Genomic DNA, 533567 nt, shown 5'->3' on the forward strand with positions numbered 1-533567 from the left:
CTAAGGACCCCTCAGGAGAACCCCACGACCCTTCCGAGGGTCCCCGTGTCCCCTCCGGGGCTCCCCATATCTCATCTAAAGCTCTCCGTGCTCCCTCTGGGGGTCCCTGTGTCCCCTCCGCGCTTCCCTCCGAGTGTCCCCCCCGCATCCCCTCCACGCCCGGCACCGCCAGCCCCCACGGCTCCGAGTTCAGCCTCTTCAGCTGCCGCTTGGGCCCGGCCCGGGACGGCTCTGGAGCGGCGGGAGCGGCGGGAGGGAAGCGGAACACATCGCGCTCCTCATCCCTCCCGCCGGCCCCCGGCGACGCCGCCGCCGCCCGCACCTGCACCTGCGACGGGGACGCGCACAGAGCGGGCGACGGGGGCGAGTTCAGGTACTGCCGGGTGGTCTTGGTGCCTCGGGGCGACGTGGCCGAGGTGATGATGATGACATCGCGCCCTCGCTCCCGACACGCGTCCAGCAGCACCTGCAGCGTCTCCCGGTCCCCCCGCTCCAGGGCATAAACCAGCGCCGAGCCCCCGCCGTAATCCCGGGCGCTGGGGTCGGCGCCGTGGGCCAGCAAAGTGGCGACCACGGCGGGGCCGGCTCGCTCGGCACACGCGTGCATCAGCGCCGTTCTGCCGGCTTTGTCGGGGATGTTGGGGTCGGCGCCGTTCTCCAGGAGGTACTGAACCATCCGCGGCTGCTCGGGGGGTTCGGCGTAGCCGGCCCTGCACGCTGCCATCAGCGGCGTGGTGCCCGCCGCGTTGCCCTCGTTGATGTAGGCTCCCCCTTCGAGCAGCAGGCGGGTCAGGCGGAATTTCCCTTGGGAGACGGCGCGGAGCAGCGCCGAGCCCTCGGCCGGGATCATGGGGAGCCCCCCCGGTGGTACCGCGGCGCTGGGCATGGCCGGGCTCACGGGGGACGGGGGCGGAACTCGCTCACTGAGAGGGGAGAGGTGCAGTGAGACCCCCCCAAATCCCCCAGCATGGGGTGTCCCCTCTCCCTGCCTCAGTTTCCCCAGCAAAGGAGGGGTCCCGAGCTTGCCAGGCTGTGTTCCCCCCCGCCCTGCCCGCACCCCTAAATCCCATTCTTCAAATGCCTTCCTGCACCCCCTCCTCATCCTCCTCCCTTCTCCTCCCTTTGCCTCACCTGCTTCCCCTGCCCACACCCCATTCCTGCCGGTACCCCGATCCCTGCCCACACCCCATTCCTGCCGGTACCCCGATCCCTGCCGGTACCCCCATTCTTCACGGTACCCCGATCCCTACCGGTACCCCCATCCTTCCCATCCCTGCCCGCCCGGTTCCCATGGCGACAGCCGCTCATCCCTCTCCGACCAGCCGGGAAAACGGGGGAAAATCCTCCCGGTCCCCTCCGTGAGACACCCCCGGGGCCTGGGGGCTGTCCCCTCACCCCCCCCCCCGTCATCAGGGACCCCCCCATCCCGCCCCTCTCCATCCCCGTTTTACCGTGCCGACCGGAGCGTGGGGTCCCTGGTCCCGGTTCCCGCGGCCCCGGGGATGGGGCTGTCGGGGACAGCGGCCCGTGGCCGCCATCCCGGCCAGCCGCCGGTGAGGCGGGGGGGCGGGAGGTGATGTGGAGGGTCCCCCCCCTCCCGCAGCGCTATTTTTGGCTGCTGTCGGCGCGGGGGGGGCTGGAGCAGGATGAATCACCCACGGCGCATCCAGCGCCCGGCCCTGCGTGGGAGTGACGGGGGGGGATCAGGGCTTGGGGGGCACCGGGGGCTCTCGGGGGCCCGTGGGGCAGCGGCACCGGGGGGCACAGCCCAGCAGGAGCGAGGGGCAGCGGGGATGGGGGGCGCTGAGGACCCTGGAGCATCGGAAATTGGGGGAGGCCAGGGGTGCAGCGGGCCTGGGGGTTCCTACAGTGGGGCTGGGGGCAGTGGGGAGCGGGACTGGGGGGCACAGCATGGCAGGGCTGGGGTGGCACCAGCACCCGGGGCCTGAGCTACCCCAGGGCAGAGGGGCTGGGGGGTCCGGGCGTGGGGGGCTCAGGGACCTTTTAATCCCATTTTCATCCCCTTTTCATCCCCTTTTCAGCCCCTTTTCAACCCCTTTTCATCTGTTTTTCACCCATTTTTCATCCATTTTTCATCCATTTTTCATCCCCCTTTTTGATCCCCCCCGTTCCCACCCCGCGCCCCCGACCCCGCCCCCTCCGGTGATCCCCCTCTAAGCCCCGCCCCTCGTCCTGACCCGCCAATCAACGCGGGGGTTACGCCCAAGCTCCGCCCCCTCTGCGCGTGGCGGGGCCACGGCGGTCGCGCACACGTGGAGAGCGACTGCGCTTGCGCAGAGCGGGACCGGGACCGGGGTACGAGGGGACACCGGGACCGGGACCGGGCTACGAGGCGATATCGGGACCGGAAGCAGGGTACGAGGGGCTATCGGCACCGGGACCGGCGTACGAGGGGATACCGGGAGCGGGAGGGCCACCGGGAACACCCAGGAACGGGGATGGAAACGGAGACCGAGACCGGGAGCCAGCGGGGGAGGCCATCGGGATTGGGTGGTGCACAGAGACGGGGTACCGGGACAAGGATGTGGAGCGGGAACCGGGGGGACACACCGGGACTGGGGTCAGCACCGGCAGCAGCTTTGGGGAGGGGAAAGAAGCGACACCGGGGATAACCGGGACCGGGTGAGTGAGAGAGGCCCCGGGACCGGACCGAGGGGCAAACCGAGGTGGGCAGCGGCACTTGGGGCATCACCGGCACCGGGCAAAACGGCGATGCCAAGGGGTCCCCTTGGGAACACTGGGGACATTGGGACACCCTGTTACCCCTTGGGGACATTGGGGTGACACTGGGGTCCCTGTACCCCCCTTGGGGACATTGGTGTCCCCCTCGTCCTGTCATTCCCTTTGTCACCACCAGGTGGCGCCGGTGCTCCAGGCCCGGAGGGGGATCCCCAAATTTTGGGGCTTTTTTGGGTGGATTTTGTGTGAATTTTAAAGGATTTTTGCTATTCTGGCTCCGTTCTTGCTGATTTTTGCACGGAGGGGGGTTGGATAAGGCGGTTACCGAGGGCTAAGAGGGATTAAAATGGGCAAAGGGGTTTTGGGGGGGGATGAAATGTGATTTTTTGGAGGTTGAAGATGTGTCCCCGTTGTCCCCAGGGTCGGGATGGCGGGCCGGGGCCGCGGCCGGGGCCGGGGGCAGATGACGTTTAACGTGGAAGCCGTGGGCATCGGGAAGGGGGACGCGCTGCCGCCGCCCACCCTGCAGCCCTCGCCGCTCTTCCCGGTGAGTCCCCGGTAATTCGGGCATCCCCGGGAGGGAAAAACGCCAATCAGATGGGTTTTAAAATTGTAAAAGTTTAATAGTGATGATGATGATGATAATAGTAATAATAGTAGTAGTAGTAGTAGGAGTAGTAGGAGTAATAATAATAATAATAATAATAATAATAATAATAATAATAATAATAATAATAATAATAATAATAATAATAATAATAAATACAAATATATTAAGTAATATAATGATCAATATTAATAAATATTATGTAATAGTATAATGATAATATAATAAACAATATAATACTAATAAATACTAACAATAAATAATATCATAATATGATATAATACTAATAAGTACGACTAATAAATAATAATGAAATTATATAATTATATTGCTATAAAAACAGCAATATAATTAGAGTAATAAAAATTTGGATTAGGTTATATATATATTCAGATATAGATTTGTTTTAGATTTAGGATATATATATATACATGTACTAATTTATAATAAGTATGATAACCTATATATATATATATATATATATATATATATAAACCTAATTTATAATAAGTATTTTATGATTGGCTTTTGGCAAATGTCAAAATGAATATTATACATGTCATGTTAGAAAGTGATGCTGTGTTAATTTTCTTAAGTAGCGTGTTTTAGGATATATATATATAAAATATATATATTATATATATAATACATTTAATATATTACATGTAATATATTATTATATTATTACATGACATATATAATATATCCTTTATATATTATATATTATTGTAATATATAAAGTAATATTATATTTTTATTATATATTATACACAATGTATATATTATATCATATATATGTATATACTATATGCATATATCTATGATATAATACATATATAATGATATCATTATATAATATATATTATAGACAATGTACATATTATATCATATATGTATATACTTTATGCATGTATCTATGATATAATACATATATCATTATATCATTATATAATATATATTATACACAATGTATGTATTATATCATATACATGTATATACTATATGCATATATCTATGATATAATACATATATCATTATATCATTATATAATATATATTATATACAAGGTATAGATTATATCATATATATGTATATATTTTATGCATGTATCTATGATATAATACATATATAATTATATCATTATATAATTATATAATTATATATTATATGCAATGTATAGATTATATCATATATATGTATATACTTTATGCATGTATCTATGATATAATACATATATAATTATATCATTATATATTATATATATCATATATCTCATATATTATAATACTATATTATTATATTATATATTATTATAATATACTATAATATTATATATAACTTTTTTTTTTTTTAATTTTATATATATACATATATAAAACCTAGAACATTCTACCTAAGAAAATGAACACAGCACCGCTTTCGGCCGCAGCGCACCACCCTCATTTCAGGATTTGCCAGAAGCCCATGGTTTACCCCCACTCTTTTCCCTCCCCGTCCGTGCCCAGGTGCTGGAGCGCCGCGCCGCGCCCCTGCCCGGGGGCGAGGAGGGCGAGTACATGCTGGCCCTGAAGCAGGAGCTGCGCCGGGCCATGAAGGGGCTCCCGTACTTCGTCAAACCGGGGGCGCCCCGCAGAGGTACCGGCAGCACCGGCAGCACCGGCGGCACCGGGCCCGGGCCCGCCCTGCGGTGCCCCGGGGCAGGGAGGGGTTGGGGCGGGGGCTCGTCCCCGTCTGCAGCTCCAGAGCTCACCCGCAGCCCTCAGCCCCTGCCCCGTTTCATTCCATTCCCCCCATTTCATTCCCATTTTATTCCCATTTTTTATTGCCCCCCAATTTATCGCCCCCATTTTATCCTTCCCCATTTTATCCTTCCCCATTTTATCCTTCCCCATTTTATTTCCCCAGTATTTATTCCCCGGTTTATCCCCCCCATTTTATTTGCCCCACTTTATCCCCCCTCCCCATTTTATTTCCCCCCCCCCCTTTTATTTCCCCAGTATTTATTCCCTGGTTTATCCCCCCCATTGTATTCCCCTCATTGTATCCCCCCCATTTTATTTGCCCCATTTTATTTCCCCCCCATTTTATTCCCCCCGTTATTTATCCCTCTCATTTTATCCCCTTCATTTTATCCCCTTCCTTTTATACCCCCCACTGAATTCCTTCCATTTTTTGTTCTCCCCATTTTATCCCCCCATTTTTTTTATTCCCCCATTTTATCCCCCCCATTTTATTCCCATTATTTATTCCCCTTGTTTCATTGCCCCCATTTCATTCCCCCCCATTTTATTTGCCCCATTTTATCCTCTCCCATTTCATTCCCTTTTTATTCCCATTTTTTATTCGCCTCACTTTATTCCCATTATTTATCCCCTCCATTTTATCCCCCTCATTTTCTTCCCCCATTTTCCCATTTTATTTGCCCCATTTTATCCCCCCCTCCCCATTTTATTCCCCTTTTATTCCCATTATTTATCCCCCCATTTTATCCCCCTCATTTTCTTCCCCCGTTTTATTTGCCCCATTTTATCCCCCTTTTATTCCCATTATTTATCCCCCTCATTTTCTTCCCCCATTTTCCTATTTTATTTGCCCCATTTTATCCCCCCCCCATTTTATTCCCCTTTTATTCCCATTATTTATCCCCTCCATTTTATCCCCCTCATTTTCTTCCCCCATTTTATTTGCCCCATTTTATCCCCCCCCATTTTATTCCCCTTTTATTCCCATTATATATCCCCCCCATTTTATCCCCCTCATTTTCTTCCCCCATTTTCCCATTTTATTTGCCCCATTTTATCCCCCCCATTTTATTCCCCTTTTTATTCCCATTATTTATCCCCCCCATTTTATCCCCCTCATTTTATTCCCCTTTTATTCCCATTATTTATCCCCTCCATTTTATTCCCCCATCAACCATCCCCATGTGTGCCCTCCCATGGGTGTCCCCGGGGCTGGGTGTCCCCAAATCAAATGTCCCCAGATGTCCCCAAATATCCCCAGAGTGACCCCAAATCCCCCAAAATGTCCCTAAATCCCCCAGAGTGTCCCCAAAATGTCCCCAAAACATCCCCGCAGACATCGAGCGCTACTCGGACAAGTACCAGCTCTCCAGCCCCGTGGACAACGCCATCGACTGGAACCCAGGTGGGGGACACAGGAGGGGCCCTGCTGGGGACACAGGGGGGGCCCTGAGGGGCGCGTGGAGGTTTTTGGGGTCCCCCCCAACCCCAGCTTTGCCCCCCCAGACTGGCGGCGGCTCCCGCGGGAGCTGAGGATCCGCGTGCGGCGGCCGCGCCGAGGCCGTGAGTGACCCCGCCCTGCCCCTCCCTGTGCGTCCCCACTGTCCCCTGGGGGGGTGACAGCGCCCTGTGCCCCCCCAGGCACCCCTGGCCCTGTCCCCAAGCAGCAGCTGGCGCTGGACAAGGAGGAGGCCATCAAGAAGCTGGAGGTGAGCGTGGGGCCCGTTGTGTTTGCAGGGATGAGGGAAGGGGCGGTGGATCCGACTCCACGCTCTCAGAGGGCTGATTTCTGACTTTATTATACTAAATTATATTGAAAAATCCCATTTCTGACTTTATTATACTAAATGATATTGAAAAATCCTATTTATTACTTTATTATACTAAATTATATTGAAAAATCCTATTTCTGACTTTATTATACTAAATGATATTGAAAAATCCTATTTATTACTTTATTATACTAAATTATATTGAAAAATCCCATTTCTGACTTTATTATACTAAATTATATTGAAAAATCCTATTTATGACTTTATTATACTAAATTATATTTAAAAATCCTATTTATGACTTTTATTATACTATATTATATTTAAAAATCCTATTTATTACTTTATTATATTTTAAAAATCCTATTTATGACTTTACTATATTATATTTTAAAATCCTATTTATTACATTATAATACTACATGATATTTAAAAGTACTATACTATGTTCTCAAAAGGCTGATTTATTACTTTTTATCATTCATATGTTTTATAATTTTATATAAACATTTTTCTATCTGTAAATTTCTAATTTATATATAATTGAATAGAATTTATTCAATTATATATAAAATATATCTTAAAATACTATACTGTACTAACATATACGGTATTTATTGGGAATGTCCCAATGGAGGCAGGAATGATGAATCTGACTCCATTATTCTCAGAAGGCTGATTTATTACTTTAAAATACTATATTATATTTAAAAATACTATTTAATACTTAGTTATACTATATTATATTTAAAAACACTATTTAATACTTAGTTATACTATATTATATCTTAAAATAGTATTTATTACTTTCTAATACTACATTATATTTAAAAACACTATATTATGTTATTGGAAGGCTAATTTATTACTTTTATCATTTATATATTTTGTAATTTTGTATAAATATTTATATTTATAATTTATATGTAATTTACCATAATTTATAATACTATATTATATTAAAGAATACTATACTAACATAAATTGTATTTATTGGGAATGTCCCAATGGAGGCAGGAATGATGAATCTGACTCCATTATTCTCAGAAGGCTGATTTATTACTTTAAAATAGTATTTATTACTTTATCCTACTATATTATATTTAAAAATACTATATTATACTATACTAAAGAATACAGAAAAGATACTCACTGAAAAGTAAGTTAAAAAAAGATAATAATGAAAAGAAGATAAAATGTAGTAATATAAAAATAAATATAAATGCAAATATAAAAATATATAAAAATAAATATAAAAATATAAAATATAATAATGAAAAAAATAATAATGAAAAGTTGTGACTCTTTCCAGAGTCTCGTCCCAGTTTGGCACCAATTGGCCAATAAGTCAAAAGAACTCACAGCAGAATCCAATCAAAGAATCTCCAAATTTATCCCACATGAGCAAAACACAGGAGAAGCAAACGAGACAAGAATTGTTTTCCTTTTCCTGAGGTTTCTCAGCTTCCCAGGGGAAAAATCCTGGGATTTTATCAGAGAAAACGGAAGAGATTTTTCCAGCCAATGTGAATTCCCCAGGGCTGGCCCCAGTGGATGGATTTGGGGTTTTGTTGTCCCCCCCCAGAGCCTGGAGAAGAAGGAGGAGGAGGTGACGTCAGAGGAGGAGGAGGAGAAGGAGGAGGAAGAAGAAGGAAAGGAGGAGGAGGAGGAGGAGTACGATGAGGAGGAGCACGAAGAGGTGAGGAAGGGGGGGCACCTGGGGGGGTGGGTGGGGGCTCAGGGGTCCCCAGGTGCCACCCGTGCCCCCTGTGTCCCCCCAGGAGACCGACTACGTCCTGTCCTACTTCGACAACGGGGAGAGCTTCGGGCCCGACAGCGACGACAACGGCGACGAGGCGGTGTACTGACCCCAAAACGGGCTCTGACCCCAAAATGGGCACCCCAAAATGGGCTCTGACCCTAAAATGGGCACCCCAAAATGGGCTCTGACCCTAAAACGGGCACTGACCCTAAAATGGGCACCCCAAAATGGGCTCTGACCCTAAAATGGGCACCCCAAAATGGGCACTGACCACAAAATGGGCACTGACCCTAAAATGGGCACTGACCCCAAAACGGGCTCTGACCCCAAAATGGGCACCCCAAAATGGGCACTGACCCTAAAATGGGCCCCCAAAAATGGGCACTGACGCTAAAGTGGGCACTGACCCCAAAGTGGGCACTGACCCCAAAATCGGCACTGACCCTAAAACGGGCACCCCCAGAGGGGGCAAACCCCAAAACGGGCACTGCCCCACAGCCCTGGCACAGCAGGGCTGCCCTCACCTCCCCAGGGGATACCCTGATATCCCTTGGGGACACTGGGGGGGACATTGGGGGTCCCCTCTTCTTCCCAGGGGACACCCTGTTACCCCTCGGGGACATTGGGGTCCCCTGTCACCTCCCCAGGACATTGGGGGCACCCTGTTACCCCCTGAGGACATTGGGGTGACATTGGGGTCCCTGTAACCTCCTTGGGGACATTGGGGTCCCCTTGGGGACATTGCGGGAACATTGGGGTGACACTGGGGTCCCTGTCCACCCCTTGGGGACATTGGGGTCTCCTTGGGGACATTGGGGTGACACTGGGGTCCCTGTCCACCCCTTGAGGACATTGGGGTCTCCTTGGGGACATTGGGGTGACACTGGGGTCCCTGTCCACCCCTTGGGGACATTGGGGTGACACTGGGGTCCCTGTCCACCCCTTGAGGACATTGGGGTCCCCTTGGGGACATTGGGGTGACACTGGGGTCCCTGTCACCTCCCCAGGACAGTGGGGAGACCTTGTTACCCCTTGGGGACATTGGGGTGACACTGGGGTCCCCGTCCCCCCCTTGGGAACATTGGGGTCTTCTTGGGGACATTGGGGTGACACTGGGGTCCCCGTCCCCGCCTTGGGAACATTGGGGTCTCCTTGGGGACATTGGGGTGACACTGGGGTCCCCTTGGGGACATTGGGGTGACATTGGGGTCCCTGTCCACCCCTTGAGGACATTGGGGTCCCCTTGGGGACATTGGGGTGACACTGGGGTCCCTGTCACCTCCCCAGGACAGTGGGGAGACCTTGTTACCCCTTGGGGACATTGGGGTGACACTGGGGTGCCCCTGGGGACATTGGGGTGACACTGGGGTCCCCCTGGGGACATTGGGGACACTTGGGTCCCTGTTTACCCTTGAGGACATTGGGGGACATTGGGGTCCCCCTGGGGACATTGGGGTGACACTGGGGTCCCTGTTTACCCTTGAGGACATTGGGGTGACACTCGGGTCCCCCTGGGGACATTGGGGTGACACTGGGGTCCCCCTGGGGACATTGGGGGTGACACTGGGGTCCCCCTGGGGACATTGGGGACACTGGGGTCCCTGTTTACCCTTGAGGACATTGGGGTGACACTGGGGTCCCCCTGGGGACATTGAGGACACTGAGGTCCCCTTGGGGACATTGGGGTGACATTGGGGTCCCTGTCCACCCCTTGGGGACATTGGGGTCTCCTTGGGGACATTGGGGTGACACTGGGGTCCCTGTCCACCCCTTGGGAACATTGGGGTCTCCTTGGGGACATTGGGGTGACACTGGGGGTCCCTGTTTACCCTTGAGGACATTGGGGTGACACTGGGGTCCCCCTGGGGACATTGGGGACACTGAGGTCCCCTTGGGGACATTGGGGTGGCACTGGGGTCCCCCTGGGGACATTGGAGGTGACACTGGGGGTCCCCCTGGGAACATTGGGGACACTGGGGTCCCTGTTTACCCTTGAGGACATTGGGGTGGCACTGGGGTCCCCCTGGGGACATTGGGGTGGCACTGGGGTCCCCGTCCCCCCCTTGGGGACATTGGTGTCCCCCTCGTCCTGTCATTCCCTTTGTCACCACCAGGTGGCGCCGGTGCTCCAGGCCCGCTGGCGGGGCCGGGACCACCCCCCCCCCCCAATTTTGGGGCTTTTTTGGGTGGATTTTGTGTGAATTTTAAAGGATTTTTGGTATTTCTGGCTCCGTTCTTGCTGATTTTTGCACGGAGGGGGGGACAAGGGGGTTACCGAGGGCTCAGAGGGATTAAAATGGGCAAAGGGGTTTTGGGGGGGATGAAATGTGGGGGTTTTTGTGATGGAAAATGTGGTTTTATGAGGAAAAAAAGGTGGTGTTTGGGAGGAAATGTTTTATTTGGGAGGGGAAGGTGCTTTTTTGGGGTGAAAAAAGTGGTTTTTGGGACATAAAGGGTTTTTTTAGGGAGAAAAGGGTATTTTTGGGGGTGGCAAGGTGGATTTTTGGGGAGTAAAGGTGGAGTTTTGGGCAGGGAAAGGTAACTTGTGGGTCCAGATGTCTTTTGGGGGGTAAAAAACGTATTTTTGGGGAGGGAAAAGTACATTTTGGGTACTTTTGAGGGATCAAAGTGATTTATTGTGGAAAACTTTGAAGGGGCAAAAAGCGAAGGTGTAATTTTTCAAATAATACATTTAGGGGTTTAGGCGATGAGGTGGATTTTGGGGGAGGAAAAAGCAAATTTGTTGTTCATGGATGTGAGAAAACGTGGATTTTTTGGGGGGGGGGACTGAGCCATTTTTTGGGGGGGGGGACAGAGCCATTTTTTGGGGGGACTGAGCCATTTTTTGGGGGCACAGAGCCATTTTTTGGGGGGACGGAGCCATTTTTTGAGGGGGGGGACAGAGCCATTTTTTGGGGGGGACTGAGCCATTTTTTGGTGGGATGGAGCCATTTTTTGGGGGGACGGAGCCATTTTTTGGGGTGGGGGGACTGAGCCATTTTTTGGGGGGGGACTGAGCCATTTTTTGGGGGGACGGAGCCATTTTTTGGTGGGGGGGACTGAGCCATTTTTTGGTGGGACTGAGCCATTTTTTGGTGGGGACTGAGCCATTTTTTAGGGGGGGACTGAGCCATTTTTTGGGGTGGGGGGACAGAGCCATTTTTTGGGGGGACTGAGCCATTTTTTGGGGGGGGGACTGAGCCATTTTTTGGGGGGGACGGAGCCATTTTTTGGGGGGGACTGAGCCATTTTTTGGGCGGATGGAGCCATTTTTTGGTGGGGACTGAGCCATTTTTTAGGGGGGGACAGAGCCATTTTTTGGGGGGACGGAGCCATTTTTGGGGGGGACTGAGCCATTTTGTGGGGGGCGACTGAGCCATTTTTTAGGGGGGACTGAGCCATTTTTTGGGGTGGGGACTGAGCCATTTTTTGGGGGGGGACAGAGCCATTTTTTGGGGGGACTGAGCCATTTTTTGGGGGGACGGAGCCATTTTTTGGGGTGGGGGACGGAGCCATTTTTTGAGGGGGGACTGAGCCACTTTTTGGGGTGGGGACTGAGCCATTTTTTGGTGGGGGGGACTGAGCCATTTTTGGGGGGGGGACAGAGCCATTTTTTGGGGGGACTGACAGCTTCTTTTGATGTGGTGTGGTAGGAATATTATTTCCTAATAAAATCAATCTTTTGGGGCGGGGCTGAGGAGTTTTGGGGACGTTTCCTGTGGGGTTTTTTAGCAGGAAGGAGCGGTTTTCCCTCACCCTGGGCTTTGTTTGTGCCTCAGGGCTGCTCACACCACTGTCACATGCCGGTCCCCCCTCCCTCTCCAGTTCCTGTTTGTGGCCACGAACATTCCAGCACATTCCAGCCACCCTCAACTTCCAGCTGCTCCCAAACCCCTTTTTACCCCTTTATTTTCCCTCTTTTCCAGGCAAAAATCTGTAATTTTTAAGGTGGGATTTGTCCCCACAAGGTTGGAGAAGGATTTGGGGCTGGACAAGGTGCCCAAATCCCTGTGGCTCCGCTCGGATCCCACCCCAAATTCCGCCCCCAGTGCTCCCAAACAATGGGGGCACCCCAAAAAAAACCCAGGGAGGGTCAGGCTGAACCCCCCAAAGCGGCCCCGGCACCCACGGGGATAATGAGGAGAGGTTATGGCCTTTAATTAGTTTAATTAGGGCTGTAAAATGGGGAGGAGGGGGGCAGAGTTCAGGCCCTGGGGTGGGGATGGGGGTGGGAGCCTTTTAGGGGGGGAAATTCAACAATTTCAGGGGGAAAATCAACAATTTTAGGGGGGAAAAGCAACAGTTTTAGGGGGGAAAAGCAACAATTTCAGGGGGAAAAAGTCAGCAATTTTAAGGGGGAAAATCAACAATTTTAGGGGGGAAAAGCAACAGTTTTAGGGGGGAAAAGCAACAATTTTAGGGGGGAAAAATCAACAATTTTAAGGGGGAAAATCAACAATTTCAGGGGGAAAAAGTCAGCAATTTTAGGGGGGAAAAATCAACAATTTCAGGGGGAAAAAGTCAGCAATTTTAGGGGGGAAAATCAACAATTTCAGGGGGGAAAAGTCAGCAATTTTAGGGGGGGGAAATCAACAATTTTAGGGGGGAAAAGCAACAATTTTATGGGGGAAAATCGACAATTCCAGGGGGAAAAGCAACAATTTTATGGGGGGAAAACCCGACAATTTCATGGGGAAAAATCAGCAATTTTAGGGGGAAAAGTCAACAATTTCAAGGGGGGAAAATCAACAGTTTCAGGGGGAAAAAATCAACAATTTTATGGGGGAAAATCGACAATTCCAGGAGGAAAAAAAAAACAATTTTAGGAGGGAAAAGCAACAATTTTATGGGGGGAAAATCAACAAATTTTGGGGGAAAAGAACAACAATTTTATGGGGAAAATCAGCAATTTCAGAGGGGAAAAGCAACAGTTTTATGGGGGGAAAACCCGACAATTTCAGGGGGAGAAAATCAGCAATTTCAGGAGGAAAAATCAACAATTTTAAGGGGGAAAATCAACAATTTTAGGGGGAAAAAGTCAGCAATTTTAGGGGGAAAAAATCAACAATTTCAGAGGAGAAAATCAACAATTTCAGAGGGAAAAATCAACAGTTTTATGGGGGAAAGAGCAACAATTTTAGGGGGAAAAATCAACTATTTTATGGGGGAAAAAATCAACAATTTCAGGAGGAAAAATCAACAATTTAATGGGGAAAATCAGCAATTTCAGGGGGAAAAAATCAACAATTTTAGGTGAGGAAAATCAGCAATTTCAGGGGGCGGGGTGACCATTAGGGGACTGGGAGTGTCTCCCCTAATTTTTGGGGGGGCCCTGCTCTGTATCCCTAATTTTTTGGGGGGGGGGCTGGTCTGTCTGGGAGCATCTCCCTGATTTTTGGGCTTTCTGGGATCATCTCCTTGATTTTTGGTCTTTCTGGGATCATCTCCCTGATTTTTGGGGCTTTCTGGGATCATCTCTCTGATTTTTTGGCTCTCTGGGATCATCTCGCTGATTTTTGGGGCTTTCTGGGATCATCTCCCTGTTTTTTTGGGTCTTTCTGGTATCGTCTCCCTGATTTTTTGGGGCTCTCTGGGAGCATCTCCCTGATTTTTGGTCTTTCTGGGATCATCTCCCTGATTTTTGGGCTTTCTAGGAGCATCTCTCTGATTTTTTGGGGCTTTCTGGGCTCGTCTCCCTGATTTTTTGGGCTGTCTGGGATCATCTCCCTGATTTTGGGGCTTTCTGGGATCATTTCCCTGATTTTTTGGGGCTTTCTGTGAGCGTCTCCCTGATTTTTGGGACTTTCTGTGAGCATCTCCCTGATTTTTTGGCTCTCTGGGAGCATCTTCCTGATTTTTGGGGCTTTCTGGGATCATGTCCCTGATTGTTGGACTTTCTGGGCTCGTCTCCCTAATTTTTTGGGGCTTTCTGTGAGTGTCTCCCTGATTTTTGGGTCTGTCTGTGAGCATCTCCCTGATTTTTTTGGGGCTTTCTGGGATCATCTCCCTGATTTTTTTGCGCTTTCTGGGATCATCTCCCTGGTTTTTTTTGGGCTCTCTGCGCCTCCCCTTTCTCTCAGCCCAGCCCATCCTGGCCCGGAGCAGGGGTGACCTTTTCCCTCCTTGGCCGGGGACCAGAATGGTTCAAATTCCATTAAAAAAAAAAAAAAAACTGGGATAAAACTGGGGCGGGGGGGGGAGGAGGAGGGCCCAGCACAGGAATTTTGGGGGCTCCAAGTGGGAGAAAGGGCGAGGAGCGAGGCCAAGGTCGTGGCCTTGGTGCCGGACACCTCAGCCTTTCACCCAGATCCCGAGCCCGAGCCGCTGCAGCAGCGCCTAAAAAAGGCAGGAAAAGCAGGAGCGCTCCCGGGGCTGCCTCAGTTTCCCTTCTTTGTATTTTAGTTTTTATTTTTGCCTCAGCTTTTTTTTTTGCTTTTTTTCCTCTGAAAAAAAAACCCAGTAAAACCCCAAAACCCCCCCCAGAAAAAAGCAGGAAAACTGCCCTGCCTCAGTTTCCCCACTCTGCCTGTTTTAATCTCTCTGTGCCTCAGTTTCCCTTCTTTGTATTATTTTTCTGCTCAGCTTTTTTTGCTTTTTTCCTCTGAAAAAAACCCAGTAAAACCCCAAAAGCCCCCCCCCAGAAATAAGCAGGAATACTCCCATGGCTGCCTCAGTTTCCCTGTTTCCCCCACTCTGCCTGTTTTAATCTCTCTGTACCTCAGTTTCCCTTCTTTGTATTTTATTTTTTATTTTTGCCTCAGCTTTTTTGCTTTTTTCCTCTGAAAAAAAAAACAGTAAAACCCCAAACCCCCCCACAGAAAAAAAAGAAAAAAATCAGGAAAACTGCCCTGCCTCAGTTTCCCCCACTCTGCCTGTTTCAATCTCTCTGTGCCTCAGTTTCCCTTCTTTGTATTTTATATTTTATTTTTGCCTCAGCTTTTTTTTTGCTTTTTTCCTCTGAAAAAAAAAACCCAGTAAAACCCCAAACCCCCCCCAGAAATAAGCAGGAATACTCCCCTGCCTCAGTTTCCCTTCTTTGTATTTTTTTTTATTTTTCTGCTCAGCTTTTTTTGCTTTTTTCCTCTGAAAAAAAAAAACAGTAAAACCCCAAACCTCCCCACAGAAAAAAAAGAAAAAAATCAGGAACACTGCCCTGCCTCAGTTTCCCCACTCCCCCAGTTTTCATCCCTCTGTGCCTCAGTTTCCCTTCCTTGCATTTTTTTTCTGCTTTTTTGCTTTTTTTTTTCCTCTTGGAAAAACCAGGAAATCCCTCCCAGGGCTGCTCCTAGAAAACCCCCTAAAAAAAAAAAACCCCAAAAAAATTGGGAAAATAATTTAAAAAATTTAATTTCCATTCCTGATTGCTGCCATCCTCCCACCCACACCGAGACACGCACCGGGCAAGAGAATAATTTCATTTATTTATTACAACTTTATTACAAACTTCGCCCCCCAGGGGCCAAGAAAAAGTACAAAATTTGCATTTTTGTGCTTCCCCCCCACACCCACACACACACCCCTCCCCACAAACGCTATATACAAAAAAAACCAGAGTAGAAAAAGGTCGCGACACCGACTTTGTGTCGCGACAGGACGGACCGACGATGTCCCAAGGTCACAGCGCCCCCTTCTCCCCTCGGCGGGGGCGCCCAGAGTCCCGAAATTCAAGGTGGAATTCATTCAAAACCACAACTCCCCGCCTGTCGCACGTGTCGCGACAGGACAAGCACCACGACAGCCGCGCTTTCCCTGCTGGACCTGCCTCGTTTCCCCCACAGTCCTCCAAGGGATTTTTTAAATTTTTTTTTGGTGTTGTTTTCCCTCGAGATTCGAGGCGGGGAATGCAGCAGCTCCTCGGGAAATGCAGGGATCCCTCGGGAAATGCAGCAGCTCCTCAGGAATGTGGCGTTTTCTTCCCCCTTCTCCCAGATGTGCCGCAGGTTTGTGGCACGCACACGAGTCCGGAGCCCTCCCGGGTGCGGGCGTGGAGCTCACTGGATGTTGTTGTTGGCGTTGTTGCTGTTGTTGGGCACGCAGGGATCCACCTGGGAGCGGGAGGAGGGTGAGGAACCCGGGCAGGCGGCCCCAGCTCCGCCCGGTCCCTGCCCTGGCGCTGCCGCCGCGCTCACCTCCGTGTAGGTCGGGGGCGGCATGAACTTGAACTCGGGCGCGTACATGAAGATGGGGCTGTCGAAGCCGTCGGGATCGTCCAGCAGGGGCGTGGTGGGGCTCTCCAGCCGGTGATCCTCGGGAACGATGTCCAGGTAGCACGGGGGAGCTGCGGGGAGGAGCAGGAGGCACCGCTGAGCTCGGGGAGGGGGGGATCCACGCACCCTGAGCCCAGCAAGGAGAGGGGATCCCGCCCTGGGCGTGTGCAGCCCACCCTGCTCACCCTCAGGAGCGTCGGGGAGGTTCAGGTCCACCCAGCTCATCTCGGAACTGGTCTGACTGGCCATGCTGGAGCTGCGGCTGCCGATGCCCGAGCGGCTCCCGATGACCAGGGGCAGCTCCAGGATGATTTTCTTGGAGCCTGGCACGCTGACATAAATCTGCAAAAAAAAAAAAAAACAACAAAAAACCAAACCCAAAATTTAGAGATCTGTAAGACAAAACCCCAGGATGAGAAAGATCCCCCAGGTGAGAGCAGAAGATGGGAACTCACCTGCAGGAAATATTCCACCCTGAGGATGTTGCAGCCCAGGATGGAGGGCTTGAGCTTCCTCACACGGATGGTTTTGCCACGCCAGGACTCTGAGGTGCCAGAGATGATGTGGTTGCCACGAACACAGGAGAGTTTCTGGGAGAACACCTTGGTCTGCCCGTTGGCCAGGTAGGTGTGCTTGGCCACGATGGCCGCCTTGGGCACCACGATGCGCGAGCAGGTGTTCTCGAAGTCGGCGTTAATGCAGATTTCGTCACCTGCCAAAGGGAATGCCCCACTGGTTAAAGGTGTTTGGGGTTCCCTCGCTGCTTCCCCCGCTCCAGTGCCCCGCTCCCAGCAATCCTCACCTTCACAGAAGCCTTTCCTGTCGATCTGGGCGCTGACGGACACGCGTCCATCTGGGATGAACATGCACGACACTTTCTTCTCCTTTTTGGCTGCTACTGGAGACTGTGGGGAGAGGGAACAGTCAAACACCGGCCCCCATCTCGTCCTTCCCACCCTTCCTTCCTCCTTTTTCCCCTTCCCCTTTTTGCAACCAAGCCTCGAATTGCCCTGGACTACACCACACGCCCCACCCAGTGTCAGTTTCTGGAATTATCCACAACTCCTTAATCCCACCCTTAATCCCAACTCAGCCCAGATCTGATTAAAGCCACCACTGGCTTGGGCTGACCCTCCCCAAGGGCTTTTCTCACCAGCCCTGAGAGAGAAAAGGGGCTCACCAGCAATTCTGGGGTGTTCACATCCACAGGATCCATCACCTCGAAGCGTTTCTTGATCTGCTGAGTGGGGCAGGCCGGACGCTCCAGAGATGCCTGCACCCAGTAATCCACAGAGCCATACTTCCCCTTGAAGGTGGTGCCCAGTGGCCTAGAGACACACAGGAGGTCACTCCAGAGCCAAAACACTTGGATTTTCCCAGTTTAATTCCAGTTTAATTCCAGTTTAATTTAACCCCGGTGGCAGCTGCTGCCTCACACTCACCCCTGGGGCAGCTCGAAGCCGAATTTGTACTCGTACTTGTTGCCGGGTCTCAGGATGACTGAGCCGTCCTCATCTGGAGGAGAAAAAGGGGAGGGAGATCATCAGGGTGATCCCTCAGCTCCGAGGGTGTTGGCCAACACCTGTGCACACGCCGGGAACCCCGTGTTCTGTCCCTTCGCCTCACCAACACCCCGGGGCAGAACAGAGCGTCCCGGTGGCTCCACCCCAGCTCCAGTTCCCCCTTTATCTCCCAGCTCCAGCCCCAGGGTGTGATCCTGCGCCCGGCCCTGACCGTGCCACCAATGTTCCCAACCCCTGTGGAGTCAGAACAGGCCACAGCAGCTCCTCAGGCTCTGATTTTGTCCTTTAGCTCCCAAACTTCGACTTGGCTTGGCCAAGTTGCTTAAGTTTTCCTAGATTTGGTTCTTTTTTCCGAACTCCAGACACAGCGTTAAGGCTGCGCCTCTCCCAAACCCCCTACCCCATCCAGCCTTACCGCACCCCTCCTGTGACCAACCCCTGAGCTCGGCTGGCTTTATAAACCAACATTTAAGGCCACCCTCACCCTTTTTTCCAGCCCCATGGCCTCACCTGTGGGCTGCTCCTCAAGGGCCAGCACGTCCTCGAAGCGCAGGTACTCCATCTCCTGCCGGCACTGGGCCGGGCCCTTGGCCCAGGTCACCCTGGCCACGCCACACGCCAGCACCTTGACGGCGGTGACACGGGTCACCTCGGCCACCTCCACCAGCACTCGCCCGGCCACCTTGTCCCCGCTGAAGTAAACCTTGTCGGGCTCGCTGAAGGCCACAGCGAAGTTCTTCACCTTCTTGAACATCACCATGGCTGGGGTAGGACGAGGATGAAGGGTTTGATCAAGTAAGGGCTGCAGGGTTTTATCCCCGTAGGGCAACAAAAATCCGCCCGGGGCAAAAGAAAAAGAAAAAAAAAAAAAGGAAAAAAGGGAGCGAAGGCTTTGTTTAGAGAGACGCTGCGAAGTTCCCACAGGAGCTGCTGCCCCGGGACCTGAGCGCTCTGAGGGAACCGCAGCTGTCTCCACCTTTTATAGGCTCGGGGGGCCCGCCCACCCCCGCCCGCGCCTGTTGCTCCCGGGCCCTCCACGCTGAGGGCGCGTGGCCGGGCGTGCTGCTCGCGTGATCAGCGCGCTCATTGGCTGCCGCTGGCTTGTTTACGGCAGCACTGACCAATCAGAGCAGCGGCCGGGGAGCGTGGACAGCGTGTGAAGGAAAGCCGCGCGTGTTCAGTGGGGGCGGGACGGACGGGGGCGGAGTGACAGCTCGGGGGACCAATGGAGAGCGAGGATGGGCGGCGGCTCTGGCCAATGGCGAGCGCGGAACACGATGTCATGTTCCCAGGCTGGGGGGGGGGCACGGGGGTGTTGTTCCCAGTTTGGGACAGGCCGCGTTGTACTGGGAGCACTGGGAGCGGCCCTGAGGGGCCCTATGGGGTGGGGAGGCTTCACCTCCTTCCTCATAATCCTTCTCCCCACCCAGGGCAGCCTGGGGGCTCCTCCATTGCCCTCCTTCAGCCCCCCCCCCCCCCCCAGTGAACTCTCCCCTATTAATTTGGGTTAATTAGGGCGGATTTGGGGTACGGATGAAACTGGGGTGATTCATGCGGGCAGGATTTTCCCTTTTCTGCTGCTTCCATCCCCTTGAATCCTTCAGCTGGTTCTGAGGGGTTCCCTCAGCTCCCTGGGTGATATTTTCACCCCCCCGCCCCGCACACATTCCCCCCCCCCCATGATTTGGGGTAAATAAGGGTGAATTTGGGGGTTCAGCATCAAAACCTGAATTTGGGGGTTCCCTCCCTCCTTCTGGTGTATTTTTGGGAGTGTTCCCACCACCTCAGTGGTATTTTCACCCCCCCCCTGCACACATTCCTCCCCAGTACTTGGGGTAAATAAGGCTGAGTTTGGGGGTTCAGCTTTAAAATCTGAATTTGGAGTTCCCTTCCTCACTCTGGTGTATTTCTGGGAGTGTTTTTTTGCTTCCCACTCTGTCTTGGGGACACTTTTTCCCCCAAAAATCCTTCACAAACACCCACCCAAACTGCAACAAACAACCAAATCCATTCCGTACCCCCTGGCCCTGTTTTCCAGCAGGGATTTGAGCACTAAAACAGAATTTCTCCGCCCTTCCAACCCCTCCGAAAGAGACTTTGACTTCCAAGAAACCATCAGATTTCCCTCCCTGTATCGGGATTACTCCACGACAAGAATTTGCTCTTTTCCTCTTTTTTTTTTTCCCAGTTTTTGGTGCTTTCCCACCTCAGGAAAATCCAGAGGAAAGAGGAGAACAATGTCCACGGACCCCTGGCCCTGTTTTCCAGCAGGGATTTGAGCAGTAAAACTGAATTTTTCCTCCTTCTCAACCCCTCCAAAGCAGACTTTGGTTTCTGAGAAACCATCACAATTCCCTCCCATCAGCATTGCTCACTCTAGAACAGGAATTTTGCTCCTTTTCCCTTTTTTCCCCCCAGATTTTGGTGCTTTCCCACCTCAGGAAAATGCAGAGGAAGGAGAAGAACAATGTCCACGGACCCCTGGCCCTGTTTTCCAGCAGGGATTTGAGCAGTAAAACTGAATTTCTCCTCCTTCTCAACCCCTCCAAAGCAGACTTTGGTTTCTGAGAAACCATCAGATTTCTCTCCCTACATCAGCATTGCTCACTCCAGGATATGAATTTGCTCTTTTCCTCTTATTTTTCCCCAGTTTTTGGTGCTTTCCCACCTCAGGAAAATCCAGAGGAAGGAGGAGAACAATGTCCACGGAGCCCTGGCTCTTTCTTCCAGCTGGGATTCGAGCAGTAAAACAGAATTACTTTCACATTCAGCATTACTCCACGACAATAATTTCCTCTTTCCCTCTTTTTTTTTTTTTTTATTTTTTTTCCCCAATTTTGGCCCTTTCCCAGCTCAGGCAAAGCAGAGGAAGGAGAACAATGTCCGTGGGGTGAGCCAGCAGTGGAAATAGGAGTGGCTGCCATTTCCAGGGAGGCGTTTTTTTGGTTGGGTTTGTTTTTTTGTTTTGGTTTCTGTTGGGAGTTTGTCCTTCAGGGGTTGTTTGTCCCGGTGTTCCTGGCGCTTTTCCTGCCCTTCTTTCCCCCCCCCCGTCCCGGAGTTAATTCACACCTGATCGTATAAACCGATAAAGCTCCGGATAAACCCTGGGGCATAAACTGCCCTCCTGCCAAGCCACAGGACGGAATTCCACCTTGAGAGGGAATTATTCCTTTTCTTGGTGCAGAATGGAGGAACTTGGCCTTTTTTTTTCTCTACTCCCTGTTGTCTCCCACTAGGAAAAAAAATGATGGGTTAATGGAGAATTAGGGATTTATTATAATATAATTATAATATTTATTATAATAATTTATTATTTATTATAATATAATTATAATGTACATTGATAGAAATATATAAATATAAATTATATATTTAGACCATATGTGTATGTGCTGATTTCTCTATGTTCATACTTTATATATATATAATTCATATTTATTTTTATTAAATTATATTTTATTAAATGGTATATATTTACATAATACAAATGTATAATATTTATGTTGTCTATTTATGTTTATATTATATTTGTACTGCATTATTTACATATTTAACATATTAGTATATTAATATATTATATACAATTTATTATATATTATTATATATTATTATATATTATTATATTATATTATATTATATTATGTTATATATTATGTTATATATTATTATATTATATTATATTATATTATATTATATTATATTATATTATATTATATTATATTATATTATATTATATTATATTATATTATATATTGTGTATTGTATATTATATATTATATATTAAGTATTATGTATTATGTATTATATAATAATATATGTTAATTATATATTTTATATATATCATATTCTATTTATATATTATATTCTATAGTATATTTCCATAACATATATTTGTACATTTATATTTTTACATTTATGTTATATATTTCTATATTATATTTATATTCATTTCTATTTATAATGTAAATATAAAGACCTAGATATTATAAATTATAAAATTATAATTATAATTTGGTGAAAGGTGGGGAGCTTTTTCCAGCCTTCCCTGCCAGGTGATATTTGGCCCCTTAGATCTCTGACCCCCGTCAGAGCCCTGTTTATGCTCTCCCTCTCCGGTTCCCATCCCCTCAGACACATTCCAGCAAAGCCAAAGGGCCCTGGAGCTGCACGCCAAGGAACTTGTCAGGGATACGATCCCAGGCACGTTCCGCGTCCCAAAAATCCCTGCCTGAATTCCCCCGGGCCCGTCCGTCAGCGCTGCCCTTTCCCCCCCTGCCCTCCATCCCAGGCAATTCCCTCGAGGGTCAGGATTGCTCCAGGAATTCTGCATGCGTTTGGAGGAGGGTTGGGGTTTTCACTCGGAAAAAAAGGCAATTTTCCCCAATATCAAACCCAAGAAAATCAGGAGAGGAATCACCAGGGCAGGAGCAGCCTCCTGCCAGCACTAAAATTTTATTTAACACTTTAACACCCCATCCCATGGGCTCAGGGGTTCCCCAGGTGGATGGATGGGCAGAATGAGAGTTTCCATCATTTTTCCTGGAGCTCCCAAATAGGGAAAAGAGAATTCCAGGAAATCTGAATGGGTCTGGAGTGGAGTGTCAGGGTTTTCACTTGGAAAAAGCCAATTTTCCCCAATATCAAATCTCTTTCAAACCCAAGAAAATCAGGACGGGAATCACCAGGGCAGGGTCAACCTCCTGCCAGCACTAAAATTTTATTTAAGGCATTCATCCCCCTCCAAGCTGTTACTTGCAAAAAGCCAATTTTCCCAATATCAAATCTCCTTCAAAACCAAGAAAATCACCAGCAGCTCTGGGCAGGGACAGCCTCCTGCCAGCACTAAAATTTTATTTACCACTTTAACACTCCATCCCATGGGCTCAGAGGTTCCCCGGGTGGATGGATGGGCAGAGTGAGAGTTTCCATCATTTTTCCTGGAGCTCCCAAACAGGGAAAAGAGAATTCCAGGCCACTTGTGACTCACTCAGCCTGGGAATAACCCACTTCCAAAGCCACAGGGGCAGAAAGTGAACCCTGAGGTGACTCACTCAGGGGAAGGAACTGGGCACGGCTCAGACTTGTTTTTGCCAGCACAGCCCTCCAGTGCTGATAAGATCCGTGGGGGTTTTGTTTTTTTTTTTTTTCTGCTGATAAGATCCGTGCTTTTTCTGCTCCAGGTTATCGGGGTGGGTTGCCAGGAGAAGCCACAGCTGCTCCTGGGGTCAGCCTGGCCTTTGTCCTTGCTGTAAAAAATAAAAAAAAAAAAAAGCAGAATTTAGTCAGGGATTGCCGGGGAGAAGGAGGATCCTTGCAGCCCTGCAGCTTCTCTGGGATGTTTATTCCATTTTTCTCACCTTATATGGTCCCTTCCAGCATATTCCAGGCTGGGGAGGGGAGGGAGAGAGGGGCAGGGAGGGACCCGAAGCGGTTGGAGCATGGGGACAGAGTGTGCAGCCGGGAGCTGGGGTGGAAAAAGCATTTCCTGTGCTTCCTCTGCTTGTTTGTGCACAGGGAACACTGGGAATTGAGCCCAGCTGGGAAAAAAAAAAAGGGACTCTGGAACTGGGTTGGCTCCTGGAAAGCAGCTGCTTGTCCCACAGTAATAAATATATTATATTTTTTATAATATATTATAAATAAATATATTATATTTTTTATAATATATTATATTTTTATATATTCTATATTACATTTTTTATATTTTTTATATATTTATATTTATATTCTCTTTATATTATATTTTTTTTACTATTTTATTTTTATTTATTTTACTATTTTATACTATATATAATATGTATATTCTATATTATAAATATATATAAATATAAAATAAATAACTATAACTATAACTATAACTATAACTATAACTATAACTATAACTATAAAATTATAAATATAAATATACATATACATATACATATAAATAAATAAATAAATAAATAAATAAATAAATAAATAAATATATATACACATATATATATATATACACATATACATATAAATAAATAAATAAATATATATATATATGAAATAAATTTATAGCCGAAGAGGAAACCCAAAGCCTAGCAGAAAACTCACCTGTAGACACCTGAAAATGGGAAATACTGACTTAGAAATGCCATAAAATAAAATGAACGTTGTTAAGGAAAAAGATTGAACTAAAAAAAGTGTTTAAAAAATAAAACTAGATACTAAAAAAATAGGACTATAAAAAATTATAATACTTGAGAAAAATAGAACTATAAAAATACATTATAATAAACCCCACAAGGAGTAATTTTAAATTATTAGCCTTAAAGCATTTACAACATAGTGTAATGACAACTAATAAACCAAAACCCATTTATAATATATTATAATTAAAAAATAGTTAACTTCTAATTGTAATAGCATATATTATAACATCTATTTTGGTAACGTTTATTTCTATTATTTTATAACATTTATTTCTATTGTATTTATTATTTTTAACATTTCTCTATTTCTATAACATTTCTTTTTAACATCTAATTATAACATCTCTATTGTCTCACCCTTCTCATAACACTAAAAAGAAAATCCAATTTTTTAAAAACACCTCTCAATTGCCCAAACTCTAAGTAAAAAAAAAAAAAATTAAAAAAAAATTTTAAAATCCCTTTTTTTTTTGCTGTTTTGTCCCCAGCCAAAGTTTTTGACCCCCGTATTTGAGATTCTGCAGGGACAGCGATCTGGGATCCCCTTTTCCCCTTCCCTCAGGGCTTGCACAGGAGGATTTTTTTCCTGTGAAATTCCATTTTTCCAGCTCCCACTGGAGACTGGGATGTGGAAATTCTCCATCCAGGTGGGCTTTCCTCCCCTGTTCTCTGCCCCGAGGGTGTTTTTCGGGGCAGGGAGAGGGAGAGAAGGTTCCAGAAGAGCTCAGCCGTCCACAAACAAGGAGGGATTCAGACCTTGGGAATGCAAAGTCCCGTGTTTGCCATCTGCTCTGGCAGGAACGGGCAGCGACATCAGAGAGGGGCAGAGCCCCTGGAGCCCCTCAGACAGCAAAGAAATGAGGAATTTCCCCTGCTTTTCACAGCAGAAACTGCTCCGAGCTGGGAGTGTCGAGCTCGGGGAAGAAAAGCTTTGACTTGGAGCCATCTGGTGTCTGGAAGGTGTCCCTGCCATGAGCAAAATGATCTTGAAGGTCTTTTCCAGCCAGAAGCAATCTGGAAGGAAGGAATTCTGGAATTCTGTGATTCCTTGTGGATTGGGGTGAGGATGGAAATCCTGTAACTCTGGAGCTCTGACTGTGCCGCAGTGCTGGGATCTGTGGACATCTGGAGGCTTTCCCAGGAATGGCAGAGGATTCTCCATCCATCCATCCATCCATCCATCCGTCCGTCCGTCCGTCCGTCCATCCATCCATCCGTCCGTCCGTCCATCCATCCATCCATCCATCCATCCATCCATCCATCCATCATCCATCCATCCATCATCCATCCATCCATCCATCCACCATCCATCCATCCATCCATCCATCCATCCATCATCCATCCATCCATGGATCCATGGATCCATCCATCCATCCATCCATCCATCATCCATCCATCCATCCATCCATCCATCCATCCATCCATCATCCATCATCCATCATCCATCATCCATCCATCATCCATCCATCCATCCATCCATCCATCATCCGTCCATCATCCATCCATCCATCCATCCATCCATCCATCCATCCATGGATCCATCCATCCATCCATCCATCCATCCATCCATCCATCCATCCATCCATCCATCCATCCATCCATCCATCATCCATCCATCCATCATCCATCCATCATCCATCCATCCATCCATCATCCATCCATCCGTCCGTCCATCCGTCCGTCCATCCATCCATCCATCCATCCATCCATCCATCCATCCGTCCATCCATCCATCCATCATCCATCCATCCATCCATCCATCCATCCATGGATCCATCCATCCATCCATCATCCATCCATCCATCATCCATCCATCCATCCATCCGTCCATCCATCCATCCATCATCCATCATCCATCCATCCATCCATCATCCATCATCTCCCTCTGTCCCAGGGCCATCATCCATCCTGTCTCACAGGGCCCCCACCTCCCTCTGTCACAAGCCCAGCATCTCCTCTGTCCCAGGGCCACCACCTCCTCTTGACACCCAACAGAGCTTCAAACCCGAGCCATGGCCATGCATGGGGTTCATCTAAATGGGGAAAAAGTGCCAAACATGGGGTGGTCCTGGCCCATTCCCAAATTATTCCACCCTGCTCCTGCTCAGAGCCACCCCGGGGCAGGGACAGGCCTCTTCCCCCACCCCAAACCCAGGAGCCGAACGTCGGCGCCAACCCGAGTTGTTGATGTCAACAAAGTTGTTTCCATTGACGTCAAAGGACTTTGGATCGACCCTTCCCCTCCCTGGCTGATGTCACCTGCTAAAAACCATCTCAGCCTCTCCATCCAGCTCCAACAGGGCCCGCTTGGGGGAATTCACCACCCAGCTGGAGCTGAGGGGGTTCAGGGTGGTCTCCCATGAGGAAGAGGCCTCAGGAGAAGGTTTGGGTTGGGTATTTTGGGATTTGTGTTCGTGGGAAGGGAGGTCAGACCTTGGAACCATCCTGGATGTGTTCAAAAACAAGTGGTGCCTGTGGTCATGGGTCAGGAGCGGCCTTGGCAGTGCTGCGGGAGAGTTAATGATTAATGATCTCAGAAGTTTCTCCTACCTTAATGAGTCCATAATTCATCAGCAGCAGCTCCTCCACGTTGTAATCCCGTTGTCAGAATTGTCCGTGTTGGGCCACTCCTGGTGTAAATCTGGGTCGGGCGGAGCTGCCGAGCCTCAAAGCTGGAACCAGAGCTCTCCAAATCAGAATTCCGGGACATTTTCAGTTTGGGAGCTGCTCTCTGAATTTCAGAGGTGGCTCCTGAGAAAGGGCTGGCAAGGAAAGCTCCAGGCCCAGTCCTGGTGGCGCAGGTTCCTGGCTGTTCAGGAGGAGGGAAGGTCTGGTTCCACTGGGAACCCTCCTTTCCCCAGGGAATTCTTGTTGAGTGGCTCTACAGGCCAACAACTAAAGGACAATTGGGTTCTGCATCATCAAACCCACCCCATTTCCACCAGGAGCTCCAGCACCACCAACGCTGCTCCTGAGGATTTCATCCCTACAAGGGGGTTTCATCCCCATGGAAAACGTTCTCCCCATGGAGGATTTTCTCCCCCTCCAGAGGGTTTTATCCCTCCCCAGATGATTTTCTTCCCAAAGGGACACGTGGAGCACATCAGGAAGCAGCCTGCTTTCCTCTCCATCCACCCAAAGCTCCGGAGTCAGAGGAACAGGGGAGGAAGGAGATATTCTTATCCTCATCTGCCTCTGCTGCCCAAAGACATGAAGAGACAGATGACAGGAAATGGGGAGACTCAAAAATAGACCCTTTAATGTCAAACCCACCAGGGATTACCAGGAGCAGAATAAAAAACATGGAGCAGGCCTCCTGCTCCTCACTGTGTGCTCTGAGCACCCATCTGAGGGGGAACTCGCAGCGATGTCCATGAAATTATTTCCTGTGTGCTCTTTGTGCTCTTGGCACAAAAGAGGAAAGAGAAAACTCCGTGGATGTATTGGAACTTGAGTTGTAGAACCTCCCTTGATGGAGCCTCCGTGCCTGGCGGGGCGGAAATTCCCTTTTCCCCCACGTCCACAGGCCCTTCCTGCAATTCTGTGGGACAGGGATGGCCAAGTTTTTAACACTTTATTAAAAATAAAGGAAAGCCTTCCCTAAGGAAATGATTTCTCCTGTAGAGCTCCATCTGCTTTACTGAAATCCTCTGAAAATGTGTGAAATTTGCCCTCCCAGTCCTGCACCTTCCACGGGGCAATGCCCTGCCCCTCTGTGTGCCCAGCTGGCTCCCTGCCATCAGGAATTCCATTTTTCCAAACAAAAGCTCCAGATTGGGTTGGATTTGAGCAGCAACGGAGAATCTGGGCCCAAGGGAGAGAGCTCCCAAGGGGTGTTTTGTCCTCCCTAGAACCTGACACCGCTTCCCAAGTCCAGACCCAGCTAAATTGAGTCCACAACAGGTGCCAAGAAAACAAGGAAAAATAGCAACAGTGGCCTGGGATATAGGAGATCTCAAGCTCCACAGCTCCCACTGCTGGAGATTCACTTGTTATTTATCCTGTAAGAGGAGCACATGGACAAAACCCGGCTGATTTCTACTCAAAAGTCTCCCTCTTGGTCCCAACTTTCCCCAGAATGATTTGTAGCCTTGCTCTGCTTTGGGAGCAGCTGGGTCCCAAATCCATTAATTTTTAAATTTTTTTTAACTGCTAAAAATTGGGCTTTGGGCTTTGAGTCTGTCATTTCTGGATCTGTAGGGCTCCTGAGTGGAATTCTGCTGGATTAACAAGGGGACAAAGGTGGGAAATAATTTACGGAAAGGCTCTGAGGGACAGAGGGGGTTTCTAACCCTGGGGGTTTATTTTTCTTTGATGCTCTGCAGTGCCACATCCTTAGGGGAAAAGGAACATGTCAGAATGGAACAGAAAAATTTGGAACTGCCTTCAGGAGAGGAGCTGGGAGTAGCTGCACCATCCCTGTGAGACCAGTGGGTGCAAACCAGGGCTTCACCCCTTCCCTCTCTTGGGTCTCTGAGACACCTCCTTCAAGATGAGGAACCTTCAAGGCAGAGCCAGAAGCTCTCACAGGTTCCCTATGGAGCAGGCAGGGCTTAAAAGTGCAACAAAACAGCCCAAAATCCACACGGGAGGAGGAAGAGGAGGAGGAGAAACGATGGAGAGCTGAGCTGGCAGCCTCCCCCAGCTTGGAAGATGTGGAGCTTCTCAGCATCGGGCAGGAAGAGCCGAGCATCCTCCAGCGCCCCGTGCGCTGCCATGGTGAAGTTGGCGTCCCCCGAGGTCACCACATCAAAGACACACGACTGGAAGTAGACATCCTCCACGGGCAGCATCTCCCGGCAGAGCGCCCGCGCCGTCTCCGCGGGGACGCGCCCGCGCCCGCGGGGGCTGCGGGACATGCGCTGGCTGTGGGGACAACCGCCCACGCAGAGCTGCAGGTCCTGCTCCTCCGTGAAGGCCCTGGCCACCTCCTCGGCGGCGCGGATGGAGAAGGAGAGCTGGCGGCCAGCCTGGCGCACGGCGATGGTGGTGCCGATGTAGCCGGCGCGGATCTCCACGTGCCGGCCGGGGCTGAGCTCGCGGACGGACAAACTGCTCCCGCCGGGACGCGCGCCGCCGTTGACGGAGCCGTCCTGGAAGGCTGCGGGGAGGTTGTCCAGCTCGGCCTGGTAGACCTTCTGGTCGATGCATTCCTTCATGTTCTTGAAGATGATGGTGAGCTGCGGGGAGTGGGGTTGGTTGGAGGGCGGTGAGTGTGGTGGGTGTGGTTCCATCACAGGGGTTGGGGGTATCTCAGGATGGAGGTCCCGCCTCACCTATCCGTCCTTAAACCATCCCCGCCACAGTCCTTTGGGGACAACTACAATATTTCCTTCTTTTTTTAACACCATTTAAGCAATGGAAAAACTCAGGTGGAACCAAACCCAGCGAGATTCCTCCAGGTATCCTATGAACCATGAGATTCCTTCAGGTACTCCAAGATTCCTCATGGCACCCCATGGACCACAGAATTCCTTTAGGTACCCCCATAGACCACAAGATTTCTCCAGGCACCCCATGGACCACAAATTCCTCCAGGTACCCCATGGACCACACAATCACCTGACAGCAGCAGGAGTATTTGAGGGTCCCCTCAACAACCTTCACCACCGTTGTCCCTCCTTCCTCATGCCCCCCTGGGTCTGAGGGGGTTCCAAGGATTTTGGGAAGCACAGGAGGTGCCCTGACCCTGGATTTGCACTAACCTTACCTTGCTGGTGACCGTTGCGTTGGACCCCTTGGCCACCGGCGAACTGGTGGCTTGCACAAACAGGTAATCATTGTCCAAGAGCGGCCAGGAGCCCTCCACCCGGCACGTGTGGAAATCATCATGAAAGGTTCGGATGTGGGGGTCCCCAAAAGCAGCACAGTGCTGGAAACCGGGGGGCCGGCCGTGCTTGTAGAGGAAACTCCTCTCGTAATCGCAGATATCGAGCGACTCGAAGCCGTGCGCGGCGTTGGGCGCCGCGGGCCGGGGCCGCGGCGGGGCCGTGGGGCCTTCCTTGGAGCAGTTGTTCTGGATCATGAGGTCCTCGATGCCGTGCACGGCGGAGTGGAAGGCCAGGTCGCCGCGGCAGGTGCGGGCGGTGCGGCGGGTGCACAGCGAGTAGGAGCGCAGCGCGGTGCAGAAGGCGGCGCCGCGCTCGGGGCCGCGCAGGTGCAGCGTGGCCGCCACGTACTCCGAGTTGCAGCGGAGGATCTTGCACTGGGAAGAGACTGAGGAAGAAGGGGTGGGTTGGGGAAAGGGCAGGCTGTCCTCTCCCATTGCAGATTTCGAGGCAAGACGTGTTCTGTTACCATCTGAATAGCTGCTGGCTTTTGTCAAGTGGGCAGTTTTCCTTATTGTCACGGACATATTTTATGAAAAATCCTTTCCTTAAGATCTTTTTCTCTTGAGAAGCTGAGAAGCCTCAGAAACAAAATGTAAACAATGATTATCTGCTGCTGTAAAATGCAACAGGTGCAGCTTTGATTGGTCACATGTGGTTGTTTTTAATTAATGGCCAATCACAGTCCCGCTGTCTCAGACTCTCTGGTCAGTCACAAGATTTTATTATCATTCCATTCTATTCCTTTCAAGCCTTCTGATGAAATCCTTTCTTCTATTCTTTAGTATAGTTTTAATATATCATTTTCTTTTAATATAATATATATATATATCATAAAATAATAGATCAGCCTTCTGAAACATGGAGTCAAGATTCTCGTCTCTTCCCATGTCAGAGTTGCCTGCAAATTCAACAGTCTGGAGATTCTGGAACACCAGCACAGCTCTGCCTGGAGGGAGGAGCCAAGCATTCCTACCTGGACATAATCTGGAGATTCTGGAACACCAGCACAGCTTCTGCACTGGATTTCCCAGAGGAGCAGCAGCTGCCTCTTCTTCCCCTGGATCTTCAGAGGAAGACTACACCCTTTTCTCCAGGATCCCTGCTCCAGCAGAACCAGCCCTGGCACTGCAGGAGGGCTGAGCCACAATTCCAATGGGACTGCCACCAACACCCCACAGGGTGTCAGGTTGGGTTCTGACTCTGGCAGTGTTGTCTTGGTTCACTGCATTGTTTATTTTATCCTTTTATTTTCTTCCCTATTACAGAACTGTTATTTCCTGCTCCCATATTTTCTGCTTGAGAGCCCCTAATCTAAAATTTATAGCAATTTGGAGGGGTGGGGAGGATTTACATTCTCCATTTCATGGGAGGCTCCTGCCTTCTTTAGCAGACTTCTGTCTTTCCAAACCAAAACATCTCCCTGTAATATTTGCAGGCAATCCCAGCGAGGGGAGAGAAGTGATGCATCTGACTCCATCTTATCAGAAGGCTAATTAATTATTAATTTTTTATACTATTATTAAAACTATTATACTATTATCATTATTAATTTTATTATTAATTTATTATGCTATTATTAATAATAGCATATTATGGTAATTATTAATTTTATTATTAATTTGTTATACTATTATTCAATATTATATTACACTATATGACATTACATCTAAACTGAATCTGTCTGCAAATAAACAGACAACAAAACAGAACTCTCCTTTGTTTTAGTTAGTTTTAACCAGCTAAAATAAAAAAAATTCCCTGAACCATCGGGGGTTTTCCCTTTTCTTTAAACCTGTTTAAACCTGCTCGAAACTGAACACCCAAAAAACCACCAACATCTCACACCTCTAACCCACCAAACTAAACCTAAACCACAACATTCCCCCCACCGTCCAGCTCGAGATTCTCACGGAGATTCCTCCTGGAAGTGCTTTTCTCCTGATTTTTACAGAGAACAACTCTGCCCACGTGGACCCTTACCATGCCTGAAGAGGAAGAGGAGCAGGAAAGCTCGGAGGAAGAAGCCAAAGTTTTCCAGCTGCCCTGGGCTCCTACTGTGGGCAGCTCTCCCCATTCCCATCCATGCAGAGCTCGGGGGGTCTCTCACCCACCAGCAGCTCCTGGCTTCATTCAGCAGCTCCCCTGGAAGCAGAGGGGGGATTGGGGAGATGGGACTGAGAGGGGCACTTGTTAAACACCATTTGAGCAGTGGAAAACTCAGGTGAAGCCAAACCCAGCAAGATTCCTCCAGGTACCCCATGGACCACAAGATTCCTCCAGGTACCCCAAGATTCCTCCAGGTACTCCAAAATTCCTCCAGGTACCCCTTGGACCACAAGATTCCTTTGGACACCCCATGGACCACGAGATTCCTTCAAATTACCCAGGTACCCCAAGATTCTTCCAGGTACCCCGAGATTCCTTCGGGTACCCCACAGACCACAGGAGCAATTCCAACCCAGCACTTCCAAGGCCACCACTTGTCCCCCGGTGGCACATCCACACCTCCAGGGATGTGACTCCACCTGGGCAGCCCATGCCACACCTTGACCACCCTTTCCATGAGGAAATTTCATCACCCTGAAATTTTATCACCCTGATATCCAACCTAAACCCCCCCCCCTCGCCGGCGCTGCTTGAGCTGTTTCCTCACAGGGGTGGGCGTTGAGCATTTCACTCCACCCTCACTTTGGGGACACCACACGTGGGACCAGAGCCATCCCTTGGTGCCAACCACATCCTTGGAGCCTCATTCCTGCTCTCCCGCTGCCCCCTCACCTGGTTCAGCCTCCTCAGGGAGCTCCTTCCCCGCGTCCTTGTCACAAGCTCTGCCCCAAGTGACAGCCACAGAGACTCGTGGAATAACCCGGGAGAATTCCAGCCCCTCTGGGCTCCTCCATGGTCCTGCAGCTGGATCAATTTGGGGTCCCGGGAGCCCTTCCAGGGGACAGAGAAGGGAGCCCCCCGTGGCTCCTCGTCCCTGGCCACCTTTGCTCTGTCCTTTCCCCCCGCGGGGCAGAGGCGGGGGTTGAAATCGATCCCTCTAAATTTAGCTGGGCTCTGCTCCAGCCCTGGAACAACAGCCAGAGCGTGGAGAAGGTGGGGCACGGCAGCTCCAGGTTTGGGGAGCCCCCAGCCCGTGGGGAATGTGGGAGCTGCCCTGGGTTTCCCTCCTTGGAAGCTCCTGTGGGCACCACCCGGGGGTGAATCCCTGTGGGAAAAGCTTTTCCCTGTGGGACGTGTCCAGCAGGGAAGGGGATGGTCCCTGCCAGGGAACACTTTTCCCAGCATTTTGTCTCCTGGGGCACAGCCAGGTCCTGAAGGCAAACATGGCACGGGCCAAAGCTGGCCAATGTCCCCAGGGGTCACCCCAGTGTCCCCAGGGCTGGTGGCCAATGTCCCCAGGGGTCAATGACTGCCAGGCCATGCTGGCTGCACTCCTGAAATGCCACCTACACCTGCAGGAGGCAGCTGCACCAACCCCTGCAAGGAGAAGGAATGGTCAGGAACGTCCAAACTGGGATTTTCCAGGTCCATTCCCACCTGAAATGCCACCTACACCTGCAGGAAGTGCTGCACCAACCCCTGCAAGGAGAAGGAACGGTCAGGAACGGTCAGGAATGGTCAGGAATGGTCAGGAACGTCCAAACTGGGATTTTCCAGGTCCATTCCAGGGGCCACGGAGGAGATGGGTGGGAAGTTGGGCCCCTCAGCATTTCCAGCACCCACAAATCCCCTTGGGAACACATTGAGGAAATCCTTCTGGCTCCTAAACCGAGTTCCTGCTGTTTTCCACCTGCAGGGAGCAAATCCTGGTGCCCACCTGAGCCCAGGAGAGCTCTGGGATTGGGGTGGGAAGAGAAGAATTTGGGGAAATCGGTGTTTGCCAGAGGGCTGGAAGAGTGGATCCCTCTTCTTTCCAGGATGCAGAATCAATCCCAAAGGATGCGTTCTTCCTTCCATGCCATGCTTGGAAGGAAATAAATCCCATCCCTCCAGAAATAATGGAAATAAATCCCATCCCAAACATAAATCAAGGAAATAAACCCCATCCCTCCAGAAATAAAGGAAATAAACCTCATCCCAAGCATAAATAAAGGAAATAAATCCCATTCCATAAATAAGGAAATAAATCCCATCCCTCCAGAAACCAGGGAAATAAATCCCATTCCTCCAGAAATCAAGGAAATAAACACCATTCCTCCAGAAATCAAGGAAATAAATCCCATCCCAAACATAAAATAAGGGAAATAAAAATATGAAAAATCCCATCCCAAGCACAAATCCCATCCTTCCATCCCCACACCCCATCCAAGGATCCCAGCACTCCCCTTACCCCAGAAAATGCCACGAGATGGGCACCAAATCCCCCCAAATCCCGAGGAAAATCCTGGTCCCTGCCTGGGGCGGGAATGAGGAGGGAATCCCGGCTGTTGCCACCCAGGCTGGGGGCAGAGGGAGGAAAAAACAGCTGAAGATCCTGACAGGGGAGCAGGAGCTGAGCGGGCTCCGCTTTAAAAATAGCCAGGGGGGATTTTGGATCCCAAAAGGCAAATTCCAGTGGGGAGGGGAAGGCAGGGCCGAGGTTTCCCAAGCACACGCAGAGGAGGGGGTGAGGTGGGCACGGAATCCCTCGGGGCCGCCCCATCCTCGGGGCTCTCCAGGTGTGGGAGAAGTTTTACGGAGATTTCTGTGAGCCACAGAGGAGTTTGGGATCCACGTTCGCCCCTGGAAGAATTTCCTACCAAGGTCTTTGACACAGAAACCAAGGAAAAGAAAAAAGGAGAAAAAAGAAGGAGAAATAAGAGAAACCTGAAACTGTCCCAAAAAGCACTTTTTTTGTTTCTTGTGAGCAACGAGTGTAAATTTATGAGCTTTGTAAAAATGGATAAAAAGCATAAATAGAATAAAAACAGGTCTGAAGCCTCCTGAAAATGGAGAGCGTTTCTTGGTGTTGTCTCCATCTCAACTACGACAGGGATTTGGGGATTTGGGAATTTGGGGACTTGGGGAAGAGGTTTTACAGGGATTTCTGTGAGTCAGAGAGAAGTTTGAGAAGAGGATGCACGCCACGAGGTGGCAGCAGGACTGGCAGGAACCACAGAAAAGTAAAACAAATTTAAAAACCCAAAAGAAACCCCCAAAAAAGCACCGAAAGAACTCCCTTCTTTTAGTTTTTAGGGAATCTCATAAGAGCAAACTCGGAAAATGAGGGTGAACCTGGAAAAATAAGGATGGTCTGGGAAAAATCAGGATGAAATAGGAAAATGATAAGGAAAGAAATGAGGAGAAATAAAAAATGAGAGTGAATTTGGAAAATATGAGGACGGCGCTGGAAAAATAGGGGTGAATATGGAAAAATCAGGATAAAAGTAGGAAAATCAGGGATGAACCTGGAAAAATCAGGATGAAATTAGGAAAAGAATAAGGAAAAAAATGAGGAGAAATTAAACGGTCCCGTGTCCCTCATGCACATCTGGCCACGCCCCCACACCTCAGTCTCCGCCTGGTTATCCATATAAGGATAAAGAGGGCGTGGTTTTGCGTGTATGGGCGGGGCATACACCGCCTGCGGTGATTGGGCGGGTTGAGTCACGTGGCGCAGCTGCGGCGGTGTCACGTGACGGCGGGAGCGGTGAGGGCCGTGAGGGAACCGGGAAGGATCGGAGGTACCGGGAGGGAACCGAAGGCTTTGGGGACTTTGGCAGCACCTGCTGGTCCCGAGGGGTGCCCTGTGGGAGGATCGCGGGGTACCCGCGGGGGACAGGGGGGCTCTGAGGGGGGGTCAGGGCCTTCCCGAGAGCTCCGGGCCTGAAAGGTCCCCGGGACACCCCCGTGCGCCCCCTCCGCCGTACCCGGAGCAAGGGCTGGTCCGGCAGGGCTCCCTCAGACTCGCCGGCCCCAGCACCCCGGTATTCCCTATTCCACTCCCCCCAGCCCCCAATTATTCCCCATTTCCCTACTTTGTTCCCCTTCCTCCGCCCCCAGCTCCCCCTTATTCCCCGTCCCGCCACCCCCAGCACCCCCTTATTCCCCATTCCACCCCCCAAGCCCCCCTTGTTCCCTATTCCGACGCCCCCAATAACCCGGCAGAGCCTCCCCAAGCCCCCCATCCGTGTTTCCCCCCTCCTGAGACCCTCGATCCTCATCCCTGTCTCCCCCCACCACCACCCTCTCTCCCTCCAGCCTCCCCAAAAATCCTCAAACCCCTCCGGTGCCAGGTGGGGACCGGGGGGGTTTCTCCCCCTGCACCCCCCAATTCTCCCCTCTCTCTTGCAGCCCTTCCCCGATGCGGGGTCCCCTCCTTGCGGCCGCGGGCGCTGCCATGGGCGGCACGGGCGGTCCCCTGGCCCGCACCATCCGTGCCAAGCTGACCGCAGCCCTCCAGCCCACCCACCTGGAGGTTCGGGACGACTCCCCCCGCCACGGGGGCCCCCCCGGTGCCGAGACTCATTTCGGGGTGCTGGTGGTGAGCGGGCTCTTCGCGGGGCTGTCGCCGCTGCAGCGGCACCGCCTGGTGCACGAGGCGCTGCGGGCCGAGCTGGCCGGGCCCCTGCACGCCCTGCAGGTCACCGCCCGCACCCCCGAGCAGTGGCAGAGCGACCCCCAGAACCCCCCCGCGCCCCCTTGCCTGGGGGGCTCCAAGAGGGAGAAGAGACGCGGCGCCGGCGAGGAGGAGGAGGAGGAGGAGGCGGCGGGGAAGCAGTGAAGGCTCTGGGAGAGCCCCGGGAGCGGCGTGAGGCTGCCGGGACTCCCCCCAGGAACAACAGGACCCTCCCAGGGACAACGTGAGGCTCATGAGACGCCCCTAAAAACTGTGTGGAGCTCACGGGACCCCCCCCAGGAACATCAGGACCCCCTCAGGAACAACGTGGGGCTGCCAAGAACCCCCCCCAAAAACTGTGGAGCTCACGGGTCGCCCCCAGGAACAACAGGGGGCTCCTGGGACCCCCCCAGGAACACCAGGACCCCTCCAGGAACAACAGGGGGCTCCTGGGACCCCTCCAGGAACACCAGGACCCCTCCAGGAACAACAGGGGGCTCCTGGACCCCCACCCTGGTTTCAGCGTTGGGAGGGGGCAGAAATAATTGGGGTGACCCCCCCCGTGATGCTCTGCCCCAACCCAGCACCCACCCCTCCCTGCTCCCACCCACCCTGTGGGGGATTTTTGGGGTGTCCCTCCCATTTAAACTGAATTCATTCATTCATTAATTTAAATAAAACTGTTCTGTGGGCAGTGGAGAATCCTCATCCTTTTTTTTTTTTTTTGGGGGGGGGTGGTTGGTGGTAACTATTTTGTGCTTTTTTTTTTTTCTTTTTTCTTTTTTTGGGATGTTGTTTGTTTTTGTTTTGTTGGTTTGTTTTTTTTTTCCATTTTAATTAATTTACAAACACCTGAAACTACAGCACGGCACGACAGAGCTACAGGGGGGGGCCGGGGGGGCCCCCCAAGGACCAGCTACACCAAGGAGGGGACAAAGCACACGGGGGGGGCTGCTTGGAATGGGGGGGCTGCCCTGGGGCTGGGGGGGCCCCCCAGCTCTGCCCAACCCTATGGGAAAGGGGCAGAGCATGAGGGACCCCCCCCAAACCCCAAATTTTGAGGGGACACAGCACTGGGACCCCCCCTGAACCCCGATTTGAGCACTGGGGACCCCTTGTACCCCCATTTTTTTTTTTTTGGGGGGGGGTTTAGGGGCTGTTTGTGCTTTGCAAACCGCTGGTGGTTTTGGGGTGGGGGGAGGAAAAAGGAATAGGGGATTATTAATAGGGGATGTGGGGGGGACTTGGGGTGCAGGGAGGAGGAAAAGGGGGTGCAGGGAGCCCCCCCCTGACCCACACCATCCTCCCTCAAATGGGGAAAATCCTTTAAAAATCAGTTAAAAATCCCTAACTGGCAGTTTTGGGGGTCCCCCACTGCTGCACCCCAAATGAGACCATGGGGGGGGAGGGGCTGTGCTTTGCACCCTGAAAATTGGGGGGGCACCCCAAAATTGGGGCATCCTGGGGGTGTGGGAGCATGTGCTTTAAAGTGGGGGGGGCACCCTAAAATTGTCAAGGGGGTCCAAAGGGAGCTGCACCCCCCAAAGGGAGCTGCACCCCAATATTTTCTGCTCCCCCTCCCACCTCGAGGCACCCCAAGGGCTCTCAAACCCCCCCCCCCCCCAAAATCTGTGGGGGTTTGGGGGTTCCCTGCTGGGGATGGGGAAACTGAGGCACAGGGGGCTCCCACTGCTTCCTCCTCCTTGGCTCAGCAAGGATTTGGGGGTGCACAGAGATTTGGGGGGGGGGGGGTTCAGAGGGTCGGGGCCCCCCCTCTAAATCCTGTCCCCTAAAGCCCCCCAGGAATGAGCAGCAACTCACACAGGGGGTGACACCGAGAAAAGAAACTGGGGAGGCTCTGAGGGGGAGAATTGGGGGTCAGGGGGGAATTTTGGGGGGGGGGGGATGTCAGGGAGGTTTTGGGGGTACAGAGGGAATTTTTTTTGGGGGGGGTGGTTGGGTCCAAGTGCAAATGAAAAAGATCCCAAATGCTCCAAGAAGACGTTTCACAGTGTCTAACGCAGAACTAACCCCGGGGGCACGAGGAGATGAAGGGGGGGGGGGAATGCTGGATTTTGGGGGGTACCCCAGGGAAAGGGGAGGGTGGGGGTCCCTCTCCCCCGGCCCCCCATCACTGCAGGACCTGCCCCCTCGTCTCGGGCAGTTTGAGGGCCAGGGAGCTGCCGAGGGCCAGAGCAGCTGAGGCAAAGAGGATGGGCACGGCCTTGGTGATGCCCACGAAGGAGGTGAAGATGCTGATGCCCAGCACGGCTGCCAGCTTGCACAGGGCGTTCAGGAAGCCAAAGGCCGTCGTCCTGGGGAGGATGAGGAGGGTTGGGGTTGGTGGGGGCACCCCCCGGGGGTAGGGGTGGGTGCTCAGGCTCAGGGGGTACCTGCAGAGGGCAGGTGGTACCGCGGAATTGGCACCTGGAGGGTTGAAATGGGCACCTGGGCACTCCAAAATGGGCACCCAGCACCCCAAAGTGGGAACTCCAGACCCTGAAAGGGGCACCCAGCACCCCAAAGTGGGAACTCCAAACCCTGAAATGGGCACCCAACACCCCAAAATGGGAATTCAAAACCTTTAAATAGGCACCCAGCACCCCAAAATGGGAACTCCAAACCCCAAAATGGGAAGTCAAAATCCTGAAATGGGCACCCAGCACCCCAAAATGGGAACTCCAAACCCTGAAAGGGGCACCCAGTACCCCAAAGTGGGAACTCCAAACCCTGAAAGGGGCACCCAGCACCCCAAAATGGCAACTCCAAACCCTGAAAGGGGCACCCAGCACCCCAAAATGGGAACTCCAGACCCTGAAAGGGGCACCCAGTACCCCAAAGTGGGAACTCCAAACCCTGAAAGGGGCACCCAGCACCCCAAAATGGCAACTCCAAACCCTGAAAGGGGCACCCAACACCCCAAAATGGGAACTCCAAACCCCAAAATGGGAACTCCAAACGCTTAGATCAGCATTCAGCACCCCAGCCCCCCAAAATGGGAAGTCAAAATCCTTAGACGGGCACCCAGCACCCCAAAATGAGTACCAGGGCTGACAGGCAGCACCCAGAAACAGCTGGGAACCCACAGCTGGCACCCAACACCCCAAAATGGGAACTCCAAACCCCAAAATGAGAACTCCAAACGCTTAGATCGGCATTCAGCACCCCAGCACCCCAAAATGGGAACTCCAAACCCTGAAATGGGCACCCAGCACCCCAAACCTCCCACTCAGCACCCAAAACTTCTCACCCAGCACCCAAAACTTCACTCCTTGCACCCAAAACCTCCATCCCGTGGCCTCACCTCTTGTCAGAGGGGTAGAGCTCCACGGTGAGCACGTCGAGCGCGTTCCAGGAGGCGATGCTGACCCCCCCAAAGAGGCAGAGCAGGGCGATCATGGCAGACTCGCTGTTGCCAAAGGACAGGAAGAAGCAGCTGATGCAGGACATGACACTGGAGCCAGCTGGGGGACACGTGGACATGTCAGAGCATGGGGAAACTGAGGCACGAGGTCGGGACTGAGAGTCCCAAAAGGGAGAGGGAGATGGGGGTGACCCACCAGGAGGTCCCCAGGAGGTCCCCAAGAGGTCCCCAGAGATGGGGGTGACTGATGGGTGGGAGGAGGATGAAGAACGTCCTCAAAGGGCGATGGATGTGGGGTGACCCACCAGGGTAAAGGTGATGGATCAAGAGCTGGGGGTGACCCACCAGGAGGTCCCCAGAGATGGAATTGACCAATGGGTGGGAGGAGGATGAGGAAAGTCCCCAAAGGGGTGATGGATGAAGGTGGGGTGATCCACCAAGGTAAAGGTGATGGTGGTGGGTCAAGAGATGGGGGTGACCCACCAGGAGGTCCCCAAGAAATCACCAGAGGTGGGAGAAGGATGAGGAAAGTCCCCAAAGGGTTGATGGACTTTACCCCACCAAGGTAAAGGTGATGGTGGTGGGTCAAGAGATGGGGGTGACCCACCAGGAGGTCCCCAAGAGGCCACCAGAGATGGAGGTGACCAACGGGTGGGAGGAGGAGCAGGAAATTCCTCAAAGGGGTGATGGAGGTGGGGTGACCCACCAAGGTAAAGGTGATGGTGGTGGCTCAAGAAGATCAAGAGCCTGGTTTGGGCTGAAGGCACCTCCAGGACCCCTCAGCCCCACCAAGGCTGCCCCGAGCCCGTCCCGTTGCCCACCCAGCATGCGCAGGCGGCCGATCTTGTCCATGAGCAGGGCCGAGACGATGTTCCCGGGGAGCACAGCCAGGGTGCCCAGGAAGCTGACAAAGTAGATCATGTAGGCGTTGTTGTCGTCGCTGAAGTCCAGCTGGCAGCCCTCCTTGTTGTGCAGGAACGTGCTGTTCACCACCCGGCTGTTGATGAACTTGTACTCGAACAGATCTGGGGGGACAGTGGGGCCACGGGGTCACCCCATCTCCGTGCACACCTGCTGGCCCCTCTCACCCCAGCTGGTGGGTCAGCCACACTTCCATCACCTCCTTGGGGACCACTCTGCTCCTTATCTCTGCCACCCCAACTCCATGGTACCACTGGGGACCTTCCTCCAACCTGGTGGCTCACCCCCATCTTCATCAAAACCCTGGTGGGTCAGGTTATCTCTGCCACCCCAACTCCATCATGCCATCAAGGACTTTCCTGACCCTCCTCCAAGCTGGTGGGTCACATTATCTCTGCCACCCCAACTCCATCATGCCATCGAGGACTTTCCTGACCTTCCTCCAAGCTGCTGGGTCAGATTATCTCTGCCACCCCAACTCCATCATGGCACTGGGGGCTTTCCTGACCTTCCTCCAAGCTGGTGGCCCACATCCATCTCCATCCAAACCCTGGTGGGTCAGGTTATCTCTACCACCCCAACTCCATCATGCCATCGAGGACTTTCCTGACCTTCCTCCAAGCTGGTGGCCCACATCCATCTCCATCCAAACCCTGGGGGCCAGCCTGGTGGGTCACCCCCTCCCGGGGACCCCATTGCCCCACCTGTGTTGTAGAAGACGGTGGAGATGAAGGTGCAGTTCTTGAAGAAGGTGTTGCTGGAAGTGATGTCCTCGAAGTAGCACTCCTCAAAGAGCGAGTCCTCGAACGTCACCGACTTCATCTTCAGCCCGATGAACCTGCAGGGGGGGGGACAGGAAGGAGAGCCCAGCTGCCCCCCAAGCTCAGCCCCAAGCTCAGCAAGGCCAGGCTCAGCCTCCCCTCGCTCACTTGTCGTTGAAATACTCCCCACCACGGTGCACTTGGTTCTCCAGGGTGAAGTTGAAGGTGAAGTGCCGAACCTTCTCGCGCGTGAAGAGCTTGGTGCGCGACGCGTACTCGATGCTCTGCAGGTGCTTGATCATGTCCGGGAACCACACGGTGAGCCCGTAGTAGCTGCGGGGACAGGGGTGAGCGGGCACCACACACCTGGGCTTGCCAGAGCTGGCCCAGGGCTCCCAGGGCTATCCCAGGGATATTTGTTCCATCACATCCCGCTCCGTGCTGCCCCATCCCATCCCATGGATCCCATCCCACTGATCCCATCCCATCCCATCGATCCCATGGATCCCGTCCCATCCCATGGATCCCATCCCATCCCATGGATCCCATCCCGTCCTGTCCCATGGATCGCATCTCATCCCATTCCATTGATCCCATCCCATCCAATCCCATCCCATCCCATGGATCCCGTCCCATTCCATCCCATGCCTGTGATCCCGTGGATCCCATCCCATTGATCCCATCCTATCCCATCCCATCCCGTCCCGTCTCATCAATTCCATCCCATTGATCTCATCCCATCCCATCAATCCCATCAATCCCATCCCATCCCATTGATCCCATGGATCCCATCCCATTGATCCTACGGTTCCCATCCCATTGATCCCATGGATCCCATCCCATTGATCCCATCCCATTGATCCCATTGTCCCCATGGTTCCCATCCCATTGATCCCATCCCACGGATCCCACCCCACCCCACCCCGCAGCACCTGAAGGACATGGTGAACCACACCGCCATCATCATCAGCGTCACCCGCCGGTACTCGGGCACGAAGCACTGCTGGAAGTTTCTCCAGACCTGCGCAGGGACACGGGAGGTGACAAGGACACGGGAGGTGACAGGGGGCACAGGGAGCCCTGGGTGGCCCCGGCCTCACCTGCTGGGACAGGTTGAGGCATCGGACCAGCCAGCGCCGGTACCACGTCCCGGTGTCCGACTGGATCTCGATGAGCTCGTCCTCCCGCTTGATGGTCTTGATGTGGGTGACCTGTGGGTGGGACAGATTGAGGACACCAGGAAGCCACCAAAAACTTCACTCCTTGCACCCAAAACCTCCCATCTTGCACCCAAATCCTCCACCAGCACCCAGCTGTGCCTCAGTTTCCCCACTTGTTACAGCAGCATTCCCCTGGTGGTGCTTTTCCCGGAGGTGGGAATTGCACCCCTGCTCCTGGAGGACACCCCACCCTCACTTGGGGTGCTGGGGACCCCAGGGGGGTCAGCCCTGGGGGGGTCCTTACCGAGAAGACCCTCTCGGGGTGGCCCTTGGCCCTCATGTTGGTGTCATGGACCTGCTTCAGCACCATCCAGGCCTCGTCGTGCTTCCCGTTCTGTGAGGGCAGGGACGGGTCCCAGGTCACCCTGGGACACCCCAAACCTGGACCCTGACCCCCCATCAGCTGTCCCTGCCTGGGTTCCAGCACCCAACCAGGGATCCCCCCATCATCTTCATCTTCATCACCTCCTCAGGGTCCCCTCATCCCTCAAGGTTCCACCACCCACCTGAGTCCTACCACCTACCCAGGGATCCCTCCCTCATCTTCATCTTCATCACCTCCTCAGGGTCTCCCCATCCCTCTGGGTCCCACCATCCACCTGGGGATCCCTCCATCATCTTCATCACCTCCTCAGGGTCCCCCTATCCCTCTGGGTCCCACCACCCGCCTGGGGATCCCTCCATCATCTTCATCATCTCAGGGTCCCCTCATCCCTCTGGGTCCCACCACCCGCCTGGGGACCCCTCCATCATCTTCATCATCTCAGGGTCCCCTCATCCCTCTGGGTCCCATCATCCGCTTGGGGGGTTCCTGCCCAGTTCCACCCCTCTCCAAAACCCACCTGGGGCTTCCTGTCCAGGCCTCACCACCCCCTGGGCTTCCCTTCCTGGGGACCCACTCCAGCTCCCTGATGCACCCCAAATTCCCCAAATTCCCCCCCAGACCCCACCTCAAGGTAGAAGCGTGGGCTCTCCGGCATGGTGGTGAGCGCCCCGATGGCGAAGACCGAGGGGAAGGCGCAGACGAGGACGAAAACCCTCCAGCTGTGGAATTGGTACGCAGAGCCCATCTGGAAGCTCCAGCCTGGACAGGGGGGACAGGACACGGTGGTGGGGCCGAGCCCCGGCTCACCCCCCGTGTGCCACCAGCCCAGGGCTCCTACCGTAGTGCGGGATGATGGCCCAGGCCATGGCGGACGCGTAGATGCCCCCGATCATCCAGAACATGCAGAGCCAGCTCAGGTGCTCCCCGCGCTTCTCCTGCGCCAGGAACTCCGAGAAGTAGGAGAAGACGATGGGGATGGAGCCGCCGATGCTGGGGATGGAGGGGAGGGAGCAGCATCACCCCCTGCCCCACCACACGCAGCGGGGGATCAGCCCCTGCTCTGCGGGTCCCTGTGTGCAATTCACATTTTCTGGGAAAATCCCTTTGCCCAGGATTTTTCTCCCGGGAAGCTGAGAAGCCTCAGAGGAAAAGGAGAACAATAATTATGTGGTTTGCTTCTCCTGCGTTTTGCTGCTTTGGAATGTGGTTTGGAGGTTGTTTGCCCACAGGTGGTTGTTTCATTGGTCTCTGCTGTGAGTTGTTTTCACTCAGTGGCCAACTGGGGCCAACTGGGGACTCTGGAGAGAGCCACAAGTTTTTCATTATTATCTTTTTAACCTTCTGTAAGTATCCTTTCTGTATTCTTTAGTATAGTACAGTTAATATTAATATAATATAGTATCATAATATAATATAGCATCATAAAATAATAAATTAGCTTTCTGAGAACATGGAATCATATCCATCATTCCTTCCTTTGTCTGGGGGGAACACAAATACAACAACTGGTCCCCCCTGTAAGTATCCTTTCTGTATTCTTTAGTATAGTATAGTTAATATAATATCATAATATCATATCATAAAATAATAAATTGGCTTTATGAGAACACAGAGTCAGATTCATCATTCCTGCCTTCCTCTGGGGGAAACACAAATACAACAGCTGGCCCTTCCTGTAGGTATCCTTTCTGTGTTCTTTAATATAGTATCGTTAATATTAATATAATATAGTATCATAATATCATATCATATCATATCATATTGTATCATAAAATAACAAATTAGCCTTCTGAAAACACAGAATCAGATTCATCCTTCCTTCCTTCCTCTGGGGGGGACAAAAATACAAAAGCTGCCCCCCCCCCCGTAAGTATCCTTTCTGTATTCTTTAGTGTAGTACAGTTTAGCGTTCTTTAACGTAACATAATATCATAAAATAACAAATTAGCCTTCTGAGAACACAGAATCAGATTCCCCATTCCCTCCTTGGTCTGGGGGACGAAGGAAGCAAACCCAAGAGCTGGGCCCCCCTTACCCCACGCCCGAGAGCAGGCGGCAGAAGAGGAAGGTGCCGTAGCCCTGGACGAAGGAGGAGAAGAAGGCGAAGACGCTGTTGACGGAGAGGGAGATGAGGAGGCACTGCCTTCGGCCCAGCCGGTCGGCCAGCCCGCCCCACACGAACGCGCCCACCATCATGCCCAGGTACACGATGAGCCCTGGGGAGGGGAGGAGGGGGACACACAGCGAGGTCAGGGCTGGGGGACACAGGGACCTGCGCCCCGAGTCGCCTGGAGGAGGGGGAGCATCATGGGACCCTCTCCCTGAAATGCTGGGCGCCCTTGAGGGGAGGGGACAGAGTTCCCTGTTGTCCCCTGCTCTGCTCAAGGACTGTGGGACAAGAGCCCCCAGGACCCCCTCACCCAGCCCTGCCCCCTGTCCCAAGGTTGCCCCATCTCGGGGATGGGGGGCACTGGTGTCCCCTGGGGTCTGGGGGGTGTCAGGCTCTGGCAGGCATCACAGAGAAGGGGGAAGCCATGGAATAAACCCCCCCCCCCATGGCCCCCCCAAACCCAGCCTCAGCATCCACTGGTCAGCCCAAACCCAGCCTCAGCATCCACTGGCCAGCCCAAATTTCAGCCATTGCTCATGTGGGGACCAGTGTGGGACTGGGAGGAGGATGGTGGGAGCCCCACATCCCTTCCTGGACCCCACACCCCATGGCCTCCCAGTTCTTCCTGGTCCCCACACCCCATGGCCTCCCAGTTCTTCCTGGTCCCCACATCCCTTCCTGGACCCCACACCCCATGGCCTCCCAGTTCTTCCTGGTCCCCACACCCCATGGCCTCCCAGTTCTTCCTGGTCCCCACATCCCTTCCTGGACCCCACACCCCATGGCCTCCCAGTTCTTCCTGGTCCCCACACCCCTTCCTGGACCCCATGGCCTCCCAATTCTTCCTGTGTTCTTCCACAGCCCCTATGACCCCCCCCCCACATCTTCCTGAGCCGCCCATGTCCTTCCCCCTCCCCACCCTCCTGTGCTCCTCAATGTGTCCTCATGTCCCCCTACATTCCCCACCTCCCCACATCTCCCCCCGACCCTCCTGTCCCCCCACACCCCCCTACGTGCCCCCCGTGCCCCTCTCCTCACCCAGCATGCCCTTGTTGGAGTCGGACAGGCACATGTCCTTCTCGGCGCTGGGCAGGACGAAGCCCACCACAAAGATCTCCACGCCGTCAGCCATCAGGGCCAGGCCCAGGACAAAGTAGAGGGTCCACTGGAAGCGGCCGTGGCCGCATTCCTGCAGGATGAGCTCGTACTGCTGCGCCAGCTCCTCCCGGTCCTTCCTCCGCTGCCCCTCGCTGTCATCGAAAGCTCCGGCGGCCGCCGCGGCCCCCAGGCGCTCCCCGCCCTTCAGCGACTCCTGCCGGGGGATCCCTTGGTATTCGCCCTCGTAGATCTCATCCTCCTCATCGTGGCCTTCCGTGGCGTCGCTGGACACCCCCTCCTCCTCGTTGGCGCCCTCGCCCCCTCTGTAGTAGCCGTCCTGGGGCGCGTAGTCTTCATCGTCCTCCTCCTCCTCGAAGCGGGAGTAGGAGCGGCGGGTGTACTCGTCCTGCACTCGGTCCATGCCCCTGCTCACCTTCTTGGCCGCGTGTTTCTTCACCTCCTTGGCGATGTCCTTGGCGCCGCGGATGAAGGCGGTCCGGTCCCGGAACGACTCCTCCATGGTGCCCTCGGGGCTGGCTCGGGGCTGCTGCGGGGGCTGGGGGTGTCTCTGCTGCGGGGGCTGCGCCCTCAGGCCCGGGGTGAGGGGACAGGGGTGGTGGAGCCACCCATCCGTGGTGGAATGGGGGGCGGGAGGACCCTGGATGCCAGCCTGGACCTGGGAAGCCCAGAGAAAAGCAAGGCCGAGTTGGGTGGTGGTGGTGGTGGCCCTGAGTGTCACCTCGCAGTTTTTCTCCATCTCAGATGGAAACAGGAGGATTAGAGGACACAGTCTCAAGCTGCGTCAGGGAAGGGATGGGTTGGATGTTAGGGACAAAAAAAAAATTTCACCCAAAGAATAATAAAGTACTGGAATTGTCCTCCCAGTTGGATATTAGGAAATATTGGATATTCACTGAAAGAATAATAAAGTACTGGAATTGTCCTCCCAGTTGGATATTAGGGAAAGAAATTTTCCACTGAAAGAATAATAAAGTACTGGAATGCTCTTCCCAGGGAGGTGATGGAATCACCATCTCTGGATGTGTTTAAACAAACACTGGACATGGCACTGGGTGCTACAGTTGAGGTGTTAGGGCATAGGTTGGACTCTCTGACCTCAGAGGTCTCTCCCAACCTCATCATTCTGTGGTTCTGTGGTTTGGGGACCCCCTGGTGAAGCAGCAGGTGGGGCTGGGGTGGGGACAGGCTGAGAGGGGCTGGTTCCATGCCAGCCCCTTCCCCTCACCTGGGGGGCTCCCTGGGACCCCCCAGTCCTCCTGGATCCATCCCTTCTGCCCTCATCCCAAAGCACAGGGGGACAGCAGGGACTCAGCTGCCCCTCAGCACCCCAGGACTGAGAGTCACCCCAAAGAACAAGGTCTGGACTGAAGCTCCCCATTCCCCCGGGCACCACAGGGAGGATGAGGAGGTCAGAAGCTTCCCAAACCCTCCCAGCACCGCCCTGGCTGGGTGGCCCAGGGCACAGGAGCCCCTGAGAGGATCCCTGTGAGGGTCCCTCGAGTGACAACGACCCGAGTGTGCCAGGCCACGCTCACTGCAGGAGCTGCCAGGCAGGATTTACTGCAGGAGACGCCAGCCCTGGCACCTGCTGACCCGGCCAAAGGGGGCTGGGGGGTACCATGAGTCCCCCGGGGGGAGGAAAGGGGCACCCAAATACCTGGGGGTGGCATCTCCTTGTCCCCTCACATCCCAGCATCCCACCCCCTCTTCCCCACACCCACTGCACCGAGCCCGGCTCAGCTCGTGACAGGGACGGACCTGCAGCCCCCCAGCCCCCGATGCTGCTGCTCCTCCACCCTCGGGGGCTGTCGTGACCCCCCCCACACCCCCCCCAAGGGTTATTTTTATCTCTGGCCAGGCGGGAAGGAGCTGAGAGCAGAGGGACGCAGCCGGCGTCGTGTCCCCCCCTGGCCAGGAGAGGGGACAGGGCACGCAGGGACGCTAAATTTAGAATGGAGCTCTTTGGGAAGGCTGCAGGGAGGGGGGCTGCGGCACAGCACGGGCGGGCAGGTGGTTCTAGAGGATAAAACGGCAAATTCCCTCCCCCGGCTGCAGGGAGACCCCAGTCCCCTCCCCGGGGCTCCTGGATCCGTGACCAAGGTCATTTTGCTCCAGCCAGGCTCGAGGTTCCCTTTGGAATCTGCCCATGCGGGGCCGGCATTGCACAGCCCAGGAGGTGCTGGGGGTCGGGAGGAAGAAGGGGGAGCAGGGAGAGGCTGGGAGCACGGTGAGGAAGAGGATGGGCTGGGGGAGCAAGGTCACGGCTGGCTCCGTGTGACAGAGAGCGGCCGCACCAACCGGGGAGCCTCGAGCGGCCGAGCCGACGCCAGGAGCCAGAGCTGGCTGAGATCGGGGGCTTTGATCCCACAAGAGAGCCAGAAACGCCCCAGAGCACAATCCCTGAAATGTGGGAGCCGGGGAGATGCCCCAAAAATGCCCATTTTGGGGGCTGAACACGGCGCTGGCCCTGCAGCCCCGCCGTGGCGTTGGACGGCTCTGCACAAGGTTATCGGCTCTGGATCTGTCTCCTCCAAGAGGAGCCGAGGATGGATGGACCTGTGCTCCCCAAAACCCCCGAGAGTCCCAAGATGGGGGGGCTGCATCCCCCCCACACCCCCCCCCGCAGCCCCCAGGCTCCCTGCGGAACGCCAGGAACATGGCGACAAGGGGGGAGAGTTGGGAACCGCTCGTGTCCAAGGTCACCCCCCAACATCCCCCCCCTGCTACCCCTTCCCCAAAATCCCCCCGGTTCCCCCCTCCCATCCCTGCGGCGAATTCCCGATCCCCTCCGGCTGCTCTGCGGGGGGAGGATGAGAGGAGCCCCCCAAAAACGCACATCCAAAGGCAGAGCCCGGCTCCCGGGAAGGTTTTCCAGGACAAAATGGCCACAGCAAGTGGGGAAGGAGCAGCCGAACCCCGAATCCATCAGCGGCTCCGATTAACGCCGCGGGGAGGGGGGGGGGATGCGGGCTATAAACCCATTTTTTGTTCCCCCTTACCTGGCTCAGCCCTCGCCCCGCTCCAGCTCCTTCCCGGGGGATGCTCCGGTGAGCAAGGATGCTCCGGTGAGCAAGGAGATGACAGAGGATGCTCCGGCAGCGCCAGCAGCTCCCGGGTACCGGCGCTAGCGCCGCAGCCTCCGCCGCACACACGGAGCGCTGGGAGAGTCCATCGGCGCAGCCCCGGGAAGGGAGGGATCAACCACGGCACGCGGGGAACCGGGGGGGGCTCGGCGGGGGCGGGGGGCTCGGCCCACCGGGGGTGGGGAGCGCTGGATCCCCCGGGATGCGCAAGCGGAGCTCCCGGGGATCGCGGTTCCCGTGATGGAGACGCCGGGATGGAGCCGCTCCGGAGGCTGCGGGTGCAGGGGGGATGCGGGAGGGGTGGGGGGCATCAAGCGGGGACCCCCCCCCCCCCTCCACCGGAGCTCTCTCGGTGAAGCTCAGCCCGCCCCCAACCCGCGCTGCCGCCCCCCGCCCCCGTCACGGCTGAGTCACGGCCTCCGCGGGGCTGGATCGGGATTTTTTGGGATCAAATCGTCCCCGCCTGGGCTGGTCAGACACGGCCCCGAGGCTACAACGCGACACAAAAAAAAAAAAAAAAACCAAAAAAAAAGATGGATTTTTTTTTTAGGGAATTTTTAGGGCTGGAGATGCACGTTGCAGCACGGGATGTCCAAAGACACCCCCGTTTTCCATGGATGGATTGCTGAGGGTGGGAAATTGGGAGCTGCAAAAAAAAAAAAAAACCAAAAAACCCCAAAACCTCAGGGCTGTGGGGTGCTGGGTGCTCCTGGGACTGGCTGAGCTAAAAGTGGGGGGAGTTTGGGGTGTACCCACAAGCAAGATCCTCTCTGATCCCCTCTAGTGGGATGCCAGCATTCCCAGAGCCCCCTCATCCTGCACCCCAGCATTCCCAGAGCCCCCTCATCCTGCACCCCAACATTCCCAGAGCCCCAACCTTCCCTGCACCCCAACATTCCCAGAGCCCCCTCATCCTGCACCCCAACATTCCCAGAGCCCCCTCATCCTGCACCCCAACATTCCCAGAGCCCCAACCTTCCCTGCACCCCAGCATTCCCAGAGCCCCAATCTTCCCTGAACCCCAGCATTCCCAGAGCCCCAATCTTCCCTGAACCCCAGCATTCCCAGAGCCCCCTCATCCTGCACCCCAGAATTCCCAGAGCCCCCTCAACCTGCACCCCAGAATTCCCAGAGCCCCAACCTTCCCTGAACCCCAGAATTCCCAGAGCCCTCTCATCCTGCACCCCAACATTCCCAGAGCCCCCTCATCCTGCACCCCAGAATTCCCAGAGCCCCAACCTTCCCTGAACCCCAGAATTCCCAGAGCCCTCTCATCCTGCACCCCAACATTCCCAGAGCCCCCTCATCCTGCACCCCAGAATTCCCAGAGCCCCAACCTTCCCTGCACCCCAGAATTCCCAGAGCCCCCTCATCCTGCACCCCAACATTCCCAGAGCCCCCTCATCCTGCACCCCAACATTCCCAGAGCCCTCTCATCCTGCACCCCAGAATTCCCAGAGCCCCCTCCTCCTGCACCCCAGAATTCCCAGAGCCCCAACCTTCCCTGCACCCCAGAATTCCCAGAGCCCCCTCATCCTGCACCCCAACATTGCCAGAGCCCCCTCATCCTGCACCCCGACATTCCCAGAGCCCCCTCATCCTGCACCCCAACATTCCCAGAGCCCCCTCATCCTGCACCCCAGAATTCCCAGAGCCCCCTCATCCTGCACCCCGACATTCCCAGAGCCCCCTCATCCTGCACCCCGACATTCCCAGAGCTCCCTCATCCTGCACCCCAACATTCCCAGAGCCCCCTCATCCTGCACCCCGACATTCCCAGAGCTCCCTCATCCTGCACCCCAGCATTCCCAGAGCCCCCTCATCCTGCACCCCAGAATTCCCAGAGCCCCCTCATCCTGCACCCCAGCATTCCCAGAGCCCCCTCATCCTGCACCCCAGCATTCCCAGAGCCCCAACCTTCCCTGAACCCCCCTCCTCCCTCATCCCTCCCCAGTTTCCAGGGTGCCACCCCCAAAGCCTCACACTCTGTCAGGATCCATCGAGATTAGCACTGCACCCCTCAGACTGGGGAAAAACAAAGGATGGGGACCAGTCTGGGAAGGATTGGGAAGCCCTGGGAAGGATTTAGAAATCCACGAGCTGAGAAGCAAATTGTGACATTGATAATTGGGGAAAAAAAACCAAAAAAACCCTAAAAGAGGGGTGGAAGTGCAGGACAAGGGTGGAAGAAATGGGCAGCACCAGGATCCAGGCTGTGCCCTGCAGGGATCGCAGGGGAGGGGACAAGGAGTGCCACGGCCTCAGGCACCCTGTGACTCATGTGCCACTGCCACCACAGAGCCCCCAGGGCGGTTTTGTGGATCATCAGAGGGAAGGGGCTTGGCAGGAGGACAGAGAATGGCTCCTCTTGTCCTGAGAGCCCCATCCGGCCCAGAACGTGGGAAAGAGCTGAGGGGAATGGGATAAAAACTGGGGTGAAATGGGAGAAAAGGGGAGAAAATCAGGGCTGACAAAGGATTGCAGTCACGGGGAAGAGATGAAGGGAATGGGATAAAAACTGGGGTGAAATGGGAGGAAAAGGGAGAAAATCAGGGCTCATAAAGGATTGCAGTCAGGGGGAAGAGAGGATATAACTGGGAAAGAGATGAAGGGAATGGGATAAAAACTGGGGTAAAATGGGAGGAAAAGGGAGAAAATCAGGGCTGACAAAGGATTGCAGGCATAGGGAAGAGATGAAGGGAATGGGATAAAAACTGGGGTGAAATGGGAGGAAAAGGGAGAAAATCATGGCTCATAAAGGATTGCAGTCAGGGGGAAGAGAGGATATAACTGGGAAAGAGATGAAGGGAATGGGATAAAAACTGGGGTGAAATGGGAGGAAAAGGGAGAAAATCAGGGCTCATAAAGGATTGCAGGCACAGGGAAGAGAGGATGTAACTGGGAAAGAGATGAAGGGAATGGGATAAAAACTGGGGTGAAATGGGAGGAAAGGGGAGAAAATCAGGGCTGACAAAGGATTGCAGTCAGGGGGAAGAGATGAAGGGAATGGGATAAAAACTGGGGTGAAATGGGAGGAAAAGGGAGAAAATCAGGGCTGACGAAGGATTGCAGTCAGGGGGAAGAGAGGATGTGACTGGGAATGACAGGAGAACACCAGGGATGAGGGGATAAAATGGGGTGACAGTGGGTGCCTCCAGGGGAGAAGGGGATAATGATGATGATGATGATGATGATGATGATGATGATGATGATGGTGTCCATGCAGGGCGATTGGCTGCCCTGGGGGGATCCTGGTGGTTTCCAGGACCGAGGAGCAGGGAAATGCCACCCTGGGGCTCCCTGCATCCAGACAGGAACCTTTGGATGCTGGAGATTTCTTCAGCACCACAGGGAACCCCCATTCCCACCCCTGGCACCTAAATCCACTCATTCCAGCAATCCCCGGGGGGTTCTCCCCACATTTCTGCATGTGAAGGATCAGGAGGGGGTTCCAACCTTCCCTTCCGTCCCATCCAGGGCTCCCACCTGGCTGTAAGAAGATGAAGAAGGGATGAAGAAGGAAGGAAGCAGCAAATTCCCACTTCCATGTCCCCCCACAAACTCCCAGCTCTTGGAGGCTCTGGCATTGCCCAGGGGCAGGAAAAACCTTTTGAGGATTTCCCAGGGGAATGTTTGACTTTGGCTTAAACCTTGGCACCAAAATATTCCAGAGTCCAACCTCGGCTCCCCGGATTTGAGCAGATCAAGAATGGGAATCCAGACATTCCTTGGAGCAGCTGAAGGGAGCACACTCTCCCAGGCTCACAGGGGGAGCAGGGATCAAACCATGGCTCAGCTCTGCCCCAAATCCCTCCAGCCTCGTTCTTCCCAATGGCCCAAGCAGGGAAGAGATCTCAGTCCCAATCCAGAAACCCTTTTTGGCTCCTAAATCCTTTATTTGCAAGTGGTTGGCCACTGCTTTTCATACAAAACCAACAAAATCCAGTAAAAAGGAAGCTTGGAAAAGCTTCCAGGGGAAGAGAAACAAGGAAGAGATGGGGAGAGGGAAGAAAATGAAAAACAATAAAAAACTATGAAAACAAAGAGGGGGAAGAAGTGGGGAGGGAAGGGAGGAGCAGGGGATGGCCCCCAGGCCTTGGCAGGAGTGGGAATGTTGATCCCAAGGGCTGGGGAGGGATGGGGAGCACAGGGTGCCCCCCCTCAGGGCAGGGGTCCCCGCAGGGGCCCTCGTGGGGGGACTCCAGGGGGTCTCTGGGCCGGTCGAGGGGGCAGAGGGACCCTCTGGTAGCCGTAGGGGGGGGGCCTGGGGGGTCCATTGTAGCCGTGGGGCGGCATCAGCGGGGGGGGCCCGCGGAGCCCGTGGTGCGGCAGCGGCCCAGGGTGACCTGTGGGGACAGGGGAGGGGGGTCAGTGCCAGGGCAGGGGACAGAGACCCCCAAACCCACCTCCCAAAGCTCCCTGGAGGTGCCCACCACACCCCACCCACAGCCAGGGGTGCCACATGCAGCAGGTGCCCCCCTCCCAGCTTGGCAAAGAATCAGGGATTGCTCCAAAAACAGGGGAGGGTCAGTGCCAGGGGGAGAGGACAGAGACCCCAAAAACCCTGCAGGAACATGACCCAAACCCACTTCCCAAAATTCCCTGGAGGTGCCACCCCTACCCCACCCACATCCAGCTTGGTGCCCCCCACCCAGCTTGGCAAACACTCCCCAGAATCAGGAATTGCTCCAAAACCAGGGGAGGGTCAGTGCCAGGGGGAGAGGACAGAGATCCCCAAAAACCCTGGAGGAACATGATCCAAACCCAAACCCACCTCCCAAAATTCCCTGGAGGTGCCACCCCTACCCCACCCACACCCAGGGGTGCCCCCCACCCAGCTTGGCAAACACTCCCCAAAATCAGGAATTGCTCCCAAGACCCCCGTGGGCCTCCAGAACCACCCCAAAACTGGGGATATCCCCATGGGGGGGTTGCAGGGTCCCAATGGAGAAGCCCTGTGAAGACCCCAAAGTGGTGGGGGGGGGGGTGCCAGATCCCCCAGATTTTACTTCACCCCACTCCTCCTCCTCCTCCTCCTCCTCCTGGCCCAGAGCAGGCCCCACTCACCCATTGGAGATCCAAAGTGTGGCCCCCGAGGGGGGAGCCCCATGGGGGGGGGTCCTGGGTGTGGCATCCCCGGGGGGGGCCTGGGGGGGGGCTGCCCTCCCGAGCCTGGTGGTCCTGGGTGGTGCTGCCCCATGCCAGGGGGGCCGTGGTGCACCTGCATGGGTGGCATTCCTGGGGGGGGGGGAGGATGGGGTTAGGGGTGCCAGGGAGCCCCCCCAAGAGTCAAAACTGCAGCTGGGTTTGGAAATCATGGGTGCAGAGGGGGATTCTGCTGGCCAAGAAGGGGTTAAAGAGAAGGGAACATGGAGTTTGAAAGGAAAAGGAAAGGGTTTGGATGCAAGTGGGTGGGAAAGGGATGGGATAAAGAGAATGTGCAGCCCTGGGACAGGGAGGAATCCCCAATCCCTGGAGAATTTGGACAAGTTCCCAAAGGAATCCAGAGCTGGAGGTTGGGGCGGGCAGGGTTCCCCCAAACTTCCCTTCTCCCAATTATCCCATTAAAAAAACCCCAACAAATAAATGATTATTTCCCCCTGAACCTGGTTTTCCCTTTCAGGTGTAATTGGCTCTGCTCAGGCCCTGCAGCATCTGTTCCTGGCATGGCCAGAGTAGGATCACACAAAGCTCCCTAATTAGGGTGGCTCTGGAGCCACAGGATCAAACAAATCCCAGAGAATCATTAAACTGCACATTTCACAAAATTTGTGCTTTTGAACACAGAGCTGAGATGCAGCCACAGCTCCTTCCCAGGATCACAGGGCCAAAATGTGGGGAATCAGGGGAAAAAAAATTGAATTCAATTATTAATGCCAAAATCAGCTCCTGCCTTCCTGTCTGCCTCCCACACCTCCCCAGCTCAAGGCAAAACCATCCCTCCCTGCCCAGGTGCCTCCCAGACAGCGCAAACTTCCTGAATTCCCCAGATCCTTCAGCAACCACAAAACCCCCACTCAGGCTGTATTTCACTATTTTGATAATTATAAAAAAAAAATCACTGGATGCCACACGCTTAACTCCTTAAATGGACCAGTCAGTTAAAATTAGTTCTTAATTCAGAAACTAAATATTTTGTTCATGTTTGAATTGTTTGAAGTGTCACTGTGTAGCAGGGATTGGAAGTGTATGGAAAAGAGGGGAGGGGAGGGGAGGGGAGGGGAGGGGAGGGGAGGGAAGGGAAGGGAAGGGAAGGGAAGGGAAGGGAAGGGAAGGGAAGGGAAGGGAAGGGAAGGGAAGGGAAGGGAAGGGAAGGGAAGGGAAGGGAAGGGAAGGGAAGGGAAGGGAAGGGAAGGGAAGGGAAGGGAAGGGAAGGGAAGGGAAGGGAAGGGAAGGGGGAGAGGAAAGGAAAAGGAAGGGAGAAAGGAAAGGAGAGGGAAGGGAAAGAAAAAAGGAAAGGAGAGAGAAGGAGAGGAAAGGAGAGGAAAGGAGAGGAAAGGAGAGGAAAGGAGAGGAAAGGAGAGGAAAGGAGAGGAGAGGAGAGGAGAGGAGAGGAGAGGAAAGGAAAGGAAAGGAAAGGAAAGGAAAGGAAAGGAAAGGAAAGGAAAGGAAAGGAAAGGAAAGGAAAGGAAAGGAAAGGAAAGGAAAGGAAAGGAAAGGAAAGGAAAGGAAAGGAAAGGAAAGGAAAGGAAAGGAAAGGAAAGGAAAGGAAAGGAAAGGGAAAAGGAAGAGAGAATGGGAAGGGAAAGGAAAATGAAGAGAGAAAGGGAAGGAGAGGGAAGAAAAGGAAAAAGGAAAGGAGAGAGAAGGAAAGGAGAAGGAAAGGAGAGGAAAGGAAAGGAGAAGGAAAGGAAAGGAAAAAGGAGAAAAGGAAGGAGAGGAGGAAAGGAAGGAGAGGAGGAAAGGAAGGAGAGGAGAAGGGAAAAGGGAAAAGGGAAGGACAGACAGACAGACAGACAGACAGGAGGAGGAGGAGGGTGCCCAGCCTCGCCGCAGCCCTACCTGGGTGGTGCATCCCTCCTGGCGGGAAGGGGTGAGGGTGAGGGGGGTGCCCCCCGGCAGGGGCCGCTCCCGAGGGCGGCCCGGGGGCTCCGGCGCCCGGGGGCATCGGCGGGGGGGGCATGGCCGGGGGCATCCCGGGGGGCAGCGCCCCTGGCGGCGGCACCGGCGGCGGGAAGGAGCCGGGCGGAGGCAGGCCTGCAGCACAACGGGGAAATCAATGGCACGGAGAGACGGGCGGAACACCCTCGGCTAGGACCTGTAACGTGCTCCAAACTCTATCGCCAACTGTAAATCCTACACAGAATTATTACTCTATACATTCTATTCATTATTACCTTTTTAGCATTCAGTAAGTGTCTTTTCTGTATTCAGTATAGAACAGTATTTTTAATATGTTCTAAATTCTATCTTCAACTGTAAATTCTACATAGAATTATTATTCTATACATTCTATTCATTATTACCTTTTTAGCATTCAGTAAGTGTCTTTTCTGTATTCAGTATAGAACAGTATTTTTAATATGTTCTAAATTCTATCTTCAACTGTATATTCTACATAGAATTATTACTCTATATATTCTATATTCTATTCATTATTATCTTCTTAGCATTCAGTATCTTTTCTGTATTCAGTATAGAACAGTATTTTTAATATGTTCTAAATTCTATCTTCAACTATATATTCTATATAGAATTATTACTCTATATATTCTATATTCTATTCATTATTATCTTCTTAGCATTCAGTATCTTTTCTGCATTCTTTAGTACAGTATAGTGTTCTTTATATATTCTAAATTCTATCTTCAACTATATATTCTATACAGAATATAGAATATATTCTATGTATAATATAGAATTATTACTCTATATATTCTATTCATTATTACCTTTTTAGCATTCAGTAACTGTCTTTTCTGTATTCAGTATAGAACAGTATTTTTAATATATTCTAAATTCTATCTTCAACTATATATCCTATATAGAATTATTATTCTATATATTCTATATTCTATTCATTATTATCTTCTTAGCATTCAGTAAGTATCTTTTCTGTACTTAGTATAGAACAGTATTTTTAATATATTCTAAATTCTGTATTCAACTATATGTTCTATATAGAATAGAGAATACCTAATCTAGAATATAGAATATAGAATACATATCTAGAATATAAATTCTATATAGAATACAAATATATTTTATATATTCCATATTCTATTCATTATTATCTTTTTAGCATTCAGTATCTTTTCTGTATTCTTTAGTATAGTATAGCATTTTTAGTATAGTATAGTATTTTAGTATAGTGTAGTATTTTTAGTACAGTGTAGTATTTTTATATAGTCTAGTATTTTTATATAGTCTAGTGTTTTTATATAGTATAGTATTTTTATATAGTCTAGTATTTTTATACAGTCTAAATTCTATATTCAACTACATATTCTATATATTCTATATATTCTGTTCATTATTATCTTTTTAGCATTCAGTATCTTCTCTGTATTCTTTAGTATAGTATAGCATTTTTAGTATAGTATAGCATTTTTAGTATAGTATAGTATTTCTATATAGTATAGTATTTTTATATAGTATTTTTATATAGTATAGCATTTTTAGTATAGTATTTTATATAGTATAGTATCTTTATAGTAAAGTATTTTAGTATAGTATAGCATTTTTAGTATAGTATTTTTAGTATAGTATTTTTATATAGTATAGTATCTTAGTATAGTATTTTTAGTATAGTATTTTTATATAGTCCAATATTTTTATATAGTCTAAATTCTATATCCAACTACATATTCTATATATAGAATATAGAATATATAACACACATATATCCTCTACAGAACACATTTGATTTACTCCATTCAGTGGAATGCCATGTCATGACAAACGAGCCCTCTGAGCACACAGAGTCAGACCCATCACTCCCCCTTCACTGGGGCACCCCCTGCAAACACATCCAGAATTTCAGCACCAGGGCAGTGCCACCCCCTCGCCCCCTGCCCTGTCACCCACCTGGCGGCGTCACCCCCGGCCCCAGCGCGGTCACCACGGGCGTGGGCACGGTGGGCGGCGGCGGCGCGTCGGCGAAGAGCTGGTGAGGCCGGTCGGCCTGGGACAGGGGGTTCTGCGCCGCCAGCAGCCGCTCGGCCGCCGAGCCGTGCCGCTCGCCCTTGGAGTCCTTCTTGAAGGCGTAGGAGACGGTGATGGGCCGGTTGCACAGGTACTGCCCGTTCATGGCCTCGATGGCCGCGTCCGACGCGTCGAAGCTGGCGAAGTTGATGAAGGCGTAACCCTTGGAGTTGCCCGTGTCGGGGTCCCTCATGATCTTGGGGGTCTGCAGGATGACCCCGAAGGCGCTGAAGGTGTCGTAGAGCAGCTTCTCGTCGATCTCGGGGTCCAGGTTGCCGATGAAGATGTTGGCGCCCACGTCCAGGTTCTTGTTGTGGGCCGAGGCCTTGTTGACCCGGATGGGTTTGCCGTAGAGCTTGATCATGTTCATGATCTTGATGGCGTAGTCGGCGTCCTCCTCGCTCAGGAACTCCACGAAGCCGTAGCCTGGGGGACCCCAAAAGGGCTCAACACACCTCAAAGGCATTTCAGGTGGGACCCCAAAAGGGCTCAACACACCTCAAGGGCATTTCAGGTGGGACCCCAAAAGGATTTCAGGAGAGAAACCCTGGACAGAAATCCCGGACCCCAAAAGGATTTCAGGACAGAAATCCCAGACCCCAAAAGGATTTCAGGACAGAAACCCTGGACAGAAATCCCAGACCCCAAAAGGATTTCAGGACAGAAATCCTGGACAGAAATCCCAGACCCCAAAAAGATTTCAGGACAGAAATCCTGGACTCCAAAAGGATTTCAGGAGAGAAACCCTGGACAGAAATCCAACAGATTTCAGGACAGAAATCTTGGACCTCAAAAGGATTTCAGGACAGAAATCTTGGACAGAAATCCAGAAGATTTCAGGACAGAAATCCAAATGATTTCAGGACAGGAATCCTGGATCCCAAAAGGATTTCTGTACAGAAATCTTGGACAGAAATCCAAAAGATTTCAGGACAGGAATCCTGGACCCCTAAGTAATTCACGAAAAAAAGAAGAGAACAAAGGGAATAATTGCTTTGTGTGGAGTTTAGCAAAAGGAAGAACCTCTTACCCTTAGCTCAGCTTTTTCTCTGTAAGAGCTTTGTTATTTTGCCTTTTTTAAACATTTTTTCTGCTTCCAACACCACCTCAAAACCCATCCCATTAATTTTATGCAGCAGAGCTATCGCAGGTGTGACAGATTCTGAGAGCTCATAAAACCTAGTTCCAAGAGAGGGACATCTCTTCTAGGGACAGAGGATGATCCCCCCTGTTCCACACCCCAATCCCACCCCCGGCTCGGTGCTTTTGGGGCTCCCTCACCCTGGTGCTGGCCCGTGACCCGGTCCTTGGGCATGTGCGTGTTGACCACCGGCCCTGCCTGCAGGAACAGCTCCCAGAGCAGGGGCTCGCTGACCTTCTCGTCCAGGCCCCCCACGTACACCGTGGCATCTGCGAGGAACCGAGATCAGAACCGGGACCCCCACGAACCCGTGCCCCCTTCCCCATCAGCCTTTAATCCACGAGGTCCCCAGCCCCTTTTTTTCCTTCGGGAATAAACCACAGCCCACCACAACCCCGGAGCTCCCTCAGCGCCTCCCTCCGTGTCCCAAGGAGCTCAAAATCCTCTCCAGCCCCTTCCAGGATAACCAAGAACCCCTCATTTCCCTCAGGATGTACCCAAGGTCTCCACAGCACCCCCGCGGTCCCCACGCACCCCGCAGCGCGCCCAAGGCCTCCCCAGCGCCCCCGCGGTGTCCCCCTGAGTGCCCCCAGCGCTCCCCCAGTCCCGTCGTGCCGCCGGTGCCACCGGGCCCGTCCCGCCGCTCCCACCCTGGTTCCTTTCCGAGATCGGCCCCGCCGCCATCTTGTCCCGCTCCGCGCGCGCGGCGCCGCACGCACGCACGCGCGTGACGTCAGCGCGCAAGCACGGCGTCAGCGGGACGGGACCGGAAGTGGAGTCGTGAGGGGAAGGCGCGGCCGCCATCTTGAGTGGGGGCGAGGGCGGCTGCCCTTCCTTCTGTCGCGACATGGACCTTCTCTCGCGACATGGCCCTTCTTGCGCGACACAGCCCTCGCGGCCAGGAGGGTCCTCAGTGCCGGAGGTCCCAGGTCTGGGCTCCCACAGTGTCCCTATCCCGTCCCCATTCCAGTCCCCATCCCTGAGTTCCTGGAGCCTCATGGAGGCAGCACAAATTTAATGGAAAACCGAGACCCCGCAGCGTCCGTCGGGCATCGGGGACACCTCGGGAGCCGCCGCTCCGCCCTTCCCGGCAGTACCAAGCACCCAGAGGTAGCCGGGGGCGGCTGTGGGCAGCAGCCGGAGGCACCGGGGTGTTCAAAGCCCCCAAGGCCCGAGCGATCCTGGGATGGGCTCAGGTGTCCTCGGGGTCTCAGTGGGGTCTCCGCAGGTTCCAGGCACGGAGTCGCTCCTGGAGCAGCTGCAGCTCCTCAGCCAGCCCGGCCAGGGATGGGGCCAAGCGCCCTCGCTGCAGGGAGAGCACGTCCAGCACGGGGTGGGGACACAGGACACGGGACAGGAATGGGAACATGGGGACCAGAATGGGATAGGGTGGAGGGTTCATCAAGGGACAGGGACACAGCGATGGGAACATGGGGACCAGAATGTCCAGTGCAGGACGGGGACATGGACAGGGTAGGATGGATGGACATGGGGTCTGTCTGTCCATCATCCATCCATCCATCCATCCATCCATCCATCCATCCATCCATCCATCCATCCATCCATCCATCCATCCATCCATCCATCCATCCCCTGATGGACACACAGACATTCACTGGACGGACACAAATCCATCCTCACCCCCAGCCCAAACATCAGGACAGGGCTGGGACCCCCCAAACCAGGACCCCCAGCCCCCCCCCCCCCCCGTGCCTCAGTTTCCCTGTACCTGTTCCTGGGGCAGCCCCCTGAGGTAGCAGCGGTGCCAGAGCCGCACGCAGGGCCCGGCGGTGCAGGGCAGCAGCAGCCCCGGGGGGGGCTGACACGTCCCCAAGAGCCCCCCCAGTGTCCCCTGGCTGCCTGAGGGGCACCCCCGGAGTGGGGGGCGCGGGGGGGGGCGGCTCCACCAGGGCAGGGGGTGGGGGCACAAGGAGCCCTTGGCCAGAGTCAGCACCAGCCTGGGCTCCCCCCACGGGCAGGGCTCTGCGGGCTGGGGAAGGAGCAAAACTGGGATTAGGAAAAAATAGGGGAAAACAAAAAAGGGGGAAAAAAAAAAATCCCATTTTGGGATTTTCCCTTGAAGGGAAAACAGGGAGGGGAAAAATGGGGTGAAAAAATAGGAATAAAAAGGGGCTGAAAGAATTGGGAAATGGAGGGAAATAATAGGGAATGAGGGAAAATGGGAGGGTGCAGCCCCCCCCAGGGCAGCCCCACTCACCGTGCTCGGGGTCAGGGGCCCAGCAGGGCCCGGGGGTCCCGCAGGGTTCTGGAACTGCTCCCGCTGCTGCCGGGTGTAGCGCCGGCCCCAGGCCCACACCGGGGGGAAGCTGCAGGGCCGGGGGTCTCCCCTGTGCCCCCCGGGGTCCTGCCAGCCCCCCATGGGCCGGTAGGTCTGGCTGGGGAGCCGGGGCTGCGGGGGAAGGGTGGGGAAATCAGTTCCAGGTTTGGGATGGGGAAACTGAGGCACGGAGCGGGAAAAGAAGGGGTGAAATGGGAGATCTGGGGGTGCCCGTGCCCAGTTTGGAATGGGGATGGAGAAGCTGAGAGTGAAGAGAAGAAAGGGTGAAATGGGAGGGTTTGGGGGTGCCCAGTTTGGAGTGGGGATGGAGAAACAGAGTGAGGAGAAGAAGGGATAAAATGGGAGATCTGGAGGTGCCTGTGCCCAGTTTGGAATGGGGATGGAGAAGCTGAGAGTGAGGAGGAGAAGGGGTGAAATGGGAGGGTTTGGGGGTGCCCGTGCCCAGTTTGGAATGGGCATGGAGAAACTGAAATTGAGGGGAAAAAGGGGTGAAATGGGAGATCTGGGGGTGCAGCATTGCTGCCCTGCCCTCACCAGGCTGCTGCGGCCCCGCTGGCGCTGGCAGCTGAAGCGGAAAGTGCTGAAGTAGGGGCTGAAGCTGCTGTCGTGGAGCGCCAGCAGAAAAGCCTCGGTGAAGCCAAAATCCGCCGGGAATTGCCACAGGAGCTGCCACGTGCAGTCCAGGAAGAGCAGGAACACGGGGGCCTGGGGGGAAATAGGGGATGGGGCGGGGTCACCTCCTGCCAGGGGTAGGATCTGTGGGACAGGAGCGGGGGTCTCACCTCCTGCCAGGGTTAGGATCTGTGGGACAGGAGTGGAGGTCTCAGGGTTAGGGATGGGACAGGAGCGGGGGTCTCAGGGTTAGGGATGGGACAGGAGCGGGGGTCTCAGGGTTAGGGATGGGACAGGAGCAGGGGTCTCAGGGTTAGGGATGGGACAGGAGCGGGGGTCTCAGGGTTAGGGATGGGACAGGAGCGGGGGTCTCACCTCCTCCCGGGGGCTGTCCTGGCACAGCAGCCCCAGGCGCCGTGGGAAGGGGTGCCCGGCTGCCACCCACTCCCTCTGCACCAGGCTCTGGAAGCCGGGCAGGGAGCGGGCGTGGGGGTCCCCCAGGAGCTGCACCAGAGAGGCCAGGAGGCAGTTCAGGTCCCGGTCTGAGGGTTCTGAGGGGACAAAGCGGTGAGGGGGGGGTTCCCTTTGCAGCCCCCTCCCATCTTTTTCCAGCCCCCACCTTGCAGGATCACGGAGCAGCGCTTCCCCACCAGCAGCGACGCCACCTCTGCTGCTTTTCTCAGGCAAGAGCTGGGGGGCAAAACCAGGGGTTCAGGGCACCCCCAAAATGTCACAGTCACACATTTGGGTGGATCATGCACCCGCCACAATGCCCTCATCACCCCATGGTGCCAGGTGGGACATTCCACCATGGATTTAGGGTGAATTTTCCCCCTACACCCCAAAATACCTCCCTGCACCCCAAAGTCCCCCTTGTCCCCTGCTCACCGCACATGATCCAGCCAGCGTGTCCCCTCCAGGGCCGAGAGCCACTTCTCCTCTGCCACTGCACCTGCATCCCACAGGATGGGGTTTCAGAGGGGGGGAATCCCAGCCCCCCCAGGGGGGTTAGGGGGTCCCCAATGTCCCCCTGGTGCCCCTTACCTGGCAGGCAGAGCGCCCTCAGCCTCAGGTGGGCGAGCTGGATGTCAGCCAGAGTGGGCAGCTCAGCCGTGTCAGCCAACACACAGGGCCCACGGCCCCCCAGCAGCAGCTCCTCCAGGCACCTGGGGGGCACAGGGAGCCCCAGGTGGAGCCAGCCCGGGGGCACAGGGAGCCCCAGGTGGTGCCAGCCCGGGGGCACAGGGAGCCCCAGGTGGTGCCAGCCCTGGGGCAAACCCTCAGCCACCACCCCAGGCCCCCTGGCACCCACCTCACGTCCTCGCTGCCCGGCTCTGAGGCTGGGTGGAAGCTGGCAGCTCTCAGCAGGTCCCCCCCTCCCGGGTGGTGCCAGCACAGGCGCTGCAAGAGAAATGGGGGTGACACCCCCACGTTCCCCAGTGCCCCCCACCCTGCCAGGGCCCGCCCAGGCACTCACAGGCACCCGTCGCTCCTGGAAGTGGGCAAAGGTTCTCTTGAGGTCGTGGTCCAGCAGCCCACTGGGCACCCAGAGGTACTGGGGGAGGCTGTGGGAAGGTGGGACACGGGGTGGGGTCCCCCAGAATCTCAGGCGCCGTTCGGGGGGCTCAGGCAGCGCTGGGGGCTGTACCTCGGGGCCATGTCGAAGCGCTCATTGACGGCGCTCACCCTCCAGCCCGCAGCGCCGAGACGCCGCAGCTCCTCCTCCCAGTCCCGCAGGCTCTCGAAGAGCAGCGTGGTGGACGAGCCTTCATCCTCATCCTCCTCCTCCTCCTCCTCTGGGATGGCTTCTCCAGAGCTGGCCCAACCATCAGCAGCATCCCCCAGCCTCGCAGCCGCCTCCCGTGCCTGTGCGATGGCGTTGGCCACCTGCGAGGGCAGCCAGGGCTGGGCTGTGAGGTGGGGGCCCCCCAGGCTTCCCCAGAACCGCGGGGTACCCCAGAGCGGGGGTCCAGCCCTTCTGCCCCTCCCTGGCGTACCCGGAACGCCTGCGGGGCCAAACCGTTCTCGGGGAAGGAGAAGCGGAGCAGGCGGAAATCCCGGCAGAACACGGCGAGCTCCTCCGGGATGAACTTGAGGGTGGAGTTGGCCGTGAGCACCTTGGGCTTGGAGAAGCTGCTGGCTGGGGTCGGGGGGATGAGGCTGTCAGGGCCAGCGGAGCCGCGGGACCCGCCCAGCTCATCCCGCGTGTCCCCAGGTGTCCCCAGTACCTGCCACCAGCTTGTGGATGCAGGGCAGGGCCACCTCGTCCTCGGAGCGGAGGAGGCCACGGGAGCCAGGAGCCTGCGGGAGAGCGGGGAGGGCTGGGAACTGCCCCGGAGCGTCCCCCAGTGCCAGGAGGGGCGGTGGGGATGGATCTGGGGGTGGGACATCGGCGCCTATGTCCCTTGTCCCCCGCTATGTCCTGCAGTGAGGAGTTCCCGGGGTGAACCCGGCGGTTCTGCAGTCAAGGAGCCAGGATGGGCTGGGATAGAGCTGGGATGGGAGCAGGGGCGGGGTGGGGCTGAGCCGAGGGTCGGGGTACGGTGGGGTCGGAGTGGGATCGGGATGCGCTGGGATGGGATCGGGATGGGATCAGGATGTGCCGGGATGGGATCGGGATGGGATCAGGATGTGCCGGGATGGGATCAGGATGTGCCGGGATGGGATCAGGATGTGCCGGGATGGGGTCGGGATGTGCCGGGATGGGATCAGGATGGGATCAGGATGGGATCAGGATGTGCCGGGATGGGATCAGGATGGGATCAGGATGGGATCAGGATGTGCCGGGATGGGATCAGGATGGGATCAGGATGGGGTCGGGATGTGCCGGGATGGGGTCGGGATGTGCCGGGATGGGGTCGCGCCGGGGCAGGGATCCCCCCGCGCAGGCGGCGCGGGGCCCCGCGGTCCCGTTCCCGGTGTTCCCGGTGTTCCCGGTGTTCCCGGTGTTCCCGTCGCACCTGGCCGGGCAGGAAGGCGAGGCGCCGGTTGGTGCAGAGCAGCGTCCCCGGGACGGAGCCGCCGCCGTTCCCGCGGCGCCGCCGGGCGCCCGCCGCCTCCTCGAGCACCCGCTCCCCTGCGGGGACCGACACTGGGTGCGGGGCTCCGAGCGCCCCGAGCCTCCCCACAACCCCCGGTCCCCGGCCCCGGCCCTACCTGGGAGCCCGGGGAAGGTCGGGCGGCGGCCGCCCGGGGCCCCGCTCATGGCGCAGGGACTTTGGCCGGGCGGGCCCGCAGCGCCGGGGCCGGAGCGGCCCGGGAAAGAGCCCCGAGCGCCCGGCCCGGCTCCGGCATCCCGCCCTCCACTCCGGCATCCCGCCCTCCCCTGGCATCCCTGCCCCGGCATCCCGCCCCTCGGGGCCCGGGATTCCGCTCATCCCGAGCCCGCGGATCCCGGCATTCCGCCCCGCGCCGTCCGGTACCGCCGGTGGGGAAGGGGGGGAGCCCGGGAGCTCCGCAGGCGGACGGGGACGCGGGGCGGCCTGAGGCACCTCAGAGGTTCAGCGTTGGGGCGGGGGTACCCACCCGGCCACCCCGTCAGGGACGGGCGGTTCTGGGGTTCTTGCGGGTTCTGGGGTCCCGCAAGCGCTGCCCAGTGCGGGGGAACCCCCAAACGCCGTGAGCAGCGGTGCGGGAGGGGGCGCGGGGCCCCTCCCGGGCACACGGCGGGAGAAGCCGCCCGGTGACTCACGGCAGAAGCACGGAGCCTTCTCCTCCCAGCCCAGCCAAGCCAGGCCGGCCCCTGGCGCGCCGAGCCCGGCACCCCACAGCGGGCAGCAGGTGGATGGTGCCACCTGTGTGTGCCACCCCTCGGTGCCACCTGTGCCACCCCTCGGTGCCACGACACCTCCGGGCACCCCAAAGCCCGAGGCAGCCAAATAAATCCTGACACAACCCAGGAAAGCTCCATGGAACTGCAGTTCCAGCTCTGATTCCTGGTGTATTTTCCCTCAGATTTTCGGGGCAGTCCCGGCTTTGGAGGCTGCAGCTCGTGTGCCCCAGTTTCCCCCTGCAGCAGGATCACCTGGCAGAGGTTCCCAGGGGCTGGGAAAAGCTTTTGGCTCTGGCACCTGGCAGATGAGAGGAATTTCCTGGAGGCTTTGAGCCCGGACGGGGTCAGTCGGGGCCATGGCAGGAGGGAAGATCCTGGAGGAAAATCATCAGAGGTGGAGCTGGGCACGGAGCGTCCGCCCACAACGCCCGGAGGAAGGAAAAACAGGGAGCTGGGAGAGAAAATCCAGAAATCCCATGGGAAACGCTCCTGGGGTCCCACCTTCCACCATCCATCCCCAACCACCCCCAAACCTCTTTTTCATTTAAAGCTTCAGCATCCATATGGCTCATGCTGGGTTTTATCCCTAATTTTGTCCTGAGCCTCAGGTACCAAAGGGAGCCTTGGGATGCAGCTGGGGAAAAGAGCAGCAAGGACAGACAGAAACAGGGAGGGAGGGGTGTTTGAGGGTGTTCTTTTTTAAATGAAAGCCGAGAATTAGTACCAAAATGGAATCACACAATAAATAATATAAATAATAACCCCCAAATCCCCAAATAATTGGATGGAGAAGGGGATGAGGAGCAGCCGCAGGAGGGAATTGGGGATGCCCAGAGCCCTCGGGGTGAGGGGATGAAGGAGCCTCAGGTGCATCAGCTGAAGGTTTTTATTGTCAATGAGTCTGTGGTGCCACAACGAGGCCACAGGTACAGCCCAAGTGCAACGCTCTGGCCCTGTTCACCAGGAGGCCAAATATCACCAATTAATCTGGAATTAATTAAAAAAAAAAAAGAAGTTTTTTTTTTTGTGAATAAACCACTGCAGAATTAATTCAGGTCACTCGGTGTCGCGTTAGTGAGACCCAAAGCTGCCCCGGCCTCCTCGGGGATGGCGAGGGTGAATCTCATTTAATAAAACCAAATCAAATCTCATTAACGGGTTTTACACACGCTGAAAGACAAAGTTTTCCTCCACCAGGATCAATTTGAATTCCAACCACACCAGTAAGTGCACTTAGTTTGACCTTGGGGTCACACCACAGCCTCCCTGTGGAAAAATCCCTCCTGGGGGCAGGTTTGGTGCTTCTCCTCCAGTTTTGGAGTTTTCCCTCCAGCACTGCTGCTTTTCCTACAGATTTTTTGCCTTCTCCCTCTCCCCTCCCAGGGGGCTTCCCATCCCCACCCAAATCCAGCCTGCACTGGGATGGAGCTACCCAAAAAGGAGAGAAATTCCCCCAAAACCTGAGTGCTGAAGCATCGCCTCCCCCTGCCCTCCCGTGCCCTGGGGCATCCCCGCTCCAGGGGATATTCCCAACACCAAAACAAAGCTGCTGCTCCGATTTGGGGAAAAATAAACATCAGAAAGTGGAATTTGAACCAAGAGCCCGTAAATAGTGAAGGGTTTGGGTCGGGTTTTAACCATCACAGCTTCAAATTTGGGGTGAACCAAACGGGGCAGAGCTTGTGCTGTTTAACCAGCGCTGCATGGCCCTGCCTGGGGTTGAAGTCCATTGGAATTCCTGCAGTTTGAGGGAAAAACGTGGAATTTGTTCCCAGGTAAGAGGAGCCAGCTGGAGTGGGTGTCACACCCTCCCCTTCCCACAGCTTCAGCCACGCTCGGGGATTTTATGAAACCAGGGAAAACAACACAGGAATCGAACCATCCCTGGGGTGTCTGAAATTTGGATTTGAAGATCTGCAGACAAAGGAGCATTGCTGGCTGGACTCCAAGTGTTGGGATCCCACCAGGAAAAGCCTTGTTTGGGGGCATTTAGGTGTAGGAAAGGCCTTAACTCAGGGGGTTTTAGGTCTAAATGAACATTTTTAGGGCCAAGTGTAAGGCGTGGGGTGATCCCCCGAGCTCACTTCCAGCTCCTCTGCCTCATCCCTTCTCCTGGCAATGGCCATGGGCAGGAAGGGGTTGCATAGTTTGATTCCTTCTGGAAAATCAACCCAAAAATAGAAAGGAGGGAATGTTGTAAAGCTCTGGCTGAAGGATACAACTCCTGGTTTATTTCCATGTGCTAGGAAATGCTGCACCTCACTCCGTGCAGGATCAGGCCCGGTTTGGGAGCTGCAGTTACCAAAAACAACCCCAAGGAATTCTGTGCAAACATCGCAGTGCTAAAGTGAATCCCACCCTGGGAGCCAGGGGGCCGGGATGGGGTCAGGAACAACACGGGAGGATTTCACCTTCTTGTTCTGCTTTTTTAGCCCTGTTATCAAAAAATATGGATTAATTCCGCAGCCTAAAGGTCAGTTGGTGGCTCAGCACAACGGAGCCGAGTTAATCAGGATCAGAGGTAGTACAGAGTAGCTGTGCTCAAGTAGGAGTTACATGGGGCTGGGGGTGCTCTGGGACCCCTTTCCAGTGGCTTTTCCTGGGGGATTTGCCCCAGGCTCACTGGGAATTCCTGGCAGGAGATGCTGAGCCAGGATCACCTGTGGGCTGGGGAAGAGAAACCTCCAATCCCTTGAGCTCTGGGAGTCCCCCCTGCCTCAGAAAGAGTTTAAAAACAACATTTTAAAACCAGAGTTCAGCTCACGGGGAGGAGAGGAGGGGACAGAGCCCTGAGCCTGTCCTGGTGCTCGGAGTCATCCAGGACTGGCTGGGGGGCGTCCAACCCACCCTCACCTCATCAAAGTCCAACTCCAACACGGTGTCTGTCGCTCAGTACCAGCAAGAAGAAATACAGAATAAAACCAGTGTTAAAAAACTCCATTAAAAGGTTTTGTGACTCTCAAAATGGGGCATTTTTGCTCCGTCCCAGGTGGTCAGGAAGTGGGAAGGACCTGGTGGGAGCTGCTCCCCCCTGCCCACTCCCAAAGCTTTGGTCTGGTTTATTGAGTTTTTGAGGAATTCTCCCCCCTCACCCTGTGCTCTGACCCGAGCAGCCCCCCTGGGAATCTTCCTCCTCCTCCTCCTCCTCCTCCCCTGCAGGGGCTCCAGGAGGGCAGGGGCTGCTTCCCCCCTCTCTCCCTCCTGCACCCCATCACTCCCACCAGCCCCAGCCACGCTCCCAGCCCATCCCAGCAGGCCCAACGCCTGCTCCACCTCCTGCAGGGTGGGAGAGGAGCGTGGGTGGGTGTGAAAACCGAAATGGATCTCTGTTATTGCATTCCCCACGTGCCCGGGGTCCGGATCTGCACAGGGGGAGCCTCAGAACCTGTGCACCAGCGCCTCCCTCTCCCTGCGCCGCAGCTCCTCCTTGTAACAGCAGGAACAGAAATTCCCAGTCTCTGGGTGTCCGTAAAAGCTGCAGTTGGGCTGTTTGCACTTGGTCTGCTGGATGTTGTAGAGGCCTTGGCTTCTCATTTTATCCACTGTTCCTCCCTTGTCCTGCTCCTGGAGCTCCCGGCAGCCGTTGCTGTGCGGGGGCAGGAGGCAGCCGGAGCCCTCGCACTCCGAGGGGAAGGGAGCCTGGATCTCCATGTCCGTGGGGGAGAACCGGCCCAGGTGGGCAGGGCCGGGCGGGCAGGGGCCGAGCCGGCCCTGGTGGTGCCGGGGCAGGGTGGCATAGGGGGGGAGGCTCCCACAGGGCCCCCCCGCCAGCTGCCGCCGGCCCTCGGGACACGCGGGTGGGTGCAGCCCCTCGGCGCTGCCCATAGAGGGCCTGGGGAAGGTGAAAACGCCGGAATAGCCAGCTGGAAAAGCAGCGATTTTAGCAGCCACGGCCGGCTCCAGGGGCTGGGGGGCGTAGCTGGGGGGCGGCTGGCAGAACGCGGGGCTGGGCATCGCCTCCTCGCTCCGCTGGGCACCCACCTCCCCCTCCGGCCTCTTGGCCGGGGCAGCGCTGCCCAGCGCCTTCTTCTCTGCCTCCTTCTGCCTCTGCTCTGCCAGGAACCGCTCCTCAGCGTCCAGGAGGTACCTCTGGATCATCTCCTCCTGGAACTGGTGCCGGGTGCTGGTTTTGAGGTGGCTGGCGAAGATGAACTTGCGCTCGCCCTGCATGGCGGCGCGCAGGATGCTCAGGCTCAGCCGAACGTCGCTGCTGTACTTGGAGGGATCCGAGGGCTTCTCCAGGGCTGCTTTACCTGCACAAGGCTTCTCTGCAGGAGCCGAATCTCCAGGGGAACATTCCTCTTTGCTGTCCTTCCGTGCCTTCAGGGATCCTTTCTTCTTCTTCTCCAGGGTGTCTCCCTGCCCGTTGCTCACGCCGCCCTTCACGCCCTTGCTGTGCATCAGGCCCCCCATGTTCTTTTTTAGTTTGCTGCCCAGAGTCTTCCCGAAGCTTCCCAGCTTGTTGGCTACCGAGTCTGCTCGTTTTTTATCCTTTTCCTTCTCCTTTTCCCTCTCTTTCTTTGGTTTCTCCCTGTCCTTGGCTGCCCTGGTGCCCCCGTTGCTGGCAGAGCTGCTGCACACCGACTCCTTGTCCGACTCGCCCGACTCCGCCGCCGAGCGAGCGTCGTCGCCCGCCGAGGCCGTGGGGGATTCTGGCTGAGCCAGGGGCGCCTGGGGAGGGAGAAAAGACAAATATCAGAGTCTAGAAACCCCTCAGGTGAAGATTTCCAGGTGGAAGGTGAAGCAAAGGAGGTGGTGTGGCTTGGAACGCGGAGGGGGCACTGAGAAAGGCGTCCCCAGCGCATCCTGCACACCCCTAAATATCCCCCGTGGCACCTTTTCAACTGAGATAGTCCAGGATCTTATGATTCTATTCTGTGATTCTGTGACAGCTCCACTTGCAAATCCAGGGAAATTTCAGGTGCAAATCCAGGGAAATTTCAGGTGCAAATCCAGGGAAGAGGAGGTTGAGACTTGTCCCAGTCTCCCATTTGTTTGGAGCATGGGGCGTCCCTGAGGGGCCTCTGGGTCATGTGAAGACTGAAAATGGACGTGGAAAGCTCTGGGGAAAAGGGGCCCACATGCAAAACTGAGTCACTTCCCTGCTCTCTGGCAGAATCAGCCACAATTCCTGTGGGCACAGAACCCCCCAGGTAAAGCCCTCCAACAGCTTTGCTGTAGAGAGGAGGGGTTGAATAATTCATAGGTAAAGAAGATCCCCCTGGTCCCTTTACCTGCATGTCACAAGGCAACGTGATCCATCTGACATTCATGTAGCTGTGCAGCAGGTGCAGTTTGGCTTCCAGTGACAGTGTCACGCTGCCATTGGAGGGGGGGAAAGCCACAAGTTAGAGCCATTTCCCACCTGGAAATATCTCCCCCCATATTCACATGATTCCCTGTGTTGTGTGTTTAAATGGGTGTTTTCCAAGGGCACAAAAGGGATAATTATACAGCTTTGCTTTCAATGAAAAAAAAACCCCAAAGGGAGAAATCAAATTCCTCAGTGTTGGAATCAAAATGTTGCTGCCTCAGCCATAGGAAGTGCTGGGACCAAACCATGGTGAGATCTGCCCAAAGCCTCACCAGACCAGGCATGGGCTGGTGGCCACCACCCTCCCTGCTCCAGGGACCCACAACACAAGGATTTCCTGGCAAATGGAAAAATTTTTGCACATTTTTTATGCTACTATCACAGGAGATCCTCCACTGCTGCTGGTGCCTTGAGCTACACCCAGCCCAGAGCTCCAGGGTCTGGAGCATCATCACTTAGATGTGGGAATGAAGCTCATGAGATGTCACAGCCCCACCCAAATGACATCAAAATGAAGGAAAATGAAGGAAAAGCTGAACAGTGCCATTTCCTGGGCACAGCTTTCATCCAGCACAAGAAAACCCAGCTGGGGTCAGGACTGTGAGCTTCACCTGTGAGCTCTCTGCTCTGCAGGTCACCCAGGCCCTCATGGAGCCCTGCAGGTCACCCAGGCCCTCGTGGAGCCCTGCAGGTCACCCAGGCCCTCGTGGAGCCCTGCAGGTCACCCAGGCCCTCGTGGAGCCCTGCAGGTCACCCAGGCCCTTGTGGAGCTCTGCAGGTCACCCAGACCCTCATGGAGCCCTGCAGGTCACCCACACCCTCATGGAGCCCTGCAGGTCACCAACCTGGCCAGCCTGACGTTGTCACTGTCATCCTTCCCCCACTGCCACTCCTTGCCCGGGTCCACGGCGAAGTGCACGGGGAGCAGTTTGTGCTCAGAGTCTGTCAGGGGGATCACAGCTGCCAGAAATGGGACACAAATGTCACTTTTACAGCCCAGGAGGACAAATATTCCACACGTGGAGCCAAGCCTGAGCACAGCACCCACCAGGAGCTTTGGGACCTGTGATGGCAAATCCCCGTGCCTGGGACCGTGGAATTGTCAGGGCACCGTGACCCTCCCAGGGAAGAGTTTCTGCACAATATCCCACCCAACTCTGCCCTGTGGCAGTGGGAATCCACCCCCCTTGTCTTGTCACCCTTGTCCCAAGTCTCCCCCCAGCTCTTGGAGCTCCTCTGGGCACTGGAAGAGCTCCAAGGTCAGGACACTGTTGGTTTTTTGGGCTGACAGTGCACATTGATGGGTCCTGGCCAGCTCTTCCTCCCCAGCACTCCCAAACCTTCCTCCTCCTCAGTTTGTTCACCTGAATCTCATCACTCACCTTGATCTTTTGTGTTTTCCTTCTGCTCCATGGAGACCAGGGCAGAAAAATGAGCTTGGTCATAAGCCAGAACCAGAGGGGAGCGGTGGCATTTGTTGGCTGGGACCTCCAGGGGCAGATAGATCCCTCCAAAGGGAATTGGGGCAAATGCTGGCAACAATTGAGAGTGGTTAGTTCTGATCACAGGTTCAAGAGTTCAGAGCTGTTTGTGCTGCAGCTGCTCCAGAACGAGCCCTTTGCCTCAACTGAGGGCTCACCTGCAATTATCTGTCATCTCAGGGGACATGAAACAAAACCACAGCCCAAAATAGATGTTTATTTTACATCAGGAGGATTTCAAATGTAGAATGAACTGGTATTTTCTATAAAAAGCCTTCCTCTTCGCTCCCCCACAAGACAAACTTTGCCCACAGAAGGATGGAAATGGATTAACCTTCCATGAGAGGGAACTGAAGGTGATGGTGGAAAATCCAACACCCAGGGAATGGAGGAAAATCCACCACTCAGGGAATGGAATTTCTCATCTCTAGATGTGTGTGTAGAGGTAAAAAAAAAGAAAAAAAAAGAAAAAAAAAAACTCGTGTGGATGCTCTTAAAGCAGCAGAAATTGGGTTGGGATCCAAATCTGACCTGGCCCCTCCATGGGCTTTTCCCCTCTGCACCATTCCCAACTCCAGGAGCAGCTTTGACAGCAAAGAGGCCCCAGAAAGGGTGGAAAGGAAAGGTGGGGAGCTCAGGGAGGTCTCACCTTCACCACCCGAGTCCCTGAGCATGGTGTCTGCCACCACCACGATGGGTCTCTTCAGCACGTGGGCCAGCACGAAGACGTGGAACTCCTCCAGGCTCTCATAGACCGGCTCCTCTGAGCCCTCCACCCTTGGGCAAAGGAGAAGCTGAATGTCATCCCTTGGATGCTCACACATTGGCTTTGGAACACCAGCAGGAGGTTCCACAGTCAGGAGAGGCCGAGCTCAGCGCTAATCTGAGGGTTTAGGTGTGGGTTGCCAAAATGTCCTGCTCCAAAGCAAGGGTTTGTGCCCAGGGAATGCCCAGCTGCTGCCTGGCATGGCTGGGAGTCCCTCAGCTCAAGATAAGGACAGCTTATCGTGGCTGGGAAGTGTCCTTGGAACACAAGGGAGATGGCAAAAAGGCTCAGCTCATTTCACAGTGAGCAGCACAAGGAAACAAAAGGGAACAAAAGGGAGCACAAGGAAAAACAAACACAAGGAAGCAGAAGGAAGCACAAAGGAGCACAAGGAAACAAGGAAACACAAGGAAAACACAAGGAAACACAAAGGAGCACAAGGAAACAAGGAAACACAAAGAAAACACAAGGGAACACAAGGAAAACACAAAGAAAAGATTTATTCCCTGCTCAATCCATGTCCTACCCACCAGAAGAAACCCAAAATCCTTTCCTGGGACGCTCCCAGGGCCTTGTGCTTCCTCAGGATCTTTGTCCTTCCCCTGAAACCCCAACCAGAGCAACCCAGAGCCTCTGCCCTGCCCTGGAGCACCATGAGAGCTGTGCCCTGAGGGAATTCACTCCCTGTAGCAGCCCTGGGTGCAGATTTACTCCCTGTAGTAGCCCTGGGTGCAGGTTTGCTCCCTGTAGTAGCCCTGGGTGCAGATTTACTCCCTGTAGCAGCCCTGGGTGCAGATTTGCTCCCTGTAGCAGCCCTGGGTGCAGATTTGCTCCCTGTAGCAGCCCTGGGTGCAGATTCACTCCCTGTAGCAGCCCTGGGTGCAGATTCACTCCTGGGTGCAGATTCACTCCCTGTTGCAGCCCTGGGTGCAGATTTGCTCCCTGTTGCAGCCCTGGGTGCAGATTCACTCCCTGTAGCAGCCCTGGGTGCAGATTTACTCCCTGTTGCAGCCCTGGGTGCAGATTTACTCCCTGTTGCAGCCCTGGGTGCAGATTTGCTCCCTGTTGCAGCCCTGGGTGCAGATTTGCTCCCTGTAGTAGCCCTGGGTGCAGATTTGCTCCCTGTAGTAGCCCTGGGTGCAGATTCACTCCCTGTTGCAGCCCTGGCTGCGCTCCCTGCCCCGTACCCGCCGCAGCCGCCGCCGTTGGTGCCGTAGTGCACGCGGGGCTCGCTCGATGCCAGCTTGATCAGCTCATTCCACTCCTTCTGCCACTCCTCCTCCGTGTAAACCAGGCCAGACTGAAAAAACGGCAAAAAGAATCCAAAAATCATCCAAGCCAAGCGCTCCCAGTTGCTCCAGAGTGGGTTTGTACCCACAGCACAACTTTTCTCTATGGGTTTGTGCAAAAAAGAAACCAACACGTTCTGCACCATGGCCTCCAAAGTGCTTCCCAATATTCACCCAGATCTCCCCTCTCCATTTCAATCCATTCCCCTTGGCCTGTCACTTGGCCCATGCAGGAATGTGCTCTCTGGTGATGGAGTGACAAAATGATCTTTTGTCTCTTTACAAAGGAAAAGAGTCCAGAGGTTTCTCTCCTCATTTAGGTAAAAAGAGACCTCATGGAACTTGGGGGGCTTGAGGATTGCTAATGGGACAAACAGGAAAGTCTCACCTAAGCAATTTACTAGAAAAAGAAGAGAACAAAGAAATGAATCCTTCTGTGAGGTGTTTTACCAGGAGCAAGGAACTCTTGCCCCTGGCTTGGTTTTTCTCTGCAAAGAAGAGAATTTTGCCTTTTATTAAAACTTGTTATTTTGCCTTTTAATAAAACTTTTCTGTTTCCAACACTATCACAGAAGCTGTCCTGCTCATTTTATGCCTTCTAAGGTAGCTGAGCTATCTTGGTGTGCTATAAATCTCCAGGAGTTTATAGGACCTGGCTCAAGGAGATCAACCCATCAATCCCAAGACCCTTTTCTTCTGCTGCAGCTCTGACTGCAGGACACCCCTCACCACAGCACAGCCCAAAATTCCAGGCTGGCACCTCCCAAAGGCACAGGATGTTTTCCCAGGATGGCAAAAAGGGCCCAGACCAGCACTCAGCTCCCACCTCCTTGTTCTGCTGGGTCTGCTGCCAGCGCCATCGGCGCCTCAGCGCCTCCCGCTCCGCTCCCTTGTCCATCAGGGTGTGCAGGGACTTCCTGAGCATCAGATCCCTGTCATGGAAGCCCCACATTCCTGGAGGGAGAAGGAACAGGAAGGTCAGGAGGAGCTGGTGTGGCACCCTGAGCCACTGAAGGGAAGGGGCTGCTCCGTTATCCCACATTTCCTTCAGGCATCCAGGGGAAACTCGCCCAAATCAGAATTACACACAAATAACAGCCAGGATTTCCACCCAGAGCACTTCTCCTCTCTTTGCTTTCCCCCCACATCCTTTATTTCCCTCCTCACAGCCCATCAGAGTGGGAGAAGGATTTGAGGAGCTGCTGGCAGCCCCTTCCCTTGAAGCCCCTGCCCTTGCACAGCAGCAGCATCCAGGATGGCTCCTGCCCCCAAAGGAGGATGTGGGATCCCCCCAGGGATTTGGTGGCTGTTTCCTTGTGGATTGAGCCCAAATCTTACCCAGGGAGGCAGCGTGGAGCAGGCAGTTCCCATCCCCAGTGGTGGCCAGGGGCAGCAGGCGCTGGCAGCTCGGATCCACCGTCACCCACCAGTTGAGACGGCCTGGGGAGATTGGGGACAGTGTGAAACCATGGACTGGGACTGGGGGGCTCTGGGGGCACTGCAGGAGGGGATTTCAGCCCTTCTGGAAAAAAACCCAGCTGAACAAGCAGTTTAGAGAGGGTGGAAGGAGCATCTGGGCAGGTGGGAAGGTACAGACCCAGCCCAGGACTGGGTGAGGAAGAGTCAGGACAAAGCAACAAAAAGAGCTTGGAGCTGCAAAACTCCCTGAGGATGCCAGGAAAGGACTGGGCTGGATTTGGGGCAGAATTACACACAAACAGGAGCCAGGAATTCCACCCACAGCAGCTCTCCTCTATCTGCTTTTCCCCCACATCTTTTATTTCCCTCCCCACAGCCCATCAGGCTGGAAATGCCACCAGGAGCACCCAGCACAAACAATTTCTCCAGGGGAAATCAACTTTGTTTTGCTTTTTAGAACCAAATCCCTCCAGTTTCAAGTCTCTCATGGCCACATTTCCCTGCTCACTGCTTTTTAGGCAGAATATTCCAGGATTTCTGCTGATCCCAGCAGCTTTCCTGCTGCAAATGCAAACTGACAGCGCTTCAGACTGGGAGTTTTGGGTCACTGTGGTGATTCAAGTCAAAAGCAGCTAAAAAGAGAAGGTTGGAAGAAATGCCCAGTGTGGCTGAAGATTCAGCCCTTCCCAAGGGAGGGAAGCTGGGCTGGATCAGGACTTTGCACCCCTGTCTGTGTCTGTGTCTTGCCCTGCCCTCCACGTCCCTCCTTGGCTGCCGTTTGTTCCAGGGCTTTTTTTGCATCCTGTGCAGGTTTTTGGCTGGATGAGGCTGTTTAGGTTTCCAAGTTGTATTGAAATTGCTCCTGCAGGAAACCAGCCCTTTTCCTTTCATTTTCAGAGCCTCTCCTTCTTCTGGAGCACGATCCCAGTACAGAGACACGGGATTGCTGGGAATGCTTTGTGCAACCTCAGGGAGAGCAGCTGGAGAGGAACTAAAGGCAGAAAACAGAGCTTAAAGCATCCCCAAAGAGCAGAAATGCTCTTGGCATGTCTGGCTGGTGCCTGGGAGGTTGTGCAAGCCCTGTCCCAGCCAGGGCTCAGGGGACACACCTTGCACAGGTATTTCTGTGCCCAAGTGTTTGCACTGACTCTGGTTACGCAAGAGAAATCGGCTCCAAAGGAACCCCACGCCCAGCCCAGCCCAACCCAACCCTCCTGGCAGGGTTTGGCTCCTGCTGGAAAGGCCAAGAGGGTGCCCAGAAGTGTTGAAAACAATTTCAGAACCCAGGAGATTCCTCTGAGTGCCCTGGAGGGCTCCAGAGCCTGGCAGGGGGCTCAGAGACCTTGGCACCTTTGCCTTGGATTTTAACCCATGGAAACAACAATTCCCAACTGTGTGTGAGGAGTTACAAACCACAAGGGTTTGAGTAGAGTGATGGTGAATTTATCACAGGGTGAAAATGTAGAATTTTGGGGTGTTTAGAATGGGGGTTCAGGAGGCAGCATGGAGGGATTTGGGTGGAAATTCCTCTGGCTGCCCTGGATGATTTGAGCCCCTGGCAGGGGCTCAGAGACCTTGGCACGGAGTCACAAACACCTTTGCCTTGGATTTTAACCCATGAAGAAAATTACCAACTTCATGTGAAGATTTACAAGCCACAAGGGTTTGAGTAGAATGACAGTCAGATTGTCACAAGGTGAAAAAGTAGAATTTTGGGGTTTTTAGAATGGGGGCTCAGGAGGCAGCATGGAGGGATTTGGGTGTGCCTTGTCCTTCCTCTTTCTTCTCCTTGTCCTCCATCTTCTGGGTGATGGTGGCACTTTTGGACTGGTTTAGGATAGAGACAGACTGTCTAACACAGGTGACAGGGATTGGAAAATTATTGTAAATAAAATACAGGCAGTTTTTAGTATAAAAAGATAACACCACCCCAAGGCAGCTCAGTGTGCTGGGCAGATCTCAGCAGGTCAGAAAAAGAATGAAATAAAATAAAAATAAACAACCTTGAGAACCACAGCTGAGAGATCCTGACTCCTTCTTTGATTGTGGGGCTGGGAAAAAGAGATTTTTCAACACCTTGGAGTCATCTCGACCACAGAGACTCCAAGAGCTGCCCAGAAGTGTTGAAAACAACACATTTCACTCTGTGTGTGTGGCTCTCAAGAGCCAGCCCTGGGAGCTCTGCAGGGAAATCAACTGGATTTAGGAGCCTGAGGGATCTTTCTAGATCTTCTGCACAGAGGAAAAGTCCATTGGCATCCAGAGGCTCCCTCTGCACCATGAGCCTGTTCTACCCCACGGGGGATGATAAATCCCATTGGATTTCCCAGCAGGAGCCACCTGAACAGGTCACAGCAATGGGGAGGAGCTGATGGCTCCACCCAGCCTGAAGGGAGGATTTGCCTCATCCAGGCCATAAATGAGGATTTGCCTCATCCAAACCATAAATGAGGATTTGCCTCATCCAAACCATAAATGGCTTCCCCAAGGCTACCAGGAATCCACTCTGGCTTCCAGGCACGGGGAGTGGCCCAGGGATGGCTCCAAGGGATCAGGATCTTTCAGTTCTTGATGATTTTTATGCCCCAGGATCCTCAGGTGAGGCTCCATGGACTGCTCCTCCCCGTGTGACTCAAACAAACCCAGTGTGCAAATTCCCAGCTCAGAGCAAAGCCTGAGTGCTGATCCACCAGGGCTTGTGTCAAACCAAGGCTCCACTGAGGCCAGAGACCTTTCCATGCCACTCCAAGCCCATTCAAAGCATTCCCAGAGGATCTCATTGGAGTTTTCAGCCACTTTGAAAGTGCTCACCCTGCCCCAATGGTGTAACAGGAGCTCTGAAGACGTGGGGAAGAGGATCTGAACATTTATTGAGCTGTAAAATGTGTTTCCTTAATCCCCTAAGGATGGTGTGTGCTAAATTAATAATGGGAGTCCCTGTAGATCACAGCACCACGCTCAAAACCCTGCTTGGAATATTTCACAGCTGCACCACAGCCCTTTGTTACAGACAAAACATTCACTTATAACAGCTCACAGACACTCAAACCTCCAAAGACATTTTCTAAAACTCTGAATTTCTAAACTCCTTCCCATTAACAGCATCTCAACACACCTGGAAGTGCCTCCAGCCCACAGATGAGGCACCCAGCAACCCCCAGCCCCAGATTTGATTTGTGCTGGGACAGAGGGAGCCAAGCCCTGCTCTGCTGGGATAAGATCTGGGGCTGATCTGCACCAGAGGCAGCAGCAGCTCCCGGCATCGCCGCGTAACGGGATCGCTGGGATCGAGTGCTCATTCCCAAAACATGAGAATATTTCTTACAGCAGCTCCTGAGCAGGAGAGGGGGAAGCTGGGCCCTCAGAGTGTCTGTTTTCCCTAAGGATGATGTGTTCTCTGGTGTGTGCAGCACCACAGAAACAGCAGGAGTGTAAATGTAAACCCCCCTGAGATCCCTCACGGGAACCTGCCCGGTGCCAGGGATGAGGATTTTCCCTGTCAGCACAAATGTCCCCTCATTCCCTCATTTACAAATCCCTGGATGTCCCCTCATTCCCAAATCCCTGGATGTCCCCTCATTCCCCCATTTACAAATCCCTGGATGTCCCCTCATTCCCTGATTTACAGACCCCTGGATGTCCCCTCATTCCCTCATTCCCAAATCCCTGGATGTCCCCTCATTCCCAAATCCCTGGATGTCCCCTCATTCCCAAATTCCCAAATCCCTGGATGTCCCCTCATTCCCTCATTCCCAAATCCCTGAATGTCCCCTCATTCCCAAATCCCTGGATGTCCCCTCATTCCCTGATTTACAGATCCCTGGATGTCCCCTCATTCCCTCATTCCCAAATCCCTGGATGTCCCCTCATTCCCAAATTCCCAAATCCCTGGATGTCCCCTCATTCCCAAATTCCTGAATGTCCCCCTCATTCCCTCATTCCCAAATCCCTGGATGTCCCCTCATTCCCTCATTCCCAGACCCCTGGCAGCTCTCCAGGAACCTGGAACCAACCCAGGGGGTTCCTCCCCAGCAGGCACTGGAGCAGCAGCACTGACCTCCAGAATTTATTAGGAATTCTCTTTTCCCTGTGTCCCGTCAGGACTGACAGGAGGCAGCACGGGGTGAGACAACGCCAGTTTTGGGCTGTTCTCCCTCTCAGCACAGGGACAACAGCCCTGGCTTGTTTGCACTCAGTTCCCATGGGTGAAGGGAAGCAGCTCCTACTCAACCCTTGCACCAGGTCACAAAAATGATGGAATAATTCCCTGCTGGATATGCATCCATGGGATATCCCAGTGTCACTGTCACAGTTTCTGAAAAGTCCCCTTGCCCAGGATTTCTCCTCCTGAGAAGCCTCAGAGCAAAAGGAAAACAACATTATCTCATTTGCCTCTCCTGTGTTTTGCTGCTTTGGGATGTGGCTGGAGATGGTTTATCCAGCAGGTGAATTGTTTTGACTTAATGACCAATCACAGCCCAGCTGTGTCAGACTCTGGAGAGAGTCAGGAGTTTTCAGCATCATTATTATTTCATCATCATCATCATCATCATCATCATCATCATCATCATCTTGTTAAGCCTTCTGTCAGTATCCTTTCTCTAGTCTTTAGGATAGTTTTAATATAGCATAATATAATGATGTAATGTAATGTAGCATAATATAACATAACATAATGTAACATGATATATATTATATTATATTATATTATATTATATTATATTATATTATATTATATTATATTATATTATATTATATTATATTATATTATATTATATTATATTATATTATATTATATTATATTATATTATATTATATTATATTGCATTATATTGCATTATATTATATCGCATTATATTATATCGCATTATATTATATCGCATTATATTATATTATATTGCATAATATAATAAGATATAACATAATATTATGTATGATATATGATATGATGTATGTAATACAATGTAAAATATTGTAATGTAATGTAATGTAAATATAATAAGATATAAGATATAATAAGATATAAGATATGACATAATATAATATGACATAATATGACATAATATAATATAATATAATATAATATAATATAATATAATATAATATAATATAATATAATATAATATAATATAATATAATATAATATAATATAATATAATATAATATAATATAATATAATATAATATAACATAACACAATATAATATAACACAATATAACATAACACAATATAATATAACACAATATAACATAATACAATATAATATAATAATAAATTACCCTTCTAAGAACACGGAGTCAGATTCATCATTCCCTCCTGCCATGGGGGACCCAGAGAACACCACAGGGTGGTGCCCAGCAGACGCCAGCACCCCAGGGTGCTCCTGTGGGTGCCACTGCCCATGTCCCATGTCCCACGTCCCCAGCACTCACCCGCCTGCTCCAGGGCCACCAGCATGGACTGCTCGATGAGATCCCGCTCGATGAAGCTGCGGAAATCCTCGGAGTACACGGTGAGGTCGGGCAGCTGGAAGGTGCAGATGGGCATCTCCAGCAGGTGCTCGCTGCTGCTGCCGTTGCTGGAGACGTGCGAGCGCGCCAGGGACACGATGGTGGAGCTGGCATGGGAGATGCCCCGGGACAGGCGCTTCTCTGCGGGAAAGGAGCAGGAACAACCGGCAAAGTGGGGCGGGAGCGGTGTGACAAAACCATCCTTTGTCCCCTTAGGAAGGAAAGGAACCCACAAGTTTCTCTCCTTGATTAGGTGAAAAGGGATCTCATAGGCCTGGAGGACTTCACCTCAAAGCCATTCGTTTCTTTGTTCACTTCTTTTTCTAGAAAATTGCCACTTTTGGGAGGTGTTTTACCAGGAGCCTGGAGAAGAGGAGGCTCTGAGGTGACCTTAGGGAGGTTGTAGAGAGCAATAAGGTCACCTCTAAGCACACAGTCTCAAGGTACATCAGGGAAAATACAGGTTGGATATTAGGAAAAAAAAATTCACCCAAAGAATAATAAAGTACTGGAATTGTCTTCCCAGTTGGATATTAGGATTTTTTTTTTTTACTGAAAGAATAATAAAGCACTGGAATGCTCTTCCCAGGGAGGTGCAGAATCACCATCTCTGGATGTGTTTAAATAAACACTGGACATGGCACTGGGTGCTACAGTTGAGGTGTTGGGGCATAGGTTGGACTCAGTGATCTCAGAGGTCTCTCCCAACCTCACCATTCTGTGATTCTGAACCTCAGAGAAAGGAAAAAGAATTCTCATCCTTTGCTGTGCCTCTGTTTGTGCAAAAGTGGAATGCTTGGAACACAAACCCTGTGAGGAACGTTTGAAGGAGCTGGGCTTGCTTAGGCTGGAGGGGTTTAGAGGTGCCCTTATTGCCCTCTACACCTTCCTGAAGGGAGGTGCAGACAGGTGGGGTCAGTCCCTGACAGAAGCAGAGGACACAGTCTCCAGCTACCTCAGGGAAGGGACAGGTTGGATATTAGGGAAAAAAATTTCTACTGAAAGAATAACAAAGCACTGGGATGCTCTTCCCAGGGAGGTGCAGAATCACCATCTCTGGGTGTGTTTAAACAAACACTGGACACGGTGCTACAGCCTGGTCGAGGTTTTAGGGCATGGGTTGGACTCAGTGACCTCAGAGGTGCCTCCCACCCTCTCCATTCCGTGCTCTCACAGGACACTGCCCCCTCCAGGACCCTGCTCCAGGACACTGACCTTGCACGAGGTCATCCTGGCGCTGCAGGGGGGGCCTCCCTGGCCGTGCCAGCTCCCTCTCGGGGGCCCGGGAGCCCCGGCCCTCGTTGAAGGAGTGCGGGAGGTTCCCGGCGTGCACCTGACGCAGCTGCTCGAAGTCGCTCAGCGCCGCGCTCACGTCCCAGTTCTTGCCTGCACGGGGAGGTGGAGCCTCCGTTTTGCCCGTTTTCCACGTTACAGGTGTGGAAGCTGAGGAATTTGCCCCATTTTCCCCATTTTTCTCCATCCATGTGGTGTCAATCCCCAGGTGGTGGAAGCTGAGGAGCTGGTGTGCAATGGGAACGCCGCGTTCCCGCATACCAGGAATTATTCCCATTTCCCCAGAATTATTGCCATTTTCCCCCATTCCAGGTCATGGAAGCTGAGGAATTTCCCCCATTTTTCCCTATTTTTACTGGAATTATTCCCATTTTCCCCCATTCCAGGTGGAGGAAACTGAGGAATTTTCCCCATTTTTCCTGTTTTTCCTCATTTTTCTTATTTTTCCCCATTTTCCCCCATTCCAGGTGGTGGAAGCTGAGGAATTTGCCCCATTTTCCCCATTTTCCCCATCCAGGTGGTGTCAATCCCCAGGTGGTGGAAGCTGAGGAGCTGGTGTGCAATGGGAACGCCGCGTTCCCGCATACCAGGAATTATTCCCATTTTCCCCAAAATGATTCCCATTTTTCCCCATTCCAGGTGGTGGAAGCTGAGGAATTTTCCCCATTTTTCCTGTTTTTCCTCATTTTTCTTATTTTTCCCTATTTTCCCCCATTCCAGGTGGTGGAAGCTGAGGAATTTTCCCCATTTTTCCTGTTTTTCCTCATTTTTCCCCATTTTCCCCCATTCCAGGTGGTGGAAGCTGAGGATTTTTCCCCATTTTTCCCAGAATTATTCCCATTTCCCCCCATTCCAGGTGGAACAACAGCACTTATACCTCACCCACCACAGAAACAGAGGCACCCCCTAAACACCTACGCTGGAAACTATTCCAGCCTCCACCTCCCTCACCTTTTCCCTCCCAGCCTGGGCTTTCCAGGACGATTCCCAGTTTTCCATACCTTCAAGGAGGTCCCTGGCCAGCCCTGGCTCTGCCCCCGTTGAGCGAACAAAGTCGGACAGGACGATGTCCATAGCCAAGGCCAGAGGAGTCGGCGGCACCCGATCGGCTCCTGGGCATCAACCTGGGGATGGAGAGCACCAAGAGCACCCCTGGACTGCACATGCCCAGCTGGGAAGCAGCTGAGGGGTGAATGAACCTGCCCCCACAAATTCAATGTGCTCCAGGTTCATTCCTTGGGAGCACAACACTCTGCTGCAACCAGCAATGAGCATTGCCTTGGAAAATTCACGAGCTAAACTCAGTTTTCATCTGTCAAAGGGGGTGGAGCTTTTCTTTCCAAATTAGGAGTAAATGATATAATAAATATAATTTATTACACATTCATATATAATATGAGTGTAATATATGTATAATATAATGTATAATATATAATATGAATGTAATATATAATATAATGTAATATAATGTCATGTAATATAATGTCATGTAATATAATGTAATATGTCATGTAATATAATGTCATGTAATATAATATAATATGTCATGTAATGTAATATAATGTAATATAATATAATATAATATAATATAATATAATATAATATAATATAATATTATATAATATAATATTATATTATATAATATAATATTATATAATATTATATCGTTATTGTATAATATATCATTTATTATATAATATTATACATATAATTATCATTTATTATCTATTCATCTAATAAATGAATTTTTGGGAGCAATGAGAAAGCAGAAAGTTTCTCTTGTGCATTTACAGGGAGTAAATCCCTGTCCCATCCCACTCCAAGCAGCCCAGCTGTGAGGCAGGGAAAGGGAAGGATAAAATGCTAGAATTAGGAGATGTGTTCTAAGGAAAATATACTTTAAAAAGCCCCTTTCAGACAAAAATCCCAACTAAATAATCCCAATTGCTCTGGCAGACAAAATCAATGTCCAGACAGAGCTCCTTTCCACTCCAGAGCTCCTCTGACTCCTGAGCCCTTCCCAGAGGGGCCCAAAACCATGGATTTCTTCTGTAAATCCGGATTTTGTTGGGTTCTGAAGGCGTGTGCTGCTGCCATGCCTTCAAATCCTGATTTTCTGCATTCCTGGGGCAGAGAGGGAAAGGAAGAGCAGCCTCATCCGTGGGAGTCCAGATGGGCAAAGCGCTCCACGGAGTTTGCAGTTGTTAAAGGCTGGGATTAAAATTCTGCCATCAAGGAACAGTAAAGAATGGGAAGAGAATTTATGCTGAGCTGAAAATCTGGAAGGGGAAAAATCTGGGAAGGCTGGGAGAGGGAGGTGCTGGTGTATGAGGTGTAAGAGCAAATTTCAGGATTGTGTGGAATATGAACAAACCTGGTTGTTTTCTTGGTGCTTGAAAAATAAAGTCTCTTTCTCAGGATTATCCCTCCAGACAGGCAAAACCCACCTGGTACCTTAAAATATTTTTTTTTCCCAAGATTCTCCTTAAAGGTGGGTGAAATTCCCTAACAGCACAACTCCCCACAAGCATCCAGACTTTAAAGTGAATTTCTTGGCTTTGCTGGAGAAACACCTTTCCCACAATGGAGTTGTTAAATTCCTCCTCCCAGAAAAGCTGCCAGAAGTGATGCCAAAGCCCAGCACATTCCTGGAGCAGGATTTGGCAGCAATTCCTGCTCTTACTCCACCAATTTAGGGAACATCCCTAATTAGGAGCTGCACTTTTGGATCCTCTAATCCCTGGCAGGAGCTGCAGGAGCAGCTCCAGGATGAGATAAGGGGTGAAGCTTCCTTCAGGTGGGTGTGGAATTCCAATGCAAATGAAAACTCAGCAGAGCTTTGGGGAGGGAGCAAGCAGCACATCCCACCCCCTCTTCCACTGCATTCCAAACTCCCTCGTGCACAAAAACGCCAGGGAAAACACAGATGGAAAACTCTGGGTCCAATGAGGTGGTGAAGGATTGTTGGGGATTTATTGAGGGATTGGACAGAGATGTCCCCACCCCACAGCTATTGATTGTTGGAAGGGAAATGCTCTCTGCTCTTCCCTCCTTCCAGAACAGGTGGGAAATGTGAGCCCAGGGAGGAAACCCAAGCCCCAGGAGATCCACAAATCCATCCCCAGCAATGGAGCAGGCACTGAGCACACCCCAAAGCCCCCCAGGGGTGCATGGGGGTGATCCAAAGTGAGTGTTCCCGGCACATTCCAACCAGAAAGGCATGGAAAACCTGTATTTAGGACTAAACTCAGTGATCCCAAACAGCTCCTTGCAGGCTTTTCAACAAATGTTGAACAAATATCCCCCCCTTGCTGCACAGGGCCTGAGCACAGCAATGCTCCTGATGGGGGTGAGGAGCGATCACGGCGCTGCAGCCACACCTCAGCGGGCCAGGAGGAGCTGGAGCTTCATGCAAACGGAATTCCACGGTCACACAGCCATGGGAACCCAGTGAAAACCTCATCTCAAAGTGCCAGGGCATCCACCCAACACTGAGACCAACCTGCAGCCTTGCAGGCAGGGGAATGTGCCCAGTTCCACCCCTGGGAATGGGGCAAAGCTGGGTTTGGTCCTTGCTGGCAGGCTGCGAATCCTTCCTAAAGGGAATTCAGGCCTTTCACACCAAATTTCCATCCAAAATAAGGGGGAAAACCCCTTGGAGCCTCCTCTGTCTCGCTGCCTACAGCCTCTCCCAGGGCAGCTCCAACTCCACCAACTCACCAGGAGCAGGTGGAGCATCCTGGCCCTCCTCAGGCAGGGCTGCACCCCTGCCCCAACGCCATCAGGAAAATCAGCAAACTGAGGGAGGAATTCAAGACTAAAGGTCCAAGATCTCAATGTCTCTGAGCTCCATCCTGGTGGGAAATCAACCACTGGGAACACTGAATTGAAACAGCTCATCACAACCAGCTGTGGAGCAGCAAAACTGGATCCATTGAAACTTCCAGACTAGAATTTATGGGGCTTTAATTCCCTTTTTTTTTTTTTGTTAGATTTCAATCCTGAAGCTGAACATGCTGCAGAAAGAGGAAATAATTCTCTTTGTTAGGGCCAAATCCTGACCCAAGGTCAGCCACGACCTGTGGCTCCACTGTGTTTATAAAATACTTCCAGAAATATTTGAGGAGCAGCAAACTCTGACGTCTCTCCCCCGGATCTGCCACGTGATGTTTTGCTGAGGGCAGGAACCGAGCTGGGAGCCAGAACTCCACTCCCAGGGCTCTGCTCCTCATCCCTTCCCCACAGGGACATGAGGAACACCAAACCAGACCCTCAGGGAGCTGCAGGAGAGGCAGGAGGTGCCCAAATCCATGGGAAATTTAATCCTGCCAGACCCACGCGGATGTTTTCACTCGCACCAGCAGCAGGGAGCTGCAGAACGGTGGAAAACCAGCACATATCCAACTCCTAAACCCCAAATCCTCCAAAATCCTGAAATTTGGAAGCGCTCAGGGCTAAGCAAGGGGGGCCTGAGGGGACCTGCAGGTGGGACATGGGAGCAGCTCCAATCAGAGACTATGAGAAAAATGAGCTTTGAGTGAGCTCTGAGTGAGCACGGCCTGATGCTCCTCAAGGAGGTTCCTGATGCTCCTCAAGATTTCCTGATGCTCCCCAAGGAGGTTCCCTGATGCTCCTCAAGGAGGTTCCTGATGCTCCTCAAGGTTTCTGATGCTCCTCAAGGAGGTTCCTGATGCTCCCCAAGGAGGTTCCTGATGCTCCCCAAGGAGGTTTCTGATGCTCCTCAAGGAGGTTTCTGATGCTCCTCAAGGAGGTTCCTGATGCTCCTCAAGGAGGTTCCTGATGCTCCCCAAGGAGGTTTCTGATGCTCCTCAAGGAGGTTCCCTGATGCTCCTCAAGGTTTCCTGATGCTCCCCAAGGAGGTTCCTGATGCTCCTCAAGGTTCCCTGATGCTCCTCAAAGATGTTCCCTGATGCTCCTCAAGGAGGTTCCTGATGCTCCTCAAGGTTTCCTGATGCTCCCCAAGGAGGTTCCTGATGCTCCTCAAGGAGGTTCCCTGATGCTCCCCAAGGAGGTTCCTGATGCTCCCCAAGGAGGTTTCTGATGCTCCTCAAGGAGGTTTCTGATGCTCCCCAAGGAGGTTTCTGGCTTCCTCCTGCTCCCCAGAACAGTGAGGGCTGCCCCCATCCCACCCCACATCCCTGTCCTGGCCCTGCAGGTTATCTAACAGCACCAGGATTAGCAGCACCCGTCCTGACCTGACACCTGTGCTGTGTCACTAAGCTCCAGCTGCAAGTGCTGGGTGGGACACAACCCTGCAGCCTCTTCCAGGATGGGAATTGGCCCAGCTCATCATCATCATCATCATCATCATCATCATCAATAAAAATCCAGTTATTCCCGATGAAACTGATGGTGCAGGACACCTTTGGAATGCTGGATGGGACACACACCATGCCTGCCTCTTGCAGGACGGGAATCGACCCAGCTCATCATCATCATCATCATCAAAAAAAATCCAGTTATTCCTGAGAAAACTGATGGTGCAGGACACCTTTGGAATGCTGGATGGGACACACACCATGCCTGCCTCTTGCAGGATGGGAATCGACCCAGATCATCATCATCATCATCATCATCATCAACAAAAAAAATACAGTTATTCCTGAGAAAATTGATGGTGCAGGACACCTTTGGAATGCTGGATGGGACACAACCCTGCAGCCTTTTCCAGGATGGGAATAGACCCAGCTCATCATCATCATCATCATCATCATCATCATCAAAAAAAAAATCCAGTTATTCCTGATGAAACTGATGGTGCAGGACACCTTTGGAATGCTGGATGGGACACACACCGTGCCTGCCTCTTGCAGGATGGGAATCAACCCAGATCATCATCATCAACAACAAAAAAAAGTCATTTCTGATAAAACTGATGGTGCAGGAGACCCTTGGAGCCCCCCAGCCCCCAGGAGGGGAGCTGGGAGTGCAGAATGAGGCCAGTCTGACAGGGAAGAGCAGGGATTTTGGGGAACACACAGCACAGGCAGCTGTGGCAGTGACTGAGGATTTTTTCCCCATTTTCCCTGGAATTATTCCCATTTTCCCCATTCCAGGTGCTGGATGTGACTCTGTGGCTGCACCTCATGCTTGGTAGGAACAGCTCACCAAGATTTCCCATTCTGGGGACTTCTGAGGAAGTTTTAGCTCAGTCCAAAAGGACAGCACAATAATCCTCAAAAATGAGCTGCTCCAGCAGGGAAAAAGGGCTCCTAAAGGGGCTCCTAAAACCACCCTGGTGCTCAGGAGCTGGAGCAGGAGTGAAAGTTCTGGAAATCATCCCATTTTTATAAATGTGCTTCAATGAACAGTTTTATCTTTGTTTTTTTTTGGTTTTTTTCCAGAGTTCCAGCTGTTTCCCAGTGCTCCAGACACAGCTGGGCTCCTCCCAACACCCAGCTCATCCTGAACCTTGGGCTGATGAAGTCACCAGAACCTTCCACTTTTTATCTCCAAGATAAAAGCCCAATAAATCTCCAGCAGCAGCTCCATCAAATCCTGTCCCACCATCATCACCCTCCTAGTTATCAATTGCTCCCAGAATTACAGGATTCTCTAATCTCTAATGACAGGGTTCTCTTCTCACTGACAACAAACTCAGCTCCCTCAGTGTCTGCACCAAAGAAATTCCCTTTGAGCCAAGTTCTCCCTAAACCAGGCCATGATTATTTCCAGCCTGAGCTGGGCCTGGCACACGCTGTCCTTGCCTGGATCCCAGGGGATGCTCCAGTGTCCCCTCTGCAATTGAGGCCACGGCAGCTCCATCACCAATTCTGCTCATTTTATCCCCAGAATGTTTCAACTCAATGCTGCTCCTGCCAGGAAAATCAATTTTCAGCCCTTTGCAGAGATGAGTTTAGGGTGGAACTCAGGACTGGGAGAGCTGAAGTGCCAATTGAGGGCCAGAGCATCTCCCAGAGAGAGCGGAGCCACATCCTGGCACGGAGTGGCACAGACTCACCACCAGCACCAGCAGAAAATTAAACATATTCCAACAAAAAACCGAACCAGTCATTACTGAAGAGCAGAGTCCTGAATTTTGAAGCAGTTTGGGCACACAGCTCCTTTTCCCATCCCCAGCTGGGCTCCATCCCAGTGGATTTGGATGCTCCTGCCCACACCAGGGGCTGCCAAGGCTCTCCCAGCTGAAGCAGGCACAGGAGATGCCTGGATCCAGCCACATCCAACACTGCATCCACAGGTGGCCCCTCCAGAAGTTCCTTTAGCACAAAACCATCTTTAAGTAGCTTAAAAATCCCATTTTTCAAAAAAAAAAAAAAAAAAACCAAAAACAACCAACCAACCAAACTACACAGCATGGACCTGTGCTAGGTCAGGAAGATAAAACCCAGCAGCGTCAATGATTCAGAGTGAAGAATCCTGGCTGGAAGTTTGGACTTCCCAGCTCTGTGACTTTTAGGAACCGGGAGATCCCTGGTCCCGAGGACCCACTTCACAGGCAGGAAAGCCCCGCAGCATTCCCGGTGCACCGGGATCCAACACAACTCCCGGGAGGCTCCGTCCCCCTACCGGGAGTGAGGTTCCCTGGAGCTGGGGATGGGCCGGGGCTGTGGCCGGGAATCAGCCAGACGAGAAAGAAACTCCCGAACTCCCTCTCCTCACTCCAGGTTTCTTTCTGAGCTCGTGTTTCGCTCCAAACGGAGAGACCCCAGCCTGGACCGGGCAGCCGCGCGGAAATCACGGTGCTCCCGGGAGAAAACAACCACCAAAAGGAAAATTATTCGGGACAGGAGCAGGAAAATGTCCCCTCCCCGAGGAGCCCCGAGCCGCGGGGGTGAAGCCCGGGGGGCTCCGCACTGGGAGCGGCCGGGGGGCGGCCCCGGAGCAGCCCCGCAGGCCCCCGGGCTGAGCAGGGACCCGCAGCCGGCACCCGCACCCCGCCACCCACCCCGGCACCCCGGGACAACCTCCGGGACCGGCCCCGGGAGCCGCACCCCGGGAGCGACCCCGGGAGCCGCCCCCGCCGCCCCCTCAGGCCGCGCCGTGACCCCGCGGGCGCCGCCGACGCCGCCCCGAGGCCCGGCCCCGCCAAAACTTTCCCGAGGCCGAGCGGGGGCCCCGCCGTTACCTCCGAGAGGTTCCATGGGTGGCCCGGAGCGGCCCGGCCCGGAGCGGCCCCCGGGCCCTCCCGCCGTCGTCGCCGCCGCCGCCGCCGCTGAGGCCGCTCCCGGGGCGGGGGGGGGACAGAGCGGGGGGGGGGAAGGCGGAACGGAACGCACCACCCGGAACGCGTCGCCACCCCCGTTCCCGCCCGGAACGCTTTGGCGGGCGCACGCGGCCGTGCCGGCAGGGGCCAATGGCGGCGCAGGGCCGGGCCAGGCCACGCCCACCTCGGGAGCTGCGGGGAGCAGAGCGCCCCCTGGCGGCGGGACGGGGGGGGGAGCGGCACCGAGATCCCCCCGGGACCACCGAGAGGGCGCGGGACACCGGGGCGGCACCGGGACCACCGGGAGGGGCCCGAGACCCGCTGTGTGCGGTCTGAGACCCCAGGGAGGGGCCTGAGACCCCATGTAAGGGGTCGGTAATCCCTGCCACCGTGGGGCCCGAGACCTTGAGGGGTGTCCCCGTCCGTGGGGTCAGTACCCCCAGAGCGGGGCTGAAATGCCAGCCCTGGAGGGTGAGGGCTCAGCACCCGCTCCCTGAGCCTGATTCTCACTGGGAATCCTTTCCCCAGCATGGAGAGGTTCCTGTTCCTCACTCGTGGCATGGGAGCAGTGCAGAGTGGGGCAGCAGCCCCAGATGGCCCTACATTCCCTGTGACATTCCCTGTGACATTCCCTGTGACATTCCCTGTTCCAAGGGCCTGAAATTCCCTGTGACATTCCCTGTGCCATTCCCCGTGCCATTCCCCGTGCCATTCCCTGTGACAGTCCCTGATCCAAGGGCCCCACATTCCCTGTCACATTCCCTGTGCCACAGGTGGGCCAGGCCCTGTTTTGGAGCAGTGGCCAGCGGGGGCCGGGGGCTGCAGGGGCTGGTGACAAACAGGCCACGTCATGCCCCCAGCTCAGCTGATCCCAATTCTGAATCCATTCTTTGTGTCCTGCCAGGAACCTGCCCTTGTTTGTGTCCTGCACAAAGGGATTGTTTGTGTGGCTGGGCAGGGAAATGTCCAGCACAGAAAGGACAGGCCCAGGGTTTGTCCCTGCTGGCTGCACAGTTTGTCCTCACAGTGGATCCTGCCTCATGGCTCTGGTGGCCAGGAAGGGGCTGGGGTGCCCCTGTGCTCCAGAGTGATCCCAGTTCTCCACAGTGATCCCAGTTCTCCACAGTGATCCCAGTGTTCTCCACATTGATCCCTGTGCTCTGGAATGTTCCTGTGCTCCTGAGTAATCCCAGTTCTCCAGAGTGAGCCCTGTGCTCTGGAATGTTCCTGTGCTCCACAGTGATCCCAGTGCTCCACAGTGATCCCAGTGCTCTGGGTGCTCTGGAATGTTCCTGTGCTTGTGAGTGATCCCTGTTCTCCACAGTGATCTTTCTTCTCCACATTGATCCTTGTTCTCCACACTGATCCCTGTGCTCTGGAGTGGTCCCTGTGCTCTGGAGTGGTCCCTGTGCTCCAGAGTGATCCCAGTTCTCCACAGTTACCCCAGTTCTCCACAGTGATCCCTGTGCTCTAGAATGTTCCTGTTCTCCTCAGTGATCCTTGTTCTCCACAGTGATCCCTGTGCTTTGGAATGTTCCTGTGCTCCAGAGTGATCTCTGTGCTCTGGATGATCCCTGTGCTCCACAATGATCCCAGTTCTCCACAATTATCCCAGTTCTCCACAGTGATCCTTGTTCTCCACAGTGATCCCTGTGCTCTGGAATGTTCCTGTTCTCCTCAGTGATCCTTGTTCTCCACAGCGATCCCAGTTCTCCTCAGTGATCCCTGTGCTCTGGAATGTTCCTGTTCTCCTCAGTGATCCCTGTGCTCTGGAATGTTCCCGTTCTCCTCAGTGATCCCTGCCCATTCCATCCTGTTCCCCCCCTGCTCCCGCAGAAGCCATGGCGAGGGGTCAGCACCATTCTAAATAATCATAAAATCCCATCTCACTGCTGACAGCTCCAGTTAGAAACATTCCCAGACTGAGCTAAAGGATTTTGTGGTGAATTTACCCCCGAGGAGCCGGGGGAGGCCTTGGTGCTGCTGCTCCTTCCAGAGCCACACGCAGGACAAGGCCGTGGGGACAGGGACAATGGCCCACACAGGGATGGCACAGCCTGCCCTGGCCATTCCCCCTTGGAATCAGGGGTGGAGAACCCTTTTGAAATAATCAACACCAAATTCAATCCCTTAAAATAGCAGTGCCATAATCCCAGACAATCCTATTGCCTCAACTTAGGGACCAACGTCTGTCCTCGTGCCTGGGCACTGGTGGCAGGCCCAGGGCAGTTATTGGGGAGGTTAAATCAGGGTTATTTACAGAAATTATACTTGAAGTGATTCTTATTCAAGAATTAGAAGGTTAAAATTATTAAGGTTAAAAAGAGGTTATTAAAATTATTAAGGTTTGAAAGAATGATAAGGTTTAAATAAAAAATTACAGCAAATGCAGAGGTCTTTGCCAGCCTAAACAATTCCATTATTCCAATCACTCCCACCCCACCAATCAGCCTGTGGGGAATGAAAAGTGTAAAATTTTGGCAGAATAAAAGTTGTTTAAAATGTTTTACCTGCAAACCAGGGATAAACATCCCACCAAGAAGCCTCAGAGGTTTGGTTTGTGATTAATTTCATTAAAATGGGACAAGAAGGGGTTTGTCTTCTCTAAGGACAAGGACAAAGATGGATTTAAAGAGAGACCCTGGGTTTGGTTAGTTCACAAATAAAATCCAAAAGCATTTCCAAGGAAACTGGACAATAACTAAACCAGCACTTTCCAGAAACTGAATCATTTAACAATAAGGCCAGAAATCAATCAGATGCAATTAAATCCCAATTTTTTATACCATTTGCTGTTATTGTGTGTATCCTTTGGCCAGGAGCACCCACACACTCCTTAAGGCATTACTTTGGATATGAGAAACAAAATCTGACAAGAAATAAAAAATATAAGAAAGAAAATACTGGAGTTGTATTTTTCTAGGTAAATCCATATTTAAACCACTCAAGTCTTTGGGGTTTGTACATTTCCAGCCTCTAGAAAAGAAGACTCGAAGAGTTTAGAAGTGAAAAGGAAAATCTCGGCAGGAAATTGAAGGATTAAAGACGCCAGAAGTGTCTGTCACTCTGAGAGGAACCGGGGAGCCACTTAATTGGAAGTGAAAGGCAGGACATACTCATTAATTAATTGTTATCCCCTGCTATAAATAGGGCTTTGGCAGCGGGGGAGTGCCTGGCCCGGGTCAGCTCTGTCCCGCCAGGAATAGCTCCTAATCCCAGCGTCCTGCTCCGGGATTAGCGGGGCCGGGCTGGTCCCGGGGCATTCTCCATCCCCGGTTCGGTGGAACCGGGTCACGTCCTTTGTCCTTGGGGACCCTCGGTGTGCCGAGCCCTCCTGGGCGCTTGGGGTGGGTCTGCCACGATTTGGGGTGGTTTGGGTAGACCTGTAGGGGGTTTGTGAGTGTTTGGGGTGGGTTTAGGTGGATTTGGTTTGTTTTAGGGTGGGTTTAGTGCGGGTTGAAGCGGGTTTGTGTTGTTTTAACATAGGCTTAATATGGGTTAAACCATGGGTTTTAACATAGGTTTTAACATGGGTTTAAGTGTGTGTGGGGTGAGTCTGCTGGGGTTCGGTATCAAACTGCTCCGCCCTCCCGAACCATTTCCACTGCTCGGGTCCCCTCGGGAGGGGAAGGACGGGCCGGGGGCTGCGGGACCCCCTGGGAGCGCGGCTGGCGGTGCCGCTCCCGCTGCTGGACTACAACTCCCAGCAGGCGGCGGGGCCGGGCGGGGCAGAGCCGAAGCGGGGCCGGAGAGTCCCGAAGTGAGGCCGAGCCTGGCCGAAGCGGGGCCGGAGAGGGCCGAAGCGGGGCCGGAGAATCCCGAAGCGGGGCCGGAGAGGGCCGAAGCGGGTGCGGGGCAGCCCGGTAGAGGAGCATCCCCGCCAAGATGAACGCGGTGCTGGCCGTCCGGCAGTACGTGTCCAAAATGATCGAGGACAGCGGCCCCGGTATGAAGGTGCTGCTGATGGACCGGGAGACGGTGAGGAGCGGCCGGGCCGGGAGCGCGGAGGGCGGCGGGGCCGGGAGCTGGGCCCAGCGCCGCCGTGACGGGCGCTGCCCCCGTGCCGCCCGCAGACCGGCGCCGTGAGCGTGGTGTACACCCAGTCCGAGATCCTACAGAGAGAGGTTTATCTGTTCGAGCGCCTCGACTCGCCCAACAGGGAGCCCATGAAGCACCTCAAGGCCATCTGCTTCCTGAGGCCCACCAAGGTACGGAGCAGAGCGGGGGGATACGGCCTCAAATCGTGCTGGGGAGGTTTAGGTTGATATTCAGGAGAATTCCTTCATGGAAACGGTTGTTCAGCAGGGCCACAGTCGCTGGAATTGCTGAAATCCGTGTGGATGTGGCAGTTGGGGACAGGGGTCTGTGGTGGCCTTGGCAGTGCTGGAGGGACAGTTGGACTCAGTGGTCTCAAAGGGCTTTTCCAAAGTCACTAATTCCATGATTCCATGTTTGTGGTGCTGATGAAGAGCAAATCCGTGTGGATGTGGCACTTGGGGACAGGGGTTCATGGTGGCCCTGGCAGTGCTGGGTGAATGGCTGGACACCAAGATCTCAGATGCTTTTCCAACCCTAAGGATTCCATGATTCTGTATTCCTTAACTCTGCTCTCCCTGGTGCTGTTTCCATCCAGGAGAATGTGGAGCTCCTGGTGCAGGAGCTGAGAAGGCCCAAGTACAGCGTCTACTTCCTCTGTGAGTATGAAGAGCCCTGGAGGGGTCCTGGAGCTCCATAAATCTGGAAATCCCAGTGTGGATGGGACAGGCTCCACACCTCAGTGCACCTTCCTGTGCCAACTGTATCAGGCAGGGGCTTCCCACATGTCCTGAATATTCCATGGGTTTGGGCATGAGGCAGAATGACTCCAGCTTGCTTTGGGGTTGAATTCCAGTCCTGCAGGCCAGGAATGAGTCGATAGGATGGCAGGAACTGGGTGAAGTGGCCTCTAGATGTCATTGTGGCTCTGCAGGACGCTGGGGAGATGGGCAGGGAACGAGTTGGGAGCATCCCGGGAGGTGGCTCAGGATTCCAATAGCTGCAGGGTTAGAGGGGCTCTGTGGGATCTCTCCTGCTCCAGAGGGGATCAGACTCCATCAGACTCCACAGGGTCTGCATGGAGCCCCACTGTCCCTTCCCTGTCTCCTCCCAGATTTCAGCAACGTCATCAGCAAGAGCGATGTGAAGGCCTTGGCGGAGGCCGATGAGCAGGAGGTCGTGGCTGAAGTCCAGGTGAAGTTTGGATGTTTTAGGGAGATGTAAAAGCAAAGGGAAGGTCCAGGCTGCCAGACACTGGGAGCAGCTCCCAACTGGTGCGTGCCAGGCCTGGCTGGGAGGAGGGATGGACACAAACGTGGGATGGAGAGGTAAAAGACAGAAAACGTCTTTTCCATTTCTCTGTGCCCTGGGCTCTCACAGCTGCTGCTATTTTTGGTGTCTCACAAGGTCCTGCCCGGTTCAAATCCTTGTGGATGTGGCAGCTGGGGACAGGGGTCTGTGGTGGCCTTGGCAGTGCTGGAGGGACATTTGGAACTCAGTGGTCTCAAAGGGCTTTTCCAAAGTCACTAATTCCATGTTTGTGGTGCTGATGAAGAGCTGGGCACTGGAGCAATGCTGGGGAGGTTTGGGTTGGATTTTCAGGAGAATTCCTTCATGGAAAGGGTTGTTCAGCCCTGGCACAGGGCAGTGGTGGAGCCACCATCCCTGGAATTGTTCAGATCCATGTGGATGCGGCACTTGGGGACAGGGGTCGGTGGTGGAGGGGAGTTGTCAGTGGGGTTTGGGGTGGAGGGAGGAACAATGACCTGAACCAGTGTGTGCAGGGGGTGGTGGCAGCTTGGTCAGAGACACAGAACTGTCCTGCTGCCTTCTGCAGGAGTTCTATGGTGACTACATTGCCGTGAACCCACACGTCTTCTCCCTGAACCTGCTGGGCTGCTGTCGGGTAGGAACACGGCGAGCTGTTCTTGCTTTGGGTAACGCGTTGTGGGAACCCAGGGCATTCCTCTGACTGCCCTGGGGGACTCCAGACCCTGGCAGGGGGCTCAGAGACCTTGGCACGGAGTCACAAACACCTTTGCCTTCGATTTTAACCCATGAAGAAAATTACTTTACAACTTTATGTGAAGATTTACAAGCCACAAGGGTTTGAGTAGAATGAGAGTGAATTTATCACAAGGTGAAAAAGTAGAATTTTGGGGTTTTTAGAATGGGGGTTCAGGAGGCAGGATAGAGGAATCTGGGCATGTCCTGTCTTTCTCCTTCTTCTTCTTGTCCTCCATCTTCTGGGTGATGGTGGCACTTTTGGAATGGTTTAGGATAGAGACAGGCTGTCTAACATAGGTGATAGGGATTGGAAAATTATTGCAAATAAAGTACAGGTAGTTTTTAGTATAAAAAGATAACAGCAGTGTGCCTCGACCCAACCTGCTGGACAGATCTCAGCAGGTCAGAGAAAGAATGTATTAGATAAGAGAAAATAAACAACCTTGAAAATCAGAGCTGAGGAATCCCAAGTTCTTGAAGGAAGAAGAAGCTGGGAAAAAAGACTTTTAATACCTCAGGAGCCATTTCAGCAACAACAAATCCAACAAAGTGTAGCTCTCATGACCCAGGGCATTGGGGGGCTGCTGGGGGGGAATGGGCCTTGGCAAGGAGATTTTGTGTTCAGCCCCTGGGTACCTGGGGCTCCTGCACAGTGTTGTGCTTTCCTGTGAGACTTCAGCACTTAGAAACAAGGATGTGGGGGAGTCTGGGAGCTGTGCATCCGTGTGAGGTGCAGCCTTTCCTTCCAGGGCCGCAGCTGGGACCCGGCTCAGCTCACCAGGACAACCCAGGGGCTCACTGCTCTGCTCCTGTCCCTGAAGAAGTGCCCCATGATCCGCTACCAGCTCTCCTCAGAGCCAGCAAAGCGCTTGGCCGAGTGTGTGAAGGTGAGAGCAGCCCACAGCTCGTCCCTTTAGCATGAATTCAGCCTCAGTCAGTTTTTTACATGTGGAGGGAAGCACCTGTTTGTCACTGTCACTTTTTGTGGACAATTCTCTTTGCCAGGATTTCTTCTCCTGAGAAGCTGAGAAGCCTCAGAGAAGAATTCATATCTCATTTGCTTCTCTTGTGTTTTGCTGCTTTGGGATGTGGTATGGAGATTATTTATCCAGCAGGTGGTTGGTTGATTGGTTTCATGTAAATTGTTTTAACTTAATGACCAATCACAGTCAGGTTGCGTCAGGACTCTGGAAGAGGTCACAAGTTTTCATTATCATTCTTTGTAGCCTTCTGTCTGTATCCTTTCTCTATTCTTTAGTATAGTTTAGTGTAGCATTCTATAATATATAATATATATAAACCTTCTAAGAACATGGAGTCAGATACATCATTCCTCACCTCATCTGGGGATCACAAAAATCCCACACCTGTTTTCAGTCAATTCCTGTGAATTCCATCAGTTACTCCAAGGCCTGGTCATGTCCCACTCTGCTCCCAGTACATTCCTGGGAGCAATGTCCCAATTCCTGGAGCCTTCAGCTCCTCCCTGGCAGTGCAGACAAAGCAGCAGAATTGGGCTTTCACCCTCCCTTCCCTCTGTGCTTAAATGCACGCTGAGAGGGAGCCTTTTCCAGGATTTCAAGAGGGATTTTTCCCATTTTTCCCCCCCCCATTTCTCCACAGCAAGTGATCACGAAGGAGTACGAGCTGTTCGATTTCCGCCGCACCGAGGTCCCTCCCCTGCTCCTCATCCTGGACCGCTCCGACGATGCCATCACCCCCCTGCTGAACCAGGTGAGCCCCGCCCAGGTGTGTGCCAGGCTGGGGCAGGCCCCGCCCAGGTGTGTGCCAGGCTGGGGCAGGCCCCGCCCAGGTGTGTGCCAGGCTGGGGCAGGCCACGCCCAGGTGTGTGCCAGGCTGGGGCAGGTCACACCCGGGTGTGCCAGGCTGGGGCAGGTCATGCCCAGCTGTGCCAGGCTGGGGCAGGTCACACCCGGGTGTGTGCCAGGCTGGGGCAGGTCATGCCCAGGTGTGCCAGGCTGGGGCAGGTCATGCCCAGGTGTGCCAGGCTGAGGAGCCCTGCAGCAGCTGGAGTTCAACCCCTGGCAGGTCACGGTTGGATGTAGTAGAGGGAAGTGTTGCTTCACACCTCCAATCCCTGCAAATCCCTCTTTTATCCCCTGGCTTGGTTTTCCAGGGCTGAGTGGGGGTTGTTTGTGCTGACTTCAGTGGCAGATGGACCCAGCATCCTGGAAAACTGAGCCACCAGCACTTCCATGTGGCTTCTGGAGCCCCCAGTGCTTTGCAGGGCCTTTCCCAAGGGTTGTTTGTGGGGCTGTGAGTGACCTCGCCCTGCTGAGTCTCCCTCTGTTATTGATGGCTGCTGGATTTGCTGGGAGCTGTTGGATTTATTTGTTCCGTGCTGTGCTGCAGATCCTGGCAGGATCTGTTGGGTCTCCCTTCATCTCTGTGGGGTTCCCTTGGAACCTGGGGATCAGGAGTTGCACCTGGGTGGGGCCAGCAGCCCCAGAGCTGCTGTAACATCGGTTCTGCAGGAGATGGAGGTGACATCGCTGTCACAGAGGGGTGTGGCTGTCACAGCCCAGCCCACACCTGGTTTGTGGTGTTTGGGATTGTGCTCAGCATCAGGCATTATCTGCTGTTTCAGGATTTCCTATCCCAAAGAGGTTCCCGGGGATGTAAATGGAGTGTTGGGCACGGCAGGGCTCTGATCAGCTGTCACTGTCCTCTCTCTCTGGGTTATTATTAGACTGCTCAGGATAAAAATAGAAACTCCTGATGTGCAGAAATGCTCCTGCCCGTGGAGCATGTAGGGAATTCTGCAGTGGAACTGTGGGACTTCTCCCTGCCTGGGCAGAAAGTTGGGGGTTTGGTGGCCAACAGAGCTGTTGGAACAGAAATGTTAATCCCCATCCCACTTCAGTCCGTTTTGAAGGTTCCTGCAGGAATTCCTGATCTGGTGGGAGGTGTCCCTGCCATGAACAGGATGGGTTTAGTGTCCCTTCCAACCCAAACCATGCCATGATACTGTGATTCTGGAATGGCCCTGGAGGGGGGCAGTGTCTCCCCGTCTGATTATTCCCCAGTGATGTTGATTTCCATCAGAGGGACACACCCCAAACTCTGCTGCGTGTCCTGGGGTAGCAGGAGCAGCTCTGGCTGCCTTCAGCTGAACTCCATCGATTTCCCAGCGCTGTGGCTCACCAAGGTCACCCCTCTGCCTTCCTCTGTCCCCTGGCAGTGGACGTACCAGGCCATGGTCCACGAGCTGCTGGGCATCAACAACAACCGCATCGACCTGTCCCGGGTGCCGGGGATCAGCAAGGACCTGCGGGAGGTCGTCCTGTCAGCTGAGAACGATGAGTTCTACGCCAATGTAGGTGTCCAGGGGGGCTTCACAAGCACCCACACCTGGGGGTTTGCCACGGGAAAGGAGCCTGCCCATGGTTTTGGGGATTTTGGCACCCCTCAGGGTGGGGATGTGCCGTTTGTGACCATCAGCAGTGACATCTGATGTGGGATAACGTCCTAGAAAATGTGTTTGTGGTTTGGTTTTCAAAGCCTGCTGCAGGTTTTGTGGGATGGAGTCACCTTCCAGCTGCTCAAGGCTCTTCCTTGGTCAAATCAGTTTCCCTCTGCTTCCCATCTTGTTCCACACAGAACATGTACCTGAACTTCGCCGAGATTGGCACCAACATCAAGAACCTGATGGAGGATTTCCAGAGGAGGAAGCCAAAGGAGCAGCAGAAGCTGGAGTCCATAGCAGATATGAAGGTACAGACAAAGTCCATCCCATTTGTGTCCCATCCTTTAAAGTTAGGAGTCAATAAAAAGCACATCCCTCCCAGAGATCTCCTGTGGGCTCAAGGCCTGATCCTCTGCACACCAGCAGAGAATTGCTGGGAATTTGTACAATTTCTGGCTGGCTGCACCCATCTTGTGCTATCTCCTGCTTTTCCCTGGAAGCACCCACTGCCTCAGTTTCCCCTCGCAGGCCTTTGTGGAGAACTACCCTCAGTTCAAGAAGATGTCAGGCACAGTGTCCAAGCACGTGACAGTGGTGGGGGAGCTGTCCCGGCTCGTGGCCGAGCGGAACCTGCTGGAGGTGTCCGAGGTGGAGCAGGAGCTGGCCTGCCAGAGTGACCATTCCAGTGCCCTCCAGGTACCCGTCCTGCCTCTGGATCAGGGGGGTTTCGCCCCAGCTCTCCCTTGGGAGGGGGGATTTGCTGCTGGGAGGCAGTGGCAGCTCCCTGTGGGGAGGGACGCTGCGTGTGGAATTGCTCCTCGGTGCTGGGCTCAGATGGGAATGAGTCATGGTTAATAACTGGCTTGAGAAGCGTCTTTGCAAATCCTGTCCTTACATCCCACAATCCAACATTCTTTCTTTATACTCAGCTAGTTGGTTTCTGGCAGACACCAGGATAAAACAGCCTCAGATGCTCTGCAGGAGCTGATGTGTTTGCTGGGCAGGAGAAGAGCTGGAATCCATGGAATTGTCTCTACCTATTTTTTTTAAGAAAAGCCACTAGAAAGACCCTGAAATCCAAGATTTCTTTGGCAGAGAGGCCTGGAAAAGCTGGAGGGAGGCTCTGTGGCAGCTGAGCGTGGCCCCTTGTGCTGTGAGCAGAGCAGGGTCTGGCAGAGTCAGTGGTGATGGATTTGGGCTGGTGTTCAACAGCAGCTCAGAGCAGGGCTGGAGAGTCTCACTTCTCACTTCTGAGAAATGATTCCTTGATTTCCAGCAGTGGAGGGGGATTCCCAACACAGAACAGACCCTTGCATGGCACTGGGGAAGCAGAGGGACTGGGAAATGAGGAAAAGCATCTCCAGCAGGTTTGAGATCAGTTCCTTCCCCTCCTCTGTGACTCTGCACTGCGGCTGGGGGCTGAGGGGGTCACACTGGCCAGCCCCCAGAGGTGGAATGTGCTCCCATCCCTCTGGAGCAGGGAGTGTAGGGATGGGATTCCAAGGCTGCTGTCTGGCAGGATTTACATGGCTGAGTGTGGAACTGGGAATGCAGCCAGGAATGTGTTTGCTGGAAGCAGCCTCTGAGGTCCTCACGCTGTATCGCTGTCTCCAGCTCAGGTTGTTGTGGTTTAAAAGTCAAATATTCCCAGTCTGCTCCCTCCCTGTGCTGTGAGCTGTGATTTTTGATGGAATACACACAGCACAGAGCTGGTGCCAGGTGAATCCTGGTGTTCCTGGGGTCACCTTGCTCCTGCTCTACACAAACAACATTTCTGCAGTTTTAGAGCAGAAATGCCGCCTCAGTTTCCTCCCAGCCCTGTGCCTGAAGAGCCACTGGGAGATTTGCAGCAGCTTGGAAGTAAATGGGAACTCCTGGAGGTGGGATCTTTGTCCCTGCAGCCTCCCCACCCTGGGCTCTCCCTGCTGCAGCTCCCAGTGGCAGCAAGAAGGGCAAGGCCACGGGACAAGAAGCAGCAGCCAGAGCCTGGAATAAAGATGGAATTGTTCTCCCTTGATGTCACTTCAGGGATTGTTGGATCTCTGGTGGCCTTAGCCCCCCCCATTCTGGGACATTTGGGTTCTTCCTCCCCTGGAGCTCTCATTAACCCTGACACAGAGCATGAATGGAGGGTTGGAATCCCAGCTCCTCCCATGGACAATGGGTTTTCTGTTCTCTGCTTCCTGCTGCTCCTGGCACTGCCAGCACAGGAACCTCCCTGGGGCTCTGGCTTTCCCCTCACAGGTGAATTCCTGACCTTGAATGGTGAAATTCCTCTTGATCCTCCTCACAGCCAGGATTTTATGCTGTGTTTTTAGTCAGCATCAGTTAAATAGGTGCCAACAAACATCTGGGCCAGGGTGGTGAATCCAGCAGCAGATCAGGAGTGATAACAGATCCCTGCTCTTCCCTGTAACTGGGGAATCTCTCTTTCCATGCTTTAATTCCTTCCAAATGTGCAGTTTATTCCTCCACATCTCACATCCAAAGGTTTGAATGATGAGACTGTGGTGCCTCTGCCTTGCACCTTCCAAAAAGGAGATGGAGTTGGGGGCATTGCCTGTCGGGGTTTTTGCAGCCCGTGTAGTGGTGGAACCTTTGGGCTGGAGCTGGAAACACCCAGGCAGAGCTTGGAGATGTCAGGGCCCATGCACAACTTCCCCCTCCTGCAGCACCACAAGGGGCTCAGGACCCATCATTGGTGGGTTGTGAATTCCCAGTTCCACGGAAAGACCCAAAACCGACTTGTGCTCCAGTAGATCCTCCTGTGAAACACCCGAGGAGCCGGGCTGTGGGGTTTACACCACAACTGCATCCTCTCGCATTGCCCGTGGCAGTTGCTGGGCAGTGAAACCGGTCTGATGAGTGACGAGTGACCGATAAATGACGGGTAAATGACTGATAAGGCGGTGACACCGATGGAGGTGTCTGTCCCCAGGCTGAGCGGTGCCGTGTGTCCCGCAGAGCGTGCGGCGGCTGCTGCAGAGCCCGCGGCTGTCGGAGCTGGACGCGGCGCGCTTGGTGATGCTCTACGCGCTGCGCTACGAGCGCCACGCCAGCAGCGGCCTCCCGGCACTGCTGGAGGAGCTGCGCGGCCGCGGAGGCAGCGACAGGTACCGCAAGGTAACCCCGGGGAGGGGCAGGACAGGGACAGGTACCGCGGGGTAACCCCGGGGAGGGGCAGGTACCGCAAGGTAACCCCGGGGAGGGGCAGGAAGGGGACAGGTACCGCAAGGTAACCCCGAGGAGGGGCAGGACGGGGACAAATAACCCCGGGGAGGGGCAGGTACTGCAAGGTGACCCCGGGGAGGGGCAGGTACTGCAAGGTAACCCCAGGGAGGGGCAGGACAGGGACAGGTACTGCGGGGTAACCCCGGGGTGGAGCAGGATGAGGGGCAGGTACCCCGATGTCCCACAGGATGGGGGGAGGTACCACCAGGTAACCCCGGGGTGGGGCAGAACAGGGGCAGGTACCACCAGGTAACCCCGGGGTGAGGCAGGTCCCCCGATGTCCCACAGGACAGGGACAGGTACCACCAGGTAACCCCGGGGTGGGGCAGGTCCCCCGATATGCCACAGGATGAGGGAATCTCTGCTGTTTGGGGTGAAACCTGCCTGCTCTGGGTCAGCCCAGGGCCGTGTGCTTGCACAGAGCTCGGCTGGGACCTGTGGGTGTGGCTTTAAAAGGTGGTTTAAGTGACTCGATTTCCCTTTCCTAAATCAGTGGAAGTGAGGCACAGTGACTCCAGCTGGTTTGGGGTTGAAGTCCAACCCTGCAGCCCAGGAATTGGTGAATGGGGGTTGGACTCCAGAGGTCCCTTCCACTCCTGACTAGTCAGTGATTCTGTGATATTATGAAGGATTTCATGAAGAAGGGATGGCAGGAGCCTGCTGGGAGGGGAGTGTGGCACCTCCACGGGCCTGGGATGTGCTTCCTCTCTTCTTTTCCTCCCCCACTTTCCCCAGCTCCTGCAGCACCAGGCAGTGGCTGCAGCGAGGGGCTGGGGATGGAGAGGAGCTGGCAGGGAGGGAACAGACAGCAGTGCCAGGAGCAGCTGGGGAGGAGGTGGAGGAGAGGGATGATGTCACCTCGTGTGGAGGAGCTGCTGCAGGCGATGGAGATGGAGATGAAGCTTCTCCTCAAGCAGGAGGGTCGGGGTGGGCTGGGGGGTGTGGGGGTGCTGCTGCTCTGCCCCCTCGCCTCCGTGTGTGGTTCCATTGGGGATCATCTCCATGGCTCCTTGTGCCCATGGGGTGTCTGCACCTCGCCACAGCCTGGAGGGGCTGCCAGGCTGATGGGGCCCTGCCCTCTCCCTGCACAGCTGGTGTCTGCCGTGCTGGAGTACGGGGGGAAGCGGGTGCGAGGCAGCGACCTGTTCAGCCCCAAGGACGCCGTGGCCATCACCAAGCAGTTCCTCAAAGGCCTGAAGGTACCAAGATTGCTTGGGGAAATGGGGACAGACTCAAAAGTGCAGCCCAGAGGAGGAGCAGGGCTGGCAGGAATGCACTCAGTGGCTTCAGGGCTTGATTGCACTGAGAACAACAGGAGAGAGCTGCTGGAGAGCTTCTCAATCCTAAATTCAGGGGTAGAAGCTGCTGTGCCTCTGCTGATCCTCCTTCCTTGCTGGGCCACTTCCTAAAGAGCTTCTCTCTCTCTGGCCACAGGGCATTGAGAATGTGTACACCCAGCACCAGCCCCTGCTTCAGGAAACCCTGGACCAGCTCATCAAGGGGAAGCTCAAGGACAGCCAGTATCCCTACCTGGGCCCCAACACACTCCGGGACAGGTACCTGGGGCCTTTGGGGCAGAGCCTGCACTGGGACACAGCAGCTGGGACGTCCCTGCTGTCCCCAACACTGTCCCCACAGCAGGGTGGGACTGATGGTGAACAGAGCTGGGGATTGGCACAGAAATCTCTCGATTGTAGAGGTGTTGTATCCCCAGGAATGTTCCCAGGACTGGGGTGTGTCTCGTCCTGGCTCAGAGGTGCCATTTCTGTTGGGTGCCTCAGGTGAAGGATGAAGCCCTTGCTCCTCAGAGGAGGCAGGATCAGCTTTGCTCCAGGTCATGCTGTCCATGCAGTGCTCCAAGAAGGGAATCCCTGGTGTTGGTCCTTCCAAAGGATTGGGAGGGTGGTTACAGGGGAGGGAAGGAGCAGCTCACTGGAAAGCAGGATGTGCACAGCACACTGAGGTTGTGTTGGGATGGAGGAAGGCTCTTCCCTCCTTTCCCCCTTCCTCTTGCTTGGCTTCTCTCTACCATCCCACATCTCCCTGCTGGCTGGGAAATGTCCCCTCAGGTGAACTGAGGCACAAATCCTGGCAGTTCCTGATCAGCCTGGGAGCTCCAAGGCAGCTCTGTGTCCTTGCCTGACTCCAGAATCGATCCTGATTTCCCAGCCCCAGCAGGTCATGCATTAAACATGGCACGTGGATCCGCAGGGACTGGGGTGGTGCTGCTGGAGTGAAAGTTCAGGAGAGGTTTTGGGGAAATAAGTGGATTTTTTTCAGCTCCACATCACAGGGATGAGGGAGGGTCTAGAGGAGGCACCCTCAGGATCCTGGATCACTGCCTCCAAAGTGCAGGATTTGTCCTTGGCTTTGTCTGATCCCAACTCAATATTTGTGCCTGCTCCATCCCAGAAATTGTCCAAGGCCAGGTTGCTCAGGGCTTGGATCCACCTGACTCCAGAATTGATCCTGATTTCCCAGCCCCAGCAGCTCATGCATTAAACATGGCACACGGATCCACAGGGACTGGGGTGCTGCTGCTGCTGGAGGCTGCTCAGGGCTCGGGGTGAAAGTTCAGGAGAGCTTTTGGGGGATTCCGTGGGTTGTTTTCAGCTCTGAGCCCAGCACATCACAGGGATGAGGGAGTTCTTTAAAGGAGGCACCCTCAGGATCCTGGATCACTGCCTCCAAAGTGCAGGATTTGTCCTTGGCTTTGTCTGATCCCAACTCAATATTTGTGCCTGCTCCATCCCAGAAATTGTCCAAGGCCAGGTTGCTCAGGGCTTGGATCCCCCTGCTCTGCTGGGTGTCCCTGAGAGCTGAGCTTTTAGGTCTCTTCAAGCCAAACCAGTCCATGATTTGTGCTTTTATCCCTCAGACCTCAGGACATCATTGTGTTCCTCATTGGAGGGGCCACCTACGAGGAGGCTCTGGCTGTGTTCAACCTGAACCGCTCCAACCCCGGCGTCCGCATCGTCCTGGGGGGCACCACCATCCACAACACCAGGAGGTAAAATCCCCCCCCTCTGCAGAGCCTGCCTGTGGAACTGCTGCCACAGCAGGAGTTTGGGATACCTGGGGGATCCCCATGTGGAAATGAATGGGTGTCAGTGCTCTGGAGCCAGCTCTGCTCGTGGTGGCTCAGGGACAGATCCCTGAGCTGGAGGTTTAATTTGAATTTTCATGAGTTCAAGGGCAGGCAAGGAGAGTTTTGCACAGAGTTTTTCTAGTTCATAACACTGGGAAGCCAGGGCAGCACATGGGAATTCAGCACTGAATGAACCTGCAGCTGCTTTGCTGAAGGTGGGCAAAGATCCCTGTAAGTATGGGAAATGTCTGGTTTATAAAAACAAATAACTTTTCCTGAACCCAAATTACTCACTTTGGGCACAGGAAAGAATTGAGGCCACAGTGGGAATTGCTTCCCATCAGCTGCTGGCCAGGCAGGAGAGCAGGAATTCTCAGGAATCTCTCCAGATTCCCAGTGCTCGGTGTGGGATGGTGGGAAAATCCTGAGCTGCTGCTGAAGCTCAGGATCTGCAGCTCCATCATTGGATCTGCTTGGATTGGTGCTGCTAGGAGCCACCCTGGCTGCTTTGGGCTCTGCTGCTGTGCAGTCCCTGAATTATTTACAGAAAAGCTGGGATTCTGTATCCAAATTTGCATTTCAAAGAATGAAGTGGGGAGGGGGGGAAAAAAAAAAGGAAAATAAAAGGAAAGGCTGGATGTGGCCTGGTCCTACCTGCGGAGGACAGCAAAGGGCCTGTTCTGAAATAGCCCTGTCCCAAATGATCCATTTTCTCTTGGATGAGGTTTCCCTGAGCATGGAAGGACAATAGAACTGTGTCCTGTCCACTGTTATCCAGGATTCCAGCACAGGGCCCTAGGATCAGGGATATCTCAGCACATCCATACAAGGAAAGCCAGATTTTAGTGTGTCCCAAGCCCTGACATAATCCATGGCCTTGCTGATTCCCGTGGGATTAGGGCAGATATGTCACCAGGAACAAGGGGATTTGGGTGTTAATGCCCAGAGCAGCCGTGTAAGCACCTAAATCCTGCTCCCATTGTTCTTCCTCCCTGCTGCAACTGGGACCAACATCTGTGAGCCCACAGGGGTGGCCCAAAGGATGGAGAATCTGCTCTGCTCCCAGGGATTCCAGAGCAATTGCACAGGGTTTGGAGGAGAAAGGGTTACAGAGGATCAATAATCGGATCAAAAGGGCTGCCAGCAACATCTGGTGCTGGGGCTGACTCATCCTGGGCAGGTTGAGAGAAACCTGCTGGGACTAATCCCAGGGTGGGGGGCCTGACCCAGTTACCCAGTTAGAGCCACACTGGTGGCACTGGATGCTCCTGGGGACCCTCCTGACTGCACAAGGCTCGTTGCTCCTGGGAGTTCCACCTGCAGGCCCTGCTGGGGTGGAGCAGCTGGGCAGGTTCCTGCAGATGCCTCTGCTGGGTCCTTCCTCAGCTCTTCCTGCAGGATCTGCAGGGTCCTTGGAGCAGCAGCCTCAGCAGGATGGGGCTTGTGCTGTGGTACAGCTCATTTTTGGAGGGTAGGTGGGAGTTTGGCTCTTGCCTCCGGTCACTCCAGGCTGGGAATGTGCTCTGAGGGACCCTGAGGTGTCACTGGGCACAGGCACAACCTGCTCCAGCCAGCACAGAACCAGGGACCCTAAAAGCACCAGCCATTCCCTGCCAGAGCTCAGCTCTGCCTGGTTCTAGTGCCTAAAAATAACCTGGAGGAGGGAGAGCTCAGGCTGGAGCACAAAGCCAGGTGCCAGAGCCTGTGCCAGAGCTGGTGCCACCACGGGCAGGGCCCTGGCCGTGCCCCCTCCCAGCTGTGTCTGATGGCTCTCACAGCTGGCTGTTGCTGCAGGGTTTTGCAGGAGATTTGAAGGTTTTGCTATTTTTCAAACCCCTCAAAATCCCAACCTGAGCAGGAAGAGCTGCTCCAGCTCCAGTTTAGGGGGATTCCCATTTCTGTGGGATTTGTGGCATATCTTGGTTTGTATTTCTTTATCTTTTGGGGTATTTTTTGAAGCATTGCTGTTGAGATCACCTGATCAGCACACTGAGGGATGAGTCAGCCTGGGAATGGCCGTGGTGTCTCATTGCCAGAGGAACCATCCTCGGGCAGGATCCTTCCAGCTGGGAGCATTCCTGCCTTTGGGAGCTGCTCCAGCCAGGGCTGGGTGATGCCAGCGGGCCTGAGGCTCGTGCTGGGGACAATCACAGCACCTCAGGCCTTGGACACCTCTGGGACAAGTATCAGAGTGCCATGAGCCCCTTTGGCCCTTGTTCCACTGACCTGAAGCTTTCCCAGCAGCTTCCTGGAGGAGGTGACAGCCGCAGGATTCCGCGGTCGAAGCACTGAGAGCTCCCAAATCCCACCAAGATCCAGCAGCAGACGGTGAATCCTGAAGAAATGAGGGGTGTTTTTTGCACATTCAGAGCTTTCCCAGAGCAGGATGTTCCTGCCCTGCAGCTGGAGCTTCCCCTCCACACCCAGAATGGCAGCGAATGCTGGAGGTGGCGCTAACCCAAGGGCAAGGACGTGTCCCCACTGCAGCTCCTCATTGTCCCCTCACAAACAGCTCCAGGACTGGGATGGTCACCTGAGGAGAGCCTGGGAAAGGCCCTGAATCCCTGCAGCTCCTGGCTCTTCACAGGACGCACTGGATGAGTCCCATGAGGAGCCCCAGGCAGGAGGAGCAGCTGTGGGGGTGTGGCTGCTGGGCCCAGGAGCCCTTTGCTGTTGTCTGTATATGTTGAATCCCATTAAATCCCCCACTTTGGCCGAATCTGTCTGCTAGATGATTCCCACTTTCCCTTTCCCAAGGCCACAAGGTGCAGTTACAGCCTGAGCCTCCATGGGAGCTTTTGCTCCCCTCCAGGATCACACCAAGGAACCTGCAAGTGTTTTTCCAGCTCTGCTCCCTGGCCTCTAATCAGCACTTGATTGGGAATTAACAAGCCAGATCAAATGAACTGAGCTCCCAAATCCATGGGAATTATCTTGGCATCACAACTAAGTCCTGCTGATGTGGGAGAGAGCAAAGCCCTGCAGGGAGGAGGGGACCTGGGTGCCTCTTTGGGGAAGGGAGGAGGGGGCACAGCCTGTGTTGTTGGGGGGGGGTCTCTGCCCACAGCCGGGGTGGAACTGGGTGGGCACCAAATTTTTAGTGAATTTTGGGTTGTTGGGACAGGCAGAGCTGTAAGAATTCCCCTTTACAGGTGACTCAGGTGTCTGGCAGCCTGAGCCCCCAACAGAGGGGAGCTGGCAGAGGATACTGGGCAGCCCCTGCCCCATCCCCTCCTGCAGCAGCCCCTTCCCCAGACAGCAGTGATGTAACTGGTGTCAGAGCCACAGAAAAGCACGTGTCCTAATTAAACTTCCAGGCAGCAGCTTCACACTTGATATCCAGAGGCAAAATGCTGTGTGGGGGGTGTTAAATACATAAATAAACCAAGAGTTTGCTGATCTGCTCTGCAAGAAGAGGCGATTTTGGCAACTGTTTGTTATGGAGCAGCACAAGGAGCAGCTACAGCTGCCAGGGGTAGCAAAGGGGGCTGTGGATGCAGGGAGAGACACAAACACCCCTTGGAGAGGTTTTCATTCTGCCCCCAGGGATGGGGATGAGGAGCTGCACTGACCAGGCCACCTGTCCCACAGGGGAGCAGCCTCACTGCTGGAACTGCAGCCTCCTGTTCCTGGTACAGGAATGGGAGATGAGTTCCCTCCCATCTCCTTCCTTCCATGCACATTGTTGATGTTGCCAGCTCTGAATCATTGGTCACATCCTTCACGGCGTGACTCACTGGCAGAACAGCCTGAGGATCCCAAGTGCAGCTGAATTCCTGCTCCCAGGGATGTGTGCAGGTGTGTTGTTACCTGCTGTGGCTTCAGGGCAACTTCCCTGGCACCAGGGGACACTTGGGAAGAGCGTGGGCCCCGCATGCAAAGGGCACAGCAGAGCTGTGCCACTGCCACCAGCTCTGTGCCATCTGCTATGGGGCACCAGCCGGTGCTCTGCAGGCCCTGGCCACCAAAAACAGGATGTGAGGAAGGACAAGTGGAGTTGGAAGGCAAAATGTCATTAAATAAACTGGCAGGTTCTGTGATGTCCTGGGGATACACTGGGGGCCAGGGTAGTTCATCTGTCCCTCTGCCATCAGCCCTGCCCGGACCAAGCTTTGGGCTAAAAGGGGAAACTGAGGCACACGGATGGCAAATCCTGGGCCCCGTGGAGTTGGGGATTGCAAAGGAACAGGAGGAAAAGGCAGCCCCTGGGTTTGGTGTGGGGAGTGATTTGTGTCTCTGTGCCAGGTATTGTCAGGTGTGCAGTGAGTCCACAGCTGATGGCAGAAATGCCAATGCTCAGAATGGGATCCAAACACTCACAGAAGCTCTGGAAATACTCCAAGTACACCCCTAGGACTCTGGGTGCGTTAATTCCAGAGTACTGGGGTGAAACTACAACCTCAAATCAGGGCTGGGGGATGTCCAGGGACGGGATGGACGCTGTCATTGGAAAGCTGATCCCCTGATGGACCATGGATCGATCTATTTCTTGCAGGACACGAAGGAGACAGACAAAATAAACCAAATAAGGGCATTTTAGGAGGCTGAGTGTCTCCTCACTTTTGGAAGCCGTGCTCTGCATCCAACTGAATCCTGGCTGTGCTGGACGCGACCCCTCCCCAGGAAATCTCCCAGAGGGATTTTTTTCCCACTTCCAACCACCTTTAGGGCACAAAACCCTCCCAGTACCACCCGGCTGCATTTTCCCTCTCCTATAAAGTTTCCCGGTGACCCAGAACACCGCCGGGAACGCGGCTATGCCCCGTTGGGGAAACACCATCCTAAACACCGCCCGCCCCTCTCCCGCTTTCCCCCCCCCCCACCACGGCCCCGTGTCCCCGCTTGAGTCAGAAACAAAGAAGAAAAACCCTCGTGGGCTGCGATTCGCCCCGTGCCGCGAACCCCGACGTCACGGGCGTGCGGCTATAGATGGAGCTCGGGAGCCCGGCGCAGCCCAGCGCAGCCCCCCGAGCTGCGGGATGGTGGCGGCGGGGGGGGACGCGGCGGCGGCGGCGCTGGCGATGGCTCAGAGCACCGGACCGGGCTCCGTGTAACGGGAGAGGGGCCCTGAGAGCCACGCGGGGCGAAGGCAGCGCGGATCCCCCCCGGCTGTTCCCCCGTGCCAGGAGGCCGCGGGAAGCCCTCTGCGACCCCCGCCCCAAAATCGCCTCGGAGCGCACCGAGGAACGATGAAAAAAAATAATAATTCTGCAAAAAGGGTGAGTAGAGAATCGCTTTCTTGGCTTGGGGGAGGGAGGGGGAGGGAGGCTCCTGGATGTTTTGGGGAATGGGGGGGGGGTTGGATCTTGGCTTGGCTTCTGCTCCCCCCGCGGAAAGCGCACAGACCCCCAAAGAGACCCAGCCCCTGCTCCAGGCCCTGCTGCTGCCGCTCCTGCCTCCCGCAGCCGCCACAGACCCCGCGTGATGTAGGCAGGCAGTTTTCATCTTGGAACACAAGGAAACGATAAAATCCGGAGGCACCATCAATCCCTCCTCGCTCTTTGCCGTGTTGTGTGTGTGCTGCACCCATCGCTGCCTACGGAGACACCTCTGATATAAACCGCCCATCGATTTCACCTCTTTGGATTAATTGCTGATAAAAAGCTCCGAAATGCCATTTTCACCGCATATATAAAACCCCAGCTGGTTTAAATTCCTCCCATCCCCCTCCTGTTCCCCTTTCCACGGGTAAATGCCCGTTGGATGAGGCGATAGAGACGCCGGCCTGGCTTATATAACCACGGAGAGAACCCTGCCCGCTCCTCGCAGCGTCCTCCCGATGCTGCTACTGCCCCAAAATCCCCGTGGAGTGACCCCGGGGAAGGACTCGGTCCCGGCGTCGGCGGAGAGAGGGGGAGACAAAAGTTGGGCAAAGAGGGAAGTGGGGTGGAGGGAGAAAAGGAGTGTAAAACCAAGAATAATCGCGGGTTTTTTCCCCCATTTTCTTCCCTCTCGCTTTGTGTTAGGGGAATCAGGATGGAAACCAGCAACCTGCGCAGCCGGAGAAGGTCGGCTGGGTGCGGAAATTCTGCGGGAAAGGCATTTTTAGGGAAATCTGGAAAAACCGTTATGTGGTTCTGAAGGGAGATCAGCTTTACATCTCGGAGAAGGAGGTAGGATCGGTTTCAGTTTCCTCTCCCATCCCCCCTTCCTCTCTCTTTGCATATGAAAGGCGCAGCCCCGGCCCTTCCCAGCGCCAGCCGGACCGAGGGGGTTCCTCGGGGGCTTCTCCTGCCCGGGGCTGGCGCCGGCCGGGGTCGGGGTCGGGGTCGGGGTCGGGGTCGGCTCTGCCAGCGATTCCCCAGCCAGCTCTGCTGGGAGACATTTTCCCAGCGTGGAGGCACGAAAGGATTCACTTAGCGAGAGTTAAACCCCTCCAACCTCTTTGCAGCAATGCCGGCTCCTTCCTTCCCGTGCCCGTCCTTGAGCCCAGCACTGCCTTGTTCCCAGCTGCTCACGCTCTGTTTGGAAATAACTCCACTCTCCCGGCTGGAACCGAGCCATTTACAGGTCGATCTCTTGGATTTCTCACGAAATTTCACCCCAGATCGACATCCTGGTGTAACACGTGCCCTGGCCCCGGTCTCCTTGCTGGGCTTTGGGGTTTACCGTGCTGTTGACATTGGAGGTAATCGGATGTGACTGTCAGGCTGAGGCAGCACCTGGCTGTCCTTGCACGCCCCCCCTGTGCTTTTTGTCTCCATAAATCCATCAGGAAGAACTCCCCAGGCCAGAGCCTTCCTCCTTCCCATGCTCTGTGACATCCCAGAGCTGCACTGGGCACAGCAGGCAGGGGGGTTGCTCCAACTCAGGGAATTTGGGATGAAATCCTGGCTTCTCTGGGTTTCCCCCCTCAGTGGAGGTAATTTCCTGACAGTTGGATCCCTGGCCCGGCTCTGCCTGGAGAGAGGAAGGGATAATTTGATTTAGGGCTAGTTGAGCCATGGATGTGGCACAGGCAGAGGGTCAGGGCTTGTTACAACAGAGAAGTGGCTTTAAAAAGTGGATTGAATGCCCAGGTCGTGCTGAGCTGCTTGCTGGCAATCCAGAGCTTGCTCTCATCAACCTCCTGGCTGCTCCAGAGCCAGAGAGAAACACAGGAACAAGCAATAGGTGTCCAGGTAGCTACAGATCAAATCCAGGTGTGCTGGGAGCCCAAGACAGGGATGAGGCTGGAGGGGCCATGCAGGGCCTGCTCTGAACAAGAAGCTCTTGTGCTTGTGTTTCAGAGAGGGAAAACCTCACAGGTTTTGAGGTTGAGGCAGCCCCGTGTGTGTGAGGGACCATAAATAACCTGCAGCAGCCTCTGCTGAGGCTTTATATGGAAGAATGTGTGGCCAGCAGAGATGGCTTCTGCTGCTGGAGTGTGCTGAGGTGACTCTGCGCTGGCCATGGAGGTGACAATGTGCTGCTGGTGTGCCCTGAGGTCACTCTGTGCCCGTGGCATCCTGGGGCTCTCATTGTGGGGAGTCCCCGGGGGTTCCTGGGGGCTCTCAGAAGGTGCTGCAGGGTTTGATGCCAACTTAGCAAAGCCAGGAGCTCTCCTGGACCCCAGGGAAGGGCAAAGTGTGGCTCCAGGCTCTGCTCCCACAGCACCTGCTGTTTCCTGGCAGCTCATTTCATGCTCAGCAGCTGCTCCAGAGGTGGTTCTGCAGGTGAAGCCACATTCCCAGCCCTCCCCACCACCTCAGAGCAGAAAGGGTTAAATCCCGAGGCTCCTGGAAGCTCCCCGGCTCTGTTAAATGAATTCAAACCAGACATTTATTTACTTTTGCCTGAATTTCTGCACCTGGGAAGCAGGGCAATGAATCCCATCTCCTCAGAGCACGTGGGGACAGGGAATTGTGTGTTCCACACCAGGATCCCCCTTGGCTCGGGGCAGGGCTTGATGAACTGCTCAGAGCTGAGCATGGGCTGAGGTCTGCAATGGGGAGATTTCCGAAATCCAGACTATAAAATCCCACCCATATCCACGCTGATTCCCCCTGGGAATCTGGGTGTTTCTCCAGTTGTCTGTCTAGGATAGAGCTGGCCTTGCAGGTCAGAGACCAGCCCTGATTATTCCATTTTGTCAGGAGAATTTGGGAATGCCTGCTAGGAGCCTCAGCTCCTCCCTGGCAGAGCCGGGTCTGTAAGGAGAGGAAATGCAGTTTTTCAGCCCAGCTGATGGCAAATGCTACCAGGGTGTTCGAGTGCTGCCCTTTGAAAGCTGTGGGACTTGTCTGACACCTCCCGAAATGAGAGCTCGAGGCTCTGGCCGTGCCCGCTCCGCTCCCCCACGGCTGCTGAACTCCGTGAACTCGCACCAAAATCCTTGGTTATTCAGCGTTTGGTCATCAGCCAAAGCCAGCTCTGTAGAGATGAGCTGCAGCGAGCTGAGCTCTGCCGAGCACACCAACACCACCACCACCACCACCACCTTCTTAACTCACTCTTGCATTCTTTCCCCTCGCTCCCTCCCTCCCCCCCGGGCCATTTCTGGGAATTGTTCCCCGTTCCTGGCCCAGCTTTGTCGCTGCCTGTGCCGGGGAGCGGCGGCCGAGCTGACCCAGCCGGGCTCGGAGCTTCCTCGCAGGAAGCCGGGGACTGCCGGGCAGCCGAGCCCGGTGCGAGGGGGATGAGGAAACGCTCGCTTCTCTCCAGCTTTCGTTTGTTTGCCACCAAAGGCATCGGCTCAATTAGCACAAGAGCACTCGAGGAGGTGCCGCTGGGGCTGGGGCTGTGTTTGCATCCTCGGTTCTCTAATGCTCCGTGGGGTGTTTGGCCTCAGTGAGCGCTGCTGAACACAGCACAAAGGGGTTTGGGGAAGAAATTCCTCCCTGGCACAGGCTGCCCCATCCCTGGAAATGTGCAAGGCCAGGCTGGAGGGGGCTTGGAGCAGCCTGGACTAGTGGAAAGTGTCCCTGTCCCTCCAAAGCCATGTCACAATTCGGGGATTCTGGGGGCCCTGTGTCCCTGGTAGCCTTGGTGGTGACTCTTTGGAGAAGGGATTGAAGCTGCCACCATCCCCTGATGGGCTAAGGGCAGTGTCCTGGCCGTGACAAGGACAGGACAGTCCCAGTGTGTCCCAGTGACAGCCTGGCTGCAGGAAGCTCAACCCCCTGCTGAATCAGAGCTGCTCAGCTGGAGGAACTGAAACTTTGGTTGTACCCTACAAGGGGAACTGTCTGTCCCCAAACTGCCCATGTTTGGGTATTTGGCTGTACAGAGAGTCTGGAGGTTTCTGGTTACATCCTGAGCCACACTTGACCCACCCCCCCACAAGTGTCCCATGGGTGTCTTGTGATTTTTTTGTACCTTCCTCATTTTTCTGTGTCCCATTGCAGCTCAAACTGCTCAAATCATCACCAAAAATCCCAGACTGGTGTGTCTGAGCATGGTTGGGCCCCAAAACACAGCCCTGAGCCGGGTCCAGGAGGTTTGGAGTCGCTGCAGGTCACAGCTTGATGAGGAAATTCAAACTCTAATCAATGAGAGACCCAAGGGTGGTTAATTAACCCAGGTCAGAGACCCTCGTGCTGCCAGTGCACTGCCATGAGCCTGGAGCAGCCCTTTGGAAGCACAAACCCTCTGGAGAAGGGATTTAGGTGCCGTGGTTGGTGTTCTGCCCCATGACATGCCCACATCCCAGGGCCCAGGGAGTGCTGGGTGCCCCTGGGGCCAGCCTGGGCAGGCAGCAGCTGCGGGGGAAGGAGTGCAAGGAGTGCAAGGAATGCAGCTCCTTCCTTGGATCCCAGCAGAGTCAGCAGTGTCAGCCTTGGCACAGGCAGGGGCAGCTGCCAGGGGTGTGTGATCTCATGGCTGCAGAGAAATGTTCCCTGCTCGAGGGGTGGGGGATGCTTCTGATTCCTTTTCCGTGCCTCAGTTTCCCTTCCCTCACCTGGCCACAGGTAGGAGGCAGGTGGAACTGCAGGGCAAGGTGGTTTTGCCTGCCTCGAATGGCTACAACTCAGCAATGCCAGGGCAGCACCTGCTGGGATTGATTCACCTTAATCCTTCCAATCCTGAGCTCCCCACAGGGCACAGAGAGCAGGACCCACCTGCTGGTGAGGCTCTGACATCCCTCAATTCTTAAACCCTTGGCACGGAGGGGAAGGAAAGACTTGCTAGAAACCATTCCCAGCAGGGAATGGTTTTGCCAAAATCAACCACCAACCTCTTGCTTCATCCCTTCCTCCTGAGAGCTGATAGCAGAGGCTGCTTCCTCCTGGGCACTGCCTGGGTGCTGGGACACCTCCAGCCAAATCCTCTTTGGAGAGGCCTGGAAGGTTTGATTTGGATGGCCCCAATCTCACTGAGAAGGTGGAGGAGGTGACACCCTGCAGATTTGTCACCCCCCTGTGACTGGGATTTCAGCTCTGGTGCCCACATGGCTCCTCAGGGGCTGCTTTTGTCCTGCTCTCCCAGAGAATGGGCTGCATGACTGTCCTCAGCCTCTCCCACCCCCGAGGCTGCTCTGAGCTGCCTCTCGTGCCACCACCTCCCTCCTTTTGGCCTCAGGAGCCTCCCACAAAGGACAAAAGAGCTGGCAAATGCCTCTGGAGTTGCCTTTCACCTTCCTTGTCCAGTTTCTCTCTCTGCACACTGGATGCTCTGTTACACGAGTGAGACACCCCCTGTTCTTCCTGTGCCCCTGGGATTTCTGTGCCACCACAGCCCAGGCTGCTGCTGACACTTTTCCCCCAGGAATGCCACTGTGGATGTTGCTTATTCCCAATTTTAAGCATTTTTAAGGGGTCACACACAGGAGCAGGATGCTCTCAGCATGGCCCAGTGCAGTGTCAGAGCCCTGGTGTCATTCAGAGGGGTTTAAAGGACGAGCTGCACCTGCAGGGTGTTTGTCTGAACCAAAGCCACCTGCTCTGTCCCGCAGCCTCCTGGGGATGCTCCTGCAGGCAGGAGGTTGAGATCCAGCTGTGTGAGCTCTGAGGAGGAAGGGGAGGGCTGGGGAAGCCCCAGTGACCCACATGAGCAAACATCTGGAGCTAAGGCTCTGCTCACAGCCACAGAGCACAGCTGGGGGCTGGGAGGGGGATCAGCTCTTCCTGCTGCAAATGAGCCGGGCAGAATTCAGCTGAGATTCTTGGAAAGAGGTGGATTGGAGGATGGGAGTGGGAAGAGATCAAAGCAGATTAGCAGCATGGGGAGGATGTGCAGCCAGACAGTCTCTGTTATCACACCCAGACACAGGGGATGTGTCACAAGCAGGAACCAGCTCGGGGATGGCAGTGCCGGTGATTGTCCTGTGGATCCTGGGGACACAGGCAGGATGAAGGACAGAGGGGGGCTGTTGTCATCAGGCAGGGCCAGATGGTCAGTTTATCCATGGCCCTGGTTAGGAAGCTGGTTTAGTCACCCTCTTTGATTAAATTCTATGGAAGAATCATAGGGAGTTCCTTCAGTGCTTCCCAAAACTGTGGAGGAAATGTATGAGATGGGGTGGAGTCCCTTCAGGAAATCCAAGGGCTCAGACCTCAGCACCATCTGCCTTCCCAGCACCCGAGGTACACACCCTGCACCACTGAGGCAGCCTGGGATGACTGGCTGGAGTGGGATTAAGCAGATGGATGTAGATTTGAGCCTGCTGCAGTGTCTGTGATGGACACCCAAACCCTAATTCCTTGTGTTTACCGTGGAAGAGCAGAGCTTCTCTGCTGTAGGAGTGGGATTGAGGGAGGGCAATGAAGAGGAAGGGTACAGACAGCTTTGCCACATCCCCTTTGCTCCAAGTGTCCCTGAGGGATGGCAGTCAGGGGTCAGCATCCAGACCCCCATGTGCCCCTGTGACCCTCTGCAAGCTCCATCTTTCACCTGAGCCTCTGTGACCCTGATCCATCCCATGTACCTGTCACACTGTGCCAGTGCAGAGTGTTGGGGACACACCTGGAAAATGGGAGATCTTGTAAAGTGGTCACTCAAAAGGACTCTTGAAAGGACATTGAGCCTGGCAGCTCCTGCACTCTGGAGGTAGAAGAGGCAGGAATTAACCTGGCAAAGAGTGATTTTCTTGCTATCCTTCTAAACATGCCCCCTCATTCCAGAAGAGACAAATCAAACCCCTCATGTTGAAATCCTGCTGCCTGGAGCAGCAGAGTCTCTGTCTGACATCTGCAAAGCTCTAATTTTCTTGCTGTTTTGCAGGTAAAAGATGAAAAAAACATACAGGAAATGTTTGATCTGAGTGACTACGAGAAATGTGAAGAGCTCAGGAAGTCCAAAAGCAGAAGCAAAAAGAACCACAGTAAATTCACCCTTGCCCACTCCAGGCAGCCTGGAAACACGGTACGTGGGGCTGGCCCAGATGCAGGCAGCCCAAGAGGTGGCTCCAGGGGTGGGCAGGGATGTGGATGGTCCTGGGGGATGCAGGGAAGGCAGGAATGGGGGTGGTCCTGGGGTTTGCTGTGTGGGGAAATCAGGGCTGGAGGCTCAGCTCTGCTTTGCCTTCTCTGTAGAGGCCTCCCACTGACCAGGGACCTTCTCTGTGTGAGTTCCAGCACTGACCTGACTCCCTCCTTTTGTAGGCACCAAATCTGATCTTCCTGGCTGTGAGTCCAGAAGAGAAAGAATCCTGGATTAACGCCCTCAACTCTGCAATCACACGTGCTAAAAACCGGATCTTGGACGAGGTGAGTGGGATTGACCCTGACTCAGCCCGGGTAAAGGTTTGAGGCTGTTTGGGGATGCATCCACACAAAGTGTGGCCAGCAGAGCTCATCCCCCTTCTCAAGGGGAGGGGTGTGGAAGTCCCAGTTACACAGAGCAGCTTCTGCCAGGAAAAATAACAGGGCAGCCCCAGTTGAGCCTCCTGGAGGGGACACAGGGTGTACTCAGAGCACCAGGTGGGCTGGCAGAGGCAGGCCAGGGTGAGCATCCCCACACAGTTTCCTTCAGTGGGAAGGAGAACCTGCCTGGAACAAGCTGTGCCCTGGCTCCAGGGCTGACTCTCACATTAATGTTTCATGGCAACCCTTCCTCAGCTCAGACCTGTCTCAGATCTCCCATTCACACTCAGCTTCCCACAGCACCATGGCACTGCCAGGAGGCTCTTTCCTCTCCTGGATGGCCTGAAGTGAAGGAAAACCAAGGTCAGACTATGGGAGAGGTTTTAGAGCAGGAGGCAGCACAGCAAACACCCGGAGAGATGGCTGCCAGGAGAGCCTGTCACAGGAATCTTTGCAAACAGGTTCAGTTGTCAGGAATGACTTGAGCAGATGTAATCCCACCATGGCACAGAGCGGAGAAACACTGGGTCACTTCCAAGGCTGGACTCCACTCCCACACCTCATTCCCTGCCAGCCTCCTCTCCTACAGCTCCAGGAGCTGGGAATGGCTCCTGTTCCCTGCTCACAGCCTGTGTCACCCTGCAGGTCACCGTGGAAGAGGACAGTTTCCTTGCCCACCCAACACGTGACAGAGCCAAGATCCAGCACTCCCGGCGCCCTCCCACGCGGGGTCACCTCATGGCTGTGGTAGGTATAACCAGCCCCAGACACCTGCTTGGGTCAAATTCCCCTGGAATTGTTCCATTTGTAAGTGGGGTTGTTGGTAGGTACAACCAGCCCCAGACACCTGCTTGGGTCAAATTCCCCTGGAATTGTTCCATTTGTAAGTGGGGTTGTTGGTAGGTACAACCAGCCCCAGACACCTGCTTGGGTCAAATTCCCCTGGCATTGTTCCATTTGTAAGTGGGGTTGTTGGGAGCTCCATCCTGCCATGAGGACAGCTCAGGGTCATCAGTTTGGGTGAAATTCCCCTGGCATTGTTCCATTTCTAAGTGGGGTTGTTGGAGCTCCATCCTGAGCTGAGAGTTGCCATGAGGACAGCTCAGGGTCATCAGTTTGGGTGAAATTCCCCTGGCATTGTTCCATTTGTAAGTGGGGTTGTTGGGAGCTCCATCCTGCCATGAGGACAGCTCGGGGTCATCAGTTTGGGTGAAATTCCCCTGGAATTGTTCCATTTGTAAGTGGGGTTGTTGGAGCTCCATCCTGAGCTGAGAGTTGCCATGAGGACAGCTCGGGCTCAGCTCTCATCCTGTGCTCTCGTGGACCTCTGCACTTTAAGGTCCACCCCTGGGCTCCGTCTCTGGGTGAGGGAGCATCCCCCTCCCTCCCTGCAGTGCACACACCCCTGGAAGCAGAGACAGCCATTCTGGTGCCAGCTCAGCTCTGCTTTCTGCTCCTGCAGGCATCTACCTCAACCTCTGACGGAATGCTGACCCTCGACCTGATCCAGGAGGAAGACGCCTCTCCGGAGGATCACGGCACCTGCGAGGAGAGTTTCCGCGTGGATCTGGACAAATCCGTGGCACACCTGACCGCGGGGCGGCGCCGCTCGGACTCGGAGAACACCAAATCATCGGAGAAAGGGCGGACAGGGAGCCTCCCCCGACAGGAGGCGGCCCCGTGGGACAGAGCCGGGCAGCGCAATGACTCCTTTGACAAAGGGACCATGTACACACCGCAGGTCCCCAAAAAGCTCTCACACTCAGAAAAGAATAAATGTGCCTCCATGGAAGAAATCCTGTCCCGACGGGACTCTTCCACACATCGGGCGGTGCTGAGGAAGGGGCTGGAGGCTCAGTTTGCCTCGGCAGAGCCGGAACAGCTGACCCGGATACAGGAACTGGTTGCACTGAAACTGGAAAAAACTCAGGAACTGCTGACAGAGGTGAAGGGCTACGGGGAAGGCAAGAAAAAGACCAAGGACTCCAACACCAGCACCACCATCACCACCACCTCTTCTTCCTCATCATCTTCTTCCAAGTCGGACTCTGAAAGGATCCTGCAGGAATCTGAGAGGCTGCTGGGGGAGGCTTCCTCCACCTGGAGCCAAGCCAAGAGGGTGCTGCAGGAGATCAAAGAGCTGAGGGACCTGTACAAACAGTTTGAGCTGCAGCAGTCAGACTCCAAGGCCAAACAGAGCTCACAGTCGCAGTTTAGGAAGAGCATGATGTGAAGGCAAGCCTTGGGATGGGAGGGAGGGACTGGGAAGGGCGGCCATCTGGTCTTTTTTTTAATTATTATTATTATTTACAGTGTTCAAAAGAGTGAAAAGGTGCCTGTTCTCACCCAAATTTGCTTCTCAAAGCTTGGACCCTTCCTTTCCTCCATCACATCCCCGATGAATCAAGCCAGTGTTCCAATAAATCAGTTGCAGTTTATACCTCCTTTGGAAGAGCTCCCTTTGCACTGCAGCTCCTGCCATGCTCCAAGGACAGGAGCAAGTTCTGCTTCCTGGAACTGCCCATGTCTGCCTGGAGCATCTGGTGGGGTGGAGCTGGATCAGCCCTGGCGTTGCTGCTCTCATGTCTGGGCTGTGCCCCAAACTCTCTTTCAGCAGGACATTTGCCCTGTTCCCTCTCAGAAATAAATGACATTAAAAGGTGAAAAAAGGTGTTCATCCCCACCACTGCCTGCAAGTCCCCATCACCCAGGAACTCTCCTGAAGATGTGGGAAGTTGTGACCATTGAGGCATTTGCTGGGTGCAGCTCTCAGAGCTCTGTCCTGGCACAATCTCGGGGCTGGCAGCTGTTATTTTGGGGTGCTGCCCCCTCCAGAAGGGCAGCAGTGACACAATCCATCTCCACGCTGATCCTGAATGCTTCACAGCCCCCTTGGCCCCGAGCAGGGGGAGGCAGCAGCGCTGTGTCTTCCCTTCTGTGCAACCACAGGATCAAAGCCTTGGATTTGACAGCCCACACAGGCAGCTGGGAGGGGTTTGAGCTTTTCCATTCTAATTTCTCTTTTTTTTTTTTTTTTTTTTTTACCTTTTCTTTGAGCTGAAAAGTCAGGGGGTGTGTGTGGGAGCCAGACACCACAAGCCAACGGCAGTTTGGGTAGGTTTGCTTTGCTCTCTCAGGTGTCATAGTCAGACAGCAGCAGGCTCTGCTTGGGCTGCCCAAGATGTGAATCAGCCCTGCTGGGAGGAAAGCTGAGCCCAGAGCAGAGCTCAGATCATCAGCTCAGGCTGGCTCAGCTTTCCCACCCACCTGCAGGACATGGCTGTGGCTCACAGGTTCACTCCTGGTAACATCCAACTGTTCCTTGTGTTTATAAAAGGAAATCTAATTCTTTTACCTACATGGCAAATAGTCCACAAGAATATTAAACCCACAGAGTTACTTCCTGGTCGTGGTTAATGTTTTCTCTTTCCTGGCTGTGATGACAAGATTTTTCTAAATTAAAGGAAAAATAAAACCAAACTCCCAAACCTTTCTCAATGAGTTTGGGTTAACCAGACTCCAGTGATGCTTCCAGGGATAACTTTCCACGTTGATGAACTGGATTGCTTCACAAAGTTTTTTTTGCAAGGAACCACTGAACCACCATTGTGACCTGCATCCCAGGTAGTGCCAGTCCCACACCAGCAACTCTCCTTGGATTTTGCAATGCTCATTGCCATGCAGAGACCTCTGGAAGAGCCAGCACACACTGTGGCAAGGGCTGAAAGGAGCTGGTGCACACCTGAGCAGCCCTGCCCTGCTCTCTCCAGGGAGGCCCTGAACTCTTACAGGCACTTTTGGGGATCTTGCCTCTCTGCTCACCCTTCAGTTTTCCCTCCCCTATTTCCCTGCTGCCTCCTGCCGGCCCCCTGCCCTCCCAAAGCCTCTGGCGCGGTGCAGGGAGCCCCGGGGAGCTGCAAAGCCAAGGGCAGCACAGAGGTGGCTTTGTGCATCGCCCCCTGGCCGGTGGCTCTACCCATGCGGGAATAACAGCGCACAAAGGGGCCGCGGCGGCCCAGCAGTGCAGCAGCCGTCTGCCGTGCCCAGAAAGGGCTGCTATTGTCCACTGTGGCAATTACGGAGGGGCCGGAGACAAAACATCGGCTCGTTACAGGAATACAGAGCGCCCTGGCCGGGCAGTGCACAGCAGACAAGTCTGAAGCCTGATAATGGCCAAGAATTCTGGGTTCGGCCCAACTGTGCCTTGAAAACACGAACGCGGGGCGGGGGGGGAAAGGGGGCTGGGAAGGGGATTTCCCATTACACTACAGGGAGACGGGATTGGGACTGGATTCTTAAGATGTAGGCAAAGCGTCTCCTATAAAAATAGCTGCAATTTGCTCAACACATGCCGAGGAGTGGGCAAGCGTGCGCTGCGCTCGTCAGCTGGCGCTCGGCTCCTGCGCTCCCTGCCTGCTGCCCAGCACAGCCAATCCCCGGAGCGCTCCCGCTCGCAGCCAAATAAGGACCGCGGGCCGAGGATCCCCGGCTGCACGCGGCGCTCAGGAGCCCACCCACCCTCCCAGCCAAAGCGCCTTTTTTGGATTATTTTCTCCTTCTCTGCTTCCCAAGCTTTAAGCAAACCCCCTCCTCCCTCCCTCCCTCTTCCCTCCCTCTCTCCCTCCCCTCCATCCTCTGCCTTTCTAAGGGAATTAACAGAGAGACACCTTAGGATGGAATTCTTGGGAAGGAATTCCTCCCTGGGAGGGTGGTGAGGCCCTGGAGCAGGGTGCACAGAGAAGCTGGGGTGGCTCTGTCCCTGGAAGTGTCCAAGGGCAGGAAGGACAGGGATTGGAGCAGTTCTGAGTGTCCAAGGGCAGGCTGGACAGGGATTGGAGCAGTTCTGAGTGTCCAAGGGCAGGAAGGACAGGGATTGGAGCAGTTCTGAGTGTCCAAGGGCAGGAAGGACAGGGCCTAGAGCAGTTCTGAGTGTCCAAAGCCAGGCTGGACAGGGATTGGAGCAGTTCTGAGTGTCCAAGGCCAGGTTGGACAGGGATTGGAGCAGTTCTGAGTGTCCAAAGCCAGGCTGGACAGGGATTGGAGCAGTTCTGAGTGTCCAAGGGCAGGAAGGACAGGGATTGGAGCAGTTCTGAGTGTCCAAAGCCAGGCTGGACAGGGATTGGAGCAGTTCTGAGTGTCCAAAGCCAGGCTGGACAGGGATTGGAGCAGTTCTGAGTGTCCAAGGGCAGGAAGGACAGGGATTGGAGCAGTTCTGAGTGTCCAAGGGCAGGAAGGACAGGGATTGGAGCAGTTCTGAGTGTCCAAGGGCAGGAAGGACAGGGCCTGGAGCAGTTCTGAGTGTCCAAAGCCAGGCTGGACAGGGATTGGAGCAGTTCTGAGTGTCCAAGGCCAGGCTGGACAGGGCCTGGAGCAGTTCTGAGTGTCCAAGGGCAGGCTGGACAGGGATTGGAGCAGTTCTGAGTGTCCAAGGGCAGGAAGGACAGGGATTGGAGCAGTTCTGAGTGTCCAAGGGCAGGAAGGACAGGGATTGGAGCAGTTCTGAGTGTCCAAGGGCAGGAAGGACAGGGATTGGAGCAGTTCTGAGTGTCCAAGGGCAGGAAGGACAGGGATTGGAGCAGTTCTGAGTGTCCAAGGGCAGGAAGGACAGGGATTGGAGCAGTTCTGAGTGTCCAAAGCCAGGCTGGACAGGGATTGGAGCAGTTCTGAGTGTCCAAGGCCAGGCTGGACAGGGATTGGAGCAGTTCTGAGTGTCCAAGGCCAGGCTGGACAGGGATTGGAGCAGTTCTGAGTGTCCAAGGCCAGGTTGGACAGGGATTGGAGCAGTTCTGAGTGTCCAAGGGTAGGAAGGACAGGGATTGGAGCAGTTCTGAGTGTCCAAGGGCAGGAAGGACAGGGCCTGGAGCAGTTCTGAGTGTCCAAGGGCAGGAAGGACAGGGATTGGAGCAGTTCTGAGTGTCCAAGGGCAGGAAGGACAGGGATTGGAGCAGTTCTGAGTGTCCAAAGCCAGGCTGGACAGGGATTGGAGCAGTTCTGAGTGTCCAAAGCCAGGCTGGACAGGGATTGGAGCAGTTCTGAGTGTCCAAGGGCAGGAAGGACAGGGCTTGGAGCAGTTCTGAGTGTCCAAGGGCAGGCTGGACAGGGCTTGGAGCAGTTCTGAGTGTCCAAGGCCAGGCTGGACAGGGCCTGGAGCAGCCTGGAAGTGTCCAAAGCCAGGCTGGACAGGGCCTGGAGCAGCCTGGGATAGTGAAGGTGTCCCTGCCCATGGCAGGGGTGGACCTGGATGAGAGGCAAAGTCCCTCCCAAGTCCCAACCATTGTGTAATGAAATTATTCCATGAAACACTGGCACCCAACACCCTGGGAGGAGAGGGCTGAAAACCCAACAAACCCCACAGGCTCAGACACAGCTGAGCCCACCCCAGAGAGGTCCTGCTCATGGAGCACATTTTGGGGTGCAGCCCCACAGATCAGCCCCATGGCTGCCCTGAGTTTCACCCAGGGCAGCTCTGGAGACAAGAGGAGCAGCTGCAGAGTCTCTGCAGTGCTGAGAGGCCTCTGGAAAGCAGGAGGAACTGATTAAGAGGCTTTTGGTGGCTTTAAATAGAATTTACACTTGGAGGAAACTTTCACACTGCTGCTGGGTGGCAAAACTGGGGTGTAAAGCAGAAATGGGTTCGTGTTGTTCCAGGAGCAGTGGGCTATTCTGCAGGCTGGAATTCCACCTAACAAAGCAGTCCACAGCAATAAAACTGGGGTGGATAAAGTCCATTTTTTCCAGCAGTTTCCAACCTTGGAAAAGGCCCCTAACTCCCAAATGGAGCAGGAACACCAGTAAGTCATGGCAGAGGGTTCTCAGGCTGAGGAGGGGGTGGATAAAAACATAAATACAATTTATCCTGCTGTGCAGAAGGATTTCTTGGAGTTACTGATGGACAAAACTGCAGAAATGGTTGCTTATTTTGTTATTCTGCAATAATGCAAATGCCTTAAAAAGAGAAAGTAGGATTTGTGTCCAGAGGTGGCAGGTGGGAAGGTACAGACCCTCCAATATCCCAAGTGAATAATATGTTCAGCATACCCTTCTAATACTAACAACATCAATAATAAATAAATAATAAATAGACAGAATAAATTGCCTGGGATCCCAAGGCACTCTGCTATGTTATCAGAGCTGGGGGCATTCTTTCCTAGACATCTGTGTCAGCAGCTGTAGAAATGCCACTCACACAGCCTGACCCTGGCCCTCATCAGCTTTTACCCCCATGGGACAATCAGTTTGGACTTTTGAAATAAGATGGGAAATGTGCTGCTTCCTACCTTGGAGTGCTGCAGGATGAAATCTTCTTCCAGGTCCCTAGAGAGGAAGAGACATCAAATAGTTTGACCCACATTCACAAGAATAATTATTGACTTAACAAGTTCCAACTGGGGTTTTCAAATTCAAGCTCGGCAAGAACAGACCCACTTCCCTAAAAAAAAAATAAAGAAAAGGGGAAAATTCAGGAGTTTTGAATGCCAGATAAACCTGTGTGCAAAATGTATCCCTGGAATAAGCACATGTGGGGATTTGGGCACCTTCCCTCTCTTTAGGAAGGAATTCTTTGGTGAGATGCACAGTGCAGTGCCTTGGATTTTTTTTTTCCCCTAAATCCAATTTGAGCTGTCAGAGTTCCTCATCAGGCTCCGAGATCCCCACACTCCTCTCCCTGAGTGGCCAGAGGGGCTGGTTTGACACAACACCTGCAAAGTGACACCACAGAAAAGGTGAATTCCTTCCTGTTGGAAGTGTTTCCTGAGCCTGGGCCAGGAATATCAAATCTCTGCTTTCACACACTGCTGATTTGTTTGATTCTATAAAATGTCCTGAGGGACTGAAAAACTACAGTGATTCTTCCACTTCTTTAATTTGTAATGTGTTTAAAAATTTATTGCTCTGTTTTGATACAAATCAACCCAGCTCGGAGGCAAGAGAGGATTTTAAAAATCTTTTTAACATTTGGAAATGCTTGGGAGAGGCCAGACCAGCCAGAGTTCAAGGGGCAGAGCTCAGCCCCCTCCTGACACCAGTGGTTTGGGAGTTCTGCACTGAAATGGTGATTTCTCCTTCCAAACCCCTGCCCTGGGGCTGAGGGCTGGAATAAAGAGCCCATACATGTAGGACAGAGGGACAGAGGGACCCATTGAGAGCTGGAGGAATCTGTGCCTCCCTGGCTGCTACTGGACAGCAGGCAAAGGTCTGGCACAGACTGCAATGAGCCAGTGGAGATGTGGACATCATTATTTAAAGGACTCTCAACAAATGGGCTGAGTCATTGATGACTTTGGGCTGGAAGAGAGGAGGTTCAGATGGGGTTTTGGGAAGGAATTGTTCCCTGTGAGGCTGGGCAGGCCCTGGCACAGGCTGTGCAGAGAAGCTGTGGCTGCTCCTGGATCCCTGGCAATGTCCAAGGCCAGGTTGGACGGGGCTTGTGGGAGGTGGGAGGATGGAAGAGGATGAAGAAAAGCTGAGAGCAAGGGATCAATGTGTGTGTGCCCCCAGGCTGTCCCTGGCACTGCCCAGGGCTCTCCTGCCAGCTGCCCCCAGGCCCAGCTCCGCTTGCCAGGGCCTCTGTGCTTTGTGCTGCACCATCAGGCACTGCTGGCTTTCTCCAGAGCAGCCTCCCTCTCTGTGCAGCCCAGTGCTTCTCCTCCCAGCCCACTTGCTGCTATATTTAATCTGAGCACTGTCTACCTTTCTGCAGAGCTAGCTGGGAGTCATTCTTCCTAGAAATGGTGAGGTGGCATTCAGAGCACTGACAGCTCCTGGAAAGGGCTGCTCAGAATTCCTTCCTCCTGCCTCTCTTGTCCTTTATGGGTCACAGGGTCACCCAAGTTAGGTCTGCTGGCAGGGCACAATCTGGTGAAGTTCAATAAATCAGAGCTCTGCCTCATAAAAATAACATGTGGCCTCTGGATGTCAAATAGATCCTTTGGAAAATCAGTTTCTCTCTCCTTGCTCAAGTCAGATATTTGCTTGCTGCCCATCTGCTCCCTCCTGCCTTGCAGGGAAGAGTTCACCCAGCAGCTCATCAATGAGTGCAAACCACAGACAAATCTGGCTGAATTTTTGTTTCTTCATGGGCACAGCTCATCCTTGCCGTGACCTGAGTCTGTGCTTCCTCAGGCAGCTCGTGAGCTCAGTTATTCCTCACTTCCCAAAACCTCACTGCCTGCATTTTCAGATGTTTTAAAACCAACTTCCCTTTTTACAGTGCCTTTGAAACACTTTTCTGTCATTTTCTTACTGCTCAGCACTTTGGGAATGTTACATTACACGGAAAAGTTATCTCAGGGGCTCAGCCCCCGGGATTTGGGCCTTCCTGAGTTATGGAAGAACAGGATCAGAGTGTAACAATGAATCCAGAGCCTGTGAGGCAGGAAGAACGGGGCTGGTGGCTCAAATGCTCTGCCAGGTCCTTGGGGCATGGTTTGGGATGAATCACCCTGTTCTGTGTGCCCTCACCCCATGCCAAGGGTGAGCAAGTGCTCAAAATAGGAAGAAGCTGCTCCTCCCTTGCAGGGGAGCTGCACCCTCCTGTGCCAGGGCCAGGATTCCTGCAGGAAGGGAGCTGATGCCACCTTTTCAATTAACTGACGGTGCAAGTGACAGTGAAGGAAATATTCAGCATTCCCTGGCACAAAACATTCCCTAAGGTTTTCATTTCAAGGGAAAACACAAAGCAGCAGCACCAATTTAGCTCCAGAGGGGGAGAAGGGAGACTCCAAATGGGAACAGAGCAGGTGCTCAGTACTGGGTAGAGCAGTGAGGGTGCCAGGGAGGAGGGAGCAGGGTAAGGAGGATTGTGAACATATTTACAGCCATCTGGCACCCTGAATTATCCAAACAATGAGGCTGCTTGAGCAGCCTCGCTGAAACACAGAGAGGGAAGGAAGGAGTTTGTTTGGGCAGAGGATCCTGAGGGCTTCGTGATTTCTGGAAATGTTTTCTATCACTTATAAAATGATTGATGTTACTGGAGATGTAAGGAAATGAAATCAGAAGGAAATGGAAGAGCTACACCTCCTGGCATTTTTCCTTCCAGGTTTCTAGAAATCAAATCATATTGGGAAATCTTGGTTTCTTGGGAGGCAGCAAGAGGGATCAGAAATGAATCAGGAGAGTTTGAAATCACCAAACTTCCACAGTACCCAGTGCAAAGAACAGCACAAACCCACCAAGTTCAGTCAACTCCAGCCACGGATTTTCTGTATTTTCCCTCTTTGACTCCTTCCTGTGCTTAACAAAATTCTTTTCACTCTTCTACCTGCACGCTCTTGATAATCCCAGCGCACCACAACTTGTGCGGGGGCTTTGCCTCCCAGCACCTCCTGAAAGGAGCCGCTTGAAGGAAGGAGTCGCTTGGACCCTCAGGGCTGGAAGGCAGCTCAGCGCCCGCCGCTGGTCGCGCTGTGCCCTCTAGCGCTCGTTCTGCCCATGCAGGGCTCCCGCGGTCCCCGGTTCACCGGGAGGATCGGGGAGCGCGTTCCTCCGGAGCCGCCAACGTGGGACCGCTGCGGTTACTGAAGTGTTTCCCTTCCCTCGTGGGAAGGAGGGGCACGGATTGACAGGAAAACTCATCCAAGAACCTGCTCCCACACCCCAGCCAGGCAGCCCTAACTCTGCTCCAGAGCTGCTTGATTCACACTGGAAGCACATTTTTAGAAATCCACGCGTGTTGGACAAAGAGTGGTTTGGGAAGTTTACTAAAGCACTTCAAAAACTTGCATTGAGATGCACGTGAGAATTCCCAAATTTCACTAGTTTGTGGGCATTTGATTATTCCTGTTTTCTCTGGGATTCCTCACTCTGTTCTAGGGAATGCTTTTTGATCTGGGAGTTTTCTTTGCAGTGAGAATGCTTAAATCCATATAGAAATTCTATAGAAGCTTCCAGTGATTCAGAACCCCAGAGCAGAGAGAGGTGAATATTCCTCCTCCTTCCCTTCCTCCTGTTGCTTGCAGAGTGATGTGGTCTGTGCAGGGATGTGAATGAGGAGGAACTTTGGGTGACTGTGGGAAATTAAGGGCTCTCTCAGGAATAACCTCATTAATTTGTGTAGCATGGGAATGTAAGAGATTTCATCAACATCAGCCTTCCACCCGCCAGCTCTGCATGACTGAGATGGAAATAGCCCTCAGCAGATCATCAGAGAAAAACCATTCTCATCTCCACAAGCCTGTGTTCAAAGCACACCTCAAACCCAGAACTGAACAGCAGAAGCTTTTGGAGCAGGAGTAGGGGGTGGGTGTGAGCACAGCCAGGGTTTGGCATTAAAAAGTCAGCACTCAGTGACATCCTTAAAGACATTTCTGACTTACACAAACAGGGCAAGACTTGAATTCCCAAGGCTGATCCTCCAGCTTTGGGTGTGGATCCCCCGACAGTGATGCTGATGAAAGAACAGACTGAAGATGTTCTGGGTTTCCAGGAACACAAATTACCCAACTCACTCCAACTGGGTCTTGCTGTGACACGGGAGCTCACTCAAAACACACGGGGCGTAGGAGAAACACCACAGCACACACTTTAAAGCAGAATAATTATGACTCATCATGGTGATGAAGCTGAGAGACACAGATGTGATTCAGAAATGAGTGCAGAAAGGCACTTGCTGCAGGGCCGCTTTCATTTCAATTCACCATTAGCCAGGAGCTCCCTTCCAGCTTCAGATTCCTGATTAAACATGATTCCTGCATGTCCTCAACATGGCCAGGGACAAGGATGTGCCCAAGGCCCTCACAAATGGCCAGAAGGTATCAGTGCTTCACCAAAGCAATGCTCAGGAGCTCTGGCTGGCTGCTCCTCAGTCAGCACTAGACTGTTTTATTTGAATTAACTCCAGTCCAGAAGGAAATGCCCCTCAAACACCCCGTCTGAAGATGTTACATTCACACAGGAGAGATCAGCTCCTTTTCCAACATGAACCCACACTCTGGGGTCAGTTTTTTCCTAGAACAGGATTCTTTTCTGAGTGCCAGGAGTTCCCAGTTTTAATGTGTCCTGTGGTTTTCTGCTGGTTTGCTGTTGTGGCCAAACATTTATTTTTGGATTCTCCCTCATTTGTGCCAATTAAATTACAAGCAATAGGAAGGACTTCCCTTGGCTATTTTTGGGGGGTCATTTTTTATTTTATTTTTTTTTTAATGAGACACACTCAGAGCAGAAACCAAGCATACTCTGAACTGCAATTTTAAAGTTTAAAACCAGAGGAGCGCTCCCCAACAGGAATTTCCCAAGCCCAGGCTCTGCAGAGGGACATTTTCTATGTCCTGCTTCAAGCAGCTGCTGTCCCTGACTCTTTCTGTCCCATCCCATGGGTTTTGGTACCCCGGGGGGAGTTGCATTCCTGACTCTCCATTTGTGCCAGTGATCAATGAGCAGAGGGAGGACACGAGTGTGCACATCTAACGTGACAGAGCAAGCCCTGGCACAACGGAGAGGCTCAGAAATGGATAAAAATAATTCAAGCATCCTTTTTTTTACCTCATAAATTCGGATCTTGTTCTTCGCTTCAGACCTTTGCAATGGGTATGACCAGTGAAACTGGTGTATTTTTAGCATACAGCAGCTCTGCTGCCAAAATCAACAACAGCTCTGTTTGCTGGAAAACGAGGCAGTTTTCATTCTGAGATTTCTCATTACTCCATCGTGCAGTTCAAAGGGTTTTACAGTTTTCTCCAAAGCCAAATTCCTGAATTCATGGGATTCCACGAGAATGTTGCCTTGCCCATTCTCACATAAAAATATAGATGAGTAAAGCTGATAGCGAGCTGCCTGCGGGTTAGGCACTGAGAGATCCTTGGGGTTTATATCCTCGGCAGCATGAGGTTTTTAAAATTAATTTAATTTGAGGGAGAATAAAGTGGCGAAAAGGCTAACTGGTCATTATGGAAAGTGCAGGAATAGCAAGAGATAGTTCTAGGAATTCTTGGTCACATTTCACACGAAAAGAAACCTCTCTTTTTTGGAAGTCTGATCTGTGGGAATCCCAGACCTTCACTCTCCTGACCCAGGCACCTTGGTCACAAAAATAACCCCAAATCCCTTCAGTACTGTGGCTGGGTTGAGTTAACCTGGAAATGGGCAATGGGATGTAGGGATGTAATTGAAAAAGGGGAAGATTTGCCTTGGAACCTGCACATGTCACACTGCCCTGCAAAAGCAGGAGCAATTTGGGGGACATTAGGAACTACATGGCAGCAGGAGCTGCTTTAAAACACACACTTTGGAATTCTCTTGCTACTGGGCTTAACTAAGCAACCTGAAGAATTTTATGAGGAATTTCTTCCTATTTTCACCCGGTGCATTTGTACTAAATCCTGGCTGAATTTACCCTTCCTCACGCCGACGCTGACAGCCACCTTCAGCATCACGATTTGTATTTTCGGGTTTTTTCTCCACTTGCCCTCTGAACCGCGCTGTTTACACATCACCGCAATGAAGTTTACACAACCTGAGGGAAAAAGCCTCTCCTGAAGGCTTTGGGGTGGAAATGGAGCATTTCAGGGAGGAAGAGAAGCTGTTTTGGGGGTGGAAATGAGACTTTGGGGCAGCTTCTCCCTCACCGCCGCCGTGAGGGGCCTGAGGGGCCGTGGGCGGGGCGCGGCGCGCGCGGGTGGCGGGAAGGCGGAGGGGCGGAACTGCGGCAAATCTCAGCCAATCAGCGGCGGGGTCGCGGCTCGGCCCCTGCTGGCCGCAGCCGGGGAGCCCCGTGGGTCGCGGTTTCCCGCGCTCGGGGGCCCGCGCGCCCCCTCAGGAGGGTGCCCGGGCTGGGGGAATGGCGCCCCGAGCCCTGAGGAAGGAAAAGGAGGGGAAGCAGCACCGCTGGGAGGGGGAGATAAGGGCCGGGAAGGGAGCGAGAAGGGGTACAACAAGACAAAAGCCCCGGGAGGAGAAGGAGGAGGAAGGAGCAGGATGGAGGAAGCCGACCGCCGGCACGGCTTCCCCTCACTGCAACAAAATGGAGGGCGGGGGGGCTGTGCAGGGCGAGGGCGCTGCTGGACCGCGGGTAGCGGCCGCATCCCTCGGTCCCTGCCCAATTCCATCTCGAGACACTAGGAGCGACAGGTGCCTGGCGTTGTGTAAAGCAGAGGTTGGGGCAGGGAGAGCCGGTTCCACATCATGAGGAGCTGAGGAAGCCAACAGTCACACAGCAGGTTTTTCCTGGCTTTGAATGTGCCCACACACCACTGGAGCTTTGTCCTTTGCCATCAAATTCCTGCGTGAGAGCCTGGTTTTACTTCACCCACCTGCAGCCCCAAAAGATGGGTTTAATCTGTTTAAAGTCATCCCAAAACTTAGGTTCTCTTTGGCCCCAGATCCATTGGGAAATGTAGAGGGTAGAGATGTAGGGCTTCAGCTGGAACAGCAATTCTTCTCCACCCTTTAAAACTAAATAAAATATCCCAGAAAGTCACCACCCATTTCTTGCCTAATTGCTCATCCAGCAGCAGAAAAGCCTGTTTGCCAAGGGCTTTCTCAAGTGCATCCAAGGGATTTTTGCCAGGAATGCTGGACTAATCCCAGGATAAAACAATGCTTTCTCTAGCTCGGGAGGAGCAGCAGGGGTTTTTTTTAAACATTGTTCTTGTGTGAGGAATATTTCAGCAGCAGACTTGGCTCAGGCTGCCAGGCACAGGGCAGGACCTGTGAAAAGCAAATCTCAGGACTCACCCAGACTCTGATGTCTATGACATCTGTGTAAAACTCACCTGGAAACACTGAGGGAACCATTCAGGTTTTCCAGAACATCCTTCCTCGACTGGTCCAATGTTAGCAAGGACTCAAGTACCACAAGTCTGAGTTCCACCCCCAGAAACACACACCGTTCTGCAGATTTCCACCATCAGAAAGAAAATTCCCTTACTCCATTCCTTCCCACAGGTGGACATAACCCGAGAAGTAATCCAATACAATAGTCTCAATTTATTTGAAATAATTCGGTTTGAAAACTTTTTAATTTAAAATTTACAGCACACATGGGGAGGAAACATGTTTTGTTACAACTAAAAGTTACCAGAAGAGTGCTGCAGGGCTGTTGTCTTTAATTTAACACTGTCATGGCTTTATTCAAAACACAGTTGCACAAAATCAGTTACTCCAAAGTTTCAGGAAAGAGTCGGAGAAGGAACCAAACCACACTATATACAGACTGCCATACAAAGAGCATTAAAATAGGACAAAACCTCTACAAAATATAAAACCCACCCTGACGTATTTGCATGAAAAGACCACCCACCAAGCAAAAAAGTTTCAAAAGTTATCTGGAGGCTCTGAATTCCTCATTAAAAAACGCTGTTGCTGCATGCCGAGCGGAGGACACGGGACCGGGGATGGTGACGCTGGGACAGATTCTTGGGTTCGTGAGGGGCTCAGGTTCCACGTGGTGGAACTGTGGCTGTTTGGGAAGTGGGAAGTCTGGCCTAGGGAAGGGCTGTCACCCCTCAGAGCTCTGGTCTTGCTTATCCAAACAAGCCCACTATCCACATTATTTTAATCCATCAAAATAGACTCTTTTTTTTTTCTTTCTTTCTTCCATTTAAAACTAATTTTATCTGCATCAGTAACAGACAGTTAAGTAAAACCCTGACATGGAGGTGCTCTAACGTACACACTTATAAATAACAAGTTTCAATCTAAGGACAATAAGCAAAAGGATGGGAAAAAAACCACTTTTTTCTCTCAAAGCTGAGCACGGAGTGAGTGCCTCGCCCAGAGCCTTCAGGACATGACAACCATGCACTGACCCAGCCAGGACTCATCACAAACACAGGACTTGGTTGTGGCTGCAAAGGAAGTTTCAGCACAGCTTTTCTAGTGTCTTTAGAGATCTCCTTTAAAAAGCACAAAGCCCAAGGAGTCAGTTGTTCCCCAGTGTGCCACCAGACTCCGCTTCGAGGCCGGGAAGGTTCAGGAGAAACCCAGAGTTAAGGCTCTAGATAGGGGGGGGGGGGGAAAAAACCACACACACAGGGAGTGGGGCTTTGCAGAACCTCAACCCTGCACGATCTAAACTCCACCCAAGAGCTGGAGGTCACACACTGAAATTCCCGAGGGACATCCCACAGGGAACCAGGTGATGAGGAACTGACTCTCTTAGACCCAGGAATCTCCCTCCTCCCACCTGCAGGCTCTCACCAGCTCCTGGCAGCCAGGACAGATACAAAAATAAGTCTCTGCAATAAAGCTGGGTGTGATATTTGGTTCAGGACCTATGTGAGACCGATGCCAGTCAGTGTGACACCACCACTACGCCGTGTGAAACCCAGGCCACGCCTGAAGGAGGAATGCTGGAAGTGAAAATTTGTTTCCAACAGGAAAAGATGATACATTGGGGCAGATTAGGAATTATAAAGGCTGCTAGATAAAAAAAAAAACTTCTCTGCACATCCCTCGTGCTCTCTCTGCAGCCACTCAGTATAAACCCCCAAACATTCCCAACTGTTACACACAAACTGAGTGTTTTACAGCCAGATTTAAACAGTTTAAGAGGTGAAGTGCAGAGAAGGGCCAACTTGGGTTCATTCTTCCCTTCAACAGTTCTAGAAAAGCTGGGCGGTGGAAAACAACACGCTTGGAGGAGTTACCCGTTCACTTCTGCATCAGAAATGCATATTTCATCTATTTTATACATTTTATAGCCATGAGTGGTGCAGAATTCCCAGAATGACAATGCAAGAGCAAAGTGAGTGAAAGTTTAACAAAGATTTCTGGCAAAAAGGTTTAAAACTACACATTAATTGCTTTGTTAATACCTGCAGTGACAATGGACTTGGGGGAAAATTTATAGATTGCAATCCTGTAAGGATCACAATTCTTTCAGTTTGCCAAAATACACCCTTGAAGGAATCTAGTGGATACTCCAAACACTGAACATTGGAGCAAGCAGGAAAACAAAAACATCTTCTGAAACCCACTGAGGCTTTACCCTGGAATACCCAAAATAGAGAGGAGCCTTTAAAAAAAAAAATCACAGGAAAAAAAATCACAGGAGTCACCTTTTAAAAAAACTGAAACATGGGTGTCATCTAGTTGGGGGTTTCCAGTTGAATCCATGGAAAACTTGGCCTAGAGTCAACTGATTCAAGAGAGAGTGGGGAATTCGCTGTAGAGCACTTTTCAGTTCAGCTTTTTAAGCATAAAAACTTGAAAATCCTGAATGAAAACTCCCAATATCAAACCCATGGGACATGGGGTTGGATTCAGGGCTAACAATGACCAACACAGCAAGATTGTACGAAATGAAAGAGCTCCAAAGAAAAGTCTGGTGGGGGGAAATTTGCCAACGGCTTCAGTGATTATAGGGCTGAAAATTGTTCTCTACAGAAGGTTCCCTATGGGCTATCAGAGCTTATCTGGAATGATAAAAGGGGCAGGAATAGTAAAACCACACTTCTGCTATAAAAAGTTAACATAGGATTTCTGTCAGGACATCTATGGTACATGGACATACAGAGCTGCATAATCACTATTGCGTCTTCCTCAGCTGGAGAGTCTGGTCCTGCAAATTAATCCTCCTCTTCCTCGCCTTCATCCTCGGGCTCTCGTTTCCTCTTCTCCCCTCGGACACCCTCTGCTGAGGAGAGAGGGACACACACAGCTCATTAAGGTCTGCCCACAGAGAACAGGAGGGGAGGGGAATGGGGGGTGTGTGGGGTGCAGGCGTGTTCCTGATGGGACATCCCAGCCCAGGATCCTGCAGAACATCCCTGGGTTTTCTGTGACCAAGGGCCAGAACATCCCAGCCCAGGATCCTGCACAGCATGCCTGGTTTTTCTGTGCCAAAGGGCCAGAACAATCCAGCCAGGATCCTGCAGAAGATCCCAGCCCAGGATCCTGCAGAAGATCCCAGCCCAGGATCCTGCAGAAGATCCCAGCCCAGGATCCTGCAGAAGATCCCTGGGTTTTCTGTGGCCAAGGACCAGAACATCCCAGCCCAGGATCCTGCACAAAATCCCTGGGTTTTCTGTGGCCAAGGGCCAGAACATCCAGGAGAACATCCTGGGATCCATCCCAGGATCCTGGAGAACATCCCTGGGTTTCCTGTAGCAAAGGGCTGGATTTGGGTGGTGTGCAGTGGAACATCCCAGCCCAGGATCCTGCACAGCATCCCTGGGATTTCTGTGACCAAGGCCCAGAACATCCCAGTCCAGGATCCTGCAGAACATCCCTGAATTTTCTGTGGCCAAGGACCAGAACATCCCTGGTTTCCCTGTGCCCAAGGGCTGATTTGGGTGCTGTGCAGTGGAACATCCCAGCCCAGGATCCTGCAGAACACCCCTGGTTTTTCTGTGCCAAAAGCCAGAACATCCCAGCCCAGGATCCTGCACAGCATCCCTGGATTTTCAGTGCCCAAGGGCTGGATTTGGGTGCTGTGCAGTGGAACATCCCAGCCCAGGATCCTGCACAGCATCCCTGGTTTCCCTGTGCCCGAGGGCTGTTTTGGGTGGTGTGCTGTGCTCTCTGCTGGTGGGAGCTCGCAGTGCAATCCATCAATGCTGCCCCAGCCCATCCATTCATTCCCCAGCAGCCACCCCCCGGCCAGTGGCCCATCCTGACTCCAGGATTTGTACAAAGTGAAGGAAGAATTCAGGCTGCTGCTTCAGAAATATTGTTTTTGCAAGTGGAAAATCCGGCTCCCAAACCCGCTCCACTGAGCCCAGGATATAGAAGAGATGGGAGCTCAGCTGGGGAGAAATTCTGGGATTTTGTCTTTACAAAGATGTGGAATTTTTAATGAAAAAAACCTCATTAAAAAATACTCCAGTAAGCCACTTCTTGCAAACAGAACTTTGTCCCTGTAGCAGAATTGCTTATGGAGAAGCTGGATAAAGGGAAAGCTCCAGCTGCTCCTGGCTGCCAGAGGAGACTCTGGTGCACTTGAGGGATATTTTCAATGTATGTAAATAACAAGATGCACAGCAGAGCCCCACTCCTCTCCAACTGCACAGCAGATAGTGCCTTTCCTTTCAGAAAATTGTTTTTTCTTCCTCGCTTTTACTTTAATTTTGTTTCTTTTGTTAGCGTGCATGCCCCAAACCCACAAACAATTATAGAGAATTGATTATTTCAGTCACAACTTCCATCCTTGAGCACTTACCTTCTTCCTCCTCATCACCTCCTTCAACGTAGTCATCATCATCCTCTTCATCCTGTACAAAAATTGGGAGACATTTTTACAATTTCTGTTTATTGAAGTCTTGTTTCCACAATGATCCCAAGCAGAAATCCAGGAATTCCCTGCAATTTCCCCACTAGGGCATCAGGCAGCCCCAGAGGCTCATTTCTTTGCTTTTCCCCACTGATCACTTCTTTAAGCCAGCTCAAGGTTATTGAAAAATTAACTGTGAGAGAGGTGCCAGCAGCTCTAGATTGCCTCTGAACCCACAGTAAGGGCCTGGAGGAAAAGGTGCATAACTCTGTGAAAACAAGTGAGTTTTTGTGTTAAGTTTTTGGGGTTTTTTTGTCTTGTTCTAAAGCTGATAGATGAGGAATGTCAGTGAATTAATAATCAGCTCCAGAGAATTCAACAAACCCAAGTCTTGTTTTTATATCCCTGTGCTTGGTGGAATTTTGTACACAGGGGAGTGTGACTAAGTCAAAACGAGGAAACAAACCCTCTGCTACTGACCCTTGGAATATTGGAATTCAAGCCACTCCCCATTAACTCCCTGGCAGGAAGCGAACTCTCCTCAAAGAACCAGCAGTGGCTGGCCACAGGATCCCAAATCCCCTCCAATCCCAAATGGGGGGGCTGCTTTGGGGCACAAACCCCACCCCGGGCACGTTCCCTGCAGGAGGGGAGGACCTGAGCAGAGCCAGGGCTTCACTTCTGTCCTGTGATTTGTGCGATCAGTTCACAGCTACAAGAACCCTACTCATCCCCTCCTGAAAGGTGCCTGTTTTCTGCTCTCTGGGAACTGTACCAGAACTGTTTCCTGTAACCACAGAACCCCACAGGAGCTTCTCTTTGCTTCCTGCACTTGGCAGCGTTTACGAACTTTACCTGAATTTCTTCTTTCATCAGGTATGAAAGACCAACTTCCTCCTCCTCTTCACCTTCACCCAAATCTGAAGCTCCATCATCTTCATCGTCTTCTTCTTCATATTCTCCTGGAGGCCCAGCTTCATTCTCATCATCATCATCATCTTCATCCCCTTCTGCAGTGAAGGACACACAAGTAAGACCAGAAATTCAGTTTCATTCTCTCCTCTCTCTGAGTACAGCAGGTTGGACTGTCCCTAATAACTTTTTCCCTGAAGGATTTGGGGATTTTTATTTCTTTTTCCTAAATCCAGGCAACACATGGGAAATGACCATGATTGTAACCAAGTTAAATTTTGTCATTTTTTTCTCTAAGAAAGACTCCCAAGTGTTTTTCCATAACAAGCTTCAGGCAAAACTTTTGATGTCTGAAGCAGCTACAAATACAAAATCCTGCCAGCCCTAACAGCCCTCTTAAGGGACTGCAACCAAGCTGGGACCAGAAGAAACTAGGTGTGCTTTTGGAGCTAAAATTTGTATTATACTGAAGCAGGGGCCTGAAACCATTATGAAACCCTGTAAAATTGCAATTTTTTTTATTTAAAGCAGTGTGCATGTCCCCTTGCTCTGTATCACTCAGTGGCACAAAAGGCTTTACTGCTGGCAACAAGAATATTTGTGTCTTTGCAAAAGTATCTTCAGTCCAATTCCCTTAAGCCCAGGTGGCTTCTGCAGGACTGGAACCTGTTTTTGTTATTAATTAATTATTTATTTATTTATTATTATTATTTATTAATCCCAAACACACTCTGGTCCCTGTTTTTAGAAGCACAAACAGAATTGCACTTGTGTGCTCAGGAAAACCCTGCACTACATGAGGACCTTTATTCCAGCATCCCATTCCTGCCCCCAGGAATGTTTGTTTCAGGAAGTTACCATCATCATCATCTTCTGAGTCTGGTGCCTCGTTGTCCTCCTGATCAAACCCATCCAGGTATGTGATCTGCTGGAGCAGCTCAAAGATGCTGTCCCTGTAGTCCTCAAGGTTTGTAATCTCACAGTTGAACAGGTCAAGACTCTTCAAATTCTTCAGATTTTGCTAAAAATAAATGAAAATATTTGGGTTTTTTTTCCCCCCCGTGGTGCTCCCAGATACAGCAGAGTCACAACCCAAGAATAACAGAATTTACTTTATCCTCATCTCTCATTTCTACTTAGAATTTTCTCCCTCAAAGTTCAGTCCAAGTTGCTGGCAGCGGCCAAATCCCCACCAAAGGCACTTGTGTGGAATAATTCCCAGCCTTGGGGGTTGGGTTATGTGTGCAGAGCCCAGTTTTGGACAGAATCATCCAGAAAAATGGGTGAATGGATCATCCCTGGCAGCTCCCTCCTCTGCCTCGCTGCCCCACTCCTGCCTGTATCACACCCGTGTCTGAATCACTTCACATTTTAATGAAAATCCAGCAGACAAACACACCTCAGCCAACGAGCCCAGGGGAATCAGCACCACACACCTTGGCCACCTTTTCTTCACAGACAAAACAAGCCCAACCATCTCTGATTTGGGACATCCCATCCCATTTTCCAGCACTGGGGTTCCACACATGCTGTCCTATAACCATGGCACTGAGTCTGTCAACCACGAGATTTTATCAATCCATTGCAAAAATATTAAGGGTTCTTGATAAAAAATAGTATTTGTTACATCTCCCCAGAGCCCCTCCTATTTCATACTCACAAGAGCTTCCACAGTGCCAAGATCTTTGATTTTGTTGCCACTTAGATTTAGATATGTGAGATTAGGACATCTCTCTGCAAGGACCTCCAGGCCTCCAGAAATGACATTGTCACTCAACTCCAGCTATTGGACAGGAAAAAAAAAAGGAATTAACAAATAGATTTACAGCCTCAAATTCAGCTGCATCACTGTTAACTGTCCTCCCTTTAAGAATATAATCACTTTTGGAGATTCACCCAAGGTAACAAGCTTTAGCTGTCAAAAAAGTTCCTTTAAGTTGAGAATTATAAACTGTTCTTTAAAGTCTCATGGGTTTGGGCACCTCAATTTTAAGTTATCAGGACTGGAGTTCATCGAGTGGCCCAAGAGCCTCCTACCAAGGCATAGCTGGACCTTCACAACATCCAAGCAGTCACTGCCCCAAGAATCACCGACCAAAAACCAAACCCAGCTCGTCATAATTGACTGGAAACACCCAAAACAATTTCAGCTCTTAAAAATATATTTCAGACGCCCACAAAGCACCTTCAGCACCACAGGAGTCCAGCCACGAGTGCTGAAAGGTGCAACCACGGCTCTGCCAAGGTACCGACCTTCCGGAGCTTGCTCAACGTGGGCAGCTTGGCCAGGGATGTCAGCTCAACGTTGGCCATGCTGAGAAACTGGAGCTCCTTAAATGAATCGTTGAGGCCTTCGATCTCCCCGTTGCTGGAGCGGCAGTTATCGAGCACCAACTCTGTCACCTGCGAGGCACACGGGGGTGTCACAGCAGCCAATCCACCCGGAACCCACCCCAGGGACTGGGCAGTGCCTGCACGTTTGGGGTTTCATTTAAAAATCGGAGCGGATTTGTGCCCTGAAGTCACCAACACCCGGCCTAATTTAAAATTGACGCAGTAGTTTCCCATTCTCTAAGCGTGCATTAAACTTTGCAAAAACAGGCACCTCACCCCAAAACTCCATCGTACAGCTCCCCACAGAAGCACTGGAGCCAACCAACTGCTGACTTCTCAGGTCTCCTAATTTAACTGTGCATAACCAAACTCATAAAACCAGTTTCTCTCTGAACCTTAAACCTTCTGACTCCAGATTATTTTCCTAGAGGTTAATGGAGCCCAAATAAATAATTTCCTTGTGCCCAAGCCACTCAATAATCAATACAGGTCGCGTACCTGGATAAGCAGCAACAAGAAGCAGCCAATTAATTTCAAATTATTTTACCTAGAGTGGAACATCCACTTGGCAAAGGACAAGCACAAGGTGACTTATTTTCCCCGCACACTAACAAAATTTTGGGGGTGCTGCCGACCCCTAGTACCACGAGGCCAGCTTCCCACTTTTACTTTATTTTTTCATTAAAAGACGCCCATTATTCCACGCGGACACCAAATTTTAAGCCAAGCTGCCGGGAGGAGAGGGAGGATCCCAGCTTCATCCCCAGCTGGCAGCGCGACGAGGCCTCTCCGAGTACCTGCCACCCGCAAACACCACCGGGCGCGCTGAATCAACACTTTCGGGCAGTTTTTCCCCCCCAAAACCCCACGTGCGCCGGGTCAGGGAGAACGAAAGTCTCAGGACTTTTACTCCTGGGGAGAACCGGGCGCGGGTTTCCTTGGGGCCAAGCGGGGAGCGATGCTCGGGAGCCCCGGGAGGCGGCGGGGGCAGCGCGGGGCCCGCCGCGCACGTGCGCTCCCGCCTCGCCAAGCGGCTCGGGGCTTTTTTTTTTTTAATATTTTTTATTTTTGTGGGCTCTTTTCTAAGGAATTGAAAGTTGGAAGCGCGGAGGGGGGGAAGCGGGAGGGGTATGGGGACCCCCCACGGGGCGGCGGGCGCGGGAAAGAACGTTAATTATACTAATCAAAGGCGCCGGGATGAGCGACGGGCCGCGGCCGGGGCCGCCGCCGTGACCTGTTTACTGCGGCCGGGGGAAGCGGCGGATTAACGTCGGGGGAAGCCGAGGCCGCCGCGCCCCCCGGGGAACTTCGGGGCACCCCGAGAGAGGAGGCGGAGGGGGATTGAGGGGGGGCCGCGGGTCCCGGGGCCGCGCCGGAAGCGCCGCCCGCGCCCCGCCGGGCCCTGCGCCACGGCTGACCCAGATTCGGCAACGGTGCCGCCGGGCCTGCGCGGCCCGAGGCGGCAGCGACGGCCCCACGGGGCGGGGGGAGCGCGCCCCACCGGCCCCGCCGCCCCTCACCTTCTCGGGGGCCCGGTTCCGCAACTCCAGGTTGATGCGCTTCTTCATCTCCATTGCCCCCCCTCCCGCGGTTCCGCACTGGCGAGGGAGGGTGGCCTAGAGCGGCCGCGAGGGTCGCTGCGGCTGCGGCGGGCGCCGGGAGCGCGCCGGGAGTGGGTCGGGGGTCGCCGGGGCCGCCCCGGCCGCGCCGCTCCGCAGCAGCTCCGGCACCGTCAATGGCCGCCCGCACACTGCGCCTCCATGACACGGCGCATGGCGCCCCCCCCCGGCCACGCCCCGCCCCGGGGCGGGGCTTCCCCGCGCCGCGCCGCCATTGGCGCGGGGGGTGCCGCACTATTGGCCGAGCGCGCTGCCCGTCAGGACGCGCGGGGGCGGGGCTTGTGCTCGCGCGCGGGGGCCGGCGGGTGCGCGCGCCGTGAGCGGGAGGGGCGGGGCCGGGGGCGGGGGCGGCCCTGAGGGGGCGGGGCCGGGGCGGGGGCCGCGGCTCTGGGGTGGGCGGGGGTCGCGGCTCTGAGGGGGCTGCGGCTCTGGGGTTGGCGGAGGTCGGGGGTCGAGGCTCTGAGGAGGCCGCATCGAGCTGGGGGTCGCGGTTCTGAGGGGGATCGCGGCTCTCTGGGGGTCGCACCAGGCCGGGGGTCGCAGCTGTAGGGTGGGCGCGGGTCGGGGATCGCGGCTCTGAGGGGGTCGCGGCTCTGAGGGGGCCGCGCCGGGCCGGGGGTCGCGTCCCGGCTTCGGGGCGGGCGGGGGTCGCGGCTCTCCCCGGCCGTGCTCCCGTGTGGGGGCCGTGTCCCACGGCGCGGCCTCGGGAAGGGTCTGCCCGTGGGGCCGCCGCCGCCGCTCCGTGTTCCTCGAAGGCCCCGGGCCGGTTCGCAGCCCCGGTCCTGTGCGGACGGGACCCCGCGGGGTTTGGCACATCCCCTCACACAGCCGGTGTCACCAGTGGGGTCCGGGGTCTCACTCGCCATAGGGTACAGCGGCTTTTGCGAATTTGGGTTATTTTTGCTTAATTTGCCAGCACTGCCAACGCATCGGGGAGGGGAGGCAGGTTCACACTTCTGGGGAATAGCCCAGTTCCTAAAATCTGAGCTGCTCAGAAGGGATATATGAGGCTCGTATCCCACTCTGTGTGGATATATGGGATTTGTATCCCCCTGGGGTGGCATATATGGGATTTATAACCCCCTTGGGGTGGATAGATGGGATTTATATTTCCCTCTAGTTGGATATGTGTAATTTAGATTTCCCCAGGTGGTTAGACAGGATTTATATCCCTATGGAAATTCTTTTCCTATTTAAAATTAATAATTAATGAATGTTTCTCTATTGAAGCTTTTCTCCTGGAAAATGATCCTTGACAAGAGCCTGTGAGCCACTGATATCCCTCAAGCCCAGACAGGACAATTCTGGGACAAGCAGTTCTAAATATTTACATATTGACTCTGTTAACTTTGGAGACACAAATAACCAGAAACATTTTGGCATCGTGGTGACAGAATTAAAAAAAAAAAAAAAAAAAAAAAACCAAAAAAAAAACAAAACAAAAAAAAACAAAACAATGCAACATGGGAATCTCGGATTTGTTCCAGCTTTGTGTAAACTCCACGGAGAAAATATTTCCCTGGGATGGTTTGATAAGGAGCTGCTGGAAAACACCAGAGACCTGGAGAGCCTTCTGCTTGCTTCCTACCAGGAGGTAACTGGGAAAGGTTCTCACAACTGCAGGGAAAATCCTCTTTGTGTTAAAGCTGCTTATCCCAGGGGTCTGCCAGGAGAGCTGGGTGGCTGCTCATGGAGACAGTGGCCATGGAGCCACCAGCACCCTCTGAGTGGGAGGAAAAGGGTAAATCTAGGAAAGGAACTTGTGAAAGAGCCAAGAGGATGGTGTCATTTTGGGATTAAAGTGGTTTGGGTGAATATTTCCAGTTTTGGGAGCAGAGAGGACATGTCCAGCTGTCCATCCGTGGTGTGTTTGGATATTGCTGTCCCAAAACACCACTGGAAGGTGAGGATTTGGTTTGAGGATTTGCTCTGGAAGGGAGTGATTCAATTTATATTTTGGTCAGGTTACAGCAAACTGCTTTATTTTCTGTGTCTGCATTAGAGGGATGGTTTGTAGAAATAAACTCATAACCTTCATCCAGATCTTTTCCTTTAATTGCTTTTTACTCCACTCCAGGCTTGGAAATCTCACTGCTGTGTGATCCTGAATCACTTTCCGCGGCGTTCTCGGCTTTTCTCGATCCACCTTTACGGCAGCGCAAAGCCAGGAGGTGGCACTGCCAGGCAGCGCATCCGCTCTCGCTCTGAACCCGCTTCGAGCCTTTGTAGCAAACAAAACTTTTCATCTTTCCGAGCTCGGGCGCCTGGAAATCCTGGGAATGCTGGGCTGGCCCCGCTGCTCCGAGCTGGGCGGGATGGGTCCTACCTGCCCTGGCGGCTCGGGAGATTCCCTGGGAGCTGGGAGGCGTCTGCAGAGATCTGAGGGCTCTGGGGAGCTGTGGCCACCACGAGTCTCCTGTCGGCTTGACTCAACACCCCTTGACTCGGCCTCCTTTTGTCCTGGGTACACCTGGGCCAGTTTGTTTTCCATCTCTTCTTGCTGCTGACTCTCCCGAGGAAAAGCAACACGGGCACTGAGTGTGGGATTGCACTTTTTTTCTTTCCCAAAAAGGAATTTAACTCCGATTTCCTGACCAAAACCACCCATTTTTGTGATGGTTTGCTCTCCATGGTGGAGTTGGGGTGGTGGGAGGTTTTCTGGTCCATCTTCTCCCAGATATTGTGGGTGTTTCTGGAAAAGAAGCACTTCTGGAAGAAACAAAGTTGGAAGCTCCTGGCTGGGTTCAGAGGCTCCAGAAGATCCTTTGATGGGACAAGCACTGCCCACATTGTTGGCATTTGTTATTCCAGTTCTGGATTATTTACCGTCAGACACCGTGCACCGAGTGTTGGGGGTTTTATTGGCAGAGGTTCTTATTTACAGCAGAATCCAAGGAAGCAGGAAAGGACTGAAGGGTTCCTGAGTTGCTCTCACCAAAACCTTCAGACACAAAGTCTCAGCAGTTCCAGAACAGCGACAACGCCTCATGGAGAGGATGTCATCATCAACACCTGGCAACGTCCTGGTCACCATCCCAGCCACAAGGTCTGGAAGGAGGGGAAAAGGTGAGCAGGGTGTGGTGGGACAGGGCTTGGCGTGTTCCTGGGATGTTGGAGAGCTCCAGGGGGGAAAGCTGGGCCAGCTGGGATGGAGCTTTGGAGGAACCTGGGCAGGAGGGTGGAACCAGCTGGTCTGTGAGCTTCATCCCAACCCAAACCATCCCAGGGTGTTGTGGTGCTTGGGTGGAGGGGCCTGGTTGCTCACAGCAGTGAAGGTCCCACTGAAGGCCAAGGTCGTTGTGAAAACGCCCAGAAAAGCCTCTCCAGGCCATCACCGGGGTCACAGCTGGAAGGGCTGGAATCTGCCTGGAAGGGCTTCTTATCTTCCCATTGTTTTGGAAAGCTGCTGCCTCAGAAAGAATTGGATTTCCCTGGCTTAAAGGACACGCTTTGAGTGAGTGGTGAAATCCCAGAGTACCTTTGGAGGAGGAGTGTGGGGGTCATAGCAGGAGAGCCAGGAAGCTGAGGAGGATGATGAGGGTGAGGTGGCCCTGCAGGGACGATCCCAATGACTCCTGAAAATCCTGGTGAGTCAAGGCAAAGAAATCAGTCAGAAAGTCCCATGTGCTAAAAGCCTGTGGCAGAGCTCCTGAGCTGCCAGGCACCCACCTGAGTGCCCTTAACGTCCCCTGGCGTGTCCTTAGCATCCCCTGGAGTGTCCTTAGCATCCCCTGGAGCATTTGTGTCTGGCAGTCCTGAAACCTCTCTGGTGGCATTCCATTCTCGAAGAAACTGCTCATAATCTAGGTCTCCAGTGATGTTTGTCTGCATGTGGAGAAAAAGAAATAAACTGGAATATCACAGCATAGGATTAGCTCCTATGAGAGAGAGCCCTCCTTGGGATGGTTTGATGGTATTTAATTGAGAAAACAAGGAATTTTTGCACTGTTTCTGTGCAAACTGGAGAAATAAATCCCAAGTCAAACTGTCCCATGATTGCTGTTCACGGACACTTTACTCAAACTCACTTGATTTGTTCTGTGGTCTAAAAATCAGCAGGTTTAATCCATTTATTCATCCTTGTGGCAGAGATTTGGGTGAGGAAAACCTGGTTTTTATGGGAGTACCAACTCACCTCGTATGAATCAAACTCGTACACGTACGTGGCAGGGGTTGCTGTGGTGTTGTCGTAGTAATAATCTTCTGTGGAATAATAGTAATTACCTGGAATGGAAACAGCTCCAGGTGAGGTGGCACTATGGGCACTGGGGACTCCTGTCCAGCATGGGCTGAGCTGAGTCCTTCCCCCATGTCCTGGGTTGTTCCCCCCTGTGCAACTCAAATTAGTCTGGACAGCTCAGATAAATCCCTTCCCAGCCCTGGTTATCCCAACTCTCTGCTGTGGCTCGTGGGAAATGGTAAAAATGCTTTTTTTAAAAAAAAAAGACATTTCTCACTTAAATGAGTCATGTATTCAAATAGATCCGGTGCGATCTCCTCCGCGTCATCTTCGACCTCCGCCTTCCCTGCAAGCAAAGGAACAACCAAGGGATCACCACCAGGCTGAGCTGTGGGGTCATGGGAAGCTTCATTGAGTTATTGGTGCTTTGGGCAAAACCCCTTTCCTGTGGGACTGAGGGATTTACAACCTGACCCAGAATTAGATCCCAGCTAAAGGTGTGGGAGGTCAGAGCTGGGGTTTTCCTTCGTTTTTGGGTGTGGATGTGCTGGAAACGAGAGATGCAGTGGTGGGGATGGAGCCTCTGGCTGTGCTCCTGCAGCCCAGAGGCAGAGCTGGGCTGGATCTCCCCTGGGATGAGCCTCTCCTCCAGATCCAGCTCTCCCCTGGGATGAGCCTCTCCTCCAGGATCCAGCTCCTCTCCCCTGGGATGAGCCTCTCCTCCAGGATCCAGCTGCTCTCCCCTGGGATGAGCCTCTCCTCCAGGATCCAGCCCTCCCCTGGGATGAGCCTCTCCTCCAGGATCCAGCTCTGCCCTGGGATGAGCCTCTCCTCCAGATCCAGCTCTCCCCTGGGATGAGCCTCTCCTCCAGATCCAGCTCCTCTCCCCTGGGATGAGCCTCTCCTCCAGGATCCAGCTCCTCTCCCCTGGGATGAGCCTCTCCTCCAGATCCAGCTCTCCCCTGGGATGAGCCTCTCCTCCAGATCCAGCTCTGCCCTGGGATGAGCCTCTCCTCCAGGATCCAGCTCTGTCCTGGGATGAGCCTCTCCTCCAGATCCAGCTCTGCCCTGGGATGAGCCTCTCCTCCAGATCCAGCTCTGTCCTGGGATGAGCCTCTCCTCCAGGATCCAGCTGCTCTCCCCTGGGATGAGCCTCTCCCCCAGATCCAGCCCTCCCCTGGGATGAGCCTCTCCCCCAGATCCAGCTCTCCCCTGGGATGAGCCTTTCCTCCAGATCCAGCTGCTCCAGTGCCTTTGCCTGCAAGGGCTCACAAGGGACCCTGATGTTTTCTTAGGGCTGGGCCACTATAAATGAATTCTGACCCATGTGACAATGTCACAGTTGGAGGGAGTGGCTCATTCCCTATTCCAAACATAAGATTCTGTGTGTTATCTTGGGTTTGGGGAGGATTTTTTAAAGCAAATTAATTAGGGCTATTAATGTTCTAATAGTCACAGACTCAGACACCGTAATACTCATGAGAATGGCAGATATGGAATAATAAGATGTTTTTATAGTTTGATACTCATAGTCCCAAATAAGATCATTGTAATATTGTCATCATAAGTGACACCACCAATAGCTGGAGTGGTGCTGTCAGTCATGCCCAGGGCCAGCTGTAGCTCCAGGTCCCTCTCCAAACCCTCCCACTTCTTCCTCTCATATCCCTGATTTTCTCAGCGCTGGCAAAGCCTGGGGGGAAAGCCCAGATCCCAAAATCCAGGCTTCCCAAATCCCAAATCCTCATTAGGGAATTCTCTGAAAACGCTGCCTGAGTCTGAACATTCCAGGCTGGGACTGGAGCTCTGCAGGAGGGACACAGCACAGCCTCACACCTCGACCTGTCCCACTCCCACCCTGAGCTTTTGGGGAAATTTGGGCTGAAATTGGGACCTGGCCACCATCCTGCTCCTTCCCACGCTCCCTTGGCAGTGCTCCAGCAGCGCTGAGCTCTGGGGGAGCTTTCCCAGAAAGTCACTCCTTATTTACACCGCAGTCCCACTAAGAATAACAGAGAATAAAAGAACTTCCAGCTGGGAATCCCCTCGCTGATGTTTCATGTTTAAATCTGTTCCTTCGGTGAGGAGAATGAGAAAATACAAAAGAAAGAGGAAGAGCTGCAGTTTCCAGTTGCCCTCAGCTGGTGCTGCTCTGAATCTCACCTTCCCAGAGATGGGGGAATATCGTGCTCATCTCTAAGCAGCTCCAGATTGGGGTTTTCCTCCCTCAATTCCCTGATCCTGCTCTTCCCCATCTCAAACTGCCCACAGAACTCTCAGGAAATCCTGTTGGGGTTTTTTCTCCGTGTCTCCTAATAGCTCCCAGCTGGAGTTTGCAAATGATTTGAACACAATGTGGGAAACATTCACTGTCCCACTGTTCTCCGAGCAGAGGCTTTATGAATCTTTCAGTAATTTACATCGTGTGTTCCCGCTGGTTATTTTCCCTTTCTCCAAGAAAATCCCCCCCAAGATCTTTCAGCCTCCAGATCCTGCCTCATCAACTGCCCCGCGGCATCCCAGGAGTGTGAGATAATAATAATAACAATATATTATTAATAAAACAATTAAATAATCAAAGCAGCGAGCTAAAAATCAAATTGCCCTTAGAAAACCCTGGGAAAAAACTCAGGGAATTTTGATTTACCCGGCAAGGACCGAAGGACCAGGAGCACCGCGATGCAGAAATTCATCGTCCCTCGCTGGGTGTCGGCTGCCGGAGCCGCTCCGCTCTTGCTCCGCGGGACTTTCGGTCCCCGAGAAAGCAGGAAATGACTCGAGGGGGGTTGAGCCGAGCAAAGCTCCTCGGTGGCGAGAGAAGGAGCCCGGGTTGTGCCGAAAAAACCTCCTCGGTAGCGGGGCAGGGAGCCCGGGTTGTGCCGAGCGGCCCCGGGCTGAGCGCGACCCGTGCGGCGAAGTTTCCCAGTTTCCCGTGCAGAGGCGTTTTCGGACGGCTGAATCGCAAACCTTGGGAAGTTTTCCCCTAGGGAGGGTCAGTGCCGCTGGATGAGCTCTCACATGCAGAGAGGATGGTTTTGATTATGTTCTAACGGAGCAAAGCAGAGCTATAAATAGCGAATTCTTCAGGGAGAGAGGGCAGAGATGCTGACTGGGAGCCAGAGTGACTCCCGACTTCCCGTAAAATCTTGGGGGATTTTTTTTGTTTTGGCTTCATTTCCCCTTCCAGTGCATCAGTTTCTTCATCAGGAGGAAGAAACATGAACGGCCCAAGATTTATTTTATTTTATTTTATTTTATTTTGTAGTGGGTAAAAACACCCTGGGGAGAAGGTGAGAGCAGAGCTCCTGCGAGGAGTGGGCGGGATCCAGGTGGAAATGGGTGCAGACCAGAGGAGGAAGGAAGGGGGGAAGAGAAACAGACAGAGCTGTAAAATCAAGGTTTTGGTGACTGTTGAAGATGAAAGTTAGAAAGCCAGGAAAGAGCAAGCTGAGTCTTTATAGCACAGGAGGAGCTCTCCTTTGGGGTGCAGGGCCACGGAGCCATGGAAGGGGTTGGGAGTGGCCTCAGAGCTCATCTTATCCCCTGTTAATTTTAAACGAAAGATTTCTGTAGATTTTAAGGATGTTAAACCCAAATTCCCCAAAGCAGACTTTTTTTTCCTACCAAGAGCGAACCCAACTGAAGAATTTTTCCAGCACATCCCAAAGCTGGTTCCCAGCCTCCCTGTGCTTTGCAGAAGGAGCTTCCCCCATCTGTTTGGCAAAGGGTTAAATGCCCAGGAATGCTGAGCAGGAAGTGAATCTCTGCAAATGCTCCTCTCCACAAGACCCTCCTCTCCCTCCTCCTCAAGAATAACAACCAAACTCAAAAATCCCGACCCAAGCAGAAATCTGAACTCCTTGTGAAGAATCCCAGCAGGGCTGGGGTCAGCAGCTCAGCCAGGAGGCACTGGGGGAGCAGGGAAGGGTTAAAATATCCTGGGATTAAAGGAATGGGGAGGGAAGGGGCGAGGAAGATCCCTGAGGATGGTTCTGGCTTATCAGATGGGGTTGAATGGACAAACCCTTGGCGTGGGAGCTGAATTCAGTGGGATTTGCTGGCTCAGGGCTGGGAATGGCTCCAGGACTGGCTGTGATGGTCTAAGACTTGCAAAAATTGGGAAAACTTGGAGACTCCATTAAAAGAAAGGGACCTGGATGAAATGTGCCATAAGGTACCAAAGGGGGGAAACAGCTGCTCTTCCCTGGCTGGGAGCAGCTGGAACTTCCCAGCAGCATCCTGCATCCCAGGTGCAGCTCTGGAATTGTGTTTCTGCATGGAAAAGGAAACTGTTCTGTTTTCCTTCTGTTGTTTTTTTTTTTTTCTTTTTGCCTTTTTTCTTAGTGATTCTTCACATCGGGCATCACGGAGCAAACCCATCACAGCCACAGAAAAGAGGCAGACCAAGGGCTTTTCCATCTCCCATCCCAAAACCTTGTTTCCTATTCTCCCAAATCCCTATTTTGCTTTATATTTCTATTTTTATGTCTTTATTTTTTAATTATTAAAAGTTTGGGTTTTTTTTTTTGCCAAAAATCAACACAACAACGGAGCAGCGAGGGAGGCGCACCTTTCCTGAGGGAAAACTCAACATGTGAACCAAACCAGAGGGAAAAAGGAAGGAAAAGGAGAAAAAAAAGAAGGAAGAAGGAGGCTCCTGGTTCTTGCTGTGCTGAGGGGGCTCCATTGCAGGGATGCTCTGGACACCCAGAGCCTGGTGCTGTGCTGGGGGGGTCGGTCTGAGGAGGAAGGTGCAGCTGAAGGCAGCAGGGTTCGGATGTGCTGTGTCATTTCCCAGCTTTAATAGGCGGAAGCAAAACAAGGAGGGGAATTAATCCAAGGCAGGCAGTGACTCTGATTCTCCCCTGAACAATGCCTCGTGCCCAGGAGATGGCATTCGCAGGATTCCTGCGGAAGAGGCTGCAGGGGACATTGTTTGGAGTTTTCCTCGCAGGAGACGTGAAGATGGATGAAAAATCTTCATTTTCAGTGCCCAGCACTCCCCGTGGCACCGTCAGTCCAGAGGGAGGTGGAATAATCTGCAGGGAGGGGCTCTGGAGCCGTCCAGGCTGTTCTTGCTGGCTGATAGAATAAATTTAGTTTTAGTCTAAATAAAGTTTTCCTGTTCTTCCCGACTCCTCTGTAAACAGCAGCAGCGTGGGTTTGTGGGGGACAGAATCGGAAAGGGAGAGGTGAGGGGCTTGGAATAGAGAAAAAATGTAAAGAGTAATGGGGAGAGAGCAGGGGAAGGGCGAGAGAGAAGAGAAGAGAAGAGAAGAGAAGAGAAGAGAAGAGAAGAGAAGAGAAGAGAAGAGAAGAGAAGAGAAGAGAAGAGAAGAGAAGAGAAGAGAAGAGAAGAGAAGAGAAGACCATGCAGACAGGTGACCCTCTGGACAGCTGACCTTGCAGACAGGTGACCCTTCAGGTGACCCTGCAGGTGACCCTGCGGACAGGTGACCCCGGGCACAGGCCGTGTCAGGTGTCCCCTCGTGTCCCCCCCTGTCCCGGGACTGGTCCTACCCCCCCATGGCCATGGCGGGTCCTCCTGGCCGCCGGGGGGCGCTCTTGGTGCCGCCATGGCCGCCGCGGTGCTGCTGGGCTGCGCCGCCATCGCGCTGGGGCCCGCGGCCGCGCTCGTGCTGCTGACGGTGGCGGCGGAGCCGTTGCTCCTCATCGTGCTGGTGGCGGGGTGAGCGGGGCCGGGGGCTGAGGGGGCCGTGCCGGGGTCCGAGAGGCCCTTGGGGGCTTCTCTGGGACGGCTCCGGGGGACACCGCGGCGCTGCTGCTGCCGGGGGCGGCTGAGGGAGCTGTGGCGGAGCGAGGAGCCCTGAGGCGCGGGTCCCGGTCCCGGTGTCGGTACCCGTGGTGCCATCCCGGTGTCCCGTTTGCCCTCAGCGCGTTTTTCTGGCTGCTGTCGCTGCTGGCGGCCTCGCTGCTCTGGTCCGTGTGGGTGCAGCTCAGCGGGCGGGAGGACGCGGCGCTGCTGCCGCTCGGAGCCGCCGCCGCGGTGCTGCTGCAGGAGCTCTGCCGCTTCGCCTGCTTCAAAATGCTCAAGTAAGAGCCCGTCCGGGGCTGTGCCGGGGGCTGGGGTGTCCCCGGGCTTGGAGAAGCCAGAGCAGGTTTGGGGCTCTGTGTCCCGAGGAACCCCGCAAAGTGTTTTACTTGTTAAACCCCGAGAACGAGCGGAGCCGCTCCTCTCACCGCGGCTCTCCCTTCCCCTCTCCCTGGGATGGGGCTCATGATCTCCCTGGCATGGGGCTCACCCTCTCCCTTCCCCTCTCCCTGGCATGGGGCTCACCCTCTCCATTCCCCTCTCCCTGGCATGGAGCTCACCCTCTCCATTCCCCTCTCTGGATTGAGGCTCACCCTCTCCATTCCCCTCTCCCTGGCATGGAGCTCACCCTCTCCCTGGTTTGGGTCTCTCTCTCTCTCTCTGGCGGGGCAGGAAGGCCGATGAAGGGCTGGCGACCCTCAGCAAGGACGGGCGTTCCCCGCTCTCCCTGCGGCGCGTGGCTTACGGTGAGCAGAGCCCCTGGGTGCTGCATCCGCCTCTCCTGCCCTTCCCTGACCCCACCGGGGCTGTGGGGGCTCCCCTGACCCCGGCTCCCCCACAGTGTCTGGGCTCTCCTTTGGCATCATCAGTGGCCTTTTCTCCATCACCAACATCCTGGCGGACTCCGCGGGGCCGGGCACCGTCGGGATCCACGGGGACTCCCCGTACTTCTTCATCACCTCTGGTGAGCTGCTGGAGCCATGGTACGGAGGAAGAGGAGGAGGAGGAGGAGGAAGGCTCTGAGGCTCTGTGTCTCTCCCCACAGCCTTCCTCACCATGGCCCTGGTTCTGCTCCACACCTTTTGGGGCATCATCTTCTTTGACGCCTGTGAGCGGCGCCGCGCCAGGGGCCTGGGGCTGGTGGTGGGCAGCCACCTGCTCACCTCGGGGCTGGTGAGTCCTGGGGGGCACAGGAACCCCCACCCAGCTCCCCCCCAATCCCTGCCTGGGGCTGTGGGGCGAGTTACAGCCCCAGGCACCCCCAGCCCCTTGGGGTGCCCGGGCTGGAGGAGGTCAGTGAAGGATTTGGGGGCGCAAAGCTCAGCTGGTGTTTGAGTCAGGTTTCCACAGGGCTGGGCACTCCCTTTGCTGCCCCTGGAGGGCTCAGGAAGGTGTGACCTGTCTCTGTGTCCCCAGACCTTCCTGAACCCGTGGTACGAGGCCAGCCTGGGCCCCATCTTCATCCTCACGCTCTGCACTGGCCTCTGGGCCTTCAGCACCGCTGGTGGCTCCTTCCACAACGTCCTCAAGTGCCTCTCATGTAAGGGGGAGTGGGGTGTCACTTTTGGGGGCTGCTGGGATGGGGGTGGATGAGTCTTGTTGAATGGGGGCTGCTTTCCTGGCGGCTTCCACAAGCCCCTAAATCACCCCCAAATTCATAAATGCCCCTTTTCCCCCAGGTAAGCAGGAGCCTGAGGGCCAGGCCATGCTCTACTCGGCGCTGCAGGTGCCTCCTGAGGGGTGAGGGAGCCGTGGCCCCACAGCCACATACTCCTGTGAAAGCCTTCACCTCTCCTGCTCCAGATTCCTGGGGGCCTTTGGGGTCTGACTGCTGCTCCTGGGGAATTTGGGGTCTGACCACCACTCTCTCCCCTTTGTTCCCAGATTCTCTTAACTCCTTTCCCTCAGTTTGAGCCTCTGGGGAAGGTCAGGGTGGGCCAGATGCCCTGGGGGGAGTCAGGGCAGGACCCCCCCATTTCCCTGTGTTTGTCACTCTGGGGTTTGTCTGTGTTTGTCACCCACCCCTGGTGCAGCCACTGGTGATGCTCTGGGGCTGGGGGATGCTGGGACTGGGATGCTCTGCCCTTCTCACCCCTGTTCAGCCCCAGGGGGGGTAAATTATTTTTTTGATGAAGAGTAAAACCCTTTTACAAAAACACGGGACACTGTGGCTGCTGGGGAGAAGGGGAGGGGGGACAGGGGTCACTCCCCTCACTGTGCTCTGCTCCAGCCCTGGGGGGCACCCGGGGGGTTCTGGTTTCTTGGGGATGATGGGATCCAGCCCCAAAGCCCCTCAGAGGCAGCGGTTCCCTCCTCACAAAGAGCCACCAGGAGGGGGAAAGGGCTTTATTCGCCGTGGGGCTGGGGGATGGCCTGGGCCGGTCCCGCCCAGCCCGGCCCAGCCCGGGTCAGGGGTCAGCGGGAGGGTCCAGCGTCCATGGGCGAGCGGCGGGAGGAAGCTTTGAACACCACGTCCTGTGCCTGCCCCCGCCTCGCCCTGCCGGGGCAAAAACACGCGTGAGGGGGGGTCTCTGCACAGAGCTCGGGGTCCCCCCCAGTTCTAGGGGACCCTCTGAGGGCTCTGGGGAGGGTCTCACCGCATCCTCTTGGCCCCAAAGTGGACAGCGAGGAAGAGGCCGACGCAGCCGGCGACGGTGCCGAAGATGATGGCGATGACTTCACCTGTGTGACACCCGGGGAGGGGTCAGGGGGGTCCAGGTGTGACCCCCCCAGCCCAACCTCCCACCTGGCCCTACCTGTGGAATATCCCTCGGGCTCTGCAAGGGAAATACTGGGCTCAGGGCCAGCTCCTGGGGCTCCAGGAGCCACTTGAGGGGTGCAGGGGACCCTTCCCACCCCCCCTCCGCTCACCCCTGGGGAAGGAGGAGAGCACCAGGCGCTGGTTCAGTTCCTGCGGGGCTCGGAAATTGTCCACCAGGAGCTGCGGCTCCTCCTGCTCGCCCTCCTCCGTGGAGTAAAGGCTTCCCTGGAGCTGCTCCAGCTGGAAGGGAGGGGAAGGGAAAAGGAAAAGGGCAGCACTGGGGGGCCGCGCCCGCCAAACGCGGGGGTCTCCCCGCAGAGCGGCTCCTACCTGGGCGCGGCTGATGCGGACGGGCTGCGGGAGGAGGCTCCAGAGGACGCTCTGGGAGCAGGGCGGGGTGGTCAGGGAGCCGTTGTAGCGGTAGTAGCGCTCCAGGTGCTCGGGCAGCAGCTCCCGGATGCTGAAGGAGGGGATGGCCACCGTCTGCCCTGTGAGGGGGGAGCAATTTGGGGCGTGCTGGGAGGGGGATTTGGGGTTCCGCCTTCCCTCTCCTCACCTGCGTAGCGGATGCTGCCGAGATGCCTCAGGATGTTGTCATAGGCGGGGTGGGGGTCATCTCCCACCTGGGGGAGTGAGAGGGAGTCAGTGAGGGGCTGGGGGAGCGCGGGTGGGGGGCGCGGGGACGGGGTCCGTCCGTACCTCCAGGAGGACGCCGAGCACGGCCAGGCCGCCCGGGTGCCGCTGAGCCGCGCTGGCATCGGCGAAACGCTCGGTGTCGAAATGCACCACGTGCATCTGCGGCACGGGAGGGACCCCCTGAGCCCCCCATCCTGCCATCCCGACCCCCCCGAGCCCCCCACTCCGCCGTCCCAGCCCCTGTCCCGGCTCCCACCCCGCAGTGCCCGGACCTGCTCCCACTCCCGTTTCCCACCCTTTTTTTCCTGCACCTCATCTCCTCCCCGCGCTCATTTCACATCCCCGGACCCATTTCCCTCCCCAGGACGCCTTTTCCATTCCCTGCTGTGCAAACCCATTTTCCACGCTGTTCCCATGCTGTTTCCCACAACCATTTCCCACACAATTCATTCCCACGCCACTTCCTGACCCCAAACCTGCTCCATCCTCCTTTCCCACCGCATTTCCCGCCCCCAGACCCATTTCTGGAGCTGTTCCCCGGTACCTCGGCGGGAGCACGGTGCCCGTCCAGCAGGTGCTCGGCTCCAGCGGCGTTCCCGGGCCGGCCCCAGTGGAAGTGGAGCTGAACGGCAGCGAAGGTTCGGGGCAGCCCCCGGAGCCGTAGGGACGGCGGCAGCGCCAGCACAGCTGTGGAACACGGGATCAGCGGGGCTGTGGCACCGGGAACCGCCCGGTTCGCCCCTCGCGGTGCTCACCGGTGTGGCCGTTGTTGGCGAGGGTCAGCTGGGGGCTCTCGGGGTGCTCGTAGCCCTCGGGCAGCAGCGGCGGCAGGGACGGCTCGGGCTGTGCCCGCGATGTCGCGATGTCGATGGGGGACTGAGCCCGGCCCCCGCACTCCGGGTGTCGCTCGTGCCAGTGCTGCTGCCCGTGGGGACCTGGGGGGCACCGAAACCTCTGTGGGACCCCCCCCCTCCAATCTTCACCCCGTGACCCCAAACGGCCTCGGTGCCCCCCGAACGGGGACGCTGGTGACATTCCCAAGGGCCTCGTTAATCTGCTTGGGGACATTTTTTCCAGGCGGGAGAGCGGGGACAAAGCCGAGCCCGCGGGGCCGGGGGGGTACCCATGGGTCCCCCCGGGATGGGGCTTAGCGGGATTTGGCCAAGGCCGGATCCTAATTGGATTTGGCAGCAGGAGCCTTATGTAAAGGAGCACAAAGGGACCATTGGAGCGAGGGGGGCAAGGGGGGGCAGGAGGGGGAAAAATGGGGGGCTGCACCCATTCACCCCCGCCTGGCTTAGGGGAACCAGGTGGGTGCCCATTTGGGGGGGCACAGATGTATAGGGGGGAGCAAAAGGGTGATCTGCCCATCTCCTCCCCATTTGGGGGGTCCTGGATGTCTGGGGACACGTTTGGGGGGTCCCAGGGGGGAGTAAAGGGGTGATCTGCTCATCTCCTTCCCATTTGGGGGTCCCAAATTAAGGGGGGCTGTCACCCATCCACCTTCCCACCTTCTGGGGAGACCCCATGGGAGCCCCTCAGCTCATGGGGGGGTTTTGGGGTGTGGGGATAAATGGGGGGGTCCCTGCGTGGGGCCCCACTCACCCTCGTACGTCCAGTGGGGACCTGTTGGGGAGAGTGAAGGATTTGGGGTGGGGGCTCGGCTGAGTCCCCTGACCCCACATGGGAGCAGCTGAGGGGGGCTGGGGGTGCACCCCAAAGTGGGATCTGTGGGGGGCACCTCGGGGGGACTCACCAGCGGGCAGGGCGGGGGCCAGGCCCCCCAGGAGCAGCAGCACCCTCAGCATGGCGGGGGGCGAGGGGGGCCAGGTGCCACCGGGCCGGGCCTAAATACCCACCCGGGGGGAAGGGCCCCCCCGGGGGGACGGGGAGGGCTGGAGGCGCCATGCCCGGGGTGTCGGGGTGAGGGGAGGGTGGGGATGGGGCGGCGAGCGCTGGAACTGGGGGGTGAGGGGTTTACAGGGCTGGGGATTGCGGGGTGAGGGGTTTGTAGGATTGGGATTTATGGGGCGAGGGGTTTGTAGGATTGAGATTTATGGGGTGAGGGGTTGATAGGATTGGGGTTTATGGGGTGAGGGGTTGATAGGATTGGGGTTTATGGGGGGCTCTAAGGGTTTGGGGGGTCCCTGGGCCTTGTGAAAGGTCGTGGGGAAGGGTCTCGGGGTCACTCTGAGCCTCGTGGGAGGGGAGCCGGACTCGGGGCTCTGGCCCTGGGAGGGATTTCGGGGGAAATATTTTGGGAGGGGTTGGGGGCGCTCGGGGGGAGCCCCGGGCAAACCCCGCACGCGGTCTCGGCCCCGCCCCTCACCGAGAAGCCCCGCCCCGTGGGCGGTCCCCCGCGCGCGAGCGTGACGTCACAAGGGGCCCCCGCCCCCACGTGGGGGCCCACGCGCCGCCCCGCCCCGGTTATGTAACGGAAGGGGGCGGGGCCGTCACGCCCATTGGCCGAGCCGCGCGGCCGGGACCGCCGCCCATTGGCTGAGGGAACGGGGGCAGTGCCCGGCGCCGCGTGCCCCGAATCGCCTCGCAGCGGGGCGTGGCCAGAGCCCCGCCCTTCGGCCAATGAGCACGGGGCGGCGGCAGCGAGCCAATAGTAGAGAAGGGGCGGGGCCTCCCCGGGAGCGGCGGCCAATGGGAGCGGAGCAGGGCGGGGCCCGGCCGGAGGCACGTGCGGCCACGCACGTGTCCGCGTGGGGCCGCCGCGGGCGGGGCGGGACCGGCACCGGGACAGAGAGATCGGGACACCGGAACAGCGGCACCGGCACGGGGACACCGGCACGGCCACCGCCGCGCCTGCCCAGAGACACTGACACCGGCCGGGAAACGGGGACAGCGATACCGGCGACGGGACACTGATACCGGAACGGTGATACCAGCACTGGGGCAGGGACGGGAACAGCGACACCGGGACACAGACACCGGTACCACCGCAGGTGCAGGCGGGAGCAGGTGGGATCCGGGGTGACCGGGGCCGGGGGGGGAGGTCCTGGGGGGTCCCATCATGGTGGGGGCTCCTGCAGGGGGATCTCAGGGCTGGGGAGGGGGCGGCAGGGGATGGAGGGGGGGAGCTTCTGGGGGGCCCCGGGACTGGGTGGTCCCGGGGTTGGGGGGTTGCTGTACTGGGAGGAGAGGGGCTGGTCCCGGGGCTGGGGATGTCCCTGGGGCTGGGGGTGTCACGGAGCTGGGGGTGGTCCTGAGGTTGTGGGTGTCCTCGGGCTTGGGGTGTCCCTGAGGCTGGTCCTGGGGCTGGGGGTGTCCCGGGTGAAGGGTCCCATTGCCAGCTGGGTCCCTGCACCCCCACCCTGCCTCAGGAGATGCCCAATCTGCTCCCCCACGTGAGGCAGCGCTGGGGCTGTGGGGATGACACCCCCACGGGAGAACAAGGCAGTTCTTCCCTCGTCTTCCATTTTTGTCCGATATCCCCCCGGTGTTTCCCTCCCTCCATCCCCCAGGCAGCCTCAGCTGGAGCTGAACGCAGCGAGAGATTCCTCTGGGGGGGCCAACCCCGCCATGGAGCCCCCTGCCCGCGCCTGCTCCTGCGGCTCCCCTGCCTCTGACAGCGGCGCCGAGGCCGAGAGCTCCCCCCGGAGCCCCCCCAAAGCCGAGCGGAGCCGCAAGCGCCCGGGGGGGCTGGAGCGGGCGAGCCCCGAATCGCCGCCGTCCCCTCGCGGGGGGAAGCGCCCGCGGAAAGGAGAGGGCGGGGATGTCCCTCCCAGCGATGGCGATCGACTCTTTGCCCAAAAGGTGAGGTTTTGGCACAAAAGGTGAGGTTTTGGCACAAAACAAAGCGGCACGCTAAAGATGGGAGGTGGGGGGTGGCTTGGTCCCATAAAAAAGCTGAGCCTGCCTCAGTTTCCCCACCTGAAATGGGTGGGTGGGGACGAGCAGGGTTTGGGGGGTGAAGGGGTACACGAGACCCCCTCCCCATTGTGGCTGCAGCGCAGTCACCTCCTCCTCCTCCTCCTGGCAGTGCCGGGAGCTGCGGGGCTTCATCCGGCCGCTGGCGGAGCTGCTGGAGGGGCTGCGGCGGGGCCGATACGATAGAGGTGGGTGCCCCCCACGCCCTCTTCCCCTCTCCCCCAGACACCTCTTTCCCTTTGGGGAGAATTCACCCAATTTCGGGCCTCCCCAGGGTTGAGCAGCTTCCAGCAGAGCGTGGCCATGGACCGGCTCCAGCGGATCATTGGGGTGCTGCAGAAGCCAGAAATGGGGTGAGTGTCCCCCGTGACCCCGGGGGGGAGGCACCGACGTGTCCCCCTCTCCGCAGAGGGTGACCCGAGCTCTCTCCCCGCAGTGCCCGCTACCTGGGGACGCTGCTGCAGGTGGAGGCCATGCTGCGCCTCTGGTTCCCCCACGTCGCCCCCAAACCCGCGCTGGACTCGGCTCCTCCCGCGGCTCCCCCGCGCCGCCGCCCTCCCGCCGGTTCCGCCGGGGCTCCCCGGTGCCGCCGCCTACCCGGGGAGCTCCCCCTCGCCAGCCCCGCGGGGACCTTACAGCAGCGGGGACCCCCCGAGTCCCCCCCAGCGCCGGACGTGTGACGCCCCCCCCGGCTCGGGGGGGGAGATTTCGTCTGCATTTCTTGGTTTTGCCTTTTTTTTTTTGATTTATTTTTTACCGGTGGTCAGTGAGACCCGCGGGCGGGCGGGACTGACCAGGGGGGGCACCGAATCCCCCCAGAAGCCCCAACCCCGGGGCGGCCGCGTGCCTTGGCCGGAGCGGAGCCCCCTCCCCGCGGGGACCGGGCCCTCCCGGGCTTGTGCCTTCCCCCGGCGGCTGGGGGGCAGCGTGGGACCCCCCTCGAGTGGGGAGGGCCCGGAGCCGGCCCTGCTGGAAGCAATAAACGCCGCGGGAGCGGCCGGGGCCAGCCGGTGTCCTGTCCTCTGTGCTCGGTGGGGCGGGGGCGGCGTTCCGGTTCCTGGGGGGGGGGGGGCTCAGAGCCGGTCCCGGCCCTTGGTGCCCCTCTGTCCCCTCCGCTTGGGACCCCGAGAGCCGCCGGTCCCGGCTCTGCCCGCCGGAAGTCCCGGCAGTACCGGAAATCCCTCCCAACGGAAATTCCGCCATTCAGCCGCTTCCGGTACCGGCGCAGAGCGGCCGCGGCTGCACCGGGGTCAGTCGGGACCGGGACCCTACCGGGAGCGGCCTGACCGGGGGCGGGGGGAGGCCGCTCGTGGGGCGGGGGGTCCCTGCCGTGTTCCCTTCGGGCTCCCTTGGGCCCCTCGGTGTCCCCGGGAGCGGGGCGGGAGGCACCGGCCCCTCTCTGTACCTGGGGTTCTTTGCCGTGTCCCGGGGCGCGGGGAGGAGGGAGCGGCTCCTCCAAGCCCCGGGGCCGCCCGGTTCCACCGGCCCCATCCCGCAGCCATGGCGAACCACCTGCGCTTCGTGGGCCGCACGGTGATGGTGCAGAACGGGAACGTGGAGGCGGCGTACAGCGTCCTCAACAGGTGAGGACCGGGGGAACCGGCGGTCCGGAGGGGCTCCAATTCCTTCACGCACTGGGTTCAGAACCAGAATTTCCGGAGCAGAAAGTGACGGGAGGGCTTTTCCCATGAGCTGCACGTCCTGCCAGCCGCTGGGATTGGGTGTTGGAGCAGTGAAATAAAAGAATATTCCTCGGGAAGCGCAGGAGGAGGCGCTGCCATCGCTGAGCTCTGTGCTCACGCAACTTCATAGATCCCACCTGAAAAAGAGCTCGGGGGGTTCCTTCCCCTTCTCGGTCCCCTCATGGATGGACGGCGATGAGAACGAGCCGAGGGCTCGCACGGGGACCGGACCGCGGGGCCTGCACCGGGACCGGGCCGAGGGCTGGCAGCATGGGCTGGCTGTTCTTCCCTTCTCGCACATCCCGGATCCTTCCCTGCCGCTGTCACCGCTGTTTCCCCTCCCGCAGGATCCTGGCGCAGGACGGCGTGGCCGACGCGGTGCGGCGCTCCCGGTACTACGAGAAGCCGGCTCGGGCACGGCGGCGGCGGGCGTTCGAGGCGTGCCGCCGGGTGTACTGCGCCGAGATGGCGCGCAGGATCGCCTTCCTGGCCAGGAGCGCCCGCCAGGACCCGTGGCCGGGCTGCTGAGGGGGGTCCTACCCCAATAAAAACCCTCTGGCTCTGATTGTTTTAATTGAGTTTGGTTAATGAGGGCGTGAGGGGGAAAGGGCGGGGCTATGGGCGGGGCTGAGCGCGCGCGCCTCTCTGAGGTCCCGCCTTCCCGGCGGCCCCCGCGCGCCCCCGGTCGCGCACGCGCCGCGCGCGCGTTTCCGCTTCCGCCCCGACGCGCCGTCACCGTCAGGGGCCGCCGGGCCGGGACCGGGAGCGGCGTGAGGGAACGGCGCCGGTGAGGGAAAGTGGGGGGCCTCGGAGGGCATGGAGGGAACGGGGGAAGCGGGCGGGTTGGCGGAAAGGAGCGAGGGAGGCGGTGGCGGAGGTGGCCCCGGGCCCGGCGCGCCGCGCTGAGGGGGCCGGGCCGGGCCCCGGGCGGAGCTCCGCGGCACCGGGGGATGCCGGGCCCTGTGGGAGCGGGGTCGGTGGGAGCCCCGTGTCTCCGGAACTCTGTTTGTCTGTCTGTCGGTTTGTCCGTGTGAGACAGAACCCCGGCGGTGCTCGGCCGCGTTCATTGATCCCGATGCCGGTTCCGGGGGTTGTGTCCCCTCCCCACGGCGGCTCCGCTGTCCCGGCGTGACACGGGAACAGCCGTGAAGTGAAGCTGCTCCTTCTCCGGTAGCTCAGCTCGGGTGGAGGCTGACCCGGCTCTAATTACACGAATTTTGTGGTTTATTACGGACGTGCTCAGAGCTGGTGGTGTCTCGGGGCTGGAATTTGTTAGTCCTGCTTGCCCTCAGCCTCTGCAGGCTCAGAACTCGTGGGGGAAACGCCAGGATCCGAGTTTGGGCTCTGTTTGAACCTGTCCGTAAGGAAGCTGCCAGGAAAAGCAGAACCTGCAGAGGTTTCCAGGCTCTGGGGAGAGCAGCAGTCACCTCCTGGAACTGCTCATGGACCTGGAATCAGGGGCTCTGTCTGAACCCCAGGACACCACTCCCAGGATGGATACCTGACCCCAGGACCCCATTCCCAGCTCCAGGATGGATAATTGGCCCCAGGATGGATAACTGACCCCATTCCCAGGAAGGACAGCTGACCCCAGACCCCATTCCCAGGAAGGATAACTGACCCCAGACCCATTTCAGCTGGCCCACGTCTCCATTCAGCCCCACCTTGGTGCCGAGCTCGAGCTCAGCCCTAAGGAGATTTCCCCAAATCCTATTAGGGCCCAGTTAAAAGCAGTTGCAGCCTCAGCCCTGGCTGTGAGGGGATGTGAGTGTCAGAAACCAGCCCAGATTTGGGGCTGAACCTTGGGGAAGGGGCTCAAGTTGTTTTGTAGGGTGAGTGAGAGCACAGGGGGTTCTCCTGTCCCACGTGTTCTGCACTCAGTGCATCCCTCTCCCCAAACCCATGGAGGGATTTAGGGGGCTCAGACCTTCCTCCTCGTGGGGTTTGCCTCATTTTAGCCCAAAAAAGCTTTTCCCAGCCGTGGAGCTGATCCTGAGGGAGGAGGTGATTGTAGGAATGTGCCCCTTGTTGACAAAGTGACTAAATTGTCATTTATCTCCTAAAAAAGGAAAAAAGCCTTAAAGTTTCTTTCTTCAATTAGGTAAAAGGACACTTCATAAGACTTTAGGGACTTTACCTCAAAATTAAGGATAGGAATTTGGACAGAGTAAGATTTTAGGGACTTCACCTCAAACTTAAGGTCAGCCAATTGGATAGAAGCCAAAAGGTCTCACCTAAGCAATTAATTAGAAAAAGAAAAGAACAAATTGCTTTTGTGGGGTGTTTTACTAAGAGTAAAAGCCTCTTCAAGAGCTCCTAGCTCGAGTTTTCTCTTTATAGAGCTTTGTTATTTTGCCTTTTATTAAAACTTTCCTGGTTCCAACAGCACCTGCTGCTTTTACGCCACCTACAGTAGCAGAGTTATCTCTACTGTGATACATTTCTCCAAAAACTCATCTCAAAGGGGTGATTTGGATGAGGTGATGAAACCCAGGGCCCTGTTTGATGTTTCTCCTTGCAGCCTGAGCAGAGATGTCTCTGTCCAAGCGTGAGCTGGACGAGCTGAAGCCATGGATAGAGAAGACGGTGAAACGCGTGCTCGGCTTCTCGGAGCCCACCGTGGTCACTGCGGCCCTCAACTGCGTGGGCAAGGGCATGGACAAGAAAAAAGCAGCTGGTATGTCCAGAGCTGGGCTTGGGAAATACCCCAAAAACTCAGCAGGGTGGAGGGGCAGTTCTGTCAGCCTCCATGAAGTGAGGAGGGGAAAATCCGTCAGGGTGGAAGCCTTGGGATGCGTTAAAAAATCCAATGAATAAAAATGAATTCCTCATTCAAGGAATTGGAAATGGTGATGGAAAACAGCTCCAAAACCTCACCAGGGTGGAGGGGCAGAGGCACAGGGCGGTTCTCTTAATGGAAAACAGCCCAAAACCTTGCCAGGGTGGAGGGGCAGGGGCACAGGGTGGTTCTCTCAGGTGAGGAGGGGAAAATCCATCAGGCCAGACTCAGCTGGAGGCCTTGGGATGTGTTAAAAAAATCCAACGAGTAAAAATGAATTCCTCATCCAAGGAACTGGAAATGGAAATTTAACTAAGGTGCTTTTTTTGCCCATTACAGCCCTGCTTTGCTTCTCCCTTGATCCCTTAGTTTAAAGCTCCTGACAACACAATCCACAGATCCCAGAGGCTTCCAGGTCTCCCTGTGTTTATAGATTTGAATCACACTTAAATTTAAGTGGTTTCCATTTTCCAAGGAATCTCTGTGTGTTCTCCATCCTCTTGCTCACCTCGAGCTCAGAATTGTGCACTGATGGGATTTTCCTCCTTTCCAGACCACCTCAAACCCTTCCTGGATGATTCCACCCTGAGATTTGTGGACAAACTCTTCGAGGCAGTGGAGGAAGGACGGAGCTCCCGGCACTCCAAATCCAACAGCGACCGGAACAGGAAACGGGAGCTAAAGGTGATTATTGATTATTGATTATTGATTATTGCTTGGTTTATTCCTGTGGTTGGGTGGCCTGGAGGCAGCACTGGTGCTCTGGCACACTCTCCTCTTCCAGAGAGGTACAGCTTGGAATGTTCAAGAGAAATGACTCCTCTCCATGGTGAAGTGTGGGAGCCTTTACCTTGTGGTTCTCTTTCCCAAAGCCGAGGTGGAAGCCTGGCTTTGGCTTTCTGTGAGGCTGCTGGAGTGAATCCATGGGGATCCATCTCTTCTCCTCAGTGCTGCTTGTGCTTGTATTTTCATTTGGAGCCTGGGACAGCTGCTCCCAGTGATGTCCCATTGCTCCCTGTGCCCTGACACAGCACCTGGGGCTGTGGTGGATGATCTGGGGGGGTTTCATTCCCTTTCTCCACCCAGAATCAACAAGAGGTGCATTTTGGCAACTCCTGTCCTAGCACAGGATTGATTCCAGCTGGGATTCCATTGCTCTGCTGTTTCTCCCTTGCCTGGGATGGTGAAAGGTGCATCCAACGCTGTTTTCACTTCCTTTCTTCTCTTGAGGACTTCTCTCACCATCCTGTAGAATTCCATTTTGCCACCACTCTTACAAGTCTGGCAGTTCCTCTCTGTGCTGCTCCTGCTCACGGTGATGTTCCTTTCACTCTTCCTGAGCTTCCTATTTTAGGGCAGTCTGGGTTTCCCCAACACTTGCAGTCAGCACTGAACCTCAGTGAGCCAGAGCAGTTCTGTTCAGGATCTGCATCTCTTTGGGAATGCTGGGACTCCTCACTTCCCTCTAGGAATTCTTTTCTGAGCTGGTCCCTGCGGCTGTGGGAATGTGAGGGTTGAGCAGGGCTGGAGGTCCAAGTGCTCCCATGGGCATGGCAGAGGTGGGGACAGTGGCAGTGCCACCACTTGATGATGGCAGGAGTGGGGTGACAGCCTGCTGGGGAGAGCAAGTGCTGGCAGCAGGGATCTGGTGATGGCAGCAGGGATCTGGTGATGGCAGCAGGGATCTGGTGATGGCAGCAGGGATCTGGTGATGGGAGCAGGGATCTGGTGATGGCAGCAGGGATCTGGTGATGATAGAAGGATCTGGTGCTGGCAGCAGGGATCTGGTGCTGGCAGAGGGATCTGTGATGGCAGCAGGGATCTGTGATGACAGAAGGATCTGGTGATGGCAGCAGGGATCTGTGATGACAGAAGGATCTGGTGATGGCAGCAGGGATCTGTGATGACAGAAGGATCTGATGATGGCAGCAGGGATCTGGTGCTGGCAGAGGGATCTGTGATGACAGAAGGATCTGGTGATGGCAGCAGGGATCTGTGATGACAGAAGGATCTGATGATGGCAGCAGGGATCTGGTGCTGGCAGAGGGATCTGTGATGGCAGCAGGGATCTGTGATGACAGAAGGATCTGGTGATGGCAGCAGGGATCTGGTGCTGGCAGAGGGATCTGTGATGACAGAAGGATCTGGTGATGGCAGCAGGGATCTGGTGATGATAGAAGGATCTGGTGATGGCAGAGGGATCTGTGATGGCAGCAGGGATCTGGTGCTGGCAGAGGGATCTGTGATGGCAGCAGGGATCTGGTGCTGGCAGAAGGATCTGGTGCTGGCAGAGGGATCTGTGATGGCAGCAGGGATCTGTGATGACAGAAGGATCTGGTGATGGCAGCAGGAGCAGGGCTGGGGCTGCAGCAGGGGACCCCTCCCCAGTGAAGCCACAGGGCTGTCTGGCCTGAGCACTGCTGGTGTTCCTGGCTGAGCCAGAAGCTGGGTTTGGCAGCAACAGCAGAATCTGCTCCTTCTTCTCTTGGCTCTCTTGGCTTGGAGAGAGATGTTCCTCCTGCCAAACCCTCGCTCTTCTCTCTGCAATCCCATTCCTTGGAGCTCATCCATCGCGCTCTGGCTCTGTGTGGACCCTGCAGGAACACAACCAGGTCTCTGAGGTGGTCAGGCTGTGGCAGAACTCTGTGACTGACTGCCCCCAGCGCAGGCTTGGACAGGGATTTCTCCTGGCTCCTGGTGTCCCCATGGCGTCGGGCAGTGCTGATTCCCAGGGCCGCTCCTCGGTTCACTCTGGGGTAGGTCATGGCTTGGGAAGGTCAGGAACTGAACGTAAAGTTTCCACACTTTATACTATGGGCAAGTCCTTTCTCTTGAACTTGTAGGTTTTCCAAGAAGTACCTGTGTGGCTGAGGAAGTGTCCTTGTAGGATATGAACCGTTGTAGTGAAGAAGGGATTGCAACTAACGCTCCCAACCGGTGTGTATATTTTCTTTTCAAATAACACCTTGACACACACACTACATCCAGGTTTCCACACACAAACCAGGCACTGCTGATGGAATCCACAGGGCCTGACCAGAGCTCTGTGGAAAATGTGCTGTGCCTTTTGTTTGGTGACACCTGAGGCTGCTGAAAGCCCATCAGAGGGGCCATTGCTCCATGTGCTCTCTGAGCTGTGCTTCTCTGGAGTGTGAGGGAATGCTGCAGGTGTCCCAACACTCCCTGGGAACAGAGCCACATCCTCCTTTTGCTTGATAGGACAGCACAGATTCTTTCACCAAACCCTCTCAAGTTGGTGGAAGACGTGGAAATGCTTTTATCCCAGTCAGATCAGCTCTGGGCAGGCTTTTTCTGTCTTTCCACATCTCCTCAGTGCCAGTTCCCCCCTCTGAGCAGCCAGGGGAGCAGTGGTGCTGTTAGGCAGGCTCATCCCTGTGATGTCTCCTCCTCTTGCATGGACTTCATTGGTGTTTCTCTGGTGGGGGAGCAGGGCCCAGGCTGGGCTTGGGCTCAGCCTGCAAGTACCACCCCGGAATTCTGCGTTACGGAGCTGGAGCTGAGACATGCTGGTGGTTTCTCATCTCAAATCCTGCTCTGGGAGGAGGACATTTTGTTCTAACCACAGCTTTCTGCTGTTTCCTTACATTAGGATGTGTTTGGTGATGACTCTGAGGTGTCCAAGGAATCCTCTGGTGTCAAGAAACGGCGCATCCCACGGTTCGAGGAGGTGGAGGATGAGCCTGAAGTCATTCCAGGCCCACCATCAGAGAGCCCAGGGATGCTGACCAAGCTCCAGGTCAGTCTTAGCTGGGCTGTGTCCCCACACAGTGTAGAGCTTATCCCAACTTGTATCCCAAACAGAGCAAAGGGAAACTCACTGTCTGTTTTTTCCTACAGATCAAACAGATGATGGAGGCAGCCACGCGACAGATTGAGGAGAGGAAAAAGCAGCTGAGTTTCATCAGTCCTCCAACACCACAGGTAACAGGCAAATCCCTCACATCCCTGGCCCCTGTTTCAGCTGTGAAATATTTGCCTGGGTCTGCTGGAAGAGGCATGGATCAAAACTTCCTCCTTTTCCAACAGCCCAAAATTTCTTCTTCATCGCAATCGGAGCGGCTCCCCATCGGCAACACCATCCAGCCCTCCCAGGCAGCCACGTTCATGAACGATGCCATTGAGAAAGCCAGGAAAGCTGCAGAGCTGCAGGCCAGGATCCAGGCTCAGCTGGCACTGAAACCAGGGCTCATTGGCAACGCCAACATGGTGGGACTGGCCAACCTGCACGCCATGGGCATCGCGCCGCCGTGAGTACCAGGGCGAACCCCAGTGCCAGGCAGGGACTGGCCAAAGGCTTCTCTGGTGAATTGTAGATAACCCCAACAAGGGGAGAGATCAGTGAGTCTGACTCCATGTTCTTAGAAGGCTAATTTATTATTATATTGCATTATATTGCATTATATTACATTATATTGTTTTATATTACATTATATTACATTACATCACATTACATCATATCACATTGCATCATATATCATATATAATATCATAATAATATATATTATATTATATTATATTATATTATATTATATTATATTATATTATATTATATTATATTATATTATATTATATTATATTATATTATATTATATTATATTATATCATATTACATCATATCATATTACATCATATCATATTACATCATATCATATTACATCATATCATATTACATCATATCATATTACATCATATCATATTACATCATATCATATTACATCATATCATATTACATCATATCATATTACATCATATCATATTACATCATATCATATTACATCATATCATATTATATTAATGCTATACTAAAACTATCTAAAGAATACACAAAGGATACAGACTGAAGGCTAAAACTCGTGACTGTCTCTTCATTGGTCTTTAAGTAAAAACAATTCACATGAAACCAATGAAACAACCACCTGTTGGATAAACAAGCTCCAGAGCACATTCCAAAGCAGCAAAACACAGGAGAAGCAAGCAGATCATCATTGTTTTCATTTTTCTCTGAAGCTTCTCAGCTTCCCAGGAGAAGAAATCCTGGCAAAGGGATTTTTCAGAAAATGTGACAGTGACACTTCTCCAGTGCTGCTGGTTCCCCAGCAATGGCTTTAACTGCTGCTGAAGGAACAGAATTTATATTAAAAGAGGTGAAATGGAGGTTCCTCCTCCCTTGGCTGAGATTGGAGTCTTTTCTCCAAGCTCGGAGTCTCTCCTGGCAGTACAGATGAGCTGTAAAAATACAGAAACCATGGAAATAAGCTCAAATTTCCTTTGATTCAGCGCTGCATTCACATTTGAATAGAACACATCTTATCCTGTCCCCCAGGAAAGTGGAGCTGAAGGATCAGACCAAGCCAACACCTCTGATCCTGGACGAGCAGGGCCGGACCGTGGATGCCAGCGGGAAGGAGATCGAGCTCACCCACCGCATGCCCACGCTGAAGGCCAACATCAGGGCAGTGAAGAGGGAGCAGTTCAAGCAGCAGCTGAAGGAAAAGCCCTCAGAAGATATGGAATCAAACACATACTTTGACCCACGGGTCTCCATAACCCCGGCCCAGCGGCAGAAACGCACCTTTAAGTTCCATGAAAAAGGCAAATTTGAGAAAATTGCCCAAAGGTTGAGAACAAAGGTATCAGAGGTCTTGGGTACGAGGGGATTCTCCTCTCCTGGACTGGCTTTGATTCTGAAGTTTTCCAGTCAAATCACCTGAAACTTTTTCCTAAAAACCCTGTTTTTGGTGGGATGGTGTGTGCCCAAGTCAGCAAGGGGTTTTCTCACCACTGTCTTCACCTGTTGAAGGGCAAAATCTCCTTTTTTTTGACAAAACATTGGAAGTTCCCAAGAGAACAGGTCTCTTTCTGGCTGAGTGGTCAGCTCAGAAGTGGAGATTTAAAGGAATTTTGTTAAAACGCTCCAAGTTCTTGGGGAGAAGGGGAGAGAAAACGTCCAGGGATACAATCCTTAGAGGGAGATGTTCCTTTGGGAATGTTCCACGGTCCTGAAAGGCTCAGGAACAAGAGCAGAGTTTTGGCACTCTTGGGAGCTTCCCCTCACCCTCACGTGCTGCGTGGTTTCTCTTGCAGTCTGCTTCAGATTGTTTGAGAACCCAGATAAATCAGCAGGTGATTTGTGTTCAGCTCTCCACAGAGCTTCTGCTGCTTTGCAATGACCTTTCTGTTCCATTTTCCTTCTCAGGCTCAGCTAGAAAAGCTGCAGGCAGAGATCTCCCAGGCTGCCAGGAAAACTGGGATCCACACTTCCACCAAGTTGGCTCTGATCACCCCAAAGAAGGAGCTGAAGGAGGGGGAGATCCCAGAGATTGAGTGGTGGGACTCCTACATCATCCCCAACGGCCTGGATTTGTGAGTGTTTCCAGGTGTTGATGGTTCTGCCACAGCAGGAATTCAGGAGCTGCACAGTGGGTGTGGAAAGCACATGGGAAATCATGTTCATGCTTGAGCATCAAATTTCACCAAAAAATTTCACCCAGGCACTGGGTTTGCTCCCAAAGTTTCTCTGGGGGCTGCAGTAAATAAGCAGCTGCTGTGGAGTTGGAGGGATATTTTAGCCCAAAGTTGGGGAAGTTTGGTTTTATTTCCAAGCATGAACATTGTGCACAAGTTGTGTTCATGGTGGATGTGGGGCCCTGCTTCTGAACCCCAAAATATGGGGAGACTCCTGTACATTAACACCACCGTGGGTCTCCTTCAGCCCATCGAGCTCTGAGTTGGCATTTGTGCAGGAATTCATGCTGGCAATTCTGCCATGATGCCCAACTCTCTCCTTTCTAGAAAAGGTGGCACGACCTCAAAGAAAGACGAATACTTTGGGATCACCAACCTGGTGGAGCACCCAGCCCAGCTCAACCCCCCAGGTATGGCCCTGGCTTGGGGGCACCCAGCAGCCCCATCCCCTCTGTGTGGCACTGCCTGTGTCCCCCTGGGTTCTCCAGGGCGCATTCCTGATGGTCTCATTTCCCTCCAGTGGACAGTGACACGCCGGTGACCCTGGGTGTGTACTTAACCAAGAAAGAGCAGAAGAAATTACGGCGCCAGACACGGCGAGAAGCCCAGAAGGAGCTGCAGGAGAAGGTCAGGCTGGGCCTGATGCCACCACCAGAGCCCAAAGGTGAGTGACAGCCAGGCCCTGGGCAGGCTTTGGGGATGCTGAAACAGCAGCACAGACTTGATGGGATTGCAGGGATCTGAAATCCACACAGACACTGGATTTATCTGTGTGCAATTGTTCTGGTGGGAAAAAGCTGTCCAGTGGGAGCCTCTCTCCAAGAGGAGCCCTCCCAGCACCTCTTCCATTCCCTTGCAGTGAGGATTTCCAACCTGATGCGGGTGCTGGGCACAGAAGCTGTCCAGGACCCAACAAAAGTGGAAGCTCACGTCCGAGCACAGATGGCCAAGAGACAGAAGTAGGTGGCACCTTGTACTGTGACGTTCTGGGACACTTTTGGGTAGATTTAGTGCTGGTGTTTTGGTTAGGATCAGTCCTTTCAGTGCTGTTGGTTTCCAGGGCTCACGAGGAGGCGAACGCAGCAAGGAAGCTCACGGCAGAGCAGCGGAAAGCCAAGAAGGTGAAAAAGCTCAAGGAAGATGTTTCCCAGGGAGTTCACATAGCTGTGTACAGGTGAGTGAGCTCAGAGAGATCTCACAGGTGAGTTTGGGGGGTGGAGGGACCTCTTAGTTCTGGTTTTTTGACAAATATTTTATTTTTTTCATCTTTTCCTTAGGGTTCGAAACTTGAGCAATCCAGCAAAAAAATTCAAAATTGAAGCGAACGCTGGGCAGCTGTACCTCACAGGAGTGGTGGTTCTGCACAAAGATGTCAATGTGGTGGTGGTAGAAGGAGGTGAGGCCTTCTAGGCAGGCTTGGGTCACCACAGAGCACTGTGGAGCTTGCCTCCAGCAGGAATTGCTATGGAAATTGGTGACAGGGTTAGGGAAGGACAAGGAAGTGAGGAGGCAATTAAAAACTCCCTTAATTACGTTGTTAATGATGCAGAGCGCAGAAATACAGTCAGAAAACCCATGAGGAAGGGAACCTTTGCTAGCTGCAGGTTAAGAGATTTTCTGAAAATGTTGAATCTTGATTCTTCCACAGGCCCGAAAGCACAGAAGAAATTCAAACGTCTTATGCTGCATCGAATAAAGTGGGACGAGCAGACGTCAAACACAAAGGGAGAGGGTGAGAGATGCTGTGCTGCTGGGAGAGGGGGGGAGTCCTGCTCCACCTCAGGGGCTAAATGAGCTTTATTGTGGGGTTTTTGCAGATGATGATGAGTCTGATGAGGAGTCCGTTAAGAAAACAAACAAATGCTCTCTGGTTTGGGAGGTGAGTTGTGGTTTAAGAAAACAAACAAAGGTGAGGTGCTGAGGTGGGATCCAACTTTCCATCCCATTCCTTGAGCTATAACCTGAAAAAAACCCACATATTGCCACGTTCCCCACATCCCCCGGAGCCGGCTGGGAATTAGGGTGACACGTCACCCCTTATCTCCCACCAGGGCACGGCAAAGGATCGCAGCTTTGGCGAGATGAAGTTCAAGCAGTGCCCCACGGAGAACATGGCGCGGGAGCACTTCAAGAAGCACAGCGCCGAGCACTACTGGGACCTGGCGCTCAGCGAGTCCGTGCTCGAGTCCACGGACTGAGCCCGCCATGGCTGCTCCTGTCCCACAGCCCCTGAGCCACACAGCTCCCATCGCTCTCCTCAGCACCCCTATTAAAGACATATTTTTTAAAACAAATCGCCGTAGCGTGGTTTTGGGTCAAGGGGGGGAAAAGGATGATGATGCCGCTGTGTTTGACTTTACGAGGGGGCAGGAGCCACTTCCCCTCTTCTCCAAGCTGTGTGCTGAGGGCGGTCCGGCCATGTTCAGGTTGGACATGAGGGAATTTCTTCGAATCCCTATCCCTGGTTCTGTCCAAAGAACGACTGGATGTGGTTCACACAGTTTCTCTGTGCCAATCGGTCACGGGTTGGACTCAGAAGTGTTTTCCAAGCTCAGTGATTCGGGGATTTACGGCATAAACGCCGTTTTTATGCTCGCGCGCTCTCCGCCCCCTCATGGCCGGGAAGGGGGGGGTGCAAACGGCTCTGGGGGGGGGGGGGGGGGGCGCCGCCATCTTGCCGGGCGGGGCGGGCGCGCGCGCGCAGGCGCGGCGGGGAGGGGGCGGGGCGTGCGCGTGCGCGTCCCGCCGGTGTGCGGGAGTCACAAAATGGCGGCGGGGGGGCGGGCGGCGCGCGCGGGGGGGGCCGGGCCGTGACCGCCTCCGGTACCGGCACCGCCTCGGGTACCGGCACCGCCTACCGGCACCGCCCGGCCACTAGCCGGGGTCCCCCCCCGAGATCCCTCTGGGCCGCCACCGCCTCTTGCACCCGCCCGGGCCGAGCCTTTCCCCCCACCCCAGGCCGGGACCGCCTCGCACCGCCCGAGCACCCCCCGGGCCCCCTCGATCTCCTCGGGCCCCCCCTCCCTGGGCCCCGTGAGGCGCCGCCCCGCCGCCCCCCGCGCGGCCCGGCCGCGAGCAGCGCGGGAAGATGGCGGCGGGCGGCGGAGGCGGCGGCCGGGCCTCCTCGTCCTCCTCCTCCTCCTCGGCCGCCGCCGCCTCGTCCGCGGCCGGCGCGCTCGAGGCCTCGCTCGACAGGAAGCTGCAGGCGGTGACCAACACGATGGAGTCGATCCAGGGCCTCTCCTCGTGGTGCCTGGAGAACAAGCGGCACCACAGCACCATCGTGTACCACTGGATGAAGTGGCTGCGCCGCTGTGAGTGCGGGGCCGGGGGGCGGCCGGGGCGGAACGGGGCCCCGCCATCGGCGGCGAGCCCGCAGCGGGCACTCGGGGACCGGCGGCGGGGCAGGGTCGGGCTCGTCGTTGGGTTGGAAAGGTTTAAAGCCCGTCCAGTGCCATGGGCAGGGACGCTTTCCGCTAGCCCGGGTTGTTCCAAGCCTGGCCTTGGACCCTTGCAGGGATAGGGCAGGCACGGCTGTTCTCTGCTACCTGTGCCGGGGCCTCAGCAGCCTCACAGGCAAGAATTCCTTCCTGACACCTCTCCTAAATCTGTCCCTTTTACTTTGAAAATGTTCCCTCTTGTCGCGTGTGCATCACCTTGTCATCCTTGGAGGAACACAACGTGCTGGTGTGCACCTCAGTGGTGGCACCTTTGTGCTCCTGAATCCACGATCTCCCAAAGCAGCACTTTGGGGGCTCAGGGAGCTGTTTCTGTGCCTGGAGCAGCCCGGGGTGGGCATGGAGAGTCCGGGTGCCAGTTCTGGGCTTTGCAGTGCCCATCAGGATGTGTCCCTGACCTGGAGGGCTCAGCACAGCAGTGTTATCTCCGCTGCTGTGGGAAGGTTGGACTCTTCTTGTGGGAGTTCAAGGAAGCTTTGCTTGGCAGGAACGTGGAGATAACATTCCCATCCCAAAGTGTCGGTCTGCTGTGTGCTGAACCTTTTGGAAAATTTGGGAGAGTTGGGGTTCACTCTCAAGGCACCACTGCAGAATGCAGGAGATCCTCTTTCCCCAGAGTTTGATCTGTTTTGTCTGTACTCCGTGGAATTAGGAGAGGAAGGTGAGAGCTTTGGAGGAAATGCCCTGGGTCCTCAAGCCTTGCTGTCACTGCCACCTCTCCTGGAAATCCTCCTTCCTTGGCACTGTGGCACCATCCTTGGGGCTTCCTTCATCCTTCATCGTCCTTCCCCTTCTGCTCCAAGTGCATGCCCCTGAAGAAAATCCAGCCCATCTCTCCTTGGGATGTGCCAGCTCCTCTGGACGTGGCTTTCTCACAGTTGTCCTGGCTCTGCTGAGGCCCTCAGTGCTCTCCCATCCCTCCTTCCCCCTTCCCAAGCTCATCAAAAGCCACTGAACTGTTCCCACCTGCAGGTCCTCCATGCCCCGTTTCTGCCCCAGCTCCTGCCCCGAGCCCTTGGCCCCAGCCTGGAATTTTTGTTGGGTTTTATGGGATTCTTTCAAGGTTTCCCTTCACAGCCCTTGTGAGGATCTCACCTCCACACCCCTCCTTTTGTCCATGTCCCTCCTTCACCATCTTATCCTGCTCACCCAGTCCTTGACAGCAGCTGTGATGCTGCCATGCCCTGACCCCTGATTCTTTGGTTATTCCCTGCTTCCTTAGGGGTTTTTTCCCTGCTTTTCCCTTCATCCTCTGCCCCAAGGACCTCACAGTTCTCTCTGTGGGAAGTCCCTGTCCCAGCCACAGCAAATACAGGTGGCTCTGAGTTCATTTCTGAGCATTTAAATCTTTTAACTCCAAAGCTCTTAGCAACACATCAAATCCCCCTGGTGAGGGGTTCCTGGAGCACAGAATTGTGTATTTTCAGGAAAACCAGGGTTGGTGCTATTTGCAGTGTTGCTGTTGTTTTAGCATCTTGCTTCTTCTGATCCATGCTGGTCAGAGCTTCCCAACAGGAATGTTCCTGCAAGGACATCCTTCTGTATCTTCACCTGTGGGAAATTCCTGATGGGAACCCGAGTGTCCCTGCAGGAGGGTTCGGTCAGAGGGTTTAAGTGTGAGTTAAACACACCCTTAGGCTCTGAAATGCCATTTTTGTCGGTGCCATTGTGCCTGATTTGGAATGGGCTCAGCTCTGCCCTTTCCTTTTTGCCCACGTTTCCTCACTGCTTTAAGCTGAGAGGAGCTGTTCACCCATTGCATCTTGGAACCAGAAACACTTGGTTTTCTCTGTGGATCACGTCCACAGCCTTCCTCTGGACCCAGCATTCCTCCTGTATGATGTGGGTGTATCTTGGTTTATAACCTGTGGCTCTGCCTTTGCTCTGGACAAGTGGTGCTCTGCATGGTCAGCATCAGCCTGGAGCCCTGCTCCAGACTTCCTTCTGCTGTGTAGATGCTGGATCATTTAAATCCAAGGTTTAGACTTCTTTGAATCAAAGGTTTAAAATTCTTTGCAATCTATTTTATGTTATTAAGATGTGGAATCATTGCTGTCTGCTGGTGAAATGTCTCTGGGATGGAGGGTGAGCAGCAGGAGAATTGCTGGGTTCAACTAAATCACAGGAGCCCCATTCCAGTGGGATGATGATCTGAGAGATTATTGAGGCTGGCATTTTGGGGAAAGCTGGCTGCAGATTGTTTTGGAGCACCAGGCAGAGTGCAGCCCTGCTCCAGCTGAATTCCCAGCCCTCAGGGCAGAGCAGAGCACTGTGGGCTCCAGAAAACCCATCTCAGCCTGTCCTGTCAGCATGTTCAGGGCACAGGTTGTGAGCAACAGGTTCTGCTCACAAATCCTTGGCTTGCTGAGTCTGTGCTGGAAAAGCTTTTCCTGGGATGTGGGAGCTGGGGCTCTGTGAGGTGACAGTGGCCAGAGGAGCAGGACCAGGGATAAAAACTCCTCCATGAGGTGACAGTGGCCAGAGGAGCAGGATCTGGGGCAAAATCTCCTCCTGGGATGTGGAAGTTGGGGCTCTGTGAGGTGGCCATGGCCACAGGAGCAGGGTCAGGGACAAAATCTCCTCCTGGGATGTGGGAGCTGGGGCTCCGTGTGGGATTGGGGGTCAGCAGCTGCTGGCAGTGGCTCTCAGGCCTTTGCTGTGTGTCCTGGGGCAGGGACGGGGCTTTAGGAGCAGGGACGGGGCTTTAGGAGCAGGGACGGGGCTTTAGGAGCAGGGACGGGGCTTTAGGAGCAGGCACAGGGCTTGAGGAGCAGGGATGGGGCTTTAGGAGCAGGCACAGGGCTTTAGGAGCAGGGACGGGGCTTTAGGAGCAGGGACGGGGCTTTAGGAGCAGGGACGGGGCTTTAGGAGCAGGCACAGGGCTTTAGGAGCAGGGACAGGGCTTTAGGAGCAGGCACGGGGCTTTAGGAGCAGGGACAGGGCTTTAGGAGCAGGCACGGGGCTTTAGGAGCAGGGACAGGGCTTTAGGAGCAGGGACAGCACTTTAGGAGCAGGCACAGGGCTATAGGAGCAGGGACAGCACTTTAGGAGCAGGGACGGGGCTTTAGGAGCAGGGAAGGGGCTTTAGGAGCAGGCACAGGGCTTTAGGAGCAGGGACAGGGCTTTAGGAGCAGGGACAGGGCTTTAGGAGCAGGGACAGGGCTTTAGGAGCAGGGGCTCCCCGAGGGCTCTGTCCCTGTGCCCTTCCTGACCCCAGTCTGGAGTGATGCTCGAGGGCGCAGTGCCAGGAGAGCCCAGTGCTGCTGGCAGGGGCTCAGAGAGGCTTAAGGACATCAACCTCTGCCAGGAGAACCCATCCCAGCTAAGCCTTTTCCTGTGTCCTCAGCTCTGCTTGCCCTCAGAGGAGGAGCTTCTGTGCAGGATCTTCCTTTTGAACTTTGTGAGCCTCATGCTGGGAGGGCGTTCCAGAAACAGGAATTTTTCTGCTGGGAGCTTTTTCAGGTTGTGAGCGAGGGGTGAGCTCCTCACCCAGGGCTCTGGGCCAGGAAGGATGCTGAGCTTCCTGAGAGGAATCCTGCAGACCAGGAGAGCTGCAAGGTGCAGCCGTGCTGTGGGAATTTGTTCTGCCAAGGTAGGGCCAGCTGGAAAATGAAGCAGGATAAGAGAATTGAGGGATCCCTAGATAAAAAGTGATTCTGGTTGCAGCCAGGGGCGACATGGGCAGGTGAGAGGTGACAACCCAGTGAGGTAACACCATCTCTTGGCACTGTTCCTCCAGTTTAATCCTTGGCAGTGTCCTTTAGTGAAATGAAGGAGCTCGTTACCATCATTTGCATGTGAATGAGTTTCCTAAGTTTACCCACCCACCCCTGAGGGAAGGGATTTGATGAAGTAACTCAGTTCGGAGCTTTTGAACCTCAGGAGGGTCAGAGGAGCAAGCACAGCTGGAGGAATCTGAAAATCATTTGTAAATTAAAGATGTCCTCTCTAGTCCTCAGGGGTTTGCCTGCTGGGCTTTGGAAACCCTGAAACTTTCCCAAAAGCAGCGCTGAACTACTGGGGTCAAGGTGTGGCTGTTGTGGTGCCTGTGTCTGATGCTGACTCTCGATTTTCTTTTGTCCTCAGCTGCTTTTCCTCACCGCCTGAACCTTTTTTACTTGGCCAATGATGTCATACAGAACTGCAAGAGGAAAAATGCCATTGTTTTTCGGGACACCTTTGCAGAGGTGCTCCCTGAGGCTGCTTCATTAGTGAAGTGAGTAATGAATGAGCTAACGGGCTCTTGGGAGGCTGAGGGTCTCTAAAAGGGGGAATTTTTCTTCTGACATCTCCAACTCTCTACGAACATCAGCAGAACTTCCAAGGATTCTGTTGGAACAGCCATGTGTGGGCATGAGCAGGGTTTTAATTTGCACAGAGGGTTGGTTAGGGTCAAATTATCCAATATAACCTCACAGCAATGTCCTGCAGCCAGGGGGTAAAGAACTCTTCTCTTCCAGGGACCCATCAGTCTCCAAATCCATCGAAAGAATCTTCAAAATCTGGGAGGACAGAAACGTGTACCCTGAGGAAACCATTTTGGCACTGAAAGAAGCACTGAGTAAGTTCCTTACCCCTTGCATTTCTCACCTTACAAACTGCCCCGTGAGCTCACTGAAGCTGTAGAGACAGTTTGGGGTCACTGAGGGGAGCGAGAGGGGCGTTTGCACCTGGCACAGGCTGTAACACAACCAAGTGTGGGACGTGGGCGGCGCTGGATTCTCCTGCTTTACCTCTTTTGTACCTTTCTTAAGGCAGCTGTGAACTCTTGCACACGAGCTGGAACTGCTCCAGCAGAGAGCAAACAGGACCTGAGGCTGAAATGATCCAACCCATCCCGAGCAGGGTGCTCTGGCTCTACCTCCTTGTGCTGTTCGTTCATAGTCTGGTTTAACTGATGGTGTTTGTGGGGTAGGAAGAGGCAGGAGCAAAGCTGGAGGGTGAAGAATCCTCAAGTCCTTAGGGGAGAAACGAGTGGAGTTGGTTAAAACCAGGAATTAGCAGTGGAAATCAGTCCAGCTTTTGGCTTTCCTCCCCTCATGAAGAGCTGCAGGTGCTCAGGAAGCCCTCAGGTGTGCTCTGAGGGTCAGTGGCCATCACAGCAAGAGGAGTGTGGTGTCTTGGGTCGGGCTGTGGCACGAGGACAGGCTTGAGCTGGGTGTTGCATGCTGAGAAGTGACCTTTGTGCTTTTTGCTCTGAAATGGCTCATTTCTGGGACTTGAAAACAGGTCTGTGAGGTTCCAGCTAAATCAGGTATTGTGGCTGCTTTCCCAATGAGCAGCACTTGTCTGTTTGATTCCATTACAGCCTTCCTAAAGAGTTTCCTTTTTAGATTTCCATGTGTTTTCCCTTTTTACTGTGACTTTTTTTTTTGAACTGCCTTAGTGTAAGGGCAAACAGAAACTTGATTTAAAAATGGCAGACCACCCCCAGGTTGCTGCATTCCTGAGTAAACTGAGGTTCTCTTGGGCATCCAGCAGCTCCTCTAAGGAAGTTGGTCGAGGTATTTTAAAACAAATTTCTGTTCACTCTTTCACCGTGCAACTGTATGGCACCAAAAACCAGATTTTGACAGGAATCCCATAATGCCAGACTGCCAAAAATGAAATGTTTTTCCAGGTACCACTTTCAAAACTCAGAAGCAGCTGAAAGAGTCTCTGAACAAACCGAATAAGCCGTGGAAGAAATCACAAAGTAAGGAACCACTGTGAACTCTGTGCACTAATGCAGAAATTGGCTGCTCAAGGAGCAGAAGGGCTGAGCCCAGCGTGGGCTGAGCCAGCTGAGCCTGCAGGCTCACAAGGGCCCCAGGACGTGCACACCAAGGAGGTGTTGGTAGAAAAAAGGCTTTGGAAAGAAAAGGAGTGAGGCAAAAATAAGATACGAGAGCAGAGGTTGTGGACAGGAGAGGAAGGAGCTGGTGGAACCTCTTGGAAGCTGGTCAGAGATGGAGGGAAGACAGAGAGGAGGAGGAGGAGGAGATGGACATTCCCTTCATGCTCAGGAACTGCCCCAGCAGGCTGGGCTGGGAGGAGGAACCTGGAGCTGGCAGTGCAGGGACAGGCTGTGACACGTGACAGTGCAGAGCCCAGACCAGCAGGAGAGAATTTACTATAACAGAGTGACTTTAATGCTCTCACGTTGCACCCACACCCCGAGTGGTCCCCACAGAGCTGGTGACACGTCAGGTGTGACGTGTGGGACATCAGCAGGTGTGATGTGTGACCTGTGGGACATCAGGTGGTGACAGCAGAAGATGAAAAGAGTTGGGAGTGTTTATTCCTGGCCTTAACAAACCAGAAGCTGCTTTCCCAGGCAGAACTGGGCTGTGTCCAGCGTGGATGGAGGGTTTAGTGCTTTGCTTCTCATCAGCTCGTTTCTTCTTTCCTGTTTCTCCTGTTTTGCCCAGAACCTGATGGATTCAGTCTCTTGCCAGCAGGATTCATCCCCCCCACCCTGTAGCCAGGTGTGAGAGTTGTTAAAGCTCTGAGCATGGCCAGGCCTAGGAAGTGCCCTAGGGAAGCTCTGCCCACAGGAAACCTGGGCTCCGTGGCAGCTCCAGGTCTGGCACTTTGGGAATAAAATTCCCTTCCTTGCAGAGAGCTGGAGCTCCTTGGATGAAGCTGTTAGATTGACCTTGCAGGGACTTGTCTTCCTGAGGAAAAGGTGTGCCCAGGAAGGGTTCAGAGCATGTTAAACAGCAGCAGTGTCACTTGTTGAGCTCAGTCCCAATCCAGCTGTGCCTGTCCATGTCCCCGTGAGTGCCAGGAGCCTGGAGCACTGAGGGACACCTGCATGGAGGGGAGGATGTGATGGGTAACACATGAAATTATCTTCAAATATCCTTTATTAGGCTGCCTTTTGTGGCTGACTTTCCACGGGCAGGCAGTTCCTTCATTTCTTCACGATTTCTCTTTTTCCCCACAGCCTCCACCAACCCCAAAGCTGCTCTGAAGTCCAAGATTGTTGCTGAATTCCGAGTAAGTCTGTGAGTGGAAGTGACCCATGGCACTGACCCCCGCCTTGGGGTTTGCATGTGGGGTGACCCCAGGCCCAAGAGCCACCTGTACCATTGGGGCTGACACGGGGAAGGGTCTGGGCAAGCTCAGAAGATCCTTGTGAAGAGGAGTTTGAGGTGGCTGAGGAGTTGGTGGCGAGAAATTGGTCTAAATTCAGTCCCCTGACAGAGTGGGACGTATTCATGGCACCTGTAGGGTGAAATGGGGAGTAAATAAAACAGACCTGTGCCCTGCTCATAGCCAGGAGATTTGTGGAATTGTAGCTCCTGCCTGGGCCCAGGTTTTGCTCATTGTGAAATTTGAGGTTAAAAATCACAGGCTCCACGTGGTTCCTGGGTTAGCTCTCCCTTGGAAGCAGTCTGGAACCAGGGCAGAGGCAGGGCTCCTCTTCCCTGCAATGTGATGAGGAAGCTTCTCCTGTTTGCTTTTTTCCAGCCCCAGTCCCTCATTGATGAGCTGCTGTTGTACAAACGCTCAGAGGATCAGATAGAGCTGAAGGAGAAGCAGCTTTCCACTATGAGGGTGGATGTCTGCAGCACTGAGACACTCAAGTGCTTGAAAGGTAAAGCCCTGAGGGCACTGAAGGTGTTGTGGGAGCTCCTCAGTTCTGTCAAGATTGGGAAGTGCCAGAATTTATGTCTGGAAAATGCCAGAATTTCAGAGTGAGGTTCAGAACCAGCAATCAGGAGCCAAAAATTTTGGTTAGGTGGAATTTCTGTGGAAATTCTCAGGTGCAGAACTCAGACCAAGCAAATGACTGTCTGAGAACCAAAACTCTGCCAGCAACCAGGCCCTGGTCATCCCTTGCCAGATCCCAGTGCATGACCAGGGTGGTCTGGGACTGTGCAGCTCCACTGTCCCAATATCCTGGGTGCTGCCGTCGAGGCCACGCTTCTGTGGTTTGCCTCATTCCCGTGGTGTTCATCTCCCTGCAGATAAAACAGGAGGGAAGAAGTTCTCCAAGGAGTTTGAAGAAGCAAGTTCAAAGCTGGAGGAATTTGTCAATGGTTTGGACAAGCAGGTGAAGAACGGCCCCTCGCTCACCGAGGCGCTGGAGAACGCTGGGATTTTCTATGAGGCACAGTACAAAGAAGTCAAGGTGGTGGCAAATGTAAGTGTGACTTTCCTGGATCCTCCACAGGTGGAACAGCACCTCAGAGCCTGGAAAATGCCTCATCTCTCCACTATTCCCAAATAACAAAGTTTGTTGGGTTGGTTTAAGGGTGGTTTCCACAGAGAGCGGAATGGAGGCTTTGGGTAAGACGAGGATGTGCTCTCAAAATGCAGCAGTTGGAAGCTCAGTTTGTGTGTGTTGCTGGAATGTTGGATACCCTCTAGATTCCTAAACAGGGCAAAATTACAGTTAGTGTGACAAATCCTGAATCCTGGAAACTGGGGATTTATGTGAGAACTCAAATAAAGGACAGTAGTAAAGTGTCATAAAAACAACCAACACCATCCAGAACCTGCCAAAAGCCCCAGATGGGCAGAACACATTTGTTAAAATACGGGGGGTTATGAAAATTGTTTTAAGTCAGTGGAAAAAGGTTTTATCCTCCCCAGTTTTTGTGGTTGTTGCCCTGTGAGTCCCATGGAGAAGCTGTGTTCTTACCACCGCAGGGTCCAGGGATTTGGAATCGGTTTTTTTCAGGCTTTGTGTTGCTTCCTTAAGGAAATGACTGAGGCATGAAAGATCCCCAGTCCAGTGTCCTTCCTTCCTTAGGCCTATAAAACATTTGCTAACCGCGTCAGCAACCTGAAGAAAAAGCTGGACCAGCTGAAAGCAACCCTTCCTGATCCCGAGGAGTCTCCTGTCCCTTCTCCCAGCATGGATGCTCCATCTCCAACGGGCTCTGAGTCCCCTTTCCAGGGCATGGGCGAGGAGAACAGCACCCGCTCTCCAGCAGCCGGAGCACGCAAGATGGTTTCTCCAGAACCTGCCACAGATAACCGGGATGTGGAGGACATGGAGCTGTCTGATGTGGAGGATGACACGTCTAAAATCATCGGTATGTGATTGTGCTGTGGGAATTAAAGGAGGAAACCAGCCTTTTCCAGCTTCATTTGAGATGTGGAGGAGGCACAGAGCTGGGGTTTGAATCTCCTGGCAGGGAAGTCCCAGTCCCACTGTGATCATTTCCATCTCCCAGAACACTTACCAGAGATGTTTCTACATCTCTGGGAATCAGAATTGATATTCCCTGAGTCTTTTTAGGGGGACTGAGTGACCTTTCTGCTTTTGTTTTCCCCTCTCTGCTGCAGTGGAGGAGAGGAAGGACAAGCAGGCTGCTCCAGCCCCGGCCCCTGCCAAGACTGAGAGCGTCCCCAAAGCGGTGCCATCGGCTGCTGCGGCTGCCACGGCCTCGGGGACAGCGGCCACACCAGCCCCAGCTCCTCCAACACCCCCAGCTCCAAAGGTGGTGAGCACGGCTCCCATCCCTCTGGCACCAGCACTTGCCTTACCCAACCTGGCCAACGTGGACCTGGCCAAGATCAGCTCCATCCTGAGCAGTCTGACGTCGGTGATGAAGAGCACGGGTGAGTGCTGAGCTGGGCTGTGGGCACTAACGGAGCTGGGTGATCATTTAAACCTTTCATTATCTCAAAATAAACACGAGGGAGTTACTGCTCTCAGAGGTCTGGTCGGCTCTGTGTGCCCGTGGGGAACCTGAGTCACTTGTGTTGCCAGAGCAGCTCAGGTGAGTGGTGTGTGCTCCTGCCCCAGGTGTGAGTCCCGCCTCGAGACCTTCGCCAGGGACCCCGACCAGCCCCTCAGCTCTCACCAGTGGCCTGAAGACTCCTGTCCTGGGAACCCCATCTGCTCCTTCCAATCCATTAGCAAATATTCTCTCCAAAGTTGAGATAACTCCAGAAAGCATTTTGTCAGCACTCTCCAAAACCCAGACTCAGACGGCGCCAGCGCTGCAAGGTACTGGGGTGGGTGCTGGGGGAGGGCTGGCAGGTGTCTGAGGGCAGTGGCCAGGCTGAAACGTGCTGCTCTGCTTGTCCTAAAGGGAGATCAGAGGGAGGAAAGCTCCATTGGAATGTTTTACGTCTCTGGCACGTGTGCATGGTCTTTCTCAGGTGGCTCAGGTGTCACGGACCAGTGGCATTTGTCACTTCCCTGTACTTCGTGCTTGTGCTGTGGCTCAATCACACGTATCTGGAACATTCCCTGAGCAGAACAGGAGACCAAGAGCTTGTGCTCCTGCTCTGGCACCTTGCCACGGTCACCTGGCCAGCAGGGCAGGTTTCCCCACTCCTGGCTGCAGACCAGGATGAGTTCTTACCCACCTGACTCGATGGTGTAATTTTATATTTGTACATCAATCCAAGCCTCTGGCAAAATGTTGCACCTCACCGGGTGCAGCAAAATCCAATCCTCTTCATGGCTGGAGAGTGGGGGGGCGTAAAGTGCCAGTTTAGGAGGCTTGGGGTGATTTGCCCCTGCCCTCAGTACCTGATGCAGCAGTTCTGTTTTCCAGGGCTGTCGTCCTTGCTGCAGAGCGTGGCTGGAAACACTGTTCAGTCAGGAGAACCTGCCTCACAGAGCACCTCGGCATCGCCAGCCAACACAACCGTGCCGTGCTTGAAGGGGAGGAGTGTTCCTTCCAATCCACAGTCCTTTATAGCCAAAAGTTTTGGTTATTCTCCAAACTCAACCACCGCGGAGGTTTCCTCCACTTCAGTCAATAAGGCTCCAGTCGGACATACCCCAGCACTGTCAAGCTCTGGCTTTAAGCCACCAACTAATTCCCTGGGATTTTCCAGTTCCCACCCTACCAGTCCTTCCTCCCTTTTGCCAACAGAAACCTCACTGGGCCAACCCTCCGAAATTTCAAAAGCCAAGCTGGAATCAGAACCCCCTTCTCCCAGCTTGGAGATGAAGATACACAATTTCCTGAAGGGAAATCCTGGCTTCAGTGGCCTGAACTTGAATATTCCCATCCTCAGCAGCTTGGGGTCCAGCATGGCAACGGAGAGTCACAGCTCTGACTTCCAGCGTGGTCCCACCAGCACTTCCATGGACAATGTGGACGGGACTCCGGTGCGCGACGAGCGCAGCGGGACGCCCACCCAGGACGAGATGATGGACAAGCCAACGTCGAGCAGCGTCGACACGATCTCCCTGCTGTCAAAAATCATGAGCCCCGGTTCTTCAACTCCCAGCAGCACAAGGTCTCCTCTGCAGGGTCGGGATGATGGATATTCCCAAGAACTTCCCAGTTCCGTGCACGGCTACCGGCCCTTCGGCCTTGGCAGGGAGTCCCCGGCCAGCCTGTACAAGCCAGCTGTGGACAGCAGGGAGATGCCCTCCTCTTTGATGGACTCCTCCCAGGAGAAGTTTTACCCAGATACATCTTTCCAAGAAGACGAGGATTACCGCGACTTCGACTACTCCGGGCCGCCGCCCTCGGCCATGCTGAACCTGGAGAAGAAGCCGGTCAAGTCTATCCTGAAATCGAGTAAACTCCCCGATTCTGCAGAGTACCAGCCGGTGCTGCCCAGCTACGGGCAGCGGTCGCAGGAGTTTGGTGTGAAGCCATCCTTCCCCCCGGCCATGAGGTCTCTCCTGGATCAGAGTGAGAGCTGCGACCCGCTGGCCTCGTCCCCAGGGATGTTTGGGAGCTACGGCCGCAGGGGGAAGGACTCGGCCTCGGATGGGTCCCCATCGCCCAGCAAGAACGACGTGTTCTTCACACCAGACTCCAACCACAGCAGCCTGCCCAAGCCCGGCCTCCCGCAGAAGCAATACTCGGACTCGCCCCACGCGCTTCCCCACCGCTCCTCGCTCTTCTCCCCCCAGAACGCCCTCCCCAGCCCCGCCAGCCGAGCGCCCGCGGCGGGTGGGGACAAACCCTTGGGTTCCTCCATCTCCGCCACCTCCACCATCGAGTTCAAGAACATGCTCAAAAACGCCTCCCGGAAACCCTCCGAGGAGAAGCATTTTGGGCAGATTCCCAAAAGCGGCTCCGGCGAGGTGGGGAGTTTATCCGGGGCTGCCAAGGGCGAGCCGCAGCCGCCGGAGGAGCACTACCGCATCGAGACCCGCGTCTCCTCCTCCTGCCTGGACCTGCCCGACAGCACCGAGGAGAAGGGGGCTCCCATCGAGACGCTGGGCTACCACAACGCCTCGAGCCGGGGCATGTCGGGGGAGCCCATCCAGACCGTGGAGTCCATTCGGGTGCTGGGCAAGGGCAGCCGGGGCCACGGGCGCGAGGGGAGCCGGGCGGGCTGGTTCGAGCTGAGCAGCGGCGGGAGCGCCTTCGACAACGGCCCCTCGGGCTCCTCGGAGCTGCCGGGCATGGGCGGCTTCCCGGCGCCCTACAAGGAGCACGTGCCGCCCTTCCCGGAGAGCGTCAACAACTTCCGAACGAACAACTTCAGCTCCGCCTTCGAGCACCGCCTGCCGCCGCCGCCCCTCGCTCCGCCTCCCCTGGAGCACGGGAACCCCTTCCCGCGGGAGCCGGTGGGGCCGCCCGCCGTGCCCCCGCCCGCTCCCGCCAAGGACCACGGCGGCCTCTTCCCGAGGGATCACCCGGTCCCTCCCCGCATGCCGTCGGTGGATCACGCCAACCCCTTCTCCAAGGAAACGCCCGCGCCGCTCCCGCTGCCCCACGGCGTCCCCCCGCCCCCTTCGGTGGAGCACGCGGGGGTCCCGTTCCCCACGCCCCCGCCGCCCCCGGTGCCCGGGGATCACGCCGGGGTCCCGTTCCCCGCGCAGCCGCCGCCGGCCGGGGAGCACGGCGGGGTCCCGTTCCCCGCGCCGCCCCCGCTGGAGCACGGCGCCGGCGCTTTCCCCAAGGAGCACGGTACGATGCAAGGGACGCTGAAGGAGCACTTCGGGGGGGCACAGCCGCGGGAGCCCCTGCCCCGCTCCCGGGACCCCGCGGGGCCCGCGCCGCTGCCCCGGGAGCAGCTGGGGGGCGCCGCGCGCGGGCTGGGCCCCCCCGGGCACCGGGAGCCCTCCGGGGGCCGCGGCTCCGTCCTGCTCCGCACGCCCCGCGCCGAGTTCCGCCCGCGGGAGCCCTTCGGCGGCAGAGACCCCTTCCAGAGCCTGAAGCGGCCGCGGCCACCCTTCGGCAGAGGGGGGGCTCCCTTCTTCACCCCTAAGCGCCCCTTCTTCCCTCCCCGGTACTGATGCGGCTCCCGGGGCTGCCATTTCTTTTTTTTTTTTTTTTTTTTCCTCTTTTTTTTTCTTTTAATTTTTTTTTCTTTTTTTCCTTCCCTCAACGATTCCTGTAACCTTCTCCTAAATTAAATGTTCTGTACTTTTCGGTTGGTTCTAGCCCCAGCCTCCCCTCCCCGTCCCCCGCCCGCCCCCAGCATTGGGTGAGACAAGAAAACAAGACACAAAACTGATGTTTTAATGAGAAGAAGACACGTTGCTGTTAAATAAAACCTTCGGTAGTAGTTGAAAGAGTTAAGACAAAAAAAAAAAATTAAAAAAAGGAAAAACTCTGAAAGCTTCGAGAGGAGCGCTGAGTGGTGTTGGGGTGTTGGTTTCCAGCCGATCCCCAAATTGCTGCTGCAGGGAGGAGGGGAGACCCCCCCGCCCTGTTCCTCCTGTCTGCCCAAAGCACCAAAACAAGGCAAAAAAAAAGGGTCGAGGAACCCACCCAAACCCACCTTGGAGCTCCATGGGACTGGCAGCAAGAAGGCCCAAGCCTGTCCCTCCTGCTTGGGAAGACTGTGGTTGGGTTTGGGTTCATTTGGGGATCTTTGGATTTTTTGTTTTGTTTTGTTTTTCCCCCCGGGATCACTGTTGACTTTCTACGTGTGTGTATATAGCAATCACTTTTTAATTCCCTCCGGGATCGTTCACCACACGCAGCCGGAGCCCGGCGGGGGCTCAGAGGGGTCCCCCCCTTACACCCAGAGCCGCCCCCGCGGCTTTTATATGAAGTTGGGATTTTATGTGATTTTATTTTAATTATTTTTTGTTGGTTTTTAGTTGCCTCCATCGTACCTGTTGGATACCGGTGTGGGCTTCAGGATCTGCATAAAAACTACCAAACCACCCTTGGCGGGTCCGTTCTTTCTCGCGTTCATCCCCGGTTTGAGGGGTCCGTGTAGCTCCTTCTTCCCCCCCCCGCCCTCCATGGTTTCGTCCTGTGTGCGGGGCTCCCGCACGGGCGGGCGAATCCAACGCGGCTTCCGCGGGGGGGTTGCAAGGCCCATCCCCAGTTCCGGCGGAACGGGCGGAGCCTCGGCCATGTCCGCACGCGCCGGTTCGCGGCTGCTGCTGGCGGGAGCCCCGCGGCGACACCGGGTGCGCTCGGGACCCCCGGGACCCCTCATCCCCCCGCCCCACCCCTGCCCGCCCCCCCCGGGCCCTGAGTCCCAAGGGCGATCCGGTGACCCCGCGGCGATTCCCGTCCCCAGGTGTCCGGGCCGGACCCCGAGCGCCTCCGGCTCTTCCAGCGGCTGCGGGCGGCGGCGGCGGAGCGCTGGGACGGGCCCGGGGATGGGGCGGGCGGCGGGACCGGGAGCGGCCGCCTCCCACCGGGGACCCCGATCCGCATCGCGCTGCCCGGCGGGCGCCGCCTGCCCGGCCGGGCCCTGCAAACCACCCCGTTCCAGGTGGCCACGGAGCTCGGGTACGGCCCGAGGGCTTCCCTCGCTGTCCCCGGGATCCCCGCAGTGTCCCAGCAAGGTTCCCGGGCCCCTCAGGGTGTCCCCACAAGGTCTGCAGGGTCCGCAATGTCCCCGTGATGTGCCCATGATCCCCACAAGGTCTGCAGGGTCCGCAATGTCCCCGTGATCCCCACAGAGTCCCCACGAGGTTCTCGGGATCTCCACAATGTCCCCATGGTCCCCATGATCCTCACAGAGTCCCAACGTGGTTCTTGAGATCTCCACAATGTCCTTGTGGTCCCCACAAGGTTTGTGGGGTTCCTACTGTGTCCCCATGGTCCCCGTGATCACCACAGAGTCCCCACGAGGTTCTCAGGGTCTCCACAATGTCCCTGTGGTTCCCACAAGGTTTGTGGGGGTCCTACCATGTCTTCATGATCCCCACAGGGTTTATGGGGTCCCCACAGTGTCTCCACAGTGTCTCTGCTGTCCCTGTAGGGCTGGCCTGGCCGAGGTGGCCTTGGTGGCCCGGGTGAACGGGACCCTCCAGGACCTGGACCGGCCTCTGGAAGGTGACACCGACCTGGAGCTGCTCGACTTCTCCACGCCTGAGGGGCGGGAGGTGAGCCCAGGGGCCTGGGGGGCCAAACCTGCACCTGGCTCCCCTCACAGCCCCCGTGTGCCCAATGTCCCCTGTGTCCCCCCAGGCTTTCTGGCGCTCCAGTGCCTGCGTCCTGGGGGCGGTGGCAGAGCAGATTTTCGGGGCGACGCTTTGCAGCAGCCAGGCCACCGAGGATGGCTTCTTCTGTGACGTGCACATGGGCAGCAGGTAGGGCTGGGCAGGTGCTGCAGGGTCCTTGGGGTGTCCCCAGTGTGTCCCCAACGTGTCCCCGTGCCCCCAGGACGGTGCAGAGCACGGAGCTGCCGGTGCTGGAGGAGGCCTGTGCCACGTTCGCCCGTGCCCGGCACCGCTTCGAGCGCCTCGAGGCCACCCGCCAGCAGCTGGCTGAGCTGCTCAAGGTGTGTCCCCCTCCCCAGAGTGTCATGGGAGGCCATTCTGGGGACATTGGCACCCTCAGTGTCACCCCTCTAATGTCACCACGCCCACCATCATGCACCTCCCTGTCCCTCCCCAGCACAACGCCTTCCAGCTGCAGCAGCTCGAGGAGGTGACATCCCCCACGGCCACGGTGTACAGGTGAGCACAGGGACACGTGGGGTGACTGCATGTCACCGCAGCTGTCCCCACATCCCTCTGTTCCTCCCTCAGGTGTGGCCCCCTGCTCCAGCTGTGCCACGGGCCCCTCCTGCGGCACACGGGGCTGATCGGAGCCCTGCGGGTGCTCACGGTGGGTGTCGGGCGGGGGTCCCTGTGCCCTGCTCTGCTCTTGGGTGGGGTCCCCGGTGCCCCTCTGATGTCCCCCCGTGCCCGCAGAGCTCGGCTGCGCTCTGGGGGGGAGCTGGGGGTCAGTCCCTGCAGCGTGTGGCCGCCGTGGCCTTCCCCAGTGCCCAGGAGCTGGAGCAGTGGGAGCGGGCACAGGAGGAGGCGGCTCAGCGGGATCACCGCAGGATCGGCAAGGTGAGCCCTGCCAGGGGCTGGGGGGCCCTCGCAGCCACGGGGATCCCCCCAGTAACTCCCTCCCTGCTGCAGGATCAGGAGCTTTTCTTCTTCCACAAATTCAGCCCTGGCAGCTGCTTCTTCCTGCCCCGTGGTGCCCACGTCTACAACACCCTGGTGGAGTTTATCCGGGTACGAGCCCCATCATCTCCCTGTCACCACATCCCCACCCCAGCCAGGCACTGCTGATCCCCACAGACCCCACTGCACCCCATCCCCATCACAGCTGGGCACTGCTGATCCCCACAGACCCCACTGCACCCCATCCCCATCACAGCTGGGCACTGCTGATCCCCACAGACCCCACTGCACCCCATCCCCATCACAGCTGGGCACTGCTGATCCCCACAGACCCCACTGCACCCCATCCCCATCACAGCTGGGCACTGCTGATCCCCACAGACCCCACTGCACCCCATCCCCATCACAGCTGGGCACTGCTGATCCCCACAGACCCCACTGCACCCCATCCCCATCACAGCTGGACACTGCTGATCCCCACAGACCCCACTGCACCCCATCCCCTCACACCCAGACCCCTCTGCCCACCCTGCACCCCACAGCTCTCACCCTCCCAGTCCCTGCAGCCCCCCCATGCCCGATGCTGTGGGGCTGAGCTGATGTCCTGCCCTGTCCCTGTCCCCACAGAGCGAGTACCGGGCCAGGGGCTTCAGCGAGGTGGTGACCCCCAACCTGTTCAGCCCCCGGCTCTGGGAGCTCTCGGGGCACTGGCAGCACTACAGCCCCCACATCTTCTCCGTCCCTGCCACCCCCGAGACCCTCTCCCTCAAACCCATGAACTGCCCGGCCCACTGGTGAGTCAGGCGGCCCTGGGGCGCCTGGGGGGGGCTCCCGGGGGCAGCCTGTCTGTCTGTCTGTCTGTCCGTCCCCAGCCTGATGTTCGCCCACCGGCCGCGCTCCTGGCGGGAGCTGCCCCTGCGCCTGGCGGATTTCGGGGTCCTGCACCGCAACGAACCCCCCGGGACCCTGACGGGGCTGACGCGGGTCCGGCGCTTCCAGCAGGATGATGCCCACATTTTCTGCACCCTGGAGCAGGTGTCTGTGCCCCTGACCCTTCCCTGTCCCCCCCAGAATGTGTCCCTTGCCCTCCCTGACCCCCCTTTCCCAGCTGGAGAGTGAGATTGATTCCTCCCTGGATTTCATCCGCGCCGTTTACGCCGTCCTGGGCTTTTCCTTCCGCCTGGCCCTGGCCACGCGTCCCGATGGATTCCTGGGGGACCCTGAGACTTGGGATCGTGCTGAGCAGGTGGGATGGTCCCCCCCTGAGTGCTGTGCCCTCTGCTCTGTGCCCCCCTGACCCTCCCAACCCACCCCTGCAGCAGCTGGAGCGGAGCCTGAAGAATTTTGGGCAGCCCTGGGAGCTGAGTCCGGGGGATGGAGCCTTTTATGGGCCCAAGGTGAGGAATCTGGGGAGGGGGGATCCCTAAAGGGGACAAATTAGGACCCTTCTGGAAACTCTTGATTCCCAACAGATCGATATCCGGATCAGGGATGCTCTGGGGAGGCACCATCAGTGTGGCACCATCCAGCTGGATTTCCAGATGCCTGAGAGATTCGAGCTGGAATATGCCAGGTATTGGTAGGGGAGCAGGAATTGGGGGATTTGTGGGGGCCAGGATTGGGCTGGGGTTCAGGATTTCTGTTGGGAGGATCAGGATTGAGGCTGGGGGAGCAGGATTGGGATTGGGGAATGTCAGGATTGGCAGGGTAGAATTGGGGGCTGGGAGAGGGGGTCAGGATTGGGGTGGAGGGGCAGAAATGGCGCTGGGGCGGGAGGAGAGGGTCAGGATTGGCAGAATTGGGGATTTGGGGGGCATCAATGGGTCCCCCTGAGCCCCGTTTCCCCCCCAGCCCCAGCGGGAGCCCGGCGAGGCCGGTGCTGATCCATCGGGCTGTGCTGGGCTCCGTGGAGCGCATGGTGGCTGTGCTGGCCGAGAGCTACGGCGGGAGATGGTGAGGGGGGACCCCAAAAACACCCCACAGCTCACCCCCAGTCCCTCAGACTGCCCCAGTCTGCACAACCCTCCAGTTCCCAGGAACACCCCCAGTTGTCTGGGTCCCCTCGATCCCCAGTGTCACCCCTGCCCCAGCTTGGGACAGACACTGCCCAGTTTTGGGGACACTCAATCCCCAGGACACTCTCTGGGTCCCCAAGTTACCTCCATCTTTGGGGCCCCTCCATTCTGGGGACCCCCCCTGCAACCCTTGGGGCACCCCCTCCTTGTGTGTCACCCCCAGTGACCCCTGGTGCCCCCCAGGCCGCTCTGGCTGTCCCCACTGCAGGCCATGGTCATCCCACAGACCCCTGAGGTTGAGGACTATGCTCGGGAGGTGAGTGTGTGACCCCCCTGTGCTCTCCCACCCTGTACCCCCATCCCCTGGGACCCCCAAACCATCCCTCCGTGCCCCCCCGTGCTCCCCACTGACTCTGGGGGTCCAGGTGCAGGCAGTGCTGAGGAGGGGGGGCCTCCTGGCTGACCTGGACGGGGACCCCGGGACCACCCTGGCACGGAAGATCCGCCGGGCCCAACTCGCCCACTACAACTTCCAGTTGGGTAAGGGTGGGGCAGAGCCCCAGAGCCCCCCTGGGATCCCCTGGAGCCCCCCAGGACTGGCTGGACACCCCCATCCACATCCTGGGTGCTGCTGGGGAGGAAAACTGAATCCCCTGGGAGCCCCCTCCTATGAGACCCCCCCAGGAGCTCAGTCCCCCCTTGGGAATTCTCCCTCACCTTCCCCGAGATCCGTTTGGGAGCTCCCCAGGAGTGTTTTAGGGACCCCTCTGAGACCCCCGACCCCCTTTGGGACCACCTTTGAACCCCCGGGACTGTTCTGGGACCCCCCAAATCCCTGCCCTGGGACCCCGCTGGCGGGGGGGGGGTGCTGTGTTTGGGGGGTGCCTGTGCGGGTCGGGGGGCTCGGGAACCCCGTTTTTCCCGCCGTGACGGCCGTGCCCCCGCAGTGGTGGGGCGGCGGGAGCGGCAGCGCGGCACCGTCAGCGTCCGGAGCCGGGAGAACCGGCAGCTCGGCGAGCTGGAGCTGCCCCGGGTGCTGCAGCGGCTGCAGGAGCTGAGGGACGGCCGCGTTCCCGACGCCGAGCAGCGCTTCTGACCCCCCCCTCACTCTTATCGGGGGGCCCCGGGACCCCCCAACTCAATAAACTGCTGGGAAATGCGCTGGAGGTTGTGGGAGCTGAGACTGGGGCGCTTCTGAGTGCTGGGGTGCTCGAACCCCCCCGAACACCTGGGGCCCCTTCCCGAACTCCTGAGTCCCACCTGGGACACCTGGGGGGCAGGACCCCCCCCCGAAACACCTGGATACCCACCCCACAACCTGCCCGGGTTGCGATTCCCGGGCTCTCATTCCCAGTTTTCCGTTCCCACCTTCCCTTCCCTCTCCCGAGCTGCCCCCGGCACTTCTGGGTCCTTCCAGCCGGGATTTCCCCCCCGCCCACGCGTCGGGGAAAGTGGGGGGGGTTGCGCAAAGCCCGAGTCACGGAGCCGCAGCCCCGTTGGGCAATCGCGGGGGGGACACGGGGCTGTCCCCCCCACCCCACCCCAAACACCTGCCCGGGCCTGTTGGGGATTCGGTGATCAAATAATTGGGATAGCACAGGAGCCCCCCCTGTCCATAAATGACCGAGGCTGTGACCCTTGGGGACATCAGCTGAGGGACCCCCCCCCCCTCCGTCCGGGGGTCCCGCTGGAGGTGCCCCTTCAGCCCCCCCCCCAGCACCGGGGGTGACTCAGTGGGTGGGGGCCCCAAAACGGGGTAAAACCCACAAAAATGTGGTTTGACCACTTCCCCCTCCTGTGACGCAGGGGTCGGGGGCGGGGGGGGAGCTGGGGCCACCAGGGGGGATCCGGGGCTACCGGGACGGGGACGGGACCCCCAGGGTGGGGACGCGACCCCCAGGGTGGGGACAGGGCTGTGACAGCCTGGCTGGGGCGGGAGTCCCCCCCGGCCCAGCTTGGGGGTGCGGGATCCAGCGCAGCCCCCCGGTGCCCCCGGGGTCCCCCTCCCGGCTCTGCCGCGACGTCAGGGCCGTGACTCAGCCCCGCGGGATGTGGCCCCACGCCCGACCCGGCCCTTCATAAGGCGGAGGAGCCGGCGCTGACCCTACAGCTCCCGACGCCATGGCGGCCTTCGGCCTCTTCCTCCTCCTCAGCGCCGCCGGTGAGTCCCCGCGGCCCCCACCCAGGGCCCCCCTGCACGCCTGGGGCCCCCCGAACACCCGGGGCCCCTTCCCCGGACACCTGAGATCCCTCACTGAGATTTGGGGGCCCTCCCCGAACTCTGGGTCCCTTTCCCGGACACCTGGATCCTCTTCCCGAACTCCTGAGATCCCTCACTGAGATTTGGGGGCCCTTCCCGAACTCTGGGTCCCTTCCCGAACTCCTGGGTTCCACCTGGGACACCTGAGCTCCTGCCCAGGTGTTTGGGACGCCTCCAGGGACAGCTGGGTCCCCACCCCGGATGTCAGGGCTGCTGCCCACACACCTGGATCCCTCCCAAATGCCTGGAGGAGCCTGTCCCGAGCACCCGCAGCCCTCCTGGGTGCCTGGGTCCCCTTCTCCAGCTCCTGGGGCCCCTCCTGAACACCTGGGACCCCCTCCCCATTATGGGGCTCCAAGCCCACAGGTCTGGGGGGGTCCCTGCTCGCTGTTCCATGGGTGGGGGGATGGAGGGGGTGACCCTGCTGACTCCCCCTGTGTCCCCCATCGGTGACAGCGCTGGCCTCGGGGCATCTGCAGCAGGTGGTGCAGCAGGAGAGCCTGGACCTGCGGCCCCCCAGCATCAAACAAGGTGAGGGGAGGGACACCCAGGGGTGGGGGGACAAAGGGGGACACACCCAGGGGTGAGGGGACAAAGGGGGACACCCAGGACTGGGAACAGGGGGACGCTCATGGGTGGGGATTTGGATGGAGGGGACACGGGGACACCGTGATGGAGGAGAAAGGGGACTTGGATGGGGGGGGGGCACAGGATGGGAGCGACATGGGGACAGCGAGGGCTGGGCACAGGAGTGGCACAGGAGGGCAGAGAGGGGCACACAGGGACAAGCGCAGCGCCCTGTGCCCACCGCGCTCCCTTTTTCCCAGTGCTGCAGCAGGAGCAGGACCTGGAGGTGCCCCCCGACATCCTGGTGGGGGGAGCCGTGGCCCCCTCGAGCAACCCCCCGCTCTGGGGCACCGCCTTGGACGGGTTCCCCCCGGCCTGGCCCATGGCCGCCACCGTCACCCGGCACTGCCGGGACCCCCCCACGCTGCCGCCGCCGCTGCTGCTCCCCCCGAACGCCTTCGCGCACCTCCGGCGCCAGGCGGCCGCGCTGGCCGCGCTCCGGCCCCGCCTGAACGATTGCTGCCGGCACCACAGCCCGCTGCCCTGCGCCCGCCGCGCCGTGAGTGGGGACACCGCGGGGACAGGGGACACTGAGAGGATGGGGGGGACACCGGGGGAATGGGGACACCGCAGGGAACGGGGACACTGTGGGGAGAGGGGACACTGTGGGGAGAAGGACACTGTGGGGATGGAGACACCGGGGGGAAAGAGGACACCGGGGGAATGGGGACACTGAGGGGAGAGGGGACAGTGCAGGGATGGGGACACTGTGGGGATGGGGGGACACCGTAAGGGACAAGGGGACGCTGCTGGAGGGGAAGACACTGGGTCAGGTGTAACGTGGGGACACCGCGGGGACAATGCCGAGAGAGAGGACGTGAGGACACTGCGGAGGGAGGGACGCGGGGTGACACCGAGGGGACTCTGCCCCGCAGTGGACGGACGTGCTGGACGGGTTCTGCACGGATGAGTTCGGGGTGAAGACGCGGCAGTTCCACTGCTGCCGCCGCCACGGGGCCGCGCGGCGCCGCTGCTTCGCCCAGGAGACCCCGGCCCCCACCTGGGACCCCGTCCCCACCTGGGACCGCAGCGTGGCCTGGGACTTGGTCAGCGAACCCCCCTTTCCTCCCGGCGAGCCCACGGCCACCAACATCGGCAACATCTGCGGGCTGCGGGCGCTGCGCCCCGGCCCCCCCGGCCCCGGGGGCCGCTCCGGGCCCCGCGTCCGACTGCGCGTCCGGCTGGAGCGGGAGTACGGGCGGTGCTGCCGCAACGAGAGCCTGAGCTGCGCCCACAGCGCCGTGAGCAGGGACACGGGGCGGGGGGGACACGGATGGGACAGCGGGGACACGGCTGGGACGGGGGGACACGGCTGGGACGGGGGGGACACGGCTGGGACGGGGGGGACACGGCTGGGACGAGGGGGACAAGGATGGGAGGGGGGGACAAGGGTGGGAGGGAGGGTGGCGGTGCTGAAGGGCTCGGGGGGTCCCAGGTGTTTGGGAAGGTCTCAGGTGTCAAAGGATTGAGGGGGTGCAGGTATCTGGGAAAGGAGCCAGGGGTTTGGGAAAGGATTGAGGTGTTTGGGAAGGGGATCCAGGTGTTTGGGAAAGGATTGAGGTGTTTGGGAAGGGGATCCAGGTGTTTGGGAAAGGGACCGAGGTGTTTGGGAAAGGGACCGAGGTGTTTGGGCTGGCACTCCGGTATCCGGGGAGGGGCCCCCGGTGTCCCGGCCATGACCCATGTGCCCGGAGCGTGACCCAGCCACTCACTCAGAGGCCGGGAAGGCTCCCAGGTATCCGGGAAGGTGACAAACGTGTCAGGGAGGGGCCCCGGCATCCGGGGAGGGGACGGAAATGTCCCAGGGATGACCCAGGTGTTCAGGGCTTGGGGGTCCCAGTGTCGGGGCGCCCCCCCTCACCCCCAGCTCCTCCTCCGCAGTGGCTGAAGGGGCTGAATCGGTTCTGCCGGGAAGAATCAGCGGTGAAGACGGGGCAGCACCGCTGCTGCCAGCGGGGGGGTCCCAAGGCCCGGGGTCGCTGCTTCGCCGCCGCCGCCCCCCACCCTGAATACGACCGGGAGCTGCACAACGTGAGCCTGGCCCGGCCCGGCCCGGCCCTGCTGCGCTCCCTGTGCGGCCCCACCCGGCTCTTCACACAGAGGTGGGTGCGCCCCGAACAGCCCGGGGGGACAGCACAGTCCCTGTTGTTTGGGGGGACAGCACAGTCCCCGCTTTTGGGGGCTCCCAGCTTTGCAGGACCCCTCACCCCCATCATCCCCATCCCCGGCTCTGGCACTCTCCATTGCTCGGGAACCCCTTTTTGGGGAGGGGGCCCAGCAGTCCCTTCCCCGCGCCTCAAACCCCCTTGGAGGTGCCCCCCGCGTTCACCCCCGTGCCCGTGTCCGTGTCCGCAGGCGCCCGGTACCGGAGCTGCTGGGGGCCATGACGGCTGCGTGCTGCCCGCTGCCCGCCGAGGACCGCGGCGCCTGTGCCCGGGAGCAGGTGAGAGACCGAGGGGGTCAGAGGCGCTGGGGGACCCCCCAAAACCGCCCTGACCCCGCGTCCCCACTGCCCACAGCTGTCCCAGGCCATCGCCACGCTCTGTGCCACCCCTGGGGACGCCTGGAGGGACCCCCAGGGCTGCTGCTCGTGGGAGGAGCCCGAGCGGCGCCGCTGCTTTGACGACGCCTACCTGAGCCAGGTGACCCTGGGGGCCGCCCTGGCCCCCCCGCCCCTCGGCCACGAGGAGTGAATCCCTCCCGGCAGGAGGGAACAATAAAGATGCTGCGGTGTCACCTCTGAGTGTCCCTTTCTTTCCGCCTTTGGGGACTTCCTTATCCCTCACTGTCCCCATTGTTTCAGGGGGGGCCCCCCCGGGCCTCAGTGTCCCCCCCACGGGGCCCCGTTCCGGGGCGTGGCGGGGTGTGGGTGGATATTGGGGTGTTTGCACTCTTGGGGTGTGTCAGGCCTGCTGTGATACCTGTGTTTGGTTTTGGGGTGTGCTGTGGTCACCCTGCTCAGCCACGCGGGGCACACACGGCCCCGTGCCCCCCCAGGGGTGTCTGTGCACCTCTTCCCACAGTGGCATTGTCACTCGTGTCCCCCCCCATGGCCACAATCCCTGGAGGTCCCCAAATTCCCCATGGTGCCCCCCCAGCCATGGCTGACAGCCTCTGGGGAGTGTTTGGGGGACTCTGATGGGGCTGGGGGTGTCCTGTGGGTCCGTCCATCCATCTGTCCTTCCCTGTGTCCTTCCTGGAACCACTCCCTCCCCAGACACTCCATCCATCCATCTGTCCCAAAGTTCCCCAGCAGCTTCTTCTCACCCTGCTCTGCCTCACAAGGGGCTTTTTGCCCCTTTGGCAAAAGGAAGAATTTTTCCCATCCCTGAGGCTTCTTCCCAGCACAAAGCAAACCAGTCCAAGCCTTATTCCCAATTTTAGTTGAAAAATAAAGTCACGTCCTTCTCAGCAGCCTCCACTGGGATACAGGGTGGAGGGAGAGGGGTTTTTGTTCTCCACTGGGAATATTCCACCTCCACCCCAGTGCTGCTGAGGCAGAGGCTGGTGTGGAACCTGGTTCCTGAAGCATGTCTGGGTGGATTGGCCTCCACAGATCATGGGAAGGCAGAAGCCAGCATGGCAAAGTGTGGAAAACAGAGTTGAGGGGACTCATCCTCCATTCCCCGCAGGTGAATTTCCCCTTCCCAAGGGAAATCTCTCACAGAGACAAAGAATTCCCCCCGGGGGGAACTGCCATCTTTGAGGCTGGGAGGGAAGAGGCCAGGCTGGAGGGCAGGGCAGTGGGTAGGGAAGGGCTGGGTGGGGTTGTCACATCTTGGGGAAGCTGGCCAGGTTGGCCACACCGCAGGCGTTGTTCATGTTGCGGGCCAGGAGGACGTAGCCCTTGTTGCCCCATTCCTCGCCCCAGCTGCAGGGTGGAAGAGCAAAACCTGAGCTTCTGGAAGAGCCCCAGCCACCTGCAGCTCCCAAACCATCCCAAGGCCTGTACCTGTTCTTGATGATCCAGTGCTTGGTGCCTTTCTGTGCCCCATAGCCCACGGCCAGCACGGCGTGGTTGATGTTCTCAGCGTTGCAGCTCTCGTCGTAGTACACACCTTGGGGACAACAGCCAGTGTCACCAGGAGTGTCCCAGCTCCCTGAGCGGCCCCCTGAGCTCCCCACCAGCCTCTCACCTCGGCTGTAGAACTGGAAGGAGGGCAGGCTGGCATCGATGCCCACGGAGATGGGCCCAATCCTGGCCACCGCTCTCTTCAAAGCCTTCTCGTTGCCCTCGGGGATCTCGCGGTAGCCGCGGCACTTGGCCGCCTTCCCAGTGGGGCTGTACATGCAGCTCTCGTCCTGTGAGGGGCCAGGAAGGTCAGGTGAGGTGGGGATGGGAGGGATGGAGAGGGATTTGGGGCTGGCACCCCTCACACCTGGCCAATGTAGGGGTAGGAGTCCTCGGAGTCGATGCCGCGGTTCTGGTGGACGTACTCGAAGGCGTTGGTCATGTAGCCGCCCCCGCAGCCGTCGTTGTTGGCCACGCAGTCCACCAGGTTCTGGGGGCTGAGGGACAGCAGTTTGCCTGTTTTCCTCTTCAGCTGCCCCTCCAGGGCACCCACCGAGCTGAAAGCCCAGCACGAGCCACACTGGCCCTGTGGGGACACAATGGATGACACCAGGGCGACACTGGGGTGACACTGGGGGGACACTGGGGTGACACTGGGGGGACACTGAGGGCACAGCCATCTCACCTGGTTCTTGACAGGGGTCACGTAGCCTTTCTTACGCCAGTCCATGGCAGCTGGGGCTCTCTCACTCCAGTCAGGGACAAAGAGCGTCTCGTTGTGGCGTTGGCGACCTCGGGGCACCTTCAGCCCTGTCATTGTCCTCACCACCTCCTCGCTGGTCTGGGGAAAGAACCCCGGTGGGTGGGAGCACCCAGAGGTGCTCAGCCCCCCCTCTGTCCCCTGCAAGGGACACCCACCATGTCACCCAGGTGGTTCATGGCCAGCTCGAAGGTGTGGACGCCCAGGGAGTGCTCCAGGTTGTGGGTGTTGATGTATTTGAGGTTCTTCTCCCAAATCAGCCTCCGCGTCACCTCGTCTGCCTGCGCCGGGGGGAGATGGTGCTGGGACGGGGGTCCTGCCTGTGCCCCCCACCCTCAGGACGTCCTTGTGCCCCACACCCCACCCTGGGGCTGTCTCTGGGGGTCCCCAGCCCCATTCCCCCCGTACCTGGCCGTTGTACTGCTTGTGGTGGGTTTTTTTCCACAGCTCCCACTGCGCGTCCAGTTCCCGCTCCGGGTGCAGCTGGGCCGGAGCTGCAGGGAGCAGCAGGGCCAGCAGCACGGGCCACCACATCCTGGGGACAGCCTGAGTGCTGGGGAGGGGACACAGGCTGAGCCAGAGGGGCTGGGGGGGAGCAGGACCCTGTGCCCACCCTTCTGTGGGACCAGGACCCCCTGCACACCCCGATTTGGGGCTGGGACCCCCAGGACTCCCTGTACCCCCTGATTTGGGGCTGGGACCCCCTGGATCCCCTGTACCCCCCGATGTGGGGTTGGGACCCCCTGGACACCCTGCCTTGGGGCCAGGAACCCCTGCACACCCTGATGTGGGGCTGAGACCCCCTGCCTACCCTGATTTGGGGTTGGGACGCCCTGTATCCCCTGATTTGGGTCTGGGACCCCTTCCTCCCTCGATTTGGGGCCAGAACACCCTGCACACCCTGCCTTGAGGCCAGGACCCCCTGGACCCCCTGGTTTAGGTCTGGGACCCCTTCCTCCCTCGATTTGGGGCGAGGACAGCCCCGCGGGCAGGGCTGGCCGGGCGCCGGCATCACATGAGCCGGCACAGCTGGTTCCTGTTCCCGCTCCGGCTCGTTCGGCAGCCCCAAGCCGGGAGGGGGAAGTTTTGGGATGCAGAGGATGCAGGGGGGGACGTCCCGGCCTTCACCCACGGCCCCCCAGCCCCCCGTGATGGAGCAGGACCCCGGGACACTTCCCCGAGCTGGGGACCCCCAGATCCGCTCGTACAGTGCCTCAGTTTCCCTTTTTGTCCCACATGGGACCCGATTCCCTTCCATTTCCCTGGGATAAAAACCACCCAGCGCCCCCCTCCTTCCCCCGGGACCCTTCCCCGCCGCTTACCGAGCACGGAGCCGTCGGTGGGAGCGCCGGGACGGGGCCTGCGGGAGCCGCGGCCACTGCGCTTTTTATGCTGCCGGATTGAGGAAGTTTGGAAGCAGCCGGAAAATTTTGGCAAGCGTCGGGTTTGGATGGGCTGGAGGGAAGGAGGGGACGGGGAGGAGGGGGACGAGGGGGCTGCCCCCGGCTCCACGTGATGCTGCGGGACGGGCTCGGGCTGAGTCAGCGCCGGCGCGGGGCTGCGGCGGCTCCTGCCCGGGACATTCTCCGGTCCCTGGGACGTGCTCCGGTCCCTGGGATGTCCTCTTGTCCCTGGGATCTTCTCCTGTCCCTGGGATCTTCTCCTGTCCCTGGAATGTCCTCTTGTCCCTGGGACCTTCTCCTGTCCCTGGGATCTTCTCCTGTCCCCAGGACCTTCTCCTGTCCCTGGGACATCCTCTTGTCCCCGGGACCTCCTCCTGTCCCTGGGATCTTCTCCTGTCCCTGGGATCTTTTCCTGTCCCTGGGACCTTCTCCTGTCCCTGGGACCTTCTCCTGTCCCCAGGACCTTCTCCTGTCCCTGGGACATCCTCTTGTCCCCGGGACCTCCTCCTGTCCCTGGGACCTTCTCCTGTCTGTCCCGGGGATGTCCTCTTGTCCCTGGGACATTCTCCTGTCCCTTGGACCTTCTCCTGTCTCCGGGACGTTCTCCTGTCCCCGGGACCTCCTCTTGTCCCCGGGACCTGCTCCTTTCCATCCCTGGGATGTGCTCCTGTCCCCGGGATGTGCTCCTGTCCCCGGGATGTCCCCCCCTCCCAGCACCCTGCCCTGTGGACGCCCTCCTGTCCCAAGGATTCTGGCCCCAGGGCCATCCTCTTGTCCTGGCATCCCAATTTGGGGATGTCCTGCTGCTCTGGGGACACCCTCTTGTCCCAGGATCCCAGCTTGGTGATGTCCTGCGGCCCTGGGGACATTCTCTTGTCCTGCCATCTCTCCCCGTGTCCAAATCAGATGGGGCTGAGCACCCACTTCCTTCAGGAGCAGCCGGCCACGGCAGTTTGGGGACATCCTGTGACAGCAGGCACGGAGGACAGGACCCCACCTCTGTCCTCAGCTGTCCCCAAGCCGGGGCTGCCCCCCCGTGCCCAGTTTGGGGGTCCCTGGCCGGGCGGCGCTGCCTGCAGTGATTGTCACCTCATCACGTGGCACCAGAGCCACCCCAGACGTGTCACACTGGGGACATCATCATCATCATCATCATCATCACTGTCACCGTCACCCCCCAGCCATGGGAGCAAGGACAGACCGTGCCAGGGACCAGGAGGGGACAGGGGAGGGAGGGTCCCTGTCCCCCCTTGCCCACGGGGGTCCCCAAGAGCGGGGCCACCCCCATGTGACCTCTGTGGGGACACGGAGGGGGCTGAGTCACCTCGGGGCTCCAGGGCAGAATCATCCCCTGGAGCACGAGGCCCTGACGTGGCACTGGGTGACCGGGAACCCAGGGGCCAAACGGGGCCAAACGGGGCAGCACGAGGGGTTTGGGGGGCAAAACGAGAGGAGGAGGCTTAGGGGGGGGAAATGGGGGACAAAACAAGGAGGGAACAGGAACAGAACGGGGAGGGGATGGGGATTTAGGGACATTCCTCCAAGAAAGAGGCAGAAGTGAGACAAAGGTTGGAAAAAGGGGAAAAAATCTCTTGTTGGAAAATCTCTGCTGCCCAGAATCCACCTGGGGCTGGGACAAACCTGAGGGGGTTCAGCTCCTGCCCCCCGAGGGGTGGAGGATAAAATTCCACCCCAGGGCAAACACTGGAGCTCCCAAAGAGGGGGGAAAGGGCCCAGCCTGTCCCCTGTGCCCCCCAATAGCCCTGGCAGCCCTGCCAGCCTCTCCTCATTCTCCTTCCCAACGGATTTGGCTCCTCCAGCTCCCAGGATCTGGAAAATTTGGGGGGGGGGATACAGCCCCAGGACCTGGAAGGGCTCAGGGAAATGGGGATTTTCCTTCCCCTTGAAGAACTGAAGGGCCCAGGATGTGATGGGATGCTGGGGAGGAGGTTACTGCTGGGAACAGACTCCCAGGATGACTTCAAATGGGATGTTCCCACTTTTCCATAAAAAAATTTGGAATAAAATTAAAAAAAAAACCAAACCAAAAAACAACCCAAAAACCAATTAAAACAAAACCTTCAAGTCTTAATTTTCCAGAGGGAAAAGGAGAGGGAAGAATAAAGGTTCCTGCTCCACTTACAAGAGGAATCTCTCTGGGCTGGTGACACAAAGGTTTCAGATTTTAGTCAGGAATGACAGCTCTGGAATCAGCTCTTGGAAAAAGGCAGGGGGGGTTCCCCATTCTTGCCCTCAGCCAGCAGAGAGGACACTCACAACCAGCCTGGGGGTCCCAGAGCCCCCCCAAAACATGCAGGGAAAAGGGGGGAACACCCAAATTCCATTCAAAACAAAACCAGGAACACTTGGGATCCTTCCCCAGCTGCTGTTGTGCCAAATTTCCTTCCAAGTCCAACTCTGAAATTCAGTTTCCTGTTGGAATTGAAGCAAGAGGGAATCAAATGGTTCTTCCAGCCCCTGAGGAGAGCAGGGTTGGCCACAAGTTGGTTTTTTTTTGGTTTTTTTTTTGGGTTTTTTTTTTCCATGGAAAAAGCCAGAAGATTCCAAGTCAATGTTTAAAAATTAAAAATTTATATATATAGATATATATATATATAAAAAATTTCATTCTGTTCCCTACTTTTCCAGCTCTCCTCTTACTCTTTGTCATTTGGCAACAGGATCATCCCATGGCAGGAATTCTTCTTTTAAGGAGGTGATTGAGCAAATGTAGTGAAATCACACAGTTCCTCAGCAATTCCCGAAAAATCCTCTCAAATCCAGGGATTCTCCTCCATCCAGCTCCGAAACGAGGACAAGGAACTCATCTACAGGTGATCAAATTCCATGGAGCAGCTTTTATCCCAAACCAACCTGTTGAAACATCAATTTGTGGCAGCACAGAAACCATCAGCTGGAAAATGGATTCATCCAGAAGAAAGCTACATGGGTAATATTTTTATGGCTTGTTAATTATCCCAGGGTAACGAGGGGGGGGGGTGTCATGGGTCACACTGATTTCATTGCACAGTTCACAGGAGAGAGAAGATTCCAGAAAAACACAGGAATCTCCACGTGGAGCACCCTGGACTGGAGATGCTGTAACAACCCTCCAAAAAGAGCCAGAATTCCTCCAAAAAGGAGGAAAACACTGGCTTGGGACATGGATTCTTACTCAAGCACCCTCCAGGATTGTGTTTACAGGGCTAACACTTGGAAGAGTTCCTTCCAGTATTTTAAAATTCCAATAGTTTTGTATTTTATAGAAAAAAAAAGTCACGGCAGAGAATGAAATAAAAACAGTCAAAAGCCACCTTAAAAAGTCTGGAAGGGGCTGTCTGTGATGCAGACAGGAATCCCTCCCCCCAAAAAAAATCCACTTGGGAGCGGCTCTGGGGCCTTCAGCCTCGTGGCACTCAGGTCCTGAAGCTTCCAGAACAATCCCACATGGAGGAGGTGCCCAAACCACCTCGTCCTCCGAGGCCATCCCTCCTCGGAGCTCTGCTTCCAGAAGGTGGGAAGTGTTCAGAGAGTTCCTTGAGAAAAAGACTCAGCTGTTTTCCTTTACATGTGGATATTGTAGAGAGCTTGATGCTGTTTCCCCCTAAGGCTTGTTTTATTCAGAAAAAGAAGGGAATATGTTCAGCTCTGGGAATTCTTCATTGTTGTAGTTGGGGCCTTGGTCCCCCAACATGGTCAGCATGTCCTGTGAGGATACAAGGAGAGGGTTTAGGATCCAGACTGGAATATCAAGGGAGGTTTAGATTGGAAATTAAGGGGGAACAGCTGGACTCCATCTCAGAGGCTTTTCCAACCTCAACAATTCCATGGCTCCACGATCACGTGGGTAATTTAATCATGGGGTTGCTGGAATAGATGCTGTGGACTGAACTGGTTCCTTTCCCAAGGGAACACAGGGTCTGTGTGCAGGGCAGATTTAAGGAGAGCAGCAAATTTAAGCTGTACTCACCAACTGCTGGGAAAGCTGGGGTGAGATGATTATGACTTCACAGGAATTTTTAAAATTTCATTGGACTGTAGCTTTGTTTTTTTTAATTAATTAGAAGGGTTAACCCAACTAGAATTTCACACTGATCCTGCAACAGATCAGCCACAAAGACACAAAGCCAGTCCTGCCCTCTCCACTTCCAGCTCCACCAGGTTATCCAGGAGTTTGGGACCTCCCCAATTGATTTGAACCAGGGGGACAAAGCTCTGGGTGCTTCAAGACCAGTGGATCCCAGCAGATTGGGGGGTTAAAAAGCTCCATCTTACTGGGAAGACCTCGGGCTGGCCGGGCTGGGGCTGCTGCACGTGCTGCTCCCCGGATGCTGGGCCGTGGTGCTGTCCCTGCCACTGGGGCCACATCCCCACGGCGTCGGCGGCGCGGGGCTGGAACGGGGCCGGGGTCTGCGCTGCCTCCGTGGCTGCTGGACAGAGAACACGGGCAGTGAATCACCCCTGCTTTGGGAATGGAGCTTCTCCAGTGCTCTCTGTGTGCTGCTGCTGCTGCTGGTGACAGGGCAGGAGCTCCTGCCACAGGAATGCAGGTGCTTGCCATGGGATAGGACAAACAGACTCCCAGAGGGGTTTGTTTCCTCCCAGTCAGCTTTAAAATGGTTCAAAATTCATCTGCTGGGAGGACCCCCATTATCCCAAGCTGGAAGGGATTTACTGGGACCTTTGAACCTCATAGCTTAATAGGCTGTGCTCTGAACTGCACTGCTGAGCCCAAGGACTGTGGCCCCTCCTTTGCATCTTGAGGCACTTGTTGGCCCCTGGGGTGGGCAGGGAGGGGGGTGCCATGGTGAAAATCCCTGCTGCAGGCTCCATGGAGCACACTGAGCTTGTGGAATTACAGGTCAGGAAACACTGCTCAATTTTGTGTCCCAGTGTCAAGATCTGAGGAGCCCTGGGCCATGGCTCAGGCAGTTTCCTTCTCTCCAAGAAGCACCAAGCATGAACACCCATGCTGGTTCAGCTGCCACTGACACACATAGTTCTGAACTTATCCCTCATATCTGATCTTCTCCATCTCCTTTCTCTGCTAGTGAAGTGTTCTGCAAAGGAGGGAAAATCCTGCAGGAGGGTGAAACCATCAAGATGCCCAAACTAGCCAACACCTACGCCACTATAGCCAATGAAGGAGCAGATGCCTTTTACACAGGAAGCCTGGATCCACAAGGACCCCAAGTCCAATGCTGTGGTTGGAAGATGACTGAAGGTGATCGACATCAGTCAAAGCACAACTTCCAACTCTGCCCCCCACATTTAGGCACTCCCAAAATCCACCAAAAACGATGGAGAGCACGTGCCACCACAGCTGGATGCTCCCAGGGGTGTTTTGCCCCCCAAAGGCCACTCACTGAAGCCTGTGCCACGGCTGGCCAGGGCTGGGTAGGGCGCTGTGGTGGGAGACGCCGTCGACCCCGGCGCTGTCATGGAGCTGAAGGAGGACGGCGTGCCCTGGAATGTCCCCATGCCAAAGGAAGGAGGTCGGGTCTTCACTGTCTGAGATGCCACTTGCTGTAAGAGAGGAAAAACACAGGAGAGGAAGAGGAGGCACGGCTTCATCCCGACCCTCAGCTCAGGGAGGAGTTGCTGGCTCAGCCCCGAAGGAGGAAGCAGGATGGTTCCCCGTGGAGAGAAGGGGCTGGGAGGCAGCAGGGAGCCTGCAGCTGAGGGTGTGGGCTGTGCTACCTGGGCTGTGAACACCGGCCGTGTCCCTGGAGCCCAGGTGGTCCCGCTGACCTGAGCTGGGCTGGAGTGCCGGGAAATCTGGGAGAGGACCCGGCCGGAGGGCGAGGGCTGCTGCTGCTGGATGATGTTCACTGGAGGGACCATGCTGCTGCTCCTGCAACACAACGGGTGTCTGAGGCACTTCCAGGAGGAAAAGGCACCAAACCCTTCTGCTCAAGTCGTTGGTGGAGGGAAATGAGCCCAATAATTGATGGGTAACTGCCCAGCGGTCACCCCTGAGTGTGCCAGGAATGTGTGGGTGTGGCACCTGGGGACAGGGGTTAGTGGCAAACACAGGGTTAACAGCTGACTTGGTGATCCTGGAAGGCCTTTCCAACCTAAATGATTCATGGCTCTACACTGGGAAACTCCTGAGAGGGCTGTGGGCAGCCAGATGCTGGGCATGCCCAAGGCACAGCAGGGGAACGGGCAGGAGCTGGACAGGTGAAGGCTCACCTGAAGTTCTCAGCAGGCCGTGCAGCAGTGAAGGTGTTTCCCTGGGCAAAGAGGGGAGGGTTGGCTGGCATGGTGCTGGCAGGGATGGCTTTGCTCTCATCTGTGGAGAGAGCACGAGTCATTTTTGGGCTGGGACATCTCAGGAAGAGGGAGAGAAGCAGTTGGAAGAGATGTGTCTGTGTGTAGGAAGACTCCTTGGTTCCTTCTCCAGACAATTTTGTTAAATCTTTTTTTTTTGTTGAATTTTGTTAAATTCAAAAAGAAATTTGACTTCTTTTCCATTTTCTACCCAACTCTCATGGAAGTTCTCTGGGGTCAGAGCATCCACTGCAGACTGGGAGCAGGGAGAGCTGCTCCACAGGGGCCAAGCAGGAAAAATGTGACCAGGGCAGGCAGGAGGAGCTGACCTGAGCTGCTGACCCACCTGTGCTGATGCCAGGGAAGATCTCCCCGAAGCGTGGGTCCCTCTCCTGGCTGAACAGGCTCTCAGCCTTCTCCAGGGGCTTGCTGTGCTCGGGGCCAGCAGCACTCACGGGCTGGACAGGGACCTGGGGAGGGACATGGGGCTGCTCACAGCTCAGCACACAGGGGTGAGCACAGGGCCCAGCCACTCCTGGGATTCTGAAGTGGTTTTTGGGATAGCAGGACCATTCAGGATGCACAGTCACATCCCTGGAAGTGTCCAAGGCCAGGCTGGACAGGGCTTGCAGCAAAGAGGTCTGGAGGAAGGTGTCCCTGCCCATGGCAGGAGGTGGAAGTGGATGGGCTTTAAGGTTCCTTCCAACCCAAATTATTCCATGTTTCTTTGATTCCACGTGATAAATACTGGAACTGAGCAACACCCAACAAACACCTTCCCCTAAAACCTCACCTCAACCTGGTGCCAGCACCTTTAAACCCCCAGCAAAAGTGTGACATAAACAGTGCAGGACAATGAACAGGGAGTGCCCAAATCCCTCTGGACTCACCTGTGAGTGCTCATAGCCAGCCAAGCTCTCCCTTCCTGGGCCCACTTCCAGCTCTGCCTGGGGTGGCTGCTGCTGCCTAAAATAGAAAGTGTCTGTGGCAGGGGAACACAAGATAATTCCCAAGGGAACAGCTCTGGGTGGTTACACCAGGGATTTGTCAGCCTGGAGTTCCTGGCTGCAGAGAGGGGAATTTGGGAATGAAGGGTGTGTGAGGAGAAGGAGGAAATGGAAAAAGGAGCTGAGCTCCTCCTGACCTTGAGGGCAGTGGGGCTGTGCCCATGTCCAGGGGAAGGCTGACGCTCTGCCCCAGCTGAGGCCTTGGCATGGAGTTTGCCAGGGCAGGCCGAGACTCCTGGCTCGAGTTCCTGCAAAGCAAACACAGAAAAAAAAGAGATTTTTTTAAAAAAAGTCCCAACTGGTAGCAAAGCTGGGTCCTGTGTGTAGCAGGGTGTGGATGTCTGGGACAAGATACAAAAGCCCATTTGAGTGAAGAAACTTGAGGGAGTTTCCACCTGGTTTCCTTGAAAGGAGTCTCCCTCCTCCATACTCAGTCCCTGCACACCTCAAGCACAACCACACAGACCCTGCTGCTCTGCTCTGAACTTCCACAGGGATTTCTGGGTTCTGGGTGTGGGAATGGCTGTGTGTGGAGTGAAGAAGTTCAAAGAGAGAGCTCTGACATGGGGCAGGAAACCAGGCTTGCAGCAGATTGCAGCTCTGCAGGGAAGCAGTGCTACTTTGCCTCATTGCAAAAAAAATCCTGAATTTCCCTTTCCCAGGCAATCCAGCCTTCTGGTTGTCTGCTGGAGCTGCCAAGCCTGCAGCTCCAGATCACACACAGGCACAGCTTCTTGGTCCTTGCAAGGGGTGTGGAGCTCCCTCATGGAAAGAGAGAGCAGCTCTGACCATCCCCAAAGATGGGAAGGCTGTGACAGGAATCCAAGAGCATTCTAAGGCAGATGTCAGTAATTTCAGGCATTGCTGGAGCTGAATTTTGGCAGCTTGCTAAGCCACACAAAAAAGACAATTCCTCCACTTTGTAGCCCTCCACTGCCTGGCACAGCCCAGCAGAGAATGGGAGCCGGAGGGATTTAGGAACTTCTCCAGGGTTGTGGAAGTCGATGGGGAGAGGCTGAGGCTGCCCAGCCCTGGGTTCCTGTGCACTGAGAGCCCCCGTGCAGGCACTCACTTGACGTTGGTGTTGGTGCAGATGATGTACTCGATCTCGTCCGAGTAGGGGTTCTGGAAGGTGAACGAGCTGGTTCTCATCCACAGCCACTCGCGGCTCTTGGATCGGAAGCGGAACATGACCGACAGCACCTGCCCTTTTAACTTCACCACCTAAAACCAAAATGGAATGGCATCAGTAGCACCTGATCAAAGGTGGGGGAAGAGTAACCTGAGCACAAGCTCCCCCCCCAGCCCCTGTGATGGCCCTTTGCCTCAAACCTGGACCACCACATCTCAGCCTTCCCAAACTACATGGCGCTATTCCCTTGGGACAGCTTGATTCCTAAAGGATCCAGGAGGGGAATCTAAAATCCCCTTGTTTTGGCTTCACTTCTCTTATCTCCTTTGCACTGGTGAGATGTATGGAAAAGCCTCCAAGAAATGAAACACATGCTTGTAGCTTCCCATTCCAACGGTTTGGAGCAATGGATATGAGCAGCTGGTTTTTGGAGTCATGAAACCACAGGGGCAGCCTTACCTGCCCTGCCACCAGTCCAAGGCCCTCAGAAATAACAGTAACGACAACAGGGCAAGAAAACCACCTCCACTGCGGGTTCTGGGCCCTAGAGATGAACCAGGGTTTCAGCCAAGTCAAGCAGGCACTTGGGAGCCACATCCCTGGCCCTAAAAGCCAACTGGACCAGCAGCCAGAGCTGGAGTTAAGACTGGATTCAGGAGTTAAGACATAAGATGCTTCTGTTTCATTTTGCATTCCATGATATGACTAAATCTGCAACTGTTTGCACAGGAGAATTATCTAAGCTTTGTTTTTCTTCTTGGTTTTCCAGTCAATTTTGTTGTTTTGCAAGCACCAAGACATTCCAGTCTCGGAATGAGCTCCAATCTGAATTCCACCCTGCATGCAAAGGGCAGCTGTGATGCTTTTACCTGTTGAAAACTGTCCCGTAAAAGCTGTTGGTCTTCTGGATGGCAGAAATCCACAATGTCTTTCCCCAAGAGCTCCTATTTGTCAAGGAATTGTGAGAGATTGAGTCAGTTCATCTGGCAGGCAGATTCCATGATTAATCCATCTTTGGACAGGTAGTTCCTGCTCCTTCCCCCCCAAATCCCTGTTACACAACCCAAGCACAAGAGCTGGTGTGCTGTTTTTTAAAAGAAAAGCACAACAGCTGTTTGATCTTTAACTCAATTTGAGGCAAAAATGGCTTTAATTGACATTTGACATAATCCAGAGACACCCAGCCTTCCCATGATCAAAGCACTTGGAAAAACACATGGAAAAGCAACCAGTGGAGAAGAAACACATGTCTGGGTTAAGCCCTGGGCATGGTTTACCAGCTCTGTCGGACAAGCAGAGCCACGATGTAGAAGGAAAAGTAAATTTCAAGAGCACTTTTTTCCTTAACAAGCTCCTGAAGGTCCTCACCTGGGGCTGGTAACCCACGGTGGCCACGCAGCGGTGGTCGATGAAGGTGAAGATGCCTTCGGTGTTGTGCCGGGAGATGAATTCTGTGGGCTGGCAGACATTGTTCATGTCCGTGCAGTTGGGGGAGCTGGTCACCTGCCAGGAACACAGGGACAGTCACCAACCCTCGCTGGCCCTGAGCTCCCAGCCCTGCACTGGCATTTGTGGCCATCAGGGAATGTTTTCAGACAGAACAGTTGAAGTTTGGAGATTACCAGGACAAGGTAATGTTGGAAAAGGGGAACGGGGCACTCACCTGGAGCCTGCCAATGGCCACCAGGCAGAACTTGCTGCCCTGGCCAGCATCAGGGTCATCATCAGGCAGGGAAACACCTGGGAGGGGAGGGCCAAAAATTCCAGCAAGGTTAGTACAGGAAAAATTTCAGAGGAATGGACTTCAAGACATCTCTCTGCCCTGGTGTGTAACTCAATACTCTTCCCCATGAAGGGATTTCGTACATTAAGATGTCCACCCCTCCCTTTTTTCACCAGAAGGAATGAAAATCTCCGAATTTCAGCAAAAGCTGCACATCAGACAATTCAATATTATTTTCATCCTCTACACACAGAGACCTCTGCTGCTTCACCTGCAAAAATTAAATCAATCTTAAAATAAAAGTCATAGATGTGCTTACAAAGCACTTCCTGGCACATTCAGCTCCTGGAATGGCAACTTCAGACCATGTGTTCTTAAACCCAGCCCACCTGAGCATGAGGTGGGATTGTTACCTGCTGGGGGCCAGGCCTTGATGTAGCCCGTGCAGTGCACGACCACGTAGTGAGGTTCTCCATCCTTGGCTGCACCTAAACCATTCCTTGGGAGAGAGAAAGAGGTTGTGCTGCAGTGGGGGAAGGCGAGGCAAGCTGTTCAGCTGTGTCATTTCTGTGTTGTATATATATATATATATATATATATATATAATTTACGTGCCATTTACCTGCAGCGATTCCTCATGAAGCTCAGACGATTGACAGTGACCGGATCCACAGAGCTGTTGCCACACCTGCACCAGGGTTAGAAAGGATTTGATCTTTCTTGAGCAACATGGAAATGATCTGGACATCTTGAATAAGAAGAATTTCCATCCCAAAGACCCCTCATTCTGCAGAACTCAAGGGGGACTGAAACTAACTGGATCTTCTACAACAAGAGGGCAAACAAACATTTCGAGAATTTGTCTGTAGGGAAAGCTCAACCATGTTGTGTCATGTCTACATCAAAATAAGCCCCAAAAAAAGCTGAAATCAAAGCATGGAAGGGCCAGGTTTAGGGAGCAAGTCTGGCTTTAGGCTCAGAGGTTTCCCCAGGGAATTCCCTCCTACCTCATCCTGCAGATGAAAGATCTCCTGGAGCCCATGCACATCCTCATGGACTGCTGCCCTTCCTTCTTCACAGTCCCCGTCTTCAAATCGAGGATACGACCTAAAAAAAGGCAATGAAAAGGAGATGCTGCTGCACTGGGAGTCCTTCCACCAAGCCAGGTGTGGTGCCAGGTGATGTCCTGGGAACTGGCAGGACACCAGTGTCACTGCTGGTACCTTTAGATGCACTCTCGGGGGGGGCTGCAGCATCCTTGGTAGAAAGGCACCAGGGCTTGGTCCCCTCTACAAAGGGAAGGATTTAATCCAAGTCCTTTGCAGGCTGTCCCCAACCTGCCAGCCCCTCACGTGCCAGCCCCTGCTGTACCTGTGAGGGCATTCTCAGAGGTGGAGAGCTGCTCCCTGAGCTTGCCCACGTCGTCGGGGTGCACCTGCTCGTACAAGGTGCTGCCGAACCACTCGGACTGGGGCTGGTTCAGCACCGGCGTCACCGAGTCCGACACGTAAACCACGCGCCCCGTCTCGCACGACACGATGAACAGGAAGCCATCAGCTGCCTCCAGGATCAGGTGTTTGAGCTCCTGCAGACACACAGACACCTCTCAGCTCATCCCTGTCACCTTGGTTTTTTAATTTTTCTTAGGCCTCCTAATAACGAACTTTCTCACAGGCTTTATGTAAATAAGCGATTGTTTTGCATTCTTTGATAGAAGAGGAGAAAGTTGATAAACTGGTAAGTTTGTCCAGTGTCATTGGACAATCCACTGTCACTTCTAAAAATCTATAAATGTTAAAATCAGAAATTGAAAATACTCTTTTTACCTTAAGAAAGCTGCGTGTGAGCCTTGTGTTATTTCATATCCTGTAACAACACACCCCATGTTTGGGCTTTTTCCCCTCCACTCATAATTTAATTTTCCCCTCTGATTGCTGCAATTCCCACAAAGCAGCATCAGGCCAAGATCAGAAGGCTTCAGGGACACCTCACTGTGACCTTCCAAGACCTTAGAGCCACTTAATAAAAAGAGGAAAAGGGACTTTTTATATGGGCAGAGACTTGGTCAGTGATAGAGGTTCACACCTCTCAACTCCACAGCCAAAACCATCCCGGGTTTGGGCTTTTTTCCCCCTCCCATCATTTAATTTCCCCCTCTGATTGCTGCAATTCCCACAAAGATCAGAAGGCTTCAGGGACACCTCACTGTGACCTTCCAGGACCTTAAGGACGCTTAATAAAAAGAGTAAAAGGGATTTTTAATATGGGCAGAGAGAAAGGAGAGGCTGACACCTCTCAGTGATCACTGAGAAAGGAGAGGCTGACACCTCTCACTGGTCAGTGTAAAAGGAGAGGCTGACACCTCTCACTGGTCAGTGTGAAAGGAGAGGCTGACACCTCTCAGTGATCAGTGAGAAAGGAGAGGTTGACACCTCTCACTGGTCACTGAGAAAGGAGAGGCTGACACCTCTCACTGGTCACTGAGAAAGGAGAGGCTGACACCTCTCACTGGTCACTGAGAAAGCAGAGATTGACATCTCTCACTGGTCACTGAGAAAGGAGAGGCTGACACCTCTCACTGGTCACTGAGAAAGGAGAGGCTGACACCTCTCAACTCCACAGCCAAACACCCCCTGGGTTTGGGCTGTAATCCCCACAAAGCAGCATCAAGGCCAAGCTCAGAAGCCTTCAGGGACACCTCACTGTGACCTTCCAGGACCTTAACAAAAAGAGGATAAGGGACTTTCTGTATGGGCAGAGACCTGGTCGGTGAGGAAGGAGGGTTTGTAGGTGCCGTCGGTGGAGGTGTTGCCGGTGCCGCGCAGGGATTTCATGTGGGACACGGCCATGCGCAGGATGGTCAGCTTGTCCGGCTTGCGCGCCAGGGCGCTGCACGTGGGCACCATGTCGGACAGCTCCGTGATGTAGGCCGTCATCTTGTTCCTCCTCCGGCGCTCGATCTCGCTGTGGTTCTCCCTGCCAGAGGGCGAGGAGGAGAAGAGAAGAAGGTGAGGTTGTCAGGGGTGGGAGGTTTCTGTCACACACACACACACACACACACGGAGACGCCGTCGGGATTAGGATCAAGCCTCACATGCTGGGCGTGCACAGGGAGTGTGGAGACAGGGCAAGGAGGAGAGGCTACACCTGGACCTTCCTCGAAGTCCCAGCGGCTCCCTGGAACGTGGGGACGCTGAGGATCTGGGCTGACCTTCCCCATCCAGCACACAATGCTGCAGGAAGCCAAAGGAGCTGCTCCCAAAGTGGAGTCACCTCCCTGCAGGTGGCCTCAACACCGTCCATGGGAGGGTGGATGAGATCACCTGCGCCATCAGACACACCAGGTCTGCAGCTAAAATTGGGGCATCTGCTCTTCTGGGCAAGCTGGGCTGGTGGGAGGTGTGGGAAGGAGCTTTAAGGCTCCTTCCAGCCCCAGCCAGCCCAGGATTCTGAGTGACCTGAATTAGCTGGGGCTGACCTCTGGGAAGGCACCTCTCAGTGACACCAAGAGCCCTCTCACCAGCACGGCGGGGAAAGCTCCCGAGCAGGTTACACCTCATTTCTGCACAGATCATCAAGGCCAACCAAGCTGGGCAGAGCAGGAGCAGGCAGCACCTGGGTGGTGGCTCTGAGACCACTGCTGGCACCTGAAGAGGTTCTTGGCACCCCTTTGGCTCCCATCAGAGCAGAACTTGGTTCTTTTATCCAGGATACACCATTGAACTGGGATCCTAAGGTGGGTTTTCCAAAACAGAGCTTCAAAGCCAGGTTTCCTCTACAGAAGGATGGATCATGTGCAAGGAAGCACATGGTGGGACGTGAAATGAGATGGAAGTGTTGGAAGGAGCAAGGATAGGCAGGTGAATAAAAGGATAAATACAAAAATGGAGCATTTATCACTACGAGGCGTGTGCAGACATTCAGTGACCTCACCTTTGAGTCAGGCAGCTTCTCGAAACCCACAAGCTCAGGTGTGAAAAACAAAGATCCTTCAACAACAAAAGCTACTGGGGAGTCACCACCACACTTCCATTTCACTCTGCCACGAGGAAAGGGTGGGAGGACGGGGATTGTCCACCCTGGGGACACCTCTGTGCCCTCCTCTGTGACCTCCTCAAACATTTCAGCACAGCTCAGTGCAGTCAGCAAGGAACTCTGGGGGTCAGGTTTTGCTTTAAGGACAAAACTGCCCCAAACTGGCTGAAGTCTGTGACAAATCAGCTGCACATGGGCACAGGTGTCTGCAGGGCCCGTTCCTGGATTGCTGGTGACTGTTCTGGTGGTTTCAGGCACAGCCTCTCATTAATTACTAATAGAAACTCAGGGGGAAATTAAATCCTGTTTCCAGTGACACCACCTTTCCTGGAAGGAAAACACCTGAGCTAACACAGCTTTTCCTGCCTGTTCTGAGAGTCCAACAGCATTCCCAGCACACAAAACCTTCCCAGATGGACAATTTGGGACCCAGGACAAGAGGAACTGTATTTAGCACAGGTTAGCAAAGCTAGAGGTGAAAGCAGGAGCTCTACCCTTTGGTAAATAAATCCTTTCATGTATTCCCTAAAAAGGTTCTTCCAAGGATGAGGTGTGCCTTTCCTCAATGCCTTTCCCCTCCTAATCCCAATTCCTCAGCCATTTCCAGGAGTTTGTTAAATCCTCTGCAGCAGATGAGGGAAGGAGGGAAAAAATAAAATAAAAAAAAGAGAGAGAAGGGATGCCTAGAGAAACATTAAGGAAAGGAAAAACTCTGCTTGTCCATGCTTGAAATCTCCATTCTCCTACCTGGCAAGTCTCTCCTTATCCGCTGAACTCTGCTCATCATCAGACCTAAAAATAAAATCAGCCAGCTAAGCTAAAAATGGAAAAAAAGTTGAAAGAAATGGGAAAAAAAAAAATGGAAAGATGGACTAGGAAACCCAGCCTAGGGACAGGTCTGTTTTGCAGAGGAACAGTTCCATGAAATAAAACAGTCATTAGTTTGCAACATTCTACATTCAACTGGTGCCTGATGTGTTGGAGTTTCAAAACATTTTCTGAGGCTGTGACCCAGTTCTAATTTGCTTGTTTCTAATATTAGAAGTATTCTGATATTTTTAAGGTATTTTTGATTTGCTTGACTTCAGAAGGACTCAAATCACTTAAAAAGCTGGAGAATCCCAGCTTGGAATTCCCTGTAGCCCTTTGGAAGGTAAGAACAGCAGGACTGCCCCAAATCCAGGGGGTATTTTTGGGCCCCTCCTGGGAAATGGGACATTGATGGGCTGGAACGTGTCTAGAAAAAGGAATGGAGCTTAAAATGGCTGTAAAAATCCCATGGGCTCAGTCCCAACACTCAGAGATAGTGTCAGACACCAAAAACTGATCCAAGTATTCCCTACAATCTCCAGAAAACCCCCAATTTGTAGAGCTTCTGTGTGATTCCCTCCAAAACACACAAATCCCAACGTGTGCCAGGAAAGCCTGTTCAAGGAAAACTTGTACTGAGCAGGAAACTTGGAATCTCTGCAAATTTCTTGAGCAGGAGAAAAGAATGAGAGTCCAAGGGCAGAGCTGAAAGGAATGGTGAGAAAGAGGAATGTCATTGTCACACTCAATGGACTGGTCCCAAAAACATCAAGGGTTATGTGTGGATCCCTTCAAAGACTGATGGTTGTGAGAAGGGAGCTGCAGGATCTCTCTCAAATTAAGGTTTTTTGGCACAAAAAAAAAAAAAAAAAAGCTTTTAAATCATCAAATTCTTACCTGGCAAATCTCTCTTTATCGTTTGGCATGGGGTCATCATCACATCTAGGAGAAGGGGAGAGGTTAAAGTGTTTGCACGTCCTTCTTTCCCAAAAACCCACAGAAAATAAGGTTTAATAACTGCCACTAACAAATGCCTGGGGTTAAAAAGACCAATTTGGCTGTGGGCAGTGCAGGATAATTCACTGATCACCCCAAACTGCACTGGGAAGGCAAAGGTAGCCCAAATGAGGATCTCCATCCAAGGGTTTCTCTTGGTAAATCCCCCATTCATCATCCTGAAACCATCCTTAAAGCACAAGAATGCAGGGAATTGTGGAACTGGAGTGATTTGAAGTTTTTATTGGAGTTAACTCCAGTATCACTGGAGTTATTCAATCCTAAACCACGTAGTGTGGCTACAAATAAATGCCACGAGATATTCCAGCTCTTCTGCGCTCCATATGGATCATGAGGAGACCCTGAAAGCCTTGCCAACTCCTCAGGAATAAGGAAGTCTCTGGAACTGGAGCATCCTTACAGCAGATGAGGATTAATGAATGTCTGAGGCAGCAACAAAAGCCACAGAGATGGAGGAACGTTGCTGAATATTGAGGAACTGGAGCAATTCCCACTGCTTCCAGAGAGGAAAAGCCCCAGGAGCAGAAAGGTCTTGCTCCAGAGAAAACACAGAGACACAGCTACAGGATAGAAACTTCTGGATGCCATGTTCTCCCTCACCTGAGGAATTTACTGTTCCCTTCTCCATCATCATCAAAATCGAGCCTGAAAAACAGAAAAAAACATAACTGCTAACCAAGTGGTTTCTCCTTTAAATGACTTTTCTGTCTGTGCCCATGGATGATTCCTGAAAGGAAAAATTAAGTAATCCCAATGCAATTTAGTGATCCTAATATAAAACAAAGTTTGGAAAGGGGAATTTTTTAGGTGTCTATCAGGAACAGAGCAAGGAAAAACAGTTCCAAAGGAAGAAAACCCACGTGGAGCATCCAGTGAATCCCAACCTTCTGTTCCAAAAGCCTGGATCTCCAAGGAGAATCTGGGACCATCAACAGCCTACAGATGGAGCATTCCCAGTTTAAAAAACCTGGATTGGGTGCATTTAAAATTAAAACAAAACAAAACAAAAAGTGGAGGTAAAAACCTTCCTGGAGTTAAAGTTCAGTTTGTGCAGTGTTTGCTCACACAGGGCCAGAACCTCACTTCTGAGCAGTTCAAGTGGAAGGACAGAGGAGTTTTCACCTTTCCTTTTGGGATGGAAAGCTGTGCATGCAGCAGAGCAGGGAGCACGGGAGGAGCTGCAGGGGAGTGGGAGCACCAGCAAATGGGGCTGGAGGAAAGAGTTGCAGTGACTGGGAGGGGTGCAGAGACAGAGCTCAGTCTGCTCGAAAATCCCGAGGCAATTTCTCGTGCCAGAAATCTGGGAACAAGCACTCGACTCCCTTTGAATTTGCAAAGGCATTTTGAGCAAACAAAAAAACCTCCCACAAGCACATTGTGGCTTCCCCCCACCCCTCCCAGGGACAGCACAGCTGCAAAGGTTGGAGGAAGGCCCCAAAACTCAGATTCTCTGTTCCACCAGGCCTTGAGGCAGCTCTCAATCTTTGGTGTGCATTTGCTCCTTCTATGAGGTGCAAAGTTTTTAGTTCCCTCTGAATATGTCACTAAACCCCCTCTTTGAGGAGTAAGGACTCCATACTTACTGTTCTTTAAGTGTGGTATAAGTAACAAAATAATATCTGTAGATACAGATTTATCAGGCTACTGAAAGCAGGGAGACATTTATAGATATATTGATAAAATTTCTTAAAATATATTACAGATATATTGATAAAATTTCTTAAAATATATTATAGATATATTGATAAAATTTCTTAAAATATATTACAGATATATTGATAAAATTTCTTAAAATATATTATAGATATATTGATAAAATTTCTTAAAATATATTATAGATATATTGATAAAATTTCTTAAAATATATTATAGATATATTGATAAAATTTCTTAAAATATATTATAGATATATTGATAAAATTTCTTAAAATATATTATAGATATATTGATAAAATTACCAAACTTCACAAGTGTAATGCACAGTAAGTGCACATCGAGGTGGACAGAGAGCTAGAATAAATGAAAATTTCAGTATAACCCAGCTCACACAATTCAGGCAAAGAGAAATACAGATTTAACCCATAATTACAAGACAGAACCCTGAAGTACATCATAAAGTCAAATGTTTGCACAGAATTATATAAATGGTAGCTGACCACAAAGGGAAAGGATGGACAGAGCCCACCTGAAAGCAGCAGGAAACGTCCCAGAAGCAGCCACAGCTCATTCTGGAGAACAAAACATCCCCCAAAAGGCCCTTCTGGCCCAGCCCTCCCTCCCTGACTCACCCAGGCCGTCTCTTGCTGGGTCTCTGAGCTGCCCCAGCCTGGGCTCCCGAGCCGGCGTTCCCGGAGCCAACGGCTGCACCCAACGAGGAAACATCGGCTGCCATCTCTAAACAGAAGCGGGGAGAAAAGAATCAGAAAAAAACCAACCAGGTTTAGTTCCAACCCCCTGTGGTTCTGTGGAACACTGCCCAGTTAGAGGGAGCTGTGTGTCAGCATCTGCTGGGGCTGGATGGGGCAATGTCCTTCACGTGCTGCTCTGAGGAGCACACGCACAGCTCAGGCTGCCAAACCCAGAGATGGGGTTGGGATTTGGGAGAGAGGAGGAGCCTGCTGGGAGCAGGGTTTGGGATTTGGGAAAGAGGAGGAGCCTGCTGGGAGCAGGGTTTGGGATTTGGGAGACAGGAGGAGCCTGCTGGGAGCAGGGTTTGGGATTTGGGAGACAGGAGGAGCCTGCTGGGAGCAGGGTTTGGGATTTGGGAGACAGGAGGAGCCTGCTGGGAGCAGGGTTTGGGATTTGGGAGACAGGAGGAGCCTGCTGGGAGCAGGGTTTGGGATTTGGGAGAGAGGAGGAGCCTGCTGGGAGCAGGGTTTGGGATTTGGGAGACAGGAGGAGCCTGATGGGAGCAGGGTTTGGGATTTGGGAGAGAGGAGGAGCCTGCTGGGAGCAGGGTTTGGGATTTGGGAGACAGGAGGAGCCTGATGGGAGCAGGGTTTGGGATTTGGGAAAGAGGAGGAGCCTGATGGGAGCAGGGTTTGGGATTTGGGAGACAGGAGGAGCCTGCTGGGAGCAGGGTTTGGGATTTGGGAGAGAGGAGGAGCCTGCTGGGAGCAGGGTTTGGGAGCAGGGTTTGGGATTTGGGAGAGAGGAGGAGCCTGATGGGAGCAGGGTTTGGGATTTGGGAGACAGGAGGAGCCTGCTGGGAGCAGGGTTTGGGATTTGGGAGAGAGGAGGAGCCTGCTGGGAGCAGGGAAGGGGCTGAGGCTGCACCGTGAAGGAGGGAGGAGGAGCTGAGCTGTTTGTGTAGAATATTCTATTTAATTCTAAATATTCTATTTCATATTCTCTACAAATGTTCTATTTGTAGAGAATATTCTATAAATATTCTATATTTGTATATTCTATATATTCTATATATAGAATATTTTCTATATATATTATAGAATATTTTCTATATATTCTATAAATAGAATATTTTCTATATATATTGTAGAATATATTCTATATATTCTATATATAGAATATTCTATATATATTCTATATAGAATAAGAAATAGCTCATAATTATAATGTACATTTGTAAAACTAATAATATAATATAGTTATATATAATAGAATATAATATAACTAACAATGATACAATAATATAATAACATAATAATATAATTTAATATAATATAACATATATAATATATCATAATATATTATAATATACATTATAGAATAATATAATTCTATAATATAAATTATATAATAGTATAATGATAACATATATATTATTAGTAATATATAATATAGTATAATATGATATAATATGAAATGATATAATATGATATGATATGATATAATATGATATAATATGATATAATATGATATAATATGATATGATATAATATAATATAATATAATATAATATAATATAATATAATATAATATAATATAATATAATATAATATAATATAATATAATATAATATAATATAATATATGGAATAGTATAATTATATAATAAATATTATATAATAGTATAATGATATAATATATATTATTATATTATTATATTAAATATAATATAAAAACTAATAATATAACTAATAATATATAAAATAATAATACATTTGTAAAACTAATAATATACATTTGTCAAACTAGGAGCCATTTGGTCAAGAATCATGACTGTCTCTTCATGCTAGACATGCAGCTGGTAGAGCCATGATGATCATCTCACAAAACCAGGTTTTTATAAATGTGCTTTAGGAAGGATCCTGACTTTCAAAAACCTCAAGAGCAAAGAGTAACACAGGGATATGTGAACAGAATATATCATAAACAGCTCTCATTCCACACTCTAAAAAACCCAAACTTGTTGAAATTAAATCAAGTCTCGCTGACGACTCCAGCTTGCAGCGGGTTCATTGCCCAGGTGAGACAAGGGACGAAGCCAAATGCTCACAGATCACCTCAGCAGCACTCCTGGCTCAGGGGATCCCCTCTGCTCTGCACCACGCAGAGCCGTGGGTGCCGGCTCTGACCTGCCCGCGCTGCTCCCCAAGCGCCCGGGGCGCTCTGCACGGGGCTGAGGGACCCCGGCGGTGTCCGTGGTCCTTGCACCCCAACCAGGCTGTGATTCCAGCATTGCATTCCCTGCATTCTTCTGTATTCCATTCCCTGCACTTTCCTGTATTCCATTCCCTGCATTTTCCTGTATTCCATTCCCTGGATTCTTCTGTATTCCATTCCCTGCATTTTCCTGTATTCCATTCCCTGCATTTTCCTGTATTCCATTCCCTGCATTTTCCTGTATTCCATTCCCTGCACTTTCCTGTATTCCATTCCCTGCATTTTCCTGTATTCCATTCCCTGCATTTTCCTGTATTCCATTCCCTGGATTCTTCTGTATTCCATTCCCTGCATTTTCCTGTATTCCATTCCCTGGATTCTTCTGTATTTCCATTCCCTGCATTTTCCTGTATTCCATTTCCTGTATTCTTCTGTATTTCCATTTCCTGGATTTTCCTGTATTCCATTTCCTATATTCTTCTGTATTCCATTCCCTGGATTCTTCTGTATTCTATTCCCTGCATTTTCCTGTATTCCATTCCCTGCATTTTCCTGTAATCCATTCCCTGGATTCTTCTGTATTTCCATTCCCTGGATTCTTCTGTATTTCCATTCCCTGCATTTTCCTGTATTCCATTCCCTGCATTTTCCTGTATTCCATTTCCCTATATATTCCCTGTATTCCATTCCCTGCATTTTCCTGTATTCCATTCCCTGGATTCTTCTGTATTTCCATTCCCTGGACTTTCCTGTATTCCATTTCCTGCATTTTCCTGTATTCCATTTCCTGGATTTTCCTGTATTCCATTTCCTATATTCTTCTGTATTTCCATTTCCTGGACTTTCCTGTATTTCCATTCCCTGCATTTTCCTGTATTCCCTTCCCTGCATTTTCTTGTATTTCCATTCCCTGGATTCTTCTGTATTTCCATTTCCTGGATTTTCCTGTATTTCCATTCCCTGGACTTTCCTGTATTCCATTCCCTGCATTTTCCTGTATTCACATTCCCTGCATTTTCCTGTATTCCATTCCCTGGATTCTTCTGTATTTCCATTTCCCTGCATTTTCCTGTATTCCATTTCCTGTATTCTTCTGTATTTCCATTTCCTGGATTTTCCTGTATTTCCATTCCCTGGATTTTCCTGTATTTCCATTCCCCTGGATTTTCCTGTATTCCATTCCCTGCATTTCCATTCCCTGCATTTTCCTGTATTCCATTCCCCTGGATTTTCCTGTATTCCATTTTTCCTGTATATTTCCTGTATTCCATTCCCTGCATTTTCCTGTATATCACCATCACAACCCACCCTATACTCAAACAGTCTGTTCCACATCAGAAAATGACTTTTTAAATGCCTTAAACCCCATTTTTCCTGTTTGGCTGCAATCAGTCAGCTCTGTGCATATTTTTATGGCTGTGGCTTCGTTCATGTGCTGTGAAACCGCCACGAACCAACTGCTCCAGCCCAAAAATCTCCACCACAACCTGACACTGATGCACCTCCCAAACCACTTCTGCTTTATCCAAGTGCAGGGACCCCAAAGCCACCCAGACACCCCCAAAAACCCCAAAGTTGGGCTCCCCAAACCACCCTCAGCAGCACCGAGAGCAGCTCGGGCAGGAACAGCCACAGCTGGGGGCACAAAGTGAAGAACTGAGGTCAGGTTTAAAGAATTAGGGACAAAAATGGGCTTTAAATTGGGGTTGCCAAGTTCTTCTCCACTGCCCAAAGCCAGCTTTCAGTCCAACCACAGTTTAATTTCACTTCCACAGTTGCATTTTGGTTTATTTCCAGCTAAAAGTGGAGCTGTACAATCACCTCAGTGGTGTGCCTGCACCTCCCAGCAAACACACTCCCAAATTTCTGCTATTTCTGCCAAAATTAACCACACTTTACCACATGAACACTCCCAGCCTCTCTGCCTGCCTGGTTTGTTTTGCTCCAAGCACTTGGTGTTGCTGAGAAGTTTTTTCCTTGCAGATCCATAGGATTTCCCAGGGGTGACTCCAGTATGGAATAAGCATCCAGCTGGAGGAGCCAAAACCAACAATCCCAAGCAAGAGCAGCAACAAAACACCAGGATCCTCTGCAATTCTAAAATACATCTGGAGAACAAAAAATAGAACAAACCAGAGGTGGAAACCCTTCCCCATCTTCCTCTCTGCTCGATTTGGGATCGCTCAGGTGCTGCTGTGAAAGTCCCAAGGTGACATCCAAGGGTTTTGTTGAACAAAATGAAGTTTTCAAGTGGGAATAAAGCAGGACAGGAGGGTTCCTCCTTTTCCCCAGCCCTATCTGGACATGGTGGGAACAGAAATGAAGTTTCTGGAGCACAGAGGAGAATCCCTTTCCTGAGGGGAAGGAAGTGACCCTGAGCTCTGGGCCCAGCTCCACGCAGGGACAGACACAGACACAGAAAATTGATTTTCAGACCTTTGAGATCTCCCAGGAGCCCAGCACGCAGCCCATGAGGGACATTTCCCTCTCCTGGCTCAGGTGGAAGCTCAGGACAGACCCTGAGGTGGGGCACCAGGAGCTGGCACCGCTTTAGAGTGGGCACAGCCTCCCAAAAACCAGGGACAGCACGGGCAGGGAGGGAAACACACAAGCAGTAAAGATGGAGATTGGTAGAAGAAAAAATTCTGAAGAATTCTCACAAATGACGAGAAGGGAAGAGCCTCTGGGGTTTTCACCCTTTGGGATTTCCAGGAAAACACACAGGAACAGAAATTCCCTGTTTGTGTCTTCTCCCCATTCCAAACCCCGAGGTGAATTCTGGAGCCCAGCACGCAGCCCATGAGGGACATTTCCCTCTCCTGCCTCAGGACAGACCCAGAGGGGCACCAGGACCTGCTTTGAGTGGCCACAGCCCCCAAAAACCAGGGCAGGGAGAGCAGGAGGAGGGAAACACAGATGGAGATTGTTAGAAGAAAAAATTCTGAAGAATTCTCACAAATGACGAGAAGGGAAGAGCTCTGGCTCTATCACTCTTTGGGATTTCCAGGAAACACACAAGGATTCCTTCCCAAATTTCTGTCTTCTCCCCATTCCAAACCCCTGAGGTGAATTCCTGGAGGAGTTTTCCCTCCCTGGAAGGAGGATGGAGCCAGGATCTGCTCCCAAGGACCAACAAAACGAGAGGAAACAGCCCCAAGTTCTAGCAGGGCAGTTTTAGGATGGGTGTGAGGGAAAATTCCTTCCCAGCAAAGGCTGCTCTGCAGTCACCATTCCTGGAGGTGTCCAGTCAAGAAATCCCAGGTGTTTTTCCAAAATCCTGGCTGGGTCTGTGTCCCAGCCCTTGCCAGAAGCAATCCCTGCTTCCCCACACCATGGGCTGGATCTAATTAAGGCCAGAAAGGAGCAAATGGAAATCCCAGCCCCCATCACTGCTCCAGGCTCCCAGCCCAGCTCTCCTGGGAAAGGCTCTGCTGCAACCACTGGCATCCCAACAGGGCAAAAAAAGGCTCCAAAATAAAATCCCTGCAAATATTCCCAGCTGGGATTTATGAGAGGGGCTGCTGCAGATTTTATGTGCATTTTTATTGTGCAAAACTGGTGCTTTTTGCTGCAGAAGCTTCAGCAGGGGGTTAATTGCCAGGCTCAGGTTTGGGTATCAAATCTCCCAAGATTTGCTTTAAATTCACCCATTTGTGATCTTCCCAAAATGTTAGGGAGCAGATAAATCAGCCTTCAAAGTACTCTACATTTCACTCACAACTAGAAGGCTTTGATAGTTCTGCTTTTATGTTTTTTTATTTACAAAACATTTCCATTTCTGTGGCTGGGGTACATTAAATTGATTTTTTTTTTTTTGAAGCAGAAGGTTTTTAGTTTGTTTGAGTTTCCCATGAAATGCCAGCTCAGCACTTTCATCCCCATGGGAACTTTCCCCAAGAAGAAATATGGAAATGAAGAAAAGAATGTTTCTTCCATTGCTAAGGGGTTGAAATGATGACGTTCTGGCTATTTTGGGGCATTATCCAGCATTCACTGGAGCCCTGAAATCCGTTTTTTAAACACTTTCATGAAAAGAAGACCCACATTATTTGTGAGAATTCTTCAGAATTTAATCTCCTAATAATCTCCATGTTTACTGCTTGTGTATTTCCCTCCCTCTGTGTAAAAGTTGGTCACTCTGCCCATGATTATAAATATTAAACACAGATGTTGAAAATTCTTTCTCATTTCTTTCAGAATTTAAAACTTTCTTACGCAAAAAACCACGGAACCCTGAAGACTCCACTTCCACAAATGCTTGGATACCCACGAGTATCTCACTGGATGAGTCCCCAGTGTGTTTGTTCCCCATTAAAAACCACAAAACCTTCCTGAAACGTTAAAATAAAAGCCCAGAATCCTTCAGCAGTGTCATTGAACACTCCTGGATAAACCTGAGCGTGTCTCAAGCCACAAAGGACAAGCTAAGACTAAAAAAAACCTCGAAAACAAACAAAGCTCAGATTCTGATCTCAGCCACCACGCTGTAAATCAATCACGACTTCACAGACGCTGGGTTCATCAGGATCCAAGCTCACTTCAGAGCAGTTTAGCCAGAAAATCGATAAAATCAGATCTTTTTCTGGCAAGAATCAGGGATCAGCAGCTCCCAGCTTCCTGTGCACAGGGAGTTGAGGACTCTGGGGAGCAGCCCGAGGAGCCGAAGCTGAGGGAACATTGTGCTCCAGGCCCTCCCCTCCTTCACAGAGCTCCAAGAAACATTGGTGCAAAACCTTCACACCGGGCCAGCACTTTGTGTTGGGGGTTAAGAAAAACCTCAGCGAAACACAAATGAAAAAGGGGCAGAAGCCGTCAAGGAAAATAAATCCAAAGGAGTGATGATGGAAACCCAGTGCAGGGACCCCAAAACCACCTCGAGGGTCCCTCATACCACCAGGGACCCCCAGTCCCAAGCACCCCAAATCCAGATAAACACAGCCCTGACCCCTCCAGGGGGCCCCCATCCCACTGTGCCATTTCCCCCTCAGCCCTTCAGGGGCCTCCTCACGCCCCTGTCAGCCCCTCCAGGGCCCCTTCACCACCCTCAGAGCCCCTCATGACATCCCCCGCCCCTGAGGGTCGCCCTCAGCTTTGGAGGCCGCCTTTGGGTCCACTCAGACCCCTTGTGCTCCCCCTCAGCCCCGCATGCCCTCCCTGAGGCTCTCAGCCCGCTCCCCAGCACCGTTCGTGCCGCTGCGGCCCGGCTCACCCGCGCTGGCGGCGGTGGCGGCCATGACGGGAGTCCCGGGCCACCCCCTCCTCGCTCCGCTCCGCCGATCCAAGATGGCGGCGCAGGAAAACCTCCGCCGGCCCCACAGCCCCGCCAGCGCGGGGGCGGGGCCAGCGCCACGCCGGCCTCCTATTGGTTAAACAGGGGGGCGAGAGGAGGGACACGGGGAGATGCAGCGCTGCTATTGGTCCAAGCGGAGGGCTGGGGGCGGGGACAAGCGGAGGGCACGGCTGGGGGCGGGGCGAAGGCGGCGAGATCCCGCCCTCCACCGAAAATGAGGCGGGGCTTTAACAAGGGGCGTGGCTATAGCGGGTGGTGTTGATGACGTCACGTAACATTGGGATTTGGATTGGAATTAAGATCAAGATTAAAATTAAATTTAGGATTGAGACTGGGGCGAGGTTGGGATTCTAAACCCCAGGGAATGAAGATGAGAATCCAGACTGCACATGTGATTTGGGTTGGAACTGGGATTGGGATTGGAACGGGGTTTTTTTTTTGTCAGAACTGGGATTTGGGGCCACCAACAGGACCCTACAACTCGTCCTTCACTGAAAAATCTCTGCAACACCCCTACAGGCAAGCTCTTGGGGTGTCAAAGTTTCACTGTCGTCCCAAAGTGATCGTTTTTTCTCGCAGAGGGGGAAAATAAGGAAACTTGAAGGAGATTTTTGACGTATTTTGGGTGTTCTGGGGTTTTCATGGAGCTGTTTTGCAAGATCCACATAGGCAGCTCAGTTCAATGCATTTTCCAAGAGTTTCTTCCAGTCTATTCCAATATAAGCAAAAAACTACCTTGAAATCCTCTCACTGGCAAAGCCTTTAGATTTTGGGGATAAATCCTCCTAAATGCTTCCCAAACCACCCCAAGTCACCAGGAAGACTCATGAAAGGACCCAGAGGCTTCTCCTGATGGGAGAAGGGGGTGTGGGGTGGGAATTTGATCCTCTGGCTTGTGTCTGAAAAGTGATGCCGGCACATTCCTGCAGAATTCATGAAGGCCTGGAGCCAGCAGGGCCAGGACTGAGACCCAGAGCCGGCCACAGGCAGGTAAGGAAGGAGCAGAGGGGACTCAAGGCCACATTTTCCCCCCTTTTTTGGGTGGTTTTGACCCTCAGTCCCATAAATCCGCCCCTGTTCCGGTCCCTTAGGGATGTGATTGGGTGTTGAGTGCTGGGGGACACGTGCTGCAGGATCCCTGGAGAGAGGAGGGGACACCTGAGGGTCCCTGGAGCCAAGAAGGGACACCTGAGGAGCCTCTGGAGCTGTGACAGAGACACCTGAGGGTCCCTGGAGCCAGAAAGAGACACCTGGAGCTGCAACAAAGAGACCTGAAGGTCCCTGGAGCTGTGACAGACACAGCTGAGGGTCCCTGCATGGAGACCCCCACGGTGCTGCCCGCCATGGACGTGGACAAAGCTGTGGCCACGGCCTTCGTGGTGCTGCTGGGGCTCTTCCTCCTGGCCATGACCGTGCGCTGCGCCCGGCTCGTGGTGGATCCATACAGTGCCATTCCCACCTCCACCTGGGAGGAGGAACCCATCAACTGACCCCAAAACGCCTCCCCTGGGACCCCCCAAACCCTGCAGGGTGCTCCAATGAACCCCAGCCCCAGGAAAACCACCTGGGCTCCCATTAACCCAGAGCTGCTGGTAGCCCTTATTCTCCGTGGGTGCCCCCTTCCTCCAGGACCCCCATTTCCCCCATTAATTCCTTATTTACCCTATTGCTTCCCGTTTACCCTCATTGCTCCCAATTTCCCCCATTGTGCCCCATTTCCCCCATTGCTCCCCATTCCCCCATTTCCCTCACTGATTCCAAGTTTTCCCCATTCTCCTCCATTCCCCCACTGCTCCCAATTTCCCCATTGCCCCCATCACTCTCCGTGTTTCAAACCCCTCCGAGGTGGCGGTTAAAGGATCGTTCTGGGGGCGTTCGGTAACGGCTTCAACGGCCCCAAACGGTTCCGGGGCCGCCTCAGGAACGAACCGCGGCCGCCTCAGGAACGAACCGCGGCTTTCCCGCTCTTTACAACTTAAACGGGGCCGGCCGTTCACGGCAGCTCCCGTGGACATTCAGTCAATTCCCCGAACTGCCGATCCCCGAGGTATTTATCCCCCGATTTCCAGAGGAATTAATTTATTTTATTTCATTTATTCCCGAATTTCGGGGATTTCTCCTCACGCCGGCTCCGCCAGGGGGCGCCACGCGCGGGCGGCGCGCGCAGGAAGTGACGTCACGCGAGCGGCCGCGCCGGGCTCTGCTCCGGTTCTGCTCCGGTTCCTCGGAACCGGCGGCGGTGAGTGAGGAGGAGCGGCCGGGGCTGAGGGCAACGGAGCGGGCTTGTGAGGGTCTGTGAGCGGGTGGGATGGACGGACAGGGCTGGGGGAGGATGAGGGGGACGCGGTGTGGGGTACTAAGGGGACCGGGGGGGGGCTGTGAGGGAACCGGGGGGTCTGTGAGGAGACCGAGGGGGGCTGTGAGGAGACCGAGGGGGGCTGTGAGGGTACCGGGGGGGGGGCTGTGAGGGTACCGGGGGGGGCTGTGAGGGGACCTGGCAGGGCTGTGAGGGGACCTGAGGAGCTGTGAGGGGACCTGAGGGGCTGTGAGGGGATCAGGAGGGGCTGTGAGGTAACTGGGGGGGCTGTGAGGAGCCATTGGGGCAGGGGAAGGTGGGAAAGGGGGGGGGAGCTGCCGTGATCTCCCTCTCCAACCTCTCCTTCCTCATCACCCCTTCCTCAGGTGTGGCAGGGATGGATTGCCAGGACATCAAGGAGCTGCAGCAGGAGGTGATGGAGGAGCTGGGAATCTCCATGGAGGAGCTGCGGGAAATCATCGACAAAGAAGTGGAGAATTCCGAGTGGGTGAGGCAGAGGAAGCAGCAGCTGGAGGAGCTGGAGCAGTGCATGAGGCACAAGGAGGAGGAGGTGGCACACGTTGACCAGCTCATTGATGATGCTGTGAGGTGTGTGGGCCTGGAATTGTGAGGAGGGGAATGTGGGGGGCTGCTCCATTCCCTTCAGGGCACAACCATGGTGTGGCTGCTTATTGAGGCACATGGGCAAGCCAAGGCTTGAAACCTTTCCTGTGGATGCTTCCCTCAGCTCGTGCTCCCTGTCACGATCTGCTAGGGCAAGCGAGGATGTAATGGTTCATTTCCAGATCCCAAAAGGCAAACAGCAGGGGATTGTCAGTTTAATCACAACAAATGCACCTTTATTGGGGGCCAACAGCAAATGTGATAGAGGGATCAGAAAAGGAAATAAAGGATAGAAAGGAAAAGAGGGGAAGGGGAATATGGCTACCAATGAGATGGAATCTTCATGGTCTAGATTTGCTGTAGTCCATGGGGGCTCACCAAAGCCATCTCAGAAAGTTCCAGTTTATATAGTCCTAGTCCAAAGCAAGTGGCATCTGGCTGAAAGGTGATTCATGAGCCACGGTATTGAAACCCCTTGGTCTGTGAGACAGGTGTGAGTGTGCAAGGACAAGCCACCATTCATCAGAACCTGTTTGAAGCAGTGTTCTGTGAAAGCACAGCAGCAATCACTTGGCACAGCATCCAGAAAACACCCACCTCAGCCAGGCCAGAGCTGCTGTTGAGGGGCTTCAAGGCCCTTGCAAGGCACGTGAAGGAAACTCCAGAGCATCTCTTGCCCTCCCTCAGCGGTCAGGGGTAGCTCCCTGTGGAATTGAGGAGGCACAGCTGCTTTCCCTCCCGCAGGGCCATGGACAAGTGCGAGGTGCTGGCCAAGGAGCTGTACTCCATGATGGGCCTGCAGTACCGGGAGAGCAGCTCGGAGGACGAGGCTCCGGCGGCCACCGAAGTGATCGAGATCCCCGACGAGGAGGATGATGATGTCATGAGCGTGGACCCGAGCTGGAAACGCAGTTCAGTGTCCCCAGCAGGGCCAGGGGAAGGGTGGGGATGAGGGAGTGCTTTTGGCTCCTGGGGAACATCTGCCAGATCCTCTTTGTGTCCCTGGAATTCCCGGAGTCCCAGACTGGGATTTCACCCTTTTCCCACCTGCCTCGCTGCTGTCCCCATCAAATGATCCCACATGAGGAAAAGCCTTGTCTGGGCAAGGATTTGGGATGGTGCTTTTCCCTATTCCCTCTGCTTTCTATGATTTAATTAGGATGGATTTTTTTCACAAAAAAGGTTTTAAACCACTCAAGGGGAACATCTGCCAGATCCTGTTTGTGTCCCTGGAATCCTGGAATTTCTGGAGTCCCAGACTGGGATTTCACCCTTTTCCCACCTGCCTCACTGCTGTCCCCATCAAATGATCCCACATGAGGAAAATCCTTGTCTAGCTGGATTTCCTGGCAGGGATTTGGGATGGGCACTTTTCCCTGTTCCCTCTGCTCTCTGGGATTTAATTAGGATGGATTTTTTTCCACAAATCAAAAGGTTTTAAACCACTGTTTTCTCTCCACTCACAGGCAGCAGCTGTCCCAGAATCTCCAGGGATCAGAGTCTGGTGAGTGGGGAGGCCCTGACTGGAGATGTTTCCTCTTGTGGGGTTTTGCTGAGGCACAACGTTGTGCTAGGTGCAAAAAAACCAAAAGTTTTTCTGTGTTTCCTTTTTCTTTCCTGCAGCTGAGGGAAGCAATGGCTGCCATGAGGAAATCTGCCCGGGATGTTGCAAAATTCATGGATGCTGTAAACAAGAAAACCAACTTGCAGGAAGCACAGAAAGGTGTGGGAGCTTCCAGGGGCTCTGTGCCCTGGGCCTTTGCTTCCCAGGATGGGAAAACAATGATCTGCTTTCTCTCCTAGAAATCTCTATTCACATTTATTGATCCCAAACTGCTACTTTCATTTAGGGTATATGAGTTCTGAATTCCTGCCTTTTCTCCAAGCTGTTTCCATTCAGTAAAAAGGAGGCACTTGGGCTGCCTGAGAGGAAGAGAAGCAGGAATTCTTCTTCCAGAACTGTGCTTTGGGTGATTCAGAACTGACTTTTTGCTGTTGTCCTTTGGTAGATGCACAACCCCCTCAGGAACCTCCTGGCACTGCCCAGCCCGTCCCTGTCCCTGCAGCCCCTAGCAATGATCTCAACACTGATGGGGACCTCAAAGTGGGCATGAGGATTTTGGGGAAAAAAAGAACCAAGACGTGGCACAAGGGGACGTTGATTGCCATCCAGACAGTTGGTATGTGCCGTGCATGGGGCTTTCCTGGCATGCTGGGTGGGAAACCTGCATTGAAAGGTGTCAGAGCACCTGATGTCACCTGGAAGGGACTGTGGGAGCAGCACACCTCCACTGCTTCACCCTCCAGCTTGAATCCTGAAAGGCTTTGAAATGAACCCTGAGTTAATTCTGAATAAAGGATCTCAGAGCGACCCAGAAGAGCGTTGGAATTCTGCTGTGCACTCAAGTGGCTTTTGTTTATTTTCCCCTTCATTTGATCTCCTGTTTGCTTTCAAATGTGCTTCCAGGTGCTGGCAAGAAATACAAAGTGAAATTTGATAACAAAGGGAAGAGTTTGCTCTCGGGCAACCACATTGCCTACGATTACCACCCCTCTGCTGAGAGGCACCACGTGGGCAGGAGGGTGGTGGCCAGGTACAAGGATGGCAATCAGATGTGGCTCTATGCTGGCATCGTGGCTGAAACCCCCAATGTCAAGAATAAAGACAGGTATTCTTCTTTCCCATTCTTCTTTCCCTCTATCTCTGGGGTTTTTTTGTTTGTTTTAGGCCAAAAATTAAAAGGGTTTATTTGAATACCCTTCAGGTGCTGAATTGAGCCCTCCCCAGGAATGTGATTCTGACTTTCTTCATCTTTCTTATCTCAGGGTGGAGCTTCCACTCTTGCTCATGGCCCTGAGTCAGGAATTAGATCTGCTAATTTATTCAAATTATCACCCAAATGTTGAGTCTGGGCTGCCTGAGGCATGAAACAGTGGCAGGAAATTGGAGCCCTGGGAGGGCAGAGTGGCAGCACTGATGCCAAAGCTTTTCAGGAGGAGACAGAGCAGGTTTGGAGCAGCTTTTTTTTGGGAATAAAAAAAGGGCAAGGCTGCTCTGATCTGTTAGAATAAAGGTTTGGGGTTTTCCTGATTGATAAAGGATTTAATCCTCCTGGATCTGATGTAGATTGTGTTGGATTTTATCTGATTTGTGTTTAATAACTGACAATGAGCTGAATTTGATACTCAAATTGCAACTTTTCTCCTGGTTGTGATGCTGATCCCTCATCCTGCAGCTGATCCCTCATCCTACAGCTCCAGGGCTTGGAGTCCTTACTCAGAGGCCCTAAGTGGGTGCCTTGTCCATCTTCCCTGCAGCAATTAAACATTTTCTATTCTTTATCTCCCCTTTCCTGGGGCACACAGGGGGTTTGAAGCAGGGGGAAATGGCCTGGCTGGGAATTGTGCTCTTTGAGCAGCCGTGGGGAGCATTTGGAGCTCTTCATTCTGTCCTCACCCAAGACTGGGCTGTCTGCAGGAGGAGCAGGGGAGGTTCTCCACTTCCATTCCATGGTGTGAGAAGTGTTTTCTTCAGCTCCTAATCCCTGTTTGTCTTCCAGGTTCCTGATTTTCTTCGACGATGGTTACGCGTCCTACGTGAAGGAGTGGGAGCTGTACCCGGTGTGCCGGCCCCGTGAGTGATCCCTGCCCCTTCCTGGCCCGCTGAGCTCTTGGGAAGGTCCAAAAACGGGTGTGGCCCTTGTGGTGCTGAGCCTGAAGACATCTGAAATCCTGGGATTATTGCCAGGGTGGCTTCAGGATGTCCCACCCTGAACATTCCAGCCCTCGGGATCACCCCTTGATGGACCTTAGGAAAAAAGCACCTGGGATAGCCTAAACCAAAAAAAAAACCATAAAGAGTTAAATATTCTTTGTGTTTTGTCTTATTCCCTTTTTTCCACATGTCCCAAACAGTGAAAAAAGCCTGGGAAGACATTGAGGATGTTTCCTGTCGGGATTTCATTGAGGAATACATCACAGCCTACCCCAACCGACCCATGGTGCTGCTGAAGAATGGGCAGCTGATCAAAACCGAGTGGGAAGGCACCTGGTGGAAATCCAGAGTGGAAGAAGTGGATGGAAGTCTGGTGAAAATCCTTTTCCTGGTAGGAATTTCCCTTCTCCCATTAGCATTCAATTTGAGGCTGTGAGGATTTGATCAGTTCTGGTTTTCTTGCTAATCATGGAAATAATTGAGGTTGGTTGCCACATCCATGAGGGTTTTGGACAATTCCAGGGATGGTAACTCCATCACTGCCCTGCCCAGGGCATGAACACCCTTCCTTTCCAGGAAGAAATTTTCCCTAATATCTGATTAGAGATTTCAACATAAATAATTGCATTTGACAATTTATTCTCTGTTCTGACTGCTGTTTATCAACGCTCATTGTTGTCTCCTTGTGTTGTCTCCGTGTCTCACTCCAGGAAGCTCTTCCCATGGGAACTTCAAGTGTTTCCTTCTCTTTCCCACAAGAGGACAGACGCTGTGAGTGGATTTACCGAGGTTCCACACGCCTCGAGCCCATGTTCAGCATGAAAACTTCCACAGCTTCCACCCAGGAAAAGAAGCAGAGTGGGCAAACCAGGACTCGTCCCAACGTTGGTTGGTGGCATCTTTTGGTCTCATTTAGATCCTGGGGTTTAACTGCAGGGTGGTTTGGGTTTGGTGGGTTTTTTTAGCAGAGTTCCTGGAGATTTCAGGTTTCTAGGTTTTGGTTTTATTCTTTCTTCTGGCAGGAGATTTCAGATTTCCACAGAGTCTTTTCCCACAGGAGATTTCGATTCCCAGGGTTTTTGTCCTCTGGCATAGGAGATTTAGTTTTCCAGTGGGATTTTTTCTCCTGGAATAATGCCACAAAACCAAACTGCACTTGGGTGAAGTGACCAGAAGTTCTGGGGGAGTTGCTGTGCTCCGAGCTCAGTGATGACCCCCATTAATCCCAAATCCCTCTGTTTTGCTTCCTTCCAGGAACAAATCAGTATTTTGGGGCCCATACAGCCAACTTGGGATAACATTAAGGATTTGACTCTCTGGTTTTTTACCTTCCCCACCAGGTGCTGTAAGAAGCAAGGGCCCTGTGGTCCAGTACACCCAGGATTTAGCAGGAGCTGGTCCCCAGTACAAGGCTCCAGAGCCAGCTGCACGTCCCACGTCTCCTCAGCCTGCAGAGATGGAGTAAGTACCAGCTCCACCTCCAGCACCTTCCACCTCTTTGCTTCTCTCCAGCACTCAGCTCTCTCAGGCACCACCTTTTCTGTGCAGAGGAATCCTCAGCTGCAGCTGTCCTCCATGCCTTTAGCCATGATTTTGGGGAAAAAACTTTCAGCTAAAGCTGCTGGATGAATAACTGGGGGCGGGAGCTGAGAAGCCAACAACTCCCCGAGCCAAACATTCCTCCTCAGGGCTAAAGCTTCGCACTTGCCTTTCCAAATGAGCCCTTGGCTCTTTCTCTCCCCAAAAATCTGAATTGCTCCCTCGTGTCACGATCCAGGCGCTGGCCCCCGGCTGCCTTGTGTCCCTCCACTTGGACTGACCTGCTCGCTGACCTCGCTGGGGATTCGGGATCAGCGGTCGGTCCCGGTGGGCACCGAGCAATCCACGGCCAGGCCGCTGCCAGGGGCCCAAGGGGGACATTCCCGGAGCTGCAGGCTGAAGGAGGCCTGGAGGAAGGAGGAACTCGGCTTGGTGATGAAGGGAGTGTGTTGGAGGACACCAGGGAACCTGGGAATGTGCTGGGGGACTTTTTAGGGGAGGGAGAGGCTCTCCCGGTCCATTTTTGCCAGCACTGTGGATTCCCCATCCAGGTTTCTGGGCGCCTGGCCCCGTGCCAGCACGGTGTCTGCTCTGCCTGTGCCCTGCAGGTGGGGCACCAGGGAGGCAGGACATGTCCCAGCTGTCAGCAGCCTGTGCAGGAGGTCAATCTTTACTCCCCACAGGCTTCCCAGGTGTAGCAGCAGCTCAAACCCCACCGGGGGTCTTGGGGGGCTCCTCTCCAATCAGCAGTGCAATATAACCCAATTTACCCCTGGAAATGCTCCCTTTCTGTGCTGGCCTGACCAGGATTTGGGAGTGGAAGGCACAAGAAAATCACCTTTTCCATAATGCCAGAGAGATCCTGGATGCTGAAGGAGGCCCTGGAATGCACAGCTGGGCCCCCATCCCTGCAGGGAAGAGCTGGGCTGAGACTGGGACACCCCGGGACCATGGGCAGTGTCACAACATGAAAACAACCAAGCTGGACCTGCAGCCACTTGTGTCATCACCAAATCCTTTCCCATTCAGCCCTTGCAGTGCTTTACAAGGAATTTTTTCCCTCTTGGGCTTTAGGACATGGTTTTTGTGCAGCTGCTTCCCTGCCCTTAAATCTCAGCTGCCCCTGGCCAGGGGGAGGAGGCAGCCAGGCCTGGCTGTGTCCACGCTGGTCCCAGGGATTCTGTGGGGTTCAAACACTTGGATTTCAGATTATTAAAACTGAGAACAGTCTCCTCACTCTGGTGTTTTGTTTCCTCTGAGGAAAGCCTGGGTTTCTCCCCCTTCTTTCAAGTTTTTCTCATGTTGTCACCACTTCTGACTGGCTTAAGCCCATTTTTCCTCTTGCTCTTTTTGAGATGTGTTTGAACACTTGGCTTTCAGGCAGCTGTTGGCAGAAACCCTCGTCCCTTCCTGCTCTCTTTGTCTCCTCCCTTTCTCCCCAATAACTTCACAGTTTTTCCTCTTCAGCGGCTGGTTTGTGGTAATTTTCTGCTTTATTGATGTAAATGGGTTGAAAACTTCCTGGAATGGCTTGGAAACCTGCAGTTGACTGAAAACTCCTGAAATGGGTTGAGAACCTGGTATTTTTTAGAGCCCCAACGAGCTCTTTCATCAGGGATGTCATTACATTCCCTTGCACAATCTTACCTCGTTCCTTAGTCCTTGCAAGAGGAGCCTCTGGATTTGTTCCTCCTACTCAGGCCTGGTTGAGCTTCTAGAAGCTGGTTTCTGCTAAGCCAGGGGTTTCTTCATGGTCTGGTTTGCCCAGCTGCCTGGGATTAAGGCCTTGTTGTTACCTTTGCCTCATTTCAGAATCAGAAGTCACTTGGAGCTGCAGCCGAATTCTGAAATTGGGAGTGGTTGTGGCATTGCTGTAGCAGAAATAGCCAGAAATGAGCTGATTTTCACACTCATTAGGAAAAAAAGCCACAGCTGGGATTCTCCTGGGTTTCTGAGTTCCACGGGACAGCGTTGCTTTGAATTCCCAGTGTTATTTTGCTTTTTTCCATGCTCCAAATCAGCTTCTCCTTCCCTCCTGCAGGTGCTCCGACACCCAGCTGGCGCAGGGCAGAAAGCAGGTGGCCAAGAAAAGCACCTCCTTCCGCCCTGGCTCCGTGGGCTCCGGCCACTCGTCCCCATCCTCGCCTGTCCTCGGGGACACCCCGGCAGCCGGGAGGGCCCTCCCGGCCCCGCAGCACCGGTGAGCAGAGCTCTGGCTGGGACACAGATCCCTGAGTCCCTCTGGGCTGCTGGGACACACGTGGGACCTGAGGGGGTGCTGGTGGGTTTCTGGTGGGGATTCAGCAGCTCAAATCGTGGAGTGGTGGAATCACTGAGGCTGGAAAAGCCTCTGAGTTCGTGGAGTTGCCCCCAGCACTGCCAAGTAGCTGTGATTTCCTGGAGGGCAGTGAATTTCCTTTCGATTTTTTTTTTTTTTAATCGCCCTGTGATAAATTCACTCTCATTCTACTTAAACTCTTTTTGACTCGTAATCCTTCGTATAGATGTTGGTAATTGTTTTTTTCCACGGGTCAAGATCTGTGAAGGGATAGAATGTAAGAAAATAAAGATAGTGCAGAAGGCGGTCTCACACCTGAGGATTGCAGCTGTACCAGTCACCAAAGATAAGGAACAGGCCTGCCCTGAATAGGCTACAGCTGTGTCCAGTGAGAAGAAGAGTGCTACGAAAGAGTGGGTTAGCAGGGTGAGAAGAGAGTTGGAGTTTTTTGGTTGTGCTGTGAGGAGAGATGGAGTTTGTTGGCTGTACTGTGAAGGAGTCAGTGCTGTGAGGAGCTGCCCATGGGAAATCACCGAGAAGGTGTGGAACTTTTGAAATGCGATGACAACAAAGATCAAAGGCACAGGGGTCCTGGGCTCTGAGCCCCTTGGCAGGGTCTCGGGAGGAATTTCCTGGGTTCCGACACAAGGTCACGTCTAAGCCTCCCTCCTCTTCTCCAGCCTAAACAGCCCCAGCTCCTTCAAACGCTCCTCATAGGGTTTGTGTTCCAAGCCCCTCCTCAAAATCCTTCCTAACCCGAGCCCCCCATGTCTCCCCTCAGCGTCCCCAGCAGCGCCCCCTCCCAGCCCTTCCACGGCATGCTGGACCGCGTTCCCACCGAGCCGTCCTACCGAGCGCCTCTGGAGAAGCTCTTCTACCTCCCCCACGTGTGCAGCTACGCCTGCCTGGCGCGGGTGCGGCCGGTGCGCGGCGACCAGTACCGCAGCCGCAACCCGCTGCTCATCCCGCTGCTCTACGACTTCCGCCGCATGACGGCGCGGCGCCGCGTCAACCGCAAGATGGGCTTCCACGTGCTCTACAAGACGCCCTGCGGGCTCTGCCTGCGCTCCATGCACGAGATCGAGCGCTACCTCTTCGAGACGGACTGCGACTTCTTGTTCCTGGAGATGTTCTGCCTGGATCCCTACGTGCTGGTGGATCGCAAGTTCCAGCCCTACAAGCCGTACTACTACATCGCCGACATCACCAAGGGCAAGGAGGACGTGCCCCTGTCGTGCGTCAACGAGATCGACAACACGCCGCCGCCGCAGGTGGCTTACAGCAAGGAGAGGATCCCTGGGAAAGGGGTGTACATCAACACCAGCTGGGAGTTCCTCGTGGGCTGTGACTGCAAGGATGGCTGCAGGGACAAGTAGGTGACTGCTCCTGGGTGAGGGGGCAGCGTTGGGGTTTAAAGCCACGCAGGTCAGCCCGTTGCAGGGTTGGGAGGGACGTTAAAAGTCGTCCAGTTCCAACTCTTGACATAGGCAGGGACACTTTCTGCTATCCCAGGTTGCTCCAAGCCCCGTCCAACCTGGCCTTGGACACTTCTAGGGATGAGAAGTCCTCAGCTTCTCTTGGAATGGAGTGGAATCAAACCGCTTCTCTTGGTTTGATTCCAAGTCAAACCCTTGGTGCCCATCTCTGCCTAGAGTGATTTATGTTCCTGTCTCCAGACTGATCTCATGGGTTTTCCTGTGTCTCTCTGCAGATCCAGGTGTGCCTGTCACCAGCTGACCATCCAGGCCAGTGGCTGCACCCCCGGAGGGCAAATCAACCCCAACTCAGGCTACCAGCACAAGCGGCTGGAGGAATGTCTTCCAACAGGGTGAGCAGAGCCCTCACGAGCACCAGCCCCAGGTCCACTGAGAGGGAGCTGATCCTGGGTATCCCAGTGCAGATGTCACCACCTGCCTCTGGTCTTGGTTCTTCTGCCAACTGTGGACTGGTTTGGGTTGGAAGGGGCCTTGAGGATCATCCAGAACATGAGTTGCTCCCAGCCTGCTCCTCTGGGATCTCTGTGCATAAATCCCAGCACTGCCAACAGCCACGGACTTTGGGATGTCTCTTCATCCTGAAAGTTGTCATCTTTCTCCTCTCTTCCAGTGTTTATGAGTGCAACAAGAGGTGCAAGTGCAACGTGAACATGTGCACCAACCGCCTGGTCCAGCACGGCCTCCAGGTGCGGCTGCAGCTCTTCAAGACCCAGAACAAAGGTTGGGGCATTCGCTGCCTCGACGACATCGCCAAGGGCTCCTTTGTCTGCATCTACGCAGGTGGGAGCTCACCTGGCACGTGGGAAACTCTGCTGTGGGAAGAGGGGTAGCCAGAGATGGGAATGGAGCTGGGGAAGGGGTTGGAGCACAGGGAGAAGGGTCTGGAGAACTCCTGAGGAAGCTGGGGGGGCTCATCCCGGAGAAAAGGAGGCTCAAGTGGGACTTTTTGGCCTTCTCCAATGCCCTGGGGAGGTTTAAGTTGCACATTCAGGAAGATTTCTTCCTGGGAACGGTGGTCAGGCTGCCCAGGGAGGTGGTAGAGTCACTGTCCCTGAAAGTGCTCAAAAGCACATGGATGTGGCACTTGGGGACCAGGGCTCAGTGCTGGGGGGAACAGTGGGACTCAGAAGCTCTTCCAACCTCAGTGATTCAAAGCGCAGCAGAAGGGGTGGAAAGCTCCTGCCCTGCCCATTCTGGGGATTGAAAGCTGAGCTGATGAACTTGCCCAATGCTGTAAGAACCCTTGTGGTGGCAGTGCCAGTGTCACAAGATGTGCCCCGGGCTGTCCTCGAGGTGCCCCAACCCCAGCCCTGCTTCCTGTGCTCAGCAAACCGGCCGGGCCCGGCACAGCCCACGAGATGCAGAAGTTGCGCCGGGGTTGTTGCGTTGACTCTGGAATGGAGCCGCCCACGGCCACAGCTGCTGCCTCTGTGCTCTTCCAGCCCTTCCAAGGCTCTGCTTGAGCTGCTCTGGAGAGATTTCTGAGCTGAAAGTCTTGATTTTAGTTTAACCACAAGCTTCAGGGTTTTGTTACATCAAGAAACGGGGTTATGTTGTCATTTCCCAGGCCACCTTTGGAATAAAGCTGCGTTATCCCTTTTTTCTCCTCAGTGAGCTTTGGAGAGGATAAAAGAGAAAACTCACCTTTCATTTTCTGCCCTCCCAGGGAAAATCCTGACAGATGACTTTGCTGACAAAGAGGGGCTGGAGATGGGTGACGAGTACTTTGCCAACCTGGACCACATCGAGAGCGTGGAGAACTTCAAGGAGGGCTACGAGAGCGACGCCAAGTGCTCCTCGGACAACAGCGGCGTGGACCTCAAGGACGACGACGACGACGAGGAGAACACGGGCACGGAGGAGCTGGAGGAGTCCAACGAGGACAGCTCCGATGACAATTTCTGCAAGGACGAGAGCTTCAGCACCAGCTCGGTGCTGCGCAGCTACGCCACGCGCCGGCAGACGCGCGGCCAGCGCGACCACGGCGCCTCGGAGACGGCCTCCAAGGACTCGGGGCTCACCCGGGCCCTCGGCCATGAGGAAGCCTCCACAGCCCCCCTGTGCAAGCTGCCCGTGTCTGAGGAGATCTCCCAGTGCAAAGTGGCCTCGTGGTTGAGCTCCAACAGCGTGGCTGAGAGCCTGCAGGACAGCGACGGCGCCTCGTCCTTCAGGGTGGGTGAGGGGGGAGAAGCCAAGGCTGTGAAGATGGAGATGCCTGCAGAGAGGGAGAAGGGCTGTGCTTCCACGCTTCCAGGAGATCTGAATGGAGAGGCAAAGGCACCCAAGAAGGAGGTGAGGGAGAGATGAGGGAATGGGAGAGTTAAAGGCAGGGAGGTGCTCCTGCTCCTGTGGCTTTCCTCACCATAGAGCACATCCAGGGGGACCGTGGGGCTCTTGGATGTCCCTGTGCTCAGCTCCCCTGGCTTCTCTGGCTTTTCCCCTCCCAGGGAGGGATTTGTGGCACAAGAGGCTGCAGATGCCAGCAGAGCTGAACATCCTCTTGCCTGGAGACCTTAGGGACGTGGCTGGGGACAGCAGGGACATGGAGGTGGTCCCTGGCCACCCCCTGCTCCAGGCAGGGCACTTGGAGTCCCCCAGGGAGGGGCATCTCCACACTGAGTGTGGGGACAGGCAGCATCTCCCTCCTGGGCTGGCATTTTGGGGAACAATTCCATAGAAAGCCTGGAGAGTGCTTGAGAAGGGAGAGATTCCAATCATCTGTGCTTCTCTCCTCCGCAGGAACCTGAAGAATCAACCAAAATTGCTGGGTAAGATTCCTTAAATCACTTTTCTCCCGTCCCGTGGCACAGCTCCCCTGGAGATGCAGGTGTGACCTGCCCTTGTCTTGTCCCTGCAGGCTGAGCAGCCTGGGCAGGAGGTACGGCTACAACCCCTGTCCCCCCAGGCTGGAGGGGATCCGCAGGCCCCTCAGTGGCACGGTGCTGCTGCAGAGCCGCCGGCGATCCCTGGCCCCGCCGCCCTCCTCCGAGGTGAGAGGGACCCCCAGGTGGAGGGGCCTCCCCCAAACCCCTTCTTCAGCCTTAGTTTGGGGTCATTTTCTGCCTTTGGTTCCCAGTTGAGCGCAGGGTTTGTGGTTGTAGCTGTGATTTCCTGGAGGGCGCTCGATTTCCTTTGGGTTTTTTGGGGTCTTTCGTGGATCCGAACAATCAAGAAGGGAGTGTGGGGGTTTGGGTTGGATTTGGCACTTTGGGTTGCACGCCTGGCATCGTTGTTTGGCAGAACCAACCTGCAGGAAGCCATCCTGGTGAACTATCCTTGCTTTTTGGGGACTCCTCCTTTCCTTTTGAGCACCGAATGCTCCAGGATCTCAAGCAGAACTCAGCAGCCCCTCAGAACCCCTCAGGTGTTCCCAACACTCGCCTGTGGGACGTGGTGCCCAGAGGGGGGGGAATCACCTCCTTCCAAAGGGTGGGAACGGAGGGGAGGAGCTGGAGGAGAGCACAGGGTCCCTGGGGTGCACTCCAGGAGCTGCTCCTGTCCCCAGAACGTGCTGATGGTGTCGAGCAGCACCGACAGCGACGAGGAGCACAGGGCGGGGCAGGCCCCGGGCGCAGCCAACGACAGCGACGACATCCAGACCATTTCCTCGGGGTCTGAGGAGGAGGAAGGGGAGGACAAGAAAAATCCATCATCTGGCTCAGGTGAGGGGGGAGACCAGGGCTGAGGGCGGGAAGTTGTGGTTGGAAAAGCACCAGGAAGGGCTCGTGAGGCTGTAGCAGCTGCTCCTGCTGTGTCCCTCAGCTCCAGGGAGTTCTCCTGCCCGTTCCAGGAAGGTTGGAACCTTCCCCGTGTGTTTGGCAAGACAAAACTGCAAAATCTGCTCCTCAGAAGCAGATATTTTTGGGTATTGTAGGGAAAAGCAACAGTGAGGTTTAGGGTGGGTCTGCAGGCTGGGCTGGGTTGATCCCAGGTGTTGAATTTGTAGGCAGCCCTGAGAATCTTGACTCCATGTTTCAGAAGGCTGATTTATTATATTTTATCATATTATATCATTATCATATCATTTTTATATCATATTATATCATAATTATACCATATTTATATCATATATAGTTTATATAATATCATAATTATATTGTATTATATTACATAAAATTATATTATTTCATTATTACATTATATTATATTATATTATATTATATTATATTACATTATATTACATTATCATTACATTATATTATACATTATATATATTATATATGATAATATAATGTATGATAATATAATGTATATTACATATATATAAATATCAATATAAATAGAATTATATTAAATATATTATCATTACATTATATTATTTCATCGTTACATTGCATTATATTATAAGAAAATGCTCTATTAAAACTGTACTAAAAGAATAGAAAGAAGGATTTCATCAGAAGGCTTGAAAAGGAAAGGAAAGGAATGATAATAAAATCTTGTGACTCTCAGAGAGTCCAAGACAGCTGGAAATTGATTGGCCATTAATTAAAAACGACCACTCTTAAAATAAGACCAATCAAAGCTGCACCTGCTGCGTTCCACAGCAGCAGAGAATCATTGTTTGCATTTCATTGCTGAGGCCTCTCAGCTTCTCAGGAGACAAAGATCCCAACAAAAGGATTTTTCATAGAATCTGTCTGTGACAGCCTGGAGCGCTGCCTTGGCTCTGAGGGCTTTGAGCAGAGCGGGCTCAGGGACGGTCCCGTCTCCCAGCAGGTCCTGTCAAGAGACAGGTGGCCGTGAAATCCACGCGAGGCTTCGCCCTGAAATCCACGCACGGCATCGCCATCAAATCCACGCCGCTGGCGGCGGCCGACAAGGGCGAGAGCGCGGGGCCGGTGCGGCGCAGCACGCGCCAGTTCTACGACGGGGAGGAGAACTGCTACATCATCGACGCCAAGCTGGAGGGCAACCTGGGCCGCTACCTCAACGTGAGTCCCCCTAACCTGCTGTTGGATGGTAGCAGCAGGCAGGAGAGGAGACCCTAACCCTAACCCCTAACCATAACCCCTAACCCTAACCCCTAACCATAACCCCTAACCCCTAACCCTAACCCTAACCCTAACCCCTAAGCCCTAACCCTAACCTGGGCCGCTACCTCAACGTGAGTCCCGCTAAGCTGCTGTTGGATGGTAGCAGCAGGCAGGAGAGGAGACCCTAACCCTAACCCTAACCATAACCCCTAACCATAACCCCTAACCATAACCCCTAACCCCTAACCATAACCCCTAACCCCTAACCATAACCCCTAACCATAACCCCTAACCCCTAACCCCTAACCCTAACCCTAACCATAACCCCTAACCCCTAACCCTAACCCCTAACCATAACCCCTAACCATAACCCCTAACTCTAACCCTAACCCTAACCACTAACCTTAACCCCTAACCCTAACCCCAACCCCTAACCCCTAACCATAACCCCTAACCCCTAACCCTAACCCCTAACCTTAACCCCTAACCCTAACCCCTAACCCCAACCCTAACCCCTAACCCTAACCTCTAACCCTAACCCCAACCCCTAACCCCTAACCCTAACCCCTAACCATAACCCCTAACCCCTAACCCTAACCCCTAACCCCTAACCTTAACCCCTAACCCTAACCCCTAACCCCTAACCGTAACCCCTAACCCCTAACCCCTAACCCTAACCCCTAACCTCTAACCCTAACCCCTAACCCTAACCCCTAACCTCTAACCCTAACCCCTAACCTTAACCCCTAACCTTAACCCCTAACCCTAACCCTAACCCCTAACCCTAACCCTAACCCCTAACCCTAACCCCTAACCATAACCCCTAACCCTAACCCTAACCCTGTGGATGTTGAGGGTGGTGGGGATTAGGTGAGGGTTCCTTGGGGGTCTTGCCCTTGGGAGCAGCGTGGTTCCTGAGGGAGAAGGGTGGGGTGGTGCTGGTTTAGGGCAAATGTGGGAGAAAACCTCCAAAGGGGCTTGTCCAGAAAGCAAACCCACACAGCTCCTCCCCTCAAGCATTTCAGGAAGGATTCCTCAGAGAGAAGTGGAAAGAAGCTGTTTATTTAACAGGCACAGCACCCCCAGCACACAGAATGAACAATACTGGGTGACAGCACTCTTTCATGGCTCTGAAAAAGGTGACAAATTCAGAAAGTCTCTCTCTGCCATCAGTCCCTCCGGTGCTGGGGCAGCTGCTGCAGCCACAAGGTGCAAACTCTGGGTGTTCCCCAGGTCCCAGTCCAGAGCAGGTTTGAGTGGTTCCAAAAAAGGGAAAGGAAAAACAGTGCAGGGAAAATTTGGGCTGCTTGGCTAAACTACCTAATGAGCAGGAGCAAGAGCAAAGTGAAAAGCAAAAGCAGCACCATGCACTGCCCTCCGTGTCCCAGCCATGGGGGAGCGGCCGACAGCAAAACCAAAACTAAACTTTGACTCTTCAGAGCCAGTCTTGAAGGCTCAGAACATGAAATCCAGCAGAAACAGAACACAGAAATGGGGATCCAAGCATCACAGCATCACTCTAGGACATTGGGGAAGGGAGAGGCAGAGAAGGGCCAAGAGAGAGCAAAGGGCTACGAGAGAATCTGTGCTCTCCCCACAGCTGAACAGGGAGATTCAAACTGGGTGCAGAATAAGACTTGGGCCAATGGGATTGCAGATCCCTGACACTTCAGGGGAGGATCACAGGCTTGGAATAAATACTTTTGAGGGGTGAGACAGAGCAAACCATTGAACTAAAATGTAACACCACAGTTCACCCTTTTTTCGTTAGAAAGAAAAGATCAATATGACAATTAACAACATAAAGAATGAAGCAGCATAAAAATGAATACAGTTGCAGTGAGGATTATGTTTTAAACAGTCCATTTGCTGTTTGCCTTTGCTGGTAGGTGTCAAAGATAAAATGAGCATTTATGGGCACTGAGCCTCTGCTCAGTGGGGCCTCCCCAAGCCTAGGGGGAAGCTGGGAAAGGGGAGGTTTGGGAGGAGGATGCACCTTCCTGAGTGGAAAAGCAGCTGCTGCAGCTGGTGGGAGCAGGAACGGCCCTGTCAGTCCTGCCAGAGCCCGTTACCTTTGAGTGTGGATCCTGTGAGTCAGCGCGGGCGCGCAGCCTGTTCCAGCAGGATTCCGCTGGACGTGGCGGGCAGACCGGGAACGCTGCTTGTTTATAAAGGCTCTGTTGAGTGCTGGCAGCTCGGCCTCCCTGCCTGGGCAGCAGCTCAGGCTCTTCTCTGTTGCCATTACAGCACAGCTGCACCCCAAACCTCTTTGTGCAGAATGTCTTCGTGGACACCCACGACCTTCGCTTCCCCTGGGTCGCCTTCTTTGCCAGCAAGTGAGTTCTGGGCTGCTGGGAGGGGCTGAGGCTTCCTGGGCCTGGTGGGACCTGGCTCCATGGCCAGGCCTGGGTGTTCCCTGCTCCTGGAAACCCCGTTCCCAATTTTTCACCACTCCTGTGCAGAGAAAAGCCTTGGTGGAAGGTGAAATCCTCTCTGTTGTGCTGGAGATCCTGCTGTGATTTCCACCACTTTTAGACCTTCCCAAAGGGCAGAGTGAGGGCATGGAGCAGCCAATTTCCCTTCTGGTTTTAATCCCCAATCTTTTGAGTCGTGCTGAACCCCTGCTGTGTGCCTCCCTGCTCCTGCAGTGAATCCTCACAGCAATGATTCATCGGGGAACTTGATCCCTTTTCTCCCCGGCTGCCTCAGCCTCATCCCATCCTTTTCTCCTCTTTTCTGGACTCATCTCCTCACTCATCCCCTGTGGATTTTTTTTTATTTTATTTTTTTATTTATTTTTTCCTTCCCAGGAGGATCCGAGCTGGCACGGAGCTGACCTGGGATTACAACTACGAGGTCGGCAGCGTGGAGGGCAAGGAGCTGCTGTGCTGCTGCGGGGCCATCGACTGCCGGGGCCGCCTGCTCTGAGCCGGCCCCGCTCCTCCCTCCCAGCAGCTCCCCCTCCTCCTGCAGGGGCCTGCTGCTCCATTCCCCTCAGTGAGGGTGAAGTTTCTTCTCCAGAGGTTCTCAGCTCTCCCTTTTGTCAGCTGGCAAATCACAGACGGACGCGGAGCAGGAACGGACTCGGGTTGTGCTGGGCGTGATTTCCACCCCCTGGGTTTCCTCCCACTTTGCAAAGGCTCCACTTATCCCACAAGACAATGGGTGCCCTTCAAGGAATGAGTTTTTCCTGCTCTCTTCCATCTTTTCCACCGAATTTAAGGCACAAAGCTCACTTTTCCAGCAGCAAGCACCTGCCCAGTATTTTCCAGGGAGTGCTTTCCAGTTGGGACTGAGGCCTTGAAAGTGGGAGGGGAGGATGGTGGAAAGAATCCTTGGGAAACTGGACCAATCAGAATTTATAGAATTCAAGGGAAAAAAAGACAAAAAGTAAGTATCTGTCTTCACCTGTGAGCTGTAAAGAATCTTTTAGTTGCTAAAAAGCAATAAAAGTGGGTTTTTCTATTAAAAACAACCTGCCCTGGTCTCGAGACACAGCAAAGAGCCCTGAAAAAGCAGAGTTGAACCTCTGCCCTCATCCTTGTTCCTGTGGGGTTTGCAGGAAAAATGCCAGAGGTGGATGGGCCCGGGCAAAGGGAGAAGGAGCTCCCACATTTTCACCTCTCCTTCACCTTTCCTCAAAACAAACACTCCTTAAACCCTTCCACTGGGGAAAATTACTGAGGAATTGGTTGGGAGTTTTTGTTTTGAGGAAGGAGATGTGGTGCCTCTCTCCATCCCCAACCCTCCCAGAATGGCACAGGGAGCCCCAAGCTGGTGACAGCCCCAACCTGGGCAGGGGAGGGAGGGAGTGGCACCAGTGCCAGGCTTGCTTTTTGTTTTTGTTTGAGGAGGGAAGGCAGAGCAGGACAGATCCAAAGAGTTCAAAAAAAAACCACTCTGAGAGCTGGATGAAAGAGCTGAAGTTTGACAAAGTGGGATCAAATCTCACATTATTGACGTGGAAAACCCAATCTGGGAGGTGGTGGAGCTGATTCCACCCACCCCAGCCCCCAGTAACCAACACCAGCCCTGTGCAAGGGAGGCTTGTTGGCTTGTTTTTTCCTGCTAAATAACCTTTTTTTTTTTCTTTCTTTGTTAAATAAAACCTTTCTGGGGCCTCTTGGAGCTCCAGTTCCATCCTGAGAGTCCACCTGAATGGAGGCTTTGTCATCCCAGCGGGGCTGCAGCTCCTCAGGGAGCCCAAACCCACGCTCCAGCCTGGGCTTGAAGACTTGGAGAACTTTTAGGAGGAAAAAAAAAACCCCATAAAAACCATCAAAATCCTCAACTCTGCCCATTTTTAGCACTGCCTAAGGGATCTATGCCAAAATAACCCCCCCACCCCAGGGGCACTGTACCACTCACAGAATATGCCCAAATCCTGTCATTTTTTTTTTTTACCCAAGTTTATTAGTTTTTTTAACTTTTAATATATTTAACCTTTTATTTATTTAAAAAAAAAAAAAAAAACCAACCCAAAAAAACAAAGAACAACAAAACACGTTTTGGTCTGACATTGGTTAATGGTCCTTTTCCCCTCCCACCCGTCTGTTCTGGGAGGTCTCACAGCATCCCAAAGGATGCAGGAGACAGAGCCAAGCCCGGCTCCTTCTGTCTTCCAAATAAATAGAAAGGAGGAAAAGAAAAAAAAAAAAAAAAAAAGGAAAAAATCAAGTTGGAAATTTGGAAATTTGTCCTGTTACAGCTGGGAGAGGCCACGGAGAGGGAGAGACTCAAAAATCCATTTAGCGAAGAGAAATGAGAGGATTAAACTCTGTGAGACACGAGGAGTGACTCAAGCCCGCAGCTTCCTTCCCCCAAGTACTTCCATAGTGTCATCCCATCATTGAGGCACTGAACACCCAGGAATTCCCTGCTCCTCCCTCCCAGTTCGGCTTTTCCAGCCGAACCCAGCTCAGGAAAAAAGGGGGATTTTCCCCCCTGCCCCCGGTGAAGGAACGGTTGGGAAAACGGGAATAACGCAGAGCCCGGCGAGGGGCCGGGGCCGAGCTCTTCGGCCAGAGCCAATCCGAGGGGCTGCGGGGCGGGAAGGAACCGCCCCGGAGGGATGGAGCCGTCCCGGAGGGGTCCCCGCCTGGCCGGGGAACCGCAGTGGATTAAGGCAGCAGGTGAGAGGTGGAAGGGCACCGGCGGTGAGCGTGAGGCAGAGCTGCGGCCCCGCTCCGCAGCAGGGGCGGGCCCGGCGGGCGCTCCGGGGCTCCCGGTGCGGAGCGGCCGGAGGGGCCGGGCCGGTGGCGGGAGGTGGCAGCTCTCGGGTCCGGGGCGCGCTCAGTCGGTTTTGCGGTGGTTGTTGTTGAGGACAGGGTGGCCATTGGAGAGGGGACCGTTCTTGGCCACCTCCTCCTCCTCCTCAGAGTTGTCCGTCTCCTCACGGTCGCTCCGCTCGTCCTCCACCACCTGTGGGCAGAGGGAAAAGGGCGTTCAGGCAGCAGCTCCCCCCATTCTCCTGCCGTGCTTCGGTTTCCCCATTGCAACCACAGCGGCTTCTCCCCACTGAAGGCATCTGGGGGGCCAAGAGCAGTCGGGATTCAGGATCTGGGGGGGTCTCCCCTGACATCCCCAGAGCCCCCTCTCACCTTTCCAGTTATGAACTTCTGGGCCATGCGGATGATGAGGTAGGCCCAGAAGATGTGCAGCACCTGCAGCACCACCATCATGAAGTTGAAGAAGTAGTAGCCAAAGAAAGCAGGGTAGAGGTCCAGCGGATAAACCATTGTGCAGTGCATGATCCTGCCAGGAAAAGCCACTCCTGTCACTGAGACTCCCCCAGCCCCTGCCTCAGTTTCCCCCCATTCCCCAGCAGAGCTCACCAGAAGGGCAGGATGACCAGGCGGGTGATGATGAAGACGGCAGCGAAGACGATGAAGATGTTGTTGCAGGTGTTCCTCCACCCAGCATAGTTGAACATTTTGGCAGACTGGGAGGGCAGAGGGGGTGAGCTGGGAGGGGGCGCAGGATGGGGGACGTGGTGGTGGCAGCAGGGGAGGGGGACACACCGACCTCCAGCAGATAATCCGAGGAGTCGTGCAGGGCCATGATGAGCGTCCCGGCACGGACGTAGTTGGCAAACCAGGAGAAGCTGATGAGGATGATGGTGGCGACGTGGTGGATGATTTGCTCTTTGAAGTCCTGTGCCCAAAGCAATGGGGGAGAGGTTACAGCAGCCTGGATCCCACCCACAGCAAAAAGCCCCATCCCACAGCCCCTGGGTGTCCCCACATCCTCGCAGCTGCTCCCTCCTGCCCACCATGAGGGTGAAGAAAACCCTGCTGAACTGTCCCAGTGTCCCCCAGCCCATCCCAGAGCCCCCACCTTGCGCTTGACGTCGGAGGCGATGCTGAAGAGCAGGGACCAGTAGAAGGAGAGCTCGATCATGTAGTACCAGTACTGGGAGGGCAGCACGCTCTGGGGGCAAGGGACAGGTTGTGTCCCCCAGAGGGGTTTGGTCCCCTTCTGTGGGCACCATCTGGGTGCCCTGAGGACCCCCAAACCCTCCTGCACCCCCAGTTCCCCCTGGTGCTCAGGAGAAGCCGTGAGCTGGCAGCTGGGATGGGATCTGTGCTCACCTGGATCGGGTACCCCTTCCACACCTCCCGGAGGTCGTAGAACCAAGGTTTCTGCAGGAAGGGGAGACACAGGAGTCAGAGGGGCCAGGGGGGCAGGGGAGCAAGGGGAGGGGGGCAATACTCACATCCACTATGACAGCCATGCCAGCAATGAAAGCAATAAGGTAAAAGGTGAATCTCCAACTGGAAAAAGGAAGCAGACGTTCCTCAGACGGGCACCGGGGAGCAGGAGGGAGGAGGACGGCCCCGGATCCCGCATCTCCCACCCTCCCAGGCAGCTCCTGGCCGAGCTGGGGCTCCCAGAGCCTCCCCAGGGTGGAGGGACAGTGACACCAGGCAGGAGGAGAGGGGGGTCTCACCTGGCCTCCCTGAACTTCTTGAGCAGGCTGGGCCGGTCCTGGTTGCGGCGGCGGCGGAACCAGCGCTCGACCTGGCGCACGGTGCAGCCGCTCTTCTTGGAGAGCATCTCCACGTCGGCCTGGGGACACCAGGGCAGCCCCACTGTGTCACACAGCCCTGGGCTCTGCCACCCTGACCCCCCTAAGCGCCTCTGGGCACCCCCTGAGCCTCACCTGCTTGGGGTGTTTGCTGGTGGCAGCATAAAACCTCTCCAGCACCGCATTGGGGGTGGCTTTTAACCGCACCTTCTCCTTGACGTTCAGGAGCCCGGCCAGGGGGGTGGCCACGTACCTGGGAAGGAGTTCCTGTCACCTGCGTGATTTGGCCCCATCAAAGCCACCCAGGGACCCACAACCATCAGTGCCTTGGTCTCCCCATCCTGCTGTGCCTCCTCCAGGGTGGGTTTTGCCACGGGGGAGCCCCTCGGGTCCCTCTGTCATAGGCTGTCCCCACTCGGCCCCCCCTTCTCTTGCCATCCCAACAAAGCCGGGTCTGTTCCCATTGTTTACCCAACAAACCACTGCCTCAAGGCCGTGTTTGTGTGGGGAAAAGGGAGCACGTGGGTTTGTTAGGGGGGATCGGGACCCCCAGCCAGGCTGAGCACAAGGTGCCACATCCCAGGGTTCAGCCACAGCCCCCAGGGCACGGGGAGAGCCGGATCGGGGGCTCAGCATCCGCCCCCACCCCCAGGGAAGGGACTCACGTCTCAAAGAGGTGCCGGACAACGAGGAAGAGGAAGGCAAAGGGGAGGGTGATGTACAGGTCAGAGGCTTTGGCATAGACTCGCCCATCCCGGTCCTCCAGGTCAGCCCAGGTGAGGTTTGCCGGGAGCCAGAGCCGTTCCCACCAAAAATAGCTGTACAAGGTCTGAAACATGCTGGGGGGAGGGAGAGGGGGAGAGGTGAGGGGGACATCTCCGAGGAGATGGCTGATCCCACCCCGGCCCCACCAGGCACCCCAATTTCCACCTCGGCTCCCAGGGAGGCGCCGGTGAAATCCCCGTCGGTGCTCGGCTCGGGCACCGAGGGACTTTGCTCCCTGCAGCCCGGAGGTCAGAGGGTGATCATTAACAGGGGCCCCAGTCCTGCTTCCAACCGGAGCTCGGCTCCTGCGACCAGCCCGAGGGCAGAGCCGGGCTCCCGCCTCCGCAGCGGGATCGGGAGAAGGGAGAAGCCCCCGACTTTGGTTTCCCTCCCGTGGGCGCATCCCGCGCCTGATCCAAACCCCATTCCCGCTGGGAAACGGAGGCACGGAGCCCACCGCCAGCCCACCGAGGCCAGGCACGGCCCCAGCGCGGGATTAGGGATTTGCTGGCGACACAATGAGCACCTTTGTGCCTCAAAAAGGCTTCGGACGGGGGAGCCTTTGGGGGAGCCGCCGCTCGCCGCGGGGTCAGCGCATCCCGGCTCCCCGTCCCTCCCCACCGGCCGATTTCGGGGAACCCCGCGGGGTCGGGATGGGGTCGGTTGGGATGGCACCCCCGGGAAGCGAATCCCCGACACGGATTGTGGCGAGGGCCGGGGCGGCTCCGCTCGGCTGCGGGAGGAAGAGGAACCACCGTGGCCGGTTTCGCAAGGGCGGGCGGGAGGGAGGTGCCGCAATTCCCGACTCCCGCGGCCGCGCCGCGGGCAGGTAACGGGAGGGGAGCGTGGGAGGACGGGGTGAGGCCCCGGTCAGGGCCGGCAGCTCCTTTTCCCCCGGGGCACCGGCGGCACAGCGCGATGTGCCGGCACCGGGGCACGGAGCCGGTGCAGGAGGGAGCACCGCCAGGCCGGACCCCCCTCCCCAAGAGGTGATTTTAGCAGCGATCCTGCTGGAAACCGGCAAAACCCCGACGCTTTCAAGTCGTGGGCAGATAAACGGGACCGGGAGGGATCCGGGCCCGGGGGCTGCGCGCCCTACCGGGCCGGGGGGCAGCGACCGGGGCCCGAGGCCGCTGTGGGCCCGGGGGGGCCCCGCCTCCGCCCGGCCCCGCCCGGGCAGCCCCGGGGGGCCCCGCCGGCCCCTGCCCGAGGGCGGATGGAGGCCCGGGATGGCTCCGGTGCCCGCCCAACGCCCGCAGAAAGGCCCGGCCGCGGGCCTGGCGCGGAGGGGGCGAACGGGAACCATCCCGCGGCCCCCGCCGGGCGGCCCCTCCCGGAGCGGGGCGGCCCCGCGCGCCCCCGGCCGCACTCACCCGCAGCCGCCGCCGGAGCCCTCACGGAGCCGCCGCCGCCCGGAGCCCTCACGGAGCCGCCGCTCGCCCCCCTCCGTCCCGCGCGCGCCCCGCGCCAGGCAGCGGCGGCAGTGACGTCACCGCGAACCCGGGAGTGACGTCACCGCAACGCTGCGGGGAGCGGCGCCCGCCGTGGGGCGGAGCGGGGCCCAGGCGTGAGCAATCGACCGCCGAGACGGGATCCGTGCACCCCCTATAGACCCCAGGGTGCCCCCTATACACCCGCTATGGACAGCCCTATATGTGCCCCATATACCCCCTATAGACAGCCCTATATGTACCATGTGCACCCCATATAAACACCCTATAGACAGCCCTGTATGTGCTCCATATACACCCCACATACCCCCTATAGAGAGCCCTATATGTGCCCTGTGCACCCCATATACACCCTATAGACAGCCCTATATGTACCCCATATATCCCCTATAGACAGCCCTGTATGTGCCCTTTGCACCCCATATAGACACCCTATAGATGGCCCTATATGTACCCCATACACCCCCTACAGACACCCCTATATGTGCCTCATACACCCCCTACAGACAGCCCTATATGTGCCCCATATACCCCCCACAGACAGCCCTGTACGTGCCCCATATACCCCCTATAGACACCCCAGAATGTGCCCCATTTGTGCCTCTATGGAACCCCACTCGCCCCCTGTCGCCGCCTGGCGGCCACGCCGCACCACAGCACCCCACAGAGGGGCGCCCAAACCCGCGGAGGAACCGTGACGCCAAATCCCCCAAACTCCCCCCAAATCCCCCCAGAGAACAGAAGCCCCCAGTGGAGCCAGATCCACGTGCAGGGGGACAAGTCCTTTACTTGCCAAGGGCTAAGGCCACATTTTGAACAGGGGGTGCAGGTGTCCCCCCCATCCCCACGCCCACACCCACCCGAGTCCTGGAGCGTGGACTGAGGTGTGGGACCCCCCTGAGTGGGACCCCCCTGTGTTAAGGCCACTGGGAAGTTTGGGGTGCTCCTGGGGTGGGCTCAGACGGTCACCCCTCATTGGGAATAACATCCCCTACACCGGGAATTCTGTCACCAACACCGGGAATTGTGTCCCCAACATTGGGAATTGTGTCCCCAACAATGGGAATTGCGTCCCCCAACATTGGGAACTGCGTCCCCAACATTGGGAATTCCACCTCCTAAAGTGGGAATTCCATGCCCAACGTTGGGAATCGTGTCCCCAGCATTGGGAATTCCATCCCCAACATTGGGAATTGTGTCCCCAACATCGGGAATTCCATCTCCAACGTTGGGAATTGTGCTCCCAGCGCTGGGAATTCCATCCCCAACATTGGGAATTGTGTGGGAATTGTGCTCCCAGCGCTGGGAATTCCATCCCCGACATTGGGAATTCCATCCCCAACATTGGGAATTCCGTCCCCACCCGCAGCCTCCCCTCCAGCCCGCAGGGACCCCCAGGATGTCCCTGGAGGATGCAGAGCAGGGTTTTGGGGGGCCGCAGGCGTGGGGACCCCCGGGCACGGGGTGCTAGAGGAGGGTGCAGTCCAAATCCGGCCTCTGCCGCGGCCGCCGCTCCACCTGTGGGGACAGGGACAGGGCTGAGCTCTGGGGGGACCTGCAGAGACCCCCCCAGGGCCAGCAGCACCCCCTGGTTACCTGCGCTGGGAGCAGCTGAGGAGGAGCGGGCTGGTGAGGATGATGAGGATGAGGATGGTGCTGCTGGTACTCCTCCTGCTGCAGCTGCCGCGCCAGCTCCAGGTCGCTGAGCACCGAGGAGGGGTCCTGGCCCTGCTGCAGCGACAGGGCCACCATGAAATCCTGGCAGAAGCACAAAGAGAGGGGGTCAAACCCTGCAGGATCCATGATGGGACTCACTCGTTCCCATCAGATTTTCTAAAAAAAATCCCCCTTGCTCAGGATTTTCTCCTGGGAAGCTGAGAAGCCTCAGCTCCTCGTGTTTGGCTGCTTTGGAATGTGCCTATTTTCAAAATTTTTTTTTAAAATTTCTAAATGTTTTCTAAAACAATCCCTCTGTCCAGGATTTTCTCCTGGGAAGCTGAGAAGCCTCAGCTTCACGTGTTTGGCTGCTTTGGAATGTGATTTGGAGATTGTTTTTCCAACACGTGAAGAACTGTTTTTACTTAATGACCAATCCCAGCCAACTGTGTCAGGACTGTCGAGGGAGTCAGAGGTTTTTATTATATATATATATTAATGTTAATATTAATATTTAATAAAATATTACCTTATTTATTACAAAAATATTCAGATTTGTGATATTTTAAAACATAAGAATAATTTTATTATACTACTTTATTATAATACTTAATTTTATTATTTTAAATCGATTATATTATTTATTATAACAAGAATTTTATCATTCGTGTTAAGCCTTCTGTCTGTGTCCTTTCTCTGTTTCTTTAGTATAGTTTTAGTATGGCATTCTATAATAAATATAATGTAATGTAATGTAAGGTAATGTAATAATGCAATGTAATGTAATAATATGATATTATTAAATAATGTAATGTAATGTAATGTAATGTAATGTGATATGATGTGATATGATGTGATATGATGTGATATGATGTGATATAATATAATATAATATAATATAATATAATATAATATAATATAATATAATATAATATAATATAATATAATATAATATAATATAATATAATATAATATAATATAATATAATATCAGCCTTCTGAGAATATTGAGCCAAATTTCATCTCTTCCCTCACCCTGGGGGCCTCACAACACCCACGCCCACTGCCACCACCTGTCCCCACACCTGGTCCACTTGTCTCTGCTGCAGCCGGGGGTCCGGGGGGGCCGGGGTGGCCCTGTCCTTGCCCAGGGGGTGGCTGAGGTGGAACTCGGTGTCACAGAAGCTGCTGTCCCCATCCACGCTGTGCAGGCTCTCCCACACCACCCCCTCCTCCTGCAGGAAGCCCTGGTCTGTCACCAGCAGGTAGAGGTGGCCCTGGGCAGGAGGGACAGTGTCACAGGCGGGTTTTATGAAAAATCCTTTTGGTGGGATCTTTTTCTCCCGAGAAGCTGAGAGGCCTCAGGAACTAAATGTAAACAATGATCCTCTGCTGCTGTGGAATGCAGCAGGTGAAGCTTTGATTGGCCTCATGTGGTCGTTTCTAATTAATGGCCAATCACAGTCCAGTTGTCTCGGACTCTCAGAGAGTCACAAGATTTTATTATCATTCCTTTCCTTTCTATTCCTTTCTGATGAAATCCTTTCTTCTATTCTTTTAGTACGGTTTTAACAGAGCATTTTCTTATCATGCAATGTAATGTAATGTAATGCAATGTAATATAATGTAATGTAATATAATATAATGATGATATAATATAATATAATGATGATATAATATAATATAATGTAATGTAATATAATATAATGATGATATAATATAATATAATGATGATATAATATAATATAATATAATATAATATAATATAATATAATATAATATAATATAATATAATATAATGTAATATAATGTAATATAATGTAATATAATGTAATGATGATTTAATATAATATAATGATGATATAATCTAATATAATGATGATATAATCTAATCTAATACAATAATGATATAGTATCATATCATAAAATAATGAAATAATAAATCAGCCTTCTGAAACATGGACTCAAGATTCTCATCCCTTCCCTCCTCCTGGGGAACACCACTGCATCTGGTGACCCCGCGTGAGGAACATTCCCACAGGACAGGTGACAGTGAGCCCTGGCTGGGTGTCTGGGGGGCACAGAGGGCTCTGGGGGGCACAGAGGGCTCTGGGGTCCCACCTTGTGTTTGATCATGGTGCTGAAGTGGTTGTTGCGGAAGAAGACGCCGAGCTCTCCCTCGCGGGCGCGGGCCGTGAGCTCGCACAGCCCGTGGAAGGTCAGCTGAGACGCCGTGGACTCCAGGAACTGCTCTGCCACCAGCCCTGCGGGCACAGCGGGGACGTGGCGGGGCTGGGGGTGCCCGGCGGTGCCCCCCAGGGCCGCGGGCAGGGAGCGGGGCCGTTACCTTCGCTCACCAGGCGCGAGTCGCTGGCGTGTTTGCAGGTGATGATCTTCTCCACCAGCTGGTTGTAGCTGAGCTTGCCCACGGCCTGGACCTGCTCGGGGCTCTGTGGGATGGAAGGGACACAGGGTGAGCTCCTGGTGGGCATGGAGCCAGAGCAGAGGGGTCTGAGGGTCCCTTCTGAGGGAAGGGAGCACCCAGTGCAACCTCCTGCCATGGCCAGAGGAGCCAGGCACTGCCTCAGGTTCAAAGCCCCACCCCAAACATCACTGAGGGCTTTGGGTTGGGAATTTCTGGATCATTTCTGGATCTGGACCCCCCCAAACCACAGTCCTGCTAGACCAGGCTCATCTGGAGCCCCCAAACCACAGGCAGGGACACCTCCTGCTAGACCAGGTTCCTCCAGGCCCCACCCAACCTGGCCGTGAGCACTCCCAGGGTTGGGACATCCATCCTCAGCTTGGTCACCTCGGCCAGGACGAGCCCCAGCTCCTCTCCAGCCCTGGGGACACCTCTGTGACCCCACAGAAGGCACCAGCAGCCAGGCAGGGGGGCTCACCTGGGGGTCCACCAGCCAGCCGTGGTAGAGGGGGATGTTGAGGAGGTCGAAGACGATGCACTCGGGGGTGTACTCGAAATCTGAGACCCCCGTGAACCTCACGTTGACGTCCAGCCCCGTGGAGAGCTTGGGCAGCACTGTCATGGTGTCATTGATGTTCTGGGGGGCAGCAGAAACGCGGGGAGGGGTCACCCCTGAAGGTGCCACCCCAAATCCTGCAGCCAGCGGGGTTGGATGCTCCTCCTGGGGCTGCTCCTCACCTGCTGGAAGTTCAGCTGCAGCCCCTCCGAGGTGTCCCGGGGTTGGGTGGCCAGGATGCAATTCCCTGCGAGGCAGCAGGGTCAGAGTCCCCCCCCAGGGAATGTTGGGGTCCCACTGCAGCCCCCCACCCCGGTTCCTGGTGCCAGAGCAGGGTCCCCACTCACCCAAATGTGCCATCAGCTCCTCGGCCGTGACCACCTCTGTCTGTGGGGGCAGCTTCACCTGGGGGCAACCAGAGCAGGCTGGGCACCATCCCATCCCATTGATCCCATTGATCCCATTGATCCCATCCCATTGATCCCATTGATCCCATCGATCCCATCCCATCCCATTGATCCCATTGATCCCATTGATCCCATTGATCCCATCCCATTGATCCCATTGATCCCATCCCACCCCATCCCAATGATCCCATCTCATCCCATCCCATCCCATTGATCCCATTGATCTCATTGATCCCATCCCAATGATCCCATCCCATCCCATACCATCCCATCCCATCGATCCCATCCCATTGATCCAATCCCATCCCATCGATCCCATCCCATTGATCCCATCCCATCCCATCGATCCCATCCCATTGATCCAATCCCATCCCATTGATCCCATCCCATTGATCCAATCCCATCCCATCGATCCCATCCCATTGATCCCATCCAATCCCATCCCATCGATCCCATCCCATCGATCCCATTGATCCCATCCCATCCCATCGATCCCATCCCATCCTATCCCACCCCATCAATCCCATGCCATCCCACTGATCCCATCCCATCCCAACCCTGGGCCTCCTCCCCTGGGGATTTGGGGGTGCCCCCAGCTTGCCTTCCACTGCAGGAGGAGGATGTTGATGATGGCCAGCAGCGGGCAGGGCCCGTTCTCGCTCTGCGTCACCAGGGCCGTGCGCTGCCCCTTCCACAGGATCCACTTGACAAAGTAAAAATCCCCGGGGGGCTGCGCCCGGGGGGGCTCGGCCGGGGGGGACCCCCTGTCCTGGGGGGCGCCCCTGTCCGGCTGGGGCTGCTCCTTGAGGGGCCCCTCCTCCTGTGGGGCCGGCTGCCCCTTGGGGGCCCCCCCTTCCTTCAGGGGCTGCCCCTTGGGGGACCCCTCCTGCAGGGACCCCTCATGCCGGGGCTGCTGCTGCTCCTTGGGGGAGCCCCCCGGGGGTCCCTCGGGGCTGGAGACCCCCTCCTGCTGCCCAGGTGGGCCCCCAGAACCTTCCCGGGAGCTCCCTGCCCTGGGAATTGTGTCACCAACATCGGGAATTCCATCACCGGTACCGGGGATTCCGTCCCCTACATTGGGAATCGTGTCCCCAACATTGGGAATTGTGTCACCAACATTGGGAATTGTGTCACCAACATTGGGAATCGTGTCCCCAACATTGGGAATTGTGTCCCCAGCAACGGGAATTCTGTCACCGACATTAGGAATTCCATGCCCTGCACCGGGAATTTCATCCCTAACGTTGGGAATTGTGCCCCCAACATCGGGGTTTGTGTCCCCAGCACCGGGAATTCCATCCCCAGCATCGGGAAATGTGTCTCCTACACCAGGAATTCCGTCACCAACATTGGGAATTCCGTCCCCAACATTGGGAAATGTGGCTCCTACACCAGGAATTCCGTCACCAACACTGGGATTTCCATCCCCAACATTGGGATTTCCATCCCCAACATTGGGAGTTGAGCCCCCAACTTCGGGAATTCCATCCCCAACATTGGGAACTGAGCTCCCAACTTCGGGAATTCCAACCCCAACATTGGGAATTCCATCCCCAACATTGGGAATTGAGCCCCCAACTTCAGGAATTCCACCCCCAACATTGGGAATTGAGCCCCCAACTTCAGGAATTCCACCCCCAACATTGGGAATTGAGCCCCCAACTTCAGGAATCCCATCCCCAACATTGGGAACTCCATCCCCTACACCAGGATTTGCACCCCCAGCACTGGGAATTCTGTCCCCACCCGCAGCCTCCTCGGGGGGCTCGGGGGTCCCCTCCTGCTCCATGGGACCCTCTGGTGCTGCTCAGGTTCCAATCAGGCTCCCGGGAATGCTCTGGGTCTGTCCAGGGGCAGCTGCATCCCAAAGCTCAGCCTGAGGAGGGAAAATTGGGCTGGTTGAGGAAAATAGCGAGATAATATAACTGTAATCATAAATATAAATTTAATCATAAATATGAACAGAAATGTAAATTTGTATATGTATAAATATATATAAATATATATATAAATTTATATATAAATATATATAAATGTAAATTTATATATGTATAAATATATATACACACATATATATCTATATCTATAGATATATATGTATATATATGGGGGCTGGAAATGAAATTCAAATAAAATGAAATAAATGAAATGAAATGAAATATTATTTAAAAATAAAATAGAATAAAATAGAATAGGATTAAATTAAATTTAAAAATAGAATAGAATCAAAGAGAATAGAATACAATTTTAAAATAAAATGAAATAGAATAGAATTAAACATAGAATAGAATAAAATAAATAGAATAGAATTTAATTAAAAAATAAAATAAAATAAAATAAAATAAAATAAAATAAAATAAAATAAAATAAAATAAAATAAAATTAAATTAAACAAAACACAGTGCCATTTGACAGGCACAAGGGAAGGCGAATTTCAATCCCCACTCACGGCTCCGCCCCGAGCCCGCGGCGGGGCCGGTCCGGCCGGACCGGGGGGTCCCGGGGCGGGTCCGGGGGGTCCCGGGGCGGGTCCGGGGGGTCCCGGGGCGGGGCCGCCCCTCGGTGTCCCCGCCCGGGGTCCCCCCTTCCGTCTTTTCCTTCATTTTCCCCCCTAATCCTTGTTTTTCCCCCTTTATTCCTTGTTTTTCCTTCTTTAATCCTCGTTTTTCCTTCCTTTCCCCTTCTTTCTTCCTTGTTTATGCTCCTTTTCCCTTACTTTTTAATTTTTTTCCTTCTTTTCCCTTTTTTTTTCCCCTCCTTTCCCCTTCTTTTATTTTTTTCCTTCTTTCCCCTTCTGTTCAACTTTTTCCCTTTTTCCCCCACCTCTTCCCTTCTTTTTTTCACTTTATCCCTCCTTTTTAACCCTTTACCTTTTCTCCTGCTTTTTCTCCTTCTTCTCTCCTCCTTTATTCCCTTTTTCTTTCTTCTTCCTTCTTTCACCTCCTGCTTTTTCCTCTTTAATCCTCTTTTATTTTTTAATTCCTTCGCGCTCCTTTCGCTTCTCTCGTCTTCCTTTTCCCTCTTTTTTTTTTTTTTTCTATCTCCCCTTTCTTTTATCCTCTTCCCTGTTGGTTTTTTCCTCCCTTTTTTTTTTCTCCTTTTTTCCTCTTTTTTCCCTCTTTTTCCCCCTTTTCGGGGCCTGTTTTCCACCTGGCTGCGGCTGCCCCGTGGGAAGGCGGATTTAGGGCGGGGGGAGGAGGAGGAGGAGGAGGAGGAGGAAGAGGAGGAGGAGGAGGAGGAGGAAGAAGAGGATTCAAGGTGTAAATTTTGGGGGTGCACTCGAATTTTGGGGGGCGGCTCTGCGGGCTGAGGGTTGGGCTGGGGGGGGATTTTGGGGTCGCAGCGGAATTTGGGGCTGTCAGAGGGGGCTGGGGGGGAGGTGTTTGGGGGTTCAGGGGGGGTTTGGGGTCCCGGGAGGGTTTTGGGGTGAAAAGAGGAAATTTGGGGTCCCCCCCGAGCCCCCCCCCCCGGCGCGGGGGATGCCGGGATCGGCCCCGCCCCCTCCCAGCGGCCCCTGCGGCGCGGGGGGAGGGGCGGCGGGGCTGGACTGGGACGGACTGGGACAAACTGGGGTGGGACTGGGACAGTCTGGGCTTAAACCGGGGCAGTCTGGGCTCAAACTGGGACGGACTGGGCTGGACTGGGATAGTCTGGGGTGGTACTGGGACAGTCTGGGGTTAAACTGGGCTGGACTGCGACAGTCTGCGGTGATACCGGGGCAGTCTGAGGTGATACTGGTCTGTACTGGGATAGCCTGGGCCTATACTGGGCTGGACTGGAACAGCCTGGGGTGATACTGGGATAGTCCCGGGGGGTACTGGGATAGTCCAGGGTGATACTGGACTGGGCTGGGATAGTCTGAACTTATACTGGGCTGTACTGGGGTAATCTGGGTTTGTACTGGGCTGTACTGGGTCATAGTGAGCTGTACTGGGTTATAGTAGGGTGTACTGGGTTATACTGGGCTGTACTGGGCTGCTCTGGGTTATACTGGGCTGTACCAGGCCGTACTAGGTTGTACTGGGTTATACTGGGCTGTACTGAATCATACTGGGTTATACTGGGGCCATACTAGGCTGTACTGGGCTATACTGGGTTATACTGGGCTGTACTGGGCTATACTGGGCTGTAGTGAGCTGTTCTGGGTTATACTGGGCCGTACTGGTTTATACTGGGGCCATCCTGGCGGTTCAGGCCGCGGATCAGCGCTGTCATGGAGCGCTTCGTGCTGGGGAACCGGGCGGCCCTGCAGGTACGGGGGGATCGGGGGGATTGGGGGGCTCCAGGGGTCTTGGGGGGCTCAGGGGGGATCAGGGGAAAGGGGGGGAATGGGGGGGATTGGGGTGCAGGGAAATGGGGGAGCAGGGAAATGGGAGTGCACAGGGGAAATGGGGGTGCAGGGAATTGGGGGAGCAGGGGGGAAATGGGGGTGCAGAGGGGAATTGGGGAGCAGACAAATGGGGGAGCAGGAAATGAGGGATTAGGGGGGATTGGGGTTCAGGGAAATGGGGCTGCAAGGAAATGGGGCTGCAAGGAAATGGGGGTGCAGAGCGGGATTTGGGGGTGCAGGGAGATGGGGGAGCAAGGAATTGGGTATGCAGGGAAATGGGGGAGCAAGGAATTGGGGATGCAGGGGGGAATGGGGTGCAAGAAAATGGAGGTGCAGGGGAGGAAATGGGGGTGCAGGGAGGGAAATGGGGGAGGAGGGAAGTGGGGTGCAGGGGGAGAATTGGGAGTGCAGTTAAATGGGGGAGCAGGGGGGGGAATAGGGTGCAAGAAAATGGGGGTGCAGAGGGGGAATTGGGGTGTAGGGGGAGAATTGGGGTGCAGGGGAGTAATTGGGGTGCATGGAAATGAGGGAGCAGGAAATCGGGGGTGCAGGGGCAATCGAGCACCCCATGGATCGGGCTGAGAGCCCCAGGTGTGGTGCCCCACTGAGGTGGCACAGCCTCACCAGGGACACCCCAAAATCTCTCCCTGCTGCAGCCCCATCCCGGACCTGCCGAGAGGTTTGGGCTGCAGCTGCTCTCGGGTTGTTTTTTTTTTTTTCCTGTTTTACCAAAAATTCGCAAATCTGGGTTACGGCAGCAGAGAATTGTCCCAAAAATCAGAGCCTGGGGACGGGGTGGCTCCCGTGGGCGGGGGACGGGGGAGTGACATGTTTCCCTGCTGCTGCAGGAAAAACATCATTTTTTTGGGGTGACAGCCATGTTTTCCTGCTGCTGCAGGGTGAAACATCATTTTTTGGGGGGTGACAACCCACCCCAAATTCTAAAACAAATGGGTTAAAGCACTCAGTGCTCCCAGGGCTGCAGGGCTGGGATGGTCCCTGACCTCACCTGCTGGCTCAGGTGAGTTTTCCTGGAATTCCAACACACCTCACTCCACACACACACACACACCCCAAACCCGAGGATTTAGTGCCAGAAATGGATCCCAGGGGTGCCAGGAGCTCGTCAGGAGGCCAGAAGTGGATCCCAGGCAGCCCCAGGGGTGTCAGGAGCTCATCTGGAGGCCAGAAGTGGATCCCAGGCAGCCCCAGGGGCGCCAGGAGCTCATCTGGAGGGTGCAATCCGTGGGTGACACCTGTGATGTGTGACTCCAGGGACACTGATGAGGACAAGGCAGCAGTTTGGGGCATTTTGGAGGACAGGGCCGTGCTGCCGCTGTGCCTGACACCTCCCATCTCCCATCCCTGCAGGATCACATCCAGCAGCACCAGGAGATCCACGTGGTGATGGGCAACGAGGCCTGTGACCTGGACTCCACCGTCTCCGCGCTGGCCCTGGCCTATTTCCTTGCCCAGGTGAGGCTCCACCACTACCCCGGGGAGCACTGCTGGCCTTGGGGACACCTCACTGAGGGTGACACCCTTGTTGCAGACCACCCCAGCTCCCAAGGCCGCCTTCGTGCCCGTGCTCAACATCCCCCGCGCCGACTTCGCGCTGCGGACGGAGACGGCGTTCCTGCTGCGGGAGCGGGGCATCCCGGCCGCCTCGCTGCTCTTCCGGGACGAGATCGACCTGGGGCGGCTGCACCACGCTGGGCTGCTCTCCCTGACTCTGGTGGATCACCATGTCCTGCCTGGGTGAGACAAGGGGCGGCACTTTGGGGACAGCCAGGGCCACCCCCGCTTGATTTTGCTGTGGGATTGGGGGATCGCGCCCACCTCGCTCGTTTTTTGGGATGAAGTCGACCTGAGGGATGAGATGGACCTGGCACCGTGCTGGGCCGCTCTCCCTGACTCTGGCTGATCACCACATCCTGCCCTGGTGAGCTGGGGGTGGCACCTTGGGGACAGCAGAGCCTTGGTGGATTTTGCTGTGGGATTGGGGCATCCCAGACACCCCACTCATTTTTTGGGATGAGATGGACCTGGCACCACGCTGGGCTGCTCTCCCTGACTCTGGTTGATCACCATGTCCTGCCTGGGTGAGACAAGGGGTGGCATTTTAGGGACAATTAGGGGACAGCAGAGCCTTGGTGGATTTTGCTGTGGGATTGGGGCATCCCAGACACCCCACTCATTTTTTGGGATGAGATGGACCTGGCACCACTCTGGGCTGCTCTCCCTGACTCTGGTTGATCACCACATCCTGCCCTGGTGAGCTGGGGGGTAGCACCTTGGGGACAGCCAGGGCCACCCACACAGAACAGGGCTTGATTTTGCCGCCCAGGATGGGTGAAATGGATCCATTTCCAGGGAGTTTTCAAGGGAAATAAAGGAACAAGGGGGTTTGGCAGGCTCTGCCAGGGGTGACCCTTCCCGTTGCCCACCAGTGCTGACGCTGCCCTGGAGGAGGCCGTGGTGGAGGTCCTGGATCACCGACCACTGGAGCGGGCCCGAGGTCCCCCGTGCCAGGTGACAGTGGAGCCCGTGGGCTCCTGTGCCACCCTGGTGACCGAGAGGATCCTGCAGGGCCCCCCAGGCGTGCTGGACAGGACCACGGCCGCGCTGCTGCACGGTGAGCAGGGGACAAGCTGGGGACAGTGGGGCTCAAAGGGACCTGGGGGTGCTGGTGGCCAGCAGGTTGAAAATGAGCCAGCAACGTGCCTTGGTGGCCAAGAAGGACAATGGCTCCTGGCCTGGGTCAGGAATGGTGTGGCCAGCAGGAGCAGGGAGCTCATTCTGCCCCTGTTCTCTGGTGAGGCCAAATCTTGAGCGCTGTGTCTAGTTCTGGGCTCCTCAGTTTAGGGAGGATGTTGAGGTGCCCAAACACAAGGCTGGTGAGGGGCTTGGAACACAAACCCTGTGGGGAACGTTTGAAGGAACTGGGGGTGTTCAGCCTGGAGAAGAGGAGGTTTAGAGGTGCCCTTATTGCTCTCTGCAACTTCTGAAGGGAGGTTGGAGACAGGTGGGGTCAGTCTCTGACAGAAGCAGAGGACACAGTCCCAAGCTACCTCAGGGGAGGGATAGGTTGGATATTAGGGAAAGAAATTTTTCACTGAAAGAATAATAAAGCACTGGAATGCTCTTCCCAGGGAGGTGTAGAATCACCATCTCTGGGTGTGTTTAAATAAACACTGGACATGGCACTGGGTGCTACAGTTGAGGTGTTAGGGCATAGGTTGGACTCAATCTCAGAGGTCTCTCCCAACCTCACCATTCTGTGATTCCGTGGGGTCCTCGCTGAGCTCTGTCCCTGGGGACGGTGACACCACGGCCCCACTCACCCCCACAGGCACCATCCTGCTGGACTGCATCAACCTCAAACCAGCTGCAGGCAAGGTCACCCCCAGGGACGTGGCCTGCGTGTCCCTGCTCGAGGAGAGGTTCCCGGAGCTGCCGGCCCGCGACGCCGTGTTCGGAGCCCTGCAGGCCGCCAAGTTCGATGTCACAGGTGGGTGTGCCAGGCCAGCGGCACCCAGGGGTGTCCCCCCCTCTCCTTGGGGACAGGAGGGTGCCCTGGGCCTCACCCCTGGCCACCTCCCAGGGCTGACAACAGAGCAGATGCTGCGGAAGGACCTCAAAGCCCTCTCCAACGACGAGGCTGTCGTCGCCATCAGCGGCGTCTTCGAGGACCTGGAAGTGAGACTCGGGGCTGAGGGGGAAACTGAGGCAGGGAGTGGCACGCTGGGGACATCACGGTGACACCGAGACCCCTCCCCTCTGCCCAGACCTTCCTGCTCCGGCCTGGCTTGCTGCAGGACCTGGAGGCTTTCTGCCAGGCCCGTGGCTACGCGGGGCTGGTGGCCATGACCGTGTCCTTTAACGAACACCACGAACCCACGCGGAAACTCGCTGTGTACAGCCCGCAGGAGCCCCTCCGCAGCACGGTGAGTCAGGGAGCCACGTTTGGGGCACATCCAGCCCTGCTCTGCCCCAGAACCTCGCAGTGTTGGGGGCGCTGGGCAGGTCCCAGCCCCACGCTCGCTCCCCCACAGCTGTGCCGGGTGCTGGAGGAGGCGACGGCGCCGTCGCTGCTGCTGCGGCCGCTGCCCAGCCCCTGGCCCAGCGTGGCCGCCTACGCCCAGGGCAACGCCGTGGCCACTCGCAAGAAGGTGCTGCCCATCCTGAGGGCGGCTCTGGGGGGCCTGGGGGCTGCAGGGGGCCCCGAGGAAGAGGTGGTGCCCCCGCCCACGCCCATGAACAGCCTGGTGGAGGAGTGTCCCCTGGCACAGGCCGTGCCCCCGCTGTGTCCCCAGGATGTCCTGGAGCGGGTCAGCCGCATCGCCGCGGGGCAGCCCCCGGGCTCCCCAAAGTAACAGCGGGAACCCCCGCGGAGTTTTGAGGTCTGGATGAGAAATTGGGGTCACTGAGCAGGCCCCCGTGGGGCGCCTGGGTGTGAGGGGTGGCAGCTGTCTCTGTTAGAGGTCAGCTCGTGGTTTGTCCCCCCCCGATGGCTCCCTGTGCCCCAGTGGTCCCCAAGGTGGGGTTTTGGGGGATGCCATGGGCAGGAGTTGCACCCCCTTGATGAAGGCGTTGGGGTGGGGGAGTTAATGAGTTCTTAATCATCTTACTTCCTTGGGGGGCAGAGGGAGGCCCCAGAAGGTGGATCCGGACATGCAGCCGTCCAGAACTGTCACTGTTTTCCAAGGATTAAATTTCCCTTTTCTTCCAGTTTTTGCTCTTGGCTTTTATTCTGGGATGGGGTGCTGCCCCACTCGGGCTGGGGGTGCACCCCCTCTTTCCCTGGGGTGCAATCCCCTCTACAGTGGGTCAGAGGAACATTTTGGGGTGTCCAAGGAGGGGGTGTCAGTGCAGCCACACTCCCGAGTCCAGCCCAGCCGGGAGGAAACTGTGCCATAAAAAGTCGTGGCCTCTGCCTGCTGTGAATTTCAGCTTTTCCCAGTGGATTTGGCTGCTCCAGGAGCAGAGGAGGGAGCGAGGAGCCTGGGGCAGCTCCTGCACCCACCCCTTGGACCAGCACAAGGCATTTATTTCAAGGGTGGAATGTTTTTCCCAAAAACCCTGACCCGAGCATGACACAGGGCTGGAAAATCCCAGCTCCCACCGGAGCACAGGGCAGGGGAAAGGCTCTGTCACCCAGCACGTGCTAATTAATATTTAATCCTGGCACTAATTAAACTATGTACACCCGCACCTAATTCCAGAGCCCTTCTCGGGTCAGGCCCTGTCCGGCCTGGGGACAATCCCGGGTGGAGGGGACCCCACCACGTCCTGCCCGAGGCCACAGAGGCTGCTCAGGTGGGTTTGGGAGCTTAAAAATAGGAACAGATCCTAAAAAAAGGAGGGAGGTGGGGGTTTGGCGGCGGTGGAATGCCAGCTGGAGGCACTGTGAGCTCAGACACAGCCGAGCCTTGGGGTTGGATCCTGGTTTGGCACCAAAGCAGCGGGGTTTAATCCCAGTTCTGCTCCTAAGAATTGGGGTTTAATCCCAGTTTGACACCCAGTCCTGGTTTGACACCAGAACATCTTGGGTTTAACTCTGGTTGGGCACCAGAATATCAGGGCTTAATCCTGGTTTTGCTTCTCTGGGATGTTCTGGGAGGCATCAAAGCTGTCTCTGCACCATAACTGGTTCCCTGGGGAAACTGAGGCACCACCACGCAGCCCATGGGAGTGGGAAAAGGGAAAACTGGGGGGATTTGGGACACGTGGGCTGCGCCTGGCAGCTCCTGGCACGTTTCAGAGGGGCGGCTGTGTCCTTTCCAGGTGGGGCAGGAGACGGGGGCTCCCTCCCCATGTCACCAGCCAGTGCCTTCAGGAAGGAGGGATTTTCCAGAGGGATGAAGCCCCAAAGTCACCGGGAGCTGGGTGAGGATGGTGCTGCATAAATACCGCGGGTTTAGAGCACTCCAGGAAGGCTTCTCCTCCAGCGGGGGGGATCAGGCAGTTCAAGTTTGGGCTGAAAAAGCCAGGAATCTGAAAAATCCAACAGGTTGTGGGTTATGGGAGCGCCCAAGTGGTGGCTCAGGTGGGTGTTCCAGGGGTGCCATGGGCTGGTACTCACACGCTACAACACTCGGGAGTTGCTCCACTGTCGCTCCCGGCTGCCCTTGGACCTCATCTCCTGGACAGCACCAGTCTGCAGAGAGGACCTGTCACCCACCTGTGCCACCCCCCTGGCCCAGCCAGGAGAGCCAGCACCCCAAAAAAACCACCCACCAGCCAAGCCTGGAACCCAGCACCCCAAAACAACACCCAGCAAACAACCCTGAGACGCAGCACCCCAAAACAACACCCACCAGCCAACCCTGGGACCCAGCACCCCAAAACAACACCTAGCACCCCAAAACAACACCCAGCAAAGAACCCTGGGACCCCGCATCCCAAAACAACACCCATCAGCCAAGCCTGGGACCCAGCACCCCAAAACAACACCCAGCACCCAACCCTGAGATGCAGCACCCCAAAACAACACCCACCAGCCAAGCCTGGAACCCAGCACCCCAAAACAACACCCAGCACCCAACCCTGGGACCCAGCACCCCAAAACAATACCCAGCAAACAACCCTGAGAGCCAGCACCCCAAAACAACACCCAGCACCCAACCCTGAGACGCAGCACCCCAAAACAACACCCACCAGCCAACCCTGAGAGCCAGCACCCCAAAGCAATACCCAGCACCCAACCCTAAGACCCAGCACCCCAAAACAACACCCAGCACCCAACCCTGGGACCCAGCACCCCAAAACAACACCCAGCAAAGAACCCTGGGACCCAGCACCCCAAAACACCCAGCACCCTATAACAACACCCACCACCCAACCCTGAGACCCAGCACCCCAAAACCAACACCCAGCACCCCAAAACCAACGCCCATCACCCAGGTGAGAGCCCCAGCCCCCCAGCCAAGCCCCCCCAGCCCTCAGGGTACCATGGGCAGCCCCTCTCCCGCAGCCATGTCTCCGGAGCCGATGTGTGTCAGGTGCACGAAGTTCATGGGCTCCCCGATCATGGAGCGGTCGATCCGTCTCCTCCTCTTCTTCTGCGAGGGGATGAAGGCCATCAAACCCTGCTGACCCCCAGGCCCCCTCCCCAAAACGGCTGCAGAGGGGGGTACTCACAGGCTGGGGCTTCTCCACGACGCAGCAGCCCAGCTTGTGCCAGAAGTCGCTCATGCTGGCGGTGGTGGCAGCCAGCGTCCCCCCGGGCAGGGTCACTCCATGGGGACACCTGGTCAGGGTGGGCACAGCGTGGAGAGGAGCAGCTGGCTGGGAGTGGGAAGGGAGAGTGATGCTTCCAGACCTCCCCAAATTAATGGTAAAGTAATTTCCCATCAAGCAACAAAAACTAGAGAGCCCCAGGGTCACACACAGCTAACCCAAGGGGACACCTGTCATTGAAAGCGAGTCCCAGGGTCCCTGGGTATCACACAGAGACCCCCAGAGTTGTCCCCACGGCCATGGTTGGACCCTGTCCCCTGCTCCAGGGCAGGACACAGCTGAAGGATGCTGCGGCAGGATGGGGGGGATGGAGGCAGCCATGGCAAATCCCAACTCCCTGAGCCGGGCAGCTAAAAATATCCCGGCCTTTCCGAAAAGGGGCCGGAGCTCGAGCTCTTCCGCTCCAGCTTCTGAAGAGCAGGCGGGGGAGAAATAAACAGGCACTGGTGGGATTTTATCCCAAACTCCCACGGTACTGCCTGGGGTAGGCAAGGAGGTGTGGAAAGGGGGAGTTCACCCCCAAAATGGGGGCTTCTCCTCGTGCTAAGGAGAGATAACTCATTAATAAAAAAAAGGGCAGCCAGCGGCACGCAGGGAACTCACCCACCCACGAGGGGCCGCGGCCGGAGCTCAGCCCGGTATCAGCCACGGGAGAGCCCCCACGGCCGATGGGTGCCGGGCCCAGGGCTCCGGCGAACAGGACAAGTTCCTTCCTCTGCCCCTGCGCCGCCGGATGGACCAAAGTCCGGCCGCGCTTCCTGCTCCCGGCGGGGAGGAGCGGGGCCGGGGGGCAGCCCCCCAAAACGGGGGGCTCGGAGCCCAGCCTCGGCTCAGCCCTGTCAGCGCCTCCAGCCAGGATCTGTCCGCAGTAACCCCACGGAATCACCGTCCAACCGGGCATTCCCGCGGGGTGGGTGCCCCCTGTGCTGCCCCCCCCCTTAACCAGAGGACCCCCGTGTCCCCCGCCGTGTCCCCCGCCGTGTCCCCATTCCCGTTCCCCGGTGAGCCCCTCCTGGAGCGCTGGGATCGGGCAGGCTGTGGCACGTCCCGCTGGGCGCACACCGGCTCCGTGCCCACGCCGTGCCCCCCCTGCCAAACCCAAACCCACCCCCGGCCTCTGCCCCCGGCTGCGGGGCAGATGAGGAAGGGGCTGCGTTTCCTTCCCAGCCTGATTTCCTCAGCAAAATCAGCGCTGGGATCCGGCCGTGCAGCGGCCGGGCCTTGCTGGGGAGGTGCCCCCCGAACTCAGCACCGCATCCCGGGGCGCTGGGAGAGCCTCGGCCAAGGACGAGCCACCAGTGAAACCTCCGGGGTCCGCACGGCCACGACCCCCTGCCCGCAGCCCTCAAAGCCCCCAAAGCCCCTCCGGCACCCGCCAGGGCCTCACGGCCTCGAAAAGGCGACGGCGGGCCCGGCTCCGGGTGGTTCTGGTCGGTTCTTGCCCCCCGATCCCCGTTTTGGGGGTCGCACACCCTCAGTCCCCCCTGCGAGGAGCAGTGCTCGGGTTCAGCCCACCTGGGCAGCTCGGTGGCCCCGGGCAGGGCGGCTTTGGGCCCGGCCCTGCCGGCACAGGCAAAATGACTTCCCGGTTGGGAAAGCACCGCCGGGCTCTGCGTCACCGCCGGGCTCCGGGCAGGGGGGTCCGCTCCGAGCCCCCCAGCACTGGGGTCACCCACGGCCAGGGTACCCGCGGGGGTCTCCCGGAGCTCGGAGGGAAGGCCAGAGTGTGGGGACAGGCGTGGACGGGGGGACAGTCCTGGGGTGCCCCGGCTGCGGGGCCGGGACCCCCGGGATGGGCGGCAGAGTGGAAGTGACCGTCCCTTCCTTTGCGAGGGACGGTCCCGGCTGCGACCCCCGGGGCAGGGGCAGCTCCGCGGGGCTCCGGCACTTCGGGGGTCCCGGCAGGGTTTGGGACCCCGGGGGTCCCGGTAGGGTTGGTGGGACCCGGCAGGCCTTGGGATCCCGGTGGTCCCGGTGGGGCTGGGGAGACCCGGTGGATCCCGGGAGGGCTCCCCGGCTGACCCAGCGAGCTGCAAGGGGGGTCGTCCCGCCGCCCCGCTCCCGTTCCGGTACCGATCCCGGTGCCCTCTCCGCCTTCCTACGGCTGTTCCGGGGGCCCTTCCGCGGGGTCGGAAGGGTTCCCGTCCCGGCCGGTTCCCGTCCCGGTGGCGGCCCCATTACCTGTCCCGGCGCGGGAGCGGCTCCCGGGGCCGGTGTCCGGCTCGCAGCCCCACGCGTGGCTCGGAAGTCCCGGTCCCGCTGCCGGTGTCCGGCTCGCAGCGGCCCCAAGCGTGGCCCGGGAGTGCAAGTCCCGATCCCTGAGCGAGCCCCGGTCCCGGTGCCGGTGCCGGTGCCCCGCTCGCAGCCCAGGCGTGGCTCGGGGGTCCCGGTCCGGGTGCGGGTTCCGGTGCCGGTGCCCCGCTCGCAGCCCCAGGCGTGGCCGGGAGGTGCCGGTGCCGGTGCCCCGCTCGCAGCCCCAGGCGTGGCCCGGTGCGGACGCGGCGCAGCTCCCGCCGCCCGGCGCGGCTCTGCCCGGCCCGGCCCCGCACAGCGCCCTCCCCGGGAACCGCCGGCACTGCGGGCCCGGAGGAACGGGGGGCCCGGGAGGAACGGGGGGCCCGAGTCCCACTAGGAATGGGGGGCCCAGGGTCCCAGAAGGAGCAGCTTGGGGGTTCTTGAGGTCCTGTTAAGGCTGGGGTCCCCAGCTGGGGGTGGAGGGCCTTGGTGCTTCCAGGAGCACTGGGGGAATGCCAGGGGACCAGGAAGGGCTGGGGGTGTCCCCAGCAAGTGCCAGTTGTGCTCCCATGTGCCCCCGAGCCTTATTCCCGCTTTTTCCATGGGTACTCCAGAGCCCCCGGGGCACCCGAAGGCGTGGGAACGCCCTGCAGCTGGTGTTGAGTGGTGTCACCATTTCCAGCTCGGTGCCCTTCCTCTTGCACAACATCTGAGGAGCTGCTGCCACCACCGCAGTCCTGCCACTGTCACCACAAAGTCCTGTCACTGCCACCACTGCAGTCCTGCCACTGCCACCATCACAGTCCTGTCACTGCCACCACTGCAGTCCTGTCACTGCCACCACTGCAGTCCTGCCACTGTCACCACGAAAGTCCTGTCACTGCCACCACTGCAGTCCTATCACTGCCACCATCACAGTCCTGTCACTGCCACCACTGCAGTCCTGTCACTGTACCCACCACAGTCCTATCACTGCCACCATCACAGTCCTGTCACTGCCACCACTGCAGTCCTGCCACTGTACCCACCACAGTCCTATCACTGTCACCACTGTCCTGCCACTGCCACCAATGTCCTGCCACTGCCACCACCTCAGTCCTGCCACTGCCACCACACAGGAGACGCCCCTGTGTGAGCCTCAGAGTGTCCCTTGCTGTGTCAGCCCCCAAATCCCAGCCATCCCCACTGCTCCCACTCCAGAAATCCTGAACAAGGCAGCACTGTCCCCACTCACTCGGGTCTCTGTCCCACACCTGTCCCCAGCCATTGGGTGGCCCTGGCTGATAATACCCCAAGTGTTTGTGACCTCATTTCATTTTTTGTTTGGTGTTTGTGCTGCCAGAGAACACTGTCCCCCTTGCAGCCCTCCCAAAACCCAGAGCAGTGCCCTCATTGCTACGTGCCCTTGGGGTTCAGCCCCAGGTCCCTTCTCAGAGAGGGACACCACAATCACACGAGCAGGTGACACCCCAAAGAGCAAGGAGATAGGTGACAACAAGGTTTTTATGAGGTAGCTCAGCCAAACTGCACCCCATGGCCTGGGGGACCCCCAAAAACACAGCAGCTCAACCCCTTGGAGGGATCAGCATCCTCCAAAGGGCTCCCAGCTGGAATTTTCCCTCTGCTGAGTGCTGCAAAGGCCCGGCTGAGACCAAGGGTCTATTTTGGAGCAGGATCCTCTTTGCCCATGACAGTGCTGAGAGGAGGAGGAGGAGGAGGAGGAGGAAGAGGAGGAGGAGGCAGAAATAGTCTGGCTGAAAGCCGAGCACTGGCAGAACAGCTTGGCACCATCAGAAATGAGCTGCACGCAGGGAACGGGGAGGAAAAGAGAAAAAAACAAACCCTAAAGCACCAAAAGAATGTTGATCTCAGGCAAAGCCCAGGGAGAGGAAGGCAAGGGCTGCTCTGAGCCTCTCAGGTGCACGGATGTGGCCTGTGCCCCCCAAAAAGGGTGTTTGGGGTCTCAGAGGTGCCGGGACAGGGAGATTGCCTGGTCTGAGGGGTTGCATTGGGGTTTTCTTTGTTGTCAGCTGTGGGGTGAAGGGGGGTGTGAGGTGCCCCCACCCTGGGTGAAGCCCCCCCTCAGCCCTGGCAGTGATTGATGCCAGTTTTGGGTGTCTCCCTCTATTTCTAGTTCCATGTTCTGTCTTCGGCCACAAAGATGGGATATTTTTGCTGTGTGGCTTTAGGATCAAATACCCTCAGTCTCAGATTGAAAAATAAAATAAAATAAAATAAAATAAAATAAAATAAAATAAAATAAAATAAAATAAAATAAATGAAATGAAATGAAATGAAATAAAATAAATGAAATAAAATAAAATAAATGAAATGAAATAAAATAAAATAAAATAAAATAAAATAAATGAAATAGAATAAAATAAAATAAAATAAAATAAAATAAAATAAAATAAAATAAAATAAAATAAAATAAAATAAAATAAAATAAAATAAAATAAAATAAAATAAAATAAAATATATTTTTGGGGGGTTTCTTTGAGCCAAATTTCTCCGTGTTTGACCTGCACAGCGTCCTCCCAAAGTCTGGGGGTACACATGCAGGTGAAAGAAATATTCCCCAGCTCCTTGCAGGCTGAAAATTATTTCCCCCAACACGCAGCTGAAGGCTCCGGGAGTGAACCAGGTTTAATCCATCCTCAGCCTGGGGGTCCAGCACGCAGCATCTCCGCCCCTGCCGTCCTCCCCCTCCCTCCCTGGCGCGGGTGGGAGCCGCTGACTCATCTGCCATCATCATCATCATCATCATCACCACCATCCTCCCCCCACGAGGAAGGGCAATCCGAGGGGCTGCATTGCAGACAGACCCGGCAGACAAAAGCGACGCTGCTCCCTCCGCCCGCGGCTCCCCGGCACAAAGAGCCCGGCCCGGCTCCGAGCCCAGCGCTCCCGGCACCGCCCGCCCTCCGCAGGTAAGGGATGCGAGGATGCTCGGCGAGAGGACGCTTTTCATTCCGCCAAGGATTTGGGAGGAGGGAGAGGTCGGAATTTCTTTTTTGAGGGGAGAAATGAGCCACAGCCAGCGGGGATTTAAGTGGAGAAAGGTGGTTTTTGGTTCCATGGGATGAGCAGAGCCCGCGGGAAATGATCTTTTATAGGGGTGACACGCCACACAAGAGGGGTTTTCCTTCCATATTCACTCCCTTTTACTGGATATTTAATTATTTGCTTGTCACTAAGCCTTCTTTCCCCCTCTCTTGTCACTAAACTCCAATTTTTCACTATTTGGAGCTTAAAAATCCATCACCACAGCACCCATCACCATTAATAATTCTCTGTCGTTTTGCTGCAAAAAACTCACTGATAGATCCCTAGGGATGGACCCCCCCAGGGATAAATTCCCAGGGAAGAGACTATTTTAAAGTCCTGTGGCTCAGTTTACCCGGAGGGAGTGACACAGGAGCCTTTCATAGCCTCTGAGCGACATCCAGAACCTTAAATTTAGCAGCTGATCGCACCGCTCCAAAATCCGCCTGAATCATCCTTGAGAATTCTGATTTTAAGGCAGGGAATCAGCAGGAAAATGAGGATGTTTTGGGTTAGTCTGCTTGCTTTTTTCCCCACCTCCGGTGCCAATCGAGGAGGTGAATGACACAACCCTGGCGGGGAGAAGCCAGGCAATGACTCAGCTCCACCGAGAAGAAGCTGATCCACGCCTGGTCCTGCTCTTTCCCAATTTTTTGGCGGATCGGGGTGGGGCTGCAGGGGGAATTCTGCAGCGGGGATGGACGGACGGATGGATGGATGGACGGATGGATGGATGGATGGATGGATGGATGGATGGATGGATGGACGGACGGATGGCACGGCGGGGATGGGTGGGGTGTGGTGGTGGTGGCAATGCCCGGGCGAGGCTCCTTCCAGCCCTTTCTAGAGGGTTCGGTCAGGGGAGGGAGGGATGGGGTGGGATTAGGGTGGGATTGGGGTGGAGGGGGATGCACAGGGACCCCCCCCCCCCCCTCCTCACTGCCCATTCCATGGGGATTCAGCACAGGGAAAGGTGGGCAGGAGCGGGAAAAAAAAGAGTTTATTTAGGTGCTGCTCTCCCACCTCTGCTCCCCAGAGCTGGCAGGAGGGATTTCAGGAGGAGCAGGTGGGAAGGGGTTAATCCCAACCCTCCCATGCTGTTTGTCTGGGGAAACTGAGGCACGCAGGGACAAATCCCTCGGATCCCCCCCCGAATTACGGTGCAGAGATGGGTGTGGATAAAACTCTGGCAGAGCTCGAGCCTGCAGTTAGATCCAGCCTAGAGTGAAACCTGCACAACCCCAGGCTGTCCTCCACCATCGACTCCTTTTTAGGGGATTACCCTGAAAAGGATATTCCCTTTTAGGGGGTTATCCTAAAAAGGATAGCCCCATTTCTGGGGATTATTCTAAAAAGAATATCCTCTTTTTAGGGGGTTATCCTAAAAACGATATCCCTTTCTTAGGGGATTATCCTAAAAAAGATATCCCCTTTTTAAGGGACTGACCTAAAATGGATATCCCCTTTTTAGAGGGTTATCCTAAAAAGTTTTTATGGGATTATCCTAAAAATGATAGCTCCCTTTTTGGGAGATTATCCTAAAAAAGATATCCCCTTTTTAAGGGACTAACCTAAAAAGGATGTCTCTTTTTTAGGGGGTTATCCTAAGAATGATATCTCCTTTCTAGGGGGTTATCCTAATAAATTTTGGGGATTATCCTAAAAAGGCTATCCCCTTTTTAGAGGGTTATCCTAAAAAGGATATCCCCTTTTTTGGGGATTATCCTAAAAATAATATCCTCGTTTTAGGGGGTTATCCTAAGAAGGATCTCCCTTTTTAAAGGGATTATCCTACAGCACAGGCTCAACACGGCAACACCTGAAATTTCTCCCCACTTTGGGCCAACTCCTGTGTTTTTAGTAGAGCTTTTCTCTTCCTTTTCTTTCCCCTCGTGCCCTCCACAGCCTGAAAATGCTGGACACCATCAGCAGCCAGTACGACTCCTTCATCTACTGGAGGATGCCGATCCCACGGCTGGACATGGCCGAGCTGGAGGGGCTGGGGCTGGCAGACATGGCCCTCTACAAGCCCAAGGGAGGCCTGGGCAAGCTTGGTGACCACCGAGGCAGCCAGGAGCTCTCCCAGGAAGAGGACAGTCTGCTGCAGTTCAACAGCTTCAATTTCTGGCGAGCTCCCATTGCCAGCATCAGCTCCTTAGATTTCGATTTAATTTGAAGCCCTCCCTGTTAGTCCTCACCCCCCTGCCCCGCCCCTGCTCTCTCTCTCTTTCTGCCAGGATTTGGTTTTGGTGTCACTTTGGAGGTTGTTAGGTTCGATTTTTATTTTTTTTTGGGTTTCTGGGTGGTTTTGCCATTCTTCATGCGCTCAGCAGCTCACCGTGGCCTTGATGGTGATGGGCTCCCCAAAAATCTCCAACTCCTCTCTCTCCCTTTTCCTCCTGGAATCACAGCAGCACTAAGGGCAAACACGAGGGGAGGGGGCAGAAACAGCCCCCCCTCAATTCCCGGAGGGTTTGGGAGGTGCCACCCCCGTGTGACAATTTCTCAGCTCATTTCTCGAGTGCTTTTTAAAGAAACTCGTTTGTGCAAACGAGGAGCAATGGGAATCGCCCTCGTTCTGCAGAAAGCTCTGACCCTCTACGCTCCCCTGGTCCAATTTCTCAAAATTCCTCTTTGTCCCTTAGCCTTCCTCTCGGGAATGCAAGGTGGAAGAGGCAGGGATGTGCCCAAGATATCAGCACACACCTGCTTCCTGAGAAAAAAAACCATTTTGAGCCTTGTGGTGTGAGCCCAAGCAGAAAAAATTATGTCCAGGAGGGTAAATAGACATGGAAATGCTCTGACTTTGCTTAGTGGGGTCAAGGCTGGGTGATTATTGCCCCCAAATTTGATTTTTTCATCCTTTTTTTGTGCCCCAGGTGGTTTATTCCCAGTGCTGGGACAGACACCGGGTACATTGTGGGGTGTGGAAGGGTGATGAAAGGTGGATCTTACCCCCAAATGAAAACATTTCAGGTTTTCCACCCACTTAATCCTGTTAAAACCAACAACAAACAATGCTGCATTCATTCAAGTGGAAGCCTTGAGTTTTCTCCAGGGAGATTTTCACCTGCTGAGGTTTATTTCTGAGCATCATCTTAAAACGGGAGGAAAAAACCCAACCTGGAATAATTTTTGGCTTTTAAACAGTTGGGTTTTGTATTTTTTTTTTCCCCAATATTGTTTTCTGGGATTGATTTGTCTTCTTGAATGTGCTTTATTTGGGTTTGATTGGGATGAAGTGATGTGGAGCATCCCAAAATCATCCTGAGAGTTGAGGGGTATGTGGCTGGGGGCAGGCTGAGGCAGCACTTTAAAAAGTGCCAGAAATAGGCAAAAAAATGGGAAAAAAAAAATCTGCATTCTACTATGAAAATTGGATGCAGCTCTCCTGTAATCTGCAGAAATAATCAAGTGTGCTGATTTTGAACCATCTGTGTAAAACCAGAGATGAAAAATGTAAACTCTCCTCTGCAGAGCTGTTTGACTTCTGTGTTCCCAGCTAGGAAAACCTGCAGGAGAAGTATTTATTATGAAAGTTTAAATAAAATCAGTTCAAAACATACACATTCCTGTGGACATGCAGACTGACATCAAGTTTTTTGGCATTAAAATGTCTCAAATCTCTTTACAGTGAGCTGGGAACTTCCCCCTATGTCTTTGCAAATGCTGTAGAAGACTTAAGCATGGAAAAACGAAGCCTAAAAGATTATTATAAGCACATTAAAGCTATTATTTACACTTCAGCTTTTCCAAGCCCCAAAGGAAAACACTCCAGAGAAGAAATAGGCCCCCAGACCTCCAATTTTACCTCAAAAAAAGGACATTTTGGGCAAGTCAGGGGTAACACCGACAGGGGTTAACACCTTGGAGAGGGGGCGTTGCCAGTGTGAGGGGAGCTAAGTCTTGGACTGGACGGCGCTTAGAGGGGATGGATATACTCAAACTACTGAAATACACATCTATAAATGCAGATATATTTACAAATCCCGTTTAAGCAAAGTTGCAAAGCACATCTAAACCACGCGGCCTCCGTGAAGCGCCGCCGCCATTTTATACTTGGCGCAAAAACGCCTCGGCCGGACCTAAGTCCAGGAACCCATCACTATCCGCTAACCTACTGATTGATATCCTTCCGCCAGAGGAAACCCCTCCCCTGCCAGGCCTCTCCCGACGGCCCCAGAGCGGGGAGGACCACGGAGAAAAGAAGGAGAAATCCCCGAATTCCACACAGTTCCCGCTGCGGCGGAGCCAGTGCGGGGCCAGCCCGATTTTTCTGCGCCGCCTCGGGGGACTTTTTTGTCGCAGATCCTGTATCCTTCCGCCGCCTCACGGGCTCGCTGCCGGGGCCGCCATTTTGTGAGGCCGCGGCGGGAGGGGCGGGGCAGGCGCGGGCCCGGGCGGGACCGAGCGCCGTCAGCGGGGCCGGGGCCGCTGATGGGGGGATCCCCGTGAGGGGAAGGGCTGAGATCTTGGGGGTCTGAGGATGGGGGACACCCATGAGGGGCTTTGGGGACCTCCGTGAAGGGAAGGGCTGAGATCTTGAGGGTCTGAGGATGGGGGACACCCATGAGCGGTTCAAAGGACTCCCATTGAGGGAGGAGCCTCTGAGAGGGGCGATCTTGGGGGTCTGAGGATAGGGGACCCCCGTGAGGGGGTTTGGGGACACCCGTGAGGGGTTCAGAGGGCTCCCAGTGAGGGAAGGGGATGGATGAGCCTCTGAGAGGGGCGATCTTGGGGGTCTTGAGGAGGGGGGACCCCCAGAGAACACCCAGAGAACAAATCCCATCACAAACACCTCATCTCGCCCTTCATTCTTACAGCAGGGCAAATTCTCAATCTCTTCCCTTCAGCAAACCCCAAAACCACCTCCGGTAATGTCTTAAGGGACCTCGAGTGTGAAAACCTTGGGGATAGAACCCCTAAGATCGCTCTCCAGTAGAGGGCAGATGGGTATTTAGGAAAGTAAAAGTGCTGAAATGCGGCCAAACACGCCCAAGTGCTGCTTCCTGCCGCTGAATGTTTTCACCAGGCGAGATAAGGGAGGAGGATCCTACTCCTGGTGTAAATAAAGGTGGTTCCAGTGTGAGTGGCTACTCGTGGACTTGGCCAGGGGCTGCTCCAGGTCTGGAGAAAATGGATTTGGGCTGATTGCAACAGAGGAATAATGAGAATTCCTCCTGCCTGTGCCAAATCCAGAGTGGAACAGTTTGCTTTGCTCTTTACCGCCAGCGTTGAGTGTTTTGCTTTGGGTAAACACTGAGTAAGGAAATTCCTGGATAAGCAGGTCTAAGAGATGTGTAGGTTGCTCCTTATTTATTCTATTTACTCTATGTATTCTTATTTATTCTATCCCGTATTAGATGGAAATAAAGAGGTTTCCCGTTGTTCCTTGGCCCTTATTTTGACTGGGAAAACCCATTTGACTCGGTTCTAAATGCAAATTATTTTTGAGTAACCCAAATTTTTCTAATAGCTCATCAAGTCAATTTTGTGCATTTGGGGAAACCCAAACTGCTGTTTCTCTGCAGTCTCGAGGCTGCTGAAAAGTTTTGGGAAGCTTTTTTTGCCTCATCCTGCAAACACTTCTGCATGTGAGTAATTCTTTGGTCAAGCGGGACTGTTCACCTGCGTGAATGTTTGCTCAGTAATCAGGGAGTGCTTTTGAAATCCCAGATCCTGGCATTCCCACCCAGAAAGGGCTCAGGAACAGCCCTGAAAGCTGCTCGGAGAGGTGAATTTTGCACTTCCCACGAGATGGCATCAGCAACCACTTTAATTGTAACAAAACCGTTTCATTGAACACTTCCACATAAAGACTTTTCTCGTCTCTCTCCTGTTTTTAAATGGGAGCAAGGATCCTTGGCTGGGCTAAAGGGGAATCTGGTTACAAGGTGCTGAAAACTCCAGGCTTGGGCTGTTTTCACCTGCCAGCCCAAATATTCTATGAAACAAACCTGATAAACTTTGCTAAATCAGGTAAAAGAAGAGAGAAAAAACAGATTGCAAGGGTTAAACGAGAAGAACTTGAGGTGAACTTCCCTCTGTGTGCCTATAATCTGTTGATCTTGAGGAACAGGATCTCTTTTTTTCCCTTTTAAAGGGGAATTGTGGGTTCTCTGCACTGAGCTTGCGCCCATTTAGGTAATTTCCTGCCCCATTCTTACATTGAATAGGAGCTACTACGGTCAATTGCAGGAAGAAACATTGTTTTTGGGGCTGAGAAGGTTTGTTTATCTCATTTCAGTCAATATCCCCTTGCAGTGAGTGCTTTTTGGGTGATTTCTTGATTTAATCCCAGTTCAAACTTAATTAAAGCAACGCTGATGTGATGGATACCAATAGAAATAACCAAATTCTTATTAAATTTTAATGAATCACCATGCCTGATGTTGCCATGTGCGGCCCTTGATGTGCTTTAACAGTTATTTAAAAATAAATAATATTTAAATAAATAATAATTTAAAAATAAATAATAAACTTACATAATTTTTTATTTTAAAAATAAATAAAAATATTAAAAATAAATAAAAACTGTTTTAATAAATAAAAACTGTTGCAGAAATGGGTTGACTGTAACATCCAAACCTGGATAAACAGTTCACAGTGAAACTGTCTCAAATGTTTCCTGTCCCCATGCTGAGGCTCTGATAACTCCTTCTCACAGAAAGGTTTCTGTTGTTTTTTTTTAAACCATCTTTTATGCTGTTTGACCTTTAATTAACTTTGAATTTAGGAATTTGATAAAGTGGAAGTTTATCTAATCCCCTCACTTCTCGATTCCGTTCTCTTCCCCAAAGCTAAGCATTTTTATTTTTTTTTTCCTCCAGTCTAGAGACAAGTAATTTAAATTCTTGGAGCTGCTGGTGCCACAGCTCTGATTTGTTGACCCGTGGCGCTCAAGTGTTTTCCTCTCTGGCACCCAGCACAGGTCAGGTCCCAGTTTCCTGCACTGGGAGCAGGATGCAGCCAAGGGAAGGGGCAGGGGAGGAAGCTTTGCAGAGCCAGGGCTGCTCAACTGCTGCCTGCAGTTCCAGAGCTTTTCACTTGTGTGCTGGGCCTTATTAATGTGCACAAAATTAAATTGTTAAGGCTGGAAAAGACATCCAGAAATCGTAAATCAAACCTTCAAATGGACTTGATGATCTTGGAGGTTGTTTGGGCCTCCCAGCTACGCTGGGTTTACCCTGAAACCTTTGTTTTGCTGAGCTGCAGTGATGTTATTTTCTTTCTCCTAAAACCTGCTGTATTCCCACATTGTTTTCCATAATCCCAGGAGTCTCACGCCACACACTCGAGCCTTTCCCCTTCAGTTTCTATTCAAGGAAGAGAGAAGGAAACCCTGACTCTTTTCTCTGCCCTTTGCTTTATTTCCCAAGGCAAGAGGGAGGAAATGGTGGAAACAGAAGCTGAGGATTGTGGCACCCGAGTGCCACTGTGCCCAGAGCAGGGTGGGCAGCAAGGTGAGGTTAATTCCAGAATTATTAATTATTAATTATTAATTATTATTCTGGTTAATTCCAGAAGGAATTATTCCAGCTCCTGAGTGCCACTGTCCCTGTCAGGTGGAACAGGGTGAGGAGCAGCCAGGTTCAATTCCAGAAGGAAAAAATTCCAGCTCCAAGTGCCACTGTCCCTGTTAGGAGGAACAGGGTGGGGAGCAGCCAGGTACAATCCCAGAAGGAAAAAATTCCAGCTCTTGAGTGCCACTGTCCCCAGAGCCACCTGTCCCTGCCAGGAGGAGCAGGGTGGGCATCAAGGTGAGGTTAATTCCAGAATTATTAATTATTAATTATTATTCTGGTTAATTCCAGAAGGAATTATTCCAGCTCCTGAGTGCCACTGTCCCTGTCAGGAGGAACAGGGTGGGGAGCAGCCAGGTTCAATTCCAGAAGGAAAAAATTCCAGCTCCTGTGAGCTCGTGGGGTCTGAGGGCCGAGTGTCCATGGGGATTCTGGTGCCACTTAAACCACACTGGAATATTTTGGGTTTTTCCTGGAAACCCAAGGCCCTCAGGAAGAGAAATGCCAATTTGGCTGTTGTCTTTTTGGCAGAGACTGTTCCTTTATCCTGTGGGGAACATCCCAGTCTGGGAGTAAATCATCCAACCCATGAAACCCCAACCTGTTCCTCCATCGTTTATCCAAACCTTCACACTGGCCCATTAATATCAGCCTCAGCCCACCTTGTCCTGCCATTAAACTGCTCTGTAATCTCATTATTTTATGAGACAGATAGAAATTGTGTCCAGCACAGCAGGGCACAGCTCCAGGGCTCTGCTTTGTTTCCTCAAGGGATGTCATTCCCAGCCTTGCCTACTACCGCCAATTCTTCCAGCGTGTCCCAGGGATACTCGATTATTTGGATTAACTTCGGGGCAGGAAAAGAGGATTAGGAAGCAGAGCAGCTCTGAGAGACGGGTTACATCAGTTCTGTCTGTTTACAGACTTGCCCTGCTGAAAAACAATTTTCTAAAGCTGTTAATTATTCTGAATTATTTGCCAAATTACTACAAATCATTCCTGGCTCGGGACCCACCAGGGAGACAAAGGGGGAACTGTTTAGGTGGTGCTACCTTCAGTCACTCACATGAGATTTCTCCTCCCTGCTTGGCCAAACTCTGCCTTCCCGAAGCAAAAACTCATGTTTACAGATTTAAAATATTTATTCTCTGGAAATTTGCAGCTCTTGCATGTGCTGAAAGCTGCTTGGGAGCTTAGAGGCAGGAATTATCCAGGAGAGCTTTCTATTCCTCTCCTTCACCCTGTCTGGGCTGGAAGTGCCATTAGTGAGGCATCAAAATTATACTTCTTTTTTTTTTTTCCTCATGTGGTTCTTTTTAAGATGAAAATTTTGGACTTTGGATTCTGCCAGCCCCATTGGGGTGAAATACTGGGATATTTCAGATTTGGAATTGCCTTCTAAGAGGCGAGGAGTGGAACAAAGAGTGGATGACCCAAGGAGCACAAGGACTCCTGAGCCTGGGGGTCTCTCTGTGCCAAACCTGGAGCTCAGGGGTTTTACTGGGATGCATTAGGATTCCCAGTGGGATCTGGGAATAATCCAGGTCTCAGCAATAAAGCAGGAATTGCTCCTCATCCCTCTTCCAGGAGGAAAAATGTTTTTCTCATTTCCCTCCCAACTTTTCATCACTGGGAACTCTTTTTCTTTTCTTTGCACCTTGCTTCCACCTCTTTCCAACCTTTGAAACTCATCCAGGTGGGATCTCACCTGCCTTCCCACATTTCCCTACGCGCTGTGGGAGCACCCACCATGATGAATGACCCTGTCACCTCCTAATCCTGGCATTTATAAAGCAAAATTTCTCTTTTTTCCTCTCTCTTTGCTTAAATCCGGGGCTGTTCCTGCAGCGCCCCCTCCAATCTCCCCTTCCTGCCGTGCCACAAAGTGCTTTGAAACCTTGACCTGCAGAGATCTGAAACTCTCCCTCACAATTCCACCCAGCCAGGTGATCCAGGCTTATTCTGGGATGTCAATACCTGCATTGTTGGGAATGGGAAGAAATCCCACCCAGCTGGATTAGTGCTGAGCTGCCTGGGAATTCCAGCCTGAACACAGACCTTGTGCAAGGACCTGCAAATAAATCCCAGGGACCAGATCTGGAATGGCAACAAAAACATTCTCTTGGTGTGTTGCTTTGGGTGTGGAAGGGATTTTTTTTCCCTTTTATCCGTGATTTTCTTCTCCCAGAATTGGTAATTTTTGGATTGAGGCAACGTTGAATGTTTGTCACGTGGAGCATCTCATGCTGTCAGGGAAAAGCATCCTTCACCTGTTTGTTTCAGGAAGAATTTGAGGGAGTTTTTCATCAAAACACCCAAAATTTAAAAAAAAAATCCTTAGTTTTACAATATTTAGGCAAATATTCTACTTCCCACGCTGGCCAGTGCTGTAAACTGGTGGCACATGGAAATCCAGATATGGCAGCCTGGGATTCTGCTTGTCTTTGGAGATACAAATGTCACTTTTTTGAAGCTGAAATTTCTATTTTTTAAGAACCTTTTTTTAACATGCAGCTGATCTGTATTGTGCCTTCCCCACTGTCCCTCAGTAATTGCCATCCTTCTCCTCAAAACAGGTGATTTTGCCAAAAAAATCCCTTCAGCTGGGGGGAAAACTTCCCCTTTGGAAGAGGAAATGAAAAATAAAAACTCCACGAAGCTCATGAGAACTGGTTCGGGTTATTTTTGGAGGAAATAAAGCTGAGGGTGTTGTCACCTTTCGGAGGGGAACCCCCTGATTTAATTTCTGGAAATAGCCGTCTACCAAAGCTGACCAAAACTGATCTCTGCCTGGAATTCCAACCCAGCTCTTCCACAGAAAAACACCAGGAGCTTTTTAAGCCCAAAGCAGCATTTTTTGAAGGCCAAAGCAGCATTTTTTTGGTCATAAATTCCCTCCCACGGGAGGCCAGGCCGGGCTGTGCCGTGTCAGGGATTTTCCTGCCCGCGCCTCCTCCGGCCTCGCATCCTTCCCTGCCTGTCTGCCCTCTCATCAGCACCCTTTGGGGTTAATTAGCACACTTTGGGGTTAATTAGCGCACTTTGGGGTTAATTGGACGCCTGTTTCCCTCCTGTCTGCAGTGGGTGGTTTCAGTTAGCCCAGATCCTGTTGGGACACCCAGGAAAGGGGAGCACAGAGCTGGGGGGGTCAGGCTGAGAATGCCACCCTTCCTTCCACCCCCATCCCCTTCTTGGGGAAAATCTGATCGTTATTTCATTATTTTGGACTTTTATCACATTGTTTTGGTCACTGAAGAAATCGGGGACAGAATCCCCTGAGTGCTGGGACAACACAAATGCTCAGCCCCCCCCCCCCCCCGCCCCTTTTCCACCAAGGGAAAACGCTTTGGAATGCAGAAATTTCAACATTTAAATTCGTTTTTTGTTCTGTAATTTTTTTTTTTTAATTAAAATCCTCTGCCACTGTTGCAGTGCCCTGGCCCAGCCCTGCTCCTACACAGTAGGATGGGCTGGGCCATGTGTCCCCCTTCCTGGTGTCCCCAAAGGGGAGGGGAGGTGACATCAACTCCCACCCCCCCCCCGAACAGAAAATAAATTAGAAAGAATTAAAAAAACAAACAAACAAAAAAAAAAAGCAAAACCAGGGGCATGGGAGACATGGAGACCTTGTCACTGCAGTGTGGGGGGACATGGGGATCCCTGTCACCCTGCTGGGGGCTGTCCTGGTGACCTGGGGACAGAGAGCTGGGGCGGTGGGGACCCTGCACCGTGGGGAATGTGACACTCAGGTGTCCTGGGAGGGTCTCAGGTGACACTGAGGGTTCCAGGAGGGTCTCAGGTGACACTTGGGGTCCCCCCGGTGCAGTTTTAGGGTGTCACAGGAGGGTCTCAGGTGACACTTGGGGTTCCAGGAGGGTCTCAGGTGACACTCGGGGTCCCCCAGGTGCAGTTTTGGGCTGTCCCGGGAGGGTCTCAGGTGACACTCAGGGTCCCGGAGAGTCTCAGGTGACACTCGGGGTCCCAGGAGGGTCTCAGGTGACACTCAGGGTCCCGGGAGGGTCTCAGGTGACACTCGGGATCCCAGGAGGGTCTCAGGTGACACTCGGGGTCCCAGGAGGGTCTCAGGTGACACTCAGGGTCCCGGGAGGGCCTCAGGTGACACTGAGGGTTCCAGGAGGGTCTCAGGTGACACTTGGGGTCCCCCTGGTGCAGTTTTGGGGTGTCCTGGGAGGGTCTCAGGTGACACTCGGGGTCCCGGGAGGCTCTCAGGTGACACTCGGGGTCCCCCCGGTGCAGTTTTGGGCTGTCCCGGGAGGGTCTCAGGGCCGCCCCGGGGCCGCGGGCAGCAGCAGCGGTTTGGGGAGCAGGGGGGGCTTCATGGACAGCGAGCGCTCCAGGGCTCCGGGCCGGGGTCCCCAGGGTGTCCCCCCCGGTGTCCCCCCCGGCGTCCCCAGCGAGTGCATGCGGGTGAGAGCCCGGGGCGGCCCGGGGGGGCTCACGGGGGTCCCCCCCAGCGAGTAGCTCTGTGCCAGCGGCCGCCGCGGGGCCGGGGGGCTGTCGGGGGGCACGTCCAGGCGCACCGGAGCCCGGTCGTGGGGGCCGAACGGGGGCGCGGGGCCCGCGGCTCCGCGGGGCAGCACCCGGTTGGCGAAGGAGCCGCTGCCCGGGGGGGTCCCGGGCCACGCCGAGCCCCCGGGCAGCCGCTGCAGCGTTGTCTCCTCCCGGCCCGCCCTGCCCGGCGGCCCCGGCCCGGGCGGCTCCGCGGGGCCGCGCCGGGGCTCCCGGTCCCGGGGGGCGCGGGCCGGGGGCAGCGCGGGGGGCTCGGGCTCGGTGCCGGTGCCGTCGTGCGGCGGCAGCGCGGGGTACAGGCGGGGCACGGGAGGCTGGCCCGGGGTCCGCGGGGCGCACGGCGGCTCCGGGGGGGCTTTGGGGACGGCGGGGCGCTGGCAGCACGTGGCCAGCAGCCCGGTGGCCAGGGCGCCCACGGCGAAGGCGCCCAGCACGCAGCCCACGAGCACCGGCACCGGAACCGTCGCTTCGGCACCGGGCCCGGGGTGCCGCACCCCTGCGGGAGCTCCCGTCAGCCCGGTGCCGGCGGGAGGGCCGGGACCCCAGCCCAGAGACCCCCCCCCCGGTACCGCTCACACTCCTGGGGTGCCCCCCTCCCATCCCTTGTCCCGATGGTCCCCCCCTTCTCCTGGTCCTGGGGTCCCTCCTGGTCACTGGGGTCCCCCCACCCCAGGGATCCCTCTCCTGTCCCTGGGGGTCTCGTACTTGTCTCTGGGACACCACAATCCCTCCCCAGCCCTTGGTGTCCCCCTCCCCAAACCCTGGGGTCTCCCCCCGACCCCAGGGTACTCAGACAATGTCACTGACCGTGGGCCAGGTCTCCATTCTCGTCACCATCCCTTGCAGCCCCTGTGAGAGCAGAGCAGGGTCAGGCCAGGCCCCTCTCTGTGTCCCTTGGAGCCACCAGTGTCCCCTCCACATCCTCCCCATCCTCTGGCATCACCCACGTGTGCCAGAGCCACCCCAGGGTCATCGTGGTGCCACCTGCATCCCCCCAGAAATCCCCAAACATCCCCAGTGTCCCCCGTGATCCCCCACTTCACCTTGGCAGGTCCCGCTGATCCCGAGGGATCCCTCCATGTCCTGCTGGAAGCCACTCCTGGGACACAAGAGGGGACGTCACCCTCTGTCCCCAGCGCGTCCCCACACGGGGCAGGGCCCCAGGAGGTCGGGGATGGGAGGGACGACTCACGGAAGGTCCTCGGAGAAGGGGATGCAGCCCCTGGAGGGCAGCCAGACACAATAGGGGTCTCGGGCAGCCAGGCAGCTCCTGCGGGGACACGGGGACACAGCTGCCATCCGTGTCCCTGTGCCCGTGTGTGCCCGGGTCCCCTCCCCTGCCCTCGTGCCCTTGGGCACTTCCATGACCTCGCACATCCTTGTGCCCCTGTGCCCTCGCACATTCCCATTCCCTTGCACATCCCCGTTCCCTCCCGCCCCCCTTCCCATCCCTCCCCGCCCTCCCGAGCCCCCTCCCGGCCCCGCTCACCCTCGGCAGGAGCCGTGGCGGCCGCAGCGGCTCAGGGGCAGCCGCAGGAGGCACCCGGCAAAGGCCACGATCAGCTCCCGGCCCGGCAGGTGCAGCTCCAGCCCCAGCACCCGGCTGGGGACCCCAGACCCCCGCGGGCTGTGGCACCTGCAGCCGAGAGCAGCCGGGGTCAGCACAGCCCCCCTGACACCCCCAAACCCCCTTGGGCTGTGACATCTGCAGCCGAGAGCACCCGGGGTCAGCACAGCTGCCCTGACACCCCCAAACCCCCTTGGGCTGTGACATCTGCAGCCGAGAGCACCCGGGGTCAGCACAGCCCCCCTGACACCCCCAAATCCCCTGGGGCTGTGGCACCTGCACCTGACAGTGCCTGGGGTCAGCACAGCCCCCCTGACACCCCAAAACCCCCTTGGGCTGTGGCACCTGCACCCAATAGCACCCGGGGTCAGCACAGCTGCCCTGACACCCCCAAATCCCCCTTGGGCCGTGGCACCTGCACCTGACAGTGCCTGGGGTCAGCACAGCCCCCCTGAGACCCCCAAATCCTCACAACCCCACAGTTCCCGAGAGCCCCCCAGCCCCCACAGTGCCCAGAACCCACCCCCCAAGCCCCCCAGGCACCCCTCAGTGCCCCCCAAGACCCCCAGCCCCCCGCCCTGGGCCTGCCCCTCACCGCCCGGGGTCGTAGAGGCTGATCTCCTCCAGCAGCAGCGTCCCGGCACTGCTGTCCCTGCTGTCCCCCAGCCCTCGGGGGTCTCTCGGTGCCGGGGTCCCCCCGGGGCTCTGAGTGGCCTCGGGGCTCTGTGCAGCTGCCAGGACCTTGAGCAGCCGCCCATCCTCGGCGCCCAGGAACAGCACGGTCTGGTTGCCGCGGGGCCCCGCGCCCGTGTCCACGGCCAGCTGGGTCAGCCTGGGGCAGGACAGGCCTTGTAAAGCCGGGCTTAAGGCTTAGGGGCTTCCTGCACCCTCCCGTGGTCCCACACGCCCTTTTCAGGAACCTTGCACAAGGACCATCCCCACCCTGCAGCACCTGAACCTCCTCATGTGAAATATTCCCTGTCCCCATGGCCACTCCCACAAATCCATCACTTTTTATTGCCTTTTAACTAATTCACCCTTTTCCACAGCAGAGAGGAAAGAGTTCAAATCTCTCGATGGGATGTTTTTCTTTCCTTTTTTTTTTTTTTGGTTGTAAATGTTTAAGGGGGGGAAAAAAATCATCTGATATATCGCTCTTAAAAGAAAGGACAGAAATGTGTTCCCCTCGTGACACCGTGGCTAAGTGGACTGTCTAAATATAAAAGATATAAATATAAAAATAAAAATATAAAGCACACATAAATAATATAGATATAGATATAGATATAGATATATAGATATAGATATAAATATAGATATAGATATAGATATAGATATAAATATAGATATAAATATAAATGTAAATATAAATATATAAATATGTCTAAAGATACCAGGTAAAAGGGCAATACTGGGGCAGCTTACAGTGCACCATGCTGATTTAGGAAAACAACTTCTTATGGCATCTCACTTCTTAAGTCCATCCCACTCCCGAGGCCACCCTGTCCCCGAGGCCACCCTGTACCTGAGACCACCTTTTCCCTGAGACCACCCTGTCCCCAAGGCCACCCTGTCCCCAAGGCCACCCTGTCCCCGCACCTGGTGCCAGTGTGGGTGAAGAGAGGCCTCCCTCCCGCGGGTCCCACGGCTCCGTGCAGCAGCGGGTGCTCCTTGGCGAACGCCAACGTCTCATCAGGGAAGTCCCCAGAGGTGACAACGCCAGCAGCAGCTCCCATCCCGGCACAGCAGCCCGGCCTGCGGCACAGTTGGCGTGGGGATCCAAATTTCTGTGGCACCCAGGGGTGTCCTGCTGTGGGTGGGGGTACCTGGGCTGGTACCTGGGCTGGGGGACCCTGTCCTCGGGCACCGGGCTCCAGGTGGCGCCGCGGGGCTCGGCGAAGGGGCCCTCGAAGGAGCGCTCCACATCTGCCAGGTAGAAGGCGCAGACGGCCGAGCCGGGGATGCTGCGGTGACAGCAGGGGGGGACAGGATGGCCTTGCTTTGAGCAGGGCCCCTCTGTGTCCCAGGTGTGTCCCCAGGCTCTGTTTCTGTGTGTGTGTCCCCTCTGCGTCCCCATGTGCCCATCTGAGTCCCTCCTCGTGTCCTCCTGGGCAAGCCCCTCCCTGTGTCCCCATGTCCCCATGTGAGTCCCTATTCATGTCACCATCATCCTGTCCCCACATCCTATCTCCTCTGTCCCCACATCCCCATGATCCCATGTCCCCATGTCCCCATGACCCTACACCCCCATGTCCTGACGTCCCATGTCCCCACATCCCCGTATCCCCATGACCCCCATGTCCTGATGTCTCTATGACCCCAAATCCCTGTGTCCCCAAATCCCCGTGTCCCCACATCCCCACATCCCTGTGTCCCCACATCCCTGTGTCCCCACATCCCCGTGTCCCCACATCCCCGTGTCCCCATGTCCCTGCCTGTTGGGTTGGGTGCCAAAGAGGGCGAGGACAGCGGGGCGCCCGTGCAGGGTCTGTGGGGGTGTCACGGCCTCCAGGACATCGAAGTAGAAGACGGTGTCCCCAGGGACGGAGCACTGCAGCCGCACCTTCAGGAAGGACGTCCAGCGCCGCTCCAGCACCCGCGGGGACCCGCCACGGTCATTGCGGCACACCCGGGCCACCCGGGCCACCAGCACCTGCACGGGAACTGGGTCAGCACCTGGACACCCTCAGGGTCACCAACACCTGTACAGGAACCTGGTCAGCACCTGGACACCCTCAGGGTCACTACTTGGACACCCTCAGGGTCACCACCCGGGCCACCAACACCTGTACAGGAACCAGGTCAGCACCTGGACACCCTCAGGGTCAGCACCTGGACACCCTCAGGGTCACCAACACCTGTACAGGAACCAGGTCAGCACCTGGACACCCTCAGGGTCAGCACCTGGACACCCTCAGGTCACCACCCAAGGCACCTGGGCAACCTGGGCATTGTGGCTGTCCCCCAGACACCTCAGGGGGCACCCACAGGCCTGACACCCTGGTGAGGGCCTCAGGAGTCTCCCCTGCCTGGATCCCAAGGTGGGGGTCCCTGGGTGCCCCCCCTGTGCCCCCACCTTGCCCAGGGCGCTGAGCTCCACTGCCACCTCCCTGAAGAAGAAGTAGACGTAGGGGCCGTAGGGCAGCACCTGGACAAAGTGGGGTTCTGGGGGGGCCAGGGGAGGTTGGAGGCACCATCAGGTCCTTGTCCCACACCTTTACCTTTGTGCTCAGCCCCTCCCCTGTACCCCCAGATTGCAGCCCTGCACCCCCGACCCCATCCCCACATCCCCCTGCCCCACTCTGCCACATCCTTCCACACCTGTAACCCCTGCCCCACACCCTCCCACACCCCTGTACCCCCATCCCATCCCCACAGACCCCCCCAGACCCCCGCAAACCCTCACAGACCCCCCCAGACCCCCTGTACCCCCCTAACCCCATCCCCAATCCCCCTGCCCCACTCTGCCACATCCTTCCATGCCTGTAACCCCTACCCCATCCCCACAGACCCCACAGACCCCCACAGACCCCCATCCCACCCCCATAGACACCCCAGACCCCTGTCCCACCCTCATAGACCCCCCCAGACCCCCTGTACCCCCCATCCCCCTGCCCCATTCTGACACATCCCTCCACCCTGGTACCCCCATCCCACCCCCATAGACACCCCAGACCCCCATCCCACCCCCATAGACCCCCACAGACCCCTGTCCCACCCCATAGACCCCCATCCCACCCCCATAGACACCCCAGACCCCCATCCCACCCCCATAGACCCCCCCAGACCCCCATCCCACCCCCCAGACCCCCCCATTTGGGGGTACCCTGCAGCCAGCGGGAGCTGTACTTGAGGGTGCGCAGGGGAGCCTGCCCGGGGCTCAGGCTGCGGTAGATCACGGCATCACTCGCCTGGAAATCGGCCACGGTGGCCGAGTACAGGCTGCCATCTGCGGGGGGGGGACACACCGGGTCACCCCCGTGCCCCCCCGGCCTCCCCCCCGTGTCCCCCCCACCTGCCCAGCACCCACCGACAAAGAGAGCCACGATGCTTTGCTTGGCATCAAAGGGACACCGGGCTTGGCCGCTGACCTCGTCACCCTGCTGTGCCAGGCTGCTCACCTGGGGGGGGGGACACGCCCAGAGACCGTGAGACCCCTCCCCAAATACCCAGCACCCCCCTTGTGCCATCCCCAACCCCATCGGGGTCCCTCCGGTGCAGTTTTGGGGTGTCCTGGGAGGGTCTCGGGTGACACTGGGGGTCCCGGGAGGGTCTCAGGTGACACTCAGGGTCCCCCAGCTGGAGTTGGGGTGTTCTGGGAGGGTCTCGGGTGACACTCGGGGTCCCCCACAGGTGCAGTTGGGGTGTCCCAGGAGGGTCTCAGGTGACACTCAGGGTCCCCCCAGTGTAGTCGGGGTCCCCCCGGTGCAGTTCCCAGAGCATGGAGAACCTCTGTGCTGTGGGAACTGCCCTGCTGTGACTGAGACCCCCAGGACCCCCCCTCATTTCGGGGGTCCCGAGCCCCCTCACCTGGTAGGTGCGGCACAGGGGGCTGAAGGCATTGGTGCCACAAGCCAGGAGGGTCTCGGCGTCGCGGGGCACCAGCACTCGGATGTAGTTGTGACACTCATCCTGTGGGGACACAGGCGATCCTGGTGTCACCACCTTCAACGCCTGCACCCCAAATTCCTGCACCCCAAACCCCCCCTTTGACACCCCCTCACCTGCCGCCGGCCCCGCATGGCGCAGTTCTGCCTGTCCTGCGTCTCCCAGGTGAGGTGCTGCCGGGTGAGACGGGGCAAGGGGCGGGTGGGCACGGGGATCTTCACCCTCTGTGTGTCCCCCTTGTCCCCAGGGTCGCTGTCCCCGTCCCCCTTACCCGCTCCGGGTACAGCGTCCCCTTGTCCTGCCGCAGGTCGAAGGCGTAGATGTGGTCCCTGGAGGGGGGAGTGAGTGTGCAAGGGGACACGGGGGGTGTGCAAGGGACACGGGGGTGTGCAAGGGGACACGGGGACAACACGCACAGGGGGTGTGCAAGAGGACACAGGGGTGTGCAAGGGACACGGGGACAACACGCACAGGGGGACAGCGGGGTCACACGCTGACAAGGGCGCAGGAGCGTGCAAATCCTTGCACGAGCCCAGCTAAGGATGCTCCACACCGGAGCCGTGTCCCGCACAGCGGGCGCTCACCGGGCGGCCACGAAGAGCGTCCCGTTGAGCCGCAGCATCCGCTGGAAGTCCAGGCCGAGCCGGGCCGTGCCGTTGTCCCCCCGGAGGCCCCCGAAACGCGGGTACGCGGCGGTGGCTGCGGGGCGGGGGGACACGGTGAGACCCCGGTAAACCCGGGACCAGGGTCTGAGAACGGGAACCGGGGCTGGGACCGGCACCAGGGTCTGGGAATGGGAACCGGGACTGGGACAAGGACCAGGGTCTGGGAACGGGAACCGGGACTGGGATGGGCTGCGGGAGCTGCAGCGGGGCCAGGGCTGGGGGCAAGGCAATGGGGCTGGGGGCTGGGATTGGGGTCAGGATTGGGGCTGGGATTGGGGTTGAACTGGGATGGAGGCTGGGAATGGGGCTGGGATCGGGACCAGCATCAGAACAGGGATTGGGATTGGGTTGGGACAGGGATTGCAGCCAGGACTGGGACCAGAATTGGGGCTGGGATTGGGATTGGGACAGGGATTGCAGCCAGCCCCCCCGAGCCCCGCTCACCTGCCAGCCCCACGGTGCTGCGAGCCACCAGGTCCCGCGGGAAGGACTGGGCGGGGGTCCCGGCCAGGAGGAGGAGGAGGAGGAGGAGGACGAAGAGCAGCGGGACCCCCGGCATCGCGGGTGGGGCTGAGAGCGACCCCCCCGCCCCGCCCCGGGCTGCGAGCGGGGGGGGAAACTGAGGCACGGGGATGGGGGTGGAGTGGGGACAGTGTGGGGACAGTGCTCCCAGTGTCCCCAGTCCTCCCAGTGGTCCCCATTTTCCCCTGTTCCAGTGTTCCTGTCCCAAAGTCCCCAGTGCTCCCAGTGCTCCGGGAGCTGCTGTCACCAGTGCTGGGACATTTCCCCCAGCACCCCCAAAACGCCCCCCTACACCCCGACCCTACACCCCAAGTACCCCCCACAACACCCTCACAACACTCAGCGTCCCAGCCAAAACCCTAAAACACCCCAAAACCGCCCTGTTCCCACCCTCCATAGCCCCGTTCAGCGCCCTACACACCCCCTGCCCCAGCACCCCACAACACCCAGCCTGCACCCCAAAACTACCCCAAACCCACCCGAAACCACCCCAAAACTACCCCAAAACCACCCCAAAACAACCCCCTGCCCCAACACCCCACAATACCCAGGCTACACCCCAAAACCACCCCAAACCCACCCCAAAACAGCCCCGAAACCACCCCAAAACTACTCCAAACCATCCCAAATCACCCCAAATCCATCCCAAATCACCCCAAAACCACCCCAAACCCACCCCGTACCCCAACACCCCCCCCCAACCCCCGCCTCTCCCGACCCCTCGGCGCTCGGTACCGGCTCCGCTCCCCGCTCGGTCCCGAGCGGCTCCGCCCCGGAACGGGCCGGGACCGGCACCGCCCGGAGCGGGGGCCGGGGGAGGGCGGGACCGGGGACCCCCGTGGGGACCGCACAGCCCCCGCCGCGGGCCCGGGGCTCCCCCCGCGGGGCGGCCGCCCTATAGATAGGCGTTAATCCCCGTTAATGAGATGATCCTCATTAACCGCCGAGGGTGGGGGTGGGGTGGGGGGGGTTTTGCACGCGCGTGTGCGCGGCTGTGACACCCCCCCCCCTCCCCCCCCTTTCCCCCCAGGGTCGGTGCGCGCTCCCGCCTGTAACCGCCGGGCGCGCGCGGTGTGGCGGCCACCCGGGTGTCCCCCCCTGTGTCCCCAGAGCGGGGCTCTGTCACCTGCACCGGTGTGGCCACCGAGAGCTACTGGGAGTTACTGGGACGTACTGGGAGCACTGAGATGCCCCCCCCACGGTGTCCCCGAGTGTCACCCTGTGGGGACATGGCAGGGGTGGGGGACGCTGGGGACACCCCTGAGGCTCGGGGGGGGGGGGGGGGGGTGCCGGGGGTCCCGAGGGGGCGGGCACGGGGTGACATCTGCTGGCATGGCCTGGGATGGCACCGCTCGGGGACACAGGGGGGCAGTGTCCCCCCGGAGCGATGGTGGCAGCCCTGGGGACACGGCGGTGTCGCCGGAGCGTTGGTCGTGTCCCTGAGGGGTGGCAGGTGACAGTGTCGCCAGTGAGGGAAGGCGGAGGACATGGACACACACACAGGACACACGGGGGACACAGCGGACATGAACAAGACACACAGAGGACACATGGGACACACAGGACACACGGTGACAGAGACAGGACATGGACGTGCAGGACACACGGGGGCACAGGACATAGCAACACAAAGGATGCGCACAGGACACGGGGGACACACACAGGACACAGGGGGATACACACAGGACACATGGGGACACACACAGGACACACGGGGGACACACACAGGACACAGGGGGATACACACAGGACACATGGGGACACACACAGGACACACGGGGGACACACACAGGACCGAGGGACACACACAGGACACATGGGGGACACACACGGGACACGGGGGACACACACAGGACACACGGGGGGACACACACAGGACACATGGGGACACACACGGACCGAGGGACACACACAGGACACACGGGGGACACACACAGGACACATGGGGACACACACGGACCGAGGGACACAGAACTGTCCCCAATCTCCGGTGCCCTCCCGAGGGCGGTGCCATTCCCGGCGGCTCCTGCAGGGGGCGCAATCCCCGGCTCGGTTTAGACCCCGCCCCCAGATCGTGTCAAGCCCCGCCCACTTACCGGGAGTCCCCGCCCCCGTCATGGCGGGCGCGCGCGTGCTCGTGCACGTGCGGCGCGCGGGGGCGGGGGGGGCGGCGGCGTTCGGGCAGGTCCGGGGGGACCTGGGGGGGGGAACCGGGGGCAATGGGGGGGTCCGGGGACTATGGGGGTAACGGGGGGAGGGTCAGTGCAGGGCAGGGGGAGCGGCCGCTGCGGGGACAGCGCGGGGACAGCGCGGGGACGGTGACAGCGGTGTCCCCGCAGAGCGTCACCGGCGTGTTCTGCCCCGCGCACACGGACGTGGCCCTGGTGAGCTGCGGGCTGGAGCGCGGCCGCTTCCTCATCTCCGATGTGCCCTTCCCCGGCTCCGCCGTCACCGTCCTCAAGGTGCGCGGGGCCACCAGCCCCGGTGTCCCCCCCGGTGCCACCCGGGGAGCCATGGCAGCCCTGACATCCCCTGTCCCCGTAGAGACCCCCGTTCTGCCCCGCCAAGCTGGGAGGGGACACGCAGGGTGACCGAGGGCGACACGCGGGGGTGGTCGCGGCGGTGGCCGTGCTGCTGGAGGCCACCTGCGGCCACGTCCTGCTGACCCGCCGGGCCACCACCCTGCGACACTTCCCCAACGTTTGGGTGCCACCAGGTGAGCGCGAGGACAGGGGACAGGAGCCCTGGGGGGGGTCACAGGTGTTTTGGGTCCCCTGACCGCTGTCCCCCGCACTCAGGTGGGCACTTGGAGCCAGGAGAAGAGGTGAGGTGACACCGCGGGGAGGGCAGGGGGTGCCCAGGTGAGTGTGGGGACACCTGTGACACCCCGAACCCCCCAGCTGGTGGCCGCGGGGCTGCGGGAGCTGGCCGAGGAGACGGGGCTGCGCCTGGAGCCTGGAACCTTCTCGTGGCACCTGCTCGGCCTCTGGGAGGTAACGACCCCCCCCAAAGCGGGGCTGGGCAGGGGGTGACACCCCCAGGTGGCCGCTCTGTCCCACGGGTCACTCCTGCTCCCCGCAGTCCCTGTTCCCCCCCTCGCTGAGCTGGGGGCCACCGCGGTGCCACCACATTGTCACCTACCTGGGGCTGCGCTCGGCTGAGCCCCGCCAGCGGCTGCAGGTGGGGGCACCTCCGGGGGGGGGCACCTCCATGGGGGTCCATTAATGGGTGGGGGGCACCTCCGGGGTGGGGTCCCTCCGTGGGTTGGGTCCCTCAATGCATGGGGGGCACCTCCGAGGGTGGGGGGCACTTCCAAGGGGGTCCCTCAGTGGGTGGGGGGCCCCTCTTTGTACTGCAGTCCCTCTCTGAATTAGGGTCTCTCTGAGGGTGGGGGTCCCTCCATGGGTGGGGGGCACCTCTGAGAGGGTCCCTCCATGGGTGGGGTCCCTCAGTGGGTGGGGGGCACCTCCGAGGGGTCCCTCAGTGGGTGGGGGGCCCCTCTTGGTGTTGCAGTCCCTCTCTGGGTTGGGGTCTCTCTGAGGGTGGGGGGGTCCCTATCGAGGTTGGCGTTCCCCCCCACCGTGGGGGTCTCTCCCTCCACGAGGGGTCCATGCCCAGGCCCGGCTGTGTCCGAGCCCGGCTGAGGTCAGCGCCGTGGCCTGGCTGGAGCCTCCGGTCCTGGAAGCCATCGCTGCCACCGAGGATGGAGCCGAGGGACCGGGATTGGGACCGGGATCGTCCCCCAGAGAGCTGCCGGCCACCGTGGGGTGAGACCCCCCCCCCTGCCACCCTGGGGACAGCGACACGAGGCTGGAGAGCCCCCGGGGCTGCCCAGCCTCGCCATGGCCCCGTCCCTGACCCCGTTCCCCGGTCCAGGATCACGGAGCTGAGCCCCGACGGCTTCCGCAGCTCCCGGATTCCCACCGGGATCCTCTTGCGCCGGGCCCCGGAGCGCGGCCCCGACCTGGAGCGCGTCAGCACCGGCACCAAATTCGCGCTGGGGCGGTGGCGGGCGGGGCCCGGCCCGGGGGAGGAGCGGGAATAAAATTCCAGCGGGATCCCAGCCCGTCCTGGAGTGGGGTTTGCGTGGGTTCGGGGGGATTCCAGGGGAATGGAGAGGGTACACCCCCTTCCCCTGTTGGGCCGTTGGGATGGGGACACGGGATGGGGACACGGGACACAGAATGGGACACAGAGAGGGGCATGGGGTGGGATATGGGATGGGAACATGGGATAGGACACAGGATGGGAACATGGGATAGGACACAGGATGGGGGCATGGGACACGGGTTAGGACTTGGAAAGGGACATGGGATGGAACAGGGGATGGGACACGGGATGGAACACAGAAAGGGACACAAATGGGACATGGAAAGGGACACAGAAAGGGACACAAATGGGACACGGGGTGGGACACAGGATGGGACATGGAAAGGGACACAAATGGGACACGGAAAGGGACACAGAACGGGGCACAGCCGCGTGTGTGTCACAATTTCCCGGTTTAATGCCACGGCCCCGCTCCCGCCTGGGCCCGCAGGATCCGCAGCAGCGCAGCGTGGACGCCCTCGTCCATGAATCCCTGCGGAGGAGGGAGTGTGGCTTTTGCCAGAATCCCACCCAAAACTGTGACCCCCACCCCCCCAGAGACCCCGGGCAGGGCCGGGGGGTCCCACCTGGGCAGCCTGGAGGAGGTGGCTCCGGTACACGGCCACGGTGTCCCGGTGCTGCTTCTGCTGGACCTGGGGGGCACAGGGTGGCACTGGGTGACTCACGGTGACAAGAGGTCACCAAGGGTGACACGGTGTGACACCGGGCGCTGTCCTCACCTCCAGCTGGAGCTGGAGCCGGGCGTTCCTGCCCCGCAGCCCCAACACCTCGGCCGAGAGTTTCTCCGTCTCCACCAGCAGCTGCTTCAGCTGGGGGGGCAAAGTCAGGGGCAGAATTGGGGGCTGGGGGGGTTGGTTGCTCTCAGCACCCCCCAGAGCCCCCTTGGTCCCTGCCAGCCCTCAAGGTCCGGCTCAGTTCACCCCGAGGTCCCCCCAAAATGGGGCTGGGAGGGGGAACAGGATGGGGATAGGGATAGGGTGGGATGGGATCAATGGGATGGGATGGGATCAGTGGGGTGGGATCAATGGGATCAGTGGGGTGGGATGGGATGGGATCAATGGGATCAGTGGGGTGGAATCAATGGGATGGGATGGGATCGATGGGATGGGATGGGATGGGATGGGATGGGATGGGGGTGCAGATGATGATGGGAACAACGGTGGGAAAGGGATGATGATGATGATGATGGTGGAAGGAAGACGGGGATGGGGATGGGAGGGACATGGGGGTGGATATGGGAGGAAGAGGAAGATGGGAAGGGGTCGGCAGTGAGGACAAGGATGAGAGGAAGACGAAGACGGGAAGGGGTCAGCGATGGGGACAAGGAGGGCAGGAGGATGATGATGATGGGGATGGGACTGGTGCTGGGAAGGTCCCGTCCCTGTCCCCGTCCCCAGCCCATCCCTCACCTTCCCGTCCTTGTCGCGGCAGGCGCGCTCCAGCCGCCCCGCGCGTTCCCGCAGCGCCGCCGCGCCGCGCTCCAGCCCCGCCGCCGCCTCCCGCAGCTCCCGCAGCTCCCGTTCCCGCCCGGCCGCCCTCTCCTCGGCCGCCGCCGCCGCCTCCCGCCACCGCTCCGCCTCCGAGCCCGCCGGGACACCGGCGGTGCCGCGCTCCGTGCTCTGCGCCGCTTCCGGTTCTCCCGGTTCTCCCGCTATCCCGCCCTCCTCGTCGCTCCCGGGGGTTTCTGCGGCCTCTCCCTCCTCCATCTCCGTGATGAGCTGCAGGGCCTCGTGCTGGGAGCGCACCAGCGCGTCCAGCCGCCGGTGCAGATCCCGGAGGATCCCGGCCCCGCTGTCGCCGCCCGCCTCCCGCACCCGCGCTCCGAGCCCGTCCCGCAGCGCCCGCAGCTCCCGGCGCAGCCTCCAGGCCTCGTCCCGCTTGCCGGGATCCCCCCGCAGCTCCCGCAGCTCCCGCTGCAGCCGCTCCCGCTCCCGGCCCAGCCGCGCCAGCTCCACCAGGAGCTTCCCGTTACCCTCCCGCAGCTCCAGCAGCTCCTTCTCCATCCTCCCGCCCTCCCTCGGGATCTCCTGCCGGTGCTTCCCGCCCGCAGCCGGCTCCGGGCCGTTCACCGAGCACCGGCGGAGCTTTTCCAGGAGGATTTGGGATCCTTGGAGCATCCTGGCGTGGATCTGGTCCTGCTGCTCCAGCGCCTGCTCCAGCCCCGCCGCCAGCTGCTCCCAGGCGGGCTCGGCCCGGAGGGAACGCTCGGATTCCCGGCGCAGCTCCCGGCTCCGGGAGAAGGCTCCGGCCTTCGCTTCCCGCATTTTGGAGCACTCCTCCCCCAGCCAGGCCAGGAACGGGATCAGCGCCGGAGCCTCGCTGCTGCCTTGTCCTCCTTCCCACTCTTCATCCCTCGTCCTCTTCCTCAGCTCCGCCACGCGCCGGGCCAGGAGCTCCAGGCAGGCGCCGTCATCCTCCTCATCCTCATCCTCATCCTCATCCTCATCCTCATCCTCACCCGCTTCCCGTCCCGGCAGGAGCCGCAGGAGCTCCCGCAGCCGCCGCCGGATGCCCTCGGCAGCTTCCTCCAGCCTCCGGCATTCCAGAGTCTTCCTCGCCAGCTCCTCCCGCAGCCGCCGGGCAGCGCATCCGTCCCTCTGCTCCTCTTCCTCCTCCTCCTCCTCCTCGCCCTGGATTCCCACCTGTCCAGCACCATTCTCTGCAGGAGGGAGCAACACAATCCCGTTTTCCCAATTTTTCCCTATTTTTTTCCAATTTCCCCCCGTTGTTTTCCCATTTTCCCCCACTTTTTCCCTTTTTTTGGGGAGGGCTCCAGGAGGTCTCACCTCTCCTTGGGGCCTTCTGGAGAGCCCAGCTCGGGGCCTCCCCGGTGACATTTCCAGTGACATTCCCGGTGTCCTTGTCCCCCTTGTGGCCCTGCAGCAGCTCGGCCACTTCCAGGCTGCCGTGAGCCAGGGCCAGCTCCAGCGCCGTCCTGAGCCGGGGATGTGACACGGGGGACAGGGGGGATGTGACACAGAGGGACACGGGGGCAGTGAGCGATGGCACGGGGTGGCACATGGGCACGGTGACAAGATGGCACCATGACCCGGTGGCACAGGTGACTCCCATCCCTTCCCCGCATTGGTGACAGCACAGAGCGATGTCCCCAGGGCGTCCCAGTGTCCCCAGTGTCCCCTGTGACCCACCTGCCATCCCTGTCGGCCAGCCCAGGCTCGGCCCCGCGCCGCAGGAGCTGGGCACAAACAGCCACGTGGTTCCCCTGTGCTGCCAGCATCAGGGGGGTCTGGCCGTGCTGGGGGGACACGTGGGGTGACCACCGACCCTTTGCTGTCCCCTGTCACCCCCTGCTGTCCCCCTGTCCCCACTCACAGCATCGGGGACATCCAGCGGGGCCTCGTGGTCGCAGAGCAGGAGGACGCTGGAGGCGCAGCCCGAGGAGGCTGCAGGGGGCGTGGGGTCACTGCAGGGACCCTGGGGGACCCCTCTGGTGTCCCCCAAATCCCGGGCTGTCCCCGTGTCCCCCACCCTCACCTGCCCAGTGCAGCGGAGTCCGGTTCTGCCCGTCCGCATGGCGCTCGTTGGCTCCGTGCTGGGGGCACAGGGGAAGGGAATGGGAATGGGATGGGAACGGGATTGGGAATGGCCCCCCCATCCCAGTCCTGTTCCCACCCTCATCCCTGTCCTTGTTCCCATCCCCACCTCCATCCTCATCCTCCTCTGCATCCCCAATCCATGTCCTTATCCCCGTCTCTATCCTGATCTCCATCCCTGATTTCACCCCCAGCGCCATCCCAATCCAGTTCCCATTCCAATTCCTGTTCCCATCCCTTCCCATCCCACTCCCACCCCTTTGATCCCATCCCATCCCAATCCCAATCCCACCCCATTCCCGTCCCTCTCCGTACCTGCAGCAGCACCTTCACGCACTGGGGCTGGCAGGCGATGGTGGCCAAGTGCAGGGCGGTGCTGCCTGTGGGGACAGGATGGGCTGGGGACACTCCTGGGGACACCTGCTCCCCTAAGGGACACTCCGTCCATCAGGGGACACCTCCAAGGGACACCCCCTCCATCAGGGGACACTCCCCAGGCAGGTCCCTGCCTCGGGGGACAGCTCTGGGCTCCTCCAGAGGTGACACAGGGACCTGCCTGGATGTCCCCAAGGTGTCCCCAAGGTGTCCCCACCCACCGTCATCGTTGGTTCCATTGACGGGAGCCCCGTGCTCCAGCAGCAGCGTCAGGCACTCGGTGAGGCCCCCGGCCGCAGCCAGGTGGAGCCTGGGGGGGGTGAGAGGTGGCCGTGACCCCTGTGTCCCCCCCCCCCGACCCCCCCGTGTCCCCCCGGCGGTGACATACGCAGATTGTCCCCTGGCGTTGAGCTTGGCGGGGCGGGCGGCCTTGCGGGCGGCCAGGGCGGCCACCCGGGCCACGTCCCCTCGTGTCACCGCCTCCAGGAGCTTCTGGTCCTGCCGCGTCCAGCTCTCCATCTGCGGGGGGGGTCCCCAAATCCAGGACAGGACCCCAAACCCAGGACAGCACCCCAAAGCCCACCCCAAGGCAGGACCCCCCCAGTGCGGGTCCTGCCACGCAGCTCCTGCCTCAGTTTCCCCACTCGCGGGGCTCCGTGAGGGCTCCGGGATCCCCGCGGAGCCGGGAGGGGGCGGAGAGGCCGGAGCGTGTCCCGGCCTGTGCCCGCCCGGCTGGTTTGGCGAGTGCCACCGAGGCGGGCTGGGCTCCAGCGTGGCACCGGGAGCCGGGGTGGCACCGGAACCGGGACCGGGGTCTGAGAACGGGAACCGGGACTGGGATGGGCTGCGGGAGTGGCAGTGGGGCCAGGGCTGGGGGCAAGGCAATGGGGCAGGATTGGGGCTGGGATTGGGGTCAGGATTGGGGCTGGGATTGGGGTCAGGATTGGGGCTGGGATTGGGGTTGAACTGGGATGGAGGCTGGGAATGGGGCTGGGATCGGGACCAGCATCAAAACTGGGATTGGGATGGGACAGGGATTGCAGCCAGGATCGGGACCAGAATTTGGGCTGGGATTGAGATGGATTTGGGGCTGGGACGGGGATTGCAGCCAGGATTGGGACCAGAATTGGGGCTGGGAATGGAATTGGGATTGTTGGAGCTGGATTGGGGTCGGGACTGAGGCACCATTGGGGCTGCGATCAGAGCTGGCACCAGCACTGGGCTGGCAGCTGGCACCGGGGCTGGCACCGGCACTGGGCTGGCAGCTGGGATCGAAACGGGATCGGGATCACAGCTGGGATCGCAATGGGATCGGGATTGGGATCACAGCTGGGATCACAATGGGATCGGGATCACAGCTGGGATCGCAATGGGATCGGGATTGGGATCACAGCTGGGATCGCAATGGGATCGGAGCTGGGATCGCAGCCGGCACGGGCCCCGTTCCCTGCCGGGACTCACCGTCACTTGCGAGCTGGAGCAGGAGAACATCCTCTTCATGGCCGGGACCCCCGCCCCGGGAGCCCCCGGGCCCCGCCCCTCCGGTCCCGGCCCCCCCGGCCCCCTCCTCGCTGCGGGACCTCCCGGGTGCCGCCGCTCCGGGGCCGCGTCCTCCGCCCGCCCCGCCCCGCCCCGCGCCCGGTCCCGCACCCGGCCCGGCGGGTTCGGCACCGCCCCGGGAACGGCCCCGCCCTGCGGGTGCGCCCCAAACCCGGCCCAGACCCCCCGGCTGAGACCCCCCCGCCCCGGCTGGTCCGTGCCGCCCCCAGCCCCCTCCCACCCCCTTCATTTTGGCTCCAAACTCTTCATTTTCACGATTTTCCGAATTTTTTTTTTAATATTTTTCATTTCTTTTATCCTTTGTTTTTACAGTTAATCCGCGGGGACCCCGTCCCTCCCCGCCCCACCCTTGGGCAGCCCCCCGATACCGGGGGGGGGGTCACTGTCACCGCTGACCCAGGAGCGGGGGGGGTTCCCCCCCACCCCCTGCCCGGGGCCGCCTCCCGCACCCCAAAACATCCAAATAAATAAATAAATCCCAGCGGGAAGAGGAGGGACACGATGTCACCCCTGTCCCCCCCGGGTTGGAGTAGGGGAGGGGGCGACTGGACCCCCCCACCCCAATTCCCATAAGGCTCCCGTGGGAATAGCAGCGTCCCCATCCCGCTTTTCCCAACGCTCCCCACAGCTGGATCCAACCCCCGGCGTCTCCTGGGGGGGAATCGTGGGGTGCTGGGGGGGCTGCGGGGGTCCCTAACTGTCCCCATCGCCCTCCTTCAGCTCCTGGCTGTTCTCCGCCTCCTCGGGAATATCCTGCATCCTCAGGAAATCTACGGGAAAACTCGGGGTTAACAAAATAAAATCGGGACCCCGGGGTGGGATCTATCGCCCCCCAAAAACCAGGGACCCACCTCGGGGGCTGGCAGGGGGGGAGTGGCGACCCCCCAAGCCCCCCTCGTCCTCCAGGAGCACGTCCAGGGTGTCCTCGCCCTCCCGCAGCCGTTCGGGGTCGGTTCCTCGGAATTCCAGCTCGTCCCGGGAGCCGCCGGGGAAGGCGGGGGCGTGGAACGGGACAACGGCGGGGGGGCTGGCGTGGCTCAGCTGCGGGGCGGGAACGGAGCGGGGGATTCAACTCACAGAGACCCCACCGGGCCGTGCCCATCCCCGGTACCCTCGGTGCCCTTGGTGCCACCGGTCCCTCCAGTGCCCTCGGTGTCCCCGGTCCCTCCGGTGCCCTCAGTGCCACCGGTCCCTCTGGTGCCCTTGGAGCCCCCAGTGCTCCCGGTCCCTCCGGTGCCTTCGGTGTCCCTGGTCCCCCCAGTGCCCCCTGGTCCCTCCAGTGCCTCTGGTGCCCCCAGTCCCTCCAGTCTCCCCAGTGCCCCCACTCCCTCCAGTGCCCTCAGTCCCCTCAGTCCCCCCAGTGTCCTTCGTGCCCTCAGTGCCCCCCAGTCTCTTCAGTGCCCTCGGTGCCCCCCAGTCCCTCCAGTGCCCTCACTCCCTCTGGTGCCCTCAGTGCCCTCGGTCCCTCCAGTGCCCCCCCGGTTCCTGCAGTCCCTCTGGTGCCCCCGGTGCCCTCAGTGCCCCCATTCCCTCCGGTGCCCTCGGTCCCTCCGGTGCCCCCCCGGTTCCTGCAGTCCCTCTGGTGCCCCCGGTGCCCCCGGGCTCACCTGCGGGGGGGTGAAGCTCAGGTACAGCGCATCCCCAGCCGGGAGGCTCCTACGCCGAGGCTCCGCCGCCCGCCGGCCCCGCGGCCCCGCCGGTGCCCCCCGCGCCTCCTGCAGCTCCCGTTCCAACCGGGAGCGCTCCCGTTCGCTGTCCCGCAGGCGCGACTCCAGCGCCGCCGCCTCCTGCGCCCGCTCCTGGCACAGCTGGCGGCAGCGGCTCAGCTCCTCCTGCACCAGCCCGTGCTGCCGCTGCAGCAGCGCCAGCTCCGCCCCGGCACCCGGTTCCGCCGCTCCGGTTACCGGCACGGCCGGCTGGGAGCCCCGGCGGGGCCGCGGCCGCTGCAGCCCCTCCGGCAGCTGCAGCTCCAGCAGCACCTCCTGGTGGGTCAGGTGGACCTGAGAGGAGAGAGGGGTCAGGGAAAGGAGAGAAGAATAGGGGAAAAGGGGGGAAAATGGGGGGGGGAAGGGGTAAAGAAGGGGGGAAAAATAGGAGGAAAAAAGGGGGGAAGAAAGGGGGAAAAAGGGGAAAAAAAAGGGGGAATAGGGCAAGAGGGAATGGGACAATGAGGAGAAATAAGGGAATGGGAAGGGGACAAAGCAGGGGAAAAGGGGGAAAAAAGGGGGAAAAAAGGGAAATAAAAGGGGGAATAGGGAACAGGGGGAAATGGGGAGAAAGAGGGGAACAAAGGGCATGGATTTGGGAGCAGGATGGATTTGGGCAGGGGTACCCCCTTGTCCTCCCTCCCTGTCCCACCTGGAGCCGCAGCAGGAGCCCGTACAGGTTCACCAGGCGCTGGTTGATCTCCTGTAGGGGACAGAATTTGGGGTGAGGGGAGGTGAACCCCAAGTGCCCCATCGGGGGGACCCACTGAGCACCCAAAACCCTTTCCTCACCTCCTGGGATCCCCTCGGTGGCACCTGGTTCCCATTCCCGTCCTGTGGAAGAGAGTGGGGTGACACTGAGGGTCCCAGCGTGGGCTGGGGGTCCCCAGCTGTCCCCCTGCACCCCCCAGCTGTCCCCCTTTGTGCCCCCTCCCCGGCTCACCCGCTGCCCATCCGGATCCGCCCGCAATTCCAAGGAGCCGTTGATGCTGCCGGAGTCACCGTCTGCAGGGGAAGGCTGGGTGAGCCCCAAGGGGGTCTCGGGGGTCCCCCCAACCCAGCAACCCCTCCCTGTGTCCCCCCCTTACTGCTGGCGCTGGGGCTGGGGCAGCTCTCGGCATCGGGGGGGTGGTTCTGGTTCTGGTTCTGGTTCTGGTCCCGGTCCCGGGTGCATCCCGTGAAAATCTCCTTCAGGCACTCCACTGTGGGGGAAAGGTGGAGCCCTGCCTCAGTTTCCCCATCCTGGGGCATCCAGAAGTTTCCACCCCACCCCAGAGCATCCTGTACTTCTCCTTCCCACCCTGGATCTCCCCATCTCGGAGCTGCTTTTTGTTGATGGAGTGACAAAATGATTTTTTTTTTTGTTCTCTTTGGAAGGAAAGAAGCCTGGAAGCTTCTCTCTTTGGTGAGGTGAAAAAAGCCACCTCATAAGCCTAAAGAACTTAATCTCAAACTTCAAAACAGCTAATTAGACAAAAACTAGAAAAAGGTGTAAACAAAGAAATTAACTACTTTTATAAAGTATTTTACCAAAAAACAAAACCATCTAACACCTAACTCCATTTTCTCTGTTTATTATTTCGCCTTTTATTTATTATTTTACGTTTTTATTCCCAACACTACAACAAAAACCACCCGACTTATTTTTATGCCTCCAAAAGTAACTAAGCCACACTGAATACGTTATGAACGTCCAAAAACTTATTAAAGTGACTCAGAAAAGCTGCTGTGACCCCGCCGTACCTTCCCGGATGGCGTCGTGCAGCAGGACGTCCCCGCGGGGGCCCCGGGTGGGGTCCCCGGGGAAGGGGGTGCCCCGGGGGGCTGCGGGGGGCTCGGAGCAGCCGCTGCCCAGCGCCAGCATGTCGGCAAAAATGCCAACCTTGTCCTCCAGCAGCGCTGCGATCTGCCGGTCCTGCTGCTCCATGCGCTCTGCCCAGGGCAGGAGGGGATGGACTGGGGTCAGCGGGGGCTGCGGTGGGGTGGGATCAGTGGGGTGGGATGGGATCGATGGGATGGGATCAATGGGATTGATGGGATGGGATCAATGGGATGGGATAGGATCAATGGGATGGGATGGGATCAATGGGATTGATGGGATGGGATCAATGGGATGGGATGGGATCGATGGGGTGGGATCGATGGGATGGGATCGATGGGGTGGGATCAATGGGATGGGATGGGATCAATGGGGTGGGATGGGATCAATGGGGTGGGATGGGATCAATGGGATGGGATCAATGGGATTGATGGGATGGGATCAATGGGATGGGATGGGATCAATGGGATGGGATCAGTGGGGTGGGATGGGATCGATGGGGTGGGATCGATGGGATGGGATGGGATCAATGGGGTGGGATCAATGGGATGGGATGGGATCGATGGGGTGGGATCAATGGGATGGGATTGATGGGGTGGGATCAATGGGATTGATGAGGTGGGATGGGATTGATGGGATCAATGGGATTGATGGGATTAGATCACTGGGATGGGATGGGATCGATGGGGTGGGATAGGATCAATGGGATGGGATGGGTTCAATGGGATCAATGAGATGGGATCGATGGGATGGGATGGGATCCATGGGATGGGATCCATGGAATGCACAGGATGGGATGGGATCAATGGGATCGGATCAACAGGATGGGATGCAATGAACAGGGATGGGATGCACAGGATGGGATGCACAGGGATGGAGCAGGATGGGATGGGGTGAACCGGGATGAGCCCCCACCTTTCAGTTTCCTCAAGGACGCTTCAGTCTCCGTCTCAATCAGGGGAAAATCCTGGCGGCTTGGACAGCTGGGAGAGCCAGGATTGGGGGGCGGGGGGGGGTGTCAGAACCAGAACCCCCCAACCGCATCACCCACACCCATCCCCTTTTCCCCTCCACATCCACGCACCCACCACCACCCACCCTGTACCCATGGCCCCCCAGCGATCCCCAGACATGCTGGGGGCCATCCCAGGTGTCCCCAGTTCCCAGGGGACACTCACAGGCTGACTGCCTGCTGGATGACCTTCATCCAGTGGTTGCGGTCGTCCCGTGAGGCCGCGTGCACCTCGTACATCTCGGGCGGGGCCGCGCTGATCAGGAACATCCCCTTCTCCTGGTTGGCGATGTCCCTCACGATCAGGTTTTGCAGGGAGATGACAGCAGGCTTGTCCTGAGGGATTGGGGAGCGTTGGGAACGGGGAATGGTGCCCTGGAGGCCCCTGTGAGGGTCGGGGCGAGGAGGGAGCAGCTCACCAGCATGGGGAAGGTGAATTTCTGGTCCTTCTCTTGCAGGAACACCAGCACGTCCGTCATCAGCAGCACCAGGACGTCTGCGATGTGTCACAGACAGATTTTATGAAAAATCCTTTTGGTGGGATCTTTTTATCCTGAGAAGCTGAGAGGCCTCAGGAACTAAAGGTAAACAATGATCATCTGCTGCTGTGGAATGCAGCAGCTGCAGCTTTGATTGGCCTCATGCGGTTGTTTCTAATTAATGGCCAATCACAGTCCAGCTGTCTCAGACTCTCTGAGAGTCACAAGATTTTATTATCATTCCATTCCTTTCGATTCCTTTCTGATGAAATCCTTTCTTCTATTCTTTTAGTACAGTTTTAATATATCCTTTTGATATAATATAATGTAATATAATATAATGTAATATAATGTAATATAATATAATGTAATATAATAAAATATATTACAGTATATGTAATATAATGTAATGTAATGTAATATAATGTAATGTAATGTAATATAATATAATATAATATAATATAATATAATATAATATAATATAATATAATATAATATAATATAATATAATATAATATAATATAATATAAATTTGTGTTAATATAAAATAATACGTTTTAATATAATATGTTATATTAAAACAAAAGGATATATTAAAACTATACTAAAAGAATAGGGTTCTGAAACATGGAGCCAAGGTTCTCGTCCCTTCCTTCATCCTGGGACCCCTGCAAACACCACCACAATTGGTGACCCCGAGTGAGGAACATTCCCACGTTTGGTGACCCCGAGTGAGGAAAAATTCCACAGTTGGGGTGAATGGAGGGGGGGGGGGGGTCCACCCTGCTGAACCCCCCCAAATCCCATGGCTGACCCCAAATTCAGCCGTGGGGAGAGAGCAGCTCTGCCAACACGTCCTTCTCCACGGGCATCCCCATTCCCTGGACATCCCCCAGTCCCATTTTCCCCCGAATTTCCCACCTTTGAAGCGCCCGGCCGCCGTTTTCCAGAGCATGCCCCCGCTGTGCACCAGCTTCCTGCGGAGCAGCTCGTCCCTCCCGAAGGCCCCGGGCCGGCTGTCCCAGCACAGCGGCACCTTGGCGCGGGGATCCACCCGCCGGAAAACGTCCCAGAGGCGCCCGCGGAGCTCCCAGGCGTGAACCTCCTCGTCCACGGCCGACAGCAGCTCCTTCACCAAGCGCAGCGCCCGCGACAGGTCCGCGCAGTCGCCCTCGTTGTCTGCCAGGAGGGGAGGGAAGACGGTGTCGGGATCTTTGGCTGCTCGCAGCCACCCCGAGAAAAGTTCCCAAGTCTCTTTTCCCAGCCCGGCGCTTGAAGGAGGAGTCTGGGCTCTTCATTTCTCGCTCTCAAGGCTGTTTGTTGTATCTTATCTATAAAAAATTTTCTCCTGCCCTGCCGAGGTCCATCCAGCAGGACAGTTCCAGGCACTCTGCCTGCCCCCAGGGCAGGGTTTTGTCTTTATACTAAAAACTACAATGTGTACAATATTTACAATTCCTTCCCAATACCTATCACCCGTGTTAGACAGTGAGCTTCTACTCTAAACCAATCTGTAAGTGCCAACATCACAGCAGAAGATGGAGGCCAAGAAGAAGAAGGAGAAAGGCTGGACACACCCAGCTCCCTCCATCTTGCCCCCTGAACCCCCATACCAAAAACCCCAAAATCTACTTTTCCACCCCCTGATAACTTCACTAATATTCCACTTAAACTGTTGTGGCTTGCAGATCTTCATACAAGGTTGGTCACTTGCTCCACGGGTCATAATCAAACCCACACAGGGGCGTCCTGGGCTCTGTACCAGGGTCCCTGAGCCCCCTGGCAGGGTCTGGGCTGCTCAGGACAGCCAGAGGGATGTCCTGGATCCTGACATCACGGAATCCCAGCCCCACCCCAAAACGCCCCGGGTGGGTTCCAGCCCCTCCCAGGTACCTTTGGAATTCTTGAGGATGCGCTCGATGAGCACCGGGTACTTGGTGATGCGCTGCGTCACCAGCAGGATGCACTCGGGGACGCCGTGGCGGCGGAGGAGAGGGGAGCGTGTCACCCGCTGGGGGGGGGGACACCGCATCGTCAGCAGGGCCCCCCAAAAGCAGAGACCCCCATCAGCAGAGACCCCCGGAGCTCAGGAAGGGAAGGACACGAGTCGGGGAAACTGAGGCAAGGAGGTGGGAGAAGGGTTTTCCACTGGAACGTGCTGGGGGATGGAGACCCCTATCCCGGGGGTCCCCCAGAGGATGGAGACCCCAAACCCCATCCCAGGGGTCTCCCAGAGGATGGAGACCCCAAACCCCATCCCAGGGGTCCCCCAGAGGATGGAGACCCCAAACCCCATCCCAGGGGTCCCCAAGAGGATGGAGACCCTGATCCCCGTCCCGGGGGTCCCCCAGAATATGGAGACCCCAAACCCCATCTGGGAGGTCCCCAAGAGGATGAAGACCCCAACTCCCATCCTGGGAGGATGCAGACCCCGCTCCCCATCCTGGGGGTCCCCCAGACCCCGCTCCCCAGCCCGGGGGTCCCCCAGAGGATGAAGACCCCAACTCCCATCCTGGGGGGATGCAGACCCCGCTCCCCATCCTGGGGGTCCCCCAGACCCCGCTCCCCAGCCCGGGGGTCCCCAGGGAGCCCACCCTGATGAACTGCTGGAAGCGTTTGTCCCGGGCCAGCAGGTCCTTGTACTCCTTGAGTGCCTTGGTGTGCTTGCTGCAGAACTCGGCGTAGGCTTTGCGCAGCTGCTCCGCGCTCGGGCCCGAGAACTTGGGGAACAACGAGGGGACATCAGTGAGTGCCATCCCATCAGTGAGTGCGTCCCCTCCACCACCCCCACCCCAAAGCACCCTGCTAACCCACTCACTGCCTCCCAGGGGCTATCCCCACCCCCCTGTACCCCCAAACCCTCATTTCCCTGCATCCCACCCCCTAAATCCCGGTTTTCTGCCCACCTGGGTGACAAGGATGTCACCGAGGCGGTCGATGACGAAGTTCTTGTTGCTGTCCTGGGCCAGCGATTCCCGGCGCCGCTCCAGGAGCTGGGCCAGGAAGCGCTCGTGGATGTGGCTGAGCTCGTCCAGGCAGGGGAAGATGCGCTGGACGGTGCCGGGGTCCAGCTGCAGCTCCTCCAGCATGGCCCTGCGGAACAGGGCGCCCATGATCTTCAGCGTCCGCACGTGGTGCAGCTCCGTCTGCATCAGCTCTGCGGGGGCACGGCGGGGTCACCAGGGGACAGGGACACGCCACGGGGACAGGGACACGCCACAGGGACAGGGACACACCATGGGGACAGGGACACAGGCTGGGACAGGGACAGAACCCTCAGGGACAGGGACACACCACGGGAACAGGGACACACCATGGGGACAGGGACACAGGCTGGGACAGGGACAGAACCCTCGGGGACAGGGACAGAACCCTCAGGGACAGGGACACACCACGGGGACAGGGACACACCACAGGGACAGGGACACACCACGGGGACGGGGACAGAACCCTTGGGGACAGGGACACAGCCCTGGGGACAGGGACAGAACCCTCGGGGACAGGGACACACCATGGGGACGGGGACAGGGACACAGCCCCGGGACAGGGATAGCATCCCCATAGACAGGAACAGAACCCTTGAGGACAGGGACACACCCCCAGGGACAGAACCCTCAGGGACAGGGACACACCCCAGGGACACAGCCCTGGGGACAGGGACACAGCCCTGGGGACAGGGACAGCATCCCAACAACAGCACAGAGGGAGCAGGACCCCAAGGACAGCCACCCAGCCTGGCCCTGTGTCCCCATTCCCACTTGTCCAACCTCTTCCTGTGTCCCCTGTCCCCGTGTCCCCCATCTCTGCATCCCCACCCCTGTATCCCTTTCCCGTCCTCACATTCCCCATGCCTGTGTCCCACCCCTGTCCCCATGTCCCCGTCCCTCTGTCCCCTCACCGTAGATGACGTCCTGCCGCTTCATGACGTCCATGCGGTGCTGCTGCAGGAAGCTGTTATCCACCGCCAGGCTCCAGGAATCCGCCTCAAACTCCTTCCCATCCGCCTCCAGATCGCTCAGCAGCTGGCTCAGGATGACGTCAGGGCCTGCAGGTGACATCAGCAGGGACATGGAGCCCCCGTGTCCCTCCCCTGCGTCCTCACGGCGTCCCCGGGGGCGTCCCCACCTTCGTCGATCAACGACTCCACCGAGAGCGTCCGGTTGCGCATGTTGAGGGAATCCGTGGACTGGGACAGGATCCGCCGGATGCCCAGGGGAGAGTCATCGTTGAAATTCCTGGAGAGGGGGTGGGACGTGATGGGGACATGATGGGGAAAGCCACCCCAAAAAAGCCATCCCAAAAAAGCCACCATGGCACAGTCACCCTGGTAAAGCCACCCCAAAAAAGCCATCCCAAAACGCCACCATGGCACAGCAATCCTGACAAGGCCACCCCAAAAAAGCCATCCCAAAAAAGCCATCCCAAAAAAAGCCACCATGGCACAGTCACCCTGGTAAAGCCACCCCAAAAAAGCCACCATGGCACAGTCGTCCTGGCAAGGCCACCCCAAAAAAGCCACCCCAAAAAAGCCACCATGGCACAGCCATCCTGGCAAGGCCACCCCAAAAAAGCCACCCCAAAAAAGCCACCATGGCACAGTCACCCTGGCAAGGCCACCCCAAAAAAGCTGCCCTGGCCAAGGCACTGCAGCAAATCCAATCTGCCAAAGCCACCCCAGCAATTCCGCCCCCCCCAAAAAAAGTCATTGTTGAACCTCCTGGGGAGGGGGTGGGACACGACGGGGGCACTGGGGACACCCCCTGTCCCCTCTGTCACCCGTCCTTACCCCGAGATGTTGGTGGTGGAGACGCTCTTGGAGAGGGACAAGGAGGGGCGGCCGCGGCGGGGCCCCAGCAGCGTCTGCCGGAAGCTCTCCGAGGGGTAGATGGCAGAGTTGGGGCGCTCCCGGATGGCATCTGGGGAGGGGGACACTGCTGGGACCCCCCTGTCACCTCCCAGGCTGGGCAGGGACACACGGGAGGGGAGGGAAAAAAGGGGGAAAAAAAGGAAAGGGAGGGGAAAGGGAAAAGGGAGGGGAAAGGGAAAAGGGAGGGGAAAGGGAAAAGGGAGGGGAAAGGGAGGGGAAAGGGAAGGGAAGGGAAGGGAAGGGAAGGGAAGGGAAGGGAAGGGAAGGGAAGGGAAGGGAAGGGAAGGGAAGGGAAGGAAAGGAAAGGAAAGGAAAGGAAAGGAAAGGAAAGGAAAGGAAAGGAAAGGAAAGGAAAGGAAAGGAAAGGAAAGGAAAGGAAAGGAAAGGAAAGGAAAGGAAAGGAAAGGAAAGGAAAGGAAAGGAAAGGAAAGGAAAGGAAAGGAAAGGAAAGGAAAGGAAAGGAAAGGAAAGCTCCCCCCACTCACTCTTGTTGCGCAGGGACACCGACTGCAGGGCTGAGCTGTTCTTCAGCAGCGCCGCCTTCTGCTGCTGCGGGGGAGCGGAAGCGTCACTGTCCTCGTCACCGTCCTCGTCACCGTCCTCGTCACTGTCCTCGCGTGTCCCCAGTGCCACATCCCCCCTCCCCTCCCCTCCGTCACCCCTCGGTGGCACCGCGCTCACCTTCTGCTTCACCTTGGTGCAGTTGGGCAGCGTGTCCTTGCAGCGGTTGTGGATGGTGACGTTGCAGGCTGGGGGACACCGAGAGGTGACAAAAAGGCCACGGGGACCCTCCTGCCACCCCTCCTCCCCCGGCTCCTGGCAGAGCGACGGCAGCAGATGTGGTGGGAATGAGGGTGGGTGAGGAGCACCCGGAGCTGCAGCTGCCACGGAGCAGCAGCTGCCCCGAGCCTGAGGGCACCGCGCCAGAGCGGGGCCACCAGCGCCAGGGAGCTGGGACGTGCCAGGCTGGAGAAATGGAGAAACCATCTCCTGCTCCAGGCAGAAAACCCGGCAGGAGCTGGGCTCTGGGAACGGGCACCGCGGTGCCCGTGCGGCAAAGCCGCCCCAAAAAAGTCATCTTGGAAAAGCCAGCGTGGCACAGCCATCCTGGTGAGGCCACCCCAAAAATGCCATCCCAAAAAAGCCACCATGGCACAGCCATCATGGTGAGGCCACCCCAAAAATGCCACCATGGCACAGCCATCCTGGTGAGGCCACCCCAAAAATGCCATCCCAAAAAAAGCCACCATGGCACAGCCATCCTGGTGAGGCCACCCCAAAAATGCCACCCCAAAAAAGCCACCATGGCACAGCCATCATGGTGAGGCCACCCCAAAAATGCCATCCCAAAAAAAGCCACCATGGCACAGTCATCCTGGTGAGGCCACCCCAAAAAAAGCCGTCCCAAAAAAGCCGCCCTGGCCAAGGCACTGCGGCAAATCCAATCTGGCAAAGCCACCCCAGCAATTCCGCCCCAGCAAAGCCACCCCAAAAAAAGTCATCCCAAAAAAAGCCTCCTCGGGGAAAAAAAAAACCAAACCCACTGCGGCAAAGCCACCCCAGAAAAAGCCACCCTGGCAACTCCACTCTGTGAAAGTCACTGCGGCAATGCCAGCCTGGCCAAGCCACCACAGAAATGTCATCCTGGCAAAGGCACCGTGAGAAAGCCACCCCAGCAAATCCATCCTGGCAATTCCACCCAGCAAATCCACCCTGGCAATTCCACCCAGCAAATCCATCCTGGCAATTCCACCCAGCAAATCCACCCTGGCAAAGCCACTGCAGCAAAGCCACCGTGGCAATTCTGCCCTGGCAATGCCACCCTGGCAAAGTGATGATGGAAAAGATACCCCAGAAGAGCCATCCCAAAAAATCCACTGCGGCAAAGCCACCCTGGCAACTCCACTCTGGAAAAGCCACCCTGGCAATGCCACTGCAGCAAAGCCACCCCAAAATGCCACCCTGGCAAAGCCATCCTGGCAATTCTGCCCTCGAAAAGCCACCCTGGATAAGCCACCCCATCAAATCAACCCTGGCAAAGCCACTGCAGTGATGCCACCCTGGCAATTCTGCCCTGGCAAAGCCACCCCATCAAATCCACCCTGGCAAAGCCACCCTGGCAAAGCCACTGCAGCAATGCCACCTCAGCAATGCCACCCCAGAAATGCCACCCTGGCAAAGCCACCATGGCAATTCTGCCCTGGAAAAGCCACCCTGGCAAAGCCACCGCAGCAATGCCACCCCAGCAATGCCACCCTGGCAAAGCCACCCTGGCAAAGCCACTGCAGCCATGGTAATTTGGCAAAGCCACCCCACCAAATCCACCCCAGCAATGCCACCCTGGCAAAGCCACCCCACCAAATCCACCCTGGCAATGCCACCCTGGCAAATCCACCCTGGCAAAGCCACCCCGGCAAAGCCTCCCCACCAAATCCACCCCGCTAAAGCCACCCCGGCCATGCCACCGTGCCAACCCTCCCCTGCCACATCCCCTTGGCAAACCCCCCCCGGTAAGCCCTGCCGGGCACACGCAGCCGGCATTTCCCTCCCTGTGCCCTGCAATGCCCCCGGGCACTCACTGGGGCACACCAGCGCTTCCTTGGCCGTGATGCTCTTGTTGCAGGCGAAGCACATGGTCATGCCCGACACGGAGATGGTGGTGAACAGGTGCCCGTTGGTGTAACGCGCGTCCTTCTCCTTGCCCTCCTTCATCCTCTCCTTGTCCTTGCCCTGCCCGGACAGCGGCACCGGACGCCTGACGGGGCTGCGGCACCGGGGCCTCCCCGCCGCTCCCCCCGCTCCTCCCGCCGCCCTCGGGACGCGGCTCATGGCCGCGGGCAGCCGCCGGTCCCCCGTGGTTCCCGGGCTTTCGCCGGGGAGCCCGGAGGATGGGGAGAGCCCGGCGCGCTCCCTGCGCTCGCCGCCGCTCCCCTGCATCCCTGCCGTTCCCACGGTAACCGGAGGCTCTGCCGGTGAGATCCCCCCCGCCCCGGCACGGCCCCCCCGGTGCCAGCCCCAATGGGGACGGGCTGCGGGGGCGCCGCCGGGGGTGACGCTGCCCCCCCTCTTGCGCCCCCCCACCATCTATTTTTAGCCCATCACCCCCTTTTTTTCCACCCCCCCACCCCTAAAATAACCCGTGGGGTGGGGGTGTGCGGCTGAGCCCCCCCCCCATCATGGGGATGGTTTTGGGGGGTCGCTTTTGGGGTTTTTTTCCCATATGGAAAAGGGGAGCGAGTCGGTGTCACCCCCCCAGTGTCGCCGGGCTGGCCTCGGACCCCCCCCGTGCCCCCCCCCCCCACGGGCACAGAGAGGCCTTTGTGCCCCCCCTACCCCCCCTTGGCACCCCCGGCCGTGCCTGGCACCGGCGGGTGCCAACCAACAGCCCCCCAAAACCCCCTCGGGACGCCCCCAGTTCTGCTCCCCAATCCCGAGGGGCGTCCCGGGGTCCGTCCCTGCTCCCCCCCCCCGAGGGTGGGGAAGGGGCTGGGGGACCCCCGGGGGGGCCTGGAGGGGGGGAGGGAGGGAGAACGGGGGGGACCCCACGGGCACCTTTGGGACCCCACGGGCACCTCTGGGACCCCTCAGATTGGGACAGGGACCCCTCGGGCACCTTTGGGACCCCATGGGCACCTTTGGGACCCCATGGGCACCTTTGGGACCCCTTGGGCTCCTTTGGGACCCCTCGGGCACCTTTGGGACCCCATGGGCACCTTTGGGACTCCTCAGAGCAGGAGAGGGACCCCATGGGCATCTTTGGGACCCTACGGGCACCTTTGGGACCCCTTGGGCTCCTTTGGGACCCCTCGGGCACCTTTGGGACCCCATGGGCACCATTGGGACCCCTCGGATTGGGACAGGGACCCCATGGGCACCTTTGGGACCCCATAGGCACCTTGGGACCCCTCGCGCACCTTTGGGACCCCTCAGATTGGGACAGGGACCCCTCAGGCACCTTTGGGACCCCTCGGATTGGGACAGGGACCCCACGGGCACCTTTGGGACCCCTCAGATTGGGACAGGGACCCCACGGGCACCTTTGGGACCCCTCAGATTGGGACAGGGACCCCTCGCGCACCTTTGGGACCCCTCGGATTGGGACAGGGACCCCTCAGGCACCTTTGGGACCCCTCGGATTGGGACGGGGACCCCACGGGCACCTTTGGGACCCCTCGCGCACCTCTGGGACCCCTCGGATCGGGAGCGAGACCCCAGTGAGACCCCGGTGCTGGGCCCCCAGTGTCGCCCCGTGTCCCCAAACCCGGGCGGGGGTCGCGGGGGGGCCTCACCCGCTCTGGCCTCAGGGGTCCCTCCGGCTCCCGCTCCGCCGGGAACGGGGCGCAGGAGCAGCAGCACATCCCGGCCCCCCCGAGCCCGGCGGCGCCTCCGGCCGCGACATCGGCCCCGCGCGCGATTGTTCCCGCCCGCTTGTTTGTTTTCCTTTGATTTTTCCCTTTGCTCCGCCGGTTTTGTTTGCTTTGCTTCGCTTTTCCTCCGGTTTTTGTTCATTTCTTTTCTTTTCTTTTCTTTTCTTTTCTTTTCTTTTCTTTTCTTTTTCTCTCTTCCCTTTATTTGCTTGCCTTTCCTTTCCTTTTCTTTTTTTTTTTGCTTTCCCTTTATTCTTTTCGCCCTTTTCCCCCTATTTTTTTTCCCTTTCCTTCCCTTCACTTTCTTTCCTTTATCTTTCTGCTTTTCTTTCCTTTTCCATCCCGATTTTCTTTCCTTTTTTTTTATCATTCCTTTTTCCCACCTTCCCCCTTTTTTACCATTTTTCCTTTTCTATCTCTATATCCCCCTTTTTACAGCATTTTTCTTTTTAACTGATTTTTCCATCTTCACCGCTTTCCCCCCCCGTTAATTCCCCTTTTTAAAATCTTACTTTCCTTTTTTTCTCCTCTATTCCCCCCATTTTTTTTTAACCTCTATTATTATTTTTTTTTTTACCATTTCTCCTCTTTTCCCCCCTGACTTTTCTCCCCTCTTTCCCCGCTTTTCTCCGCACCCATTTCCGTGTTTTCCTCCCCATTTTGGGCCCCCCCCCGCCTGGAGAAGGAAACCGAACCGCGCCAGACAAAGGCGAGAGCCGCCGCCGCCGCCGCCGCCGCTTCCTGCCCGCCCCGGGACCCCCCCCGAACCTCCCGAACCAGAACCCCCCGAACAAAACCCTCAGCAGAAAGGGGGGGTCCCACCCGCGCAACCAAAACCACCCTGGGAGGATTTAGGGGGGTCCCGCATCCCCCCTGCTGCAAATTTGGGGGGGTCCGGGACCACCCCGAGAAGCCCTAAAAACCCCGGGGATGTGGGGGGGGGAAGAGACCGCGCCCCCCTAAACCCCCCCAAAAACCCCAAAAAAGCCCCCCCGAACCCCAAAACCTGCACGAACCGGGCTGTGGGGACACGCGGCTGCTCCGTGCGGGGAATTTCGGGGTCCCCGCGCTTCCGAACCCCCCCCCGGCCACCCCCACCCCCCCGAGCTGGGGGCGGAGGAAGTTTCGGTGCTTTAAATAGAGCCGGGGCTTTTCGGGTTCCTGTTCCGGCCCCAAAACTCCGCGCGGAGCTCGGGGGGAGTTTTTGGGGTGCTCTCAGACCCCACCCTAAAACCGGCCCTGGAAAGGGGGGGGGGGGGAATGAAGGGGGGAGCCCCCACCCCAAAAGCCACCGAGATTTAACAGAGATGAACCCCAAAACGGCGTCACGGAGCTGCTGGGGGCGGCCCTCGCCTTTTTGGGGGGAATTCCCCCATTTTTGGGGACAGCGCCCCCCCCGTTTTGGGGACATTTCCCCCCCTCTTTGGGGACAGCCCCGGCGGCGAACAAAGCCCCGGCCGAGGCAACAAAGACCCCGCCGGGCCGGGCCGGGAAACACGGGGGGACTCCCAGCAAATCCCCCCTGAACCCCCAAAAAAATCCACCGGGTCACCCCCCCCCCCCCAGACCCCCTGAACCCCCAAATTTTCCCTCTCGGAGGTTGGAACCCCCCGGATTTGGGGGGGATCTGGGGTAGCGGGACCCCCTTGGGCTGTTTTGGGGGGGCTGCGGGGAGGGCGGGGGGGGTCGCTGACAGGAGCCCCCCAACCCCAAACGCAGGTGGGGATCCCCCAAAAAAGCCGCGGGGAGGAGCGAGGGGGGGTCCCCAAATTTCCCCTCGCAGTCGGGACCGGGGGGTGCCGCTGTTTTTTGGGGTCGTTGCGTCCGCGGGGGGGGCAGCCCCGACACCCCCCGGGCTCTGGGTGGGGCCGAAACGCCTCGGACGAAACTTTTTTAAAACAAAACAAAAAACCAACCAAAAAACAACAAAAAAACCCAAAAAACGCCATTCCCCCCCCCCCCGAGGCGGCGCAGGGAGCAACAACCACTTCCCCCTTCCACAAAACCACCCCCGACCCCCCCAAAAACCGCCCCAGAGCCCCCCCAAAACCCTTTCCGGGGTGGGGGGGGCACCCCCAAACCTCCCCCCCCCCCCGAACAACTCAGAGCATCCAAGAGCGCTCAGGGCTGGGGGGGGGGGTCCTCAAAAAATCTCAGTTTTGGGGTAAACTGAGGCGCCGGGGGGGGGGCACAGAGCATCCCCCCCCCCCCCAAAAAGGCCTGGCCCGAGCACGGGGCGCACACAAAGCCCCGTGGGGCCCCCCCGAGCCCCCCCCGTCCGTTCCTGGTTTCGCCACGCCGGCATTGCCACATGCCCGGTGCCCCCCCCCGGTCACGGGGGTCGGAGCCGCGGCCACGCTCCCGTGCCTCAGTTTCCCCATCCCCGAACCAACCCCGCCGCCCCGTGCGAGGCTTTGTCTTTCATTTATCTCAAATTGGGGTGCGGGGTGTGGAGGGTCCTTAAAATTTCTTTCCCCCCCGCCCCGCCCGGCAGGAGGGGAAGGCGACTTCCTCATCCTCATCCTCGCGTCACCCGAAGCTTGGGCGGAAAGGAGGATGAGGAAGAGTCGGGGCCAAGTTTGGGGCGGCGGGGAATTTGGGGAGGGGGGCGGGGGGGGACACACGGGGGTCCCCAGAGCTGCGGGGAGGGAGGGGGGGGGGGTCCTTGTTGCAGGCAGCGCCCCCCGATGCACAATGGGGAGCAGCTGGGGGGGCCCTCGCCCCCTCCCCACCCCCCATCCCCCTTCCCTCGGGACCCCCGAGGTGCGGAACCCCCCCCCCACACCCTGAGCATCACCCCGTGCTCCCCAAAAAACCCCAAAATCCTCCCCAAAAAAAAACCCAAAAAATCCCCGCGGCCGCCTGGGACAAGGCAGAGCCCCCCAAGTTTGGGTGAAGGATGGGGCGACCCCTCCCAAACAGGAGCAGGGAGGGGAGAGGCCCCGCACCCCAAGATGGGCTGGAGAAGGGGGGGGTCCCCGCTCGGGGGGGGCTGCCCTGCCGGGACCCACCTTGGCGCGATCGCTCCTGACTCGCGACAGCGACTCGATCCGGGACATAATCCAGGGAGCGCTCCCGGCTCCCTCCCGGTGCTCCCCGCTGCTCTCCCGGTGTCTCCCGGCTCTTTCCCGGCTCCTTCCCGGTCCCCTCCCGGTGCTCCCGGTCCCTGCCCGGTCCCCGTCGGTCCCGCCCTCCCGGGGGCGGGTGGCGCCGCCCCCCGGCCTCGTGCTGCCCGCGGGGCCTTTGTTCGCGCGGGGTCCCCGGGATCCGGCCCCGATCCCGCCGGGATTCCCGGGATCCGGCCGGGATCGGCGCCCCGGAGCCTCTGCCCGGCATCCGCATCCTCCGGGACCGGCACCGCGCCCTCCTCCGGGAGCGGCTCCCGAGGGAGCGGAGCCGGGACTGAGCCCAGCTCTGGGCACGGAACTGCAGCGTCCCCGGGGATCGCAGTTGAGCATCCCGAGGGATCTGGAATCCAACACCCTGAGGGGTCTGAGTGCCAGCATCCCGAGGGATTTGAATTCCTGCATCCCGAGGGATCTGAATCCCAATGTCCCAAGGGATCTGAATCCCAATGTCCCGAGGGATCTCTAATCCAGCACCCTGAGGGATCTGTGCTCCAGCATCCCGAGAGATTCGAATTCAACATCCCGAGGGATCTGAATCCCAACATCCCGAGGGATCTGTGCTCCAGCATCCCAAGGGATCAGTCCCTGAGGCCACCCCAGATCACACCCATCATCCCTCAGGATTGGTCCCCAGGCTCATCCGGAATCTTCACCCCAGCATCCCTGGGGATCAAACCCTGGAATCCCCTCGGGATCAATTCCCAGAGTCCCCTTGGACCGTCCCCATCATCCCTCGGGATCAATCCCCAGATCCATCTCAGACCATCCCCAGCATCCCCGGGGATCAATCCCTGGAATGCCCCCGGACCATCCCCAGCATCCCCCGGGGTCGCCCCTCGGAGCCCCCCCTGCTCCAGCCCCAGCAGCCCGGATGTGGCCCCAGGTCCAGCCCTTCCTCTCTGTGCCTCAGTTTCCCCCCTCGCGCACTCCCTGGAAAGCCCCGACCTTTGGGAGCACCCCCTTCCCATCCCAGCGGGGCACCAGGACAGGAATCCCGGGAGGAAGCAGCGAACCCCATGGAATTCCACCCATCCCGAAGCCCCTGCACGGCCCAAAGCTCCGTTTCTGGGGTGACACAAATCCCAGCCCTGCTCTCCTCCATTTTTGGGGCTCTTGTCTCCCAACTGCAGCAAATCCAGGCTGGGCCCTTCCCGGGAGAGCCCCTCCATGGGTGCTGCCGCTTCCCTGGGGATGGAAAGTTGGGATAAAAGTGCTGTTTGGGGGAAAATGTCACTTTTTCCCCATAAAACAGCGGCTTGGGAGAGGCCCTGGCAGCGGGAGCCGGGCCGGCGTCACCCGGTTGAACATTAACTCCACCAAGATAAGCCAGGATTTATGGGATCAATCTGAGATAACGCTCCTGATCCCAGCTGTGGCTTTTTGGGGATCCCGAAGTCCCCAAGTGTCACTCGGGGAGCGCCAGGACAAAGCCACCCCCGCAGTTCCGGGATGCAGAGGAGTTAAATGTCATTTTATCCCTCATTTCCCAGCCTGGTGGCACCGAGGGGACACCAAGGGGACGGGGACGGGAGCGAGAGCAGCAGGGCTGGGATTAATGAATAACCAGGAAAATCCAGCGGCGCCACCAAGAGGTGTCACCGCTCCTGGCTGCCTCAGTTTCCCTGGGGAAAAACAGCGGCTGTGGAAAGGGAACGGCGCCAAAAAATTCCCGGGGAGAGGCAGGGATGCACCATCGGGAGGGTGGGATGGGCATTCCTGGGGAAAAATCCCTGGGATCCAGGAAAACATCCCTGAGATAGAGGGAAATGTCCCTGGGATCCAGGAAAACATCTCTGGGATCCAGGAAAATATCCCTGGGATCCAGGAAAACATCCCTGGGAATCAGGAAAATATCCCTGGGATCCAGGAAAACATCCCTGGGAATCAGGAAAATATCTCTGGGAATCAGGAAAATATCCCTGGGATTCAGGAAAATAACTCTGAGAGCCAGGAAAACATCTCTGGGATTCAGGAAAATATTCCTGGGATTCATGAAAACATCCCTGGGATTCAGAAAAACACCCCAGAGATCCAGGAAACATCTCTGGGATTCTGGAAAGCATCCCTGATATCCAGGAAAATATCCCCAGGGTTCAAAACATCCCTGGGATTCAGGAAAATATTCTTTGGATCTGGTAAAATATTCCTGGGATCCAGGAAAACACTCCAGAGATGCAGGAAACATCTCTGAGATTCAGGAAAATATCCCTGGGATCCAGAGAAACATTCCTGGGATTCAGGAGAATATTCTTTGGATCCAGGAAAACATCCCACGTGCCAAGGCCAGGATGGGGGCAGATCCCTGGAAGTTCCTGGGCCTCATTCCTGACTCATTCCCACCCCATTCCCGGCTCCTTCCCGGGCCTGCCAAGGCTGGATTTTAATTAAACTGCGGATTTTAATTAACTCCTGGTCACCAAAGCGGAATCGAACCCTCGGGGGGGCCCCCGGAGCCGGGGGAGGGGGGAGGACGTGCTCAGAGTCCCCCTCTCACCCACATTCCCCATCCTCGTTTCCTCCCGGATACACCGGGACCGACCGGGGCTTCTCCTCCCCAAACACCCAAAAAGCGCCGCAGGAATCCCCGGAGACGCCCCCGGATGCTCCGGGAGGACCGAGGGGGGGCCCGGCGTGGAAAACCCCCCCGAGGCCGAGGGGAAACGGCGGGAGGAGGGAAATGGGGGGGGGGTCCGGTCACAGGAGACCCCCGGAATCACCCCCAGCACCGACCCCTCGCCAGAACCTCCCATGGGAACCCCCGGGACCGGATCTGGGGGTTGGAACCCCCCAAAGGAGACCCCCACGGGATTATTATTATTATTATTATTATTATTATTATTATTATTGTTATTGTTATTATTATTATTATTATTATTATTATTATTATTATTATTATTATTATTATTATTATTATTATTATTATTATTATTATTATTTCCCAAAAGAGCCGTTTTGGGAAGAATATTCCTTCCATGTCCCGCTTTTCCAGCCGGGACCGACCCCTCCCCACCCCGAAACGGAGCCGGAACCCCCCCCCCCACAAGCTCACCCCGACTTCCAGGCGCCTTTCCCCTACAGAATCCCAACCAAACAATCCAATAATCCCAACAAACATCCCAGGCAAGGCCGGATTTCAGCCCGTCCCGGCCCTGCTGCGATGCCGGGATGAGGCCGGAGCCGCTCCCCCGGGCGGTTCCGGATCCCGCGGCTGCTCCAGGCGGGATTTGGGGCCGGGGGGGTGGGGAGGGGACGCGGGCCCCCCCCCCCCAGATGGGAACAGCTGGCGGCTGATCCGGCGGGAAGAGCGGGAGGAGGAGGAGGAGGAGGAGGAGGAGGAGGAGGTCAGGGATTAACGGCTCCGCATGGCGGCAAATCGGGGCCGCCCGGGGGGGGCCGAGCGGGGTTTGGCCCCCCCAAAACCGGGGACAAAGCCACGGCCCGGCTGCGGGGTCCCCCCGTGCCTCAGTTTCCCCCCCTGAGGAGGGAATTGAGGGGGGATCCCCCTCCCCCCGAGTCGCCAAAGCGCTCCAGGAACGGGCGGGAGATGGGAAACTGAGGCACGGGAGGGGGCAAGGAGCAGGAGGAAAACATTCCCGAGGAAGGGATGGCGGCAGGAACGGGCGCTCGGGATCCCTTCCCACCTTTTCCTTTCTTTTAGACCCCAAAATCTGGCAAACAGCGAGCGGCGGAGCCGGGCGGGAGAGGGGAAACTGAGGCACGGCAGAGCATCCGTGAATCCATCCCGTTATCCCGGTTTCCCCGTATCCCGCTCTCCCGTTGTTCCGTTCTCCCGTTTTCCCGGTATCCCGGTATCCCGATATTCCGTTCTCCCGGTATCCCGTTATTCCCTTTTCCCGGTATCCCGGTATCCCGTTTTCCCGGTATCCCGTTCTCCCGTTCTTCCCTTTTCCCGTTGTTCCGTTCTCCCGTTCTTCCCTTTTCCCGTTGTTCCGTTCTCCCGTTCTTCCCTTTTCCCGTTGTTCCGTTGTCCCGCCGCGCCCGCGGAGCCGATCCCGCCCCGTTCCCCGTTTTTCCCGTTACCTTTGTCTTCCCGGTCATCCTGCGGATGAAGCTGAGGGTCCTGTCCAGGGGGGTCCCTTCCCGGCCCGGGGGGGTCCCCGCCGCCTCCCCCGCCAGCCGCTCGCGGCTCCCGGTGCTGCGGGAGGAGGATCCCGCCGGTCGATCCCGCCGGTCGATCCCGCCGGACGATCCCGCTCTGGCCCCGCCGGCAGCGGGGAGGAGCGAGCGCGTCCCCTCCCCGCCGCCACCACGGAGCCCCCTCTGTCCCCTCCCAGCCCCCTCCGTGCCCCCTCTGTCCCCTCCCGGGGGTCCCCCCGTGTCTCTGCCCCCCGATCTGGGCAGCGGGGAGGGGGTCCTGGTTCCTTGGGGACATCCTGGGAGGGGACAAAGAGCTCTTGGAGGGGACAAATCCCCTTTGATGGGGGGGACAAAAGCCACGCTTGGAAGGGGAGAAATCCCCCCTTGGAGGGGACAAATCCCATTGGGGGGGACAAATCCCCATTGGGGGGGACAAAAATCCCAACTGGGGGGGACGAATTCTCCCTCAAGGGGACAAATCCCATTTGAGGGGACAAATTCCCCCTGAAGGGGACAAATCTCGTTTTTGGGGGGACAAATCCCCTTCGGAGGGGACAAATTCCCTTTGGAGGGGGACAAATCCCCATTTTGGGGGGACAAATCCCCATTTTTTGGGGGGGACAAGCCATCCTCGGAGATAAATCACCCTCGGGGGGGGTCACAAGATGCCCTTGGGTGGGGACAAATCACCTTCAGAGCCACTTTTGAAGGGGGGAAAAGCCCCATTTCTGGCAGGGCAGCGTGTCCCCATCCCTGTCCCTGTCCCCATCCCTGTCCCCATCCCTGTCCCCACGGGGCTCCGGGCCAGCCCCGGGTGTGACGATTGCCGGGCACAGCCGCCCTAATGAGGACGGGAATGGGCTGTGACAGGCGCGGGGAGGGGACAGGGGACACGCAGGGGACACCGGGGGGGGGGACTCACCCGCCGAGCAGGCTCTGCTGGGAGGCGAACGGGGGAATTTCGGCGGCTGGAAAAAAAGGAAAAAGGAATTTAAAAAGGGCGGCGAGGAGCTGGGAATGGGGAGCAGGGAGGGGGGGGGCGATAATTAATTAATTAATTAATTAACTATCTAATTAACTGCGGTGGCAGCGCCATCGATTTTGGGTCGTTACCAGAGAGGTCGGAGCAGGGACAGAGCCCGGGGGGACACGGGGGTCCCTCCTGGGGAAGGGACAGACTGACAGACTCACCCTCCTCGCCGGGGACGCTGGCGATGACACCGAGGGACGCGGATTTGAAACGGGACCAGCCCCGGGAGCGCGGCCCGGCCCGGGGCGCCGGGAGCCTCCTCGCGTCCTCCTGCGGGCAGGGACAGGGACAGTGGTGGCACTGCCACCCTCCCGCCCCACCATCGGTGCCCAAAAGGAACCTGCTGCCAGCGGGCAGGGGGGGAAGGAGCGTCCTGCGCGCTCTGGGCGGTGGCAAAGCCACCCAGGATGGTGGCAAAGGCACAAGGACAGTGACAAAGCCACCAGGATTGTGGCAGAGCCACTCAAAATAGAGGCAAAGTGTCTCAGGACAATGGCAAAGGTGCAAGGACAGTGACAAAGCCACCAGGATTGTGGCAGAGCCACTCAAGGTGGTGACAAAGTCTCTCAGGACAATGGCAAAGTCACTCTGGGCAATGGCAAAGGCCTAAGGACAATGACAAAGCCACCAGGGCTGTGGCAAAGCCACTCAAGATGGTGACAAAGTGTCTCAGGACAATGGCAAAGTCACTCTGGGCAATGGCAAACCTGCAGGACAATGGCAAAGCCACCAGGATTGTGGCAAAGCCACTCAAGATGGTGACAAAGTCCCCCAGGACAATGGCAAAGTCACTCTGGGCAATGGCAAAGGCACCAGGATGGTGGCAGAGCCACTCAAGATGGTGACAAAGTGTCTCAGGACAATGGCAAAGCCACCGGGGATGATGGCAAAGCCACCCAAAGTGACAACAGGCTCACCCCAAATGATGCCAAAGCCACTCGGGACGATGACAAAACCACTTGGGGTGATGCCAAAGCCACCAGGACGATGCCAAAGTCACTCAAGGTGGTCACAGAGTGTCTCAGGACAATGGCAAAGTCACTCTGGGCAATGGCAAAGGCACAAGGACAATGACAAAGCCACCAGGACTGTGGCAAAACTACTCAAGGTGGTGACAAAGTCTTGGAGGATGATGGCAAAGCCACCCAAAGTGACGACAGGCTCGCCCCAAATGATGCCAAAGCCACTCGGGACGATGACAAAACCTCTTGGGGTGATGCCAAAGCCACCAGGACGATGCCAAAGCCCCCCAGGATGGGCAGCAAAGCCCCCCAGGACGTGACCTTCCCTCAGTGCTCCCCTCCCCAGCGTCCCCTGTCCCCTCCCCTGGCTCAGGTGGGCTCTGGGTGACCCCGGGGGGACAGGAGGGACCCACCTGCGCCCGCCTCACGTCGGCCTCGTCCTCCTCGTCCTGCGAGAGCAGCGAGTCCAGCTCGTCACTGCTGTGCACCAGGGGGGCTCGCCGGGGGTCCCGGGGGCGCCGGCAGAGCCCCCCCAGCTGCTCCGCGCTGGAGCCGAGCTCGGGGCTCCTGCTGGGGGGGGGGACACGGGGAAAGTCACCCCCAAAGCGGGGGGGACATCCCCAAAGCGGGTGCCCGAGGGTGAGCAGGGAATTTGGGGCGTCCCCATGCAGGCAGGGATGTGCGGAGGGTCCCAATGCCCAGATTTGGGGGGCTCAGGGATGCAGGAAGATCCCTGACCCCGCTGGATTTGGGGGGCTCAGGGATGCAGGAAGACCCCCGACCCCGCTGGATTTGGGGGGCTCAGGGTTGGGGGTGTCCTCACCCAGGCAAGGATGGATCCCAGTCCCCAGATTTGGGGGGCTCCGAGATGCAGGAAGACCCCTGACCCCGCTGGATTTGGGGGGTTTGGGGATGCAGGAAGACCCCTGACCCCGCTGGATTTGGGGGGCTCAGGGATGCAGGAACACCCCTGACCCCGCTGGATTTGGGGGTGTCCCCACCCAGGCAGGGATGGATCCCAATCCCCGGGTTTGGGGGGCTCGGAGGACCCCCCCGACCCCTCTGGATTTGGGGGGGACGCTGGCCCGGGGGTGCCCCCTACCTGAGCTGCCCGTAGCCCGGGATGCCCCGCGGCTCCTTGCCCGGTTCCCAGCTGTGCCTCCGGAAAGGGTCCAGGGAGCTCCGCAGCGCCCCGGATCTCCGCAGGGACACGCCGGGGATTCGCCCTTCCTCCTCCTCCTCCTCCTCCTCATCCCAGGCCGTGCCGGGCTCCAGGACGGACACGCAGCGGCGCCTCGGGGGCAGGAGCCCCGCGGGGACCCCCCCGCAGGGCTCTGGGGCGACCTGGGGGGGCTCCAGGATTTTGGGAGGCTCCAGGATTTTGGGAGGTTCCAGGATTTTTGGGGGCTCCAGGATTTTTGGGGGCTCCCGGTGCCGCTCAGGGCCGGAGGGCGTGCAGGGGTCGGGGGGGGTCCAGCCCAGCCCTGAGGAGATTTTGGGGGGTCTCAGCCGGAGCAGGGGGGGCGGGAAAGTCAAAATCCACCCCCCCTGCCCAAGCTTGAGCTCTGGTGGTTATTCATTAAACCGGGAGGAATTCGGTCGGGAGGAGCGGGCGGGGAAGGGGAACGGGAATGGGAGAGGAACTGGGAAAATGGGAAATTATGGGAATGGGAATGGGAGAGGAACTGGGAAAATGGGAAATGATGGGAATGGGAATGGGAGAGGAACTGGGAAAATGGGATTGGGAATGGGAAATGGGAATAGGAATGGGAAAATGGGAAAAAATGGGAAAATGGGATTGGGAATGGGAGCAACAGGGAATGGAAATGAAATGGGACTGGGATTGGGAATGGGAAATGGGAATGGGAACTGGAATGGGATTGGGAATGGGAGTGGGATTGGGAATGGAATGGGAAAGGGAGTGGGAATGGGAATGAATGGGAAGATGGGAATGGGAGAGGAAATGGGGAAATGGGAATGGGAATTATGGGAGTGGGAATGGGAAATGGGAAAGGGAATGGGTTTGGGAATGGGAGTGGGATTGGGAGGGGAAGGAATTCCTTTTCCAGGGGGAAAGGGATTGGGAATGGGAGAGGGAATGGGATTGGGACCCCCCGCCCAGGAGGACCCTGCAAGGATGCAGCTCATCCGAGCCCCCAAATTCCCAGCCCCGAGGGGAGGGATAAACCCCCCCAGAGTGGGGAGAGGCACCAGGGGGCTTTAGAGGGACTGGGGGATGTGGGATGGGATCTTGGATGGGACCTGGGGTGGATTTGGGATGGGGCTGGGAGAGGTTGTGGGATGGGAACACGGCGAGGTTTGGGATTGGGTCTGGGATGGGATCTGAGCGGGTTTTGGGGTGGGATCTAAGATGGGATCTGAGCGGGTTTTGGGGTGGGATCTGAGCGGGTTTTGGGCTGGGATCTGAGCGGGTTTTGGGCTGGGATCTAAGATGGGATCTGAGCAGGTTTTGGGCTGGGATCTAAGATGGGATCTGGGGGATTTCAGCCTGGCCATGGCCCCCTAAAAGGCCCCATGAGACCGGGAAACCCCTGGGAATCCCGACCCCCCCTCCCAAAATCCTGACATCCTCCCAGAACCCTGACACCCCCTGAGCATCCCGAGCCAGCTGCTCCTGCTGGGATCCCCTCCTGGATCCTGGGCTGCTCCTGCTGGGATCCCCTCGATCCCTGTGCCCCAGCCCAGTCCCACAATCCCCAAATCCCGACACCATTCCCGACATCCTGCCCTGGCCAGACTCACCCCACTGGGGACAGGGAGAGGACTGGGATGAGCTGGGATGAGCTGGGATGAGCTCAGCCGTTTTTCCTGTTTTTACATTCCCAGCCCGGTCAGCTGATTTAAAGAAAAAAAAAACCAAAAAACAACAAAAAAAACCCCGTTTTCCTTTGTGGATCTGCCCTTGGATCTGCCGGGGAGCGGCCACAAACGTGGGATAATAAATATGGAATAATAAAAAAATGAGGAGAGGAGCGTGGCCATCGGGGGAAAACCACAGGCACGGCTCTTCCCAAGAACCCACGAGGCTCCCCCCACGCAGATTTTGGGGTTCCCGGGCTCATCCAGGTGCAGAAAAGCAACCGGGATCTGCAGGAGCTTCCCAGAGCCTGGTGGGAACGTCAGGATGCAAATCCAAACTTTGGAGCAGGGAAAGGGAAATCCTGCAGCAGCTCCCCCCAAATCCCAATTCTGGGGCCAGTCCTGCCCCCAAAATCCCGATCCTGGGGGCAGCCCCCTCCCCAAATCCCGATCCTGCAGCAGCTCCCCCCAAATCCCGATCCTGGGGGAAGCTCCAGCCCCAAATCCCAGTCCTGGGGACATTTCCCCTCCCAAATCCCAATCCTGCAGCAGCTCCCCCCAAATCCCAATTCTGGGAAAGTCCCCAACAGATCCTGATCCTGGGGACAGCCCCCTCCCCAAATCCCAGTCCTTGGGACAGCTCCCCCCAAATCCCGATCTTGGGGACATCTTCACCCCTAAATCCCAATCCTGGGGAGATCCCCCCCAAATCCCGGTCCTGGGGACATCTTCCCCTCCAAAATCCCAATCCTGGGGACAGCTCTGCCCCCAAATCCCAATCTGCAGCAGGTCCCCCCAAATCCCAATCCTGGGGGCAGCTCCAGCCCCAGATCGCGATCCTGGGGACATTTTCCCCCCCAAATCCCGGTCCTGGGGGCAGCCCCGAAATGTTGGTGGTGGAGCGGCGGGTTTGGATCCCGAACGGGACGCGGGAACAGCGGGATAACGGCGGACCGGGAATTTCGGGAGCTGCTCCGAGCTGGGAACGGCCAAACTGCTGCCCGGGATGGGGCGGGGTGGGCCGGGATTCCCGCTGGGAATTCCGGGGTTCCCGGAGGGCTTTGGAGCCGGGGGTGACAGAGGTGGGGGGGGGGTGTTCCGGTGTTTTCCCGGGATCGCCCCCGGTACCGGTGGGGAACGATCGGCGGGGGATTCCCATCCCGGCGGTGTCGGAGGGAGCCGGGACCGCCTTGGGGGGACCACGGGGGTGTCCCGGGTGGGGGCCCTGGGGTGGGGTCAGGGGGGCTCAGGGGGGACTTTGGGGGTGTCCTGGTGTCCCCAGGTCACCCCAGGTCACCCCGGCTCACCCCGGACGCACCTGCGGGTGACGGGAGCGGGGGGCGAGCTCCGTGCGAGGCGGAAATTCCCAATTCCCGAGGGGTCCCGGCCCCGCGCCCCCTCCCCCTCGTCTCCCGCACTCCAAACCAACCAGGAACCATTGGCCGAGCGGATCCTTTTCCCTGTTAACCCTTTTCCCGCAGATCCGGGGCTGCCGCTCCCGTTCCCCAAATCCGGGACCGCTCCCCGTTCCCCCCTCCCCCACGGCCCTCGGCACCCCCCGATTCCTTTTCCCAGCGATTTCCAGGGATCGGGAACGGCCCCCGCGTCCCCCTCGGGGTGAAACTCTCCCTTCCCCACTCCCCGAGATCCTTCCCATGGGATTTATGCGTAATTCAGCTGGGAACCCCCAAAGCGCCGCAGGGCAGGGCGGGGCTGACTCCGTGCCTCAGTTTCCCTGCCCCAAAGGCAGGAATTCCTTCTCTCCCGCACGGAATATTCCCATTTTTTTTTCCCGCAGCCGGCAGAACCCCACATCCCACGGGGCTGAACCCCGACTCCACGGGGCTGCCCCCACATCCCCACCTTGTCCCGGTTCCAGACGGGTCACACACCTTGGTCAGTCCCAGCACAGCCGGATCCAGGCGGGATTTCATCTCCTGCGAAAAACCAGCGCGGAACGGCTCAATCCCGGCTGCATCGGCTCCATCCCGCTCCGGAGGCACCTGCGGGCCCCCAGCACCTCCGGGTTGGGGTGGGGGGGAAGCGATTCCCACCTCCCGGGAATATCTGGGAGCGTGGACAAAGCTCCGGGAGCGCCCAAAGCCCCCGCAGAGCCTCGGCCGGGGTGTCCCGCCGGCAGAAATCCCAGGAAAATCCCGAATTCCGCCCCCTCCGGAGCCAAACGGCCTCGGGTTCCGTCTCCCTCCGGGTATTCCCGGGGATTTGTCCCGCCGGGAACGTGTTTGTTTAAACAAACGGGTGGAACGGGGACCTTTGTGCGGGATTCGGGAGGTGCCAGGAGGTGACAACTCCCGGGACCCGAGCCCTGCCCGCTCCCGAAGCTTTTCCAGGGGATTTCGTCGGGAATTCTCCTTTCCAGGGCAGGGAATGAGCCTTTCCCCCAGGTTTTTTTGGGGTTAAATTTTGGCCTCGCAGTTTCCTGGTTCTGCGGGTCCGCCCCGCGGTGCTTGTGTGCATAAACCTTTGGAATTAGGGTGGAATTTGGGAAGTTGGGGCTTAAATTCCTGGATGGAGGCGGAAATGGGGTCTTTGGGTCCTTGCTAAGCCAAGCTGTGATTCCGTAGAGGGACAAAAACCCCAGAGATATTCCAGGTGGAATCTTTCTCTGAAGTATTTCCAACCTGAACAATTCCATGATTTCCAAGGGGATTCTGGACTTGGCTCCTCCTCACCAGGGTCCCCTCGGGGCTGGGGGGGGGTCTCATCCTGCCCCGATGCCGCAGCTCCACCTCCCAAAATCCAGGGAGGGATTTGGGATCCAGCGGGGACAACTCCTTTTCCCAACCAAAACCTTGCCCTAAAGCCCAATCCAGCTGCTGGGAATGAGCCACCCTCGCCCTTTTTCCAGCTGGAAATCCCATGGGAGTGGCAGCAGATCCCGCTGGGATCATCCTTACCCCTCATCCCGCTGAGATTCCCGGCGCTCCGATCCTCCTGGCAGCTCGGATCCCACCGGCAAGGGAGGGGTGGGATCCGGGGGTGAGGAATTCCAGCCCCGGGACATTTTTTAGGGACAAAAGGGACACTGTTCCCTCGGGATCTCCGTCCACCAACACGGGAATTCTTGGCTGTGGGGTGATGGGAGCCACCAAATATTGCAATTTTTGGGGGTCATCTCCAAATATCGGGATTTTGAGGCAGCAAAATGCAAATCTTTTATTTTCCATGGAATTTCTGCAATTCCAGCAGCGGCACATGGAGGGAAATTGATGTCCGGCATCGCAGCAGCTCCAGAGGGAGGAACCCACGATCCCTGTGATCCTGATACTGGATCCCAGTGATCCCAGTGACCCCAGTGACCCTGGTACCTGATCCCAATGACCCCAATGATCCTTGTATCTGATCCCAGTGATCCCAGTGGTCCCTGTGATCTCAGTACTTGATCCCAAATATCCTTGTGATCCCAATGATCCAGAGATCCTTGTACCTGATCCCAATGATCACTGTGATCCCAGTATCCAATCCCAATGATCCCTGTGATCCCAGTGATCCTTGTACCTGATCCAAATGATCCCAGTGATCCCAGTGATCCCAGTTATCCTGGTACCCAATCCCAATGATCCCAGTGATCCCAGTGATCCTTGTACCTGATCCAAATGATCCCTGTGATCCTTGTGATCCCAATGATCCCAGTACTCAATCCCAGTGATCCCTGTGATCCCAATGATCTCTATGATCCCAGTACCCAAACCCAATGATCCCAATGATCCCTGTGATCCCTGTGCCCGATCCCAATGATCCCAATGATCCTTGTACCAAACCCCTGTGATCCCAGTGATCCCTGTGATCCCAGTGACCCCTGTGATCCCACTACCCACTCCCTGTTACCCCTGTGACCAATCCCTGCAGGAATCACCATTTTACTCCCAAACCCCCAAAAAAGAACTCCCTGCATGCCTATCAACAACATTCCCCCTTCCCACGGCCCGGATCCCCTCCCAGCCCACGGATCCAACCATCGGATGACGCCCAGTGCTGGAAAGCGACCCTGGGAGTGGAGGAATCCCTGCTGGGATGGAATCCATGGAAATCCAGAGCTTTGGGGAGGTGCCTGGAGTGCAGGTCCAGAGCAGGCCCGGAGCAGGCCCGGAGCAGGCCCGGAGCAGGCCCGGAGCAGGCCCAGAGCAGGCCGGAGCAGGCCCGGAGCAGGCCCGGAGCAGGCCCGGAGCAGGCCCGGAGCAGGCCTGGAGCAGGCCCGGAGCAGGTTCAGAGCAGGTTCAGAGCAGGTCCAGAGCAGGTTCGGAGCAGGTTCGGAGCAGGTCTAGATGAGCGGGTAGGAGGCGTAGCTGGCGATGCCGCAGAGGTTGGAGGCGTTGCGGGCCATGCGGATGTACCCCGCGTCTCCGAAATGCACGCCCCAGCTTTGGGAACAGGGAGAAGAAAAAAGGGGAAAATCCTCGTTTTTTACAAGGAGAAGGTGCCAGGATCCTGGGAATCACTGAGCCATTCCCAGGGCAGCGGAAATGTTTCTTTTTCTCTCTGCTCTGGGGTGTCCTGACTTAGAGGACACAGTCTCAAGCTACATCAGGGAAGGGATAGGTTGGATGTTAGGAAGAAATTTTTCACCAAAAGAATAATAAAGCACTGGAATGCTCTTCCCAGGGAGGTGTAGAATCACCATCTCTGGATGTATTTAAATAAACACTGGACATGGCACTGGGTGCTATAGTTGAGGTTTTAGGGCATAGGTTGGACTCAGTGATCTCACCTCAGGGTCTTACCTGTTCTTCACCAGCCAATATTCCTTGTTTTCCAGGGAGCCATATCCCACCACCAGCACCCCGTGGTTCACCTCCTGCGAGCACTGGGGGTCATCAAACACCCCTGGGGAGGGAGAAAACACGGAATTCCAACGGGTCCCAGCCTCCCTCCAGGAATTCACCGCCAGCCTCCCAAATCCCACTTGAATTCCCAATGATCCCTCTCAGCAGGGGAAGGATTCTGGGGTGAAAGAAAGGAAGAAGGTGGATTTGGAAGGTTGGAAGAGCACTAAAGGCCTCAAGACCACCCCACTCCAGCCTCCCTCCAGGAATTAACCCCCGAAATTCCCGAATTCCGCCCAATCCGGAGCCCTCACCGGAGCGGTAGAGGAAGAAGCTGGGCCGGGTGGCGTCGATGGCCACGGCCACGGGGCCCACGGTGGCCACGGCGTCCCTGAGCGCGGCCTCGTCACCCTCGGGCAGCTCCACGAACCGGGAGCAGGAGGCGGCGCGGGCGGAGGCGTTGTAGTGGCACGTCCCGTTCTGATGGGAAACGGGAAAAAAATGGGAAATGGGAATGAGCTGGGAAACGGGAACCAGGCAGGAAATGGGAATGAGACGGGAAACGGGAACGAGATGGGAAACGAGAATGAGCAGGGAAATGGGAACCAGGTGGGAAACGGGAACGAGCCAAGAATGGGAATGTGCCACGGAATGGGGACCAGCCGGGAAATGGGAACAAGCCAAAAAATGGGAATGAGCCAATGGGATCGAGGAGCGTTCCCAGACCCCCGTCTGACCCCATCCAGTCCCACCTTCCCCATCCTTGGTTTGTTTCCCACAGCATTCTCTGTCCTTTTTCCTCAAAAACATCCAAAATTTCAACCCCATCCTGAGGTTGGTTCCCCTTCCCAATCCCAAATCCAGCACAAGCCTTCATTCTCATCCTCCTCTTCCCTGAAGCCTCCATCCTCATCCTCCCTATCCACAGATGCTTCTCATTCCCTCCTGATCCCAGGAACAGCAGCTTTTCCCTCTGTAGCTCCACATTGGAGAGTAAATTCCTGCTTTTTCTCGGATTGAGCTGTTGTTGCTCTGACCCATTTCCCAGGATTGTGTTTTCAGGAGGCTCCTGACCCATTTTTCCCTCCCCTCCAGCTCGTTGCTTAAGAAATGGTGAAATAACCAGGTAGGAATTCCAGCTCCTGGTCCAGTCACTCCCCTCCAAATAACTTCAAGGTTCCTGGGATGGCTTTGGACACTGAGGTGCCACCAGGAAACCGGGGCAGGGGGAATTGGATGGGAGAGGAGGGAGGAAAAAAAGGAACAGGGTGAGATTTCCATGGATTTTCCTGGAAAAGAGGCTTTTGAGGCCCACCTGAGCCGTGTAGGGATAGGACTCCTCGGACTCGATGCCGCCGTTGTCGATGATGTACTGGAACGCCTCTGTCATGTACCCCCCAGCACAGCCCTTGTTCCTGTACATCCTGGAGCAATCCACCAGGTTCTGGACGCTCAGGGACACTAAATTCCCGGTTTTCAGCTTCACCTGCGCTTCCAGCGCTCCCACGGCGCTGAAGGCCCAGCAGGATCCGCAGGCGCCCTGGGAAGGAGGCGGGAGAGGCTCAGGAGCTGCCCCGGGGAGGCTCACCTGGTTCTTCACCTGGGGCGAGGCTCACCTGGTTCTTCACCTCGGTCACACAGCCCTTGTCCCGCCAGTCCAGGGCCTCGGGGACGTCACCGAGCGGCCGGGATTGGGCTGGGAATGCGGAATTCCGACGGGGACGAGGACGGAGCTGGAGCCCCGTCAGCGAAGCCGCCACCTCCTCGCTGGTCTGGTGGGAAGGAGAATCCCAGAGGGTGATTCCTGATCTCTTGTCAGCCCCACATGAGGGTGTTGGGGGTGCAATGGGAGTTTGGAGGTGGAATTGGCTGTGGGGGATCCTCAACTTCTTGTTTTTCCATTTAATTTCAAGGGTTTCGTCAGAAAAGGAAAAGCTCAGCTCCAGCTCCCCAAATCCCTGGAAACTGGGTCATAAATCCCCCCTCCCAAATTGGGGATGACCCATAAATATCCCAAATGACCATGACAGCTCCTGTGCGCCCCAAATTCCACCCCAGGGAGTTCTTTCCTCACAGAATTCCAGAGCAGCCTGTCCCTGGCTGCTGGATCCCACCAGGATGGGCTGAGGGGGATGTCAGGAATTTTCCCACCTCCAACCCACCAAAACCCAGGTTGAGTCACCCTCCAGGGCAAGTCCAGAGGGTTGGAACTGCTCCCAGCACCCACCATGTCCCCCAGGTGGTTCATCCCCAGCGTGTAGGAGCGGAGGCCCAGGGAGTGCTCCAGGTTGTGGAGGGTCACCAGCCACAGGTTCTTCTCCCACGTCAGGCGACGGAGAAAATCCTCCTGGAATTCCAGCAGGGTCCTGTCGGAGCTGGGACAGCCCCTCCAGAGCCATCCCACCCCAGTTCATCCCAGTAAAGGCTGTTGGGAGCCCCAGCTGGGTCATCCCTGGGGAGCAGCCGCGCTTGGAAGCGCCATCGGATCTTCTCCAGCCGGTGGTCACCCCCCAGGAGAGCCCCCCAGGAGAGCCCCCCAGGACATTCCCAGCTCCCCCTCTGTCACATTCCCACCTGGGGATGATATTCCTTGCCGTAGGATTTTTTCCAGAGCTCCCAGTGCCGGTCCAGCGCGGGGTCGGGGTGTCCCAGTGCCAGCACCAGCAGGGCCAGGAGGGCGGCGGGAGCCAGAGGCTCCATCGCGGGATTCGGAGCAGGAGCCGAGGGCTCGGAGCCGGGATTGACCCCTCAGTGACAAATCCGGTCTGGGCAGGGAGGTGACAACACCCCGGTGACCTGGTGGTGCCACCAGCCCGCCCGGACACGCAGCCCGAAATTCCCTGCAGGGGAGAATCCGGGAGCCAGCCCCGTGTCCGTGAGGGCAGGCCAGGACACATCCGAGCTGCTGGGACAAATCCATGCCCAAAAATCCCCAAATTCCCTGGTTTTACCCAACCTGTGCCCCCCCAGGATGGGACACACCGACAATCCCACAATCCAGGTGGAGCTCCGGGGTGAGACAGACCCCAATAAATCCCCATAAATCCACTCGTACCAGAGTTTTGCTTCCTCAAAGTGCTCCTGGGGCGGGGATTAAAACATCAAAGCCGCCCAAATTACCTCCAGAAGCTGCTCCGGGGCGGCTCCGACCTCCAGCGCCAGGAGGGGGGGTCGGGGAGGGGATTTGGGGTCGGATCCGGAGCGTTCCCGGGGCTGGCACGCCGGGATTTGGGGCGCGGGGCAGCGGCGCCGTGGGGAGAAATCACGAGCCAGGAAATGAGGGAATGAGGAACCGAAAGTCCCAATTTCGATTTCAGTTCGGAGCTGAGGGGCCAGCAGGGCCAGAGCTTCCAGAAAACACCCAGGAAACTGAGGGGGTTTGTCCTTCCAGCACCCCAAAAATGCGGGGTGAGAGTGGGGTCACAGCTCAGGGTGGGTTTTGGGAGCTCCAGGTGGGAATGGGGAGAGCTGAGCCCCCAGTTCCCCCCAGTCCCTCCAAAGGCAGATCTGGGGAAAACATCCTGGTTATTCCCCTCCAGATGGGAAAAAAGGGATCGAGTCCAGCTGGAGCATCCCCACAAGGACAGCAAGATTTGTCCCACCCCAGGCTGGTGGTGGCACCATCTGCACCTGGACTCTTTGGGAATCATGGAATGGTTTGGGAAGGGATGGCAGGGACACCTCCCGGGAAGGAATTCCCTCCCCACATCCCCAAACCCCGCTGTCCCTGCAAGCCAAGAACCAGAAGTGACCCATTTTGGGTATTTTATCCAAAATTTATTAGCGGGAAGCGGAGGGGGCGACAGGGACCGGGCGGAATTCCCGTGTGTCTCCGTGGCATCCCGGCTGGCTCAGTGCTGCTTCCGCCGGAACGAGCAGCCTGGGGGGAGCAAACACAAACCTGCCAACGCTGCATCTCTCTGGGAATGGCAATTCCACCTCTCCCAACCCAAATTTTGGGGGATTCCGCAGGTGAAGGCTCCCAAGAACAGCCAGAACTCCAAACCTCTCCTTGGAATTCCAACCCTCCACCAGAATTCCAAAACTACTGAGGAGGGGGAATCAGCCCCCCCTGAGGTCCCAAATCCCTCCTGGAATCCCAAATCCCCCCACCCCAAGCAGGAACCAGCCCCTCCCAGGGTCCCAACACCCTCCAGTGGGATCCACACCCAAAAATTCCCATGGCAAAAATTCCCAGATCCTCCCAAGCTCTCCTTGGATGGCACCTCCCCATGGAGCAGCCCCAGATTCCTCCATCCCCCTCCTCGGGATTCCCGGGATTCCCAAAGCCCCACCGGGATACCCACCCTCGGTGAGACGAGCCTTGCCCCCCGTGGGCTGGCACAGCACCGTGGAGCAGCCCACGCAGAGCACCACGGTCTGGGCATGGCTAAACACGGTCGTGATCTTGTAACAGCCTGCGGGGACAACGTGGGGACAGCGGAGTCACCGGGGGGCACACGGGCAAGGGGACCGGGACACGTGGAGGGACAACGGGACAAGGCAGGAAACGCGTGAAGGGACACGAAAAGCGGACCCCGAGAGGGACACAGAGGGAGAGCCCGGTGTGAGACGGGGAAGGACACGAAGAGATGGCGAGAGATAGTGAAAGAAACACGTGGAAAGGAACGGAGGGAAGGGCAACGAGACAGCGGGGACAACAGCGGGACACGGGGAGACCCTCGGTGCCCACCGGGGCACTTGACGTCCATGAAATACGAGTTGGGGCTCTGCACCAGCCGCTTCTTCTTGTGCTTGCGCTTCTCCTCCTCGGGAGACGGGTGCAACAGGTCCTTGGCGAGCTGCGGGGACACCGGGATCGGTCAATCCTGGGGGCACCGCGATCGCTCCCACTCCCCCCCTCCGTCCCCTCACGCCGCTGCCGCCATCTTGGAGCTCCCCCCTTAGCGCTCCTCGCCCTCAGCGCCCCGCGCGCCCCCGGCCCCGCCGCCCTCCCCGCGCCTTCCCCGCGTCCTCCCGCCCCTCGCTGGCCCCGCCGGGCGCGGTCCCGGGGCGGCCGCGGGGGCGGCGGAGCCCGGGCAGGGTCGGGCCGCACTCACGGGCATGGCGGCGGCGGCGTGAGAGGCCGGAAAGGGACGGGCTCAGCTCCGCACCGCCATTTCCGCTGTGGGGCGGCCCCAGGGGCGGAAGTGGGGCGGTGCCATCGATGGGCTGTGGCCGTGGTGTTGACGCCATTTTGGGAAGGTCGCTCACTTAGCCGCCTTTTGGGACGGTCGTTAAAGTTTTGTCACTTTGAGGAAGGCCCCTCTCATTGCCGCCATTTGGGGTGGTCCTTTAAACTGTCGGAATTTGGGAAGGTGCCTCATTGTCAGTAGGGTCGTTCGTGTTTCCGCCATTCTGAGACGGTCCCTATGTTGCCGCCCTTTTGGGGAGGCCGTCATGGCCGTCCGCCATTTTGGGAAGGTCACTGAACCGCTGCCATCTTGGGATGGTGGCGCTTTCGCCATTTTGGGAGTGGCATATCGGACTCGTGACGTAAGGGTATCTATTTGGTGACGTCATCTGGGCGTGGCGTCACGGCGGGAGGCGGGGCCGCAGCCAGGCCCCGCCCGGGGGGGCCGGCCCGGTCCCGGTGGCGGCGGGCGGTGGCGGGGGCCATGGCCAAGGCCTACGACCACCTCTTCAAGCTGCTGCTGATCGGGGACAGCGGCGTGGGCAAGACCTGCCTCGTCATCCGCTTCGCCGAGGACAACTTCAGCAGCACCTACATCTCCACCATCGGTGAGTGGGACCCCCCCAGGACCCCCTCCCGGACCCCCCCAACGGGGACCCACCGGGATTCACCGGCACTTCCCAAACCGGGACCCCCCCCAACCTGAGACCCCCCCAGTGGGACCCTCCCCAACTGGGAACCTCCGGGATTCACCGGGACCTCCCAACGGGACCCATCGGGATTGTTTGGGACTCCAATCCTGGGAGCCCTTCGGGATCCCCCAACCGGGATTCACCGGGATCCCCCCTCTCTGAAATCCTCCCGGGACCCCTCCCAGATCCCTCTGCCCCGGGACCCCCATCCCGGGATTCACCGCGACCTTCCCTCTCTGAAATTCCCCCGGGACCCCTCCCAGATCCTTCCACCCCGGGACCCCACCGGGACCCCCATCCCGGGATTCACCGGGATCCCTCCTCTCTGAAATTCCCCCGGGACCCCTCCCAGATCCTTCCACCCCGGGACCCCACCGGGACCCCCATCCCGGGATTCACTGGGACTCTGGCACTCAGCAAGAACCCCCATCCCAAAATCGCCGGGACCCCCGCGCTGGAATTCACCAGAACCCCCCACCGGGAACCTACCGGGTTCTTCCCGGGAACCTCCACCCCGGAATGCCCCGGGATTCCCTTCCCGGATTTTGCTCCCGCCTCTCCCGGAGAGCCAGATGGTTGCTGGGCGCCGGAATGGCGGCACTGGGAGCACTGGGAGGGGACCGGTTCTGCTCCCCAGCTCCCAGTGCCCCCCTCGCTTTCCCCCAGGGATCGACTTCAAGATCCGCACTGTGGATATCGATGGGAAAAAGATCAAGCTGCAGGTCTGGTGAGTCGGGGATGGGGGGTGCTTAGGGAGGGTAGGAGACCCCCAAATCCCCCCCAAAAATTCCCCCAAAATCCCCAAAACCGCCCCGTTTCCGCAGGGACACGGCGGGACAGGAGCGCTTCAAAACCATCACCACGGCCTATTACCGCGGAGCCGTGGTACGGGGAGGGGGCTACACCCCGGCGGGGGGGACCCTGGGGGTGAGGACCCCACCCCAAAACCGCGGGCAGGGGGTCCCGACCCCCCCCCCATGACCCCCGATCCCCCCCCAGGGCATCGTCCTGGTGTACGACATCACGGACGAGAAATCCTTCGAGAACATCCAGAACTGGATGAAAAGCATCAAGGAGGTGGGTGGGGGGATTCCGGTGGGGGGGTGGGTGGGGGTTTCGGGCGGGGGTCGCGGGGGTCCTGCCCGTGTTTCCCTCCCCTCTCCCCAGAACGCCTCGGCCGGGGTGGAGCGGCTCCTCCTGGGCAACAAGTGCGACATGGAGGGGAGGAGGAAAGTGCAGCGGGACGCGGCCGAGAAGGTGGGAGGGGGCTCGGGGAGGGGGCTGGGAGGGAAGTGGGGTGCTGGGGGGGGCCCTGGGGGTGGGACTGGGGGGTCTGGAGGCGGCTTTGGGGCTGGGGGGCTCTGGGGACACGCTGGAGGACTCTGTGGGGCTGGGACTGTGGGGGCTCCATGGGAATTGGGGGGAGTCACAGGGGGGTTAGGGGGGTTCGTGGGATTGTGGGGGTCACAGGGGGTTTGGGGGGGGTCCCAGGGGGCTGGAGGGGCTGCGTGGGGATCACAGGGGGGTCGTGGTGCCTCAGCTGGCCAAGGAACACGGGATTCGCTTCTTCGAGACCAGCGCCAAGTCCAGCGAGAACGTGGAGGAGGTGAGGGGGGGGTCCCTGCGACTGCACCCCCAGATTTGCCGGGACGGGGGGTCCCTCCCTCGTCCTGGGGGGGTCCCCAAGCACTGCCCCCCTCTCTGAGCAGCCCCTGTCCCCCCAGGCCTTCTGCACGCTGGCACGGGACATCCTGCACAAATCCTTCTGCAAAGCCGTGAGTGGGGCCGGGATTTGAGGGGTGGGGGGCAGGCCAGGGACCCCCCCTGCGCCCCCCTGACCCCCTGCTCTCTTCACAGCCCCCTGGCAGCAGCAGCAGGGCCCTGCTGGAGCCCGGCCCCCCCCGGAAGGCCGGCGGGAGATGCTCCCTGGGGTAGGGGCTCGGGAGCTCCCCGAGACCCCCGGGGCAGCGCGGGCGCCTCTCCGGAGGGATCTGGGGGGGAATCTGGGGGGATTTGGGGCTGCCCCCCTCTCTCCTTGTGCCATAAAGCCCCGCTGTGCCTTGTCCCGGCTCCGGAGTCTCTTTGATGGGGGTTTGGAGGGGGTGGAACGGGTCGGGACCGGGATTGGCGCTGAGACCGGGATCGGGATCGAGATCAGGATTGGAGACGGGATCGAGATCAGGACCGGGACCGGGATTGCGATTGGGACCGGGATTGGAGACGGGATCGGGACCGGTACCAGGGACAGGATCGCTGTCGGGACCGGGATCGGCATCGCGACCGGGACCGGGATCGGGATTGGAGACGGGATCGAGATCGAAATTGCGATCGAGACCGGAACCGGGATCGGGATCGGAGACGGGGTTGTGATAGGGACCGGGACCGGGGTCGGGGCCAGGATTGTGATCGGGACCGGGACTGGGACCGGGACGAGCGGCAGCGAAGCCGCGCCCAAGCCACGCCCACAACACCAAACTTGGAATTTTACCACGCCCACTTCCCGAACCGCGCCCTACGCTGGCCGCATATCCACGCCCCTAATTAAGGTTAAGCCACGCCCCTAATTAAATAATCAATACCCGTTATGGTCAAGCTACGCCCCTTTGTGGCCTTCGGACCACGCCCCTCTCTCCCATTGGCTGAGCCCGGCGCCGCCGCCAGGCCCCGCCCTTCCCCTCCCGGCACCCCTGGCAGTTCCAACATGGCGGTGCCGCCGTCCCGGCGGGGCCGTGCCCGGTAGTTCCCGAGGATCGCGGGGGTTCCTGGGGCTTTCCCGCCGATCCCGCCGCCCCGATGGGGCCCGGCGGCCTCACGGTGCTGCTGGCGGTGCTGAACGGGCTGCGGTGAGCGGGGACCGGGGGAAACCGGGGGGTGGAAGGGACGGGCCCGGTGCGGGGCCCTCACGGCAGTTCCTCTGTGCCCACAGCCCGGCGGCGGCGGCGGCGGCGGCGAGCGAGGAGCGGCCCGGTGAGCAGGGCCAGGCCGGCATTTGGGACGATCCCGGGGGCTCGGACCGGTCCCAGGGGGCTCAGTCTGGTCCCAGGGCTTTGGACCGGGATGTAGGGGACTCGGACCGGGGGGCTGGGACCGGGGTCCCGGGGACTCGGACCGATATAGATCCGGGGCTGGGAGGCTGGAGACGGAGGGGTCTGTCCGGTAGTGGGGTCTGGGGCTCTGTCCGGTCCCGGGGCGCTCCCCGCCGGTTCCCCCGTAACGCGATCCCCCCGCACCGCAGCGAGCCCCGCGGTGGCCACGCCGTGCTGGCGAGTGGAGCAGTTCGTGGTTGCCCAGGAGTGTACGCGGTGCTCCGGCTTCGAGATGGTGAGTGCGGCTCCCCAGGGTCGGGGTCCCCCCGTTTTCCCCGGGGGTCTCTCCGTGACCGAGCCCTCCGTGCCCCCGTTGGCAGAAAACGATCCCGGCGTGCGGCCCCACCGGCTTCATCGAGAAGATCAACTGCGCCTCGTCCCACCGGGATGAGTATAAGAGGTGGGGCTGGGAATTAACGGGGGATCGGGGCTGGGAATTAACGGGATCAGAGCTGGGAATTAACGGGGGATCGGGGCTGGGAATTAACGGGGGATCGGGGCTGGGAATTAACGGGGGATCGGGGCTGGGAATTAACGGGATCAGAGCTGGGAATTCCTGTGAGATCAGAGCTGGGAATTAACGGGGGATCGGGGCTGGGAATTAACGGGGGATCGGGGCTGGGAATTAACGGGGGATCAGGGCTGGGAGCTCCCGGGATCGGGGCCAGGAGTGATCGGGGGATCGGGGCTGGGAATTGACGGGATCAGAGCTGGGAATTAACGGGATCGGGGCTGGGAATTGACGGTATCGGGGCTGGAAATTCCATTGGGGCCGGGAATTCTTGTGAGATTGGAGCTGTGAATTCCAGCGGGATCGGAGCTGGGAATTCCTGTGGGATTGGAGCTGGGAGTTGACGGGGGATTGGGACTGGTCATTCCTGGGGGATCAGGACCGGGAATTCCCGGGGAATCGGGGCAGGTGATGGGGCCGGGAATTCCCAGGGGATGGATGGGGCGTTCATTTCATCGTCCCCCCGGGCTGTGTCCGCCCACAGCTGCCGCTCGGCCGCGCTGGAGGCTCAGCGCTTCTGGCGCTTCGTGGGCTCGGCTCTGGGCGTGGCGGCGGCGGCGGCGGCGCTGGTGGTGCTGCGGCAGCGCGTGCTGGACCGGCGGGCGCTGGAGAAGGTCCGCAAACAGATCGAGTCCATTTAGCCAGAGGCTCCTCCTGAAGGCTTGGAGCCGGGAATTCTGCTCGCCCCGAGCGGCGGGAGGGAGGAGAGGCAGCCCCTGCCTTGCTGCCCGGCCCTGCAGTCCTGCTGGGATCTGCCTTGGGAGAGCGTCCAGGGCATCCCCCGGAGCGGGATGTGGAATAAATCCCTGGGTTCGTCCCTTTGGGGGAGTCCCCGTGCCCCCCCCCAGCACTGGGATCTGCTCTGGGATCATCCTCCAGGAGAGGGATGTGGAATAAATCCTGCTCATCGTTCCTGGAGTGATGCCGTGGTTGTTTCTTGGGAGGGTCCTTGGTTCCTCCAGTGCTGAGGGTCCCCAGGGGGGTGGAATGTGGAATAAATCCTGATCCATGTGGCTGGAGCATGTTTGGCCTTTGGGGGCCATTGCATGGGGTGCAAACACAGCTCAGGTTTATTCTGGAACGTTCCCCCACCCTGAGATCCCCCCCCCATCACATCTCATCCCCATGTCCCCATGTCTCTGTCCCCGTGTCCTGCCTGGAGGAATTGGTGCCTGGATCCCTCCGGGGGGTGGGAATTCCATCCCCAGGCCCCTCCCCGGCTCCGTCCTCCACTCCGGATCCCGGCTCTGGCCCCGACATCCACCGGAGGAGCGGGAATTCCGCGGCCTCTCCCGGTGCCCGCCGCGTCAGGATCTTCCTGGAGATCACTGCGGGAACGGGGACAGTGATGGGGCCGGAGGGGTTGTCCCCGCCCCCCTCCCGGTGCTCCCGAGGCCATCCCCGCCCCCCTCCCGGTGCTCCCGTTACCTCCGGTGGGTCCGAGGCCGTCCCGGTTGCCGTCCCGGCGGAACGGGCTGGAGCTGGGGAGCAGGATCAGCCCCAGCGACAGGAACAGGATCTGCGGGAGGGACGGGAGCCGTGAGCCCCGGAGCGGGACCGGGAGGGTCCCGGGAGGGTCCCGGGGGGGCCGTACCAGGACACAGGTGCCGGTCTGCGCGGGCTTGGTGGACGTTTCCTTGATCAACGCCTGGAGCTGCCGCAGGAGAGACCTGCGGGAACGGGGGTCAGCTCCGTGCCCCTCCCGGTGCCCCATCCCGGCTCCGTGCCCCTCCCGGTGCCCCATCCCGGCTCCGTGCCCCTCCCGGTGCCCCATCCCGGCTCTGTGCCCATCCCGGTGCCCCTCCCAGTGCCCCCTCCCGGCTCCGTGCCCCTCCCGGTGCTCACCCGTTGCTCGTCTCCAGCTCCTGGACCTTTTTCCGCAGCTCCTGGTTCAGTGCTGAGCACGCGGCCGCCCTGCCCGGACAGAAAGAGGGACAATAAGCGGGAAAGGGACACCCCGGGATAACGGGAACGCCGGGATAACGGGAACCCCGGCCCCACCTGCTCTCCAGCTCGTCCAGGTATTCCTTCTTCCTCCGCCGGCTGTCCTGCGCCGATTGCTTGTTCCGGATCTTTCTCCGCACCTTTTTTAGGAGCCGCTCCTCGGCCTGGGGCACGGAGGGGTCACTCCTGTCCCGTCCCCCCCTGCCCCGGTCCCACCGAGCCCCCCGTGTCCCCCCCGCCCGTACCTGGGTGAGGGGCAGGGCCCCGGGCAGGGTCACCCCCTCCTGTGCCAGCAGCCGCTTCTCCTCCTCCGTCAGCTGGAGCTGCGCGACAGGGGGGAACTGGGGTGAACTGGGGCGACTGGGGTGAACTGGGGGAACTGGGGGAGTCTGGGGGTGAACTGGGGGGACTGGGAGTGTCTGAGGGCGAACTGGGGGGACTAGGGGTGAACTGGGGGGGACTGGACGTGAGCTGGGGGCTTGGGGGTGAACTGGGGGAGTCTGGAGATGAGCTGGGGGGGGGTCCAGGGGTGAACTGGGGGAGTCTGGGGGGGAACTGGGGGGTCCGGGAGTGAGTTGGGGAGTCTGGGGATGGAGCTGGGGAGGTCTGGGGCCAAACTGGGAGGTCCGGGGCTGAACTGGAGGGACTGGGGATGAGCTGGGGGGGTCTGGGGGCGAACTGGGGGGGGTCCGGGTGTGAGCTGGGGGTGCGGGGACTCACCATGGGCTGGGGCTCGGGGCTCGGGGCCAGCTGGATGCCGGGGAACAGCGAGGGGTGCAGGGGCGTGCTGAGGTCACAGACCACCTCCAGCAGCACCGGGGGGGGCCCCTCGGGCCGGGGGGGCTCCGGGCTGGTGCCGAGGCCGCAGGCGATGTCGGGGTTCACCGTCAGCCCCAGCAGCTCCTCGGCTCCGCTGCCCTGCGGGGACACCGGGCCGGGGTCCGTGCCAGCATCCCCGGGACATCCCGGTGTCCCCGTGGGGGTCCTGCCCACCCGCGCCCCTCCCGCCCCCACTCACATCATCCGCCGGGAGCGTCAAGGTCTGGAAGCCCAGTACCGGCACCGGGAACGAGGCGGGATCCGAGAAGAGCCCGTCCGGCTCCGGGAGCTCCAGTGCCTCCATTGGGGTTCCCTGGGGACCCCCCCGCGGGACCCCTCGTGCCCCGACCCCCGGGGATGAACCCCCTGCGCCCCCTCCTCGGGGTCCCCCGGTCCCCGGTGGTGCCGCCGCCTCCGCCCGGTGCCGGCGCTGGGCACCAGGATCTCCGGGATCCCGGGGAACGCGGCCAAGTCCCGCCCCGTGCCGGGAAGGGCCGGGATCATCCCTCCCCCCGCGGGGCTCGGGGCTCCGGCCGCCCTACCGGGACACCGGGGGTACCGGGGGGGGTGCGGCTGCCCCGGTACCGCGCCCCGGAGGGTCTCGCGGTGGAACCGGGAACGGGGGAGCCGGGCTTGGGGCGGCTCCGCTGCGGCCGCCGGTGGATCTGTACCGGAGCCGGTGCCCCCCGCGCCCCCCGGTAACGGAATTCGGGTGGAGGAACGGGGGGATGCCCCCGGTAACGGGGTCAGGGAGCGCAGAACGGGGAGATCCCCCCGGACACCGGAGGATTCCCCCGCCCCGCCCGGCCGAGCGGACACGTGCGCGCTCCCGGGGCCGCGGGGCCGCGCGGGCTCCGCTCGCTCCCCATTGGCTGCTCTGCGCGTCAATCAATGACGCCACAGGGGATTCCGCGTCGCTATTGGCTGGGCTGGCGACCGCACCGCCCCCCGGAGTTCCCGGGACGCCGTTGGGATGCGGCGGGCGGTGAGTGCGGGGCAGGGGGGAGCGGGGGTCCCGTTCTCGGTTCCGTTCTCGGTCCCGACCCCCGTTCCTGTCCTCGGCCCCGGTTCCGATCCCAGTCCCGGAATAACCGATCCTTGACTCCCGGTCCCGGTCCTTATTTCCCGATCCCCGCTCGGTGCCGTTCCTCGGTCCCGGTTCGCAATCCCGGTTCTTGATCGTGGTCGCAGTCCCGGTCCTTGATCCCGATCGCGGTCGTGGTTCCCGGTCGCGGTCCGTGACCTCTAACGTGGTCTGTGGTGCCCAAGTTCCCCATCCCGGTCCCCGATTCCGGTCCCGGTCCTTGTTCCCATTCCGGTCCCTCCCCGCCGCCCTGTCCGTGTCCCGGGGCCCCCGGGCGGGCGGGGGGGGTCGGCGCCGGGTGAGTCACCGGGGCCGGCGGGCGGCTCTGACCGGCCCGTCCCGTTCCAGCCCCGCTGCCCGGGGATGCGCAGCGCGGCTCGGAGCTTCCCCGGCGGCGGCGGGCGCTGAGCTCCGGGAGCACGATGGACACCGGGATCGGAGACACCGGGATCGGGGCCTCGCTGGCCTGGAGCCCCGGGGCGGCCTCGCAGCCCCCGCCCGGGCTGGGGGTGAAGTTGGGGTCGTTGGTGCTGCTGCTGCTGCTGCCTCTCGCCTGCGGCCTCGCACCCCTCTGGTGCTTCCGACAGCCCCCCGGTACCGGGAATTGGGGGTCTGGGGGGTCTCGGGGTCTCAGGGGTTCGGGGAGTGGGAGATTCGTGGAATTTGGGGCGTTCCCGGGGGTCTTGGGGAGTCTGGGGGTATCCGAGGTTCTGGAACAGGCTGGGGCCAGGGCTGTCCCCACCTCAGGGCTGTCCCCAAGGGGTCTGGCAGGGTGCAGGGCTGAGGGGGGGGTCTCGTTGGGGTCTCAGCCCCCCCAATTTCCCCCGCAGATCCCCGCAGCCCCGTGCTCAGCCTCGTGAGCTGCTTCTCGGGCGGGGTTTTCATGGGCACCTTCCTGCTGGACCTCCTGCCTGACTACCTGGGCAGCATCGCCGCGGCGCTGGAGGGGCTGCGCATCACGGTGAGACCCCCAGGGACCTGGTCCTGTCCCCACGGGTGTCCCTGTCCCCATGGGTGTCTCTGTCCCCGGGATTGGGAAAGGGGCTGGTGGGGAGGGGGTGGCTGGGATGGGGACAGTGCAGGGGGAACAGTGGCAAAGGGACAAGGACAGAGAATGGACATTACAGGGGGTACAGTGAAAAAGGGGCACTGAGGACATTGAGGATGGGGAAGAACAGGGCAGCTGGGACAGCAGGGCCCCAGGGGTGCCAGCGGAGCAGCCAGAATGGTGACAACATCCCCCAGAATGGTGACACTATTCCCCGGCCTCTCCAAAGTGCCTCTCTTAGCTCTGTGCCTCAGTTTCCCTGTCACATGATGCACGGACGGATCCTCCTCTGCCCGCAGCTTCCCCTTGGCACTGACTATCCCTTCCCCCTTGGCACTGTCCCCTTCCCCTTGGCACTGACTGTCCCCTTCCCACAGCTGCAGTTCCCCCTGCCCGAGTTCATCCTGGCCATGGGTTTTTTCCTGGTGCTGGTGCTGGAGCAGGTGACGCTGGCGCAGCGCGAGCTGGCCGAGCCTCCCGAGGAGTCGCGGGCGCTGCTGCCCAACGGTTCCTCCATCCAGGCCACGGCTCCCGGCGGCGGCGGCGGCCCCGGTGTCCCGGTGGGCTCGGCGGTGCCCGGTGCCCCCGGGGCGCTGCGGGCCGCGGCGCTGGCGCTGGCGCTGGCGCTGCACGCGGTGCTGGAGGGGCTGGCGCTGGGGCTGCGCGAGGGCGACGCGGCGGCGCTGCGGGTGCTGCTGGCCCTGCTGCTGCACAAGGGCGCCGTGGCCTTCGGCCTCTCGCTGGAGCTGCTGCGGAGCCGCCTGCGCCCGCCCGCCGTGGCCTCGTGCCTGGTGCTGCTGGCCCTGATGTCCCCACTGGGCGTCGGGGTGGGCACGGCGCTGGCGGCGGGCGCGGGGCCGCGGCAGCGCCTGTGCCGGGCCGTGCTGGAGGGGTTGGCGGCCGGGACCTTCCTCTTCGTCACCTTCCTGGAGATTCTGCCCCAGGAGTTGGGGGTGCCACGGAATCGCATCCCCAAGGTCATCCTTATCCTCGCCGGCTTCGCGTTGGTCAGCGCCATCCTCTTCGTCAAGGGATGAGATCTCCCGGGATCCGCACCCCAGCCTTGGAGGATCTCGTGGAATTCCTGTACCCCGAAGTGCCAAAGTGCCTCTCCCAGCTCTGTGCCTCAGTTTCCCTGTCTAAACTGTCCTCTTTCTCAAGCCCGGCCTGGGATCCCCCATTCTTGCTCCTGGAGTTCGTGTCCCACCCTGCACCCCCCTTTTCCAAAGTGCCAAAGTGCCTCTCTCAGCACTGTGCCTCAGTTTCCCCATCTGCACAAGGGATCGGTGCTGTGACCCCCCCCCCCCTCAGGACCCCGAGAGGGGGTGAGTGTCCCCCCCACCCCACCTCATAACCACAAGTGCCCTTATGGACTCCCCCGGGTTTGGGGGTGTTGGATGAAGCAAATAAAGGACTGAACCCCAAATTGCTGCCTGTGCCTGGGGAGGGTGGGACAGAATTTGGGGTGGGTGTTGCAGTGTCCCCCGATCACCCCCCAGGATATATGGGCTGGGGGAGTCTGGTACCCCCTAATTTGGGGTCTGGGGCGTGTCTGCTCTGTTCCTAGGCTTGGGGAGGGGGTGACCCCGCTGTACCCCCCCAGAGCCGCCCCCATTTCTGAGCCCCTCCATCCTCGTCCGTGCCATTCCCCTCGCAGCGCAGATCACGCCCTTTCCCCGCCCCGCGCTCTCGCGCTGCTCTCCGGGATTTGTAGTCCCAGCCTCCCTCACCCCCCAGTACTTCATAACCCGGTGCCTCCATTTCCCAGCGCTCCCTGCGTAGCGCTCGCACCGATCACTGGGAGTTGTAGTCCAGACACCCAGGACACGCTGCTGTTGGCACGGCCTGCTGAACTACAGAGCCCGGCGTGCCACGCGCGGCGGCGGCGGCTGAGCGGCGGAGCGGGGAAGATGGCGGCGGCGGGCGCGGGGGCCGGGCCCGGGCCCGGCGCGGGACCCTCGGCCGGCGCCGGTGCGTCCAACCCGCGCAAGTTCAGCGAGAAGATCGCACTGCAGAAGCAGCGGCAGGCGGAGGAGACCGCGGCCTTCGAGGAGGTCATGATGGAGATCTGCTCCACACGGGTGAGGACGGGCCGCGCGCCGGATGCGCCGCGGGGCGGGGGGGGCCGGGGCGGAGGAGCCGTGAGGGGCTGGGGGGGACCGGGGCTGAGGGGGTGGGGACTGAGGGAATCGTGAGGGGCTGAGGGGGGTCTTGAGGACCTGGCGGGGGTCGTGATTTGGGGGGATCGTGAGGGGATGCGGGGGCGAGGGTGTGGGGTGGCTGGAGGGGTCGTGAGGGGATGGGGGGGCCTGTGAAGCATTTGGGGAGGGGGCTAAGAGGGGGCTAAGGAGGCTGCGAGGGTGTTGGGGGGGAGTTTGAGGGGTCGAGGGGTGCTCTGAAGGATTTGGGCTGGGGGTAGAAGGGTCCGGGAGGGCTGAGAAGGGTTTGGGGGTGTTGGAGGGGGCTGTGAGGATTTTGGGGAGGGGGTCCAGGGGGGCTCCGGGTGGATCCCGGCGTGTCCAGCGGAATCAGGGTGGGAAAAGGATCCCTGATCGCTGGGATCCCACCCCGTGTCCCCTCCGCGGAGCTCCGGGCTCTGTCCTTGTCCTCGGAGACCCTCGGGGGATGCTCAGGTTGGGCTTGTTGGGAGCTGGGAAAAGCAGGGATGGAATATCTGGGATAAATCCCACCCGGCAGCTCCGGGAAAGGCGAGTGCGGGGAACTCGGAGGGAATCGGGAAAACCGGGAATGCTCCAGATGTGGAGCTGGTCAGGAATTGCCTCCCGAAACCTGTGGGAATTTCCAACCATCCCGGCGTTTGGTGGGATTTGGTCCTTCCCGGCCCAAAGTGCAGGACGGAGGAGCGAGGGTGTGGAGTCCGGGGAGGCTCGTCCAGGGGATGGGGGCAGCGCCGACCCTGGGGAAATCCAGGGAATACTCAGCAGAGCTTCCAAAACCGGGAATTTTTGGCTTGGAGAGCCCCGTGGCTCCCGGCTCTGTGGGGAGCCGGGCTCTGGGATGTCACTGCCGCCGTCACAGGGACATCCTTGGGGAGTTTGGGGATGGGCTGGACTTTTCTGTCCCTTCCTGGGGAGTTTAGGAACGGGGTGGAGCATCCCCGGGTGCTTCCATCCGCAGGGATTTTGGGGCCGTGTTTGCAGAGCAAACAGCTGGTTAATGTGCAGCGGGGCTGTGCTGATCCCTGCCTGGAATCATTCCTCTGGGAATTCCTTCCCTCATCCCTGCCTGGAATCATTCCTCTGGGAATTCCTTCCCTCATCCCTGCATGGAATCATTCCTCCAGGAATCCACTCTGGGATGGCTCCTCTGGGAATTCCCTCCCCGATCCTTGCCTGGGATCATTCCTTTGGGAATTCACCCTCTGATCCCTGCCTGGAATCATTTATCTGAGAATTCCTTCCCTCATCCCTGCCTGGAATCATTCCTCCAGGAATCCACTCCCTGATCCCTCTTTGGAATCATTCCTCTGAGAATCCACTCCCTGATCCCTCTCTGGAATCATTCCTCTGAGAATCCACTCCCTGATCCTTCTCTGGAATCATTCCTCTGAGAATCCACTCCCTGATCCCTCTCTGGAATCATTCCTTTAGGAATCCACTCCCTGATCCCTCTCTGGGATGGCTCCTCTGGGAATTCCTCCTCTCATCCCTGCCTGATCAGTTCCCGGGTGGGATCCCCAGCCCCCCCCAGCTTTGCTCCGTGGTTCCTGGAGTTTTTCCCGGCTCTTTCAGAGCTGCTCCCAGGTTCCAGGCTCCCACAGGGATCCTGGCTCACAGCTCCATGCTCCATCCCAAGACCTTAAGCCCCAGCGCAGCTCTGGGCGCTAATCCCGCCAGCTGCTGCCTAAATCTCCTGGGTTTTTTGGGTTGTTTTCCTTGTTTTTCCCTCTGGATCTGGATTTCCACGGTTTTACGCTCAGGAATTCGGTGTTTCCCGTTTCTCAGCTGTTTTTTGGGCTTCAGCTTCTCTCTACCTGGGATTTCTCCAGGCACTGAGGAGCAACAATTCTTGGATTTATTTAGGGACCCCCGGCTCCAGAGGGACAGGGGATTCCTGTGGGTTCAGCCCAGGGAATTCCTCCCTCCCCGGGCACTGGGAGCAGGGAGGGGTGATCAGGGGAACCCTGCTCTGGCAGGATGGGGGGGTTGGCCCATGCCCTGCTGCTGGGGGGTGGTGGGGGCCGTTCCCTTTGCTGGGAATCCCAGCTCTCGGGTGTTTTCTGGGATCCCCTTATCTCCCGCCGTGCTTTGCTGTGACTCCTTCCACCGGCCTTGAGTCCCGCTCTGAGCTGGAATCTCCGGGGTGGCCTTGGGTGGATGAGGTGGAAAATCCCTCTGGATCTGACTCCAGAGCCTGTCTGGGACAGGGACAGCCAGGCTCAGCCTCTGCTCTGGGACTGTGGGATCCTCTTGGGATCCCGGCTCTCATCCATCCCACTCTGGATGTATGGGAAGGGCCCGGATCCACTGTGTCCCCCCTGAAGGGCAGCCTGGGTGTCCCAGGGGGTGCTGGACAGCCCAGGACGCCCCTGACGTGTCCCCCACGCCGTGTCCCCCCAGCTGCAGGCGCAGAAGCTGCGGCTGGCCCACAGCCGGGGGCCCTTCTACAGCGGCTCCCTGCCCAACGTCAACCAGATCGGCAGCGGCGTGCCCGACTTCCAGGTGACTCCAGGGGGCGTCTGGGGACACAGGGACGCTCCCCAATCCCTTCACCCACTCCCACGAAGGGGGGAGCTGGGGGTCCTGAGCCCTTCCTGGGTGGGCTCAGCCGTTCCCCCTCCCCTCAGGGCCCGTCCCCGCTGGATTCCACGCGGAGCACGCGGCACCACGGGCTGGTGGAGCGCGTGCAGCGGGACCCGCGCCGGATGATGTCCCCCCTGCGCCGCTACGTCCGCCAGATATCCTTTGTCCCGTGTCCCCAGCAGTGTCCCAGCCCTCCCGCCCTTCCCAGGGCATTCGGGAGCCCCCCTGCTCTCTGTGTGTCCCTTAACGTGCCCCCCACATCGACAGCTCTCCCTACGGACCCACGTACCTGTCACCACCACCTGAGCCCAGCTGGAGGAGGTGATTCCCTGCCTGCCCTGGATCCCTGGTGCCCATTCTCATCCCATTCTCATCCCATTCCCATCCCATTCCCATCCCTTTCTCATCCCATTCCCATCCCTTTCCCATCCCTTTTCCATCCCTTTCCCATCCCATTCCCATCCCTTTCCCATCCCTTTCCCAGCCTGTTCCCATCCCTTTCCCATCCCTTTCCCATCCCTTTCCCATCCCATTCCCATCCCTTTCCCATCCCTTTCCCAGCCTGTTCCCATCCCTTTCCCATCCCTTTCTCATCCCATTCCTATCCCTCTCCCATCCCTTCCCCATCCCTTCCCCATCCCTTTCCCATCCCTTTCCCATCCCTTTCCCATCCTGGAGGTTTGGGAGTGGCAGAGGCTCTGGCACAGGCAGCCAGAGCTGCCTGGGATTCCTGGGGATTCCTGGGATCTGGGATGGGGGCAGAGGGAAGCTGCTGCCTCTCAGATTCCAGGATTGTCCCACAAAGTGGGGGTTTGAGGGGGAATTTCATCCAGTAAGAGGAATCCCCAGGGACAGGTGACAAGTCCAAGCTGCAGCTCTGTCCCTGGAGTGTCTCTGTCCCAGTATGGCGTGTGACAGCCATGTCCTTGTCCCCAGTATGGCATGTGACAGCCGTGTCCCTGTCCCTGTTCCATCTCCCTGCCGTTCCCAGCCCTCCCAGGCAGGGAATGGGGTCCTGGATCACTGAGGGGTCCCTGCCTCCCCTGTAGCTCCTTGTTCCCCCCCCATTGCCTCCCCTGATCCCCTTTTCCCTCAGGACCATGCCCTGGAGCAATTTCCCCATGGAGAAAGGACATTTATTCCGGCTGCCCTCGGCTCTCAACAGGTAATGGATGCATTGATTCCGTTTTCTCCCCGTTCCCAAGCCAGGCTCCAGCCCTTTCTGCAGAGGAGGTGGCCCTGGACCCCCCTGGGGAGGAGGTGGCCCCTGACTCCCCCTCAGGGCCCCCCTCTGGAGGGGTCCCTTTGCTCCCCCGTGCCACAGCTGAACAATGTCCCTCTTTGTCCCTCGTCCCAGCCGCCTTTTCCCAGCCCTTCCCTGCCCTCCTCTGCCTTGCAACAACTCAGTGGGAACACCCTGGGTGCCCCCAGCCCCTAAAGGGTCCCCAGAGGGTCCCTGGGGGTCCCCCCATGCCGGGGGGTGGTGGAGGAGCCGGGAGCGGAGCCAGTCTGGGGGCACAGGGGGAGGGGGCACCAGGAGGGGTGTGGGGCTGGGCTGGGGGCTGTCAGTGGGGAGGGGGCTGTCGGTCAGTGGGGAGGGGGCCAGGCTGAGCCCGATCCAGGCAGCTCTCCCCATTCCCAGGACGAACTCGGATTCGGCGCTGCACACGAGCGTGATGAACCCCACGCCCCAGGACTCCTACCTGGGCCCCTCCCAGGCCGGGCCCCCCCCCGGCCGCCGAGCTGGTGAGCGCCCCCCGCTCCCCCTGAGGGGTCTGGGGGCTCCCAGGGCAGCTCCCCCTCCCCTCTGTGCTCCCCTCACCCTCCTGCTCCCCCACAGGTTTCCTGGACGGGGACTCAGACAGCAAAGGTGAGCATGGCACCCAGCTGGGTCCCTGGTGTGCTGAGTGTTGTGTTCTTCTCTTTCTCTGTGCTGGGGGGCTCTGAGTGAACCCCCCTGTGCCCCCTCCTCCTCCCACTGACCCCCCCCCTGCCCTTCCCAGTGTTTCTTTTCCAAGTGCCTCCCATCGAAGAGAACTTCGATGACAACAAGCACTCGCTGAAGCCCTGGGACACCAAGAAGGTGGGTGGGGACGTCCCCCCTGTGTCCCCCAGCCCTGTGGCCTGGCCTGGCCTCATTCCCATCCTTTGATCCCACAGCTCTCGTCCTCCTCGGCCCGGCCACGCTCCTGCGAGGTCCCGGGAATCCAGTGAGTGCTGGGGGAGGCTGGGATGGGGAGGGGGATCTCAGAGAGGGGCTGGGGGTGGGAAAGGGACACAGGGGGCACTGGGGGAGCCCCTCTCCTGCTCTGATCCTGTGTCTCTCCCCCCTGTCCCAGCATATTCCCGTCCCCGGATCAACCTGCCAACGTGCCCCTCATGCCCTCGGCCCTCAACACGGGGGGGTCCCTGCCCGACCTGACCACGCTGCACTTCCCATCCCCCCTGCCCACCCCCCTGGACCCTGAGGAGGCCCCGTACCCGCCCCTGAGCGGGGGCAGCAGCACCTCCAACCTGGCCACCACCATGACCCACCTGGGCATCAGCGGCAGCACCGGCGTCGGGCTGGGCTACGACCCCCCAGGTGAGCTGGGACCCCCTCCCTGCACCGGGGGCACACGGGGGGCCAGAGGGGGTCCCCAGGCTGGGAACTGCTCTGGGGGACACAGGAGCCTCGGCCAGTGTCCAGCAAACAGAGATGGGGACCCCTGGCCAGCGTGGGGGGACACAGACCACCCCCCACCCCCCCCCAGGAGGTGTCCTGGGGTCGCTGTGGCAGCTCCAGGGATCCCAGTCTGGGAGTGGGGTGGGGATGGCTCTGATGGATTTGGGGGTCCTGGGGGTGTGTGGGGGGAGCTCAGCTCCCACCTTGTTGCTCTATGGGGTCCAATGGCTTTGTAGGTCCCTGGGGGGAGCCCAGCTCCCACCTTGTTGCCCTATAGGGTCCATTGGTGTTGTGGGTCCCTGGGGGAAGCCCAGCTCTCATTCCCTGGGCTCTGACGGTGCCAGGGGTCTCACGGGGCTCTGGGAGGAGCCCATCTCCCACCCTGGTGCCCCCTCCTGCCGCTGTCCCCCTGCCCGGGGTGTGTGTCCGTCCCCGTGTCCGTCTCCATCGTTTTGTCCCCCCTCCATCCCCCGCCGTGCCCCCGGGGAGCCCCGCCCGGGCCGTCCCGGGGCTCGGGGCCGTGCTGGGGTAACGGTGCTCTCTGTTTTTGTCCCCACAGGACTCCCCTCACCTCTGCAGAGCTCCCTGAGTAACCCGTCCCTGCAGTCCTCCCTGAGCAATCCCAACCTCCAGGCCTCCCTGCGCAGCCCCTCCCTCCAGGCCTCCCTCAGCAACCCCTCGCTCCAGTCCTCCCACAGCAGCTCCTCCATCCCCTCCTCTCTCTCCAACCAGTCCCTGCCTTCCTCCCTGTCCTCCTCGCTCTCCAACCCCTCGCTGCCCACGTCCCCCCGCCCGCAGCCCCTCCAGTCCTCGCCCAGCAACCCCAGCCTGCCCTCGGGGCTGGGCGGCTCCTTCGCGGCCACCTCGCCCCGCCGGCGCGTCCCGCTCAGCCCCCTGTCCCTGCCCGTGGCCGGCGACTGCAGACGGCAGCACCCCAAACAGTTCTCACCAACAATGTCACCCACATTGTCCTCCATCACCCAGGTACGCATCGCCCCCGCTCCAGCGCCGCCGCCTCCTCTTCCTCGGCCTCCTCCTCCTCCTTTCCCCTTCCTCCTCTTCCTCCTCCTTTCCCCTTCCTTCTCCTCCTCCTTTCCCCTTCCTTCTCCTCCTCCTTTCCCCTTCCTTCTCCTCCTCCTCCTTTCCCCCTTTCCTTCTGCTCCTCCTTTCCCCCCTTCCTTCTCCTCTTCCTCTTTTCCCCTTCCTTCTCCTCCTCCTCCTCTCCCCTTCCTCCTTGTCCTCTTCCCCATCCTCCTTCTTCTCATCCTTCTTGAGTTCTTTCTCCTCTTTTTCTTCCTCCTCTTTCTCTTCTCTTTCTCCTCTTCCCCATCCTCGTCCTTGTCTTGGGCCTCGTCTTTGTCCTCTTCCTCCTCTTCCTCGTCCCCTTTTTCCTCCTTTCTCCTTCCTTCTCCTTCTCCTCATCTCCTTCCTCCTCGTCCTCTTCCCCATCCTTTCTCTTCTTTTTCTTCTTTCTCTTCTTCCCCACCCTTGTCCTTATCTTGGCCCTCCTCTCCCTCCTCTTTGTCCTGATTGTCCTCAACCTCCTCATCCTCCTCTTCCTCTCCTCTCCCCTCCTCCTGCCCTTCACTTCTTGTCTCGTTTCCATCCTCATCTCACCCACACCCCAGGGCCCCCCTCACTCCCACAGCCCCTCCCCATGCTCAGGGCCAGTGGGGGGGACCCCCGTGTCCCTTCCAGGGTCCCCCATGTCCCTTCCAGGGCCCCCCATGTCCCTTCCAGGGCCCCTCCCCTCACAGGGGTCCGGCTGCAGCCGTGGCTGTTTCGGGGGTCTCAGGGACGGCTCCTGCCGGCGCCGGGGGGGCTGGGGGAGCCCCCCACCCTCGGGGGGCGGTGCTGACGCCCCCCTCCCCCTGTTGTCTCCACAGGGCGTCCCCCTGGACACCAGCAAGCTGCCGGCGGAGCAGCGGCTGCCCCCGTACCCCTACGGGCAGCCGGGGATGCTGCTGGGCTCCCAGCCCCCCCCGAGGGCCCCCGCGCCCCCCCCGCGCCCCTACAACCCCCCCTACACCCCCGGGACCCCCCTGGGGCAGCCCCTGGCACAGCCCCACGGAGACTTCGGCCTGGGCAGCGTGAGTGGGGCACGGCGAGGGGGACGTGGGGACAGGGACACTCTGGGGGGACATGGGGACAGGGAGGGGGACATGGGGACAGGGACACTGGGGGGACATGGGGACAGGGACACTCTGGGGGGACATGGGGACATGGACACTGGGGGGATATGGGGACGGGGAGGGGGACAGGGGGACAGGGACACTCTGGGGGGACATGGGGACGGGGAGGGGGACGTGGGGACAGGGACCCATCAGGGGGGTGGGGAGGGGAACATGGGGATGGGGGACCCTGCATTGGGGACATGGGGATGGGGACCTGTCAGGAGGGTCCTTTTGGGGTGGATATGGGGTCAGGGGGGTAAGGGGGACATGGGGGTGGGGACCCTGCATGGGGGACATGGGGACCCTCTGGGTGGGTCACTGGGGGAGAGATGGGGTCAGGGCACCCTCTGTGGGGGTCTCACCTCCCTCTGGGGGGGTCTCACCTCCTGTGTCCCCCCCCCCCCTGCAGCTGGAGCAGTTCGGGATCGGGGAGAGCCCCCCCGGGAACAGCGGAGGCTTCCCCGAGGATTTGGGGGGGGCCCTGAGTTACCCCCCGAGCGAGGGGGGCTACGACCCCCCCGGCCTGAGCCGCCCAAACCTGAGCAACTGCAGCCGCCACGGCCCCATCCCCAACATCATCTTCACAGGTGGGGGGGCTGGGGGGGTCCTGGGGGTCTCTGGGGGTCTGTGGGGTGTCACAGCTGGGGGGGGCTGGGGGGAGAGCCTGGAGGGGCTGGGGATCTCTGGGGTGTCACAGGAAGTTGGGTGGGCAGGGGGCTCTGTGGGGTGTCCCAGGGCTCTCTGGGGTGTCCCGGGTGTCTCTGGGGTGTCACAGGGGCTCCGTGAGGTGTCCCGGGGGTCTCTGGGGTGTCCCGGGGGTCTCTGGGGTGTCCCGGGGGTCTCTGGGGTGTCCCAGGGGTCTCTGGGGTGTCCCGGGGGGTCTCTGGGTTGTCCTGGGGCTCTCTGGGGTGTCACAGGGGCTCCGTGGGGTGTCCTGGGGCTCTCTGGGGTGTCCCGGGGGTCTCTGGGGTGTCCCGGGGCTCTCTGGGGTGTCCTGGGCTCTCTGGGGTGTCCCGGGGGTCTCTGGGGTGTCACAGGGGCTCCGTGGGGTGTCCTGGGGCTCTCTGGGGTGTCCCGGGGCTCTCTGGGCTGTCCCGGGGCTCTCTGGGCTGTCACAGAGGGTTTGTCCCTGCTGACCCCCGTGTCCCCCCCACCCTTCCCCGCAGGCGATTCCCCCCCCGGGCTGTCCAAGGAGATCGCCACGGCTCTGGCGGGGGTCCCGGGCTTCGAGGTGGAGGGGGGGTCTCTGGGGGGGCTGGGGGGGCTGGAGGAGGAGCTGCGCATCGAGCCGCTGACGCTGGACGGGCTGAGCATGCTGAGCGACCCCTGCGCGCTGCTCACCGACCCCGCCGTCGAGGATTCCTTCCGCTCCGACCGCCTCCAGTGAGCCCGGGGCGGCCCCGGGGCCGCGCCCCCCCCGCCATCCCCGCCCCCGGGGCCGCCCCCCGGCCCCGCCGCCCGCTGCGCTCCCGCTGAAAGGCCGGGACAGCACCGGGAATGCACCGGGACAGCACCGGGAATGCACCGGGAATGCACCGGGAGGGGCGGGAACGGGCGGCCCAAACCCGGCTGGAGGGAGCTGCGACCCCCCCCAGTCCCAGAAAAATGGGCGGGGGGCTCCGTCCGGACCCCCCAAACTGTTGCTGTCAAGGGCTGCGACCGCCTCCAGTGAGTCTGGGGGGGTCCGTGCCAAGCCCCCTCCCCAGTTCCCGCTCTGGGAATTGGCCCCACCTGTCACCATCATCCCAGGAAAATCCTGGAAAAGTGGGGAGGGGGCTCCAGCCGCGGCTCTCAAGGGCTCCTTCTGCTCCTTCCGAGGCTGGGGGGGGGTCCCCAGCACCCCCCAGTTCCTCTCCCCCCAGCTCCCACCGGGTTCTGTTCTCCAGGAAAACCCTGGGACCACCTTGGGGTGGGGAAAGCTGGGGAGGGGGAGACAATCCAGGCACCCCCCCCCAAACATCCTGGGGGGTTCCACCCAGCGCCCCCTCCTCTAATTCCCACCACCCCCAGACCCCACCTGGCACCGAACCCCGGGAAATTTTGGGGAGGGGGCTGCAATCCAGCACCCCCGGGTGGGGCTGTACATAACCCTGTAGGTAGAGACCCCCGGGGGGGGCTCGGGGGGGCCGCTTCTGCCTTTATTTTATCATTTTTCCGGCTAATCATCATGTTTAAGGAGAAATCCCGCTCCCCCCTCCCCAATATGTACCCCCAGCCCCCCTCCCCAAATTACCCAGCTGCCGGGGACGTGTAGAAAGCACTTGTAACTTTGCCCCCCGCCCCCCTCCCCAAAATTGGGGGGCCCGTCCGCGGGTGGGGGGCCCTGGGCCCCCCCCGGAGGGAGCCAGAGTGATTTATTATTATTATTATTTTTTAAAATATATTCTATGTTAATTAAATCCCCCCCCTCCTGCTGGCGTGTGGTTGATTTTGGGGGGGTTAAAAGGGGGGGTTCAGATCCCCTCCCCCCTCAGTTTCTAGTTTCTGGGGGATTTGGGGGACGGGGTTCTGAGGATTTTGGGGAGGGGGCTCTGAGGATTTTGGGGGCGTTCTGAGGATTTTGGGGGAAGTTCTGAGGATTTTGTGGAGGGGTTCTGAGGATTTTGGGGCAGGGTTCTGAGGATTTTAGGGAGGGGGTTCCGAGGATTTTGGGGGAAGTTCTGAGGATTTTGGGGAGGGGTTCTGAGGATTTCAGGGGAATTCTGAGGATTTTGGGGAGGGGTTCTGAGGATTTTGGGGAGGGGTTCTGAGGATTTTGGGGAGGGGGTTCTGAGGATTTTCTGAGGGTTTCGGGGGGTTCTGAGTTTTTGGGGCGGGGGGCGGTGTCCCCCGGTCGGTCCCCCGAGTCCTCCGCGCCGCCAGGGGGCGCCGTGGCGGGCGGGCGCCGGGCGGGCGCGCGGTCGCGGCCCAGCGGAGCCCAAAGACGCGGCCCCGGCCCGGCCCGGCCCGGCCCGCAGGTACCGGGAGGTGGGGGGGGGGACGGGGACACACCCGGGAGGGGCCGGGCCGGGGGTCCCGCGGGGGCTGCAGGGCCGGGTCTGGGCTCGGGGAAGGCCCTGGGCCGCATGTGGGGGAGTCACCGGGAGGGGGGACACGGGGATGCGGACCCCGCCGGGGGGGCCAGCGGGGCGGCCACGGGGATGGGGAACCCTCCGGAGGCGCCACCGGGAGGGACACGGGGACAGAGGATCCTCCGGGGGGTCACCGGGGGGGACACAGGGATGGGGGACCCCCGCAGGCCCTCGGCGGGAGGTGACCCCCAGGCAGGGCTGTCGCTGTCCCTGTCACTGTCCCCGGGGCTGTCGCCGCCCGTCTGAGGGGGTGTCACCGCTGGCACCCCTCGGTGCAGCGACCGCGACCTCCGTACCGGGGCTGCCCTCCCGGGGTCACGGTGCCACCCCGCTGCCCCTGGGGGTGTCCGCGGTGGGGTCGCGGCTGTGTGGCCCCCCCGGTGTGGCGGGGCCGGGGTGACGTGCGCGGCCCGGGCCTGGCGCCGCTTCCTTCCCCTTTCCTGCTGCCCCCGTTCTCCGGCTCCGCCGCTCCCCGTGGGCAAACCGGGGGTGCCACGGGCACCGAAGGGGACTGGGGACACCGGGCGGACTCCGGAGACCGGGGGGACTTTGGGCACCGGGTGTGCTGCTGGGGCCCGGCGGCGCTGGGGACAGCGAGGGGGCACAGAAGGGAGCGGGTCCCCAAAGCGAACCGGGGGTGCCTCGGGCTGGGGGTTCCGTCCTCTCTCCGGCCACTACCGAGGGGATCTGCCCGTGCTCGGGGGTGGCTGGAGGCTCTGGGGGGTCCCCATGTCCCGCGGCGTGACCGGAAAACTCCTCCCTTCCCTTCCCTTCCCGTCGCCGGCGGGGGTGGCGGCATCATCGGCCGTGTCCCCGCAGATGCTGTGACAGCCATGTCGGACGAGAAGCCCCCGCAGCTCGTGGATTATTTCGTGGTGGCCGGGCTGGCGGAGGGGTCGCGGGCGCTGGAGGAGGAGCAGCAGCCGCGGCCGGCGCGGCCCGGGGAGCCCATCACGGACGTGGCCGTGATCATCCGCTCGCAGGGCGAGGAGGTGCCCCAGGGCTTCACCTGCATCGAGACCAGCACGTCCGGCCACCCCGTGGACCTCAACGCGGGGCTGCTCAACAACCCCCAGATGTTCCTGTGCTACAAACGAGGGCGGGACAAACCCCCCCTGATCGAGCTGGGGTGAGTGGGGGGCGCCCGAGTCCTGCTCTGGGTCACAGCAGCCCCGGGGAAGAGTTTGGGAAACTGGGAAAGAACCTGGAAGGGGAAGAGTTTGGGAAGCTGGGAAATAACCAGGAGAGGGAAGAGTTTGGGAAAATGGGAAAGAACCCAGAGGGGGAAGAGTTTGGGAAACTGGGAAATAACCAGGAGAGGGAAGAGTTTGGGAAGCTGGGAAGGACCTGGAGTGGGAAGAGTTTGGGAAGCTGGGAAATAACCAGGAGGGGGAAGAGTTTGGGAAGCTGGGAAGGACCCCAGAGGTGCTGCTGGCAGCTCCTGGGGTTCCCCTCACCCCTCTCCCTGGGGTGGTGTTCACGGGGGTCTTAGGATGAGGGAAGAGATGAGAATGTTGATTTTATGTTTCAGAAGGCTTGGTTTATTATTTTATGATATATATTATATTAAAACTATACTAAAAAAATAGAAAAAGGGATTTCTTCGGACAGCTAGCTAAGAATAGAAACAGAATGATAACAAAGGCTTGAACTGACTGAGACAGTCAAAACAGCTGGACTGTGATTGGCCATTAATTAGAAACAACCCCATGAGACCAATCCCAGACCCACCTGTTGCGTCCCACAGCAGCAGACAACCATTTTTTACATTTTGTTCCTGAGGCCTCTCAGCTTCTCAGCAGAAACAACCCCAAGGAAAGGATTTTTCATAAAACCCCTTCTGTGACACTCCCACCCCCTCAGGGTGCACTATGAGGGCAAGGACCGGCCCAAGCCGGGGTACCAGATCCTGGACACGACCCCCTACAGCCGCTCTGCCAACCTGGCCTCGGGCTCCCCAGGCCACCAGCGCACGTTCCTGACGTTCCGGCGCGCGGCCGAGCCCCCCGGGCACCACACGCTGGGGGTCACCGACATCTGCCTGGTGATGCCCAGCAAGGGAGAGAGCACCCCCCACACCTTCTGCCGCGTGGACAAGAACCTCAACACCAGCATGGTGCGTTTGGGGGGGTCCCTCTCATCGCTCTGGTGCTGCCCAGCCCGCGCTGAGCCCCAAATCCCTCCTTGCAGTGGGGCCCCGCGTTGTTCCTGTGCTACAAGATCGCCGTGGCCAAGGACAACACGCTGGTCTACGAGGCAGGTGGGGACCTGGGGCTGGGGGTTTTGGGGCCTCGCAGGGGGAGCCAGAGTTGTTTATTGTCACAATTATTTTATTATTTTATTTTGTGTTTGTTTTGTCCAGCTGGTGTGGGGCTGATTTGGGGGAGGCGCGGGAGCTCCTGGGTCTCCTCAGGGGGGTTTGGGGAGCACAAGGTGGGGCCCTTCAGCCGCCCCAGCACCCCTGGGGGGGCCTTGCCAGGCTTTTGGGACTGGAGTCACTTGCTGGGGAGGGGGGACAATGGGGTTCCTTACTGGGAAGTGTGGTGTCCCTTACTGGGGTGACAGTGGAGTCCCTTACTGGGGTGACAATGGGGTCTCTTGGAAAGTGTGATATCCCTTACTGGGGTGACACTGGGGTCCCTTACTGGGGTGACACTGGCGTCTCTTACTGGGGTTGGGGGCAGTTTTGTTTCCTGTTGGGGGGAAGTTTTGGGGGGTGATTTTGTGGAGCTATGGGCACACACCCGGCTGCCCCCTCCTCACTGGGGTGGGTGAGATGACCTGGGGCGCTGATCCCAGTGTCTGGTGTCCACGTGTCCGGCTGTCCGTGTGTCCGTGCAGGGCTGCTGAGCCGCTACCCCGAGCAGGACAGTGAGTCCTTCCCTCTGCCCGAGTCGGTGCCCGTGTTCTGCCTGCCCATGGGGGCCACCATCGAGAGCTGGCCCGTGGGCACCAAGTACCCCCTGCCCGTCTTCTCCACCTTCGTCCTCACCGGCGCCTCGGGGGACAAGGCACGGCAGGACAGGGGGCTCGGGGGGGTGGGATGGGGGTCCCCAGTGCCATGGGAGGGGTTGGGTGCCCACAGCACCCACAGCCTTGTGGGACCAGGATCCCAGTGCCAGGGGTTCCCATCCCTCGTGGGACCAGGATCCCTGTGCCATGGGTTCCTGGCTCTGTGGATCCTTGTGCCTGGGGTTCCCATCCCTCGTGGCACAGGGATCCTGATGCCTGGAGTTCCTGGCACTGTGGGCCCGGGATCCCTGTGCCAAGAGTTCCCATCCCTCATGGGCCTGGGATCCCCAGTGCAGGGGTGCCCATCCCTCATGGGACAGGGATCCTGGTGCCAGAGCTTCCTGGTGCTGTGGGCTCAGGATTTCTGGTGCCAGGGGTTCCCATCCCTCATGGGTCCAGGATCGCAGTGCCAGGGGTTCCCATCCCTCATGGGCCCAGGATCCCAGTGCCAGGGGTTCCCATCTGTCATGGGCCCAGGATTGCAGTGCCAGGGGTTCCCATCCCTCGTGGGCCCAGGATTGCAGTGCCAGGGGTTCCCATCCCTCATGGGCCCAGGATTGCAGTGCCAGGGGTTCCCATCTGTCATGGGCCCAGGATTGCAGTGCCAGGGGTTCCCATCCCTCGTGGGCCCAGGATTGCAGTGCCAGGGGTTCCCATCCCTCATGGGCCCAGGATCCCAGTGCCAGGGGTTCCCATCTGTCATGGGCCCAGGATTGCAGTGCCAGGGGTTCCCATCTGTCATGGGCCCAGGATTGCAGTGCCAGGGGTTCCCATCTGTCATGGGCCCAGGATTGCAGTGCCAGGGGTTCCCATCCCTCATGGGCCCAGGATCGCAGTGCCAGGGGTGCCCTGACAGCCCGGGGTGCCCCGCAGGTGTACGGCGCCGCCATCCAGTTCCACGAGGCGTTTCCCCGGGAGCGGCTGTCGGAGGCGCAGGCGCTGCGCCTGGGGCTGCTCAGCGTGGTGGACCGGCGGCCGGTGCCCGGGCGCTCGCTGCACACCCGCAAGAGCATCTGCGTGCTGTCCCACTGGCCCTTCTTCGACGTCTTCCGCAAGTTCCTCATGTTCATCTACCGCTACTCCATCTCGGGCCCCCACGTGCTGCCCCTGGAGACGTGAGCGGGGTCCGGGGGGGGCTCCGGGGGGGACGGGGGCCCGCGGCCACCCCCGCGCTGACGGGGCCGCTCCGCCCGCAGGCACATCTCCCACTTCATGCACAACGTGCCCTTCCCGTCCCCGCAGCGCCCGCGGATCCTGGTCCAGGTGAGTCACCTGGGGAGGGGGTGACCGTCCCACCCCATCCTATCCCATCCCATCCCATCCCTTTCCATCCCATCCCATCCCATCCCAGCCCATCCCATCCCAGCTCAGTGTGTCCCTGTGTCCCCCACCACCACGTCCGTGTGTCCCTGCAGATGTCCCCCTATGACAGCCTGCTGCTGTGCCGGCCCGTGTCCTCCCCGCTGCCCCTCAGGTAGGACTGGGGGGTGCTGTTGGGAGGGGGGACAGGTGGGGAGGGGGCTGTGGGTGACCAGGTGATGTCCCCACCCTCAGCGGGGCCAGTTTCCTGACGCTGCTGCAGAACCTGGGCCCCGACAACGCGGTGGCGCTGCTGGTGGCCGTCCTCACCGAGCAGAAGCTGCTCATCCACTCCCTGCGCCCCGATGTCCTGACCAGCGTGGGTGAAGCCCTGGTGGCGGTGAGTGACCGCAGGGGACACTGCAGGGACACTGAGGGGACGTGCCACCATGGGGCTGGGGACCTGCTGTGCTGGGGATCCTGGTCCCACAGCGCTGGGGACGTGTGGCACTGGGGATTGATGTCCCTCAGCAATGGGATCGCTGTCCCTCAGCACTGGGGACCTGTGGCACTGGAATTGCTGTCCCTCAGTGCTGGGGACCTGTGGCACTGGGGATCCTGGTCCCACAGTGCTGGGGACCTGTGGCACTGGGGATTGATGTCCCTCAGCAATGGGATCGCTGTCCCTCAGCACTGGGGACCTGTGGCACTGGAATTTCTGTCCCTCAGCACTGGGGACCTGTGGCACTGGGATCGCTGTCCCTCAGCACTGGGGACCTGTGGCACTGGGATTGCTGTCCCTCAGTGCTGGGATTGCTGTCCCTCAGCACTGGGGACCTGTGGCACTGGGGATTGCTGTCCCTCAGCACTGGGGATCCCTGTCCTGTGGTGTTGGGAGCACTGATCCCATAGTGCTGGGGATGTGCCATGGAGATCTCCCTGCCACAGTGCTGGGCATCCCCATTTTGTGCTGCTGGGGACCCTGATCCCACAGGACTGGGCATCCCGCTCCCAAGCCATTGGTGATCCCGGTCCCACAGCTCTGGAGACCCCACCCCGCGGCGCCGGGCCCCCCATCCCGCCTGGCGGGGGCCCTGCGGCGCTGACCACCCTCGTCCTGTCCCCAGATGATCTTCCCCCTGCGCTGGCAGTGCCCCTACATCCCGCTGTGCCCGCTGGCGCTGGCTGACGTGCTGTGTGCCCCCGTGCCCTTCATTGTAGGCATCCACTCCAGCTACTTCGACCTCTACGAGCCCCCCCGCGACGTCATCTTCGTCGACCTGGACACCAACACCATTTTCCAGTGAGTGTCCCCAGGGCTGGGGGCGGGTAGGGGGTCCCAGGGGGTCCCGGGGGTCCCGCCCTGCCCTCGTGCCTGTGTCCCCAGGAGCGAGGAGCGGAAGCTGCTGTCGCCCCGCGCGCTGCCCCGCCGGCCCTGCAAGGTGCTGCTGGCCTCGCTGCACAGCCTGTCCCAGCAGCTGGATGAGCGTGAGTGGGGGGCCTGGGGCTGGCCTGGGGGGTCTGGGGGATCTGGGGGATCTGGGGGTCACCACAACCCCCAGCTCTGCTGTTATCATGGAACTGCCCAAACTGAGAGGGACCCACTGGGGTCAGAAGCCACCCTGAATTCCCCCCCTGCCTGGGAGCATTTCCCAAGCAGGATCAGAGCTGTGGCTTCACTCCCTCATTCCCTGGGCGTTGCTTCCCAACTGACCCCACCCCTGGGGCTTTGCAGCCGTAGGAGACTTGTCCAGCTGAGTGTCCCTGGCCGCGACCCTGTCCCATCCGTGTCCCCAGTGCCAACACTGTCAAATCCATGTCCCCAGTGCCAACACTGTCCCATCCGTGTCCCCAGTGCCAACCCTGTCCCATCCCTGTCCCCGGTACCCACCCTGTCCCATCCCTGTCCCCAGCACTGACCCTGTCCCATCCCTGTCCCCAGTGCCAACCCTGTCCCATCCCTGTCCCCAGCACTGACCCTGTCCCATCCCTGTCCCCAGTGCCAACCCTGTCCCATCGCTGTCCCCAGCACTGACCCTGTCCCGTCGTGTCCCCGCAGTGCTGAGTGCGCCGGGCGAGGAGGAGCCCCCGGAGCTGGTTCTGAGTGACGCGGAGGCGGCGGGGGCGCGGCGGGCGCAGCTGGAGCTGGAGGCCCGGGCGGCCTTCCTGCGCTTCATGGCCTGTGCCCTGCGCGGGTACCGCTCCTTCCTGCGGCCCATCGCGCCCGCGCCCGCCCCGGCCGGCCGCGACGCCGGCAGCCTCTTCGCGCTCCAGGGTGAGCGGGGGACTGGGGTGCTGGGGGGGACACGCAGGGTGTGGGAACATGAGTTCTGTGCTGTCCTGTCCGGCTGGTTCTAGCTTGTCTTTGTCCCATCCTGTCCTGTGCATCCCATCTCATCCCACTGATCCCATCCCATTCCCATTCCTGTTCCCATCCCATCCTGCACCCCATTGTGCCTGCCCCGGCCGGCTGCAACACCGGCAGCCTCTTCGCCCTCTAGGGAGAGCGGGGCATTGGGGTGCTGGGGGGGACATGGCGGGGTGTCCTTGTGAGTTCTGTGCTGTCCTGTCCGGCTGGTTCCTGCTCATCTTCGTCCCGTCCCATCCCATCCCATCCCGTCCCATCCCGTCCCATCCCATCCCATCCCATCCCATCCCATCCCATCCCATCCCATCCCATCCCATCCCATCCCGTCCCATCCCATCCCATCCCATCCCGTGCATCCCATCCTTTGTATCCCATCCCATCCTGTGCATCCCATCCCATCTGGTGCTTCCCATCCTGTGCATCCCATCCCATTCCGTCCTGTACATCCCATTGATCCCATCTCATTCCCGTTCCCATCCCATCCCATCGATCCCATCCTGTGCATCCCATCCCATCCTCTACATCCCATCCCATCCCGTCCCATCCCATCCCATCCCATTGATCCCATGCCACCCCAATGCCCCCTTCGTGTCCCCTTTGTGTCCCCAGGGTTCCTGCGCTCCCGCGAGCGGGCGTACCAGCGTTTCTATGGGCAGCTGCTGCGCACGCAGCTCTTCACGCAGTTCATCGAGGACTGCTCCTTCGCCAGCGACCGCGAGCCCTGCCTCGAGTTCTTCGACACCTGCGTCGACAAGGTGTGTCCCTGTGTCCCTTGTGTGTCCCCTCTGTGTCCCTTGCTCCCTGCCTTGAGTTCTTTGACACCTGCGTCGACAAGGTCTGTCCCTGTGTCCCCTCTGCATGTCCCTTGTGTGTCCCTTGCTCCCTGCCTTGAGTTCTTCGACAGCTGTGTCCACAAGGTGTGTCCCTGTGTCCCCTCTGTGTCCCCTCTGCGTGTCCCTTGTGTGTCCCTCACACCCTGCCTTGAGTTCCTCACACCTGTGTCCCCTTTGTGTCCCTTGTGTGTCCCTTGCTCCCCACCTTGAGTTCCCAAGGTGTGTCCCTGTGTCCCCTCTGTGTGTCCTTCACTCCCTGCCTTGAGTTCCTCACAGGTGTCCCCAAGGTGTGTCCCCCTTGCGTGTCCCTTGTGTGTCACTCACTCCCTGCCTCAAGTTCCTCACAGGTGTCCCCAAGGTGTGTCCCTGTGTCCTTTCTGTGTGTCCCTGTGTCCCCTCCGCGTGTCCCTGTGTCCCCTCCGTGTGTCTCTGTGTCCCCTCTGTGTGTCCCTGTGTCCTTTCTGTGTGTCCCTGTGTCCCCTCCGTGTGTCCCTGTGTCCCCTCCGTGTGTCCCTGTGTCCTTTCTGTGTGTCTCTGTGTCCCCTCCATGTGTCCCTGTGTCCCCTCCGTCCCCCTGCTGACCCCGCCGCCCCTCCAGGTGCAGGTGGACCTGGAGAAGCCCGAGGACACGCCCCTGATGGAGCTGGACGACCCCCGTGGTGGGGAGCACACGGTGTTCATCACCCCCCCGGAGCAGCCGGCGGGGCCCGACGGGGCCGAGCCCCCCGCGCGCTACAGGTGAGACCCCCGGGCCCCTCCCTGGGTGTCCCCCTCCCCAAACCCCCCTCACCTGTGCCCCCCACACCCAGGTATGACGGGTTCCCCACGCTGCGCCCGGAGCTGCTGGAGCCCCCCCGGGACCCTCTGGTGGCTCAGCTGTGCCAGGCCAGGAGCAGCGCCCCGAGCAGCCCCGCGCCACGGCGCACCAAGCAGGTGAGGGACAGCACCTGGGCACGGCTGCTGGGACACCTGGGCAGGTGGGACAGCACCTGGCTAAGTGTCCCTGTGAGCTGTGCCACCTGTGAGATGGCAACAACACTCACACAGGTGCCCCTGAGCTGTGCCACCCGAACAGGTGCCCAGCTGGGACAGCACCCGCACAGGTGTCTCTGAGTTGTGCCACCTGGCCAGGTGCCCAGCTGGGCACGGCACTGAGGGCTCAGCTCCCATTCCCTGACTGTCCCCTGGTGTCCCCAGGAGATGAAGGTGGCCCAGCGGGTGGCCCAGAAGTCGTCGGCGGTGCCCGAGCTGTGGGCACGGTGCCTGCTGGGGCACTGCTACGGCCTCTGGTTCCTGTACCTGCCCACGCAGGTGCGCGCTGCCCCTGCCAAGCTGCGGGCGCTGCAGCTGGCCTACGACGTGCTGCGCAAGATGGAGCAGCACAAGGTGGTGCTGCCCGACGAGGTGGGTCAGGTCCTGCCCCAGAACCTGCAGGAAAAAGGGGCAGCTGCTGTGGGGTGGCACTGATGGGGTCAGTGGGGCTGGAGGATGAGGGAAACGGGAAACTGTGGTTGGTGTCCAGTGCTGGGTCCAGTGTCCAGTGCTGGGTCCAGTGTCCAGGGCTGGGTCCAGTTCTCTGGCCAGGAGGGACTTGGAGGGGCTGGAGCAGCAGGAGAGGGGAATGGAGAATTCCTGAGGGAGCTGGAAAGGGGCTCAGCCCTTTTCAGGGGGACCTGGTGGCTCTGCACAGCTCCTGCCAGGAGGGGACAGCCAGGGGATGGGTCAGGCTCTGCTCCCAGGGAACGGGGACAGGATGAGAGCTGGGCCAGGGGAGCCTCAGGGTGGATATTTGGGAAAATTCCTCCTGAAGAAACTGGTCAGGCTTTGGAAGGGCTGCCCAGGGCGGTGTCTGAGGAGTCCTGGGCATTGGTGTCCAGCTGGGGATTGGCACAGCTTGTGCTGCTGGGGCTCTGTGGCATCCTGAGGCCGGAGGGGTGCCCGGGGTGCCCCCCAGGCTGACGGGGAGGTGCCCCCCAGGTGTGCTACCGCATCCTGATGCAGCTGTGCGGGCAGTACGGCGAGCCCGTGCTGTCCGTGCGCGTCCTGCTGGAGATGAAGCGCGCCGGCATCGTCCCCAACACCGTCACCTACGGCTACTACAACAAGGTGACACGGAGGGGACGCCCTGGGGGGGGTGCTGGGGGTCCCCTGGCCACCCCTAACCCCCCCTGCGCCCCCCCGGCAGGCGGTGCTGGAGAGCAAATGGCCGGCGGGGACGCAGGGGGGGCGCTTGCGCTGGGCCAAGCTGCGGAACGTGGTGCTGGGGGCGGCGCAGTTCCGGCAGCCCCTGAGGCAGAGGCAGCGCCAGAGAGCGGCTGGAGACCCCCCTGGTGAGGGCACGGGGGGCACAGAGGGGGTGGCACCACACTCACCACACCTGGGCCCTCTCAGGTGACTGAGACCCCCCTGGTGAGGGCACGGGGGGCACAGAGGGGGTGGCACCACACTCACCACACCTGGGCCCCCTGTGGGTGATTGAGCCCCTCTGAGCATCTCCAGGGCATGCGGGAGACCCGGTGATTGTCCCCTGTCCCCTCCTGTCCCCTCCCTGTGTTGGGGGGGTGTTATGGGGGTTGTTAACACCCCCTTGTCCCCCTCAGGTGACTGAGCCCCCCCCAGCCCACCCACTCACACTCACACTCACACCCCCTGATCGAGCCCCCCTGAGCATCTCCAGGGCATGCGGGAGACCCCGGTGATTGTCCCCTGTCCCCCTCTTGTCACCCCCCTGGGGCGGGGGGGGGATGTTATGGGGGTCGTTGACACCCCCTTGTCCTCCCCAGGTGACTGAGCCCCCCCAGGGGTGGGATCTGCTGTCCCTGACCCCTCTGTCCCCCGCCATGGTTGGGGGCTGCTGTGCTGACCCCTCTGTCCCTGACCCCTCTGTTCTGTCCCCCCCCCAGGTGACCGTGCCCCCCCCGCCCCGCGCCCCCCCCTGCACCGCCAGACCACCTGGGCGGGCCGGAGCCTCCGGGACCCGGTGCCGGCCCCGCGGCTCGTCAAGAGCGGCAGCCTCAGTTTCCCCGCCCGCACCGAGGCGGGGGCGGCCCGGGAGGGTCCCGGGGAGCCCCCCCTGCTCCCGGTGACCCCCACCCCGCCGCCCCCTCCCCACCGCCCGCGGGGCCCCCCCGGCTCGGCCGACGGGAGCCTCTCGGACATCGCCACCGACGACAGCGGCGGCGACGAGGGGCCCGGGGGGGGGGGTCCCGGTGGTGCCGGGGGTGGGGGTCCCGGGGGGGTGACCCCGCGCCGGGGCTTGGCGGCCAAGCTGCAGCAGCTGCTGTCCCCCGGTAAGCGCCCCCCGCGCCCCTCGGAGCCCCCCCGGGAGCCCGGGGGTCGCCGGGGGTCGGAGCACCGGGACGGGGACCCCCCCACCTCACGGCGCAGCCCCGCCGGGACCCTGCTGCGGCCCCGGGAGCGCCCCGAGTCCACGGCCTCCGAGGTACCGTGTCTGTCCGTCTGTCCGTCCGTCTGTCTGTCCATCCGTCTGTCCAGCCGCCCCCCCTGACCCCCGTGTGTCCCCCGTCTCTCCCCAGAGCTCGGTGTCCCTGGGCAGTGAACTGGACCTGTCCGATGCCTCGGGGGGCAGCAGCGGCGCCCCCAAAGCCTCAGGGGAGCCCTGCACGGACGGGGGGGCGGGGACGGAGCCCCCCGGCCTGGAGGTGGGAAATGGGGGGGGGGCAGAGATGAGATTTGGGGGGCACAGCCGAGGTTTGGGGGACAGAGCTGGGCTTTGGGTGGCAGATCTGGGGTCTGGGGGTCAGAGCTGAGGTTTGGGGGGTCAGAGCTCGGGTTTAGGGGGGCAGAGCCCAGGTTTAGGGGGCACGGCTGCCTTTGGGGTCAGAGTGAGCCGTGCCCGCAGGTGCTGCTGTCCAGCTGCTCGCGCTGCCCGGGCTGTGCCGCGCTCGTGTTCGATGAGGAGCTCATGGCCGGCTGGACCTCGGACGACTCCAACCTCAACACCTCGTGCCCCTTCTGCTCCCGCTCCTTCGTGCCCTTCCTGAGCATCGAGATCCGCGACCTCCGGCGGCCCCCCAGGTGCCACCCCCGGGGACACCCCCAGGGACCCCCACTGCCCTCCCCATGTCCCCAAGGTGTCCCCAACCCCCCTCTTTGCTCCCCACCATTCCCCCCATCCATCCATCCATGGATCCATCCATCCATCATCCATCCATCATCCATCATCCATGGATCCATCATCCATCCATCATCCATCCATCCATCATCCATCCATCCATCCATCCATGGATCCATCCATGGATCCATCCATCCATCCATCCATCATCCATCCATCCATCCATCCGTCCATCCATCCATCATCCATCCATCCATCCATCATCCATCCATCCATCCATCCGTCCATCCATCCATCATCCATCCATCCATCCATCCATCCATCATCCATCCATCCATCCGTCCGTCCATCCATCATCCATCCGTCCATCCATCCATCCATCTATCCATCATCCATCCCTCCATCCATCATCCATCCATCCATCCATCCATCATCCATCCATCCATCCATCCATCCATCCATCATCCATCCATCCATCCACCATCCATCATCCATCCATCCATCATCCATCCATCCATCATCCATCCATCCATCCATCCATCCATCCATCCATCCATCCATCCATCCATCCATCCATCCATCATCCACCATCCATCCATCCATCCATCATCCATCCATCATCCATCCATCCATCATCCATCCATCCATCCATCCATCCATCCATCCATCCATCCATCCATCCATCCATCCATCCATCATCCACCATCCATCCATCCATCCATCATCCATCCATCATCCATCCATCCATCCATCCATCCATCCATCCATCCATCCATCCATCCATCCATCCATCCATCATCCACCATCCATCCATCCATCCATCATCCATCCATCATCCATCCATCATCCATCCATCCATCCATCCATCCATCCATCCATCCATCCCTCCATCCATCATCCATCCATCCATCCATCCATCATCCATCCATCCATCATCCATCCATCCATCATCCATCCATCCATCATCCATCCATCATCCATCCATCCATCCATCATCCATCCATCATCCATCCATCCATCCATCCATCCATCCATCCATCCACCATCCATCCATCCATCCATCATCCATCCATCATCCATCCATCCATCCATCCATCCATCCATCCATCCATCCATCCATCCATCCATCCATCCATCCATCATCCATCCATCCATCATCCATCCATCATCCATCCATCCATCCATCCATCCATCCACCCTTTGGGGGTTCCCCGGTGCCCCCCATTACTCTGACCCCCCTGTCTGTCCCGCAGCCCCCCCCCGGTGCCCCCCTCCCCACAGGGGCCGGTGCTCAGTGACCGCCGGCGCTGCCTGGAGCTGGACGGGACCCCCGAGACCCCCGGGACCCCCGGGCTGTGCAACGGCTGCGCCGAGACCCCGGTACTGGGGGGGACTGGGAATGGGGGGGGCTGGGAATGGTGGGGTGGGGTCCCTCATCCCTGAAATTGAGGTTGGGACAGTCCCAGCCAGGATTTGGGGTCACCGCGGGTGCTTTGGTGGTTCTGGGCTGGGCAGGGGGTCCCAAGTGTGTCCCCCCCAAATTCTCACGTCCTGGTGCATTCTAGGGGGTCCCTCCCCTCTAATTTGGGGCTTGCCCCCCATTCCCAGGTCTGGACAGGGGGTGCTCCCAGGTCCCGGAGTGTTCCAGGGATGGGCAGAGGTTGTCCCCCCCTCCCAGTCCGGGTGTCCCCATCGTGTCCCCCCCTAATCCAGGTGTCCCCATCGTGTCCCCCCCTCCCAATCCGGGTGTCCCCATCGTGTCCCCCTCCCAATCCGGGTGTCCCCATTGTGTCCCCCCCTAATCCGGGTGTCCCCATTGTGTCCCCCTGCCTAATCTGGGTGTCCCCATCGTGTGTCCCCCCCTGCAGCCCCCGTGGCGCCGGGAGCGCGTGGCCTTTGCCTACCTGAGCCCCCTGGTGCTGCGCAAGGAGCTCGAGAGCCTGGTGGAGAACGAGGGCGGGGAGCTGCTGGCGCGGCCCGAGCTGGTGGACAAACACCCCATCATCTACTGGAACCTGCTCTGGTTCTTCCAGCGCCTGGCGCTGCCCAGCCAGCTGCCCCTGCTGCTGCTGGGCTCCCAGCACGCCCCCCCGGACCCACAGGTGCGTTTGGGGGGCTCTGGGGAGTTCTGGGAGGGCTCTGGTGGGGATCTTGGGGTGTCTGGGGGGTCCTTGGTAGTCCTGACCCCCCCCCCCATCGTGCAGCCCCCCGAGCCCTCCCGTGTCCGTGTGAGGCTCCTGTGGGATGTGCTGAGCCCCGACCCCGAGAGCTGCCCCCCCCTCTACGTGATCTGGAGGCTGCACAGTGAGAACAGGGACTGGGATTGGGGAGATTGGGATATGGGAATGGGGGTGTGGGATATGGGATTGGGGTGTGGGATTTGGGGGGTGGGATTGGGGATATGGGGAAGGGGATATGGGATTGTGGCTGGGATTTGGGGTGGAGGATTGGATTTGGGGTATGGGGATATGGGATTGGGGATGTTGGAATGGGGACATGGGATTGGGAGATGTGGGGATGGGGTAAACGGGGGGATGGAAGGAGGAGGGGAATGGCCAAGAGCAAAGAGGGGAATCGGGGACACCTTGGGGACACTGGGCTCACCTTTGGGGTCCCCCAGGTGACAATCCTGGGGATTTGGGGACACTGGGGTCACATTTTGGGGTCCCTCAGGTAACATCCCCCCCCGGCTGCACCCCTGGGGCCCCCCGGCCCCCCCGTTCTCGCTGCCCTTCCTGGAGGCCCTGCTGAGCCATGTGGGGCTCAATGAGGTGCACAAAGCCATTGGGCTCTTCCTGGAGACCCTGGCGGACCCCAAAGCCCCCCGCACCCTGCACAGGTACGGACACACCCCCAAATTCTAACCCCCCCCCCCCAAATTCCCCCCAAATCTCCCCAAAACCCCCTCAAATTCCCCCCAAATCCCCCCTCCCTGTCCCCTCCTGCAGGAGCATTTACCGGGAGCTGCTGTTCCTGACGCTGGCGGCGCTGGGCCGGGAGCACACGGACATCGGTACGGGGGGCACGGGGGTGACATTGGGGGTGGCACAGAGGGACACGGGGGTGGCACAGAGGGACACGGTGGGTCTGGGGGGCTCGGAGGGCCATGGGGTGCTCAGGGTGTGTCCGGGGGGGGGGTACACAGGGGAGGGTCCGGGGGTGTCCGTGCTGACCCCCGCGTGTCCCCCCCAGCCGCCTTTGACCGCCGGTACCGTTCGGCGCTGGCCAAGCTGGGCGGGGCCCCGGGCCGGGACGAGCTGCGGCGGCGGCGGGCGCAGCCCCCGAGCGCCAGAGCCTCCGAGTGCCGCCGGTGCTTCGGGGCGCCCCCCGAGTGCTGAGAGACCCCCGGGACCGACACCGGCACAGGGAACCCCCCAGGAGGAGATGGGAACGACCCCCCCCGGGCACCCCCAAAGTGTGTGTGGGGGGGCGAGATGGGGAAGGGACCCCCCCCCCGCCAGGACCCTCCTCAAATACGCCAGGGACCCCCAGGACCCCCCTCACATCTTTCAAGGTGGGGAAAGGACCCCCAGGAACCCCTCAAATACTCCAGGAGGCAGAAGGGACCCCCCAGGATCCCCCTCAAATGCTCCAGGGTGGGGAGAAAGGACCCCAGGCACCCCAGGCTCACGACGGGTTTTATAAGTCAGTGTTAATATATTTTTATTTATTTATTCAGCCTCCCCCAGAGTGAGAGCGCGGGTGGGACAGGCAGGGGCCGCTCTGGGGGGGTTCCCCCTCCTCATTTCTGTCCCGGGGGGGTTTGGGGGTGCCAGGGCAGCTGGGGGGGCTCTGGGTTTGTGCCCCCCGGGGGGATTTGGGGCCATTGGGGGGTTCGGTGGCCACTGGGGGGGGTTCGGGGCCGCCCCCTCCCCTCGCACTGTGCAATAGCAGCCCCCGCCCCAGGGGCCTGTAAATAAAAGCTGCTGCGGTATTTTCCTCGCTGTCTCCGGGATAATTTTTATTTACCGGGGGGGTTTTAGGGTGCGGAACCCCCCTGAGGGGAGTGAGGCCGGATCCGCCATCTTGGACCCTGGCGCTGCCCTCAGGCCGCCATCTTGGATCCGGGCACGGGCCATGAGGCCTCGCGGCCGCCGAGCCCCGCGCGCTGCGGCCCCGCCGGGCATTGGTGGGCAGTGCCCGGTGTCCCCAGAGCCGGGATCTCCTCCCCGGAGCCACCGCGGCCTCGCAGAGGCGCCACGTGCGGGGGAACCGGGCCGGAGCTGCGCCCGGGGCGGGTACGGCGGCTGGGAGGGGACAAAAATCCCCGGCGCGCCGGGGGAGAAGTCGCGCGCCGCCACCGCGCGCCGCCGGTGGTACCCGGATGTTCAGGCTCGGGGACCCATTAAAGGCGCCCCGCGGGGAAGCTCGGCGCGTTCACATTGGTGCAGCGGGACGTCAATCATTGCTGAGACACCCAGTGAAAGCTGTCAGGTGGGATAAGAGCGGGTTGCAGGGATTCCATTGGTGAGATGTTGTGCCAGTCTCCGTGCCGCACCAATTGGCGTCGCGGCTGGGGTCGGGAGGCGGGGCGGGCGCGGCGGCGGCGGCGGCCAATCAGCGGCATTGTTTGTGGTGGTGCCGGTTGCGCTCGGCGGTGGCCGCGTCTGCTCCGCCCGCCCGGCCCGGGACCCCCGGGACCGCCCGGGACCCGCCGGGAACCGCCGGGACCCACCGTGAACCGCCGGGAACCACCGGGAACCGCCGGGAACCCGCCGAGACCCCCGAGCCAGGTGAGGCCCGCGGGGGCGGCGGGGCCGGGCCCGGCGGGGGCGGGGCAGGGCCTGTCTCGGGGTGGGGGGGGCGAGAACAGGGGCTGAGGGGGATTTTGGGGGGCTCAGGGCGGATTTTGGCGGCCTGAGAGTGGATTTTGAGGGGCTGAGGGCGGATTTTGGGGGGCTGAGGGCAGCAGGCAGAGCCCGAGGGGTTGGGCGGCGGCGGAGGTCGGGTTTGGGGGAGCAGAGCTCGGATTTGGGGGAGCAGCGCTCAGGGATTTTGGGGAGCAAAGCTGAGGGATTTTAGGGAGCAGAGCTCAGATGTGGGGGAGCAAAACTGAGGGATTTTGGGGAGCAGAACTCAGAGATTTTGGGGGGGTAGAGCTCGGATTTGGGGAGCAGAGCCCAGGGATTTGGGAGTGCGGAGCTCAGGGATTTTAGTGAGCAGAGCTCAGATTTTGGGAAGCAGAGCTGAGGGATTTTGGGGGTAATGCTCAGGGATTTTGGGGAGCAGAGCTGAGGGATTTTGGGGGGCAGAACCCAGGTTTGGGGAGCAGCGCTCAGGGATTTTGGGGGAGCAGAGCCCCGATTTGGGGGAGCAGAGCCGAGGGATTTTGGGGCTCAGCCCGGGAGGTTTGGGGGCGCGCCGGGGAATCCCCCGGGAAATCCGGGGTGTTCCCGATGGGATTTAGGGGGGCGGATGCCGGGAACCCCCTGGATCGCCCCCCCTCGAGCCCCCCTTTGTTTCCTCCGCTCCTTGCGGGATTCGGGAGCGGCTCCCGGTTCCTTTCCGCGCCGTTTCCCGGCCTCATCCCGGATTTCCTCCCCGCGGGATTCTCCCTCTTTTCCTGCCGCCCCCCCCTCACTTCCCGGTGCTGCTTCCCCTGCTCGGAGGCAGCGGGGAAACTTTGCCATCCCTGCAGGAGCCTCCGGCGCCTTCCCCTGCCCGGCTTTGGGGTGGGATCGGGATGGAAACGCCGCACTGGGGGGGTGGGAGGGGGCACGGCCCCTTCCTCACCCCTTTTTGGGAAGCTGGATCCCCTCCCAGCAGCAGATCCGAGAGGATTTCTCCTCCCGGCGATGAGGATTTCTGCTCCCGAGGAGAATCCTTGCCCACATTCCCAAAATTGAGGCGTTTGGGCGCTTTCTCCTCCCTTTGGAGCCTGGAGAAGGGATCTGTGATGGCGGGGGGAGGGGGTGGTTTGCCGGGAACAGAGGAGGAGGAGGAGATTTGGGAATCTGGGAGCAGGGAGGAAGAGCCGGGATCGATTGGCTTTTCCCGAGCATTTCTGATTTTTTTTTTTTTTTTTTTTTTTTAATTTTAACATCCATTTGATTTTTTTTTTTTTTTTGGAGCTTCCTCGGCCGCTGCCGGGCGGGAGGAGGAGGAGGAGGAGGACGAGGAAGGGGGAGCACGGGAATGGGAGCAGCCTCCTCCTGGCAGGAGTGTGGGAGGATTTGACTCCTGTTCCTCGGTGCTCCCGGGTGGGGGCTGGGGCTGATGGCACAGGCAGCCGCGCTTTTAGGGCGATTTCAGGCGTTTTAAGGACTGGGGGTGCCCGCCCTGAGAGACCCTGGCACGCGCCAGGATTTGGGACATCCCCCAGATCTGTGTGGTGTTGGGGTGAAATGGAGTTTCCACAGGGAAATCCCTGCTGGGAATCCAGGCTCGAGCTGGGATTTGTCACCTGGGTGGTGTTGGAGCTGCTGGGATCCATCCCAGGGCTCCGTGGTGGTTCCAGTGCTCTGATCCTCTGGGATCTCAGTGCCACCTTCCCCTGGCACCTTTCCTGGTCACGAGGCTGGCACTGCCTCCATCCATCTTCCATCTCTGCTTGGAGCACGTGCCAGGGTTTGGGACATCTGCACAGGGATTTTGGGGGAGCAGAGCTCAGATTTGGGGGAGCAGAGCTCAGATTTGGGGGAGCAGAGCTCAGGGATGCTCATGCTGAGGTTGCTGTTGGGGTGAAATGGAGTTTCCACAGGGAGTCCCTGCTGGGAATCCAGGGTTGGGCTGGGATTTGGTGGTGTTGGAGCTGCTGGGATCCATCCCAGGGCTCCATGGCGGTGCCACTGCTCTGATCCTTTGGGATCTGGGTGCCACCTTCCCCTGGCACCATTCCTGGCGCTGCCTCCATCCCTTTTCCATCTGTGCTCAGAGCATCCCCCCGGAGCAGGGCGGCTCCCGGGCTCCCCTCGGGTGCTGCTGGCGCAGGGGAGGGCAGCAATTCCTGCCTGGCAGGATTTATTATTTATCCCACTCAGGATGTTCTTGGGAGCACCTTCCCCTCCAGTGCCATCTCCCAAGGGGGTTGGGATCCACGCTCAGGACAGGAATTTCCCAGATTCCTTCCAATCTTCAGCTTTTCCCTGATTATTTCCCAGGTCATTGACAGTTTTCCATGCTTGGCTCTTCCATCTCCAATGGCAAAAATGCTCCTTGGTCCATCAGAGTTCCTGGTGGAAAATTGTGGGTTTGGCTTTCACCTGGATCTGGGAATTCTTCCCCACAAATGACTGGGGTTGTGTTTGCCGTGGGTTTTGTTGGTGTTTTAGGGTCTTTTCCAGGTTTTTAGGGATATCTGTGGGTTTGGGGTTCACATGGATCTGGGAATTCTGCTCTGTACAGCCATGGATGGCTGGGGTTGTGTTTGCCGTGGGTTTTGTTGGTGCTTTGGGATTTTTTTGAGATTTTTAGGGATATCTGTGGGTTTGGGGTTCACGTGGATCCTGGAATTCCTCCCCATGGATGGCTGGGGTTGTGTTTGCCGTGGGTTTTGTCGCTGTTTTAGGGTCTTTTCCAGGTTCTTAGGGAAATTCTGTGTTTTGTAGCATTTAGGGATGCTCTCATGGCTGGGATGGGATGTGTTGGGATGCACCCTCATTTCTCTGCAGGAATTTCTTCCCAACATCCCACCCCAATCTCCCCTTTCCCAGCTCCAGGCCGTTCCCCCTTTTCCTGCCACTCCACGTCCTTGTCCCACATCCCTCAGAGCCTCTTTGGCTGCTGGGGATGCTCCACGCTCTCCCTGGGCCTTCCCTTTTCCAGGCTGGGCAATCCCAGCTCTCTCCTCCTTCAGCAGGACACGGGGAATGTTCAAGGATGTCCCAGCCCGTTCCCATCAGGAGCTGCCCTGTTGTGTCTGGGGCTCCTTCCATCCCCAAATCCGCCCCCATCCCGCTGCTTTGGGGATTTTGGGCACCTCAGCGCTCACTCAGAGCTGGGGGAGCTCATCCTGATCTGAGGGAAGTGGGTCAGGAAGAGGCTGCAGTGCTGAGCTTGGTTCTTTTTTTATTTTTCTTTTTTATTTTTCTTTTTATTTTTTTATTTTCCCCTTTTTTATTTTCCTCCTTTTTTATTTTCCCCCTTTTCTATTTTCCCCATTTCTATTTTCCCCTTTTCTATTTTCCCCTTTTCTATTTTCCCCTTTTCTATTTTCCCCTTTTTTATTTTCCCCCTTTTTTATTTTCCCCCTTTTTTATTTTCCCCCTTTTTTATTTTCCCCCTTTTTTATTTTCCCCCTTTTTTATTTTCCCCCTTTTTTATTTTCCCCCTTTTTTATTTTCCCCCTTTTTATTTTCCCCCTTTTTAATTTTCCCCTTTTTTATTTTCCTTTCTTTTTATTATTTTTCTTTATTTTTCTTTTTCTTTTTTCTTTTTATCTTTTTATTATTTTTCTTTTTTTTCTTTTTATTTTTTAAAATTTTTTTCTTAATTTTTATTTTAATTTTTTATGCTTCTTTTTAAATTTTATTATCATTATTATTATTTTTCTTTATTTTAATTTTTCTTGATTTATTTTTCCTTTTTCTTCCCCTGGTTTTCCCATGAGTGCAGCCCTTCCCAGCACTGGCAGGTTCAGGATGGGCTGGGGCAAGGGGATCACTCCCCCCTCCAGACCCCGGGGTTGCCTCCCTGCCCCTCGGACGTGGAATTTGGGATGGTGGCATCTGGAAAATCCCTGAACTCCCTCTGAAGAGCAGCCCCAGCCTCTGGAATCCGCAGGGTGTTGGGAGCGGCGCTTCCAAACCTAAAATTAGCCCCGGGTTTGATTTCCAGGGATGCTCCTCACGGCCATGGGGTCCCATCCCCGCTCCAGAGACTCCACCCCGTGAGCTCTGAGCGTGGATTTTGGGGCTGAATCCTGGAATTGCCCCATTTTGGAAGCCCTGGGGGCGGAGGCGATGGGAGGAGTTGGATTTCTGTGGGTTTTCCATGCCTGGGGTGTTTTTCCCAGTAAAATTCGGGCTTCATTTTCATGGAGTCCCAGAAGATGGACGCATGAACCCTGGGGTTTTTTGGGATGAGACTGAGCCAAAGCCTGTGGGAAGAGGAGGCTGCTCCTTGTCATCCATCCCAGCACCCATTTTTGGTTTCCCAGTCAGCTGCGAGCAAGAAATTGCCCAAAATCCACCTGAAACTCCCCAAACTGCAGGTGTGCTCCCCAAATCCTGGCTTTTAGGGAGGGCCTGGCTGCAAAACCTGCCTGGGCTGTTTCCCCCAGGGGATTTTAAGGTCGAGGCTCCAGGGATTGGCCCTTGGCTGAAGGAAGGATTGGGAATTTCAGCTGCTCCCGGTTCCAGCTCACCTCAAGGATGAGAGGTGCAGGTGGGGGAGCTCCTCCATGTCCATGAGGAATTCCCCAGCTCCTCAAACACATCCCTGTGCTGCCTCCACACTGAGGGAAAAGGCAGCAACCAGAGGGACACAGAATTCCAGGGAATTCCAGAATGATCCCATGGTTCTCCTTCAGTAACTCCAAACTTGCTGTTTGGGGAAAAAAAAAAAAATAAAAATCCCGAACTTGGATTTTCCTCTTTCTTAAATCCTGGATTCCAGTTAAATCTTGGAGCCTTGAGAAATCCCAACACCTCCTTGTGCCATGGGGGCATTCCCATGGCTGGGTGTTTGTTCCTTCCAAGGAATGGTCTCAATGGAAGGTTGATGGAATTCCAGAACCCAAAATTTGCTGGTTTTAGCTGGAATTGCTGGGCTTGGGAGGTTGGAGCTGCTGGATGTGGGTGGGGATGGCTCTGGTGTCCTTTGGGATGGGAATCCTGAATTCCCAGCAGGCCAGGGACACGTTCTGGAGGGGTTGGGATGATTCCATGGGGATGGGATCGTGGATTCCTGCTTTTCCATGGAATGGCCTCAAGGGAAGATTGAGGAATCCCAGAACCCAAAATTTGCTGGTTTTAGCTGGAATTGCTGGGCTTGGGAAGTTGGAGCTGCTGAATTCCCATCAGGCAAAGGAGAGGTTAACCCAGCTGGGGTTGGGATGAATCCGTGGGAATGGGATCGTGGGTTCCTGCTTTTCCAAGGAATGGCCTCAATGAAGGTTGAGGGAATCCCAGAACCCAACGCTCACTGGTTTTACTGGGAAGTTGGAGCTGCTGGATGTGGGTGGGGATGGCTCTGCTGGTGTCCTTTGGGATGGGAATCCTGAATTCCCAGCAGGCAGAGGACACGTTCTGGAGGGGTTGGGATGAAGCCACGGGAATGGGATCATGGATTCCCACCTTCCCCTGGTCGGATCCTGGCAATCCTTGGGTTGTGCTGAGGTTGTGGTGGAAGCTCCTTGAGCGAGGCCTTCCCTGGAGATCAGGATTCCCACTGGATGCCAGAATTGGGGAAGAATCTTCCATTTCCCTGCTTAATCACCCTCCAGTTTTTGCAGAATCTCTTGCTGAGTACACAGTGTTGGCCTGAGGCCGGATCAGGATCACAGATCCTGTCTGTGTTTAGTTTAGGAGGAGAGGGAATTGGATCCAGGGATTCTCTGTTTTGAGGGAGATGCATCAGTGGGGAAGAAGATCCGGGGATCCTTTGGATTTGGGATGAAAGGAGCTCTGGTCAGATTCCTCAAAGACCTTTTGAGGAAACAGAAGCTCCCAGGGAATGGATCCACAGGGAAAAAACCCCAAATCCAATGAAATGATGTTTGAGTGCTTCCTTTGCCCATCCTGGCTGGGAGGATCCATTGGGGATCCATTGGGAATCCATTGGGAGCAGTGGGATGGGAGGGATTTTATCCCTTCCCAAATCCCCACCCAGCAAAAACAGGGATGGAAGGGCCTGAGGAAAAGGGGGAGGATGGAAACAGCCTGGAATGGTCCTGAAAAACCAGGGAATGGAGAAATAAAGGAATTTGCTGCTCTCCTGTGCCCTCTGCGTTTTCCATGGACACAGCCTGGAATAAATCATCCCCGGGCCCATCCCACCCCCTCATTAGCTGATAAATCCATGGAAACGAGCATGCAATTAAAGCTAATTAATCCTTTCCCCCTTTGGAAACCAAATTGTTCCATTTTATCCAAGAAAGGCAAACTGGGGGTTCCAGTGCTGGAATGCTGTGGAATTCCCAGACTCCCACACCTCAGGGGTGGAACCAAGCCGTGGATGTTGGGGATTATGGGATTATCGGGGTGTTTTGGGGGAATCTGAGCCCTTCCATCTGCTCCAAGCCCTGTCCAGCCTGGCCTTGAGCATTTCCAGGGATGGGGCAGCCTCAGAATCCCGGGATAATCTGTGCCAGGGCCTCCCCACCCTCACAGGGAGGGCTGGAAGGAGGATAGGGATATTCCTGTGGCTAAGGAATCCCAAATATCCAGGCTCAATCCTCCGTGTTTTGGTTCAAAACTGTGTTTTCCATTCCCTGGGATTCTCCATCCCTGGGATTCTCCCATCTCCTGGGTTCTCCATGCGGTGAATGCTCCAAGCTCTCATTAATTCCTTAACGAGGCCCCAGATCTGTCCCCATCCTCTTCCCTCTGCTCCCCCCTCGGGACACCCTCAGCCCTGGGGACCCAGAGTGGGCTTTGGGCGCCTCTGGAATTGGGCTCAGCTGGATCAGGAGGTTTGGGACAGCTGAAATCCCTCTGGATGCTCCTTCTGCAGGGCCAAACCCCACAGGTGGCGTCTCCCAGCCCTTGGCATCTTCAGGGAATCTTCCCAGGGAATCCTCAGGGATCTTCCCCTGCTCCCTGTGACCTTTGATGGGACCCTTTGGCATCTTCCTCACATCCCTCAGCATCTCCTCCTGCCCCTTCCCTTGGTGTCTTTTTTGGGATTTCGGCGTCTTCGTTGACATCCCTTGGTGTCTTCTTGGTTGTTCCTTGGATCTTGCACATCCCTGGGCAACTTCCGTGGGATCCCTGGGCACATTCCCTGGGCACATTCCCTGGGCACATTCCCTGGGCACATTCCGGGATCCCTGGGCGCATTCTGGGATCCCTGGGCACATTCCCTGGGCACATTCCAGGATCCCTGGGCACATTCCCTGGGTGCATTCCCTGTGATCCCTGGGCACATTTCCTGGGATCCCTGGGCACATTCCCTGGGCACATTCCGGGATCCCTGGGCACATTCCCTGGGTGCATTCCCTGGGATCCCTGGGCACGTTCCCTGGGATCCCTGGGCACATTTCCTGGGATCCCTGGGCACATTCCATGGGCACATTCCATGGGATCCCTGGGCACACTCCCTGGGCACATTCCCTGGGCACATTCTGGGTTCCCTGGGCACATTTCCTGGGATCCCTGGGCACATTCTGGGATCCCTGGGCACATTCTGGGATCCCTGGGCGCATTCCCTGGGATCCCTGGGCACATTCCCTGGGCACATTCCCTGGGATCTCTCGGGACCCTCTCCCTGCCCTGGGCTCGGCGATCCCGAGGCTGCTTCGACCTCGGGCCGCGGTTTTTTTGGCAATGGGAGGGGCGGCTCCCGGCGGCGCCGAGGCTCCTTTTTGGGAGGGAAAGGGTTAAAATTCCAGGGGAGGGAAGGAGCTTCCATGAATGAAGACAAAGTTTGGCGGGGGGCCAGCAGCGGGGGGAGGGGGAGCGGGGAGGGGGCGGCCGCGCCAGCGCCGAAACCCCAGGAAAAATTAAACCCCCACCCCCCCAAAAAAAAATCCGGAGCCAGTTCCATGTCGGGAAGTGCCAAACCGGTCACGACCGGAATTTTTATCTTTTCTTCTTTTCTTTTTTTTTTTTTTTTAATTTTTTTTTCATTCAATTTTTTTTTTTTTTTAATTCCCTTTTTTTTTTTTTTTTTTTCCCCTCTCCCTTCTCTTTTTCCCTGCCCCGCGAGGCATCATGGGAAAAAGTCAGCATCCCCCCTTTTCTTTTGTTTAATAAAACAGAACGCGCATGATTGGCAGGGAAGGGCCCGCTCGGAGCGCGGCTCCGGCTCCGGCTGCGGCTGCGGCTCCGCGGGCGATGGAGCGCGGGGCCCTGCCCGGCCCCGGCCGCCTCCTGCCCCTTCCCGCTCCGCTCCCCGCTCCGCTCCTCCCTCGCTTTCTCGGCAACTCGAGGCAGCGGGAATATTGGACCTGTAAGTATCCCTCAGACCGTGCCGGGGGTTTGTCGGGCAATTCGCACCGGACAAAAGGGTTCCTTAAGGTGCTTTTCCGCTTTTTTTAAAATTTTTTTTAATTTTTGGGGTTTTTTTTGTGGTTTTATTTTGTGTCTGGAGGAGGGAGTGTTTTAAGGAGAAAAGGAGCGCTGGCGCTGGGATTTGCTGTCGGAGCGGATCCGTGATTCCCTTCTCCCTTCCCTCCCCCCTTTCCCCACCATCGCTATTCCCCTGGAATTCTCCAATCCCACCCTCCCCGCCGCCCGCTGGACAGGGGCTGACAAAAATACCGGCAACAACAATGCCTCGCATCCCTGTCACGCCCTCCCCTTCCCCTGGTGATTGATTTCATTATCGATTGGGCCGTTCATCGGTGATCGATGGCCCCGCCGAGCCGGAGCGGCCGCACAAAGGCAGCGCCCGCAGTCGAGGAAATCGGGAAGCGTTATATAAGGGAGCCTGGGAAGTCTGCGTCATCCCGGATGGGGAGGGGGCCGGGGCCCGGCGCTGCCTCCTCCCCCCCACCTTCCATCCCATCACTTTTTATTGCATTTTCTTTTTCCCGGCTGGCTTTTCCCAAAATGGGCCGGCCCAGCCAGATGCTTTGGAATTTTTATCTCTCTCTAAGACTTTGAGGAGTTTTTGGGTCTTCCCCCCTCTCCCCCCACCCATTTCAGGGCATAAAGCAGTTTCTGGAATTCCTGCTCTCCTCCCACATCCCAAAAATCCTGGGCTGGGATGAGGTGTGAGGCCCGTGGTGCTGGGCCCGGCCCTGGCATTCCCTGCTCCCGAGAAGTGGAGTTGGACAAGAACACAAACTTAGGAGGGAAGGGAAGCACTTTTGGGGAGGGAGGATTTTCCTCCTTTCCTACTTTTCCTGCTTCCCATTGTTAGTTTTGTACTTGACCTGGGGGTGCAGAATCTGAGGACATCCCGAGCTGGGGGTGGTGACCTGGAATCTGAGAGATCCAGGGTCTGAGAGACCCGGAACTGGGGGGATCCCCAGGGTCTGGGAGATCCAGAATCCGAGAGATCCCGGGTCTGGGAGATTTGGAATTGGGGGGGATCCAGGGTCTGGGAGATTTGGAATTGGGGGGGATCCAGGGTCTGGGAGATTTGGAATTGGGGGGGATCCAGGGTCTGGGAGATTTGGAATTGGGGGGGATCCAGGGTCTGGGAGATCTGGAATTGGTGGTGGAATCCAGGGTCTGGGAGATTTGGAATCTGGGAGATCCAGAATCCAGGAGATCCAGGGGCTGGGACATATGGAATTGGGGGAATCCAGGGTCTGGAAGATCCAGAATCGGGGGGATCCAGGCTCTGGCACTGGTGTGTGGGAGCAGGGACCGGTGTCCCCGTGCTGGGCTCCAGGAGCGGGAGCAGCAGAACTCCTGGAGCAGTTTGCTCTGCAGGAATTCCCACTCTGCCACATCCCAGTGCCCGCTCCCATCCCTTCCCAAATCTTCCCTCGTGTTCCCATTCCCTCCCGGGAGCAGCCGCGTCCCTGCGGCTTCTGGGATGGCTCTGGGGCCGTTCTTAGGGCTTCTCTGCCGTCGCTTTAATCCCGGTGCTCCTCCTGCTCCGGAGAAAATCTCCGTGAGCCGCCCTCATCCTCCCTTACCTGCCTCGGGATTCCTGCCCGGGGATTCCTGGAGCCAGCGCGGTTTTTGTTCAGCCTTGGAGGAAGGAGCCTTTTCCCCTTCCCGGATCCCGCTCCCGGCCGCCGAGCCCTTCAATCCCAATTACCTTTTTAGGTGATTCTCCTTTTCCTGGCGTTCCTTGGGAATGCTGGCCCTGGGAGCCAGCCATTTTGTGTTCATTTTGTGTTCCTCCGTGCCGGAACGCGGTGGTTTTTTTTTTTTGGTTTTTTTTTGTTTTTTTTTTACAACGACGTCGGGATGTGCCGAGCCCAGATGGAATCGGAGCCGCCTCGTGCCGGGAAGCCCCCGGAGCGGGATTGTGGCCGGATGGCTCCGGATGAGCAGCCAGCCCTGTGCATTTCCCACGGGATCAGCGGGGATTGACGCCAGATCCTGGGATTTAGGGGGGTTCGGGCAGTGGGAGCGTGCCCAGGTGAGCTGCAGGGCTTGGATCTCGCCAATTCCCGCTCCCTGATCCCGGGAAAACGGGACTTTAATGGGATTTGGATGGGTTTTATTCCATCAGCCTCGGATCTGAGTGGTGTCTGGGTTTGGAGTGACTGGAATGGTGCTGGAGCCTCATGGAGCACCTTGGCTCTGGGCATGGGTTTGGATTCTGGGTCTCTCCTGGGATTAATCCCAGCCCCAAATGGACTTTGAGGGATGCTCTGGGTCCCCGAGGCTGCCTCTGCCTGGCCATACCCGAGCTTCCCAAGGGGCAGAGCAGGGGCTGGGCTGGTTTATCCCTGATTTCCCATCCTTGCTCCCTCGGATCCCAGGGATCCACCTCGGCTCCTCTGGGGCTGCCAGCAGCTCCATTCAGCAGAATTCCGGTCCTGGTGGAAAGGGGTTGGGAAACTGGAAGATGCTGGGGGGGCACTGGGGGCATGTGGATCCCTCGTGGTGGATCAGGGATTGTTCCTGGTGGATCAAGGATTGTTCCTGGTGGATCAGGGATCACTCCTGGTGCTGGATCAGGAATTGTTCCTGGTGGATCAGGGATCCCTCGTGGCAGACCAGGGATCACTCCTGGTGGATCAAGGATCGTTCCTGGTGGATCAAGGATCGTTCCTGGTGGATCAAGGATTGTTCCTGGCAGATCAGGGACCATTCCTGGTGCTGGATCAGGAATTACAACCCCTCCATGAGCTCTGGAGGGTCTGAGGCTGGAAACTGGGGCTGGAAGACCAACATGGAGATTGACCCAATGGAAAACCCTCCAAGGAGGCTGGGAAGGAGCTGGGACCTGCCTGGATAAACTCTGGCTGGAATTAACTCCTGGTGCTGCCAAGTCTTGGTTCTGGATTCCATCGGGTAAATCCCAGGATATTTTCATCTCTCCCTGGATATTCCCACTTCTTCCTGGAATATTCCTTCTTTTGGCCCAGCTCGCTCGTTCCAGCCTTTCAAATCCTCCCACTGAGGAATTTTTTTTTTTTTTTTTTTTTTTTTTTTTTTTTTTTTTTTGTTGTTGTTGTTGGATATTTTCCCCTGTGGGCACCGCATCCAATACCCATGGAAAAGGGGGTGCTGCTTTGTTTGTCTGCACCAAACCCGTCCTGCCGGGCCCCGCGGAGCGGGAGGAACGTGCCGAGGAGCGCGTGGTGCCGCGGCAGGGACGGGATCCCCACGGAGAGCTGGCAATCACCAGCAGGCCGTGTCCAGCACCCTGGGATTCCTGGAAAGCCTCCCCAGGTCGGTCCAGCCCGCCCTGCTCATCCCACTCCTGCGGCTTCTGGAATCTTGGCTCTCAGGGATAACCCCGGTCCGGAGGCGCACCGTGGATTTAGCTCCTGTTTTCCATGAGTTTTGCCACCATTTGGGAATTTGTTTCCAGTGAGGAGGATATTTTAGATGGAAGCTGAAGGGAGAGGCTGAGGCTGTTCCCTGGGATGTGCCGGAGCCCCGGCGGCTGTGCCCAAGGGCGGCGGGGCCGGATGATCCGGTTTGGGATGTGCCGAGACCGGAGCGGGGCCAGCGCGGAGCCTCCCGGAGCCTGTCCGACCTCCAGACGATTCCCGGGATTGGAATCATTCCTGCTCTTTGCTGTGGATTTCTGCGTGGAATCAGGAGCTCTGCCCTGGTTTTCCCAGCGCTCTGGAAATTCCCAGTGGATCCTCCCCTTCCCCCTCCAGCCAAAGGGCCCCATTCAATACCGAATCCAAAGCCTAATTTCATTTTTATTGGATCTGGCTGAGCCTGGAGAACCTCTGGAGTGGATTAAATGGTGGTGGGCCCCATTCCTGGTAACGGCCCTTTGGATTTGTTTGGAATGCCAGAGGGGAGGGCATTGTGAGACCACCTTGGTGATGGAGCAGGGGCTGGGGGGGATCTCTGCAATTCCTGCAGGATCCTGGAAGGGACAAGCAGGAAGTTGGAGCAGGAGATCCTGGCTCTCCCTGCTGGATCCCAGCTCCGTGCTCAGCTCAGCTGTCCGTGGCGAGCTCCTATCCTGTGGGATGTTGCTCCTGGGCACCTCTCCCTCCTCCTCCTCCTCCTCCTGCTGCTGCTGTCTCCTTGCCGGGAGCAGCCCTGGGCCCGTTCCTGGCGCGCTCCCAGCGGCTCCAGCCGCAGCGCTGGGCGCGGCTCCCAGTGCTCCCGGGGTGTCTGGAACATCCCCGCTCCCCCCGGGGTCACTCCTGCGGGACGGGGGCGGGAGCGGCTCCCGCGGCCTGTCCCGGCTTGCCGGGCTAAATTTGGGAGACGTGCGGAGCGACGGGATGAGCAGGTAGGGAAGAGCCCTCGGTGCTCCTCAGAGGCTCTGTCCGGCTTTTTTTGGGATCGTATTTGGGATTTCCGTGGGTTTTCCTGCTGCCCTCCCCTGCTCCCGCTGTCTCCAGTGGGAGCTGGACTCGTGTGCCGATGTGCGGATGCGTCACTCCAGGGATTTGTACCCGAGCCAGAGCCTCCTCCTGGCAGGGCTTTGGGAGGGTTTGTCCCGGGAATGACTCGGAGCCGGGTCCTGGCAGGTGTGGAGCAGCTCCAGGTGCTCCACGGGACACTTTCTGTTCCCTGCAGAGCAAGGAATTCCTGTGTTCCCCAGCCAGCCACATGGAATTCCCAGCGATTCCCCAGGTGTTTGTCCTGATTCCCCAGGTGTTTGTCCTGGTCCCCAGCCCTGCTCCTCAGGGAAAGGCCTCGCCCAGCTGCTTTGCAGGTGGAGCTCCCCTGGCTCTTTGTTGTCGGAGCTGGTTCCTTATCAGCCTGGGAGCGGGATTGGGATGGGGTTGGGATGGGCTCCAGGCTTGGGATGGGGTTGGGATGGGCTCCTGCCTGTTTTCCAGAGGGCATTCCTGCACCTGGAGAGGTGGGAGGGCGGAGATGGACCTGCCCGAGCCTCCATCCCGGAGCTGCCGAGCATTCCTGCCTGGAAAAGCGCACGGTGGGGATTTCCTGGTGTTCCAGGGGGTTCATCCCAGCTCCCCTTCCTTGCTGAGCTGCATCCATGGGGTTTAATCCCAAAGGAAGGATGGTGCTGCTGTTCTCAGGGACTTCAGGGCCTTTCAGAGGGGGATACTCCTGACCTGGATGGGGGCTGGAGAGGTTGGAGCTCCATGAGGAGACTGGAGCTCTCCAAGGCGTTGGAGCTCTGTGGGATTGGAGATCTGTGAGGCTGGAGCTCTCCAAAGCGTTGGAGCTCCATGAGGAGCTTGGAGCTCTGTAGGATTGGAGCTCTCCAAAGGTTGGAGCTCTGTGGGATTGGAGCTCTCCAAGGGGTTGGAGCTCCATGAGGAGATCAGAGCTCTCCAAGAGGTCAGAGCTCTGTGAGGAGATTGGAGCTCTCTTAGAGGTTGGAGCTCTGTGGGGAGATTGGAGCTCTCCACGAGGTCAGAGCTCTGTGGGATTGGAGCTCCCCAAAGCATTGGAGCTCCATGAGATCAGAGCTCTCCAAGAGGTTGGAGCTCTGTGAGATTGGAGCTCTCCAAGGCACCTTAAGGTTCTGTGAGATTGGAGCTCCATGAGGAGATCAGAGCTCTCCAAGAGGTCAGAGCTCCATGAGGAGATCAGAGCTCCCTGGGGAAGCCAAGCTGAGCTCGGGGGAGGTCCTGGGGGGATTCACTGGGATCCTTGGCACTGACATGTCCCTGTCCCTGTCCCTCAGGATGGACCGCATGACGGAGGACGCGCTGCGCCTGAACCTGCTCAAGCGGAGCCTGGAGCCGGCGGAGGAGCGTGAGGACGTCCTGGCCAAGAGGCTGAAGATGGAGGGACACGAGGCCATGGAGAGGCTGAAGATGCTGGCACTGCTCAAGCGCAAGGACCTGGCGGGGCTGGAGGTGCCCCACGAGCTCCCGGTGAAGCCGGACGGGATCAAGGGCTACGAGGAGAAGCTCAACGGGAGCCTGAGGCCCCACGGGGACGGGCGGAGCGCGGCCCGGCCGGGCAAGGAGAACATCAACGACGAGCCTGTGGATATGAGCGCCAGGAGGAGGTGGGTGCTGGGAATCCTGGGGTGGGAGGAGCTGGGTTGGGAACGAAATGGGATTTGAGGGGTCCTGGAGAGCCCGTTCTGGTGACACCGAGAGCTGGGAATGGTGGGATGAGGGGGAATGGCTTCCCACGGACAGAGGGCAGGTGGGATGTGAAGGTGGCACAGCTTATCCAGAGATTTGTGGATTTCTCATCCCTGGAAGTGTCTGAGGCCAGGCTGGACGAGGCTTGGAGCAGCCTGGGATGGTGGGAGGTGTCCCTGGAGGGTCCTGCTGAGTGTGGAGCTGCATCCTCAGCGGGATTCCTTGGATATTGTGCAATGTGAGGGTTCCCAGCGGGGCACCAGCATCGCACACGGACACTTGGATCAGGAAATCAGCCCTGGGAAGAGCTGGGAATGCTCCACTCGGAGTTGAGAAGTGAGACTGGGAATGTCTCATTTTCCTGGATTTTCCTTGGGAATGTGCTCCGCCTCTCCTCACCTCTGCCTGCCTCCCTCGCCCTGGCTCCTCCTCCAGTGATTCTGTTGGAATTCTGCTCTTCCCTGGACAAAGGAAATCCAACAATTTGTGATTCCTCATGGATGGATCTGTTTTCCCTCTTGGATTTGGACTCTGGCTCTGCCCTTGTTCCCCTGGTGGAATGTCCGTCATGCAGCCTGGATGTATCGGGATGCTCCTGCAAAATAATCCCCAGGAGCTGCAGGAAGGACAGCCCCGATCCAGGGAAGTGCCACCCAGATGTGCCAGCCCAGTTTGGAACTCCTGGCACGCAGCCTGCTTTGCCTGGACGGGCTCCCACTGCCTCCTTCTCCTTGGGATGCTCTGGAATTTCTCTGCTGCAGCAGGGACAGCTCCGTGCCCTGGTGCTTTGGAATATCCGCAAAAACAGCTGGAACGTTTGGGAGGCAATCCCAGCTCTGAGCATCTCCCCAGCCTCGGAGCAGCCAAACCTGGGAGCTGGGATCTGGCTCTGGGGTCCCTCCTGGGTGTTCAGAGCTCAGAGTTTGGGATGGGATATTCCATGGTCTCCCCTCACTGCAGGGACCTTCCAGGGAGCTGGAATTACCTCCATGCTGGATTATCCCACAGTTTTCCAAGGAGCAGAAATGAAATCCAGGGTCTCAAAGGGCTTTTCTTGGACTCTCCCTTCCCGGGATGATCCTGGGATGATCCTGCCTGGATCCTGCTGGATTCCACCACTGATTTTTTGGTTTATTTCTTTTCCCTGCTGCTCCTTTGGTTTCCCGATCCCATCATGGATCAGTTGGATATTCATGCAGGTTTTCCTTTATGGAATGAGCTTTTCCAATAGATTTGGGTTGGGGTAGGCTTGGAGTGGTGCTGTTCATGTGGGGGGAGCTCAGCCCCTTCTCCACCACAGTGAGGACGAGCAATTCCAGGCTGGAGAATCCCTGCCATTCCCTCCCATCCCAGCACCAGGACACGCTCCTGGTTCCCACCTGATTCCCAGGTGGGATTTGCACCCCTGCAGAGGGAGGGAGTGCATTTGAGGGAGTCCTTCCCTCTTGGTATCCATGGGAGCCGCACCGCTCCGGGTCTGTACTGGAACGAGGGCGATCCTGCTCTCAGAATCCCACACTGCTGGCTCGGTGGGGCTCCCAAATCCCCAATTCCTGCCTCACTGGGGTTCCTCTCCCCCTGCAGTGACCAGGACCGGGGCAGGTTGACCCCGTCCCCGGACATCATCGTCCTGTCGGACAACGAGGCCTCCAGCCCCCGCTCCAGCTCCCGCATGGAGGAGCGGCTCAAGGCGGCCAACCTGGAGATGTTCAAGGTGAGGGAACGGGGATTCCATCCTGGGAAAGGCACAGCATGGGGGGATGAAGCCTTTGAGGAGGGATGAATTTGAGGAGGGATGAAGCATTTGGGGAAGGATGAAGCATTTGGGATGGGATGAAGCATTTGGGGTGTTGGGGAGGGATGAAGCATTTGGGGCATGGGGGGGGATGAAGCATTTGGGGAGGGATGAAGCATTTGGGCATTTGGGATGGGATGAAGCATTTGGGGTGTTGGGGAGGCATGGAGCATTTGGGGTGTTGGGGAGGGATGAAGCATTTGGGATGGGATGAAGCATTTGGGGTGTTGAGGGGGGATGAAGCATTTGGGGTGTTGGGGAGGGATGAAGCATTTGGGGAGGGATGAAGCATTTGGGGCACTGGGGAGGGATGAAGCATTTGGGGTGTTGAGGAAGGATGAAGCATTTGGGGCATTGGGGAGGGATGAAGCATTTGGGGTGTTGAGGAAGGATGAAGCATTTGGGGCATTGGGGAGGGATGAAGCATTTGGGGTGTTGAGGAAGGATGAAGCATTTGGGGAAGGATGAAGCATTTGGGATGGGATGAAGCATTTGGGGCATTGGGGAGGGAAGAAGCATTTGGGGAGGGATGAAGTACTGGGGCATTGGGGAGGGATGAAGCATTTGAGGATGGATGAAGCATTTGGGGAGGGATGAAGCGTTTGGGGCACTGGGGAGGGACGAAGCATTTGGGACATTTCTCAGCCAGTTCCATGTGCAGCTCCCCTGTTCTCACACCTGTGGCCCAAATTCCTGCTTGGATTCAGCTTCCCCTCTCCCTTGCTGACATCCTGCTCGGTTTCTGGGGTTTTCCAGGGGAAGAGCCTGGAGGAGAGGCAGCAGCTGATCAAGCAGCTCCGGGACGAGCTGCGGCTGGAGGAGGCCCGGCTGGTGCTCCTCAAGAAGCTGCGGCAGAGCCAACTCCAGAAGGAAAACGTGGTGCAGAAGGTGAGGGGTGGGGATGGGAGGGATGACGGCAAGGGGTGCACACAGAGCCCCCACTCCACCTGTGGGACTCCCTAAATCCCCTCCTGGGAAGACAAATCCTGTCCTTGGTGCCCCCCCAGACCCCCGTTGTCCAGAACGCCGCGTCCATCGTGCAGCCGTCCCCCGCCCACGTGGGACAGCAGGGCCTGTCCAAGATCCCCTCCCGGCCCGGAGCTCAGGGGGTGGAGCCGCAGAATTTAAGGACATTACAGGTGAGAATTCCCAGGTTTTTCCTGGAAAATGCTGATTTTGGTGGGTGCACACAGAGGTGAGGGGCTTTTTCCCTCAATTCCCGGTGCTTGGGGTTGGATTTGGGTTTGTCAGGAATTAAGACTCAGTGATCCTTGTGGAGATGGATATTCCATGATCCTCTGAATGTCCAATGTCCCAGCTGGAGTGGGATGAGGATGGTGGGAATTCTCCAAGGCCTGCAGCCTCCCTGCTGCTCCCAAAGGAGAAATGTTTGCTCCATGGATTTCTGCTGCTCTCCTTGACCATGGAGCAATCCCAGCCTCCCACAGGAAACAGAGATGTGCCAGCTTGAGCTGGGGAAAAGGTCCACAATCCTCAAAATCCAGGAGAATTTGGGGGAAAATGAGGGATTTGAGGCATTAGAGATTAACTGTGATTCCGCATAAGCAGGAATTCCGTGCATCAGGGAATCAACGCTCCAAGCTTCCCTCATTTTTCTACCATTTCATTACCGAGCTCTGGGGGGGTTCTTGGGGTTGTCCCGAGCCGGTTGCTGGGATTTAACCCCAGATTCCCCGCAGGGCCACAGCGTGATCCGCTCGGCCGCCAGCTCAGCCCTGCCCCACATGTTGATGTCCCAGCGCGTCATCGCCCCCAGCCCCGCCCAGCTCCAGGGCCAGCGCGGGCCCCAGAAACCCGGCCTGGTCCGCAGCTCCACGCCCGGGATGAGCCCTGCCATCAACTACCAGCCGGTGGGTGGCTGGTTGGGGCACTGGTTTGGGCTGGTTTGGGCTGGTTTGGGCTGCTTGGGCCTGGTTTGAACTGGCTGGGCACTGGTTTGGACTACCTGGACACTGCCCGGGCTACCTGGGCACTGGTTTGGGTTGCTTTTCATTGGTTTGGACTGGTTTGCACCGGGTTGGGCTGCTTGGGCTCTGGTTTGGACTACCTGGGCACTGGTTTGGGCTGCATGGGCACTGGTTGGTACCGGTTTGCACTCAGCTTTTACCGGTTTGTACCGGTTTTGGCAGTAGTTGGGGCTGGTTGAGCACTGGTTTGGGCACTGGTTTGTACCAGTTTGCACCAGTCTGAGCCACAAGGCCACACCTGCTCCACAATTCCCGGGACTCCCCAGCCCTTGTGCCCCACTGATCCCAAATCTCCACCTGATCCCAAATTCCTGCCCTGATCCCAAATCCTCACCCTGATCCCAAATCCCTACTGTGATCCCAAATCTTCACCCTGATCCCGAATCCCTACTGTGATCCCAAATCCCCACCCGATCCGAAATTCCTCCCTGATCCCGAATTCCCCCTGCAATCCCAAATCCCCACCTGACCCCAAATCCCGCCCTGCTCCCAAATCCCCACCTGACCCCAAACCTCCTTGGCAGCAATCGGGCTCCTCGGTGCCGTGCCAGCGCTCGTCCTCCTCCGCCATCTACATGAACCTCACATCCCAAATTTGCGCCCTGATCCCAAATCCCCGCCGTGATCTCAAATCCCCACCCAGATCCCAAACCCCCACCCAATCCCAAATCCCCCCTGTGTCCCCAAATCCCCACCATGACCCCAAACCTCCTCGGCAGCAATCGGGCTCCTCGGTGCCGTGCCAGCGCTCGTCCTCCTCCGCCATCTACATGAACCTCGCGTCGCACATGCAGCCGGGCTCGGTGGCCCGCGTGTCCTCCCCTCTCCCCAGCCCCAGCGCTCTCTCGGACGCCGCCAACTCCCAGGCCGCGGCCAAGCTGGCGCTGCGCAAGCAGCTGGAGAAGACGCTGCTGGAGATCCCTCCCCCGAAACCGCCGGCGCCGCTCCTGCACTTCCTGCCCAGCGCCGCCAACAGCGAGTTCATCTACATGGTGGGGCTGGAGGAGGTGGTGCAGAGCGTCATCGACAGCCAAGGTGATCCAGGGCACGTCCCAAAGGGGATTCCGGGGCGTTCAGCCCGCGGTCTGGGGAGTTCCGGGGTGAAACCGTGGCGTTCGGGGCTTTGGGGGTGCTTGGAAGGGTCGTAGGAGGAGGTGGTGGGGATTTGGGGGGAAGTTGAAGGTTTGGGGTGGGTTTGAAGGTTTTCAAGGGGTTTTTGCAGGGTTTCAGATTGAATTTGTGGGATTTTAGATGAGTTTTTTAGGATTTTGGATGATTCGCGGGATTTCGGCCGATCCGCGGGATTTTGGCCAAAATTTTCGGTATTTCGGCCAAAAATTTCAGTATTTCCATGCAGTTTTTTATGGTTTCTGCCAGGATTTTCAGGATTTTAGCCCAAAATATTGTGTTCTGCCTGGGTGCAGGATTTTTGGCCCATTCGCAGGATTTCAGCCAGAAATTTCACTATTCCCACCCAGTTTTTTGCAATTTCAGTCAGGATTTTCAGTCTTTCAGCCCAAAACGTTGGTTTCTGGCTGGGTGCATGATTTTTAGCCAATTCTCAGGGTTTTGGCCAATTTGCATGATTTCAGCCAAAACTTTCACTATTCCCGCCCAGTTTTTTGTGATTTCAGTCAGGATTTTCAGTCTTTCAGCCCAAAACGTTGCGTTCTGGCTGGGTGCAGGATCTTTGGCCAGTTCTGGCTGGGTGCAGGATTTTTGGCCAGTTCTGGCTGAGTGCAGGATTTTTGGCCGATTCGCAAGATTTCAGCCAAAACTTCCACTATTCCCGCCTAGTTTTTTGGTGATTTCAGTCGAGATTTTCAGGATTTTCGCCCGAAACGTTGCGTTCTGTGCGGGTGCTGAGTTCGGGGCGTGTTTCAGGGAAGAGCGCCCCGGCGGTGCCGCGCGTGGAGCCGTTCGTGTGCGCGCAGTGCCGCACGGACTTCACGCCGCACTGGAAGCAGGAGAAGGGCGGGCGGATCCTGTGCGAGCAGTGCCAGACCTCCAACCAGAAGAAGGCGCTCAAGGCCGAGCACACGAATCGCCTCAAGAACGCCTTCGTCAAGGCCCTGCAGCAGGAGCAGGTGGGGGTTGCTGGCAATGCCCCTTTCCAGTGGCTCATCCCATCCCAAAGCATCCCAGAGCATCCCAAACCACCCTGTCCCATCCCATTCCGATATCCCCATCCCATTGTTCCCATTGATCTCGCCCCATTGTTCCCATCCCATTGTTCCCACTGATCTCATCCCATTGATCCCATTGATCTCACCCCATTGATCCCATTGATCTCACCCCATTGTTCCCATTGATCCCATCCCATTGATCCCATTGATCTCACCTCATTGTTCCCATCCCATTGATCCCCTTGATTCTATCCCATTGTTCCCAGTGATCCCATCACATTGATCCCATTGATCTCACCTCATTGTTCCCATCCCATTGATCCCATTGATTCCATCCCATTGTTCCCAGTGATCCCATCACAATGATCCCATTGATCTCACCTCATTGTTCCCATCCCATTGATCCGATTGATTCCATCCCATTGTTCCCAGTGATCCCATCCCATTGTTCCCATTGATCCCACCCCAATGATCCCATCCCATAGATCTCATTGAACCCATCCCATTGATCCCACCCCACTGATCCCATCCTTCTGTTCCCATTGATCCCCTCCTACTCATCCCATCCCAGCCAGGCTGGCATTCCAGAAGAATTGAGCGGGATGGCATTACCATGGGAGCTGAGCAGGATGGCATTGCCATGGGGATTGAATGGGCTGGCATTCCCGAGGGGATGGCATTGCCAAGAAGAGCAGGATGGCATTGCCATGGGGCATTGAGCAGGGTGGCATTCCCAAGGCATTGAAATGGGGTGGCAATCCCGAGGGGTGGCATTCCCGAGGGTGGCATTCCCGTGGCTGTCTGTCCCACGTCTGTCTGTCTGTCTGTCTGTCCCCAGGAGATCGAGCAGCGGCTGCAGCAGCAGGCTGCCCTGTCCCCCACGGCCGCGCCCGCCGTGCCCAGCGTGGGCAAACAGGACGGGATCCTGCGGCACCACACGCTCCGGCAGGTGGGACAGCGGGAATGGGACCCGGGGCGTGGGATCGGGGCATCGGGGGGTCATGGGGTGGGGTCATGGGGTGGGATCGTGGGAGGGGATTGTGGGATAATGGGGTGATGGGATCATGGGATGGGATTGTTGGATAATGGGGTGATGGGATCATGGGATGGGATCGTGGGATGGGATCGTGGGATAATGGGGTGATGGGATCATGGGATGGGATCATGGGATAATGGGATGGGACCATGGGATAATGGGATGGGTTCCTGGGACGGATCATGGGATGGGACCGTGGGATAATGGGATGGGACCATGGGATGGTGTCATGGGATAATGGGATGGGGTGGGACAAGATGGGATGGGATCATGGGATGGGATGGGATCATTGGGATGGGATGGGACCATGGGGATGGGACAGGACGTGCCCATCAGGATGGGTGCAGTGGGCACCCTTTGCCCCCGTCCCCACAATCCCAACCCCGTGTCCCTGGGGTTCCAGGCCCCGCAGCCCCAGAGCAGCCTCCAGCGCGGGATCCCCACCTCCGCCCGCTCCATGCTCTCCAACTTCGCCCAGGCCCCGCAGCTCTCCGTGGCCGGGGGGCTCCTGGGAATGCCAGGTACGGTGGGAACGGGCGGGCATGGGGGGGGATCAGCAGTGTGGGACAGCTCAGGCCATGCCCGCTGGCTTTCGGAGCAGAATTTGGGAATTCGCACCCTGTGCCAGCCCCATCCTGGCCCTTCCTGCCTCGTGGGGTTTTGGGGTGACTGTGGGATCTGTGGGTCTGGAAAGTCTGTGGGGACTGTGGGATCCATGGGCTCTGTGGGATCTGTGGGGTACATGGGATCTTTGGGATCCCTGGTATCCATGTGGTGCTGGAGGACCCATGCTGTCTGTGGGGTCTGTAGGATCTCTGGGATCTCTGGGATCTCTGGGGTCCCTGGTATCGGCGCGGTGTCGAGGACCCGTGCTGTGGGATCCGTGGGCTCTGTGGGCTCTGTTGGGTATGTGGGATGTTTGGGGTCCCTGGGCTTTGTGGGATCTGTGGGATCCATGGGGTCTCTGGGATATTTGGGGTCCCTGGTATCCATGCGGTGCCTGAGACCCGTGCTGTCTGTGGGATCTGTGGGATCCATGGGCTCTGTGAGATATTTGGGGTCTCTGGGATCTATGGGGTCTCTGTGGGATCCCTGGCATCCACACCCGTGCTGTCTGTGGGATCCATGGGCTCTGTGGGGGTCTCTGGGGTCCCTGGGCTCTGTGGGATCCATGGGCTCTGTGGGCTCTGTGGGATAGTTGGGGTCTCTGGGATACTTGGGGTCCCTGGGATCTATGGGGTCTCTGTGGGGTCCCTGGTATCCACACGGTGCCACAGACCCGTGCTGTCTGTGGGATCCGTGGGCTCTGTGGGATCTGTGGGATCCGTGGGCTCTGTGGGGTCTCTGGGGCGATCCCTGGGCTCTGTGGGCTCTGTGGGATCCATGGGCTCTGTGGTTCTGTGGGGTCTCTGGGGCGGTCCCTGGGCTCTGGGGGGTCTCTGGGGCGGTCCCTGGGCTCTGTGGGCTCTCTGGGGCGGTCCCTGGGCTCTGTGGGATCCATGGGCTCTGTGGGGTCTCTGGGGTGGTTCCTGTTCTCTGTGGGATCCATGGGCTCTGTGGGCTCTCTGGGCTGGTCCCTGGGCTCTGTGGGGTCCCTGGGCTCTGGGGCGGTCCCTGGGCTCTGGGGGGTCTCTGGGGCGGTCCCTGGGCTCTGTGGGCTCTGTGGGGTCTCTGGGGTGGTTCCTGTTCTCTGTGGGATCCATGGGCTCTGTGGGCTCTGGGGCGGTCCCTGGGCTCTGTGGTTCTGTGGGGTCTCTGGGGCGGTCCCTGGGCTCTGTGGGATCCCTGGGCTCTGTGGGGTCTCTGGGGCGGTCCCTGGGCTCTGTGGGCTCTCTGGGGCGGTCCCTGGGCTCTGTGGGATCCGGGGCAGTTTTGGGGTCGCTGCCATCCCCCCCGCGTGCCGTCCCCAGGGGTGAACATCGCCTACCTGAACGCCGGCATCGGGGGCCACAAAGCGTCGAGCCTGGCGGACCGGCAGCGGGAATACCTGCTGGATATGATCCCGCCCCGCTCCATATCCCAGTCCATCAGCGGGCAGAAATAGCCCCGGGATTTCCCCTGCAGCCCCTCCCGGGCCGGGCCGGGCGCCGCCGCTCCCGGGGAGAAGAGACCGCGAGAACCCCAGAGAAACAAACAGAAAAAACGTGGGAAAAAACACCACAAAAAACAAAAAAACAAAACAAAACAGCGAAACAGACAAAACAAACATTTCAAACGGCGACCGCCCCCGACCCCAGCCCGAAATTCCTTCGGTTTTCCAGGCCGGGAGTGGCTCCGGCCCCGCCGCTCGTTTTGTAACGCCGCCGCTTCCCCCTTGTGTTGTGGGTTGTTTTTTGCCCCTTTTTTCCTTATTTTTGCCCCCCTCCCTTCGCTCCATGGATGGTTAAAGCTTTTTTCTCCCTTTTTCCAGAGACTTTGGCAAGGGCACCTTCCCCAGTTCCCCGGGGGGGAGATTTTGGGGGCAGCCTGTGCTGATTCCGGGGGGATTGAGGGGATGCTCTGATCCCGGGGGAGGGGGACAAATCCCTGTTGGATCTGATCCCAGGGGTGTCACCTCCCCCTGGCCATGCTCCTGGGGTGTCACCTCCCCCTGGCCATGCTCCTGGGGTGTCACCTCCCCCTGGCCCCAATCCTGGGGTGTCACCTCCCCCTGGCCCCAATCCTGGGCTGTCACCTCCCCGCAGGACCCCGAGCCCTGGGCTCCAGCCCCAATCCCGATGTCCCCAGGGGTGACAGACGCTGCCACACCCACCCCAGGAACCCCTCGGGGGTCCCTCAGTGTCCCCAGGGACCCCTCCAGGTGCCCCCCCCACCCCCGGGGGTGTCCCCTCTGTGTCCCCACGTTGGGGACGCGGCGGCTCCGGAGCGGACGGCGCGGCCAGGGCGGGTGAGTGTCCCCAGAGCTGTCCCCAGAGCTGTCCCCACGTGTGTCCCCAACCCCTGCATGCTCCAGAGCCGCTCTCACCCCTCCCTGTCCCCTCTGTCACCCGGGGGTGGCGCCGGGGTCTCCAATGTGTCCCCCCAGGGACAGCAGAGGGGGCGGGGGGGTCCCTCTGTGCCACCCCGGGGTCCCTCTGTGCCACCCCAGGGTCCCTCTGTGCCACCCCGGGGTCCCTCTGTGCCACCCCGGGGTCCCTCTGTGCCACCCCAGGGTCCCTCTGTGCCACCCCAGGGTCCCTCTGTGCCACCCCGGGGTCCCTCTGTGCCACCCTGGGGTCCCTCTGTGCCACCCCAGGGCCCCTCTGTGCCACCCCGGGGTCCCTCTGTGCCACCCCAGGGTCCCTCTGTGCCACCCCGGGGTCCCTCTGTGCCACCCGGGGGTGACAGCGGTGGCACCGATGGTGGGGAGGGGTCTCTGCTGTCCCCTCTGTCCCCAGGGGTGGGCACTGGGGGGGTCCCGGTGTCCCCTGGGGGTGTCAGGACGACCCAAAGTGAGAAAATGAGCCGCGAGAAAAATCTCGATTTGCACTTCAGCCTTGCCAGCCTTCCCCTCCCGCTCCCTCCCCGGTTTTTCATGGTTTTGGTGAATTTTGGTCACAATTTCCCCTTTTTCCCTCACTCTGAGCCTTTCCTGCTCCTCTCGTGCAATTCCCCCAATTGGGGGGGGGGGGGTCCCCAATTCCTCCCCAGCCCTAAAGGGGGAGAGACCCCGACCCCAAAACCAGGGGGGACCCCCCCATAAATTTTAGGGGGGACCCCAACCCACCCTGAATGGGAGGAGGGGCCCCCCCTGTCCAGCCCCCTCCCCAAATTCAATGAGCACTTACCCCGGGGGGGGCTGGAGCCCCCAAAATCCCCCCCGGGACCCCCCAGAGGCAGAGGAAAAATGGGGTTTATGGGTTTATTCTGATTTTTGGGGGGGCTAATGGGGTTTTGTATTCAGAATTTTGGGGTGTTTTCATTGGCTTTGACCATTTCCAGCTGCTCCCCCCCACCCCCCTTTGCCCACCCCCATTTTCCCCTTTTCCCATTTTCCCCTTTTCCCATTTTCCCCTTTTCCCATTTTCCCCTTTTCCCATTTTCTCCTTTTCCCATTCCCTCCCCCAAAATCCTCCCCCCCCTTTTCTCACCCCGGGAGCACTTTGACAAATCGGGTTTTTTGGGGCTAAAACCTGAATTTTTGGGTTATTTTAGGGGTTTCTTTTACTTTTGGAAGGGGGGGGGGGGGTCACTCTCTCTCCACCCCCCCCCAGGGCTGAGTTTCAATGAGAAAAACGAATTTTAAAAACCCTAAAAAAAAAAAGGGATTTTCACCCATGAAATTGGTGAAAACCTGGACAAAAATCCCAAACCCAAGTGCAATAGTGGGGGGGGGGGGCCCGGGGGGCCGAACTCTTGGTGCTATAAATGAAATTTTGGGGGGGGGGACGGCCCTGTCACCCCCCCTGGGGGGGTCTCAGCCCCGGGGGCTGCGGGCAGTTCCCCCCCCCCCTAAAAAATGATCCTGGGCAGTTCCCACCCCCCAAAAACGACCCCAAATCCCTCCCGGGGGTCCTGGGCAGTTCCCACCCCCCAAAAATCGACCCCAAATCCCTCCCGGGGGTCCTGGGCAGTTCCCACCCCCCAAAAAACGACCCCAAATCCCTCCCGGGGGTCCTGGGCAGTTCCCACCCCCCAAAAATCGACCCCAAATCCCTCCCGGGGGTCCTGGGCAGTTCCCACCCCCCAAAAACGACCCCAAATCCCAAAAGTGATTCCCAGGACGGGGAAGGGGGGGAAGGTTCCCAACCCCAAAATGACCCCAAAACCTTTCCCGAGCTCCTGAGCAGTTCCCACCCCCCCCAAAAATGGACCCCCCCCAATCCCAAAAACGCCCCCAAGCCCCTCCTGGGATCCCAGGCAGTTCCCCCACCCCGATCCCGGAATTCCAGGGGGGAATTTGGATCCATGTCCAGCCCCCCCCTCCTCCTCCTCCTCCTCCCCCCCAGCATAGGTTTATCCCTATTTTTATTATTATTATTATTATAATTATTATTATTTTTGCTTGCCCCCCTTTTCCCCCCCTCCTGCTGCCCCCAGGGCTGTGATATCCCAGAAAATTCCCTTTTTTTATTCCCCCCCTTCCCCTCCCAGCTCCAAACTTTGAGGATTTTTCCCGCTTTTTTTCCGGCTAGGGGTAGATCCGCTTGTGAAAATGCTTTTTTGGGGTTTCTGTTTTTTGGGGGAGGGGGGGGTGGTTTTTTTTGTTTTGGTTCCTCCAAAGGCATTTCCCATTTCCCATCCCGAATTCCCACCCAAAATCCCCCCCCAATCCCGCCCCCCGTTTGCTTCCGCTCTCGCTGCCGATATAACCAGGACTCATCCGTGTATATAAAACTTGAGCTGTTTCTTGACACATTAAAAAAAAAAAAAAAAAAAAAAAGGCAAAAAAAAAGAGACAAAAAAAGGTCAAAAAAAAAAAAAAATCCGCCAAAAAAAAAAAAATCCACACAAAAAAAAAAGCAGAAATAACAACAGAAAAAAAAAAAAAAAAAAAAAACCACAACCAAACCTGTACATTGTGTAGAAAAAAAAAAAAAAAAAAAAAGACAAAAAAATAACGGAAAAAAAAAAAAAAACGGCAAAAAAGTCCCGGGAAGGCGCCGGGAAGGACCCGCCTGGTGTTGTGGAAGTGTCACGTCCGTGTCGTGTGACCTCGTGTGTGTGACATGAACCGTGCGAGGGGGGGGGGCCGGGGGGCTCCGGGCTCAGGGCCCCACCCCCCGATTCTGTGCCTTTCACACGGGGCGGCACCGGGACCCCCGGGGGGGCCCAGATCCCTGTTCCTGTATTTGCACTGTTTTTATTCTGGATTGGCTTCCCGACAATACACGGCTCCAAGGACCCCGGCTGCGCCTCTTCCTGCGCCCAGGAACCCCAGGGGAGGGAAACGGGGGGGGAATTTGGGGAGGGGGCGAGGGGGGTGAGACTGGGGGGGTTGGACCCAAAACCCCAGGATTTCAGCCCGAAAACCCGGGATTTCAGCCCAAAACCCCGGCATTTCAGCCCGAAAACCCGGGATTTCAGCCCGAAATGCCAGATTTTAGCAAAAGAAAATTCCAGGATTTTAGCCCGAAATTCCAGGATTTTAGCAAAAGAAAATTCCAGGATTTTAGCCCGAAATTCCAGGATTTTAGCAAAAGAAAATTCCGGGATTTCAGCCCGAAATGCCAGATTTTAGCCCAAAATTCCGGGATTTCAAGCCAAAACCCCGGCATTTCAGCCCGAACACCCGTGATTTTAGCCCGAAATTCCAGGATTTTAGCAAAAGAAAATTCCAGGATTTTAGCCCAAAATTCCAGGATTTTAGCAAAAGAAAATTCCAGGATTTCAGTCCGAAAACCCGTGATTTCAGCCCGAAATGCCAGATTTTAGCAAAAATTCCAGGATTTTAGCCCAAAAACCCGTGATTTTAGCCCGAAATTCCGGGATTTTAGCCCAAAATTCCAGGATTTAGCAAAATAAAAATTCCAGGATTTTAGCCCGAAATTCCAGGATTTTAGCAAAAGAAAATTCCGGGATTTCAGCCCAAAATTCCAGGATTTTAGCAAAAAAAAAAATCCAGGATTTCAGCCTGAAAATCCATTATTTTAGCCCAAAATTCCGGGATTTTAGCAAAAGAAAATTCCGGGATTTCAGCCCGAAAATCCGTGATTTTAGCCCGAAATTCCAGGATTTTAGCAAAATAAAAATTCCAGTATTTTAGCCCAAAATTCCAGGATTTTAGCAAAAAAAATTTCCAGGATTTTAGCCCGAAATTCCAGGATTTTAGCAAAAAAAAAAAAAAAATCCAGGGTTTCAGTCCCAAAAATTCCAGGATTTCAGCCCCAAAAAATCCATTATTTCAGCCCAAAAAATCCTGGATTTCAGCTCCAAAGATTCCAGGATTTCAGAAAAAAATATCCATGATTTCAGCACGAAATTCCAGCATTTCAGCCCCAAAAATTCCAGGATTACAGGAAAAAAAAAATTCAGGATTTCAGCCTGAAATTTCAGGATTTCCGCCCAAAAATCCATTATTTTAGCCCGGAATTCCAGGATTTCAGCCCAAAAGTTCCAGCATTTCAGCCCAAAAATCCAGGATTTCTGCCCCAAACCATTGGGTTCTGCTCTTGGTAAAATTTCTGGGATTTCAGCCCAAAATTCCAGCATTTCAGCCCGAACCCTTGGGTTCCACTCCCAGTTTTCAGGATTTCACACCGAGGTTTTTTATTTCCTGGCCAAATTTGGGGATTTCAGTAAAATTCCCAGGATTTCAGCCCAGCTCGAGTTTCAGAAAATAAAAAGAGGATTTTAGGCCCAGTTTCAGTCCAGAATTGTGGGGTTTTGGTCCCAGTTTCCAGCATTTTGGGCCCAATTTCTGTGTTTGGAATTCTGATCCCAATCTGCAGAATTTCAGTGCCCGGTTCCTGGATTCGGCCCCAGAATTGCCGAATTTAATCCCCATTTTTGGGCTTTCAGCCCCATCTGCAGGATTTTCATTCCCATTTCCATCTTTCAGGCACCACTTTGGGGATTTTGGCCCCTGATCTGTCAGGTTTGGTCCAAATTTGGACGATTTCAGCCCAAATTTGCAGGATTTGAGACCCCAGTTTCTGTCTTGGGGCGGGGGCGGGTGAAAATGGGGCTTTTTTTGCACAAATTTAAGGGATTTTCCCCATTTTTCCCTCTTTTCCATCGGGTTTGAGCTCGGGGCAAAGTGTGGGAGGGGATGAGGGTGAGGATCCCCCAATTTTTGGAGAAAGGCTTAAAAATAAAATGAATTAAAACTTCAGCCTTTTGTAACAATTATTTAATTAAGAGAAGAATCATTTGCTGGGGTGGCAAATTAGGGGGGGGGGACCCCCAAATCCAGATGGGGCCCCCCCAAAAAAACCCCCAGGACATGGGGACACAAATTTCGGTGTCCCTGTCCCCGATTTGGGGGTGACAGGGACCAGATTTGCTACAAAAGGAATTTTATTTGCTAAAAAAAGACCCCAAAATGGGGAATTTTGTGTACAAAGAGCCCCCGGGGGGGGAAGAAGGCACCGGTGGCTGGGGGGGGACAGGGAGGGGACAGGGAGGGGACAGGAATGGATTTTGGGACCCCCAGGATGGATTTTGGGACCCCTGGGATGGACACGGGGACCCCCAAAAATGGATACGGGGACCCCTGGACGGACACAGGGACCCCTGGGATGGACACGGGGACCCCAGAAATGGAGACGGGGACCCCCAAAATTGACAATGGGACCCCAAAATGGACACGGGGACCCCCAAAAATGGACACGGGGACCCCCAGGACGGAGATGGGAACCCCAGAAATGGACACGGGGACCCCCAAAAATGGACACGGGGACCCCAGAAATGGACACGGGGACCCCCAAAAATGACACGGGAACTCCCGGGAGGGACACGGGGACCCCCAGGACAGACACGGAGACCCCAGAAATGGACACGGGGACCCCAAAAATGGACACGGGGACCCTCAAAATTGACAATGGGACCCAAAAATGGACACGGGGACCCCAGAAATGGACACGGGGACCCCCAAAAATGGACACGGGAACTCCCGGGAGGGACACGGGGACCCCAGAAATGGACACGGGGACCCCAAAATGGACACGGGGACCCCCAGGACGGACACGGAGACCCCAGAAATGGACACGGGGACCCCAAAATGGACACGGGGACCCCAGAATGGACACGGGGACCCCCGGGACAGACACGGGACCCCCGCCCCGCGGCTCAGATCCGGATCCGGCCGTCCTGGAGGCGCTGCCAGCGCTCGGGGTCCAGCGGGACGAAGGCTCGGGCGGCCTCGTCCAGCACGAACAGCGGCTCCGGCACCTGCGCGGGGTCGCAGCCGTCCCGCGCCAGCCGCACCTTCTGCTGCTTGAAGGTCTCGGTCATGTCCAGCCCCTCCTGGGGACAGCGGCGGCGCTGGGACCCTCCCTTGGGGACCCCTGAGCACGGCCCGGGACCCCCGAGCACCCCCTGGGACCCCCAGCACCCCCAAGGAGCCCCGAGCACCCCCCGAGCACCCTCGGGACCCCTCACGCACTTCCTGGGACTGCTGAGCACCACCCGGGACCCCTGGGACCCCCGAGCACCCCCTGAGCACCCCCAGGACCCCCGAGCACCCCCTGAGCACCCCCTGAGCACCCCCAGGACCCCCGAGCACCCCATGAGCACCCCCTGGGACCCCTGGGACCCCCGAGCACCCCCAGGACCTCTGAGCACCCCCGGTACCCCCTGAGCACCCCCCGAGTACCCCCTGGTCCCCTCCCAGGACCCCCCAGGACCCTCCAGGTCCCCCGAGCACCCCCCAGGACCCTCCGGGACCCCCCGGTCCCCCCGGTACCCGCAGCCGCAGGAATCGGGGCCGTGCGTAGGGCGGCAGGAGCTGCTCCAGGTGCCGGTAGAGCCCGGGGCCGTCCAGGGAGCGGCCGGGGCGGAGAACGAGAGCGGCCATCCCGGCCCGGCCCTCGTGTCCTGGAGAGGAGGGGACATCGGGGACATTTGGGGACATTTGGGGACATTGGGGACATTTGGGGACACTGGGGACATCGGGGACATTTGGGGACATTGGGGACATTGGGGACATTGGGGACATTGGGGACATTTGGGGACATTTGGGGACATTGGGGACATTTGGGACATTGGGGACATTTGGGGACATTGGCAGACATTGGGGACATTTGGGGACATTTGGGGACATTTGGGGACATTTGGGGACACTGGGGACATTTGGGGACATTGGGGGACATTGGGGGACATTGGGGACACTGCAGGGATGGGGGTGGCGGCCGTACCTGGCACGGTGACCCCGTAGACGGTGGCGTCCTGCAGGGACTCGTGGGCCAGCAGCGCCTCGGTCACCTCGGTGGTGGCCACGTTCTCACCTTTCCACCTGGGGGAAACCAGGTAGAGACCCCCCCCCAAACCCCAAAAGATGTTTAATGGGGACCCCCGAGCACCCCCCGGGACCCCCCAGAACATTCCACAGGGCTGAGATCCCCTGGGCATGCAAGGAGGGGGCTCTGGGGGTGTCCCCATTGTGAGGGGGCGGCTCTGGGGGTGTCCCTGTCCCACAGGGGGCTCTGGGGGTGTCCCCATCGTGGGCAGGGGGCTCTGGGGGGGTCTCCCCATCCCGGGGGGGCTCTGGGGGTGTCCGCACCCCAAGGGTGTCCCTGGGGGTCTCCCCATTCTGGGAGGGGCTCTGGGCTGTCCCTGGGGGTCTCACCAATCCCTGGGGGTGTCCCTGGGGGTCTCCCCATCCCAGGGGTGTCCCTGGGGGTCTCCCCATCCTGGGGGGCTCTGGAGGTGTCCCTGGGGGTCTCCCCATCCTGGGAGGGGCTCTGGGGGTGTCCTCGGGGGTCTCCCCAGTCCCTGGGGGTGTCCCTGGGGGTCTCCCCATCCCAGGGAGCTCTGGGGGTATACCTGGGGGTCTCCCCAATCCCTGGGGGTGTCCCTGGGGGTCTCCCTATCCCGGGGGTGTCTCTGGGGCTGTCCCTGGGGGTCTCCCCATCCCGGGGGTGTCTCTGGGGGGTCTCCCCATCCCAGGGAGCTCTGGGGTGTCCCCGGGGGTGTCCCCAGTCCCTGGGGGTGTCCCTGGGGGTGTCCCCACCCCAGGGTGTCCCGGGCACCTGAAGGTGTCCCCGGTGCGGTCCCGGAAGCGCACGAACTGCTCCCGGTCCTGCTCCACCAGGTCCCCGGTGTTGAAGAATTCATCGCCCTCGGCGAAAACCCCGCGGAGCAATTTCTGCTCCGAGAGCTCCCGGCTGCCCGCGTAGCCCAGGAACGGCGTCCTGGGGGTCACCGGCGCGATCAGGAGCCCCGTCTCACCTGAGACACAAAATTTAAGGAATTCAGAGAATTTGGAGTTAATTAAAACAGCCCAGGGACGGCTACTTTAATTGTTTTAACCGGGGCTCACTGGGGTGATCAGCAGCCCCATGTCACCTGAGGGGATGGGGACAGGGATGGGGATGGGGACAGCGAGCCAAACCTTGAAGGAATTTAAAGATTTTAGAGAATTTAAGAGATTTTAAGGAATTTAAGAGATTTTAGAGGAGCTGAGATTTTCGCTTTATTTGAGTTAATTAAAAATAGCCCAGAACTGCGTCCGGGAAGCCACAGCAGCCCCGTCTCACCCGTGGGGATGGGGACAGTGAGGCGAAAAATTTAAGGAATGTAGAGATTTTAAGGAATGTAGAGATTTTAAGGAATTTAGAGATTTTAAGGGATTTAGAGATTTTAAGGAATGTAGAGATTTTTAGAGGGGCTGAGATTTTAGAGATAAGTTTATTGGAGTTAATTAAAATTAGGGCGTCACCAGGGCCCTGTCTCAGCTGAGGGGATGGTGAAACACAAATTTTAAGGGATTTAGAGGATTTTGGGGGGAGTTACCCTGCAATAAACATTGGCTTTCTAACTCTAAACTGCCAGAGCGTTTGGCTGTCAGTTCCAGCTCAAGATCCACCATGGTTTAAATAAACCACGGCGGCCCCGGTGCCCCCGCGCCCGCTCCTCACCCGTCCTGGCGCGGATGCAGCGCCCGTTCCGGTCCCGTTCTGGAGCTCCGGCGGCGACGTCGTAGCGAACGACCTCGAACGGGGAGAAGAGCTGGGGAGAGGGGCAGGGGGGGCAGCACCGATCGGGAAATCAGAATTTTGGGAGGTTGTGGCCGAAGCAAAGAGCGCTCAGGTCTGAATTTTGGCGTGGCCAATGAGGAGTGGTTGGTTCTGGTGGTTGGTTCATGAAAAAGTGGATTTGAGGGGGACTGGGGTCACGAAATTAGAAATGAATATAAATAAAATTCAAATGTAAGTAAAAATAGAAATAAAATAAATATAAATTGTAATAGTTATATTTATTATATATAAATATAATATAGTTTTTATATAAATTATATTTAAATTATATAAATTATATTTAAATTATAGAAATTTAAATGATATAGATATTAATAAATAATTAATTATTGATTAATTAATAGTTAATTAACCTTAGTAATGAGGTTAATTAATGTCATTAAATAGATAATTAAATAATTATTTATTAATAACGAATAAGGTTAATTAATTATTAATGAATGTAAAATAATAAACTTTTTTTTCCCCTTTATTCCTAACCTAAATATTATATATATATTATATATATGTATAAAATTAATACTGCATATATATAGTATTAATTTTAGGTTTTATATATATTGTATATACATATATGTATATATAATATAAACATGTATATATAATATACATATGCATATATAATATACAAATGCATATATAATATACATATTTATATAATATGTATATCTATTATACGTATGTATATAATATATAAATATCAATACATAATGAATTATTAATAATAGTTAAATAACCTTAGTAATAAGGTTACTTAATAATTATGTCATTAAATAGATAATTAAATAATAAGAATTATTAATAACTACTAATAAGGTTAATTAAGTATTAATTACTATAACTTAATAAACTTTTTTTTCCTTGATTCCCAACCTAAACCCTACTTTATTTCTAGTCGCATCTCACAACAAAAAATACACAAATATATTTATATATTTACTTAAAAAAAAAAAATAAACCTTTCCACAACCGTATTTTCCCGCAGACCTTGTAGATGAAGCTGCATCGGCCCACGGCGCCGGGGGTGCCGGTGTAGTTGAACAGGGTCACGTTGCCCTCGCTCATCCCGTAGGTCTCCACGATCCGCACGGGCCCGAAGCGCCGCTGGAAGCTCCGCCACACGTCGGGCCGGAGCCCGCTGCCCACGGCCAGCCGGAGCCCGTGCTGCCGCTCCCCGGGCCGCTGCGGGGCCGCCGTCAGCTGGGGGGGACCCCGGGACAGCCCCGGGACAGCCCCGGGATCCCTCAGCCCAGCCCGGGGCCGCCGTCAGCTGGGGGGGACCCCGGGACAGCCCCGGGACCCTTCCCAGCCCAGCCCGGGGCCGCCGTCAGCTCGGGGGGACCTCGGGGACACCCCCGGGACAGCCCCGGGACCCTTCCCAGCCCAGACCGGGGCCGCCGTCAGCTCGGGGGGACCCTCAGGACCCTCCCCAGCCCGGGATCCCCCCAGCTCCGGGGAACCCTCAGGGATCCCCCCCCCCCCCCCCCAGCTCCGGGAGAGCCCCCCAGGACCCCCCAGCTCCAGGGTCACCGTCAGCTCTGGGGGAGTCCCTGGGACCCCCCGCCCCAGCTCCGGGAACGCCCCCAGCCCGGCCTGGGGCCACCCTCAGCTCTGGGGGAGCCTCCAAGGCCCCTTCCCCGGCCCGAGACCCCCCCCCCATCTCCGGGGGTGCCCTCAGGACCCCCCCCCCCCCCACAATCCAGGGCCACCGTCAGCTCGGGGGGACCCCCGGGACCCCCCCCCCCAGCTCCAGGAGAGGCCCCGGGACCCCCGTGCCGCCCCCCGCCCTACCTGGGGCTGGTTCACCAGGTACCGGCAGAGCTCCCCGATGTACTGGAACACCGTGACGCCCTCGGCGCGGCAATCCTCCCAAAAGTGGCTGGCCGAGAACTTCTCCTTCAGCACACACGTGGCTCCTGCGGCATGGGAACGGGGCGAGGGGGGGAGATCAGCCCCAAAACACCCCCCAAAAGCAGTCCCGGGACGCCCATCGCCGCTCACCGATGCCCAGGCAGCCCACGATGCCCAGCAGGGACCCGGCCATGTGGTAGAGGGGCAGTGCCAGGTACACCACGTCCTTGCTGGAGGCTCCCACCAGCTCGTAGAAGCTCAGGCACATGATGGCCTTGAGGTGGGACACGCGGGCGGCTTTGGGGAGGCCTGGGAGGGGAAAACAAGAATTGAGCCCCCCCTCGGCTCAGCCAGAGCCGGCCCCTCCCGGTTCCCGGTGCCGGCCGCACCGGTGGTGCCCGAGGTGAAGATGTAGAGGCAGGTGTCGTTCATGTCCTCGGGCTCCCAAACCTCCTCGGGCTGCAGCTCCTCGGAGGCCGCGTCCAGCAGCTCCTGCAGCGCCACGACGCCCTCCGGGTACGGCCCCGCTCCCAGCACCCACACGGCGACCCCGTCCTCCCGCAGGCTGGGCAGGAGCGGCTCCACCGAGCCGAACAGGTCTGGGGGGGACGGAACCGTGTGGGGACCGCCCGGCTGGCCCCGGGGCCACCACCGCATCCCCGGGGCCACCACCCCATCCCCGGGGCCACCACCGCATCCCCAGTGCCATCCCCAGTGCCACCACCCCATCCCCAGTGCCATCCCCAGTGCCACCACCGCATCCCCGAGGCCACCACCCCATCCCCGGGGCCACCACCGCATCCCCGGGGCCACCACCCCATCCCCAGTGCCACCACCGCATCCCCAGTGCCATCCCCAGTGCCACCACCCCATCCCCAGTGCCACCACCCCATCCCCGGGGCCACCACCGCATCCCCGGGGCCACCACCCCATCCCCGGGGCCTCCACCCCATCCCCAGTGCCACCACCCCATCCCCGGGGCCACCACCGCATCACCAGTGCCACCACCCCATCCCCGGGGCCACCCACTCCTTGTCCCCTTCGTCCCCGTTCTTTACTCCCCATGTCCCACTCCGGTTCCCGGTCCTCTCATCCCCCGGGATCCCCGGGATCCCGGCTCTGTCCCCGTTATACCCCGGGATCTTCGCACTCCGTGGTCCCCGTTTTCCCCCGGTCCTCCCCGGTTTTCCCGGTGCCTTTCCCCCTCCGTTCCTCGGTCCCCTCCCGGTCCCCCCGTTATCCCTCGGTCCCCCCGGTGTCCCCCCGCTTCCTCCGGGCCCTTTTCCCCGCACGTTTCCCGCTGTCCCCCCCGCTATCCCCCGGTGTCCCCGGTTCTCACCGTCCGCCACCAGCAGCGCCCTCGCCCCGCAGCCTCTCAGGCAGTGCCGGAGCCCCGCGGGGCGCAGCGCCGTGCCCAGGAAGGCCGGGCGGGCTCCGAGCGCCGCCAGCCCGAACCAGCCCCACACGAATCGGGGCTCGTTGCCCACCAGGAGCCCCACGGTGTCCCCGGGCCGCGGCGGGGCCCGCAGCGCCCGCAGCGCGTTCGCCACCCGCGCCACGCTCCGCGCCGCCCGCCCCAGCGGCTCCGCTCCGTGCCGGCCCCGCAGGAACGGCCGAGCCGGGGCCGCCCGGGCCGCCCGCAGGAACCGGGAGGCCACGCAGCCCCCGGGGCCGCCCCGCGCCCGCCGCCGCACCCGCAGCGCCCGCAGCGCGAACGCCAGGTCGGCCCAGAGGTGCGGCCGGAGGAGCCGCTGCAGCGCCAGCAGCGCCCCCAGAGCCGCCAGCAGCGCCCCCAGAGCGGGGCCGGGAGCCCCCGGGAGCCCCCCCAGAGCCAGCGCCCCCAGGAGCCCCCCCAGGAGCCCCCCAAGAGCCCCCAGCGCCCCCAGCGCCGCCGCCAGCGCCATCGCCCGCGCCCGCCTCGGGGGCGGGGCGGACACGCCCACCTTGGCCACGCCCACCGACCGCGCCCACTTTGGACGCGCCCGGTCTGAGCCCACCCCCCCCATTCCCGACCCCTCTGCCAAGCCCAACCCCGCCCCCCACACCGCGTCACCTCTGTCCCCTCCTCAATGTCCCCTCCTCAATGTCCCCTCCTCAATGTCCCCTCCCCATTGTCCCCCTCTCTGTCCCCTCTCTCCCCCCCCATCGTCACCCCGCCCATTGTCCCCACTGTCCCCTCCCCTGGTCCCTCTGTCCCACCCCCATTGTCACCTCCCCATTTTCCCCTCCCCTCTGTCCCCTCCTCATTGTCCCCTCTGTCCCCCCTTCTGTCCCCCCCATTTTCCCCATTGTCCCCTCCCCTGGTCCTTCCTCCCCATTGTCCCCTCCCCACTCTCTCCTGTCCCCTCCCATTGTCGCCTCTGTCCCTCCCCTGTCCCCCCTCCGGGGCCTCCCCGCTCCCTCCGTGTCCCAGATTCCCCCTGTCCCGGGGGGGGCTGGCAGTGTCACCACTGGGGGCTGTGACAGTGTCACCATTGCTGGGGGGGTGGCAGTGTCACCACTGGGGGCTGTGACAGTGTCACCGTCCCCGTGGTCCCACCGAGTCCCATCCCTGTCACCCCTTTTGAGGGGAAGGGACACACGACCCCCGCCCCCGCCGTGTCACAAATCGGGGCCGTTCGGTACGAAACAGGAAAGTTTTTATTGCTGCTTTTCTTAAAAACGCTCGTGGCGGGGGGGCAGGACCCCCCAACTCCCCCTCCCCAAATCATCCTGGAGCAGCCACTCGGTTCCACCCTTTATTTACATTTCTGGAGGAAAATGGGGCTGGGGGTGCCCCCCTTGTCCCCTGAGGGGGGGTCCCACCAACAATGGGGGGGTCCTGGGGTGGGGGGGGGCAGCGCGACCCCTCCCCAGGTGGTGAAAAGGGAGGGGAGGGGGGGGTAAGGGAGTGATGGGGACCCCGAGCTTGGGGATTTGCTGGCACCGGTCTGGGGGGTCCTGGGGGGTTCCCCATGGAAAGGGGGGTCCCGAGGGGTTCCCCATAACAGGGTAGGTCCCGGGGTGGGTCCTCATGGTGGGCAGGGTCCCGGGGGGGTCCCCATTGTAGGAGTGGCAGGGGGTGGCACGGTTGGGACACACGGAGACGAGAGATCCCTGCATTGCACAGGGCGTGGAACTTGGGGTTCATTGCAAAGGGCCTGGGTGCAGGGGATTTTTGGGATTTGGGGTTCATTGCAAAGGGCCTGGGTGCAGGGGCCTTTTGGGATTTGGGGTTCATTGCAAAGGGCCTGGGTGCAGGGGATTTTTGGGATTTGGGGTTTATTGCAAAGGGCCAAGTGCAGGGGATTTTTGGGATTTGGGTTTATTGCAAAGGGCCTGGGTGCAGGGGATTTTTGGGATTTGGGGTTCATTGCACGGGGCCTGGGTGCAGGGGATTTTTGGGATTTGGGGTTCATTGCAAAGAGCCTGGGTGCAGGGGCCTGCTGGGATTTGGGGTTTTTGCAAAGGGCCTGGGTGCAGGGCCCTGCTGGGATTTGGGGTTCATTGCACAGGGCCTGGGTGCAGGGGCCTTTTGGGATTTGGGGTTCATTGCACAGGGCCTGGGTGCAGGGGATTTTTGGGATTTGGGGTTCATTGCAAAGGGCCTGGGTGCAGGGGATTTTTGGGATTTGGGGTTCATTGCACAGGGCCTGGGTGCAGGGGCCTTTTGGGATTTGGGGTTCATTGCACAGGGCCTGGGTGCAGGGGATTTTTGGGATTTGGGGTTCATTGCAAAGGGCCTGGGTGCAGGGGATTTTTGGGATTTGGGGTTTTTGCAAAGGGCCTGGGTGCAGGGGCCTTTTGGGATTTGGGGTTCATTGCAAAGGGCCTGGGTGCAGGGGATTTTTGGGATTTGGGGTTTATTGCACAGGGCCTGGGTGCAGGGGATTTTTGGGATTTGGGGTTCATTGCAAAGGGCCTGGGTGCAGGGGATTTTTGGGATTTGGGGTTTTTGCAAAGGGCCTGGGTGCAGGGGCCTTTTGGGATTTGGGGTTCATTGCAAAGGGCCTGGGTGCAGGGGATTTTTGGGATTTGGGGTTTATTGCACAGGGCCTGGGTGCAGGGGACTTTTGGGATTTGGGGTTCATTGCACAGGGCCTGGGTGCAGGGGATTTTTGGGATTTGGGGTTTTTGCAAAGGGCCAAGTGCAGGGGATTTTTGGGATTTGGGGTTTATTGCAAAGGGCCAAGTGCAGGGGATTTTTGGGATTTGGGTTCATTGCACAGGGCCTGGGTGCAGGGCCCTGCTGGAGCTGCCAGGCACAGCTGGAGCAGGCCCGAGAGAAGAGAGGGGGAGAGAGGATGAGAGGCTGAGAGAGCATAAGAAGGTAAAAGGGGTAAGAGCTAAGAGACAAGAGCATAGAAAGAGCTAAGACAGCAAAGTTCCCATTACAACACCATAAATCTTCTTCAGTGTTGAACATTCTGATTCTCACTAACCAATCCAGTCCAATACACAAATCCTACAGCATTTCCATACAGCCTATAAGAATCACTACATCACCACACTGTGTTACATTTTAAATCCTAAAAACTCCTCTTTGGGCCCCTTCTGCCGAGCTGGCAGGGTCTGCTCTGACCCTTGGACCTGTAAGCAGAGGGATTGTTCCATCAAAAGGGGATTTACCTTCAGCAGCCACAGCGTTGTTTTCCAGCTGTTCAGTAACTGAGGGATCTCAAAGCTTGCTTTCATTGCAATCTCACTTAGAGTTTCCATATTCTCAAAATCTTTTGCCAGACAATCATATTGATAAGGCTTTCCTGTTTCATTTCACCCCCAAAACCCTGAAATTTTGGTTCAAAACCCCCAAAATTCAAATGAAGAAAAAAAAATCAAAATTTCACCTCAAAACCACCTAAATCTGAATTTAAAAAAATCAAAATTTTACAGGTAAAGCTTCTGCTTGTGCCGCCTGTGCAGCTGCTCGCGCTGTTTGAGCTGTAAGAGCCCTTTCAATTTTTTTCTCCTAGAGCTTTTCCAAGTTCATTTGCCTGGATAATTGCCACTTGCTGTGGACTCCCAGTTTTGTTACCTCGATCATCTCAGGCACTGTGGGTTTTTCTTTTCCCAGGGCTTTGATAACTCTTTTCCATTCTGCATTGCCATTATTTTCAATAACGTCCCGTATCGTTATTGGGTGAGCTGTATCATCACCACATTGTCTTTCTGCTCCTTGCATCACCCGGTCCACAAATGTGGTAAATGGTTCAGAGGAGTCTTGGCTAATCGGATTATAGGTTTTTTCAAAACTTCCTGCAGGCCGAATTTGCAAAAATGCATGTATTTTATGATTGGCTTTTCGCAAATATTCAAATTATTATTATATATGTTGTGTTAGAAAGTGATGCTGTTTTCATTCTCTTAAGTAGTGTGTTAAATATAGTTTTAGGTTATAAAAATAGCAGCCACAGGACACCTGAATCTTTCAGAGAAAAAGAATTTATTGCTCCATTATCAGGAGAAACGAACTTCTTCCTGCCTCAAAGGCGCTGTCAGGATTCGGAGGAAGAAATTGATGATGACCAGACAGAATCCTGTGTTTGAATGGAATTTATGCATCATGGATGAGGTGTATGAACATGCAATAGGTTATTGTTTTTAAGGGTTAATCCTTTGTTAACGCGGGGCCTTTTTCGGGCTGGTGCTGCCCAGAAAAGGTACCCGGACATCCGTAACTCTTTGTTTTTATTGTCTCATATTGTCCTAATCCAAATTGTCCAAATTATTATTACTCCAATTGTATCACTATTTTTATAACCATTTTGTCACTATGAAACTTTTAACATTTTAAAAACCAAGCGATTGGCGTTTTTCACACTGAATTTGCAAAAAGAGCCATCTTTTTAATGTCACCTAACGCTGTTCTGGGTAAATTCACTCAGTTATCATTCTGATCATCAGGAGGGTCACCAGTCAGCTTAGACACGACAAGGGTACGAAGATCTGCATCGGTACTTAGTCTGTAAGTGGCTTGTACCCCTGTGAGCAGTCTTGATTTCCCACAGCATACATTGTGAGGCTGTGAGAATTACACCAGCAGGATTTTTACAGCCATTTGGTGTCTGTCTGTCCTTCAAGGGTGCTTTTCAGCAGCTGCTTAAAATATGGGCAGCAGATGCCACCGTCCCTTATTGCTTTTTGCAATTCTTTCATCTCATGAGGTGGGATAGCCACCTGTGTTCTGGGACCGCCGGCTCGCTGGCTGAATGGCACAGGCATTGCTAAAGGGTTTGGACTTTCTTCCTTGCAAATCTGGCCTCTGACTTCATCCCAGTCTGTTAGTTGAAAATTATCAAATTATTTCTGTGAGTTTTCTAATTTGGGATTAATGCTGGCCAATTTTCAGGGTTTAGTGTGTCTCATTTTGGGTCGAGAAATCTGTCCCAAACACTGGGGGGGGACTGGAGCTATTTGGGAACAGCTCTTTTTCGAAATTTTTTTTTATTGTTGGGATCAAAGGGTCGGAATTTGCAGGGGCAAAATAATTCTCTGTCTGTCCTGTATTTATTAAAGCAGCTGTCATATTCCAGCCTCGTTGCCCGGTTTGTGTGCGGACGAATCATGACACAAAGTAGTCCCACTCGGTGTTAGGGGTGCGGAAGGCAAAAACGCGGAGGGATATCAGGTGTCGGTTGTGCAGGGTCGCGCGCGCGCTGGGGAGGGATCTCTCGGTGATGCGGCCGAGAGAGGTCCGGCAGAGCTAGGAACGCGGAAGGATACACGCACGGCGCTGCAGTTTTCGCCTGCTGTGGTGCCGTGTACGGACCCGGTGGCGGCGGAAGCGCCGTGCCAGGGCACAGGGATGCCGGCTGTGGCCGGACAGCGGCACGCAGCGGCTCGGAACCGGGACCGCGCTGTACCAAAGCGGCGGCCAAAGCAGTGGGGGGTGGCGGCGGAGCAGCGCCGTGGTTGGATGAGGCGGCGCGGAGTGATATTGATGGTGCGGAGTTGTAGCAACTGCGCATGCGTGGGTTGCGTCACTAGGGCAGTCATCATGGCGGGCGGGCGCGGGGCTGCGGAAACGGGAGCCGGGGCTGCGGCCGCGGCCGTGGAAAGGAACGCCGGGACGTCCGTGGTTGCAGGAGGCGGCGGAGCCGCGCCATCCAGCAGCTCTGAAGCGGGGGGCCGCGCTGGGGAAGGCGCGGCTCGGCCCGCCATGGAGCGGCGGCGGCAGGAGCGAGACAGCGGCCACGGGCGGCGGCGGGGCGGCCTCGTCAGCGGGGGATGATCCCGGGTGGCGGGAGGTGCTGCGGGGAGGCGGCGGGGGGGCCGCGGCGTGCAGCCGCTGGGGGCTGGGGTGGCTGCCGGCCCGGCGGGCAGGGGCGGCGCGGACGGGAGGCAGCGCTGGAGCGGCGGCAGGCACGGCAGAGGCTGCAGCCACCGGAGCGGACGCCGCGGCGCCGGCACGGGGGGGCTGGGCGGGCTGGGGCGCTCCGGTCCCAGCGCAAGCGGTGCCGTGCCGGGACCGGGGGATTGCGCCGGAACGCCGGCAGGGACGGGGTCAGCCGGGGAAGTTTGCCCTGCCGCGGGGCCCGTGGGCGGCTCGGGGTGTGCGGCGTGCACTGGAACGCGAGGGTGGGGGGGGGCAGAGCTTCCCGCGGCAACGCGCACAGGGGGCGCTGAAGACGCAGCGCGGCCGCGCCAGGAGCGCTCAGCACCGCAGATCCGAGAGCCGCAGGGAACTGCAGAGACGCAGCAGCAGCGACGGGACTTGGGCCAGCACCGGCCCCGCTGGGTCGGCAAAGGGGGCGAGGGGGACGTGGGGGGGGCGGGAGCGGCCGCACTCGCGGGTAACGGGGCGGGGGAGCAGCGGCGGCGGCAGGAGGGGGCGGGGCCGCGGGACGCCGGTGGGCGGGATTGAGGGGCGGGGCCCGCGGTAGCCGGGACAGCCGGGACCGACGGGATGGCAAAGGCGGGGATGGCGGGAGCGGTGGGAGGGGCCGGGGCCGGGGGGACGGGTGTCGGGACCGCGAGGGCGGGGGCGGGGCGGCAGGGGCGAGCAGGACCGCGGGTACCGGAGCGGCGGGGTCCGACGGGGAAATGGGGGGCGTGTCCGGCTGGAGACTCGCGGCGGCGAGGGGCGGAGTCGCAGGAGGAGCGGAGCTCGGCGTGGCAGCTGCGGGGGGCATCTCCCGTGCGGCAAACAGAGCTCAAGCAGCGCCCTGCAAGCTGGGAGCAGCTCCCCGGCAGCCAAATCCCCGCGGGAGATACTATTAAAGTGCTTTATACAAACTGTGTCCAAAAGTCTCTGGTAAACACAGCTGAACGGTCAGCATTGGAAAAATTCAATAAAGTTCATTCTAAGAGGATTTTTGGCTCCTGTTTCGGTAACTGACTTGGCATGGAACTTTAGAAAGGCTTTAGTTGCTTATAGAGGTCTCTGTCGTGGGCAGAGTGAGTTTGTCCCGTTATTAGACTGGTGTGTCACCAGCCTCGATGCTGCAGAAGCAGCGTCCTCGGCCAGAGCCTTACAGCACTGCCGTTTACCACAGTCGGGCTTTACGGCAGTTTTGCGGCAGTCGCGATTTATGTCCCCCTTTTTTTTTTTTGCGACAGTCGCGCTTTACGTCCCCCCCCTTTTTTTGCGACAGTCGCGCTTTACGGCACCTTTCAGGACAGTCGCACTTTACGGCCCCTTTTACGACAGTCGCACTTTACGGCTCTTTTACGACAGTCGCGCTTTACGGCACCTTTTGCGACAGTCGCGCTTTACGGCCCCTTTTGCGACAGTCGCGCTTTACGGCACCTTTTACGACAGTCGCGCTTTACGGCAGTTTCACGACAGTCGCGCTTTACGGCACATTTACGACAGTCGCGCTTTACGGCACCTTTTGCGACAGTCGCGCTTTACGGCCCCTTTTGCGACAGTCGCGCTTTACGGCACCCTTTACGACAGTCGCGCTTTACGGCACCTTTTACGACAGTCGCACTTTACGGCAGTTTCACGACAGTCGCGCTTTACGACACCTTTTGCGACAGTCGCGCTTTACGGCAGTTTCGCGACAGTCGCGCTTTACGACACCTTTTGCGACAGTCGCACTTTACGGCAGTTTCACGACAGTCGCGCTTTACGGCACATTTACGACAGTCGCGCTTTACGGCACCTTTTGCGACAGTCGCGCTTTACGGCAGTTTTGCGACAGTCGCGCTTTACGACACCTTTTGCGACAGTCGCGCTTTACGGCAGTTCTGCGACAGTCGCGCTTTACGGCCCTTTCACGACAGTCGCGCTTTACGGCACCTTTTACGACAGTCGCGCTTTACGGCAGTTTCACGACAGTCGCGTTTTACGGCACATTTACGACAGTCGCGCATTTCAGCACGACCTTTTATGGAACTTTTACGGTACTTCACAGTGTTTATTTTGTTTTTGATTAATTTTAAATAAATTTTCTTTTTAAAATTTTTTAAAATTATTTTTTATTTTTCTTTTTACAGCCTTTTTTAAATTTTTTCAATTTAATTTTTATTTAAATTTTTTTTATTTTTAAAGCTTTTATTTTATTTTGGTTTTTTTAAATTTAATTTTAATTTTTAATTTTTCTATTTTTAAATATTTTTATTTTATTTTTTAATTTTTTATTTAATTTTAATTTTTAATTTTTTTATTTTTAAAGCTTTTTATTTAATTTTTTAATTTTTTATTTAATTTTTATTTTTAATTTTTCTATTTTTAAAGCTTTTTATTTAATTTTTTAATTTTTAAATTTAATTTTAATTTTCAATTTTTTGTATTTTTAAGGCTTTTTATTTAATTTTTTAATTTTTTTATTTAATTTTTTTAAAATTTTTCTGTTTTTAAAGATTTTTTTTAATTTTTTAAATTTAATTTTATTTTTTAATTTTTCTATTTTTAAATATTTTTATTTTATTTTTAATTTTTTTATTTAAGTTTTATTTTTAATTTTTTTAATTTTAAAGCTTTTTATTTAATTTTTAAATTTTTTTATTTAATTTTTATTTTTAATTTTTCTATTTTTAAAGATTTTAGTTTTTCATTTTTTATTTTTTATTTAATTTTTATTTTTAACTTTTCTATTTTTAAAGCTTTTTATTTAATTTTTTAATTTTTAAATTTAATTTTAATTTTCAATTTTTTGTATTTTTAAGGCTTTTTATTTAATTTTTTAATTTTTTTATTTAATTTTTTTAAAATTTTTCTGTTTTTAAAGATTTTATTTTTTTATTTTTTAAATTTAATTTTATTTTTTAATTTTTCTATTTTTAAATATTTTTATTTTATTTTTAATTTTTTTATTTAAGTTTTATTTTTAATTTTTTTAATTTTAAAGCTTTTTATTTAATTTTAAAATTTTTTAATGTAATTTTTATTTTTAATTTTTCTATTTTTAAAGATTTTAGGTTTTTATTTTTTATTTTTTATTTAATTTTTATTTTTAATTTTTCTATTTTTAAAGCTTTTTATTTAATTTTTTAATTTTTAAATTTAATTTTAATTTTCAATTTTTCTATTTTTAAGGCTTTTAATTTAATTTTTAAATTTTTTATTTAATTTTTTTTTCTGTTTTTAAAGATTTTATTTTTTTACTTTTTTATTTAATTTTAATTTTTTATTTTTCTATTTTTAAATATTTTTATTTTTTTTAATTTTTTTATTTAATTTTTATTTTTAATTTTTTTAATTTTAAAGCTTTTTATTTAATTTTTTTATTTTTTTATTTAATTTTTATTTTTTATTTTTCTATTTTTAAAGATTTTAGTTATTTATTTTTTATTTTTTATTTAATTTTTATTTTTAATTTTTCTATTTTTAAAGCTTTTTATTTAATTTTTTAATTTTTAAATTTAATTTTAATTTTCAATTTTTCTATTTTTAAGGCTTTTTATTTAATTTTTAAATTTTTTTATTTAATTTTTTTTCTGTTTTTAAAGATTTTATTTATTTTTTTTATTTAATTTTAATTTTTAATTTTTCTATTTTTAAATATTTTTTTTTTTTAATTTTTTTATTTCATTTTTATTTTTAATTTTTTTAATTTTAAAGCTTTTTATTTAATTTTTTAATTTTTTTATTTAATTTTTATTTTTAATTTTTCTATTTTTAAAGCTTTTTATTTAATTTTTTAATTTTTAAATTTAATTTTAATTTTCAATTTTTCTATTTTTAAGGCTTTTTATTTAATTTTTAAATTTTTTTATTTAATTTTTTTTCGGTTTTTAAAGATTTTATTTTTTTATTTTTTTATTTAATTTTAATTTTTAATTTTTCTATTTTTAAATATTTTTATTTTTTTAATTTTTTTATTTCATTTTTATTTTTAATTTTTTTAATTTTAAAGCTTTTTATTTAATTTTTTAATTTTTTTATTTAATTTTTATTTTTAATTTTTCTATTTTTAAAGCTTTTTATTTAATTTTTTAATTTTTAAATTTAATTTTAATTTTCAATTTTTCTATTTTTAAGGCTTTTTATTTAATTTTTAAATTTTTTTATTTAATTTTTTTTCGGTTTTTAAAGATTTTATTTTTTTATTTTTTTATTTAATTTTAATTTTTAATTTTTCTATTTTTAAATATTTTTATTTTTTTAATTTTTTTATTTCATTTTTATTTTTAATTTTTTTAATTTTAAAGCTTTTTATTTAATTTTTTAATTTTTTTATTTAATTTTTATTTTTAATTTTTCTATTTTTAAAGCTTTTTATTTAATTTTTTAATTTTTAAATTTAATTTTAATTTTCAATTTTTCTATTTTTAAAGCTTTTTATTTAATTTTTAAATTTTTTTATTTAATTTTTTTTTCTGTTTTTAAAGATTTTATTTTTTTATTTTTTTATTTAATTTTAATTTTTAATTTTTCTATTTTTAAATATTTTTATTTTATTTTTAATTTTTTAAATTTAGTTTTTATTTTTATTTTTTTTAATTTTAAAGCTTTTTATTTATTTTTTTAATTTTTTATTTAATTTTTATTTTTAATTTTTCTGTTTTTAAACCTTTTTATTTAATTTTTTAATGTTTTAATCTAATTTTAATTTTCAATTTTTCTATTTTTAAGGCTTTTAATTTTTTATTTTTTTATTTAATTTCTATTTAAAATTTTTCTGCTTTTAAAGATTTTAAATTTTTCAATTTAATTTTTATTTTTAATTTTTTATTTTTAAAGCTTTTTATTTAATTTTTTTATTTTTTATTTAATTTTTATTTTTAATTTTTCTATTTTTAAGGCTTTTGGGTTTTTTTTAATATTCTTTTTAATTAATTTTTATTTTTAATTTTTCTATTTTTGAAGCTTTTTATTTTATTTTTTGAATTTTATTTTTTATTTATTTTTATTTTCAATTTTTCTATTTTTAAAGCTTTCAGTTTATTTTAATTTTATTTTACGACAGTTTTGCGACAGTCGCGTTTTATGGCACTTCATTTCATGGAAATTTTACGGCACCTTTTCTGGCACTTCACTTTACAGCACTTAACAGTTTTTATTTTATTTTTCATTTATTTTTAAATATTTTTTTTAAATTTTTAATTCATTTTTTATTCGAATAACCTTGGCCACGCCCGCTGACCACGCCCACTTTGGACACGCCCACTCTGAGCCCCCCCAACCCCTCTGCCAAGCCCAAACCCCCCCGCGGTCCCCTCTGTCCCCTCTGTCCCCTCCCTTCTGCCCCTTCACGCTGGCACCCCCCATTGTCCCCCTGATTGTCCCCATTGTCTCCTCCTCATTACCCCGTCCCATTGTCACCCCCACATTGTCCCTCTGTCCCCCACCATTGTCCCCTCTGTCTGCTCCCCACTGTCACCCCCCATTGTCCCCTCTGTCCCCCCCGTCCCCCCACTGTCCCCTTCCCTGTCCCTTCTGTCCCCTCCCAATTTTCCCCATTGTCTCCTCCACTGTTCCCCCTTGTGTCCCCTCCCCATTGTCACCCGCCCTTGTCCTCTTCCGTGTCCTCCCCATTGTCCCCTCTGTCCCTTCCCCACTGTCCCCATTGTCCCCTCTGTCCCTTCCCCTGTCCCCCCATGTCTCCCCTTTGGGGGGGGGAGGAACACACGGCTTCCCCCCCCAATGTCACAAATTGGGTCCATTCAGTACAAAACAGGAAAGTTTTTATTGCTGCTTTTCTTAAAAACACTTAAAAATGCTCCGGGGGCGGGGCAGGACCCCTCCCCAAATGCTGCCCCTCCCCCAGCCCAGGACCCCCCAACTCCCCCTCCCCAAATCATCCTGGAGCAGCCACTCAGTTCCACCCTTTATTTACATTTCTGGAGGAAAATGGGGCTGGGGGTGCCCCCCTTGTCCCCTGAGGGGGGGTCCCACCAACAATGGGGGGGTCCTGGGGTGGGGGGGGGCAGCGCGACCCCTCCCCAGGTGGTGAAAAGGGAGGGGAGGGGGGGGTAAGGGAGTGATGGGGACCCCGAGCTTGGGGATTTGCTGGCACCGGTCTGGGGGGTCCTGGGGGGTTCCCCATGGTGGGGAGGGTCCCGAGGGGGGTCCCCGTGGTGGGGGGGGGGTCCCCATGGTGTGGGAGGAGTCCCGGGGGGGGTCCCACCCCTCAGTCACTGTCCGACCCCACAGCAGAGGAACCTTTCCTTTTCCTCTTGGCCGGTTTGGGTTTGGTGTCCTCCTCCTCCTGCAGGGACATTGAAGGGGGGGGGTCACACGGGATTTGGGGAGCTCAGAGGGGTCTCGGGGAGGGTGGGGGTCTCACCGAGGCGCTGCTGGAGCCAGACTCCTCCTCGTTGTTGGGGGGTAGTGCTGCATTTTTGCGGCTGCGGGGGCTGGCCAGGGCCGTGGCCTTGCGGCGGCTCTTGGGGGGTTTGCTGGAGGAATCCTCGTATTCCTCGGCCAGGGAGAAGAGATCCGAGAACCTGGGGGGGCACCAGAGGGGCTCGGGGGGGGTCTGGGGTCTTCAGGAAGGGAGGGAGAGGTGTGGGGAGGGGGTCTCACTTCATTTTGTGAGCTTCGTCGCAGCTGGCCTGGACGTGCTGCAGCGCCTGCAGGATCGGGGTCTGGCTGAAAACTGGGGGGAAAATGGGGAGGGTCAGGGCAAGGAGGGACCCCAGACCCAAATGGAACAGCCCAGGGTGTGGGGAGGGACCCACAGTTGTGCTTGGTGTTGGTGAGGTTGAGCCTGAGGTTGTCCAGGTGCTCCAGGATCTGTTCCAGGGTGAGCTGGGCCAGTTTGCTGCTGGAGCTGCGGAGGCTGCGGGAGAGGAGGCAGAAAATGGGGTGAGAACCCCAAAAAATGGGGGTGAGAAACTAAAAATGGGGATGAGAAACTAAAAATGGGGGTGAGAGCTCAAAAATGTGGGTGAGAAACTAAAAATGGGGATGAGAAACTGAAAATGGGGGTGAGAAGCTAAAAATGGGGATGAGGAACTAAAAATGGGGGTGAGAAACTAAAAATGGGGGTGAGAAACTAAAAATGGGGGTGAGAAACTAAAAATGGGGGTGAGAAGCTAAAAAATGGGGATGAGAAACTAAAAATGGGGGTGAGAAACTAAAAAATGGGGGTGAGAGCCCAAAAATGGGGATGAGAAACTATAAATGGGGGTGAGAAACTAAAAATGGGGATGAGAAACTAAAAATGGGGGTGAGAGCTCAAAAATGGGGGTGAGAAACTAAAAAATGGGGAGGAGAAACTAAAAAATGGGGGTCAGAAACTAAAAATGGGGATGAGGAACTAAAAATGGGGGCGAGAAGCTAAAAATGGGGATGAGGAACTAAAAATGGGGGTGAGAGCTCAAAAATGGGGGTGAGAAACTAAAAATGGGGGTGAGAAGCTAAAAATGAGGGTGAGAAACTAAAAAATGGGGAGGAGAAACTAAAAATGGGAGTGAGAAGCTAAAAAATGGGGATGAGAAACTAAAAATGGGGGTGAGAGCCCAAAAATGGGGGTGAGAAACTAAAAAATGGGGGTGAGAAACTGAAAATGGGGGTGAGAAACTAAAAATGGGGGTGAGAGCCCAAAAATGGGGATGAGGAACTAAAAATGGGGGTGAGAAACTAAAAATGGGGATGAGGAACTAAAAATGGGGGTGAGAAACTAAAAATGGGGGTGAGAAACTAAAAATGGGGGTGAGAAACTAAAAATGGGGGTGAGAGCTAAAAAATGGGGGTGAGAAACTAAAAAATGGGGAGGAGAAACTAAAAAATGGGGGTCAGAAACTAAAAATGGGGATGAGGAACTAAAAATGGGGGCGAGAAACTAAAAATGGGGGTGAGAAGCTAAAAATGGGGATGAGGAACTAAAAATGGGGGTGAGAGCTCAAAAATGGGGGTGAGAAACTAAAAATGGGGGTGAGAAGCTAAAAATGAGGGTGAGAAACTAAAAAATGGGGAGGAGAAACTAAAAATGGGAGTGAGAAGCTAAAAAATGGGGATGAGAAACTAAAAATGGGGGTGAGAGCCCAAAAATGGGGGTGAGAAACTAAAAAATGGGGGTGAGAAACTGAAAATGGGGGTGAGAAACTAAAAATGGGGGTGAGAGCCCAAAAATGGGGATGAGGAACTAAAAATGGGGGTGAGAAACTAAAAATGGGGATGAGGAACTAAAAATGGGGGTGAGAAACTAAAAATGGGGGTGAGAAACTAAAAATGGGGGTGAGAAACTAAAAATGGGGGTGAGAAACTAAAAATGGGGGTGAGAAACTAAAAATGGGGATGAGGAACTAAAAATGGGGGTGAGAGCTCAAAAATGGGGGTGAGAAACTAAAAATGGGGATGAGGAACTAAAAAATGGGGAGGAGAGCCCAAAAAATGGTGTGAGACACAAAAAATGGGGGTGAGCCCCCCAGGAGCCCCGGACCTCTGGCGCTTGCGGGGCAGGCTGTTGTTTTTGATCAGCAGGGCCTTGATGTGCTCGCCCAGGAGGTCGTCGTGCCGCAGCCCCCAGTGCCTCAGGATGCTGGTGGTGAACTGGTCCTCGGGGTGGCACGGCCGGCTCAGCACCATCTTCACCATCTCCTCGCTGGGCCTGGCAAAAACGGGAGTGGGGAAGGGTGGGGGACAGCCCTGGACCCCCAGGAGATCCCCCCGGACCCCCCAGACCTCCCCAGAGCCCCAGGAGATCCCCCAGACACCTCAGGAGACCCCTCAGTGCCCCCCAAATCCCCTCAGTGTCCCCAAATCCCCTCAGTGCCCCCCAAATCCCCTCAGTGTCCCCAGATCCCCTCAGTGCCCTCCAAATCCCCTCAGATCCCCTCAGTGCCCCCCAGATCCCCTCGGTGTCCCCAAATCCCTTCAGTGTCTCTCCCTTAGTGTCCCCAAATCCCCTCAGTGTCCCTTGGAACCCCTCAGTGCCCCCAAATCCCCTCAGTGTCCCCAAATCCTCTCAGTGCCCCCTAGATCCCCTCAGATCCCCTCAGTGTCCCCCAAATCCCCTCAGTGTCCCCAGATCCCCTCAGTGTCCCCCAAATCCCCTCAGTGTCCCCCAAATCCCCTCAGTGCCCCCCAGATCCCCTCAGTGCCCTCCAAATCCCCTCAGTGCCCCCCAGATCCCCTCGGTGTCCCCAGATCCCCTCAGTGCCCCCCAAATCCCCTCAGTGTCCCCAAATCCCCTCGGTGTCCCCCCCCAGGACTCCAGGCATGTCCCCCCTCCCTTGGGGACACTCTGGGGGTCCCCCCTGTCCCCCCCAGACTCACTTTTCCCTGCGGAGCTGCAGCAGGAGGCAGGACAGGGCCTCGGGGTGCTCTGCCAGGGGAAGGAGGGTGGCAATGTCCCCAAAACGTGTCCCCAAAAAATGTCCCCTATGGGAATGTCCCCCCATGGGAATGACCTCTGGGAATGTCCCCAGGGTGTCCCTGGGAACGTCCCCCAGGATGTCCCCAAGAGATGTCCCCAGGAATTTCCCCCCCTCGGAATGTCCACAGGAATGTCCCCAGAAAATGCCCCCCAGGAATGCTCCCCTGGGAATGTCACCCCAGGATGTCCCCCCTGGCAATGTCCCCAGGGTGTCCCCAGGGTGTCCCCAGCTCACCCTTGTACTTGAGGTGCTGCAGGATGGGGATGATGGTCTCCAGGGGGATGTTGTGGGCCAGGAAGAGCTGCCAGGTGCAGTACTGCTCAAAGGTCTCCCAGTCCAGGCTCTGAACTGGGGACGGGACAGGGGGACACAGGGACAGTGGGACAGGGGGGACAGCAGGGATGGATAAAAGGGACAATGGGATAATGGGGACAATGGGGTTAACAGGGATCTGTGTCAGCGCCTTCCCCACCTCTGGGGACCCCAAAACCTGCCCAGGGTCCCCCCACCCCTCCAGGCCCCGGGAATGGGGACAGAGCCCTGTCCCGGGAAGGGGCTGTGGGGGCAGGGTTAACGAGGCTCCCTAATTAACAGGCTTATCCCAAAAGCTGGATTTGCTCTGGAACACTGAGGGACCCCACAGAGAGGCTGGGGAGCCGATTTTGGGATTTTGCCCGTGCCCTGCCTGGCACCCCTGGGGCACAGGGATAAATCCCACATTCCCCCCGGGGCAGTGACCCTTCAGTGCCAGCAGGGAATTCAGCCCCGGGCAGGGATCTCCCTCTGGAAAGGGCCAAGCCTGGGGTTGGGGTGGGATTTGGGGGCTGCCTGGGACCTCCTCATTCCCATTCCCATTCCCAATCTCTTTCCTGCTTCCAGTCCCAGTCCCAATCCCACTCCCATTCCCATTCCATTCCCATTCCCGTTCCCATCCCCCTTCCCACTCCCATTCCCGTTCCAAATCCTTTCCTGTTCCCATTCCCATTCCTGTTCCCATTTCCCATTCCCTTTCCCAATCCCATTCCGAATCCCAATCCCACTCCCAATCCCATTCCCATTCCAAATTCATTCCCATTCCCTCTCCCATTTCCCAATCCCATTCTCATTCCCAATCCCATTCTCACTCCCAATCCCACTCCCATTCTCGCTTCCAATCCCATTCCCATTCCCAATCCCACTTCCTCTCTCCCATTCCCGTTCCCGTTCCCATTCCCGATCCCAATCTCATTCCCTCTCCCATGTCCCATTTCCCACTCCCAGTCCCACTCACTGAGGATGTTCAGCACGGAATCCTTGCGGAACATGACGAGGTTTCCCATCATCACGTGGCACACGAGCTCCTGGAGCTGGGATGGGACAGGGAATGGGGTCAGGGGGCTTTGAGGACCCTCCCCAGGTGGGATCCAGGGGGAACAGTGCCAGCTCCACCCCTGGGATCCCTGGGGTTCTGGGCACATCCAGACCCTGCTCCAGACCCACGACCCCGGGAATTCGGGCACCCCCAGACCCTGCACAACCCCGGGGCTCCGGGCACATCCGGACCCCGGCATTCCAGGGGTGCCCCCGGGAATTTTTTGGGTTCTATTTTTGGGTTCTCACAGCAAATTCCAGGCCAGGCAGAGCCAGCGGGATCCCCCGGGCAAAGGGGCTCATTAGGGGTAATTAGCACTGATTGCCCAGGAGATCCTTCGGGATCGACCTTTGGACGAGGGGATTTAGGCGAGGATTGAGGCCATGGGTGGCTCATTTTGGGTTAAATTCCCCAGGAAAGGGGCCGGGAAGGATTCCCCTCACCTGGAAGGAGTCGATGACAGCCACGATCATGTTCAGCAGCTCCCCACTCCTCAGGGTCTCATCTGGAAACTGGGAATGCACAAAATCCGAACTGGGAATGCACAAAATCCAAAATCCGGGCAGAGACAGCAGGGAGAGCCCTCCCAAAATCCCAAAAATTCCAGGTGGGAAAAGCTCCAGCGGGGGGCAGCCGTCAGCCAGGGCTCTGGAATTCCCGGAATTCCCGTTTTTTTTCCCTTTTCCTGGCTCTGCTCCCTGCTCCAGGGCCCCGCAGGAAACACAAAATCAATCAGGGCACGGCGGCGCCGAGGGAGAGGGATGGGATCTGGGATGGATCCTGGATTTGGGATCAGCGCAGGGAACAACGGGATCCTGCCCTGGAATGGATCCTGGATTTGGGATCAGTGAGGGGAACAATGGGAGCCTGCCCTGGGATGGATCCTGGATTTGGGATCAGTGAGGGGAACAATGGGAGCCTGCTCTAGGATTTGGGATCAGTGTGGAAAACAGCCTGAGCCTGCCCTGGATGGATCCTGGATTTGGGATCAGTGAGGGGAACAATGGGAGCCTGTTCTGGGATGGATCCTGGATTTGGGATCAGTGTGGGGAACAATGGGACCCGCACTGGGATGGATCCTGGATTTGGGATCAGTGTGGGGAACAATGGGACCCGCACTGGGATGGATCCTGGATTTGGGATCAGCGCAGGGAACAATGGGAGCCTGTTCTGGGATGGATCCTGGATTTGGGATCAGCACAGGGAACAATGGGACCCACACCAGGATGGATCCTGGGATGTGGGGTCAGCGGAGCTGCTCCAGCTGATCCAGGCAGGAAGGAGGAGCAGGCCCAGCTCCTTCCTCCTTGGAAGGCACAGCGAGAATTTTGGGGGATTCTCTGAATTTAGAGAAAATTTTTGGGGATTCTCTGCTGCAGCACAGCTGGGATGGGACCTGGGGCACACCTGGGATGGGATTTTGGGCACACCAGGAACAGGATTTGGGGCACACCTGGAGCGGGATTTGGGCACCCCTGGGACGGGACCTGGGGCACCCCTGGCACTCGGGGCACCCCTGGGATGGGATTTTGGGCAGCCCTGGGCAGGTGCGGGCTCACCTCGGTGTAGATGGAGGGCGTGAGGAAGCAGAGCAGGCGCACATCGTCCTCCTGGCACGCCTTCATGTCCATCATCAGGCACGTGTGCAGCTCCCCCAGCTGCGTGGCCTGGGCGAACGACTCGTAGAGCCCCATCCTGCCCAGCGCCGCCTTGCTGGGGACACAGCACACCTGGCACCTGCCACACCTGGCACACACCTGGCACACACCTGGCACACACCTGGCACACCTGGCACACACCTGGCACAACTGACACACTCATAGAGCCCCATCCTGCCCAGCGCCACCTTGCTGGGGACACAGCACACCTGGCACCTGCCACACCTGGCACACACCTGGCACATCTGGAACACACCTGGCACCTGGCACGGCTGACACACTGCTGGCACACACCTGACACAGCTGGGACACACCTGGCACACCTGGCACACACCTGGCACAGCTGGCACACACTGGCCCACGCCACCACCAGGGGAAGGGACAGGCACAGGCAGGGGAGTGGCACAGGTAAGAGGGCAGGGCCCAGGTGAGGGGAGGAGTCACAGGAGAGAGGGAGGAGTCAGAGCAGGGCGGGGCCCATCTGAAGGGACAGAGTTGAGCAGGGCGGGGCCCATCTGAGGGGGCGGGGTCAGCGCAGGGCGGGGCCCATCTGAGGGGGCGGGGTCAGCGCAGGGTGGGGCCCATCTGAGGGGGTGGGGTCAGCACAGGGCGGGGCCCATCTGAGGGGGCGGGGTCAGCGCAGGGCGGCGCCCATCCGAGGGGGCGGGGTGAGCGCGGGGCGGGGCCTCACCTGGCCCGCAGGTAGTAGAGCAGGTGGTAGCCGATCTTGGGCTGTTTCTGGTAGAGCTCGGAGAGCAGGTCCAGCAGCAGCGAGAAGCCGCTGTTGTCCTCCTGCATCTGGCACAGGTTCCTTGGGAACAGCGGGAACGTCACCGGGACAGCGGGGACCAAAAACCCCCAAAAAAAACCCCAAATCCCCGGATTTCCCGCTGGGAATGGGATGGGAAACTCCCTGGGGTGTTTGGGATGAGGAGGGAGGCCGGGAATTCCCGGGGGTTTGGGAAGGGACCTACCGGAATATCAGGTACAGGGGCTTCCCCACGGACTCCTCCAGGGACCTGGGGACAGACGGACGCTCTGAGCTCCCGGGAATGGCACCCGGGATCCTGGGAATGGCACGGGAACAGCCCCGGGGAACAGCCCTGGATCCCTCTGAGTTTTCCCAGGAATGACAAAGGAACAGCTCTGGACCCTTCTTGGTTTTCCCAGGAATGGGAACAGCCCTGGATCCCATTGGGAGCACAGGAACAGCCCTGAGGAACAGCCTGGGATCCCTCTGAGTTTTCCCAGGAATGAGAACAGGAACAGCCCTCCAAATTTTCCAGGAATGACGAAGGAACAGCCCTGGATCCCTCTGAGTTTTCCCAGGAATGGCACAGGAACAGCCCTGGATCCGCCCAGGATTTCCCAGGAATGGCACAGGAACAGCTCTGGATCCCTCTGGATTTTCCTGGGAATGGGAACAGCCCTGGATCCCGTTGGGAGCACAGGAACAGCCCTGGATCCCTCTGGGTTTTCCCAGGAATGGGAACAGCCCTCTGAGTTTTCCAGGAATGGCACAGGAACAGCCCTGGATCATTCTGGCTGCTCAGCCCTCCAGGATTCCCCAGGATTGGGAACAGCCCTCTGGATTTTCCCAGGAAATGGGACAGGAACAGCCCTGGATCCCTCTGAGTTTTCCCAGGAATGGCACAGGAACAGCCCTGGATCCCTCTGGATTTTCCAGGAATGGGAACAGCCCTGGATCCCCCTCTGGGTTTTCCCAGCCCTTACTCCTCCGTGATCTCCTCCGGCAGCACCTCCCCACGGAAATGAGCCTTGAACAGCTCCTGCAGGCACGAGGCGAGCACCGAGAGCTGCTCAGAGTCAAAATCCTCCTGGAAAGGGAGGGAGGGAGCTCAGGGCCTGCCTGGCACGGGGCAGGGACAGGGGAACGGATCCTGGCACAGGGAAAGGGCACGGGAATGGATCCTGGCACGGGGAAAGGACACAGGAACTGATCCTGGCACAGGGAAAGGGCAGGGAGAGAGCTCAGGGCCTGCCTGGCACAGGGAAAGGGCATGGGAATGGATCCTGGCACAGGGAAAGGGCACGGGAATGGATCCTGGCACAGGGAAAGGGCACGGGAATGGATCCTGGCACGGGGAAGGGGCACGGGAATGGATCCCAGGCTGCTCCGGAGGGGTTCCAGCACCAGGGATCCCAAATCACTGCTGGGATAGATCCTGGATTCCACACAGGATGGATCCCAGATCCCACCCATGATGGATCCCAGATCCTGCCCCAAATGGATCCCGGATCCCGCCCAAAATGGATCCCGGATCTCCCCAAAATGGATCCCAGATCCCACCCATGACAGATCCCAGATCCCAGCCCTGTTACCTCCAGGACCTGATCCACGATCTCCTGCATGACCTCGCACTGCGCCTCCGTGTCACTGCAGCAGCACAGGGACAGAAACCGTTACTGGGAGCACTGGGAGGGGCACTGGGAACACTGGGAACACTGGGAGCACTGGGAACACTGGGAGGACTTGGAGGGGGCACTGGGAACACTGGGAACACTGGGAGGGGCACTGGGAGCACTGGGAGCACTGGGAGCACTGAATGGGAGCACTGGGAGCACTGGGAGGGGCACTGGGAGCACTGGGAACACTGGGAGGGGCACTGGGAGGGGCACTGGGAGGGGCACTGGGAGGGGCACTGGGAGGGGCACTGGGAACACTGGGAACACTGGGAGGGGCACTGGGAGCACTGGGAGCACTGGGAACACTGGGAACACTGAATGGGAGCACTGGGAACACTGGGAGGGGCACTGGGAGCACTGGGAGCAATGGGAGGGGCACTGGGAGCACTGGGAGGGGCACTGGGAGCACTGGGAACACTGGGAACACTGGGAGGGGCACTGGGAGCACTGGGAGCACTGGGAGAGGCACTGGGAACACTGGGAACACTGAATGGGAGCACTGGGAACACTGGGAGGGGCACTGGGAACACTGGGAGGGGCACTGGGAACACTGGGAGCACTGAATGGGAGCACTGGGAACACTGGGAGGGGCACTGGGAACACTGGGAACACTGGGAGCACTGGGAGCACTGGGAACACTGGGAGCACTGAATGGGAGCACTGGGAACACTGGGAGGGGCACTGGGAGCACTGGGAACACTGGGAACACTGGGAGGGGTACTGGGAGCACTGGGAACACTGGGAGGGGCACTGGGAGCACTGGGAACACTGGGAGAGGCACTGGGAGCACTGGGAACACTGAATGGGAGCACTGGGAACACTGGGAGGGGCACTGAATGGGAGCACTGGGAGCACTGGGAGGGGCACTGGGAGCACTGGGAACACTGGGAGCACTGGGAGGGGCACTGGGAGCACTGGGAGCACTGGGAGGGGCACTGGGAGCACTGGGAGCACTGAATGGGAGCACTGGGAACACTGGGAGGGGCACTGGGAGCACTGGGAGGGGCACTGGGAACACTGGGAGGGGCACTGGGAACACTGGGAACACTGAATGGGAGCACTGGGAACACTGGGAGGGGCACTGGGAGGGGCACTGGGAACACTGGGAGGGGCACTGGGAGCACTGGGAACACTGGGAGGGGCACTGGGAGCACTGGGAGAGGCACTGGGAGCACTGGGAACACTGGGAGGGGCACTGGGAACACTGGGAGGGGCACTGGGAACACTGGGAGGGGCACTGGGAGCACTGGGAACACTGAATGGGAACACTGGGAACACTGGGAACACTGGGAGGGGCACTGGGAGCACTGGGAACACTGGGAACACTGGGAGGGGCACTGGGAGCACTGGGAACACTGGGAGAGGCACTGGGAACACTGGGAGGAGCACTGGGAACACTGGGAGGGGCACTGGGAGCACTGGGAGCACTGGGAACACCGAATGGGAACACTGGGAGCACTGGGAGCACTGGGAACACTGAATGGGAGCACTGGGAGCGGCCACTCGGGGCTGGGTCTGGGGGAGGCCCAGGTGTGCAGATTCCGGGGGGGGGGGGGATGAATTCCAGGATTTTAAGGGCACTCAGAGCCAGAAATTCCATGGAATCTCTGGGCTGGGAAGGGGCTGGGAATGGGAATGGGAATGGTTGGGAATGTCCCCACCTGCCCTTCTGCAGCTGCAGCACTTTGTCCCTCAGGGACTCGTCCAGCTGCTCCAGGAAGGGGGTGATGTCCACGGGCTCCTCCACGATGGATTCCTTGATGGGATGGAACCTGAACTCCCTCTTCTTGCCTGAAACCAGGAATTCCCCGGGATCCTCCTCCTTCCCAGCAATCCCCGTCCTGGACCCTCCTCCCCTGGAGCCAGGGCTGGGAATGTCCGGGATTGTGATCCCTGCTCAGTCCCCATCCCAAACCTGACCCTCCAAGGAGGCAAAATTTGGGATTGGGGTTCCCCATTCCCAAACCTGACCCTCCAAGGAGGCAAAATTTGGGATTGGGGTTCCCCATTCCCAAACCTGACCCTCCAAGGAGGCAAAATTTGGGATTGGGGTTCCCCATTCCCAAACCTGACCCTCCAAGGAGGCAAAATTTGGGATTGGGGTTCCCCATTCCCAAACCTGACCCTCCAAGGAGGCAAAATTTGGGATTGGGATTCCCCATTCCCACATCTGACCCTTCAACATTCCCAGGTCTTTTCACAGGGGGCAAAATTTGGGATTGGGGTTCCCCATTCCCAAACCTGACCCTCCAAGGAGGCAAAATTTGGGATTGGGGTTCCCCATTCCCAAACCTGACCCTTCAACATTCCCAGGGCATCTCCAAGGGGGCAAAATTTGGGATTGGGGTTCCCCATTCCCAAATCTGACCCTTCAACATTCCCAGGGCATCTCCAAGGAGGCAAAATTTGGGTTTGGCTTCCCCATTCCCAAACCTGACCATCCAAGGAGGCAAAATTTGGAGTTGGGGTTCCCCATTCCCAATCCTGACCCTCCAAGGAGGCAAAATTTGGAGTTGGGGTTCCCCATTCCCAATCCTGACCCTCCAAGGAGGCAAAATTTGGGATTGATTTGGATTCGGAGGCTCCCAGGCCACGTCCTCTGCCCCCAAACCCCGGGCAGGGCAGGAATTCTACAAGGATCCAACCAGGGAGGCTGGGAATGGCTCCAGAGGGGATTTGGGTGAGACCATTTGGGATGTGAGGCTGGAAAAATGCTCTGAACTCCTGGGAACAGCCCAGGAAAGGGAACAAACGTTGTGGGCACGGATCCGGAACAGTGGATTTGGGAATCAGCTCCTGGGATTTGGGAATCAGCTCCTGCAGAGGAAATCTGGGATTTCCCAGCAGGATCAGCTTCTGGGATTTGGGAATCAGCTCCTGCAGTGGAAATCTGGGATCTCCAGTGGGATCTGCTCCTGATTTTTGGGAATCAGCTCCTGCAGAACCTCCTTGCAGAGGAAATCTGGGATCTCCCAGTGGGATCAGCTCCTGGGATTTGGGAATCTGGGATCTCCCAGTGGGATCAGCTCCTGGGATTTGGGAATCTGGGATCTCCCAGTGGGATCAGCTCCTGGGATTTGGGAATCTGGGAATCTCCACCAGGATCAGCTCCTGGGATTTGGGAATCTGGGATCTCCCAGTGGGATCAGCTCCTGGGATTTGGGAATCTGGGAATCTCCAGTGGGATCAGCTCCTGGGATTTGGGAATCTGGGATCTCCCAGTGGGATCAGCTCCTGGGATTTGGGAATCTGGGAATCTCCAGTGGGATCAGCTCCTGGGATTTGGGAATCTGGGATCTCCACCGGGATCAGCTCCTGGGATTTGGGAATCTGGGATCTCCCAGTGGGATCAGCTCCTGGGATTTGGGAATCTGGGATCTCCCAGTGGGATCAGCTCCTGGGATTTGGGAATCTGGGATCTCCAGTGGGATCAGCTCCTGGGATTTGGGAATCTGGGATCTCCAGTGGGATCAGCTCCTGGGATTTGGGAATCTGGGATCTCCAGTGGGATCAGCTCCTGGGATTTGGGAATCTGGGAATCTCCAGTGGGATCAGCTCCTGTCCAGGAGGTTTTTTGAGGGAATTCTGGAGCCCGGAGGGCGCCGTGGGTGTCCCTGGGGAAGCCCAGGGGCTCCCTGACCTCCTTTGCTGCTCAGCTCCTCCTCATCGTCACTGAAGGCGGCCTCGGCGTTGTCATAGCAACCGTCATCCTTCTCCAGGTGATTCTCCATCTCCATGGCAACGGGCTCCTCGATTTTCACTGGCACCAAGGAGGGAGCCCAAAAATCCCAATTTAACCCCCCAAAAATCCCAATTTAATTCCCAAAAATCCCAATTTAATTCTCCCAAAAATCCCAATTTAATTCCCAAAAATCCCCATTTAATTCTCCCAAAAATCCCAATTTAATTCCCAAAATGCCAATTTAATTCCCCGATTTAATTTCCAATTTAACTCCCCAAAATCCCAATTTAATTAATTCCCCCAAATCCCTATTTAACTACCCCAAAATCCCAATTTAACTCCCCAAAAATCCCAATTTAATCCCCCAAAAATCCAAATTTAATTCCCAAAAAATCCCAATTTATTACCCCAATTTAATTCCCAAAAAATCCCAATTTAATTCCCAAAAAATCCCAATTTATTACCCCAATTTAATTCCCCAAAATCCCAATTTAATTCCCAAAAAATCCCAATTTATTTCCCCAATTTAATTCCCCAAAATCCCAATTTAATTTCCAAATTCCCAGTTTAATTCCCTGAAATCCCAATTTAACTCCCCAAAATCCCAATTTAATTCCCCAATTTAATTCCCCAAAAAATCCCAATTTAATCCCCCAAAATCCCAATTTAATTCCCCAAAATTCCCAAGTAAATTCCCCCAAAATCCCAATTTAATTCCCCAATTTAATTCCCAAAAAATCCCAATTTAATCCCCCAAAATCCCAATTTAATTCCCCAAAATTCCCAAGTAAATTCCCCCAAAATCCCAATTTAATTCCCAGAATTCCCAGTTTAATTCCCCACCTTCCATGGGGGGTGAGGGGGAGCTGCAGAATTCCGGGAATTTCTCCCTGAGCATTGCCCGGAGCTCCTTGTCCAGTTTGGGGTTGTCAAAGAGCGGGGCCAGGTGCCTGTGAGGGAAAATTTGGGAAAACTCCACCTAAATTTGGGATCAGCCAGAGCTGGGATGGGGCCTCATCCCACTGGGAATGGGAAAAGGGGTCGGAATTCCTGAAAAATCCCAATTCCCTCTTTTCCCCAATCCCTTTTCCCTCATGGTTTTTGGGATCCCCTCACCTGTGCCACCAGAACATGGGAGTGGGAAAAGGGGAAATTTTCCTGGGAAATCCCAATTCCCTTTGTTCCCCCATCCCTTTTCCCCCCTCCTTTGCCACCTGAACATGGGAGAGGGAAAAGGGGCTGGAAAATTGGGCTGGAAAATCCCAATTCCCTCTTTTCCCCAATCCCTTTTCCCTCATGGTTTTTGGGATCCCCTCACCTATGCCACCAGAACATGGGAATGGGAGAAGGGGAAATTTTCCTGGGAAATCCCAATTCCCTTTGTTCTCCCATCCCTTTTCCCCCACCTGTGCCACCAGAAAATAGGAATGGGAAAAGGGGTTGGAATTCCTGGGAAATCCCAATTTCCTCACCCCTCATGGCCATTGGGATCCCCTCACCTGAACATGGGAATGGGAAAAGGGGCTGGAAAATTGGGCTGGGAAATCCCAATTCCCTCTTTTCCCCCATCCCTTTTTCCCTCATTATCTTTGGGATCCCCTCACCTGTGCCAGAAAATGGGAATGGGAAAAGGGCCTGGAATTCCTGGAAAATCCCAATTTCCTTGTCCCTCCCATCCCTTTTCCCTCACCTGTGCCACCAGAACATGGGAATGGGGAAAAGGGGTCGGAATTCCTGAGAAATCCCAATTCCCTCTTTTTCCCAATCCCTTTTCCCTCATGGTTTTTGGGATCCCCTCACCTGTGCCACCAGAACATGGGAATGGGAAAAAGGGGTCGGAATTCCTGAAAAATCCCAATTCCCTCTTTCCCCCACCCCCCTTTTCCCTCCTGGATCAGCCCCCAGTCCAAGCCTGGCTGATCCCAAATTTTCCTGGATAACTCCAGAGCTCCAGGACAGGCCCAGGGGGGGGCAGCTGTGGAAATTCAGGAAAAAATGGGAAAAATCTGGGAATTCTTACGCCAGGACTCGCTTCTCCACGATGTGGGTGAGGGAGTTGAACACTCCCTGCCGGACGTGGGCTTCCAGAGGGGGGTAAAAATTGGGAATGATCTGGAAAAGATCAGGGATGGAGAGAGGAATGTTAGGGAAAAAATCCCTGCCAAGAGTGGGAAATCCCAGCCTCAGGAATTGGGACATTCCAGAACTTTCTCCTCAGTTCTGCTGCCAGGAATTTGGGGTGGGAGGGAAGGAGCTTCAGGAATGTTCTGGATTCTTCCCACCAAGTGCTGGGGATAATTTGGGGTAAAGGAGAAAATCCCTCTTTAATTTGGGATAAAGGAGAAAATCCCTCCTCAATTTGGGATAAAGGAGAAAATCCCTCTTTAATTTGGGATAAAGGAGAAAATCCCTCCTCCATTTGGGGTAAAGGAGAAAATCCCTCTTTAATTTGGGGTATAGGAAAAAATCCCTCTGTAATTTGGGATTTTTTGGGGGGATTTTTTTGGGGGGGATTTTTTGGGGGGGGGATTTTTTTGGGGGGGATTTTTTTGGGGGGGGATTTTTTGGGGGGGGGGATTTTTTTTTTTAATTTGGGGGGGGGGATTTTTTGGGGCGGGGATTTTTTCCGGGATTTTTCGGGATTTTTTTGGATGGGATTTTTTTTGGGATTTGTGGAGCCCAGCAGTTCCCTCCCAGCTCTCCCCACCCCTGGAATTCCCTGCTGCAGGAGGATTCCTCACCCTGCACATGAAGTCCAGCAGCGTGGCCGTGATGGCCGGGTGGGGTTTCATGGAGTGGTGCATGACCAGGATGGCAGGTTCTGGGGGAGACAGGGGGTCAGGCCCCAGAGACCCCAAAAACCCCAAATCCCCGCTCCTGGAACCCAAAAACCCCAAATCCCTGCTCCTGGACCCCAAAAACCCCAAATCCCTGCTCCTGGACCCCAAAAACCCCAAATCCCTGCTCCTGGACCCCAAAATCCTCAAATCCCTGCTCCTGGACCCCAAAATCCCCAAATCCCTGCTCCTGGAACCCAAAATCCCCAAATCCCTGCTCATGGACCCCCAAATCCTCAAATCCCTGCTCCTGGACCCCAAAATCCCCAAATATCTGCTCCTGGACCCCAAAATCCTCAAATCCCTGCTCCTGGACCCCAAAAACCCCAAATCCCTGCTCTGGGGGGGCTGCCCAGGCACCAGGACAGGCTGGATCCATGGGATCCACGGGGTGGGATCCAGGGGATGAGGGGCAGGTGGGTCCTGTGCTGCCCGTGGGTCACAATGGCCCCAAATCCCACCCCAGGAACACCCCAGGATCCCACCCCAAGATGGGTCCCCATGGATCCCAACCCCAGGATCCCATCCCAGGATGGATCCCATGGATCCCAACCCCAGGATCCCACCCCAGGCAGATCCCCTGGATCCCAGCCCCATGAACATCCCATGGATCCCCACGGAGCCCACCCCAAGATCTCATCCCAGGATGGATCCCCATGGATCCCAGCCCCAGGATCCCACCCCAGGATGGATCACCATGGATCCCCATGGATCCCAGCCCCAGGATCCCATCCCAGGATGGATCCCCATGGATCCCAGCCCCAGGATCCCATCCCGAGGTGGATCCCAGCCCTGGCAGGTCCCACCCACCGATGTTCATGATGCTGTCCTTCTCGGGGTTGAAGAAGAGCCAATCATAGAACAGAGCCAGCTTGGCGTTGGAGGCAGCGACGTTCGACTGCAGGAGACCAAAAAACCCCAAAACGCCCCATGAACACCATGCTGAGATCCCCCCAAGAACCCCCTGGGATCCCTCAAAGATTCCTTGAGATCCCTCCAAGAACCCCCTGAGATCCCCCCAAGAATCCCCTGAGATCCCCCCAAGAACCCCCTGAGATCCCACCAAGAACCCCGAGATCCCCCCAAGAACCCCCTGGGATCCCCCCAAGAACCTCCTGAGATCCCTCCATGACCAAACTCAACGCTGGGAAACCCCCACGAGCCACCCAAAATCCCTCTGAGAACTCTCCAACCTCCCTTTTTGGGGTGTTCCTGCTCCTGTTTTTGGGATGTTCCTACTCCTGTTTTTGGGGTGTTCCCATTCCCAGCCCATCCTGTGCCCCACTTTTGGGATGTTCCTGCTCCTGTTTTTGGGCTCTCCCTGCTTCCAGCCCACCCCATGCCCCATTTTTAGGATGTTCCCATTCCCAGTCCACCCCATACCCCATTTTTGGGTTCTCCGAACTTGTACCCCATTTTTGGGCTCTCCCAGCCCACCCTGTACCCCATTTTTGGGCTCTCGCATCCCCCTGTACCCTATTTTTAGGGTTTCTCCCATCCTGTACCCCATTTTTGGGGTGCTGACCGTGCAGGTGGTGAGCAGGCAGCCAGTGATGGCCCTGTGCCCCATTTTGGGGTTTTCCCAGCCCATACCATGCCCATTTTGGGGTTTTCCCACCCTGTACCCCATTTTTGGGCTCTCCCAGCCCACCCTGTACCCCATTTTTGGGCTCTCGCATCCCCCTGTACCCCATTTTTAGGGTTTCTCCCATCCTGTGCCCCGTTTTTGGGGCTCTGACCGTGCAGGTGGTGAGCAGCCCACCCTGTACCCCATTTTGGGGTTTTCCCATCCTGTACCCCATTTTTGGGTTCTCCCAGCCCATTTTTGGGGCTCTGACCATGCGGGTGGTGAGCAGCCCACCCTGTACCCCATTTTGGGGTTTTCCCATCCTGTACCCCATTTTTGGGTTCTCCCAGCCCGTTTTTGGGGCTCTGACCATGCGGGTGGTGAGCAGCCCACCCTGTACCCCATTTTTGGGATCTCCCAGCCCATTTTTGGGGCGCTGACCGTGCAGGTGGTGAGCAGCCAGCCGATGATGGCCCAGCGGGGCAGGATGTCCGAGCTCAGCACCTCGTTGGACGGGTGCACCACGCCGCAGATGTAGCGGATCAGGTCACAGCGCAGGGACTGACTGTCAGGGGTGGACAGGTACTGCCTCTGGAACCAGTCCTGGTACCGCTTCTGCTGCCCAAAGCGCACCTGGGGACGGGGGACACAGCTGGGGACACACCTGGGGACATGGGGACATGGGACATGGCTGGGGACAGGGTCTGGCTGTCAGGGGTGGACAGGTACTGCCTCTGGAATCAGTCCTGGTACCGCTTCTGCTGCCCAAAGCGCACCTGGGGACAGCCACAGGGACATGGAGACACGGCTGGGGACAGGCACAGGGACATGGGACACAGCTGGGGACAGGTATGGGACATGGGGACATGGCTGGGGACATGGGGACATGGTTGGGGACAGGCATAGGGACATGGGGACATGGCTGGGGACAGGCACAGGGACATGGGGACACAGCTGGGGACACGGGGACATGGCTGGGGACAGGCACAGGGACATGGGACACAGCTGGGGACAGGTATGGGACATGGGGACATGGCTGGGGACATGGGGACATGGTTGGGGACAGGCATAGGGACATGGGGACATGGCTGGGGACAGGCACAGGGACATGGGGACACAGCTGGGGACACGGGACACAGACATGGGACACGGCTGGAAATGGGGACACAGGACACAGCTGGGGACACGGGACAGGGATGGGGACATGGGACAGGGGGACACGGGACAGGGACATGGGACACAGCTGGAAATGGGGACACAGGACACAGCTGGGGACACGGGACAGGGATGGGGACACGGGACAGGGATGGGGACATGGGACAGGGACAGGGGGACACGGGACAGGGGACACGGCTGGAAATGGGGACACAGGACAGGGCTGGCAGTGGGGACAAGCAGGACCTTGAGCTAGGGGGGATTCGGGAGGGAACCCATCAGGAATTTGGGATGGAATCCATGGAGAATTTGGGAGGGAATCCACGGGGAAGTTGGGAGGGAACCCAGGTGGGATTTGGGAATCCAGGGGGGATTTGGGACAGAACCCATCAGGAATTTGGGAATCCAGGTGGAATTTGGGAATCCTGGGGAAATTTGGGAACCCAGGGGGAATTTGGGAATCCAGGGGGAATTCAGGACAGAACCCATCAGGAATTTGGGATCCAGGTGGAATTTGGGACAGAACCCAGGGGAAATTCGGGACAGAACCCATCAGGAATTTGGGAATCCAGGTGGAATTCGGGACAGAACCCATCAGGAATTTGGGAATCCAGGTGGAATTCGGGACAGAACCCATCAGGAATTTGGGATCCAGGTGGAATTCGGGACAGAACCCATCGGGAATTTGGGATCCAGGTGGAATTCGGGATGGAACCCATCGGGAATTTGGGATCCAGGTGGAGTTTGGGAAGCCAGGGGGATTTTTACCCGTGAGGTCATGAAGAGCAGCTTGGTCTCCATGTCGGGCGTGAGGCGACACGCCAGGAACTTGCGGGAGGTCCTGGACTGCAGCAGCTGCAGCACACCTGGGGGGACAGGGGCAGAAATTTGGGTGCAAAAAGCCTCAAATACGTCCTGAGTGTTCCCCTGAGGTGTTTAAAGGAGATTTAACCAGGCTCCAAAGGGTGGGAACGCTTCAAAGCCAATTTTTCCCTGGAATTGCTGCATCCAGAAGATGCTGGGAAGTTGCCCGGAGAAGGGAATGATTAATAGAAATATAATTAATGTAATTAAATACAGGAATATCATGAATGTCAAGAAATAAAAGAATATAACCCATGTAAATAAATATAGGCATATAATTAATGTAAATGAACATGGGAATATCATTAATGTGAATAAATAAAGGAATGTAATGAATGTAAATAATTATAGGAATATCATGAATGTAAATAAATATAGGAATATCATCAATGTGAATAAATATAGGAATATCATGAATGTAAATAAATATAGGAATAACATCAATGTGAATAAATATAGGAATATCATCAATGTGAATAAATAGAAATATAATTAATGGGATAAATACAGGAACATAATGAATGTAAATAAATATAGGAATATCATCAATGTCAATAAATATAGGAGCATCATGAATGTAAATAAATATAGGGATATCATTAATGTCAATAAATAAAGAAATATCATAAATGTGAATAAATATAGGAATATCATGAACGTGAAAAAATATAGAAATATAATTAATGTAAATAAATACAGGAATATAATGAATGTAAATAAATATAGGAATATCATGAATGTGAATAAACATAGAAATATAATTAATGTAAAAAAATATAGGAATATCATGAATGTGAATAAATGTAGGAATAAGATGAAGTTCTTTAAAGTTTAAGGTGAAATTCTTTACAGTTTAAAGTGAAATTCTTTACAGTTTAAGGCGGATTTCTTTAAGCCTATGAGATGCAATTTTCACCTAATTAAAGAAACCCCTAAGCTCCTTTCCTTTTTAAGGAAACAAAAGGCGGCTTTGTCACTCTGGCAACAAAAAAATGCATTGGAACAGCCCTGGAAAAAGAGAGAACTGGGAGATCCATGGCAAAGAGGGGATTTCCCAGGCTGGTACCTGTGAACTGGGGGCTGAGCACCTGCGGGTTGTGCAGGATGTCCTTCCAGAGCTGCTCAAACTCAGGGATCCGAGCCACGTTCTGCAGCAGCCGCACCAGGTCCCGGCCGATCATGAAACAGTCCATGAACTGGGGGAAAAGGGGGGAATTCCATGGGATAATCCATGGAAACGCCATGGAACAATCCAGGAAACAATCCATGGAAACGCCATGGAACAATCCAGGAAAATCCCAGGAAAATCCCATGAAACAATCCATGGAAACACCATGAAACAATCCATGAAAATCCCATGAAAATCCCATGAATTAATCCATGGAAATACCATTAAACAATCCAGGAAAATCCTATGGAACAATCCATGAAAATCCCATGAAACAATCCATGAAAATCCCATTGAACAATCCATGAAAATCCCATGAATTAATCCATGAAAAATCCCATGAAACAATCCATGAAAACCCCATTGAACAATCCATGAAAATCCCATGAATTAATCCATGGAAATCCCATGAAACAATCCATGAAAATCCCATTAAACAATCCATGAAAATCCCATGAAAATCCCATTGAACAATCCATGAAAATCCCATGAAAATCCCATTGAACAATCCATGAAAATCCCATGAAACAATCCATGAAAATCCCATGGAACAATCCATGAAAATCCCATGAAACAATCCATGAAAATCCCATGGAACAATCCATGAAAATCCCATGAAAATCCCATGGAACAATCCATGAAAATCCCATGAAAATCCCATTGAACAATCCATGAAAATCCCATGAAACAATCCATGAAAATCCCATTGAACAATCCATGAAAATCCCATGGAACAATCCATGAAAATCCCATGAAAATCCCATTGAACAATCCATGAAAATCCCATGAATTAATCCATGAAAATCCCATGAAACAATCCATGAAAATCCCATTGAACAATCCATGAAAATCCCATGGAACAATCCATGAAAATCCCATGGAACAATCCATGAAAATCCCATGAAAATCCCATTGAACAATCCATGAAAATCCCATGAAACAATCCAGGAAAATCCCATTGAACAATCCATGAACTGGGGAAAAGGGAGGGAAAATCCCATGAAACAATGAATGAACTGGTAAAATCCCATGAAATAATCCATGAACTAGGAAAAGGGAGGGAAAATCACAAAGAACAATCCCTGAACTGGGAAAATCCCATGAAAATCCCATTAAAGAATCCCTGAACTGGGAAAATCCCATGAAAATCCCACGGAAGAATCCCTGAGCTGGGAAAAGGGAGGGAAATCCCTCTCAGAGCAGGGGTGGGATCGGGGAGGGCAGAATTCTCCCTCCTCTCCCTCCCCGGCCCCGGCCCCGCTGCAGCCCCGGGCTGGGGTCAGGGCACAGGCAGGGAAGGTCATTCCAGCAGCTCTTCTGGAATGTTCTCCCTCCCAAAGCAAACAATGGGCCCATGAATCCCACAAATCCCATAAATCTGCCACCTTCCCCCCAGGAATGCAGCCAGGGGCTGGGGGAGGAGGGGGAATGGGAGGGTTTGGGATGGATCCCAGCTCTGGGGGGATTTTCCTGCTCCATCCAGAGCCAAACTGGGAATGGGATCACACCACAGGCACTGCCCTGCTCCTGGAGCAGGGGAGGCAGGATCACAATCCCATTCCCATCCCAATCCCAATCCCAATCCCACCCCATGCACTGACCCTCTCCTGGAGCAGGGGAGGCAGGATCACAATCCCAATCCCATATAAACTCACCCTTTCCCTGAGCAGGCACACACAGAACTCCAATCCCAATCCAATCCCATCCCAATCCCAATCCAATCCCAATCCAATCCCATCCCAATCCCAATCCTATCCCAATCCCAATCCCATCCCAATCTCATCCCAATCCTATCCCAATACCAATCCCAATCCTATCCCAATCCCAATCCCAATCCCATATACACTCACCCTCTCCCTCAGCAGGCACACACAGAACTCCAATCCCAATCCAATCCCATCCCAATCCCAATCCAATCCCAATCCCAATCCCATCCCAATCCCAATCCTATCCCAATCCCAATCCTATCCCAATCCCATCCCAATCCCATCCCAATCCCAATCCCATCCCATATACACTCACCCTCTCCCTCAGCAGGCACACACAGAACTCCAATCCCAATCCTATCCCAATCCCATCCCAATCCCAATCCCATCCCAATCCCAATCCCATCCCATATACACTCACCCTCTCCCTCAGCAGGCACACACAGAACTCCAATCCCAATCCAATCCCATCCCAATCCCATCCCAATCCCATCCCATATACACTCACCCTCTCCCTCAGCAGGCACACACAGAACTCCAATCCCAATCCCATCCCAATCCCAATCCTATCCCAATCCCAATCCCATCCCAATCTCATCCCAATCCCATCCCAATACCAATCCCAATCCTATCCCAATACCAATCCCAATCCTATCCCAATCCCAATCCCATATACACTCACCCTCTCCCTCAGCAGGCACACACAGAACTCCAATCCCAATCCCATCCCAATCCAATCCCATCCCAATCCCAATCCCATCCCATATACACTCACCCTCTCCCTCAGCAGGCACACACAGAACTCCAATCCCATCCCAATCCCAATCCCATCCCAATCCCATCCCAATCCCAATCCTATCCCAATCCCAATCCAATCCCAATCCTATCCCAATCCCAATCCAATCCCATCCCAATCCCAATCCCATCCCAATCCCAATCCCATATACACTCACCCTCTCCCTCAGCAGGCACACACAGAACTCCACCTCCTTCTGGCGCAGCGCCTGCAGCGCGGCCGTGCCGTGGTGATCCACGATCAGCCTCAGGTAGGTGTACACGGCCATGGCCACCAGCAGGCTGCTCTTCAGCACCCACTCCCTGAGAGACCCCAAATCCACCCCAAATCAGCCCCCAGGGCGGAGGGAACTCCAGGGCATTCTGTGGGATCGGGGTGCGGGAACGCCGGGAATGGCGCGAGCAGCAAGGGTGGGGTGGGGTTGGTGTCACCTGGAACCATTGCCCAGGCTGTCCAAAAAGGCCATTGCATGATTAAGAAATAAATTAATGTATTAATTAATACGTGTATTAATTGTGGAGTGTGTTAATTAATAAAGATAATAACCTATAAATATATCCAATGATGTCTTTGTGGGATCAGGGTACAGGAAGGGAACACCGGGAATGGGGTGAGGAGCAAAGGGGGGACTGGGTTGGTGTCACCTGGAACCATTGCCCAGGGCATCAGCAAAAGTAATTAAACAGTAAATAAATTCGTTAATTTATTAATTAATAAACGTATTAACTGGGGAATGTGTCAATTAATAAAGATATTAAATTATATTTTTGTGGGATTGGGGTGTGGGGAGGGAACACCAGGAATGGGCCTGAGGCAAAGGGGGGGACAGGGCTGGTGTCACCTGGAATCATCACCCAGGGCATCACTAAAAGTGATTAAATAATTAACAAATTAATCGATGTATTAATTAATAAATGTATTAATTGGTGAATGTGTTAATGAATAAAGATAATAAATGATAAAGATATTCAATGATATCTTTGTGGCAAGGGAACACCAGGAATGGGCCTGAGGCAAAGGGGGGACAGGGCTGGTGTCACCTGGAATCATCACCCAGGGCATCAGTAAAAGTGATTAAATAATTAACAAATTAATCGATGTATGAATTAATAAATGTATTAATTGGTGAATGTGATAATTAATAAATATTTAAATGATAAAGATATTCAATGATATCTTTGTGGCAAGGGAACACCAGGAATGGGCTTGTGGCAAAGGGGGGACAGGGCTGGTGTCACCTGGAACCATCACCAAGGGCATCAGTAAAAGTGATTGACTAATTAACAAATTAATCGAGGAATTAATTAATAAATGTATTAATTGGCAAATGTGATAATTAATAAAGATTTAAAATGATAAAGATGTTCAATGATATCTTTGTGGGAAGGGAACACCAGGAATGGGCCTGAGGCAAAGGGGGGACAGGGCTGGTGTCACCTGGAACCATCACCCAGGGCATCAGTAAAAGTGATTAACTAATTAACAAATTAATCGAGGAATTAATTAATAAATGTATTAATTGGTGAATGTGTTAATGAATAAAGATAATAAACGATAAAGATATTAAATTATATCTTTGTGGCAAGGGAACACCAGGAATGGGCCAGCAGCAGTGGTGGGAGTGGGTTGGTGTCACCTGGAACCATCACCCAGGGCACCAGCAAAGGTGTTAATTAATAACTGGGAAATGTATTAATTAATTAATAAAGATTATAAATAATAAAGATAATAAGTACTAAAGATTCTGAATGATACAGATATCAATTGATCAATATATTGGTGATGAACACAGAATTGATAAACACTGGAAAATCCAGCCCAGCCCTGGGGTGTCCCAGGTGGCTCCTGCTGGCTCTGAATCCCAAGAAAAACAAAACAATCCCAGAAAAAAAACAAAACAATCCCAGAAAAAAACAAAACAATCCCAGGGAAAAAAACCAAAACAATCCCAGGGAAAAAAAAAATCCCAGGAAAAAACAATCCCAGGACAAATCCAGCTGGATAAAAGCTGGAGCAGCTCCATGGGATTTTAGGGAATTCATTGCTTGGAGCAAAACTATTCCCAGCCCTGCCTGGGCAATCCTGAATCCCAAATCCCCTGGAATTCTGTGGATCCAGGACAATGGGATGGAATTCCCAGAGGGCTGAGCTGCCCAAACACAGGAAATTTTTGGGGGCAATCAACTCCAGGCTGCTGCTCCTAAAGGAAAAGCTCCCCCCATGGCTCAGGAAGTTTGGGAAGGAAACATTCCCGGGATGCTGGGCCAGAGCCACGCCTGCTCCTCAGCCCTGCGGGGCATTTGGGGGATTTGGGGACTTTGGGAATGTGGGAAGGGCAGGGGAGGGGCTGTTCCCAGGGGTTACCTTTGCTCTGTCAGGATTTCCAGAACGTTCTCTGCCAGCCAGATGTTCTTGGCAGTGACGTCCCCACCTGGAAAAGCATCGGGGACAAACAGCTGGGATGTGGAGCAGGGGATTTGGGAGCTGGGATTTGGGAACTGGGATTTGGGAACCGGGATGTGGAGCAGGGGGATTTGGGAGCTGGGATTTGGGAACTGGGATTTGGGAGCTGGGATTTGGGAACTGGGATGTGGAGCAGGGGGATTTGGGAGCTGGGATTTGGGAGCTGGGATTTGGGAACTGGGATGTGGAGCAGAGGGATTTGGGAGCTGGGATTTGGAGCAGGGGGATTTGGGAACTGGGATTTGGGAGCTGGGGGATTTGGGAACTGGGATTTGGGAGCAGAGGGATTTGGGAACTGGGATTTGGGAACTGGGATTTGGGAGCTGGGATTTGGGAGCTGGGATGTGGAGCAGGGGGATTTGGGAGCTGGGATTTGGGAGCAGGGGGATTTGGGAGCTGGGATGTGGAGCAGGGGGATTTGGGAACTGGGATTTGGGAGCAGGGGGATTTGGGAGCTGGGAAGGAGCAGGGGGATTTGGGAGCAGGGGGATTTGGGAGCTGGGATTTGGGAGCTGGGATGTGGAGCAGGGGGATTTGGGAGCAGGGGGATTTGGGAGCAGGGGGATTTGGGAGCTGGGATTTGGGAGCTGGGATTTGGGAGCTGGATTTGGGCACTGCCTGTTCCCATCCCTGTGATCCCAGGGAGGCTCCCCAGGGAGACCAGGGAAAAAACAGGGAGAACTATGGAAAAACAGGGAAAACCAAGGAAAAAATCAGGGAAAAAACAGGGAAAAATCAGGGAGAACTATGGAAAATCAGAGAAAACCACAGAGACCAGGGAGAAGCTGGGAAAATCAGGGAAAACCATGGAAAATCAGGGAAAACCTGGGAAAAAACAGGGAAAACCTGGGAAAAAACAGGGAAAACCGTGGAAAATCAGGGAAAACCAGGGAGAAGTGGCAGGTCCAGACAATGGATGGCCCTGAAGGGCAGGGAGTGTGAGCCAGAGGGGCCCTGCAGGGGAGGAGTGACCCAGGGGACACTGGGCCTTCTCCAGGGCTCCCTTTTTCCCAGGAACCTTTTCCAGGGCTGGATTTTCCTGGGATTCCTTTTCCAAGTCTCCCTTTTCCAGGGATTCCTTTTCCAAGGCTCCCTTTCCCAGGGATTCCTTTTCCAAGGCTCCCTTTTCCAGGGCTCCCTTTTCCAAGGTTCGCTTTTTCCAGGGCTTTTCCCACTTCTCCCGCCCTCCTGGGCATCTCCCAGCCATCCAGGAATTCCAGGGACACAATTCCTGCTCCCTCCCTGCACGTCAGCCCCGGGAACACGGAAGAGGCTCCGGAAAGGCGGGAGCAGGGCGGGGTTCCCGGGATTCCCGAGGGATGGATGGAGGAAGGAGCGGCTCCTCCTCCTCCTCCTCCTCCTCCCTTGCCTGTCCCGGCAGCTGCCACCCCGGTGATCCCAAGGATTCCCAGCCCAGATCCTGAGGGATTCCCAGCAATTCCTGGCTCAGTTTCCAAGGATTCCCAGCTCAAATCCTGAGGGATTCCCAGCAATTCCTGACTCAGATCCCAGCAATTCCCAGCTCAGATCACGAGGATTCCCAGCCCAGATCCCGAGGATTCCCAGCCCAGATCCCAAGGATTCCCAGCCCAGATCCTGAGGAATTCCCGGCTCAGATCCTGAGGATTTCCCAGCCCAGATCCTGAGGAATTCCTGGCTCAAACCCTGGGCATTCCCAGCAATTCCTGGCTCAGACCCTGAGAATTCCCAGCTCAGACCTGGGGCATTTCCAGCTCAAATCCTGAGGATTCCCAGCCCAGATCCTGAGGATTCCCAGCTCAGATCTGGGGGATTCCCACCATTCCCAGTATTCCCACCATTCCCAGCTCCCATTCCCACCATTCCCAGCTCCCATTCCCAGGATTCCCAGGATTCCCAGCTCACCTGCAATCTGTTTCATGAAGGTCATGCAGACTCCATCAGCTCCCAGCACGCCGCTCTTCACCAGCTCCCGCAGCAGCCACAGCAGCTGAGCAGGGAAACGGGGGTCAGGGACCCCCAGGATCCCCTAAACCCACCCCAGGACCCCAATCCCACCCTGGGACCCCAATCCCACCCCAATCCCACCCAGGCACAGCAGCTGAGCAGGGAAACGGGGGTCAGGGACCCCCAGGATCCACTAAACCCACCCCAATCCCACCCCAGGACCCCAGTCCCAACCCAGGACCCCAGTCCCAACCAGCCACAGCAGCTGCACATGGAAATTCGGGATCAGAGACCCTCAGGACCCTCCAGGATCCCCCAGGACCCCAGTCCCACCCCAGGACCTCAATCCCACCCAGCCACAGCAGCTGAGCAGGGAAACGGGGGTCAGGGACCCCCAGGATCCCCTAAACCCACCCCAATCCCACCCCAATCCCACCCACCCACAGCAGCTGCACATGGAAATTTGGGATCAGAGACCCCCAGGACCTCCCAAACCCCAATCCCACCCCGGGACCCCAATCCCACCCACCCACAGCAGCTGCACATGGAAATGGGGGGTCAGAGACCCCCAGAGACCCCCAAGAACCCCCAAGAACCCCCAATCCCACCCCAATCCCACCCCTCAGGGAGGTCCCTGAGCCCTCCCTGCTCCCCTCTGCTCATTCCCTGCGGGTGGGACAGAAAAGTCCAGGGGGGACAGGAAATTCCAGGTGGGACAGGAGATTGTGAGTAGGACACTCAAAATTCCAGGTGGGACAGGAGATTGTGAGTAGGACACTCAAAATTCCAGGTGGGACAGGAGATTGTGAGTAGGACACAAAATTCCAGGTGGGACAGGAGATTTTGGGTGGGACAGGAAATTCCAGGTGGGACAGAAGAGTCCAGGTGGGACAGGAGGTGCCAGGTGGGACGTGAAACTCTGGGTGGGACTGGAGATTTTGAGTAGGACACGAGAGCCCAGGTGGGACAGGAGGTGCCAGGATGGACAGGAGAATTCCATGTGGGACACAAGATTCCAGGTGGGACAGGAGATTCCAGGAGATGCTGGGTGGGACAGGTGGGACAGGATGGACAGGAGAATTCCAGGTGGGACAGGAGAAGCTGGGTGGGACAGGAGGTGCCAGGAGATTCCAGGTGGGATGGGAAATTCCAGATGGGACAGGAAATTCTGGGTGGGACAGGAGGTGCCAGGTGGGACAGGAGGTTTTGGGTGGGACAGGAGACTCAGGGTGGGACAGGATGGACAGGAGAGTCCAGGTGGGACAGGAGATTCTGGATGGGACAGGAAATTCTGGGTGGGACAGGAGAGTCCAGGTGGGACAGAATGGACAGAAGATTCCAGGCAGGACAGGAGATTCTGGATGGGACAGGAGATTTTGGGTGGGACAAAAGAGTCCAGGTGGGACAGGAGATGCCAGGAGATTCCAGGTGGGACAGGAGATTCTGGGTGGGACAAAAGAGTCCAGGTGGGACAGGAGATGCCAGGAGATTCCAGGTGGGACAGGAGATTCTGGGTGGAACAGGAGATTTTGGGTGGGACAGGAGATTCCAGGCAGGACAGGAGATTCTGGGTAGGACAGGAGGTGCCAGGTAGGAGATTTTGGGTGGGACAGGAGACTCAGGGTGGGACAGGATGGACAGGAGAGTCCAGGTGGGCCAGGAGATGCCAGGAAATTCCAGGTGGGCCAGGAGATTTTGGGTGGGACAGGATGGACACAAGATTCCAGGCAGGACAGGAGATTTTGGGTGGGACAGGAGATGCCAGGAGATTCCAGGTGGGCCAGGAGATTCTGGGTGGGACAGGAGATGCCAGGAAATTCCAGGTAGAACAGGAGATTTTGGGTGGGACAGGAGATTCCAGGTGGGCCAGGAGGTGCCAGGTGGAGATCCCTGACCTGGGTCCTGCAGGTGTCCTGCAGCTTCAGGTACTTCTCCATCAGGATGTGGTTGATCTTGTTGAGGACGATGTTCATCCCATCCCTGCTGACCAGGGCCAGGTCCCGGTAACACTGAGGGGACAAAAACCAGGGGGAAAAAATAGGGAATGTATGGAAAATCTGTGGGTTTTGGGGAAAAAACAGCCCAGAATAGACGGAAAAATCCAGGGATTTTTGGGGAAAATATGTGAAATTCTATGAAACGCATCCTGAGCAGGGAATTTATGGAGTATCTGTGGGTTTTGGGGAAAAAACAGCCCAGGAATGGATGGAAAAATCCAGGGATTTTGGGGAAAAAAATTGCCCAGGAATGGATGGAAAATCAAGGGATTTTGGGGAAAATCCATGAAATTCTATGGAACACATCCTGAGCAGGGAATTTATGGAAAATCTGTGGGTTTTGGGGAAAAAACAGCCCCGGAATAGATGGAAAAATCCATGAAATTCTATGGAAACACATCCTGAGCAGGGAATGGATGGAAAATCCAGGGATTTTTTGGGAAAATACGTGAAATTCCATGGAAACACATCCTGAGCAGGGAATGGATGGAAAATCCAGGGAATTTGGGGGAAAATCCGTGAAATTCTATGGAAAACACATCCTGAGCAGGGAATTTGTGGAAAATTCAGGGATTTTGGGGGAAAAACCAGAGAAAATTCCCTGAATTCCTCCATCCCTGCCCGGCTGACACAGCCCAGGGGTAACTCTGGGTCCTTGGGGCAGATTTGGGGTTCCTGAAGGGGTTCCTGAGAAGGTTTGGGGGTCCTGGGGCAGATTTTGGGGTCCTGGAGGGGTCCCAAGGAATTCCTGGGATAGGAAGGAGCCTGAGCTCCGTTTTTTTGCCCCACAGAGATTCTGGAATATTCCAGGGAATTCCAGCCAGGGAAATTCCCAATTTCCCCCCATATAATTCTCCCCCAAAAAAGGAAATTCCCAGATTTTTCCAGCTCTTTCCTCACCTTCTGAGCCTGGGCTGGCTCGGTCAGGACCAGGGTGAAGAGCCCCAGGCAGATCTCCTCGTGCTGGGGGGTCCCTTTGCAGATCTGGGAGGGGAGAAAATTCCCAAAATTCCAGGTGAATTCCCAAAATTCCAGCTGGGATTCCCAAAATTCCAGCTGGGATTGGAGGGGAGGGAAGGAAAACAGGGGAAACCCCCCACCCCAAAACCGCAGGAATTTGAGACGTCCCAGAGCTCCTGAGGGTTTTTTTAAGGTGGAAAATCCCTCCCAGGGTTTTGGGAGATTCCCTCTCGTGGGAATTTTATGGGAATAAAAACTCCAGGCTTTGCTCCCTGTTTTTAATTGGGAACGTCGAATAAATTGGGGATGGATAAATTGAAATTTGGTGTGAAATCAGGAACTGGAATTTGGCTCTGCCAGTTCTGAGGGGAGGGCGGGGCTCCAGCTCCACTCCCAGTTCCCAATTCCTTAATCCCAAATCCCCAATTCCCATTCCCTGTTCCCAAATCCCAATTCCCAAATCCCTGTTCCCAAATCCCAGTTCCCAAATCTGTTTCCAGAAGGGGATCCCAGTTTCCAAGAGGGAATTCCCATTTTCCAGCAGGAATTCCCAGTTCCCATGAGGAAATTCCCATTTTCCCCAGGATGGAATCCCCAATTTTCCAGGATGGAATCCCCAATTTTCCCAGGAAGGAATCCCCAATTTTTCAGGATAAAATCCCCAATTTCCCCAGGATGGAATCCCCAATTTTCCCAGGAAGGAATCCCCAATTTTTCAGGATAAAATCCCCAATTTCCCAGGATGGAATCCCCAATTTCCCAGGATGGAATCCCCCATTTCCCAGGATAAAATCCCCAATTTTCCCAAGATAAAATCCCCAATTTTCCCAAGATAAAATCCCCAATTTTCCCAGGATGGAATCCCCAATTTCCCAGGATAAAATCCCCAATTTTCCCAGGATGGAATCCCCAATTTTCCCAAGATAAAATCCCCAATTTTCCCAAGATAAAATCCCCAATTTCCCAGGATGGAACCCCCAATTTCCCAGGATAAAATCCCCAATTTCCCAGGATGGAATCCCCAATTTCCCAGGATAAAATCCCCAATTTCCCAGGATAAAATCCCCAATTTCCCAGGATGGAATCCTCCATTTACCAGGATGGAATCCCCAGTTTTCCCAGGATAAAATCCCAAATTTTCCCAGGATAAAATCCCCAATTTTCCAGGACAAAATCCCCAATTTTCCAGGATAAAATCCCCAATTTCCCAGGATAAAATCCCCAATTTTCCAGGATAAAATCCCCAATTTCCCAGGATAAAATCCCCAATTTTCCCAGGATAAAATCCCCAATTTTCCAGGACAAAATCCCCAATTTTCCCAGGATGGAATCCCCAGTTTCCCAGGATGGAATCTCCAGTTTCCCAGGATAAAATCCCCAATTTTCCCAGGATAAAATCCCCAATTTCCCAGGATGGAATCCCCCATTTCCCAAGATAAAATCCCCAATTTTCCCAGGATAAAACCCCCAATTTTCCAGGATAAAATCCCCAATTTCCCAGGATAAAATCCCCAATTTCCCAGGATAAAATCCCCATTTCCCGACTCACGTGGGCGTTGAGGGCGTCGTTGGCCTCGCGCTCCGAGAGCCCGCTGGTCAGAGAGGTGACGATGCCAACACAGCGCTCCAGACGCTGGGAATGGGGCAAAACAGGGGGAAAATGAGAAAAACGGGGGGGAAGAAAATGGGGAGAAACGGGGGAAAATGGGGGGAAAAAAGGAAGAAAAATGGAGGAAAAACAGGGGAAGTAGGGGGGAAAATGGGGGGAAATGGAGAAAAATGGAGGAAAAACTGGGGGAAAACAGAGGGAAAAAATGGGGAAAAAACGGACGAAAAATGGGGAAAGACGGAGGAGAAATAGGGGAAAACCAGGGAAAAACTGAGAAAAATGGGGGAAAACAGGGGAGAAACTGGGGGAAAATGGGGGGAAAAATTGAGGAAAGTTGAGGAAAAAGTGGGCGGAAATGGGGGGGGGCATTTTGGGGAAATTTTGGGGATTTTGAGCAATTTTGGGAGAATTTTGGACCAGGAGCATCCGCAGATCCCGGGAACCGTTCCCGCGCCCCCAGCCCGGTCCGGTGTCGCCCCGGTATCCCCGTTACCCCCGGGATATCCCCGGTATATGCCCGTTACATCCCCGGTATCCCCGGTGTCCCCTGACCTCCTCCAGCTCATCCTTGGAGTCCAGCAGCGAGCTCACCAGCAGCTTCCCGGCCGCCGCCGCCCCCGCCTTGCCCTTGGCGAGCTCCATGGCCCGGGACGGGCGGCGGGAGGCGGCGGCCGCGGACGGTCCCCGGTGAGGGGAACGGGGGCGGAGCGGCCCCGGGGGCACCGCGCGGTCCCGGTGCGGTCCCGGTGCGGTTCCGGTGTGGCCGTGCGGGGCTCGGAGCTGCTGAGGGGAGCCCGGGCCGGGCCGGTCCCGCTGGGGCCGGGCCCGGTGAGGCGGCGGCGGCCGGAAGTTACCGGAGAGCGACGGAGGAGCTCGGCCGGAAGCGGAAGCGCCGCGCGGGAGGAAGTCCCGCCCTACCCGCCTCCGCCCGCCAATGGGAGGGGAGGGATGGTTGTGAGTGACAGCTCGAGGGGCGGAAGGCTGAGGGGCGGAGCATAGCGGCGGTTTGGCCAATGGGGAGGAGGGGGCGGGACCGGTGGATGAGGAGGCTCCGCCCACCCGCGGGTACGGGGAAAGCCCGGGAAAAGCCCCGGGAACCCCCGGGAGCCCCAAAATCACCGGGAACACCCCGGGAACATCCGAGGACCTCCCGGAACCCAGAAATCACGGGGAAACCGTCAGGAACCCTCCAAGAACCCTGAACTCACCGGGAACCCCCCAGGAACCCACTGAGACCTCCAGGAACCCCCCCAGGAACTCCCCGGGAGCCCCGAACTCACCGGGGAACCCCGAACCCACCCGGAACCCTCCAGAAACCCCCAAGAACCCTCCAGAACCCCCCAGGAACCTCCCGGCAACTTCGAACTCACCGGGGAACCCCCCGGCAACCCCCCCAGGAACCCACCGGGAGCCCCTCGGGAACCCCCCAAAACCTCCCAGGACCCCCGGGAACCCACAGAAACCTCCATGAACCACCCGGGACCCCCAGGAACCCCTCGGGAACCCCTTGGGATCCCCCAGGACCCCCAAAACCCCCGGCAATCCCGAACCCCCCAACCCCTCCCAGGACCCCCGGGACCCCCCCCACCCTCACCCCCAACCCCCCAATCCCGCAGCCCCTCGGGGACCCCCCCACGGAGACCCCCGGGTGCATCCACAGCAGCTTTATTGCAAACGGGACCCCCCGGTGTTGGGGGGACACCCCCGGTGCCCCTCGGGGGGTGCAGGGGTCCAGGGGTGCCCCCAGCCCCCGTTCCTGGTCCCGGTGCAGATTTTGGGGTCACCCGCGGGTGCTGCTCCCCCCGCGCTCCCCCAGCAGCCAGTAGGTCCTGAGCTTGCCCTTGCCCTGGAGGGATTTGGGGGGACCCCCGAGTTTGAGGGGGACCCCGGCGGTTGGGGGGGATTGGGGGTCTGGGGGTATCCCGGGATTTGGGGTAAGGGGGGGATTTGGGGGTACCCCGGGGTTTGGGGGGATTGGGGGAACCGGGGGTTTGGGGTGAGGAGGGGATTTGGGGTACCCCAGCATTTGGGGGGGGTCTGGGGGGAGCCGGGGTTTGGGGTGCAGGGGATTCCCCAATAGGGGGGGCACTGGGGAGGTTTGGGGCAGTTTGGGGGGGTTGGGGTGGTTTGGGGTTGGGTCAGTTTGGGGGTGTCAGGGCAGTTTTAGGGATGTCAGGGCAGTTTGGGGTCTCAGGGTAGTCTGGGGGGGCTGGGGCAGTTCTGGGGGGTGTCAGGGCACTTTTAGGGGAGTATTGGGGCACTTTTGGGGTCTCAGGGCAGTTCTGGGGGTATCTGGGGCATTTTGGGGTCTCAGGGCAGTTTTGAGGTCTCAGGGCAGTCTGGGGGGGGTTGGGGTGCTTTTGGGGTCTCACAGGGCAGTTTAGGGGGGTATTGGGGTAGTTTTGGGGTTCGGGCCTCACCTTCATCTCCACGTCCCCCCTCAGCTCCAGCTCGAAGCCCCCGAACTCCTCCAGCACGGCCTTGGTGACCCCCGAGATGTGGATCTTCAGGGCTGGGGGGGTGGCACTATCAGCACCCCGGGGTGTCCCCAAGGTGTCCCCAGGGTGTCCCCAGGTGTCCCCAGGTGTCCCCACCCCGCTCACCCTCCCCGTTGGACTCCATGCGTGACGCGGTGTTCACGGTGTCCCCGAACAGGCAGTACCGCGGCATCTTCAGCCCCACCACGCCCGCGCACACCGGGCCTGGGGACACACGGGCGTCACCCCTGAGGTGCCACTGTCCTCCTGTGCCACCCCCGTGCCACCCCTGCCCCCTCCCAGGAACCTGGGGGGTGCCCAGCCCCATCCCCTCTGGCTGTGTCCCTGTCCCTTGTCCCTGTCCCTTGTCCCTGGCCCTGTATCCATCTCTGTCCCCGTCTCTCACCACGTTTCTCTTCCCGTTCCCGTTCCCATTCCCACCAGTGTGGATGCCCATCCCCATTCCCATCCCCGTTCCCCATTCCCGCTCCCATTCCCATTTCCCATTCCCGTTCCCATTCCTGTTCCCATTCCCGTTCCCGTTCCCATTCCCGTTCCCATTCCCTGTTCCCATTCCCGCTCCCATTCCAGTTTTCCCCGTTCCCAATCCCATCCTCACCGGTGTGGATGCCGATGCCCGTTCCCATTTCCCATTTCCCATTCCTGTTCCCATTTCCCATTCCCGTTCCCATTCCCCATTCCCACTCCCATTCCGGTTTTCCCCATTCCCAATCCCGTTGCTCCCCACCGGTGTGGATGCCGATGCCCGTTCCCATTCCCATTCCCATTCCCGCTCCCATTCCGATTCCGGTTTCCCGGTTCCCAATCCCATCCCCACCGGTGTGGATGCCGATGCCCGTTCCCATTCCCATTTCCCGTTCCCGCTCCCATTCCGGTTTCCCGGTTCCCAATCCCATCCCCACCGGTGTGGATGCCGATGCCCGTTCCCATTCCCATTCCCCATTCCCGTTCCCGCTCCCATTCCGGTTTCCCCGTTCCCAATCCCATCCCCACCGGTGTGGATGCCGATGCCCGTTCCCATTCCCATTCCCCATTCCCATTCCCCATTCCCATTCCGGTTTCCCGGTTCCCAATCCCATCCCCACCGGTGTGGATGCCGATGCGCAGCTCCAGCCGCTCCCGGGGCCGGTGGCGGATGCGGAAGGAGCGCACGGCGTCCAGCAGGGCCAGCGCCATCCGCGCCACCTCCCGCGCGTGCAGCTTCCCGTTGCGCACCGGCAGCCCCGACACCACCATGTACGCGTCCCCGATCGTCTCCACCTGCGGCGGGACAGCGCCGGGAATACCGGGAATACCGGGAATTCCGCAGGGAACGGCCCCGGGAATTCCACAGGGAACGGGAGGGAACGGCCCCAGGAATTCCACAGGGAACGGGAGGGACCAGACCCGGGAATTCCGCAGGGAACGGGAGGGACCGGCCCCGGGACTTTCGCAGGGAACGGCCCCAGGAATTCCGCCGGGAACGGCCCCGGCCCCGCAGGACAAAAGGACAAGCACCGGGAATCCCAGGAATTCCACAGGGAACGGCCCCCCCGGGAAGGGAGGGACCGGCTCCGGGACTTCCACAGGGAACGGCCCCACGGGACAACGGGACAAGAACCGGGAATCCCGGGAATTCCACAAGGAACGGCCCCGGAATTCCGCGGGGAACGGCCCCACGGGACAACAACAGGAATTCCGGGAATTCCACGAGGAACGGGAGGGACCAACCCCCGGAATTCCACAGGGAACGGGCCCCGCAGGACAACAGGACAAGCGCCGCGAATACCGGGAATTCCACAGGGAACGGCCCCGGAGAGGGGAGGGACCAGCCCGGGGGTGTCCCGGGAACACCTGGAGGTGGCACCGGGGGCTGGGCACGGGTTGGGCTCCATGGGCTGGGGGCCTTTTCCTACTGCAGTGGTCCTGGGATTCTGGGATTTTGGGATTGTGGGATTCTGGGATTTGGGGATTCTGTTATGCTTGGATTCTGTAATTCTGGGGATTTGGGGTATTGGGATTCTGGGATTTTGGGATACTGGGGTTCTGGGATGTTTGGATTCTGGAATATTGGAATTACAGGAAACTGGTGCTTTGGAACTCTTGGGTTCTGGGATTTTATGTTTCTGGGATTTTGTGATCCTGGGATTTTCTGATCTTGGAATTGCCTGAATCTGTCTCTGCCTGTCCTTAAATGTCCCCAAGGTGTCCCCAAGGTGTCCCCCTCACCTTGTAGACATCAATGTTGTTGATGATGCCATCAAAGTTGTTGAGCACATCCAACACATCCCTACCTGTCGCTAATGTCCCCCAGGTGTCCCCCAGGTGTCCCCAAGATGTCCCCAAGGTGTCCCACCCATCTTGTAGACATCAAAGTTGTCGATGATGGCGTCGAAGTCGTTGAGCACGTCCAACGTTGAGCGTGTTGAGCGTGTCCCTACCTGTCTCTACCTGTCCCTAAATGTCCCCAAGATGTCCCCAGGGTGTCCCCAGGGTGTCCCCCTCACCTTGTAGACGTCGAAGTTGTCGATGATGGCGTCGAAGCAGGTGTAGAGGTCGTTGAGCAGCGTCACCACCTGCATGGGGGTGCTCTGCGCCGAGAGCGCCGTGAAGCCCACGATGTCGCTGAAGTAGATGGTGACGCTGTCGAACGCCTCCGCCTGCACCGTCTCCCCCCTCTTGAGCTGCTCCGCCACCGAGCTGGGGACAGCGGGGCCGGGTCAGGGCGGGCACCACCCCCCGGTGCCCCCCAGGTGCCCCCCAGGACCCTCTGGAGCTCACTGGGGCAGGATCTGGTAGAGCAGAGCCTCGGCCTTGCGCTTCTCCTCCAGGTAGGCCTGGGTGCGCTCCTCCACCAGCTCCTCCAGGTTGTTGGCGTACTGCTCCATGCGGGACAGCAGGTTGTCCAGGATGTTGGTGCTGCTCTCCCTGCGGGACGGGCTCACCTCACACCTGGGGACCCTCTTTGGGCTCACCTCACACCTGGGGACCCTCTTTGGGCTCACCTCACACCTGGGGACCCTTTTTGGGGCTCACCTCACACCCATGGAATCTTTTTGGGGGTCACCTCCCACCTGGGGACTCTTTTTGAGCATCACCTCCCACCCACAGACCCTTTTTGGGAGTCATTTGCCACCTGGGGATGCTTTTCAGGGGTCATCTCCCACCCATGGACCCTTATTTGGGGTCACATCCCACATGGGGACTCTTTTTGGGGGTCAAATCCCACCCATGGACCTTTTTTGGGGGTCACCTCCTGCCCACAAACCCTTCTCAGGGGTCACTTCCCACCCATGGACCCTTCCTTGGGGGTCACCTCCCACCCATGTACTCTTTTCGGGGGTCACCTCACACCTCAAAATTCTCTCTGGATGTCACCACCCACCCAGGGACCCTCTCTGGAGGTCCCCCCCGGCCCGCGGGTGGGGATCCATGGTGGCACCTGTTGAACTTGCGGAGCTGGACCTTGATCTGGTTGAAGTCGGGGCGCTCCAGGACGTCCTCGGCCCAGCAGTGCTGCATCAGCTGCCCCAGCTCCTCCAGGTGGCACCCGACGTTGGCCGAGGGCCGGAAGCTCGGCCGCTCGCCGCTCTTCACCCGCTCGATGATCTCTGCGGGGACGGGCACCCGTCACCCACCGGGGCTCACCAGAGGGTCCAGGAACCCAGCCGGGGGTCCAAGAACCCATCCGTGGGTCCAAAAACTCATCCGTGGGTCCAAGAACCCATCTGAGGGTCCAAAAGCCCATTGGCCAGTCCAGGAAGTTGTCAGAAGGTCCAAGAACCCATCAACAGGTCCAAAAACCCATCTGTGTGTCCAAGAACCCATCCATGGATCCAAAAAGCCCATTGGCCAGTTCAGTAACTCATCAGAGGGTCCAAGAACCCATCAACGGGACCAAAAATCCATTGGCCAGTCCAATAACTCAGCAGCAGGTCCAAGAACCCATCCATGGGTCCAAAACCACATCTGTGGGTCCAAAAACTCATCCGTGGGTCCAAAAGCCCATTGGCCAGTCCAGTAACTCATCACCAGCTCCAAGAAACCATCAACGGTTCCAGACTCCCACCAAAACGTCCAAGAATGGATCGATGGATCACCCAAGAACCCATCAGTGGTTCCAACCCATCAATGGATGATCCAAGAACCCACCAATGGTTCCAGCCCATCAATGGATGATCCAAGAACCCACCAATGGTTCCAGCCCATCAATGGATCACCCAAGAACCCACCAATGGTTCCAGCCCATCAATGGATGATCCAAGAACCCATCAATGGTACCAACCCATCAATGGATGATCCAAGAACCCACCAATGGTTCCAGCCCATCAATGGATCACCCAAGAACCCACCAATGGTTCCAGCCCATCAATGGATGATCCAAGAACCCACCAATGGTTCCAGCCCATCAATGGATGATCCAAGAACCCACCAATGGTTCCAACCTACCATTTGGTAGGTTCCACCTACCAAAACCTCCAAGAACGGATCAAGGGATCATGCAAGAACCCATCAGTGGTTCCACCACATCCAAGAATGGATCAACGGATCATCCAAGAACCCATCAAAACATCCAAGAATGGATCAATGGATCACCCAAGAACCCATCAACACTTCCGACCACCCAGACGCCCCCATCCTCTCTGGCCACCCCCTCCCGTGTCCCCGCTGACCTTTGGGGCTGAGCTCCATGCCCTCCACGTAGAAGACGCCGCAGCGCAGCGCGATCTCCTGCAGGATGATGCCGAAGCTGTAGACGTCGCCCTTCTGCGTGCCCCGCGCCGGCGGCTCCTCCATGCGCAGCAGCTCCGGCGCCGTCCACAGCTTCTCTGCGGCACCGGGGACCCCGTCAGGTCAGCCCAGGGGACGCTCTGGGGACGCTTTTTGTTGGGGGGGACGCTTTGGGGCCTCACTGGCGAAGAGCGCGTGGGTGTCGCCGTCGCCGTCGGGCGCCGCGCGGAAGCTCTCCAGGCCGTAGTCGGTGATCTTGAGCACGAAGCGCGAGTCCACCACGCAGTTGGAGGACTTGAGGTTGCCGTGGGACACGATGACCCCGTTGTGCAGGAACTGCATCCCCTGGGATGGGGCACGGGGATGTCGGGCACGGCCGGGGAGCCAGATGTGGGGTGGGGGAGAGATATGGGGTGGGGGAGAGCTGTGGGGTGGGGGAGAGATGTGGGATATGGGATTTCTGTGGGATGGGGGAGATCTGTGGGGTGGGGGATGTCCATGGGATGGAGAATTCCTGTGGGGTGGGGGATCCCTGTGGGGTGGGGGATCCCTGTGGGATGGGGGATTCTGTGGGATGGGGGATTCTGTGGGATGGGGATTGCTGTGGGGTGGAGGATTTCTATGGGATGGGGGACCCCTGTGGAATGGGGGATTCCTTTGGGATGGGGGAGAGCTGTGGGATGGGGGTTTCTGTAGGACAGAGGATTCCTATGGGATGGGGGTTCCTGTGGGATATGGGGTTTCTATGGGATGGGGGATCCCTGTGGGATGGGGGATTCCTGTGGGATGGGAACCCCCTGGAACGTCACCGGTACCTTGACGATGTCGTTGGTGAGGGAGTAGCGGAACATCCAGTCCAGGGTGATGCTCTCGTTCTCCAGGATGTCCTGGGGACACGGGGGGTGAGGGGCGGGCCCGGGACGGGGGTCCCGTTCCCGGTGCAGCCCCGAGAGGGTCCCAGGAGGCTCCTGGTCCTGGTCCCGGTCCCGGTCCAGGTCAGCCCTGGGAGGCTCTCGGGCCCAATCCCGGCACAGCCCCGGGAGGCTCCCAGAGGGTCCCAGTCCCATCCTGGTGCCGTCGTAGCCCCGGAGGCCCCTGGTCCCATTCCGGTCCCATTCCGGTCCCATCCCAGTCCCTCCCAGTCCCGGTGCAGCCCGGGAGGCTCCTGGCGCCGGTTCCGGTGCAGCCCCAGAGGCTCCCGGTGCCCTCCCGGTCCGGTTCCGGTGCCGGTACCTGCAGGCTGCCCCGCGGGCAGTACTCGGTCAGGATGCAGATGTTGGGCGGGTCGGTGCAGGCCCCGATGAACCGCGTCAGGTGCTCGTTCTGCACATCCCGCATCTACCGGGGACACCGGGGGGTGGGCGGGGAGGTCCCGCCGTGTGTCCCCCCCGGTGCCCGGTGCCGCCCCCGGTTTTCACGTACGTGTTTCAGCTCGAACAGCACCTTGCGGGTCAGCTCGATGCGTTTGCGGTTCACGTGCTTCACGGCCACCAGGTTACCCTGCGGGGACACCGGGGGTGGGGACACGGTGGGGACACGGTGACACCGGGGGTGGGGACACGGTGGGGAGGGGTCCCCCCGGTGTCCCCCCCCTCCCCGTACCTTGTAGTAGGCGGTCTTGGCGTACACCTGGAGCTGCCCCTCGGCCGTCAGCAGCGAGCCGTAGTTGGAGCCCCTCTGTGCCGGGGCGGGGGGGTGAGAACGGGAACCAACCCCGAGGCTCCCAGAGACACCCCCGGAGGGGATGGGGGGGCCCCGGTCCCCAAAATCCCCGGTGCCGGGGCAGTGGGGTGACCCCAATCCCCAAAATCCCTGGTCCCTCTGGTCCCGGTCGCCCCGGTGCCCCCGCTCCTCCCAGTCCCTGTTCTTCCCCCGTTCCCCCTGCTCCCGGTTCCCGTTCTCCCTCCTGTGCCCCCACTCCCCCCGCTCTCCCCGTTCCCCCTGCTGCTCCCGGTCCCGGTGTCCCTGCTCCCCGTTCTCCCGCCGGTTCCCCCGTTCCCCACCAGGGACAGGCTCAGTTTGCTGCCCCGGTTCCCCCCGTTTCCCCCCCGGTTCCCCCCGTTCCCCACCAGGGACAGGCTCAGTTTGCTGCCCCGGTTCCCCCCGTTTCCCCCCCGGTTCCCCCCGTTCCCCACCAGGGACAGGGTCAGTTTGCTGCCCGCGCTCCTCAGGTGTTTCTCCAGGCTGCTCATCTGCAGATCCTCCCAGCGCACCCTCCACAGCTCTGCCGCCAGCTCCTTCTCCAGCTGCAGCTTCCTGCACCCGGGGGGGCTCCATGAGACCCCTCCCCAGACCCCCCCAGACCCCCCAGACCCCCCAGACCCCTCCCCAGACCTGCAGATGAAGAAGGAGGTGACAGTGATGGCCATGAGCATCAGGCTGACCACCAGCGACAGCACCTCCAGCATGGACAGCGAGGCTGTGAGGACAGCAAGGGGCGGTCAGGACCCGATCTGGGGGTCGGGCGGGGGTCTCAGGGCTCTGACCCCCCCCTCACCTTTGCGGCACCGCGGGTCGGTGCCCTCGAAGCCGCAGGGAGGGACATCGGGTGGCACCGAGTTCCCCGGCCAGTGGAAATCCCTGCCCGGAACCATCTGGATCTCCTTGGTGGTGCCGTTGTAGTTGGCCACGATCTTTGGGGGGGCGAGGAATGGGTGGGGGGAAGCCCCCAGACCCCTCCCCAGGTCCGGACACCCCCCTCGGGTCCGGGGCTCACCTGGAATTCGCCCAGCTCGGGGTCCATGTCCCACAGGGAGTAGTCGCTCTCACGGTCGCCCTGCTCGTCGATCTTCAGGAAGCCGGTGACACCTGGGGAGGGGGCGTGAGGGGCTGGGGGGACCCTCAAAGGGGGGGGGTTCGGTCCCCAAAATCTCACCTGAAGTGGAGCTGGGGGGGGGGAATGGGATTTGACACCGGGCTGGGAGGGTGAGGGGCTGGGGGGGCCTTCCAGGGGGGCTCTGAGCCCCAAAATCTCACCTGGGAATGGGGCTGGGGGGGCTTTGATCCCCAAAATCTCACCTGGGAATGGGGCTGGGGGGGCTTTGATCCCCAAAATCTCACCTGGGAGTGGGGCTGGGGGGGCTTTGATCCCCAAAATCTCACCTGGGAATGGGGCTGGGGGGGAATGGGGGGACTGGCACCAGGCTGGGAGGGGGACGGGGCTGGGGACAAGGGCGGGATGGGGATGAGGGGGGACAAGGAGGGGATGGGGACAGGCCAGGAGGGTCCGGGAGGGTTCGGGGAAGGTTCGAGCGGGGCCGGGTGGGTCCGGGCGGGGTCGGGTCGGGTCTCACCGTAGAAGGTTCGGTTCCACATCTGGCGGGTGATGGCCGAGGCGTCGCTGACGGAGCCGCCCCGCTCCAGGGTCTCGTTGAGCGCCTGGGCGTAGAGCAGGACCCCGTCGTGGAAGGCGGCGGCGATGAAATTCATCTGGGGACACGGAATTAATTAATTCATCTGGGGACACGGAATTAATTAATTCATGTGGGGACACGGAATTAATTAATTCATATTGGGACACGAAATTCATCTGGGGACGTGAAATTCTTCTAGGGGAATGAAATTCTTCTGGGGACACGAAATTAATTCATCTGGGGACACTAAATTCATCTGAACACAGAATTCTTCTGGGGACACGAAATTCACCTGGACATGAAATTCATCTGGGGACACGGTGACAGCTCGGGGGGACGGGGCACAGCTAGAAGTCCCCATCCCCAGACCCACCCCGTGTGCCCCAGCAACTCCAGCTTGGTGCTGTGTCCCCATGCGCCCTCCCAGTGTCCCCGTGTCCCCGCCTGGTGTCCCCCCGTTGTCCCCCGGTGTCCCTGCTGTCCCCTCGGTGTCCCCGGTGTCCCCTGCCTCACCAGCCCGTCCTGCAGGGAGCTGTTGAATCTCTCTCTGGCCTCGCGGTGCAGCCGCTGCAGGAACGGTCGGTACTCGGCGTTCTGCGGCTCCGCGTACGTGATGATGGTCACGGCCTGCGGGGACCGGCCTCAGGGGCTGGGCACACCTGGGCGTGTCCCCGTGCCCACCTGGGGCTGCTGTGCCCACCTGGGTGTGTCTCTGTGCCCACCTGCCCGTGTTCCTGCTCACCTGGCCATGTCTGTGCCCACCTGGTGCCATCTGTGCCCACCTGGGCGTGTGGGGATGGGAGGGGGACAAGGAGATGGGGACAGGACCTGCCCACCTGGCCGTGCCCCCTGCCCACCTGTCCATGTTCCTGCTCACCTGGGTGTGTCCCTGTGCCCACCTGCCTGTGTCCCTGCACACCGGGACATTTCCCTGGCCACCTGGGCGTTTCCCTGCCCACCTGGGGCCGTCTGTGCCCACCTGGCTGTGTCCCCATGCCCACCTTGCCGTGTCCCCGTGCCCCCCTGTCCCTGACCCTGCCCACCTGTCCGTGCCCCCCGCCCACCTGGCTTTGTCCCTGTGCCCACCTCAGGCCATCTGTGCCCACCTGTCCATTTCCCTGCCCACCTGGGCATTTCCCTGCCCGTGTCGGTGCCCCCCGCTCACCTGGAACGCGCGGCGGGCGCGGGCATCGTTGCTGTCCCCGCGTTTCCAGGGCCTCTGGGGCTCGGGGAATTCGCGGCCCTGGAGGCTCGCCCCGAAGGTGTCGATGTAGAAAAAGGCGAAATCGCCGCCCGTGAGCCCCGCGCGCTCCGCCTGCAGCAGCAGCGCCCGCAGCGTGTCCGGGGCGCAGCACAGGTACACGACTGCGGGGGGACACGGGGACTGAGGGGGGACAGCGCCGGGACCCCCGCCCAAAGACAGCGCCGGGACCCCCGCCCAAGTCACCGGGGGGTAGCGGGTTATTGGGGGACACAGCTCCGAGACCCCCGCCCAAAGAGAGCACCGAGACCCCCGCCCAAAGACAGCGCCGGGACCCCCGCCCACATCATGGGGGTCCCGGGTTATTGGGGGACACAGCTCCGAGACCCCTGGGAGACCCCTGGAGACCCTCACCCCGACCCCGGGGGTCCCGGGTCACTGTGTGACATGGCACTTGGAGCAGGGACCCCCCGAGACCCCCAACGCAATCCCGGGGGTCTCTGGTTGTTCTGTGACACAGCCCTGAGACCCCCGCAGACCCCAGCCCCACTCCCGGGGTCCCCCCGCAGACCCCAGCCCCACTCTCGGGGTCCCCCCGTCCGTTGCGTGCCGCGGGAGCGCCCGCGGTGCCTCCGGGGCGGGGGTCCCGACCCCGCTGCCGCCCCCCCGTGCCCTGCCCGGCGCTGCCCCGGGCGCCAGCCCCGGTGCCGGTTTCCTGTTTTCCCGACTCCGTTTCCTCCTCCCCGCGGCCCTGATGGATTCCCGGCGACTCCGTGACCCCGGGGGCCCCTCCGGCCGTGCCCACCCCCGGGGACCCGAAATTCACCCCCGAGGCTGAGCCCCCACCGACCAGCCCCGGGATCCCGGTGCTCCCGGTGCCTTCCGGTGCCCCCCGGTGCCCCCCGGGGCTGGTGACAACGCCCGGAGATTGGGGGGGACACGGGGTGGGTGGGGAGGGGTCCAGGGGGTGCCAGGGGCAGCGTGGGGGGGGTGGGAGATGTGGGAACGGGGGTGGGGGGGGCTGTGGACAGGTGTGGACAGCCATGAACAACCATGGACAGGCATGAACAACCATGGACAGGCATGAACAACCATGGACAGGCATGAACAGGCATGAACAGGCATGGATAGGCATGAACAGCCATGAACAGGCATGAACAACCATGAACAACCATGAACAGGCATGGATAGGCATGAACAGCCATGAACAACCATGGACAGGCATGAACAGGCATGGATAGGCATGAACAACCATGGACAACCATGGACAGCCATGAACAGCATGAACAGCCATGGACAGCCATGAACAGGCATGAACAACCATGGACAGGCATGGACAACCATGGACAGGCATGAACAGCCATGGACAGCCATGAACAGGCATGAACAACCATGGACAGGCATGGACAACCATGGACAGGCATGGACAACCATGGAAAACCATGTACAGCCATGAAAAACCATAAGCAACCATGTACAGGCATGAAAAACCATGTACAGGCATCAACAACCATGAACAGCCATGAACAACCATGAAAAACTATGGACAATCACGGACAGGCATGAACAACCGTGGGCAGCCATGAACAGCTGTGAACAACCATGTGCAACCATGAACAGCCACGAAAAACCATGAACAACCACGAACAGGCATGAACAACTGTGTACAACCATGAACAGCCATGAACAGCCATGAAAAACCATGAACAACCACAAACAGGCATGAACAACTGTGTACAACCATGAACAGCCATGAACAGTCATGTACAGGCATGAACAACTGTGTGCTGCCATGAACAACCGTGTACAGGCGCGAACAACCATAAACAACCATGAATAACCATGAACAGCCATGTTCAGCTGTGTGCAGCTGTGCACAAGCATGAACAGCCATGAACAGCCGTGTACAGGCACGCACAGCCATGAACAGCCGTGTACAGACACACACAGCCATGAACAGCCATGAACAGCCGTGCACAGGCACGCACAGCCATGAACAGCCGTGTACAGCCGTGTACAGGCATGCACAGCCATGAACAGCCATGAACAGCCATGAACAGCCGTGTACAGACACGCACAGCCATGAACAGCCATGAACAGCCGTGTACAGACACACACAGCCATGAACAGCCGTGTACAGACACACACAGCCATGAACAGCCATGAACAGCCATGAACAGCCATGAACAGCCGTGTACAGGCACGTACAGACACACACAGCCATGAACAGCCATGTACAGACACACACAGCCATGAACAGCCATGAACAGCCGTGTACAGGCACGTACAGCCATGAACAGCCGTGCACGGCTGTGCACACCCACCAAACCCCGTCTGCCCACGGAAACCTCAGCACAGCCGTAAATAACCCCGGGATCCCCGCGCGAGACCGGGCACAGCCGTGTCTGCCACCCGTGAGCACCCACAAACGGCCCTGAAACCCCCCCGTGAGGCCGGGCACAGCTGGGCACAGCTGCAGACACCCCTGTACAGCTGTGCCCAGCTGTGTCAGCCGCCCGTGAACACCCGCGAAGGCCCCTGTGAGGCCGGGCACGGCCGGGCACAGCCGTGAGCACCCCCGTAAAGTTGGGCACAGCCATGTATGGCCATGAACACCCCGGGCACAGCGTGCCGAGCCTGGCACAGCCACGGGCACCGCTGTGGGGCCGGGCACTCCCGTATGGGGCCAGGCACTCCTGTGTGGGGTCGGGTACTCCTGTGTGGGGCCGGGCACTCCTGTGTGGGGCCGTGTACACCCCAGTGGGGCCGGGCACTCCTGTGTGGGGCCAGGCACTCCTGTGTGGGGCCGTGTACACCCCAGTGGGGCCGGGCACTCCTGTGTGGGGCCAGGCACTCCTGTGTGGGGCCGGGCACTCCTGTGTGGGGCTGGGCACTCCTGTGTGGGGCCGTGTACACCCCAGTGGGGCTGGGCACTCCTATATGGGGCCGAGCACTCCCACATGGGACTGGGCACTCCCTTGTAGGGCTGGGCACTCCTATATGGGGCTCTGCACTCCTATATGGGGCCGATCACTCCTCTATGGGGTTGTGCCCTCCTGTGTGGGGCTGTTCACACCCCAGTGAGGCCGGACACTCCCCCATGGGGCTGTGAACTCCTCTATGGGGCCATGCACTCCTCTATGGGGCTGTGCCCTCCTGTGTGGGGCTGTGCCCTCCCGTGTAGGGCTGGGCACTCCCTTGTAGGGTTGTGTACTCCTCTATGGGGCTGTGCACTCCTCTATGGGGCCGATCACTCCTCCATAGGGCTCTGAACTCCTCTATGGGGCCGGACACACCCCGGTGGCGCCGCACACCGCCCTACCCCGTCCCCCCGCCCCGCCCGCCCCATCCCCTCTCCCCGCACTCACTGCGCCCCTTCGCCTTGATCTCCTGGATGATGAAGGAGAAGTTGCCGCCGTCTCGGAACACCACGTCCATGACCGTGAGGTTGCGCAGGGTGGGCAGCTGCATGTACAGACCCTCGGCGGCGAAATAATAGGGCCGGTCCCCCGCCGCTTCGTCCCAGTACACCAGCAGCGCCCGCCGCGTCCAGTTGAAGCGCCGGTGCAGCTGCACTCCCAGTTCGCCCAGTTTGCGGTGACTGGGTCCGGCCCGGGTGGTCAAACCGAACTCCTCGCTCTTGTCGTCGAATCCGTGAGCCTCGGCCCCCGCCGTGACCAGCGGCAGCTGCCAGTGCCCGGTGAACCGAGCCACCGGAGCGGCCGAATAGACGCAGCCCGGCCCTAGGAACGCCGCGGGGCGATGGGCGAGCCACAGGTCCACGGCCACGAGCGGCGCGGCCATTTCGGAGCAGACCCCGTGGCGATCCTCGCTGTCGCCGAACACCCAGCGCACGGTGAAGCCGGGCAGGAGATCCCGCCGGGAATTCACGGCGGCCGCGGCCAAGCTGACGGCGGGACCCACGCGCGGCCAAGCCCACGGGTAGGTGAGGTTGCGGCGGGGCAGAACCACGGCGAGGGTCAGCGGGACCACCGGGGCCGCCGCCGCCGCCGCCGCCGCCGCCACCGGGAGCGGGGCCAGCAGCGGGGCCAGCAGCGGGGCCAGCACCGCCAGCATCGCCCACGGACCGAGAGTGGCGTCCGCGACCCCCCCGCGGCGGGGCTGAGCCCTGCCTCGCCCCCCCCACTGGTGACACAAAGGGCCGTTATCATTAACTCCTTCCTGCCCGTCCCCCCCCCTCCCCCCCGCGGCATTCCAGCCGGGATGGGCGGCGGATGGGGCCGCCCGATGGGGGGTGGGGACGGTCCCACCCGTGGGATGTGTCGGGATCTGTCCCGCTCCGGTCTCACCGGTCGTCAGCGCCCAGGTCACGCGTGGGGCGCTGAGACCCGAGAAACTCCTTAGGGTGCGGGGACATCGCGACCCACGGAGCCCGCGCTGTCCCCACGCAGCTCCGGAGGCTTCGCGCGGCCCTGGGGGGCCCGGGGGGGCTCGGGCACCTCTGGCCCCGCACCTCCGTGGGAGGTTCTGCCCCGCGGAGGGGTCACGGCAGCCCCACGGCAGTAGGAGGGTGACTCTGGAGGTGACACTCGGGGGTTGAGCGGCACTGGCAGCGCTCGGGGGACACGGGCAGAGGTTGGGGACACACACGGGGGTACGCGCTTGATTGCGGGGACGCGCGCAATGGTCCGGCCGCGTCCGTGTTATCGGTGTCTCGGGTGGGGCGACACCCGTGCACCCGTGACACCGATAACCCCACGCTGCTGACGGCTCGCCAGCAGGCGAGACAAGCCTGGGCAAGCATCGGGAAAGCGTTAAGAACCCAACGTAGTAAATAAAAAATATTAAAGGGCAAAACAAACCTCACGTGGAAGGAAAAAGTCGAGCTAGCAGAGGATGGTTTCGATCCATCGACCTCTGGGTTATGGGCCCAGCACGCTCCCGCTGCGCCACTCTGCTGCCGTGTGCAGTGCCCTGCCGGCAGCTTTATACCCGTGGCGCGCGCGCTCCATTCATGGGCTCCGCGCCCCCTCCAGCGGCCGCCCGGCGCGCGCCGCCATTGGCCGCCTCCCGCTCTGATTGACACGCCGCTTCACCAATGGTTGCTGGAGAAGGGCCCGCCAGGGGCGGGATGAGGGAGAGCGGCGGCCAATGAGCGGGCGGGTTGCTGCGGGGTCTGCGAGCGGCGTTTCATTGTCGGGAACGGCGGCGGCGACGGCGACGGCGACATGAGGTGGGAACCGGGGGATACCGGGATTAGGGGATACCGGGATAGGGGAGGAAAGGAGGGAAGTGGAGGGAGAACCGGGACTGGGGGGATCACGGGGACCGGGGGGGGGACGGGCACCGGGAGCAACCGGGACTGGGGGGGGCCGCGGGACCGGGAGAGACCGGGAGCGGGGTGGGGAACGGGGCGAACCAAGGGGAACCGGGGATTGGGGAGACGAGCACCGAGACCGTGGGTGGGGGGACCGGGGAAGGACCGGGGAGCACCGGGGAGGGACCGGGGGAGGCGGGCGCGGAGCACCGGGGAGGCACCGGGGAGCACCGGGAAGGGACCGGGAGAGGAACCGGGAAGGGACCGGGGGAGGGAGCACCGGGAGGGGCAGGACCAAGGGGAAGCGGGGATGGGGAGACCAGCACCGAAACCGGGGGTGGAGGGACCCTTGAAGGGACCGGGGAGCACCGGGGATCACCGGGAAAGGACCGGGGATCACCGGGAAAGGACCGGGAGGGGACCGGGAAAGGATCGGGGGGCACCGGGAGGGGCAGCACCGGGACAGGTGAAGCGGTCCGGGCGCTCGGATCCCCCCGGTCAGCGCCGCTCCCGTTCTCTCCCCGCAGGGGCGATCGAGGCCGCGGCCGCGGCGGCCGCTTCGGTTCCAGGCGAGTCCCGGGACGGCTCCGGTGCCGCGGGAGCCCCGGGCCGGTCCCAGAGGGGCGGGAGGGGGGTCCCGGGGCTCCGGGAGTGATTTTGGGGTTTTTTTGTGCCCCTGTAGGTTCCGGCCCTTTGTGCCCCACATCCCCTTCGATTTCTATGTCGTGAGTAACCCCCGGGATTTACCGGGATTTTTCCAGGAATTTTCCGGGATTTTTCCAGGATTTTTCCGGGATTTTTCCGGGATTTTAACAGGAATTTTCTGGGATTTTACCAGGAATTTTCTGGGAATTTTCCGGGATTTACTGGGAATTTTCTGGGATTTTTCCAGGATTTTCCGAGGTTTACCGGGAATTTTCTGGGATTTTTCCACGGTTAACGATCCCCCCAAGCCCGGATTTGTAGGGTTCGGGTTGAACTGAATAAATTCCCTAAAAATGCTGTGGTTTGGTTAAAAAAAACCCCACATTTAGAGGGTTTTTATATTGTTGGAAATGGGAAAACGGGAGGAAGAATGACAGAAGTCACTCCGGGATTGGGGATTTTAACAGGTAAATTTTGGGATTGTGACAGGCAAAGTTTGGGATTGTAACAGGTAAGTTTGGGTTGGTAAGAGGTAAAATTTGGGATTGTCAAAGGTAAAATTTGGGATTTTAACAAGTAAATTTATTCCCTGAGTTTCTGCCCTCTGGACCCCAAGGCCCGCAGCCAACGGGGATTTAACGAGTTAATTGAATAAATCCTTTAATAAACCTAATAAATTCTTGGTTAAGCGTAACAAACCCCTCTGAGAGCAGCTCCTGGGGCTGGCAGGGTGGATTCCAGGTGGGAATTGTGTCCTGTTGCAGTGTGAGATGGCTTTTCCCCGTGTCAAGCCCGCTGCAGATGAGACAGCCTTCAGCGAGGCGCTGCTCAAGAGGAACCAGGACCTGGCCCCCACCGCTGCCGAGCAGGTGCCCTGCCCAAAACGCCCCCAAATCCTCAAGATTTGGGGCTGGGGGAATCCAAACTTCTTCAGGAATAGCCTGAAAATTAATGAGTTCTCTGGAACTAGTTTTTTTTGGGGGGAGATTTGTGGGGAATGATATGGATTTTTTTTTTTTGCTGTATAAATGGGGTTATTCCTGGATAATTTTCCTTTCCAGGCTTCCATCCTGTCCCTGGTGACCAAGATCAACAACGTCATCGACAATTTAATTGTGGCACCGGGAACGTTTGAGGTGGTGAGTGCAGAGATGGGGAACACAGCTCCGGGGTGGTGGGACTGGAAAATGCTCCTGGCCCAGGGTGGGTTAAGGTTCCATGCTGAGTCCCTAAATGTGGATTGTGGGTTGAATTCCTGGGATTTTGGGTTGGTTTTCCACCAGCAAATTGAGGTTTGCCAAATGGGCTCCTACAAGAACCCAGGGTGGGTTAAGGCTCAATGCTGAGCCCCAAATGTGGCTTTTGGGTTGAATTCCTGGGATTTTGGGCTGTTTTTCCACCAGCAAATTGTGGAGGTTCACCAGGTGGGCTCAGGCTCAATGCTGAGCCCTCAAATGTAGGATATGGGTTGAATTCCTTGGATTTTGGGGTTTTCCACCAGCAAATCGAGGAGGTTCTTCAGGTGGGCTCCTACAGGGTGGGCTCAGGCTCAATGCTGAGCCCTTAAACACAGAATATGGGTAGAATTCCTGGGATTTTGGGGTTTTCCGCCAGCAAATCAAGGAGGTTCTTCAGGTGGGCTCCTCCAAGAACCCAGAGTGGGTTAAGGCTCAATGCTGAGCCCCAAATGTGGCTTTTGGGTTGAATTCCTGGGATTTTGGGTTGGTTTTCCACCAGCAAATTGAGGTTTGCCAAATGGGCTCCTACAAGAACCCAGGGTGGGTTAAGGCTCAATGCTGAGCCCCAAATGTGGCTTTTGGGTTGAATTCCTGGGATTTTGGGCTGTTTTTCCACCAGCAAATTGTGGAGGTTCACCAGGTGGGCTCAGGCTCAATGCTGAGCCCCCAGATGCAGGATATGGGTTGAATTCCCGGGATTTTGGGTTTTTCTGGTGGTTTGCCAGGTGGGCTCCTACAGGGTGGGTTAAGGCTCAATGCTGAGCCCTCAAATGCAGGATATGGGTTGAATTCCCGGGATTTTGGGTTTTTCCACCAGCAAATCGAGGAGGTTCGCCAGGTGGGCTCCTACAAGAAGGGGACGATGACGACGGGGCACAACGTGGCAGACCTGGTGGTGATCCTGAAGATCCTGCCCACCTGTGAGTGCCACCTGGGTGGGGCCACACAAACCTTCGGTGCCAGGCCTTCCTCCAACCCTTCTCCTCCTCCTTTTCCTCTCCTTTTTCCCAGTGGAAGCTGTGGCAGCCTTGGGGAACAAGGTGGTGGAGAGCCTGAGAGCGCAGGACCCCAGCGAAGGTGAGGCCGTGTCACCCTGATTTTTAAAGATTTTTAAAGATTTTTAAAAGATTTTTTTAAGATTTTTAAAGATTTTTTTAAAGATTTTTTAAGATTTTCTAAGCCTTCTGACGTTTACATTTTTTTAGCAAACTTTCTCGCACGCTTCCTGTAAATAACTCATTGTTTTGCATTCTTTTATGGAGGAGGGGAAGTTTGATGGGCTCTTGGTTTGTGCAGTGGGATTGGAGAGGTGGCACTGTCACCCCTCCAATGCACTGCCGCTCTTGGAAAACTGGAAATATTTTGGGATTGTAACAGGTAAATGTTGGGATTTTAACAGGTATATTTTGGGATTGTCAAAGGTAAATTTTGGGATTATAATGGATAAATTTGGGATTGTAACAGGTAAAATTTGGGATTGTCACAGGTAATTTTGGTATTGTAAGAGGTAAATTTTGGGATTGTGACAGGTAACTTTTGGGATTTTAACAGGTAAAATTTGGGATTGTGACAGGTAAAATTTGGGATTGTAACAGGTAGAGTTTGGGATTCTGACAGATAAAGTTTGGGATTGTCAAAGGTAAAATTTGGGATTGTCAGAGGTAAATTTTGGGATTGTGACAGGTAAATTTTGGGATTTTAACAGGTAAAATTTGGGATTGTCACAGGTAATTTTGGTATTGTGAGAGGTAAATTTTGGGATTGTGACAGGTAACTTTTGGGATTTTAACAGGTAAAATTTGGGATTGAAAGAGGTAAAATTTGGGATTATGACAGGTAAATTTTGGGATTGTGACAGGTAAATTTTGGGATTGTGACAGGTAAATTTTGGCATTGTAAATTTTGGCGTCAGAGTTTATTTTCTGGAGCCAGAAATTCAATTTCCCTTTTCCCTTCCCCTTCAGAGCAGCGGCGCGCGCGCTTGTGCTGTTTCACGTCCTGCAGCGACACAGCCGCGCCCTGGCTGTGATCCGTGGCCATTCCTGGTCCCTCCAGCCACAATTCCTGCTCTTTCCCCACAGTCCTGACCATGCTGACCAACGAGACCGGCTTTGAGATCAGCTCAGCCGACGCCACGGTGAAGATCCTGATCACCACGGTGCCGCCCAACCTGCGCAAGCTGGACCCGGAGCTGCACCGTGAGTGCCCGGCCCCGCTGCCTGCCCGGAGCACCCGCGGTGCCCTGGGGTGGCTGGGGAAACTGGGAATTTCTGCCCCTTGCAGTGGACATCAAGGTGCTGCAGAGCGCCCTGGCCGCCATCCGGCACGCGCGGTGGTTCGAGGAGAACGCCTCGCAGTCCACGTGAGTGCGGGCATGGGGCTGGGGGCTGGATCCTCGGTGTGGGGCTGGATCCTCAGTGTGGGGCTGGATCCTCACTGTGGGCTGGATCCTCGGTGTGGGGCTGGATCCTCACTGTGGGCTGGATGCTCAGTGTGGGGCTGGATGCTCAGTGTGGGGCTGGATCCTCGGTGTGGGGCTGGATCCTCAGTCTGGGGCTGGATCCTCGGTGTGGGGCTGGATCCTCAATGTGGGGCTGGATCCTCAGTCTGGGGCTGGATCCTCGGTCTGGGGCTGGATCCTTGGTGTGGGGCTGGATCCTCACTGTGGGCTGGATCCTCACTGTGGGCTGGATCCTCAGTCTGGGGCTGGATCCTCAGTCTGGGGCTGGATCCTCAGTCTGGGGCTGGATCCTCGGTGTGGGGCTGGATCCTCAATGTGGGGCTGGATCCTCGGTGTGGGGCTGGATCCTCGGTGTGGGGCTGGATCCTCGGTGTGGGGCTGGATCCTCAATGTGGGGCTGGATGCTCAGTGTGGGGCTGGATCCTCAATGTGGGGCTGGATCCTCGGTGTGGGTCTGAATCCTCCTTCTGGGTCCAGATCCTCAGTCTGGGTCCAGATCTTCCTTCTGGACCCAAATTGTCAATCTGAGTTCAGATCCTCCTTCTGCGTCCAGATCCTCCTTCTGGATCCTAGTCCTGGTTCTGGATTCTGATCCTGGTTCTGGATCCCAGTCCTGGTTCTGGATCCTAATCCTGGTTCTGGATTCTGATCCTAGTCCTGGTTCTGGATCCTAGTCCTGGTTCTGGATCCTAGTCCTGGTTCTATATTCTGATCCTGGTTCTGGATCCTAGTCCTGGTTCTGGATCCTGATCCTGGTTCTGGATCCTAGTCCTGGTTCTGGATCCTGATCCTGGTTCTGGATCCTGATCCTGGTTCTGGATTCTGGTCCTGGTTCTGGATTCTGGTCCTGGTTCTGGATCCTAGTCCTGGTTCTGGATCCTAGTCCTGGTTCTGGATCCAGATCCCCATTCCCAAGAGCACAGAGCACGGGCCTGGTGTGGGCCTGAGCCTCCTCGTGCCTCTGCTGCAGGGTGAAGGTTCTGATCCGGCTGCTCAAGGACCTGAGGATTCGCTTCCCCGGCTTCGAGCCGCTCACGCCCTGGATCCTGGACCTGCTGGTGGGGTCACCGACGTGGTCACGATCCTGATCCTGATCCTGGGGAGCTGGGATTGGTGTCCCAGGCTGGATTCTTCTAATTGCTGCTCCTCTCCTCTGCAGGGCCACTACGCCGTGATGAACAATCCCACCCGACAGCCCCTGGCCCTCAACATCGCCTACAGGTCTGCGGTGTTTCCTTTCCAGAAATTCCCCTTGTGGGATAAAACCATTTTTCCTCACAAAACCTCTGGAATTTCATGGGCTGACTAGGAGATAAATCCAACTGGGATTTCCTGGTGGGGTTTTCCCTCTTTGTGGTTCCATTTTCCTGGTAAAACCGCTGGAATCTCACGGCTGACTGGGAGATAGATCCAGCTGGGATTTCCTGGTGGGGTTTTCCCTTTGAGGTTCCATTTATTTTCCTGACAAAACCACTGGAATCTCACGGGCTGACTGGGAGATAAATCCAGCTCCTCCAGCTGGGATTTCCTGGTGGTGTTTTCCTCATAAAACCATTGGAATTTCAAGGGCTCACTGGGAGATAAACCCAACTCCTCCAACTGGGATTTCCCGGTGGGGTTTTCCCTTTTTGGTTCCATTTTCCTGATAAAACCACTGGAATCTCACTGGCTGACTGGGAGCTGGGATTTCCCGGTGGGGTTTTCCCTTTGAGGTTCCATTTTCCTGGTAAAACCGCTGGAATCTCACGGCTGACTGGGAGATAAATCCAACTGGGATTTCCTGGTGGGGTTTTCCCCCTTTGTGGTTCCATTTTTCTGACAAAACCATTGGAATCTCACGGGTTGACCGGGAGATAAATCCAGCTCCTCCAGCAGGGATTTCCTGGTGTTTTCCCTTTGAGGTTCCATTTATTTTCCTGACAAAACCATTGGAATCTCACGGCTTGACCGGGAGATGAATCCAGCTCTCCTCCAGCAGGGATTTCCTGGTGCTGTTTTTTTTTTTTTTTTTTTTGCTGAAAGGGTCCATTTTTAACCCAGATTTTCCCCGTTGCAGGCGCTGCCTCCAGATCCTGGCGGCCGGGCTCTTCCTGCCCGGCTCCGTGGGCATCACGGATCCGTGCGAGAGCGGCAACTTCCGCGTGCACACGGTGATGACGCTGGAGCAGCAGGTGAGCAGGGGTCCCCAGAAGGACAGGGGGGGCTCTTTTGGGGGTCCCCTGTCCCCACACTGAGCCCTCCCCGTCGGCAGGACATGGTGTGCTACACCGCCCAGACCCTCGTGCGCATCCTGTCCCACGGAGGATACCGGAAAATCCTGGGGCAGGAGGGGGACGCCAGCTGTGAGTGGGGTTTGGGGGGGGCGTCAGGGTGGGGACGGGGCCGGTGTCACCTTGAGAAGGTCCCCAGTGTCACCTCCTGGGGCAGACCTGGCCTCTGAGATGTCCACGTGGGACGGGGTGATCGTGACGCCGTCGGAAAAAGCGTACGAGAAACCCCCGGAGAAGAAGGAAGGGGAGGAAGAGGAGGAGAACCAGGAGGAGCCGGCGGCAGGGGAGGAAGAGGAGAGCATGGAGACACAGGAGTGACACCTGTGCCACCTGCAGCAGGTGAGGGGACACCAGCCCGGGGGTCCCTGTGCCCTGTCCCTGTTTTGTACGTTGCACATTAAAGTGTCCCCCCTTTCCAGCGTGTCCTGCTTGTTCAGATCCGTGTGGGACAGGTGGGATTGGGGCACGTGGAGCAGCAGGAGAAGGATCCAGAACTTGAAGGAACCACCTGGGGCTGCCCAGACCCCACTTGGGGCAGCCCAAACCCCACCTGGGCTTCCCAAATTCCACCTGGGGGTGTCCAAATCCCACTTGGGGCAGCTCAGACCCCACCTGAGCCTCCCAAATCCAACCTGGAGGTGCCCAGACCCCATTTGTGCGTCCCAAATTCCACCTGGGGGTGTCCAAATCCATTCTGGAGCTGCTCAGACCCCACTTGGGGCAGTCCAAACCCCACCTGGGGGTGTCCAAATCCAACCTGGAGCAGCCCAAACCCCACCCGTGCCTCCCAAATTCCACCTGGAGGTGCCCAGACCCCACCTGTGCCCCCCAAATTCCACCTGGAGGTGCCCAGACCCCACCTGTGCCCCCCAAATTCCACCTGGGGGTGTCCAAATCCAACCTGGAGGTGCCCAGCCCCCCCCTGGCAGCACCTCTGTTGTCCCCAAGGCCCCTCAGGGACGTGGGAACATCATCACAAACTCTCAGTCACTTTTATTCCAGCGCCCACAAATCCGGGATTCTGGCTCGGAGTGTCCCAAGTCCCTCAGCTGCAGGTGATGGGGGGGACATCCCCTCAATTCCTGAGCTGGGAGCAACAGCAATTCCTGCTCCGTCCCCTGGCTGGTCACCTGCTCTCCTGGCTGGTCATTTGGTCACTTGGTCACTTGCCCTGGTAGCCCCCAGCCTCCAGCATGGCTCTCCTCCTCACCGTCTCCTTGGCCACGCTGTGGTTCAGCCTCCTCAGCCGCTCCTGGGCGGGACAAAAATCACAAAAATCACAAAAATCACCTGTCAGCACCTGAGGGGGGCTCTGGGACCCCCCATTTCCCTGTTCCCCCCTCACCTGGGCGTTCTGCAGGATGTTGTTGACCAGCACCACGCGGCGCCGGGCGTTCAGCAGCTTCTTCACGTAGGGGTCGAGGTCCAGAGCCACTTTCTGGTCCTCGTTGATGCGGCAGAGCTCTGGGGAGAGGCTTGGGTGAGCCCCCTGTCCCCCCTCAGGTTGATAGGGGGGACGGGGGTGACTCCCCCAGGGTTTGGCTCACCTGTGGCCAGGCTGTCGATGTGCTCCCGCAGCTCCACCTGGCTCTCCCTGGGGAAGGGGATGGGGAAAAAATCGGGATTTACACCCCAAATCCATCTCTATTCCCTCCCCAAAAATGGGAGCTGCGTGCCCAGCACCCCCCAGGCACCAAGTCCAAAAATTGCTCACCTCATGTACCCCTAAAGCTCTTCAGTCCCAAAATTCACCGTCACACACCCCCAAAGCCTTTCAGCCCCACAGAACAGCCCTCATGCACCCCCAAAGCCCTTCAGCCCCAAAACTCACCCTCACTTACCCCTACATTCCCAAAATTCACCCTCAAGTATCCCCAAAGCCCTTCAGCTCCAGAACTCACCCTCACGTACCCCAAAAGCCCTTTAGCCCCAGAACTCATCCTCATGTACTCCCAAAATCCCTTCAGCCCCAAAACTCACCCTCACGTACCCCTGCATCCCCATAATTCGCCCTAACGTACCCCCGAATCCCTTCAGCCCCACAGAACTCGCCCTCACGTACCCCCGAATCCCTTCAGCCCCACAGAAGAGCCCTCCCCGGCTCCACCGGCTCCACCTGCCCCTCAGCCCTGCAGCCCGGCCCTCCTCGCTACCGGCCCGTCCCTGCTCCGCTACCGGCCGCTCTCGGTGCCCGGACCTGACGCTGTGGACGTGGCGGTCGAGCTGTCGCACGGCGGGGCGCAGGAACTGCAGCAGCCCCTCGGCAAAGAGCTCCCGAGCCCCGGGGCCGCTCCCCGCCGCCATCTTAACCCGCGGGGGCTGCCGGGAAACCGAGTCCGCGATGAGGGGGAGCGGCCGCTTCCGGTGCGCGCCGCGGGGCCTGCCGGGAAACCGGGTCCGCGGGGAGATAAAGAGCAGCCGCTTCCGGTGCGCGCCGCGAGGGCTGCTGGGAAATGTAGTCCCAAGGGCACAGCTGCATGCGCATCTGGAACCGCATCCGGCGGCGCATCTGGCGGCACAACTGCACTGCTGAACGTCCGTCAAAGGCGCTCCCATGGCCAGGCCACAGATTCCAACTCCATCCATTAAATAACGGTTAAAACAACATGCTGTTGGTCCTTTCGCCTCGTTTTTAAATTTTTTTTGGTTTATTTTCATACAAAAGTTAAAGCAGGAGGTGGAAATCAGCAACGAGGGCTGCACTACACCCAGGCCACAAACACCAACCCCATCCATTAAATAACTGTTAAACCAACACACTTTCTGTAATCTCGCTTCATTTTTTTGCCATTTCGCTTCATTTTTTTGCCTTTTTTCCCCTTTTTTTTTGGGCCGTTCCTTGCAGGATTCAGGCGTGGGCGTCGGGCAGGGCGTGCAGGACGTGGTCCAGCAGCTGCAGGGCGCGGTGCAGGTGCACCTCGATCCAGCAGGGCGTGCAGGTGATGCTGGCCCGGGGGTAGTCGGGCCCCCAGCCCTTAACGAAGCTCAGCCTAACGAGGCACAGGCGCCGCAGGTCATCCACGCCGAGCCCCGCGGCCACCGACAGCCCTGGGGGGGGGACATGGTCAGCACGGGGGTCCCAACCTGTCCTGGGTGGTGGGACAGCCCTGGGGGGTCAGCACGGAGGTCCTGCCCCTGCTGTGGTCACTCACAGATGGTGGGAGGGGCATCATGGGGGTCCCAGCCCACCCTGGGGTCACTCAGGGGTGGTGGGACAGCCCCGGGGGGGTCAGCACAGGGACTGAGCACTGCTGTGGTCACTCAGCACAAGGACTGACCATCGCTGTGGTCACTCAGCACAGGGACTGAGCAGTGCTGTGGTCACTCAGCACAGGGACTGAGCAGTGCTGTGGTCACTCAGTACAGGGACTGAGCATCGCTGTGGTCACTCAGGGGGGTCAGCACAGGGACTGACCATCGCTGTGGTCACTCAGCACAGGGACTGACCATCGCTGTGGTCACTCAGGGGGGTCAGTACAGGGACTGACCATCGCTGTGGTCACTCAGCACAAGGACTGACCATCGCTGTGGTCACTCAGCACAGGGACTGACCATCGCTGTGGTCACTCAGCACAGGGACTGACCATCGCTCTGGTCACTCAGCACAGGGACTGAGCATTGCTGTGGTCACTCAGGGGGGTCAGCACAAGGACTGACCATCGCTGTGGTCACTCAGCACAAGGACTGACCATCGCTGTGGTCACTCAGCACAAGGACTGACCATCGCTGTGGTCACTCAGCACAGGGACTGACCATCGCTGTGGTCACTCAGCACAAGGACTGACCATCGCTGTGGTCACTCAGGGGGGTCAGCACAAGGACTGACCATCGCTGTGGTCACTCAGCACAGGGACTGAGCATCGCTGTGGTCACTCAGGGGGGTCAGCACAAGGACTGACCATCGCTGTGGTCACTCAGCACAAGGACTGAGCATCGCTGTGGTCACTCACCGATGGCCGGGGCGATGCCCCCCACAGAGGCAGCCCCGGGGATGCTCCCGGCCACCGCGGCCGCCTGGGCAGTGGCCGCAGCCTGGGCAGTGGCCGCCTGCTGCTGCATCTGCCGGTGGCACTGGCGCAGGTCAAACACCTGCGGGGACACCAGGGGGGCACACACACACGGTTTATCAAAAATCCTTTCCTTAAAGAGTTTTTCCTTAAGATTTCTTAAGGGTTTTTTTTCTCCTGAGAAGCTGAGAAACCTCAAAAAGAAAGTGTTAACGATAATTATCTACTGCTGTGAAATGCAACAAGTAGATCTGTGATTGGTCTGATGTAATTATTTCTAATTAATAACCAACACAATCCAGCTGTCTGGACTGTCTCAGTCCTTTATCATCATTCCTTTTCTATTCTTAACTAACCTTCTAATAAAATCCTTTCTTCTAGTATTTTGATAGTATTTTAATATTATATATATAAATAATTTATATATTAATCAAATAGATATCTATATATAAATAAATATATATTTGATATAATATATAAATAAATATAGAAAATATATTATTATATATTATATATAATGAAATATATATTTATAAATAAGTATATATTTGATATAATATATATAAATTTATAATATATATATTATGTCTATAATATATAATATATATTATAAATTTATTTATCAAATATCTATTTATTTATTTATAAAAATTTTACGTTTTAGAAGGTTTGATTTATAAATAAATGAATATATAAAATAAAAAGAAATAATAAATTTTAAAAATTAAATAAATAAATATAAAAATATAAAAAATAAAATAAATAAATAAATAAATATTAGAATTAAAAATTAATTTCTTTATAAATCAAACCTTCTAAAACATAAAATCACCACTCTCATCTCTTCCCTCATCCTCAAACCCCTACAAACACCACACAGGGGGACCCCTGAGCAGGGCACCTTTGGGGTTGGGGGCGTCCCTCCATCCCTGGGGTCCTTCCACTGCCCAGAACCCCCAAAAATCCGGGCACAGCCCCCCCCAGCCCCCCGGGGACCCCGACCTTGATGTGTGCTCCGGGGTACACCTTGTGCACGGCGTCCCCGGGGGCTCTGCCCGCCTCCCTGTCCAGGTAGAAGCTCTGCACGAACACGGCGTGGTCGCTGCGGCAGCGCATCCACACATCGCCCTCTCCTCGCCGCTCCAGCTGCACGCCCTTCCCGATGTGCAGCCTGGCCAGAGCCTCAGCATGGACCCCCTGGGACCCCCGAGCCCCCCCAGGACCCCCGAGCCCCCTCAGGACCCCCCAGGACCTGTTCCAATCCCCTGTTCACCTGCCCAGCCCTCTCGCCGCTCCAGCTGCGCGCCCTTCCCGATGTGCAGCCTGGCCAGAGCCTCAGCATGGACCCCCCGGCACCCCCCGGGACCCCCCCGGGACCCCCCGGGACCCCCTCGGGACCCCCTCGGGACCCCATGTTTCACCCCCCCAGCCCCCTGTTTTGCCCTGACTATCCCATGATTTTTCCTCACGTTCCTATCACACCAATTTCCCCTTTCTCCTGATTTTTCCCCTTTTCCTCCTTCTGCCATAACTATCCCCCATTTCCCCCATATCCCCCTTTTCCCATTTATCCTCTGACCCCCCCCCCACCCCGATTATTCCCCTTTTGCCCCCCATCCTTCACCCCCACAGCCCCTGTGAGCCCCTGCCCCATTCCCAGGCCTGATTCCCCCCCCATTACTCCCCACCCTCTCCAATGCCCCCCGTGCCCTCTGTGCCCCCTTAACCTTCTGGTGCCTCCCCATGCCCTCTGTGCCCCCTATGCCCCTCTCACCCCCCGTGCCCCCGGACCCACCATGTCCCCCGTGCTCCCTGTGCCCCCCATGCCCCCCTCACCCCACAATGCCCCCAATGCCCCCCGTTCCCCCCCTCATCCCCCATGCCCCCCCATGTTCCCCATTCCCCCCATTCCCCCTGTGCCCACCACGCCCTCCCTCCCCTCATCCCCCCCATCGCCCCCATGCCCCCCATTGCCCCCCATACCCCCCGACCCACCGTGCCCTCTCGCTGGCAGCGCAGCGCTGCACGTTCGAGAGCTGCCCCAGGCAGAACCGGGCGCCCCCCGAGGGGTCCACGTATCCATCCACGACCACCGAGGGGCAGCTCGAGGGCACCTTGAAGATCTCCCCCACCTGCACGTCCTGCTCGAAGTAGGCGATGGAGCACCAGAACTCCGGGCCTGGAACGGGGGAAAATTGGGATTTTTGGGCGGGGGGGGGGGGGGGGCGGGTCACGGCACCCATGGGTGCTAAGGAGGGTGGGGGGCACTCACCAGGGTGGGTGGACACGGGGGGCTGGAGCATGGGGGGCCCTGGGTGGGGTAGAGAGGGGGTCAGCACCTTGAAGACCCCTCCCAAGCCCTCCCCCAGTGCCCCCCAGACCTACAGCAGTGGCTGGGCTGGTGCTGGGGGCGGCCCTGGCTGCCGGGATGCTGTGGCAGGGGGGGCTGCGACCCCCCCAAGCTCGGGGTGTAGATGGTGGCAGGGCTCCAGCTCAGCGGTGAACCTGCAGGGGGACACGGGGGGACATAAGGAGGGTCCCCCCCAGAGGGGGTTTGGGGCAGTGGGGTACCCCCATACTCACCGTGCTGGGGTGGTTTGGGGTACCCGTTCTGTGCTGGGGGGCCCTCGGGGTGGCCCAGGGGGTCCTGGGGGGTCGCTGTGGGGGAAGATGGGGGGAAGATGTTGATTTTATGTTTTAGAAGGTTTGATTTGTTATTTTTATATATACATATATAAATATTTATATATATATTTTTATATATATATTTGTATATATTTATATATAAAATATAATTATATATTTATATATTATATTTGTATATATTTATATATAAAATATAATTATATTTTTATATATTAAATTTATATATTTATATATTATTTTATGTATTATATATTTATATATATTAACATATTTTAGATATATTTTCATATATTTATATATTTTATATATCTATATTTTTATATATAGATATATCTATATATATTGTATCTTGTGGAGTGAGGGGCTCAGGGCGATGCCCCAAACCCTCTCAGGGTGGGGGTTAAGGGGGGGGGGGTCTCACCTTGGGGCGCCATGGGGAGCGCAGGGTAGGTCCGGGGGGGCACTCGGGGGGGCTCAGGGGGCAGCGCTCGGTGGGGCCGGGCGGGGGTCTCGACCCCCAGGTCCCGAGGGGGGGCCGGCAGCTCCATCTGCACACAGTCATGGACAAACTCCTCCTTCACCGGGCGCGGGGGGGGCACTGGGGAGGCCGGGGGACACACACCGGAGACCATGGGGGGGCACGGGGACCCGCGGCGGGGGCCTGGGCTGGCTCCGGGGGCGCCCCGGGCCGGGGTCTCACCTGTGCTCGGGATGCTCAGACCTGCAGGAGAGGTGAGGAGGGGGGTTAGGGGTACTGGTACCCCCCCCCCCCCCCTTGGTGACCCCCCCATTTCGGGGGTCCCGGCTCACCGCTGCCGGGGGTCCCCACGCGCTCGTAGTGGTAGGGGTTGACACAGACGCTGTCGCACTTGAGGTCGAAGGCGAATTGGCAGAAGCGGGCGGGTTTCAGCTCGTTCTTGTGCAGGTCGGGCCAGCGCCAGAGCCGCGCGTAGATGACGTGCGGGAAACCCTTCCTGCCGGCCACCTGCGGGACGGGGACACCAACGGGGAGGGAGGGGCTGGGACCCCTCCCCGGGGTGACAGCAGCGGGATCACCCCACGGGTGACAGCACTGGGATCCCCTCAGGGTGACAACAGCGGGATCCTCCCCGGGGTGACAACAGCGGGATCACCCCAGGGTGACAATACCGGGATCCTCGTCAGGGTGACAACAGCGGGATCACCCCAGGGGTGACAGCACTGGGATCCCCTCAGGGTGACAACAGCGGGATCCTCGTCAGGGTGACAACAGCGGGATCACCCCAGGGGTGACAGCACTGGGATCCCCTCAGGGTGACAACAGCGGGATCCTCCCCGGGGTGACAACAGCGGGATCACCCCAGGGTGACAATACCGGGATCCTCGTCAGGGTGACAATACTGGGATCCCCTCAGGGTGACAATACCGGGATCCCCCCCGGGGTGACAACACCGAGATCCCCCCAGGGTGACAACACCGGGACCCCCAAGCTCCCACACTGGGACCCCCAAGCCCCCACACTGGGACCCCCCTGAGCCTCCACACTGGGATCCCCCCACACCGGGGTGCCCCCAATCCCCCACACCAGGACCCCCCGAAGCCCCCACAATGGGATCTCCCCCAATCCCCCACACCGGGATCCCCTCCAGCCCCCCCAGCACGGGGCTGGCGCCAGGCCGGGGGTCCCCCCGCGGTTCCAGACATAACAAACGCCCCCTCCCCGCTCCCCCCGGCTGCGGCAGACTCTGACTCAGCGGGCAGGGCAGGGCAGGGCAGGGCAGGGCAGGGCAGGGCAGGGCGGTGCGGGGGAGCCGCGGAGGGGAGGGGGCTGCGGGCAGGGGATGCAGCCCAGCCGCTCCCGCGGGACCCAGGGCACCCCAACACGCAGGACCCCCTAATCTGGGGTGGGTTTACCCCTGTCCCCCCCGTGCCGGGGTCCCCATCCCGGTGTCCCGGGGTACCTGGAGCCGCCCGTCCAGGGTTCGCTGCACGGTGACACACTGGCCGGGCTGGGCCCCTCCGGAGGTGACAGCGGCCACCAGCGCGTCCAGCTCGTCCCTCTTCTCCTTCAGCTTCCTCAGCAGGCTCTGGATGGCGCGGCGGGCGAAGGCCTCGCTGTCCCCTCCCTGCCGGTGGCACAGCAGGCTGTGCACGATGCCGGGGCCGCTGTCGCCGCCCAGGGACATGGCGTGTCCCCGCGGGTCACCCTGCTGCAGGGGACACCGAGCCGCTGGCACCAGGGAAGGTGGCACCCTCCAGGTGACAAAGCCACGTCACCCAAAGCCTGGTTGATGGCACGACCTGAGTGCCAGTTTGTCCCCAGCGGGTCACCCTGCTGCAGGGGACACCGAGCCGCTGGCACCGGGGAGGTGGGTGGCACTCTCCAGGTGACAAAGCCATGTCACCCAAAGCCTGCGTTCTGCGCTCCCTGGGTGCCAGAGTTTGTCCCCAGCTTGGGGTGAGGTGAGCGAGCACAGTTTACAGGGCAGAGCTGGATGATGGTGGCATCAGGCTCGGGGGCAGCGCTGTCCCCAGCCTGGCACGGAGCAGGGCTGTGTCCGTGCCCGGTGCCACGGGGATGGAGCCGCTCCCGCAGCCGCCGCCGAGCCCAGACTAAACAGAGCCCAGCCTGGCGCCGCTCCTTAACCCCTCTCATTCTCTCCCTGCCGGCTTCTCCCTTTCCTGCCAGACCCTGCTCACGCCAGAGCTTTGGAAAATCCTCGGGATGGCGGCAGACACAACAAACGCTGCTCTCTGCTCCTTATCTGCGACTGCGAGGGAGCCTGAGTGTCCTGCCAGCACTCCCCGCGTGTCCCCAGGCTCCTCCAAGATGGGGACACGTCCAGGGATGCTGAGGGACCCCATGGGGCTCCCTGTGGTGGGGGTGAGACCCTGAGCCCCCCGCCGGGCTCTGGGGTTCATCCCGGGCACCTCATCCCTGCTCCCTGCCCATCCTCTGCCTCATGTTTTGGGGCTAAAAGCAGTGGGAGAGGGGACCTGGGGTCCTGCTCCCCCTCCCAGCATCCCAAGGCTGCTCCAGGGAAGGTTGGAAGGGTCGGAGCCATTCCCGTCCCTCCGCAGAGCTCAGCCCGCTCGGGTTTGGGGGAAAAGGCTCACTGGGGCCAGACCCGGCCCCGTCCTCACCCCGCATCGCCCTGCCCGGAGAACCCCGGGCTGATCCCAGTGCCAAAACTCGCCCTAGGGATGTTCCTGGGACACCACGGGCCACGGGAAGGCGACGGGGACAGCGCAGGGGTTCTGAGGGGCGACACGCTTCAAGGAGGGGGTGACAGGCTTCGAGGAGGAGGGGACACAGCGGGGACCCCCAGGGGTGGCTCGGGCTCCACTCACCTGCACCGGCCCCGGCTGCCGTCACTCGCGGCCCGGCTCCCGCCGCATCTCCTCCGGCTCACGGTGGGGCTGCCGTGTGTGCAGAGCCCTGCCTTCCCCTCGGCCCCTGCCTTCCCCTCAGCCCCTGCCCTCCCCTCGGCCCCTGCCTTCCCCTCGGCCCCTGCCCTCCCCTCGGCCCCTGCCTTCCCCTCAGCCCCTGCCCTCCCCTCGGCCCCTGCCTTCCCCTCGGCCCCTGCCCTCCCCTCGGCCCCTGCTCTGCCCTGAGCCCCTTGTTCTGCCCTGAGCCCCCTGTGCTGCACTCAGCCCCTCACCTTCCCCTCAGCCCCCTGCCCTTATCTCCCACCCTCAGCCCTTTCCCTCAGGCCTCTGCCCTACCCCTCAACCCCTGCCTTTCCCTGAGCCCCCTGCCCTGCCCTCAGCCCCTTCCTCCCGCCCTCAGCCGCCTCCTTCTCCTGTCAGCCCTTTCCCTCAGCCTCCCTCGCTTTTTCTGAGCCCTCTCCTCCTCCTCTCAACCCTCTCCTCCCGCTCCCAGCTTTCTCCTCCTCCTCCTCCTCTCCCTCTCCCCGGTCCCGTTCCCGCTCCCTCGGCCCTTTCCCAACTCCGGCCCTACAATAACAAAAGGAGCGGCCGGAGCGTGTGAGGCGCCGCCGCGCCTCAGCCAATGGCAGCGCCCGTGACAGCCGGGCCTCGCCCCGCCAGCCAATCGCGGCCGCGCTTTCACGGCGCCAGCCCCCAGACGGGCCCCGCCCCCGGCGCCGCCGGGCCCGGCTCCCACCGGGAGCGCCGCGGGTCCGGCCCCGGTTATACCGCGGGAACGCCGCGGGTCCGGCCCCGGTTATACCGCGGGAACGCCGCGGGTCCGGCCCCGGTTATACCGCGGGAACGCCGCGGGTCCGGCCCCGGTTATACCGCGGGAACGCCGCGGGTCCGGCCCCGGTTATACCGCGGGAACGCAGCGGGTCCGGCCCCGGTTATACCGCGGGAACGCCGCGGGTCCGGCCCCGGTTATACCGCGGGAGCGCCGCGGGTCCGGCCCCGGTTATACCGCGGGAACGCCGCGGGTCTCGGCCCCGGTTATCCCTCGGGTCCGGCCCCGGTTATCCCCCGGTTATCCCGCGGGTCCCGGCCCCGGTTATTGCCCGGTTATTCCGCGGGTCCTGGCCCCGGTGATCCTCCGGTTATCCCTCGGGTCCGGCCCCGGTTATCCCCCGGTTATCCCCCGGTTATCCCGCGGGTCCCGGCCCCGGTTATCGCCCGGTTATTCCGTGGGTCCTGGCCCTGGTTATCCCCCGGTTATCCCGCGGGTCTGGCCCCGGTCCCACCGGGAACGCCGCGGGTCTGGCCCCGGTTATCCCGCGGGTCCCGGCCCCGGTTATCGCCCGGTTATCCCGCGGGAACGCCGCACCGGGAGGGAAGCAGGAGCCGGTGGATTCCCGGTGCCCTCCCCTTCCTTCTGCCCTGTGGAGTAAATTCAGGAAAATCCCATTTCCAGAGAAAACCCCACAGAGAACCCTGGGAATTCTCTCTCCTTTAGGTAACCAGAAATGCAAAATTCCAAAGGAACAGGAAAGCTTAAAGCGTGGGTGATAAAAGTACAGAGCCTTTAGTTATGAAAATTCATCTTTTTTAAAAAAAAAAAAAGATGAATTTTGGAGCCTGTTCTGGAAAAGAGGCATTTCCACTTCACTGTCCTGGCTGAATTTTCTCTCCCTGCCTCTCATTTCTTTAAACAAACACTTGAACCACACAGAAACGCGGCGCCAAAAGAACTCAAACTCAAACCCCCCAAAATCCACTAAAACAGGGAAGCTTTCCACCTGCCCCAACCCCACAGGGATTTTTGGTGCAGAACAAAAAGGATCTGGGAGGAGAAAACCAGCCAAAGTCAGGTTCTTCCTGCTGGAAAGGCTGATTTGGCTTTAGGGGGGTTAAACTGAACTGCAACCATCCCAAAACGTACAAGGGCTGATCCCAAAAATCCAACAAACCCATGCCAAAACCCAAGAAACTCGTCCCAAAACTCAACCAAACCATCCCAAAACCTGACAAATCCATCCCAAAATGCAACAAACCATCCCAAAACCCAACCAACCATCCCCAAACCCACAAACTCATCCCAAAATCCAAGAACCCCATCCCAAAACTCAACAAACCCTTATGAAAATCTAACAAACCCATCCCAAAACCCAACAAACCCATGCCAAAATCCAACAAACCAACCCAAAACCCAACAAACCCATGCCAAAACACGACAAACCATCCCAAAACCCAACAACCCCATCCCAAAACCCAACAACCCCATCCCAAAACCCTACAAACCCAACCCAAAACCCAACAACCCCATCCCAAAACCCAACAACCCCATCCCAAAACCCAACAACCCCAACCCAAAACCCAACACTCATCCCAAAATCCAACCATCCCAAAACCCAACAAACCCATGCCAAAACACGACAAACCATCCCAAAACCCTACAAACCCAACCCAAAACCCAACACTCATCCCAAAATCCAACAAACCAACCCAAAACCCAACAAACCCATGCCAAAACACGACAACCCCATCCCAAAACCCAACAACCCCATCCCAAAACCCAACAACCCCAACCCAAAACCCAACAACCCCATCCCAAACCCAACAAACTCATCCCAAAACCCAACAACCCCAACCCAAAACCCAACAACCCCATCCCAAACCCAACCAGGGAGCTCCAGAGGCACACAAACACCAGGTCCCCAATCCACAGGTCCATCCCTGGTGCTGCCACCAGCAGATTCTTCACAGCAGCTCCATCCCATCCGCGCTTCCTCAGTGAAAAACCACCAAAAAAAAGATCCCCGGAAAAGAACAATCCAAAAAAAGTTTAATACAACAGAGAGTATCAAAACATCCAAGAACACACTAAGTCTGAGTTTCCCCTGGGGTATCGAGCCCTCCCCGGCAGTCCCGGCCCCTCAGTCGGCGGCCTCGGGATCCGTCTGTGCCATGTACGCGTCCAGCTCGGCGTCCAGGTGTCCCTTGGTCTTGGACATGTATGCGTCCAGCTGGTTGTCCAGCTGCTCCTTGGTGAGCGCGGGCCGTGCCGAGCCTCTGCCGCGGCCCCGGCCTCTGCCGCGCCCGCCGAAGCCGCCCCGGCCGCGCCCGGCCATGCCGCGCCCTGCAGGGTGGGAACGGTCATGGGATGGGTCCTGGGATTTCCCACTCTGTCACTGCCGGCACCCCGGGATTGGACACCCCTAATTCAGGGGATTGCACACCCCTCATTCATGGGATTGCACACCCTCCATCCCGGGATTGCACACCCTCCATCCCGGGATTAGACACCCCTCATTCACGGGATTGCACACCCCTCATTCACGGGATTGCACACCCCTCATTCATGGGATTGCACACCCCTCATTCACGGGATTTCCCACTTCATCATTGTCTGAATCCCAGGATTTCCAACCCCTCATTCATGGGATTTCATACCCCTCACTGCCTCCATCACAAGATGGGATTTTCCACCCTGTCACTGCCTGCATCCCAGGATGGGATTTCCCACCTCTTCACTGGTCACTGCCTGCATCCCAGGATTTCCCACCCCTCACTTCGTCCATATCAGGATTTCTCACCCCACTCCTCACCGCCTCAATCCCAGGATTTCCAACCCCATCACTGCCTCCATCCTCCATCCAGGGATTTCCCACTCCATCACTGCCTCCATCCCAGGATTTCCCACCCCTCTCAGCCCCTTAAAGATTCGTGGTTACACTCCCAGCTCCTTCTCATCACTCAATTTAGGAGCTTCCTGAAAACTCCTCAATCCCAGCCTAACAGCAACACCCGGCTCTTGGCTTTCCCATCCCACCCTGCTGATAAAACCACCACATCTTGGATAAAAGCTTTGAATCCCAGGCTGGGAACTCTTGTGGCTGCAGGCCCCAGGCCCCAGCCTCGGCCAGCACAGAAGGATCCCAGCTGGATCCTGGATTACCCCTGCTGCTCCCAGGCACTGACCTCTGCCGCCGATGCCTCCCCGGCCCATGGCGCCCCGGCCCAGGCCGCCTCTGCCCGGGCCCCCGCGGCCCCTGATGCCGCCTCTGCGCAGGCCCATCCTGGGGGCAATCCCTCTCCCGCCACGCAGCAGGCCTTGACCTTGGGTGGAAAAGCCAGAAAAATGGGTCTTGAGGTGGGATTTCATGGTTTCCCTCAGAACACGGGTCCCTCCCCTGGTATTTCCTTCCCAGGTGTGCAATCATGCCTCCCTTCCCCACCCTGAGCCCTGCCGAGCTGTCTGGCAGTCCTGGAATTCCAGGAGGGACATCCAGGTGTCCTTTGTCCCCTGTACCTGGTTGGTGGCTCCCTATCCCTTCCCTCCTCCTCTCCCCCAGCAACCACTCACTTCAGGGAGTTCTGCTGGAGCAGTTGCTGGATTCAGAATAAAAACTCTGGATTAAAACCCTCCATCAGAACTGACTCCTTTCCTTCACCACTGCCTTAAAGCTTCTCCAGCAGAGGGAAACCTGAGGAACCTTCCATGGCAGGAAGCTGCATCCCACCACCACCACCAGAGCCCTGAAATGTCTGGACTTGTCTCCACGTGCCCAACTGCAACACCCAGCTGGCCAAAAGTGTTTTTGGGGTGAAACACCTCACCCCCAGCTGGCCAAAAGTGTTGTTGGGGTTCACCTCACACACAGCTGGCCAAAAGTGTTTTTGGGGTGAAACACCTCACAGCCAGCTGGCCAAAAGTGTCTCTGGGGTGATCCATAAAGCCCAAAGTGTCTCTGGGGTGATCCAGCTGGCCAAAAATGTCTTTGGGGTGAAACACCTCACACCCAGCTGGCCAAAGGTGTCTCTGGGGTGATCCAGCTGGCCAAAAGTGTCTCTGGGGTAAAAAAAACCTACATGCAGCTGGCCAAAAATGTCTCTGGGGTGATCCAGCCGGCCAAAAGTGTCTCTGGGGTGAAGCAAACACCACAGCTGCCCCTATTTGGTTCAGCCAAGCCAAAGCAGGTCCCACCCGCAGTATCAGCAACACCAATAAACAGAATTTCAGCCAGGGGGACGGCGTGTGAGGGGACAGGGGACGGCTGGCAGGGCACTGACCTCGGAGTGCCACCCCTCCTCGGATGATGGCGCGGGCGCCGCGGCCCCGCAGGGCCCCCCGGGGCAGCCCCCGCTGGCCCAGGGCCAGCCCCCGTTGGCCCAGGGCTCCTCGGGCCAGCGTCCCCGCCGGCCGGCCCAGCCGCGCCTGGATGTTGCTCTTGCCGAGGCGTTGCTTCAAGCTCTTCTGGAAGAGAAGATTTGGGAGGGACAGGAGTCATGCAGCAATCTGGGATTGGGGACGTGAAAGGGCTCCGCCACAGGAAAAGCCAGCACGGCAAAGGGTGAAGAGGGAGGGTGGGGTTTTAGGGGATGTCGTTGCCCTGGGACTGTGAAGGTGAAGCAGCTCCCGGAGGCCGGGATGAGCCTTTGGTCTGGAAAAATAGAGAGGAGACATCAAGAGGCAGCACCCAACACCCCCAGCGAGAACCAGGGAGTGACAACGTGTAGGGAAAACCCCCAGTGCCAAGCAGGGAGTGACAAGGTGTCACTGATCTGAGGGAAAAAGGGGAGATTTTCTGCCAGTCCCTCCCAGGTATCTCGTTTTTTAGGATTATGGGATGCTCTGAGTTGGGAGGGATCCATGAGGATCGTCCAGGCCAACTCCTGGCCCTGCACAGACACCCCAAAATCCCATCCTGGGCATCCCTGGAACAGCTCCTGGAGCTCTGGCAGCCTCAGGAATGTGCTCATTCCCTGTGGAGCCTGGGCAGTGCCCAGCACCCTCTGGGGGCCCTAAAATCCATCCCAAACCTGCCCTGGCACAGCTTCACCCCATTTCCTGGGGAGCCTGAGCACTCTGGAGGGGAAGAACCTTTCCCTAAAATCCATCCCAAACCTGCCCTGGCACAGCTCCAGCTGTTCCCAGGATCCCGTTCCTGTCCCAGGGAGCAGAGATTGGAGCTGCAGATCCCTGAGTCTTCTCTGCTCCAGCTGCACACACCAAGTGCCCCCAGCCACTCCTCACACGGCCCCTGCAGACCCTTCTCCATCCTTGACACTCTCCAACTCCTTATTTACAGAATTCCAAAAGTCTCCAGTAGGAAAAGACCTCCCAGACCACTGAGTGCAATCCCCACCTTGTGCCCAGCCCAGGTGCCACATCCAGGCTTTCCCTGGCCACCTCCAGGGATGGCAACTCCAAAATTCCCTGCGCAGCCCCTCCCAAAGCCTGATAAACCTCCCCAGGAACAAAAACTCCTCGTGTGTCCAACGCCACCGTCCTGTCAGGGAGTTCTGGAGAAGCACAAGCCCCCCCTGAGCTCCCCACACTCACCCTCCATCCCCTTCCCTTCTCTGGCCTCTTTCTCTTTCCGGAGTTGTTTTTTCCACATCCTGCAAGGCTCAAATCTCCTTCCCCCTCACCTGTTTGAGCTTCAGAGCAGCCTGCACAGACGGTCTGTTCTCCATCTGCTGGGCCAGCCGTCTGTTTCGAGCGCTGGCCAGCTGCTGCTGCTGCATGGTGGCCCGGATATTCACCGGCATCGGCTGTTTGTTCTTCAGCATGTTAGTGAAGCTTCAAGGTCGAATAAAACGGGGTTTAATTAAAGCTTAAAACACACAATTATCGGCATTTCACGGTGCTCGAGTGGGGCTCCAGCTCCCATGAACCTTTTATGCAAAGAGTGGCACTTTACGGGATTACGGATCCCTCGCTGGAGAGGCAGGAATGAGGTGGAAATTTTCAGTGGGAATGAGAAAGCTGGAGGTTAGTGGGTTTAGAGATGGCAGAAGGGGTGACAACCAGCAGGAAGCGGGGATGGGCGTGACACAGAGGGGGAGAAACAGGACAGCAAAAGCCAAATCAAGCCCCCCCCCCCCCAAAAAAAATCTGGGAAAGCGTCAAAATTCCAGGCTAGGAGGGAGGTGGGGAAGAGGCCACGCTTGGTGTCCTCCAGCATCAGGTTGGAAGGGATCATCTTAAAGCCTTTTCCAACCGTGATTGTACAAAATTCCACCACTCAGAGCATCTCCTGAATTCTACCCAACTGCTCTGCTGAAATGAGGCCACTCGGGAATTTGTGTGGTGTTTTAATTTCTCCATCAAAGAGAGGTGGTAAATAAAGCTCCTGAGCTCCAGCAGCTTCCTGGGGAGCTGGTGAGCAAAATCCACCCCATAAAAATGAAATTTAATCCCTAAAAATGGAATTCACCCCCTAAAGATGAAACCTACCCCCTAAAAATGAAATTCACCCCCTAAAAAATGAAATTTAATCCCTAAAAATGAAATTCACCCCCTAAAGATGAAACCTACCCCCTAAAAATGAAATTCACCTCCTAAAAATGAAATTCACCCCATAAAAATGAAATTTACTGCCTAAAAATTAAATCCATCCCCTAAAAATGAAATTTAATCCCTAAAAATGAAATTCACACCATAAAGATGAAATCTACCCCTAAAAGTGAATTTTACCCCCTAAAAATGAAATTCACCCCATAAAAATGAAATTTACCGCCTAAAAATTAAATCCATCCCCTAAAAATGAAATTTAATCCCTAAAAATGAAATTCACCCCCTAAAAATGAAATTTAATCCCTAAAAATGAAATTCACCCCCTAAAAACGAAATCCACCCCATAAAAACGAAATTTACCTCCAAAAAATGAAATCCACCTCCTAAAAACGAAATTTACCTCCAAAAAACGAAATCCACCTCCTAAAAACGAAATCCACCTCCTAAAGACGAAATCCACCCCTTAAAATGAAATCCACCCCTTAAAAAGGAGGAGTTTGGGCTGCCAGGGAGGGAAGGAGCCAGCAAGGCGCCCCTGAGCTCGGGCTGCCCCATGGCCTCGTGTTCAACCCCACAGTGCTCAGCTGGACAGACGGACGCCCGTTAGTGATCACGGAGGAGCCAGAGGTGGGAACACCCAGCGGAATGAGCCACGGGAGGAGCTCGAGGACAGCAAGAGATGGAGGTGAAGCCAAAGCTGGTGCCTCTTACAAGGCCCGGAAGGGCCTTCGGGCCGGTTCCGAGGCCGCCGCCGGCCTCTTACAGAGCCCACCCGGGCGGGTGGGACCCTCGGGCGCGGCAGCAGAGCCAAAATACCAATGTCAAAACATGTGGGAGAGACAGGGAGGGTGTGAGGTTGGTCTCTGCTCTTACAACACATCCCACCGGATTTAGGACAACTAAAAGCACGGAGAAATCCCCTCCGGAATGATTTTGTTTTTTGGCCCTTTTAACCTTGGGTAAGGCGGGTGTGGAAGGCACCACCCGCTGGCTGGATGAGGTTAAAAGAGGGCGGAAAAACCACGGTGGGTTTTTGGATTTTTTTTTTTTTTTTGGATAGTGAGAATTAAGTAAAAAAATAAAAAATAAAAAATATAGATATATGATTTCTTAGGAGCTGAAGGTGCCGTTGGCTTCCTCACCGCTCGTTCAGAGACATCTTGGTGGTGCTCTTTAGCACGACCTTCGGTGCTGACTGTGCAGCCATCTTCAGAGAATCTGCAAAAAACAGGCCCCAAAAATGAAAATTTAGACATTTAGTGCACATTTAGACCACTAAATACCAAAAATCCCTTCTGTTCTGCCTCCATGAGTGGACGAAATCAAGATTACTGCAGGTTATGTGTAATATAAAATTCATTAATTTTCAGTGATTTTATCCCTCTGACAGAATTTTTCAGTTCTGATTCGGGGATTTTTAATGTTTTTTTAGTCCTCCCCTAGTTTTAATAAATCAGGGAATTTATTTCTCCCTTACCAAAAATTCATCTTTTTACAGTGAATGCTTCAGCAATATTATGAGGAATAATATAAAAATCCAGCAGCAAGATGGAAACCAAATGGCATCTTCAGAGCAAAGATGCAAACCAGAACCCAAGACATCAAATTAATACAATTATTACATATTTACATCATTAAACATTAAAAAACCTCTGCTCTGTGTGGAGAAAACTAAAAGTGAGACAAGTTATAAATATTCTATTTATGTATTTTTAATGTTTTATACCCCTCTACCAGGTTTAATAAATAGGGGAATTATTTTAATTTACTTTTAGTAAAAATTTATCTTTTTACAACGAATACTTTATCGTCTTTTTGAGTAATAACGTAAAAATCCAGCTGTAAATAGCACTCAAATGCCTTTAGCACAGTGACACCTCCACATTTCCCATGTTCTTAGCATGACCAAGGTGCAAACCCCAATTTTAAGGGCACAGGGAATAAAATTTGGAATAAAAATCCAAGGTGATGCTACAAAAGCATCGTATCCTTTAAAAACATCGAGGTTTAAATCCCCTCAGGGCAGGGATTTAAATCCCCCCCAGTGCTGGATGCTACAGAAACACGCCGGGTTCCAACCTCCGTGCTCTGCAGATCGATTTATTAATTTAATTTCTAATTAGCAGCAAATTTAACGGGTGGATAACGGCCGGGATGCGCTCACTCTATAACACCCTCAAAAAACCGCTTTATTGAGAGGATTTACACCCAGAAATGGCGACAACAGAAATCCTTATTCCTGTTTTAAATAATTTAAATAATTTTATTTTAATATACAACAGCTTTTTCAATTTGAAGTGGTTTAGAAAGCGTTTTTCTTCCTGAGGGGAAAAATAATCAGCTCCGCCCCCCTCAGGCCCGGTTCTGGAGCCCGATAAGGGGGAAAAGCCCCGACCCTGAGGGGGCCATGAGGGGGCAATGAAGGGATCATGAGGGGGCCATGAAGGGATCATGAGGGGACTCCCCGGGCCCTCAGGATCGCCCCCCGACTCTCCGCCCCCGGGCCGCTCACTCACCGAAGCACACGGTCGCCAGGTCTCCGGTGGCTCCGACGGACGAGCGGGTGATTGCGGGGCCGGTGTGGGGCCGGTGTGAGGCCGGCGCGGGGCCGGGGCCGGGGCCGGCGCTGAGCTCCGCCCGCTCCCGCCGCCGCCGCCGCCGCCGCTTCTCCCTCAGCCGCCCGCGACAAAATGGCGGCGGCGCCGCTCCCGCCCCCACCGAAATGGCGGCCGCGCTCCCGGCCACGCCCCCTGCCGCGCGAGCCCCGCCCTCGGTGGGCGGTGATTGGTGGAGCAGCGGAGGGGGCGGGGAAAGAGGCGGGGCGGAGGAGGAGGTGGGAACGTTCTGGCGGGAATTCGGGGTGGAGTCGTGGTGACGTCATAGGGAGCGGTGTCGTCATGGAATCGTTACGGAATTGTCATGGAATCGTCATGGAACCGTCATGGAACCGTCATGGAACCGTCATGGAATCGTCACGGAATTGTCATGGAATCGTTACGGAATTGTCATGGAATGTCATGCAATTGTCGTGCAATTGTCATGGAACCGTCATGGAATTGTCATGGAATTGTCATGGAACCATGGTGTGAAAAATGCATGTTTTATGATTGGCTTTTGACAAATATTGAAATTAATATTATATTGTTATGTTAGAAAGTGATGCTGTATTAATTTTCTTAAGTAGTGTGTTAAATATTGTTTTAGGTTATGACATAAAGTTAAAATAGAAACTATGCTATGTGAGATTCTTTTTTTAAAGAGAAGACTCACACTGAGATAGCAGCCACAGGACACCTAAATCTTTCAGAGAAAGAGATTTTTATTGCTCCATTATCTGGAGAAACGAACTTCTTCCTGCCTCACTCAGCCCTGAAGATGACATTAGGATTATGAGGAAGAAGTTGACACTGTCCAGACAGAATCCTGTGTTTGAATGGAATTTATGCATCATGCATGAGGTGTATGAATATGCAACAGGCTGTTGCTTTTAAGGGTTAATCGTCTGTTAATGTGGGGCCTTTTTCGGGCTTATTTTGCCCAGAAAAGGTACCTGGACCGTCTGTAACTCTTTGTTTTTATTGTCTCGTATTGTCCTAAATCCAAATTGTCCCAATTTTTATTACTCTAATTATATTACTATTTTTATAACCACCCCGATCCCAATCCCGATCCCAAACCGGGATGGCGGGCGGGCGATGGCGCTGGCGGCCCTGCTGGAGCCCTTGGCCACCGTCCTGTCCCGTCCTGTCCCGTCCCATTCCCGGGAGATCCCAACCGGTTCCTCCGGCCCCGCGGGCGCCTCCGGAGCCGCCCACGGCGAGTCCCGACCTGTTCCCCTCCTTCCCAAACCCCGGTGATCCCGGGAGGTCACCCTGCCCCGGGGTGGATCCCAGGGGGGAATCCCTGGGTGGATCCCAGGGGGGATCCCAGAGGGGATTTCATGGGGGGTTCCAGGGAGGATTCTGGGATGGATCCTGGGGTAGATCCCAGTGGGAATCCCAGGGTGGATCCAAGGTGGATCAAAGGGGGGATCACAGGAGGATGCCAGGGTGGATTCCATGGGGAGTCCCATGGGGGATTCTGGGTGGATCCTGGGGTGGATCCCAGGGTGGATCTCAGGGTGGATTCCAGGGGGGTCTCAGGGTGGATCCCAGGGTAGATCCCCGTGTGGATCCATGGCTGTCTCCAGGCCCTTGGGGTGACCTAGGGTGGCTTTTCCCCGTGACCCCAGGATGGATCCTGAGGTGGATCCCAGGGTAGATCCCAGGACGGATCCCAGGGCTGTCTCCAAGCCCTTGGGGTGACCCGGAGTGGGATTTTTTCCATGACCCCACAGTGGGATATCCCCTGGGGGCACTCACAGCGGGGACAGGGCAGGAATCCCGAGCAGGAACCAAGGAAGGAGCTCACAACACCCCTCGGGTTGGTGCCTTTATTGTGCAGCTGGATCCCAGCGGGATCCCCTGGGAATGCTGGGGTGCAGAGGGGGTGAGCTGGGGGGGGCCTGGAGGGGCTCTTGGGGGATTTTGGGAGCCCATGGGAATGCGGCAGGAGGGGGGGTCAGGCGTTCTCCCAGAAGAAAGTGTTGCAGGCCACGGTCAGGGCGGCCACCAGGACCACGAATTCCTGGAAATCCACCTCGCCGTCGCCGTTCTCATCCAGGTCCTGCATGATCTTCTCCACGGCCCCCGCGTCCTTCTGGGTCTGGGGAGGGCACAGGGTGAGCCCTGGGGCTGGGCAGGCACCGTTCCCCTGGGAAATGGGGGAAAAGGAGCCCCCCCGGTGCCCAAACTGGTCCCAGTTACCTCCAGGAAACATCCCAGCTCGCTCTGCAGCAGCTCCTTGAGCTCCTTCTTGCTCAGCTTGTACTTGTCGCCCTCCTTGCCCGAGTAGTGGTGGAAGACATTGATCAGGGTCTCCATGGCCCCTTCCAGCTGCGATCCCATGGCTGCGGCTGCGGGACCCCCAGACGTCACCCGCCAGCCCCCCTGTCCCGGCGACCCCCCCGGCCACAGCCCCCGGATCCCTCATCCCCCAAGTTCCTGATCCCCCAAGTTCCTGATCCCCTAAATTCCTCATCTCCTAAATTCCTGATCCCCAAGTTCCTGGTCCCCCAAGTTCCTGATCCCCCAAATTCCTGATTCCCCAAATTCCTAATCCCCCAAATTCCTAATCCCCCAAATTCCTCATCTCCCAAGTTCCTGATCCCCCAAGTTCCTGATCCCCTAAATTCCTCATCTCCTAAATTCCTGATCCCCCAAGTTCCTGATCCCCCAAATTCCTCAGCCCCCGAATTCCTCATCTCCCAAGTTCCTCAGCCCTCAAATTCCTGATCCCCCAAATTCCTCATCTCCTAAATTCCTGATCCCCCAAATTCCTGATCCCCCAAATTCATAATCCCCCAAAATCCTCATTCCCCAAATTCCTGATCCCCCAAAATCCTCATCCCCCAAATTCCTGATCCCCCAAATTCCTCAGCTCCCAAATTCCTCAGCCCCCAAATTCCTGATCCTCCAAATTCCCGATCCCCCCAATTCCTGATCCCCCAAATTCCTGATCCCCCAAATTCCTGATCCCCTAAATTCCTGATCCCCCCAGTTCCTGATCCCCCAAATTCCTGATCCCCCAAGTTCCTCAGCCCCCAAATTCCTCAGCCCCCAAAATGTCACCCACCCCTGGCTGTGGTCCCGCTGGGCAGGACTGGGGGGTCTGGAGGGATCCCCGTGTCAGGACTGGGGCTTCTGGGGGGTTCCAGGGGCAGGACTGGGGGGTTTGGGGGATCCCAGGGGGGTTTGGGGGTTCTGAGGGGGTCCCAGGGGGTTCTGAGGGGGTCCCAGGGGCTGGGCAGAGCGTTCTGAGGGGAGGTTTGGGGTGGAACAGAGGCACCTGTGCTCACCTGAGCTCCCCGTGCTCCGAGTGCGCCCGCCCGGCCGGGCCGGGCACGTTAAATAAGCTCCAAGCCCCCTCCCTCCGGGAGGATCCGATACCGGGGCTGGGCAGCCGGGCTGGCACCGCCGGCCAGCCCCGCGGGGGCCGGGCACGGGGGGCACAAACCTCGGACAGCACCCCCAGAACGGCGGGGGGACAGCATCGCTCCGGGAGGGGTCCCCGCGCCACCCTCGAGCGTCCCTCATCCCCCCCAAATGCGGGAAAATTGGGGACATCGCCGAGACTGGGACGGACACGGGGGTCACGCATCGGGGACAGCCCCAGGGGACCCCCAGGTGGCAGCGGTGGCCACGCCGTGACCCTGCGGGCATCCCCCGTCTGTCAGCACCGGGAACGGGGCCGCACCGCCGGGCTGGGATCGGCGGCTGCCGGTGCCCATAACGGATCCGGTGTCCTCGGGAGCCAGCGCGGCCCGGGGGGAGCGCCGGGGGCTATCGGGTGACTCCGCGGGGCCCCCCGCGCTCTCAAAGGGCTCTTGTCCGCCTGAAAAGGCCCCACAAAGGCCCAGCCCGGCGTTGCTCCAGCAACGGCTCGGCCAAAGAAACCGGAGCCGAGCTGGCCCCGGTGCTGCCGATAATGCCCGGGATCCCGTTACGGCCCCGGGCCCGCGCGGGCTGGAGCCCCGCAGCCTCCTCGGCTCCGGCATCCCCGGGGAGATCGGCCCCGAATTCCTCTGCCCCCGAATTCCTCATGTCCTAAATTCCTGATCCCCCGAGTTCCTGATCCCCCGAATTCCTCATGTCCTAAATTCCTAATCCCCCAAATTCCTAATCCCCCAAATTCCTCAGCCCCCGAATGCTTCAGACCCCAAATTCCTCAGCCCCCAAATTCCTCATCTCCTAAATTAATTCCTAATCTCCCAAATTCCTAATCCCTCCAATTCCTCAGCCCCCAAGTTCCTCAGCCTCCAATTTCCTGATCCCCCAAGTTCTTAATCCTCCAAATTCCTCAGCCCCCAAATTCTTAATCCCCTGAATTCCTCATCTCCTAAATTCCTGGTCCCCCAAATTCCTCATCCCCCATATTCCTAATCCCTCAAATTCCTAATCCCCATGTATTCCTAATCCCCTGAATTCCTCATCTCCTAAATTAATTCTTAATCTCTGAAATTCCTCAGCCCCCAAATTCCTCAACTCCTGTATTCCCAATCCCCCATATTCCTGATCCCCCAAATTTCTTATCCCCCATATTCCTGATCCCCCAAATTCCTGATCCCCCATATTCCTGATCCCCCATATTCCTGATCCCCCAAATTCCTGATCCCCCAAATTCCTCACCCCTAAATTCCTCACCCCCTCTCCGAGACCCCCCCAGGAGCTGTGACCCCCTCAAACAGGAGCAGCATTTCCAGCAGGGCCGGATGGTGCCGAGCTCCTCGTGCCGTGTTCCAGCCCTAATTAGGGCTTAATTAACATCCTGCAGCTCCCTCATTTCCTGTCCCCGCGGCTGAGGACGGGCCCTGCCCGGGGACCCCAAACCCGGTGGGGCCAAACCCTGGGAATGGGGAAATTGGGGGGTCCTGGATGGATTAAGGGGGTCCCCAAACAGGGGAGGGGTCCCAAAAGGCACCTCGGGACTAGGACACGGCCCCATTGCAGGTGTGGGGCAGGGAGGGGGGGGTCCGGATCCCAAAATTCCGAGTTTGGGGGGTACCGGGAGGGAGCGGATCCCAAAATTCCGAGTCTGGGGGGCACCGGAAGTGGGGGGATCCCAAAATTCCGAGTCTGGGGGGCACCGGGAGTGGGGGGATCCCAAAATTCCGAGCCTGGGGGCACCGGGAGGGAGCGGATCCCCAAATTCCGAGCGTGGGGGGCACCGGGAGTGGTGGGATCCCAAAATTCCGAGCCTGGGGGGCACCGGGAGGGGTCCCGTGGCACTCACTCGCCGCGTCCCCGTCCCCCGAGCGGATCAGAGCGGGCAGGATCCCGGGAAAGCCCCGGGAACGTCACCGGGCTCGTGACAGGGACGGGCATTGGCCAAAAATAACCCCGAGCCCACCCCGTGCCAGGCGGGGACAGAGGGGACAGCGACGGGACTGGCACGGAGGGAGTGTCCGAGGTGCATTCCGAGCCCCAGGAACCCTTTGGGGACAGCGGGATCGGGGGTGAACCCCAATTCTGGGGGGTCCCGGACCCTGCAGGGCTGGAGATTCCCAGAAGTGGGAGCAACAAGGGACACGCCAGGAGCTTTACACACAGCCTGGAACAGGTCCCAGCCCCCTAAACCCTTGGGGACAGCAGGAATGAGGGGTCCCAGGGTGAACCCCAACTCGGGGGGTCCCAAACTCTGCAGGGCAGATTCCCAGGAGCTGTTCCTGAAGCAGCAGTGAGGGACACACCAGGAGCCTTACACACAGCCTGGAACAGGTCCCAGGCCCCCAAATCCCTCTGGGACAGCAGCACCGAGGGTGAACCCCAACTCTAGGGGGTCCCGGGGGGTCCCGGATCCTGCAGGGCTGGCAAATTCCCAGGAGCTGTTCCCAAAGTGGACATGCCAGGAGCTTTACACACAGCCTGGAACAGGTCCCAGCTCCCCAAATCCTTTGGGACAGCAGGAATGAGGGGTCCCAGGGTGAACCCCAACTCAGGGGGTTCTGGGGGGTCCCGGGGGTCCCGGACCGTGCAGGGCAGATTCCCAGGAGCTGTTCCTGAAGCAGCAGTGAGGGACATGCCAGGAGCTTTACACACAGCCTGGAACAGGTCCCAGCCACTGCGACTCCCCTGCTCCACTTTGACCCAGCTAAACCAGTTGCTCCAGTTTAAACCAGTGCCGGGGCTGGGCCGAGCTTGTCTCCCCATCCCATCGCCTGCGAGAGGCTTTTCCATACTCGGGCTTTGGGAAGGGAGGAGCTGAGGTGGCCGGCCTGGGGACACCGCCCGTGGTGGCTCTGTGGCACCTCTGTCCCCTCCAGAGAGACCCGGTGGGGCCAGCAGGGGCCACTGCCGGGCTGGTCACCTTGGTGGCCGTGGTGACATCCCCGGTTGGGGTCCCCAGGCTGGTCACTGTGGTGGCCGTGGTGACATCCCCGGTTGGGGTCCCCAGGCTGGTCACTGTGGTGGCCGTGGTGACATCCCCGGTTGGGGTCTCCAGCCCAGACAGGGTGTGGAGAACCCCAGGAGGAGGATGTGGACGTGGACACTGAGCCCCTGCTTGTGGTTACCCTGTCACACACGGTCCTGTTGTCCTATATGGCCCTGTCCCTTTATGGCCCTGTCCCTATATGGCCCTGTCCCTTTATGGCCCAAGTTCCTACATGGTCCCTGTCACTGTATGGTCCCATCCCAGTCCCTATATGGCCCAAACCTCTATATGGACCAAGTCCCTAAATGGTCCCTGTCCCTATATGTTCCCTGTCCCTATATGGTCTCTGTCCCTATATGGTCCCTGTCCCTATATGGGCCAAGTCCCTATATGACCCCATCCCTGTCCCTATATGGTCCCATCCCTATATGGCCCCATCCCTGTCCCTATATGTTCCTGTCCCTATATGGCCCAACTCCCTAAATCGTTCCTGTCCCTATATGGTCCCTGACCCTACAAGGTCCCTGTCCCTATATGGCCCTGTCCCTGTCCCTAGATGGCCCCAGTCCCTCCACAGTCCCAGTCCCGTTCCCTTTATGGTCCCCTCCTGTCCCCGCTGGTGTCCCCAAGTCCATCTCACCCCCCCCCCCACACCCATGGGGACAGTCCCGATGAGAATCCCAGAGTGACAAAAACCCCTGGATGTCCCTTCCCCTTCCGTTGTGGGGCACCTGCCCCTTCCTCACCCCAAATTCCAGGCTCAGGAGTCACGGGCCCGCCTGGCTCCGGGGCCGCTGATTCACCCCAAACCTGTCCCCGCTCCTGTCCCTGACTCACCCGCCCTTTCCCAAGAGGCCACCCCGGTGTCCTGACGTGGGGCTCGGGGACCGTCCCAGCCCCGTCCCGTCCCCCTCCCCGTCCTGCCGGGGCCGGATGGGGCTGCAGGAAACCAATTCCTGCCCCGTGAGCTGGGGTGACAACTGTGGGGTGGGGACAGGGCCCGTGGGAGCCTCCCTGTCCCCGTGAGTGTCCCAGGGCTCAGCACAACCCAGTGACAGCGACATTGTACCGGGGACACCCCTGTCCTAAACCCCAAAACACCCCTGGGGCTCTGGGACCCCAAATTCCCACGTGCCACCCTGGGAATGGGACAGTTTGTCACCCAGGTTGGGGACAGTCCTGAGGTGGACAATTGTGACATTGTACCGGGGACACCCCTGTCCTAAACCCCAAAACACCCCTGGGGCTTTGGGACCCCAAATTCCCGTGTGTTGCCCTAGGGGGCTGCAGCTGCCTTGGGGACATTGGGGACAGTCCTGAGGATGACAATTGTGACATTTTGGTGGGGACCCCCTGCCCTCGGGCCTAAAACACCCCTGGGGCTTTGGGACCCCAAATTCCTGCGTGTTGCCTTTGGGGGGCTGCAGCCTCGCTGTTTGTCACACCCCTGGGTGAGGCTGGGGACACTGGGGACAGTCCTGAGGCTGAGGGTCCCCTCGGGGTGTGGGGCACAGTTTGGGGTCCCCGTGGGAATGGGGGCGCCATCTGGACACATGCCAGGGCTGCCATGTTATAAATAAATACCCACTGATTAAAGGCGAGGGCTCGGGCCGTCCCAACCCCCTAATTAATTGGGATTAATTAATTTTTTACAGAGCCCACTATTAATAGGGATGATGTCAGCGGGCGGCTGAGTCACAACTCTCACTCTGTGCGGGCCCAGCTGGGCCCTGGCTCGGTGGCACCGCCGGGGCCAGGCCGGGATGCGACAGGGATGTGACAGGGATGTGACAGGGATGTGACAGGGATGTCACCGCGGCTCCTTGTCCCCAACCCTGCAGGGAAGGACCTGGGGGTGACACCTGCCCTGCATGCCCGGAATGGGGCTCAAAGTTTGCATTTAACCATCTCGGGGGTCTCTTCCACCCAAAACCAGCCCGGTTCCGGGCATGTTCCTGTGCACGGTGCCGGTGATGCCCCAGCCCCGGTGATGCCCCAGCCCCGGTCCCCTCCTGTCCCCACCGGAGCTGCCGAGGCCGCGGCCACTTCAGGCCGAGTTTGGTGCGGTGCCCGAGCGGGGAGGGAGCAGAGGACGGAGGGACGGACGGACCGACGGACGGGCGGTGACTTCGCGTCCGTCCGGCCGCATCAGGAAACCCAACACCGGCGCGACGCGGCGGGGGGGACACAAAGGCTGCGCTGTCCCCTCCTGCGGCGCGGGTATAAAACCTCCCGAAAACGCCCCAAAACTGCCCCAAACCCCTCGAAACCTCCCGGGGACAGCGAGGGGTGAGTGAGGCCTCCTCGCTCCTCGCAGCTCCGGTGGGGATCCCTGATGTCCCCGTGTCACCACCGGGGTCCTGCACAAGCCCCGGGACCCTCCTGAGCCCTCGCAGGGCTGGGGAGGGGGCGAGGGTCCCCCCCGGGACATCCCCCGACCCTTTCTGGGCTCGTGTCCCTGCAGCCCCGTGTGCGGTGCCATGGCCGAGCTGCCCGAACGGACCGAACGGACCGAAGCGAGCGACGCCACCGAGCTGACCGAGCTGGAGGCGGCCATCGAGCGCATCGTCACCGTGTTTGTCACCTTCGCCGCCAAGGAGGGCAGGAAGGGGACGCTGAGCACCGGAGAGTTCAAGGAGCTGGTGCGGCTCCAGCTGCCCAACATGATGAAGGTGAGGGGGGCGGCAGCAGCGCCGTGGGGATCCCCCGGTGTCCCCCGGAACCGCGGGGCTGCTCCCGGTGCCCCGAGGGTCCCCCTGAACCGCGGGGCTGCTCCCGGGGGTCCCTGTGAACCGTGGGGCTGCCTCCCGGTCTTCTGGGGGTCCCCCTGAACCGCGGGGCTGCTCCTGATCCCCCGGGGGTCCCCTCGGTGCTGCTCCCGGTCCCCCGAGGGTCCCCCTGAACAGGGACGGGCATTGGCCAAAATAACCCCGAGCCCACCCCGTGCCAAGCGGGGACAGAGGGGACAGGGACGGGACTGGCACGGAGGGAGTGTCCGAGGTGCATTCCGAGCCCCAGGAACCCTTGGGGACAGCGGGATCGGGGGTGAACCCCAGTTCTGGGGGATCCCGGACCCTGCAGGGCTGGAGATTCCCAGAAGTGCCCCGGGGGTCCCCCTGAACGGCGGGGCTGCTCCCGGGGGTCCCTGTGAACCGTGGGGCGGCTCCCGGTCTTCTGGGGGTCCCCTGAACCGGGGGGATGCTCCCGATGCTCTGGGGGTCCCCCTGAACCGGTGCCCCGGGGGTCCCCCTGACCCGCGGTTCTGTCCCGGTCCCCCCGGGGCTGGCAGCCCCTGCTCCCCCCGTGCCCATCCCGGTTTCTGGGGGGCTCCAAGAGGCCGAGCCGCCCTCCTGTGTGCCCCCCCCGGCAGGACGTGCCCTCCCTGGAGGAGAAGATGAGCGAGCTGGACGTGAACAACGACGAGGAGCTGAGATTCGGGGAGTTCTGGCGGCTGATCGGGGAGCTGGCCAAGGCCGTGCGCAGGGACAAGGCGGCCAAGAAGTGACCGGGGGCCTCTGGAAAATAAAAAAAGGTTTCCCTGAGCCTGAGCATCGCTGCTGTTCTTGCTGGGGGGCTCCTGATTTGAGCCCCCATCTCCTGGTGGGGATTGGGGTGCTGGTTTGGGGTCACTCCGTGACGGACGGGGCCGTTCCCAAATCGCCCTGGCACCGGTCTGGCTTTTGGGGCCTGGCTTTTGGGGCCTGGCTTTTGGGGTCTGGTTTTTGGGGTCTGGTTTTTGGAGTCTGGCTTTTGGAGTCTGGTTTTTGGGGCCTGGCTTTTGGGGCCTGGCTTTTGGGGTGCCACCCTGCACCCCACAAACGCCTTCCTGCCGCGCTGGGGGGTGCGTGGGGGGCAGAGCTGGGGCTGTGGCCGGGGTGGGGCTCGGGAGATGCCCGGCAGCGATGCCGCGGTGGTCACAGTGGTCACCAGCTCCTCTGCAGGGTCTGGGGTGGCACAGGGGGGCACATCCCGGCTGGGGAATATCCCGAATATTCGTCCCCCGAATCCGGCGCTGCTGGGGCCGGCGGGATCCCGGCCTGGGCTCGCAGTGCCGTTCCCACGCGGTGCCAGCCCCGATGGGATGAGGAGCCGTCGGTGTGGCCGGGAAGGAGGCGTTTCCCGGCCCCAACGCTGGCGCCGGGCCAGGCTCTCCCAAATGAGGCGCCTTGCACCACGGAGCTCCCACTCACACCTGGCCCGGTATAAAACCCCGGCCCCGCCGCAGCCCGCGCACACCCGGGACAGCCCGAGCTGCAGGTAAGTGCCACGGGGTGGGACCGGGGGGATTTGTGCGCCTCGGGCCCCTCCGCTCCCACGCTCGGCTCTGCCACGACTTGCGGGGACGCCGGGGACGTGTCCCGGCAGCTCCAGAGCCGCATCCCGGGGCTCCTTCCGCGGTGAGGAGGAGGAGGAGTCCTGGCGCTGGAGCAGGGGAAGCTCCCCCAGAACCCAGAGCTGAGCTTGGATTCCTTCCCCCGCCAGCTCCCCCGGAGCCTGCGGCACACGAGAGACCCCGAGAGACCCCGAGAGACCCCGAGAGACCCCGAGAAACCCCCGAGAAACCCCCGAGAGACCCCCAGAGTCCCCGAGGAGCAGCGAGCAGCAGGATGGGCCAGTGCAACTGCCGCAAGAAGCGAAAGGTCCGGGGGGACATCGGGACCCCGGGAGCCCCGGAGGGACGGGGGTGACACCGGGGGTGACCCCCGGGCACGGCGCAGGAGCCGGGGGCTGCTCGGGGCTTTGGGGCATCGGGGCAGCTCCGGGATTGACCTCCGGGAGCCTCTCCGAGGATGCCCCGGTGGCAGCGGAGCTCCCGTTCTGCTCGGTCTCCAACCGGGAGGTGCCCACCCCTGGCACCGGTGGAGGATTTGGAGGCGCCGGGCTGAGGCTTTGGGCATCACCGGCTGTGGTTTCACGGGGAAGCCGCAGATTTGGGGTGAATCAGCGGCGTTTCCTTTAAACGGAGCCGCACGAGCGACCGGGGGCGAGCGGGAGAGACCGGGAGAGACCGGGAGTGATCGGGGATGATGGGGAGAGACCGGGAGAGACCGGGAGAGACCGGGAGTGATCGGGGATGATGGGGAGAGACCGGGAGAGACCGGGAGAGACCGGGAGTGATCGGGGATGATCGGGGATGATCGGGGATGATGGGGAGAGACCGGGAGAGACCGGGAGAGACCGGGAGTGATCGGGAGAGACCGGGAGTGATCGGGAATGATGGGGAGAGACCGGGAGAGACCGGGAGTGATCGGGGATGATGGGGAGAGACCGGGAGAGACCGGGAGTGATCGGGAATGATCGGGAATGATGGGGAGAGACCGGGAGAGACCGGGAGTGATCGGGAGAGACCGGGAGTGATCGGGAATGAAGGGAAGAGACCGAGAATGATGGGGAGAGACCGGGAGAGACCGGGAGTGATCGGGAGTGATCGGGAGTGATCGGGACTGACCGGGACTGACCGGGGGTGTGGGTCCGGTCATTCTGCGCCCCCCACCCCGCCGGTGCCGGGGTCTGGGGGTGGCCGAGGGGCTCCGGGGAGCTCCAGGCGGGCTCTGAGTCACTTGGGCTGGTGCGGAGGAGAGGAAGAACCAGTCGGGACGGGCCGGGCCCGCGCCGGGGGTGGCGAGAGACGCCACGGTGGCGGAGCCTGGCGGGGCCCGGGCGGGGACAGCTCGGGGGGACAGGAGGTGGCAGCTGGAGAGGCTGTGACAGCCGGGCAGAGGCGCTGCAACAGCTGGATGGGGGCGAGCAACAGCTGTGCGGCCTCACGTCTGTGTGGGGGCCGCGGGGAGTGGGGGGGGTCACAGCTGGATGAGGGGGTCACAGCTGGATGGGGTCACAGCTGGATGGGGAGGTGTCTCACATCCGCACAGACAGGCCTGGTGCTGAAAAGGAGATTTTTTCTATGCCGTGGTTGTGGAGGGGTTAAATGTCCCACCCGCTCGGGGCTTGTCCTGTGTCCCCCCCGCGGGATGTGCCACCTCTCCACGGAGCGGTGCCACCCCCGTGGGGACCTGTGCCCCTTCTCCAGGGACCTGTGCCACCCCTCTGTGGGATGTGCCACCCCTCTGGGGACCTGTGCCACCCCTCTGGGAGCTGTGTCACGTCTCCAGGCAGCTGTGCCACCCCTTTGGGGACCTGTCCCGCCCCTCTGTGGGATGTCCCACCCCTCTGGGGACAGCGCCACCTCTCCAGGGAGCTGTGCCACCGCCCTGGGGACCTGTGTGACCCCTCTGGGGACCTGTCCCACCCCTCTGGGGACCTGTGCCACCCCTCCATGGAGCTGTGCCACCCCCTGGGGTCAGTGCCACCTCTCCAGGGACCTGTGCCACCCCTCCATGGAGCAGTGTCACCCCTCCCGGCAGCTGTCCCACCCCTCCACAGAGCTGTGCCACCCCTCTGGGGACCTGTGTGACCCCTCTGGGGACCTGTGTGACCCCTCTGGGGACCTGTCCCCCCTCTTTGCTCACGCCCTGTCCCCCCCGCAGGACTGCCAGGAGCTGACGGACGTGGAGCGGGCCATCGAGACCGTCATCAGCCAGTTCCACTGCTACGCCGTGAAGGGCCAGAAGGAGTACCTGACCCCCAACGAGATGCAGGACCTGGTGGTGCAGAAGCTGCCGCACCTGGGCAAGGTGAGGGAGGCGACCAGGAGGAGCTGGGAGGGGTCCTGGATGAGGTGGGACCCCCCCGGGATGCCCCGATGGGGTCCTGGATGAGGTGGGACCCCCCCAGGATGCCCCGATGGGGTCCAGGATGAGGTGGGACCCCCTCAGGATGCCCCGATGGGGTCCTGGATGAGGTGGGACCCCCCCAGGATGTCCCGATGGGGTCCTGGATGAGGTGGGACCCCCTCCCATCACCTCGGTGTTGTCTCTGCAGTGCGTGGGACCCCTGGAAGAGAAGATCGAGTGCATGGGAGACCCTAACGAGGCCAAGCTGGAGTTCGGGGAGTACTGGGACATGATGGGGGATGCGGCCAAGGGCTGCCGGAGGAAGTAGAGGGCGGTGGGGGGGACGGGAAGGCGCCCGAGGTTCCGCTCCTGGAAACGCCGCCGAGCTCGGGGGGATGAGCCTGGGCAAAAGCGACCTCGGAGGATCCCCCCGCCCTCTCCATCCCTGCCCTCCTCGGCTCGAACCCCGCCAGGATCGCTCCCTTCCCGCCCCCAGCTCTGCCCCGAGCCCGGCGCGGGGGGCACGGGGGGGTCCTGGCCCCGGAGCCGCCTCCAGCCCCGGTGCCCGGGACCCTCCGGGTGCGGCTCCCCCGGTCCCGGAGCTCCGCAGCCATCGGGACTCGGCTCCTTCCCCCCGATCCCCCCGGGGTTTTGGGGCTCCTCCCCCTCGATCCCCCCGGGATTTCGGGGCTCCTTCCCCCCGATCCCCCCGGGATTTCGGGGCTCCTTCCCCCCGATCCCCCCGGAATTTCGGGGCTCCTTTCCCTCGATCCCCCCGGGGTTTTGGGGCTCCTTCCCCTCGATCCCCCCGGGATTTTGGGGCTCCTTCCCCTCGATCCCTCCGGGGTTTTGGGGCTCGTTCCACCTCGGTCCCCCCGGGATTTTGGGGCTCCTTTCCCTCGATCCCCCCGGGATTTCGGGGCTCCTTCCCCTCGATCCCCCCGGGATTTTGGGGCTCCTTCCCCTCGATCCCCCCGGGATTTTGGGGCTCCTTCCCCTCGATCCCTCCGGGATTTCGGGGCTCCTTCCCCTCGATCCCCCCGGGATTTTGGGGCTCCTTCCCCTCGATCCCCCCGGGATTTTGGGGCTCCTTCCCCTCGATCCCCCCGGGATTTTGGGGCTCGTTCCACCTCGGTCCCCCCGGGACCCTCCGGGTTCGGCTCCCCCAGTCCCGGAGCTCTGGAGCCATCGGGACTCGGCTCCTTCCCCTCAATCCCCCCGGGATTTTGGGGGGTTCATCCCCCCAGCTCCGTGCCCTGGCACCTCCAGGGGCACCTCCAGGGGCACCCCGAGCTCTGCCGCTCCCGTGGGTGGGTGAGGGTGGCCCCGGAGCCTTCCCTGTGGTCCCCCCCCGGTTTTTGGGGGGTTGTTTTGGGGTTGTTTTGGGGTTTTTGCCCTCCCGGTGCTCCCCCACACCTCCAGGGGGTTCGGGCACGGATCAGCCGGGGCCGCTCGCGACCGTTTTTGTATAAATTAATAAAGGAAAAAAAATGGAAAAAAAACCCCAAAACCAAAAAAAACAAAACCCCCCAAACAAAGCAGGATGGGGGGGACCTCGTTTGTGGGGGGCAGGGAGCAGGGAGGGGTCGGGGGTGCGGGATCGGGGGTTGGGGTCGTGGCTTTGGGGTGGGCAGAGGATGGGGGTGCCAGGGATGCTCTGGGGGTGCTGGGGGGGCTTCAGGGGGTGCCAGGGATGCTCTGGGGGTGCCAGGGATGCTCTGGGGGTGTCCGGGATGTTTTGGGGGTTCAGGGGATGCTCTGGGGGTGCAGGGGATGTTCTGGAGATGCTGAGGATGCTCTGGGGGTGTCCGGGATGTTTTGGGGGTGCCGGGGATGCTGCAGGGGTTCAGGGGATGCTGCAGGTGTGTGTGTGACCCCTGTGGACATCCCAGGGCTCCCCACAGCCCCAGTTCCCGGGTTCCCCCCATTGTGGGGACCCCACGGGCAGAGCCTGGGCCGTGCTTTGGGGGTCCTGGGCTGGGGGGAGCTCAGGGGAGACCCCAAAATCCTGAAAAACCCCAAATCCTGGGAGTGAAACCCCCAAAATCCTGAAAAACCCCAAATCCTGGGAGTGAAACCCCCAAAATCCTGAAAAACCCCAAATCCTGGGAATGAAGCCCCCAAAATCCTGAAAAACCCCAAATCCTGGGAGTGAAACCCCCAAAATCCTGAAAAACCACAAATCCTGGGAATGAAACCCCCAAAATCCTGAAAAACCACAAATCCTGGGAATGAAACCCCCAAAATCTTGAAAAACCTCAAAATCACGGGAAACCCCCAAAATCCGGGGCTTGGCATGGCCCAAAAAGGCTGTGGGGACCCCAAAAAGGCTGTGGGGACCCCAAAAAGGCTGTGGGGACCCTAAAAACGCTGTGGGGTCCAAAGAGACCCCAAACACCTCCCAGTTCTTCACCTGGAGGTGCTGGGGACACCAAACACCTCCAAATTCTTCTTTGGAGGCCCCAAACACCTCCAAACCCTTCACCCGGAGGTGCTGGAGACCCTAAAAAGGCTGTGGGGACCCTAAAAATGAAGATCTAAAAAGGGACAGAGGGCGTGGAGAGGGAGAAAACCAAACCCAAAGTGCTCCAAAGCTTGGGCAGGGTGATAAGGGAAGGGGACAGGTCCTGCCAGGCTGGTGACAAGGGACAGGTCCTGCCAGGCTGGTGGCAGCTCTGGTGGCCCCGTGGTCGGCCCACGAGGAGCTTCTGTCTGGATTTCACAAGGGCAATGATTATTTAGGGTTGCCAGGCAGGCGTGGCTGCAATTGGGGACACGGGAAATGCGTCAGATGGGGGGCAAAGGGGAGCCCCGAATGCGCCCTGGGGCTGTGGGGACTCCTGGATCCCAGCCCTGGTGGCAGGAGGACGATTCCTGCCAGGTGAGGCAGCCCTGGATGGGTCTGGAGGTGACAGGAGCAGCCCAGTGCCCCTCGGTGAGGACACAACGCCAGGATGTCCATGCTGGAGACCACCAAAGACCCCTCTGGAAAGGTTCCCGTGGTGCTGGAGACACCAAACAGCTCCAAATCCTCCACCTGGGGGTGCTGGGGACACCAAACACCTCCAAATTCTTCTTTGGAGACCCCAAACACCTCCAAATTCTTCTTTGGAGACACCAAACACCTCCAAATTCTTTATCTGGGGGTGCTGGGGACACCAAACACCTCCCAGTCGCTCCTCTGGAGGTCCTGGATACCCCAAACACCTCCCAGTCCTTCACCTGGGGGTCTGGAGAAACCAAACACCTCCAAATTCTTCTTTGGAGACCCCAAACACCTCCCAAATTCTTCTTTGAGACCCCAAACACCTCCAAATTCTTCTTTGGAGACACCAAACACCTCCAAATTCTTCTTTGGAGACCCCAAACACCTCCAAATTCTTTATCTGGAGGTGCTGAACACCTCCCAGTTGTTCTTTGGAGACACCAAACACCTCCCAAATTCTTCTTTGGAGACACCAACCACTTCCCAATTCTTCTTTGGAGACCCCAGACACCTCCAAATTCTTCACCTGGAGGTTCTGGGGACACCAAACACCTCCCAAATTCTTCTTTGGAGACACCAACCACCTCCCAACCCTTCATTTGGAGGTGCTGGAGACCCCAAACACCTCCCAAATTCTTCTTTGGAGACCCCAAACACCTCCAGATTCTTTATCTGGATGTCCTGGAGACGCCAACCACCTCCCAACCCTTCATCTGGAGGCCCTGCAGACACCAAACACCTCCAGATTTTCCAGCTGGTGGTGCAGGACCAGGAGCACCCCGAGGTCCCCGAGGTCCCACGGGCTGGGGACACCTCTGGGGTGGCTCCTGCCCGCTCGGGGCAGCCGCGCCCGCCCTGGATGCCTCGTAAAAAGCAGGGCCTGGATGTGGTTGTGACATCTGCCAGGGGAACAGGGCGATGAGAGGGTGATTCAGGGCTGAGCTGTTCGCCCTGGGGCTCGGGGAGGGATTCCCGCCCTCCCCGAGATGTTGCATCACCACCATCATCATCATCACCGCCGCCATCCACCGCCATCATCATCGCCGCCACCAGAACAGGTTTTCTTCCTCCCCGCCGAGATTAGGAAGAGGCCGGGGCCGAGCTGACGCGTTCTTTCCGGGATGGGGAAGGAATTCCAGAGGTGCCGGGAGCAGGTGGATCCTTCCCGGGATAAATCAGCTCCTGCTTTGCATCCCCAGGTGCGCCCGGCAGCCGGGATCTGATCTCGGCATCGCATCTGGCGCCGGGAGGCACCGGGCCTGCAATTTGCAGGGTTCATTAATTGGTGGATGGGGCTTGACGAGCTCAGATCCCAGCTGGGCAGAGACTCGTCCATGCCAGAGAGCTCTGAGTGCCCCAAAACCCCAGAAAACGGGGTTTGGGCTCAAATACGGGATTTGATTGATCCCTAACCTGGGTCAGCCCTTGGCACCCACCAGAACAAGAGCATTTGGCCCAAATGAAGGATTTGATTCACCCCAAACCTGGGTTTGGGCTCAAATGAAGGATTTGATTCACCCCAAACCTGGGTTTGGGCTCAAATGAAGGATTTTGTTCACCCCAAACCTGGGTTTGGGCTCAAATGAAGGATTTGATTCACCCCAAACCTGGGTTCTGGCCCAAATGAAGGATTTTATTTACCCCAAACCTGGGTTCTGGCTCAAATGAAGGATTTGATTCACCCCAAACCTGGGTTAGGGCTCAAATGAAGGATTTGATTCACCCCAAACCTGGGTTCTGGCCCAAATGAAGGATTTGATTCACCCCAAACCTGGGTTCTGGCTCAAATGAAGGATTTTATTTACCCCAAACCTGGGTTCTGGCTCAAATGAAGGATTTGATTCACCCCAAACCTGGGTTTGGGCTCAAATGAAGGATTTGATTCACCCCAAACCTGGGTTCTGGCCCAAATGAAGGATTTGATTCACCCCAAACCCGGGTTTGGGCTCAAATGAAGGATTTTATTTACCCCAAACCTGGGTTCTGGCTCAAATGAAGGATTTTGTTCACCCCAAACCTGGGTTCTGGCCCAAATGAAGGATTTTATTTACCCCAAACCTGGGTTCTGGCTCAAATGAAGGATTTGATTCACCCCAAACCTGGGTTCTGGCCCAAATGAAGGATTTGATTCACCCCAAACCTGGGTTTGGGCTCAAATGAAGGATTTTATTTGCTCCCAAATTGTGTCAGCCCCTTGTACCCACCAGATCATCTGATTTTGGCTCAAATAAAGGATTTAATTTGCCCTGGCCTCTGTCAGCCCCTTGCACCCACCAGAACAAGTGGTTTTGGCTCAAATGAAGGTTTTTGTTCACCCCAAACCTGGGTTCTGGCTCAAATGAAGGATTTTATTTGCTCCAAACTTGTGTGAGTCCCTTGGACCCACCAGAAAATTTGGTTTTGGCTCAAATTAAGGAATTTTATTCACCCCAAAGCTGGGTCAGCCCTTTGCACCCGCCAGAACAATGGTTTGGGCTCAAATTAAGGATTTTATTCACCCCAAATGTGGGGTTTGGCTCAAATTAAGGATTTTATTCACCTCAAAGCTGTGTCAGCCGCTTGCACCCAGCAGAAAACTTGGTTTTGGCTCAAATAAAGGATTTTATTTGCTCCAAACCTGTTTTGGCCCCTTGTACCCACCAGAATGAGTGGTTTGGGCTGAAATTAAGGATTTTGTTCACCCCAAACCTGTGTCAGCCCCTTGCACCCACCAGAACGAGTGGTTTGGGCACAAATTGAGGATTTTGTTCACGCCCAGTGCCCGGGGTGTGTCAGGGCTGGGATAAGTGGATTTCCATGATCGGGGGGGAATTCTGTGCCCTCTCCCCACTGCTGGGACCCCTCGTGCGCCCCTTTGGGACCTTTTGGGGCGATCCCAAAACCCCAAAACCCCGAGGGAGCCCCGGGAGGAGCCCGGCGCGGGTCCCTGCTCGCTCGGACCCGTCCCGGTGTTGCAACCTGGGGGAAGCATTTCCCAGGTAAGGCCCGGTCTGGAAACGCCCTGGGAACGTCAGGGAAGGGTGGGAGGCTCCTTAAAAACCCGGCTGGGCCGGCGGGATGGGTGCGAGGTAGAGGAGAGAGCGGCCGGACCGATTCCCAGCGCTCGACAGACGCACGGACACCGCGGGACCCCCGGCAGGATGCAGGTGGGAATCCCGGGGGAATCCCGGGATGGGGAAATGGGGAACCCCCCCCTCTCGGGACCCTCGGGATGAGGATTTACCTGGGGAGAGCCCCTGGGGTGTGAGGTTGGAGGTTGAGGAGGTGGAAATTCCTGGAATCCTCCGGGAGCGGGGCCAGGGAACGGGGATGGGCTGAGGGGAACCGGGAGGGGCTGAGGGGAACCGGGATGGGCTTGGGGGGGACCGGGATAGAACCGGGATAGAACCGGGATGGGCTGAGGGGAACCAGGATGGGCTTGGGGGGGACCGGGATGGGCTCGGGGGGAACCGGGATAGAACCGGGAGGGGCTCGGGGGGAACCGGGAGGGGTTCGGGAGAACTGGGATAGAACCGGGAGGGGTTCGGGAGAACCGGGATAGAACCGGGATGGGCTGAGGGGAACCGGGATAGAACCGGGATGGGCTCAGGGGGGGCCGGGATAGAACCGGGAAGGGCACGGGGGAACTGGGATAGAACCGGGAGGGGCTGAGGGGAACCGGGATAGAACCGGGAAGGGCTGAGGGGAACCGGGATGGGCTTGGGAGGAACCAGGATAGAACCGGGATGGGCTCAGGGGAACGGGGATGGGCTGAGGGGAACCGGGATGGGCTCGGAGGAACCGGGATAGAACCGGGATGGGCTCGGGAGAAACAGGATGGGCTCGGGGGGAACCGGGATAGAACTGGGAGGGGCTCGGGAGAACCGGGATAGAACCGGGAGGGGTTCGGGAGAACCGGGATAGAACTGGGATGGGCTCGGGGGGAACCGGGATAGAACCGGGATGGGCTGAGGGGAACCGGGGTAGAACCGGGATGGGCTCAGGGGAACCGGGATAGAACCGGGAAGGGCTCGGGAGGAACCGGGATAGAACCGGGATGGGCTCAGGGGAACCGGGATAGAACCGGGAAGGGCTCGGGAGGAACCGGGATAGAACCGGGATGGGCTGAGGGGAACCGGGAGGGGCTTGGGGAAACCGGGATGGGCTCGGGGAGGCCGGGACCGGGGCAGGAGCACCCGGGGAGTTCCCTGGGGCTGGAGGGTTCGGGCTGGGGCTGCCAGCGGGGTCTGGGGGCCGGCAAAGGGGATTTGCTATGGGGAAAGGGGGATCTGCCATTGGAAAAGGGGGATTTACCAGTGGAAAATGGGGTTTGTTGGTGGAAAGGGGGGATTTGCTATTGGAAAAGGGGAATTGTTGGAGGAAAAGGGGAATTGTTGATGGAAAAGGGGATTTTTTTGGTGGAAAAGGGGGATTTGTTGGAGGAAAAGGGGATTTGCTGTTGGAAAAAGAGGATTTACCAGTGGAGAAGAGGATTTTCTATTGGAAAAGGGGGATTTGTTGGTGGAAAAGGAGGATTTTAGGGTGGAAAAGGGGGTTTGTTGGTGGAAAAGGTATTTGCTGGTGGAAAAGAGAATTTGTTGGTGGAAAAAGGGGATTTGCTATTGGAAAAGAGGAATTTACCGGTGGAAAAGCAGGATTTCTTGGTGGAAAAGGAGATTTGTTGGTTGAAAAGAGGGATCTGCCATTGGAAAAAGGGGATTTGTCAATGGAAAGAAAGAATTTTTGGTGGAAAAGGGGAATTTGTTGGTGGAGAAGCAGGATTTGCTGATGGAAAAGGAGGAATTTCCCTCTGGAAAAGCAGGATTTGCTGGCGGGGGATGCCGGGCTGGGAGCAGGGAGCGCTGGGGCCGCGCGTGGCTCTGTCCCCCAGTGTCCCCCAGTGTCCCCCAGTGTCCCCAGTGTCCCCATGTGCCACCCGGTGAGTGCCCGGTGGCCCCGGGGCTGTCCCGTGAGTCACCGGTGGAGCAGCCTCGGAGCCCCAGGGCCGGGCAGGGCGCTGCCACCAGGGGGACAGGACAGGTGACACCGATGTCACCGATGTCACCCGGTGCCGAGGGGGTTGTGGCCTCGGTGCTCCCAAACCCCTTCGGTTCCTGGGCTGGAAATGGAACCCCCAGCCCCAAAGCCACCCTGGTGACAGTTCTGAGAGTTGGGGACAGTGACGGAGTGACCTCGGGCTGCGGCACCACGGGGGACAGAGGTGGCTTGGGAGGACACAGGGACACATGGGGACAAGGAGAGCGTGGCTGGGCCCTGGTGTCACCTCCCCAGCGGTGTCACCTCCCTGGGGCTGGGCCCGGTGTCACCTCCCTGGGACTGGTGTCACCTCCTCAGTGTGGCTGGGCCCGGTGTCACCTCCCTGGGGCAGGACTGGGCAGGGTCAGGGTGACAAGAGGGGACGGGAGCCAGGTTGTGACGCAGGGCAGGACCTGAGCGAGCAGCAGGGTTGGGGACACCCTCGTGGGGACAGTGCTGGGCCACCCCTCAAGGTCCCTGTGGCGGTGGCTGTTGTCCCCTGGGCTGGGTTAAAGGGACAGCCTGGGACAAAAGGGACAAAAGGGACACCCCCAGCCCGGCTGTCCCCACCCCGGCCAGGCAGGAAAGAGCCGAGTCCGGCCAAGGTGACGCCGTTTCCGTGTCATTGTCACCGGGATGTGACGGGGGGACCGTCCTGACAGGCCCAGGCAGAGCTTCCTGGTGGGGACAGGGGGGACAGGGGGGACAGGAGGGGACAGGAGGGGACAGGAGGGGACAGGAGGGACAGGGGGGACAGGAGGGGACAGGAGGGGACAGGAGGGACAGGGGGGACAGGAGGGGACAGGAGGGGACAGGGGGGGACAGGGGGGACAGGAGGGGACAGGAGGGGACAGGAGGGGACAGGAGGGGACAGGGGGGACAGGAGGGGACAGGAGGGACAGGGGGGACAGGAGGGGACAGGAGGGGACAGGAGGGACAGGGGGGACAGGGGGGGACAGGAGGGACAGGAGGGGACAGGAGTGGAACAGGAGGGGACAGCAGGGACAGGGGGGACAGGAGGGGACAGGGGGGGACAGGAGGGGACAGGGGGGACAGGAGGGGACAGGAGGGACAGGGGGGACAGGAGGGGACAGGAGGGGACAGGAGTGGAACAGGAGGGGACAGTGGGGACAGGAGGGGACAGGAGGGGACAGGAGGGGACAGGAGGGGACAGGAGGGACAGTGGGGACAGGAGGGGACAGGAGGGGACAGGGGGGACAGGAGTGGAACAGGAGGGGACAGGAGGGGACAGCAGGGACAGGAGGGACAGGAGAGGTGCTCGGCAAGCCGGGACCTGCCCCGCCGGGCCGTTCCCGCAGCCGTGAAGCAACAGCGAGGGCAGGGCCGGTAATTCCGGCCCCGTTCCTCCCCAACGAGCCCCGCGGCACCGGGACCGGCAGCACCGGCACGGCCCGGCCCAGGAGCGGGGGCGGCACGGGCGGCCCCGGGGCCGGGCGGGGCGGGCACAGGTGGCACCGAGGATTTGGGGCGGGCACAGGTGGCACCGAGGATTTGGGGAGGGTACAGGTGGCACCGAGGATTTGGGGAGGGCACAGGTGGCACCGAGGATTTGAGGCGGGCACTGAGGATTTTGGGGCGGGCACCGAGGATTTTGGGGTGGCCACAGCTGGCACCGTCTGGGGCAGGCACAGCTGGCACTGAAAATTTTGAGGCGGGCATAGGTGGCACCGAGGATTTTGGGGGCGGGCACAGGTGGCACCGAGGATTTTGGGGATGGGCACCGAGGATTTTGGGGGCGGTGAGGAAGATGAGGATCCCCCAGCCCCGCGGGTCATTTGCCTTTAGGCCAGGATGGGTTTTCCCTTCCGGGGGTTTGTGGTGGGGACCCCCGAGGGTCTCACCCGAGTCTCGCCCCCTCAGGGCACCATGGCCGAGTGCACGGAGCTGGAATGGGCCGTGCAGGTGCTGGTGAACAACTTCGACAAGTACTCGAGCCGCTGCTGCTGCTGCAAGAACCCGCGGCGCATCAGCAAGAAGGATTTCCGCAAGATGCTCAGCCGGGAGCTCAACCACATGCTGACGGTGAGCCCGGGGGTGCAGGACGGGGTTTTGGGGGGATCTGCCCGCCCTGAACCCGGCCTGAACCCGGCCTGAGCCTGCGCTGCCCCGTTATCACCCGAGCCCTATGAGGGGCGCTGATAGGCAGCGCAATCGGCCCATGCCAAAAGTTGCCCAATCGACCTAAAATTGCTCATCCTGCTCATAGGACTGGTTGCAGCCACAACCGTAATCCTGTTGGGGAAGATGAAAGAGGAAAGCCTTATCAATATGATTGCCTGGCAAAAGATTGTGAGAGTATAGAAACTAAAAGTGAGGTTGAAATGAAAGCAAGCTCTGAGATCCCTCAGTTACTGAACAGCTGGAAAACAACGCTGTGGCTGCTGAAGGTGATCCCCTTTTGATGGAACAACACCCTCTGCTTGCAGAGAGGTCCAAGGGGCAGAGCAGACCCTGCCGGCTCAGCAGAAGGGGCCCAAAGAGGAGTTTTTAGGGTTTAAAATGTAGCACAGTGTGGTGATGTAGTGATTCTTATGGGCTGTATGGAAATGCTGTAGGATTTGTGTATTGGACTGGATTGGTTAGTGAGAATCAGAATATTCAACACGGAAGATTTATTTATTACCCTGACCCTAACCCTAACCTTGACCCTAACCCTAAACCCTAACCCTAACCTAAACCCTAACCCTAACCCTTAACCCTACATTTCACTTAAATCAAAACGGATTTCTACCCAGGAAAATTTCCACTCTGCTTCAATACCAAAAATCCCAAGATCCACATTTTCACGCCGTGATAATTCTATTATTGTACCATTCAAACCTCTGTGACTTTCAGCTCCTCATCCCAAGCGGGTGACTTGCTCCAGGGGTCATCATCAGAGCCTCAGGTGTTCTGGGCTGCATTCCGGGGTCCTCAGCAGCTCCGGACACCCGGAGGGGTTTAATGAGTTCCCACACCGCATTAGACCAGCCCAAAACTCCGCTGCTGTCACCGCAGGGCACGAACGACAAAACACAAGCACACCCCGCTGTTCTCAAGGCGAGGAAAAAAGGGGAGCTCATTTTCCGGCTCCGACATTTCCAGTTTTCCAAGGGTGACAGTGGATCGGAGGGTGACGGTGCCACCTCTCCAATGGCACTGGCCAAACCAGCAGCCCATCGGCCTTCCCCCCCTCCACAAAGGGACGCAAAACATTTACGAGTCATTAGAAAATCTTAAAAAAGCCCCAGGCTGACACCGCTGTTCCCCCGCAGGACACCGGGAACCGCCGCGCCGCCGACAAACTCATCTGCGACCTGGATGAGAACAAGGACGGGCGCATCAGCTTCGAGGAGTACTGGACCTTGATAGGAGGCATCGCCAGCCCCATCGCGCAGATCATCCGCCAGCAGGAGCAGAGTGTCAAACACACCAAGTAGAAGCTGCTGGACCCCCTCCGGAACTCCCAGCTCCTCCCATTCCCTGCTTTCTTTATTTTTATTTTATTTTTCTTTTTTTGGTGCCCGCCCCGAGCCTCCGAGATCCCCCCCGGGACCCGCCAGCTCCTCCCATTCCCTGCTTTCTTTATTCTATTTTTATGTTATTTTTCTTTTTTTGGTGCCCGCCCCGAGCCTCCGAGATCCCCCCCCCGGGACACGCCAGCTCCTCCCATTCCCTGCTTTCTTTCTTTTCTTTTATTTTTATTTTATTTTTCTTTTTTTGGTGCCCGCCCCGAGCCTCCGGGACCCCCCAGCTCTTCCCATTCCCCGCTTTTTTAATTATTTTTTGGGGTTTTGTGCCCGCCCCGAGCCTCCGGGACTCCCCCCCCTGGAACCCCCCAGCTCCTCCCATTCCCCACTTTTTAATTTTATTTTTTGGGGTTTTTTTGTGCCCTCCCCGAGCCTCTGGAACCCCCCTGCTCCTCCCATCCCCTGATTTTATTTTATTTTATTTTTTTTTCCCAGGACCCCCCCCCCCCCCCATTCCCACCCAAATCCTGTGGGTGGGATTTGGGGGGGGGCTCCTCCTCGTCCTGCCCCTCTTTCCTCCTCTTTTCTCAGCATTCCCAGTAAAGGTCTCAGCCACACCGCTGGAGGAGTTGCACTTTTCTGATCGAGCAGCTGAAACCCGCCCCTTTCGGCCGCTGGGGTGGGTCGCACCGCCGGGAGCTGGTTGTTTTCCCCATTCGCTGACCACCGGCGCTTTCAAACTCCCTTCCTCGACTTCTCCGCCTCAGCACGGCGCTGGTGGCGAGGTTAAAGCGCCGCGGTGAAGCCAGAGAGGAGCAGGAGGGCCCCATCTCAGCGGAGATGCTCTGAGCTACCTCGAGCGAGCAGCCGGAGCTTCTCCCCACAGGGATTTTGTTTCGTTTTCTTCTCAGGCTGTGGCGGATGCTTTGGCAGCGTTTGACGGTGTCAAATTTCGTGCCTTGAGTCCCATTTGATATTTTAGATTGAATTTTGTCTGAACATTCATCCTTTTCTCGGAGGGTGAAGCTCTCCCCATGCTCTGGGGTGGGAATTTTGTCTGTGCTCAGAAATCCCAGCACGGGCGGCGCTCCCTCTCTGCCCTCCCTCGGGGGTTCCCTTTTGTTGTTTTTTTTTGTTTTTTTTTTTTTTTTTATCCCAAAAAACAACCTTGGGCAAAGGGGGGGGGTGTTTTTCCCTGGTTCCCGGCCACCCCCGTGGTTATTTATTGTTTATTGCAGCAATAAAATTTGGAGGAGCAGCGGGTGATGCGCAGATTTTATCGGGGGGGCTGTGGGAGGGGTCTCCACCCTGTCCCTCACCTGTGGTGGGGTTCACAGGGGTCCCAGATGAGGGAAGAGGTGAGAATCCGTGTTTCAGAAGGCTTGATTTATTATTTTATTATATATATTATATTTATTACATATATTTATTTTACATATATTTATTATTTTATTAAATAATAGTACTATTTATATAACACATAAATATATATTAACATATAAATATATATTAATAAATATATAAAGATAATAACATTATAATAAAATATGATAATATTTCTATAATAAATATATAAAATACATAATAATATATAATAAATAATAAATATATAAAAATAAATATATAACATAATATATAAATATATATTTTTATATTTATACATTTACATATAGTTATATATAAAGATATATATTAATGAATATATAAATATAATAATATAATAAAATCTAATAAATAATATAATGTAATATAATGTAATATAATGTAATATAATATAATATAATATAATATAATATAATATAATATAATATAATATAATATAATATAATATAATATAATATAATATAATATATATAAAATATATAAATATGTAAATATATATATGTACATGTTTATATATATTTATATATATTTTAATATATTGATATATACTTATAAATTTATATATTAGTATAATATATAATATATAATATATAATATATAATATATAATATATAATATATAATATATAATATATAATGTATGATATATAATATATAATATATAATATATGATATATAATATATTACAACTATACTAAAAGAATAGAAGAAAGGATTTCATCCGAAGGCTAGCAAGGAATAGAAAAGGAACGAATAACAAAATCCTGTGTCTGACCAGAGAGAGACCCATTTGGAGTGTGATTGGCCATTAATTAAAAACAACCCCACGAGACCAATCACAGACGCGCCCGTTGCATCCCACAGCAGCAGATATTCTTCGTTCGCATTTTGTTCCTGAGGCCTCTCAGCTTCTCAGGAGAAAACAAAAAATCCTGAGGAAAGGATTTTTCAGGAAATATCCCGGCTACAACCCGCCCTCGCCTCGCCTGGGCTGGCGACAGCGCCAGCAGCCACCACCGGGTGTCAGCAGCCACCGCGGCCACATCGGTCCGGGCGGGTCCCTTCGTGTCCCCTCCGTGTCCCCTCCATGGGACACCCAGGGCTGACCCCGGCCACGAACGGGACCTCACAGCTCGCTCATTAACGGGATCTCAGAGCTAATTATGGGATCACAGAGCTCATTAATGGGATCACACAGCTCATTCATTAACGGGATCTCAGAGCTAATTATGGGATCACAGAGCTCATTAACGGGATCACAGAGCTCATTAATGGGATCACACAGCTCGTTAATGGGATCACACAGCTCGCTCATTAATGGGATCACAGAGCTCATTATGGGATCACACAGCTCATTAATGGGATCTCAGAGCTCATTAATGGGATCTCAGAGCTCACTCATTAATGGGATCTCAGAGCTCACTCATTAATGGGATCTCAGAGCTAATTATAGGATCTCACAGCTCACTCATTAACGGGATCACAGAGCTCATTAATGGGATCACACAGCTCATTAATGGGATCTCAGAGCTCACTCATTAACGGGATCTCACAGCTCACTCATTAATGGGATCACACAGCTCATTAATGGGACCACACAGCTCACTCATTAATGGCATCACAGAGTTCATTAATGTGATCACACAGCTCATTCATTAATGGGATCTCAGAGCTCATTAATCGGGTCTCACAGCTCATTAATGGGGTCTCACATTTCATTAATTAATGGGATCTCACAGCTCATTAATGGGGTCTCACATTTCATTAATTAATGGGATCTCACAGCTCATTAATGGGGTCTCACATTTCATTAATTAATGGGGTCTCACAGCTCATTAATGGGATCCCGCAGCCCCCCCGAGCCTCCCCGTTCTCCCGTGCGAGCCCGGCCCGGGCTGTCCCCGTGGGAACGGGCGGGGCCGGGCTGAGTCAGGGCCGAGGAATCCCCGCGGGTTGGGCCGTGACTCACCCGGGGGTGCGGGGCGAACCGGGCCGGGCCGGGCCGGGCCGGGCCGGGCCGTGACTCACCCGGGGGTGCGGGGCGAGCCGGGCCGAGCCGGGCCGTGACTCACCCGGGGGTGCGGGGCGAGCCGGGCCGAGCCGGGCCGTGACTCACCCGGGGGTGCGGGGCGAGCCGGGCCGGGCCGGGCCGTGACTCACCCGGGGGTGCGGGGCGAACCGGGCCGAGCCGGGCCGTGACTCACCCGGGGGTGCGGGGCGAACCGGGCCGAGCCGGGCCGAGCCGGGCCGTGACTCACCCGGGGGTGCGGGGCGAACCGGGCCGAGCCGGGCCGGGCCGGGCGCGGCTCCCCCGGGACCCCGAAGATCCGGGCTCGGCCACCCCCAAGTCCCATTTTTGGGGAGAAATTCCGGGAATTTGTGTCCCTTTCCCAGCCCTGGAGGAAAAGGGGAGACAGGGAAGGTCTCGTTTGTCCCCCAGAGGGGACGCCCTGTGTGGGATCGCAGAGATTTTGGGGTGTTCTGTTCCCCAAATGTACCAGGGAAAAGGGGCAGCTCGTTAATGGGATCACAGAGCTCGTTAATGGGATCTCACTGCTCACTCATTTATGGGATCACACAGCTTATTTGTAGGATCACAGAACTCATTAATGGGATCTCACAGCTCGTTAATGGGATCACAGAGCTTGTTAGTGGATCACGGAACTCACTCATTAACGGGATCTCACAGCTCGTTAATGGGATCACAGAGCTCGTCAATGGATCTCACAGCTCACTCATTAATGGGATCACACAACTCATTAATGGGATCTCACAGCTCACTCATTAATGGGATCACACAACTCATTAATGGGATCTCCCATCTCATTAATGGGATCTCACAGCTCACTCATTTATGGGATCACACAGCTCATTAAGGGGATCTCACAGCTCACTCATTAATGGGATCTCATGGCTCGTTAATGGGATCACAGAGCTCATTAATGGAATCTCACAGTTCACTCATTAATGAGATCACAGAGTTCATTAATGGGATTACAGAGCTCATTAATGGGATCTCACAGCTTACTCATTAATGGGATCTCACAGCTCGTTAGTGGGATCTCACAGCTCACTCATTAACGGGATTGCAGAGCTTGTTAGTGGGATCACAGAGCTCATTATCAGGATCACATAGCTCATTAATAGGATCACACAGCTCGTTACACAAAAATGAGGCGCGGGCGAAACCCGGGTGCGAGGAGCAGCCGGGCATGTGGGGGCTGCCCCGGGGGCAGTGCCACCCTGTGCCACCCCGTGCCACCCTCCTGGGCTATAAATCCCCGCCGTGCCCCGCTGCCCCATCCCAACCCTCGAGAACTGATCCACGCTCAGCCGGTGAGTCCCCGCTCCCTTCCCTCCTCCAGCACCCCAAAATCCGCCCGGGCCCCCCCAGAAGCTGATGGCACCCCCTGCTCCGTGTCCCCAGGTGTCCCCATGGCGTGTCCCCTGGAGCAGGCGATGGCCCTGATGGTCACCACCTTCCACAAGTACTCGGCCAAGGAGGGCGACAAGTACAAGCTCAGCAAGGCCGAGCTCAAGGAGCTGCTCAACAAGGAGCTGCCGG

General features: G+C 56.7%; 54 protein-coding genes, 2 long non-coding RNA genes and 1 other non-coding gene across 88 annotated transcripts in view; 28 read left to right on the forward strand and 29 right to left on the reverse strand.

Annotated features, from left to right (window-relative positions):
* ANKRD34A (ankyrin repeat domain 34A) overlaps positions 1-2101 on the reverse strand; it is a 3258-nt gene extending 1157 nt beyond the window's left edge. The window contains exons 1-2 of the mRNA XM_066568092.1: positions 1452-2101; positions 1-923 (exon numbers count right to left, since the gene is read on the reverse strand). The exon at positions 1-923 is cut by the window's left edge and continues 1157 nt beyond it. Of these exons, the coding sequence (XP_066424189.1) occupies positions 1-886 (886 nt within the window). The 5' untranslated portion in view covers positions 887-923; positions 1452-2101. The remainder of the gene's footprint in view (positions 924-1451) is intronic.
* A 90-nt stretch (positions 2102-2191) lies between these two features.
* Positions 2192-10804, forward strand: POLR3GL (RNA polymerase III subunit GL). Of its 2 annotated transcripts, none has more exons than XM_066568298.1 (8): positions 2192-2376; positions 3121-3247; positions 4813-4942; positions 6386-6454; positions 6556-6612; positions 6691-6758; positions 8361-8520; positions 8603-10804. In XM_066568298.1, exons 2-7 carry the CDS (start codon positions 3128-3130, stop codon positions 8502-8504), a joined length of 588 nt encoding a protein of 195 aa, XP_066424395.1. In that variant the 5' UTR covers positions 2192-2376; positions 3121-3127; the 3' UTR covers positions 8505-8520; positions 8603-10804. The 2 variants fall into 2 exon arrangements, with proteins under 2 accessions (XP_066424395.1, XP_066424393.1); XM_066568296.1 differs by having other exon boundaries at positions 2197-2376; positions 8407-8520.
* A 5101-nt stretch (positions 10805-15905) lies between these two features.
* Positions 15906-19249, reverse strand: TXNIP (thioredoxin interacting protein). Of its 4 annotated transcripts, XM_066568087.1 has the most exons (8): positions 18824-19249; positions 18233-18305; positions 17971-18118; positions 17593-17695; positions 17246-17502; positions 16976-17132; positions 16713-16861; positions 15906-16628 (listed from the first exon to the last, which is right to left on the reverse strand). In XM_066568087.1, the coding sequence occupies exons 1-8, from the start codon at positions 19071-19073 to the stop codon at positions 16575-16577; spliced, it is 1191 nt and encodes a 396-aa protein (XP_066424184.1). In that variant the 5' UTR covers positions 19074-19249; the 3' UTR covers positions 15906-16574. The 4 variants fall into 4 exon arrangements, with proteins under 4 accessions (XP_066424184.1, XP_066424183.1, XP_066424182.1 ...); XM_066568086.1 differs by having other exon boundaries at positions 15906-16861; XM_066568085.1 differs by having other exon boundaries at positions 17246-17695.
* Positions 19250-23127: 3878 nt separating this feature from the next.
* Positions 23128-23795, reverse strand: LOC136568353 (uncharacterized). The gene is made up of 2 exons (XR_010785199.1): positions 23671-23795; positions 23128-23559 (listed from the first exon to the last, which is right to left on the reverse strand). It is a non-coding gene; the product is annotated as an uncharacterized lncRNA (long non-coding RNA).
* A 5250-nt stretch (positions 23796-29045) lies between these two features.
* On the reverse strand, positions 29046-32397 carry HJV (hemojuvelin BMP co-receptor). Its single transcript, XM_066567967.1, has 3 exons — positions 32304-32397; positions 30203-30708; positions 29046-29672 (listed from the first exon to the last, which is right to left on the reverse strand). Exons 1-3 carry the CDS (start codon positions 32395-32397, stop codon positions 29046-29048), a joined length of 1227 nt encoding a protein of 408 aa, XP_066424064.1.
* Positions 32398-35889: 3492 nt separating this feature from the next.
* Positions 35890-37561, forward strand: BOLA1 (bolA family member 1). 2 transcript variants are annotated; one of them, XM_066568000.1, is made up of 2 exons: positions 35890-35992; positions 36603-37561. In XM_066568000.1, the coding sequence occupies exon 2, from the start codon at positions 36613-36615 to the stop codon at positions 37030-37032; it is 420 nt and encodes a 139-aa protein (XP_066424097.1). In that variant the 5' UTR covers positions 35890-35992; positions 36603-36612; the 3' UTR covers positions 37033-37561. The 2 variants fall into 2 exon arrangements, with proteins under 2 accessions (XP_066424097.1, XP_066424098.1); XM_066568001.1 differs by having other exon boundaries at positions 35910-35958.
* Positions 37562-37681: 120 nt separating this feature from the next.
* SV2A (synaptic vesicle glycoprotein 2A) lies at positions 37682-49886 on the reverse strand. The gene is made up of 13 exons (XM_066567999.1): positions 49687-49886; positions 46607-47342; positions 45494-45674; positions 44297-44448; positions 44084-44217; positions 43378-43467; positions 43014-43124; positions 42846-42934; positions 42082-42246; positions 41857-41990; positions 41053-41256; positions 40172-40331; positions 37682-39182 (listed from the first exon to the last, which is right to left on the reverse strand). The coding sequence occupies exons 2-13, from the start codon at positions 47184-47186 to the stop codon at positions 38999-39001; spliced, it is 2184 nt and encodes a 727-aa protein (XP_066424096.1). The 5' UTR covers positions 47187-47342; positions 49687-49886; the 3' UTR covers positions 37682-38998.
* Positions 49887-53645: 3759 nt separating this feature from the next.
* Positions 53646-60806, reverse strand: SF3B4 (splicing factor 3b subunit 4). The gene is made up of 6 exons (XM_066568267.1): positions 60706-60806; positions 60196-60324; positions 58798-59340; positions 56773-56967; positions 54838-55008; positions 53646-54116 (listed from the first exon to the last, which is right to left on the reverse strand). Exons 1-6 carry the CDS (start codon positions 60737-60739, stop codon positions 53932-53934), a joined length of 1257 nt encoding a protein of 418 aa, XP_066424364.1. The 5' UTR covers positions 60740-60806; the 3' UTR covers positions 53646-53931.
* Positions 60807-61055: 249 nt separating this feature from the next.
* On the reverse strand, positions 61056-66171 carry MTMR11 (myotubularin related protein 11). Its single transcript, XM_066567969.1, has 15 exons — positions 66123-66171; positions 65927-66042; positions 65195-65381; positions 64964-65106; positions 64615-64853; positions 64444-64531; positions 64279-64367; positions 64011-64132; positions 63855-63918; positions 63586-63656; positions 63342-63517; positions 62889-63059; positions 62274-62465; positions 61785-62045; positions 61056-61361 (listed from the first exon to the last, which is right to left on the reverse strand). The coding sequence occupies exons 1-15, from the start codon at positions 66169-66171 to the stop codon at positions 61266-61268; spliced, it is 2064 nt and encodes a 687-aa protein (XP_066424066.1). The 3' UTR covers positions 61056-61265.
* A 1435-nt stretch (positions 66172-67606) lies between these two features.
* On the reverse strand, positions 67607-92021 carry OTUD7B (OTU deubiquitinase 7B). The gene is made up of 12 exons (XM_066568160.1): positions 91921-92021; positions 84812-84934; positions 83733-83903; positions 82440-82658; positions 76927-77028; positions 76415-76542; positions 75487-75599; positions 74183-74310; positions 73435-73584; positions 72898-73012; positions 71973-72057; positions 67607-71409 (listed from the first exon to the last, which is right to left on the reverse strand). Exons 2-12 carry the CDS (start codon positions 84882-84884, stop codon positions 70117-70119), a joined length of 2577 nt encoding a protein of 858 aa, XP_066424257.1. The 5' UTR covers positions 84885-84934; positions 91921-92021; the 3' UTR covers positions 67607-70116.
* Positions 92022-95781: 3760 nt separating this feature from the next.
* VPS45 (vacuolar protein sorting 45 homolog) lies at positions 95782-110505 on the forward strand. Its single transcript, XM_066568203.1, has 15 exons — positions 95782-95976; positions 96072-96206; positions 96632-96692; positions 97148-97227; positions 97871-97939; positions 98790-98927; positions 99664-99774; positions 101243-101377; positions 101662-101775; positions 101996-102163; positions 104432-104590; positions 105790-105897; positions 106133-106254; positions 107577-107708; positions 110031-110505. Exons 1-15 carry the CDS (start codon positions 95884-95886, stop codon positions 110116-110118), a joined length of 1713 nt encoding a protein of 570 aa, XP_066424300.1. The 5' UTR covers positions 95782-95883; the 3' UTR covers positions 110119-110505.
* A 2236-nt stretch (positions 110506-112741) lies between these two features.
* PLEKHO1 (pleckstrin homology domain containing O1) lies at positions 112742-122946 on the forward strand. Of its 2 annotated transcripts, XM_066568107.1 has the most exons (7): positions 112742-113005; positions 113753-113899; positions 119928-120068; positions 120308-120412; positions 121154-121255; positions 121971-122743; positions 122822-122946. In XM_066568107.1, the coding sequence occupies exons 1-6, from the start codon at positions 112976-112978 to the stop codon at positions 122739-122741; spliced, it is 1296 nt and encodes a 431-aa protein (XP_066424204.1). In that variant the 5' UTR covers positions 112742-112975; the 3' UTR covers positions 122742-122743; positions 122822-122946. The 2 variants fall into 2 exon arrangements, with proteins under 2 accessions (XP_066424204.1, XP_066424203.1); XM_066568106.1 differs by having other exon boundaries at positions 121971-122946.
* Positions 122947-135446: 12500 nt separating this feature from the next.
* ANP32E (acidic nuclear phosphoprotein 32 family member E) lies at positions 135447-144648 on the reverse strand. Of its 2 annotated transcripts, none has more exons than XM_066568098.1 (7): positions 144425-144648; positions 142824-142973; positions 142231-142353; positions 141429-141591; positions 140514-140668; positions 139608-139659; positions 135447-138080 (listed from the first exon to the last, which is right to left on the reverse strand). In XM_066568098.1, the coding sequence occupies exons 1-7, from the start codon at positions 144476-144478 to the stop codon at positions 138016-138018; spliced, it is 762 nt and encodes a 253-aa protein (XP_066424195.1). In that variant the 5' UTR covers positions 144479-144648; the 3' UTR covers positions 135447-138015. The 2 variants fall into 2 exon arrangements, with proteins under 2 accessions (XP_066424195.1, XP_066424194.1); XM_066568097.1 differs by having other exon boundaries at positions 135447-138083; positions 144425-144645.
* A 508-nt stretch (positions 144649-145156) lies between these two features.
* On the forward strand, positions 145157-151283 carry LOC136568153 (uncharacterized). Its single transcript, XR_010785186.1, has 3 exons — positions 145157-146117; positions 146601-147589; positions 149006-151283. It is a non-coding gene; the product is annotated as an uncharacterized lncRNA (long non-coding RNA).
* A 2980-nt stretch (positions 151284-154263) lies between these two features.
* Positions 154264-156634, forward strand: APH1A (aph-1 homolog A, gamma-secretase subunit). Its single transcript, XM_066568006.1, has 7 exons — positions 154264-154392; positions 154599-154757; positions 155149-155222; positions 155318-155440; positions 155522-155649; positions 155893-156016; positions 156156-156634. The coding sequence occupies exons 1-7, from the start codon at positions 154280-154282 to the stop codon at positions 156218-156220; spliced, it is 786 nt and encodes a 261-aa protein (XP_066424103.1). The 5' UTR covers positions 154264-154279; the 3' UTR covers positions 156221-156634.
* A 246-nt stretch (positions 156635-156880) lies between these two features.
* CA14 (carbonic anhydrase 14) lies at positions 156881-159681 on the reverse strand. Its single transcript, XM_066568280.1, has 11 exons — positions 159630-159681; positions 159479-159499; positions 158629-158808; positions 158418-158560; positions 157937-158032; positions 157794-157860; positions 157568-157725; positions 157348-157477; positions 157233-157253; positions 157074-157158; positions 156881-156973 (listed from the first exon to the last, which is right to left on the reverse strand). Exons 1-11 carry the CDS (start codon positions 159679-159681, stop codon positions 156892-156894), a joined length of 1035 nt encoding a protein of 344 aa, XP_066424377.1. The 3' UTR covers positions 156881-156891.
* A 936-nt stretch (positions 159682-160617) lies between these two features.
* CIART (circadian associated repressor of transcription) lies at positions 160618-162733 on the forward strand. Its single transcript, XM_066568266.1, has 5 exons — positions 160618-160843; positions 161347-161638; positions 161865-161940; positions 162027-162105; positions 162189-162733. The coding sequence occupies exons 2-5, from the start codon at positions 161405-161407 to the stop codon at positions 162430-162432; spliced, it is 633 nt and encodes a 210-aa protein (XP_066424363.1). The 5' UTR covers positions 160618-160843; positions 161347-161404; the 3' UTR covers positions 162433-162733.
* A 213-nt stretch (positions 162734-162946) lies between these two features.
* Positions 162947-164008, forward strand: MRPS21 (mitochondrial ribosomal protein S21). Of its 2 annotated transcripts, XM_066568212.1 has the most exons (3): positions 162947-163001; positions 163251-163335; positions 163782-164008. In XM_066568212.1, exons 2-3 carry the CDS (start codon positions 163253-163255, stop codon positions 163960-163962), a joined length of 264 nt encoding a protein of 87 aa, XP_066424309.1. In that variant the 5' UTR covers positions 162947-163001; positions 163251-163252; the 3' UTR covers positions 163963-164008. The 2 variants fall into 2 exon arrangements, with proteins under 2 accessions (XP_066424309.1, XP_066424310.1); XM_066568213.1 differs by lacking the exon at positions 162947-163001 and having other exon boundaries at positions 163037-163335.
* Positions 164009-164114: 106 nt separating this feature from the next.
* Positions 164115-174993, forward strand: PRPF3 (pre-mRNA processing factor 3). Its single transcript, XM_066568110.1, has 16 exons — positions 164115-164221; positions 165956-166111; positions 166767-166897; positions 169824-169970; positions 170072-170155; positions 170261-170481; positions 171558-171864; positions 172431-172597; positions 173027-173109; positions 173220-173363; positions 173559-173658; positions 173760-173873; positions 173977-174095; positions 174348-174431; positions 174517-174578; positions 174751-174993. The coding sequence occupies exons 2-16, from the start codon at positions 165967-165969 to the stop codon at positions 174895-174897; spliced, it is 2055 nt and encodes a 684-aa protein (XP_066424207.1). The 5' UTR covers positions 164115-164221; positions 165956-165966; the 3' UTR covers positions 174898-174993.
* A 794-nt stretch (positions 174994-175787) lies between these two features.
* Positions 175788-190200, forward strand: RPRD2 (regulation of nuclear pre-mRNA domain containing 2). 2 transcript variants are annotated; one of them, XM_066568236.1, is made up of 11 exons: positions 175788-176013; positions 180244-180373; positions 180618-180718; positions 181778-181852; positions 183086-183138; positions 183613-183739; positions 184113-184288; positions 184901-185186; positions 185440-185715; positions 185903-186106; positions 186663-190200. In XM_066568236.1, exons 1-11 carry the CDS (start codon positions 175788-175790, stop codon positions 189317-189319), a joined length of 4311 nt encoding a protein of 1436 aa, XP_066424333.1. In that variant the 3' UTR covers positions 189320-190200. The 2 variants fall into 2 exon arrangements, with proteins under 2 accessions (XP_066424333.1, XP_066424334.1); XM_066568237.1 differs by lacking the exon at positions 181778-181852.
* Positions 190201-190393: 193 nt separating this feature from the next.
* On the forward strand, positions 190394-195570 carry TARS2 (threonyl-tRNA synthetase 2, mitochondrial). Its single transcript, XM_066568132.1, has 18 exons — positions 190394-190450; positions 190564-190778; positions 191254-191377; positions 191463-191584; positions 191658-191775; positions 191892-191953; positions 192026-192104; positions 192191-192334; positions 192407-192505; positions 193022-193188; positions 193267-193429; positions 193503-193640; positions 193714-193791; positions 193867-193967; positions 194246-194347; positions 194653-194725; positions 194835-194949; positions 195357-195570. The coding sequence occupies exons 1-18, from the start codon at positions 190394-190396 to the stop codon at positions 195503-195505; spliced, it is 2106 nt and encodes a 701-aa protein (XP_066424229.1). The 3' UTR covers positions 195506-195570.
* Positions 195571-196368: 798 nt separating this feature from the next.
* Positions 196369-199989, forward strand: ECM1 (extracellular matrix protein 1). Its single transcript, XM_066568299.1, has 7 exons — positions 196369-196570; positions 197126-197200; positions 197497-197795; positions 198172-198537; positions 199178-199398; positions 199652-199739; positions 199816-199989. Exons 1-7 carry the CDS (start codon positions 196531-196533, stop codon positions 199987-199989), a joined length of 1263 nt encoding a protein of 420 aa, XP_066424396.1. The 5' UTR covers positions 196369-196530.
* Positions 199990-200662: 673 nt separating this feature from the next.
* CTSK (cathepsin K) lies at positions 200663-203501 on the reverse strand. Its single transcript, XM_066568345.1, has 8 exons — positions 203391-203501; positions 202477-202621; positions 202227-202349; positions 201994-202149; positions 201676-201894; positions 201433-201598; positions 201249-201354; positions 200663-201167 (listed from the first exon to the last, which is right to left on the reverse strand). Exons 2-8 carry the CDS (start codon positions 202600-202602, stop codon positions 201068-201070), a joined length of 996 nt encoding a protein of 331 aa, XP_066424442.1. The 5' UTR covers positions 202603-202621; positions 203391-203501; the 3' UTR covers positions 200663-201067.
* Positions 203502-205538: 2037 nt separating this feature from the next.
* Positions 205539-229333, reverse strand: ARNT (aryl hydrocarbon receptor nuclear translocator). Of its 8 annotated transcripts, none has more exons than XM_066568340.1 (23): positions 229243-229333; positions 221757-221862; positions 220069-220113; positions 219349-219393; positions 218389-218433; positions 216369-216582; positions 214978-215191; positions 214830-214895; positions 214614-214713; positions 214229-214294; positions 214020-214105; positions 213547-213623; positions 213252-213386; positions 212753-212827; positions 211824-211975; positions 210889-210999; positions 210635-210710; positions 210091-210214; positions 209667-209766; positions 209223-209325; positions 208838-208997; positions 207747-207901; positions 205539-207177 (listed from the first exon to the last, which is right to left on the reverse strand). In XM_066568340.1, exons 1-23 carry the CDS (start codon positions 229265-229267, stop codon positions 207088-207090), a joined length of 2370 nt encoding a protein of 789 aa, XP_066424437.1. In that variant the 5' UTR covers positions 229268-229333; the 3' UTR covers positions 205539-207087. The 8 variants fall into 8 exon arrangements, with proteins under 8 accessions (XP_066424437.1, XP_066424434.1, XP_066424433.1 ...); XM_066568337.1 differs by having other exon boundaries at positions 207747-207898; positions 209172-209325; XM_066568336.1 differs by having other exon boundaries at positions 209172-209325.
* Positions 229334-230639: 1306 nt separating this feature from the next.
* Positions 230640-230813, forward strand: CTXND2 (cortexin domain containing 2). Its single transcript, XM_066568352.1, has one exon. It carries the CDS (start codon positions 230640-230642, stop codon positions 230811-230813), a length of 174 nt encoding a protein of 57 aa, XP_066424449.1.
* Positions 230814-231521: 708 nt separating this feature from the next.
* SETDB1 (SET domain bifurcated histone lysine methyltransferase 1) lies at positions 231522-249722 on the forward strand. Of its 2 annotated transcripts, none has more exons than XM_066568259.1 (22): positions 231522-231562; positions 232006-232228; positions 232988-233154; positions 233710-233747; positions 233867-233966; positions 234253-234423; positions 234711-234912; positions 235804-235877; positions 236159-236349; positions 236669-236846; positions 237299-237419; positions 239539-239697; positions 240557-241147; positions 241487-241603; positions 241882-242051; positions 242938-243563; positions 244011-244039; positions 244129-244261; positions 244777-244933; positions 245988-246205; positions 248495-248583; positions 249058-249722. In XM_066568259.1, the coding sequence occupies exons 2-22, from the start codon at positions 232017-232019 to the stop codon at positions 249173-249175; spliced, it is 3861 nt and encodes a 1286-aa protein (XP_066424356.1). In that variant the 5' UTR covers positions 231522-231562; positions 232006-232016; the 3' UTR covers positions 249176-249722. The 2 variants fall into 2 exon arrangements, with proteins under 2 accessions (XP_066424356.1, XP_066424357.1); XM_066568260.1 differs by having other exon boundaries at positions 245991-246205.
* Positions 249723-250734: 1012 nt separating this feature from the next.
* CERS2 (ceramide synthase 2) lies at positions 250735-255506 on the reverse strand. Its single transcript, XM_066568241.1, has 11 exons — positions 255413-255506; positions 253940-254113; positions 253410-253527; positions 253197-253315; positions 252963-253020; positions 252838-252888; positions 252584-252676; positions 252272-252400; positions 252082-252188; positions 251848-252001; positions 250735-251668 (listed from the first exon to the last, which is right to left on the reverse strand). The coding sequence occupies exons 2-11, from the start codon at positions 254110-254112 to the stop codon at positions 251540-251542; spliced, it is 1131 nt and encodes a 376-aa protein (XP_066424338.1). The 5' UTR covers position 254113; positions 255413-255506; the 3' UTR covers positions 250735-251539.
* Positions 255507-256257: 751 nt separating this feature from the next.
* On the reverse strand, positions 256258-263885 carry MINDY1 (MINDY lysine 48 deubiquitinase 1). Its single transcript, XM_066568238.1, has 10 exons — positions 263404-263885; positions 261135-262409; positions 260474-260531; positions 260309-260373; positions 260049-260207; positions 259493-259595; positions 259267-259409; positions 258231-258422; positions 257087-257248; positions 256258-257008 (listed from the first exon to the last, which is right to left on the reverse strand). Exons 2-10 carry the CDS (start codon positions 262320-262322, stop codon positions 256958-256960), a joined length of 2121 nt encoding a protein of 706 aa, XP_066424335.1. The 5' UTR covers positions 262323-262409; positions 263404-263885; the 3' UTR covers positions 256258-256957.
* A 186-nt stretch (positions 263886-264071) lies between these two features.
* PRUNE1 (prune exopolyphosphatase 1) lies at positions 264072-269594 on the forward strand. The gene is made up of 8 exons (XM_066568240.1): positions 264072-264785; positions 266235-266339; positions 266416-266621; positions 267314-267498; positions 268216-268374; positions 268468-268562; positions 268652-268810; positions 268919-269594. The coding sequence occupies exons 1-8, from the start codon at positions 264747-264749 to the stop codon at positions 269237-269239; spliced, it is 1269 nt and encodes a 422-aa protein (XP_066424337.1). The 5' UTR covers positions 264072-264746; the 3' UTR covers positions 269240-269594.
* A 1-nt stretch (position 269595) lies between these two features.
* CDC42SE1 (CDC42 small effector 1) lies at positions 269596-274592 on the reverse strand. Of its 2 annotated transcripts, none has more exons than XM_066568243.1 (5): positions 274287-274592; positions 272007-272153; positions 271817-271927; positions 270949-271023; positions 269596-270860 (listed from the first exon to the last, which is right to left on the reverse strand). In XM_066568243.1, the coding sequence occupies exons 2-4, from the start codon at positions 272058-272060 to the stop codon at positions 270952-270954; spliced, it is 237 nt and encodes a 78-aa protein (XP_066424340.1). In that variant the 5' UTR covers positions 272061-272153; positions 274287-274592; the 3' UTR covers positions 269596-270860; positions 270949-270951. The 2 variants fall into 2 exon arrangements, with proteins under 2 accessions (XP_066424340.1, XP_066424339.1); XM_066568242.1 differs by having other exon boundaries at positions 272007-272115; positions 274287-274391.
* A 2410-nt stretch (positions 274593-277002) lies between these two features.
* MLLT11 (MLLT11 transcription factor 7 cofactor) lies at positions 277003-280950 on the forward strand. Its single transcript, XM_066568164.1, has 2 exons — positions 277003-277270; positions 279291-280950. The coding sequence occupies exon 2, from the start codon at positions 279298-279300 to the stop codon at positions 279559-279561; it is 264 nt and encodes an 87-aa protein (XP_066424261.1). The 5' UTR covers positions 277003-277270; positions 279291-279297; the 3' UTR covers positions 279562-280950.
* An 8123-nt stretch (positions 280951-289073) lies between these two features.
* SEMA6C (semaphorin 6C) lies at positions 289074-297039 on the reverse strand. The gene is made up of 17 exons (XM_066568133.1): positions 296723-297039; positions 296198-296312; positions 295885-295942; positions 295730-295786; positions 295536-295637; positions 295036-295126; positions 294832-294954; positions 294082-294170; positions 293441-293658; positions 292844-292969; positions 292605-292760; positions 291601-291837; positions 290928-291074; positions 290631-290708; positions 290482-290537; positions 290246-290287; positions 289074-289934 (listed from the first exon to the last, which is right to left on the reverse strand). The coding sequence occupies exons 1-17, from the start codon at positions 296835-296837 to the stop codon at positions 289189-289191; spliced, it is 2556 nt and encodes an 851-aa protein (XP_066424230.1). The 5' UTR covers positions 296838-297039; the 3' UTR covers positions 289074-289188.
* A 1872-nt stretch (positions 297040-298911) lies between these two features.
* NUDT17 (nudix hydrolase 17) lies at positions 298912-300863 on the forward strand. The gene is made up of 8 exons (XM_066568169.1): positions 298912-298985; positions 299140-299262; positions 299345-299516; positions 299599-299624; positions 299701-299793; positions 299882-299980; positions 300419-300567; positions 300677-300863. The coding sequence occupies exons 1-8, from the start codon at positions 298917-298919 to the stop codon at positions 300843-300845; spliced, it is 900 nt and encodes a 299-aa protein (XP_066424266.1). The 5' UTR covers positions 298912-298916; the 3' UTR covers positions 300846-300863.
* Positions 300864-301282: 419 nt separating this feature from the next.
* On the reverse strand, positions 301283-306339 carry ANKRD35 (ankyrin repeat domain 35). Its single transcript, XM_066568168.1, has 12 exons — positions 306301-306339; positions 305228-305358; positions 305061-305149; positions 304780-304844; positions 304406-304463; positions 304244-304314; positions 304060-304166; positions 303697-303845; positions 302320-303569; positions 301630-301719; positions 301477-301542; positions 301283-301382 (listed from the first exon to the last, which is right to left on the reverse strand). The coding sequence occupies exons 1-12, from the start codon at positions 306337-306339 to the stop codon at positions 301305-301307; spliced, it is 2193 nt and encodes a 730-aa protein (XP_066424265.1). The 3' UTR covers positions 301283-301304.
* A 304-nt stretch (positions 306340-306643) lies between these two features.
* ARHGEF2 (Rho/Rac guanine nucleotide exchange factor 2) lies at positions 306644-327933 on the reverse strand. 5 transcript variants are annotated; one of them, XM_066568141.1, is made up of 22 exons: positions 327819-327933; positions 318862-319012; positions 316964-317031; positions 316768-316831; positions 316202-316331; positions 315541-315650; positions 315314-315460; positions 314322-314572; positions 314010-314135; positions 313309-313426; positions 312337-312594; positions 311356-311432; positions 311103-311272; positions 310840-310907; positions 309849-310037; positions 309194-309307; positions 309049-309110; positions 308898-308939; positions 308758-308808; positions 308007-308399; positions 307251-307440; positions 306644-307169 (listed from the first exon to the last, which is right to left on the reverse strand). In XM_066568141.1, exons 1-22 carry the CDS (start codon positions 327834-327836, stop codon positions 307093-307095), a joined length of 2874 nt encoding a protein of 957 aa, XP_066424238.1. In that variant the 5' UTR covers positions 327837-327933; the 3' UTR covers positions 306644-307092. The 5 variants fall into 5 exon arrangements, with proteins under 5 accessions (XP_066424238.1, XP_066424237.1, XP_066424235.1 ...); XM_066568140.1 differs by lacking the exon at positions 327819-327933 and adding an exon at positions 323661-323805; XM_066568138.1 differs by lacking the exon at positions 327819-327933 and adding an exon at positions 320572-321271.
* Positions 327934-335838: 7905 nt separating this feature from the next.
* On the reverse strand, positions 335839-340711 carry LOC136568221 (cathepsin S-like). 2 transcript variants are annotated; one of them, XR_010785190.1, is made up of 9 exons: positions 340592-340711; positions 340046-340236; positions 339699-339818; positions 339088-339243; positions 338787-339011; positions 337786-337951; positions 337430-337532; positions 336296-337069; positions 335839-336206 (listed from the first exon to the last, which is right to left on the reverse strand). XR_010785190.1 is itself a non-coding variant. In XM_066568117.1 (8 exons), the coding sequence occupies exons 2-8, from the start codon at positions 340169-340171 to the stop codon at positions 336970-336972; spliced, it is 996 nt and encodes a 331-aa protein (XP_066424214.1). In that variant the 5' UTR covers positions 340172-340236; positions 340592-340711; the 3' UTR covers positions 335839-336969. The 2 variants fall into 2 exon arrangements, 1 of the variants encoding a protein (XP_066424214.1); XM_066568117.1 differs by having other exon boundaries at positions 335839-337069.
* A 515-nt stretch (positions 340712-341226) lies between these two features.
* On the reverse strand, positions 341227-342616 carry RPS27 (ribosomal protein S27). The gene is made up of 4 exons (XM_066568005.1): positions 342532-342616; positions 342165-342273; positions 341779-341889; positions 341227-341351 (listed from the first exon to the last, which is right to left on the reverse strand). Exons 1-4 carry the CDS (start codon positions 342535-342537, stop codon positions 341323-341325), a joined length of 255 nt encoding a protein of 84 aa, XP_066424102.1. The 5' UTR covers positions 342538-342616; the 3' UTR covers positions 341227-341322.
* Positions 342617-343033: 417 nt separating this feature from the next.
* Positions 343034-345360, forward strand: RAB13 (RAB13, member RAS oncogene family). The gene is made up of 8 exons (XM_066568003.1): positions 343034-343213; positions 343964-344024; positions 344122-344182; positions 344297-344374; positions 344465-344554; positions 344838-344903; positions 345022-345072; positions 345155-345360. The coding sequence occupies exons 1-8, from the start codon at positions 343090-343092 to the stop codon at positions 345230-345232; spliced, it is 609 nt and encodes a 202-aa protein (XP_066424100.1). The 5' UTR covers positions 343034-343089; the 3' UTR covers positions 345233-345360.
* A 622-nt stretch (positions 345361-345982) lies between these two features.
* JTB (jumping translocation breakpoint) lies at positions 345983-347806 on the forward strand. The gene is made up of 5 exons (XM_066568220.1): positions 345983-346140; positions 346224-346264; positions 346533-346618; positions 346704-346783; positions 347379-347806. Exons 1-5 carry the CDS (start codon positions 346091-346093, stop codon positions 347533-347535), a joined length of 414 nt encoding a protein of 137 aa, XP_066424317.1. The 5' UTR covers positions 345983-346090; the 3' UTR covers positions 347536-347806.
* Positions 347807-348004: 198 nt separating this feature from the next.
* Positions 348005-349981, reverse strand: CREB3L4 (cAMP responsive element binding protein 3 like 4). The gene is made up of 8 exons (XM_066568288.1): positions 349857-349981; positions 349559-349756; positions 349084-349161; positions 348896-349002; positions 348740-348808; positions 348489-348564; positions 348323-348413; positions 348005-348222 (listed from the first exon to the last, which is right to left on the reverse strand). The coding sequence occupies exons 1-8, from the start codon at positions 349959-349961 to the stop codon at positions 348005-348007; spliced, it is 942 nt and encodes a 313-aa protein (XP_066424385.1). The 5' UTR covers positions 349962-349981.
* Positions 349982-350249: 268 nt separating this feature from the next.
* Positions 350250-353215, forward strand: SLC39A1 (solute carrier family 39 member 1). Of its 2 annotated transcripts, none has more exons than XM_066568204.1 (4): positions 350250-350642; positions 351090-351335; positions 351572-351702; positions 352167-353215. In XM_066568204.1, the coding sequence occupies exons 1-4, from the start codon at positions 350549-350551 to the stop codon at positions 352824-352826; spliced, it is 1131 nt and encodes a 376-aa protein (XP_066424301.1). In that variant the 5' UTR covers positions 350250-350548; the 3' UTR covers positions 352827-353215. The 2 variants fall into 2 exon arrangements, with proteins under 2 accessions (XP_066424301.1, XP_066424302.1); XM_066568205.1 differs by having other exon boundaries at positions 352173-353215.
* A 484-nt stretch (positions 353216-353699) lies between these two features.
* CRTC2 (CREB regulated transcription coactivator 2) lies at positions 353700-362830 on the forward strand. Its single transcript, XM_066568300.1, has 14 exons — positions 353700-353870; positions 356370-356471; positions 356597-356707; positions 356812-356873; positions 357649-357717; positions 358195-358298; positions 358393-358422; positions 358556-358635; positions 358713-358762; positions 358892-359136; positions 359777-360201; positions 361104-361307; positions 361801-361978; positions 362558-362830. The coding sequence occupies exons 1-14, from the start codon at positions 353700-353702 to the stop codon at positions 362776-362778; spliced, it is 2052 nt and encodes a 683-aa protein (XP_066424397.1). The 3' UTR covers positions 362779-362830.
* Positions 362831-364295: 1465 nt separating this feature from the next.
* DENND4B (DENN domain containing 4B) lies at positions 364296-379800 on the forward strand. The gene is made up of 27 exons (XM_066568235.1): positions 364296-364348; positions 365282-365591; positions 366326-366578; positions 366653-366722; positions 367304-367473; positions 368348-368589; positions 368671-368737; positions 368890-368948; positions 369029-369173; positions 369901-370076; positions 370161-370261; positions 370833-371048; positions 371751-371896; positions 372573-372712; positions 372784-372907; positions 373172-373378; positions 373952-374080; positions 374160-374304; positions 374878-375416; positions 375511-375636; positions 375837-376012; positions 377303-377429; positions 377918-378151; positions 378254-378353; positions 378723-378888; positions 378998-379062; positions 379242-379800. Exons 2-27 carry the CDS (start codon positions 365296-365298, stop codon positions 379385-379387), a joined length of 4365 nt encoding a protein of 1454 aa, XP_066424332.1. The 5' UTR covers positions 364296-364348; positions 365282-365295; the 3' UTR covers positions 379388-379800.
* An 838-nt stretch (positions 379801-380638) lies between these two features.
* GATAD2B (GATA zinc finger domain containing 2B) lies at positions 380639-404625 on the forward strand. Of its 2 annotated transcripts, none has more exons than XM_066568108.1 (11): positions 380639-380782; positions 394863-395192; positions 396859-396988; positions 397826-397957; positions 398077-398208; positions 398770-398940; positions 399777-400092; positions 400942-401144; positions 402022-402132; positions 402623-402740; positions 404130-404625. In XM_066568108.1, the coding sequence occupies exons 2-11, from the start codon at positions 394864-394866 to the stop codon at positions 404261-404263; spliced, it is 1776 nt and encodes a 591-aa protein (XP_066424205.1). In that variant the 5' UTR covers positions 380639-380782; position 394863; the 3' UTR covers positions 404264-404625. The 2 variants fall into 2 exon arrangements, with proteins under 2 accessions (XP_066424205.1, XP_066424206.1); XM_066568109.1 differs by lacking the exon at positions 380639-380782 and adding an exon at positions 388926-389099.
* Positions 404626-409972: 5347 nt separating this feature from the next.
* Positions 409973-417694, reverse strand: SLC27A3 (solute carrier family 27 member 3). The gene is made up of 10 exons (XM_066567970.1): positions 417028-417694; positions 416078-416287; positions 415839-415997; positions 415629-415753; positions 414825-415019; positions 413718-413808; positions 412830-413028; positions 411996-412093; positions 411545-411675; positions 409973-411105 (listed from the first exon to the last, which is right to left on the reverse strand). Exons 1-10 carry the CDS (start codon positions 417692-417694, stop codon positions 410929-410931), a joined length of 2052 nt encoding a protein of 683 aa, XP_066424067.1. The 3' UTR covers positions 409973-410928.
* An 11030-nt stretch (positions 417695-428724) lies between these two features.
* On the reverse strand, positions 428725-461361 carry INTS3 (integrator complex subunit 3). Its single transcript, XM_066568261.1, has 30 exons — positions 461099-461361; positions 460487-460570; positions 458878-458961; positions 457876-457989; positions 455939-456023; positions 453956-454022; positions 451749-451893; positions 448988-449117; positions 447826-447923; positions 446344-446535; positions 445146-445233; positions 444240-444319; positions 443519-443610; positions 442342-442448; positions 441457-441576; positions 439478-439607; positions 437733-437787; positions 437124-437227; positions 436364-436408; positions 436081-436200; positions 435291-435444; positions 434175-434243; positions 433651-433726; positions 432615-432728; positions 432280-432328; positions 431444-431611; positions 429738-429838; positions 429583-429655; positions 429344-429503; positions 428725-429265 (listed from the first exon to the last, which is right to left on the reverse strand). Exons 1-30 carry the CDS (start codon positions 461186-461188, stop codon positions 429188-429190), a joined length of 3072 nt encoding a protein of 1023 aa, XP_066424358.1. The 5' UTR covers positions 461189-461361; the 3' UTR covers positions 428725-429187.
* An 834-nt stretch (positions 461362-462195) lies between these two features.
* Positions 462196-476385, reverse strand: NPR1 (natriuretic peptide receptor 1). Its single transcript, XM_066568103.1, has 21 exons — positions 475677-476385; positions 472273-472472; positions 471621-471734; positions 471048-471183; positions 470471-470562; positions 470252-470387; positions 470089-470173; positions 469890-470010; positions 469357-469431; positions 469177-469254; positions 468988-469092; positions 468570-468641; positions 467937-468099; positions 467697-467852; positions 466466-466634; positions 465805-465951; positions 465531-465723; positions 464130-464304; positions 463150-463248; positions 462967-463058; positions 462196-462392 (listed from the first exon to the last, which is right to left on the reverse strand). The coding sequence occupies exons 1-21, from the start codon at positions 476383-476385 to the stop codon at positions 462327-462329; spliced, it is 3183 nt and encodes a 1060-aa protein (XP_066424200.1). The 3' UTR covers positions 462196-462326.
* Positions 476386-477156: 771 nt separating this feature from the next.
* TRNAM-CAU (transfer RNA methionine (anticodon CAU)) lies at positions 477157-477228 on the reverse strand. Its single transcript has one exon. It is a non-coding gene; the product is annotated as a tRNA-Met (tRNA).
* A 192-nt stretch (positions 477229-477420) lies between these two features.
* ILF2 (interleukin enhancer binding factor 2) lies at positions 477421-484615 on the forward strand. Its single transcript, XM_066568289.1, has 14 exons — positions 477421-477502; positions 478114-478155; positions 478269-478311; positions 478996-479100; positions 479293-479370; positions 480287-480389; positions 480481-480546; positions 481551-481667; positions 481753-481831; positions 482901-482988; positions 483090-483151; positions 483987-484101; positions 484182-484272; positions 484358-484615. Exons 1-14 carry the CDS (start codon positions 477498-477500, stop codon positions 484516-484518), a joined length of 1155 nt encoding a protein of 384 aa, XP_066424386.1. The 5' UTR covers positions 477421-477497; the 3' UTR covers positions 484519-484615.
* A 558-nt stretch (positions 484616-485173) lies between these two features.
* SNAPIN (SNAP associated protein) lies at positions 485174-486537 on the reverse strand. The gene is made up of 4 exons (XM_066568219.1): positions 486398-486537; positions 485748-485794; positions 485546-485664; positions 485174-485452 (listed from the first exon to the last, which is right to left on the reverse strand). Exons 1-4 carry the CDS (start codon positions 486502-486504, stop codon positions 485363-485365), a joined length of 363 nt encoding a protein of 120 aa, XP_066424316.1. The 5' UTR covers positions 486505-486537; the 3' UTR covers positions 485174-485362.
* A 289-nt stretch (positions 486538-486826) lies between these two features.
* LOC136568144 (mothers against decapentaplegic homolog 4-like) lies at positions 486827-494281 on the reverse strand. Of its 2 annotated transcripts, none has more exons than XM_066567994.1 (12): positions 494184-494281; positions 492794-493042; positions 491664-491838; positions 491554-491574; positions 491275-491451; positions 490791-490865; positions 490593-490712; positions 490480-490518; positions 490203-490386; positions 489210-489378; positions 488151-488289; positions 486827-487248 (listed from the first exon to the last, which is right to left on the reverse strand). In XM_066567994.1, exons 2-12 carry the CDS (start codon positions 493016-493018, stop codon positions 487049-487051), a joined length of 1524 nt encoding a protein of 507 aa, XP_066424091.1. In that variant the 5' UTR covers positions 493019-493042; positions 494184-494281; the 3' UTR covers positions 486827-487048. The 2 variants fall into 2 exon arrangements, with proteins under 2 accessions (XP_066424091.1, XP_066424092.1); XM_066567995.1 differs by having other exon boundaries at positions 486961-487248; positions 489210-489287.
* Positions 494282-497029: 2748 nt separating this feature from the next.
* On the reverse strand, positions 497030-504170 carry CHTOP (chromatin target of PRMT1). 3 transcript variants are annotated; one of them, XM_066567997.1, is made up of 6 exons: positions 504021-504170; positions 502647-502722; positions 500637-500787; positions 499275-499455; positions 498183-498320; positions 497030-497340 (listed from the first exon to the last, which is right to left on the reverse strand). In XM_066567997.1, the coding sequence occupies exons 2-6, from the start codon at positions 502709-502711 to the stop codon at positions 497138-497140; spliced, it is 738 nt and encodes a 245-aa protein (XP_066424094.1). In that variant the 5' UTR covers positions 502712-502722; positions 504021-504170; the 3' UTR covers positions 497030-497137. The 3 variants fall into 3 exon arrangements, with proteins under 3 accessions (XP_066424094.1, XP_066424093.1, XP_066424095.1); XM_066567996.1 differs by having other exon boundaries at positions 499275-499458; XM_066567998.1 differs by lacking the exons at positions 502647-502722; positions 504021-504170 and adding an exon at positions 501945-502640 and having other exon boundaries at positions 499275-499458; positions 500637-501884.
* Positions 504171-505922: 1752 nt separating this feature from the next.
* Positions 505923-509384, reverse strand: S100A1 (S100 calcium binding protein A1). Of its 2 annotated transcripts, none has more exons than XM_066568163.1 (3): positions 509335-509384; positions 506310-506458; positions 505923-506208 (listed from the first exon to the last, which is right to left on the reverse strand). In XM_066568163.1, the coding sequence occupies exons 2-3, from the start codon at positions 506448-506450 to the stop codon at positions 506065-506067; spliced, it is 285 nt and encodes a 94-aa protein (XP_066424260.1). In that variant the 5' UTR covers positions 506451-506458; positions 509335-509384; the 3' UTR covers positions 505923-506064. The 2 variants fall into 2 exon arrangements, with proteins under 2 accessions (XP_066424260.1, XP_066424259.1); XM_066568162.1 differs by lacking the exon at positions 509335-509384 and adding an exon at positions 507401-507883.
* Positions 509385-512605: 3221 nt separating this feature from the next.
* On the forward strand, positions 512606-514016 carry S100A13 (S100 calcium binding protein A13). 2 transcript variants are annotated; one of them, XM_066568281.1, is made up of 3 exons: positions 512606-512694; positions 512939-513146; positions 513845-514016. In XM_066568281.1, exons 2-3 carry the CDS (start codon positions 512955-512957, stop codon positions 513977-513979), a joined length of 327 nt encoding a protein of 108 aa, XP_066424378.1. In that variant the 5' UTR covers positions 512606-512694; positions 512939-512954; the 3' UTR covers positions 513980-514016. The 2 variants fall into 2 exon arrangements, with proteins under 2 accessions (XP_066424378.1, XP_066424379.1); XM_066568282.1 differs by having other exon boundaries at positions 512663-512763.
* Positions 514017-515081: 1065 nt separating this feature from the next.
* On the forward strand, positions 515082-517476 carry S100A14 (S100 calcium binding protein A14). The gene is made up of 3 exons (XM_066568333.1): positions 515082-515114; positions 516963-517109; positions 517357-517476. The coding sequence occupies exons 1-3, from the start codon at positions 515082-515084 to the stop codon at positions 517474-517476; spliced, it is 300 nt and encodes a 99-aa protein (XP_066424430.1).
* Positions 517477-525771: 8295 nt separating this feature from the next.
* Positions 525772-529110, forward strand: S100A16 (S100 calcium binding protein A16). 2 transcript variants are annotated; one of them, XM_066568255.1, is made up of 3 exons: positions 525772-525831; positions 527032-527193; positions 528426-529110. In XM_066568255.1, the coding sequence occupies exons 2-3, from the start codon at positions 527038-527040 to the stop codon at positions 528588-528590; spliced, it is 321 nt and encodes a 106-aa protein (XP_066424352.1). In that variant the 5' UTR covers positions 525772-525831; positions 527032-527037; the 3' UTR covers positions 528591-529110. The 2 variants fall into 2 exon arrangements, with proteins under 2 accessions (XP_066424352.1, XP_066424351.1); XM_066568254.1 differs by lacking the exon at positions 525772-525831 and having other exon boundaries at positions 526877-527193.
* A 4327-nt stretch (positions 529111-533437) lies between these two features.
* Positions 533438-533567, forward strand: part of LOC136568238 (protein S100-A4-like) — a 1931-nt gene continuing 1801 nt past the window's right edge. Inside the window, exon 1 of the mRNA XM_066568146.1 lies at positions 533438-533567. This exon is cut by the window's right edge and continues 11 nt beyond it. Coding sequence (XP_066424243.1) covers positions 533438-533567 — 130 coding nt within the window.

The sequence above is a fragment of the Molothrus aeneus genome, chromosome 31 (genome assembly GCF_037042795.1).
Source record: "Molothrus aeneus isolate 106 chromosome 31, BPBGC_Maene_1.0, whole genome shotgun sequence".
Lineage (NCBI taxonomy): Eukaryota > Metazoa > Chordata > Aves > Passeriformes > Icteridae > Molothrus > Molothrus aeneus.

Bases quoted from the DNA above. Each gene is read 5' to 3' on its own strand.
- POLR3GL (XM_066568296.1), top strand. From the start codon at position 3,128: ATGGCGGGCCGGGGCCGCGGCCGGGGCCGGGGGCAGATGACGTTTAAC. The intron at 6,455-6,555 runs GTGGGGGACACA...TTGCCCCCCCAG, and splicing joins CGCCATCGACTGGAACCCAG to ACTGGCGGCGGCTCCCGCGG. The intron at 8,521-8,602 runs GTGAGGAAGGGG...GTGTCCCCCCAG, and splicing joins ATGAGGAGGAGCACGAAGAG to GAGACCGACTACGTCCTGTC.
- TXNIP (XM_066568083.1), bottom strand. From the start codon at position 19,073: ATGGTGATGTTCAAGAAGGTGAAGAACTTCGCTGTGGCCTTCAGCGAG. The intron at 18,119-18,232 runs GTGAGTGTGAGG...GTGTGTCTCTAG, and splicing joins GGCTTCGAGCTGCCCCAGGG to GCCACTGGGCACCACCTTCA. The intron at 17,133-17,245 runs GTGAGTTCCCAT...TTTTTTTTGCAG, and splicing joins GGGTGGAATATTTCCTGCAG to ATTTATGTCAGCGTGCCAGG.
- HJV (XM_066567967.1), bottom strand. From the start codon at position 32,397: ATGGGGAGAGCTGCCCACAGTAGGAGCCCAGGGCAGCTGGAAAACTTT. The intron at 30,709-32,303 runs GTAAGGGTCCAC...CTTCTTCCTCAG, and splicing joins CCTCTTCCTCTTCAGGCATG to TCTCTTCCCAGTGCAAGATC. The intron at 29,673-30,202 runs GTAAGGTTAGTG...CACTCCCCGCAG, and splicing joins ACGCAACGGTCACCAGCAAG to CTCACCATCATCTTCAAGAA.
- BOLA1 (XM_066568000.1), top strand. From the start codon at position 36,613: ATGCGGGGTCCCCTCCTTGCGGCCGCGGGCGCTGCCATGGGCGGCACG.
- SV2A (XM_066567999.1), bottom strand. From the start codon at position 47,186: ATGGAGGAGTCGTTCCGGGACCGGACCGCCTTCATCCGCGGCGCCAAG. The intron at 42,247-42,845 runs GTGCTGCGGGGT...CTGTCCCCGCAG, and splicing joins TGGTTCACCATGTCCTTCAG to CTACTACGGGCTCACCGTGT. The intron at 41,991-42,081 runs GTGAGCGAGGGG...CCCCCCCTGCAG, and splicing joins GGGGAGTATTTCAACGACAA to GTTCATCGGGCTGAAGATGA.
- SF3B4 (XM_066568267.1), bottom strand. From the start codon at position 60,739: ATGGCGGCGGGGCCGATCTCGGAAAGGAACCAGG. The intron at 56,968-58,797 runs GTGGGTGACAGG...GTTGTGCTGCAG, and splicing joins GCCGGGGGTGACGCCGCCAG to GCCTGCCTCCGCCCGGCTCC. The intron at 54,117-54,837 runs GTGAGTGGGGCC...CTGTCCCCACAG, and splicing joins ACACTTTGGATCTCCAATGG to GTCACCCTGGGCCGCTGCCG.
- MTMR11 (XM_066567969.1), bottom strand. From the start codon at position 66,171: ATGAGCGGGGCCCCGGGCGGCCGCCGCCCGACCTTCCCCGGGCTCCCA. The intron at 64,133-64,278 runs GTGGGTGCCAGG...TGTGCCCCCCAG, and splicing joins CCGGGCAGCGAGGACGTGAG to GTGCCTGGAGGAGCTGCTGC. The intron at 63,657-63,854 runs GTGAGCAGGGGA...TTTGCCCCCCAG, and splicing joins CGCTGGCTGGATCATGTGCG to CTCTTGCCTGAGAAAAGCAG.
- OTUD7B (XM_066568160.1), bottom strand. From the start codon at position 84,884: ATGGACATCGTCCTGTCCGACTTTGTTCGCTCAACGGGGGCAGAGCCA. The intron at 75,600-76,414 runs GTGGGAGCTGAG...CCGTTTTTTCAG, and splicing joins AGACCCAGCAGAACAAGGAG to TCTGGCCTGGTTTACACGGA. The intron at 72,058-72,897 runs GTTGGTGACCTG...CTCCAATGGCAG, and splicing joins GACAACGTCAGGCTGGCCAG to CGTGACACTGTCACTGGAAG.
- VPS45 (XM_066568203.1), top strand. From the start codon at position 95,884: ATGAACGCGGTGCTGGCCGTCCGGCAGTACGTGTCCAAAATGATCGAG. The intron at 102,164-104,431 runs GTACCCGTCCTG...TGTGTCCCGCAG, and splicing joins ACCATTCCAGTGCCCTCCAG to AGCGTGCGGCGGCTGCTGCA. The intron at 107,709-110,030 runs GTAAAATCCCCC...CTTTCCCAGCAG, and splicing joins ACCATCCACAACACCAGGAG to CTTCCTGGAGGAGGTGACAG.
- PLEKHO1 (XM_066568106.1), top strand. From the start codon at position 112,976: ATGAAAAAAAATAATAATTCTGCAAAAAGG. The intron at 113,006-113,752 runs GTGAGTAGAGAA...GCTTTGTGTTAG, and splicing joins ATAATAATTCTGCAAAAAGG to GGGAATCAGGATGGAAACCA. The intron at 120,413-121,153 runs GTGAGTGGGATT...GTCACCCTGCAG, and splicing joins AAAACCGGATCTTGGACGAG to GTCACCGTGGAAGAGGACAG.
- ANP32E (XM_066568097.1), bottom strand. From the start codon at position 144,478: ATGGAGATGAAGAAGCGCATCAACCTGGAGTTGCGGAACCGGGCCCCC. The intron at 142,974-144,424 runs GTGAGGGGCGGC...TGTGCCTCGCAG, and splicing joins GGAACCGGGCCCCCGAGAAG to GTGACAGAGTTGGTGCTCGA. The intron at 142,354-142,823 runs GTCGGTACCTTG...CCTGTCCAATAG, and splicing joins CGTTGAGCAAGCTCCGGAAG to CTGGAGTTGAGTGACAATGT.
- APH1A (XM_066568006.1), top strand. From the start codon at position 154,280: ATGGCCGCCGCGGTGCTGCTGGGCTGCGCCGCCATCGCGCTGGGGCCC. The intron at 154,758-155,148 runs GTAAGAGCCCGT...CTGGCGGGGCAG, and splicing joins GCCTGCTTCAAAATGCTCAA to GAAGGCCGATGAAGGGCTGG. The intron at 155,441-155,521 runs GTGAGCTGCTGG...CTCTCCCCACAG, and splicing joins GTACTTCTTCATCACCTCTG to CCTTCCTCACCATGGCCCTG.
- CA14 (XM_066568280.1), bottom strand. From the start codon at position 159,681: ATGCTGAGGGTGCTGCTGCTCCTGGGGGGCCTGGCCCCCGCCCTGCCC. The intron at 159,500-159,629 runs GTGAGTCCCCCC...TCTCCCCAACAG, and splicing joins GGCCCCCGCCCTGCCCGCTG to GTCCCCACTGGACGTACGAG. The intron at 158,561-158,628 runs GTGAGCACCGCG...CGTGTTCCACAG, and splicing joins CGCCAACAACGGCCACACCG to CTGTGCTGGCGCTGCCGCCG.
- CIART (XM_066568266.1), top strand. From the start codon at position 161,405: ATGGAGCCCCCTGCCCGCGCCTGCTCCTGCGGCTCCCCTGCCTCTGAC. The intron at 161,941-162,026 runs GTGGGTGCCCCC...GGGCCTCCCCAG, and splicing joins GCGGGGCCGATACGATAGAG to GGTTGAGCAGCTTCCAGCAG. The intron at 162,106-162,188 runs GTGAGTGTCCCC...CTCTCCCCGCAG, and splicing joins CTGCAGAAGCCAGAAATGGG to TGCCCGCTACCTGGGGACGC.
- MRPS21 (XM_066568212.1), top strand. From the start codon at position 163,253: ATGGCGAACCACCTGCGCTTCGTGGGCCGCACGGTGATGGTGCAGAAC. The intron at 163,336-163,781 runs GTGAGGACCGGG...CCCCTCCCGCAG, and splicing joins GCGTACAGCGTCCTCAACAG to GATCCTGGCGCAGGACGGCG.
- PRPF3 (XM_066568110.1), top strand. From the start codon at position 165,967: ATGTCTCTGTCCAAGCGTGAGCTGGACGAGCTGAAGCCATGGATAGAG. The intron at 166,112-166,766 runs GTATGTCCAGAG...CCTCCTTTCCAG, and splicing joins GGACAAGAAAAAAGCAGCTG to ACCACCTCAAACCCTTCCTG. The intron at 173,874-173,976 runs GTGAGTGAGCTC...TCTTTTCCTTAG, and splicing joins GTTCACATAGCTGTGTACAG to GGTTCGAAACTTGAGCAATC.
- RPRD2 (XM_066568236.1), top strand. From the start codon at position 175,788: ATGGCGGCGGGCGGCGGAGGCGGCGGCCGGGCCTCCTCGTCCTCCTCC. The intron at 183,740-184,112 runs GTAAAGCCCTGA...ATCTCCCTGCAG, and splicing joins GACACTCAAGTGCTTGAAAG to ATAAAACAGGAGGGAAGAAG. The intron at 186,107-186,662 runs GTACTGGGGTGG...TCTGTTTTCCAG, and splicing joins GACGGCGCCAGCGCTGCAAG to GGCTGTCGTCCTTGCTGCAG.
- TARS2 (XM_066568132.1), top strand. From the start codon at position 190,394: ATGTCCGCACGCGCCGGTTCGCGGCTGCTGCTGGCGGGAGCCCCGCGG. The intron at 191,585-191,657 runs GTAGGGCTGGGC...CCGTGCCCCCAG, and splicing joins GACGTGCACATGGGCAGCAG to GACGGTGCAGAGCACGGAGC. The intron at 192,335-192,406 runs GTGAGCCCTGCC...TCCCTGCTGCAG, and splicing joins ATCACCGCAGGATCGGCAAG to GATCAGGAGCTTTTCTTCTT.
- ECM1 (XM_066568299.1), top strand. From the start codon at position 196,531: ATGGCGGCCTTCGGCCTCTTCCTCCTCCTCAGCGCCGCCG. The intron at 196,571-197,125 runs GTGAGTCCCCGC...CATCGGTGACAG, and splicing joins CCTCCTCCTCAGCGCCGCCG to CGCTGGCCTCGGGGCATCTG. The intron at 198,538-199,177 runs GTGAGCAGGGAC...CCTCCTCCGCAG, and splicing joins TGAGCTGCGCCCACAGCGCC to TGGCTGAAGGGGCTGAATCG.
- CTSK (XM_066568345.1), bottom strand. From the start codon at position 202,602: ATGTGGTGGCCCGTGCTGCTGGCCCTGCTGCTCCCTGCAGCTCCGGCC. The intron at 202,350-202,476 runs GTACGGGGGGAA...CCCCCGGCGCAG, and splicing joins ACAAGCAGTACAACGGCCAG to GCAGACGAGGTGACGCGGAG. The intron at 201,895-201,993 runs GTGAGATGGCTG...GTGTCCCCACAG, and splicing joins TGACCCCTGTCAAGAACCAG to GGCCAGTGTGGCTCGTGCTG.
- ARNT (XM_066568336.1), bottom strand. From the start codon at position 229,267: ATGGCCGCCACCGCCGCCAGCGCGG. The intron at 219,394-220,068 runs GTGAGGGAGAAC...CCCTTCTCCTAG, and splicing joins GGGAACAGTAAATTCCTCAG to ATGTGATGATGACCCCATGC. The intron at 214,714-214,829 runs GTACCAGCAGTG...GCCTTTTTTTAG, and splicing joins CCCCGAGAGTGCATCTAAAG to GTCGTATCCTCGATTTGAAG.
- CTXND2 (XM_066568352.1), top strand. From the start codon at position 230,640: ATGGAGACCCCCACGGTGCTGCCCGCCATGGACGTGGACAAAGCTGTG.
- SETDB1 (XM_066568259.1), top strand. From the start codon at position 232,017: ATGGATTGCCAGGACATCAAGGAGCTGCAGCAGGAGGTGATGGAGGAG. The intron at 244,040-244,128 runs GTAAGATTCCTT...TTGTCCCTGCAG, and splicing joins GAATCAACCAAAATTGCTGG to GCTGAGCAGCCTGGGCAGGA. The intron at 248,584-249,057 runs GTGAGTTCTGGG...TTTCCTTCCCAG, and splicing joins GTCGCCTTCTTTGCCAGCAA to GAGGATCCGAGCTGGCACGG.
- CERS2 (XM_066568241.1), bottom strand. From the start codon at position 254,112: ATGTTTCAGACCTTGTACAGCTATTTTTGGTGGGAACGGCTCTGGCTC. The intron at 252,002-252,081 runs GTGAGCTCTGCT...TTTTCCTGGCAG, and splicing joins CTGGTCATCCTGCCCTTCTG to GATCATGCACTGCACAATGG. The intron at 251,669-251,847 runs GTGAGAGGGGGC...CTCTGCCCACAG, and splicing joins AGAAGTTCATAACTGGAAAG to GTGGTGGAGGACGAGCGGAG.
- MINDY1 (XM_066568238.1), bottom strand. From the start codon at position 262,322: ATGGAGCAGGAGGGGACCCCCGAGCCCCCCGAGGAGGCTGCGGGTGGG. The intron at 258,423-259,266 runs GTGGGACCCCAG...CCTCCTGCCCAG, and splicing joins GCACCATGATCAAACACAAG to GGCCACCTCTACCTGCTGGT. The intron at 257,249-258,230 runs GTGTGGGGACAG...TGCTTCTGCCAG, and splicing joins AGCAGAGACAAGTGGACCAG to GATTTCATGGTGGCCCTGTC.
- PRUNE1 (XM_066568240.1), top strand. From the start codon at position 264,747: ATGGAGCGCTTCGTGCTGGGGAACCGGGCGGCCCTGCAG. The intron at 267,499-268,215 runs GTGAGCAGGGGA...TCACCCCCACAG, and splicing joins CACGGCCGCGCTGCTGCACG to GCACCATCCTGCTGGACTGC. The intron at 268,811-268,918 runs GTGAGTCAGGGA...GCTCCCCCACAG, and splicing joins AGGAGCCCCTCCGCAGCACG to CTGTGCCGGGTGCTGGAGGA.
- CDC42SE1 (XM_066568243.1), bottom strand. From the start codon at position 272,060: ATGAGCGACTTCTGGCACAAGCTGGGCTGCTGCGTCGTGGAGAAGCCC. The intron at 271,928-272,006 runs GTGAGTACCCCC...ATCCCCTCGCAG, and splicing joins TCGTGGAGAAGCCCCAGCCT to AAGAAGAGGAGGAGACGGAT. The intron at 271,024-271,816 runs GTACCCTGAGGG...TCCTCTCTGCAG, and splicing joins CGGGAGAGGGGCTGCCCATG to ACTGGTGCTGTCCAGGAGAT.
- MLLT11 (XM_066568164.1), top strand. From the start codon at position 279,298: ATGCTGGACACCATCAGCAGCCAGTACGACTCCTTCATCTACTGGAGG.
- SEMA6C (XM_066568133.1), bottom strand. From the start codon at position 296,837: ATGCCGGGGGTCCCGCTGCTCTTCGTCCTCCTCCTCCTCCTCCTCCTC. The intron at 291,075-291,600 runs GTGAGGGGCAGG...TCTCGGCTGCAG, and splicing joins AGCCTCTACGACCCCGGGCG to GTGCCACAGCCCGCGGGGGT. The intron at 290,709-290,927 runs GTGAGCGGGGCC...GTGTCCCCGCAG, and splicing joins CGCCACGGCTCCTGCCGAGG to GAGCTGCCTGGCTGCCCGAG.
- NUDT17 (XM_066568169.1), top strand. From the start codon at position 298,917: ATGGCGGGCGCGCGCGTGCTCGTGCACGTGCGGCGCGCGGGGGCGGGG. The intron at 299,263-299,344 runs GTGCGCGGGGCC...CTGTCCCCGTAG, and splicing joins CCGCCGTCACCGTCCTCAAG to AGACCCCCGTTCTGCCCCGC. The intron at 300,568-300,676 runs GTGAGACCCCCC...TCCCCGGTCCAG, and splicing joins GAGCTGCCGGCCACCGTGGG to GATCACGGAGCTGAGCCCCG.
- ANKRD35 (XM_066568168.1), bottom strand. From the start codon at position 306,339: ATGAAGAGGATGTTCTCCTGCTCCAGCTCGCAAGTGACG. The intron at 304,167-304,243 runs GTGAGTGGGGAC...GTGTCCCCCCAG, and splicing joins CGCTGGATGTCCCCGATGCT to CACGGCCAGACCCCCCTGAT. The intron at 301,720-302,319 runs GTGAGGGATGGG...TTGCCCCCCCAG, and splicing joins GCCGCGACAAGGACGGGAAG to CTGAAGCAGCTGCTGGTGGA.
- ARHGEF2 (XM_066568137.1), bottom strand. From the start codon at position 319,219: ATGCAGGGGAGCGGCGGCGAGCGCAGGGAGCGCGCCGGGCTCTCCCCA. The intron at 315,461-315,540 runs GTGGGGACGCCC...TGTCACCTGCAG, and splicing joins GGAGTCGTTGATCGACGAAG to GCCCTGACGTCATCCTGAGC. The intron at 311,433-312,336 runs GTGGGAAATTCG...GACACATCGCAG, and splicing joins GGCGGCCGGGCGCTTCAAAG to ACGTCCTGGTGCTGCTGATG.
- LOC136568221 (XM_066568117.1), bottom strand. From the start codon at position 340,171: ATGGAGCCTCTGGCTCCCGCCGCCCTCCTGGCCCTGCTGGTGCTGGCA. The intron at 337,952-338,786 runs GTGGGCCTCAAA...GTTTCCCATCAG, and splicing joins CCTATCCCTACACGGCTCAG to AACGGGACGTGCCACTACAA. The intron at 337,070-337,429 runs GTAAGACCCTGA...CTGTTCCCAAAG, and splicing joins TATTGGCTGGTGAAGAACAG to CTGGGGCGTGCATTTCGGAG.
- RPS27 (XM_066568005.1), bottom strand. The intron at 341,890-342,164 runs GTGGGCACCGAG...TTGTCCCCGCAG, and splicing joins CATGGACGTCAAGTGCCCCG to GCTGTTACAAGATCACGACC. The intron at 341,352-341,778 runs GTGGGTATCCCG...TGCTCCCCCCAG, and splicing joins CAAGGCTCGTCTCACCGAGG to GCTGCTCGTTCCGGCGGAAG.
- RAB13 (XM_066568003.1), top strand. From the start codon at position 343,090: ATGGCCAAGGCCTACGACCACCTCTTCAAGCTGCTGCTGATCGGGGAC. The intron at 343,214-343,963 runs GTGAGTGGGACC...GCTTTCCCCCAG, and splicing joins CACCTACATCTCCACCATCG to GGATCGACTTCAAGATCCGC. The intron at 344,183-344,296 runs GTACGGGGAGGG...ATCCCCCCCCAG, and splicing joins CCTATTACCGCGGAGCCGTG to GGCATCGTCCTGGTGTACGA.
- JTB (XM_066568220.1), top strand. From the start codon at position 346,091: ATGGGGCCCGGCGGCCTCACGGTGCTGCTGGCGGTGCTGAACGGGCTG. The intron at 346,141-346,223 runs GTGAGCGGGGAC...CTGTGCCCACAG, and splicing joins GCGGTGCTGAACGGGCTGCG to CCCGGCGGCGGCGGCGGCGG. The intron at 346,265-346,532 runs GTGAGCAGGGCC...CCCGCACCGCAG, and splicing joins GGCGAGCGAGGAGCGGCCCG to CGAGCCCCGCGGTGGCCACG.
- CREB3L4 (XM_066568288.1), bottom strand. From the start codon at position 349,961: ATGGAGGCACTGGAGCTCCCGGAGCCGGACGGGCTCTTCTCGGATCCC. The intron at 349,162-349,558 runs GTGAGTCCCCGC...CCTGTCGCGCAG, and splicing joins GCCCCGAGCCCCAGCCCATG to CTCCAGCTGACGGAGGAGGA. The intron at 348,223-348,322 runs GTAACGGGAGCA...CCGTTCCCGCAG, and splicing joins CGGCCTCGGACCCACCGGAG to TGATCTCCAGGAAGATCCTG.
- SLC39A1 (XM_066568204.1), top strand. From the start codon at position 350,549: ATGACGCCACAGGGGATTCCGCGTCGCTATTGGCTGGGCTGGCGACCG. The intron at 350,643-351,089 runs GTGAGTGCGGGG...GTCCCGTTCCAG, and splicing joins CCGTTGGGATGCGGCGGGCG to CCCCGCTGCCCGGGGATGCG. The intron at 351,336-351,571 runs GTACCGGGAATT...TTTCCCCCGCAG, and splicing joins GTGCTTCCGACAGCCCCCCG to ATCCCCGCAGCCCCGTGCTC.
- CRTC2 (XM_066568300.1), top strand. From the start codon at position 353,700: ATGGCGGCGGCGGGCGCGGGGGCCGGGCCCGGGCCCGGCGCGGGACCC. The intron at 358,423-358,555 runs GTGAGCATGGCA...TGCCCTTCCCAG, and splicing joins CGGGGACTCAGACAGCAAAG to TGTTTCTTTTCCAAGTGCCT. The intron at 358,763-358,891 runs GTGAGTGCTGGG...CCCCTGTCCCAG, and splicing joins TGCGAGGTCCCGGGAATCCA to CATATTCCCGTCCCCGGATC.
- DENND4B (XM_066568235.1), top strand. From the start codon at position 365,296: ATGTCGGACGAGAAGCCCCCGCAGCTCGTGGATTATTTCGTGGTGGCC. The intron at 374,081-374,159 runs GTGACACGGAGG...CCCCCCCGGCAG, and splicing joins CCTACGGCTACTACAACAAG to GCGGTGCTGGAGAGCAAATG. The intron at 374,305-374,877 runs GTGAGGGCACGG...TCCCCCCCCCAG, and splicing joins AGCGGCTGGAGACCCCCCTG to GTGACCGTGCCCCCCCCGCC.
- GATAD2B (XM_066568108.1), top strand. From the start codon at position 394,864: ATGGACCGCATGACGGAGGACGCGCTGCGCCTGAACCTGCTCAAGCGG. The intron at 397,958-398,076 runs GTGAGGGGTGGG...GTGCCCCCCCAG, and splicing joins AGGAAAACGTGGTGCAGAAG to ACCCCCGTTGTCCAGAACGC. The intron at 402,133-402,622 runs GTGGGACAGCGG...CTGGGGTTCCAG, and splicing joins GGCACCACACGCTCCGGCAG to GCCCCGCAGCCCCAGAGCAG.
- SLC27A3 (XM_066567970.1), bottom strand. From the start codon at position 417,694: ATGGGGGGGGTGGGCTCAGACCGGGCGCGTCCAAAGTGGGCGCGGTCG. The intron at 415,754-415,838 runs GTGAGCGGCGAT...CCCATGCCGCAG, and splicing joins CGTGGGCTGCCTGGGCATCG to GAGCCACGTGTGTGCTGAAG. The intron at 411,676-411,995 runs GTACGGCCGCCA...CCTCCTCTCCAG, and splicing joins CTACGGGGTCACCGTGCCAG to GACACGAGGGCCGGGCCGGG.
- INTS3 (XM_066568261.1), bottom strand. From the start codon at position 461,188: ATGGAGCTCGCCAAGGGCAAGGCGGGGGCGGCGGCGGCCGGGAAGCTG. The intron at 435,445-436,080 runs GTGAGGCCCCGC...CTGTGTCCCCAG, and splicing joins CTCTACTACCTGCGGGCCAG to CAAGGCGGCGCTGGGCAGGA. The intron at 431,612-432,279 runs GTGAGTCTGGGG...CGTTTTTGCCAG, and splicing joins CTGCAGCTCCGCAGGGAAAA to GCCCAGCGAGGAGATGGTGA.
- NPR1 (XM_066568103.1), bottom strand. From the start codon at position 476,385: ATGCTGGCGGTGCTGGCCCCGCTGCTGGCCCCGCTGCTGGCCCCGCTC. The intron at 469,255-469,356 runs GTACGGGGAGGG...GTGTCCCCGCAG, and splicing joins CCAAGACCGCCTACTACAAG to GGTAACCTGGTGGCCGTGAA. The intron at 467,853-467,936 runs GTGAGGCCCCAA...CCGGTGCCGCAG, and splicing joins CACCCACGCGCTCTTCGCCA to AGAAGCTGTGGACGGCGCCG.
- ILF2 (XM_066568289.1), top strand. The intron at 484,102-484,181 runs GTGAGCAGGGGT...CCCCGTCGGCAG, and splicing joins TGATGACGCTGGAGCAGCAG to GACATGGTGTGCTACACCGC. The intron at 484,273-484,357 runs GTGAGTGGGGTT...CTCCTGGGGCAG, and splicing joins GCAGGAGGGGGACGCCAGCT to ACCTGGCCTCTGAGATGTCC.
- SNAPIN (XM_066568219.1), bottom strand. From the start codon at position 486,504: ATGGCGGCGGGGAGCGGCCCCGGGGCTCGGGAGCTCTTTGCCGAGGGG. The intron at 485,795-486,397 runs GTCCGGGCACCG...CCCCTTCCCCAG, and splicing joins CGCCACGTCCACAGCGTCAG to GGAGAGCCAGGTGGAGCTGC. The intron at 485,453-485,545 runs GTGAGGGGGGAA...TGTCCCGCCCAG, and splicing joins ACATCCTGCAGAACGCCCAG to GAGCGGCTGAGGAGGCTGAA.
- LOC136568144 (XM_066567994.1), bottom strand. From the start codon at position 493,018: ATGTCCCTGGGCGGCGACAGCGGCCCCGGCATCGTGCACAGCCTGCTG. The intron at 490,713-490,790 runs GTGAGTATGGGG...GTCCCCCTGCAG, and splicing joins CCCCAAACCACCCCAGCACG to GTTCACCGCTGAGCTGGAGC. The intron at 487,249-488,150 runs GTGAGTGACCAC...TCCCCCCCCCAG, and splicing joins GGGCATCGCCCCGGCCATCG to GGCTGTCGGTGGCCGCGGGG.
- CHTOP (XM_066567996.1), bottom strand. From the start codon at position 502,711: ATGGCTGCACAGTCAGCACCGAAGGTCGTGCTAAAGAGCACCACCAAG. The intron at 499,459-500,636 runs GTGAGGGGGAAG...CTTCTCTTCCAG, and splicing joins CTGCTCTGAAGCTCAAACAG to AAGAGCTTGAAGCAACGCCT. The intron at 498,321-499,274 runs GTCAGTGCCCTG...TTTCCACCCAAG, and splicing joins AGGAGGGGTGGCACTCCGAG to GTCAAGGCCTGCTGCGTGGC.
- S100A1 (XM_066568162.1), bottom strand. From the start codon at position 507,764: ATGCCCGCAGGGTCACGGCGTGGCCACCGCTGCCACCTGGGGGTCCCC. The intron at 506,459-507,400 runs GTGAGCACAGGT...GGGGTCCCGCAG, and splicing joins TCGGAGCACGGGGAGCTCAG to CCGCAGCCATGGGATCGCAG. The intron at 506,209-506,309 runs GTAACTGGGACC...TGCCCTCCCCAG, and splicing joins AGCTGGGATGTTTCCTGGAG to ACCCAGAAGGACGCGGGGGC.
- S100A13 (XM_066568281.1), top strand. From the start codon at position 512,955: ATGGCCGAGCTGCCCGAACGGACCGAACGGACCGAAGCGAGCGACGCC. The intron at 513,147-513,844 runs GTGAGGGGGGCG...CCCCCCCGGCAG, and splicing joins AGCTGCCCAACATGATGAAG to GACGTGCCCTCCCTGGAGGA.
- S100A14 (XM_066568333.1), top strand. From the start codon at position 515,082: ATGGGCCAGTGCAACTGCCGCAAGAAGCGAAAG. The intron at 515,115-516,962 runs GTCCGGGGGGAC...TCCCCCCCGCAG, and splicing joins ACTGCCGCAAGAAGCGAAAG to GACTGCCAGGAGCTGACGGA. The intron at 517,110-517,356 runs GTGAGGGAGGCG...TTGTCTCTGCAG, and splicing joins AGCTGCCGCACCTGGGCAAG to TGCGTGGGACCCCTGGAAGA.
- S100A16 (XM_066568254.1), top strand. From the start codon at position 526,963: ATGGGTTTTCCCTTCCGGGGGTTTGTGGTGGGGACCCCCGAGGGTCTC. The intron at 527,194-528,425 runs GTGAGCCCGGGG...GTTCCCCCGCAG, and splicing joins AGCTCAACCACATGCTGACG to GACACCGGGAACCGCCGCGC.